The following is a 576,716-nucleotide window of genomic DNA, read 5'->3' as shown; positions in this document are numbered from 1 at the left end:
CATTATTTTTTCCAAGTTTCTTGATGGGACCTCAATCCAGTTTAGCTCTTTGTCAAGAAGAACTCTAGATATATTGAAACTGGCCTTTTTGGCTGACATTAACCACCTGGCAGAAGGGTTACACTGTAATAGGATGTCATAAAGAAAGAAATGTACCACATCTGCTGTTTCTGAAATTTGTTCTGAGATTATCATATGCTGGCATGCAAATTATAGGGGTTTTTGTTGTTTTTTGTTAGCTTGGTTTAGGTTTTTAGGAGGAGTGTCAGTATTTGCTTTGAAGATGCTAGAGACTCAGTTGTTTCCTTCCTATTGAGTTTCCTGAGGAACATGTCAATACCTGCTGGTTTGGTTCGAGCCGACAGCAGAACTAAATGTCAAATTCTTCTGTAACCTGACCACAAATTATCTGGGTGGTGAGGAGGCTTGTTCCACGAGTGTGCTAGCGTGTTAGAGTTCTTTGAGTCGGGCAGCTGTTGGGTGTTGAATAGTGAACTTCTGGATTCTGTTCACATCAGCTGTGGTAGGAAGGCAGTGGAGAGAGTAGTATCTTCAAAGGCAAATTTCAGAGTAGCAGCCGTGTTAGTCTGTATTCGCAAAAAGAAAAGGAGTACTTGTGGCACCTTAGAGACTAACAAATTTATTAGAGCATAAGCTTTCGTGAGCTACAGCTCACTTCATCGGATGCATTTGGTGGAAAATACAGAGGGGAGATTGATATACACACACAGAGAACATGAAACAATGGGTTTTATCATACACACTGTAAGGAGAGTGATCACTTAAGATGAGCCATCACTAGCAGCAGGGTGGGAGGGAGGAAAACCTTTCATGGTGACAAGCAAGGTAGGCTATTTCCAGTTAACAAGAATTAATTTTAAAATTAAATTAATTTGCAAACTGGATACAATTAACTTAGGCTTGAATAGAGACTGGGAATGGATGAGTCATTTCACAAAGTAAAACTATTTCCCCATGTTATTTCTCCCCTCCACTGTTCCTCAGATGTTCTTGTTAACTGCTGGAAATAGCCTACCTTGCTTGTCACCATGAAAGGTTTTCCTCCCTCCCCCCCTGCTGCTGGTGATGGCTCATCTTAAGTGATCACTCTCCTTACAGTGTGTATGATAAAACCCATTGTTTCATGTTCTCTGTGTGTGTATATCAATCTCCCCTCTGTATTTTCCACCAAATGCATCCGATGAAGTGAGCTGTAGCTCACGAAAGCTTATGCTCTAATAAATTTGTTAGTCTCTAAGGTGCCACAAGTACTCCTTTTCTTTTTTCAAAGGCAAAGGAAACCTCGGGTCAAAAACACCTAAGTGATTTAACAGCTAAAATCCCATTTTCAAAAGTGACTTTGTCACTTAAGGCCAGATTTTTAAAGGTATTTAGGCACCAAATTGCCATTAAAATCAATGGGCATTAAGCACAGACATGCCTTTTAAAAATCTGGCCCTTAGGTGGTTTTGAAAATATTACTCCTAGTTTGTATTTGTACCATTTGCTTGTTAAATTAAATTGCAAAGACCTTTTAAGAACCATAATTGACTCCTGGGAGAAGTTTGGCTCAGGGAAGAACAACAATTAATTTTTATTCCTTTTTGAGACAGGTATTATGCCTATCTTTTGAGATCCATTTCTTTTCCATAGTATTTGAGATTTTCAGCTCATTTAGAATGATTACTGAGGTAGGATGGAGACAAACTTCCATTATGCTGTTATCATATTGGAGGCAGAAATGTAATCCTTCAAGTTACAGTGCATCACTCCATTAGTGAAAAGAGTATGTGTTTTAATATCTGATGAAATGCATTATTAAGGACATGCACTGAAAAAGTGAATTTTATAATCTAACCATGAATTTAGTAATTTCAGGTTGCTATTTAATTAGATTTCAGGCTTTCAGCCAAGTTATTAAACAAATTTACCATTTTTAAAATGTGTAGTGTGCTAAGGACAGAACAATTCCATCATTTCTCTTTCCTCCCTCCTACTCTAAGTCCTATCTCGAAAACATTGTTTTTTCTAGAAGGAAGAATAAATGGAGTGAAATCTTGACCCCGTTAAAGTAATGGAAAACTGCCATGCCTTCACTGGGGCCAGAATTTCACCTTATTTCTCAACACATATCACACGTTTCTTTGCAGGTTTATAGTCATTATGGACATGACAATTGCTACCTTCTTTTCAGAAGGCAGTGAATTAACTAGAAAATGTAAAAAACGAACAAAACCCCTACCAGTTACATCAAGTCAATATTTATACATTAGAATGAAGTAGATGGTGGAATGTTGAAATTGGTTGGTGGCTCATGGAACATTTAAAATGGTAAAGGAAATGAAGCCTACAAGTTAGACTCTCTCAAGAAAATAATCTGCATGTCATTGCAGCTAGTTCAATATTGAGTGAGCTTTATTGAGCTATCTTTTTAATGAAAAGCTTGATATAAGGTCTCTACTAAGCTGGAAGATTGCTAAATAATAATTAGACAAAATGTTGCCGGGATGGTTATCTTGAATTAGTTGAGTTTTAAAAAAAATTTAAGTATCAGTATCACTCATTAGCACTCATTGACATTCAAAATATTGAATACACATCTATATTCTACCGTTTTTATTTTAAATGAAATTCTTTTGGAAATAAAAAAAAGTCTGCCTCTTGTCTGTAATTACTCTGTGGAAAAAAATCCAGAATTGCTACAGAGCAATAATATTACAAAACTAGTGTCATGGGGGCTGGCCCCTGAGGGGGTCAGGCACCTCGCCTACCTGTGACAGGCTATGCTAAGAAGAATGAGCCAACCAGACCCACCTGGGGATACTTAATTACCTAAGTAGTTGGGCAGCAATTAATTCAGTAAGGAGCACTTGGGCCTTACAAAGGGTTATGAATGCTTAGACAGAGGGCAGAGCCCAGACAGAGAGTGCTCCTAAGGGGAGAGGGCTTCTCAGGGCAGCTGATGAAGCAGCTCACCAGGAAAGGTATCCAGGGAAGAGACTCCGAAAGGGAAGAAAGCTATGAATGAAAAGTCCTAGTGAAACTTGGTCCCAAGCAGGAGGACCTCCCCAGGTAGCAGCAGGAGCTCCAGATCACAAAGGAATTATGTTCTGTTCCACTGAAGGGTTGCTGTGGTTTGAACTCTGCAGGGACCTTGAACGCAGATGCGGAACCCTTCCCCAGCTGATGACAAAAGGTCCTGATGCCAGAAGATGATTCTAGGACAAGAGGGCCTCAGTAGCAAGGCGGTAGATGGATTTAAGGGGGATTGATGGACAAAGGTTAACTTGGTCCTCTTTCCCTTCTTTGCCCTGCCCCCTACCCAGCTAGGACTCTGGGGAGAAAGTTGATTTGTACAAAATGTTCTGCCTTTGGATTCAATAAACTAGATCTCTGAAGGAGCACAGTTCAATAAACGTATACCTCATTGGACTTAGTGAAACCACAGGAAGGGAAACTGAGGCAGACACACAAATGGGGTTCTGCAGCCTGGCTGTCAGGAGGCACTCCAGGGGTGAGTGCCTGCCTTTATAACTAGTAATTTACATATATACCAGAAGGAATAACTTTCCATGGTATAAAATATTATAGCACAGATAGTCAGATTAAAGAAAACTATTAACATATGTAAAGCTGTTGTGAAGAATGCAGATCCATAGATAGATGATGATCCTTTGTCCCAATACATTTACGGTGCATCATTTAATAGGTACTTCAGTCAGAGTGGATATGTCTACACTGCAATTAAAAACCCGCAGCTGGCCTGTGCCAGCTGATTTGGGCTCAGGCTCAGGGGCTGTTTAATTGTGGTGTATACATTTGTGCTCAGTTGGTAGCCTGGGCTTTAGGACCCTGCAAGGTGGGTGGGTCCCAGAGCTCAGACTGCAGACCTAGGAAACATTAGATGCTATGTAAGTTCTATTGAGATGCGATCTCCATGTTATTCAAATTTATACATCCATTTAAATACTATTTTGTTGACTGGAATGTGCTTATGCAAAATATATTTTAAGAGATTGTTTCTTAACTAGGACTGATTTAAGTAGCACTCAGAAGTTTTTGGTGAGACTAGAACATGAGACCAAATTCTGCTCATCTTACTCTCGCCAGCAAATCCCATTTTGCTGAATGGGACTGCTGGTGTGAAGGTGAGTAAGGGTGGTATTATTCTAGCTTTATATTAAGGGTTTTCCAATTCCATTAACCATTACTGGATCTTTTCATATGTGACTAAGCCTTGAAAAGAATGTAAAAAGAAAAAGGTTAGTTTTATGAAATTGCAGTTCCTCAGCATGTGGGTGTACATGTATAGTGTGAAATAAATGCAGCTTTCAAATATTATCTCAGCTTGTCAGTATCAGAATACTCAACCTGTGTACCTAAAATTGCATGGCAGATTTAGTCAAAGAATTAGTACAATGTTTTGAAAGTATAGTGACTTGTTTCCAAGTAGAATGAAAACAATATTCTTTTATCTGATTTCTTATCTGCTGTACAATTATCAAATATTATTACCTAGTTCTCCTATGTAAAGCATTATTTTGAGCCACTGTCACCTGAGTAAATGAAAGCCATTTTTGTTCTGCTCTGGTTAGTCATTTTCATTGACATAGACAGTAAAGTTAACTGCTTTTGACATCTATTAAATTAGTGTGCACACCAGTTCTTCCTACCTGCAGTACAGTTTAACTTGCTGATTATATTAAAGCTTTGAAAGGCTCATTAAATCTCTTCAGTAGAGAAAAATCTATTATTTATCTCTGTGGAATGTAAAAAGAAGTAATAATGAAGAACCTAATGTTGCTCAACTCCAAATGGCATAATTATTGTAATTATTTGCTTGTGGCTGCTACTTTGTTACTGTCACTTGAAATCAATGAGCTTTATTCACCAGTAACCCCAGCCCAGTAGAAGCTACATGTGGAGATTCTAAGGACCACCTGCAACTTGACACTCTCTTGGAGCTCATTCATCACAGCTAAGTTATTTGGCACTGGCTCTGCATGGATGTGACTTTGCTGTTTCAATCCCTGCTCCCCCAAGGAGTCCAAGAGTATGTCTACATTGCATTTTAAAACCAGCAACAGCAAGTCTTAGAGCCTGGTCTACAGACGTGGGCTCACACTAAAAACAGGCGTATGAATGTTGTGGCTCGGGCTGGAGTTTCAGACCCCAAGTTCCAGCCTGAGCTCGAATGTCTACAGAGCTGTTTTTAGTGCCAATGAGTGATTCTGAGTCTGTAGATCTGGGCTCTGAGACTTATTACCCGTAGGCTCTGTCTCTTCGCAGTGGTCATAGCGTTGTGTTGAGAGGTGGGACTGAGTGGAGGGGTTTTGTTGAGTATTGGTGTGTGTGCGTGCACATGTGGAGAACAGAGAGAGAGGCAAAAGCCAAAACCAAGAAAGCCAAGCAGTAGCTCGTGAGCACAGTGTGACCTGGGAAGAAGCTAGAGAGAGAGCTTTGAGGTCTGATGTTGGCTAAAGAGGCTCAGGGCTGTAAGCTAAGACATTGCTCCTTTTGTTTTTGGTTCCTCCTTTGTTCAGAAGAGCAGGACTTTATACATATAAGTAAACAAGGTTGCATTAGGGAAAATACCAGACTCCATCAGTTTCTATTTCCATCTGGAATGTGCCCAGAATCCTGAACTTTGACTAGCCACTTGGATCAATATGTTGAAAATGGCTAACAGCTTTTAATAAAACCCTCTTTTGGAAAGGAGAGGACTCAGTCAAGATAATCTGACGAGCACTGGGAGAGCCTTACAAAAGAAACAGAGTGTGAAATCCAGGCTCCACTGAAATCAATGGGAGTTTTCTCCTCAACATCAATGGGACCAGGATTTCATTTACTATGTGGGAAAGGTTGGGGTAGTTTTCTGAAGGACCAGGGAAGGTGTAACTAAAGTTACCTTTGTTTTAAGAGAGTATAAAAGGTTGGCAAAATTCAAAAAGGAAACATTGACTCAGTATAAGGAAAAAGAAAAGGAGTACTTGTGGCACCTTAGAGACTAACAAATGCAAGGACTGGCCTGTTTCCATTGTCTACAGCCAAGCTCTATGATACAGCCGCATTTGCTCCAACCCCTCAGACAGAGACAAACCACCTACAAGATCTCTATCAAGCATTCTTACAACTACAATACCCACCTGCTGAAGTGAAGAAACACATTGACAGAGCCAGAAGAGTACCCAGAAGTCACCTACTACAGGACAGGCCCAACAAAGAAAATAACAGAACGCCACTAGCCATCACCTTCAGCCCCCAACTAAAACCTCTCCAACGCATCATCAAGGATCTACAACCTCTCCTGAAGGACAACCCATCACTCTCATAGATCTTGGGAGACAGGCAAGTCCTTGCTTACAGACAGCCCCCCAACCTGAAGCAAATACTCACCAGCAACCACACAACAGAACCACTAACCCTGGAACTTATCCTTGCAACAAAGCCCGTTGCCAACTGTGTCCACATATCTATTCAGGGGACACCATCATAGGGCCTAATCACATCAGCCACACTATCAGAGGCTCATTCACCTGCATATCTACCAATGTGATATATGCCATCATGTGCCAGCAATGCCCCTCTGCCATGTACATTGGTCAAACTGGACAGTCTCTACAAAAAGAATAAATGGACACAAATCAGACGTCAAGAATTATAACATTCAAAAACCAGTTGGAGAACACTTCAGTGTCTTTGGTCACTTGATTACAGACCTGAGAGTGGCAATTCTTCAACAAAAAAAACTTCAAAAACAGACTCCAATGAGAGACTGCTGAATTGGAATTAATTTGCAAACTGGATACAATTAACTTAGGCTTGAATAGAGACTGGGAGTGGATGGGTCATTACACAAAGTAAAACTATTTCCCCATGTTTATTCCCTCCCCCACACCCCCACTGTTCCTCAGACGTTCTTGTCAACTGCTGGAAATGGCCCACCTTGATTATTACTACAAAAGGTTCCCCCCTCCCCCGCTCTCCTGCTGGTAATAGCTCACCTTAAGTGATCACTCTGGTTACAGTGTGTATGGTAACACCCATTGTTTCATGTTCTCTATCTATATAAATCTCCCCACTGTATTTTCCACTGAATGCATCCGATGAAGTGAGCTGTAGCTCACAAAAGCTTATGCTCAAATAAATTTGTTAGTCTCTAAGGTGCCACAAGTACTCCTTTTCTTTTTGCAAATACAGACTAACATGGCTGCTACTCTGAAACCTGTCAGTATAAGGCGTTATCTGCAAAAATGCATCACAGACAAGTATGTAAACTTATAGTATAAAACTCATTATTTGAGCCAGTTTTCTGTCTACTCTTCTGCCACCTCCAGCAGTGACTAAATCTTGCTGAGAGATTTTTGTCTGGGATGTTTAGCTGATCCCTCTTCCTTCGTAGGAGGAGATTGGTAACGATTTTCCACTCAAAATAATTAAAATCTTCCTCTTCATCAAAATGACAATATAAAATCCCTTAATCACATATGGTGCAGCTAATCAGATAACTCGTCCTGGTATTTTAGTTTTAAAAATATAAATCACGTCTGTTGACCCAATCACAAATGAAAATACCTGCATCAAAATAACTACTTAGTTACTCAGCTACATCTCCCAGAATACCACATGCCTAGAGTCAGGAGGTTTGCCATTGACTTCAGTTGAGGACAGTGTTTCACTCAGGGTTCCCACCACCTTGCCATTAAAAGCCTCAGCTTCTGTCTGTGATTCCATTTCAGGGAATGCTTATCTGCAAGGAGAAAAGTCGGGGTGGATTGCAGTGTTCCGGCACTGAACTCAATGGAACTACTCGCATGTGTAAAGTTAAGCATGTGCATCAAAGTTTGCAGCATTGGGGCCTAAAGAATCATACAGCACTGAATAGCATTCTTCAGAGCAGTGAACTCTAGGAATCAAGAATACCTGAAAATTTCATAATTTAATAAAGAAGAAATTTTGGTGGTTCTGTGGACATGGGAAACCAAAAGACAACTTTATTGTGGGAGAAAGCTTTCGAATATTGAACACAGACTGATCTGAATGATGGCATTTTAAATCACTCAGGGAAGAAATAGAATGGGAATTGTAAATAGAAGAGTTTACCAAGAAACTGAAGTGCTTAAACTCCAGTAAATCCTTGAACATGTGTCAGGGAATATGATAAGGTTGTCCTTATGTATTCAAAGTCCTATTTATTATGACCATAACAAAAATTGCTTGATAAGGACATGAGATAAAAGTTTTGGGCAATCTTTGTTTTTCTTTCACCTACGGTTACATTTACTACTTTGAGAAGAAAAGAAGTCAGCCAGTACCAGAGTTTGCTGCCTTGCAGATGGCTTAAGCATTGGGATCACCACTTGCAGAGAAAAGAGACACTCCACTGAAGCTAGAGATCTAGGCTCAAGCTGACTTTTAAGATCGTGATGTTTAGAAGTACAGTGAATTCCCTAAAGCAAGAATTTTCTCACCTTGTTGAATCATGTTTTCTTTCATTTTAAATATTTGTGGTAAAGTCTGAAAAATTTCTCTTCTGACTAGGACAAAAGAACTTTTGTTGTATTGCTTGTGATAGTATCTCAAGGCCCCTTTGTGCTAGGCTCTGTATAAAGATATAACATGGGATGGTCCTGCTGGCCCTGAAAATGATATTATTAGAACAGCATGATACGCATAATAGATCAGCTGTGATTTTTTTTTTTCTATACTACAGATTCTGTAACCAAAGATTGATGAGCTAGATCTTAAAATCCATACTCAGGCAACATTCAATGGGAGTTTTGCCTGAGTAAAAACTGTATAAATAGTAGAAGCTCTAATAGGTCCCAAGCCTGTGCTGAGATCTGCCAGCACAGCTCCCTGTGAGGAGCTCCATTGACTTCCGTGTTCTTAGTAAAGATTGAATTTGTAAAGATTGAATACATAATTTCTGTATTTAGATAAATGCTTGTTGAGGATTACTGTGTGTGTTTGGATTCACATGAGTTTATCTGCATCATCTCATGCCTCACCTGTTTTAACCAATGACTTGAAACACATTTTTCAGAGCTACTTTTTATTGTAAAGACTGCCAGCAAATAGTATACTATCTTAGCTTTATAATTATGCTTATTTGGCTCTCTTTAGTTTATTTGGCTTTTATATTATATATTTTATGATGTAATCATCATTATTACACTGTGCAAATGCCTTAGCAGAGATGGCAGGTGCATTATAAATAATTTATTGTTGTTTTATTTATTATTTGGGAATACCCATGCCATATGTCACTGGACAGATGAGATCTGCAGTGAAGTTTTAGGTCTCACATCTGAATCCCTGTTGCACATCTGCGGGGGGGGGGGAACCTCTCTCTAATTTCATACAGGTAATAGGCAAAAGTCCATTTAAAATTCTAGGTTTCTGAGAATTATATTTAATAAGGATAAAATAAATTGAAGGAGCTTATTTACAGTATTTACTTTAAATATATTCCCCTCCCCCCCGGAGTGCCCGCTCCACTGGTGGTGTTTCTAATCCATTCATTAGGGCACTAAACAGACAACAACAAAGTCCGTCTCCCGGTTTATTATCTGCTTATCTCACAGTCATCTATTTCTGCAGACAAGCCCCTAAATTATATGTTCCCAACTGACGTTGCACACTTTTAGAATTTTGTAATTATTCATGTGTTGGACGCTTTCATTCTTCAGGGATTACCAATTAGAAGATTGCCACAGGCAGCATTGCTAGGGAAATTAGCAAAACCAGAAGAAGCAAGAAAAAGTGGTTTAGAAGTGATAAATCCATCTCTCAGCCAAGGAATTTTTCTCTTGTTTGTGCTGCCTGTTGGGCATCACTGCCGCAAGACACTCCCTGAGAAAGAGGAGAAGAGAAACAGTCTATTACAAGCAATGTCTCACTGAGGACAGCTATAGTTCAATAAACTTCAGGTGCCAATGCACATTATGCTGTGTAGAGAGGCTCTTAGTCAGCAACTCAACTGGCAGAATGCCAGATTTAGTCTCAAAAACACATTCTGTTTATGGAAATGTACCATCGCTGGTTGTGCGGATGTTGCCTTTCCGTTAAACTGAAGCTGATTCCTCTGAGTCTAGGTGAATTAGTTGGGATTTCTAGTGTGCAAGAAGAGCGGCATTATTTTACCCACATTTACAATGGAGGGGTGGGGCGGGGGAATCAGCTGCTGAAATGTCATGAATGGGATGGGGGGTGAAGTTGCTAGGAGAAGCAGAATGTACAGAAGGGGAGAAAAATATTGATATGTTACATGCTAACTAATCAGCTGGCCAAATTCACCACTGCCGGTAACTAGCTCCATTGAATTAAATGGAGTTGTGCCTGATTACATGAGGACTAAAATTGCTCTAGTAAAACATGGGATAATGTTACATTTGAAATCTGTTCCTCTGTGTAGAATTTACAACTTTCCATTTAACGCTTATGGGGCAGAGGCTGCACAACTGTTAAGGTCTAGTGGGAGACTCCTGGCTAAAATACCACACAACTCCATGGAAGTGTATTTCCTAACGTGTTTTTATATATATATATATATATATATATATATATATATAGTTTCCTACCTGCCAACACTTACTGCTAATTTTGAGCCCTCTTTACAAATGACAACTCAACCACCCACCCCTATTTGTTTTTAAATTGCACCAAAAATTAAAGTCATGACATGCTCCTCTGCCTGTGGTTTTGTTGCCAGTGTGCAGACGCTGCTGGAAAATGGTTCATAAGACATACACCAAACTAGCTCAGATAAGCAAAAAATGTCTGCTTTTGAAAAAAGCCTGTTGAAATTTGTTTGAGAAGTCAAGTGCACAATTCTAACTCTTAGGACAGAATCTACATTGGTACTGAATGTACAGTTTATCATTCAGAGGTAATACTATTACAGGAATTGGGGATTCTTGAACACTTTCTCGAAAGTATTCAACATGTACATGGTATTCATTAACATAAGGGGAATGTATGCCCTTCCCCCGCATCACCTGTATCTTTATTTTCCAAACATATGGCCTAATATTGAGATGTGCTGAGTATCTGCAATTCCTGTTGAGGTCAATGCCAGATACTTTGCCAGTCTCAGGTCACTTCCATGTTTATTGTAATCTCAGTACAAGAAAATGAGCAGTCTTCTGTTTTTTCGTATTTCCCTCATACAGCACATTATAGCAGGGCAGACTGAGAGTAGGTTTGAGTAAGAACCACTTTTCAAACTGCAGTTTCATGGAGACCTTATGATTCATTTGTTCTGCCATTTGAGCAGAGAAATAGATTTTTTCACATTTTAGAATGAGAAGATCAAGCATCTGCCCTCTGCCCCATCACCTGAGGATGTTCAGTGGCATTAACAACAAAAGCTATCAAGAAGTGCTCAAGGCCATCAGAAGTGTCAGAACCCAGACCATGCACATGAGCAGATGGTATTGAGACAGCTCACTCATGATGAAAGTAACCATTTCTCATCCATGAGACCATAGTCGGTCTGATCTAACTTCCACCCGTGTAATGCTACTGCTTTCACTGGAGTTTACTCCCTGTTTTTACACGGGGGTAAGTGAGAAGAGTCAGGCAATGCTTCTTTGTTTATCTTTGTGTGACATATTCAGTCCGTGGAAAAGATTTGCATAATGATTGTATTTGTTCTGATTATAATAGACATCTTTGTTGAAGACTATGGTTGGCCAAACACTTCCCAGATGTGCTATGCTTGCACCTCGTTTTGATTTTCTTTCCAGGAATAGCATCTAGCTCATCAGTCGTAGGGAGAAATTGATTGAAAATGATTATTCAGTGATCCTTCTTTCACAGCAAATTGAAGTAGTTTCTCAACAAGAGAGAGTGTGTTTTGAAAAATGTAGCATTAGAATCCAGGGTCTGTTAATGCGAGTAATGCAGTCATCCTGCTAAAGGATATGTTATTGAAATTTAGTTTATTATTCTAACAGTTTGAAATTGGGCCTGTCAGAATTGGCATGATCCAGAGTGATGCTTAGCACCCCCAGTTTCCATTGCCTAGAGCTGCAGTGACTGAGAACCCAATTCTCTGAAAGTCAGTGGTGCTCATCATCTCCCAGTATTTCTCTGAGATTGGGTTCTCAGCCTCGTACAGTGGAGTCCTGGTCTCTGACTGGGGTTCCTATCACTACAGCAATACAAATAATGAACACTCTAGAACTGTAACGCATTGTAGTAGGAAAACAAAAAAGTAGAGTCAGATCCTCTGCTGGCATAAATCCAGGATAATTCCCCTGAAGTCAACAGAGCTATATTGATTTACACTAGATGAGGATTTGGCTTATAATAAGCAAATATAATTCAACAGGTAAGATGCACAGTATTTTAGTGAAAGGCAAGTTATACAAGTACTGAATCAAACTGGGTATGCTTTCAAAATAAAAAAAAAAGTCTAGAAGGGATTTCTACAAATGAAATAGAACTGTCAAAAGTAAGTTCAAAGCATCCATGGCACAATAGAGGCTCACTGCTGACTGCACCATAAATGCAAACTTAATCCCTGTTTTGCACATGTTTGGCTTTTAGATGCGTAGAATTGGCAGCATGGCTTTTTCACTAAATGTGCTAATGCTTCCGATTTGAGGGTTAGCTTCCTACATAAGTGCATTCCTACTTTTCCCCGTTTCTTCTGCATATGAAGATCTTATTTAATTACGTGCTGAATCCACATTTGTAGGCAAGGCATCTTAATATTGTGCAGCTTTAGCTTTCAAAGCAGAAATTAATTTTTTAATGTTTAAAATGTCTTGAAAATAGAAATACATATTTGCAGATAATTAGAGATTTCAAGGATTACATTTTGCTAACTGTTTTAAAGTTCTTGTCAGTGTTGCACAAACAGGCTGCTGGTCAGTTCTAAGTTTTAGTTTATTGTACTACCAAGAAAGAGCCTAGACTGTTAAGGTTTATAACTATAATAATTTATTGTAATAGAGCAGTAGATAGAACTTATTTATTAAAACAGCATTAAAACTGTATGGAATGTGCTTTGTACCTGCTGTTCCTCATATATATTGCATTAAATATATTAAGATGAAGAAAATAGCAATCAAATCATCTTCAGTGAACCAGATGACTACGAAATGGAAACAATCACATCTCTATTTGTCATTTCTTCCACTGGTTGGGCAAGATTGCGAAGCATTCGAAGGAGGTCTGTTATCCTTTTAATGAGCAGGGATTCACACCTATAACTCTTCTAAAAATCAAAAGAATATACCATGGAACTGCATACAAGTAGCTTAGTAATATTGAGCATTGTACAGAATATTATAGAGAGGACAATATTAGAGTATTCATCTTACTGTGGGAATTTTTCTTATTGTTTAATTAAAATCTTTCTTTCAAAAGCTCATTTCTAGTGTGGTGTATTGTGTTCTGTGTACATGATCCAAAATACAGTGGCAATGCTGGGCTCATTTAACTGGGACATACCCTGGAAGTGTCAAGAATCCCAATGGAAACTTCAAAAAATTCTGACAAAAACATGGCAATGAACGGATTTGTGATGGGGTGTACAAACCCCACACTGGGCCCAAAGGGATTAAAGGACAATACTGAGCCCCCACATGGCAGGTCTGGAGGGACAAGGCTGAGCACGCTCTAGCTGGAGAGGAAGCTTAAGAGGAAGTAACTCAGCTTAGAAGGGAAAGGCTGGGGAGGAAAACAGACTGCCTGCTGAGCCTGGTTGGGGCTAAAGGTTTAGTTGTCTTTTCTTTTCTTTTCCTTTCCTATCCTATATTGGACTCGGAGATGGAGGGTAGGAAGTGACCCAGGGAGGCAACTCTGAGGCACTCCAGAGTGCCGACACTAGATCTCATAGGGCCCTGGGTTGGAGCCCAATGGAGTGGGAAGGCCCAGGCTCCCCTACCGACTGCCCTTGTTGCAGGAGGGGCATAAGCTTCATTTCCACCCCACTCTCCTTCTAGTAAGGAGAGAGTAAGGATGTTAAAAACCCTGAGGTGAAGCTAAGCCCCATACAAGGGTTATGAACTGGACTGACTTTCCTGGTGGAAGGCATGATACTGGAAATTGGATGCACACTTGGCCACTTAGCCCTCTGAGGTCTCTGTTAGAGGGTTAAATGAAGTTTATAGCAACTTATGTAACAGCTGTCAACAGGCTGTGGGTGTGGTTCTCTCAGGATGGAAACAATCATTACATTGTCATATATGGTGGCTTGCAGTGCATCCAAGTTGTGCACCATGGGGTTATTGTTGCATATGGCATCCTGTCTGATTGCTAGATTCAAGTAATGTTGAACAAGGATGATATAATAGCATTAATTCAGTGCAGTATTATTCTCTCCTCACTTTTGCCAAATATCAAACTGAAGAGCTGTTATATAGTCCTCTTATTTTCCTCTTTTTCCCATTTAATTTGTGGGCATTGACAAGTAATTGCATAAACTGTATGCGTTTCCCTTGCTCTTTTATTGTGAAGTCAGGTTGGTTGGTTTCAGATGTGAACCAGGCAAACATGTAGTATTTAAAAATATATGAACAGCAGGATGTATCATAGTAACATAGATTTTTGTCATAAGCAGGCCTCCCCAAATCCCAGCTCTTCAGGCTTTTGGATGTGCAGAACCTTGCTGTCCATTTTCTTACGTGTTCAAAAATGTACCAGGCACATTTTCAAACAGTGCCCGGATTCTGGTCTGTCTTACAGTGGTATAATTCCACTTATTGCAGTAGAATTGCTCTTGCTTTACACTGGTGTGAATTCAGACTCTGCTGTAGTCAGTGGAATTATAACAGTGTAGTAAAATCAAAATTAAGGTTACAAAGGCCTGTGGGTCTATGCTGATTTACACTAGTTGAGATTCTGACTTTTTTTCTCCCTTTCCAATTTTTGTAATAAATACGGTCTTCCTGTGCTTTCATTTTAACTTTGCAACTATTTTATAAAACCTGTAAACTCTCTCAGCAGGAAAGAGGTTATACAAAACAAAGTTGAGTTGTGTCTGTTCTATGTCTTTTAAACACCATACATGTTGTTGTTGTGAAAAGTGTTGCCTTGAGACTATTGGAAGCTAAAACTCCTCCAGTTTATCCATAGAATAGGTACAACACAAGTCAACAGCAGTCTTCCCGCCTCCGTGCCTTAATCTTGTCCTGGATGTGACACTTCTAGGAGCGTGAGGACAGTTCAGTCTCCATGTCTGTTCCTGTCCTTGTCCTCTCTGTCTTGAGACTTCCAATGTGGGGACTATTCAGGGTCAAAAGTGGTGGCAATTTTATGATGCATATGTCTATCCACTTGAAACTAGATTGACATTGCAGCTTTTTTCACATAGGACACATAACAGTTATCAGATGATAGCTTGGGTTGGTAATAACTGAAGCTGTTGTTTTTGAATTGGTGACCTCATGTTGAGAGATGTGGTTATCCTATTACCATTCTCTGGAGCCATAGAGTGCTCTTCTCACCGCTGAACTCCAATGCAGATACTTAGTTTTTACTCCTAGCCACAAAGGCTTTCAGAAAAATTAAATATGCATTGTGTGCACCTTTTAAAATAGAAGAATATAACTGCATAAGATTATTACAATTTTAGAGAAGTGTGGAAGGCAAATCTTGATGTGTGTCCAAACAGGAAGAATTTGGAAATGTCCCAGTATGCTCTTCTTGTTACCTATGAAGTAAAAGGTGGGGAGTGCTTTCAGGAAAAGGCTGTGTCTGTGGGGATATAAAACTGAAGATGCCTATGCTTAAGTTTTTGGTAGAAACTCCAAGAATAGTATTGCTAACAGCTGCTACGTGGGGGAATGCGAGTTTGTTTGTTTTTCATTGAATCAATGGGAAGTAATTCCATTTTCTGTTACATTCTGTACTTTTTGAAAGCTTGATATGTATCTCTGTCAGGATGATACTGATAACAGCATCACTGATTTCCCTGGCTGAATTATATATTCAGTGGCTCATGTCAAGTATTAGTTATATTTAAAAAAAAGTTTACATATTGTTCTCAGCTAGAGTGAGCAGTTGTTTTGAATTAGGTAGCACGGCAAGAGTTAATTGCTTACAAAAGTCTTTCAATTATTTTATGGCAAATAATTTAAGCCTTTCTAGTTAGGGTATGTTAAAAGCCCTGTGGCATAGCTGTGGCTGGCCCAGGTCATCTGACTTGAGCTTGCGGCGCTCAGGCTGCAGGACAAAAAAATGCTGTGTAGACATTCAGGCTTGGGCTAGAGCCCAAGCTCTGGGACCTTTGATCCTCACTGGGTCCCCAGACCTCAGGCTCCAACCCGAGTCCAAACACAACCGTTTTTCAGCCCCAGAGCCCGAGCCCTGATGGCCCAAGTCAGCTAACCTGGGCCAGTTTTGGGTTTTTTATCCCTGTGTAGACATACCCTTCATCTCAAATTAAGTTCCTTACCAGAAATAAGACTTTATATGTAATGTTGTCCTTTTTGATCTAGGTGGCTAGTCAAAGTTTGGGGCCTTGTAGTTTGTTCCAGCTGGGAGTAGAAATTGATGATGGAGTTGGGTATTTTCTTTGATGTAATTTTGTGTATTTACAAAGAATCTACAAAGTCCTGTTTCTCCAGGAGAAACCAAGAACAAAAGGACCAGTTTCTTAGCTGACAGATCCAAGCTCCTTTCAGCCTGTGTCCCTGAACAGAACTTCTCTCTGGGCTTTTGGCTAGGGTCATACCACGCTTACAGGCGGCCGTTGCTTGAATTTCTTGCTCTGCTTCAGTCTCTGTCTCTTGTCCTCCCTCCCAGCTTGTCTTTTTCGCCCATAGACATGCCCACCCACCTGGTTAGAACAATACCTATGGAACCCGTTGCCCACATGGTACTAGTTTCTAGACAGGTTCTGTTAGGCCTTGTTTTAGATGTGGCCCCTTAACTGTCTCTTACAACTATATTAAAATGAGGAAGGATGTGTTCATGCGTCAATGTTGATGAGGTTTTAACTCCACTCATAAAAAGGTTTAACCCAGCTCATAAACAATACTTGTATAGCTGTGCCATTATTTACATCCAGCTGGTCTGGGAATGTATTGCAGGTCTCCTACTTTCCTTAGAAAAGTATACACAGATACCAAGTAGATTTGCAAAATTCAGATGACTAGTTTTCCTGCAATTTTATTGATTTGTCAACTACAGTTCATGGGCTGGATGCTCCAGATTTGGCTGAAGGGTATTTTAGAGCAAATCCAGAAGAGGGGAACAAAGATGGCTTTAAGCCACCATTTTATGTCTAAGCATCTCAGCCCGGGTCCACACACTTGGGGTAGCAGTGCTCTAAAAATAGCTGGGTAGACAGCGCTTAGAAGCTGTGGCTTGTGCTGGAGCTTGGACTTTGAGGTCCCTCCCCCTCCGTAGGCTTCAGAACCTGAGTGGCAAAGTCTACACAGCTATTTTTAGCAATATAGCATGAACCCGAGTCTGACTACCCAGGCTGGGAGGCTTGCTTCCGGGGCTATGAAAACATACCCCCTCAGTCCTGGGGTCTCCAGGCACTGCTCTTGTCCCTGGTGCTGATCTAACTTGTACTGACTGCTGGTAGTCCATAGGATTATTTTACCAGCTAGATGTCAGATGAATACAGGGCATCCGCTCCAGGCATACTTTTCCCAGGTACATGCTCTGTAAGTCAGGCTGGGGGTGAGGGGAGTGGCATAGGGGCTGCTATAGATTATTCTACATCATCTATATAAGATGAGAGGGAATCACCATGGCTGATGGTGCTGTTTTAGTGCAGCTTTGTTGGAATGGCACAAAGCAGCCCTAGAGAAGGAGGAGAAGAGTAGTTGCTATATGTAGCAATTCAGGTAAAAGGATCTACCTTTATCTACAGCTCTTTACTGCATGAAGCGCACAGACCTACTAGTTATGAAAAGGTTAAGAGAAAAATTCATATCAACACCAGGACTCAGATTTATAGCCTCCATGAACTTATACCATCCTGCATGGCCCTGCCTTATTGAACAGACATTGGGTCATGGAAATTCTCGAACTTGACTATAACTGAATTCAAGTCTTTCCTCTAGATGATTATCTGACATTTAATGTATGTTGTTGTATAAATCACATGAAATTGTATGTTCTACTTCTTTGATCTATCTTTGGCATTGCAGTTCATAGTATGTAGAAGTAATTTTATTGTAGCTAATTAAATGTATTTGATTATTTTGAGATTGAGTGTTTCTAGAATACTCATCACTGTTGTATCTGAGCACTTAAAATATGTTGTATTGTTTTTCTTACAGAAATTTTGATGTTGGACTTCATCATTTTCTTATCAGGTAAGCTAATGATATCATTAAACTGCAACAGAACTCCAGTGAACAGCAGGGTTTCTTATTTTAGGCAGTGCTGCTAGTGCCGCCTATTTTTAAAGCTATATGACAATTTTCCTTATATCTGACCTTGTTTTCGGTCACTTATAACTTTGTCAAACTGTAAGTGAAATTTCAGCCTGAAATTTTCCATGTTGGGTGTCTATTTCAGGGTGCCTTTTGAAAATATCAGTAAAAATGGTTCAGCCATTTCTGAGAATGAGATAAGACAACAATACATGCATTGTTTTGCCATGTTAAAAACGTTCTTATAATTATTTAATTGAAAAGATCCAGGGTGTCTATGCTTTCATGTAAGGACTTGAAACTTCACAGAGGATTGGCTTTTTGGCAGGGATGTGCCTTTTGTTGTCCCCGTGAAAAACTTGTCTTAGTCAATGCATAAGACAGACTGTGTTCAGGCAACGAATCAGGATTAGATAGAGAAGGAGGCTGTTGTCTGTAGGACCCAGATTTGTTTGTTGCAGAAGTTGGAAGGAGTGTAGTGAATGATGCAGGGAATTGCAGGAAGAGAAAAGGGGATCTCATGGTTAAGGCAGTTAACTTGTGTCCCTGCCTCTGCCAGAGAGTTCCTGTGTGGTGCTGGACAAGTCTCTTAAACCAAACTTATAACAGGTGGCCACTAATTGTCATTGTATGTTCTTCATTTTCTGGGTGTCCACCTTGAAACCATGGAGGTCTGATTTATAGAAATGTTAAGCACTCAGAGCTGCAACTGAAATTAATGGGAGCTGTGCCTTTGACATATGAAGTGCAATATAATGCTAAACACTCTGAAAAATCAGACCCTAGGGTCCCAAATGGGGCACCCAAAATCAGTTGACACTTAGTTTTATATCTGTGCCTCAGTTCCCCATGTGTAAAATGAGATTCATACCATTATCTCACATAATACATAAATGTGACAATAAATTAATTCATGTTTGTGAAGCATTCAAATACTATGGTGATGAACACCATAGAAAAGCCCATGAAAAACTTAATAATTTGGGGTTCAGAGCAGGGTTTGAATAGTCTGCGGTAAATAATACATGGGGCCACACGTTGAAAGTTGAGGAGAAAAAGAATTATTAAATAGCTGCTCAGTAAGCACCATCCATTACTGAATGAGATGCGGGATCCTGTGGAAAAAAATAGTATGTGAACATGTAATTAAAGTCTTATCAGATATTCTCACAAGGGCTCTGAATTAACGCTGCACAGACAACCTTAATTCTGGCGTGTCCTAACTCTTGAGTGCTTGACTTTGCACACTTAATGTTGTTCTTAATGTAGTTGTTTGGATGTAACAGTTGTTCTCTTCACTGAAGCCAGATAGCTAAAATCACTAAACAAATCTGCATTTTTAGTGTACAGTTGAAGGTTTGAGAATATTGTACATTGCGATGACACTATAAATTCTACAAATGTATTTATGCGTACACTCCTACCAGCATTGCCATTTCTACTGATCATCTGATAGTTATTTTTCAAAAAATATGTCACAGGTGTTAAGAGGATTGTCTCCTTAGACTACGAACAATGGGATCTCCTGAGAATACAAATAATCTCATAAGTGAGACTGGTTTCAGAGTAGCAGCCGTGTTAGTCTGTATTTGCAAAAAGAAAAGGAGTACTTGTGGCACCTTAGAGACTAACTGTTATCACATCTACTGTAGTCATCAAAAACAAGTGAATAGTAATGCTTCTGTCACAGGAGAGTCACTTTCAATTACTTCATACTGAGGAATGTAATCAGATGTTAGTCTTATAAAAATATACAACAGTATTTTACATCCTATTGAGACGTAACATTGGGTTTGCTATTTGTATAATCACGGCACAGCAAGCTGCCACTGAATTTGTATGAGCTGAAAGTTTTCTTTCTTGTTTGAGGCCCCATTCTTCAATGCTACACAGAGGGCCTCCTGCAGTAATTTGTTGTTCTGTCCTTAATGACAGGATAGACACCATTGATTCTTGGAGCCTTAGACTGTTGGAAGGCAGTGTGGTCTGGTGCAGTCTCTCTCAACTTTTTTTGAAGCCTGCTGCCTTCCTAAACTGTGTCAGGGAGTTCTCAGGGATCAGTGCCAGTCCACGGACCGGTCATTGGGAAACCTGGGACCTGAGTACTATTCCCAGCTTTGTGTTTGATCTTGGGCAAGTCAGTTCCTCTCTTTGCTTTCATGTTGTCTTAGCATGTAAGACACATGCGCTGACATCTGAACCATAAGTTCTTTGGAGCAGAGACTGTCTCCTATTATGTGTTTGTACAGCATCTAGCAGGATGGGTCCCCCAATCTCAGTTAGGGTTTCTAGGCACTACTGGAATACAAATAATAAAAAATAGTCACAGAAAGCATTAGAAAAAGTAGCATCTTCCGAGTATTTTTTTAAATGTGAGAACTGCCTACCGCAGTGCAGCCGGAATGTAGGAAAAACAAAGTGTAGGTCCAGCAGAGATAAAATCAATCCTAGCTAAAAGAACAAGCTGTGCCTAATCACTTATTAAAATGCTAATTAAAGAGGAAAAATAAACCCTGCAAACATTGGTGCACACAATAGGTTGAGTAAGCCACCTGCCTTTTGAAGGCAAGACACAGAAATTTCAGGCACACAAATATTCTTTTATATGTTTAGTTAAAGTTGTCTGAAAAAGGAATTCTCTTTTGTGGGTGCAGGGGTGTTTGAGGGGCACTTTTGATATTGTTCTAAGATAAATGAGGTATAAAAGTCCCACCTTCTAAATGTACGGATGGGGGGAGAGGTTGTGGTAGAGTGCATTCTACATTAGAGAGAAACTTAACTGCCAGAGACTCCAGCCTGTAGGAACAGCCAAAGCAGGGACTGCTGTACGGTTGGGGAGAGGGCAAAATGGGGTTAAGCTGGGACCACCATTTCACACATCAGGCATCCCCCCCAAAACTGTTTAGGGGAGACCCTCCACTCAGAGCTCTGCTTTCCTCTGAAAAAAACTTCAGAGAAGGAGCCAGCCGGAGACTCTAGCCAGTAGGAACAGAAGTAGCCAAAGCAGGGACCTTTGGATATTTAGAGTACTCTCTACAGTTTTGATTGGACTTCGTCTGGCCTGTGCTGACTGTTTGCTCCAGACTTCTCTCTCACAGTGTCATCACCTCAGCTTCACTCCACACCTGTCCTTGGTACCCTCTTCTCTTCCCTGCCCTCATCCCCTTCACTTTCCTTTCCCTTTTAGCTGATCCCCCTCCTAACTAAACCGTTTTATAATGTCAGTGATTGTCAAGGTGTTGGGGAGACAAATAAGCAAATAAAGCAAGTAAGCCCTGTTTGAAAACAGGGCATTTGATTAAATGAGATCGTGAACATGTGAGAATGTTTCCTCATATAATGCTAAATTAAGCCTCCTTTGAGGCAGAGCTGTGCCAGGGGAGGTAGAAGAGTGCCTTGCCTGAGCAGCAGTACCTGGAGACACCAGGCTCTGAAAAGGCATAATGCCTTCAGTGCTGCTAGGAAACAGCTCTTGCTTTACCTTTGAAGCACAGAGCAGAAGGACCACAATCCCTAGTCCCATCCAGAAATGCCCCTTCTGGAGTCACTAGCTCTGCCAAAGACATTAGCTGCTCGCCCCGTGCCTCTCAGGTCCTAGGAGGGAAAGAGTTCTAGCCTAATCCTTTTCTTTACCATACTTATGTGGAACCAGCCATAATTTGGATCATAGGATCAAATTTTTAATAAGTGTATGCAACTCCCATTGGCTTTGGCGAGATCCAGGACACCTGTATCTGAGGGCAGAATTGACCCCACACAAAAGAGGCATTTAGACTTCTAAATATGACTGTTATGAAGAGCCAGAGGATTAAAAGGGAAAGTCTGTTCTTCAGTCTATTCATCTCCTATTTTCATTCTTTTTGGACTCCCACTGGGTCCTGCATATATCAGTGCTACCAACAGACTAATGGCATTTTGACAATGAACCATCTGCTGGGTTGATAAATGGCTTCTTCACTGAATTTAAAAATGAGGGAGTCCCTAATTAATCAGCATTGTTTGCTCAGAAAAGCAAGCAGGGGATCAGCATTGTGAACAATAGAAAAAGAAAAGTTTTTGTCACTTACACTTGCACACAATGCCCTCCAAAAGACATCAGATTTCCTTATTAAAGCTTTTAACAGTCTCTATCCATTTGCAACTTTTCTGGGAAGTACAGCCACTCACTGAAGCTCAAGAGCCTTTGTGAAATATTTGTACTACCACCAGGGAATCGGTTCCCTCATGGCTGGTGAAAGCCAGCAAAGAACAACAATGCTTTCCATGCCTCCGTCAGAGAAGCAAGCCTACCAACTTCCCTGAAAACTAGTGTAGTCTAGCCAATCCTCAAGGCTAACATCTGATGCAAACAATCTCTCCTGCTATTGCCATGCCTAAAGGCTCATTCCTAGGCAAAATATTTGAGAATGTAGTGACTCCATGCTCCAACAGAATGTGACATCAGTCAACATCTGGATGCTTCTGAATCAGGCTTCATGCTGGGGCATAGCAGGGAGGCAGCCTAAGTGCCACTAAAAGCTGGCTTCTTCATGACAATGGACTGAGACCACATATCAATGCTAATACTACTCTGTCTTTCTGCTGCTTTTGACACAGTTGACCACAGGGTGTTACTGACACTCTTACATGATTATAGCTGGAATAGACAGCACAACACTAAAGAGGCTTCAATCATTCCTCTTCAAACAGGACTGTAAAGGGGCTAGGCCGGGGCTCGACCCTCTCCGGGGCGGCGGGGAGCCACACCGGCTCGCTACACACAGTTGACTTTGGGGAATTTGTCCAGCCACTGGAGTCTCCCTCGGCAGCTCTTGCGGTAACTGGATTGAGCATCGTAGGTCCGGGCCCTGGGTCAGGGTGGAGCAACAAACAGTCAGTAGCTCAGGCCCTCAGGCAGGGGCCGAGCAACACAGCATGTGTGAATTAGCCCAGGCCTCCGAGGACCTGGAAGAGGGGGAGATTGCCACCCCGAGTTGGGTGGCAGGGGGGACGCAGGCCCACTCACTCCACTGCGTCCCAGCCCGGGGCCCTAGCAGCAGCCAACGCCATGCTGCTGGGTCAGTGGGGTTCCTGACCGCAACACACTGACATGGGTTCTGGCAGAGTTACTGCAGACTAGGGTCGGCTGTCCCCGGGCTACTTCCTAACTCCCCTCCTTCTGGTACCTGGGTCGCGGTGGTGTTCTCCGGGGGGTCCAGCACCATGGGTTCCTCGGGGCAGTGGACAAGCGGCAGGTCCAGTAACTCCTCTATGTTGCAGGCGCACGGCAGGTCCGGTAACTCCCCTGGATAGCGGGCGCACGGCAGGTCCGGTAACTCCCCTGGATAGCGGGCGCACGGCAGGTCCGGTAACTCCCCTGGATAGCGGGCGCACGGCAGATCAGGGCAGTCTTGGTGTGGACCTGGGGCCTTGGGGTTTCCCCAGTCGCGGGCTAGGCTGGCTGCGTCTGGCCTCCCCGGAGGCTGGTCCTCTAGTGAGCCCTAACGGCCCGCCTTTATACTTCTGGGTTGCACCTTTCTACTTCCGGGTCGCCACCTGTCCCTCTGAGGGGTGGGCTCAGAGCTTCCTGACTCTGCCCACTCTGGTGTCTGGAGGGGCTCGACCCTCTCCGGGGCAGCGGGGAGCCACAATGCCTCGCTACAAGGACCAAGAGAAGTAAATCCTCCTCTGCAAAAGCACCCCAATTTTGGAAATCCGCAAGGATCAGTCCTTTCTTCCCTCCTCTTAATGTCTACATGAGGCTATTTGGAAAAGCAAGAAACTGTGCACCACTGCCAACATTATGCCCATGAATGCCCATCTGTATATCTCATTTTCCACAGTTGCATTCAGTGCCATCAGAAGGATGTCACAGTGCCTAGAATAGATCAACACTTGGATAAAGAACAGCTGGCATTCAACCCTATCCACCAAAGTGATGCAAAGCTTCATGATCCTGTTTGATTTATCACTAAGCCTAAACCATCATGTGCATCAGTAGCACAATATGCTTCATTACCTGTGCAGCTTGCTAGGAAACTTCCTAACCTCCCACCTGGAGAGGAATTAAACCATGGCGATTCCTACATTTGTCACATTCATACTGGATCATTATAACTCATGGTACATGGAACTGGATGCATATGCATTGCAGGGGCTCCTCGCTGGTGAAGCATGTTTCTGTCTAAAACTAAAGCAACAGCAAAAACTGTTTCTTATTCTCTGCTCTGGCACCATCTCTGCTTCTGATCTCAGTTCTAAACCATAATACCGATTTATTCAAAGCCAGCAGTGCTTCAGCACAGTCTAGAATCATAGGACTGGAAGGGACCTCGAGAGGTCATCCAGTCCAGTCCCCTGAACTCATGGCAGGTCTAAGTATTATCTAGACCATCCTTGACAAGTGTTTGTCTAACCTGCTCTTAAAAATCTCCTATGATGAAGATTCCACTCTCTAGACAATTTATTCCAGTGCTTAATCAGCCTGACAGGAATTTTTTCCTAATGTCCAACCTAAATCGCCTTTGCTGCAATTTAAGCCCATTGCTTCTTGTCCGATCCTCAGAGGTTAAGGAGAACAATTTTTCTCCCTCCTCCTTGTAACAACTTTTTATGAACTTGAAAACTGTTATCATGTCCCCTCTCGGTCTTCTCTTCTCTTCTCTAGACTAAACAAACCCAATTTTTTCCATCTTTCTTCATTGGTCATGTTTTCTAGAGTTTTAATCATTTTTCAGAGTAGCAGCTGTGTTAGTATGTATTCGCAAAAAGAAAAGGAGGACTTGTGGCACCTTAGAGACTAACAAATTTATTTAAGCATAAGCTTTCGTGAGCTACAGCTCACAATGCATCCGATGAAGTGAGCTGTAGCTCACGAAAGCTTATGCTCAAATAAATTTGTTAGTCTCTAAGGTGCCACAAGTACTCCTTTTCTTTTTAATCATTTTTATTTCTCTTCTCTGGATTTTCTCCAATTTGTCCACATCTTTTCCTGAAATGTGGAAATAGACACAATACTCCAGTTGAGGCCTAATCAGCATGGAGTAGACAGGAAGAATTACTTCTCGTGTCTTGCTTACAACACTCATGCTAATAGTCCCACAATTATGTTTGCTTTTTTTACAACAGTGTTACACTGTTGACTCATAGGTAGCTTGCTATTCACTATGACCCCTAGATCCCTTTCTTCAGTACTCCTTTTTTAGGCAGACATTTCCCATTTTGTATGTGTGCAACTGATTTTACCTTCCTAAGTGGCATACTTCACATTTGCCCTTATTGAATTTCATCCTGTTTACTTCGGCCTATTTCTCCAGTTTGTCCAGATCATTTTGAATTGTGATCCTATCCTCCAAAGCACTTGTAACGCCTCCCAGCTTGGTATTGTCTGCAAACTTTGTAAGTATACTCTCTATGCCATTATCTAACTAACTGATGAACAGAACTGGACCCAAAACTGATCCCAGTGGGACCCCACTCGATATGCCCTTCCAGTTTGATTCTGAATTACTGATAAACACTCTCCAGAAATAGTGTTCCAATCAGGTATGGATCCAACTTTTAGTAGCTCCATCTAGGTTGTATTTCCCTAGGTACATATAGCTACACTAGGGACCATTTCTCTAATTTTGACCCTCCTGGATATCTGTGCTCCTCTGGTACAGTACAAAGCCACAAAGGAAGCCAGTTAGAAGACCTGGAGGTGAAGTATTCTCAGTCAAAGAGGTTCGGCTGTGGAACAAGCTGCCAGAGGTGGCCAGAGTAATCCAGCGTATGACCACTTATAGGTTGTGTTGTAAAACCCACCTCTCAGACAAAGCATTCCCGCCATACTGAGGATAATGATGATTTAAAAAGTTATCCCCAGGCAGAGCCACCTTAATCAGGGAGGGAAGAAGAACAGAGGATGACTCTAGGAAGTCCATTGTTGACCTCACTCTAAAGATACCATATCTATATGGTAGACATATGTAATGAGAATTTCAAAAGTGCTCAGCGTTGGCCTAACTCTGCTCCTGTTCAAGTCAATGGCAAAACTCCTATTGACTTCAGAGGGAGCAGAGTTGGGTCAGCTTTGAACACCTCTGAAACTGTCTGGCTCCCACTGAGGTCTACAGCTAAAAACTCATGGATTTCAGCAGGAGCATCCGTAGGCTCACAGAACAGCCGTTTGCTGGATAGAGTAAATTAAATTAGCTTTTCTTGACTCTCTGCTACTGTAGATTATGTGAAATTAAAACTGAATTATTGAACTGGCTAATAATGATTTTAAGTGTATTGTAAAGTGGAGCAACATGTAGAAAAATCAAAATTGCTGTTAAAAAAAGCTTGGCGGTACAATAATGAAGAACGACAATAAATCCCTCAGCTGCTACTAAACTCCCTTTACAGTCGTCAGAGAGTTAAATCTAAAACCCATTTTTAGAGTAGTGGACTATAATCTGTTTGTGCTATAATGAATTAGTAATTGAGTGTGTTGCAAAAATAAAGCTAGGCTCTGTGTAAACAAAAGCACATATTTATATACATTTCATGTAAATTTGACATTTAATTTAAGAACAGTTGGAGCATGGAAGTTGGGATTAACAAGGTACAGCTCTCATCATGCTTTTGCGCCTCCTCAACTGTGAATTAAAACAGTTTGTTTATGTTGCAGACTATTTCAAGCTACTGTTTGTAAACAGCAAGTATAGAGCTTGCTGAACTGGAGATGGATTTTTATTTAGTACAGGTCATTTTGTAATAACAATTTTACTAGATAATTTGAAGGAGCTGGATGGAATGGGATAGTTCTCCTGTAGTATGGGAAGGAATATGCTGACTCCTCTTTATTGAAATGAGGCTGTGAAGGTGCTGAACTTATCTGTGGTGTAATAACTCTAGTGATGTCATGGGTTAATGCTGATCCACTGACTTCAGAGGAAGTTTTGTTTAAATATAGACTGCAGGATTTGGCCTGGAGTTTACAAATGTCCTTCATTTTATAGGACATCACATCTCTTAGACTCAAAGTTACTGCATTCCAGAATCTCAGAGCTGTGGTTATAAGAGGTTACTCCAGGCCCCAGATTCTGCAAAGCACTTGAACGTATGCTTACAGTTAAAGCTAAGCAAGTGCTTAATTGCTTTACTGAATCAGAGCCTGAATGAATGAATGAATGAATTCTGCTTGATTTTAAGTTTCTTGTTTGATTAATCCTTTTGTGTGTCTGTTTGGATGTTTTTCACAAATTGTGACCCACATTTGGGCTTTTGGCAGGCTGCATGACTACTTCCAATTAGTAGGACACAGTTGGCATAAAGTAAATCAGACCAGCCAATTGGTTTCACAGTTATTTTATGTGAGAGCAGAGTTGTACATTTTAAGTGAGATATAAAAAGCAGCTTGTCAAATTTGTATGATGGTTTACTGGGAAGGTTGAGATTTAGATATAATTGGAAAGAAAATGCCTGTGGAAAGAAAATACTGTTGTCTGCTACTCTCAGCTTCTGGTAAATAAGCCCAGACAGTGCATCTGCCATAGGCAAGGTCTTACCCCGCACATGGTTTAGGTTGAACCTTTATACTCTCAACAGCCATTGCTTCCACGCTTATATTTCATCTTTATTTTTAAGGATAAATGTGTTATAATTTACCTTTAGTACTATTTCTCTCAACACATCTAAAAATAACACATTTTTAAACAACTAAGGCCTTTTCTCTGACAGTCTAGCAATTACTTAAACAAATCATTGATCAGTAATATTTTTGTGAAGTATCCTTTCCAGAGGGGCATGCATGTTTTTTTTTGTTTGTTGTTTTTTTTTTTGTGAGTTTTAAACTGAGTCTGAGAGTGTGATGTTCAGGAGGTAGCCATGTTGTCTCAAGTTTTATTAAGGAGCATTTGCTTTACTTATTATGTAACATTATTACCAGCAGAGGGGGCCCTTGTATTAACATTTTGGAGAATAAGTGTGTGCAGCTTATTGTACAGATATGGCTAGATGCTCAGCTTCTGTGGGCACAGTTGAGACGGGGAAGTGTAAAGGAGTCAGCTGCAGCTACTCCATCCTGGAGCCAAATTTTCATGAGTCCCTGTTCTGGCATAGATGAGAGCAGCATGGGGGTTGCTCTGGTTTTACAATGGCAGACTGGACCCCAAAGAACCATCTGAGGGTCAGCTGGAGCTCAGCATGTTCCAGCTACACCCTCTCCCTGATAATCTGTTGTTGCAGATTCTAGTGAGTGCCCCTTCCTGGACACCCACTAGGACTCTGTGAGGGGAATGCAAGCCTCTGTTGCTCTACATCCCTGGGGTATTTCAAGTTTCTAGCTCCTCAACAGGCCGTAGCACTGGTTACTCCCTTGGCCTCTCTGATAGGTTTCCTGGGCACTGACTCTGTGTGTTATACCTTCTTGGAAATGGGGATCCTCAGCCCACCTGCCCTAGGTCCTAGGATGAGTGATGACCCCCTAAGATACCCTAGTTACTGAAACACACCCCTCAGAACTCCACCCCAAGGGTGTGAATCTCTGGGTTTACAATATAACTCTCTCAGGGGCATGCAGTAGTTGTGAAGCAGTCAACACTCGCACACAATCTAATGCCTTTATGCTCTTTTATAATTAATCATGTAAAGCAGAGTACACTAGACATCAAAACAGTAAACATCTGAAACCACAATCTCTCTCTCATCCTTGTGAGCTCTTGGGGAACTGTCTGGGCCGAGGAAAGCAGGCAGGCAGGGTGCCTGCTCCTCATGCAGGCTGTTGCATGCTAGCTGGTCTCTCTCCCTCATGGAGTCCCTTTCCAACTTCTGTGACCTTTCTCTTTCCTGCCCCATGTTTCCTCTTCCTGTCTGCCTCCTTCCTGCCCCCACCATTCTTGCGTGGCTCACTATTTAAACCCACCTGACTTGGTTTGTTCTATCTTCTGTGTAGTTTTCCACAGCTGCTGCCCGTCCCCCCTTCTCTCTCACTCTCTCCTCCCATTCCTTCCCTCCCTCCCTTCAGAGTTGTTAAGCTAAAACTGGTTTTCTAAGGATGCATCTCACCAAGCGTTCACGTGTTTGCACTGAGTCCTAAGCACTGGCCCTTTCTATCTTGTCCTAGTGCAGTGATTCCCAACCTTTTTGTAGTGGCGACGCCTTTCACACAGCAAGCCTCTGAGTGCAACCCCCCACTTATAAATTAAAAACACCCTTTTCACAGCAGACTTACTAGCTAGGAGGCATGTACTGACAACCTCCACGTAATAACCTTGTGACCCCCAGTTTGAGAACTGCTGGCCTAGCGTGTACACTGCAGGACATGTCAGCAATGGTGGATCCACATACCTAAAGGCACTAATGACAAAGGAGATTTTCACAGAACAACTGCACGATATCAGCCAGAATTCTTTAGTTGGGGAGAGAGAGCCCCAATTCATCATACCCCACCAGTTCTCTCCACCTCTCCCTGTATACTGGGTGTTCTAGGGAGTGACTTAAGAGCCCACAATGATGACTATATCCGGTGATGAGCTGCCAAAATCTTAACAATGGGTTCCCTCCTCACCCCACGAGGGGGTCGTTGCCCACCCCTGCCCCCCGGGACTCCTGCCCCATCCAACCTCCCCGCGTTCCTTGACATGCCCCCCCCAGACCTCTGCCCCATCCACCCCTGTCCCCTGACTGCCCCCAGAACTGAGCAGGAGGGTTTCATGGGCCACCATAGTGGGTGCCCACCCCTAAGAGCCAGAGGCACCTGCTGGGGGGTGAGGTGGGGAGTCCCGGAGGTGCTTACCTGGGGCAGCTCCCAGGAAGCATCTGGCAGATCCCTCTGGCTCCTAGGGGCAGGGGAGCATAGCTGGGGGGGAGCAGGGGGAGCGGCTGCTCCCCCACTGATCACATCAAAAGTGGCGCCTTTGGCGCCGACTCTCTGGGTGCTCCAGGGCTGGAGCCCCCACGGGGAAAATTTGGTGGGTGCAGAGCACCCACCGGCATCTCCCCGCCCCGCGCCCGGCCCCAGCTCACCTCACCTCCGCCCCTGAAAACACCGCCCAGCTGTGCTTCTCTGCCCCCCTCCCCTGGCTTCCAGCGAATCAGCTGTTCGGTGGGAAGTCGGGGAGGGCTGAGAAGCAGGCGGCGGCTTCCCTAATCAGGCTGAGGGTGGCGGAGGTGAGCTGGGGTGGGGAGTGGTTCCCCTGTGCGCCCCCCACCCGGATTACCTGCTACGGCATGGGTGGCCCTCTTTGTGCCCCCCCTTCCCCGCCCCAGCTCACCTCCACCTCCCTGGACCTGAGCGGGAAGCCGCTGCCTGCTTCTCAACCTGCCCCAGCTTCCCACGCGAACAGCTGATTCGCGGGAAGCCGGGGTGGGAGGCGGAGAAGCAGAGCGGGGCGGCGCGTTCAGTGGAGGAGGTGGAGGCGGAGGTGAGGTGAGCTGGGGCCGGGGGTGGGGAGCTGCTGGTGGGTGCTCTGCACCCACCAAATTTTCCCCTTGGGTGCTCCAGGGCTGGAGCACCCATGGAGTCAGCGCCTAAGGTGCCACTTTTGGCCAGTTAAACTTAGAAGCCCTTTTAGAACCGGGCTGTCCCTTGCGGAACAACCGGTTCTAAAAGGGCTTCTAAATTTAACAATCGGTTCTAGTGAACCGGTGCAAACTGGCTCCAGCTCACCACTGACTATATCCCCTCTGGGGATTGTCCCACACTGAGAGAAATTTGCAGCCAGGGAAATATGACCTGATATGTGTTCTCCACCACCGTTGCATATGTCTTTATTCTCTGCAAAATATCTACTTAGGCGGGGGCAGCATGTAAAAAAGGATGTAATCATGGATGGGGGAGGATTCCAAGAACAGATGTTCTAAGCAACCTGTTTTCTTCCACCATGGATTGAACTAATGTCAAATAGGATGACTTTCTTTAAAGGAGTGCCCCAGTGGGAAGCCAGCCACTTTTCCTGTCCCCCCAAAAAAGAAGGTTTCAGAGTAGCAGCCGTGTTAGTCTGTATTCGCAAAAAGAAAAGCAGTACTTGTGGCACCTTAGAGACTAACAAATTTGTTAGTCTCTAAGGTGCCACAAGTACTGCTTTTCTTTTTCCAAAAAAGAAGGCAATTCTGTTACTTGAGGGACTGATGTTCATTATATGGGCCTGACTCTGCAAACCTTTACTCATGTATGTATTTGTAAGTACTGTGGGCACCTACCTGATATGGTAAAGAGGGCATTAGAGATATCAAAGATAGATATAATTGTTGCCACTTATTTTTTGTATAGCAGTACTGCCTAGCAATCCCTATGAGATCAGGGCCTAGGGGGCTGTGTGGTGTACAGATACATAGCAAGAGATGATCCCTACCCCAAAGAGCTTACAATCTAAGGTCCTGATACTTAAAGCACTAATACACATGCTTGAATTTAGGCGCTGTGAGTAGTCTCAATGAATTTGTAAAGTTAAGCATGTGCATAAGTCTTTGCTGTTTCAGCATCTAAATTAGGGCAAGGTGCAATTACTTGGTGAAAGAAAGGGTAACAGTGACAGGAAGTCAGGATGACAGACTGACTGCTCAGCCTGTACAATCTGCCGGTTTGAAGGGTTTTGTGTGTGTGCGCAAATCTAGAAATAAACAAGACACAGGAATGAGATCAGTAGCTCCTGTCTAGCTATTACAGCGTGGAATAGTCTGTAAATATCAATAAGGGCTATCCCCTCTGTAATAGCAGAATTGATCTCAGCTTTTTCATTTTGAACCTTGTAAGAAGCACCCTTTCTGTCACAATAGTGTGCTATAAAAGCAAGACTTCCTTTTTGCTTCCACTCATTTACTAGTACTGCCTGCATAAGATGGTAGCTTTTAATGTGCAAACTGACTAAACTGCTGTATCTAAAACAATCCCTCTGAATTGATTCTCAGACTTGACAAGCACCTAGAATCATTATTGAAATTCATGAGCAACAGATGTTGTGAAACAGATGCTGTTGTCCAGGGGACAGGGCACTGCACTGGGAATCAGACATAAGGTCTAGTCCCAGCTTTTCAGCTGACCAAATCTGTGGTTTTAGGCAAGTCACTTAATGGTTCTGTGCCTTAACTTACCCTCCTAAAATGGGGAAAATGACCTTCCTTTTTAAAGTGCTTTGAAATCCATGAATTAAAAAGTGCTATATAAGAGGTAGGTATCAATATTTATTATTAAAACATGCAAATGTGATTGCAAGACAGAAGGAGTAGAAAGATGAAACAGGAGAGAAGGTAACTCTGCCAAACTCGTAGTCTTCTCACCACACACTGAAATTTAAGTTAAAAAGAAAGAGTAAGAAAGGGACCTGAAAAGAAATATTCAATCCTTTCTTTACAGTCTATATATACTGCTCATCATGGTTACTAGGGCAGTGGTGTTTAACCTTTTTTCATTTGCGTATCCCCAAAATATTTCAAACAGCAGTGCAGACCCCTTTGGAAATCTTAGACAGAGTTTGTGGACCTCCAGGGGTCTGCAGACCACAGATTGAAAACCATTTTACTAGGGCAAATTCTGAAAAATAAAATAGAGAAATACCATAAAAAGGGAGATGAGAAAAAATGGTCAGATTATGCATAAATCATGGCAATGCTGGCTTTGCAGAGTGTTGGAGCTAAGATACATAATGTAATAGAGGACAGTCTCGTCCAAGTTATAATAGCTACTGTGGAAATTAAGTCACACTTTGTTCTGAAACTATGAAACAGGGTCCCTTGAAAACAAAGTCACATGTACAGGACTTTCCACTTGAAATGCACTGAATTTGACAATTGTCTGATATATTTTCGGGAGCGAGAGATCAAAAACTGCAATTTTCTGTTTATCTCTACATGTCTAAAGTAGGAGGGTAAAGAAAAGCAGTGTAGGCTTCCTAGTATATTCCTAGAGGTAATTACAGTGCAGTGGTAAAGAAAGAGCTAAAGTTATGGAAGCGAAAGGATTGTGCTTTTATCAGCTGTAGCACAGGTTTACTGCTCCTTATTTACTTTTTCCTGAAGCCTCAACCTTTCCATGGAAGCTACATGACTTGGACATTGAGAATCCTTTTTAAAAAAGTAGACCTCAGCTGACCATGTGAAAAGGATCTGTGGTTTTCAAGCAGCATCAGGTGTTACATTTTACGTAAATAGCAAGATGAAATGAGTTCAGTGGAGTTACTCCAAATTTACACCAGCGTGATACAAAGTAGAATTCAGCCTAGAGTGTTTTAGAACAGGTTAGTATATGTAAGTAGTAGGTATTTTTATTATTTTTGTGTGAATTTTCCCTAAATTCTAATGAGATTATTTATAACATTGAGTATAACAATAGTTATCTGTAAGTGTAATGGTATCTAAGAACTACCATGTATCCATGATTTTTACAGAGAAATCTTGAGTACTTTAAAGATTTGTTATAAAATCTCAGATATGCTAAAAGGGTGTGCCTTTCTGAACAGGATTAAAATATTGCTTTTAAAATATTAAATATAGAAATTTACCTTTTAATTAAACATCCTGTTTTTAAACACTGATCTTAAGTATTTGAACAAAGATAAGGAGATAATTTGTTATCAGGTGATCAAAGTATAACCTCCTGTAGTGTTTCTTTGAGGCCTGTCAGTTGTGTGGAAAATATTTTTTAAACATATTTAATATTTAACATTTTCTAAAGAGATGGGAATGAAGAACCAGTGATACTCTAAAATGGACTATGAATTATTCAAACATCTTTTCACATTAGTTTCAAATATGAGATTTCTGTGTGGTCTTGGTGAAACTCTCTGCCATCACCTAATTCCTGGATAGACAGATTGTTTGTCTAAAAGAAATCAGAGCAACAGAAATCCTTTTTTATTATAAGGATTAAAAACAAAATTTCATCAGTGATAGATACTCTTGTATCAGATACTTTGCATGTAGTTCTTTCTTTCTTGGTGGGTGTGACGCAGCAGGGAGGGGGGAGTGTTGACCTGGGAATGTAGCAGGGGAGTTTCACTGGGGATGACAGGTTTCAGAGTAGCAGCCGTGTTAGTCTGTATTCACAAAAAGAAAAGGAGTACTTGTGGCACCTTAGAGACTAACAAATTTATTTGAGCATAAGCTTTCGTGAGCTACAGCTCACTTTGTCGGATGCATTTGTAGCTCACGAAAGCTTATGCTCAAATAAATTTGTTAGTCTCTAAGGTGCCACAAGTACTCCTTTTTTTTTTTGCGAATACAGACTAACATGGCTGCTACTCTGAAACCTGTCATTATTGCAAGGCACTGAATTTAGCCATATGGAGTGGAAATCTATCAACTTAAGGCATCCGATGAAGTGAGCTGTAGCAGGCTCGACAAAGCCCTGGCTGGGATGATTTAACTGGGACTTGGTCCTGCTTTGAGCAGGGGGTTGGACTAGATGACCTTCTGGGGTCCCTTCCAACCCTGATATTCTATGATTCTATGATTCTATGATTCATGAAAGTTTATGCTCAAATAAATTTGTTAGTCTCTAAGGTACCACAAGTACTCCTTTTCTTTTCACTGGGGATGGGAGACTTGAGAGCCTGTAACCTGACCCAGGAGGGGGAGGGGTAGGTAACACCTCTGCCCAGGAAGCTGGACAAAGGCTGCAGGAGAGAGCCTGCTGGGGGGGTTTTGGTTTCAGTTTGGTGCTGGGTGGTGGAACGCAGGGAACCCCAGGGCTGGGGTCTAAGCTCCCTGCCTCCCAGAAGGACTTGACTGAGGGGTCCTGGTTGTACCCACAAGCTCTGTTTTAGACTGTGTTCCTATTGTCCAATAAACCTTCCATTTTACTGGCTGGCTGAGAGTCACAGTGAATCCCAGGAAGAGGGGTGCAGGCCCCGGACTCACCCCACACTCCGTGACAACTGGTGATAGCGATGGGATGTAAGTGATGGGGAACAGTAAAACAAAGGGGGGATTGACGGGGACCAGGCGTGCTGAAGATTCAGAGAGAGACGGTTTCAGGGGGTGGTTAACCCCTAGGAGTGTGTGACCAGATAGAAGGACTTTTGCAGTAGCAGGGTCCCCTAGGGGATTGCACCGAGCAGTTCCGGGGCGGAGGAGTCTGCAGCTCGACCCTGGCAAAGAGGTGGTGACCTCAAGAAGGACTGGCACCCTAGGTGTTCTTCCTGGAAACCATGGAAAGCTGCACAGGCCTGTGAGTGGCCAGCAGAGAGATGTATGCTAAACGCCTTAAGAGTGACTGGTGGAGCTGTGCAGGCAGAGGGGGCTGCACATTGGGAGGTCCACCAAGGAATAGCTGATTGCCCAGTTGGAGGAGAAGGATCGCTTGGATGACCTGATTCTTGTCCCTGTGGGATGCCGCCCGGTGGACGCAGCGTGGGCCCTGGGGCCTGACGGGGCTGGGAGGGGTCAGACTGCTGCTGAGGACATCCCGAGACCCTTCCTACCTATGCCTAGGAGAGGGGTTGGGGGAAGCCCAGTGAATACCGAGGGCACCCTGACCCCGGCAGCCAGCAGGGGATCCTCCCAGTGGAGCTCCCCATCCCTGGAGCGGAGGCAGCTGGAATGGGAGAGGGAGATGAAAATGAGGGAGCTGGAGGATCATGAAAAGCAGTGCCAGCATGAGGAGAAGCAACGTCAGCATGAGCAGGAGGAGGAGGAGAGGCAACGTCAGCATGATCAGGAGGAGAAGGAGAAACAGAGGCAGCATGAAGAGAAGCAGAGAGAGCATGAGCTGGAGCTGGCCAGGCTGAGGAGCAGTGGGGCTCCGGCTGCGGTGAGTGAGGAGGGACCCAAGACTGCAAGGAGCTTTGATAAGTGCTTTCTGGCCCAGCGTAAGGAGGGGGAGGACATAGATAGTTTCCTGATGGCCTTTGAGAATGCCTGCGAGATGCACCGGGTTGACCTGGCAGACAGGCTCCAGTTTCTCACCCCCTTACTGGACTCCAAAGCCGTGGAGGTGTACAGCCGAATGAAAGGGGCGGAGGCAGGGGACTATGAACTGTTCAAAAGGGCCCTGCTCCGTGAGTTTGGGCTGACCCCCGAGATGTACCGGAAAAGGTTCTGAAGTCAGCGTAAAACGCCTGAGGTCACATACCTACAACTGGTCAACCAAATGCAGGGATATGCCTGCAAGTGGACAGCTGGGGCCCAAGCTAAAGAGGACCTGCTTGAACTAATTGTACTGGAGCAACTGTATGAACAGTGCCCTTCTGACCTGAGGCTATGGTTGGTGGACAAAAAGCTAGAGAACCCACAGCATGCAGAGCGGCTGGCCAACGAGTTTGTGAACAGTCGGTCAGGGGGTAGCAGGGAGGAGTCCCAAAAGAACAGGCCCCCCATGATGCAGAGAGAGAGTCACCATGGGACCTCCCAGTGGGGAAATATGGAGAACCCCCTCCCAAGGGAACACCTAGCGTCAGGACCATCCGATCCGCTCGAGGGGACCAACGTGACATGAGCTGCTATCACTGTGGCCAGAGAGGCCACGTACGGACCCAGTGCCCCAGGCTCAGGGACAGACTGAGCAGACCCAACCTACCCAGGGTTAACTGGGTAGGGAGCCAGCCGGACAAGGGGCAGATGGTCCAGGCAAGGGGGGCTGCCAGCTTACCACCTGCTCAGGAGGGAAGAATACCCCAGGCCAGCTCCTCCAGACGGCTGGATGCTCTGGACTCAGGGTTCTCGGTTTACAGGGTGGGCGCGGGGCTGTCCCTTCGGAGAGAGTGCCTTGTTCCCCTGGAGGTGGATGGGAGGAAGATCAATGGATACTGGGATACGGGCGCAGAGGTGACGCTGGCCCGGCCCGAGGTGGTGGCCCCAGATCGGGTGGTGCCCAACACCTACCTGACCCTGATGGGGGTGAGTGGGACCCCATTCAAGATGCCCATGGCAAGGGTACACTTGAAATAGGGGGGCCAAGGAGGGCCCCAAGGATGTGGGTGTGCACCACCATTTGCCCATTGAGGTTTTGATGGGGGGGACCTAGAGGACTGGCCAAGCAACCCCCAGACCGCCCTGGTTGTGACCCATAGCCAGAGCTGGCAAGGGGCACTGCACCCCGACCTCGGGGAGGGTACCTTGCCCGAGGCGCAGGACCCTACCCTGGTGGGGAGGAAGCGCCGAGGGGCACGGCTCAGAGAGGCTGTGGCCTCAGACCCGGCCAATGAGAGGTAGCTGGTCCCCATCCCTTCCCCAGCTGCTGAGTTCCAGGCCGAGTTGCAGAAAGATCCCTCCTTGCGGAAGCTCAGAGACCTGGCCAACCTCTCTGTGTTACGGACCATGAGGAGAGGTTGCCAGGAGAGGTTCCTGTCTGAGAAGGTGTTCCTGTACCGAGAATGGGCTTCCCCAGGGGAAGTGGAGTCCTGTGGGATCAGGAGGCAGCTGGTCGTCCCCCAGAAGTATCGCCGCAAGCTACTGTACCTGGCCCATGACATCCCCCTCTCAGGGCACCAGGGAATCCGGCGCACCTGGCAGAAGTTGCTACAGAACTTTTACTGGCCTGGGGTCTTTACCACTGTCCGGCAGTATTGCCGATCCTGTGGCCCCTGTCAGAGGGTGGGGAAGGCCTGGGACAAGGGTAAAGTGGCTTTGAAACCTTTGCCTATCATAGAGGAACCTTTCCAGAAGGTGGCTATGGACATAGTGGGACCTCTCAGCAAGATGACCCGGTTGGGGAAGAAATACCTTCTGGTGGTGGTAGATTTTGCCACCCGCTAACTAGAGGCAGTGCCCTTAGCTTCCACTGAAGCTGACACCGTGGCAGATGCGCTCCTGACCATTTTCAGCCGAGTGGGGTTCCCCAAGGAAGTCTTGACAGACCAAGGATCCAACTTCGTCAGCCCTGCTCCGGTGCTTGTGGGAGAAATGTGGGGTCCGGCACAATTGGGCCTCAACTTATCATCCCCAGTCCAATGGGCTGATGGAGAGGTTCAATGGGATGCTAAAGATGATGCTGAAAACCTTTATGAACCAGCACCCGCAGGACTGGGACAAGTACTTACGTCACCTGCTGTTCGCGTATAGGGAGGTACCCCAGGAGTCTACCGGATTTTCGCCTTTCGAACTGTTATATGGAAGGAGGATAAGGGGCCCCCTGGACCTGATGAGAGACGAATGGGAGGGGAAGGCCGCTCCCAATGGAGAGTCAGTGGTGGAGTATGTCCTGATCTTCCGAGAGAGACTTGCTGAACTCATGGGCCTGGCCACGTAGAATCTGGCCAGAGCCCAGAAGAAGCAGAAGGTCTAGTATGACCGCATGGGGATCAAGAGATGGTTCTCATCCCCATGAGAAAGAACAAACTACAGGCCGCCTAGGAGGGCCCTTTCAAGGTTGTCAAGCAGCTAAATGAGTTAAACTATGTGATGGAGCTGTCTAACCGGGCGCACCACTGCCGGGTGTACCATGTGAATATGATGAAGCCATATTATGCCTGGGGGAATGTGGTGTTGGCCATGTGTGGACATTGGGAGGAGTAGGGAGATGTCCCTTTAGTAGATTTATTTCCTGGGACCAGAGCTGGTTCACCCCTGGAAACAGTTCCCCTCTCGGATCAGCTAACCCCTGCTCAGCAAGCTGAGATCAGGGGGGTGCTGCATCCGTACCGACAGCTGTTTTCCAACCAGCCTGGATGCAGTAATCTGACTGTCCACCAGGTGCAGACAGGATCGCACCCGCCGATAAGATGCTCCCCCTTTCGAGTCACAGGGAAAACTGTTCAGGACCTGGAAAGAGAGGTCAGGGACATGCTGGCTTTGGGGATGATCCAGCCATCTGCCAGCCCTTGGGCCTCGCCGGTGGTGCTGGTCCCCAAAAAGGATGGGTCTATCCGATACGCCACACAGAACCGGAAGCTCAGTGCCATCACTGTATCTGATGCCTACCCCATGCCCAGGCCTGATGAGCTCCTAGACAAATTGGGAAGAGCTCGATACCTTACCCCCAAGGACCTTACAAAGGGCTACTGGCAAGTGCCGCTGGATGCAGATGCCTGGCTGAAATTAGCCTTTATCACCCCTCTGGGGCTCTGAGTTCCTGACCCTGCCTTTCGGCCTCAAGGGAGCGCCAGCTACCTTCCAGCGCCTGGTGGATCAGCTACTGAAGGGGATGGAGAGTTTTCCCATGGCGTATATTGATGACATCTTTGTCTTTAGCCAGACCTGGGAGGACCATGTGTCCCAGGTTACACAAGTGCTGGACCAACTCCACGAGGCTGGGCTGACCATAAAAGCTGAGAGTGCAAGGTGGAGATGGCTGAAGTATCTTACCTGGGCCATCGGGTGGGGAGCGGCCACCTAAAGTCGGAACCAGCTAAGGTGGAGATGATCAGAGACTGGCCCACTCCCCACATCAAAAAGCAGGTTCAAGCCTTTATTGGGTTGGCAGGATACTATTGTAGGTTTGTGCCCCGCTTTGGCGCCATAGCCACCCCCATCACCGAGCTATGCAAGAAAGGGAAGCCAGACAAGATGGTCTGGACCGAGCAGTGCCAGGAGGCACTGGTCAGTGGCCCAGATCTGGCAAACCCAGACTTTGACAAGCCCTTTATGGTGTTCACCGACGCCTCAGACAGGGGACTGGGGGTGGTGTTAATGCAGGAGGATGAAAAGGGGGAGAGGCACCCCATTGTGTACCTGAGCAAGAAGTTGCTACCCCGGGAGCAACACTACGTGGCCATCGAGAAGGAATGCCTGGCCGTGGTGTGGGCCCTCAAGAAACTAGAGCCATATCTCTTCGGGCAACACTTCACCGTGTACACCGACCACTCACCCCTGACCTGGCTACACCAGATGAAAGGAGCCAATGCCAAACTCTTGAGGTGGAGCCTGCTCCTGCAAGATTATGACATGGGCGTGGTCCATGTGAAGGGAAGTGCCAACATGATAGCGGATGCGTTGTCCCAGAGAGGGGGCCCTGAACTTCCCCAGGTCACTGGTCAGAGTGACCCCGCTCAGTTCAGTCTTGAAGGAAGAAGAAATGTGACGCAGCAGGGAGGGGGGAGTGTTGTCCTGGGAATGTGGCAGGGGAGTTTCACTGGGGATGGGAGACCTGAGAACCTGTAACCTGAGCCAGGAGGGGGAGGGGTAGGTAATGCCTCTGCCCAGGAAACTGGACAAAGGCTGCAGGAGAGAGCCTGCTGGGGGGGGTTTGGTTTCAGTTTGGTGCTGGGTGGTGGAACACAGGGAACCCCAGGCTGAGGTCTAAGCTCCCTGCCTCCCAGAAGGACTTGACTGAGGAGTCCTGGTTGTACCCGCAAGCTCTGTTTTAAACTATGTTCCTATTGTCCAATAAACCTTCCGTTTTACTGGCTGTGAGAGTCACAGTGAATCCCAGGAAGAGGGGTGCAGGCCCCGGACTCCCCCACACTCCGTGACAGTGGGTAACTACTTTATAAATATACATATGCACAGTACCAATGAAATGCAGCAGCCTCTAAACTAGATGGTGATAGCCAGAAATATAATCATCACTACACAGCAGCTGGGAAGGAGGAATTTTTTGGCCCAGGATACAGCAGCAAATACAGCTGTTAAGAGAAGCACCATGAAATCCATATCATCCATATGGATTAGATAGAACTTCATTTTTATGGCCTCTCCCAAAAGTGGACTGTGTTTACCTGGCCAGCATTTGAACTTGTGGTTCATTGTATCTAGGTATAGTGAAACCAATGCTTAGATGACTAAGATTCATATATATGTATTTCTGGAGAAAATACATGCACATATGGAGAAATTCAGCAACATGGAATATATAAAGAAAAAAAGAACTGTCTGGATCATCATCAATTGTGAACACTATTTTGGATTATAGCTATATTGCCCAGAAATTAAGAAGGAAGGAAATTATTGTATACTACTGACTGTTTAGGAAAAGTATTTGTTTAATATTTCTCAGATATTTTAATACTATCCAACTTTTCTGAATGCTGTAGAAGGAAGGTAGATGCAGTAAAGATGCTATTAGGAGTACTGTACCATGAAAAAAAACCTTTGGTTCGAAGAACCAGTGAAACACACTGTGACGAGAACAAAGAGAAACTCAAAAGAAAGACTTGAAAATGCAAAACAAATGTTAAAGAAATGAAGACAAATTGGTAGTTACTGTATAGAAACATAATCGGGACGGCGAAGAGGCTAGTTTGGCCGATTTGCAACACAGTGTTGAGGGAATGCGAGTCAGATCATTAAAGACAATCATACTGAACGTCTAGGGCACTTCAAAAAGCTTCTTAGCCCTGATGGTATAATGCTTCATTTTGGGCAGCAGTGAAGGAGTGGTTGAAGATAGTCTTTCATTAGGATAAGCTATATTCCTGTGTTCAGCCATAATAAATCTGTGTCACGATACAAAGACATTATCCTCAAAATTCCTATAGTGATGGGTCTTCATGTAACTTTTGGGTTTCCTGGTTTTGAGACCGGAGGTCATATCTGGAACTAGCAGTATCATGGAGCTGTGTCTTTAATTCCTCTATCCAAGGATGAGAAATCATTCTAGGATGCAGGATTTTAAGGTGTTAAAAAAAATCATTCAACTGTTTTAGAAAAGACTTTTGCTGGAGACTACAGCGTTGCAGAATAATCCTTAACCTTTTACTGAAGCCTCTGAACATAACTGAGAAGAACTCCATAGCTATCTGAAAAGGATTTAAACTTTAGTCCAGGAGCAGTAGGATCAAAGGTGCTGCACCAATATGCAGAGCCAACTTTGATGGTCAATTATAATTTAACAGCAATGTGAGAACTTTCTCTGATTGATGGCGAAACATTTAAAATTCTGCTACTGCTCTTACAATGAGTAGTAGCCTCTCTATGGAAAGGAAGTGACAGATGAAATATTGGTAACAGAACTTTATCATTGCCTTTTGAAACACTTTGCATGTATAATGGAGGATTAGTTTTATGCAGCGTAGTGCTTGGTAGCATCAACAGTTGATCCTTTAAAATTCTTTAAAATTTCATCCTTTAACATTTCTTTGACAGATAGCTTTTGAAACAGACATGGTGTATGGTAGACTAGCTGTAGTATAGCCCTTAATTATCTCCTTGTGTTTATATTGTCTTTTCTTTTTCAAACTACATAAACAGTAACATAGAGATGGTTAACAAAGTGATCATGGAAACCTGCTTTATCTTGCCCATTTAACTACTCCTGAGGGAATTCTGCAGGACTGCTCACCCACAGGAGCCTTCCTGTTTTCTTTGCAGCAGTGAGTGCTCGCAGTGGGGCTGGGTAAGGGGGAAGGAAGGGAGGGAGGAAATGAGGGAGGGGAGGGGAGAGGAGGGAATGGGGGGAAGAGGCACTGGGGGTGGAATGGGGCAGGGGGAGAGGAATGTGGGAGTGATGGGAGGGTCATGGAGAAGAAAAGGGGATGTGGAATTGCAGGGGGAAGTGGGAGCCCAGCATGCGGCATCTCCTCAGAAGCAGCTGGGTCTCCCTCATTAAGCAGGCTCATTGAATCCTCACCCTGACCAGCCCTATCCCCCATAATCTGGACCCCTCCAACAAGCTCCCCACACCTAGACCTCCCCACCCTACTAAGCCCCAACCAGCTGCACTTAGACCCTTACCCCATCAAGCCCCCTCCCCCAGCACCCGGACCCCCCCCACTGAACCTCCACACTCAATCCCCCCGCCGAGCCCCATCTCCCCACACCCATCTCCCCCATTCTGAGCCCCAACCACCTTCACCTGGGACTCCTGCAGAGTCCCATAGCCCCTGCAGCCAAACCCCCCGCCCCCCCGTGCATCCAGATCTCCCACTAAGTTGCCCGCACCCAGATTGCCCCACACAGAAACTTCTCACTATACACCTGGATCCCCACCACACTAAGCCTCTGCACACTTGGATCCTGCTGGGCTGAGCCTGCCCACGCACACCTGGTGCACCTGGCGCAGAGGAGCAGGGCCCCGGAGTGCTTCTGGGGCAGGCACAGCCCTTCCACTGTGTCAGGGTCAGGTGCAGCCTCACTGCCGAGTCCCTGTACCAGGTAGGTGGGGGCTTCAGCTGATCTCCCATCTCAATGCAGCCAGTGGCCTGTGCTCCCCACTGCCACCCTGAAGCCACATTTATTTATTGACAAATAAAATTTGCAGAATTTTGCAGAATTTTAAAATATTGTGCGCATAATTTTTAATTTTTTTGGGCAGAATTCCCTCAGGAGTACCATTTAACTAATACGTATTGTGTGTGTATGTTTGATTTGTGATTCACTCACAAAAGGTGCCAGTTTAACAGCACCCAGACTCCTGTTCCCTCTTCACAGAAGTAGATGGGGCATGTGCTGTGTTGCAAGGGTAGAAGCCTACAGCATCCCACCAATGTGCCTTAATTTTGACAAAGAGGGACTAGCTCTAGAGATGAGTGGAGAGCTGTAGAGAGTGAGAGGGATGGTTTGAGCATAGGACAGAAATCCAAGTATTCTAGAATTGCAAGGCTTTCAGATACCATGATAAGTGCTGTATAAGAGCCTAGCTAGCTAGAATTCTGGTTCTGTTGCTGACTCCCTTGCTGCTCTTACACTGTCAGTTGACTTCACTGCTTCTGGTTCTCCTTTTACTTTCAAAGAACAATGAAAATGGAAGAGTATTCAAGGCCAGAGTCTCTATGTGGTCTGACCAATGTGCACTGCCCCGCCACTGGATTCTGGCCACTAAGCTGGCATATCCAGCCTTGAGAAGGGCATTTCAGGGCAAAGGAATCCTCTGGTGGCATACAGCTGGAATAGAGATTTCTATGGCACCATACCCCATCCTGCTGTTGCTGGCACAAGGATGTGGCTGGAGTAATGGTTTGGATGCCCCCTATTTGAACTGATCCCCAGTTGTTCTACTGGAGCCTTAGGGCTGGTGTAATGCAGTGTTACTGTAGCAGCCATGTCAGTCCCAGGATATTAGAGGGACAAGGCGGGCAATAAAAAAATATTAAAAAAAAAAAAAATAAAAAAATATTACCTCACCCTTGCAAAACACTGAAATAAACCTTTCAAAATAAACGTAAGTGAAAAGTACTTATTTTGTCTAAGAAGTGCTTCAAAGACGTACCTAAAAATGTTAAAATACTGTGATGGTACTTCAAATTCTGTTAATACTAGTTTCAGAGTAGCAGCTGTGTTAGTCTGTATTCGCAAAAAGAAAAGGAGTACTTGTGGCACCTTAGAGACTAACACATTTATTAGAGCATAAGCTTTCGTGAGCTACAGCTCACTTCATCGGATGCATTTGGTGAGGAGGAGAGGAGGATTTATATACTAGAGGAGAGATTTATATACACACACACAGAGAACATGAAACAATGGGTTTATCATACACACTGTAAGGAGAGTGATCACTTAAGATAAGCCATCACCAGCAGCAGGGGGGGGAAAGGAGGAAAACCTTTCATGGTGACAAGCAAGGTAGGCTAATTCCAGCAGTTAACAAGAATATCAGATTTCAGAGTAGCAGCCGTGTTAGTCTGTATTCGCAAAAAGAAAAGGAGTACTTGTGGCACCTTAGAGACTAACAAATTTATTAGAGCATAAGCTTTCGTGAGCTACAGCTCACTTCATCGGATACACCGATGTAGTGAGCTCACGAAAGCTTATGCTCTAATAAATTTGTTAGTCTCTAAGGTGCCACAAGTACTCCTTTTCTTTTTAAGAATATCAGAGGAACAGTGGGGGGTGGGGTGGGAGGGAGAAATACCATGGGGAAATAGTTTTACTTTGTGTAATGACTCATCCATTCCCAGTCTCTATTCAAGCCTAAGTTAATTGTATCCAGTTTGCAAATTAATTCCAATTCAGCAGTCTCTCGTTGGAGTCTGTTTTTGAAGCTTTTTTGTTGAAGTATAGCCACTCTTAGGTCTGTGATCGAGTGACCAGAGAGATTGAAGTGTTCTCCAACTGGTTTTTGAATGTTATAATTCTTGACGTCTGATTTGTGTCCATTCATTCTTTTACGTAGAGACTGTCCAGTTTGGCCAATGTACATGGCAGAGGGGCATTGCTGGCACATGATGGCATATATCACATTGGTAGATGCGCAGGTGAACGAGCCTCTGATAGTGTGGCTGATGTGATTAGGCCCTATGATGGTATCCCCTGAATAGATATGTGGACAGAGTTGGCAATGGGCTTTGTTGCAAGGATAGGTTCCTGGGTTAGTGGTTCTGTTGTGTGGTGTGTGGTTGCTGGTGAGTATTTGCTTCAGATTGGGGGGCTGTCTGTAAGCAAGGACTGGTCTGTCTCCCAAGATCTGTGAGAGTGATAGGTCGTCCTTCAGGATAGGTTGTAGATCCTTGATGATGCGTTGGAGAGGTTTTAGTTGGGGGCTGAAGGTGATGGCTAGTGGCGTTCTGTTGTTTTCTTTGTTGGGCCTGTCCTGTAGTAGGAATGCCCCTCTGCCATGTACATTGGCCAAACTGGACAGTCTCTACGTAAAAGAATGAATGGACACAAATCAGACGTCAAGAATTATAACATTCAAAAACCAGTTGGAGAACACTTCAATCTCTCTGGTCACTCGATCACAGACCTAAGAGTGGCTATATTTCAACAAAAAAGCTTCAAAAACAGACTCCAACGAGAGACTGCTGAATTGGAATTAATTTGCAAACTGGATACAATTAACTTAGGCTTGAATAGAGACTGGGAATGGATGAGTCATTACACAAAGTAAAACTATTTCCCCATGGTATTTCTCCTTCCCACCCCACCCCCCACTGTTCCTCTGATATTCTTGTTAACTGCTGGAATTAGCCTACCTTGCTTGTCACCATGAAAGGTTTTCCTCCTTTCCCCCCCCTGCTGCTGGTGATGGCTTATTTTAAGTGATCACTCTCCTTACAGTGTGTATGATAAACCCATTGTTTCATGTTCTCTGTGTGTGTGTATATAAATCTCTCCTCTGTTTTTTCCACCAAATGCATCCGATGAAGTGAGCTGTAGCTCACGAAAGCTTATGCTCTAATAAATTTGTTAGTCTCTAAGGTGCCACAAGTACTCCTTTTCTTTTTGTTAATACTAGATTAACAGTTAAAGAAGATTCAAATATTATTAGTATGGCAATTTTCAATCTTAAATTCAGCAGGGGGAAATAGACTATTTGGTCCGTTTGTTTTGCAGATGAGCCAAATGATTTCAAACCAGTAGTATAAAAGCAAATTCTATTTACTGGAATTAACCCAGTTTCAATAATTATGTATTGTAAGGTTTCTTTCTTTGTATGAATTATATTATCACTAGAATCTCAGAAATTAGAGATGGAAATTTCACTTTCACTTTCACTCTTTCACTTGTAGTCACCTTAGGTGTGACTCATAACAAGAGACTTGGTGAAATAATTTCAGACAAATATTTTTTTCAGTTGTTGATGGCATCCCTTTAAGAATTAAGCAAGTTAGAAAAGTAACAACAGCTTTCTAGTAAGATGCTTCTGTTACAGAAACAGGTGTGCTGGAACATACTTGCTCACTCCAGAACTATATACACAAAACTCCTGTGCTGGACAGACTGATAAATCATTTAATTAGTGAAAGACAAGATAGCATTAACTCATCAGAATAAACTCTGATTTGACGGTCAGCATCCTGAGGGCAAGACACTCTTGCCTAGGTTGTTATAACTCCAGTGGGTGTTATACACTCATAGAATGCTATCAAGTATTGAATGGATACAGAAAACTGACTGCTTTCTCTCTTACCATCAGCATAGGGTTCTCAGGGATAGCACATGAGATAATTTCAAAAGATGATTGCTTTTTATTTAAGTTCCTACAGTATTCTTGGCCTATTTCAGAAAATAAAGGAAATGAGGTCCCTGCCCCAAGGATCTTAAAATCCAAAGTCCTGATCCTGCCATCGCATCTGCTAATGCAGACATTGATTGGGCTGAGGTGTGCAATTGGTGGACCCAATTGCAGGATCAGGGCATATACACACTAAAAGTTCAAACACATAAATCATCACAAAGATCTCTGTTATTGAGAGCAGATTAGACAAACAGCTGCCAGGTTTGGTCTAGGTTTACTTTGTCCTGCCTCAGCATGTGGGCTTGCATTAGCTGACCATGAAGTCCATTCCAGCCCTACAAATATAAGTGCACTTCTTTGTGTGGTGGACTAGCTCTGCTAGGCTTGGTTTTAATTTGAGTTGAGTCTGGGGCAGATTTTATTTTCTGTAGATATTAATAGGCTGAAAATAAATTTAAAAAAATGCAGATGGATAATTGTCTTTTTAAACAAAACTGATTGTAAGGCATTCAGTGAATTATAACTATGGTGCTAAAACAAAAGATACAAATATATTGTTATGCAGATGTGCATTGTTTGATGCTTATATTCTCTGTTAGAGATGCCTCACTTTTGTGTGTTGTTCCTACAGTGTGAGCTTTGAAAAAAATAGTTTGGTTTGCATGGAAGGAGTAAAAAGAAAAGGAGTACTTGTGGCACCTTAGAGACTAACAAATTTATTAGAGCATAAGCTTTCGTGAGCTACAGCTCACTTCATCAGATGCATTTGGTGGAAAAAACAGAGGAGAGATTTATATACACACACACAGAGAACATGAAACAATGGGTTTATCATACACACTGTAAGGAGAGTGATCACTTAAGATAAGCCATCACCAGCAGCAGGGGGGGGAAAGGAGGAAAACCTTTCATGGTGACAAGCATGGAAGGAGTGTGAGTTTCTCTTTATGTGTGTCAATTTATTTAGAACTTGTAAAATAAATATAACATTAGAGAATTAAAGTTAGCTTAAATTTGGTTAACGAAATGTGTTTTAAAGGCCCTAACTAACAAGTAAAAGAAATGCCTTGAAAGTATTGAGTTATAAGGCCAGAAAGAATGAAGTAAGGAGGATGTCATGTTCAAAGAATAAGTAATGTAATAAGGGGAAGTTTATAAGAAGACCTCTGACCAATACAGTTTACTGCAGATGGTTTTAAATAAAACAGAAAATCTGTCTTTAAAAGAGCCAACGTGAACCTTCCCACCCACATATTAGTGTTATCTCAAAAATCAGGGCCTATGTGAACCTAAGTGCAAAAGATTCAATTTCTTTATTGGTCAGCAAGAAGGAGGGGAAGAGATGGGGGGGAAAGGATGTAACTCTTATCTGGATTAAGACTTGAAATAAGGGTTAACTATTTCAAATTGGTTTTTAGCTGAAATCGGTAATTCGTAATGGCACTGCTTGTTTGATAAAGGGTATAAAAAAAAAGTAAACTTTTAAAGGGTTCACTGCTATAATACCAGCCTGGCCATGTTGGAGCTGACCAATATGAGTGTAAGCACCACTTGGTTTAGCCTGTTTGTAAGTATCTTGATCAAATGCTTATAAATGTTTTGTTACTGTTTGGCTGTAGCAAATTGCTTATTTAGGCTTTTTAGGCATGTTTAGAGCAATTGTATAAATACCATTCCACCTTTGAATTTAATAAAGGAATTTTATGGTGAAATTTATTGTTGTGATAATATCCAGCATAAACAATAATTCCAACAGTAGTGGTACTGGGGAAATGTAAAAGGTTGATAATGAAAGAATCCCAATGTCTCTATTCAGACATAACCCAAACAAAGTGAAAAAGGTTCCACCCTCTCCCCCCTTATTTTTTTTACGATATCTAGGCTGTAATTTTTGATGAGCCATACAATTTTGGAAAGCTAATTAATCTTTGTGCTTATTATTCCTTTGTACAAATGAATAAGTGACAATGAAGCTTTAAAGAAGATATAGCTAGTTTGCGTATTTTTATGTGACAGTTTGCAATCTCCATATGTATATATATGTGTGTGGGTGTATAAAATATGTATATATGAAATTAATTTATAATTGAGTTTCATTTCAGTCCATCTGTGCTTTTTGAGGCTGTTGATGAAAAACAAAAAGGTATCGATTAAATAATTATACTCAAGCACCTGGGAACTTGGAACTGTGCATTTCAGCAAAAATTCTGCCAACTTTGAGACAGCTCAGGACATAATAGTAATAATTAGTGGCAGAATGCAAGCCGGGGAGCCTTGGAGCAGCCGGGGAGCCTAGTTGGGAATGGAAAATAAAGCTTGTTAATTTCTACGGTTGGAAATTGGGGGAAGAAGCTCATAATGGGAGCATAATGAGGGAAAATGGATTAGGGAATAGTGTCATGATATATGCATTTTCTGATGTATAGTTGCAGTACTACAGCTGACTTTATTGTAAGATAATGCTGCATTTTCATTGATTAATGATCCTTTTATGATCTTTCACCCTTTTTTAGGTGCACATCTTGGAACTGATTGTCTCTTCCTGATTCAAGTGGTGTGTGCTAAATTCAGCCTTTTCCCCTGTCCTTTTCAAAGCTGCTCCCCATTGTAAGGCCATCTAAAAGAGTAGTCACTTGTCATGTCAAATATAGGAACCTGGGTCCCAGTCCTCTTCCAGCTGAAGTCAATGGGAGTTTTGTTGATATCGATGTTGACAGAAGCAGGCCCAGGGGCTTAAAAATCATTGTTGATCATATTTTGTTGAGAAACTGCTGTACAATTAAAAAAAATCATCAAATCTCCTTATTCCAGCATAGGTTAATATAAATCCTGGACACAGCATACAGCCCAATTAGACAGTGGTAGCAAGTGTTCTGATTTAGTATATCCTATATTACAGTGGTGCGCTTGGACTTCTGGTGACAGAAGAGAAATTATCTATTCCTCATATATTAATTGTCCAGGACAATTCTGTAACACTTTCTCTCTCTCCCTCATTCATGTGCCTGCTTTCTTTCTTTCCTTGTTCTTTACATGCAGTATAAGGTTGGTTATGAATCACTGGTCCTAGGAAGTAACCACAATGTACTAAATTTCTAATTCTGTGTTCTCTCAGAATAGGAGACATAAGGTAAAGTAAAATGAGCCTGCGAATGTGTGTGATTGCAAGCTGCTGTCATCATGGACATGAAACACTTGTGAATTGTGAAAGATTAAAAATTCACCCTAGCAGAACCTATCAGTATGGGATGTTTTCCGCATCTGTTATCTAATATTCAAAGTTGAAGTAAGTTCATTGCAGGAATGTAGAAATCAATAGGGCTGTTGTTCTCTGTGTATGTCCCTTACAAATACTACCTCTGTATTAAGGAGCTTTATAGAAAGCATCGGCAGTTGCTGTTTTTGTTGCCAGTGGATTACTGTGCTTAAGAAGCCATTTTGAGATCACGAGCATAAGAATACAGCAAACCTCAATACAGTTAAGTTAAAGGATCTCACAACTAACAACTTAAAAACCAAGTGGCTCCTTTACCATTGGTCCCTCTGTTCTTTTATGTTGCACTGTGTGGCACCTGCAATTCTGCCTCTAACTTATTGCTTTGTCTAGGTTTCCAATGGTACTGGTGGTGCCCAGATGGCAATGACCCTGCCTTAGTCCAGCATGTTTTCCTGCCCTTTGTATAAAGAATGAGTACAATTCTGAGCAGGACTTCGGTCTGTCAAGTTCTGGATCTGTAATGTTTTTGTTTTCAGCAATATGCTGTGTGCAGTTGGAGATAAAATGGTAATGTTGTTGGCTAGCGATGTTGACTGCTTTATTTTTAATCCCTTATAAAGATCATGAAATAACAGAGGTTTGAAGAGGGGATTGTTTAAATTTTTTAACAAGGCTGATTTTACCTGGCAGCTCTCCCTTATGAGAAAGTAATTTAAAAGCCTGCAAGATACAGAAAGATATAAATGCCCAAGACCAGATAACAGACATCCTGGTACACTGGACCAAGGGCAGTACAGTAGGAAAAATGTGGGACTCCAATTACTGTGATACTTCCGTGAGATGAACTATGGACTGGTGAGATTTATTATGATTAGAAATCTTCAAAATGGCTTTTATGCTCCCAAAGCCAGGCAGGCAAAACTAGATTCAGAGAATTATAGTCCTGTCATCTTTGCTTTTTGGGCTAGAAAGAGAGTCACTTGCAAAGGAAACAAATGGTTGGTAGTCAGAGGCAAAAGTTAATTAACACAATTTAAAATGGATACTGCAGGGACTATATCCCTTTCCTAAAGTATCCATGATGTGTAAATAATCCAAATAATGTGAATTAACCATATTAATGCATCTGAATTGGTAGGAGAATAGGTTTCTGAAATACTTAAAAGACCTGAAAGATCAAGAATTGCTATTAGTTTATTTTGTATCAATATCTAGATAGCAACATAGTGTTGTGTGGACTGTGAATATAGTGTACAGTAGATGACAAATACATTTGTGTTACATTTATACAAGATAATTAAGGGAAAAAAACAGTTTAGATGGCTTATTTGCATCATGTCTTGTTATTAAGCCCCATGGCATAGATAATGAAGTAGGCACATCTAGAAAAAACAAAATCTTAAATTCAGGAGATTATAGCAAGAAGCTACTAATGGGCTGTCATATAGAGGCTGACCCTAAAGCCAGTGGGAATTTTCTCTAAGTAAATCAGGATTAGGCTGAGATAATTCCTGACTGTTCCTTTTCCATGCAGAAGGTAGAAGTGGTCACATGTCTGTAATAATAATAATATAAACCTAGCAGTTATATAGAGCTCTATATTCTTAGATCTCAAAGCATTTTAGAAAAGGAGGTCAGTATCATTTCCTCCACTTTACAGATAGAGAAATTGAGGCACAGAAAGGGAAAGTGACTTTCCCCAGGTCACCCAGCAGGGCAGTGGAAGAGCCAGGATGAGAACCCAGGTTCTCCTGAATCCCAGCCCAGAGCTGTATCTCCTTGACTACACTGCTTTTAACTATACTCTACCCCTTTCCTGAAATCCTGAGGGGCTGGGAAGTGGCAGGCAGCAGATGAGTTTTGGTCTGGAGAGGTCAGGCCATAATGAACCTACATTACCCCTTCCCCAGACCTGTGTTGTTTCCCAGGAATGGGAATACAGCCTGAAGTGGAATGAATAATCTCTTTTGCTGAGCCAGCTCTTTTGAAGGAAGGTCTTGTAGGCAGCAGAAGCCAGAGAGGGGGTCACCGGTAGATCTGTGCTCTTGGGAAGTGGGTGTGGAGAGACCAGGAGCACCAGAGCAAGTGGAAGGCAAAGTTTCCTGACATGTGCAGGGTTTGGGGTGGTACTACAACTAATTTCAGAGTGCTAAATCCTTCCCCTCCACCAAATGATTTGAGAGAGACTTTGCATGGAAAACCTTGGAGTTTTTTCTCTTCCCATCCCCATTCTCACAGGTTTTCCCATGAGAGGAAGGAGAGGTTGACCATATGAGGTTTACTCCTATTCTGTACACAAAGGCTCTTGAAGCTGTAATAACAGTGTTTACAAAAGATATTGGGCTTGATTCCCTGTTGCCTTGCACCTATTCTAATCATCTACAGATGTCCCAAATGAGTATAAAATGCTATCATTCAGATCTGGGAGCATTTTACACCCAGTTGGCCCAGGTGTAAATAATTACACATGGTACAGGGCGGTGGAGAATCAGGCCCTCTAACTCTAGGAGAATAATCAGATGACTTGGAGGATGTACATAGTATTTGGAATAAATTTTGACAGTTTAGCAGATTGGGTTTCTAAGTGGCAGATGGCATTAAAATGTCAAAGTATTAAAATATGCATGTCAGTAACAGGATTGAGAATGCTAAGAGTAATTACTCCATAGAAAAGCATTGCTTATATGAAACCAATTCTGAGAGAGTTTTAAGGACAGTTGTTACTATAATTGTTTTATGTATAGTAGTAGATACAGAATTAAAGCTCAATTTCTAGAACTAGTATCTAAATATTATGGTGTCAGCTTTGTGCTAGCAGTTTTCACTCTTCTTTTGATTTAATAATCCAGATAATTGTATATATGGAAAATGAAGCATTTACTAGACGGAAAATATGTGTGTGTCTCCTAAAAAACAAAACAAAACAAAAAACGCCAGGTGAGTCTTGTGTTATGCACACTCCTTATACCTTGGGTTCATTTTTAAAAATTGCTGCCTGGACTGCTGTTAGAAATGTAATTCCCTACGTTCTACATTAGCTCATATGTTTTGGGAGTGTCCCCTAGATAAACAATTTCTGGTGTGAGGTGAGTCAAAGGACCAATTTGATATTGGATGCTAAACTGGAGCCCTCCCCCTTAGATTTCATTGTTGGATACATTTGTGATACCTGGAGGTTACTTGGTGACAAGGTGGTGTGGTTCCAGCGTGCAGCTTTGGTTGCTGAAAAATGAATCAATTCTGCAAAAATGGAAAACTCAATTCCTGCCAGATATCGATGCCTGGCTCAGAGATATGGCTGACCTCGCAGCAAATGCACAACTGGCATTCTGCAGAAAGGGAATGCCCCAAAAATTTGAAGCAATTTGTGTGCATACTGAATATTGTACTAATGGATGGCTGTCCATGAAGATAATACAGCACTCAGTTGTTGGGGTTTTTTTAATAACTAAATTCTTAGACTATGTTGTCTATTGAGTGAACATCTCGTGCTTTATCTATTTACTTTTAAGTATCCTTTTCTTCCTCTACACAACACGCTCTTAAAGTAGTGCCACATTAAATATTGATTCACAAAAGGGAGCAATATTAAGAGTCTAGATTTGAACCACAAAGGCAAGAAGAGTTAAAGCTGTTACTCAATCCTAAACACAATCCATTTTACCTAGGTATTGTGACACCATGTGGGCCATACGACTGCATTGCTTTAGCAGCCAAAACCCCACTGACTTCTTTGTGAGTTTAGGGTGAACAAATAACTCCAGCTTTGAACTATGTGAAAAACTTAAAACACCAAGTAATGTAATGTAATGTAAAGTGTAAAGTTCTCATATAGTCAGAACCTCTCAGGGGTGCTATTCATGGTTCTCTGGATGGTTCAAGAAATATGTTTAATGGAACACAGAGCCTGATCCACCCTTTGATTCATACAGGTGTCCCTTTCAGACCAGGCATGAGGAACATTGGTGGGACAATGTGGATAAACTTGTATTATTGCTGTCTTGCTTTGTAGAATGAGGATGTTGGTTTCCACTGTTATCAATCTGCCATCTTTCACAAGCACTAAATTAACTGTAAACATTTGAAATGTTAAAAATCCCTTTTCGTTACTAAAGGCTAAAAAGACACCGATATAGGCCCCAATCCTGCAATCTAGCTCTTAATCCTTGGTGAAGTTGCACTGTCATCACCATTAACACATGGTTCTCTCAGCATGTTAGAATGCTGGACTGGGGCCCTGAAAAACACAGTACTCCGAACAGACCAGAATTTAAGTCTCTTCGCCAACTCTTGGTTTAATAAGGAAATCCTAAGAGTGTTATTGAGAAGTAGTTACTGAGAAGTTTTCTGAATGAGGCGGAGAGTAAAAATATCAAAGGATCAGTAAACATATTTAATAAGTATTTTATGGCTATTTATTGTATAGATCCATCTTTGTTAGTTCCTTAGTGATCTGGGGAGGGATTATAGATTGGATATAATGTAGTCCCCTATCTAATGATACAATATATTAATGTAGCTGTTATATTTGATCTATTTTGCCTATTTATAGCGTCTAGATTTTGAAAAGTCTGATTTTTACCTCTAATAAAAAATATCTAGATGGTTTCCTAAACCATATGATACAAGGAGGAGGATGCTGTGATTTCCACTTTCTCCTGGGAGTGGCGGCCCCATGTTCTGCTCTTTTTGCCACTGCAGTTCCCAGAAGAGCCCTGTGATTCTGTGGATACCGATTTATATCTGTGGATATCTGCATCTGTGGATATAAATTTGTATAAGCACAGGGCTCTACACTTGAGTGCCTCTGCTTGGAGGGTGAGGGAGACAGCTGCCCTCTTTCATTCCCCTCTGCTTACTTTTGTGCAGAAGCAAAGTGGTTCTTTGTACATCTAGGTTTCTTTTTAAAGGTCCAGTGACCCTTTAATTTAAACAAGGACATTGTTTTGCCTGGTTTCTGCCCATGTTCTTAGGGTATGCAGGACTAAGATTTGCCTGGCTAGGTTAGAATCCTTTAGGAGGGTTTTTATTTTATTTGAAGGAGATAGGAAAGGACTTGAAGTGTCTCCCTATATTCTAGGATGCTGCTTCAGGAAGATTACAGGGCAGCAAGGATAATCCCCTGTCTTCTTAGAATCAAAGTTTACTCCTCCTGGGTGATTGTGTCCTTTGGACAGAGAAGGGTGAAGGATCAGTGCAAAGATTTGTAAAGCAGCTACCTGATGCTCCCTCTGCATCATCCCTAAGCACTGCAGGTGAAATGTTCAGATGCAGTCTTATGTACAGAGTGCTTGGGGCTAGAACTCTCCCTTCTCCCACCAGGAGTGCCCCTGCCCAGGCTCTCTACTTCCTGTATCCCTGGGCAAGAAGAATGTTGCACTCTGGCTATGTTTTGGGCCCTATGCAGCTGCACAGGGGCCCCAGATTTACCACTTTCCATGACTGACTGCACACACCTCACAAATGAGACTCATAGAACAAGCCCAAACAAAGCAAAGATGATATATGAAGGATATGCACTCCTTAATTCACTAGGAATATCGTATCAAAACATAAAGTCACTGATTAATGACACTCATCTGTTAGGATATAGATATTCAGGCCTGTCTGTAAAGGCCTATACTCTAAGAATTTAGGTGTATTCTTATCACTTAGCTAGTTATAGAGGTACAAAAGAGAGAATCAAAATCACTGTCTGACTGTGTAAGGCCTTTTCTCACTGAGACAGTCTGAGGCCCTGTTCTTAGGCTAAGGCCTCTGGCTAAGCAGCAGAGGCAGCCATAAGCTGGGAAGCGAATGATCACATCCTCACATTCCAAACTAGTCCCATTGAAATAAGATGCTATTGGGCTGTTAGGAATACAGTTCTGTCCTGATGATGCCTGTCACTTCCAGAGAAAGGGAAGTGCCTAGAAAATGTAAAAGGAAACTTAGTCTGATAGCATCCTGTCTGGCAAGAACTCACTTATCAATAGCTGGGATGTGAAATCCTCATTTCTGTTTCAGAGTAGCAGCCGTGTTCGTCTGTATTCGCAAAAAGAAAAGCAGTACTTGTGGCACCTTAGAGACTAACACAAACATTTCTGTGTTGTTCTATCATTGTAGTCCCCATTTCCCTATTGTTTGTCTGTATAATCTCTCTCTGGTTCTGTGATTGTTTCTGTCTGCTGTATAATTAATTTAGCTGGGTGTAAACTAATTAAGGTGGTGGGATATAATTGGTTAAATAATCATGTTACAATATGTTAAGATTCGTTCGTTCAATTTCAGTAAAATGATTGGTTAAGGTACAGCTAAGAAGAACTCAAGTTTTCCTATATAGTCTGTAGTCAATCAGGAAGTAAGGGGGGGGGGGGAATGGGAACAGGGACACAGGTAAGGCTCTATGATGTCAGAGCTGGGAAGGGGGACACTAAGGAAGGAAACTGGAATCATGCTTGCTGGAAGTTCAACCCAATAAACATTGAATTGTTTGCACCTTTGGACTTTGGGTATTGTTGCTCTTTGTTCATACGACAAGGACTAGGGAAGTAAGCGGGTGAAGGAATAAAGCCCCTAACATCATCTATCACACACTACTATTCATGACTGGTGTATGTTGTTCACTCTGTTTTTTTCCCCCTACATCCCTTTAGTTGATTTCTCTTTATGTGATTTGGAAACTCTAAGGGACTGAGAGAGTTCTTCTGCCATTGCTCTGTTTAAGTTTATTTAAAGGCGGCCATCTGGCCAAGTAAATATTGTTGACACACAGGCTGTCTTAAAGTGCTTTATATGTCATGTAGTCTTCGTACTTGACCGTATTCCTGTTTGCATTAGGTAATAATGGACAGAGTAGATTCTTTACGATTCTTAAGCTTTTGGGGCCTTCTATTATTTGCATTTTACTTTTTACAAAGACGTAAGTATAACAGCAATATCAAGAAAGGTGACTTTCAGTGAGCATCATCTGACAACAAAGGAGTGAGTTTAAAACGTTGGCAGTGTCAAATATACAAAAGCTTTGTCCATACTGCAATTGCAATAAATTCTTTTGGTTTTTGTCACTCTGGCACATTTTTATTCACAGCTGCTATTTTTTTAAACTGTTAAATTATATCAAGCCTGAGTGAACTGCACTTGAATGGCCAGTGCAGACAGGATACTTCTCATCGTTCTTTCAGTTGTTCTGGAGATGACTTGTCCCTGCTGTGCTGGTGGTTGTGACTGGAACAAGGCCATTAGCTGATGCTAGTGCAGTTGGCCTTGTATCACCACATGAATCTTTGCTGCTGAGGCAACATTTCAACAGACTGTTGGTTCAGTCCATCTGTGTCATGTGGGATGTCTTTTAAATTCTCAAAAAGAAAAGGAGGACTTGTGGCACCTTAGAGACTAACAAATTTATTTGAGCATAAGCTTTCGTGAGCTACAGCTCACTTCATCGGATGTATTCAGTGCCACAAGTACTCCTTTTCTTTTTGCGAATACAGACTAACACGGCTGCTACTCTGAAACCTTTTAAATTCTCATCATTACTTTTGGCATACAAATATCTTTTGGGTTGCCTGGGAGCATAGGAACCAGGGCACTAATTTAATTTTTCTTCTGGAGGATGCCATCTTTCTTTCTTTCGTGTCTCTGTGTGTCTTTCTTTCTTCAAATGGTGAGAGAGTCAGAGTTTCAGGGGGATCAAGATTTATATAGGAATTTCACAGCTTTTATGCCATTTGTTGGTAGCAATTCTTTCTCCTTTTGCCTTTATCCTATTGGCAGCGGAAGAAAATTTACAATGGTGAGTTGCCCCATCTGCATACCTACATAGTAGTACTTCCATGTTGTGCCTACATCCATTTGAAATTGACCAGGATTCTGGATATGTATTACAATCCTGCTCATGTTCAGGCCGCTTTTCAGCACTGTGTATACCACAGTACAAATAATACATAATCATGTGTAAAGCACTGCTGTGTGGGAGCACTGGTGGGGGTGGTCTTGCTTCCTCCTGGACTGTTTCCACAGGAGGAGCTGTAAAGAAACACACTGATAAAAAGAGAGGAAACTCTTGTTAAAGATTGGTAAAAGCGATCTTTAAAAGATTCCAAGCAGTTAACTAGATCTAATGCTAAATGCTGACAGGTTTTAAATTTTGCTGTCAGGTTCCAAATCAAATACTTCTTCTAGGATTTCACACCAAAATCCCAAGAGTATATCTTGCCCTGTATCATATCCCAATTTCCTCCACTTTACCTCACTGCCTTAAGTGCAATATTCAGGAGGTTTCTCAATCCAAAGTGTGAGTCATGTCAGAGGCTACAAATGAAGCCCCTGCAAAGCAAATTGAATGAGGCTGCTATGTGGGCATAGCCCTCAAATCACAAACCCTAGGGCTGTCACACAGTCACATTGTACCCTACTTCTAGACATTGCAGAAGAGCCAGATGGTACGAAGGATGAGATGTCTTGCATAGGGATAGGATGCAAAAATGTGGGGGCTTATTACTTCATTCCTATCACCAGCAGCAGGGCTAAGAATCTGTAACTGTGATGGCCTGATAGCAAAGTGGTATGTAAGTGTTTTCCAGAATTTAATTTTTAGAGAGTAAAAACTGCATATGACTGACTTTTTGTGCTTTAAACTGGAGATCAAAATGTTTTTAAGTACAAAACAGGAGTATAAAAATGTCCTATCAGAAGATTTTCATAAATTTTGCATTTAGAGTTAAGTTGTGAAACTTACTGTGATGGGATCGCCGTGGGGTGCAGTCTGGGACTATGGACTGCTGTGCCCCCTTAACTCTCTCCAGCCTGGGTTCTCTCTCACAGTGCTTTGCTCGTGACAAGCAGCATGCCCCTCCAGGTACTGTGGTCACTCAGCACAACAGCATTTGGAGACTCAAACCCAGCTATATTGCTTGAATGCTCCCAGAGCCACGCATGAAGCACCCAGAGAAAGGCACCAGAGCCAAATCTACCTAGCTCCCAGCACTGTACCTCAGGAATATATCGTCTAGCACTGCTCAAGATGAGTGGTGCAAATTTATTAATTGGTTCACCACTTCAGCAATGGAAGGTGGACATACAGCAGCCTTTGCAAAACCTGAGCAGATTTGCCACACACTTCAAACAAACTCACTGGTAAAGATAAACAGTAAAACAGATTTACTGGCTACAAAAGATAGATTTTAAGTGATAGGCAAAAAGTCAGAGTTAGTTACCAAAAGAAATAAAATATAAGCACGCAGTCTAAACTCTCAACCCTATTAGACGGGCAACAACTAGATTAAGCAGTTTTTCTCACCCCACTGGATATTGCGTTCCTTAATATACAGTTTTGTCCCTTAAACCTGGGCCAATGTCCTCTGCTGAGTCTTTTCTTCTCGGTGTCTCAGTTGCTTGCAGCATAGGTGGGGGGCAGGAGAAATGCCAATCATGTGTCCACTGCCTGTTTTATAATCTCAGTCCCATGTGCTTGGGGAGCACAAGTCCAGGCATGTCTGGGGGCATTGCTGAGTCTCCAGGCAAGGTTTGAGCAATTCCCCTGGTGTGGTGTCATGCAGGTGAGTCATTGAATTGTAGCTCCCTTACTGGACAATGGTTGTTCATGGGTTGTTTGAAACCCAGCCCAGGTGCTGGTTACTTTCCTTGCTGTTGCCTTTGGGGAGCTAATATCTGGCTTTTACAGCAAGTTTTAGTGACAGCCATACAACACAATTCTCATAACTTCATATGCATTAATGATTAACATATATGGATAGAGAAATGACTTTCAGCAGATCATAACCTTTCCCCTGATACCTTATAAGGCACGTTTTATATGTAAGATCACGATCATATAAAAATGAGGAATATGGGGGTTACAGTATGCTCCCACAGGGTACAGAATGCCATACTTACCATGATCTGATTTTACATTGCATGGCTATTTTCAGCATAAAGATTTTGATTACTTAATTACTTAATAATTGCTGATGTCATAATTAAAAAATGCTTATCCCAATCCTAATTCATGCCCTTGTGGAAAGTTGTCCTAAAGAGGCAACTGGCATAGGGGAATTCGAAGGACGCATAAAGCAGATCTAGTTTGCTCTGTGTCATATTTGGGGAGGCCTAACAGTAGTAGGGCCATGGATTCTGGCTGATCTCCCTCTATGGGGCCATTACAAATAGGCATAAATTACATCAGCCTTTAGGTTGCTGTGATTTGTGTCAGAGGTCAGGTCAGCCCCTGGTTGCTACCATGATTAGAAGAGGTGGACAAGTGTTTTAGAGGTACCTGTGCCTGTCCCTCCTCAACTGTACCAAGCTCATGCTCAGTGCAACTGAGGATTGATTCTTGTCTCTTACATTACATATACTAAAGGTTGCAAGTAGGACTGTCAATTAATGGCAGTTAACTCACATAATTAACTCAAAAAATTAATCATGGTTAAAAAAAATTAATCGCGATTATTCACAGTTTTAATCGCACTGTTAAACAATAGAATACCAACTGAAATGTATTAAATATTTTTGGATGTTTTTCTACATTTTCAAATATAGTGATTTCAGTTACAACACAGAATATAAAGTGTACAGTGCTCCCTTTATATTTATTTTTATTAGAAATATTTGCACTGTAAAAATGGTAAACAAAAGAAATAGTATTTTTCAATTCACCTCATACAAGTACTGTAGTGCAATCTCTTTATTGTGAAAGTGTAGCTTACAAATGTAGATTTTTTTGTTACATAACTGCACTAAAAACAAAACAATGTTGAACTTTAGAGCCTACAAGTCCACTCAGTCCTACTTCTTGTTCAGCCAATTGCTCAGACAAACATATTTGTGTACATTTACGGGAGATAATGCTGCCTGCTTCTCATTTACAATGTCACCAGAAAGTGAGAACAAGCATTCGCATGTCACTTTTGTTGCCGACATCGCTAGGTATTTAATATATCTGGCATGTAAATATTTGTATGCCCCTTCATGCTTCGGCCACCATTCCGGAGGACGTTTCCATCCTGATGACGGTTGTTAAAAAATAATGCTTTTATTAAATTTGACTGAACTACTTGGGGGAGAATTGTATGTCTCCTGTTCTGTGTATTACCTGCATTTTGCCATATATTTCATGTTACAGTAGTCTCAGATGATGACCCAGCACATGTTCATTTTAAGAACACTTTCACTGCAGATTTTACAAAACGCAAAGAAGGTACTAGTGTAAGATTTCTAAAAATAGCTACACCCTTGACCCAAGGTTTAAGAATCTGAAGTCTTAAAAGAGCAATACTCTGATGAGGAAACTACAGAACCCAACCCATCAGAAAAGTAAATCAACCTTCTACTCGTGGCATCTAACTCAGATGATAAAAATGAAAATGTGTATGTCCACACTGCTTTGGATTGTTATCGAGCAGAACCAGTCATCAGCATGGACACATGTCCCCTGGAATGGTGGTTGAAGCATGAAGGGGCATATGAATCTTTAGTGCAAGTGGCATGTAAATATCTTGTGACACTAGCAATAGCAGTGCCACGTGAACCCCTGTTCTCACTTTCAAGTTACATTGTAAACAAGTAGGCAGCATTATCTCCTGTAAATATAAGCAAACTTATTTGTCTGATTAATTGGCTGACCAAGATGTAGCAGTGAGTGGATTTGTAGGCTCTGAAGTTTTACATTGTTTTGTTTTTGAGTGCGGTTATTTTTTGTACATAATTCTACAACTGTAAATTCAACTTTCATGATAAGGAGATTGCACTACAGTACTTGTATTAGGTTAATTGAAATACTATTTCTTGTTTCTTTTTTACAGTGCAAATATTTGTAATAAAAATAAATATGAAGTGAGCACTGTGCACTTTGTATTCTGTGTTGTAACTGAAATCAATATATTTAAATAAATGGTATTCTATTATTGTTTAACCGCGCGATTAATCTTTTTAACATGCAATTAATTGCAATTAATTTTTTTAATCACTTGATAGCCCTAGTTGCAAGATCTTTATAGCATATTTACTTTAAAAGTTCTAAAGTATATTTAAACGGCCCAAAGTTGAGAAGTTTGCATGTTGCTTCAATATAATTATTGCAGGTTTCTCCTTATTTTTCTCAGGCTTTTCCAAGTATCTTCATTGAGATACAGAATTGAAAGATGATAAGCACTTCCTGTAAATCAAGCCACTTATTAAATGCTTAAATCTGGATTTAGTTGCCCAACTTTAGGCACTGCATATTGAATAGTTTGCCCTATGTTTTCACTTTATTTTATATATATATTTAAACAAACTAACATGGAAAATTCCAAAACCAAAAAACTGCTTGGAAAAAATGGGTGAGTTTTATTTTGGTACAATCTCTCCATAATGTTTTATTTCTGAATCATAGCCTTGTGATGCAACATGAGGATACAATATTGCATTGCTGATTGATATTTAATAACAACATATACATTTAATGTGCAAACATGTATACTTAAATGCAAAATTTTTTTATAAATATTTTCAATACTTCCCTTAGGAGGGAAAAATCAAATGCACAACTACAAAATAGGGAATAACTGTTTAGGGAGTAGTATTGCTGAAAAGAATCTAGGGCTCACAAACTGAATATGAGTTGTCAATGTGATGCAGCTGTAAAAAGGCGAATGTAATTCTGGGATTTATTAACAGGACTGTTGTATGTAAATCACTGCTGGTAATTGTCCCACTCTACTTGGCACTGGTGAGGCCTCAACTGGAGTACTGTGTCCAGTTCTTGGCACCACTGTTTAGGAGCAATGTAGACTGGAAAGAGTCCAGAGGAAAGCAACAAAAATGGTAAAAGGTTTAGAAAACCTGACCTGTGAGGAAAGGTTGAAAAACTGGGTGTGTTTAGTCAGGAGAAAAGAAGACTGAGGGGTAGCATAAGTCTTCAAGTATGTTAAGGTTGTTATAAAGAGGACAATGATCAATTTCCACCATGTCCACTGGACATAGGACAAGAAGAAATGGGCTTCATCTGCAGCAAGAGAGCTTTAGGTTAGACATTAGGAAAAACTTTCTAACTGTCAGGGTAGTTAAGCTCTGCACTAGGCTTAGAAGGGAGGTTGTGGAGTCCCATTATTGGAAGCTTTAAACAGCAAGTGGGACAAACACCGGTCAGGGATAGGCTAGGTTTATTTGGTCCTGCCATGGCGCAGGGGGCTTGACTTGATGACTTCTTGAGATCCCTTCCAGTCCTCCAATTCTGTGATTCTAAATGACACTATGCCTGCATATAGTTTTAAATGCACAGTAGCTCTGCAAAGAGCATACCATCTGGGTTTCAAACACATGCTGCATGTCTTATGCACATATAAGCAATTATTGAACTTACGCCACGTTTTAGAACTTTATGAACAAGTCATAATACATTTACTTATTTCAGCTTATAGTTGTGTGATATTTTACAAAATGCCCAAATCCAAAATATTTTTTCTTTATTCTTTACTGTATTGGAAAGTAGTGAATTGTAAACATCCAAACCTTTTAATCTTACACCTCATTACTGGGAATCCAAAAAACCTTGAATATTCACAATGTTGTCTTTGCTTATTTTCTTGAAGATGACCAATAATTCAAGTTAATTACAGTGCCCTTCTATGTCAACCAACAGTACACTCTGCATTGTACATGATGTTTCATCTTCAGCTCTGAAACTCCAGCTGATTATTACCTTGTTGGAGACAATAGTTAGCAAGAATGGAGACAATGTGTTTGACTGGTGTCCGTAGTGTATTGTGACTAGCTTGGAAGTATTTGTCACATCCCTGTACTTTTACTGGATTTTCCAGGATGCTCTGTGGGAAGTGTTGATGCTCTTGATGAATATGTTGGCACCTCACTAAAAATGTTCCTGACTATACTGAGCTATATATATTTGTCCCCATATGGTTCCCATTGCCTGTTTGTTATTAATAAATGCAATTTGCTTTGGTTAATGCTAGTGATATCCTCAGTAAGTTGTTTCACAAGCTCACCACTATCTCGAGGAAAATGTTACAACTGCATTTACAAATAACTAATTGTTAATGATTAGTTACACCACCGGAAGGGTAACCTTGGGAGTATTTGTCCCTCATCCTTCCAGTGAAGGTAACAGGAAAGAATTAAATTAATTGTTTACCATCTATTTTCTTTGATATCCCCCTGACTTAAGCTGTTCTAGTAAACGCAGGGACTCGCATGGAAAGAATACGTTTCACATTTATAGATAGTATATCAGGTATTTTAAAATGTATTTCACATGTGTATGGACTATGATATCAGAAGGGGACTTCCTTAATAAGTGAGATCATGTACTGACTCTCATAAATCCAATATGTAAAATATGTGTAGGACTTGCATATGTTTGCAAACTGGATAGTTGAACAACTTCTATTCTGTCATATGTAGGGTTTTTTTTTAACCTTGCTCATTACTTGTTGTCTGTACCCAAATCTGGCTTATTCGTGATAACAGTGAAAACAGCTGGTCACAATGTGGATCTCCCTCGTATTCATTTGTTACCTTTATAAGTACTTTATTATTTCAGAAATGTTATTGTCTGTTATGGATTATTTCTGGATTGGAAGGATGATCTTGTGGCTAATACACAAGACTGAGATCTCTGTTCTATTCCTGGCTCTGCCATAAACTTCCTGTGTTACCCTGGACCAATCCGTGTCTCAATATCTCTTCATTTGTAAAATAGGGATAATTCTTACCTTTCTCACAGGGATGTTATGAGGATTAAGTCATTAATATTCTCCATGCCTATGCTGAGGCTATATTACATGCGAAGAGAATATGCCTATTAGTCTTCATTGAAGCTGCCAAGCCTCATCCTAAGGAACTATCCAGAATGGTAAACGGCTTCATCAGTTCTGAGTGCCTACAGCCTCCATACCAGCACCAAGTGGTATGAAGAATTATCATCCTACTTCACTGAAAGTGTCATTTGGGAGGGCTTTTCTACCAGCATGGTTCCTGTTCACCTGGACTAGCCAACCAACACCTGCCTGCCTTCCTGGAGTTCAGGAGATTCCCTCTTCAAGATGTACTAGCCACCATATAGGAATTTCAACCCAAGACCTGTGAATCTGCCACCATATAGGAATTCCATAAAGGAATTTCGACCCAACACCTGTGTATCTGAGCCAACATGTGCCCTTCTTGGCTTGAGAAAGAGAGTCATGAGTAATTGGTACCACTCATGATTGAAACAGGCATGCTTCATTTGAGGAAGGAATCTTCCCTCTATCCTTCAAACACACATTAGTCCAGTCAACACTGAGGAAACCCACCTTGGATACATCAGTCCTAGTGTCAATATCAAACTTCCCATTCCTGAGCAAGCTCATAGAAAAGCTAGCCAAAGGCCAACTAGAGGCTCGTCTAATTGAAGGTAATATTCTAAACCCACCACAATCAGGATCCAGGCTGGTACAGGAGACAGAAACAACTTCAGTAGCACTGATGGCTGAGCTAATTCTGCCAGTTGGAGAGCCATCCATTATCATCCTCCTGGATTTCTCATCAACATGGAATTCTGACGACTATCAGATACTGCTGTCCTGTCTGAGAAAGGTGGGAGAAGTCTGGGGAATGTGTTAAAATGGTTTGAAATCCTACTGGACAGGGACACCCAATGAGCAGTGAAGGGAAACTGCACCTCTGCCACTAGAGCCTCTTCAGGAGAGGATGAGGGTGAGAGCAAATCACATGTGACAGATGTGAGTCATGTTGCTTAATGATTAGTACCAGAACCTATACAGAATGGAACATACTTTGAGAGCATTAAATGATTTGCTGTACAGAAGTGCAGGTCATGTTTGTAGATTGTAACATTCTTGATATATACAGAAACTAAATTAGACCAATATATTTTAAAATGGTGTTCAACTTCAAATATACAAAATTATTGTCCATGGCAAGATAGGCAGAAATTTTGTTAATGCAAATTCTGTTCTTTGGAGCCATGACAAAACGAATTGTTTCTTTTGTTTGCCTCATTAGCTGCCTTGTTAGGATGCATTTCTGTATATAGTCAGAGAATAGATAGGAAGCTTTATTGAACCTTAGTGAGAGACCATGGACCAGCTGAACTTGATTAGATCATAACTGAATATCTTTTTCTTTATGTATTTTGATATTAATGCCAATGTGTATTTTTTTAAAAAATCTCATGTTAATCCCACATGACCCTCTCCCTAAAAGAAGAGAATTTCTCTTCTAAAAAGTCATGGGAAAATTATTTTCAAGAATCAGTATTTGTTATTAGAGGAGTCAGCACATAGCTGATAATTAAGTAATCTGAAGTACTCCCACCAGTTTTGCCCCCTTGTTCATTCCCACCCATAAACAGTTGAGTACACACTCATTAGTAGCAATAATAGTAATACTTAGTAATTATACTGTTTTATAACTTCAAATTGCTGAACAAACTTAATTAATCCTGCCTTGCCTTTGTTAGTGAATCCTCACTGACTTAGAACACATTATTGTTTTGTCATGCATGGCTTCAGTTTTATGTAGACAATGAATTTTTATCTAACAAACACAAACATTTATTTATTTTCTCTAATACAAGAGTAGTGATTAAAATTTACATGCAGCAGGTCACTTGCACTTGACTAATTATGGTGTAATTTGAAAACAATGGCTATGAGGGCAATAAAACCATTTAAGTTCTATCATGATTGTTAATATACATCTAATCTGTCTCTCTGTGGTCCCATTTCATCCTTGCCCCTGTTCTTGCAGGTTTGGTTTTGTGCTTTAGTTGTGGGGGAACAGAAAAGTATTAAAAGATAACAGAAAGAAGGCCTTTCTTCTTTTCTCCTGTGTTTCTTTCCTTTCCTTTTTCTCCTTTCATTTGATTCTTCTACATTACTTTTTTTTAACTTCATTTTTTTCTGCATTGGAAACATTGGAGTGAAGCAAAGCAATGGGGATTATGCTGAGTCCAAGGCTCTCCTGCCCTAGATCCTTCTCTGTCAGCGACGAACACCAATTATGCCTCCCCTGTCTGGGTGGGACACACATTTCAGTGAAGTGCAGCATTTGTTGCTCGTTTCCACCAAGAACTTGCGAAGCCCATGAGCTTCACCTTAGACAACAATGGAGAAGGCCATGAGACCTCCCTCTGATCCAGGCCAGGGAAACCCTCTGCCCTGCCCCATAAATCAGCCTCACCAAATGAGCAGTGCCCCTCAGAGCACATGCATAGGAGCAGAGCCCTTGGTTTCTAAGTCTAAGGTCTCTTCCTCCAGGGCTTCCCATAAGAGCAAGGAACACTCTCAAGGGTGCAAGGACAGATCCCCATCAAGGACTATCCAGAAGAGATGTGCTCCTTCCCTGAGCCCATCAAGGTTGGGTGAGCCCTTATGCACTGACCCTAAGAAACCGGTTCAGCAAAAAAAATCACCAGACTGGATGGTAAAGCGCACAGGAAGAAGGATCCATCAATGATTCCTGTATCGAATGATAGGGACCATCATATGCTGGTCCCGTCCATGAGTGCAGCTCCGGACTCTGTGCTACCAACTCGTCCACCCAAAGCAAGCACCACAACTAAAGATGCTCTGGTTCCCTCGGTGCTGACCATCTAAACCCCCAGCGCACTGGGATGCACGGAGACCTACGCAGCACTGGAGGATGTCTCCCCTCTTCTCTGGCCTGGCCCTCCTAAGGGACATTACTACACTGGCAGATGATACTACTTCGGTGTCCCAGGAACCATCTCACTTACAATTATCCAGCAAGATTGCCCTGGTACTGACGGCTCTGCCATTCCAGAAGAAGCAATTGTCGTGCCTCCTTCATCTCCATGGGGAGAGCGAAGCCCAGACAAACAAACCACAACTTAGAGTCAATATCCTTATGGGCATGACCTCCATTGGAACCAATGCTTCCTCATCCTGTGGGGTCCCTCTCAAATGGTTGCCCCCTCTTTTTGGCCTTATTGGGGGCTGTGGGAACCTTACACCAGATGTCTGGGACCCACTCAGGATTCTTTCCACTCTTTTCTCCTATGTGTCAACAACCTGTTCCATCTGTGTATGAGGATGATGTTGAACTGGAACCGCACGTGCCAACAGTTCTGACAGGAATCCCCTCCTCTTCCCCTGAAAAGGCGGTCTCCCTTCCCTTTCCCTACCAGGTGACAATAAGCCATACCAGGACTTATTGCGAAGAGTGGCTAACGATCTCCAGATATCTCTGGAGAAAGTCCAAGATCCACACCGACTGCTGAACATTCTGCAGCCTCAGGGCCCATGTAAGGTAGTCCTCACAGGCCACATTGGAACTGGCAAGATTTGTATGGCATACCCCCCCGCATCCTGCGCCCTCACACCTAAAAGGACTGAGAGGCACAATTTGGTCCTGGCAAAAAGAGCTGAATTTCTCTTCTCCCACCCTGGTTCCAATTCCCTGGTGGTACATGCTCCTATGGGATGAAACAGGTCCCAATACCTAAGGACCACCCTGTCAGACAAGGGCTCCAAGAGACTGGATCTCCTGGGAAGAAAGGTCTTCTCCTCTGTGGGCTTGCAATTCAGCATGGCTAATTACCAGGCCCTGCTAGCCAGATATGATGTTAGTAACTACGCTAGGCTGACAGTCTTTCAGGACAAACTTTCCTCTGTGGACAGAGCACAGTTCTTCTTCCTTTTAGAGGAGGTCAGGTTGGTGGTGAAAACTGTCCTTCAGGATGCAGTTGAGGTAGCAGATACAGCATCCAGAAGTTTGGCCACTGGTATTGTTATGAGGAGGGATTCGTGGTTGCAATCCTCAGGATTCCCTAGAGGGGGGCAAAATTTTAGCCAAGACCTTCCCTGGGATGAATCCAGCTTCTTTAAAGAGAAGAGTGATGACTCTCTCCACTTATTAAAGGATTCAAGGTGTATCCTTCTCTGCCTGAGGATCTACACATCAGCCCCAAGGAGGAAGTACCAAAGGCAAACCTATAAGCCAAGACTGTTGCAGCCTCCTTACACGTACTACTATGAGCATCCTGCTGAGCCTCCCCACACGTGATAGAAGACAGAGAGAGCCCACTTTTTGGTCCCTTGTACCACCATGAGTGTGACCCATTTCCAGACCACTGCTGGGAGCCACTTTTTATGTTTTAATTGAGACCCACTTGGCATCTCTGACACCAGCCCCTTCTTCTGTCACCTTTGGAGGCAACAGGGAGCTAATCATGATGAGCAATTGGGTCTTGTCCATCAGGGATGCTCTACAGAGTTCCTTTTCCTTCTGATCCCCCCCTTCTGGGACCACTCTCACAAGGTGATTCTTCATCAGTAAGGCTAAGATTTAGTCATGGGTATTTTTAGTAAAAGTCATGGACAAGTCATGGGCAGTAAACAAAATTCACGGCCCATGACCTGTCCGTGGCTCGTACTATATACCCATGACTAAATCTTGGGTGCTTTTGCAGGGGGTGGGCCTCCAGCGGCGCCGCAGGTGCTTTGGAACATGGGGTAGCTCCGGGGGCGCCGCTAGTGCTTGGGGGTAAGGGGAGGAGATGGCACATCGCCTGGAACTGCCACTGGTGCTTTGGGGGTTGGGTGGGGGAACGGGGGCCTGAGACTGCAGCAGCCAGAATCCATGAGTTCTGTGATCTCCGTGACTTGCAGCCTTATTCATCAGGAATCAGAATCCCTGTTGGACCGAGGGGCAATGGAGCACATTCTGCCTCAGTATCGAAGAAGAAGATTCTATTCTCTGTATTTCCTAGGCCTCAAAAGAACATCATTCTGGATCTTCGACAACTCAACATCTTAATTCAGAAGTCAAAATTCATTTGGTTAAGCACCTCCTGGGGCTGGCATCCATACAGCAGTTCAAATGGAGAGAACTTGGTGGAGGATTGCCATGCCTCCTGGATGGCAAGCAGTAATGCTGGGATTAGTTGGTCCCACTGGTACAGGTCCTTAGAAGGGGAAGTTCTGGAGCATGTCTTTGAGAGTCTGGTTAAACTGCTTGACCAGCCCGTTTGTATGGGGTTGGTAGATGGATGTCTGCAGCCTTTTGATCTGCAGGAGGCTGCAGACTTAGTAATGAATGCTGAGATGTGAGGTTTGTTCCCTGGTCTGTAAGAATCTCCCCCAGGCAGGCCCATCTGAGCGAAGATCTTCAAGAGCTCTACCACGATGGTCCGCACAGTATCAGTCTTTAGCAGGATGGCCTCCAGGAAATGGGTAACGTAATCTATCATCACTAGAATGTGTCAAAAGCTGATGACGCTCTTGGTGAGGGCCCCAACCAGGTCCATTGCAACTCTCTTGAAGGACGTCCCTACCACTGGTAAGGGGACCAGGGGGGATTTATGTATGCTTGGGGGTTCCGCTAGCTTGCATTCCTGGCAGAAGGCCAGTAGTTCTTGATGTCCTGGTGCATGCCCAGCTCGAAAAACCGGGCCAAGACCCAGACCAGGGTATCTTCCTGCCCCAGGTGGCCAGCCTCAGGGATGTCATGGGCCAGTTTCAGCACCACTTTCTGGTGACACTGGAGCTCGACCAGTTGGGAGCAGGATTCTTTGGTCTGAGGAACTCAGTAGAGGTGCTCCCTCGTCAAATGAAATCATGGCCACTGGGCAGCTCGCTAGGGACCCATGGCTGCCTCATGGATATACACCAGTTGTTCGTAGGCACAGCTCAGGGTGCGGTCCTCCCTATGATCCTGACTGAAGTCAATCATGCCCTCTAGTGGGGTCTGCTTGTCAGCTGGTAGAGGTGGTGGGTCTCTCTCTGGAGCACCAGGGTCTCCAGATGGAGCTGTTGGGTTGCCGGGGTCACTTCCCCTGGGTCCATCTGCCTTGCCCTCAAGGGGGTCTCCTTCGAGTGCCATCTGTGCCCAGGGATCTTGAATGCTCATATTGTGCAGGACCTTGGCAAATCCTGGGCAATCCTGCCTGAGAATGACAGGATAGGGCAGCTTCGTGGGTAGGCCCATCCGTCATTAAATGGATCACCCCATCCACAGTCAGTAGGACCTTGGTGCTGAAGTACGACTTTGAGTTCACATGGATGCAAAGAAGTCTAATCTTTCCCAGTGCGGGGTTGGCCACAGGGATGAGTAGTTGACGCACTAGGGTCTGTCCACAGCTGGAGTTCATGAGGGTGGGCAATTGGTTCATGCCAAGGCCCTCTGTGCTGGTCACCTTGACCAAAGAGCACAGGTTGGTGCAAGATTCCCGGGCTCTCCGTAACCACCATTTCATGAGTTTATCCAACTCCATTCTGGCTGCTCCGTGGGTGGTAGGTTGGGAGTGCCACGAATCCCCTGGTCATAGGTCTGGCTGTGCCAGCATGCTCCACCATGTGTAGAGGTCAGTGGTCATCCCTCCCCTTCAGTCTCAGCAGGGGGCCATGCCTCTCACTACTGTGTGACTGTCCAACAAAGCTTAAGGGGAAATTAGCATTCTCAAGGCTCTGACCCTCCTAGGTGTAGCAGAGCAAAAGTGGTCTATGAGGCTCTCACTGTCTGGGTGGGGCCGGGCGACAAGTAGACTACGAGGCTCTGGCCTTCAGGCAGGGTGGAGCAATAAACTGTCATCAGGACTCTGGCTTTTTGGTAGGGCAGAGCACAAATAGTTTATAGGGCTCAGGCCTTGTGGCAGGGCTGAGCTGTAAGCAGTCTAGGGAGCTCAGGCCCTCAGACAAGGCAGAGCAACACACAGTTTTAAAGGGTGTCTGACCCTCAGGGTAGGGCAGAGCAATAGGCTCAGGCAGATGACAGACAAATGCAGGCCTCTCAGCGCAAGGTGTGTAGGCAGCCACTTGGGGGGAGTGGCCGCAGGGCGTAGGGGGACCCGGGCCCACCCTACTCCACTGGGTCTCAGCCCAGGGCCCTGACAGTGGCAGAGGGTCCGCCACCAGGGCAGCAGGAATCCCTCCAAAATATGCTGATCAGTATTCTGGTCTCACAATCCAATTATTGTCTGGTGTCCCTGGGCTACTTCCTATGACCTCATTGCAGTGTTCTTCTGTCTCGTGGGTGTCCTCGGTCTCCCTGGGGTAGACAGCCAGTGGCAGTCCCAGTAGCTCCTCCACGCTCCCATCAGTTAGCCAACTGCAGAGTCCTTGGCACTGCAGGGCTCATCCTGAGATGTGGGGCTCAGCAGCAGGTGGGATGCATCCGTCTCCATGGCCAGCTCCCCTCCAACTGAGCTGTAGGGACTGCCTTTAAAGCTTCCTGCCCTACCCCTCTGCTTCCGGCAGGATGGGTGTGGCTGACCTGGCTCCACTTACCTTCCTCCCTTGTCAGTCTTGGCAGGTGCCACGCCCCTTCACTGTAGGAAGCCACTTTTTAAAATGTTCTTTACATCTGAGACTTGGATTAATTCTATAAAACCTTGTCTAAAACTTATTGGGCTCCTGCCAAAGTGCAGAAATATGGTAAGCGTTCAGCCAGAGATGCTGAATTATGATGACATTAGAGATTTATTGTGTACTTTGTGGCATTTTCCTACTGTGTGATATCTGTGAAACGCAATAATGGGGTGATTTCATGTGCTGCTACAGTAAATACTGAATTGGCCTGTAGCCCTCAGATTTTGTGGCTGATGGTCTTGAGGGCTTTTCAGGCTTTTGGCTATCACAGTTGTTTAGATACAATGACCGAGATGAAACTTGATTAATGAAAAATGCTAAAAAACTCACCAGAGCTGAGTGGTCCATCAGTCTGTGAAAAATGATGAACGAGGAGCATAAATTATCACCTAATTCATAAAGAACCTGACCTAGACCCACTGTAGTCAGTGGAAGGCTTTCTGTTGACTTTAATGGACTTTCTGATCAGGCTCTCAGGCCCTGATTCTGCAATTTTCAGAATTTTAAAGCACATGAGTAAACTCACCCTATTCAGAAAAGCCCTTAAGCACAGGCTTACCCTGAACTCAATGAAACTTAACATGTTACAATTAAAGTTAATTTAACTTACTAAATCTGGCATCACCTATAATGGCTTTGAAGATTAGCAACAACAGAAAACCAGTGTTTGTACTGTTGTTATTCCTTAGCTGTCAAAATGTTAAATCACAGCAGTGCTACCATTTAGATACTTCTGAAATACATACAAGAGACAGATTTATCTTAAATATCAAGCACTCTCAACAAGCCAACATCTGGTGTTGAATATTATCTGCAGCTCTATCACTTTTTTGAGCTCTTTGTTCTGTGTCACTGATCCTTGTGGGAACTTGGAATAAAAGAGATAAAATGTTGATCACTATGAGCATTTTCTTTTCAACTCTTCCTCTCAAAACCACTAAGTTCAAGCACAGAACAATAAGGGGTTTCTTTTTTATCTTGCTATTCTCTTTTGGAAGTGAAAGAGCGTAACAAAGAAGTGGCAGGTACAAGATTACAGAGAATGCTGTTGTATTGATTAAGCTTCTGCTTTCTCAGCAAAATAGGAGTCACAAGGATGATGACAGGTTTCAGAGTAGCAGCTGTGTTAGTCTGTATTCGCAAAAAGAAAAGGAGTACTTGTGGCACCTTAGAGACTAGCAAATTTATTAGAGCATATGCTTTCATGAACTACAGCTCACTTCATCGGATGATGAGTAAGCTTCTTTCAGATGATGTATTAATATTTAAAATTGAACTTGATTAAAGATATCAAACAGTGCAATCTTGGAAGTCTAGAATCCAAGACCGTGTTCTGTTGCTCATTTCCTGTTGTGCCAAGATGTTAGGGTATTCATAGGGCCAGTTGGTAAGGGAAATGTAAGTTTGTAAAAGGCCTGATCCAGTTGGAATCAATAGGAATTTTGCCACTGTCTTTAGTGGGGTCAGGATTGGGCCCAGAATTTAACAGCTTGGGGTGAAATCCTGGTCCCGTTAAAGTCAAAGTCTAAAAATCCCATTGAGTTCATTGAGGCCAGGATTTTGTCCTTGGTTCCTGGGTAGCCTCCTAAAGACAAACTGAGCTTTAACATCCTGAATAGGAACCTCCATGGAACCTTCAGTTGTCTTGTCCCACTGATAACTGCATCTTTCAATTTGTAACAAATAAGTAGCATTTTATATTTATAACACCCATTTCTTCTCCCCCACCAAGTTGGTAAATTACTAAATTATTCCCCATTTAAAAAAAGTGAGGTAAAAGAACATAACATAAGAATGGCCCATTTAGCCCAGTATCCTGTCTACTGACACTGGCCAGTGCCAGGTGCCCCAGAGGGAATGAATAGAACAGGTAATCGTCAAGTGATCCATCCCCTGTCGCTCATTTCCAGCTTCTGCCAAACAGAGTCTAGGGACACCTATCCTGGCTAAAAGCCATTGATGGACTTATCCTCCATGAATTTATCTAGTTCTCTTTTGAACCCTGTTATGGTCTTGGCCTTCCCAACATTCTCCGGCAAGGAGTTCCAGAGGTTGACTGTGTGTTGTGTGAAGAAATACTTCCTTTTAGTTGTTTTAAACCTGCTGCTTATTAATTTCATTTGGTGACCCCTAGTTCTTGTGTTATGAGAAGGAGTAAACAACACTTCCTTATCTACTTTCTCTACACCAGTCATAATTTTATAGACCTCAATCATATCCTCCCTTAGTTGTCTCTTTTCCAAGCTGAAAAGTCTCAGTCTTATTAACATTGTATATTAGTAACAAATGTAAATACCTAGAAGTCTGGAAGTTCTCTGTGAAGTTTGTCATTGAATGTTAATTCTCATTAATTTATGGCTTATTTGTAAATGTAGGATTACTAAAAGGAAATGAATGTGAACAGAGGTGGTATTTGTGCTCTGGATCTTACAAAGGGTTAAGATTTGCTGAAATGAGACTCTTGTTTCCTCTTTGGGTTCTTAGGCTCTCTGCCTCCCTGTATATGGTACCAGTATGTGCAGGGCAGAGAGATGCTAGCCATCAGGAACAGTAGTAGCTTTGGCAGCCAGCGCTTAGGTTGCAGGGATGTGGGACAAGACACATCTGGAAGAATAGTTGATATCTGGGGGAAATTACTATGATAAACTTTCAACCCTAGTGCTCAGTTGACATTGTGAAGACAAGGAAAAAGGCTTCAGACATGATATTTTTAATGAAACCTGAGATTAACACTGACATCTAATGGTTTAGCTGTCAAGTTGTTGATAAAATGTTTTCTCCCTGCAGCTGCTCACACAGAAGGAGCCAGTTAGCCAAAAAACAAACAAAACTCTAGCCCTTTCTACCCCCAATTTTAAGTCATTTTTCTTAAAAGCTAGCCTGTGCCATGGTTTTCATGGACTAATAAGCATGTAAAAATGATAGGATTTGAAAGTAAACTGTTTCTGAGTTATAGTTATGGACACTTATGTTAAAATTTGAAAGCAGTATAAATACTGTATGTTCTTGCCACTAACTCAGAAATTGTTAGCTCAGGTTCCTTACAACTACCAGAAGAGGTCTTTCCCAGCCTGAGAATTAGCATGCCATTTCCAGGCCCAAGGAGGCTTCTTGCTGAAGTTGAGGGAACAGAAAATAAGGCTTATAATTGTACCCTATTTGCAACCTTAATTGTTGTTGATACTTAGCAGCTCAATAATACAGATATATGATTATGTGACATTGTGTAGAGCTGTACCTTCAGGCCATTTCCCCCTCAGTGCTTTCAGCAGTAATTGCGATTTCTGGGAAGTGAACAATATCCTTCTTAGATTGCCACAACCTTGTCTATGGGAAGGGCCTCTTTCTCAGGGTATACAGGTAACATTTTCAAAAGCATTAGCCAATAGCTTTTCGAGATGCAGTTTAGGTGAGCTAAGGCAACATGTAAAAATATTGGAAATGAAAATATATTATTTGTTTGAATGCACTGCATAAATGCCATTGAAAACATTATGCAAACTCTTTAAAAATGTTGGTTACAGAGGTATTGTCCTACAAGTCAGCGTGGCTTTACTTTATGTAGCAGTCCTTATGCACAAAGGTAGATGTTTGAGTGACACGCTCACTCTTCTCTAGAGGTTAAAATCCCTACCTTCTGACCATAAATATACCCCAATTCTGTTTTGTAGGCTTGATGGATACTGATAGGGTTGATGAGACAGTGCTGCTTCGTAGATAGAGCCCTGGACAAGAGTCATAAGACCTACATTTTGTTCACAGCTTTGCCACTGGTGGCTAACATAAGGCAAGTCACTTCACCTCTCTGTGCCTCAGTTTCCTCATCTGTAAAATGGTGATAATGATGCTAAAAGTATTTTGGAATCTAAGACTGAAAAGCATTAAGAACTATGTATTATTAATCCTGACATATTTTCTCAGTGCCTCTTCATTGATAACATTGTTTTCCCAGGGCATAAGTCTTCTTCCAAGTTACTACCACCCTTAAATTGTATCTTTAGTTGGATACCCACAGAATGTAAGATTTTTTTTTTTTTAAGAATGCTGATTAGCAGCTTCACCTAAGACCTTATTGGAAGTATTTGAATACAAGTCTTCCTCTATAGGTTGTGACAAAGCTCTGTCCTTGCCTCCGTGGGTCCCACGTTTCCTGGCAGATTTCACTAGCCTCAGAGGCTCACTGTGACCCTGCACATAACCCTTCTCTCTCTAGAGACAGGAGTCAGTCTACTGAGCCATTTTCATCATAAGCCAGCGAGGGAGGTGAGGAGAAGTTATCCTTCCTTGTACAGTCTCTGTTGTCTCCCAGTCTCAGTGATTAATCAGGGGCAAAGGTGCGGGAGGGGGGGAGCCCAGGCCCACCCTCTACTCCAAGCTCCTGCCCAGGGACCCAAATAGTATCAGCTATGGTAGCTGACCTTTTAGAAACATGACATACACAATTCCCTGGGCTACTTCCCCCACAGCAGCCTTCATTTCCTCAAGTTCCACTTCACCCTTACCTCAGGCCCTCCTTCCTTGTGCCTAATATGGTGTGTACTACTCAGCCTCTCCAACAGCACAACTTCCTCCCACAGCTCCTGACATGCACACCCACCTGACTGACTGGGAGGCTTTTAACTAGTTTCAGCCAGCCCCTGATTGGCTTCAGGTGTCCCAATCAACCTAGCCTTCTCCCTGCCTTCTGGAAAGTTCTTAATTGGCCCCAGGTGTCTTAATTGACCTGGAGCAGCTGCCATTTCACTTATCCTGGTATCAGGGATTTGTTTAGCCTGGAGCTAATATATCTATCTCCCACTACTTTTCTATAGGCCACGCCCCGCCCACCTGCTACCCCAGGCCCGCCGGACCTTTTAATTGGACCCCTGCCCCGTGGACCCAACCGACCCCTTCACTAGAAGCCGGCTGCACGAGATGCAGACGGTCTGCTTTCAAACCGCACCAAGAAAACATCTCTACACGCTCGTGCTTCACGCCCGCACTCTCGTGTCCCACCCCGATACAAAATGGCGGGACCTCCTGCCACCTTTGGAGGGTGAGGAGCCCCGCTGGGCCAGCCTATATTCCACCTTAGTCCCAAGGCCCGCCGGGGATGTCAGTTGGCGGCTCCTTCACGGAGCCGTGAGCACGGGCGTGTACTTGGTGCGGTTCACCTCAATCCCAGACACATGCCCCTTTTTGCGGTGTGAGGGATACCCTGGCACATATATACTTGGAGTGTGCCAGGCTGCAGCCCCTATTCCGGCTCCTCACCAATATTTTATTACGTTTTTGGTTGCACTTCTCCCCTCACCTTCTTATTTATGCACTCCCTATCCATGGCCCCACAAAGTCACAGGATCTCCTGGTCAACCTCCTCCTGGCCCTAGCTAAAATGGTCACCTATAAAACCAGAGTGAGGAGGTTGGCGGATGGAGTCTCCTGTGACTGTGAGGCCTATTTCCGATCCTCGGTCCGTTCACACATCCGGGCAGAGTTCTTCTGGGCGGCGTCCTCTGACTCTCTTGACGCCTTTGAGGAGCAGTGGGCGCTGTCTGGGGTTCTCTGCTCGGTGTCCCCGTCCAGTTCCCTTTGTTTGACCCTTTGACCACACTCCTGTCCCTGTTATTTCATTAGTTGTCCCCTGGAATTTTTTGGGTATCTAGGTCCTGTGGATCCCCCTTTTAGACTGGGGGGGATCCTTTAGTGGTGGACGGGCTTTGCACGCCCACTTCCCGGATCCCAATAAGACTACTTTTCTATAGCCATCTGGCCTTGCCCCGTCACAAGGTATATGAGAACACTTAGAGGGGTATCGTGTGCATGTTCAAAATAAGGATCCAACTGAGTCAGTCTTAATACTGCAGTATACATGAGGTCAATTCTTTCAAGGACTATATATACAGTATTTTCTTGATGGTTCCCCCACTCTGTGGAGAGTAATCACTTCTAAATTAATACACAAGTGGAAAATTCATGCTGATAGCTAATTTGTTCAATGAATTTCACCTTTCCTAGCTGAGAGAATACAGTATACATAATCATGAGAAAAAATAAAAACTGGACAGCTTATTTAAAATCTGTTATGGAGGTCCTCCCCTGCCCACGAAACAAAGAATATGTAGTATCTCAAAGAATATGTTTTCAGCAGTGAACAGCATAATTCTACATTTATGAGGCACTGGTTTTCCATTAAAATGGAAATTTCATAATTATTCCTTATGAATGTACTTCAGAGCTTTAACAAACAGATATGTCATTTTCTTCACTAGAATTGTTAAAAAAAAATCTAAATCTGCTAAGTTCACTTTGTTGAATCAATTCTACTAACAAAGGCAATGATATATGAAACAATATATTCTTGTTTAAGTGCCTTGCTAAATGTAAATACTTCATAAATGAACACCCCACCCCAATCCCACAAGATATTTGAGCACCCAAGTGAAGCAAACAGTAGTGTATACATGCATAAAAATAATGGTACAAAGACAGAATTGTGCATTACATTTTTCTTTTTATTGAACCAACAAAAGCTGGATTGTTGTCTTAAAATCATTAAAAGCACAAGCAGTCTTGCTGCCTCGATCAACCTGCCTTCAAAATACTGTAGAAATGGTGATTGGCTAAAGATGGAGCAAAGAAGAATAAAAATCATGGGGGAAAAGGACTTAAGATAGAAAGAGAAGATAGATGGCCTGATCTTGTGTCCGTTGGATTCAATCGCAAAAGTCCCAGTGACAGCATTGTAAGTAGGGTAAGGCCTGCTATCTTAAAAGCAGATGAACTGGCCTTAGCTACCATCCATCTAAAAAACCCTCAGTGATATCTGGGTAACTTCTCAATGTATAACCAGTTCTAAAAAACAAGGTATTATTCTCGGATCTGCAGTTGCTACTAGGAGTGTTTTAGCAATATGAATTAATTTCTGTCATCTGGTTTATGCATATGGACACACTGAATAAGGGGATTTTAGATTGGGCTCTCAGGGACTATGATGATGCGAGCATGTAGGTATAAAGATAGATAACCTGGTATGGTTTGTTTTAAAATGTTGATCAGATTTATCCTATAAAAGTCATCTGCACTTTTAATTCTTTGCAACACAATCAGCTAACCTTTAAAATCAAAACAAAATCACAAAATAGGTCTACCATGTACAAAAAAATAAAGAACTTTTTAAGTTACTTGTTAAGGAGCTTCATGAAAAATGAAAGCCTGAATGTATCAGAGTCTAATTAAATAGACAAATTTATAGTTTAGCTAAGGCTGATTCAAGAGGGAATAAAAAGTGTAGCTTCTGTAATGTAAAATAAAGATTACTGCCTAGTCTTAGGTTTTTTATTTCTACAGTAATTTTACCAACACTGGTTTTACATTAGATATTGTTTAAACCTTGTGTTTTTACAATGAACTCTGCGTCTAGGTGTGTTGTGAAGACTTAGTTTTAGATTGTAAAGTGCTCAGGAGATGAAAAGTGCTATATGCTTCCAAGTCTTCATTATTATTCTATTAGTATTTCTTTTATTTTGGAACTCTGTTTATTGTACATTTTGTTGGAATAAATTCGTCTGTGTCAGAGCTTTGTTTCGGAACCCCTAATGTGTGTTGCTTACTGTTGTCATACAAATTGGGTGCTCTTAGACTAGATATTTCTGAGATAAAACTATGGTCTGCTACAGAGGAAGTGTGTGGTCCAGTGGTTAGAGTACTAACCTGGGCTGTGCAGACCTAGGTTCAATTTCTCCTCTGCAACAAGCATCCTATGTGAACCTGGGTAAGTCACTTAGTCTCCCTGAGCTTCAGTTCCCCATCTGTAAAAATGGGGCACTTCCCTGCTTCACAGAGGGGATGTTGAAAATAAATACATTAAAGATTGTGAGTTGCTCAGATACTGTGGTGATGGGGTCCAAATAAGTACCTTAGATAGGTAGTCTTCAAAACAATGTAATAATAATTTTGTTTGTCAATGGGTCTATGTGTGAGTGTTTGCATGATAAGGTCTAAGGGATAGATTGGAGTTAATTTATTAATGTCAGTAATCATTGATGCAAAGACCAGATTAGATCACTGTGGTAATTAGTCTGGCCTTCTGCATAACACAGGCTACAGGATTTCCCTGAATTAATTCTTGCTTCATGTCCAATAGCTGTAATTGAACTGCAGCATATCTTCTAGAAAAGCAACCAGTCTTAATTTCAGTACCTTATTTCTATTCTGAACTTGTCTAGCTTCCACTTCCAGTCATTGGATCTTGTTATACCTTTGTTAGATTGAAGAGCCCTCTATTCTAAAATCTCTTTGTACTTGTAGACTGTGATCAGATCACCCTTTAACCTTCTCTTTCATCTGCTAAATAAGCTCCTTCAGCTTGAAGAACTTGTTTTGAACTAAATTTGCTATCAGGACAGGGGGCATCAAGGAATCTGTAGTGGTAGAGGTCCATTATATGTACCACTAACCCCTCCAGATTTAAATATCTACTTTTGAAGAAACTGGGAATTACTCCTATCCTGATGGGGTGGAGTAGGGAGAACTAGGACCCAATATTTTTCCAGAAGGTAAAATGCAAAGCTACCAGACTCTAACAGCCAATTGTTAGGAAGGAAGAAGCTAGAATTTGGCCTTTAATGGGATTTGTAGCTTTAAATCTGTTATTGAGGTATAACTGAAGAGATTTGTTATATGTGTAATTACATATGGAAATCAATGTTCTTTGGTTTTTAAAAAAATGTGGCCTTAGTATTCCCTAAGTGACCTAGGAAAATCCTGAAAATAGACTTGAAATAATTCTAAGAAGAGAAATTTTACAGACCGTTTGTCAAATGACAAGTCTTTATCTTGATTATAATTAAAAAGTACAGTGCACTGAATCCCTCGATCTAGGCAGCATTGCCTTGCAGTATTACAATTTATATTGAAACAAAAATGAGTGATTTAAAAAAGAAAAAATTGCTTCTTTATTTTGTTAGTAGTTAACCATTTTTTGCTTTTCTGCATTTGTATTTAGTCCCATCACTTTAATAATTCTAGAAGATTAGACAGAGAATATTAGTGTCACGTTTGAAATCTTGCATCCTTGAGTTCAAAGAAATAGAAACTGATCATTAAACAAATAAAACATTCCCATAGATGGCTGACAAATAATTCCAGCAATCTCAAAGATAAACGGCAGTTTCTGATTTGAACCTTACTGTGTGATTCTTCAGTTATCTTTAGTGTTACTGGTAAATCTATCTGTCTTCAGAAATCTCCTGTATTTTTTTATTTCTTGAGGTTTTTCAGGTCGGACATTTCACTTTAGTGTCTTTATTTCTTTTAACTTCTTGAAGATATAATTTCTTCTGTCATTTCTCAGCCTGTTAGCTCTGAGAAGTGAAGATGAAGGTGTATACAGTTGAGAAAGCTTCTGATTCTGGTTTAAGAGTAAAATCACCTATCTTGCTATTAGAAAAAGTCTGAACTTCTTTCCCAGCACCATTTGATCCCAATTGTTAACTTCTATGACCTGTGATTATAGCAGGGATTTCTGAAGGAGCCTAAAGAATTTAGGCACCAAACTCCTATTGAATTTGAATGGGAATTGGCACCTGGTTCCTTGGGAATCCCACTTTATAACATCAGCTATGGTACCATTGACATGTTATGACATTGTTATTTAATATCAGTGTAGAAATCAACTTTGTAATAGGATCTGATATTTGCCTATATCCTTCAATGTTACATTTTGAACAATCTACTTATGTTTTATGTAATAATTTTTAGCTTTGATACACAAACATTAATTAATCCTAACAAAACCCCAGGGACATGGTTCAGCATTAGCAGCCCCATTTTGCAGCTCTGGAAGAGAGGAAAGAAGGCCCAGTGGTTAGAGTGCTAGCCTGAGCTGTGGGAGACCTTGATTCAATTCCTTCTCTGCCACAAACATCCTATGTGACCCTGGGTAAGTCACTTAGTTTCTCACCTCAGTTTCCCATCTGTAAAATGTGGAGAGTAGCACTTTCCTACCTCACAGAGGCGTTGTGGTGATAAATACATTAACTATTATGAGGTGCTGAGATACTACAGTGAGGAGGGTCATATAAGTGCCTAAGATAGATACAGAGAGGTGAAGTGATTTGTTAGACCGCAAAGGGAATTAGTAGCAAAGCCAGGATTAGAACTCAGGAGTTCTTACCTTACTCTTCAGATAATATTTAAAAAATCAATGTGTGGGGAAGACTGCATTGTGGAAATCTGTAGTCTCCGTGTTCAGTGGGTACTTTAGTAGAGGACATTAGTCTCAGTGAATCCAGCAACTTTCCCAAGCTCTAGTCACAAATTTTAGGAAGAGATGTTTCTGTGGTTTAGAAGAGTTGATGTATGTTGTAGAAGGATTTGTTGGCATGGAAGAAGCCTAAAGTCAGTTTAGAATAAAAAGGAAATATGTGTTGGGATTTTGCTTCTGTCATGTTCAAATAATTTTTTTTTAATTGTACCATTCAAAGGTTTTTTATGGACTATTTAAACTGTTAATTGTTTTCAGTCTTCTTCACTGAGCTCATTGTGGACCAATTTTAACTGGCTCATACACCTGTTTGAGGATATAAATAAAATCTTAAATATTTATTTTTTTAAAATCGCTGTAGTATGTATGAATTTAAAAGCTATCAACTGCATCCCCTACCCTGACTTGCCACAATCTTGCTGATTTACATACAGGCCCCCTTCCATGTATAGAATCTGTATTTTGAAGTAGACGTTGGGAGTCTTTCTGGATCCGCTAAAATCATTAGAGGTTCAAACCCTGATCCACAAATCAGTGTGAAAAATCCCATTGGCTTTAATGGGAGTGGGTTTGGGCTGTAAGAGATTGTTTTATTCAGTTCCAGTCTTTGTTTTAGCATCATATAACAGTTAATAGTCACTCAAATTTCACCACCTATTTTAAAGTTTAAGTTTATCAGCCCCACAGTATGATTCAATACATGAAGATATGTGGAGTTAGCTTTTTTAATACTTTTGCTGAAGCATAGAAGTTACTGTCCTCATTAAAAAGAGTCTCTCTAATATTGCTTGTAATGCCTCTGAAATTTCTTTTTTCTGCTTGTTATATCAAAAAGGCAGAATGCTATAAGGACACAAACACTCAAAAATGTGTGGCTGTTTTTAAATCATTGCTCAAAAAAAGTTGTCTAATTGACTATGTTGAATGTGATATGGTAGTGAACTGCAAAATAAGAAGTCTTCAGCAAGATGTGTTAGAGGAAGATGAGCACAAGCATATGATGTTGTTCATAGCATTTTGGAAAATGCTGTTTCAGAAAAGCAAAAATGCATGCATTGAAAACATTGCTGTGCATGCAACAAATGTTTAACTGGTGTTATGGTTCTCACTTAAACACACACAAAAGCAAGGGAAATGTGGTAAAGCTGCCAAAATCTTTTGAAATCTTTTTGAAGCCATGCAAGGCTGTGATTTCTTTAGATCTCTCAAGCTAAACGGAGTTGGACCTGGTTAGTACTTGGATGGGAGATACTGGATGATGTTGCCGATACAGATGAATATCAGTAGCCCTCTGAGTCATTAAAGAACAAGTGCTCCAACACCGTATTAAAGAAAACTGTGATAATACTTTCTTTCAGATGAAAGATGAAGCTGAGGTCCTGACTAATTAAAGATTCTACTTTAATAAAAGCAGGGCTGTTGATCTTGGGATTGGTCAAATTTATATTACTATATTCTGCCCAATTAAATTTTACCTGCGTTTGCAACGGAATGTGATATTTTCAATTCCTATCCTCAACAATTGGATAGTGTTGCTTTGCATTATTATGTAGCTGCTGAGTTATACTCTAGAGGTGGTTGCATTTCATTGGTGTGAGAAGTGATTCCTTTATATGCTGCATAGTTTGTAAGGTGCTTTGGTATGAAAGATGCTATGTTTGCCTAGAAATCTCCATGCCTGTGCAGTATTATAAATTGTCCACAGTACTGAGAGGGGGCCTATGTGTTCTAAGGGGGGTGAACAGAGATGGGTGAGGCAGGAATGACCTTACCATGGAAAGTATTTGTTTTTGAATACTTTAGTTTGGGAACAATTTATCATATGCTGACCCCTTAAAGTTTCACACAACCTTAAGGACGTGGTATCCAATGATATTTCATATTTAGGTGGTATCTGTTGATGTTCAGAACATTTTCTACAGTATGTAATCAGCTCTTCCACTTGTCCCCCTCTCTCTCATATTTCTGCATCTTCCACAGGACATACCCTTATTTTCTTCCGGGGTGAACTTCAACAACCAGTTATATCTTTCTTCAAGCCCTTGTTACTGGCCTGTTTTCCTGAAGATTGATACTGAGTCTTAGCTGATTTTCAAGTTTTACAAAACGGGTATAAAATGCTACCAGACCAGAATGCAGAGGCGATGCGTGACTATTAATAGTGGGGGGCACATATTTTGAACCCATTCCTTGGGAAAAAAAAAAGAAATAAAAATATAAACCCTGGTAGTCATTTTTGGGGGGATGAGGGCACATGACCCCATGTGCCCCCCACACATACCTCACTTCTGCCAGAATAATGTTTTGCATCCAGTGCAATCTCTTTGCACAGAGGTAAATGGCTACACAAGGTGAAAGACAGTATAGAATCATACCCTTAACATTTAATATCTAGACCTCATTGTCTTCTTCGGTAAAATGGGGTTAATGCTATTTAGTACAGTATCACCCCAATATCACAGGGATGTGGTAAGATTAATTCATGAAAGCTAGTAAAGTGCTTTGAGACCCTTGAATGCAAAGTGCCGAAGAAGTGCAAAATATTATCATCCCCCTACAAAGGAATCTGTAATGTCTGAACACTTAATTTCTTTTCTTGTACCCAGCAAGTCACCTTGCACTGCTACCCGTCACCTCCCTTTGTTGTTAAATGAGAGTAGAATTGTAGTTCCTAATGTGTGTATTGCATTCTACGTGCTCCTCTGTCAAAGGCACAGCAGCAAAGGCAGCTGTTTCATGCACATAATGAGCTTATTATGGATGTTATCGTCTTCATCTTCAGGCTTTTCTACCCACTGTGCTGTGGGTGGCATGAGGCAGCATTCCTTTGTGCTTCTGAATTTCCTTTGAAATTATAATGGATATTATAGACGTGCAGTAGAAATGGAGATGTCTTTTGCCTTGCATGTGTGGCACACTAAGCGGCATCCAAGCAATTACATAATTTGTACCAGTTCGTATGGCGTTTGAAATTGGATATTTTTCCACTAGGATGTCTGAGAGAACTGCACTATAACTTCCATGGAAGAAATGAAAAATAGGAAGACTAGTGGAAAGAGCTTGCTTTGGATTTAGGGTGTGAAGCCTACATTATTGAGGTGGCGCTAAATCAAAGAAATGAGGTTTTTCATTTAGTTCTAAAAGCAGAGATTTTCACAAGAGTGAATTTCATAGCATAGGTCCAGCTCCTGTGCAAGTTCCGTCTCTGTGCTCAGGTACCTTCCCTTTTATGTGACACTTTCTTGTTCCAGTGGAACATAATTGTTGTGGGAAGTTTTGGTTGCAGAGGGAGGGACAATCTTTCAGATAAGTAAGGCCAATCCCATAGAGGGCTATGAATATCAAGGCAAATGTTGACCTGGACTCTATATTAAATAGGGAGCTAGTGCAGTAATGTGGTCATGGTGACCTGTGTTTCTAAGCAGATGTATTGCTTCATTTTGCACCAGCTGGAGACCTTCCAGGTTTGTGGATTTATTCCTAAATATAATGAGTTGCAAAATCAAGTCCAAGAGGATCACAAATGCATAAATCTAGGACAAAAACTTCTGGCCAGTTACAGATAAAAATGTTTTGGTTTCTGTCACCATGGCTGTGTGGGCATCCAGTAGCACTAAGGAGCCCAAAAGGACCCCAGTGTTGCAAGTGAACATATCTATATGAGGCAAGACGGTTTAGAAGAGGCAAGTTCTCGGAAGCACACCTTGCCTCTTCTTCAGCAGCACCCCCATTTTATCAGGGTTCAGCTGCTCTTCATGTATGTGCTGATTTTGGCTAGGCACTCCTCGGAAAGCTGGGAGTTGGAACAGTTTACATGAAGTCTAAATGAGATGTAGATCTGGGTATTGTCTGTATCATGCAGGCACTTTGGCCTCTTCTGTCTCTTCAGCTCTCCCAATGGCTTCACAAGAGGATTGAGATCTGTGGGACTATGCATCTGAGGGCTCTGGATGTGGAGGAACAAGCATCTAATACAACCTTTTGGGTTCACCCTGAGAGGAGATGCACCTTTGCAAATCCATTGTCTTTAAATTGCACCCTTTGTGATGCCTGTGCAATTCCACTGTCTTCAGTGGATTTATCGCAGGTTAACTCATTGGAATTTTGTAAACAGTTTTTTTTGATGATTCCCTAGGAGCAAAAGGTTCCACTTCATTCTCAGTGAGCTGGTCAGGGCTTTACAGGAGTAAAACCTCATTTTTGGTATTAAATACTTAATCTGACTCTCAAAAAGAAAAGGAGTACCCGTGGCACCTTAGAGACTAACAAATTTATTAGAGCATAAGCTTTCGTGAGCTACAGCTCACTAAATTTGTTAGTCTCTAAGGTGCCACGGGTACTCCTTTTCTTTTTGCGAATACAGACTAACACGGCTGCTACTCTGAAACCTGTCATTAATCTGACTCTGAATACACACAAGGAATGGATCAATTGAGTAAGAAGGTGCCAATGTCAATATTATATAGTCAGCTTTCATAAACAGTCAATAAAAGTTTAAAAACTTCTGTTCTGCTTTAAAAAAATAAGCTTTTGAAACAGGGGAGCTATGTCCTTGGACTCAGAAGAGCTTTGCTTGAGGGTTTTATTGCCTTCAGAGGGCAAGTAGGAACAATGCACACAGCTCACAGGAATGACCTTCTTTCCCATCTAATACTAAAGGGCATGCAGTTGCTGAACTTGAAACCTGGTAGAGTGTCGCTACGTTTGCATTTTTTATTTTGGTGTAAAATTTTTCAGAACACAGAGTTGCAATTTTCTGTCCCTTCTCATTAATTTTTAAATCTATTTAAATATTCAGAGCACTAAGCTCTTTATAAACCTTTACGTGAATTGTACTTAATTTGGTTAAATGCATGTGAATAATTTTAAAGAGATATTAGATAAAAATCTTTTAAGACTCCTTACTCATGTTACTGATTGCACCTTGGATGATCAAATCTAAGATAGATTTACAAATTAATTAATTTTCATCATGTACTCTGTTTATCTTTCATATTGGGACATAACTTGAAATCTATCCATTTAAAAAAGAAAAAAAAAGTAATATGGTTTCACATACCACACCTGCCCCTCTATAGCTGTACCAGTTTTTGATTTTACAGTCACTTTCCTATTTTTTTAGTTCTCTCCTGTGTTACTGTGTGAAAGCTCCACACAAATAATAGGGAAAGTTGGCTAACCTGATAAAGAGAGCTTTAAACTAGGAATTTGGGGGAGATGGTTGGGAGATGTCCATGTAATCTCCACGCCAGATTTTAGCATTGAGAGGGAAGAAGACGAAGTAAGAAAGGATACAGCCGTGGGTAGGAGAATGTATATAAGGATCGAGGGCGGTGTGGATACTAGTCTAATAGGTTATGCTGGCTGTAGAATGACTGTGCCTAATAGGGTACAAAATGTGAGCGAGGCCAAACAGCAAAAATTAAGATATTTGTACACCAATGCAAGGAGCCTAAGTAACAAAATGGAGGAACTAGAGCTACTGGTGCAGAAAGTGAAACCAGATATTATAGGGATAACAGAAACATGGTGGAATAGTAGTCATGACTGGACTACAGGTATTGAAGGGTATGTGCTGTTTAGGAAAGACAGAATCAAAAGTAAAGGTGGTGGAGTAGCATTGTATATCAATGATGAGGTAGAATGTAAAGAAATAAGAAGCGATGCAATGGATAAGACAGAGTCCATCTGGGCAAAAATTACATTGGGGAAGATAACTAGTAAAGCCTCTCCTACGATAGTGCTTGGGGTGTGCTATAGACCTCCGGGATCTAATTTGGATATGGATAGAGCCCTTTTTAATGTCTTTAATAAAGTAAATACTAATGGAAACTGCGTGATCATGGGAGACTTTAACTTCCCAGATATAGATTGGAGGACCAGTGCTAGTAGTAATAATAGGGCTCAGATTTTCCTAGATGCGATAGCTGATGGATTCCTTCATCAAGTAGTTGCTGAACCGACTAGAGGGGATGCCATTTTAGATTTAATTTTGGTGAGTAGCAAGGACCTCATAGAAGAAGTGGTTGTAGGGGATAATCTTGGCTCAAGTGATCATGAGCTAATTCAGTTCAAACTGAACGGAAGGAATAACAAAAATAAATCTGCAACTAGACTTTTTGATTTCAAAAGGGCTGACTTTCAAAAATTAAGGAAATTAGTTAGGGAAGTGGATTGGACTGAAGAACTTATGGATCTAAAGGTAGAGGAGGCCTGGGATCACTTTAAATCAAAGCTGCAGAAGCTATCGGAAGCCTGGATCCCAAGAAAGGGGAAAAAATTCATAGGAAGGAGTTGTAGACCAAGCTGGATGAGCAAGCATCTTAGAGAGGTGATTAAGAAGAAGCAGAAAGCATACAGGGAGTGGAAGATGGGAGGGATCAGCAAGGAAAGCTACCTAATTAAGGTCAGAACGTGTAGGGATAAAGTGAGACAGGCTAAAAGTCGAGTAGAGCTGGACCTTGCAAAGGGAATTAAAACCAATAGTAAAAGGTTCTATAGCCATATAAATAAGAAGAAAACTAAGAAAGAAGAAGTGGGGCCGCTAAACACTGAGGATGGAGTGGAGGTTAAAGATAATCTAGGCATGGCCCAATATCTAAACAAATACTTTGCCTCAGTCTTTAATAAGGCTAAAGAGGATCTTGGGGATAATGGTAGCATGACAAATGGGAATGAGGATATGGAGGTAGATATTACCATATCTGAGGTAGAAGCGAAACTCAAACAGCTTAATGGGACTAAATCGGGGGGCCCAGATAATCTTCATCCAAGAATATTAAAGGAATTAGCACCTGAAATTGCAAGCCCATTAGCAAGAATTTTTAATGAATCTGTAAACTCAGGAGTAGTACCGAATGATTGGAGAATTGCTAATATAGTTCCTATTTTTAAGAAAGGAAAAAAAAAGTGATCTGGGTAACTACAGGCCAGTTAGTTTGACATCTGTAGTATGCAAGGTCCTGGAAAAAATTTTGAAGGAGAAATTAGTTAAGGCCATTGAAGTCAATGGTAAATGGGACAAAATACAACATGGTTTTACAAAAGATAGATCGTGCCAAACCAATCTAATCTCCTTTTTTGAAAAAGTAACAGATTTTTTAGATAAAGGAAATGCAGTGGATCTAATTTACCTAGATTTCAGTAAGGCGTTGATACCTTGCCACATGGGGAATTATTAGTTAAATTGGAGAAGATGGGGATCAATATGAACATCAAAAGGTGGATAAGGAATTGGTTAAAGGGGAGACTGCAACAGGTCCTACTGAAAGGCGAACTGTCAGGTTGGAGGGAGGTTACCAGTGGAGTTCCTCAGGGATCGGTTTTAGGGACCAATCTTATTTAATCTTTTTATTACTGACCTTGGCACAAAAAGTGGGAGTGTGCAAATAAAGTTTGCAGATGATACAAAGCTGGGAGGTATTGCCAATTCAGAGAAGGATCGGGATATTATACAGGAGTATCTGGATGACCTTGTAAACTGGAGTAATAGTAATAGGATGAAATTTAATAGTGAGAAGTGTAAGGTTATGCATTTAGGGATTAATAACAAGAATTTTAGTTATAAGTTGGGGACACATCAATTAGAAGTAACAGAAGAGGAGAAGGACCTTGGAGTATTGGTTGATTATAGGATGACTATGAGCTACCAATGTGATATGGCTGTGAAAACTAATGTGGTTTTGGGATGCATCAGGAGAGGCATTTCCAATAGGGATAAGGAGGTTTTAGTACCATTATACAGGGCTCTGATGAGACCTCACCTAGAATACTGTGTGCAGTTCTGGTCTCCCATGTTTAAAAAGGATGAATTCAAACTGGAGCAGGTACAGAGAAGGGCTACTAGGATGATCCGAGGAATGGAAAACTTGTCTTATGAAAGGAGACTTAAGGAGCTTGGCTTGTTTAGCCTAACTAAAAGAAGGTTGAGGGGAGATATGATTGCTCTCTATAAATATATCAGAGGGATAAATACAGGAGAGGGAGGGGAATTATTTAAGCTCAGTACCAATGTGGACACAAGAACAAAGCCATTTATATAGCCATTATATAGCCATTATGTGGCACATTCTTCTACATGCACAAAGTTCTGTGCCACAGGTGTGTGATATGCCTCTCAGAGGTCCTGCCCTCAGCAGCTTGCAGACTGAAGGCATGATTGATTTTAAAACAGTGAGGACAAGAAAATGTTGTGTGGTCATGTGGCTTCACAGACAATATGTTCCAGAAGCTTTGGGAGGTGAAGAGAGTAGGGGGTTGGTGAATGTTGGCTGGGAAGCTGTTCTAACTGGTTGCTCGAAAAAGGCATGAAGTGGGGGTGGACAAAAGAAACAAAGGGACACATTCAGAACTGATATGTTTTTAAGTCAGTGTAATTCATCTGGATGAGTGTACTGTACACTGGCATAACTTGTACATTCACTTCAATTTAGTAATGCCATTTGAATGGCCATTTACCTCATCTCTGAATTTGATTCAATGGGTACCTTAATGAGAGAGTTTTTTACAGAGTGTAGGGATGGAAGGGTGGGTCTTGCGGGGAACTCCCATCAGTTTTTGTAAAATGAGTTCTTCGTTTAATTGTATCACAACACAATTTTGAGCCTAAACTATATCAATTTTGAGCTAAACTACAGATTGTAACGTAAAGACTTCAGGCTCAATCCTGCAGTTGTTATTCGTGAGTGGTCCACATGGCCCCAGTCCTGCAAAGACTTATGCATGTGCTTAACTTTATGCCCTGTGAGTAGTCCCACTGACTTCAATAAAACTACATACAGTGCAAAGTTAACGGTGTGCCTAAGTCTTTGTAGGTCTGGGACCTCTGTGAGTAGATCAGTTGAAGCCACTGGAACATCTCCTGTGAGTATGAGTTTGAAGGTTCAGGCCCACATTTGTACAACTTGAGTCTACCTGGAGTCTAATGAGGGAATAATTGAATGGAATATTCTAAATGGGTTGGACATTATTTACACTGAGAGAGGCTGGTACCTGTTTTTACTTTAAAAATCAGTTTTCAATTCAGTCTTTAATAGTTTTGCTGCGTGTTGACAACACTTCTAATCTCCAGAAAATTCTCTCACCTCCCTAGTTTAATGTGGTGGTTGACTTGATAAAAGATGACCCTTTTAAATTTTAAAGCTCATGTGCATGTTAGGCAGGTTTGTTAAATTACCACAAGAATTTCTAGTAAGAAATGATGTCCATCTGGGTTACAGAGCATTAGGGAAAAAATGCTTATGCAAGCACAGTTTCCTATGTATATCAGAATAAGATGTGGCTTAGTTTTCCACATGATGATATATTTGCCCGTAGAAGTATTATGAGTGTTTCGTTTCTTCAGTTAGTTAGTCAGAAACCTAAGTATTCTTTCTGTATTTTTTTCCTATTTTAAATGTCCCTAAAGGTGTCATCTCTGACATAGGTTTATATGTTACAATGGTGATGAAGGGGTAGTGTTTGGAAAATCCATTTCAGATTTAATATACCAGGTCAGTCACTTGAGCAAATATACAGGATTTTCAAAGGAAGTCCTCATTTTCAAAGAATTTTAATTTTGCTTATATTTCAAATGGAATTATGTGAATCTTAACACTCATTTTGCATCAAAGGAGGAGTTTCATTATTGGAAGATTGCCTTGTTTAGTTTTCTTTTAGCCATGTTTATGAAAGGAAGGTGTCTGATCCTCCTCCCACTGAAGTCAATGGCATATCTATGATCAACTACAGTGGAATCAGGATCATGACCTAACACATAGTGTTTTGTGTGGTGTGAAATACTCCTCAGCCTAATGTCTCGCCTTGCACTGATATGTAGTTAAATACTTCCATTATCTGAGAGGTGAGGTTGTTTTATAAAAACTGATCAGCTTGCATGCTATTCCATTTACAAAACGTTATAGTTAATTTTTAGAGGGTATGTCTACACAGCAGTTAAGCAGGTGACCCATGTTAGCTGTCTCAGGCTCGTGGGGTTCATGTTGTGGGGTTGTAAAATTGCGGTGTAGACGTTAGAGCTTTTGGATTCTGTGGGTTCTAGCCAAAACCAAACGTATACACCACAATTTTGCAGCCCCACAGCCTGAGCCCCAAAAGCCCAAGTCAGCTGACAGGGGCTACCCACAGGTGCTCAGATGCTGAGTAGACAGACTCGGAATGGCCAAAAATTAGTAAACTTAAGTATTTCTGACCTGTGTAGTTGTTGACTTATGGTTTGGAGTCATTTCCATTCAAATGGCTTGCTCTCTCAGTCCACGCTACCTTCTAAGGGCCAGAACCTGGGCACTTGTGCATCTCAGATGACTAATTGGAGTTGCAAGCTTGGTGACCACTGAGACCTAGGTGGATTCTGAGGAGAGAATCTTAGTGGCTACATAGGCACTCATGTCTTCCTAAGACTCCAGCCCACCCAGTACCATGGCATACCTTATGGGAAGAACACAAGCTTAATATGGACTTGCTCTGGGTGTCATCCAGAGCTGGAGAAACAGTCAGATATTTTGTGGCTAGAGCAACTGTGGCAGGGTGGACGAGGTCCGAAGGCCCCTGCTGGAGGCCTTGCTGCCCTGTGTCACCCTGCCCCAGAATAGAGCAGCAAGAAGTCCTCCAGGCAGCCTAGAGTGGCAGCAGAGGAGTGGCCAATCAGAGGGGCTGCTGGAGTGACCAATAAGGGACCAGAAGGGTCAGATAAAAGGCAAACAGCAGAGCAGAGCCTTCAGTTTTTGCGTGGTGCCTGACGAGGGAGGGAGGGCTGGCTGGCTGGCTAGATAGCTAGCTAGCTAGATAGATAGATAGATAGATGAACAGCAGGACCGCGGACAGCTCACTTCAGAGAGCTCACCAGACAATTGAGCCCAGGGAAGGCCGTCAAAGACCGGGTGCCTGGCTGGCTGAATGAGCAGCAGGACCACAAAAAGGTCAGTGTGGGCAGGCTGAGCCCAGGGGACTGAGCACAGAACCTGGCCAGACCAGACAAAGGTACTGCGATGGGCCCTGCTGGTCTGGTTGCAGACTGAGCCAAGGGAAGGCTGCTGAAAAGACACTAGCTGAGAGTACTGAGATAGGACCTGGCTGGGTGGTTGAAGAAGGTAGTGTCTCTGGGAAGAAGCATAGGAGGTATGGCTCCATACTAGAGCTGTGATAAGAACTCGAGACTACATACCCCAGAAGAGGGGACAGTGTATGCAGCTCAGCCAGAGGGCTGAGTCGCTGGGGGGTGCTTGCAAGAGGCGGGTGCCACCCCGATATAAGAACTGAAACCAAAAGCAGGCTGACACCCAACCAACCAAAGAGGGGGCTTCCCTGAAAAAAGACCGGGATCATAGGCATATCGGCGGGAGAAAAGGGGGCTCCCTCGGCGCCACCTGAGACAAAATACTGCTCTGAGTTCCAGTGCTGCTCAGAGTCCTGGCGCCGATCACACTCGTGGCGATCAGACTCGTGGCACTGGTTGCTCTCGCAGTACCAGTCTGACTTGTGGCACTGCTCCAGGTCCCTCCAGCACTACTGTTTGTGGCTTCAATTGCTGTCACACACCAGGTCCCGGTCCTGGAGCAGTCCATCTCGGCACCATTCAGGGTCAACGCAGAGACCCCGCTCGCGGTACCGCTCCAGATACAGCACCGTTCTAGGTCGCGGCATCACTATCCAGCGTCGCAGCACTGCTGCCCAGACTACAGTGCTCGGCACCGCCCTGGCTCTTGCGGTCTAGGTCCACGTCTTCGGGCTCAGAGACAGGGTTTAAAGTTTTGGAGTGGGCCCGATGCAAGCTGGCATGGGGCAAACCAGACAGGAGTGTGGCACCATGGCCTGCACAGTGGCAGGGGCCAGAGCAGTGGCCATTTTGGACCCCTTGGGCGTACCACCAGGCTCAGGGCACCCATTCCAGGGGCTCCCATTTGATGGTGGCTGAGGTGAGGGTCCCAGAGGCAGTGGCCAGCCGTCCCACACTAAGAAGTGTGGAGGAGTTACCAGCCCTATCTCCTCCCCCAGAACCAATGCCTGTTCCTGAGCCTGACCCTGTTGTGGCTGACCCTGGACTAGAGGCAGGACAGGAGGTACCAGAGGACCAGGAGGACCCAGTTCCCCCTCTGGCCTTCTTGTCTTCCTCCCCAGACGAGGTTGTGGCGAGCACTCCATCTCTGGGCCTCCCCCTACAGCCGTGCCCACTAGGAACGTCTACGCAGGGTGGCACGAAATATGAACCTGCAGGCCAAGGAGGTGGTAGAGTCCGAGGACCCTATGGTAGCTATCCTGGCACTGGAGGGATCATCTAGGATCACTAGATCACATCAAAACTATCCCGTTCCCTCTAAAGGATACAACTACCTATTCACATACCCACAGCCCTGTTCCTTGGTGGTGGCTGCAGTGAATGAAAAGGAGAAGCAAGGACAACAAGCCCCAGTGCCTAAGTCCAAGGACGCCAAGTGCCTGGATTTATTCGGACGCAAAGTGTACTCCATAAGGGGCTTACAACTCAGGACTGCCAATCAGCAGGCAATCCTGAGTAAATACAACTTCAACCCCTGGAACTCAATGCTAATGTTTAAGGTTTTCTTGCCAGCAGAGTCCAAAGAGGAGTTTGGAGCTATAGTGGAGGAGGGCAAGGTCGTGGCACAGACCTCTTTATACTGGATGCTGTGGACTCGGCGGCGCGCACCTTGTCCTCAGGAATCGCCATGAGGCGTAGCTCATGGCTGCAGGTCTCGGGGCTTCCACCCGAGGTTCAACAAGCTATGCAGGATCTGGCTTTCGATGGGGTGGGTCCGTTTGCTGAACAGACTGACTCCAGACTGCATAGCCTGAAGGATTCCAGGACTACAATGAAATCCTTGGGTATGCACACCCCAGAAACCCAATGAAAGCCCTTTAAGCCCCAACCACAGTAACAGTGGTCATATCCTTCTCGGCCAAGGCAGGATCCCTATAGATTCAGGGGAAAAAATGGCAGGTGCAAGCCCTCTCACTCTCCGTCTGGGCAGGGCGAGGTCCCGACTAAACCTTCGCCGGGCTCAAAGCAGTCATTTTGAAGGTGCGCCCGAGGACGGAGCACCTGTCTCAGCACCGGATCCTTCCCTGTGTTTTCTGAACTGTCTATCCCTCTTCTATTGTGCTTGATCCCAAATAACATCGGACTGCTGGGTTCTTCGCACGGTAGAAGTAGGATATTCTCTCCAATTCTGCTCCTCCCGTCCCTTCTACCCCTCTTTCCCATCCCTCTTCAGGGACCCTTTTCACGAGCAACTCCTTATCCAGGAGGTGCAGTATCTCCTCGCCATGGGAGCGGTGGAGGAGGTTTCTCAGGAGCTAAGGGGAAAGGGATTCTACTCCTGCTATTTCCTAATCCCCAAGACAAAAGTGGGGGGTGTCAGACCTGTTCTAGATCTGTGAGGACTCAACTAATTCATGGTGAAGTTGAAGTTCCGCATGGTCTCTCTGAGCACAATTATCTCTTCCCTGGATCCAGGAGACTGGTACGCTGTCCTCGACATGAAAGACGTGTACTTCACAGAGCCATTTGCCTCGCACACAGGCGATTTCTAAGGTTTGTGGTCGACCACAAACACTGTCAGTTCATGGTCCTCCCATTCGGTCTGTCGACAGCCCCCCCACCCCCGAGTGTTCACCAAGTGGATGTCAGTCATAGCAACCTTCCTTCGCAGCCAGTTCCTGTGTGAGACTTTAACTTGGTCCTCTCCAAACTAATAGGGGCTCCCATTTGAACTTCTAGCGACTTGCTCCCTCCTCTATCTGTCATGCAAGGTAACCTTTCTGGTTGCCATTACCTCAGCCATCACCTCTGACCCACCTTACACGGTCTTCCACAGGGATAAGGTGCAACTTAGGCCGCACCCGGCCTTTCTTCCTAAGGTTGTGTCACATTTTCATATGAGTCAAGGCATATACCTGCCTGTTTTCTATCCTAAGCCTCATGCCAGTAACCTCAAGCAGAGGTTGCACTCTCTGGATGTTTAGTGGGCGGTAGCCTTCTACATCGAACGCACTAAGCCATTCAGAAAGTCAAACCAGCTATTCATAGCAGTGTCTGACCACATTAAAGGACTCCCCGTATCATCTCAAAGGATATCTTCCTGGATCACTTTCTGTATCCTCATGTGCTACGAGTTAGCCAAAATCCCAGCCCTGAAACTTACCGCACACTCCACAAGGGCACAAACCCTGATCCAAGAAATCTGCAGGGCAGCGACTTGGTCCTCGATGCATATGTCCATCTCTCATTACACCATCGTCCAGCATGCTAGAGATGATGCAGTTTTCGGCAGAGTGGTGCTCCAATCAGCGATTCCATAACTCTGACTCCACTGCCTTGGTAAGGCTTGGGAGTCACCTAATTGGGATTGATATGAGCAATCACTCAAAGAGAGAACGGTTACTCACCTTCTCGTAACTGTTGTTTTTTGAGATGTGTTGCTCATGTCCATTCCAAACCCACCCGCCTTCCCCTCTGTCGACGTAACCAGCAAAAAGGAACTGAGGAGGCACCGGGTCAGTAGGGTCGTATATAGAGCACTCTGGAGGCACTACTCCAGGGGGCTCCACAGCCGACCTGACAGGTGCTGCTAGGAGAAAAACTTTCAGATGACTGTGCCCGTGCTGTGCACACGCTCCTAATTGGAATGGATATGAGCAATACGTTTCGAAGAACAACAGTTGTGAGAAGGCGAGTAACCATTCTTTTCCCTTGTCTCCCTTTTTCTCCCACAGTCTTCTTTCCATTTTCTCTTCCTCTTCTCTGCTTTTCCTTCCCTATCTTGATGCATATTTTCTTTCGATTATTTCTCTGTCTCTGTTTTCTTCCAGGCTAATTTTCAGATATTTTTTCTTCCTTTAAGTTTCAATTCATTCTCACTAATACCCTTGGAACCCCCCACCCCACCCCCCAACTATTTTTACTGTCGGTGATTTCTCTCTCCTTTCTTCTCCAATAAAAATGCTGGTGATGAGCGAGTCAGAGGATGAGGGGCTGGCATAGGGGAAGGCAGGGCGCTGCCTTCAGAGCTGGGTGCTCAGCTCTGGCTGAGCGCCACCACTCTCTGGCTGCCCAGCTCTGAAGTCAGTGCAGCAGTAAGGATGGCAATACCATGAAGTCTTTAAAATAACCTTGTGACCCCCTGCAACTCCCTTTTAGGTCAGGACCCCAATTTGAGAAACGCTGGTCTCCCCCGTGAAATCTGTATACTACAGGGTAAAAGCACACAAGACCAGATTTCATGGTTCACGATGCATTTTTCATGGCCGTGAATTTGGTAGGGCCCTATGAATCTGTGAGGGTGTTACCCTCTAAATATGGGTGAGTTGGCAGCCTGTGACTTACTGAGTCAGCAAGGGATGTTCCTCAGCAGATTAATCACTGTGGGAGACTGACTGGCTATACCAGCCAGAGGAATCTCCTGACTGACAGTCGCAATGGCCTCCCCTATTCCTATGGCAGTTGGGAAGACACAAGCCCCATACATTTAGCACTAGAGCTGGTCGTGAAATGATTTTTTAACCTCTGTAAAATTTTCAGTGAAAACAAAACCAAATAAATATTTTTGTCAACCCCCTTCCCTCATAAGGGGGTGTCCTAACTGTAAGGCAAATCTGTCCCCCCTTCTTTATAGGGTGTATTACAAATGAATTATGATGTTTCATTTTTTGTTAACTCCTGTTATGGATATCGTGCTTTTATATGTATAGGTAGATTACCTGTCACAGAAATATATGTTCTTATTGTCCTATAAAACTTACCTTATAGCTTCGTTTTATGTAGGCTAACTGAATATCTCAGGTAAATACTAGAAAGCTTGTATAGCTAGTATTACTTGTTTGCTTTTGTCTGTTATTCTTTTATCTGAAAGCCTCAGTAAAATATGTTTAAAAACATAAATAGCTGATTTAGTGTAAAAGATGAAACTACTAGAACTGCATTATATTCTTAATGTAATTTTCAGATTTATAAATTGCGTTGTAGCATAGGGTTTGCAAACATAAATTAGCAATTATGCAGTATGAATATTTCTGCATTGTGATTTATAATTTATAAAATTAGTGCATGACCTCTGCTGTACTTCAGCTGCATGATAAGCTATTGTCATAGTTTAATTAATGTGACATATGTTTGTCACATTTGGTGGGTGTCATGTCTTGGGAAAACACAGCTCGTTCATTTATGTTGCAGCTTACATTTTAATTGGTGCAGACATGATCTTCCCCTTTTCATCATGCAGAAAGTGAAGACCTTTAGCCGTTCTTGCTCAGGTAATCTCTCATTGATGCTAGAATTTGGCTTAGGATAACTAATATATATGGAATTATTTCAGGACTTATTATTTGTCTAAACAGAAAAGTTATACTGGTATATTTATACTGTTGTAGTTAAACTGATACAAACCGCTGTGTGGACAATTATTCTGGAATAAGAGTGGCTTTTTTGGGGGTTAGCTGAAATACCTGTGTGATGGGGCCCGCAGGGTGCAACCTTGACTATGGGACCACTGAGCCCTCCGTCCCACTAACCTGGGGTATCCCTCTCTCACTCTGTGATGCCGTTTCAGCCACAAACCTCTGGCAGGTGCTGCACTTATACAGACATCCACAGTCAGGGACATACCCCACTGAGTTACATAAATCCTTTCCCTAGCAGCTCATGAACTAACAATAGAGAGGCTCCAGCCAATTCCCCTCAACTCCCCATCCTTGCACCAGAACTGTACCATCTTGCACTGGTCAGAAGCCTGGCCAGTGTAAGTTCTTTACCCAGTCCTCCCCTCCCTCAATGTGGATTGGACACACATTAGCTGAGCTGAGATTTCCCAAGCACATCAGCCAGCACACACAGTTTTAGATAAAATATAAAACAGGTTTATTAACTACAGAAAGATAAATTTTAAGTGATTATAAGTAGCAGGCACAGAAATCAGAGTTGGTTACTTAAGAAACCAAAATATGTTTGCAGTCTGAGTTTACAAACTAAACAGGATTTGAATCAAGCAATGTCTTACCCCGACAGATGGTACAAACAGGTCACAGTTCCTCAATACGCGGGCTGGGACTGCCTTCCAGCCTGGGACCACCCATCCCAAGTTCAAAGTTTTTGTCCTCCAGATATGTTTCCAGGTATTGAGTTTGGGGGGGGGGGAAGTGAGGGCCAGTGATGATGTCTTCTCTTTTATAGTTTCTTCCAGCTTGCTCGAAAGATCTTCGCAATGAGGTAGGGTAGTCCGCATTGGTCAGTCAGTCTCCATTGTCTAAGTCAGGGGTTCTCAAACTTTTTCTTTCTGAGGCCCCTAACAACATAGTATAAAAATTCCAGGTCCCAGCATGGGAGGGGGAGGACTTGGGGCTCTGTGCAAGGGGTGGACAGGGCTCGGGCATAGTTGTAATTTGACTTTTATTTTGGGTGGGCAAGGGTTGGCAGGGCTCAGGCCAGCTCTGCACAGTGGGGTCTGTGGAGGGAGCGCCACCTCCACTCCCTGACTCACCTCAGCAGGCCACCTACTTTGTGGGTTGTGGCGGGAGGGCGGGGGGTGCCACCAAAAATTGTAACTCAAAGGTGGGGCTCAGCTCAAAAAGTTTGAAAACAGCTCAGGGTGCAGAGAGTGGAGTATCTTGATGTAGGGAGAGGTCAGCTAGGGACTATGTGTGGGCATGGTGTATCTCAGGGTGCAGGGAGGGGGTAGCTAGGGGCTGTGTGCTGGCAGCAGGGTAGCTCAGTGCAGGGAGGGGGGTAGCTAGATGCTGTGTGCAGGCTGGGCGGTAGCTAGGGGCTGTGTGCAGGCAGTGGGGTAGCTCAGGGGGCAGGGAGGGGATAGCTAGGTACTGTGTGTGGGAAGGGGGTATCTCAGGGTTCGGGGGGGGGTATTTAGGGGCTGTGTGTTGGGAGGACTCTCCTGCGGTCCCTGTTCCACAAGGGCTCTGTCAGCCATGAAGCTGGGTCCACATGCCCAGGTGGCTCTTACCAACTGCATGAACAAAGGGAGCTGGGAGCTGAAGAGAAGCTTCAACCAACTGCACCAGCAGGAGAGGAGGGAACACAGCGGCTGTCTGCTCAATGACACCAATCAGAGCAGCAGCTGTCCCGCACTGCCCGACTCTGACCGTCCCGCCTCCAACCTGGCCAGGGGGTGGGGAGAAAAGGAGGTGGAGGAGTGTTTGTGTGTGTGTGTGCGTGCGTGTATGTAGCTGCCCCAGGACTGCTCTGCTCTTGCAATGTAGTTTCGAGTGAGGCAACACCCCTATTCCTCCCAACTCTGCCCATGGGCTCAGGGCTTCTGCCCTTTGGAGAGCACTGGGGCTCGGGGTTCTGAGATTCAGCCCAGCTGCTCCCAGCTTCCGCCCAGCAGGGGGCACCAGGGATTGGGGCTTCAACCCCGCGGGTCCTGGCTTCAGCACCACGGGAAGTGCTGGGGCTCGGGCTCTGGGTTTTAGCCACGGGGCCCCAGGGCTGGGAGGCCCGTGGGCCCTCTGTTGAGTACCTCTGGTCTACATGTTCTTTCTGAGAAATCGCCATTGTATACATTTCCTGCTATAGTGGATTCTTTCCTTGATGGGTGTTGATAAGCCATTAACTGTTGTCTGGCTACTCCATTGTAACTGAAAGGCTGTTTGTGGGTGTTCCCAACCTCACAACCCATGTAACAAAACTTCATAACTTCACATACAATGGTAGCACATACAATCCAAGAGGATATTAATGTTCAAGAGATCAAGACTTTAAAAATGATACCTCACAAGGCATACTTCGTTTAAAAAAAATCGTAATTATATGACGGTGATGAATATGCGGGTTTCAGGGTGCTGCTTTGAGATATGGAGTGTCACAACCTTTCAAAGTGTTCTAAGCTAATCCAATAAAAAAGAGTGTCCACACAGGGAGTTATATCATATGACTGCATTGGTATAAATTCACATCTTAACTAAAACCAGTATAACTTTTCCCATTTAGACAAGCCCTAAATAGGATGTCTCTTCTAGTTCTCTTCTGCCCATTTCCTCTCCTAGCAAAGGGGTCTAAGTTCAAAATAAAATGTGGTAGTACTTTCCAACATGGGAGATGGAGGTGGAGGCCAATTCTGAGGCTTTTATCTTAGTCTTGTCTATGTGTCAGCTGATCTAGAGCTATTCAGATTTCATTTAGTGAAGGAGTGGTTTATACATGTTCTGTTACTGCTCAGGACACTTGAAGCCATGCATTTACCATGTTGTCAGATCTCACATGCTAAATCAATGCTGAGATGGAAGACTCTCAAAGAGCATCTAAATACTACAGGAAGTTATTAGCCATTTATGAGAAAGCAGTCTTTATTCTGAATCAGTCATCTTCCAATACCTCACCTTTGTATAAGGAAACACTATTTTGCTGGAAGTGTGGTGTTTGGTGTGAAAAGTGAAACCAGAATCCTAATGACTTGTGATCTCCTTACACTCTTAATAAGAATAGGGTTATATTTTGCCCTATGTCTGTAGTTTAAATTGTGTTAGTGTATTCTTCACTTTCTATGCTGAATGCAAGCTTAGTGGTGCTGGGCTCTGCTAAATACTTTCAGTGTCTAACCTCAGAAATGGCTTTTCAGTACTCACTAGTGATCTGTGTAATTTGGTTCATTTGCGGAGTACTCTGGGATTTTTTCAAGATGAGAGGCACTGTATATAGGGTAAGCCGTTAAAAAGTGAATATTTGCCAGTCATTACAACAGAATTATTGCAGATATCTCTTATCCTGTGATAATCTGAGATCTTATTATGTGATAACCGTTGGCAAAGGTTAATTCATAGATCTAAAAGCCAGAAGGGACCATTATAACAATCTAGTCTGACCTCCTGTATAACAAAGGCCATACTATTTCACTGAGGAATTCCTGCATCAAGCCTTCAAATTCTGTTTGAACTAAACATATCTTTTAGAAAGACATTCAGTGATTGATTTAAAGATTATAAGTGATAGAGAATCCACCACATCCCTTGCTAAGATATTCCAATGGTTAATTACCCTCATTTAAAATTTTCATTAATGGTGACCACTATATAGATATAAAATGTATCATCCTTCTACTTATCCCCTATATTGGTCTGCTATCATGAAAGACTTCATCTTAAGTCCATCCACTTTCAAATCAAGGCAGACTGGAAGGATGATGCCCTACACGATGCTTCTAAGTCAGTCAGAAGTGTCACAGTAGAGAAAAGGGGCAAAACATAGAATGAAGGGAAAAGACCAGTGCAGAGGAGATACATACCTTTTTTATTTTTTTTTTTTAAAAAAGGTTATTACTTAATAGAAAGTGTAATTGCAAAATGATGCACTAAATAACCAAATTTTTTAAAAGGTGCATACTCATTTATTTTATCAGCTGAAAACGTCCTACAACTTGCTAACAAAAAGCCCAGTATAACAAGGATAAAATGTAGGCTTCAGCCCTGCTGAGCATCACAGATTTGGCTTCCATACCCACGCATTCTATTCAGCAAGAATCTTGATGGCACCATGGGAACTTTCTGTGTCCAAATATATGTCACAATCTTCTGATTGCTGCTGAAGCTGGAGATTGACCCACTTATGCAACACTAATCCTGACTTCTCAGAGCCAAAAATGTGTTTAAGGAGGTTATCTGTAGGCACTGTTAAAGTTAACTGAGCTTGGAACTGAACTAGCATGCAAGCAGAGATAAAAGCCGCTGGGTCAAATCCATCTGTGCTTAGATATGGCAGTGGCAAAAGACAGGGTGAATATCCTGGGATGGAAGAAGTGTCTTAAATGCTTAAAAAGAAAAGGAGTACTTGTGGCATCTTAGAGACTAACAAATTTATTTGAGCATAAGCTTTCGTGAGCTACAGCTCACTTCATCGTGAGCTGTAGCTCACAAAAGCTTATGCTCAAATAAATTTGTTAGTCTCTAAGGTGCCACAAGTACTCCTTTTCTTTTTGCGAATACAGACTAACACGGCTGCTACTCTGAAACCTGTCATTAAATGCTTAAGCCCAGTATTTCTTCCCAGATCTCAATAGGTAAAAAATACTTTAAAAAAATCTAGAAGGAGCTACATTTGTGATTGTGTGAGACATAGGCAAGACTTAGGAGTAAGTGAACATTCTCATTCACACCTGCTTTAAGGCTATGTAGCAAATTGTTCTAATGCAGGTGGTAGAGATACTATCATGCAGATATTATGAAATGTTTAGTGTCACGGTGAATCAACAAAGACTGTATTTGCTCCTACGATACCTGCCTGCTAACAGCTAAAGACCCAGAGTTAAGGAGTGTAAATTTTTACATTTGGAGTCAGTGCCAGGGTTCAACTCTGCTGAATAATTTTTGATGGATAGTTTCATTATTACCCTAATTAATATTAGCAGGAGCAGGGTTAGTTCTAGTATTAGTGTGTATTTTGATATGTGCTATTGTTAAGCCCTTAGGGCCAAAATCAGACCTATTGTAAGCAGCAGTTATGGAATAATTACTAAAGTGGTTTTGCTTGCCTACAACAGCTCTGAATTTGGCCCTAAGTCTTGAGGGTTCGTTTTTAAATGTGGTACAGAACTGCAGTTGGTCTTATACCGGCTTTGTAGAACCCCTAAGAAGTCAAGAACACAAGTCTAAATATATTAGTATGATTTTTCACCTCCAAACGGGGAACATTTAAACATAAAGTTAAGGTCAAATTTAAATTGTTTTGATTTATGGATTTATGTCCGATGTTTTCACATGCAAAAGGTTTCTTACAAATGCAAATATTGGGTGAGCAAACTTAGAGGTTGCCTCTTAAAGTTTTGTTTTTGTTGGTACAAGCTGTTGTTTTGTTGTGTTAAGCTATGTGAGAAAAGCAAATGCTCTTTATAAACAAAGAAGAAAAATGAGGAATAGCAGCAATTGCAAGTACAAATAATGTCTTACGGTAACTGAATGCCTAATGTTCGAAGGGATTTGGTTTGGAAGAATCAGTTCTGCAATGTGGTATGTGAAACAATTCACATTCATTAGCTCCATGACTAATCATGTTATGACTCTGCAAGGTTACTCAAGGAGTCCATCAAACATGCTGATAGACCTCAAGAAGAGCTATACATTCCTGCACTGTTTTCTTTTCCACTGTCTTCACATATGAGATGTTTAGTGCAAAAGGCAAAAAAACCAAAAACTAAAACCAACAAAGCTATCAGAACTATTCATGCTCACTCTGAGCATTAGGTACCCAAAGTTGTTACTGAAGAACATTCACTGATTTTAAGGAAGCGTAATGCAACCTGAAAACAGGGCATTTGCAAATGGCTGTTGACAGCTTTTACAAAATCTAAGCTATTCTTGTGCTTATTGCAAACATCACTGAAGTATATGGGAACAGTTTGCATAGATCAGAATAGCATCAAATAAAATCTTCCCCAAATATAGAACATATGCTTTGTGGCTCTCCACAGCAACCAAAAGTTTTTTTGATAATATCTTTGGTGCTGGATAGCAGCTTGTAGATGAAGTATTTGGGCTAGAGAAGATAAGCAAATAATTCATAACAAATTATACAGTAAATTTTGCCTTTCTGTTTGCAGATTGTCTGTGAATGCATCACAAAATTCTCAAATGTGCAGTATTCATTATTCAAAATTAATTACTTTCTTCATCAAATAAAACTTTGTCTGACAATCATTTTCAAATTGAAGATAATTACAATTCTCAGTTTTGTTTCTCTTATCTCATTGGATGATTTCTGTAACTAATTGACACAATGCTAATTGTGAGGTTTATTGTATTGGTTTGTTATATAAGTCATCCAGTTAAGGAAAAGAAACAGTATCCTATGGCTTATGTAACTGCCCAGAGATGTTGAATTTTAGACTCTAGATTTGATTGTAAGCTTTTGGGGTCAAGGATTGTCATTTCATATTAGTTTGTTCAGTGCCTAGCTCAATGGGCCCTGACTTGGTTGAGGCTTCTAAGTGCTCCTCCATTATAAATAATAATAATAATTAATAAAATGCACAGTTCATAATGACCGGTTCAGCTTTCAAACATACATTTCAAAATTCACTTGTGCCAAATAGTTGAGCATTCAAGTTTAAAATGGACTTCTCACAAGTAAAGCTCAAGTATTGAAATGTTCACAGACAGCAAACGAGAGGTTCGCAAATAAGGTTTAATTAAAATACATTTTCAGTTTCAAACAAATATTCACAAATAAATGTTTCTACTGTTCATTCAACGATAGTAAGTACATTCCAAGGCCTGCATGTGAGTAAAATCCTGGACAAGTACATGCCCTGTATGTCTTGATGAACAGCCCCAATTCAGGAAAGCATTTAAGCATAAGTTGAAGCCCAACCCAGTTTAGCACATCACTTAAGCACATATTTAACTTTGGGCACATGTTTCAGTCCCAGTGAAGTCAATGAGAAGTAAACACATGACTAAAATTAAGCACGTACTTAAGTGCTGTACTGAATAGGGATAGACTACTGAATTGGAGCCTATAAGGATAAAACCAGTCAAGTATCCTGTAGGAGTTGATAATGTTCTTCATAACTATTCCAGGAGTCATCCAAACAAAAATTTGTTTACAGTTGTTGTTAAACAGTGCTTGAAAAAAGCAAGATGTATTCTAAGAGGATGAGTTTATTATTGTGGTGTCTTTATTTTTTTATGTTGCCACTTTTAACAAACTAAAGAAATGATAATTGGTTTTGAAACTTTTTCTCCATAAATAAATGTCACTTTTAAATACCTCATTAATTATGTTTGTATTTGTGTTACTGCAGGGATTTGAAGAGTGACATTTACATATTTTATCTAATTCACTAATGTTCGCCTAGTGAGTTAAAATTATGATATCCTGTGTAAATGGAGCAGCTTGCCTGTTGTAGATAAGCTGTCTTAAGCTGTTCAGGCTTGTACTAAAAGAAGGGTGCCCAGTTTCTTGGAAGAGACAACTATACAATCCTGGTGTGTAACGAGCAAAGTATAAAGTCCAATTTTAAATACTAATATTAAATCAGGTCAAAAGCCAGGAAAAGTAATGTAAAGACAGATGTTATCCCTTATGTGTGAGGGGGGAAGCACGCATTCAGGACAATGTCAGTGTTGTCTGTGGCCTTGGCTACACTTGCGAGTTACAGCTCAATAAAGCCGCCCAGAGCGCTGTACCTCACTCCCCGTCCACACTGGCAAGGCACATACAGCGCTGTGTCTCCGCGGCTACAGCGCTGCCGGTACTCCACCTCCCCCAGAGAAATAAAGTTTGTTGCGCCGCCGCTAGTGCACTGCAGCACCAGTGTGGCCATCCAATGCACTCTGATTGGCCTCCAGAAGTATTCGGAAGTATCCCACAATGCCTATTCTAGCCACTGTGGTCATCAGTTTGAACTCTACAGCCCTGGTCTCAGGTGACCAACCGTCAGACCCGCCCTTTAAATTCTCTGGGAATTTTGAAAATCACCTTCCTGTTTGCTCAGCCAGGTGTGGAGTGCTCTCAGCAAATCTTTCCAGGAGACCATGCCTCCACGTGCCAGGCGAGCCCCAGTATGGAGCAATGGAGAATTGTTGGACCACATCAGTGTTTGGGGGAGGAAGCTGTCCAGTCCCAGCTGTGCTCCAGCTGCAGGAATTACGATACCTTCTGCCAGATATCAAGGGGTATAAGGGAAAGGGGCCATGACTGGGATGCACTGCAGTGCAGGATTAAAGTGAAGGAGCTGCGGAAGGTCTACCGCAAAGCCAGCAAGGCAAACGGCTGCTCGGGTGCTCCCTCCGTGACCTGCTGATTCTACAAAGAGCCGGACGCAATACTTGGGGGTGACCCTACCTCCACTCTGAGCACCACCATGGACACTTCAGAGCGGGAGGAGGAGGAGGAGGAAAGCGGGAGTAAGGGTGCTGGGGGGGAGGGGGAGACACCCTTGAATCCCTGGAGGCAGCCAGGAGCTCTTCTCAAGCCAGGAGGAAGGTAGCCAGTCGCAGCGGCTGGTACTTGGTGGAGGACAAACAGAAGAGCAGGTTCCCGGTAAGCGGCTTTTTTTTCGGGAAGGAATTTTTTCGGTGCGGGCTCTTTAGGCAAGGAGGGTTAGGGCTGCATGCATGCCTAGATGCGGAATAGCACATTGATGTGGTCTATCACATCGCGGTAATCAGCCTCGGTAATCTCTTCGAAAGTCTCATCCAGAATGTGGGCAATGTGCTTGCGCAGGTTTATTGGGAGAGCCACTATGTTCCTTGTCCCAGTAAGGCTAACGTGTCCCTGCCACTGTGCCGCGAGGGGCGGGTGGACCATTGCTGCACACAGGCAAGCTGCATATGGGCTAGCGCAGAAGCCGCATTGCAGTAGAAGACTCTCCCTTGTTTCCCAGGTCACTCTCAGCAGAGAGATATCTTCCAAGATGGACTCCTGTGGAAAATGTTGGGACAGTGTTCAGTGTAGGTGCCCCCTGCAGCTGTTGGCTCTCCCCAAGGCACAGAAACCCAGAGGACAGTACAGCCGTGAAACAATCAGTCCCCACTGACCCTGTGCTTACTCGCCATTTTGGGGCTCCCATGGGTTATGTGTGCTCTCTTTGGGATGGAAAAATTATGCTATTGTGTAGATTGTGTGTGCCCTCGTTTAGTTTGGGGGAATCATTACTCTGTCTGGCATAAACAATGCTGCCTCTGTTAAGTGTTGCATTTTGCCTTTACAGATGCAACCTTGAGATCTCAGCAGTCCGTGTTAGCACCAGCCGAGAGACTGCAAAGTCTCAGGAGGAGGCAACAAAAAAGCAAAGAATTCATGCTGCAAGAAGTGATGCAGCAATCTCTTAAAAAGAATCAAAAAGCGCAGGAGTGGAGGGAGAGCGAAAGCAGGATCCGCCAGGAAAATGCAGTGCACTGGCGGCAAAGCACGGAGCTCCGGCAGCAAAGCACCGATCGGCTGATAAGCATCATGGAGCTCCAAGCGGACTCTATTCAGGCGCTCGTAGCCATGCAGATGGAGCACTACCGCGCCCCCCGCACAGCCATTGTCCCAAATGCTTTCCTTTGTGCCCCCACGTCGCCTCCAACTCACTTTCCCCAACATCCGGGTTCCTATCGCCAGCAGCTGCCTCCAGCACCTGTAGCTTCACCACCCAGCCCTGAAAACTATGATCCTTACCCACTGCACTCAGTCCCCATCCTGAATTATAGCCATCCTGAAGTGCAGCACTCATTGCACAGCATTCCAGACAGGAAGGCTGAGTATGAGAACAGGACATACGCAAATCTATGATTGAACCATTCCCCTCCCCACCCCCTTGCCCTTTCTGTTTCCCAAGCAGTTGTGTTTCTTTTCAATAAATTAATTTTCTTTTCAATAAATGGATTTTTTTGTCTTTGAAAACATTCTTTATTATTGCATAAAGTAAAAGATACCTTTGCCCAGGAAAGAAACAGGCACTGCAAGTCAGCTTAGCAAACACAGATTCCTACTAACACTGGAACCATTGCGCTTCACTCCCGTGCAGGGCACCAGACATTACTGGTGGTTTTCAGCCTCAAATTGCTCCCTCAAGGCATCCCTAATCCTTGCAGTGCCGCGCTGGGCCCCTCTAATAGCCCTGCTCTCTGGCTGTGCAAATTCAGCCTCCAGGTGTTGAACCTCAGAGGTCCATGACTGAGTGAAGATTTCACCCTTCCCTTCACAAATATTATGGAGGGTACAGCACGCGGATATAATCGCAGGGATGCTGTGTTCGGCCAAGTCCAGCTTCCCATACAGAGATTGCCAGCGCTCCTTTAAACAACCAAAAGCACACTCCACAGTCATTTGGTACTGGCTCAGCCTGTAGTGGAACCGTTCCTTGCTGCCGTCAAGGCTCCCTGTATAGGGTTTCATGAGCCATGGCATTAATGGGTAAGTGGGGTCTCCAAGAATCACAATGTGCATTTCGACTTCCCCTACGGTGATCTTCTGCTCTGGGAGAAAAGTCCCAGCCTGCAGCTTCCTGAACAGGGCAGCGTTCCGAAGGATGCGTGCGTCATTCACCTTTCCTGGCCAGCCTGTGTTAATGTCAATGAAATGCCCATGGTGATCCACAAGCGCTTGGAGAACCATAGAGAAATACCCTTCCGATTATTGTGCTCGGAGGCTAGGTGGGGTGGTGCCAGAATAGGAATATGCATCCCATCTATCGCCCCTCCACAGTTAGGGAAACCCATTTGTGCAAAGCCATCCACAATGTCCTGCACATTACCCAGAGTCACAGTTCTTCTGAGCAGGATGTGATTAATGGCCCTGCAAACTTGCATCAACACGAGTCCAATGGTCGACTTTCCCATTCCAAACTGGTTCGTGACTGATTGGTAGCTGTCTGGAGTTGCCAGCTTCCAGATTGCAATAGCCACCTGCTTCTCCATCATCAGGGCAACTCTCAATCTTGTGCCCTTCCCCCGCAGGATGGGGCGAGCTCCTCACACAGTCCCATGAAAGTGGCTTTTCTCATCCGAAAGTTCTGCAGCCACTGCTCGTCATCCCAGACTTGCAAGACGATGTGATCTCACCACTCAGTGCTTGTTTCCCGAGCCCCAAAGCGGCGTTCCACGGTGGTGAGCATGTCCGTGAATACCACAAGCAATCTCGTGTCATACGCATTATGCGACTCGATATCATGGGAAGAGGTGCTCTGTGGGATACCTACCCATAATGCACCACTCCCAATGCCGCTGCAAATGTGGCCACAACAGTTCGCTGGCAGCTGCCAATGTGGACAGACTGCAGCACTTTACCTACTCAGCTGTACGAAGGCAGGCTTAACTCACAGCACTGTACATCTGCAAGTGTAGCCAAGGCCTGTGTATTTCTTCAACTAACAATAACGGTAATGATACTTAGTACTTGTATTACAATGTTAACATTGTTTCAGTATTCAGTTGCTGGATTTAAAAAAAAAACTTTGGAAGTTTCTTCTCTTTTGAGAAACTGAAATGCTTCTGAATGATCTAATCCAGTTGCTTAAGTAGCTTTTGTCCGTGTTCTAACATGCATATTTTCAACTTTGAATAGTAATTTCTTGGCCCTTTGGTCAGAATGTGGTTTACCAGTGAGAAAAACACAAGGGAGAGCTTTCTGCTTTTCATGCAAACCCAGTTCTCTGCATGTGTTGCTAATGGAGCCTTTGGCCTGGCAAGTCGGCTGTTTGCTTATCATATAGTATCCACTAAGGATTGTTTTGCAGCCCATAGGGTTGCTGCAGGTTGTTTGAACTATTGCAGAACCAGCACTTGTTTGAACTATTGCAGAACAACACTTTAAGATGTGTCTGCATCCTTCTCCTTGCATACATGTGGTAAACATCTACTCTAGTTACAAACCATTAACAAACTGTATCTGGAATGCGTTCTTCCGAGCCACATTGATTTGTCATATAGACCTGGGAGTGCAGTGGCAGATATTAAAAAGTTAGTATTTGCTAATAGTCACCAAACAGTGGTTTCTGAGTTGCTACACTTACCTCTCTTCTTAGAATAGGAAATAATTATAGGCACTCTGTGATAATTGTTGGCAAGTGTTAACTTTTTAATGAATATATTTGGATATTAGAGTAAAATGTAACATTTATGGAAAATAAAGTAACAATCTGGGGCTATGATATTATTCCTATGATATTATAGAACGATATTCAAGATTGTACCACTTTGGTTGTCACCTCGGTAAAACAGAAGGCAGACATGCTGTGGTTCGTTGGTACATATGCATGTATAAACTCTAGAGTGTACACACACATTCACATAGAGATATGTGAAGAGGTACTGATACATTTGGAATAAAATTAATACAGGTGAGTGGAATTGGCCTCAGAATTCCTGATCACAAAACCAGAAGTGATGGTCAACCTCCTGCAGTTGATCAGTAACATCTCCTAAACAACCATCATTGGCCCCTTCTATTTTGTGGTTAGGCTATCAAGAAGGGCTATTGAATGGATTCTAGTAAGGAAGAAACATTGGACAGAATGGAAAACGTGAAAAGTGAATAAAACCACATCCTTAGAACATAAAATTGCTGTAGTCATTGCCTCTTGATTAATAGCAAAAGCCTAAAGAAGAAGTTAGAAAAAACAATAACAACAATAAAAAACAATTGCTTTTTATTCATGAAAACTGCAACAATTATATCTTTCCCAGAAACCTTAATGGTCAGTAAACCAAAGAGTCTAGCATTTTGTTTTACAGTTCTCTTCCTTTCTTTTTTTAAGCTTTCCAATACCTCTTGTTCAAGTTTCAGATGTATCTATTTTATCTGAGACCTAACATTGAATTCTAAAATTAAACTCAGCACCAGCTGCTACAGTGAATGCAAAGTTTGCATGCTATCCTACAAGAAGGTTTAGATACTGAGAAAAGGTGAGATATTATATAGCTAGGGTATGCTTGCCTAATATCAAACTCTCCTCAACTGAGTTTGACCTAAGGCCAAGTTTCTAGTCTGTGGAAGAGCTATGAAAAAGTGATATGATAGAAAAATGAGCATCTGTTATAGAACTGAAGACACAAAGCAATTAAATTCTGGTGGTCTGATCATCTTTTTATGCCTCAAATTCAAGTCTTCAGGAAATTTAGGTGCACAGAGAAGGTGGCCCTAGGTTCTCCGTTCTATTTTTTAAATTACTTTGCACATGTAGCTTTTTATCTTCCTGCACTGCACTGGCATTGTATTGGATTTCACTCCAGGAACCTCTTGTATCCACTTCTAGGTTGGAGTAAATACAATGTAAGTTATTGGCCAGTTACTTTTTCTCTTTCACTTTTGTTTAACTTTTTTCACAACTTATTTCCTTATCAATTGCTATTAGTTCACAGGCTGAAGATATGTCACCTCGGTCTCTGCACTAGTTACAATAATTCACTGGCTTACTCCTCCTTACATACTGATTTAAATATGTAGAGAAAAATTAAGAAACTATCTTAATGATCACCATGCTTATGAATAAGCAAAGTACTTTTGGTCATGAAAAAGCACTTTTATGGTGGTATCTGTTTTACAAGCCTCCACTATCCTCATCAAAGCTACACAAAACAGCTGGAGTAGAGCCCCCAGGACTGGCCATGAGATGAGCTATCTGAATGACCTAACGTGCAAACAGGACCATTCATTATGAAGTGTAAATACAAATACATAGTTCTAGTGTAATTTATGCATGCTATATGGTGAGTTATGTACATGTTTTTCATGATCTGAATAAACTAAGGCCTAATTCTTTAGCATCTTAGAGGAGGTTACACAAGTGATTCAGCCTGCATAAAAGAGAGGCAGACAAAATGGCAGAGGCAGCTTTGGAGGAGTCCTACAGCAATCAGCAGCATGTACTGCCTGCTGTAATAGCTGCTTAAAAATGCTAGGGTAGAGGCCTTGTCATGCAGCCTACCTGGAAGTCAGTGGGTTACTATCAGGCATGTTGACTAGAAGTCGGAAAGTGCTTTGTCAGCAGTTTTCTTACTCTTGTATAGGAGTGCTAGGGAAGGAAGAGGCTCTGTCCTCTCTTCCTGGTCCCCACACATAGGTAGGCAGCATGCAGCTCTGTAGTGACAGGTTAAATGCTACTAAATACAGAGATAGTTTTTGGTTTTCACGCAACGTGCAAGGGTGACACAGTATTTGAAAAAGTAATATTGAAAGCTGCATGCAAGGGTTTAGCCACACGACTCCCACTTTAATCAATTGGAATTATGGAGCTAAAATGTCACTTGACTCTGAAAATTCACCGGAGAGTTTTCTAAACAAAATTTAAACTAATGCTGCTAATTAATCAACTACTGGCATTAAACAGTAAAACTCAGAAAACTGTGCCCATTTTTCTCAGCACAGCAATCTGAATGCTCGCTTGGTGCGAGCCATTTGTGGCCTTGTAAACCAATCTGAAATTGAAATAGACATTTTTTAATTAAACCTGGCATTTCTAAGCCTATTGCTGGTAATATCCACTTTGACAAAAATAGATATTATTTGTGCTAACAGTAGCATTAGGAGTTGAGCACAAGAGATTATAAAACAGTTTCCATACTGCTTGAATATCAGGAAGAAGACTTTGTTGTATTTTAATCGTTATCTACACATTACGGGCCAGTCCAGCTCCCAGTGAAGTCAATAGAAAGGCTTCCATTGATGTCAATGTTTATAGAATTGGATCTTTAATACATGTGTCAGGTCCTTGAGCTCCTTATTGGTCTGTAATTCTGGGTTTGTTATAAATGATGTCACACTTCCATAAGATGGTGTAACAGGGTATATGCTCCCTTTTGAGTTCTGAGGGGAACCCTCCTGAGCCAGTAAAACCCTTTTTCAGCTTTGTCTGTAAGAATCCCAGTGGGACGAGAATGCTACCTGTGAAGGGAAAGAGGTGGTCTTGGCAAAACAGGGATTGACCGAGAGGTCTACTTTGCTGATGCTGGCTTTAGGGCCTAAAGTTGGCATTCTATGAGCTGGATGGCTTGGAGCCACCTCTCTCTCCCAGCCTGATGGATGAGGCTGGCTGTTGGTGGTTACAACGGTCCATGTTTGAAAACCAGAAGAGTAGTCCACAGAGGAAACCATAATTAGCAATGCTAACTAACAGCAAGGCGTGATGGGAAATAAAGGGAGTATATAAACAGTAGCCTTATCACCAAATAGAGAGAGACCAAAAGGCACTCAAGCTATTCTGATGGTCTGTCCTGGAAAGTGTGGGTAAGAAGAAAAAACCCTTCTTCCTTCTTTTATTTTTGTAATCCTTTGTTTTGTAATGATTTTGATGTGGACATGTGAAGTATTTGAAACAGTCAGAGAGTGGCTATGCCGCAGTTTGTTGCTCCAGGCCAATTGGAGCCACTGGAAGTGGCAGCCAGTACGTCCCTTGGCCCACACCGCTTCCAGCAGCTCCCATTGGCCTGGAGCAGCGAAATGTGGCCACTGGGAGCTGCACTCAGCCAAACCTGCGGATGCGGCAGGTAAACAAACTGGCCTGGTCCGCCAGGGGCTTTCCTTGCACAAGCGGCGGAACAAGTTTGGGAACCACTGGACTATAGTTTTGTGTAGAGAAAAGGTTATTTTTTGTTTAAAAATATCTAAGCAAAATTTCTATTAGTTCTATGAAATACTGAATCATAAAACCATTAAGTATGTGGAAAAATCATCAGATATTGTATAAGTAAAGAATAAGCAAGTTAGTTTTAAGATGTTAAATATTTAAAATTGTATTGTTTTTGAGAGAATCTTTAATATTATTGTAATATTATTGTAAATTTATGGGAGGTTGGTTATATGAACTTCCTTGTTACATAAGTTGATTTCCTTCTATGCCAGTTTTAAATAATAACCACTTCTGAAGTGGGAGTGGAGTTTAACCAGTGTGCTCACTTAATGCAAAATTTCATTGGCCATAGACCTATCTTCTTGACAAATGCTGTGTGTTAACATTTCATGAAGTTGTCTGCTGCTTTGCAGAAACTATGTCAGGTTCTGCAAATGGAAAATGTCAGGTCATTAGTCAAATGAATCCTAACATTGCTCTAAAATCAAATTTATTTTGCAGTGGATACATTACCAAGATTTTAATAAAGTCTTAATAACATTGCTTATTTATCATTTCCCCTGCAGGTACATCTACATCCCAATGGGAGGATCCCATGGCAGTGTGTTTGGGATGTTGTTTTCCACAGCAATCACGTTTTCATTTGTAAGCTATTGGCATGGGGGCCATAACTATCTTTGGTTCTGGGCAGCACTTAACTGGCTTGGAGTAATTGCAGAAAATGGAGTCAAGAGACTACTTTCTGTTTCACTTGTTCGAGACTTAATTGTAAGTTGAATCCCCTTGTGCTTCATGTTCATTTGAAATTCAAGTTTGGATTTTTCTTTTTAGAGTAAATTAAACCTAATACTTAATGGATACAATGGTTGGTGCATTTTCCCCAGTGTGCCTACACTGCATAACTAAAGATGTGCAGTATGTCAGCTAACCAAACTGTGAGGGCTAGTGGTAGTGCAGACATGTTCTATGCTGTTGTAGTGTGAGCAAACAATGGCCAAGTTTATATATCATCAAAATTAGGAGGTAGCTTATCATCTGATTTCTAATTTCACTCTGGGTTGTCATTTTGATTGCTTTATGCTATTTAGTAGTCATTATAAATAAGGAATGTGTCTTATTTAGTTACATCTCTTGAAGTAAGTGTGTTTATCAGCCTCCCATAGCAAAACGCAATAGTGTGATGTACTGGAAATCATATGGCACCAAAAAATTGAGTAAGGATAGCAAATTTATCCTTAAAGAATTCAGTAGTCACTCCGATGCCGCGCTCTATTCTCCCAGACCTGATATCCCAGAACCACGGTGGAATGCTCCACCCAAACTTCAACACCTGACGGTTTGGAAGCTCCATGGTTAAATCCCAAAGAGCTGGCCTGTTCGGAGCAAGCCCATCAAGTTCTGCTAGGTTGCAGGAAGCTCTCTACCAGAGCTGCATGCCTTGCCAAGTAGAAGCGTTTTTCCATTTGGTCTTCCCAGCAAGGTCTCTTGCCCATCCGGTTGTCACTGCAGACCATTATGGAGTATTTGCTACATCTGAACCCACAAGGTCTGGCGATTTCATCAGTTAAAGTATACCTGGCAACAATTTTGGCGTTTCACATCCCGGTGGGTGAGTGATCAGTATTTTTTGCATGAGATGACCATTTGTTTTCTCCAGGGCCTAGAAAGACTACACCCATAGATTTGGGAGCCCATTCCCCTGTGGGACTTAAACATGGTCATGTCAAAACACAAAGGCCCCTAGTTTGAGCCACTGGCAACATGTTCCCTGTCGTACTTTTCCTGGAAGGTGGTCTTTCTGATGGCTATCACTTCAGCCAGGAGAGTCTCAGAGGTCAGGGCCCTTATGTCAGAACCCCTGTACACTGTCTTCTTTAAAGACAAGGTACAGCTTTGTCCTCACCCTATGTTATTCCCAAAGGTGATTTTGAAATTTCACAGTAATCAAGCTATTTTTCTGCCATTTTATCCCCTGAACCTACATGCGAGCAGGGAGGAGCAACATCTCCACACACTGGGCATTAGACACACCCTGGCTTTCTATATTGAGAGCACAAGACCATTCCTTAGATCCATGCAGCTCTTTGTGGCAGTAACAGACAGGATGAAGGGCCTTTCTATTTCATCTCCGAGGATTTCATCCCGGATCACATTCTGCATCTGCACATGCTACGAGCAGATAGGGGTCCCGCCACCACCAGTGATAGTGATGGCCCATTTTTCGAGGGTGCTAGCTTCCTCAAGGGTGTTCCTGGCCCAGGTGCCAATCCAGGACATCTGCAGAGTGGCAGTTTGGTTGTCGGTACATACATTTTCATCCCCCTATGCCATTATCCAGCAAGCTAAAGATGACGCCCAGTTTGGTCACACTGTGTTGCACTCAGCATGTCTGTGAACTCTGATGCCACCTCCTATGGTACTGCTTGGGACTCACCTAATGTGCAATGGACATGTGGAAGCACTTGAAGAAAAAACAGTTACTAACCTTGTTGTTCGTCGAGATGTGTGTTGCACATGTCCATTCTACAACCCACCCTTCTAACCCTCAGTCAGAGTTGACTGGCAAGAAAGAACTGAGGGAGTTTGGGGTCGACGGGACCCCTTATACCAGCGCATGAGCAAGTGGTATCACAGGATACCAGCTCTGACCCGATGGATATCACTGAAGGGAAAATGTTTGGCAACTGTGCACGCAGTGCATGCACACCTAACGTGCAATGGACGTGCAACACATCTCAAAGAACAACAGTTTGGTTTTGTATTGACTCCTAGCAGCACCAGAACCCCTTTCTCAAACGTGTGCATTAAAAGTACTTCCAGTGCAACTGAGATGCAAAGTGAAACTGAGATGCACACCGGTGTAAAGATTTTATTTCAGTTGGAAGTTTGTTGATGATGCACAAACCAGAATAGAATCCAGCTCATTCTTCCACAGAAAGGAATAACAGGAAGTCTAGTTGAAGCTAGACAAATTCAGTCTGGAAATAAGATATAAAATTTGAACAGTGATCGTAAATTAATCACTGGAATAATTTACCAAGTGTTTTGGTGGACTCTCCATCACTGATAATTTTTAAATCAAGATTGGATGTTTTTTAAAAGATCTGCTGTGGGAATTACTTTGGGGAGGTTCTGTGGCCTGTGTGTTACACAGGAGGCCAGACTAGGTGATCATAGTGCTCTCTTCTGGCCTAGAATTTTTTAATCCTTTTGCTGTGTTAGCTCTCCAGGGGCTAATAGATGTAAAAGGTGAAAACTTATTTTTGTGACACAAATAAGCAGATGTGATTCTGAATAAACACAGGGAGCAGAGTAGGTCTGAGTGACATTTTTACACAGTCAGTTTGCTGACCATAACCCTGCAACATAGTTAAGGTTGTGTTACAGAGTTCAGTTTTACAGGAGCGTTAAACCTTTATTTTATAAAAATCAAGTTGAAATTGCATTAAAAAACTCCTGGAATCTAAAGTCTGAGCACTACTTGAATGTGTGTGGTGGTTTGCTGGACAATGAACTGATACAGAGTTAATACCAAGAGTTTATAAATCACCTCTTTTGGCATTTTTTCATGGGATTGTCTCACTTTTTCTTTGTACCTCTTTTGCAAGTAATCTAAAGCATTCTGAGACCCCTCTTCGGCCTGTTGTTGCTCCTCATGTGCTGATTAGATATAGGCATAAGGAGAATCAGGCCCTATATTTCCTGTTTACACAAGTACAGTCGCACTGGATTCAGGGTGAACTGGACATATTGAAATTAAAATGTGGTCCAAAACATGTTGTTTTCACAGCGCTGAATGAAATTGATGGTTTTCTTTGAGGTTTTACTCTGCCATTTGGGCTTAAATTAACCTGGATGCAATATTTGAGGGGAGTGAAACTGCATGAACAAAAACCATCTCGAAAATTTGTTGAAGCTGATCTTAATTTAAAAAAAAAAAAAAAGTTTGATCTGAAACGAGTCCGTTCTCTTTTAGTTCCTTAACAGTGCTGTGCTTTATGCATCCAGCTGTAGAGTAGTCCCCCAACTGTACTGTTTGCTTTTTGTGATTCACTGAGAAATATTGCTATATGAAGTTATCAAAAAGCATTTATGGAAAAATACAAATACCCTGAAGGAAGCTACAGTGAAACTCAATAATATTTTAATCCGTTTATCAAAGCACTTGTATTTCTCCATTCAAAGCAGATGAACCAGTAATAAATATTGTGCAAAGAAAGCTGGTCGGTATCCAGGGCATTTTATTAGAGTAAAAAAAAAAAAAAGAGAGAGAGAGGCTTTTGGCAACTCTTGTTTCTTTTATTCTTGTTCAAAGGAACACCATTGCTTGGGACATTTGAAACTAGACTGAACAAAGTAATATAGTTTTGTAGCTCACAATTCTAAATTAGTTCCTGATGCATGGAGAAAGGTCCCAGTCCTGCTCCATTTGAAGTCAATGGCAGAATTTCTGTTGATATGAAAAAAGCAGTATCAGGCCATTTTAAAAAGCAGATTTCTAGGATTCCGTGATTTAGTCTGCTCTATTTGAAGTAAGAAAATAAACCATACATTTGCATTTATTTAAGGTAAAACAAGTTGGCTCCCATTAAAAGATCATTTTAGCTAACTTGTTACTTGATGAAAGTGGCAAAGAGTCCTGTGGCACCTTATAGACTAACAGACGTATTGGAGCATAAGCTTTCATGGGTGAATACCCACTTCATCAGATGTACATGCATCTGATGAAGTGGGTATTCACCCACGAAAGGTTATGCTCCAATACGTCTATTAGTCTATAAGGTATACCAGGACTCTTTGCCGCTTTTACAGATCCAGACTAACACGGCTACCCCTCTGGTACTTATTACTTGATGTTCTTTACTATAGCTTTTGGACACTTTTCAAAAATTCGATTACAAAAAATAATAATAACGTAAAGAGATGCTGTCAGCCATTCTTGGGTTTAAATGGTTCCTGCTAAAAAATTTTAATCTCAATTGAAACCATAACATTTACATTCCTGTTTCTTCCACATTAAAATGCAAGACTTGTGTCTCAAGCTAGGAAACAAACTAAAATTAAATGGAATGTAACTTTAAAAAATATTCTAGTTAATGAACCTGTGGTTTATTAACTAAAACTAAAAATGTTGTCCTTAAAGAACTAAGCACAGAAGTGAATCAAATTGGAATCATCCATTTATTTTAAACACTGACTATTTTACAATGACAGGCGCTATCCTTTTATACAAGCTTTTTGTCTTTGGAAAGCATAAAATATTTCACCAAGTTTTGTGTTTAAATCTGCATTTATGACTGCAGTAAAATGGAATAATAAGTCAATTTCAATGTACCATAACTCTGACACAAGTACTGGGGACCAGAGGCAAGAATGGTGACATTCGTATTTTCAGCTTTGGAGAGAGCTTTATTTTAGCAGTTTTAAGAGCAGGGTTTTTTTCATTTTGTTTAAATAAAACAGTGCTCTGAGTCCTGTCCTTGGAGCTATAGAAATCTGCAGACATTACAAGGTCAATTTTTACTGCCTGAACCTGTAAAGATGTAGATATGAGTAACTATACTAGGAAGTTTTGCATTAAAATCATGAGTTAAGTTGCTCATGTGCATAGGTTTTGGCAGGATTGGGCCTTATCCTACAAACACTTGCTCCTAAATGTAAATTTACTGATGTGAATAGTCCTGTTAACATCAGTGGGACTAATAACACAAGTAAAGGTAGGCACATTTGTTAACTGTTTGCTAGATCAGGGCCTAAAGGCCAGATCCAGCACCCAATAAAGTCAATGGAAAGACACCCATTGAGTGGATCCTGCAGCTATAAATAGTTTACAATGCATTTTTGAAAGGAAATTTCATTCTTAGGAATGTAACTCACCTAAATTAAATAAGGTGTCATGAAATCATGTAACTATCATGCCCCCTCCAGTATCTGACCCTTAGTTATATCCTTTCAACATGGGTCCCGCACTCATTGTAGGGCTTTATCCAGGTAATTGAGAGTGCTTAGCACCTCTCAGATGATTAAGCCTTTAATGAGCACATGCCTCTTCAGTACATTAAGACATTCTTGGCTAGTTTCCAGCACATACTAAGCTTTGATGACCTTTATTATGCAGGAAATGTATCACTTCATTTGCTGGATGTAAATTTTTCTGTCACTTACTGTATGAAGGTCAAGAGCCTGTATCTAAACCTTTCCCATTTAAATGACAGAATGATGTATGTACTTGCACATTTTACTTGAAACATATTGGTTCTAATAAATGAAAGCTATTTCCAGTAATATTTTCTGCATAATGGATGACCCTTTATTTGGACTGAAATCTATTTTATTTATGTATTTGCTTAAGCTGTAGGTTTGGAAGATTTACCCCCTTTCCCTGTCTCTGAGCAGCTGTACAGAGTTAGAATAACATACATAGTTTTAAAACATATAACTTAGACTCTCACTCCAGGATGCCATTTATTGAGATCTCAGTGTTGTCATCTCCTGAGACAAAAGCCTGAGTAATGGATGGGCCGTACTTCATATTCCAAAGATCAACTCATTTGGATTCCGCAGGACCAAATGAGGGAGTGATGTCCAGAGCTGACAGCCCTCTACCTAGGATATACTCAGACCTTCAAATCTATGGGAGCATAAGGAAGAATGTCCACCTGACCACAGCGATCCCATTAGCTCCTAGAGAGAGAGCAAGAGAGAGTAGGACGTTCGGGTAGTCAGAACCCATATGACTTTACAAATCAATTAAAACTCCATCAGTTGTCCCAGAAGTGAACAGTATCAGATCCCACCCGATATGCCCTTTCAGCTTGACTATGAACCACTGATAACTACTCTCTGGGAATGGTTTTCCAACCAGTTATTCACCCACCTTATAATAGCTCCATCTAGGTTGTATTTCCCTAGTTTGTTTATGAGACGGTCATGTTAGTATCAAAAACTTTACTGAAGTCAAGATATACCACATCTACCACTTTGCCCCATTCACAAGGCTTGTTACCCTGTTAAAGAAAGCTATTAGGTTGGTTTGACACCATTTGTTCTTGACAAATCCATGCTGACTGTTCTTTATCACCTTATTATCTTCTAGGTGTCTGCAAATTAATTGATTGCTTAATTATTTGCTCTTATATCTTTCCAGGTACTGAAGTTAAGATGATTGGTCTGTAATTACCCAGGTTGTTCTTATTCCCCTTTTTACAGATGGGCACTATATTTGCCCTTTTCCAGTCTCTGGAATCTCACCTATCTTCCATGACTTTTCAAAGATAATCACTAATAACTCAGATATCGCCTCAGTCAGCTCCTTGAGTGTTCTAGGATGTATTCAATCAGGCCCTGGTGACTTGAAAACATCTAAACTTGTCTAAGTAATTTTTAACTTGTTCTTTCCCTAGTTTTGCATCTTATCCTACCTCGTTTTTACTGGCATTCATTAAGTTAGATGTCCAATTGCTACTAAACTTTTTGGTTAAAACTGAAACAAAAAAATAATTTAGCACTTCTGCCATTTTCTGTTGTTGTTTTTTCTCCCTCATTGAGTAATGGGCCTATCCTTTCCTTGGTCTCCCTCTTGCTTCTAATGTATTTGTAGACTGTTTTCTTGTTACCCTTTATGTCTCTAGCTAGTTTTATGCCTTGACCTTTCTAATTCTGTCCCTTCATTGATGTACATCCTTTGTAATTTGACCTAGTTTCCACTTTTTTGAGTTTCAGATCATTGAAGATCTCCTGGATAAGCCAGGGTGGTGTCTTCCCATATTTCCCATCTTTCCTATGCAGTAGGATAGTTTGCTTTTGTGACCTTAATAATGTCTCTTTGAAAACTGCCAACTGTCTTCAGTTGTTTTTTTGCTTTAGACTAGCTTTCCAAGGGATCTTACCTACCAACTACCTGAGTTTGCTAAAGTCTGCTATCTTGAAATCCATTTTTTTTATTGTGCTGTTTTCCCTCCTGCCATTCCTTAAAATCACGAATTCATCATTTCATGACCACTTTCACCCAAGTTGCCTTCCACTTTCAAATTTCCACTTTCTGAACCAATTCTTCCCTCTTTGTCAAAATCAAATCTAGAACATCATCTCCCCTACTGGCTTTCTCCACCTTCTGAAATAAAAAATTATCTCCAATAAATTCCAAGAACTTGTTGGATAATCTTTGCCCTGCTGTGTTATTTTCCCAACAGATGTCTGGGTAGTTGAAGTCCCCCATCAACACCAAGTCCTGTTGCTTTGGATGATTTTGTTAGTTGTTTATACAAAGCCTCATCCAGGAAGCTTATCTTCCTGGTTAGGTGGTCTGTAATAGACCCCGACCATGACATGACCCTTGGTTTTTTACCCCTTTTATCCTTACACAGAGACTTTCGACAAGTCTGTCTCCTGTTTCCTAATGGCTCAGATTCGGGCTCCTGGCAGGCAGCATACCTCCTGGAATGCTATGTCAGGCCAACAGATGGGTGCCTCCCTCCCCCTCAGAAGAGAGTCATCCACTCTCACTGGACTCTCTCTGTTTCCAGACCATCCCAGACACCGTTTGGTCAACATTCTACTTTGATGATACACGTTGATGTGTTTTTAAAAGTTGCCCAACTCCTCAAACCCACCCAATTTTTCATTTTTATGCTCACTTTAAAGATTACTGGAATTTGTATTTTTGGGCAAAGCTTTGTCAAAATCTCCAGCCATTCCTTTATCCCATATGGTCCTCCAGCTGCTCAGTCACACCCTAGCCTCCATTTTCAGTATTCTTAATTTACAGATAAATAAAATAACAAATAACTGTTAGTCAAAATATGTCCTTTCCCTTCTCTACATCCCATCCGCTCCTCTCCTCAGTCAACTCTTCACCCATATTCCTGGTTTTATATAGTGCCATTATTTTTGGCATGTAACTACAGTCCAGATTACCCAGTTTTAGAAGACGCTTCAAGGTATTACTCCTCAGGCTGTTGAAAGCTATTATCATTGCAGTGCCTGGGGAAGAGGTTTGAGGAGGGTAGCTCTCATTCCTAAGTGCATCTCTTAAGGGGAAAACCCAAGAATCCTACTCATAACAACTGGATCACTTGTATTGCTGCCTCATAGAGGTAAGCATGCTCTTGGCAATATCCTTTGGACATAATGAAGGGTAGAGAGAGAGCCTAGGCTCAGGTCCCTGGTGACAGTTAGCAAAAGGAAAATTTCAATACATGATCCAGAAGTTAGAAATTTGATTTTCCAAGTCTCATCTTCAGTTACATACTCATACCACATGTGCAACTATAATCCTGATGAATTAATCAAAACAGTCTACATGTATTTTGCCTTCTAATTTTTTTATGATCTTTATATAAACAACACATTGCAAAAATATTCTGTTTTGTACATTTGTACAATAAAGCGAACTGAAATGAGAGTCAGCTGGCTATCATCAGTATTAGCACTGAATGCATTTAATGTTCCACTCCAACATAATTTGGATTACAAACCTGAGTCCTCTATTAAAATCCCTTATCAGCTTCAAATGCTAGAGACTCAACAATCTTAAATCGCAATTACACTTATCCTTCATATCTTGGTGGTTGAAAATGAAGGATGAAGCTGGGATTATGTGTCCCGTTCTTGAAAGTTCTTTGCTCGGTGTATTGAGCATAGGCAATTGTGCAGTATATTTTCTGAATAAAAGTACACAGCCTTTCTCTGACTTTAAAATTGTCCTGGATAAGGTGGCTGACAAGAAAAAAAAAATCAGACAGACCAGATAGTGAACAAGATAGCTAAATGGCTGTCGTCTCTCCCAAAAATTGTATTAAGAGTTCAGCTCAATTTGAAGCTGGTAAAACTGCAGCACAGCAATGGTGAGTCAAGCATAATGTATTTATACCACACCCATCTTAGCATTGGCATGTTAGAACCTTATTCCATTGTATGCGCTGCCCTATAATATATACTCTGTTATGTGTAAGACTCAGTAGTTATCGTAGCTTCCGATTTTTTCTTATCTTGTGCTTGCATTCTTGAGTCTCCAGAAAGGCAGTGCCATGTAACAAAAAACAAGTGTGGGAAACAGCTGTTGTACTGCAGGAAGGTGTAAATTCAATCATATTAGGACTCCCGAAACATTGACGAGATTTAATGCCTGTGGAATAGGCCCTGGTTAAAGCATTCTAACCACCTCAACAATCTCAATAGCAATATTGGATTGACATGGAAGTTTACTGTAGCCTCTCCCAGCACAGACTTTTAAATGAGGTGGACTGTGATGCTCGTCATTTGTCTTTATAAGCCTTCCTTTTGGACGGAAGATTATTGAGAAGGTTATGCTTAGGATTGCCAGTTTTCTACTTGCACAAAACCGAACACCCTTGCCCTGCCCCTCCTCCAAGACCGTGCCCCATCTTTATCTGAGGCCCTGTCCACTCCATCCCCCCTCCCTCTGTCGCTCACTCTCTCCACCCTCACTCACTCCCTCATTTTCACCGGGCTGGCACATGGGGAGGGGATGAGGGCTCTGGGCTGGGGTTGCAGGTTCTGGGGTGGGGCCAGAAATGAGGGGTACCAGGTGCGGGAGGGGGCTTCATGCTGGTGCAGGGATTCAGGTGCACTTGTGAGGGCTCTGGTGTGGGGCGGGGATGAGAGATTTGGGGTGCAGAAGGCTGCTTCAGGCTGGGACCAAGGAGTTCAGAGAGCAGGACGGGATCAGGGCTGGGGCAGGTGGTTGGGGCATGGGATGAAGAGTTTGGGGTGCAGGAGGGTGCTCTGGGACTGAGGGGTTCAGAGGGTGGGAGGGGGATCAGGGCTGGGATAGGGGGTTGGGGCGGAGGGTGTGTGTGTCAGGAGTGCAGGCTCCAGGCGGTGCTTACCTTAAGCATCTCCCGGAAGCAGCAACATGTCCCACCTCTGGCTCCTACATGGAGGCACAGCCAGGTGGCTCCACACATTGCCCCATCCACAGGCGCCACCCTTGCAGCTCCCATTGGCCATGGTTTCCGGCAAATGGGAGCTGCAGGGCCGGCGCTTGGGGTGTGAGAGCGTGCGGAGCCCCCTCGCTGCCACTACACATAGGAGCTGTAGGACAGATATGCCACTGCTACCAGGAGCCGCGTGGAGCCACGGCAGGCAAGGAGCCTGTGTTAGCCCCACTGTGCTGCTGACCGGACTTTTAATGAATTGGTTGGGGTGCTGACCGGAGCTGCCAGGGTCCCTTTTCAACCAGGCGTTCCGGTTGAAAACCGGACACCTGGAAACTCTAGTTATGCTGAGCCAAATCTAGCAATAGCTGCTGTCCTTAGATTACTTTGACACAAGAGAGTGCAGTAGTAGTTCATCTTTCCCAGTGACTGGCTGAGATGGAGGTAGGCTGCACTTATTTGCACTAGGGACTGGAGTACAGACTGCTGAGGATCAGGAGAAGTGCAGATGTCGCTTAAAGCAACATTTGTACACACTTCTCCTTTGTTGCACTTTGTGTTTCTGGGCCTCATCAGAGGATCTGAGTGGGGTGGGATTGTAGTTTTTTGTATATGTGCCTAGGTTTATCTTTACAAATCGGAAAAATAGATAAATCAAATGTAAGGGCAGTCAGTGATAGACTCCAGACTGTGAATGAAAGGGGCCAATGACCATGGAGGCAAATATAAGATTTTTGGTCAAGTGGCCACAACTTTTTTGTAACTTAAACACCAAACAATTCATTAAATGCCACTTTTCGTGGCAGCAGAAAAAAGGGGGAGATGAGGATTTCACAACTGAACACCAGCTTCCAAAGAAACTATACAGCTGAGGTCAGAATTTACAGCAACTGCTGGCATTTTTCTTGCAGCAGTGGAATAGATCATCTAGAGAGCGAAATAGCACAGAGAAGAGCTTTTGAAATAGCTTTCATGGAGATAAACTGTCAGATCTTGAGAACAATCAACAAAGTGATAGCAATATTTGTGATTTAAATATTTATTAATCAAGACTCACCTCAGTCCTTTCTCACTGGTAAATTACTGCTTCCACTAGGTTAATTTGGACAAAATAGCTGCTCAGGTACTTTCATAATTGGATTTTTCTGGATGACATGAAACATTTAAAAAAAAACAGTTTGATTTTCCTATTTTGTTACAGATGTGTAGAAAGCTGAAATGCTCCCAAGAAAATCTTACTGCTTTGTGGATCAATTCCTAGCGGAATAAAGAAAATTAGCTACAGCATAGCCCTCAGATAGTTCAATGAAGCAACTGCTTCTGTGCTGAAATGCTCTTATATCTTGTAAATGACCAAAGACACACATTTAAACAGTACAAGCTGTCGGTAATACGTATAGCACTATTGATTTTTCCTTTCTGTAAGAGTAATCCATTTCTATTTATAAATAAACTCAAACCTATATTTGTATGTTTGTTTTAATTAAGGAAGGTTGTTATGCATGCGAAAGTCATGCCACCTTGGGTTGTGAACCTATCAGATCTCATAAGCTAGGCAGCACTGGTCATTACTTCAGTGGGAGCCTAGGCCAAATTCCAATTTGGGTGTTATTTTGCCTACCTCAAGTCTCCCTACAGTTTTATCAGGATCTATTATACTTCTTGGCTTCCCATGCTAAACTACAGTTCATGGTTGCTGTACGCAGTTGAGCCGCTGGCATTTTTTCGCCCTTGATGGTGGAGGGCAGAATGATAGAGAGATGAAGGAAGGGAGAGTATAATGTAGGAGTCATGGTTAAGGCTATGTTTTAGTCATGGGTATTTTTAGTAAAAGTCATGGATAGGTCATGGGCAGTAAAGAAAAATTCACGGTCCGTGATCTGTTCATGATTTTTACTATATACCTCTGACTAAAACTTAGGGTGGGGGGGGGGCAAGGGGGACGTCCCTGGGGGCGCCAGAGGTGCTGAGGTTGAGGAAGGTTGGTAGAGCTGGGGCAAGTTCCCTATCCAACTCATGGGAAATGGTGACCTCCAGCTCCTAGCTCCACGTCTGCCTCCGCTACGCCCCAAGTCCCCGTTCTGCAGCTCCCATTGGCTATGGGGGCGGTGCCTGCAGGCAGAGGCAGCACGTGGAGCTAGGAGCTGAAGGGGGGAGTTCCTTTTCCTCTTCTGAGGAGCCCCCCAATAAACACCGCCCTGCACCCCAGTCCCCAGCCCTGAGTCACAAGATACATTTTAAAAAAACATTTAAAAAACATTTTAATCAATATTTTTTTAATCATCATCAGCATGGAAGCATGTCATCAGCATGGAAGCATGTCCTCTGGAATGGTGGACGAAACATGAAGGGGCATACAAATGTTTAGTATATCTGACACGTAAATACCTTGCAATGCTGGCTACAAAAGTGCCATGCGAACGCCTATTCTCACTTTCAGGTGACATTGTAAACAAGAAACAGGCTGCATTATCTCCTGCAAATGTAAACAAACTTGTTTGTCTGGGTGATTGGCTGTACAAGAAGTAGGACTGAGCGGACTTGTAGGCTCTAAAGTTTTACATTGTTTTATTTTTGAATACAGTTTTTTTTACATAATTCTACATTTGTAAGTTCACGACAAAGAGATTGCACTACAGTACTTGTATTAGGTAAATTGAAAAATACTATTTCTTTTGTTTTTTACAAGTGCAAATATTTGTAATAAAAAAATAATATAAATTGAGAACTGTACTTTGTATTCTGTGTTGTAATTAAAATCAATATATTTGAAAATGTAGAAATCATCCAAAAATATTTAAATAATGGTATTCTATTATTGTTTAACAGTCCTAAAATATTATTTTATTAAGTAACTCACAGTATTGGGGTTATTGTTGTAGTCCACACACTTTTTCCTCTGTGATTACTTCGTTTTGGGCTCAGATTTTCAAAGTAAAATCCCAGCCTTTATATTCAGTGCATATTTTCCCCGGAGTTGTGTGGGAGATTCACCATTATTGGTTACATTTCACACTGCATCTCATTGTTCCATTGTTGTGTGTGTGCTGTATTGATTCACTTTTTTTCAGCTGAATATATGCCAACATTTCTTTGTAGAATAGTGCTGACATACATTAGATTGGTAAACATGCAGTTTACAAAAGAGTTACTGTTCAGAAATTCATTGTAATGACATTTTTAGGCCTGTATATTTATTTGAATTTCTGGGCCTTCATTTCAGTCATCTGCAGATGTCTATTCTGATGTTTTCAAAGCCAGCAGTCTACTTCCCTCCCTAGTAAAATTTGTAGGACCATTTTGTACAAGTACCATGTTTCTGGTGTCTGCGCACTAATTCTGGTCCAGTACAGCTATTGCAGATAAATAAATTAATGCTCTTTATTGGTGCTACAGCAATAAAAGACTCAACATCCTTTGCCCCAACATCCTGGCCTGATCTGAATAGTTGTGAGAGGCTGAACCCTTTCTGGCTAGTTTCCTTAACTCCCATGGGAGTTCGGAGTGTTCACTACTTTGCAAGAAGCATTCAGATTCTGAGAGGATGAGTCCCTAAATAAAAAGAAAAGGAGTACTTGTGGCACCTTAGAGACTAACAAATAGACACTTTTGGAACCTGAAAATGTGGTGAACAATATGTTGTTCCTTATTCAACACTGTAACTATACGGTATACTTTCTTAATCTGATTTACCATAATGCTATCTTTGTCATTCATTTTAACAGCTGAAATCTAAAGGAGGACAAAACTTTTTAAAATTGTCCAGCCAGTATTAATTTACAGTACGGTAGTCTCCTCCAAGGTTATTGTGGTGGTTAACTTGACTTATATGCTTCATTAACACCAATGGCAAAAACTGTCTTGCCAATGTAAGTAATTATACAATACCTAGATTCATCTCTGAAATGAATATGAACAGTGATGTCACAACTTACAGTTTAATTCACTTTCCAATCAAACTATTTGTAATTTTTATAAGGGAACTTATTGTACTAAACAATTCTGGTTTAACTGAGGCATCTTTGAGTGAATGTTTATTAACTAATCAAAAGTGAACTTGCTATTACCTAATCGAAAGTGTTAATGGCTCTTTAAATCCTTTATATTTGGACAGAATCACTTTACTCCTTTGAAATCAATTGGCTATTAGAACCTATTGGGTACCATTGGCCATATAGGAAGGTGTGTTTGCTGCTCAACTCACTAGCAAAATGCCTCAAGGAAGATAGTGAAAATTAAAAATGATCTATTACATTGAAATAATTGTTAAAGCTGTAGGGCCAATCCTGAATTTGTTACTCAGTTAAAACTACCAATCAGTTCAGTGGAAGTTTTGCCAGAGTATAAGGACTTCAGGATTTGGCCCATAATGATTAGGCCTCAAGTCTGAATGCTTATCTGCCATCATTACATTGCATTTTCCAGTGTGAGTTGTAAAAATGTTATTGCAACAACAGTTTCTCTGTATTTTTGGAGTGTTAACTCTGTGTTAACCTTGTCTTCCTTTTCGTTTCTTGTCAGGATCGTTTTTTCTCACCGAGAATTTGTCGTCGACTTCACGCTGCCCTGGCAGCTGTTTCCACTTCAATGTTGATTTTATCTAATCTAGTGTTTCTCGGAGGAAATCAAGTTGGGAAAATCTACTGGAACAGGATCTTTGTGGAAGGCAAGTTATTTTGACATGCTGTAGATGATAAGGCTTTCAAATGTTTCTTTGGGATTGCGAGGCCAGATTGTCATCTCAATTCCCCTGTGAAAAGCTGAAGTTATTCTCTTGTCAGTGTAATAGAGATCAGAATCTGGCCCACTGAATCTAAATAACATAAGTGGATTGATAGTTGTTCTCCTTCACTTAGGGTATCAGTCCTCCTCGACCATCAGAGGTTGAAGGAGATAGTTCACCTGTCCGGGTGCCAGGCTTGCCTAGAAGTGAATTGACACTAATGAACAAATAGGCAGGACATGATCATTTGGCCAGGCTAGAAGTTTTTTTCCCTAACTTTAACATTAACACATCACATACATCAGAACAAACACTATCCAACCAAATCCAACACAGTGCATGCTCTCTATGAAAGGAACCCCATGAACAAAGTGAGATCAAGGCTCTGTAGCCAGCTAGTGCTACCAGACAGTCAGAGCTGAGCAGTGATAATCAAATGCCTCTGTGGTAGATCTGGGTGGGTGTCCTGCTGATATTTATAAAGGGATGATTCTTCTTGTGAGGGAAGTATCCACAGGTTCCTACACTCATAAACTCCTCAGTGAGACCATTGATGTCTCCTGCTTCTCTGGAACTTGTACAAAATGGCTTCTCCCTGCGCTGTTTTCTCCTGCCCTTCTTTTATCTTAGCTTAGGGCCCAGCTTAGTTCAAAGAGCCCACTTAGGAATCATCTTAACAGAGTGAACTTTTTCAGGGGTCGTATGATGTTCAGTGAATGTCTCTCTATAAAGGCAACCAAAAAAGAAATTAATCCACAAAGCTTAAACTCAATCAAATTGCATGAAGATAGGTAAATTTCCTCTTCGAGATGAGTGCTCCTGTGGGTGCTCCACTCCAGGTGTTGGTGCGTCCCTGTGCCTTCCCTCAAAGATTTTTACAGCAATACTCGTACCGGGCATGTATGCACAGAGCCTGCCCCCCAGCTCTGAGTGTAGCTTAATAGTACACGTGAATGACCGGTCTCCTCAGTTCCTTCTCTACCGTCCCCAGCCTGAGATGGAACTCAGCAGACTGAGAGAAGAATTTCTTCTCTCCCTTGTTCAACTTTCTTCCCCACTTCATTTAGCTTACCAGTAATAGTTAGGTTCCCTTTTTCCTTTCTCTTCTCTTTTTTAAAAAAAACAAAACTTTTTTGTTCCTGTCAGCGCAGCCGCTTCTGACATGCCTGGCTCTCCAGGTTTTAAGCGCAGCTCTAACTGTAATGATGCCATCCCTCTTTCAGATGGCCATTCTAAATGTATTAAATGTTTGGGGGAGTCCCACCTTCCCCAAAAATGTGCCCACTGCAGCAAGTTGAAATCCAGGGCATGCAAAGACAGGGAGCTGAAGCTAAAACTGCTGCTGCTGCAAAAATCTCGCGGACCAGCCTCAGACCCAGGCTCTGACTCTGCTGTACACCGCAGCCCCCCTGCTTCAAAGAGACTGAAGAAAACTTCAAAAAACCATCAGTCTCTCTCACCCACAAAAGGTATTCACAGAAGGGACTAGCCTTCTCCGAGGACTGCTTCCCTCCCCGCGCTCCCCCGGCTGAGTTCCTTTGATGCGCCGGGCTCCTCCAGCGCCGCGCGGAAGTCGCCTGCGGTTGTGGCAGTCACAATAAACTCCGGTGCCGAGGCTTCAGGCTTTCAGTTGCCTGCCTTTCACATGGCACTTTTCGGCACCGCAATGGAAGCAATGCTGACGCATACTAGCCTGCCTGACCCCCCGCAGGCTTCTCTCACTCTCCCAGCACCATCAGCCTTTGAACTAGCTAGCAGTGATAGAACGCTCGGGGCACCAGTGCAGAGGAATCCCTCCTCGCAACCAATTCCTCTCGCCCAGTCCTCACCTCACAGAGGCACTGCGGCAACTCAAGGGACCTCCTGGTGTCCCCTATCTTGCAGTCACCCCTACTTAACACCTACTTCTCTCTGGACCCTCAGGCAAGGTCCGCACAGCTTTCCTCCAGTGATGAGGAATCTGGGCTGCAGGGAGAATTTTTGCCTTATCAGATCTCCCGTCCACAGACCCCAGTCAAGAGAGGTCATAGAAAAGCTGCCTCATCCTACTCCAAGGGTCCTGCCCCATGGTGCCTGAACCCCTGGATGGCACCACCCATGCTCTTCCCACCACAGTGGCAATATTGGGCTCCATGGGCTCCTTATACTCAGGAGCACACTCATTATACCAATGCAGCCAGGTGTGAGACCTGCTCGGTACCACCAGCTGATGACCCTGCCACTGACTCCAGACCCCAGGCAGTCCTGTCACAACCACAAGAGCAAGCATGACCTGCCTCTAACCCGGTAGAACCAGTTCCGCCTGATGAAGCATTTCTTCCTCCCCTCCCCCCCCCGCTGACATCTTCGGGCGACTTCTCAAAATTTCAAGACCTGTTTAAAAGAGCTGCCAATGACCTACGAATTAATCTGGAGGAAATTCCTGAACAGCAGCATGAGCTAACTGACATCCTGCAGCCCTCTTCTTCTTCTAGAATTGCATTACCTATCAATGCAGCCCTTTTAGAACTTGCCAAAGCCATTTGGCAAATTCCGCTGCATGCCTGCCTACCTGTAAGAAAGCGGACCGAAAGTACTTTATTTCTTCCAAGGGCGCAGAATTCCTTTTTACTCACCAAGCGCCAAACTCGCTGGTAGTAGATGCAGTTAACCAAAAGCATAAACTCCAATTTCCCTGCTGCACCCTTTCCATCAAGGACAGTAAGTGATGAGATCTGCTCGGACATAAGGTATACGCTTCTACCACGTTGCAGTTTTGCATTGCTAATTATTCAGCTGTTCTAGCAAAGTACGACCACAGAAATTACAATAAATTCATGGATTTTATTGATCACATTCCAGAAGATAAGAAACAACAATTTACAGCCATAGTTTCCGAGGGACAAATCATCTCCCGCACTGCTCTCCAAGCTGCCCTTGATGTGGCCAATACTGTGGCATGGTCCACTGCCACAGCAGTCGTGATGCGCTGAAGGTCCTGGCTCTCGTCCTCTTCCTTTCCCCGGGAGGTCCAGAGTACCACTGAGGATCTCCCCTTCGATGGTGATAAACTATTTGCCTCCACGACAAATGACGTACTCCACTCCATGAAGGACTCCAGGGCAACTCTGCGGTCTCAAGGAATTCAAACCCCTATGACCAGAAAACGACAATATAGATATCAGCCTTACCAGCGACCACGCTACCCCACATACACCCTGCAATTCCATAGATCTCACGAACAACCAGCAACACCAGAGATCCAGATACCAACGCGCCGGCGCCCCAACTCCTCGGCAGCATCTCAACCCCCTCCTACCAGTAAGCAAATTTGAAGCCTTGGTCAAGGGTATAGAAAACAATATTCCCACTTCAGCGCTTATACCGCCTGCCCCTATTTTTGGTCACTGCTTATGCCCATTCTCCCATCAATGGCATGATATTACCACCGAAAAGTGGGCTTTAAAGGTCGTCACAGTTGACTATTCTATCCCTTTCGTCTCCCTGCCTCCCACCCACCCACCCTCCCTCCACGTCCCTCTTCAGGGACCCCTCTCATGAGCAACTGCTTCTCCAAGAAGTACAACATCTCCTTCAGTTGGGGGCAGTGGAAATCGTGCCCAAACAATGCAGAGGGAAAGGTTTCTACGCCCATTACTTCTTAACAGAAAAGAAAACCGGGGGATGGTGACCGATCCTCGACCTCAGGCGGCTAAACAAATGTATCAAAAAGCAAAAGTTCAAAATGGTTACCCTCACCACCATAATCCCAGCACTGGAGCAGGGCAATTGGTTTTCAGCTTTCGACCTACAGGACGCTTATTTTCATGTGACTATTCACCCAGCCCATAGACATTTTTTTCGTTTTACCCTCAGTTTGACACATTTTCAATACAGAGTGTTGCCCTTCGGCCTATCTACCGCCCCCTGAGTTTTCTCCAAACTCCTAGCTGTGTTTACTGCCCACCTCAGGAAACAGGGGGTTATAATATTTCCTCACCTCAATGATTGTCTCCTCAAAGCCTCAACGCTCGACGAAGCTCTTCGATCCATGCAGCTACTGTCACTTGCTTCCTTTCCCTTGGCCTGCAAATAAACAAAAACAAATCCACCTTATCTCCTACCCAAAAACTGGAGTTCATAGGAGTGCACCCTAATTCCCGAATGGGAATAGCATCTCTCCCGCTCGATCGTTTCAACAGCATAAAACTCCTGGTTAAAAACTTCGCAACAGTCCCCAGGTCACTGCATGAGACTGCCTGCAAGTATTAGGCCACGTGGCCTCGTGTACTTTTGTGGTCAAAAATGCATGCCTATACATGAGGTGCTTCCAAGCTTGGTTGGCCACAGTTTACGAACCAAACGTACACGCTCTAAACAAGCCTCTACCCATACCCTTCAGAGCAAAGACTCCCACCGATGGTGGACAGTTCCCTTCAACCTCTGCTCAGGAGTCCCTTTTTTCCAGGACTCCCCATCACTCATAATGACTACCGATGTATCCCTCATGGGATGGGGAAAGCACATGTCTCACCACACAGCCCAGGAGCTATGGTCTTCCACCGAAGCCTCCCTGCACATAAATGTCCTAGAACTGCGAGCCATACACAATGTCGGCCGTCACTTCCTCCTATTTATTCAGAACCAACATGTTCGGATAATGACAGACAACATCGCATGCACGTTCTATGTCAACAGGCAGGGAGGGGCTCGATCTCACTCGTTTTTCACAGAAGCCATGAAGCTCTGGAACTGGTGCCTCATAAACAACATCCGGATATCAGCCGCCTATCTTCCCAGGGCCCTGAATACCACTGCAGACAAACTAAGCAGTTGTTTTCCCTGGGATCACAAATGGGAGATAAATGATACAATCATACGCAATATAGTCCATATTTGGGGCTATCCAACCCTGGACCTCTTCGCGACTGCAAAGAACAAAAAATGTCCCAAATTTTGCTCCAGAGTGGGATTGGGCAAACATTCCCTAGGAGATGTATTCCTGATCTCATGGGCTCAACACTTAATGTATGCTTTTCCCCCAATACCAGTTCTCCACAGAGTTCTGACAAAGATATGAACAGATTGTGCCACTGTAATTCTGATTGCCCCATCGTGGCCCAGACAACTGTGGGTTCCATTCCTCACCAGAATGTCAATTCACCCGCCGATTTCGTTGCCCCTCACTCTGAAACTCCTATTGCAGCAACACAGCCGATTTCTTCACCCCAGCCTGTCTATGCTTCACCTCAAAGCTTGGTTCCTACATGGTTCTCCCAAGTGAACTAGCATGCTCTGAGCAGGTTCAAAGAGTGCTGCTACATAGCAGAACAAAATCTACTCGCATTACCTATCTCAGAAAGTGGAAGTGATTCACCCAATGGTGCTCAACTAAACAACTTCCTCCTACTTCTGCACCTCTTCCGCCCATACTTGACTACCTATTAGACCTTAAGCAATCTGGCCTTTCTTTCACCTCCATCAAGGGCCACTTAGCTGCTATTACTTTTCATGACAAGATCGACCATACCTCTGTTTTTGCTCATACAATCACGAAGTGTTTTCTCCAAGGGCTTCAATCCCTATACCCAGACATAAAACCTTCTACCCCTCCAGGGGACCTTCATTTAGTATTATCCTGCTTAACGCAACAACCATTCAAGCCCCTAGCCACTTGCTCCCTCTTACACTCTCTATGAAAACAGCATTCTTAGTGGCAATCACCTCCGCCAGACGTGCAGGAGAAATAGCAGCTCTCATGGCAGACCCACCGTACACACTATTTTTTAAGGACAAGGTTACCCTCCGACTACACCCCAAATTTCTTCCAAAGGTGCATTCGTCCTTCCACATCACTGAGCCGATACACCTATCAACCTTCTTTCCTAAACCACATGTAAACTCTTTTGAATCCACAGTGCATACGTTAGATGTATGCAGGGCTTTGTCCTTCTATTTGGATAGAACCAAACCCTTTAGAAACTTCTAGACTCTTTGTCTCCATTGCGGAGTGCTCCAAAGGGACACCAATTTCTACCCAGAGACTTTCAAACTGGATTTCTGACTGTATCTAACTATGCTGTCAAATAAAGAAAGTTATGCCTCCAGCTGGCATCAGAACTCACTCCACTAGATCTGTGGCTACCTCCGTGGCTTTTCTATGCAAAGTTCCTCTGGCTGACATCTGTAAAGCGGCCACTTGGATTTCTGAACTCACATTTATTAAGCATTATGCCCTTACTCAAGGTCCTCTCTCTGATGCATGATTAGGCAAGCTGTATTATCTATTGCATTTCTACCAAATCCAAAGTCCCTACCTCCTTGAGATACACTGCTTTTAAGTTACCTGGAGTGGAGCACCCACAGGGACATCTCTTGCAGAAGAAGAGGAGATTACTCACGCTGTGCAGTAACTAGAAAAGGAGTACTTGTGGCACCTTAGAGACTAACAAATTTATTAGAGCATAAGCTTTCGTGAGCTACAGCTCACTTCATCGGATGCATTCGGAATGCATCTGATGAAGTGAGCTGTAGCTCACGAAAGCTTATGCTCTAATAAATTTGTTCGTCTCTAAGGTGCCACAAGTACTCCTTTTCTTTTTGCGAATACAGACTAACACAGCTGCTACTCTGAAACCTGTGCAGTAACTGACATTCTTCGAGATGAGTGTCCTTGTGGGTGCTCCACTACCCACCCTCCTCCCCTCTACTTCGGAGTTGGGGTAGCCTCTGTTGTAGAGAAGGAACTGAGGAGACCGGTTGCACAAGGGTACTATTAAGGTACACTCAGAGTGGGGGGGCAGGCTCTGCGCGTGCGTGCCCGGTACGAGTACTGCTGTAAAAATCTCTGAGCGAAGACGCACCAACACCTGGAGTGGAGGACCCACAGGGACACTCATCTCGAAGAACATCAGTTACTGCACAGGGTGAGTAACCTTCCCATTTTAGACTAAGATGTAGTGAAACATTGTTTGGTTTTTATTATTTTGTCAGCACTCACAAAGCCAACAATGCTTGGCATCCTTGCTGTTTAGTATTTTCAAGGGAAAAGCTGAAAGTCTTCATTTACTATCTGATAAACTCTTGGTTTGTTTATTTGTTGTTTTTTCTTGGTTAATGTAAATACAGCTACAGAGGCAAGATGGGTGAGATAATGTATTTTATCAGATCACCTTCTGTTGGTGAAAGAGACAAGCTTTCGAGCTACATAGAGTTCTTCTTCAGCTTGGAAGAAGAGTTCTGTGTAGCTCAAAAGCTTATTACCTCACCCACTTTGTGTCTATAATATCCTGGGACCTACATGGCTACAACACTGCAAACAACAATGTAAGCACAGCTAAGGAAATACGACAAGAACTTTGAAAAAGATAGAGTTTCTAGAAGTATTACTTATTGGTATCTGAATATTAATATACACTATGGTTTCTGTTCCTACACGTAATACTTACTGAAAGCTCATCCATGTCTACTGTTTGCTGTAGAGGCTTTATAAAAGATCCTTTGGAACTAAAATCTGCCCTTATTCATGAGAAGGTTTAGCAGTTTACACAAAGTTGTATTTTCATCTTCTGAAGGTTTTTGTTGTTTCTTTTTGTATATTATTAGTAAAGATTTTATCTTCTAGTCCTGTGGTTAATTATTGTGCCGTTAACTCAGGGGCGGGGTTCATCAGTACAGAACGAGTTATTAGAGAGTCTAGGTTTGGAATAACAAATTAGTGTAATAATTCAATACTTTATGTTCCATGTTAATTAAATCACATCTTTATTTTTAAGAAGCTGAAAACTTTGCTTAGCAGAGCTCACATGCTTCTGTTAGGAAATTCAGTGTCAAGTGTTTCATGTCCATATTCTGGTATCATGCACATGGCTATGAGTATTTGCTACTACAGAGCACGTCTAAAAACTGACAAAGGTGGATAACAAACCAAAACCCGAAAGTGGTCTTAAATTTTGTTGACCTGGCATTCTTTATCCGTTCCCACATCTTCCTGCTACTGAACAAATGTCACGTGATGCAACCTGCATTCTCCATTGCAAATCAAGATGAGCTATTCAAGCTCTCTTGTTTAATTGTAAATAATTTAAATTGTTGTACTTATGGGAGACCTAACCATCTACAAATATTTTTAGGGTGTAGACTCTAAGGGTGAAGAAAAATAATTTAGATCCCACATGAAATCCATCCCTCAAAACGTTTAAATCAAGATTAAACAGAGCATTGTGGTATATGCTGTCAGGGTATGCTTGTGTCAGCCAAAAGATGGACTAGGTGACCTGAAGGGTCTTTTTACTCTCTAATTTTTGTGATTAAATGTGTAAAGTAAGAGATTAAACACTGAATGTTTTTGACTTATTTGGAAAATTCCTTTTTTGTATATTTGTGTCTTGTACAATACCAGCAACGTGACGTTCACCTGTTTCTCTTTTGCCTTGTAGCGTTGATGAACTGTGGATGGAATGTGTTGTTGCTAGGACATTGAGAGGAGTCCAGTTTAAAATGGGAGGGGGTCCCAGTGGTCAAACAAACCTCATTTGGGATCTGTTTAGAAAGGGGCTCAAGCCACCTGTCTTCCATTGTTTCCAAAGCTGTGCCCCTGCATGCAGCAGACAAAGCAGTAGTCTGGACATCAAGCTCCAGTACAAACGCAGCGGGTTTTTTTTCTTATTATTTTGTTTTGTTGTTGCTTAAGTCATCAAATTTACAGTAGTCAAGGAGTTAGACTTCAAAACTAAAATTGTTTGGTAGGCTTTCCTTTCAGATAGTAATGAATATTGCACAGCTGTCCAGGGAAGTTTCCAATTTAGGAGAGCCCTAAGGGAGTGGGGATGAGAGAGTGGGGAGTACACTTGAGTACACTGATGTGCTACTAAGACAGGCTGGATGAATCTCTAAACTGTTTGAATCAATAACTATTAGCTTTGGGTTGGAAAGAGAAAAAATGTTATATTAATTTGGGATGAAAAATGATACCAAAAGTCATCTGCACACTCTGTCACTCTTTAACCTCTGCAAGAAATTCACCCCAGTTTGGAAAGCCCAAACAAGTCTTTGCACCATGTATACCATGAGGAGGGGCTGCACAGGAGAGGCTATGGAATATCTTCCTAGGCTAGGACATCGCCACATTCCATGCATTCTGTGGAGCTGGACTTTATAATAGGCCAGTGTGGATTTGGGGGTGGGCTGGGGAGTCCATAGGTTCCATGACTGTAGTTCGTTACAACCCCTGTATAACGGTTGTGAGGGGGAGGGTGGGCAAAGAACTCTATTTTGGCCCGTGGTCTGACATAGCAGCCATAGAGAGCTTTTAGCCCTTCAACCTGTGCAGCACTAGGAATGGTGAATTACCTACAACCCCCTCAGAATTCCTTGCCCAAATACCAAGTAGTCAGGCTTTGTGTATGTACCTATATGGGCAGCAGGGAGCAGGTAGAAGGAGGCAGAGACATGAATCTGAATCCTGTTGTCTTCACAAGGTGATTGCAAAGTTATTCAAAATGTAAATGATGAACCTGAATGACTTAATAATAATATATATTTCAATGCAGACATTAAAGGTACAACTACAGGCTTTACTGAATTGTCAGGTCTGACAGGTAAAATAAATCTTGGAATGGCAAGATGTAAAAAACACCCACTGTGTGGCAATCTGTGATAACAACCTGTACTTATGGGTTTTATGCAGAACATCTAATCATGATGATCAGAATGCTACTTCAAAGAAATCTGAGTTCTGTTCTTAAATTACTTTCTAAAATAGATGAGTTAGTTTGCACGAAAGCTGCTGGACCGAAATATTCTATCCACAGAACAGGTACAGCATGAGCAGTTGCAATTTGGGCTTCCTCAGCGCTGCCCAGCCAGTGGCACTTCAACCTTAAACTTGATGGAACAACTGTGGGGCTGTGAAGGCAGATCACGAGCTGAGTCTATTCAATGCTGGTCTCTGTGCTGATATGCTGAGGCTGCCAAAATGGGTGATTTAGTGTCTGCTGCGTTCCTGGGTATGTGTTGTGGATGCTTGTTCTCTAGAAACTAAATTGAGATTGTTACCTTAAGTTTCTGATTTTCAAAGAAGTTGCATGGAAAATAAACCCATCTTTTACAGCTGTTTTGTGTGGGGAAAGCATTCCAAGCAAGACCTACAACATCCTTTTACAAAGTAACAATTTATCAGTGAAACTAGTAACTGTGTATGTGTGTGTGCATGTACAAGTGTGCAGTCAAATATGTTTGAATTGAATCCCTGAGATTTAAGGACTAATAGGCAGTAAGGTTTCTGTCCTGCAAAGAGAACCATGCATGTGGACGATCACTGAAGTCCCTGCCGCTCCCTGTGGGCAGAGGGGTCTGCCAATACATTTCTTCCCAGAATCAGGACCTAAAGTAGTACAGTTTCATTAAGAGTACACTAGAAATACGTCTTTAATGGACCCAATCCTGAAGTCCTCATTGGGCAAACTATCATTGTCTCTAATGGGAGTTAGCTGAAGTAAGCACTAATAATGGATTGAACCCAGGTCGCAGTGATTAGGTGCTGCCCCGGCCCCAAGCGCCGGCTCCGCAGCTCCCATTGGCCAGGAACCACAGCCAATGGGAGCTGCAGGGATGGTGCCTATGGGCAGAGGCAGCATGCAGAGCTGAACTGGCCACGCCTCTGCCTAGGAGACGAGGGACAAGTCACTGCTTTCGGGGAGCCCCCATAGAGGTAAGCACCACCCAGCACCCTCACCCTTTCCCATGCCCCAACCCCCCGCCCCCGCTCCGGCCCTGAGCCCCCTCCCACACCCAAACTCCTGCTGCTGGGGCGGGAGGGTGCAGTGGCTCAAGACTGCCCCAGCAGCGGTTGGTGCTGCTGGCCCAGGGGCTGCCCGAGCTGTTCAGATGGCCTCTGGGTCCAGGCTGGGCCACAACATTTTGGCACCTGAGGCGGGGAGCTCAAATGATGTCCCCATGCCCCCTCGCTTGGGCCAAAACTTTGAAAGGTCTCAATTCTACCTTCTTCCTGTTCTATTCCTCTCATGGTACTGCTCTACTACCTACCCCAATAAAGGAGAACTAACAACTTAAAATGCCTTGTTCAAAAATTTTAAGTAACACTTAACTTTCAAATGCCTGAACAGCAAATGTAACTTTTCTAGTCCGCATAGTAAACACTGGCATTTTTATCTGTTTGAATAATCAAAGTGATGTTTTCCGTGCCTTCTTGGTTGCAAAGATTTGAACTGCTTCCTGCTGAAGGTCCACAGTCTGGACCAGCTCATGCTCTATTGAGGTGGTTGCAAGGCCAACCAGCCTCTTCTGTGTCATTGTGGAGCATAGATGTGTTTTTGTTCAGCTTGGTAAAGCTACGTTCTCCACTGGCAACTGTCACAGGAAGTGTTAGAAGTATGCACAGAGCAACAAAAGCATTTGGAAAGAGGGTGGTCATCTTATTTGTGCACATATATTCCAGAACAGCATTTGGAGTTGATCCTGCTAAAATGTATCTTGAAATGGCTTTCAGTTCATCACCTAAATCACTCGCATCAATATCGCGCATGTCATCATGTGTCAACACTATCTCTAGTGCCCTGCATTGCTGATGTAGGTCTTCTTCAGGTATAGTGAGGAGTTTTGGAATATCATACAACATCCCAAATATACTGCTGTGTTCCTTGAGCTGCAAGAAACATTCTTCAACTGACTGTATTGCACAGTCTAGCACCTTGTTAAAGAATTCAACTTTGAATTGTTGTTTGGGATCTCTTACGGGATTATCCCATGCCTCGTAATCAAAATGTCGTCTTCTTCGGTGACTCTTGTATTCTTGAATGGATGGGAAAATAGCTTCAGTGTGAAGTTCCTCTGCCAACTTCTGTGCACTCTTCAGAACGTTTTGAAATCCCTCATCTGACTGGTAAGACTGTAGGTATGACTTTGCTTTGTCCAGTTGTTCCATTGCTCCAGCTATATCAAGGTCAACACCTTGGAGTCTTTTGTTTACAACATTTATTTCAAACAGTATGTCATGCCATAACGCTAAGCCACGCAGAAATTTGAAGTTATGTATGTTTCTGGTGATTCCATTTCCCTCTGCCACTGTTCTCCCACAAACAGTTCCTGTCATAGCATTATCCTCCATAATGGCAACTATGGCATTATCTGTCTTCCCAATTTGGTGTTTGATAGGCTTTAACGCCTCTACTCGACTTTCCCATCGCATTCAATTGTTTCAGTGTCAGAGAGGATGCTCCCATATGTTGCTTCAAAATTTGCCATTGATGAGTTGATGCAGAGAAAAATACATAGATGCTTTGAATTACATTAAAAAATTCAGCAGCCTCACTAGAAGCTGCTGCTGCATCACTGACCACCAAGTTCAATGAATGAGAACTTCATGAGACAAAAAAAGCTTGAGGGTTTAACTCTCAGATCCATATCTGCACTCCTCTAGTCTTTCCTCTCATGTTGGCACCATTATCGTATCCCTGACCTCTCATGTCAGCTATCGCAATTCCCATATCTTCCAGCTTTTTCAGAAGAACTTTTGTCATACCAGCTCCTGTAGTATCATCAATGTCAATAAATTCTAGAAAATGCTCTCTGACAGTCACCATTGCAGGGACATTTTCACTAGGTTATGTTGTTGTTACAAAATGCACCATTAAAGTCATTTGTTCCGTATGGCTGATGTCAGGTGTGCAGTCCAGAATAACAGAGTAATATCTTGCTGACTTCAGATCTGCCACAGTCTTCTGTTTGACTTTTGTTGCCAGTAACTGTCTGATCTCATTTTGAATTGTTTTTCCAAGGTAGTGGTGTGTACACATTTCTTGAGTGGTGACTCTTCTTAGATGCTCCTGGAATACAGCATCAAACTCAGCCATCAGCTCCACAATTTTAAGGAAGTTCCCATTGTTTGGCACATACAGCTGATCTGAAGTTCCATGCGATGCTAGGTTTTGGGTAGCAAGCATTCTCACAATGGCAATGAGCCTTTTCAGAACATTTTGCCAGTAAGGAGACTCTGATGCAATCTTCTCTTGATGCTTATCATCTGTGATGGCCTTTAACCTTAGTCTCATCTCAAGCTCTTTCCACCTATGGAATGCTCTCTGGTGATTTGCTGCCTTCTCATGGCATGCCAGATTTCTAGGCAGATTTTTCCAGTCCTTTGTTCCGGTAGAACCCAATGTGGCTGAAACATTAGACTGGAAGAGTTTGGAACAAAAACAGTATACAGCATTCTGGGTACATAAGCCATGGCCTCTCCACTTTGTCACCATTGGGGATTTCACGCCAGTAATGTGTTGGATAGAAACTTCTGTTTTCATTGTCTTTGGGAAACATGAAGTTTTTCACTTGCTGTGGCCCATTCACTACAAGGAAGTCCCTCAGGCTACTGCTCAAATGGGTCCACAGTCCTGAATCATCTAAACTTAAGGAACTAAACTCAGCAGCAGCTGTTTCTTGTGCCTCCACCACACTCTTCTCTGATCTACACTTTTCTTCAGGAATATGCAGGGTTACATCCATTTGGGATGGAGATATGGATGCTGCAGTAGCTGCCTGGTCACCTGCACTGTGACTAACTGGAAGATCAGGCATCTCCTCACTACTCACATCCTCACCGGGGCCAGAAGGCTCACCATGAGCATTTGTGTCTATGTATCTCAGGAGAGCTCCTTCCTGCTTAGATAGAAAAGCTTCCTTTGCTTGCTTTCTTTTTCTGAATGCTGCCCCAGAGGGGCGTTTTCTCTTTCACTCAAGACTGCTATTCTGTGCCAGCTATAGTGGCTCTCAACACTCAGTTGAAGGGGACAAATAATCAGCCTGGTAGCAGGGTCTGAGTGAGGGAAGATATCAGCGTCTTAGGGGCCTAACTGGCTCCTACTACTTCAGTTGTTCTCCTCAAGTGGGTTCAAGGAAGCAGCAGGAAACAGGAAGCTCCCTGAGAAGCTGGTGTTAATCAGTCCAGGCTCCTGGGAGTGCTAGAGAGGTACCTAAGAGGCTCCTCCTCCTCTCTCTCCCTGCAGCTCCTGCTGCTTTCTGTTATTCCCTCTCACCTTTTCTCTGCCTGCCTGTTATGTCTCTTGTGCCCTCCTTCCTCCAGCACAGCACTCCACCATCTCTGTGCATCTAGAGCAGAGAGAATACATATGCACCAGCAGCAGACACAATTTTCTACACTCTGGGTCCTTGCCCTCCCGCCCCCCCTCCCAGTCTGGCACCTGAGGCGGCTGCCTCAGTTCGCCTCATAGTAAGGCCAGCCCTGCCTGGGTCAGCTGCACCGGCTGCTGCAGAAGTCACGGCGGTCCCGGAAAGTCATGGAATCCATGACTTTTGTGACCTCCGTGACAGACTCGCAGCCTTAATCATCAATTCCTTCTTTTACAGCAAAATCAGTAAAGCATATGTCCATATATACCTGGTCTTAAGTCAAATACAAAACCAGTCTTTCGACTAGTCTTTTGAATGGCAGTAATCAGCTTTAGAAGTGAACAACTATACAATAGCAGTTATTATAAATAAATTATGAGGAAAGTAAAGTGGTTTTTTTCCAAGAAATATGGGCACTAGGTACAGAAGCCTGTTTTACTAACTGGTACAGTTGTGAATTTTCCTGTTGTCATATAAGCATAGTTCTGTTTCCTGGGGTTCTTAGCCATTGGATAAGGAATTTTCAGCACAGCATATTTTCCCATTTTGCATTTTACTTCAAATGAATTAGGGGATACATTATTGCTTGTTAATCAACAGGTTTCGTTAGCATTTTATAATTTTTTTTTTTGCAGTTGCAAATAACAATCTGTTGTGAAAAATACCCGAGAAACACTAAAAAGAAGACATAGCTTAACTGGGATGGTGATACAATAATTTTAAATGTTTCATGAGCCAGTGTTTGCTGGGATCCTGAAATATTTGCTCGGTTTCACATTTGCTAGTTTTCTTTAGCATTAAGTAGGATAAAACATGTGGTGACATGTAAGAATATTTAATTAGACACATTTCTGATGCAAGTTAAAACTGTTGTACTGTATAAAACCAAACCTGATTTCTCAATGGCTGATGTATGTTTGTTGGTTGGGAATGGAGATGCCTTCATCTAAAGAGAAACAGACTAAACAATTCTTCTTTTTGCTAGTTTTTAAACAAAACCATGTATAAACCCGTTCAGAATTCCGGTGTTCACTGAAGTTACAGGGCAAAAATCTTGCTGCCCCTGCTTGGGTGCACTGGGAAACAGGGTATAGGGAGATTCTTCCAAAGCCTCTTACCAGTGCAGGAGTCAGGCAAAATATAGACTGGATATGCCCAGTCAGATTACAAATGAGTCTAAGTCTTCACCTCAACTTCTGTGCCTGCTGGTGATCTGGCAGCTTGCACTATGGGCAGTGCACACTGCATCTTTCTGCACCAAGTGTGCTACATGCCCTCCCAATGCACCCTGATTCATTTTGCCTTTGTCTGGGTTGTGCAGATGGAATGCCTTCAAGCTCCTCCACGCTTTTGCACTACCCTCATCCCACAGTGTTTCTCACAGGAGCAAGGTTCCAAGCTGGTGGGCAACGAGTAGTTTCTAGTCTACAGCCATGCAAGCATTCGTTAGACAAAATGACAGCTGCTACATCATTTGATGTAATAAAAGCACACATAAGTATGGAAGGTTGTCACAGGACAGATACTTCTTGCTTTGAAAAACTTTTGAGTCTCTGCCTCAATGTTTATTTTCAGTAAATGCTGACTTGGTATTTGTCTAGCAGCAGGAGACCATCATCCTGTGACAACATGAAATTCAAATGACATTATTTCTTAATTACATTAAATCATAGCACTAAAAATTATCCTCACAGCCTATATTTATTTCATTTTATGAAAATCAACATCTTTGTACTTTTAATGCTTAACGTGTTGTACTTTATTAAAGAGTAAAAAAAATTACTATATTGAGTTTCTTAAAACACCAACATTGTATTAAAAGGATGTGTTTAAATACAATTTTGGTATTTATAATAAATTCAAAGTTATTTTTTTACTCTTTAATAAAGTACAGAGCATTAAGCATTAAAAGTACAAAGCAGTTGATTAGTGCTAATAGGCACTAAGAAGTTCATTGAGGAGTTATTAGCAGGTGATTAACAGGGCTACATGGAGGACACACCATGGATTTGGATAACTAGCATTTTGAGTTAAAGGGAGTTTGGATGTACAGGAGTGTTCTGTAATGAGCCACCCAATACGGGAGGGAGCAAATGGGTGTGTATAGTCCCCGAAGAGAGAGACCACAGAGCCTAGCAGATGGGATGTCCCAGAATCTGCATGGTTCTTTGCAGTTTACTCAATGAATAAAGAGGATCCCCTGAATTTTCCTACCATGCCCCATACCGGTATGCACTGGTCATATTCCTTCCTGTTGAGAGGGAGAGGGGACTAGTTCCATGATTGATCATTCATAGAGTTCATGCATTTTTACCCAAGGGGCTCAGTTTTTTAGTTAATTCCTGTGGGATAGTGATTCGCAGTACATAGTCAAAGTACAGCTGTATGAAATGTAGTGGCTTTTATTTGTAGGGAGTTGTGCAAACCATTTCTTCAGGATTGATTTGGATGGATTACCACCTTCATGTTTGCTTTTATTTGGGATTGAAATAAACAACAAAAATTCAGAGAGAACTCGGTCAAAACAGCTGAATGTCATTTAGTTTCATGTCATTAGCCCTTGCTCAGTGGCTTATGCTGCAGTTTTGTATTCTTCCTCTTTAAACTAATCTTTCCTGATCAAGTCTCAGTTGTGAGGTCCACTTTGTTTTACATTCCACTCCATGGTTTGTCCTCTGAAATTCTGGTTCTTCTCCAGACCATTTTGTTCAGTATTATAGGATGAGAATTTACACTTGCTACTGTGTTACTCAGAAACGTAAAGCCAGCTTCTTCAAACTACTGCTATGAATGCTATATTGATGGATTACATAAATTAAAAAAATATTGCATAGCTGCATGTGTCACCACAGGCAGATGTCACGTTCTTTCAAATGATTTATACCTCTTCACATACAAAAGATATTTGTTCTTACAACTGCTTATTTTACAATCTTATTTGGTGGGCACATTTCATGGTATGTGAGCTGGCAAAGATCCAAGAAAACTTTACAGACTGCAGCCAATTTTATTAAAACCTGTGGGTCAGATTTTCAAAAGTGCCTACATGATTTTGGAGCAAAAGTCCCACCGACTTTCAATGAGTCTTGTACTTCAAAGTCACTTATATGCTTTGGAAAATCCCACCCTATGCATACAAATGGACAAAGACATGTATCTTGGACTGTATTCTTCTTCTCTAAAATCTTTCTACAAAAGAAACTACAATAGTAACTTCTACCTAGGTTGTCGTAATATCTAGCTGTGAAGACCAATTGCACTAGGCCCTTGGGGGAAATCTGAGAACCTAGAACATTCTAAATTGTCATTATTTGTTGATTAGTATTACAGACTGCCTCACAACAACCTATGGCAGAACATGATAGAGAGCATATAAGTAGAAACACAATTACTTTTTATACAAATTGTGTGGAAAAACTTTTGTTTTTTGATCTGTCAACACATGTGAGGTGCCTTGTTGCACTAGGAGGCTGAAGGCACCGTAATCCATGCCTCTGCACCAATTGTTTCTTTTTGCCTTTTTTAAAATGCTTATTTAGTGAATAAATTCACAAACACAGAAAGTAATCCTCTAAAAGTGAGAAGTTGAACACTGGATGTATTTAATTTTGGGCTTTTGAATACTTCCATGATGCCTTTTTTTTCCCAAACCATATTTATTCTCTGAAAAGTGACTCTAAAAATGGCATGCTGGGGCTCCATAATTATTGCCTGTCAGTAACTTTCAGATCAAATTCCCTCCATTTATATAGCTAGAGAGATTTTTTTTCCAAGTCCCAGCCCTGCAAACCTGCCTGGGGTCTGCAAATCAAGCTGGGTTCTTTCTGACTCATGCCTCATCAGTCATAGAGAGTTTCTCAAATGCACTTAACAATTCTGCTGTGTAGATGCATGAACCATGCAAAAAATTTTGCTAATTCTCCCATAGCTATGTTGGTTCTGCAGTGCCATCAGGAATAAATAGCACTAATAACTTATTTTTGCTACTAAAGTAGTGTAACCAGATAAGAGGCAAACAGCCAACAGCTCTGCTGAGTAAGTAGGTGCCATTATTACAGTGTCACTTTTTTCTCTATAATCACGCTTCAGTATCCCAGGCAAAAATATAATTGCCAACTTTTACTATCTAGCATCTGTCTTCATCAGCTGATATTCATCTTTTTCTCAGTGTCTTGCATTGTAAACACATTTAGGGACATTCTGGATCTTAACTACATGACCTAAACCATTATGTTAAGCCCATGACTGTTCAAAATTAAGTTAGCCTGTTTACTTATGGTACAGTTTCTCATCAGCAAATTATATTAGTATCTATACACTCAATTTTTGCATCTGAGAATCTTTGTGGACTCATGTAATTCCCTGAAGTTGGAATAGGGTCTTTTGTTATCTAGTGTAGTTATCTGCAAGTATCACAAAATTCATACGGCTTTATACAGCTTGTTACAATTGTGAGCCTCTCAAACACAACACTAGAGAAATGTGCTACTGTAAATTGTTCTTGGGTAAATTCAGTGAAGACTGTCTGTGGAGTCAACTCATGTCAAACCTTATTCAGTGGTGACCCTATAGCATCACAGAGATTTTAATACCCTATGCTCTTTTATACAAGGGTACTTTCCTTTGAAAACTTTTAGAGGAGTAGTAAGGCAGTGGCTCCAGAGTAATACAACATTATAAATCTTATGTATTCCTGGCAAAAAACTAAACACTACTGTCCAAATCCTGAGAAATGCTGAGGTCCTGCAGCTCTCATTGATTGACATGGGGGTTTGTAAATATTCAACACCTTTCAGGATTTTGTCACACAGTACAACAATGGTAATTCTCACCACTTGTTTTTTACACTACTGATTGAGCAAATTACAGTGGCAATATATTGTTAAAACAGAAAGTTAGAACAAATCTGCATGCTACTCCAAGGGTATATATACACTGCAGCCCCTAACTGCTGTGTAGACATACCAAAAGTGAAAGCCTGCTGGTAAACCCAACACCTAGCAGTGAAGGTCCTTAGGGCAGGTGAGGTAGACATTGCCTACCCTGCTTTGAGTTAATTCCATATGAAGATCACCCACTGCTGTGTTCTGAGTGTGCCTCTAACAGTCTGTGTTCCCTCACCTACATTCAGATAGTACCAACTGTCTCAGTCATCGCAAATACAGGGTGAAGAGTCAAAGCAAACAATTCACATACAATGCATTGACTGAACTGTTCAGCACAAACCATGTAGCAGGTGAATACTTAAGAAAAGTGAACATACTGGTGGTAATTGTGATTAGCTTGCCAACAGTATGAGCTGGAGAAAAGGCTAAATTTTCTACCAGTATTATTCACCATGTCCACTAAGAAGCACAGACATTCACAAAACTTGGTTTATAAACATCACAACAACTGTGAGGAATTTACCATCTCTGCACTATGCTAAAATGACCACAGCATCCCTCCTCTCCCAACCCCTTTTTCTCTAAATCCACAGCCCTGCAAAGACTCAGATGAGTTGGACCCTTTTGATTTTGCCCCTCTTGTTCTTTAGAAGAAAGCTGACATTTCCTACATTTCTAAAGACAAACACTGTATTCATATTTGGTAAATAGTTTTTAGTGTGTTACAACTTCATTAATATTGACAGCTTCACAAGACTGATTTATGTTCCACTCACTACATGTTTTGCTAAATTCCATGCTTAAGCTCACTTACTATTTTCATCCAAAGTGCAGAGTAAAGTGAAGAAATTGGTCCCACACCACAGAGGCTAGATTTAGATCCAAAATTTCCCAAAGCTTGGGGCTTTTCAGCTTGGGATTTTGGTTCAAGCCTACCTCAGTGTTGTTCGTTTGAAGCCTGAACCCTTTAAAACACTTTGGTTCACTCAGATTCTATCAAGCATGTGAGGAGCAGCCCTGAACGGGGATCAGTCTTTCACCGCACCAGGAAGCAGAATGCCCTCCCACCTCCTGGTACAGCAGAGGCAGCTTTTTTACTGCTAGACCACGTCATACAACATACCTTGCTGTCTGTGGTGTAGCACTTACTAGGGGTGGTTGGCTGAGGGAAGAATTGTAGCTCCCCCTTCTCTCTGCTCTCTTTGGGCAATGTCTTCCCCTCATGGAGTACAATAAGGAAGAACCGTTGTATCTGGCCTTCTTGCGCACCACTAAAGTTGGGGAGAAGGCTAAATATAAATAATTTGCCTTATACCCTGAAGGGTCCCAAACTGTAATTCACAAACTGGTCTGTCAGCTGTACAGGGATCATGGCAGCCACCAGTAAAGCAAAGCCATCCCTGTTACATGACATCTCTTTAACGATGCACAGTAGCAGTACACAAGGATATAGGACAACCATCGAGGTTATGTGGTGTATTACCCTATCCAGTTAAAACTGCAGGTGGATATTAGATAGGGTTTAATTATCATAGTTGGCAAAGAGACCAGGATTAACATGCTTAAACTGTGAGACTTGCCATGGGGTATTTTAACAGTTCCAGCCATCAGGACCTCAGTTTTATATCTCATCATCAAAGCTGCACCTCCAGCAATACAGTGCCCCTGAACACTGTGCTGTGATGTGCAGCACCTAGACTTTGGAAACCTGCCATGAAAACACGAGCTTGGGCCAGCTCTGCTTAGCTTGTGAGATCTAATGGAATTACAGTACAAAATAGAATGGCTGCATAAATAGGGTACTTCGTTTTATCAGGTTAATGACCGAGTTCTTTGGACTATAGGTCCATTTTAATTAGCCTACAGATGGAGGAATAGATTAAAATGAAGAAAAATTATGAGGACTACTATAGTAAATTCATCTGTAAAGCGCAATTGAGACACTATCTTAAGTGCTTCCATACCTAGCAAGTCAGTTCTGACACTCTCCATTGACGCTGTGATACTCACTATTTCATTGAATAATTAAGATGGTCGATTTCATGGACTAATTAAATTCCTCAAGAGTATTTCATGGAATAATTAAATTCATTTAAAATATTGGCATTGTGCACCCAAGGAAAAAGACTAACCACAGCCGAAAAAATGTCTCTTCCTCTTTTTCTCATGTAGTTATTTGTGGATTCCCACATATTAGGAAAATACACACTGAGACCCAGTGGTGATGAAAGGTGAAAGCCCAGTAACGTGGTCTTGTAGTAGTTTTTTGCCTAGGTGTTATCCATTGCTTAGTATGTTAGCCAAACAGTGCAAGGAGGTGTTACCTCCATTAGCTTTATTTCCTATCCCTATTAGAAGGTAAGCACTCTGAAGAATATCTTAACCTTCCCTGTTGGAACAAGATCAGAATTTGTCACTGAGAGTTGTTGAGCTTCCTGCATCTATTTTCTAGCAAGTTCATAAGGGCAGTCAGATTTATATGCTAAATTCTGCTTCCATTAGGGTTAGTGGTGAAACACTAATCTCTGAGTCGTTTGTAGTCACTGTGCCATGTGGTAGTGTTTGATCACCTTAAGAAGTGTGCATCCTTTATGACGACGATAATAATAATAAGTTGTTGTTTTAATTTTTTTAAAGCATTTGCCTATTTCTGCAGTCTGCATGTGGAAAATCGCGAATAATCAGGATTTTATAATACTCATAGTCGTGCATCCAACAATATTGTAACTTTTGGCGGCTGATTTCCACACACACACACACCACTTCCTCATCTGTTTTATTAGACCCATAAATAAGCCTTGTATCAAATGTAATAATCTCTGTACAGCTTCTCACTCAGACACCCAAGAAATCCATTGGTATGAGGATTTCTTTCTTTATGATGTATAGTACGAATTACATGTAAAAGAAATTCTTAAATTCTGGATTTCTGAGCTGGCTGTGTAAAGGTTATTATTCTTGAAGTGTGGGGTAGATAGAAACACCAGGGCATGATATTATTTTTAGTTGTTATTACTTTTTTCCCTCACTGACAACAAATAAAAATGGTTGGAGAAGTTGTACTGTTCGGGTTGGAAAGTGGCTTCTACAGTAGTTTTTAATTTTGATAGAAAAGTGTGAGTGTTTTAACCCATTATCTCTGGGTTAAAAACCAGCATCTAGAGAGAAATAGTTTGCAAATAATTGAAATGTGTTTACACTTGAATATTATGGCTATGAGTTGTTTTCTCTGCAGCTGAAAAGCACTCTCTTTGTAATATACTATTTCAAGCTTTCTCTTTTTACAAATAAACTGTATATAACTGATTGAAAATCACTGCTCTAGAGAATCTTAGCATTCCAGTAGATAGTATTAACTTTGGCTTTTAACATCTCAAATTGCCATTTTTGTTTCAGACATAGGTCTGCTATGTACTTATTTGTTTTAGTTTCTTTTATACTCGTTTTGATATCATATATAACAAAATATTTCCCACTTAATTGCATGTTTGAAGCTGCAGAGCATATTACAGATTATGCATATGAAACTAGAACCTGTATATGACATTTATCCCCATTATTACACCTCAAACATAAGGTAAAAAGATCTGACATTTCACTCTAGTCTCAATGTAGGGTACTAATTGTCCATGTCTGCCCATATAATGAATCTCCCAAATGTTCAGTATTTAAAAATGATCTAGCTGAAACCTGGTTTGAAATGTGAAAAATGAAAGGACTGAATAGCGCAAGACAATTGCTGAAGGAATGTGCAGCTCTTCTCCTTAGCTTAGGTTCAAATTCTTTCCAAGTTAGCGGTGACTACAAGTTTATATTATCTGAAGGCTTTTTATTAGTTTGTGGTATGTGAACTTTTGAATAGGTGGGTTGAGTTCAGCTGCTGTTGGACAGGTTTGTTCATGTCACAAGTGGTATCTTGTAGTCTTAGCAGACTGGTCAAGCAGAGAATAAATATGAAGACTGAACTATCCTGCCATTGTGGTACATGGTCCGTTTAGTTCAGGGTTGAGGCTATGAATAAAGAGAGGGCTTCAGTTTTCCCTTTTTCCAGTGCTGCTTTTCCACAAGCATGACACTCGCATCAGTCCTGATACTACTTCCAGTATCAAAACTAGACTGAATACAATCAGTCTTACCCATGACCTAGGTAGAGTACTCTTAACATCAGATGTTTTCCACACACTGGTGTCTTTCATTCCTGCTTAATTGGTCAAAAGTAATCAGTATGCCAAGGAGATCTGTGTGACCAGTGCAGTAAAGTGGAGTAAAACAGGCCCCAGGGGCCACTGTGTGAATTAGCACTCAAAGACAAAAGTAGGATCATCCTGTATTACTAGGCCATCAGTAAAGTGGGCCAGCACTGAATGGTATTTTCCCTCAGTCTTCAAACCTCATTAAGTCCATCACTCTCCGAGAGCAGACTTTATATGTAGCATCTGTTGTGTCAAACAGGTTCACGCGCTCCACACTTCAATGACAGGTGAATTGTCAAAGTGACTTGGCTAAGGTTCCAGAGTAAATCAAAGGCAGAATCAGATACAGAACCCAGGTGTTCAAATACTCTCTCTCCTGATGTAACCAGTGTCACACTTCCAATAAACAATGTATTTACAATATAATTATTGATTATACAAGTTATCTCAGTGTCTAGTCATATCAGCCTTATCATATATTGTTAAGACCTCTAACATGTCCGTTGCTGGGGAGGATGGTTTTCAAGATAGACATTGCCTCCCTTATTTATTCTGCTTGGGTGAACGCACCAGGGGAATTAGAAAAAATAGTAATTCTGTTAGTCCAGTAGTCAGATATCTGTTATCAGGCCAATCATTTAAATACTACAAGGAAGCTTTGGAGTGCAGTGCTCTCTTAACCTTCCAAGACTGTGCAAGTTGCTCTCAAGAGTTTTTATACACTTCTGTCTACAGCAACGATCTGCTTGTTAACTAGCTTTTTAAATCTTTTGCAGGCTTTCAGATAGATTCAGTATTAGGGTATGCCAATTACTGTTGGCAAACCCAAGGCACAGATCCATTATATTGGTAGCCAGCACAGCCCCAAAACTGGTCAGTGTTAGCTGGGAAGAACCATGGTTAGGATGGTTTAGCATATTCCAATTGCAGACTCCCTTGGGAAGGATGTTATGCAGCTCCTGGCAGAGATTAAAGCTGCCCTTGCCTGATGGAAACTCCAAGGCAGAGCAGGTGGCATAACTATCACCTACCTTCCCTGCACTGTATCCCCACTGTGGCACAATGAGGCAGGCAAGCTCCAGAGGATATATATTACACCTCCTTGCATCAGTAAGAGTGAATTTCATATGTAAAACTGGGTAAAGATTTATTTTTCGAGGTGTCTCTTCCTCTTCTCCCATGTGATGGAAGAATCCATATAGTTGTCATTATGGCACCATCTATTCCAATGCAAGGAAACAAAGAATTGAGGCTACAAAAGGGCAGATTCCATTCCCCAACCTGTTAATATTCTTTGCCTCATTTGTTGGAGAAATGGAGCCTAACTCTCAGCTGTTCGATATGGCTCCTTTTTTCCTTCAGTAACTCCTTGAAGGGATCAAAAGACAAGAGCAAGAATACAGGAAGAGCGGCAGAGAAAATATGGCTCCAGCTAAGGGGAAAAAAGCAAGAGTAAGCACCAACTGTGTAGGTTCCCAGTGCCAAAAAAACAATTGTGTGTTGTCCTGGGCATCCTCCACTGATGGTGGAGGCCTTCTCTGGCAGGCAAAGCGCCTGTAAGGGGCATCAGTTGCATAGGCACCACTCCTCATTGAGATAATGGCTTTTCCTGTGACACAGCTCTTCCATTTGGCTTCCTTAAATAGCAGTTGGATCTTTCACTGTACAGTGGGGAGCACTTGGCTTGGATACAGTAGAGTGGAAGGCTCCAAAGTGGCAACATGTAACAAGGAAAGCGAGTGAGCTGAATGAAAATGTTTATACCCATTTAAAAATGTAATTCAGACCAGCATTGAAATGAAAAATCTGCAAAGCAAACTGTCTCCTGGGCAGCTGCTTTAACTTGCATATCTGACAGTTACATGGCTGCTAAGGATAACCCAAGCTGGATAACTGACCTTGGCAGCAGTACAGAATCGGTCTGAACAAGAGGATGAATGGTTCTCAATTGCCCAAGTGCAAAGGATTATGTACAAATAGCCTTTTCTTTAACATCAGGAGCCTGATTCTCCTCACATGTATACTGAAGTAAAACACAAGTAACTTCAGCAGAGTCACTGGGCCATATCCTCTGGTGGTGTAAATCAGGTAGCTCCACTGATGTCAGGGAAGCAGCACTGATTTACACCTACTGAGGAGCAATCCCAGTGGAGTTAAACTGGTGTGTGAGAAGCATGTTATCTTATGTCACCTCCTGCGGACCGTGAGACAGAGCAAAGGAAGTATCACTCGCCATTTATGTTTGAATTCTCAGACACTCCTTCCATAGTGTTTAAAGTGACTCTTTTTGAAGGCACCAGGGGTATAGAGCAACAGATTGTTCTAACTGATTGTGCTGGCAGTTCTGTCTTTATGGACACTGAAATTGATTTTCCTCCTCTTGATAGAGTTTGCACATTGAACAAGGGAAGGGGACTTGGCAACACAACTGCAGCATATAGGAAAAATGTTAGTGAGTGCATCAAGACTACCAATAGATTAATAATATTTAATATGTGTATAGCAGCATAAGCATGCATTTCGTGTTACAAAAATAATGCACAGAGGGAGCCTCTGCAAGAAGCATGTCTTTCTCTTGTTGATATGACTCCAGTCAGGTCCAATGTAATACTTAACATATCACCGTGTTTAGTGGGGGCACTGTGCTGTTTCTTTATATGCCAAAGTAGAGTGTACAGAAATGCCTTAGTTTGTTGCTTTCCTGATGCTGCACCTGACACTGCTTTTTAATGTGTGAATTAAATGGTGTTGAACCTTTTCTAATCACTTATGATATTGTTGAGAATAATTAATGTCCAATAGGATGGGCTGATTAAAAGCATGAAGGCGCCAACCTTGTCTAGAACTGGAAACAAACAAAAAAAGATTCCAGGCCAGATTTTCTGCTGCATCCAGAAGAAGCAGAATTTATCACTGGCAGAGTTTAGAGTAGCCTCTAGACTGCTCTAATTCTGCCAGCTGGTAAGAATTCCCCAGGGGCTGTCTGGCAGCGGGAGATCATGGAGTGCAATGTGCTCCAGCCACAACCCAGACGTAGTCCGATCTCCCAGGAGCTGTGAAGGGGTAGCATAGAAGCCAACTACAGTCGCTCTGCCTCTACTGAAGATTTCCACATTGAGAATCTGCCCCTTCACATTTATTTCTAAATAACTAAATGTTAGTGTAGCATATACTTCTTTTTAATGTGTCCAGTTCTTGAGCAAAACTTGAACGGTAAAAGTTCATCCAGTGTAAATACCTGTTTGGTGAAGTTCCCTCCCATCTTCCTTTCCACAAATTAAAAACTAAAGTTTAATTCTAAAAATTAAAGATGACCCAAATCCCAAACTACTTATCCAAACCTTTCCTCGTACAAAACGTTGCAGGTTTGAATAAAACTTGACCCATTTTTGACAATCTCCGATTTTTATTTTCCAAAATTGAAACCTCACTGTTATTTTCCGAAACCACCTGAGCTTTGCTGATGTTTACCAATTGAAGCAGGTATCAGATATTCCTGACAAGAACAATAATGGCATTTGGCATATCTTTCTAAAATTTTTCTGTCTTTTAATTTCCTCTATAAATAAACCTTATTGCCAATGATGCTGACTTCGTGAAATCTAAAAGATTTAGCTTATCAATACCTACCTTTCAACTGGCCACTGAAATACAATAGAACTAATCTGCACCCTTTTTTCTACTTGTGATGAGATGCTGTCTGCATTAGCTAGAAAATACTGAAAAAGTTTATGTTAGCAGACAGCATTCTTGCAAGGCATGGAAGCATAAACTGTGCACTTATCACTTTGCTCTTTTGTCCATATTTTAATCCTTTGGAAAAAGATAATGTAATGGCCCAATTTTTTATGAAGGGCTGGGGCAGGGGGTTGGGGCGTGGGAGGTGGTGAGGGGTGCAGGCTCCAAGCGGCGCTTACCTCAAGCAATTCCCAGAAACAGCGGCATGTCCCCTCTCCAGTTCCTACACAGAGGTGCAGCCGCAGTTCCCAGCCAATGGGAGCTGCAGAGCTGGGGCTTGAGGTGGGGGCAGCGTGCAGAGCCCCCTCGCTGCCCCTACGCTTAGGAGCCGGAGGAGAGCATGCTACTACTTCTGGGAGCCACATGGAGGCACTGCAGGCAGGGAGTCTGCCTTAGCCCTGCTGTGCCGCCAACTGGACTTTTAACGGCCTGGTCAATACCAGTCTCTTTTCGACCGGGCTTTCCGGTCGAAAATCAGACACCTGGCAAACCCTGCCCCCCATCCCAGACACTTGCCCCTCCCATCCCTCCCAGACCCCAGCTGAAGCCCCTCCAGGACCCCCCCGCCCCTCCCCCCGAGCTCAAGGATCAAGAGGGAGAAACAACCTGATGCTGGGTCCTGGGCTTTTGTGGAGATTCTGTGTACCGCTGTCTCCTTCCTTCAGGGCATGCTGAGAACTATAGTTGCTGGGAACCCTCCAGCTCCCTCCTCCTCCCCCGAGCAGTGTCTTCTACTTGCGAGCTGTGCTCTGCTGGGTCCAGCATCCTCTAGTGGTGGCCAGCAGCTCTGCAGCCCATTTCTGTGGAGGAAAAGGAAATTCTACAAAAAAAACATTAATTTCTCTAAAAAAGAAAAGGAGTACTTGTGGCACCTTAGAGACTAACAAATTTATTTGAGCATAAGCTTTCATGAGCTACAGCTCACTTCATCCAATGAAGTGAGCTGTAGCTCATGAAAGCTTATGCTCAAATAAATTTGTTAGTCTCTAAGGTGCCACAAGTACTCCTTTTCTTTTTGCGAATACAGACTAAAACGGCTGCTACTCTGAAACCTGTCATTAATTTCTCTGCAAATTCTGCATGCACAGTGGCACAGAGTTCCCCCAGGTGTAAAACAAGACCATATACGTACTTTTGAACTCTGTGTCTCCTCAGTGATGAGTAGAAAAATTGGTACAGTATGTATTGAAGGTAGCATTAGGACTGCAAAATGCTCACATCCCCTTTCCTGAGTTCCTATGAAGGTGATAGGAACTAATTTGATTCCCATCATGGCACACATTCCATGTTAATCAAACCTTGGCAGTAAAACATTTCTGCAGGTTGTTGTTTTTTTCTCATTTTGCAACAGATAAGGAGACTAACCCTTGTATAAAGCTTAGGAATATAAGAATTGCCACTCTGGATCAAACCTGAGATCCATCTAGTCTCGTATCGAACAGCGATCAGAACTCTTACACTATGGGTTGTAGGCAGATCTGGGAGAAAGGTATTACGTCACCGACCTTGTCTCCTGCAATGGGTGTCATCTTGATCTGTAATAGAGAGTGTCTTAAAACCTGAAGCATGAGGTTTAATACCCCTTTCAGAATTTTCCTTATTATTCTACATTGGATTCCTTATGTGTCTTAACATTTTGTTTGTTTTTTTAACTGCCTCTGCACCTAAAGATATTAAGCAGAGGTCTTCATTGAGCTTTTCACCATGATCGTCAAGTCCCTTTTTGGAGTTGATAGTTGTTAATTTAGAATCCTGAAAGGGGTAGGAGTAGTTTAAATGTTCCCATCTGATGTGCATTAGTTTGCATTTGTCAACACTGAATTTCATTTGTCATCACATAACCCAGGCACACTTTGCTTCGTTAGCTCTCAGGTTCCTCACAGTCCTTTCTGGCCTTGAGTAACCTAAATAATTTTGTGTTATCTGCAGGTTTTGCTACTTCACTACTCACTTCCCTTTCCAGAGTATTAGTAACGATATTAAACAACACAGGACCTAGTAAAGAATTTAGGGCACCGCACTGTTAAACTTTTGCCATCATAAATTTTGACTCTTTAATCCCATTTTTTGCTTCCTGTCTCTTAGCCTCATAGATCTTAGTTTATGATCTATGGCAATATTTTGACATTCATTCTATGACTACTTAGCTTCTTTAGTTGTCTCTTATGAGGGACATTGTGAAAGGACTTTTGAAAGTCTGAATAAATTATGTATGTCAATGGGTTCTCCTTCGTCCAATAATTTATTGGCATGTTCATAAAATTCTAATAGTTTACTGACACAACGTTTTCCTTTGCCAAAACTGTACTTGTTAGACCCAGTCAGATCGTGATCTCCAAGTTGCTTTATAGATTCATAGATACTAAGGTCAGAAGGGACCATTATGATCATCTAGTCTGACCTCCTGCACAACTCAGGCCACAGAATCTCACTTACCCACCCGCTCCTGCAATAAACCTCTCACCTATGTCTGAGCTATTGAAGTCCTCAAATCGTGATTTAAAGACTTCAAGGAACAGAGAATCCTCCAGCAAGTAACCCGTGCCCCATGCTACAGAGGAAGGCGAAAAACCTCCAGGGCCTCTTCCAATCTGTCCTGGAGGAAAATTCCTTCCCGATCCCAAATATGGCGATCAGCTAAACCCTGAGAATTTGGGGATAGTTGTCTTCCATACAATGATAGCCAGGGAATATGTATTTGTCCTCTGAAGACCTATTGTGGAAGATTTGGTGACTAACTCCAAACACTGAAATGTAACACAAAGGGATTTTCTTCAAACTTTAAGTTCAAATATAAACATAACTTTACCTATGGCATCACTACTGACTCTGTGAAAATGGAGCATCTTTTTCATGGATATGCAAAGCATGATTGTTATTATGGACATGGTGTTATCTTCTTAGAACATTAATTTTATAATTTTTTTTGTAAACAGTGTTTACCTAAAGCTTGTCTATCTATCTGCATTGTGGGTTCAGCAGTGAAGCTTGAGGCATCAGAAACCAGAATTACATGGTGAATGTTCACATTTCTATTGGCTTCTCTGCCCATAGAAAGAAAGTTATTGGGGATGAATGAGTGAGTTTTATTTTTTTTGTCTTCTTCTGAGCAAAGGTCCACTGTCCAAAGTACTGTGTGTGTGAAGTATTTGTAAGATACATAAGTGGTTCATTCTTCAAGTGTGAACTCCTGCTTCCATTGAAGTCAGTGGTAAAACTCGCATTGACTTCAGTGGGGCCAAGATTTTACCGTGTCAACATCTTTGCAATCCTGTGTTACAGAATGTCAAAATATAAATAAAAAAATAAAATGAGAGACTTTATGCCAATTTCAGAAAATTGTATATGATTTTACTTCTTCTGAAGAAACAAAATCCAGTTTTGTGGCATTAGGCTACTAAATTAGCATGTGAAGAATAAGTGCTTTTATTTTTATTTGAGCATAAGCTTTCGTGAGCTACAGCTCGCTTCATCACGAAAGCTTATGCTCAAATAAATTTGTTAGTCTCTAAGGTGCCACAAGTACTCCTTTTCTTTTTTGCGAATACAGACTAACACGGCTGCTACTTTGAAACCTGCTTTTATTTTGGAAGTGAATGCATAGGTAAAATCTTGACACCCCCCTCTATCCCCCATTGCAGTCAAGGCACAACTTTCATTGAATTTTAATGGAGTCAGGATTTTACCCCATCTCTTAAAAATAAATAAATAAGCTAGATAGTAAAAGAATAGCCTAAAGTCCTGCTAAATAAAAAAAGCTCAACAGCACCTAAACTGTCGAGTTGCTGCCAATGCCTCCATTATACCATAGCTCTTGGCGTTTCATAGGTACAGGTTATCTGTCATTGTGGTATTTGACAGAATTTGACGTACCATAATAAATATAGCCCATTAGCACTATTTGGGAATTCTTTTTTAAAGATTCTAATGTTTGTGTTTCTCTCTAGTATGCCCCAATTGTAGAGTATAACCTCCTCTGTATGTGTAACTTGTCAGACAAGCTTATCCTCTCAGTGGTTTGGTAACAGCAGCAATGTTGCACTGCAAAGATACAGTAACTTTACCCCAACTCAGGGTGTTTTTCTAATATCTAGATTTAGGTCATCCCCAGTGTTCTCTGTGACCAGAAAGTTTGTAATTACTTAAAAGAGAATAGATTTGTCTGACAGGATTGGTTTGTTTTTAAAACCAACAAATGCTTATTTCTCCAGTGTTTTTCATCATCAGGATGATTGTAGGTTATTTTTTTTCATAAATTAATATTGGATTTACATGGTAATTGCTTAGAATTGCTCTCTTTTAAATTTTTCTCACTTCTCTGCAGCCCACTTCTTCATGACTTTTTTTAAAAAAAACTGTCAATAGTTTGGAAAGTTAATGATTTCCCTCGACACTTTTGAAGGCATATAACCTAAATCGGTGGATGCTTCTGCCGCACAGTCTTACATAGAAAAATGAGAAAATCAAATCAAAGCACAATAAGTTTGCTAACATCACAGTTGATGCCATTCATATCAGTTGTTTTACCAGTGTAGGTTTTCCAGATGAAAGATTCAGGCAGGGACAACTGCCCCAGTGTCTCCGCTCATGCAATGCGTGCATTAGTAGGTAGTAGAGCGGGTAAACTTTTTAAAGTGGAAAATGTCCATCTTTCAGCAAAAATTTGAATACTGAAAAATTTCTGCTGACAGCTGAAATATTTTTGTTTTTAGGCAGTTTCTTTGGCAAAATATCAAAAAATTCTGTGCAAAGCAGACACTTTCTATGTTAAAATTCATTAAATCAAAACCCCAATTTTCTGTCATACAGTTTTGAAAATTTTCAACCAGCCCTAACAGAGAGCTTCTAAATTGCAGTAGTAGAACATCAGGGAGGGCTTTAGATAATTAGGAAGTAAAGAAAATATTGTAAATGATAGTTAACAAGAAGTAGCATGTAAAAGAATACTTGGGAAAATGGAACATATGTAAACCAAAATGGAACATATGTAAACTAAATCAATGGCAGCTCAAATTAAAATTTTAGGTAGGGCACCATGACACTCATTAGATGCTCTTGCACTCATTACTTAAAGGAACTTTGAAAGTTCCCCCTCAGCTGATGGCTGTCCAATGAATCCAGGTGTTGCCGTCAGCCCACCCAGAGAAATACCCCTCTGAGGATACAGTGCTTCTAGCTAGCCTGCCCTTGTGCTAGTGAGTACAAAGCAAGAAGTTATGACTTCCTCCTTCATGGGTGTGCTGGGAAGAAAGGTATTCTGTACCCTCTTGCTAGCACATTCATTTCAGGACAACTATCATATGGACTAGATCCAGCAGTTCTTGCTCAGGCACTTCAGCAATAAGGTCTAAGTAGGGCTGAAGGATCTGACCCATCATTTGAAAGTTAGTCACAGATGAGAAAATTGCTACTGCAGTAACAGTACTCATAACTCTGAGGGGTCTTAAAATCAGTCTGCAGGGGATTGGAGGACCTCTGAGTCTTCTCTAATACTGGGTCATTAGGACACATAAAAACATCTGGGTAGATTTTTTTTTCCCCCTCTGACATTTCAGATTTCACTTCAGCTTGTAACTTTATGTATACTTACATAAAAGGGAAATACACGTTTAATTCCTCTTTAGTGACGCTTACAATTGAGTGTAGAAGATAAAACTGCTCATCTCTTCCCTTGTATTGTGCAGCATGTTTAAAGTTGCTGCCAGTTTCGGATGGGGATAATACAGAGAAGATTAACTTTATGAACACAACAAAACGGTGCAACTGAGAATCACAAAGGTTGCCAGGTTCAGGCCTACACTTCAGATACCCCCAAGATGAATGTGTTATAAGAATATAGACATTGTCTGATAAACAGCAGCGTGCAAAATCAAATATCCTCATCTCCTGTGCCTCTCAAGATTTTCATCGTTCTTCCCTTCCCTTCCATACTGCACTCTCCTCTCCTGTTTGCTTTTCTATGTACCTCTCATTTTCCCTTAACCCCATCTTCTGTAATTCTCTTTTGCCCTTTTCCACTCTTTCTGAGCTGTATTTCTCTTTTCCTCTACCCTTTCCTACTTTTTCTTTTCACTTCTCTGCCATCACTTCCCCCCCCCGCTTCATTCCCCACACTTTATTTCTAGACATCAACCCAAATGTGTATGTAAGGATAGTTTTCTAGAGCCCCAGGTTCCCTTTTCTCTTCATGTGAGTACAGAAAGACCCAGTGTTTCTGCCAGAAAAACCAGCACAGCAGTTAATGCTTGCAAATAATCAGTACCAGTAACTTCTGCCCAGCACCAGGGGAGGAAAGGAGCTGAGGTAAGGTGCATTGGTGCCCTAAGAGTAGCAAGGATGGAACTTTTCTTCCCACATGTCCTGGGGCTTGTTCACCCTGCAAGACTACACGCTGTTGAAGGGAAACATGTGGTGGAAAGTTCACCTCACTGAGTTTCTCTGAGTCCTCTTTCCCCCTCCTACTGCAATGTTTCAATCTGGGCCACCATTTTTATCTTGACAGTGCTGCTATAATAAATTGGGGTCATCTCTATTCATCATTTTAGATTGAGTAAGACCATTTCTATGGGTGCTGAATTTCAAGAGAACCTCTCTCCCAATTGCTATTCTTTATATTCTCTTAAATCTGCTGGACCTTAAAAACAAACCAATGGTTTCTTTGGTGCAGTTAGCATGAAAATCATTTCTAGAACTCCATTGTACATTTAAATGATGATATAATAGAAGAAATTAGTCTGACGACAGGCTAAGATTCAAGTCTATAGTACTCCATGTTTCTGTGCCCTAACATACCAAATATACTGCTGCGGTACCCCGCATAGCAACAGAGCACTCAGCTGGAATTTTATTGCTTTACACATAACATCTTTACTTCTCACAATTACCATAAAGATGAAGCTCTTTAGTCACTCATGTTCATTCTGCAGAAAGGTTTTAAATTAGCTTCCTTTTTTTATGTGGCTGAAAGAACCAATGAGAACGCAAGGTCCCCCACCTTCATTACAGAGCTTATTTTTCACAAGCTGATAAATAGTAAAGTACTGAAGGAAGAAGTGTAAATAATCATGATCACTAGGGTAAGAATGCTGGGAAGAGCTTTGTCAAACAACTTTGAAGTAATGTGCTAAGCATGGTATGTAGATTTTTTTAAAGGAAATTTTAAATATATAGCAAATGCTTTATATTCTTCCCCTCTTTGTATTTGGTTATTGAAAGACTTTAAGGCTTTTGTAAGTCCATTTTGTGTTGTGGATGTCTGTTTCTAGGTTGACCTGTTCCAGCATTCCTTTGTAGGATTTCTCTCCTTTATGACACCTGCAGTTAGTCTGATATGAACAGGTGCCTAATCATTCTTCCTGTTACCACTAATTTAGTTTGGTCAACAGCACCTTCTCTCTCTTCCACCTTAAATTTAGACTTAAATCTTGTGGAATTTAATGAAATATAATCTTTCTATTGGACACTATCTGTTATATGGTATAATTATAACATTCTGGTGTGAACTATCCTGGGGTTGTCGTGCCTACTCCTGTGACAGTTCAAAGGCAGTCTTTATGCAAATTATTGCATGGTGCTTAAACCTCGCACTTTAAGGACCCAGCCAACATCTTTAATGCAGTCTGTTGCCTGCAGAGCTCGGAGCTGCAAATTCTGCTTCTCTTTTCTCTGCCACTCAGTTTTCAGCTAGTAGGCCATTCTTGCCTCTTTGTCTCTGCATCTACCCTTGTGTCTCCTTCCCTTCTCTTCCTGCTATAGTGGTAGCAGCAGTCCTGCTCTCAGCCAGCTGAGCATGGCAAGGTTATATGTCACGCACTTTGGTTGCACGGAGCAGGGAAGAGCTTTGGTCGCTACTAGGCCAAAGATCAATCCTAAGGTGTGGCTGGCTGTACGTATTGGACCATGAAAGACCTAAGGAGGAGAAATAGAAAATGAATTTTGATGGGATTTGCATCCAAGGCCTTGTCAATGTGATGTTGGAACACCACAGAACAAGGAGTCTGGGAAACTTCACCATTGTTTCCAACAATGTCTGTGTCAGTTCCTTTATGGAACTGTCAGTGTTTGGGGTGTCTTTAGATGAATAGGAAATCTGTGTTAGCTTTGGCTGTTGTTTCTCACATTAAATGGAGGAATTAAAAGGATTTTGTATTTCCTGGTCAGTCTTCAAGTTGGAAGAGGAAATGAGTGCTGTTCCACCTACCTTTTCATCCATTATTGGGCTGCAATGTGCTGAATAACGTGAGAGTAGGAGGAGGGCCAGCATGGGGCTTTGAGTGACATCCAGCCAGGTCTCATTGATGCAGGCTACGTCTGGAACTTCACTGACAAGGTGAGGTGGTGCTAGGGTTGCCAAGCATCCGGTTTTCAACTGGAAGGCCCGAGCCCTGAGTCCCCTCCCACACCCAAACTCCCTCCTGGATCCCACAACCCCCTAACACTCTGCCCCAGCCCGGAGCCCTCTCCTTCACCCCAAACCCCTCATCCCTGGCCCCATCCCAGAGCCCACACCCCAGCTGCACCTCCTCCTGCACTCCAAACCCCTGGGCCTCAGCCCAGAGCCCCCTCCTACACCCTGAACTCCTCATCCCTAGCCCCACCCCAGAGCCTGAACCCCCAGCCAAAGTCCTCACCACAATCCCCTGTCCCAGCCTAGAGCCCTCTCCTGGTCCCTGAACCCCTTATTTCTGGCCCTGCCTGGAGCCCACACCCCCAGTCCAGAGCCCATACCCACCTGCATCTCAACCCCCTATCCAGGTCAGAGCTCTCTCCTGCACCCCAAACCCATCATCCCTGGCCTCACCCCAGAGCCTGCACCTCTAGCTGGAGCTCTCACCCCCTTCCGCACCCCAACCCCCTGCCCCAGCCCGGTGAAAGTGAGTGAGGGTGGGTGAACGAGAGCAAGTGACAGAGGGAGGGGGAATGGAACGAGCAGGGGCAGAAGTAAGTGGGGGCGGGGCCTCGGAAAAGGGGCAGAGCAGGTGGGGTCTCAGGGCAGGGGGCGGGGCAGGGATGTTCTGTTTTGTGCAATTAGAAAGTTGGCAATCCTAGTAGGCATGTCTTCCTGCTTGTTGACCATTCACTTAGTGCGGATCAACATCAGTTTGATCTGGGGCCTGTGGGTACACGATGTTTGTAAAGAGTGACTAGGCTATATCTGGTATTAGACTTCCTGGGGCCTATGCTGTCTTTTCTTGGGATTGTTACTTCCTTTTGGGGCTGGGATAGATGATATGAGGGGTTGGTAAGTGGGTCCAGCTGAATGAAGGGTTGAATCTGTAGTTCACCAGGTGCTACAGCCAACCCCAACTGGCACTATCATCTGGTCAAGTGCCAGTCATCATTCCAGGCTGATCCAGAGAACTCTCTTGCAATCAGACGTGATGATGTGGGCGAGCTCTTACTTGAATATCCCTTCACCGATGGCATCAAGTCCAGACAGACCATTCGTTGCCAAAGGGCATCCTTATTTGAAGGGTCTGATTTATTAACAAAAAAAACAATGTAGAATATAAATAAAACTTTCACCCCCCACATCTTAGCTGGGTCACCCAATCATTCTTGGTCCATTTGTCCCTCACCTGAGCCCAGTGTTCACCTCTGTCCAGGCTCTTCCCCAAGGGTTCTCTTCATTCCAGTCTCTGCTCCTGGTGTTAGACTTCTTGCCTCTACCAGAGTAAGATCCTTCTTTGGAGTCAGGAGTCCAGGGAGGTCCTTCCACTGTGACTCTTCCAGGGACAGTGGGTGATCCTTTTCAGGCCAGCTTATTGCCAGTGTCTGGGAGACCCACTGGCTGGGAGCAGGCCTCCTTGGGTGTCTTCAGACTGGAGTTCTCCTTCTAGGTTTCCATCTCTAGGAGAACCTGTTACACGATCCATTCTGGTGGGTTCCCCAGAGAGGTCACCCTCTAGGCTCCCTGCTGAGTCCACTGACTCAGGCCTCTCTTGGGAGTCCTCTCCACAGCAGCTTTCTGTCTTCTTTGGGAGTTTACCCCAACCAAGACTGGGTAACCTTTAATAGGTCCAGGTGCTCATTTACTAATCAGCCACCTGGACTAGGTGGGACCTGCATGAGATAGTCTTGAACTGACTGAGCCCTCAGACCTCAAAGGGTAGCTGTCCCATGATAGCTCTGAAAGGGGACAGAGCTGGTTTAACCTGGTGCTGACAGGGTAGAAGCCGTGCTGGTGGCGAACTGCTTGTTATACAGAAGAAGGATATGTGGTAGCTAAGTGTCATGTATTTCTTTAATAATACCTCTCTGTGATGTCACAACCTTATGGAAGTAACTCTCCACCTTTGTTCTCCTGAGGCTGTAAGAGGGGAATAGGGAGAGAAAATAAATTACCTCTGTTGCATTGCCCCTGAAGCCTGTCTCTTAAAAGCAAAAGGCCTTAGAAGTGGCATTAGTTCTACTGCACCTTACCTGGTGAGTGTGGGGGCTGCCTAACTCTCCTAACACTGCTAGTTGGAAGGAAATGAGTTTCTCCCCTCCTGGAGCTTGCTTTGACTCCCTAGCAAAGAAAAAGGAAGAACATCAAAAATACAACAAGAATAGGATATCCAGGAAAGCCTTTGTGAACAGGGAACAACTCTTACCCTCATCTTCCAAATGAGATTGAGACGGGGGAGATTATGGACTCAGAGGAGCTGAACAACTTATTTGAAAAAGCCAATAAATATTACCAAGTTGGACCTGTTAAAAATGTAAAAGTCCAAGATCTTACTGTAGAATTTTGAAAATTAGTCCAGCCAGGGCTGGGACACACAAAATGCAGGATACTGTGTCTAAAAATAAACAGGTGAATTTAGTAAATTACAGTTGGTAAAAAAAACCTATGTTAGAGTTAGAAACCTCACTACCGCATTTAGCCTGTTAATATTTTCTGATAAGTGGGGCAGAAAAACTGGGGTTTTATTGCTGAGAATTATCATGTTTGTTAAGTGATAATTAGCACTGTTCTGCTCTACTTCCTATCAAGTAAAATGAATCACTTTTACCCATATGTATAATATGAATGTGCTCTGCAATATTTCCTCATAACAACCGGTTCACCACTCCATTCTACTCATTCCTCTTTGATCTATGTTTTAATTAGAGTCCACAGAAGCAGCATCCATTTTGGCAGATGGAGGTTGGCAGGCGGCTATGCCACTTTGCAGAACCATAGCTCAGCAAGTGCTGACCATTGTTCTATAGCAGCCTGTGCTAACTCACATAATCTGGTTTCCTCGTGTCCCCTCTTCATGGGGTCTTTTCTCTGCAGGGAAGAGGGAGTGCTCTGAACTAGGAAAGGAGAGAACTTTACTATCTTCAGCCCTCTTGCTACACTCGTATGTGATGTTTGAAGATGAATGACGTTAGCAGGGAAGGATTCAAATTGTATTTTGTAATCTTTGACAACGTATTTCCAATAGCATTCGGCATGTCTTACAGTTCTTTAATTAAACAAAATCAAATGGAGAAAAAATAGGAAAGTTTTTCACCATCAGTCTGTATCATGATATACACATGAGTTTACTGGCTTATCTAGTACTATTTTCCAGTTGTCCCTCATTAATGCCATTACTTCTTGTTGCCATGCTGTTTTATTAGAGGATGGTAGGGAACATCATAATTTATTGGATGCAGCAAAGGCCAAATTTGAATTAATCACAGCAAATTATAAATGCATTTGAAAACATGATGTGCTGTAGAACAAAATTACACAATTTTCTTCTGTTATTTGTCGTAGTTCAGTTAATGTTGTGCTAGCAAAAGGTGCTAAATTGATGCCCCTGGGGAATGAGATCCTCTCTTTTATTTATTTTATTATTTTCTAAAGCATCTATCTCAAGTACTTGGATTGCAGTTCAAAATAAAAATTAGCATTGCAAGAATACTGTCCAACAGCTCAGGAAATCTCTCAAAAATTGGGCAAAGACACATACTTGGAACAAGGAGAAACCAAAATGACAATAGATAAAGATGGATGGCTGTGTGGTTAAGGTGCTGAACTAGATGTCGGGAGATTGTGACCTTGGGCTGATCACTCATGGTTCAGTTTCTCCTTTTGGCCAACCCCATGTGTGCAAAAGTTGTGAGTCAGACTAAAGCATGGGATCTTAAAAATAATTGATTTAAAATTCTTATTAATTTGCCTTCTGGTTTTTCAGCCTTCAGAATGCACTCAGGTCACATTTTCAAGTTTTTTCCACAACCACAAGGGTTAGAAATGAAAGCTGATTTCTCCACACTTTTTCTTCAGGATCCGGGGCTTAAAAAACAAACAAACCCTACCTTCCATAAAACATTATTTGAATCTAGTAGTTTACTAGCTAATCTGCAAAATCAAAGAAGTCAGGCATTACTGGTTCCCTTCATCTCTGCCAGGGAGCATGTTTCCAGACCCAGCTTCACTGGAAGGCCAAGTAAAGAATAAATTATAATACTAGAGTCTGGAGCCTATGAAGATGTGAGTGACCATAGCAGGTTCCCCACAAGTGGCCTTCCTGGAGAATACCTGGTTTTTCTACATCAAAGGGGGAAATCTAGTCAAGTGTATTGGTGTTAAGCAATCCTCCTTTTCCTAATCAATGTAAATTTCTTAGAGAGTCACAGCCTCGTAACATTTCAAACACAGTGGAATTTTTATAATTCTACACAGCCTTTGCTTTTCAGTGCTGGCAATCTTAAGATGAGTGGAGAAAATATACTAAATGAAGCAGACAGTAGTAATTTTACCTCCCTGGAATGCTTAGCAGATATTTTCTTATTCCTTAGTTTTGCAGACATTACTGTGCCAGCTTCCTACCTCACCCCTGAGATTTTCAGGGTACTAATGTTATAATACCTAGGGAGCTCTTAAATAGCATTAAATCTCAAAGCACTTCACAAAGGAGGTCAGTATTGTTATCCCCATTGTACTGATAGAAAACAGAGAGGTGACATGACTTGCCCAAGGTCTCCTGCAGGTCAATAGCAGAAGCTGGGAATAGAACCTAGGTCTCCTGAGTCCCAGGACAATGTACTGTGTACTAGGCAATGCTGCCTCCCCTACATTTGTTTTTTATACTTAATGTGTTACACCCATTTGAAATAATCTTCAGAAACTTCTTGTTTCTGATATTTTATTATTTTTCTAAATAAATTGTGATAGAAAAGAAGCATGCATATGATGCAAGAAAAATTAGAGTTTGGACCAGTTTTAGTGAATTTTTTGCATTGCAAAATTAAGAGTGAAAGAGACTACTTAAAGCATAACTTCTCCCTTGATTATACTTCTGTGCACAAACAAACTTAGAAAGTGTATGATGCAGATAAAATGACAGCAGCACTCAACCTTTCCAAGACCATTCTAAAGATCATGATGTCATAATTTATAAAAATTCAGAAACTGACCTCTATATAGACTTTTATATCCAAAAATTATATTGGTTTCTTATGCAAATAGTTTCCTGTACTACAGCTCCTTGGAGAAAAGCGTAAGTACATAATAATAATTTCATACAAAAAATACATCAAAAGAACATTAAGGTTGCAAAGTCAAGCACTCAGAAGATAGGACATGCCTGAATTAAGGTTGCCTGTGCATAATCACATGGTTGTTTTTTTTAACAGGCCTCATTAAGTGCACAACATGGACAGCACTTACCAAATGAACAGCTATTCAATATTTTGTTTTCTCTTTGTTGTTCAGTGTGTGGCCCTAGCACTTATTTACTGCAGACTATTCAAATCCTGCTCTGAGGTCAGAATTATTAATTTCCTCATGGGCTTTTCTATGGAACTCATCACTATATTATCTGAGAGCTTCACTTCATTAATGGATTTATTTTTACAACAGCCTTGTGAGGTAAGGGGGTGGTATTTTCCCCATTTTATAGATGGGGAATTGCGGCTGAGAGATCAGAAGTCAAAAGTTTCAACTAATTTTGAGTGCTCCGTTTGAGAAGACAAGGGCCTGATTTTTCAGAGTGCTTAGCATTATATATAGCACTCTATATATTCAAAGACTAGCTCCCAGGCCGACAGTCCATCCTGTGCACTGAATAAGACAGAGGTCACGTGGAAAAATATGTGATCACGTAATTTAAAGTAATTAAATGCACAAGGGGAGGCAAATTAAGGTTGCATGCAGGAGCAGCAATTGCAGGGTAAGTCCTGATCGCAGCTCTGGGTTAGAGTATACTCCATGTAGTCAGAATCTTTGAAGAACTGAGCTGCCAAAATCTATCAAGTCTTTTCTGAGCATGGGCAAACTTCATTTTACAAAGGCCTATATCTTGGTCAAATTTGAGCAGTTTTTCATGGGAACAGCAAAAGGCACATCCCTGACACAAAGGTCACCCCTGCCAGATTTCATGCACTTGCTCCAAAGCATGGGGGTTCTAGAGCTCCTCAAGTAAATGGTTGTAAAAAAAAATTATTTTTTTTTTAGTATGGGAAAAGCAATATATTTTTCCCTAAGCTCATTCTAGGGTTAAAAGTCCAGTCAGTGGCACAGTGGGGGTCTGGGGCTAAGGTAGGCTCCCTGCCTGCCATAGCTCCCTGCAGCTACTGGAAGCAGCCGCCAGGTCCCTGCAGCCCCTAGATGCATAGGTCGCCAGGGAAGCTCTACATGATGTCCCTACCCCGAGTGCCGGTTCCGCAACTCCATTGGCCAGGACTCGCAACCAATGGGAGCTGCGGGGGCAGCTCCTTTTGGCACAAGGGCAACTTGCGGAGCCTCCCTGGCCACCCATGCAACTAGAGGCTGCACTGCAGGGACCTGGTGGCCACTTCCAGGGAGCAGTGGAGTCCCGAGACGCCACACCCCGAACCGCCTCCCGCACCTCCAGCCCCAGCCTGGAGTCCCCTCCTGCACCCAAACTACCTCCTGAAGCCCGCAACCACAGCACCCTAACTCCCTGCCCCAGCACTCCAAATCCCTCCAAATCCCTGGCCCCACCCCAGGGCACACCCCCAGCTGGAATCCTCACCCCCCCCGTGAACCCCCTGCCCCAGCCCGGAGCCCCTTCCTTCACCCCAAACCCCTCATCCCCGGCCCATCCCAGAGCCTGCATCCCCAGCCGGAGTCCTCGCCCCCCCAAACCTCTATCCCAGCCCAGAGCCCTCTCCCACACCCTGAACCCCTACTTTCTGGCCACACCCGGAGCCTGCAGCCCTGGCCTAGAGCCCATATCCCCCTCGCACCCCAGCCTGGAGCCCTCTCCTGCACTCCAAACCCCTCATCCCCGGTCCCACCCCAGAGCCCTCACCCCCATCCCTCACCCCAACCCTCTGTCCCAGCCCAATGAAAGTGAATGAGGGTCGGGGAGAGCGAGTGACCAAGTGGGGGGATGGAGCAAGTGGGGGTGGGGTCTCAGAGAAGGAGCAAGACAGGGCCTCAGGGAAGGGGATATTTGGTTTTGTGTGATTAGAAAGTTGGCAACCCTAGTCATTCTCAGAAACAGCTGAACCATTTTTGCTGAAACAATTGCTGAGATAGACACCTACAATTAAAAATTTCAGCCTGAAGAGTTAAAGTTTAGCAAAGTTGTCAGCAGCTGAAGACAGGATCTTATAATTGGAAGTGTTGGGCAATATTAACTGTAGGCAGTGCTACCAGCTCTGACTAGAATAATGCTGAGTAGCAAAATACTTTAAAAGTGGTAAAGGTACATGGAAATTAATGTATAATAAATTATGTCATTGAATATTAAAGAGGTACTACAGCATGTAATGCTAAAAAGCTTTTCTCTATGTGATGTTAATAAAATAATAAATACATTAAGGTGTTTGCATAACACAGCTTAATATTTAATACAACACACTGTTCTATACCTGTGCTTTTTATAGTACCATATGATGTTTCCACTTTCCAATTTAAATATTAGATGATTTGCCCAATGTACTAAACCTGATCATTTATCATGCCCATGGGGTCATGCTGCCCCACACAACAGATTGTAAAATTGCTGAATAACTCAGGAGGCAACAGATTAGAAAATGTAAAATTTCTCTTGAAGCTGAAGTACTGCGCTGGGGAATCACTAGGGATGGGAATGAAACTTACTGAAAAAGGACATGATAGATTAGTGGGGTTTCAGCAAAATGCATTTCTCGACATTTTCCTTTTTTGTGGCAGTATTTTATAATGGTCGAGGGAGGATATAGGTGAACATGATTGTCCCAACGCCCAAAGTTTACGCATTACTGAGCATACACATTAATGCCAGGTGTTTTATAGATGGCATGTGTTTTTATAATATCATGGAACAGTGCAGTGACTGTCATGAACCAGGAGAAGTTGTCAAGCAAAATTACCAAGTTAAATTCAGATATCACATGACTGAACTGTGCTCAGCCGACAGGATGTCAAATACAGCATTGCACATAATAATGTTTCCTGAAATAATGGTGTACTGGAGATTAGAGGGGTGTCTGCAGTTGTCCTTATCGAAGCATAGCTCCCAGTAATTAATTTCAGTGGGAGTTAAATATGCACAGGAAAAGAATAGTCTCCAGTAATATCCAGGGAGTTATGTGGGTTTGTGTGTTAAAAGAAGCAAGGGTGTATCTCCATTGCAATTAGACACCTGTGGCTGGCCTTTGCCAGCTGACTTGGGCTAAGGTGCTCAGGTTAAGGGGCTGTTTACTTGCGGTATAGACATTTGAACTCAGGCTGCAGCCTGAGTTCTGGGACCCTCCCACCTCCCAGGGTCCTAGAGCCCGGGCTTCAGGCTGAGCCCTAATATCTACACCACAGTTAAACAGCCCTGTGAGCCCAAGACAGCTGGCACAGGCTGTGGGTTTTTAATTGCAATGTAGACATACCCTGAGTTGCTTTAAGGATTATGAGGAAGAGGATGAGGGGTAGTAGGCATGTTTAGAGATCATGAAGAAGTTACTGTAGAGCTGGGACCTGATCCTACATCTACTAAGGAGACTTGCAATTGACATGTTTGGGAGCAAGATCAGGGTCCAGGTACACAAACTGCCTCCTTACAAAGTGCCAGTAAAATACTGATGTTTGCCGTACAAGTGAAAGTTGATTGTGAGGTCTGTCTACTTAGCTCATTGATCATAAATGTTTTGTGATCTTCACCATTTTGTCTCCTGGAAACAGTGAACCTCACTGAAATCTGTACAAAGATTGTCCATTAACTTCCCCCATTAACAGTGTTAGGGACACTGGAATTGTAGAGAAATGAGGTTGGAAAGAAAACCAGAAAGTGTTTGTTTAAAGCCCTTAAAAGATGTTTCTTTTAAGAAACAGTAAGCTGATGATCTTCATTTGACTCTCTGAGGCCATATGCTACCATTGCTTTTAAGAAGAGTAGCCCATTGGCTTAGTTTTGTATGTGAATCAATATCAGGAATAAGGCCTTTGTGTTTATTGCACTGTTTTCTTTGTTTTTCACTGAAATATTTGTCTACCAAATTTCACACTTAAGTTTTATTGAAATGTACAATTGTGCACATTAAATAATCTCTCCCTGCTTAGGCTCTTAGGGGTGCCAAAGGCAATTTTTGGTGTGTTGCATTATTATGAAAACCAATATATGTATAAAGTTTTATTGCACACGATTGACAGTGCAAGAGGGGGTCGGGCTGTGGAGCAGTTTTAAAACAAACAAACCGTGTCTTCCTTTTAGCATGCATAATTTGAGTGCATAAACAATGCACTTGCAACTATTTTTGGGTGCAGCGTAGGTCAACTAAACAGCCACATTCCATATTTTTTGGGCTCAATCAAATATTCAGACCTCTAATTGTGCCTACAATATCTTCAGGCATAAGGGGTAAAATTCTGGCCCCATTAAAGTCAATGACAAAACTTCTATTGACTTCAGTGGGGTCAAGATTTCATCCAAAACTCTGGGGTTCAGAAATGGAGGACTAGATTAGGCTGAGTTGAACAGCAAGGCCTGTCTCTCTACTTCTAAAACCATAGAGTGGAGAGTCAGCCCATATTAAAAGGAAAAGGATTTTGTCAAGATCAAGCAATACATCATGTATCATGTAAGAGTTCCAGTCTGGTGAGAATGCATTTACTGGATTACTGTTTATCACTTTAATCTTTCCATCTCATCTCTTATGAGCCTGGCATTCATCACTTTCCCACAAACAGGTAATATGCTCTTTTCTAGATTGAATTTGATCCCCTCACACAAGATTTTTGTTACAGTGAAACTCCTCAAATAACCAATGTTGCCCAAAATCGCAGGTATCTCTCCCTCACCCCTTGCATATGTGCATGCAAATCCAGACGCACACACACAGAGCACAAATCTTTCCTGGCACAGGAAATTGAATGTTATACTCAATCCCACACTGTCATTTAAATTAAATGCTGTATCAGCAGATCACACACACGGAAGACCAATGTGTCTTTTAAAGCACTCAGTGGCTTCTGCCTAGTTCATAATTGAATCATATGACAGTGGTGGAAGCCAAGTAGGAGGGATATGGGTAGTTCACAGAGGAGTCAGTCCGTTAAGGAGACAATTAAAAAAACAATATTCCCAGCTAGAATATTTGTAACACTTCAGTAACCTTCAATATGTTAAGCTTTTATCAATATCCTTTTACAGTATTAATGCAAAATAGAGTTTTAAATCCATGTGCTCTATACTGTAAATCAGTGGTGGGCAACTGATTTGTTTACATTTGGATGGCCGCCTGCAGCTCCCAGTGGCCGCGGTTCGCCATGTCTCTGCAGCCCGCGCTGCTTCCCGCAGCTCCCATTGGCCAGGAACAGTGAAGTGTGGCCACTGGGAGTGGTGGGCGGCTGTGCAATTGTAGACAAATTGTGTGGTGGCCAGCCAGCGGATTACCCTGACAGGCTACGAAAGGCCTGCGGACCACATGTTGCCCATCACTGCTGTAAATTCTTCTTCACAATAATACATTTGTCTTTTGCCTACAGCCATTTTTGCTCAGCTGAGGAGGGTTGGGTCAGTTCACTACTTCCCCCTCTTAATCAATGGTGTAAAATGGGATACTGTGCTTTCAGAGAGGGCCAATACCCTTAGTACTTCGACACAGACCTCTCCTGTTTGAGCTAAAGTTCCCCCTAGAGTATTAACCCAGAGGACAGGGGCCAGTCCTGATGGTGCAGAACTCCACCCAGAGTGTCCAGTTCCCTGGGTTTGTGGGGAGAGCACTGCACTGGGAGGGAGAAGGTCTTGTTGTCTTTAGAAGAAGATGGGTAGAAACAATGCTGCCCAGCTCTGACTCTTCCTGTCCCCTTTCCCCCTCTTCGATCTGGATAAGAGACTCACTCAGCCTTTGCCTCAGATAGAAAAATAATAGATGGGTGGTTTTCAGACGTGGTTGGCATGGATTCCAAAGTGACTCCATGTTAAAGAGCTGGCTGCCGGGTAGATACAGGATGAGTGGAAGTGGAAGTCTTGTGTGTGAAGAGTGAGTTGTAGAGAGCTAGGAGGTGTCATGTTTGTGAAAGAAGGAAGAGGAGGGTGGTGGCAGCATCCAGGAGAGGAAGACAGAGATAGGAGCCAAGCTGATTCTGCTCCTGTTCCTCGCCTTAGATTTGTAAGTAATAGTTACTGATCCTTTAGTTTCTAATGGTTGAACTGTTGGTGTCAAGTTTCTATGTACTCTTAAACAGTTCCTGTGTTTCACTAGAGAGTTTCAGTGATGAGTGAAGTGCTACCCAATTATAGTTTTACGTTCCATTCCTGCAGAGGACCAGGATAGCAGATCCCAGTGCAGGATCAGAACATTAGTTTATAAAATGCTTTGGAATCCTCTGGGATGAAAGACACAATATAAATCCAATGTATTATTACCACCTATCATTGTAGAACTACTCCCTACCCTGATAAAGAGACTCTGTCTACTGATGCAGCTGATGATACATTGGGGCAATGCAGTGTTAACATTACAACCTTTAGTTAGCACTGAAAAGTCCAAGCAAACACCTCCTCACCTTTCGGAACTCTGCCCCAAAAATCCAATGCAGTAGAAGTTGCATATTTTAAAATTCAGTTGGGTATTTTTTATAATCAGATCACTTTTTTCTGAGTTAAAATCAGACTATAACATGACTCATGTATCAATACATGACAAAGATGAGTCTAATTATCACTAATAAAGACTGAAAATGTACCAGGAAAACCTTCAAAAATTATTCCTTACAAATCCAACCCCTGACTCTCTCTTGTTCTGTTTGATCATTCAATGTGTCCCTGGTACAAGCTGCCACTTCCCACAAATGCTACCTCCTTATTTTTCTTCATTAACTTATCAGGATGTGAACAAGAGCAGTAGTTAAGTAATTTGAATTGCTGATTCCTTAATTAATCTGACTATTTTCACCACAAACACAATGTCTCTGACAGTGACATAGAAAGATGAGAGTTTGATGGAGGACAGTCTGTCTGTTCCTTACCACAGATTAAAGAAATGGGCGGGATCCACACATTCATTTTGGGCTAAGAGGCACGTATATGCAAATCAGTTTAGTCGTTTCATTTATCATTTTTATATGTAGTTTTGAAGAAAAACGAATTAAAATAATTAGTTATTTTCCTTGGTTCAGTACTTATTAAAGTCCCCTTGCATATGTAATCCATGTCAATAATATGATGAGAGGTGTAAAAAAGGTTGTTCTCCTATCCCCCACTCATTGTGTACCTGCACATGTGTTTGTTAATGTGTTAAGCATATCAGGAATTATGGATGCACAACAAATTTTTATGGTTGTCATTTTAAAATATGGCTTCTTATAATCCCTGCTGTGGGAGAAGTGAGTCTGTTTCAACCTTCAAGATTGTTTGCTTCTGCGCATTTCAAAATTGCCAAATAGAGTCTCAATAGGGTGACCAGATGTCCCAATTGGATAGGGATAGTCCCGATTTTGGGGTCTTTTTCTTATATGGGCTCCTATTGCCTCCCACCCCCATCCCAAGTTTTCACATTTGCTGTCTGGTCACCCTAAATCTAAGGCTGGTTTTTAATAATCTTGGTATAACTACTTAGTTTTTGTTTTTTAACCTTGAGTGAAGTTAGTGTTCATTGAAAAGTAGCAGAATTTCAGATATGGAGACTGAAATCCACTCTGCCTACAATAGAGCAATACAAGCTTTGCTGCACTGCTCTGCTAGCATGTTTCAATCCTTGGCCAGTCAGGGTTTCCTCTTCTAAGAAAGAACAGTCCAGTTTCTCCTCCATTCAGTTCTTGCAATCTCCATTGCCAATCCTGATTCCAGTTAGTGATAGTGATACTTCTCCACTAAGAACTGGACTGCGATTACCAACCTATTTCATGTAGGTCACCAAATAGCTATCGGACGGTAATGAGCTTCAGCTACTACTAATTTTAACTGCATGTGAAACAGTGACCCATTGCCAGTCCAGCTACTCCTTATTGATACGGAATCTAGAACAAGATCACACCCTGTAAATGGTCAGTGAGAACAAATACAAATGTCTGGAGTTTCACAGAATGTTACATTTTCCCAAAGAAAAAAACCCTGCAAACTCTACAGTGGTTGAGCTGGGAAGAGCTATCACACCTCTCTTTTTTCTTGTGCCCAACCCCTTAACAGCTTGTGACGCACATAGACCAAATGCCAACTCTTGCCAAGTCTGTGGGTGTCAGCTGAGCACTAACAAATGCATAGCGAGAAACCAGACCAGTTCACCTGTTTGTTAGTGTTCTTCTTCAAGTGCTTGCTCATGTCCATTCTATATTAGGAGTGTGTGCTCGCCACATGCACCGGTGCCAGAAGTTTTTCCCTCAGTGGTATACATAGGGGACCGGCAGTGGTGCCGTCTGGAGTGGTGCGCACATGCTGCGGTATAAGGGGCACCACCAGCTCCCCCCACCCCCAGTTCCTTCTTTTCGCCAGTGACGGTGCTGGAATGTCTGCTGCTTCAGCTAGCCTTTTTCTCTTCGTTCAATGTTTCAAACTTTTCTTGTAAAATAATTATACATAGTTAACAGTTTACTGTGGTGTGTTAGCATTAGTGTTTTATTGGGTTGATCCCGAATAGAACTTAGCCTAGGGACGGGGCATGCCCTGGTCCCCAGGCCTTAAGCCCTGTTATCTCTGCAAGAAACCGATGCCTGTCGGCAATCCACATAACAGTTGGGTTAAGGTGTCTCGGCGAGTCACACATAAGCGACAAGTGCCGTATTTGCAAGTCCTTCAAATCTCAAACTAAGAGAGAGAGAGCCGTCTCAAAGCGCTCCTAATGGAGTCAGCTCTAACTCCAGCACCAGAGCAGTTGAGGTACAACTCTGCCCAGAGCACCGCAGCATCGGTGTGTCGACAGACCAGCGCCAATCCCACTCCCTGGCTCAAGCAGCAAAAGAAGACCGGGAGAGGAAGATCTCCTGCATCCCATAAGGGGAAGGAGAGGGCAGGAGGAGAGCCAAGGCCCGAGGAGGGCAGCTTGATTCCTCCTACTGGGAGTTGGGCCCAAGCTCAGGTCAACAGTCCAGCCCACCCTGACCCTTTCCTGCCACGCTGCCATGCCTGCTACGCATGCCTGCCAGTGATGAGGCCTTCGTCAGTTAGAGGTCCTGTCAACACCTGAGGCCCTGCAGGCAGCACAGAGTATACTGGCGCTACCAGTGCTGTCCACACCAGCTATAGCGGTACCCTGGTCTAAAGGTAAGCCCACCTTGGGTCCTTTCTGTAGGTCCCTGTCTCAGCGACACAGCTCCCCATCATGGGAATGTCCCACCAGTGCTCGCAGTGGTGCCTATTGTTGACCAAACTTTCATCAGGAATACAGTGGTTGGGACAGAATGGATCTACATAGCTAAAGACCAACAGTGTGCTAAAAGGGAAATAAAACAACTTCCTTGAAAAATGCTAGTCACTTGAATCAATGAGTCTTGAGAAGAAAAAATGTGCAAGCAATGCTTTGACTACAGTGTATTTGCTGCTGTATGCCCAGGTCGTAATAATTAAACTCATAGATGTCAGTAAAGTATATGTGCAAATTGAGAGTGAGGAGAAAACTGCCTCCTAACAAACCTTTTTATATAAGAAGACTGTTAAATTGTCCCAGCTGTTCCCATTCTTTTATCCCACTATAATCCTTTCAAATCAACATAATTTCTGTTCAGTGTGGCAATTTAACTAACAATGCTCTATGAAGTTTGACATTCCAGTCATAAAATTGGCACACTGCAGTTTTGATTTAATATTTACTGGTTGCCTCAATTTATTATAATCAAAATTCTTAAGACCTGATTTTAGCAAGGAACTTCTGTTTGATGCAAAGGATACTGTGAGAATTCAGAGTTGTAATAATGAAATGCTAAGACTCAACATTCTAGCAAAATCTATTGTGACAATCCAGTTTCATGCATGAGAGTGCATTAAATTGTATGAACTTGGTCAAATGAATGTAGCCGAGAGATATTGATTGTGGAGATCTATTCATTATCAAGGAAAATTACATTGATTTTGTGTGCAGTGGGATCATGATACAAAATTATGTAAAATTAATGTTATTACAAGCTATTATGAATGGTGCCACATCTTGGATGCTTTGGGACATCAGTCCAAAACTAATTAGAAATGTTACAAAATTTAGGAGGTGTGCTCCCTAGCCCCAAATTGGTTAAAAGGTGCCTCTAGCATTTCTTACAATATGAATTACTGAATTGCTTTGTGCTAGATTTTTATCCCATGGCTGAAGTAGAAATATTAGGATTGTTTTATATATTAAACCATATCATATTCTTACAGTGTTAGTTTTAATGGTCAAAAAATAATGGCAGAAAAAATAAATGAGATTGATTTGGGATTTTTTTTCTTTCTAATCAGAAGTCATTTTATTTAATCATGTATTATTATTAATTGCTGTGTTATAAGATGAATGCTTGAAACATTTTACTAGTTCCAAAACCATTTTTTTTTACCTATTCATACCATCATATGATTTTTAGCCTCGCTATCCCATAAATTGCTAGAGCTGAAGGTCTACTGGTGAAAAGGAGGTAAATACTTTACCTCTGGCAGTTCTTGAGATAGCAGTTTTTACATTCCCTATTAAAATAATCTCTGAATTCTAATGTGGGGAAGAGGGAAAGTAAGATGGTACTAAGAATGACATGATTTTATAGTCTAGTCTCTCATGACCTGACAGGACTAGAAATAGATGCTTTAAACTGTTGGAAAGATGTGTATCACTGAAGATTTAAGATATTAAACCTTAAAACTAAATAAGACCTAAAAAACAATTTTTGGACATCGTTCCTGATCTGAATATAGGAAGTCCTAAGTCTTCAGAACAGTGTAATTTTAATCATTGTTGTTTTTTTGCCCCACTGTGGTGGTGGGATGAGAAGATGTCTTCATTGCTTTCTTGGAGGACAGAAAGACTTATTTCAACCTGTTATGCATAACTGTTGTCGGAGAGGCCCCTCCTAAATTAAATAAGGGGCTAGGTGTTGCTTTATCCAGAGCCTAGCAATACCACCCTTGAGATGCCTACATGGGCTTGCTCAGAATGACGCAAGGCAACCTCAGCTCATATGGGCTTTCTTGGGAGAGTGTGACCTTTCCAGTTGCTATCTCAGATGATAATACCATGAGAGGGCCAGCATTAGGTCCAAAGAATGGATGTGATCTTTTGGAGCATTCTGGGACCTCTTCCTCTGGTCAATAGACTAGCATGGGAAGGAAGTCACAACAGGAAGTGCAAGGAAACAATGAGATAACGTTGGTCATCATGATAGGCAGTGGTCTCAGAAGGCTGACCCGGCACCATAAAACAGGCTTTACTGTGGAATTTCAGTCCTCTCAGTTCTGGCCCTTGCTGGAAACCAAAAGTGGAAAAAGGCTTATCCAAACATATGAGAACTTTAAGAAAAATGTACTCTGAATGCTTCTCAAAATGCATGAAGGGTAAGATGGGGACAGCTCATATTTTATCTCATCTAGTTCATGCATTCATGACTTAAATGGGGTTTCACTATGTCTCGGTATGTTGTATAAGCAGGATTCACAGTATTTAAAAGCATTACTTTAAAGTGTTAGTACTATTGGCTTTTGAGATTATTTTATTATTTTCAAATGTACAGTATTTCAGGTACAAGGCTGGATTTCAATCCAGCCCTGACAAGTGGCACATCATGTTTTCTTTTTAATTGTTACTCTTAGCAAAAATATCTTACATAGTGTTATGTTCATTTTGTTATTCTTTAAACACAACCTTTTTCATTTGCGATCCAACCAAATTACTATTCCACAGATTATATAAAGAGACATACTGTGTTTCTCCATAACATAAATATTGATTTTGGGATTTGTCCATTGCATTGCATTTTTATATATGTAATTTAGCTGAAAGTATGGTTTGGTCATGTTATTATGAATGTGCTAGCACACAGAAAATTAGACAGGAATTTGCAATACAGACTGGCAGCAAAACTGGAGAGTGCAGTTTTGGGCATTACAGAAGAGAGTGCTACTAATCGATCTATTGTGGCCACACAAAGAATATTGGCCCAGATCCTAAGGTATAGCTGAGAAGTACCTCCTGCAGCTCAGCAGAGGATGAGTGTGAAGAGGAACTTCTTGCTCACCTGGTATTGGGCCAGCTGCATGCCAGGCAGGTCTCCCAGCATAATTTGGAGCAGACTTCAGGCTTCTCTAAATTACACCAGCTGCCAGTTTGGCCAATACAAAAGTCTAGGGATCAGGGAGCTGTAATAAAGCTCCAGCAATGTGCCGTTTCCCCCAGTCACACCCTCTACAGCACTGGGAGCGGGGGAGGGATGGGAGTGGGGAGAGAGGAAGGGGGAAGGACGGTGGTACAGGAGATACTGTGCCAAGTGGGCACTGCAGGAGGATTCCTCCTACACAAGGCTGATCCTACTGTGACTTGCTACAAGAGTTTTAAGGCCAAAATCCACTGTAGTGCAACACAAAGCAAGCCATTATTATCAGATCTGAGTGAAGGATGTTCAAATTACAACAGAAATTATCAGGGGGATGGGGGAAGCAGTGGAGAGATTGATTCATGGCAAAAGAATGAGGGCTCAATTCTTCAGTGTGGCCAGCTCCTTTCAGAAACAGTGGAGAAAGGGGCCACAGGGAACTAGTTCTGAATCCCTGATCCTGTACCACCTGACCTGAATGGATGTAAGGCAGCTATTCTAACGTACATGATTATGTCAGTGGAATTTAGGCCCCACCTCTAGAATGCCCCAGGCATATTCTTCCTTTGAGGGGAATTTGCTGTTGACCAGCTATGGCAGACTCGAGAATCCAGCCCTAAAACAAATATAGTAAATAGGCTGCAATTGTTTAAGTGATCGCTAATAGGAGACAAGATACATGTATTCAAAGGGTGTGAACACCTGTGCAAAGCAATTATTGAGGGGTTACACCTAGGGGTAAGGGGATGAAATTAAATAAAGGGAAAAGTTAGGTGGAATATTGGGAATATTTCTAGTTTGTGGGCCAAATCCTGCAAACCTTAGGCCTGTCTCCAGTTGACCTCCTAGGAGTTCTGCCTGAGTACGAGCTGAGTGGGGACATTTCTGTGGCCTCCCATTTCTCCATTTTCACCTCTTCAGTCAATCTCAAATGCTGCCATAAAAATCATTTCCCTCACCCACCACTTGGACCATCTCCATCCCCTTCCCCTGCAGTATCTCTCCAACTGCATCAAGTTCAATCCCTTGCTTTGCACCTTCAAGGCTTTCCACAGCTACACTCCACCCTTTGTACTCGTGCTCACTGTTTACCACTTTCTTTGCTCTGGGCAAACCCAACAATTCTCTTTGTGTCCCCCTTCCACTCCTGTCTTTGAGCCTTCTTCTTACATGCTTTCCCTTGTTTTTAGAATTGTCTCCCTCTTTTTGTGCACTGAACAGCCTCCATCTTTTCATTTAGCTTTCTCCTAATCTACAATAGAAACAAGTTTCATTTTTTAAAATGGCCAGTTGTGTACAGTCATTGAGTATTGTGCATCTGCATTTGTTTCTTCAGCCTATTTTAGACTAAGCAAGACCCCCTTCTTGTGGACACTGTCTCTTTATCAATGTTTAGGCTTCCAAAGATTTAGGGTGACCGATGTCCTTATTTTATAGGGATAGTCCCGTTTTTTGCATCTTTTTCTTAAATGGGCTCCTATTACGCCCCACCCCCGTCCCAATTTTTCATATTTGCTGTCTGGTCACCCTAGAAGGATTAGACTTTTAATGGTAAATGTTTGTAGATGTCAATTTCACCATGCGCACACAAACTGACAAAAAATATTTTCACCAATAATGATAGAAATGTACAGATAAGTAAAATAAGAAAATTCTTCTCGAGAAGATGTTAGTTTGATTTAAAGATAAATATTTTGTATATTTTGCATGGGATATTGACAATTTTGTTTTAACAGTTATAAAGCTTTAGTGTCTTTAATCTCAATATCTACTGTCATTAACTAATTATGTCTGATCAACCCATTGTTTTACAACCTCCATAATTTCCATCAACTGTCAAAATTGAAATCTATTAAAAATGCTTAAAACTCAACATCTGTATTATCCATCTAAATTATAAAAAAAAAAAAAAAAGTTCTGCCAAGCCTACTGATATAGTTGCTATAATCACTCAATTAAAAATAACCATGAAGACTGCAGGATTTGGGAATAGGCCTCCAGGGAAATTGGCTTGGCACATTTAAACTAGACTTCTTGATATACTGGCATGCAGAGAATGATCTTGAATAGGCTGAGAGAATGGATAGTATATGACTTAACCAGTCTTTTGTTGCTGAACTCCTATGGTTTGTAAAGTTCTTTGATGCCTGAGAAGCTCTCCATATGTCAGGCATTATTGGTTCTATTTTTTCATCTTTGAGAGTTTTAGTGCACATCAGTAGGCTATTTTTTGCTAGGCTTGCCTTTTCATGTTCACACGTGGTCTCCAGCTGCAGAGACTTGGCTTAATGTTAGAAAAAGCAGAATCCCAGTATTAATGAGGACTTGGAAAGGTGACCATCAAACCTGCCTGTCTGATGAACAATACAGCCTTGTCATATAAAATCATACAGAGAAAAAATCCTTCCTAATATAGCATCAGAACATCTGACTTCTTTCATGTGCCCAGAAATCCATCATGCTAGGCTGCAGTTCTATTGTGGGGAAGAATGATTGGACTAACACATTTATTCAGAACTCCTAAAACTAAGCATAATGACAGGTTTCAGAGTAGCAGCCGTGTTAGTCTGTATTCGCAAAAAGAAAAGGAGTACTTGTGGCACCTTAGAGACTAACAAATGTATTTGAGCATAAGCTTTCGTGAGCTACAGCTCACTTCATCGGATGAAGTGAGCTGTAGCTCACGAAAGCTTATGCTCAAATAAATTTGTTAGTCTCTAAGGTGCCACAAGTACTCCTTTTCTTTTTCCTAAAACAATCTTTTCTTAGTCAAAGAAATGATGGGTTCTGTTTTGATTTTCTCATATGCTTTATTACTGCAATAGTGTGTATGAGAGAGAATCTTGGATGAAGATTGTTTTTGTCTTAACTGTTCTGTATAATTGCTGCAAGGCCACCCCCCGCCCCCACCCCAAGGACTGTCATTTTTTTAGGTTAAGAGTTGTATTTGGAGTTGCTATAAGTTGCATTTTTTAGGCTATGAGTTTCATCTAGTTTTGTCAGTGTAACTTTGTGTGGCTCAGAACTTGAGCTGTTCAGTGTGCAGAGTACTGAACCTTATTGACTCCTGCCTTCTTCGGTAATGTTTAAACCTTGAATGAAGATTGAAAATGTCAGAAACAAATGAAGTCAATGAAACCTGTAAACTTGTTTTGGCCACTGAAAAAGAAACATAAAACTGGGTACAGAACTACTGATCAACATCACACTAAGTTGGGAAGATTAAACGTAAGTTATACATTATGATTTTAAATTCCACAGCAAACATTTCACTAATAAAATATTTTGGGTGCACACGGAATGGAAGGTTTGCCCCAAAATATTCCAACAGTGAGACACATGGAGGTGGTTAGCATTAGAAAGGGGACAGCTTGTTATCAATTATACATAGGAAAGTTCCATGCATTGTTGAACTTCGTATTTTGGATCACACACACTGAATTTTTATACACCCCCACCCACAAACACACACAAAAATGTAACAAATCTCTGGAACTTGTTTACTAAAGGCGAAATCCTGGCTCCACTGAAGTCAGTACCAAAGACGCCATTGACTTCAGTGGAACAGGATTTCTCCTTAAGAACTTGCTCAAAAGCCCAGTGAAGTCAATAACCCCTCTTATTGACTTCAGTAGGCTTTGAATCCAGCCCTGGCCATCTTCTATTATATTTTACAATAAATTTCATACGACCTTTAGCAGTTACATAACTTTCACACTTGCTCCTAGTGAACAGCATGGAGAAGACAGTAATAAATTTTCAGATTACCTAAGTAGGGAACAGTGAAATATTGACTGACTAATGAGTGAGAAAAAAGATCATTTTAGACATGTCAGGCAGCAACCTGAATATTCGCAACCGTTGTAGTCAAAGCTTTTACTCTCCGATACGTTGCTAAGTTAAGTGGAATCCCCTTTGCTTTTTCCTTACAGTGAAATCAGATGGAAACTGAGAACATGTACTACATGTTTGTATTTTACTAACTCAATCAGTAATTAAATGTATATTATAGATAGGGCTGCCGCACCTTATTAACATTGCCCCGAGCGTTCCATTTCCCTGTTTTCAGTTACTTATAACATTGCCAAACTTTAATCATTCGAGTTGATATTTTCCATGCTGGATGTTTGCCTCAGGCTCATTTTCATTAATATATTTTGCAACATTTCAGCCAAAACAGTGCAGCCATTTCAGACAATGATCAAGGGAAAATCCATTGCTATGCCCTTGTTAAAATATTCTGGCAACTTTTTCTTTGAAAAGTCATACCACCACCATCCTTTGGAGCAGGGACTTGAAATTTATCAGCATACAGATGGCCTTTGAATTAGGGTTGTATCTTGTGCTGTCCCCATGAAAATATGCCAAAATTTGGCCAAGCCTTTGAAGACTTGCAGTTTGTACATACTTAATAGAGACTTGCTAGAGCTTTTGAAGTATAATTCCCCCAAAGATTCCATCTACATAGGGCATGTGCCAGCCTCCATGCACTGAATGAGGCTGGGGTTCTGTGGAAACAGTAGTATGTGATTATGTAATTAAAGACTTTATCATAATGCATACTAGAAAGGGGACTGAATTAAGGGTGCATAAGCCCAAAAGCCTGGTGTAAAATCCCACAATAATTAGCATAAGCAAATGATGTATTTCTGGAATGAAAAGAGAATCAATATCCCTGCTGTTTTCAGACCAAATCTTGCAAGGTGCTGAGGCCCTTTAACTACCATCTGACTCACTGGAAGCTGTGATTGCTTAGCATCTGGCCCCTACTGCCAGTTGTGCTCCCAATGAAGTCTGTGGCAAAACTTCCATGGATTTCATTGGTGCAGATTTAGAACATATGACTTCTTTTCTTGGATAAACCAATTATCTACAATGACTAAAATATTTAAATCAGGGTCTTATTAGGGTAATATGGAAATTTTTGTGGGAGTTTAGCTCTTCTGTTCTAAATTTCATTTGCACTGCTGTCAATCTTCCGTTAAGTTGCATGTACATTCAAAACATGGAAAAACAGCAACAGGGTATTGTTCTTAAAGGAAACCTTCTCCAAACAGCGAAGGCTTTTCACAAAACAAATAGCTGATTCAAGGGTAAGCTGCATGCTGGATTTCATAAAGCATGCATTTCAAGTGCTTGCTTCTCTGTAACTGTGCTGAAAATATTTTGCCTGCCACCAAAAACTGCTCCAAGTTTTGCAACATTGATTCACTGCAGGAACTGATGGTTTTCAATTACTGAGCTGTTTTAACCTGTTATCACATGCACAGTTCAATGCACAGTTGCTTTCTGTCCTGTGCCATTCAATAAAATAAAATATCTTCAGGACCCAGATGCAATCTTTATTCATCAGCAGCATATAATAAACTTTTAGAACATGGGAAATGTGCTTATATTTCCCTCTTTGTATAGTGTGGGCACAAGCTGTAATTAGAGTGAGAAGATTAATAGATAATAGTTAAGCTTTCACCTACCGTTTTTAAGAGGCTAACCCTGAAGACACTCGGTAAACTCAAGGTATTAATTATTGAAAAGATTAGCAGCTTCCTAAGGACTGTCAGAAGCTTCCTCTAGGTGTTTTGGAAGACAAGGGAGAATTCAGTTTCCAAAGAAGGCAGGATCAGGTCAGCACTCTTATGTGGTAGTGGTTAATATTTCATCCTGTAGTCTCTAAAGTCACACAGGTCATACTCTTGGATACACTTCGTGTCCCTTTGCTGGGGCATTTGATATGATCTTGTAGCTTTGCCTTCTGAACAACTGAGGCCCTTGCCATGATGCAGTATTCTGTGAAGAAAAGTAATTCGCCACCACCCACAGGACTATGAACAAAAAGCAGAGCCAGTGATATCACCACTGTTCTGCCATTTCAGAGCTGTTTCCTGTGATGAGTCTAGTGGGTGAGTGGGTAGAGTTCAAGTAACACAGAGTTGCTTAGGCATTGCATCAAGAAGGCAGCTAACCTTGTGCTGATATGATGCCAACTGTGCATGTGACAGCGTGGTGTCATCAAAAATCAAACCCATGTTCCTTATTATTTGTATTACAGTAGCGCCTACATTATGCTAGCCAATTCCTAACATTTAGGAAGACACGATCCTTGCCTTCAAGAGCTTACAGTCTAAAAATGACACCCTTCCTCAATCATTCATTGTCACCATTGCTGAAGGGAGAAGTGGTTGTGACCTTGAACCATCCTGAAGACATCAGTGATACCAGCTGCCAATGGAGAATGAGTTCAGAGCAGCGGTGGAATCACTATTACCCTCTTCATCATTACTCCTGGGGGAATTCTGCACCCTGCGAGGAGCACAGAATTCATACCTTCCGCAGATTTCTTGGCTCCCCTTCAGAAAAATGGGGGAGCAAAGAAATCTGTGGGGAACACACGCCCCTTCTGGGCGCAAGATCAGCGCAGGGGAGGGGGAGGCTGGGCGTGCATCGATGGAGAGACATTAAGGGAGTGGGGCTGGGCACCTGCCTGCGTGCGAATGAGTGAGAGAGACTCCCTCTGTCCCTCTCAGCACTGTTGCTGCATCCTGGGCTTGGAGGGAGATGTAGGGCTGTGTGAAGCAGACTCTGTCCCTGAGGCAGAGCAGAAATGTAATAACTCAGGGCTTGTCTACACTGGCACTTTACAGCGTTGCAACTTTCTTGCTTAGGGGTGTGAAAAAACACCCCCCCGAACACTGTAAGTTTCAGCCCTGAAAAGTGCCAGCGTACACAGTGCACCAGCGCTGGTAGCCGCACTCCCGGTGCTGGTAGCTACTCCCCCTGGTAGCCGTGGCAGCACTTTAATGTTGCTAGTGAAGACGTGCCCTAAACAGGCAGGCTGCTAATGTTCCCATTGTTAGTTAGTTGTTCCCATTCTTAGTCAATTAAGGCTCCTTTACCTAGCCAGAGTGGTGTAAAGGAGCCTTATTGTAAATGATAGTAACGGAGTCCTTAGCTAGGAAGGTCTATGTGCTTTCTCCCTCTTTCTCCTGTGCCAGAGAGACACAATAGGGTTAGATTATAGCTCAGGATTACTTACCCATTAAAAAATGCAGGACAAGTATTAACAAAACTGTATGACTTTCATGTGTGAAAGTCTGAGCAATTTAAAACAACATTCTACTTTATAGAACACCAAGCACCAAAATAAAATTAATGTAATTTAAACGAAAATCCAGGATTATAGCTCGAATGCAGGGCCTTGGTTACCAAGTATTAGTAATTTAACTTTCATGTGTTTAGGAAATGCTAAACTGTTGTGATTTTTTTCTGTATGGTAGTTTAAATAAATTACCCAAATGAGTGAAACTGGTATGATTATATTGCATTATTTTGACAAATGAAATTTGCAGAATTTTGGATTTTTTTGGTGCAGAATTTTGGATTTTTTATCACAGAATTCCCCCAGGAATATCATGATGTATTGTGGCTTCTTTCCTGCTAGCCCCTATATTTTGTGGATGTTTTATGTGCACTTTTCATGCCTACACTAGCACCCCCATTATTGTCATGCTCACCAGTGGGGCTGCATTGGGTGTTACAGCACCTATGGAATTTTTTTTTTAATCCTAATGCAGACACTGCTTAATTCCATACAAAGAGGTGGTTAGGCCATATCCCTCTTCTGACTGCTGAAGGCTGAAAATAAACAAAATAGCTGGAGCCGGGAGGAAGAGCTGAAATAAGGTAGATCAGCCCATCAGTTATTTTGTGGGAAGAAACACCATAGCTTTAAGTGTTAAGGTCATCATTCCTGGTTTCTTCCGCAAAGGGGGTGGAACATGCCATCGCTTTTTTCTGCAGGGTTGGGGGAACAAATCACTCTGATTCTTTCATCTTCTCCCTTCATCTTGTTTTTGTTTTAAATTCCCTTTATCTTATTATTGTGGACTACAATGTAGTGATCCATGCACCAGACAGGAGTTTTGTCAAGTACCTCCTGTTATGAGTCGTGGGAATAGTGAGGCTAAATCCTAGCACTGCACTCAGTTCTGTTTCTGCTTGATATAATGATGGGCTGCCATTTTTCTCCATTTATAATTCCCAGACACAGGATAACACTGTGGCCACAAGTTACATACGATTTGCAAATTGTGACACTTGAGCTTTATATGATGTGCTCTTTTCCCAACCCCTACACCATGACATCATCCAGGGAATCCCCACAGAGTTCCATAGCGCAGACGGGGTACACAGCCCCCACAATACTCTCTTTTCACCTGCTCTGTAGGAAGACAGCGGCACTACTGTGTGGGGGGACATCTGTAACTAGGGTGGAGGAGAAGGAGACAATACTTGCCTTAATTGTATCATTTTCCTGTGTTTCTTATATTGAAAATCTGAAAGACCCCAGCACTACAAATTTGCAGTGAAGACAGTCAAATCACAATGTGTTTGTATGAATGAGGGACATCTCAGGTTGTTCCATAGGTGCTGGGCTGCAGGCAGGTCAAGCCCTCATTAAAATACCACAAGTACTTACTGAACATGAATGCATCTGCTGTGCACTGTAATGAGCATTGCAGCTGTCCCTCACAGCAAAGCTGGTTTCTGCGTTACTCAGGCCAGTGCACTATGTCAGTGTTGGTGAAAGGTGCTGTGTTGACAGCCAGAGAAACTGAAGTGGGACAGCTGGTGGTTACTTGACCTCACATTCTTCAAGGAAGTGGACAAATTGCCTGCTAGAGGGGAGAACAGTTTCTTCAATGCCCACCCCACCTTTTTTCCACCAGGAGTGCCTGCCTCAGCTATCCCCACACACCCCCAGACATACTCCCCATGAGACTCCAGAATTTTCTTTCTCTCTTTGCCCCCGAAGGCTCCCACTTCTTGCACACATTCTATCTTCTTCCTATTTAAAAGAGAAGAATGTATGTTACCCACTAGTAGCCATAGTGCAGCATTTTCCGAAGTGTGGGGTGTGCCCCCTTGAGGGGACATGACAGAGCAGCAGGGAATGACGGCGTGTGGGTGTGCAGATGGTTTTCCAGAGTCTTGGCCTTTTTTTTTTTTTTTTTAAATTTAAAGTTAGTCATTAGCTGTTATGGTAGCAGAGGAAACCTTCAAAACAAGACCTGAGTGTAACCATTAGAGCAATGTCTGCCTGAATTTGCAGAGACCCTGAATCCATAGGCCTGAGATCTGAACTGCCACGTACATGCCCGGCTAGCTGGTGTTTTGTCAGTATCGTTAACTAAAGCTAACTACATTTAATCTCTGTTCCTCTCTACCTGTCTGTGCTTATCCTAAACTATCTGTGTGTGTGTGTGTGTACATCTTTCCTGTAGTGTGAAGTTAATGGCAACTGAAGCCTATATGGCACTGTCAGTTCTAAGTCAGATTTATGCCTGGGTCCTGCATGTCTCTCTCGTAAAGGAATGAAGGTGAATTGCAAGTCCCTGCAAGCTCTCTCTGCTTCCATTTACTTTGTACTGAATGGCCTTATATAGCCCTGTGATTAGATCTGAGTTTTGAGGCTACGTTCTCCCATGCTTCCCACAGATATATAGATTAGGGCAGTGGCTCTCAATCTTTCCAGACTACTGTACCCCATTTAGGAGTCTGAATTGTCTTGCAAACCCCAAGTTTCACCTCACTTTAAAACTACTGGCTTACAAAATCAGACAATAAATTGCCTAGGGAGGTTGTGGAATCTCCATCAATGGAGATTTTTAAGAGCAGGTTAGACAAACACCTGTCAGGAACGGTCTAGATAATAGTTAGTCCTGCCATGAGTGCAGGGGACCAGACTAGATGACCTGTTGAGGTCCCTTCCAGTCCTGTGAATCTATGATAAAAATACAAAAGTGTCACAGCACACCAGTACTGAAAAATGGCTTACTTTCTCATTTTATCTATAAGAAATTTTAGTTTGTACTGACTTCACTATGCTTTTTATGTTGTAAAACATAAAGCCTGTTGTAAAACTAGGCAAATACCTTGATGAACTGATGTAACCCCAGGAAGACCTCTGCATACACCCAGAGGTACACGTACCCCTGGTTGAGAACCACTGAATTAGGGGTTGGTTAATTCTTTGGAAAATGGTTTCTAATTTAGCATTTCATGGTCTAAGGCATTTCAATGAATGAAGTATGGGTATGACTGAGTGTATTTGTGGATCAGGTTGTATACTTTAGATTGTAAAACACTATATTGTATAATTATAATGCAGCTATAAAGATGATGGGAAGATATACCCACTAATGTGCTGTACCAACATAACTTTGGATATATTATGAGCATTAATTACTAGGGAGAAGAGAATGTATTTGAGCAAGTTCAAGCCTGTTTGAACTTCACAAGTTAAAAAGGCATTCCTGGACCTTACCTTTTGCAAAATGTTTTATGTACATGTTGTCTTCTAAATTGATTCCAGCACTGACAAATGATATATGGTCATTAGACTGTACTGGCACTGTACAGTATCATTTTAAATCCATTCACGTGAGAGATGTATATTATAAACAGAGTCGGTGGGACTGCCTATTAATAAGGTTGTCTGACATATCCTATTATAAGACTCTCTTTTCATTTGCTTATAACTTTGCCAAACTTTAACCATTTGGGATGATATTTTCCATGCAGGGTGATTTTTTGTGAAAAATTACAGCCAAAACAGTTCAGCTATTTCCAAGACTGAGGCTGGAGAAAACAAATGTTGTTTTGCCCATGTTAAAAAAAAATGTGAGCAACCGTTCCTTTGGGAGGCTCTAGCACCCTCAGGCCTTGGAAGTTGGAAGAGGAAATTGTCTTTGTGTCAGGGATGTTCCTTTTGCCATCCCTGCGAAAATTCATCCAGATTTGGCCAAGTTGTAAGCCTTTGAAAACTTGCAGTGCACACATGCTTAGTAGAGAATGCTTAAAGTTCGGCAGCTGAATTCCCTGAAGCTTCTGTTCACAGTGGGCACAATCCAGCCTAGCAAGAAAACCCTGTAATTGCATCTCTGAGCTGACACAGAGCAAGGCACTGGAACTGGGAGCAATGAGCCTGTCTTTCCTATGCTTACAGTGCCCTCGTTCTGGGTTCAGGCAGAATGGAGGAGAAAGCTGCCTGATTCAAATGCAGCAGGGACAAAAGCCGGACCTATGGGGCCTGGAGAAGTTTGGAACTGGGAGCCTTGGGGGAGGGGAAAGGGAAACTGAGACTCAGAGTTGCGGGTAGACCGGGACAGGCAGGGCAAAGAAACTTGGACCAGGAAAGCAAAAACCGAGATTGGCTGGGCAAGGCTATTGGGACCAAAAGCCAGGGGGAGAGTGGCACTGATTAGGCAAGGAGACTGGAAGCCAGGGAAGGAAGTGGGGAGAACTGAGATTGTATGAGGAGCTGGAGATGAGACTGGGACTGGCTGGGCAAAAACGACTGGAACTGGGAAGCGGTGGGGTGGGGAGAGAAGGTGGAGAATGGAGTCAGGCTGCACTGTCTATCCTGTGTAATGAATGAGGCAGGGGTCCTATAGAAGAAATAGTATGTGAACATGGAATTAAAAACACTGTCATAATGCTTATACACAAGGAAGCCTAATTAAGGTTGCACAAACATCCTTAATACTGGCATTTCCTAGCATAAAGTTCTTTTAATGTAGGTTTTGTTTTTAATATGACTGTATGTGTGTAAATACTTAATTAATAGCTAAGGCACCAGCAGATGAACCTCAAGAACATGCAGTATTGTTCTTGGATTTTGTAGGCCAAATAAAACCTATTGATGTTGTACATTACAAAGAGCTTCTTGTGTGAAGCACTTGACATGCAGCTCTTACGACACTCTGCCTGGCTATATTTGTACCTGTGCTTTGTGGGGGAAATGTAGACAGGAAATCAAGTACCTGGAGGACATATACAGAGCAGCACATGGAGGAGTGCCAGTGGACTCAGAGATGTATGACTGCTTAGCTAACTGGGAGGAAAGAGGATGGGCCAAAATAGTTACGCAGTGTTTGTTAGGTGCCTGTGTATACTGCTAGGGGGAAAGTGTGCCAAATTTGTTACGCAGGGCCAGCTCTAGGATTTTTGCTAACCCAAGCAAAAAAAATCCCCCCCCCCTTTTTTTTGGTGCTTTTACACATGTTTGCACTTTGCAATGTTTTTTGTTTTGTTTTTGACTGTTCAAAATTTTAAAAAAAATGAAAACAGAGAATTTGTAGTTAGTGAAATAAAATAATTTCCTACTAGTGTACTCATTTAATTTTAACAAAATCACAATTACAAACAATTTGGGTTCAACTATACACTGTAATGAAAAACATTAGTGGCTTCTGGTGTGCCCAGTTTCTCATAAATTAAAAGAATTTATATGAACTGAATTTTTCTGATTTTTATACTTGTGTAGTCTTTTAATAATTCAGTGAAATCTAAATTTTTTGCATTGGTACTTTCAACTGAAATTAATGCAAGTCCTGACAAACAATTTTTAGACATGGTGGACCTAAAATAATTTTTTAGTCATTTCAGTTTTGAGAAACTGCGCTCACCAGAAGCCACTGATACTGGTAATGTTAAAAGAATGTGTAATGCTATAGCAGTGTTTGGAGTGAAAAAATCATTTCTTGCTCTAAATTCTAATACTTTTAGAGGAGAAATTTTATGACTTATTAGCTCAGATAAAGCTATTAATTCATTATACAATTCTACTCAATCAGTGTCAGCAGCGTTATCAGTACTGAGCGCTAAATGTAGGTCTTGGCAGTGCTTCATGAGGTCTTCTTTGGAAAACTGATTTTGATATTGATGGAGTCCATCAATATCGTATAAAAATTCAAAATTTTCACAATGACCGTGCAACTGATAAAATCTTTCTTCAATGGAAGTTATAGCTACATCCAAAATACAATAGAAATATTCAACTTTAAACCTTTCTTTTGGATCAAGAATAGGATAATCATGAGCCTCATACCAAAACTGTCTTGTTTTTTTTTTTTTTGAGGACAAATGAATTGTTGAGGTGCAAACGTCGGTTCAAAATCAAGATCCTCTGCTACCGTTGCTGCTGCTTTGACAGTTTCTTCAAATTCTTCATCTGAACGGTGTTTTTTTAAATATTCCAGCGTTTCATTGAAAATCATCTTTGCCTTGGATATGTCTATGGTTATGTTCTGCATAACTTTGCCAGTCAAATTAATTTGATTTAGAATATTATGCCAAATAGCTGTGCAACATGAAAATTGAAACTGCATCATTTTCTGAGCCAATGTTTAAGCTTCATGTCAAAATGAAGGATGATATAACAAGTCCTGGCTTATTTCGAATAGTGCATCATAAATCTCTCCTGATGAATATCGGAAAGGTCTAATAGCGTCTATCCTGCTTTCCCATCTAGTTTGACTTAGAGGTTTAAGTGTGAGTTTTTATTCAAGATGCTTCTTCAAGACTGCCCAACGGTGTGTGGAAGCACTGAAAAAGTTGTAAATTGCTTGCACTGTGGTAAAATATGAAATGGCATCTTTAGATGATTTGGCGGCATCACTGACAACCAGATTGAGCAAATGCGCATGGCAAGGAACGAAAGAAGCTCGATTATTTAAATTCAATATTCTTTGCTGTACACCTGTATGTCGTCCTCGCACGTTTGAGCCGTTAACATACCCTTGGCCGCGCATATTTTCTAAAGGTATTCCATAGTGTTCCAGTCTCTGAAGGATTACATCTGTGAGGGCTTTCCCAGTAGTTTCGTTCACTGGTATAAATTCTAGAAAGTGTTCACAAATTTTCACTTCTGCATTTTTATCAATTTTCACAAATCGTAAAACTATTGACATTTGCTCGGTTTTGCTCAGATCTTGAGTACAATCAACTATAATTGAGTAATATTTGGCATGTTTCAAATCCAATAAAATTTCATTACGCACTCCATTAGAAATTAATTGTATTATCTCATTTTGTGTATTTTCACCCAAATAATGGTTGTGAATCTCTCCATCTTTCACTCTTCATACATGCTCAGCCATAACACTATCAAATTTTGCCAATAACTCAACCAATTTCAAGAAATTTCCATTGTTATTCTCGTATAAAATAGCCAAGGATCTACGGAATGCAAGGAATTGTTGGACTAGAAAATGAATGATTGCCAGTAAACGTTCTAACACAGCTTACAACATAGAATTTCTGAATTTAGTAGACGTTGCTGTATTGCATCGATTGTTGTACCGGAACATAATCTGTTTGACAGCTCAATCCAATTTGTCAACGAGCGTAAATGATTTTTTGATGTTTCATGTTCTTTCAAATGATGATGCAAATTTCGCCAGTCATTAAAACCCATAGTTGCCAGAAGAATGTCCGAGTTACCGAACAGTTTGCAGCAAAAACAAAAAACTACATCTTTGGTCTGTGAATACACTAACCACAATCTATTAATTTTTCCCCATTTTTCATTTTTTTCTTCATACTGGATGTCATAAATCAGCAATTCGACTCATTAAATGGATATTCAAATGTAGGATCTAGTTTTGAAGGACCTTTTTCACTAGTATTTTCATTAGTATTGCATCAGTAATTATTGTCAGCCATGTACTTGGATCCGATCCTATGTTAGTCTCTCCACCTTCCAATAATTATTCTTTGGTTTTATATTTGGATAACAGTTTTTCGTTTCTGGACTTTTCAGCTGAAGAAGTAAATCTTTGGATGGATTGTGATTGTTTGTCTTTATCAGCTAGTGAAGATAATCTTTGATCGGATTGTTGTTCATCTTTATCAAGATAAAGATAAAGATAATCTTTGGTTCGATTGGTGTTCATCAGTTGATGAATAATCACTTTCAATGCATTGCTTAGAGCTTTCTCCTTGATTGTTGACTTTTTAAAAGTACTTATTTAAAGTATGAGATAGTTTTTCTAATTCTTTTTGCTGTTTCTCTCTTTGTTGCCGGTAGGCAGCACCAGAAAGTCGTTTTAGCCCTATAACCACTGGCACTGATATGACATGGAAATTGGCGATGATAGGGTGGCACAGTACACACAAGTAATCGTGATTCCTGATTTAATTAATCAATAACTGTTAATGTTTACACATTTATGCACGTTCACATTATGAGTAACCGTGTCATGATGTGACAAGATATTTTTCACATCACGCTCCTATCGCACTACTGCAGAGTTTTTGATCTTCATGTGGGTTTTTTTTGCACATTGGTGGATTTTCCAAAAAAAAAGGATGGCCGGAATGCCACTCCTGGAATTGTGCCACTCCAAGCACGTGCTTACTTTGCTGGTGCCTAGAGCCGGTCCTGGCAGCACGGCAGATGCACCGGTAGCAGCAGTGCAGTTGCAACAGTGGCAGCCAGAGTGCAGTGTAGACAATAATGTAGGCAGGGTTCAGGCATTTTTACCAAAAGGTCATGAAAACCTTGCAGCAAGAAAGAAGCTAAGGTCATTTCTTAAAATATAACAATCCTTAGTGCATTTTTAAATAAATAGACTTAGTCTTTGTCCTAATGGCCCATCTTCATACCCTGTGTGTAACATTAGCATTGGCACAATATAAAATCTCCCTCCATCCGCTCACACCAGTAACGGCACAGTAGGGTATGTAACAACTTAAAAGGCTTTCCTATATTAACTCTACCTTGCTGTACTGCTGTTACTATAGCAACCGCTGACCCATCAGTCCTCCTGAAATTGATACTGTGTAAGTACTGTACTTAGCCAAGGACAGGTATTTTATGTGCACTTTTGTCACTGAGATAAGAGTAAATCATAGCAAGTTTATTTTCATTTATTATTTTATTATATTTGTACCAGTTCTGGTAATTGAAACATTTACATTTCTTACAATTGTGGATGTATTTTTAAGACAATCCAAAAATCAATATATATTTACATAGTGACTCAGTTGGGAATACATTGCTGACATTTACTTACTGCAGGGAAAAATTCACTTTGTACAAGCAGTTTCTTCCATCACATAGGTTCTGCAACTGTAGTTTCATTAATTATTCAATTCAGTTTTATGCACTGCTGCTTTCTCTAAAGAAATTGGCTACTGACAGCATTTTATTTTTAACATTCTGCTCAGTTTGATTGGGGTAAAAGGGTGGGTCCAATTCTAGCTGTATTTTATTTTTATTTACATGTTATAAGGTTTCTGCTTTAATCCTGGAGATTCAAGTGAGCCATTGATCAACTTGCAGACCTTCAACCTAAGCTAAATGTAGATCTTTATCCTTTGAAAAATTGGCAATGAGCTTTGGGAGAAGCAATGGCTCAAAGGACTAGATCTCTCTGTTGCTGGTTTAAATCCACCCCTCGTCAATAGGGACCGAAGATTTTTATTAACTGAAGATGGTTAATATTAACCAGATTAATTTGTGGTCTCAATTCAGTTTTTGTAGGATTAATGTCCATAACATAAAAGTATCACAAATTAAACTAATTGACTAGGAATGAGTGGGCGATGGATTCTCACTGCTGGAAGTGATCCCACCAGGGCAGTGCTGAGGCTTACTGGGGAGCAGTGTAGGGAAATTTGCATTAGGGTGTGGTTTTTCACTTCTGATGGATCACTTGAAACTAGGAATATTCACCTAACACAGTGGTTTTCAATCTTTTTTCATTTGCAGACCCCTAAAAAATTTTGAATGGAGGTGTGGACCCCTTTGGAAATCTTAGACATAGTCTGTGGATCCCTAGGGGTTTGCAGACCACAGGTTGAAAACCACGGATCTAACATTTAAAAATATTTCTATTAAAAATTCTCTTTCATCCTCTTCCTAGAAAACGGGCTCATTAAACATGACAAAACTGAAGTATTGCACTTATCCTCTCAGAACATTACAAAGGACTGTTGAATTGAGACAATTCATTGTTAAATATACTATATGCTGGATAGAGCACAACCCTTTCCTGATTACTGGGCTTTTTGTATTTGTTGGCTTTAATTGGCTACCATGCTCTGCAGAAATGTTTTGATTTTCAAATCTGTTTGCTTCACTCCTGTTCTTTGGGCCCCTTTTCAGCTGCAGAAAGCTGCTGTTTGTTTGCCAATTTACATTCTATCTTCTGCCATTTCTCACCCACATTCTTTCTGACTGCCAGAGACTCATTTGATCACTTTAATTCTTTGTTTGGGCCTTTGATATTTGTTTCAGAGTCCTTTGTTGTGAATGTCTAATTAGGTCACCATTTTTACTCAACTCCCCAATCCTTTAACTATGCCGTCAAACAGAAAATCAGAACAGAAACTCCTCAATTTCTGAGATTCTACCATCACTACTTGTTATGTAACACGAAGCACCATTCAGGTCAAGACTTGGCCAGAGTAAAGTTTACTTTATCTTGCTAAAAAAGAAAAATTATTGTCAACCTAGAACCATAAAGAATTTTGGGACTTTAGTAAAGGAGAATGTAGAGAATATTAGTATATTTGTAATGACTTCTGACTTCCAGAATAATTTATTTACCTCAGTAAATGAAATGCAATTTAAAGCAACCAAGAGGATGACTCAAAAACTTCATCACAATTTTTTAAACAAAATACCATGTTTTGTTTTAGATTTAACTATTTTATAACAAGTGGATTAAGGATTCTGCCAAGAAATAAATGTCACCTATTTAATCAGTCCTCTCTGTTTATTCAAACAAACTATAAAACTATTTTAGAAACAGTTTGAATCCAGCTGACTCCCTTACTTCATGCCAATACTCACGGAAACTATAGAAGAAGAAAATAAGTTATTTCCTCCATGGCTATACTTGGGTTCTGTGATTAAGTGAAACCTGAGGTAATCCACAGTGCATTATACTACTCTAAATTTAGAATACTGAGTAACTTGAATACCCTTGAACCACTTAACACTTATTGTGTGAACTGACGTCAGAGATCTCAAACATAACTATAAATGGGCAAAATCGGATCTCAAGGGCAGAATTTTCAAAGCTTGGTACAACTTGTGCTTGTGAACATTCAGATGGGTCTGTTTAAGTCCAATTTTTGGATAGAATTGTGTAAGACTATGAATATAGTTATTAGTGAAATAAAAATGTGTGTGTAGATTTTTGTGTGTAATTCAGGCACCAGAACATGTAGATAGTTGTCTGCTCATATGCCCATTTGCATGTGCTTGTTTTGTCCCTGCCAGTAACCCAAATTGCCTGGACAAAATCAGGGTTTTTGATGCACAGTGATGTCACGTGTATTTTGACAGGCTCATTCATTTTATCCATTTTTGAAAACTTAGCCCCAAGTGTGTAGTTCAGCAGCAGGGGTTAATTATATTTTAAAAATTCACATTCTTTTGTGCCTTTAAAAGTATAATCTCTTCTCCAGAAAAAAAAGAAAAAACAACCTCTCTCCCCCATGATATGCAGGCCTTGTCTACAATAAAGAATTTTGTCAACAAAAGTCATGTCAGCACTCAAAAAGCGCTATAATAAAAATCGGTATTGCATTTTCACACTCGCTCCCTCTATCAGCAGAGTGCGTCCACAGTTGAGACATTATCGTTAACAGTGTGAGCAATGCACTGTGGGTTCCTATCCCATAGTCCAGCTTGACACCTTCTCCTGCTAGGTCTTGTGAGAAGGTGAAGCGTATCCTGGCGCATCTTGGGACTGGGTTCAATGTCCCATGATGCATTGTTTTCTGTTTCAGCATTCCATAGGCTTCTGGCTTCTTTCGCGGCATTTTTCAATGGCCCTTTTTGCTATGCACCCTGGCATCTTTGTGAGAAGGGATGGATCCTGCACTGCTCTCCTATGCTCTGATAATTGTCATTAAGACATTGAGCATGGCAGTGCAGTTAATCACAAAGTTCCTAACTGAAGAAGGCTCCCAGTTGGCTGACATGCTGTGTGATATTGATGCAACTTTAGATTACTTTTGACATTCAATGAACAGCTGCAGACAGTGGACCATCGCTTTTGGGCTTGGGAAACAAGCATGAATGATGGGATCTTATCATCATGCAGGAGTGGGATGATGAGCAGTGGCTACAGAACTTTCGGATGCAGAAAGCCACCTTCCTGGAACTGTGTGTGGAGCTCACCCTAGCACTACGGCACAAAGACACTAGAATGAGAGCTGCCCTATTGGTAGAGAAGCACATGGCAATTGCTGTGTGGAAGATGGTGACTCCAGACTGCTACCGATCTGTCGTGAATCAATTTGTAGTCGGGAAGTCGACCGTTGGGGCTGCGTTATTGCAAACATGCAGGACAAGTAATTGCATCCTGCTACGAAGGATCGTGACTCTGGGAAACATGCGTGAAATAGTGGACAGCTTTTCAGAAATGGGTTTCCCTAACTGTGAAGGGGTGATACATGGCACACACATTCCAATTTTGGCACCAAACCACATTGTGATGGAGTACAACAATAGGAAGGGGTATTTCTCCATGGTGTTGCAGGCACTTGTGGATCACCATTGGTGTTTCACTGACATCATTGCAACATGGTCTGGGAAGGTGCATGATGCATGCATCTATACACCAGCCTGTATAGAAAGCTACAAATGGGGACTTTCTTTCCGGACCAGAAGATTATAGTGGGGGATGTAGAAATGCCTATAGTGATCCTTGGAGACCTGGCATACTCCTTACAGCCATGGCTCATAAAACCTTACATGGGAAACCCGGAAAGCAGTAAGGAGCAGTTCAGCAACAGGCTGAGTAGGTGCCGTATGACAGTGAAATGTGCCTTTGACAGATTAGAGGTATGCTGGCGATGCCTTTGACAGGTTAGATCTCAATGAGGATAATATTCCCATGGTCATAGCCGGGTGTTGTATGTTGCATAATCTTTGTGAAGGTAAGGGTGAAAGGTTTGCTCAGAGGTGGAGTATTGAGGGAGACCGTTTGGCTGATGATTTTGAGCAACCAGATACCAGGCCGATCAGAGTGGCCATAGAGGGGCAGTTCGAATCAGGGAGGCTTTAAGGCAACACTTTGAAAATGAGAACCAGTCATTTATATCTCTGTGATTGGTGCTGCAATGTTACATTACATGTAATTTTCCTAGTAAACAATGGTGAAATTTGGGGCCTTACATTCAAGTAAGCAAATGATTAAACTGTCTAGGTATACATTGGTAGTGTCTGCTATCTCAATTTGTAGGAAACAAATAAAGATGACTTACCATTCAAGAATTTTGCTTTTATTGCACAAGAAACAACACACTCACAAAGGCGCTTGGTGGGAAAGGAGGTACCAGGGAAGGTACTGGGGAAGGTATCAGAGCTGCATATAGGTCCAGCTATCATTTTGAAAGTTGTCCCAGCGGGTGGAGTGAAGGGGAAACCTAGAAGTCACAGAAAGTGGAAAGGACTGTGCGGGCAGAGTTTTTGTCGGGGGGGGGGAGCACAGAAAAGAGTTCTGAATGTGCTGCAGGGGAGGGCAGGCAGCAGTCTGCAGCATTAGTAAGGACTTCAGCATCTGTGTTTGCTCCTCCATGACTTTAATCATCCACTCAGTAGCAGCCTTGAAAAACTCCTGATTTTCTTTTCTGTCCTGCCTTTTGGCTTCCCTCCACTCCTTGTGTTCCCTTTTCTTTGCTTTGGGGAAGTGCAATGCCTCCCGGAACATGTGTTCTTTGCTCCGTTTTGGGAGCTTTCTTATCTGGCAGAGACGCTCGGCCAGTGTGTGTAGGGGGGTGTTTCTGAAGGCCACATCTGCTGAACCACAAGGAACAATGCACAGAAAAATGATTAAGTTCAGACATAGAATTGAAACATTTCAGTAAATTACACCTCTGGTAACATAACACTCACTTTCAGACTGACCCTTGGCAAGCACACATTTTGGTCAACACATGGTGAGTGTTGGCTGGGGGTGGGGCACGCTATACATGGGGAAAAGAGCACACACTCTGCAAGCTGACTACGGGAAAAAATCTAAAATTCTCCCACGCTTTTCGACCAGCGGGCGTCATTGTAGCAGATATCTCACTGCTAAGGGGTAAGCAGGAAAATGAGGGTATATCTACTCCATGCTTGTGGCTTCCGTCTTGGTCCCTATCCTATTTGCCTGTATGGCGCTTTGGTCCCTGCACAAGTGATTGCCGAATGGTGCGGGAAAGTTTCCTACAATGAAGGAAGGAACAAAGCTGCTCTGCCAAGAAACCTTTGGCAGAGGATTACTGATTACGTCCAAGAAACTTTCCTGGAGATCTGTCTGGAGGATTCCCATGAGATCTCAGTGTGCATCAACACACTGTTCTGCTGTACTGATTAGCTGCACAGGGAAATGTCAGGCACACAGAAACACAGCCAGCCTTCTACACAAACCACAGCCACTTACCAGGTGCCTCCTCTCCTGCTTCTTGCTCACCAGAGAGCAACTGCTGAGACTGGCTAGACACCTCCGGAGTGGTGAACAGTTCCTGGCTAGCTGCCACACTGGGCAACCCCACCAGGAGTTCCACATCATCATCTAACTCCAGCTCTTCATCAATGACTTCATTCTCCGGGTTAGGTCCTCTTTCCGCTGCCTCTAGGCCCGCCGAAGTATCCATGGGCGTCTTGGCGGTGGAGGTGGGGTCGCCACCGAAGATAGCGTCCAGCTCCTTATAGAACTGGCAGCTCTTAAGTGCAGCACCAGAGCGACAGTTTGCCTTCCTTGCCTTATGGTCCGCCTGCCTCAGCTCCTTTATCGTCACTCTGCACTGCAGCATGTCCCTGCCATAGCCCTTTTCGTACAAGCCTCGAGAAATCTGCCCGTAGGTATCCCAATTCCTACGGCTCAAGCACAGCTGGGACTGCGCAGTCTCCTCTCCCCATACACTGAGCAGATCCAACAGCTCTGCAGTGGTTGAAGCGGGAAAGCGTTTGCTGCGATACGCCGCCATGGTCACCTGGGAAGATGCAATGAGATCTCTCCATGCCAAAATGGAATTTCAAAAATTCAAAACCAAGAAATGGAATTTCAAAAATTCCTGGGGCTTTTAAGGGCGGGGGAGTGGGGGATGGGCGGTTGTTTACCTGGCTGCAAGGCAGAGGAGTTGAAACTGCTGACCAGAGCGGTCACAATGGGCATTGTGGGACACCTCTTGGAGGCCAATTAAAGTGATAAAATCAAGCATGGTGTCTACACTGGCGCTTTGTTGACAAAAAGTTTGCACAAAAAGACATGGCGTTCATTGGGGTGGTTTTATTTTGTTGCCAAAACAGGGCATTTTTGCTGCCAACAGTCACATCACAGTGCTGCCCTTTGTTGACAAAACTCTGTAGTGTAGACAAGTCCGCAGAATTAGTGTTAAGAGAAATACCTATTATGAATGTACCTGGGGGGTTAATCTCAGGAGGGAAGCTATACGTTTTCCATATTATAGTAACACATGAATCTGCTGCTCATGCAATAAGGTGGATGCATCTGGCTTCTTATTATTGGACTTCTGAAGTCCTGATTCCGTTCTTCCTTATACCAGTATCATTCCATTGACTTCAGTGAGATTATTCTTGATGACACCAATAGAAGAACAGAATTGGGCCCTCACTGTTTGTCATTTATAAATGACCCATTAAAGTGTTGCTTCATTGCTGACTCTGCCAAGGAGACAAGAAACCAGCTGAATAATAATGCAGGATCAATGCATATAAGCAGGTCAATCATTACCTTGGAACCGAGCTACATTTCTATTTTCTCTGAGCAGGGTATTTACATGAGCACCATTAGTGGTCTTGTTAAGCCCCTGGAGAAGTGCATTATGTTATGCTATTAATTTTGATTTTAGCAGGGAAGGGTCAGATAATACCCAGGAAAATTAGCTAGCCATAAAGTAGCTCATGGAAGGCTTACATCTAATTGCAGTTAGATGCACTTAAATGAGGTGATTTAAATACTGGCATTACCTTTTTAAGTGAAGCATAATCTTACTTACTATTTTTACTTCTTGGTTGTTTTGATGTAATACATAAGAGATGATGGTTGTTTTTTCTGTTTTCCTGGAGAAGAGATTATGCTGCTAAAGGCACCTCTGAATGTGAATTTTTTATTAAATATTTTGACAGACATAATTATTATTTACTTACAATTTACATCAGGAGTATAAGAATTATCCTAAGTGCATCTGATAAAATGGAAGAAGGCTTGTTATGCACGTTGCAGCTCAACATTTATTTGGTATTCAGAGAGATTTTATTTCTTAAAATGGGAAAGCAAGAAGATTGGTGCTAGGATATAAGAGTTATGCTTAGCTCTTACTTCATTTGTAGATCTCAAACCACTTTTCAAAAGTCGGTATCGTTCTCTGCAGTGTACAGGTGAAAAAAACAAGGCACACAGGCCCAAATCCCCAAGGCTATTTACGCACCCAAATCCCAGATTTAGGCACCATTGCAATCCACAAAATCCATACTTGGCTGGCACCTAACCCTGTAGCTGTCTAAACTCATTCAGTGCCTAAATTTTTGCTGTAAAAGTTGCCTGATATTCTGATGTGGGTCTTCCATAATCTCTCCTGTTCAAGCTGTTCAACTTTGGATACATAAAGAATCATTAAAGCAGGGGGATTGGATCCTAGGTCTCCTACGTCCCAGGTGAGTGCCCTAACCACCAGGCTATAAAGTCAATCTGATGCTTTTTCTGGGATAATGACTATTTATTTATACAGAGTGTAATAGCTTCAACAGGTTTCAGAGTAGCAGCCGTGTTAGTCTGTATTCGCAAAAAGAAAAGGAGTACTTGTGGCACCTTAGAGACTAACAAATTTATTAGAGCATAAGCTTTCGTGAGCTACAGCTCACTAAAGTGTTTTTTCCACCAAATGCATCCGATGAAGTGAGCTGTAGCTCACGAAAGCTTAGCTTCAACAGGAGAGACTGAGAGACCCATATCAGACTACCCCACTGGGCTAAAAATTATAAGGGAGGCAGCACCACCACCACCTCCTCCAAGAAACAAGCTAGATGCCTAAGCATAGAGAGTTTAGGCAACTAAACCAGAGTTTGTGGATTCCTGTGATTTTCTAGGTAAAAGTTCAACTCTGCAATGCTACATGCAGCAAAAGTCCCTTAATGGAGCTGAGCCATGAAACCTTTCTCCTCTAGGTTACCAACTGGTACACATCTAACTCAGATTAGTGGTGATCAAAACTGATGGATGCTTGGTGGTCTCATTTCCGTTCCCAGGCATCATATCACAAAAAACTCCACCACAATTGGCCATCTCAGCAGACAGCTCTGATATTGGATAGGAGTGAAGGTTGAATTAACCTCTCACCTTTTGAGGTATGTATGTTTGGTTACTGTACAGAACATTTGCAGGACATTGTGATAAGTTTGCACTGCTGCTGCCCATACCTACAATTCACAGTTTGTCATCTCTGTGGGAGTCTGTGTGGTGATCTGTGCTGGCTCCATAATCTAGCAAATTAGATTTGCTGATGTCTCTTATTAATTTGTGTAGAAGCCATTAGAATTTTCCCCGTATCTGCTTTATGCTTCAGAAGCTCATGAAGCATCAGCATGTGAGATACTGTATCACACCCAGATTTCTTTTCAACCATAATGGAGGCACTGGTCACGAATCCATCATGAAAGCTGAGTTCCATTTTGCACTTACAGTAAATCCATTAATTAGTTTATGAGTAAAAATTAATTAAATACTGGAAAATCTAAGAAATTTAAAATCTGTATCAGTCTTTTAATTGTCTTGAATGGTCTTAATAACAGAATATCACAGAATCTTCCATTTTTTTCACATAGTTAAAATTAAATGAAATCTTATACATAATTACACAAAGCCTAAGTTATTAACAATTATTGTATCTAATAGCTATGTTTATATAGGCTCGGACAGAGTCAGGTCAACAGCTCAGATAACTATTAAGTGGGGCTATTGTTAATTCAATAAGTCAGCCACACATTGCCCTTTCTGAATGGCTAATTTGTATGCAGCCATTATGTTGGTTGTAATGTATCAGTGGTGTGAGGGAGATTGTACATGTGTGTCAGTGGTTCCCATTGGCTGATTAATAGGCCCAACTGTCCGTGCTCTTTAAAGGTTCTGTGGCTGTGGTCATCAGTGTTTGAAAGCCCAACTCTGCCCTGTAGTGACACCTTGAAGGGAAAGAAAATATGAAAAAGTGTCTTTAAAAATCAGTTTAATCTCATCTGAGACCACATACATTAAAATGCTGAATTCATTATCTTATTGCTATTGCATGATGTCACTACATGGCACGTAAAAATTGTTTGGGTGCCTTAATGGTGCATTTCAATCCTTTAATATGTTTGCATTTCTTTTAAGTTCAACCCCAATTGTGATTTTCCTGTGCTTGTAATGCTTAGTTTGGGAATAATTACTACACCCCGGTAAAGCTTTTTACCCTTCAGTTAAGTTGAAGTACTCTCAGCCTTAACTCCCTCATTTTAATGTAGTGTTATGTCTTGGAATTTTACAAGAAGCTCCAGTGTTATTCTGTTTACTGTATGCAGAGCGGGAAATGGGAACTCCATGCTACTAACAGGTGTTTCATACACAAGACTTCTATGATAAGTTACAGTTGATATAACGCTACAGTGGTTGGTAGTAAATGATAGTGGAGTTTGTCACAATATCTATCTCAGCATAAATACTAATTTTAGATAATAGGCAATGAGGAATTGTCAGCACAAATGAACTGCTAAAATGTCCATGGATGTTGCTATTACTGTGAAGATTAGAAGGGAATAAAAGAAAATGAGAGGTTAGGAGGAAAAATTATTAATTTCTCCTAAAATCATATTTTATACTATAAATCAAGTTACTTTGTTCTAATATTTCAACATATAACTGTAATGAATAAAGGCTTTTGTCTCAAATGTTTTAATCAGTCAGCTGTAATGCCATCATAAACTAATTACCTTTAGAAGGGGGAACTAACTACACAAAAATGAGGAAGCTAGTTAAACAGAAATTAAAAGGAACAGTCAGAAGAGTGATATGCCTGCAAGCTGCATGGAAATTTTTTTAAAAAACTAGAATACAGGCTCAAATTAAATGTATATCCCCAAATAAAAAAAAAACAGTAAGAGGATCAAAAATGCAACCATTGTTAACAGAGTAAAAGAGGCAATTTGAAGCAAAAAAAGGCATCATTTAAAAATTGGAAGTCAAAATTGGAAGTCAAAAATAGAAAGGACCATGAATTCTGGCAAGTCAAGTGTAAAAGTATAATTAGGCAGGCCAAAAAAGAATTTGCAGAGCAACTAGCAAAAGACTCAAAAACTAACAGCAAAAGTTTTTTTTAAGTACATCAGAGACAGAAAGCCTGCCAAACAAGCAGTGGGGCCACTGGATGATCAAGGTGCCAAAGGAGCACTCAAGGAAGACAAGGACATAGCAGAGAAGCTAAATGAATTGCTTGCATCTGTCTTCACCTTTGAGAATCTGTGGGAGATTCCCACATCTGAGCCATTATTTTTGGTGACAGATTTGAAGAACTGTCCCAGACTGAGGTGTCAATAGAAGAGATTTCAGAACAAATTTATAAATTAAACAATAATAAGTCACCAGGGCCAGATGGTATTCACCCAAGAGCTCTGAAGGAACCCAAATATGAAATTGCAAAATTGTGATATGTAATCTATCACTTAAATCAGCTTCTGTATCAGATGACTGGAGTATAGCTAACGTGATGCCAGTTTAAAAAAAAGGCTCCGGAGGTGACCAAGACAATTACAGGCCGGCAAACCTAACTTCAGTACCGGGCATATTGTATAAACTATAGTAAAGAACAAAATTACAGACACGTAAATGAACACAATTTGTAGGGGAAGAGTCAACGCAGCTTTTGTAAAGGAAAATTATGCCTCACCAATCTATTAGAATACTTTGAGGGGGTCATATGGACAAGGGTGATCCAGTGGCTATGGTATACTTGGCTTTCAGAAAGACTTTGCTTAGTTGGCGAGGGACGTGTCAGTCATGGGATAAGAGAGAAGGGCCTCTCACGGATCAGTAACTGGTTAAAAGACAGGAAACAAAGCACAGGAATAAATGGTCAGTTTTCAGAATGGAGAGAGGTAAATAGCGGTGTCCCCCAGGGTTCTGTACTGGGACCTGTGCTGTTCAACAAATTCATAAATGATCTGGACAAAGGGGTAAACAATGAGGTGGCAAAGTTAGCTGACGGTACAAAATTACTAAAGATAGTTAAGTCCAAAGCTGACTTTCAAGAGCTACAAAGGGATCTCACAAAACTGAGTGACTGGGCAACAAAATGGCAGATTAAATTCAGTGTTGTTAAATGCAAAGTAATGCATATTATTAAACATAAACCCAACGATACATACAAAATGGTGGGGTCTCAATTAGCTGTTACCATTCAAGAAAGAGATCCTGGAGTCGAGGATAGTTCTCTGAAAACATCCACTCAATGTGCAGCGGCAGTTAAAAAAGCTAAAATAATGTTAGGAACCATTAGGAAAGGGATAGATAATAAGACTGTATATATAATAATGCCACTATGTAAATCCATGGTACACCCACAGCTTGAGTACTGCATGCAGTTCTGGACATTAAAAATTGAAAAAGTACAGAGAAGAGCAACAAAAATGATTAAGGGTATTGAACAGCTTCCATCTAAGGAAAGTTTGAAAAAACTGGCAGTGTTCAGCTTGGAAAAGAGATATGATATGATAGAGATCTAAAAAATTATCAATGTCGTGGAGAAATGAATAAAGAGTTATTTTCCCCTTCATATAAGATAAGAAATTGGCATCGCCCAATTAAATTAATAGGCAGGAGGTTTAAAACAAATGAAAGGAAGTACTTTTTCACACAACACACAGTCAACTTGTGGAACTTGTTGCCAGAGGATGTTGTGAAGGCCAAAACTATAACTGAGTTCAAAAAAGAATTAGATAAGTTCATGGAGGATAGGTCCATCAGTAGCTATTAGCCAGGATAGTCAAGGATGCAACCCCGTGCTCTGTGTGTCCCTAAGCCTCTGACTGCCAGATGCTGGGACTGGATGATGAGATGGATCACTTGATAACTGCCCTGTTCTGTTCATTCCCTTTGAAGCATCTGGTATTGGCCAATGTCGGAAGACAGGATATTGGGCTAGATGGACCATTTGTCTAGCCTAATATGGCCATTCTTATGTGATTACAAGTAAGAAGTGCCTTATATTCTTAATGTTGTTTTTCCACATTTAAGTAGGTTATGCAGATTATATGTACAGATTTATAATAATAGAATTGTTCCACAGTATGTCATTGCTCTGAGATGTTATATTTTCATGGTAAAAACATTCATCAAAAGGATAGATCCTTTGGCTTGTTTACAATGAATGAATATTTGGCAAAACATTTGTGAATGGTACTTTTCTGAAATGCGACTGTAGTAAAATAGCATTATGGGGTTCTATATTTACAGTGCTTCATTGATTCCATAGCAAATTTCTGTATTTTACAGCTAAAAATATTTGTTTTCCTGACCTTCAAACTTGCAAATTAATTTTTTAACCAGAAGCTTAATCTGGGTTCTTTCCTTTTTACCCACCCATCATCACCAAGCCAAATTCTAACCCCTTTTATACCCATACTTAGGTCCAGATTCTATAATACTAACCCAGATTCTGATCTTGCACTGGTTTAACTCCTTTTATTTAAGCTGAGTTACCCCAGATTTACACTAGTAAGAGTGAGATCAGGATCATGTTGATTATCTACAGTTTCATGCTTTCTGAGTTAAGGTATTTACTGGCTCAGTTGGTGGCATCTCTTACCACTGTAAGCAAATTATTTTAAAATTTTCTTGCTTTTCATAGGAAATCAGAAGTCAAAATTTTAATACAGCTTTAAAATGGACCAGTTAAAAGCACAGAAAGTCAGGAAAAGTAAAGAGTCCAGCAACAACTTGGCTACATTGCACAAACTTATTATTTTCTATTCCTGTTTTTCTGCTTAAATGTGCAATTTAGTATGTTAGAGGCATATAATTCAGTCATTTTAAACACAACTCCCCATTGATTTAAATGGACTGTTCTGCTTCAGAACAGTGGCATGCCATGCCCTAATGGGCTGAAGTGACATAAAAATAAATTCTGATAAAGTCAATGCAAGTGCTCAGTACTTTGAAAGTCAGTCCTATTAGTGTCTTATTATAAAATACATGGTGGTAAGCATATAGGATGAGTTGCCATTAAAAAACAACAACAAAAAGAAAGCTATAAGCTAATACCATCTTCCAGGTTTCCCAGTGTGTTTTTTTGTTTAGCCATATATTTAGATTGTAAATTTATGTGGGTAGAGGCCATTTCTTCCTTTATGTCTTGTACAGGGCCAAGCACTCAGTCGGTGCTCAGCAGCTAGACCACAACAGCCTTGCTCTCAGAGTCTTCATGCTTGTGGTTGGTGGTTATTGCTGTCCAACCCCGGTATGGCACTGATCCAGTATTTTTCCAGTTAATATTTAAATTGTTCTGTAGGAAAAGTGAATTCACTGAAAGAGGATTCCACTGTTGTTGATTTTCAGGAAAATAATTATAACACTAGGCTGGTTATTTCTTCTGTGTGTTCAGTAACTCCCAGTTGTGCAGACATGGAATTGTGTCTGCTACCACTTGATAGCTGCACAGTATGCCAATCTCTGTGCTCTGACAGGCTATTAACTGCACACTGGTCTCGGGACTGTATACATGTTGTGTACAGTGTACATAGGCTGATATACTGCCTCCCTTGGAATTGCCCCTCCATAGGCACATCACAAAATGAACATTTCCAGTGCCCATTCCCCTCCCCTGCCCCTCCCTCCTATTAAATACAGGAAACAGCATTTCAGCCCACTTATAGAAGTGACACCTGGTAAAAACTGCTGCTGTCAATGGTTACCCTGAATTTATCTTGGTGTCACCGAGTTCAGAATCAAGTTGAAGGTCTTTGAAACATTTAATCATTAGACTTTTCAGTATGATGACTCTTCAAGAGCACTTCCTGTTAACTCAGCCTTAGCATTCATTTAGGCAAGGTATGGCTTTCATATTGCCTTACAAACAGGCCAGCTTCAAGCTGTGATCTAAATAGCTAATGAAAAGCTTCTTACGTAATCAGATAGTTGGGGGAAGAGGGGACAAAGACAGAAAGATAAAAGACATACTCTTCCTCATGTCCACAACCCACCCACCCCACCAAAAAAAAAAAAGCAGCAAGAGTTTTACTTTCTTGTGTTGTCTGGTCTCTGACAGCCATTATCTGGTCTCTGACAGCCATTCCCTCTCCTTTGTCTCCTCCTTACATCTTATGCTTATTGTCATTTTCATTTCACACCATTTGAAAGATGGGCCAGATTGTTCCTTTAAGGCCTTGTCTAGACTAGCACTTCTCCCATCTTTGCAACACAGACATTTTTATCAGGATGCCATCTAACTCGGAACATTGTTAGATCCCATGGCAGTATAAATCCTGGAACCCAGTTCACACTAGCACTCCTGCTATCACTGCTGTAGCTGCATCAGAGCTCGACCAGATCTGAACATTTCAAATGTGTATATATGATATAGGACTGGCTGGAGTGGGAGTGATGCAGGGAGTTGAGCCCAGTGCAAAAGACCCTGGGGCACAAGACCTGCTCTATGAGCAGGTTGAGATTGGCTCTGTCTCCTTCCCCCGCCCCTTTCTGTGGAGCAATATGTGCCCTGGGCATGCATAGAAGGAATAACCCCTTTACTTTGTCCTGATTTTCATGCTCCACAAGTTTCTGTGTAGCCCCACTCCAGAAATGAGATCAGCATGCTGCAAAAGCTGTCCATGTCCATGGAGCCATGACTGGCAGGCAATGGGCAAACAGGAGAAGCCAGTCTTTCCACCCTCTCAGGGATTTGGTTGGCTAGAGAACTGCCATCTCTCCTGGGATTGAAGGAGGGAACAGCCTGGGTGGCTGGAAAGGGTGCATGTAACAGCTGTTGTGGCAGGGGGAATGGCCACAGCAAGCTGATAGTTTGAGCTATGAGCTGGGGGACAGGCCCAGGGAGCAGTCTGAACATGTAGCACTATGCATGATGATCAAACAGAGCCCAAAGGGAAGGAAATCCCTTATCAATGACTGGGGGAACTGATGCGAGGGGCACTGGGCCAGTGTGTTTGCTGATAAAACTGATTATTTATTACTGATAACAACATTGGAGTGATTTCCGGGTGAATTCCTGCCTCCCCAAAGGCTGAAGGAGGAGTCTCCACCCAAAGAAAATTGTTTGGAACTAACCACCAGCAAGAAGAGTCTCTTCTACCTCTCAGTTTAGGACCTTGTTCCAGTTGAATATTCCTTTTAACCTAATTAACTTCCCTTTGCCTTCTCCCTCTGACTGGAACATCACTGTAGCTGTCTCTGAAAAAGTGTTAGGAGTTGATCATTTTAAGATGCATAGTATTAGTGTCTTCCTTTCTCTGTGTGGCCTTTAGGGCTCTTGGAGCATTTTCAGGTAGCAAGTTACATTCAAGCGAGATCTTCTGCAGCAGCCAGTTTTCCACGTCCCAGTTATCACCAGCAGGGGCTTGTTCAGTGACATGACTTTTTGGCTACACGACTCAACCTGAAGTGCACAATAAAATGTATAATAGTAATAAAATACCAGCAGAAAAGAGAGATGATTGCTCACTGAGATTAATGTGGATCAGGTTAGTCATTAATTTAAAAAGAGCACTGCTGCAGGACTCGGACAAACGTTGGTAAAGTGCCCCATTAAGAAGCATTGATACATTTGTATTTTTACGTTTAAAACCTGGAGATTGGAAATTTCAATTTCTAACCTCAATAAAACCAAACACATTAAAGTTTTGTTTGATATGATGAGCACAGTTGTAAAAATGACATGCCACTAGAGCCAAGATTGTGCAGAGCTATTCAGAGTTTCTAATATGCTGATTTTTTTAAGGGCCTGTATTCTAACACAGACATAAAGAACAGAGACCAAATTCAGGAGTGAGTCTGTGTAAGTGGTGTTAGGTGCACCCTCCTCTGACCAAAACCCTGTCTACCTGACACACCACCGAGCACACTCCAGCACAAATAATTAACAACAACAACAACATAGGCACTACTGCAATGATAATAAATAATTCATTAAGAAAAGTCAGAAAGGGGGAATGTATCCACCAGCCCAAGGTTTCTAACCCACTCCTGTAGGCAAGATAGAGATCACTGGACTGCAGCTGGATAAACTCTGGGGTGGATTATTAATTGGCTTGGCTGGAGTCACTACTTTAAGCCTGACTTACATCAATGCCACATTTCAGTCCAGACCAAGCAAAATATTTAGAGGTGATGCAGAGGAAGGGGCAGGTGTCAATGATAAATTGTTAAATGGCTGGGAATGGGGGTGTTAGTTAGACCCTGTCTCCAGTAAGGTAATTCACACTGGTGTAACTACATCAATGTAAAAAGAAAAGGAGTACTTGTGGCACCTTCGAGACTAACAAATTTATTTGAGCATAAGCTTTCGTGGGCTACAGCTTACAGTTTCGATGAAGTGAGCTGTAGCTCACGAAAGCTTGTGCTCAAATAAATTTGTTAGTCTCTAAGGTGCCACAAGTACTCCTTTTCTTTTTGTGAATACAGACTAACATGGCTGCTGCTCTGAAATACATCAACGTAGTTACTGTGGTGTAAACTCTTAATGTAGATGCAGAACAGCAGTGTAAATGGAGGTGGGGGTCTTATTTGAGTGTAGTACAGGACTACCAGTGCCAAGGTCCTTAATGTAGAAAGGGCTTAACTCAGCATATACCACACATAGGTTTGAATGCTGTGTTTTTCCTCGTACTATGTTCACTGGAAACGTGCCGTTGATGCTGAGCTTTTGGTAAGGACATCATCAATGTTAGAAACAAGGAAAGGACACTTGACCTGACATGCTGGTTTCCGTTTACTTTTTATGCTGTTTGATGCATTAACTCCCCACAGCTCTCTCTCATCTTCCCATCAAGAAATTCACCTTGCACTGCTTACATCTGCCCTCAGGGACATGCTATTCAGTAACCTGCCATCTCTGTAAAGTTTTGCTTATGGTTAAACTTGAACATGCTTCTCAGCAGGGACTTGAACCCAGGTCTCTCATATCCAAGCTGAGTGCTCTAATCAGCAGGATGGACAGACACACCCACCCTTTTTTCTTCCTCCTCACCTCAACTGGGTGGTCTGTTGTGACAGGTATCAGGTCTTAGGCATGCTCAGAGCATGCCCGTGGGAGTGTGTCCCATTGGTGAGAACCCTGCTTCCATTTGAGCTAGGGCTCTGAGCAGTTCATTAGCTGTGGGGCTGAATCAGGTGGCTTTGTGCAGGCCAACTGGTGGAAACTTAAGCACGTATGGAGACTTAAGTGACAGCTGAGCAACAATTTTGAGGATGTCAGTGACAATTAGGTGTCTAACTGCCTCTTTAGGTACTTCAGTACCTTTGTGAATTGGGAACTAAGTTCCTAAGTATTTTTAAAGGTATTTAGGCACTGAGCTCCCATTGATTTCAGTGGAGTTAGATGCCTATATACTTTTGAAAATCTTGACTATAGGTTCCTAAGTCACTTAAGCACTTTTGAAAATTTTACCCTAGATTTCATTTCTTGCACCCCCTAGTTTCTTAGGCCCAGAACTCCAAAGACACTTACATTCCCATTCTGGCTCCACTGTGATCCACAAAACCCCCATCAAACCCCCTTGGCCCCTAACCTCACTCAACACCTAAATTTTCAATGTAAAAGTGCCCAAGGCACCTATGTTTCTGCCCCTGGGCATACGTACTCCTGCCTCCCTCTCAGCATCCTGAGTGATTCATAAACCAGAGGAAGATAGTATTTGTTCATCAAAGTTGTATGTTGGGCCTGATCTGGTAAGTGTGCTCAGAGGCCACCTACTGGATTGGGTCCCATTCAGAATCCAACCGGAAGAGGTCCCACCAGTGCTCACCTTTTCACTTTTAGCTCAGTGGCTAGAGCACTCCCTGGGGATGTGGGAGACCCAGGTTCAATTCCCCCCTCTTTTTCAGAGGGTGAGAAAGGATTTGAATGGGGAGTCTCTTGGGTCTCAGGAGGGTGCTGTAACCACTGAACTATGAGATGTCCTTATGAGGGGGGCTCCCTCAGTTTCTCCTGTTGAAGTTATTTCACTGTGGATAATAATGAGTTATTGTTATTGGAGTTACAGTTATTGGAGCAGGGGGACTGGGTCTCCAATCTCGCAGATGGGTGCCCTAAACACTGGACTACAGAGTCATTCTCATCCACTCTCTCTCTCTCTCTCTCTCTCTGCAATAAAACAGTCATTGGGCCAGAGACAGAGAGGAAGTGCAAGAAGCGGCTTAGGCACCTAAGCCATCAGGCTTTGGACAGCAGGGTCCCGTTGGTAGGTAGATAAGCAGAGATAGATGTCTCCCTGAACCCCAGACTTAGACACCTATCCCTGAAAGAGGGGAAGGGCTTCAGATACACTCCTCTCATCGGTATCTCCCATTGGCTAGTTTAGGCAACTCCCCTCCTAGTGTGCTGGCTTTTGTAGATCACATTCTTAGGTGCCTAATCTCTCCCCATTCAGTGGACAGGGAGCCTAGGTATCCCACCTTTAATTTTTAGACCCATTCCTCTCATTGGGCCCAATCCCTGTGATATGCCGAGTGCATTGTGATGTGCTTAGGGTCCTCATTTCCCATTGATTGACTTCAGCTGAGGATTTGAGCCCTTCATCTTTTTTTTTATCACTTTACTGAGAAGTTTGTTTCTGACTTTATGCACAGTATATACCAGCCTTAGTGCAGAACTTTCCCTTTATTCTGCAAGCCTTTATCAGGCAAGTATTCCTTACTAACAAGAACAGTCCAGTTGACTTCAACAAGATGAGTCATGCAGGTAAAGGTTGCAGGATTGGGTCCTTCAGTTGCAGACAGTATAAATTAATGTAGTACTCATCTTTTCAATTTTGTTACACAAAGATGATGAAAATACGGTGCAGCCATCAAAATGGAGACCTCCTGTCAAAAATCAAATGACTAAAGGCTATTGTAACACCTAGGTAAAAGCAGGATGAACTAAGGTTGCACAGGCAACCTTATCTCTGCCATTTCTTAACTATTCAGTGGTTGACTTTGAAGCCTTAATAAAGTAGTTTTTTTGTATGTCATTTTATATATAGATGCAGATATACAATGTGTGTCTGTGTGCTTCTGAATGGATAATTGGAAAAGGTTATACAGAGAATGACATTTTGTATCAGAAGATTTTCTGTTTAGTCCCTCAGACCAACATCTTATGTAGCTTTTAGGGGGAAAAGAATGATGGGCAGAAATAAGATATATCTTTTGAAATATCTTTGGAGGTGAGGTCAGGATGAAAGAGAAAAAAAGAGTTCAGGGAATATGACTTGCAGTGCTAAAGTAAGAGGACAAAGTCATTCCTTTTAGAATTTAGATCAAGTATATTGTTATGTTTTGGCTCTCTGGGTTTGCAACAAGTGTTTTAAGCAAGGCAAGGCACCCTTGAAATGACTCTTGTAAAAGAGTGGCTCATACTTCCTTTTATTTGATTACAGAAGTTACATGATGACACATAGGTCATCAGTGTAAAATTAATCCAGAGATGACATCATTCCAGCTTGACTGTCAAGCCTTTTTCTTTCTTCATGTAAATCTGTCCTTCACTGGGAACTCAGAAGAACCTAAGTGCTCATTTATTGCTGGCTTTGTAATGCATTTTAATTGAAAGGAAGAAAGGAAGCATTTGAAGTGGTTGGAGAAGAGAAGTGGAAGTTAGGAAAATCTGCATGCTATTCCTGGCTCTGCCACTGACTTGAAGAACCTAGTGGGATTTTTAAAAACTCTTAAGTGACTGTTTCCCATTGATTTTAGGAATTAGGTCCCAGATTTGTTGTGCTCGGCATTGCAAAGCTTACCTGATTTGGAAGTCTAAATCTCATTTTCAAAAGAGGTTTAGGCACTTAGGAATCTAAATCCCATCAATTGTCAGTGGGATTTTGTCTCCTAAGTGCCTCAATCCCTTTTGAAAATTATCTTTCTGCTCCTAAACCAGCTAGGCATTGCATCACCGAGTGCAGCAACACCTAAATACCTTTAAAAATCTGGATGCTTACATGCTTTTGAAAATCTGCTAGTTGCCTATTTTATCTTTATGCACACAGAACATAAGAATGGCTTTACCAGGCCACATCAATGGTCCATCTAGTCCAGTATCCTGTCTTCTGATGGTGTCCAAAGACAGATGCTTCAAAGGGAATGAACAGAATGGGGCAGTTATCAAGTGATCCATCTCCTGTCATGCAGTCCCAGCATCTGGCAACCAGAGGCTGGGGACACACAGAGCCTAGGATTGCATCCTTGACCACCTTGGCCAATAGCCACTGATGGACCTATCCTCCATGAATTTACCTAATTCTTTTTTGAACCCACTTATAGTTTTCGCCTTCACAACATCCCCTGGCAATGAGTTCCACAGGTTGATTGTGTGTTGTGTGAAAATGTACTTTTGTTTGTTTTAAACCTCCTGCCTATTAATTTCGTTGGGTGACCCCTGGTTCTGGTGTTATGTAAAAGAAGCAAATAACTCTTCCTTATTCATTTTCTTCACACCATCCATGATTATATAGACTTGTATCGGATCCCCCTTTAGTCGTCTCTTTTAAAGCTGAATAGTCCCAATCTTTCTAATCTCTCCTCAGATGGAAGCTGTTCCATACCCTTAATCATTTCTGTTGCCTTTCTCTGTACCTTTTCCATTTCAAATACATCGTTTGACCAGAACTGCACACAGTGTTAAAGGTGTGGGCGTACTGTGGATTTGTATAGTGGCGTTATGAGATGTACAGAGTTATTATCTATCCCTTTCCTAATGGTTCCTAACATTCTTTTAGCTTTTTTGACTGATGCTGCACATTGAGTGGATGTTTTCAGAGAACTAGCCACAGTGACTCCCAGATCTCTTTCTTGAGTGGTAACAGCTAATGTACACTCCATCGTTCTGTATGTGTAGTTGGGATTATGTTTAACAATATGCATTACTTTGCATTTGTCAACACTGAATTTCATCTTCCATTTTGTTGCTGTCACCCAGTTTTGTGAGATCCCTTTGTAACTCTTCGCAGTCAGCTTTGGACTTAATTATCTTTAGTAATTTTGTATCATCAGCTAACTTTGCCACCTCACTGTTTACCCCTTTGTCCAGCTCATGTATGAATTAGTTGAACAGCACAGGTCCCAGTAGACACCCCTGGGGGACACCTCTATTTACCTCTCTCCATTCTGAAAATTGACCATTCATTCCTACCCTTTGTTTTCTGTCTTTTAACCAGTTACTGATCCATGAGAGGACCTTCACTCTTATCCCATAATTGCTTAGTTTGCTTAAGAGCCTTTGGCAAGGGATCTTGTCAAAGGATTTCTGAAAGTCCAAGTACACTATATCCATTCGATCACCCTTGTCTACATGTTTGTTGATTCCTAAATACCTTTAAAAATCTGGGCCTTATAGCTTGATCCAATGCCCATTGAAGTAAAGTCTTTCCACTGACTTCAGTGAGCTTTCCCCATCAGTTAATTGGGGGGATAAAAATACTTTTGTAGTGCACTTTGAGTTAATTGGATGAAAGATGCTGTCTTCTGTAGGTTCAAAGAATGTTACTGAAGTTCCTGCATTCTGGCAGGAAAGGGAGTACTGGCCAGTCCCATTTCCTGCCATCCATAGAATATAAACAGTACTGTACAAGTTGTAACTGCAGCTTCTCTAAAGACGTTCAAATAAATACGTGCCCCAGTTTTGAATTCTTCAAATTAATCTTTCCCTGCCCCTCTCAGTCTCTGTGTCTCGTTGTCATCCAGGTGGGTTATCCTGGCAAACCTCTCTTTTTCATTGGTACCTTACTAAATTGCTATTGGCAGGACATTTTCTAATTAGAACATAAGAATTTTAATTGTTTTGATTATGTTGTGCTGAATGATGTAACTCAATTCCAGAAAGAAATCTAGAGCAATAATCCTAGTCTGCAGTAGATATGATATACAGTTTAAACTGATTAACATTTAAATTCTAGCTCAGATTTTATGTTTAGCCATTTGAAAGGAGACTCCATCATTCAAGATAGACGAGGCAATTTAACAAACTGTGCTCTCAGGTTACAGCTTGTAAAAAAGATTGTGGGGACAAATTGCACCATTAAAAAGATTTAAAACTTGAGTCTGATTCACCCCTGCTTTACTCCAGCTCTGTGTTGGTATAACTGAATTGGTCCAATGAAGTTACAATGCCACATTGCAGGAGTAGAGGAGAGGTGAATCAGGTCCATTATTTAGTTCATATGAAGGATTTTCCAATGACCTATTCAATCAGAGAATTCATGGGTAGCGAAGCAAAGTGGAAATACTTTGGGCCTGACACTATCAGATTTTCCCCACTGAAACTCCATTGAGTTACTCCCAGTTACACCACTGTAAGTGGGTTCAGAATCGGGTGCCACATCTGATGAAAGTGAGACCAATAAAGAAGTGGCAAAATTGCTAGAGACCAAATTTGCTAAAGTAAAACTCTGACTAGAATCTGCAGCTAAACGTCTTCATAAGAGGACTCAGTGGTCCCCCACCTGCTGTTTCTAATTAGGAATATAGATTTTAGCAAAATCACTTCATAAAGAATCGTTAAGACGGGATTCCATTTTTAAAACCTTACCAACACATTCTCTTGTGAGATTTCACTGAATCAGCCAGACACTGGAGAGCCTGGGGAGTGTGTATCCATCTCCTGTGTATCCAATGTAATGACTTTAGTTTTCAAATGCAGAAAATTGTCCCTTGCATAGCGGTCAGATCTCTCTTTTTGACTCTGAGGTGGCACAAGGGGCAGGGAGGGAAGAGAAAAGGAGTGAGTAGAGCTGACTACAGAAAAGCCACAAAACTCAGGTCAGGAGAGTGAGGGAGGGGCTTGTAGCTAGGAAGAGGATACTTATGGGAAACGAGCCAGAAGGAGGAAAGAGTGTACTAGAAAAGAAAGCTGTAAAGAAGATGCCGGTTCGTCATTGGAAGGGAGAGTGTGACCAGGGCTCCAGAGTTTTACCAGTGTGCTCTGACCTGCTCCGAGCAAGTTTTCATGGTGGTGCTCCAAACAGCTGAGTTCTTGTATCAGTACAGCTGCGCCACTGCTGAGATAAGGTACAAGTGTGTCTAGTTTGGATGCACTCTGAAACAGGATGAGGATCACTGCGTCCCACTATGAAGATTTGACTCCAAAAGGCTAGTTCAGGGAGGGATTTTAGATTTTCACCAGCCACGTTGTAGTCTAAGGCTCCACTCCTGCAAATGTCTATGCATGTGCTTAACCATATGCAGGTAAACAATCCCCCTGATGTCAAGGGGCCTTCCCATGCATAAAATCAAGGACATGTGTAAATGTTTGCAGGACTAGCATCTACCACCGTCTTTTACTCCTCAGCATCCCCTATGTGGATTCTTCTTCGAGTGCTTGCTCATGTTGATTCCATGTTAGGTGTGCGCACGCTGCATGCCCCATTGCCGGAGATTTTTCCCTTAGGGGTATCTGTAGGGCCAGCTCTAGCATCTCCCGGTATAAGGGGCGCCACTGGCCCTACACCCTTCCAGTTCCTTCTTACTGCCTTTGACAGTTGCTGGAACAGTCTTCCTTTCTTTGTGTTTGCAAGCCTTCTCTAGTGGTTTACTGAACTGTATTTTTGTAAATATGGTTAGTTAGTTTGTTAGTTAGTGTCAGTTAGTTAGATAGTTCACATAAGGGACCATGTGCCTTGGGGCATGCCCTGATCGCCAGGTTTCAAACCGTGCGCTACCTGTAGTAAGCCCATGCCAGTGAGCGATCCCCACTCCAGCTACCTAAAAGTCCCTTGGAGAGGCTCAAATCAAGGACAAGTGCAGAATCTGCCAGGGCTTCAAGCCATGCACCTGAAAGGACAGGAATATCAGATTGAAAGCCCTGCTGATGGAAGCCACACTCAGAACGGCCTCTGAGCCGAGAAGATCTGTGCTGAGTACATTGGCTTCGGTACGAAGTGCCCCTCTGAACCGTGCCTCCCTTAGCACCGTTCCCCATCCTCAGTGCCAAAGAAACAGCACAAGAAGCACACCCAGAGAGGGTGCTTCCCATTGCCTAAGGAAGGTAAGAGCGAGATGCAACCCATGTTGGGCCATTCACCCTCACCATAGAGACATACGGTTGCGGCGATGACTCTACCTGTGGCATCTAGCCCAAACCAGGACCCACCCCAGATGCCAAAGAATAGCCGGGGCCCAGTGCTATTGAGAGTGCCCTCCACGCCGGAAGCCTTTCAGGCAGCAAGGAACCTTATGGCCCTACTGGTGCTTCCCATACCCCAGGACCGACCACCCACCTCCCTAGATCCTCTGAGGGCACTGGTATTGAAAGAGAAGTCCACTATGGGACCTCCGCAGTGGTCCCCAACCCGGCACCTCAAGACGACGATCCCCAGTGGGCTGGCACCTGTTACCAACACCTGGCACCAGTCACCCGAGCCCTAGCACCAGTCACATGAGTCCTGGTGCCGGCCACCCAAATCTTGACACCGCTCACCAGAGCCCTGACAGCAGCTACGGCGCCATTCTCTCGAGGACCACCCTAACACCAGTCTTGGCATCAATCGCTAGCCTCCCGTAGCTGGTCCCTTGTACAAAGGGGTTGTCCCTCGGCACCGCTCCCTGGTCCCCAGCATAGCTGGCAGGAGGGATCAGCAGCGGCTCTGCTGTGGTCATCTTATGAGGAGTCCTCATCAGACTCCAAGAGGGATTCAGCTCCCCCTCAAAAGAGGCGCCGTCACCCAGCACATGTAACAGACATTGGTGCCGGACCATATATGGACCAATGGCTTCCAGGACAGCGGCCCAAGCAATGGCAGTGCTGGAACCCCTGGGGGTTCTTGGCGATGCCAGGGCTGTTCTCTTACCCTCCGTCCATGGTGATCTCTGAGAGATGGACTGCGGCTCCTCCCTAACCAGTCCCAGAGCCAGGCTCGGACTCCGACTACAGTACCAAAACCCCAGCGGTACCTCCCACAGAAATTACTTCAGGGGAGGCAGAGAATTTAGCCCCACCACCACCAGCAGCATCCTCATCATCATCCCCAGATGAGGCGTTCACGGGACCTGCTAACTCCCTGCATCCAGATTATTTTAGAGCCCACCCGGAGCTCCTCAAGAGGGTCACAACCAACCTGGGCCTAAAGGCAGAGGAGCTGAAAGAATCCATGGATGCCCTCTTTGATATTCTGGCTGCCATGGCTCCCACCAAGGTGGCTCTGCTGGTGCGTGAGGTGGTGGTTAAGTTGGTAAAAGCTCTGTGGCAGATCCCTTCCTCTCTGCCCTCAACATCTAAAAGAGCAGAAAAGAAATACTATGTTCCTGCCAGGGATTTGAGTACATGTACTCAAACCCTCTCTCGGGGTCCTTCGTGGTTTCCTCCACTAATGAGCAGGATAGGCAAGAACAGACAAGTGCCATTCCAAAAAATAAGGAGGCTAAATGCCTGGACCTTTTTATCCCACCGCAAGCCTTCAACTTCATATTGCAAACCAGCAGGTGCTGCTGGGGAGATACAATTTAAACGTTTGGGATTCCATGGCCAAATTTAAGGACTCCTTGCCTTAAGAATTCAGGACAGGAATTCATGGCATCATGGAGGAAGGAAAGATAGTGGCCACAACGTCTCTCCAGGCGACTTTAGATGCTGCAGATTTGGCGGCCAGAACAATGGCATTGGCAGTCGCCATGAGTCATGGTTTGTGGCCACAGTCTTTGGATCTGTCCCAGGAGGTTCAGCAGCATGTCCAGGATCTCCCATTTGAGGGAGCCTCATTATTCTTGGACCAGACAGACACCAAACTGCATGACCTCAAAGACCCCCTGGGCTGCTGCAATCCTTGGGCCTTTATACATCGCTGGCCTCAAGGAAACAATTTAGGCTGCAACGGTCCCTCCAAGTTCTCAGAACCATGCAGTAATAAGCCCTGTAAGAAAAAAGATAAAAGTTATAGGTGCCATCAGGGACAGCCACCCTCCACCTCCACCCAACAGGGCACTAGCCATTTCCCGAATGGAGGCAGATAGGCCTTTTGAAGGCACGCTTGGGGATGGCTTACCAGTCTCCATCCCAGATCAACAGCCCCCATTTTTATTTCTGGACCGCCTTTTGCCATACCTCCCTGCTTGGGGGTCAATTACATTGGACCACTGGGTATTCACTACCATAGCAGAGTTGTACACTCTGCAGTTTGTCTCCATCCCTCCACCACACACCCCTTCCATGTCTCTCTTCAGGCACCCTTCTCACGAGCAACTTCTCATCCAGGAGGTGGAAACCCTCCTATGGGCATGGGCTGTGGAAATAGACTCTTCAGAGCTCTGTGGGGGGGGTAGATTTTTACTCCCGCTATTTTTTGATTCCCCAAGGCAAAAGGGGGCCTGCCACCTATCTTAGACCTGCGTTGCCTCAACAAGTATCTCAAGAAACTGAGGTTCCGCATGGTCTCCCTGGCCTCTATCATTCCTTCTTTGGATCCAGGAGACTGGTACGCCGCCCTCGACTTGAAGGATGCGTACTTGCATATTTCTATGTTTTGGGGACACAGGAAGTTCTTCAGGTTCATGGTGGGCCATGAACGCTACCAATTTACAGCGCTCCCATTTGGCCTTTTGGTGGCCCCGTGAGTTTTCACGAAGTGCATGGTAGTGGTTGCAGCCTACTTCAGACATCGAGGAGTACAGATTTATCCGCACTAGATGATTGGCTGATAAAAGGCCACTCAAGGCTTTTCAGCACAGTGGCTCTGTGGTGCAGGATGCCGGGCCTCCTAATAAATGAACAAAAGTCAATGTTGGTCCCAGCCCAGAGAATAGAATTGATAGGAGCTTAACTCCCCTCAAGCCAGGGCTTTCCTGCTGGAGGCCAGATACAGAGCCACGGCAGACTGAATAACCCAAGTATCAGCTGGTCTATTGACGACTGCTCGGGTGTGCCTATGTCTACTAGGTCACATGGCGGCATGTACCTACATGGTGCAATATGCATGATTGCACCTCAGACAGCTTCAGACGTGGCTTGCATCTGTCTGTTCCCCAAGCCGGCACCATCTGGACTTGATCCTCACCATTCTGATGTCAGTTTGGACTTCTCTGAAGTGGTGCTTACACCCGACCTTGGTTCTGTCTGAAGTACCTTTTGAGCCCCGCCCCAGCCCTCAATGCATTGGACTTGGGGTGAACTGTCCTTAAATATCAATGTGAAGGAGCTCAGGGCAATACACATGGCTCTGTGAAGTGTTTCTTCCCCATCTCTAAGGCAAAAGTGTGCAAGTACTGACAGACAATATAGTGTCAAAGTTATATGTCAACAAACAGGGAGGAGCTTGCTCCAAGGTCCTCTTCCAAGAAGCCCTCAGGCTGTGGGACTTCTGCATGAAGCATTACATTCACCTAGAGGCATCACATCTCTCTGGGGAATGGAATGTGTTGGCGGATTGCCTCAGCAGGTCCCTCTCCTCTCGCCATGAATGGTCTCTCCACCCAGAGGTCATCAGCGTCATCTTCCAGAGGTGAGGTACTCCCCAGGTGGATTTGTTCACTAACGCAAAGAACAGGAAGTGTCACTGCTTTTGCTCGAGGCTCGGCCAGGTCAAAGGCACCCTTTCTGATGCCTTCCTGCAGTCGTGGTCAGACAGCCTGCTGTACACTTTCCATCCAATTCCCCTAGTTCACAAGGTGCTCCTGAAGATAAAAGGGGACCAGGCGAAGGTCATCCTGATCACTCCAGCTTGACCTCGTCAGCATTGGTTCAGCATGCTCCTAGTAGACCTCACATTCACAGCCCTGTGGACACTTCCTCTCGGACCGGACTTGCAGGAGCTTGGACAACTCCTCCATCCGAACCTCACAGGCCTACGCTTGACAGCATGGTTGCTGCATGGCTAAATCCCAAGGAGGGAGTGTGTTCAGAGCAGGTTCAGCAGGTTTTGCTAGGTATCAGGAAGGCTTCTACCAGGGAAACCTACCTGGCTAAGTGAAAATGCATCACTGGTTGGGCAGCCGAGTGGGACCTTCCTCCAATGCAGACGTCTTTGCAGTCCATCCTAGAGTTTCTGCTCCTCCTGAAACAACAAGGTTTGTCACTGTCTTCCGTTAAGGTCCACTTGGTGACCACCTTGGCATTCCATCCTCCAATCCAAGGCAAATCAGTCTTCACTCAGGAGATGACAAGCAGATTCATTAAAGGGTTGGAGAAGCTGTACCCACAAGTTCATGATCCAATTCTGACCTGGGATTTAAACCTGGTCCTGCCCAGGCTCATGGGGCCACCTTTCAAGCCTTTGGCATCATGCTCCATACTGCTTCTCTCATGGAAAGTCACTTTCCTGGTAGCAATCACTTCTGCAAGAAGGGTTTCAGAGCTTCAAGCTTTGACCTTGGAGCATCCCTTTACCATTTTCTTTAAAGATAAGATCTGACTGCGTCCCCACCCAGCCTTTCTATCCACTGTGGTGTCACAATTTCACATCAACCAGGACATCTTTCTACCTGTCTTGTTCTCGAAACCGCACAAGACACAATAAGAACGGTGTCTGCATTCTCTGGACATTAGAAGGTCCCTAGCCTTTCATATCAACAGAACAAGACACTTCTGCAAATTGATGCAGCTTTTTGTTGCAGTTGCAGACAGGATAAAAGCTCTCCCAGTATCAGCCCAGAGGATCTCGTTCTGGATCACTGCCTGTATCTGGACCTGCTACAAACAGGTGGGGACCCCACCTCAAGTCACTGTGAAGGTCCACTTTAAGAGAGTGCAAGAATCTTCAGCAGCTTTCCTGGTGCAAATACCAATACAGGACATCTGCAGGGCCGCTACATGGTCATCAGTCCACACATTCGTGTCCCACTATGCCATCACCCAACAGGCCACAGATGATGCCAGTTTCAGGAAAGCTGTGTTACAGTTGGTACACCCCAGAACTCCTAGCCCACCTCCGGGGATACTGCTTGTCAATCACCGACCATCGAATTGACATGAGCAAGCACTAGAAGAAGAAAAAACAGTTACCTACCTTTCGTAACTGTTGTTCTTCGAGATGTGTTGCTCATGTCCATTCCATGACCCACCCTCCTACCCTGCCATTGGAGTTGGTGCAAGAAGGAACTGGAAGGACGCAGGGCCAGCGGTGCCCCTTATATCAGTGCATGAGTGTGGGCCTTCAGGGGATGCTAGAGCTGGCCCTATGGATACCACTGGGGGGAAATCTCTGGTAACGGGGCATGCAGCACACACGCATCTAGCATGGAATGGAAATGAACAACACATCTCAAAGAACAGTTATGAAAGGTAGGTAACTGTTTTTCCCCCACCTGTTGGATTTTTACTCTTTAGTTACAAATGTAAACAGAACTCTTGACATTACAAAGTGCCTTCTTGAGATGTATGGGACACAATGGAGCTAAGGATGCATGCTCTACTTATATTTGTTCTGGTTAGTGCTGAAGTGAAGGTAACTTTTCTTGGGTTTTACCAGCAACTTTGAAAGGTGCAAATCACACCCTGTGTCCCTTTTTTTCTGTTTCCTAAGGTTTAAAATCTGTCGAGTTATTATGGGGGTTTTTTTGTTTGTTTTTGAAGGTGCTTATTTTGTATTCACTAAAATTATAGATGCAGATGTTGAAATAAAGACAGTGCTCGAAAGGCCTTTTGCTTGTTCCAGGCTACTCACCATATTTAGATTGTATACCTACAAAATTCTCTTAGACACACCCAGGTAGATCCAGAGTGGCTCCTGGGACTGGAATGCAATTACTCTGGATTTATATGGGTGTAAATGGCAGCAGAATGTGGCTCCTTTTGTTTCTATATTTTATATCTGTAGTGGAAACAACTCATCAAAAAGGGCTTTTCCCCAGTAACAACTTCCACTGTATGCTAAATTGTATTGTAACAAGGGAGAGCCCACAGGACAAGAGATCCCTTCCACTTCACCAGATGGGCGATGCCTCCTACATTTGCAGGGAGCACTAGTGGTGTGTGTGTGTGGGTTGGTAGGGTGTGTGCGCACACACTTTGGAAGGCCCTATCTTCACTCTCAGCAGTGAGCAGCTGAAGCAAGACTCATTCCTTTTCTCTCCACCCTCATCTCCTCCATCACTGTGAGCCAGAAATTCTTCTTTCCCCTTTCCCGCACCATGGTAGTTGCATTTTTCCCCTCGCGCTCCCCTTTTACAGTTGAGTTAGAGCAAAAGTGGAGCAGGATGGGATGATCCCTTGTAATGCAGTCCTTAATATCTATTTTTTGGGTAGGTAAAAATGGCAGCATTCTGAGAGGGTAACATCAGACCTAGTTATAGTGGAGTGAAAGTAGGGTTGCCAGGTGTCCGGTTTTCGACCGGAACGCCCAGTCAAAGAGAGACCCTGGCGGGTCTGGTCAGCACCACTGATGGGGCCATTAAAAGTCTGGTCGGTGGTGTTGCAGGGGCAAAGGCAGGCTAGTCCCTACCTTTCCTGGCACCGCTGAGTCCTGGAAGCGGCCTGCAGGTCCGGCAACTAGGTGGAGGGGCCATGGGGCTCCATGTGTTGCCCCCGCCCCAAGCATTGGTTCTGCATTCCCATTGACTGCAGTTTCCGGCCAATAGGAGCTGGGGAGTGGTGCCTGCGGGCGAGAGCAGTGCACAGAGCCTCCTAGCCCCTGTGCATAGGAGCTGTATCTACTGGCTGCTTCTGTGGCGCAGGGTGGAACCAGGACAGGCATTGAGCCTGTCTTAGCCCTGCAGCACCACTGATTGGGAGCCACCCGAGGCAAACCCACACCCCAGTCCTGACCTCCAACCCACTGCCCTGAGCCCCCCCCCAACCCCTCATCCCTTGCCCCACCCCAGAACCTGCTACCCCAGCCGGAGTGCTCACCCCCCAACCCCCTGCCCAGAGCCCCCTCCTCATCCCAAACCCCTCATTCCCAGACCTCCAGCTGGAGCCTCACCCACCCCCTGCACCCCAACCATCTGCCCCAGACTGGAGCCCCCTCCCGCACCCTGAATCCATCTTTTCTGGCCCCACCCCAGAGCTTATACCCTCTCCCACATCCCAACCCCCTGCCTCAGCCTAGTGAAATAAAGTGAAACAATTCAAGGCTCACTCCACTTGCCCATAGGTGGAATTTCACTATAATTAATGTTCTCTAAGAGGTTTTCCCTACCTATCAGTCTATTTTGCCTTTCACTGTGATCATTCCCTAGCCAAAGCCGTATTAATTTAGGGTGTGGTGTACTGTGCGATGAAGATGAGTAGGGCTCAGTAAGCTCTCAATCTCCCTAGGCCAGATTTGTTGTGGTATTTAAATTCCTAAAGATGCAAATAAGTGCTTTTGAAAATCCCACTAGGTGCCTTAACTCATGGGAGTTAGGCACCTTAGGTGTTTTTGAAAATCCCATTTGGCACCCCTACTTGCATCTTGAAACACCTAAATACCTTTAAAAATCTTGCTGGTGTGGCTATTTAACCCTTCTGCCTCAGGCTTTGTGTTCATTGCAAAAGAGATGGGGCTTTTTTACACCAAGATAGCTCTTTTGATGGAAAATCCTAGTGGAAACAAGGCACCAATAGTTTTTCAATGTAGCTAGTCAATGTTAACCCCAGATAGGGGTTGACTAGCTGCAGTGTGGTAGAAGGTACAGTGCCTTGTTTCCAATAGGAACTTATAGGGAGTTCATTATCTCAGTGTAAAAGAACATAGCTTTTTGTAGTAAAAACAGAGCCTCACTTTCCGCAGGAGTGTTGTAAAGATCTTTCAGTTAATATTTATAAAGTGTCTGGAAGATGGAAAGTACTATGTAAGTTTCAAGTGTTATATTGTGTTTTATATTTTACTGAGAAACAAGGACATCACAGTTAGGATAGTGTGGAGCCTGCAGTTTCACTTTTCAGGGTGAAAGTGATCAAGTCCCTACAGATTTGCTTGCAGGTGGGAGTTAAATGAGTTCAGATCTTCAAAGAAAACACATAATGATTTATATATAAAGACCATGGAAAGATGGGGAGACAGTTCCCAATTTTGTGGGGAAAGGAGGTTGGCTGAGTAGGATTTGCAGGATATACTTAGGTGAAAACTCACAGCCCATTTTTGGCTGTGTCTTCACTAGAAATAAAAGTGTGTCTTATAAGATATCAGGTTGTATGTAGCTGGTCAAGGTAAACCTTAGATACCTCCGCCAGCTCCCCAGGGTTTGCTTTGACCAAGGTAAAAGTAATACTTGCTCTGTTTTTGTTAGAATTTTACAAGACAGCTAAAACAAGATAGCTATGTTGTTGTAAAAGACACAAGTTCGGGAACATGTCAAGCTCCAACCCAAGGTTCATTCTGAAAGAGTTCAAAGCTCAGTGCAAATACTTTCCACAGCTCTACTCACAGTCTCCCCGAGAGTCATGATTATCATTAAAGAGAATGGTAAATAGAAGTACAACTAGCCCACTTCCCCCTTGAAATTCTTTGAAAATATAGGAGGTAGGTGTCTGACATCTGTGAACCAAAAAAATAAAAGGAAGTATTTCACTGTAAATTTCCTGCAGTTGTGAGTGACCCTGACAATGTGGAAGCATCTGAGTATTCTAATAAGATTTAATTGTAAATGCCCAGACTTCTGCTGGTGGGAGCAGCAGTTTGTCCTGTATCCTTATGTTATTACTTTGTCATTGTGTTATGGCTTTGTACGCTTTTGTGCTTAGGATGTGCACAGTGTAAATTTTCTACTAAGATTCAGTTCAGTGGGTGAATGCCACCTGCAGAAAATAAGTTTATAACATACCTGCTTAATTTGGCACATTGTTTTTTGGATATTAAATAGAGATGAAACCAACCCAAAACCCTACACCCATTGCCCCTGAGGTTTGGGAGAGCCTGGATCTATAACAAACCAAGCCAAACCTAACTACCTCTGACATTTGGAAAATGTCAGATCTGGTTTCTAAATCTGTGGCGTGGCTTTACCTCCCATATTAAATGTTCAACAAAAATATCTGTGTAAACCCATCAAAAGTTCAACCCCAGACACGTTTCTTGATATATTGCTATCCACTTGCTGTGTTCATTAACTAGATTAATTACTCTGACTAGTATTACCTTTCTTTCTATTCACAGGCTGGCCCTGGGCAACTCTGTCTGTTCTTGGATTCCTGTACTGCTACTCTCATGTTGGAATTGAATGGGATCGCACACACCATGTAGATTAGCACAGAGTTGTACAAAGGTATGCCATAATGAGCTGTGCGTTAACAAAGGAGTGGGAAAGGTTTTTGTAAAACCTTTCATACAGTGAATACACACATTCAGATTTCTCTGCCGTGGCTGTACATGCCATTCTCTCTGCAGGAAAATATGCCATAGCAAATATACTTTGCCAAACTATTTAAAAAACTGGAAGCCAGTTTAATTTATAATTGTTTATGGACAAATCACTTGAACTGTAAACACTGATTTCTTAAAGTATTTTTGTCTTCTTAGACACTATTTTTATATCAGAAAAATTTGAAATTGTATGTACATGAGTATCTTAGTATATGTACTTCACATTCTTGAACCCATATCTATCAGGAAGAGAGAATTTTTTGTCTTTTTTGTATTTTTTTTTTAGGTCTGGATTAAATTTAAATACATTGCAAACAAAAGAGGGCATCCTGTTCTTCCATTGCACAATTCAGAAAACCAGAATTCTACCCAAATTTTCCTCCATACATTATATCTAAGACTAATACCCAGTTATTGAAAGTGCAGCCTGAAAATATGTACAAAGGAATAAAAGATTTTGCTTTTTTAGCCATTTCTCTATCTCAGTGGTCCCCAAGCTGTGTGGCACACCTGCATACGGGGGCGCACAGGAACATTCAGGAGAGTGAGCTGCAGAGCCCATGCCAGCCCCCATGGAGGACGGGGAGGGAATGCCACTGAGCCCCGCTCTGCCCCCAGCCCAACTCTGGCCCCAACCACAGCTCTACTCCACCCCCAGCCCAGTTCCGGCCCCAGCCACAGTTCCACACCAGCGCAAGCCTCCGCTCCGCTCTACCCTTAGACCAACTCAGCCTCTAGCCCCAGCCCCGACTTCAGCCCAAGCTCCTCTGCTGAGGAAGTCTTGGCTGTGCAATAAGGGGTGAGGCATGGACAAATTCCATTACTGGTAAGGGGGGGGAACAAGTCAGGAGAGAGGGATTTGTGTGTATCCGTAGCGGGCACCAGATGATAATATTCATGATGAATTTAAAAAAAATAATCACAATTAATTGTACTGTTAAACAATAATACAATACCATTTATTTAAATATTTTTGGATGTTTTCTATATTTTCAAATATATTGATTTCAATTACAACACAGAATACAAAGTGTACAGTGCTCACTTTATATTTATTTTTATTACAAGCATTTGCACTGTAAAAAAGCAAAAGAAATAGTATTTTTCAGTTCACCTTATACAAGTACTATAGTGCAATCTATTTATCATGAAAGTTGAACTTACAAATGTAGAATTATGTACAAAAAAACCTGCATTCAAAAATAAAACAATATAAAATTTTAGAGTCTGTTAGTCCACTCAGTCCTACTTCAGCCAATCAATCAGACAAAAGTTTGTTTACATTTGCAGGAGATAATGCGGCCTGCTTCTTGTTTACAATGTCCCCTGAAAGTGAGAACAGGCATTCTCATGGCACTGTTGAAGCTGGTTATGCAAGATATTTATGTGCCAGATGCGCAAAAGATTCATATGTCTCTTCATGCTTCAGCTACCATTCTAGGAGACGTGTCCATGCTAATAACGGGTTCTGCTCAATAACAATCCAAAGCAGTTCATTTCCATTATCTGAATCAGATGTCACCAGCAGAAGGTTGATGTTCTTTTTTGGTCAGAATGTTCCTCTTTTAAGACTTCTGAAAGCATGCTCCACACCTCATCCCTCTCAGATTTTGGAAGGCACTTTAGATTCTTATACCTTGGGCTGAGTACTGTAGCTATCTTTAGAAATCTCACATTTGTACCTTCTTTGCATTTTGTTAAATCTGCAGTGAAAGTGTTCTTAAAACGAACAGAATGTGCTGGGTCATCATTCGAGACTGCTATAACATGAAATATATGGCAGAATGCAGATAAAACAGAGCAGGGGACATAGCAATTCTCTACCAAGGCACAAATTTAATTAACACATTATTTTTTTAACGAGCGTCATCAGCATGGAAGCATGTCCTCTGGAATGGTGGCTGAAGCATGAAGGGGCCTACAAATGTTTTGCGTATCTGGCACAAAAATACCTTGCAATGCTGGCTACAAAAATGATATGCAAATGCCTGTTCTCACTTTCTGGTGACATTGTAAATAAAAAGAGGGCAATATTATCTCCTGTAAAGTAAACAAACTTATTTCTCTTAGCGATTGGCTGAACAGGAAGTGGGACTGAGTGCACTTGTAGGCTCTGAAGTTTTTCATTGCTTTGTTTTTGAGTGCAGTTATGTAACAAAAGAAATCTACATTTGTAAGTTGCACTTTCATAACAGAGATTGCACTACAGTTCTTGTCTGAGGTGAATTGAAAAATACTATTTCTTTTATTTAACATTTTTACAGTACAAATATTTGGAATCAAAAATAATATACACTTTGATTTCAGTTATAACACAGAATACAATATATATGAAAATGTACAAAAACATCCAAAATATTTAATACATTTCAATTGGTATTCTATTTTTTAACAGTGTGATTAAAACTGTGATTAATCTCAATTAATTTTTTTTAATAACGATTAATTTTTTTTAGTTAAGTGCATGAATCGACAGCCCTACTTAGAACTAAAAGGTTTGCACAGAAGCCTGCATCTGCCTGAGACCAAGATGGGTTTGAAGTGATAGCACAACCTCAGTCAGCAACACAGGCTGGTGAATGTTGGTCATAGCAGGGCAGATGTAGTTCCCACAGCCAATTTCTGAAGCCATGCACCAGCCTTTTGTTAGCTTCTCCAAATCTCACCTGGTTATTGGCGTGAGGGATGCAGAACTGGCCTGACCCCTGAACCAGTCTTCATGGATCGCCTGACACCTGCTCCCTTATCTGGCAGGTTGGCATTGGGAGAACGCTAAGTGAAGGCCACTGCTACCTCTAAACCAAAGGCTAGTGAAAAGCATCTGCCACGTTGCCTCAGTAGGGCACTGAGTGAGGAGAAACACTGTCCTGCTGCAGTCGCCTCGCTTTACTGAATCAGTGGCAGGTAGCAACCCATATTCCTACTGTGGCAGCTATTGAGTGTCAGTGCCCAATGCATTGTGGGATGCCCTCTGTTTCTGGATCGTGGGGGGAGGGGCTCTGTGGAACTTGAACCTACAAGATAACTTGCACCAGAGCCAATCACCATGAATGATCCAGAATCCAGTTTGTGTAGTCTGCCTGAACTGAACCCTGTAAAGCTCACTCAATCCCTATTTAGAAGCAAATTAACATTGATGGCTGGGTCTTATGGTTAAAGCGGTGGCCTGGGCCCTGGGTTCCACCACAGACTTCCTATGTGACCCATAGTGAGTCACTTAATATCTTTGTACTCCATTCCCCATTGGTTAAAAAAGGGGTGTTCAACTTCTCACAGGGTGTTGTGAGGATACATGCATTCATGTTTGTGATGGTGCTTGTAAATATCTAGCTAGGGTAAATTATTTCCCTTTGCAATCAGTTTTAGCTTGAAGTACAAACTGTCCCAAACGCCATTCGGCCAAATAAGACACAGTTTGTCTGTTTAATACATTTGGTAATTGAGAGGATTACTGCCACCACTACCAAAAAAGGAATGCCCTGAACATGGGATTTTTCAGAAGCACCTACCATTGACCTAACTATTGGAGCAGAGTTAAGCCATTGCTGAGAGCTTTTGAAAAAGCCCATGCTTAACCCTTTGTAGTTAATACTAGGGTGAAAAACCATGGTGTCTGTTCTCCAGGCACGTAGATTGGGAATCCATTGATCTAATGTAGGATGTTTAGTAACTTGTCTGCATAAATAACATATCTTACACTCAGAGACAGAAATGACCTCATAGGTCATCTAGACCATGCCTCATTCCAGAGCAGTATCTATCTGTGTGTGGTGTATGTTCTAGTGCTTTGTACTGACTAGTGTTGCTATGTCCTTTTCTGTTTTAATAATAAAGCTCAGTCTTTAAGGAAGGTTGGTGAACAGATGTGACTTGCAGAATTATTTTTTCCTATATAAAAGGAAAAAAAATGTTTTTGTTTATGTTGCATCAGAGGCCATGGTGAAACACCAATTTTATAAAAACTTTTTAACCACAGGAAGGATTAGCTCTGCTTCTCATGTACCATACTTTCATCCTGAAATTCTTACTGTTTGTTTTTAATGGAATGTGCAAATGCCAACTGTTTAATAATCTGAAATACAACTTTAATTTTGCTTCAGTAACTAGTTATCACACTTCCTTCTAATGTCATTTGGTGTATGCTAGCCAGGGGGAATCTTTTGAATAGATTGTGGACACACTTACACCATGTTAGACTTCCCTCAAGGAAGATCAAGGAGTCTCCAAGCAAACTTTTCCTAAGGTATTATTTCAGTTCAACATATAGGTAGAGGTTTGGGTTACTTTTTATAAAAACTCCTCATAACCTAATTAAATTGTCACTTATGCCTATCTTATTGTAGCTTGTCATTATATCTCCTTAGCTAGTCAGATGACTTTGTCTTCGCTCTGTAATAATTGCTTTCATATAGTTAGTATGCTTGAGGAATTCTGCCAAGTCTTGCTACTTGTGGTCACTGTCTCTTGAGCTGGACATCATTATGTAGTGTGGGGTAGTAATCTAAAAGGAAGCCTGAAGAGTTCTTAAACAATGTCTCCCCTGTATGAGGAACAAATATATTTTCTTCAGCACCAATCTCTCAGGGGCTCCCTTTCCTATTTCAAAAATTCCTATAATCAGGCCAATTTAAGGAAAGTCAATATTTAAAATATGTGAGAGTTCCCATCTCACACGCCATGCACCAGCATACACGGCATCAGAATCTTGGACTAACTTCATGTATTTATCAATAGGATTCCAGACTCTGTGCCCTAGGGCAACATCCATGACCATCTGCAGCAGAAGTTCTAGGGGTTTGGCACCGAGACTGATAGTCCTTGTCTTGGCCTGAACAGGTCCCGAGTGCATGCCTTCACCCGTACCCATGTGCCACCACGAGCAGGACCGAGGAGTTCAAGTGCATCACAAGTGGCAGCATCAGGTTGCCATTTTACGAGCAAGTTATTTATGAAAATCCTAGAGGAGAGGAAGCTACACAGAGGTTTGGAGCCACAGACCAAGGTGAACACATTAGTTAGTAAGCAGTAACCGGATCATGCAAACCAGAGAGCAATATGGAGATGAGGGGAAGATGCATTCTCTTGCCTGGATATTAGTGAATGTTCAGAGGGAGGAAACAGATAGGTTGGGAGGGGAAGAAGCTCTCCAGGTTCCCCAAATAACACATTGCCATTTTTATACCAAAGGGGCAGGGCACTAGACTAGTGGGCACTTGTGTAAATCAGATGCCCTTTGAACATGTGAAGTTACCACATCCCTTGTCGTTGCATGGTAGAAAATGCAATGATGAAGACAGTACTTAGCTGTCTGATTATGAGGCTGAATTAAAATTTGGGTAGCTGCTGCTGCACTTGACACCTAGGAAAGTTCATGGGAAATTGGTGCCATGTTTTTCAAAACAATCCTAAGCAGCAGGCAAGCTGGGTGTGCCCATTGCAATATATGTATTCAAGAAGTGCAGGGAAGAATCTGAAAAATGTGGTTGTCCGGATCTCTCAACCAACCCCTCCTCCCCCAAATACTTGGTTTTGAATTAAGACAACACACACCATCCTTGCTGATAATTGTATCTGTGAGATTATGCTAACCAGTTCTGCCTTGATTACAGATGGCAGGTAGAGTTGTGTTCACATATCTGGTTCAAATCTGAGAACTAAAAGCAGCTTAATTGAACTAATCTACTTAACACAGGTCAAAGGAAAAACAGCTTAGCTGTTAAAACCCAAGGCAGTCTTAGTTATTCATCACACTAGCAAATGCCACCTCCTGCCCCTGCATACCGTCATATATTTCCAAAGATAGCTATCTTCCACAGAGTCTGCCCCTCGGGCCAGTTGCTTCTCTCATTCATAATCCCTAGGCATGCCCCTAGAGTTTTCAGGAACTGTTTGTCTAATGACAGGTTTCAGAGTAGCAGCCGTGTTAGTCTGTATTCGCAAAAAGAAAAGGAGTACTTGTGGCACCTTAGAGACTAACAAATTTATTAGAGCATAAGCTTTCGTGAGCTACAGCTCACTTCATCGGATGCATTTGGTGGAAAAAACAGAGGGGAGATTGATATACACACACAGAGAACATGAAACAATGGGTTTATCATACACACTGTAAGGAGAGGTTTCAGAATCTCCAACGAGAGACTGCTGAATTGGAATTAATTTGCAAACTGGATACAATTAACTTAGGCTTGAATAGAGACTGGGAATGGATGAGTCATTACACAAAGTAAAACTATTTCCCCATGGTATTTCTCCCTCCCACCCCACCCCCCACTGTTCCTCTGATATTCTTGTTAACTGCTGGAATTAGCCTACCTGCTTGTCACCATGAAAGGTTTTCCTCCTTCCCCCCCCTGCTGTTGGTGATGGCTTATCTTAAGTGATCACTCTCCTTACAGTGTGTATGATAAACCCATTGTTTCATGTTCTCTGTGTGTGTGTATATAAATCTCTCCTCTGTTTTTTCCACCAAATGCATCCGATGAAGTGAGCTGTAGCTCACGAAAGCTTATGCTCTAATAAATTTGTTAGTCTCTAAGGTGCCACAAGTACTCCTTTTCTTTTTACTGTAAGGAGAGTGATCACTTAAGATAAGCCATCACCAGCAGCGGGGGGGAGGAAAACCTTTCATGGTGACAAGCAAGGTAGGCTATTTCCAGCAGTTAACAAGAATATCTGAGGAACAGTGGGGGGTGGGGTGGGGGGGGAGAAATAACATGGGGAAATAGTTTTACTTTGTGTAATGACTCATCCATTCCCAGTCTCTATTCAAGCCTAAATTAATTGTATCCAGTTTGCTAATTAATTCCAATTCAGCAGTCTCTCGTTGGAGTCTGTTTTTGAAGCTTTTTTGTTGAAGGATAGCCACTCTTAGGTCTGTAATCGAGTGACCGGAGAGATTGAAGTGTTCTCCGACTGGTTTTTGAATGTTATAATTCTTGATGTTTGATTTGTATCCATTTATTCTTTTACGTAGAGACTGTCCAGTTTGACCAATGTACATGGCAGAGGGGCATTGCTGGCACATGATGGCATATATCACATTGGCAGATGCGCAGGTGAACGAGCCTCTGATAGTGTGGCTGATGTGATTAGGCCCTATGATGGTATCCCCTGAATAGATATGTGGACAGAGTTGGCAACGGGCTTTGTTGCAAGGATAGGTTCCTGGGTTGTTTGTCTAATGTAGCTGTGAAGAGTAAAGGGATAGAGCTGCACAGTATGGCGTAGCTTTCTACTGTCTTCTTACATACTCATCCCCTCTCCCAATAGAATGCAATACCTCACTCTCCTGTCAGCCATTCTGCTGTCTACTGGAAAATAATTCTCTAGGTGCACAGCATATTATTAGTCAAGTCGTCTCTTTTAATTCAGTTGGGGACAGTTGAAATACTGCTCCCTGTGAGGCTCGCAGAGGACACACATTCTTTGAAATCTTGTGAGGAAGTTGAGGAAATCTGCATTACAAATAGCTTGTTCCTTCTGCTAAGGGATCCCTGAGAGCTACTGAGCATACTGCATTTCTCAACTGACACCCCTCAAGGATTTTGATGCCTAAGGGATGGTTCATATGTACTGAATTTAATACATCTTGCTGTTCGTGAGTTTCATTTTTAGCCTCATTATCACAATGTACCAAAAATCACCACCAAGGGCTGTTTCGTTTGAGTTTTTCCACATTTAGTGGGTTTGATTTGTATCAGGTGCAGGATTCAGTCAAGTTGACTGACAAGTTGATATGTCCCAGCTACTTGCCAGGGTGACTCACCTATGACAAGAGCATGTAGCTGATGGATCACCAGGGCTTGGGCAGACCTTGACAGCTTCCAGGATGAGAACTTTTCAATGATGTCACTCCACCTCCAAAGGCCCAGCAGGCCAGAGAGAAAAGACACCCTGTTCTACTTGCTCAGAGCTGTATACAAAGGCTGAGCTGAGTAACTTTAGGCCTATATTTTCACACTGCCTCTACTTTTGCACCTGTAGTTTGGCTTTCCTAATCAATCGTAGCAAAACTACTACAACTTTGGCATCTACCAAATTGCCCTTGGAAATCTGGCTTCTTGGGCATGAAGTTATTGCTCCAGTAGGAGTCAGGCTTTTCCTCTGTATTGGGCTTATCAACATGTGTTAGAACAGAATATCATTTCCCAGTACTAACTTACATGATGTTAACCATGAGTTAGCACTGAGTGGAAATAGGGACTGCCATATTTAATAGTGTGCAGGCTGGTTGCAATTAACTTAGGATCACATCCTTTTGAGACAACAAAAGTCCTCTCAAACACTTTCTATTCTTGAAGAATTTCCCCATCTCTGCCTTCCTTATATTGGGTCTTACACTAGGGCAAGACAGAAGCTAGAGACAGGATGCAACTGTGTGAGTTCTTTGCAAGGTTTGACCACAAGTAAGCCTTTTGTGAGCTAGCTTTGTTACCTTTCCTCCTTAGACAGGATCACATTGATTTAAGTGCAACTAGCCTTTAGTAGTGGCGATCAGCTACTTTCAGAAGTGGCTCAAATGCTCTTTAAATGCAATATATGACCTCCCGCATGACATTCAGCACATAAGTTAAAAAAAAAATCAGTGTCACCTGTGACCTAACAAAAACTCTTAAATAGCACTGGGTAGTGACAGGGAATTACTGTGGGTGGATGTATCATCTGACCACTAAAAATTCACTGAACATATAAGCAACCAATATAACTTGGCATATGACCTGTGAAGTTTAAATTGTATTAGCACTCACTCTGGAGCATGTCTTTCTTGACTATATTAATGAGTTTTTTTATGGACCAAGGCATTTGATATCCCTGCACTAGTGCATTTGGTATTTGACTCCTTCTTGGTCTTGAAACCTGGATGACACATAAAATAACTACGGGAACTGTATTAAAAGATCAGCAGCTACTACCCTGTTGCTAAAGGATTTTAAGGAAGAGCCTGGGCAGGGAAGCATTAGGAAAGAGTCTGCTTGCTTTGAAACCTATGCTACTAACTACAAGGAGGTAACATTGTTTAAGGAAGGCTTACAGAGGGAAGTTATCAAAGACATAAAAGAGTTCAGTGCCCAACTCCCATTGAAAGCTTAATTCTCCTTTGTGCCTTTGAAAAATGTCCCCTACTATTTAACTGTGCAGTAGTATAATTTGAAAGAGCTGCCCCTGGGAAAGACTCGCATCCAGAGGTTATGAGAACCCCAAACTCAAACGATAAATAATATTTATACAAAAAGAAAAGGAGTACTTGTGGCACCTTAGAGACTAACAAATTTATTTGAGCATAAGCTTTCGTGAGCTACAAATGCATCCGATGAAGTGAGCTGTAGCTCACGAAAGCTTATGCTCAAATAAATTTGTTAGTCTCTAAGGTGCCACAAGTACTCCTTTTCTTTTTGCGAATACAGACTAACATTGCTGCTACTCTGAAACCTGTCAATATTTATACAGTGATTCCATCTTTACAAACATTTACCAGTTAACCCTCTCAACCCTGGGGAGGTAGGGACATAAGTACTGGCATTTGCTATTATCATCTCTATTATACATATGAGGGCAGAAATCTGAAATGTTTTGCAATGGCCTGTCTCTGAGCTGGGATGGGAATTCACAAATTTCTGGTTTCTAATGTTGTCCTCAGCCTGCTGCCCTCACCATGCCTGTATCAGAACAAGAGCCTGGAAATGTTAACACAAATAGGGGCCTGGTTTTCTGCACTGTCACAGAAGAACAGAGCTTGGAGGAAAGGTGCAGCTGTTAGGTTATCACAGATTTAGAACACCTCAGCTATACATCCTAAAATGGCACAATTAAGAGACTACAACAGAGGGGAGCAGTCTAACCTGTGTAGAAGGCCAGCACAAGTCTCACTTCAACCCTCCACGGGGGGGCATTTGGGGTGTGAGTCTAGTGCAGAGGGCTGGAGACGATTTAGTTAAGTCTTCCCTAGAGCTACAATGCTGCTGTCTAAAAACAACTTTGATCCTCAGCTGCCATAAATTGTCTTAGATGATTGAGGATCCATTCCCTTATTTATATACAGGGAGTTCTCACAGGTGGAGGTAGAAGGCATGCTCTTCTCCATACTACTGAAGTATTTCCTGGATACAAGAGCTTTCTCATTCTGACTATGATCTTTACAGACCCACCCACGCTGATGATTTGTGTGCCCACACACGCAATACGGTTTAAACACAGGAACTGAAACAAAGAACTACTCCAAGCTATTATTATCTTAGGGCCTATGAGCCCTAGTCAAGGACCAGGACCCCAAAGAGCTGTACAAACAGAGAACAAAAAGCTAGTCCTAGACTCCCTTTGTGATCTTGGGCAAGTAGCTTTACCTTTTTATGCCTCAGGGACCTCCACTTTAAAATGGTGATAATTTAGCACACAAGACTGTTTTGATGCTTAACAAGTTGGGGTTTATAAAGTGCTAATCAGTAGTATATGATCCTGGATTCCCTCATGTGTATAGAAAAGGGGCAGGGAAGTTGTCATTATAGTGTTCATTTACATGATCCATATTTTTCTAGGAATGGGAGCTCTATTTATTTTGCAAAGAAATGAAATCAAAGTTCCAATTGGTGTTCTATGTATCAACTCTATCTGCACCCAAATATGGTTGCGGTTTGAAGACAAAAACAACTAAAAAGTGTTACTGTAAAGGATGTTACAAAAATCCTTTCTTTCTTAACAGTAACCATGTTATGTGGTCAAATGCAGTCGCTGTCATTTGAAAAAAGAAAAGGAGTACTTGTGGCACCTTAGAGACTAACAAATTTATTTGAGCATAAGCTTTCGTGAGCTACCACTCAAGCTCAGGCTGTAGCTCACGAAAGCTTATGCTCAAATAAATTTGTTAGTCTCTAAGGTGCCACAAGTACTCCTTTTCTTTTTGTGAATACAGACTAACACAGCTGCTACTCTGAAACCTGTCATTTGAAGTGCCACTATCTACCACTAGAGTGTGGTACCTGTTGGTAAATGTTATTTAACCTGGCCCCAGTTATGGGTATTGACCACTTTTTGAAAAGCTGCCTCTTAGATTTTAAGGATTGTTTCAGTTTTAAAGTGTTGTTAGTTTAAAAAAACTGTAAAAAATAAAGCAAATACAGCAGCCAGGATTATTTTATAGTCTACACACTTGCTAGGCTGAAAGGCTTGGCACTTATAGTTCAGAAAATGTAGCCCACTGCAAATATAAGAGATTAAAATCTTTTAGGGATGAATGTAAGAAATTTGGTGTGGAAGAAAGGGCAAGGTTTTATTTTCATTGTGATTAAGTCCATTATTAGCAAGAAAATTTGGATTCTAAAACTTAGACGTTGGTCTGCTTAAAGGTATGTGTGCACACAGACACACTTTTTATCATTTACTCAACATAATATTGTCTGTTCTGGAGCTTTAAACGGATAATTTATAATAAGTTTTCTCCATTACAGTCAGCACTGAAGTTCCTTTGAAATATTTTCAGCTCCTTAGCTGTAAAACAAATTTCACAAAATCAGCTTGCTAGAAAGGATTTGCGAGTAATCCACATTTTCATTCATCCTAAACCTTTGCTCACAAAGAACAGACTGTTGTAAGGCCGTGTTTGAGCTATTACTGAGTACATAATGCCTGTTGCATTTAATTCCAACATTCAGCATGTTAACATTATCCAATACTCACACACACACACACCCCAGTTTGTAAACCCGCTGCTTTTCCAAGCACTTTGGTTTGATGTTTTTAGAGTAGCAGCCGTGTTAGTCTGTATTCGCAAAAAGAAAAGGAGTACTTGTGGCACCTTAGAGCCTAACAAATTTATTAGAGCATAAGCTTTCGTGAGCTACAGCTCACTTCATCGGATGCATTTGGTGGAAAAAACAGAAGGGAGATTTATATACACACAGAGAGAACATGAAACAATGGGTTTATCATACACACTGTAAGGAGAGGTTTCAGAGTAGCAGCCGTGTTAGTCTGTATTCGCAAAAAGAAAAGGAGTACTTGTGGCACCCCAGAGACCAACAAATCCACTAGAGCACAAGCCTTCATGAGCCACAGCTCACCCCATCGGATGCATCCGATGAAGTGAGCTGTAGCCCACGAAAGCCCACGCTCCAACAAATTTGTTAGTCTCTAAGGTGCCACAAGCACTCCCTTTCTTTTTACTGTAAGGAGAGTGATCACTTAAGATAAGCCATCACCAGCAGCGGGGGGGGGGGAGGGGGGAAGGAGGAAAACCTTTCATGGTGACAAGCAAGGTAGGCTATTTCCAGCAGTTAACAAGAATATCTGAGGAACAGTGGGGGGTGGGGTGGGGGGGAGAAATAACATGGGGGAATAGTTTTACTTTGTGTAATGACTCATCCATTCCCAGTCTCTATTCAAGCCTAAGTTAATTGTATCCAGTTTGCAAATTAATTCCAATTCAGCAGTCTCTCGTTGGAGTCTGTTTTTGAAGCTTTTTTGTTGAAGGATAGCCACTCTTAGGTCTATAATCGAGTGACCAGAGAGATTGAAGTGTTCTCCAACTGGTTTTTGAATGTTATAATTCTTGACGTCTGATTTGTGTCCATTCATTCTTTTACGTAGAGACTGTCCAGTTTGGCCAATGTACATGGCAGAGGGGCATTGTTGGCACATGATGGCATATATCACATTGGTAGATGCGTAGGTGAACGAGCCTCTGATAGTGTGGCTGATGTGATTAGGCCCTATGATGGTATCCCCTGAATAGATATGTGGACAGAGTTGGCAACGGGCTTTGTTGCAAGGATAGGTTCCTGGGTTAGTGGTTCTGTTGTGTGGTGTGTGGTTGCTGGTGAGTATTTGCTTCAGATTGGGGGGCTGTCTGTAAGCAAGGACTGGCCTGTCTCCCAAGATCTGTGAGAGTGATGGGTCGTCCTTCAGGATAGGTTGTAGATCCTTGATGATGCGTTGGAGAGGTTTTAGTTGGGGGCTGAAGGTGATGGCTAGTGGCATTCTGTTATTTTCTTTGTTGGGCCTGTCCTGTAGTAGGTGACTTCTGGGTATTCTTCTGGCTCTGTCAATCTGTTTCTTCACTTCAGCAGGTGGGTATTGTAGTTGTAGGAATGCATGATAGAGATCTTGTAGGTGTTTGTCTCTGTCTGAGGGGTTTGAGCAAATGCGGTTATATCGTAGAGCTTGGCTGTAGACAATGGATCGTGTGGTATGATCTAGATGAAAGCTAGAGGCATGTAGGTAGGAATATCCATCAATCGGTTTCCGATATAGGGTGGTGTTTATGTGACCATCACTTATTAGCACCGTAGTGTCCAGGAAGTGGATCTCTTGTGTGGACTGGTCCAGGCTGAGGTTGATGGTGGGATGGAAATTGTTTGATGTTGTGACTTTCATATGCAAGGCAGACCAAATTTGCTTCTCTATATAGTCTATTCTATCTCCTGTGGGTAGCATGTACCAGCTACGAGGATGTGGATGCATGACTGAGCCAAAGCATTACCTTCATACACACATACAAATTCCATTCATTTAATTGAGACTTACATGTGTATCTGAAGGCAGACTTTAGCCTCCTTTCACATTAACTTACTAGAAACATTCAACTTTATTCATAGTAAGAAAAACTGCATCAATTAATATAACACAAAGGTTGACGAAGCAATATGAATATTGCTAATACAGTAAGAATTGTATGTCAGTGAAGCAAGTGATGTCTCTCTTGATTTATGCACTTCTCCCTTCTATATAGTACAAGTTAGAATTTTAAGAGCAAAAGGCTGAGAATTTGAAATTACAGATGAAACTTCAAAAAAATATGTGTTTTAAACTATACCTTTGCCAGCTGAGGTTTTGCATTTGAGTCTGATTAGGGGAAAAGTATCTGGGGGAAAAATGGAGCAGAACATATGTTAGAGGCATGTAACTTGCGTTCTGCTCCTAGCCTAAATAGCATACGTTTGTCTTGAACACAGATGTGTGCGTGCAGATATGGTTGTGAATGGGGTTTCTTATCTGTGCACCTGACACACATGTTTAGAGATCAATCTGTTCCTATGCCTTAATTGGGTCTTTATAAGTTTGAATCACATTCTGCCTCTCAGATCCAGGACTCGCTCCCTACAGGTACTATCCACTGTCATTAGCATTCTATGACAAAAAGCAAATCTCTAGCTGAACAATATATTTGGCATCATTTCTTATACCGTTTGTTCCGGTTGTAATCACACGTTGCATATGGATTAGCAGTAACAAAGACCATCTGGGGAATTCTAGACCACTCAGACTAACTTTGATACCTGGAAAGTTACTTGGGAACAAATTATTAAACAATCAGTTTGTAAACCCTAGAGGATTATAGGTTTATTATGAATAGCCAACATAGACTTGTCAAGAACCAATCATGCCAGACCAAGCTATTTTCCTTCTATAACAGAATTACTGGTCTAGTGGATGAGGAGCAGTAGACAAGATAGATCTTGGTTTTAGTAAGGCTTTCCATACAGTCCCACATGACATTCTCAAAAGCAAAACTAGGGAAATGTGGTCTCGATTAAATTATTATAAGCTGGGTGCACAAGCAGAACTGTTGAACGACCACACTCAAAGACTAGTTAACAATAATTCACTGTCAAACTGGAAGGCCATATCTAATGAGGTCCTGCAGCGGTGTGATCCTGTTCATTATTTTCATTAGTGTCTTTGATAATGGAGTGGAGAGTATGCTTAAAAATATACAGATGACACCAACCTGGGAGGGATTACTAGCACTTTGGAGGACAGGATTAGTATTCAAAAGGACCTTGATAAATTGGAGAATTGGTCTGAATTCAGCAAGATGATATTCAATAAAGACAAGTGCAAAAGGAAAGGAAAAAATCAAATGCACATCTACAAAATGGGGAATAACTGGCTGCCAATACTGCTGTAAAGTGGATGAAAAATTGAGTACGAGTCAACAATGTGATACACTTGCAAAAAAGGCTAATATCATTCTGGGGGATGTTAACAGACTTCTTGTATATAAACAGGAGGTAATTGTCCTTTCCACTCAGCAGTGGTGAGGTCTCAGCTGGAGTACTGCGTCCAATTCTGGCCACCATTCTTTTGGAAAGATGTAGGAAAACTGGAGGGAATCCAGAGGAGAGCAAGAAAGGTGATGAAAGGTTTAGAAAACATGACCTGTGAGGAAAGGTTACATAAACTGGTCTTGTTTAGGCCTGAGAAACTAAAGACTGAGGGGAGACCTAAAAACAGTCTTTAAATACAGTAAGGGCTGTTATAAAGAGGGCTGATCAATTGTTCTCCATGGTCAGGTAGGAGAAGAAATAATGGACTTAATGTGCAGCAAGGAAGCTCTAGGTTAGCTATTAGGACAAGGGCTCTAAATATAAAGGGTAGTTAAGCATTGGAATAGACTTCCAAAGGAGGTTGTAGAATCCCCATTATTGGAGGTTTTTAAGAACAGATAGGACAAACACCTGTCCGGGATTTTCTAGGGTTACGTGATCCTGTTTTAGCACAGCAGGCTGGCATAGATGTCTTCTTAGGGCCCTTTTCAGCCCTACATTTTGGTTATTCTAATTCATAAAAGTATTGTGTCTTGCAACATTTTGTGGTTGGGGATGCTGCATTTCATGCCATGCAGTGTCTCGGTGAAACACAAGGATAGCACAAGGCAGCTTGTCAGCTAAGACATCCCACATGTTAGGAGACATGCCGCAGTGCATAAACCAGAGAACCTTCCCTTCACTGAGAGAGGTACCATGTCTTCTCAAAGTCGTGCAGGCCTTTCTGTTTCATAAGCTGTTTCCATACAGTGTGTTCTCTCTTACTGTACCTACCCAATGTTCAGAAGTTCTTTAGTTCATATTGTTCTGAGGTTTAAGACAATGGAGGCTTTCTTCTTCTTCTTTTTTTTTTTTTTGGCAGTTCTGTTAGTAACTTGGGTGGACATATTCAAGTAAAGACTACTGCTACTGCACACGGGTGAGTCAGCAAAAATGCATTGATGTATGGATTCATTGTTCTGCAAACTGTCACAAATCCACATGCTGTGTCCAGGAGCTGGACTTTAAGCGAACACTGATGCAGAAAAGCATGGGAGCCTGAATGCTGCCAAAGTAAACAGAACCAAAATCTGGCATTAACACCCCATTGCCAAACAGAGTATCCAAAAGAGCATCAACAACAGCCAACCTCCATTTCCCCACTAACGTCGAATTACCAAAGCTTCCACCTTGCCTGGCAGGATGTCACTGGCAGAGTTGTGCAAAACTGTAGATTCCACAGCGAGAAAAGCTTTCCTCTTGTTCTCAGAAAGGGTACCCTCCCCCCGCTGGCCTCCAGCTCAGTGATAGGTGTGAAGGTAACAAATATTCCTGCAGGTAGGTTGGCCCAATAGAATTTAATTTCATTCCAGCTTGCACATAAAATAGATCATGTGTGTAAAATCTGCCGCAGCTATACTTGTTATTGATGGCAGTCTATAAGCACAGACCAGCCCACTTCTGGAGAACACATGGCCTCATTCCAGGATATTTGAGCACAGGTGCAGTATCCTAAAGCATCTTTGGAAATACAGGTATATCTCTGGGCAAATAACCTTTGGAGTGGTGGTTGCAGCTAGCCACACAGGTTCTTTCATTTTGTATCTCAGCTCAAGCTCTAGCATGTTGCGCCTGCCTGCTTGCAATTGGTCATGGTGGACATTGAAAAAGATGCTGCAGTTAAACATCTTAAGTTTGAAAATATGACAGTATTTCTCACTGTGGGATTGACAAGAGTGGAAAGATCGGCAAGACTGTAATTATAACAGCTTAAGGGTAATAGTGCTGATGAACCTTACCAGTCTACTTAAATCCTGGCAGGTGGGCAGAACCAACCACCACCACCACAAAAGGTCCACCCCGTCATATGAGGGATAAGCCTCTACCAAGAACTTAACTGACTACACGGGACACAAAATGAAAAACAGGAATGGGGTTGTAAGGCACAGGGTTGAAACAAGGGATCCAGGCTGACAGTCCTGGAGTCTGAAACCTTCTCCTTTTCCACAGGCAGGGTGCTGTTCACCAAGAGCAGAAGCAATACAAGCTTCCCGACACAACTCCAGCAATGTGCCTCAACCCTGACTTGCAAGGACTACTTCTAGACTGAGAACGGTAGTTCACTCTCATTGCACGTTTGGCCCTCGGTCTCTCTGGCGAGACAGCCAACAAGGGTGTTAATTATAGTCAATTGTAATGGGTGCCTCCTCAGGAACCCCAATCCCAAGGTTGACCTCCTGGAGCCAGGCAGGGCATTTTTGGCAGACAGAGACTACATGTCTGGAACTCACTTTGCCTTGGGGCATGCTCTCAACCTTGGCATTTTTTTAGACTGTATTACAAGATGCATTTGTTCACTTTGGCTTCTTAATTTGAATCCAGAGCCAGGGTAGTTTTTTCATCAGTAAGTGGCGGGGGGGGGGGCGAGGGCATGGTGTGTTTGACCTATGCTAATTGTTAGAAGCAAGTGTTTTTCATTCTCGTAAAATATACCTAGATACAGCAACAACAAATGCAATATGCATAAGTCTACAAGGATACTCATCCTCTAGCATCTGAGTCCACCAGCTCATTTCAAATAGACCACCAACCAGTCTTCAGATGGTAATGACTCTCCATTACTAGTGACTTCATCGCAAACTGGATAAAAGAAAAAGTCTTAGCGTTCCATTCCCAGTCCACACAGCCACCTAGGATCCCAGGTTGGGTTGGTTATTTTAAAATGATCTGAGTTCCATTTATAGTGATCCTGGAACTATTCAAGTTACTGTAGGGTTTAATGGTGCACAACCAACTGAAATCTAATTAAAAAACCCTGAATAATTTATCAAAATAATAATACTTGGCTTTTATATAATCTGTATGAGCTGTAACACAATTGACTAAGAACTGGTATTATAGATTCTATAGCAGATGCCAAAAATATATCAAGATGAACACACTGTAATCAGCTACCCAACAACAACAACAAAAGAAGAAATCTAGCCAAAACGTTTGGCAAATTATCCCTTGTCATTTCTCCATGCAAATATTTAAAAGCCACACACAGACAGTTGTGTATAAAATAATTTATTACTATAATAAATAAAATTAAACTTTTTTTTTTACAAATAGTATTTGTGCTTGTTTAAAAATGTTGATAAGGGAATATTAATGTAGGTGACTGCAACTTTATTTGAACATTCCAAAACAGGAGATATACAGTATATCTACTGGCAGCTTCTCTGCTGACCACAAAAATAGCATCTACTCATTCTTTTTTTTTTTTTTTTAAAGTCATGCTTGATTGAAGAAAGTGACAAATGCAAAGAAAAAGGAACAAGAAAATGGGTTTCTGGAGATGAAAACAAATGAAATACATTGAAAAGCGCCAGAGCAACTGCATAACTGCATATCAATAGAGTGTCCATGCAGTGGTGGCTAAATATTTAAACGTAGACAGATTTCCAACAGATGTACAAATATTAATTCTATGTAGTACAGTAATATAGCACATTCATTAGAAAAAGTCATATTTCTTTATATAGCAGTTAATCCTGATTGAACTTCCCATCTACAGCTAAAGTGATTCTTTTCCTAATTTAGTGACGTATTCAGTGGGAATATGACCAAAAAATAAAGTCACCAGTTTTTCATAGCAGTTTCATGAAAAGCCCAAACTACTTCATTAACATTGGGTATTTAAATCCAGTTACAGAGACGCTCTGCGATTACACATCAAATGTTTTTTACACAACACTCCATCAGTTTGAAACAAATAAGAGCTGCAGGTAAAGTCACATCAGCTTTATTGAAGTGTAAAAAAACCAAAACCAACAATCTAAACACAAACACTTCGGCAATAGATATGTCAGCTCCCTGATATACAAAAGTGTTTAGACAATGATGTTTTGTTTGGGGGAAAAGGGCTGCTGGAGTAATTTATTTAACTAATAAGAAGGCAATACGTAATTACCTACAAGTGACTTCCTTTAGACTTAGAAAGCTAATCAAAGTGCTTTATATTTAGACAACACTGTAAACACTACAGAACTGAATCACAGTTTGAACTCACTTATGACGGGTCTTAAGGCTAAGTGTTGAATGTTTTATTGCAAGAAGCTTTATTTTTAATTAATTGAACCAATGTTCACCACAACAATGTGGTCTAGAACAAGAGTACAGTAAACCTCAGTACTTATTGTATCTCACATTGAATTTGCGGGGCATTCTTTGAAATGTTTGTCTTTATTACTCAGAAGTGCAGGTGAAACACAGACTTTGTTATTGCCTATACACTCACAGGAGATAGCCTTTAGCTATTGACTTCCTCTGTGTTGAAGTCAAGAATTCAGAAGCCAACATAGCAAGTGCATTTCTACCCCTAGCGCCAGGATAAGAAAATAGAGGTGCGGTGACAAGAAATGTTTAAGTCTCAAGTCACGGAAAGACACTTTGCCCCATGGTAAGTATAGTATTCTCAGCACCTATGAGACAGCACCTGGTTCCAGAAAAAGAACACGTTTATTCTGGACTCCATCCTCAGGGAGAAACCACAAGAACCAGTACTAGATCAACTTTGCTTTGAGATACAATGAATGGCAACAAGCTGTGGATTATGAACCAGGTTCTCAGCAATTATGCCAAAGTGTTTTTGAGCCTCGTGTGTGTTTCCAATTTCTGGCTGTCACAATGTTTGCCAGATATCATCACAGTCATAGTGTCATAAGCTAGTCAGGTTAATAAACTTTAGGCCTAGCAGAGAAACCAAAGAAACGCTGTGGCCTGAAAAGGTTAATGATCAATAAAAACGTACCGGACTAGAACATTTCAGTGGATACCTACTGGGGAAAACTTATGTTCCCTTCTTGAACCTTTATCATTAAATGAAGGATGTGCTGTTATTTGACTGATATACAATCCATAGACTTATCTATACATACATATATATAATATGTATGTGTGTGTGTGTGTGTGTGTGTGTGTATACATGTTGTCATATACACTGAAATTTATATAGTAAAGACAAAAATCGTGTTTTAAGTTGTTCCACAAACTTATCAACACAGAGTCAAAAAAAAAATCACCAGGATATTCACAGCAAATAACTCTTTCAGCTCATTAAAGTGAAGTACTGTAGAAGTAGAACATCACCTTCGCAGATGTTAAACTGGATGTTCTCTGGAAAGCTGGACAGCACTGTAAATGAAATTTAAAGCAAGAATAATGTTTATAATAGCGTACATGTAATATCAGACAGAAGGAAATGTATTTGAACACAGATTTTTTTTAAAATCATATAATGCCTATAGTAATTTACATAATTTAAGTTCTGACTCTTAAAACCTGCCATTTAAACCAAAACATATTATTACTTTCTCTGAACTACCTGCATTCCATTTCCAACCTAACTGCAACTTTAAAGGAAAAAAACAAGTGTGAAACGGCTTTCTGCTGAGATGAAGATTATTCAGCGAGTTGTAAAACTGCAGCAGCACTATGCCAGAAGATGGTGAACATTGTTTTTATAGCATTTACAAAGGTTTTGTGGTTAATAGAATTCGATATGTAGGATTCATCCATTTCTAAGATGAATAAAATGAGGACATTTTAAAAATAGTTTGAAAGAAAAAAGATCACAAAAGTTTATCTAATACATAAGGCAGCAGAGAGAAACAAACAAGAAATAACAATTCAGAGCCTTGATTTCACTTCAGGCACATATAAGTCTTGTTGACTTCACGGCCCAATGGGAGGCCTGTGTGTACGTATCCAAAAACTGAACATGGTCCTAAACGAACACTTTTTTTAAAATGCTCTTATAATATATGGGAATCATTGAGGGCTGTAACTATATCCTACAACTAGTCTGAGTAGCTGATGGTTCACACAGCCTTAATGGCCAGCGTCTGATCTCAGTTACAGTGGTGTAAATCTGGAGTACATGACCTCACGTACTGACTTCAGTGCTGACTTGAAGTTGATACTTCGAGGGTCGATATTCTGGATTTACATGGGTGTAACAAAGCTACATTTGGCCCATACAGTCATTAAACATTAACCATAATTCTAAAGCACATCATAACTCGCAAAGTCTTCACAAGCCATAGAATGCTACAGGTAGGTTCTGTTCTTCAAACACCAGTTAGTATAGCACTCAGGGCTCCATGACTGTGTAATACAAAGGTGGAGGACCTCAGACAGTAATAATTTAGCCACAAGAAGTGCAGACCCATGTTAATTTAGTTTGATCTCCCATTCTGGAGGTACCATAATTACAGAGCTTTTGGGTTCTAGCCCTGCCATTCCAACGTTAGGCACTCAGCAACACCAAAATCGTCACTAAAGTTTCCCTGAGAGGCCTACACAAACGTCATTTGGCTGACTGAGTGGATTGAATTACATATCAGCTAGGCAGGGCCAGATAACTGTGATTGTGTCTCTAACTCTCCTGTACCTATATTGTAGTACTTCTGGACGCAGCTACCTACTAGAAGGCTGTATAGTTTCCTCCTAGCCCACCAAATAGAAACATGGGAAATTATATTTTCCAGTGGAAGATGAATGGGTAAAATTTTCAGGAGTGCTGATGTCCCTTTGATTTTCAATGGGAATTAATTAAGCATTTTTGAAAAAAATATCGAGAAAAACTAGTGTTTGGAAATGAACTCATCCCAGTTAGAATGGATTTAGAAGGTAGACTCTTACCTGGGGCCAAAGAATTTGTTGGGACTTTTAGGACCCTCTATACCAATATAAGTTAATAATTCATTGTCCCAAAGAGTGTGATTTTAGGCTTTAAAAATTAATATGACAAATATCACAGATGATTTAATATTTATATTGATTTTAGAGTCTATGAAAAGTCACCTAATGGTCTTGAACTGAAAAGTGTGTTTGGGTTTATTTTGTTAATCACAACACAGTTATTACTTGTAAATTAGATATAGAGCAGTAGTTACAATAGGTCTGCAAACATACAGTGAGTTTCTTTGTTCAAATAAAGCTTTCCTTAATACTGTGTGTCTTTGGTACAGGACAGACACCAATTAGCACTAGAGAAAGCTAACCATGGAGTCCTAAATAAAGTGAGTAAAATGGCACCTGTGCTTCTACGTGAGAGTCACTGATATGTTTTTATTCTTTACTAACCTAAAGAATTGTTCCCACACAGCTGCTTCTCAAGAATACTGCAATTAACAGCAATATTTACAGACAGTGTGTCATCAGAAACCCTTTCAAATGGCTTGTTTTCCCTTGCAACCCCATTATTTAATGTGAAACAAACCTTAAACCAAGATCACATCTCCTTTGCAAGTAAGTCTGTATTGTCAAAAGGTAAATGATCAAAAGTCACTACCCCTCTCAGTGGAAAGAACCCTTGTCTATCAGACTGAAAGACCAGAAAATGTTATATCACATGTCAGACCCCTAAAGCACTGTTAAATAAATACAATGTTAGAATGTTTACTGCAACTGTATCCCTATTTATCAAGGCCAGGATACTGGCTAAACTACCTTATCAAATGATTAATAAATGATATTTACTAGCTTTGGTAAAGTGTTTGTATCTGTGTGCACTAGCATTATGAAAACATGGTTTGGAAACAGTCCTGTAAGAAGCAGATTTCTTTTTTGGTTGGGGGCATCCCTTGGCACTTGTATATACTAAGCATGGTCCTTTTATTTACCTTTTCCATTGATGTTCTAGCTAGGTTAGCATAAGAACAAAAAGTAGATGTTGAGAGAAAACAAAGTTCCAACCATATAAATTCTTAAAAAAGCCTTGTGAGAGCCTTTGACTATGAACAAAGAACAATATCAAAATAGAAATTTCTGAAGGATAATTCTAACTAGAACAATAAAGGGCACAGTATAGACTGGCAACCTGGTGAATGGGACATTGACGCTGATACATTGCAATGCTTCATATTCTAAGAAGCACTATGTTCAAGCATACTTCATGCACAGTTCTTTGTTCTCTGGAGTTTATGTAAAAAAAAATTAGGTATTGGAAAGCAAAACTAACAATGTATAAGGGTATCTATAAATGGTCAGTTTTTGAGAATCCAGTATCCCTGCTGCTGGGGGTGTGGAGGACCTCATCTTCAATACAGTGGATAACTGAGGATTTTGCCCACTACAATTACTTTAATACCCATGTGCTAGATTTTAAATGAAATATAGGAAGTTTCAGGTTTTTTCCTCAAATGACAATACATAATACCACCCACAGATACCACTGGAAATTAAGTAGTGCATATTTCTTTTGAAAAGGAACCGAATAAACCTCCGACTTATCGTCACTTCATCATTGCAGTAGGAAAATATACTGTGATATTTAACATGTACACGTGATCAAGACAGCATCAGCAGAAAAAAACAAAAACAAAAAAGATTGCTAGAGAATTTAAGCACCCAGGCAAGTCCTTATGTATCTATACAAAAACTGAGCTGGTTACCTAAGGCATGCTCCAAAAACCTCTATGAGGTCACCTAATGCTTGCAGGAATGGCTGCTGTTTTAAAAATAATTATCCAAATATCATAAGGGTAGAAAAAAAAAGATGCACCAATGAAGGAGATGAAAAAAAAACTTTATAAAATGTACCCTTGCTGTCAAAAGACTTCAGTGTCAGCTGCCATCTTGACATGAGGTTGCAATTCCTGTTACTGTACCTTTTTAGAGACAAGGAACATGCTTAATGAACTGATCCCTCACTGGTTTTCATCAAGAAAGGCTAAATTTTAAATGGTTGGGGGGGTGTTTATTTGTATGTTTTTTTTTATTTTTTAAAAAAGAAACATCTCAGCTTGCTCCAAAAATGTCCTTTTCTGATTCTGGAGACTGGGGCCTTGATATTTCAAACAGCTCCTGTGGTGACTGAGAGCTTCTTCTTGAGGTTAATATCCTTAGTATCTCCGCAAGCTGTTTTTCTATACTGCTCATTTTTGTGTTTAAAGTCTTGATGTCCTCTTTCAGCTCATGTTTTACTTCCAGCATGGCAGCCTGAAGAGTCTGTTCTGGGATAGGGTAAAAAGAATGCTTGACCTCTGTAAGGACAGGACTTCGGTCCTGAGGGCTCCTTGTCTCCTCAACATTGTCCAAGCGCAAGTCACTTTTTGTAATGCCACTGTCACAAGAGTCTGTCTTCTTCAGTGTAGTCTCTCCTGAAGTTTTAGTTCTTTCTGGTAAAGTCTCCATGGATTCTGCTTTGGATACTTTGTTCCAGTCTTCCCCCTTTCCGCAAGCATCTTTGAATTTGGCCCAGCCTTTGCGTCTTGGGTAGTCACCGGACACTTTGCACCCTGCATAGTCTGATGTAGGGGCCTGCAATTTGGCATGATCGGGCACACCGGATGTTGAAGCAGACTGGTACGAACCAGGGGTTGCAGGGCTCTCCCTTACTGTTACAATGCTAGCTTTCACAATAGTGCGAGAGTGCTCGGCTAGAATGTTGCCCTTTTCCACATCCAGGTCATCTGGATCCCTCCCCCTTTCTGCCGCTAGCCGGGCTTCTTTCTGTTGCCTGAATCTTTGAAACAGCCGACGGACCGGGTGGTCTGGTGGTAGAATCAAAGGCGCTTCATTCTTCCTTTTCATCCTCTCTTCTTCTTCACGTTTGACATCACTGATCTTCCGGAACACAATCTGCAGAGAAGAAACATATTTCACACTGTTATGAATTACATAAAGGTCATGGTGGGGAGAAAAGGGGAGAAGAGAAGCTTGATCTCTGTTAACACTATTAGAAGCAAAATGCTGCTAACTACAGCAGCGACAAACATTTTTATTAATGTTACTGCTCAATACCTTGGGTGGCTTATGTTGTGTGCAATGTGGGCTATCTTGGTATTTAGAAGGATGCTACCTCCATTATATGGTTCCAAAGGTACTGGAAAATAACCTTTTCAGTTCTGAGAGGCGAGATAAGATGGTGTCACTAAATGTAACTATAATAATCACAGTCATTCCATTCTAACACGTATTATTACTGCTCGGTCTTGGGGTTCATCAGTGTGCTCATTTTTCACTATTAAAATTGCTATTCTTATGTGTTTCTGCCTACTCATCCTTGAACTCACTTACTGCACATCATGTGAACTATGTAATTGTTTTAGTGCAACTCGGCCAGCTAAGTGGTTTGTACAACCAAGATTAACTCATATCCATGATCATTTACAGTAGTCTCTGAGGTACTTGACAGAAATTGTTTTCCCTTTTGCTTCCTTTTCTTGTTACACTTGTCGTATGAGATAAAGATTGATAAGTTATTCTGGAGGATAAAAGGTGTTTGAGTAGATGGACAAAATAACAGAATGATTCTCTCTGAGTCTACTCTGCTCATTGGAATGGGGGAAGCTGCCAAGGAGCTAATTATTAGAGCTAGTTGGAAAAACTTCAAAATTTGAAATATTTTTGACCAAAAAAGGGACACATTTTTCATAAAAGGTTATCCTGTTTTTTGACCAGCTCTACTAAGAACAACTTCTTGATCCTGTCTGCTGATCCATGCCAGCCCCAGCCCTTGTCTAGAGGCTGCTATAACTTACACTATGGTGGATGGTCCCATACTGCTCACAGTAAGAATATTGCCCTCAATAACAGTAGACTCTTTATCACTGTTGGTATTTTCCAAGCAAGAAAACAGGGTGCACTCAAATCTGGTATTCAAGTAGTTTAGTTCCAAAATGTGATGTATATTAAGGCTGAGGTTTTCACAGAGACCTACTACAAGAGTTAAAGTACCCAGCTCAAGGGAGCGGGGTGCCTAGTCCCCTTAAAAAAACCCAGTCTAAAGTTATTGTAATACAGGAGAAAATATCCCTGAGGTTCTAAATATGAATTGAAACTGATCAAACAAATCCACCCCTCTGTCACGGAGGAATTTATATTAAAATACTCAGAAAAGGCACTGTTTTCACACAACACCCAATGTAAATATTTTGTGCTTGTTCTGCTAGCTCTAAAGCTCCTTGACATTCTCCTCAGTGTGGTGCAGGCAAAAAGAGAGTTGCATTAATTTCTGGGTAGTTAGAAAGGAGAGGGAGTCAGTGGTGGAAGAATCATTGAACATTTGCCAAGTAGGAAAGGACATTTTATTTTCAAGCTTTAAAGGGGAGTCTAAACATAAACTAAGAATAACAACGTGTTTGACAGTGTCCTTTCAGGAAATCGCAATAATTAGGAAACTCAGTCAAAGGAGTCTAATTTGCAAAAGGAGAAGCATGACACCCAGGCAGAATAAATAATTAATACAATGCTCCAAAATAAGGGCTTGTCCACAGACAAAAGTTGCACCAGTTTAACTGAAGGTGATGCATTAACCCAATTTAGCTAAACTGATTTGACTTTGCACATGGGTGCTCAGAGATCAGTTTAAACCTGATTTATACTGGCTTAGCACGTACCTGTTCCTCACAAGTGCAGAATGTACACAGATAAACTGGTGATGAGAAGTGGGCTATAATCACAACTACACCTAGGGAGGGCATATGAACGGTTGGTAGAGCTCGACATCAGCCCGTGGTTCCTGCAAACAAGGAGGACCTCAAACTGTTTAAGCCTGGACATTGTAATTCAATTTGACAGTAAAAGCTGACCAAAGCTGCTACAAGTACATGCACACAGGTGCTACATGCACACAGGTGCTGAATCAACTGGTGACAGTTCTGGAAAGCAGGGGTATGTGCAAATCCTAGTTTGTGCAAGTTCTTGCATGCTGCGTAACAAAGGTATGCCAGGCTGCCGTGCTTCAGTACCAGAGCGTCTGGAAGTTATGAACCAGCCCCAGAAGGTGGACACTGTGGGGAAGGTTTTCAAGAGTGGGCAGTTCCCATTGTTTTTCATTTAGCTGCCTAAATGGGACCTGTTAAATGCTGAACTCTTGAAAATGTGGCCACTGGCACAGTTTCCACGTGGTGTGGTAGAGAGTCTCAAGCCCCAATGCACGCCTATTCCTGTACTCCGAAAAGCACGCTGTGAAACCGGGGGTGGGGGGGGGGGGAGACGTGTAAAGAATGGGATTGTCTGAGACATCGGCTTATGCATGAGCTCATCCCCCTTATCGTAATCAAGCGCCTCGCTAGTTGTTTCAATCTGCGAGAGGCAAGGCGGGGGAGCTAATATCTTTTATCGGACCAACTTCTGTTGGTGAGAGAGAGCGAGACAATCCTTGGTGCTTATACAGAGCTCTTCTTCCAGTTACTGCTTAGGTGTTTCTCTAGGTCCCAGGCAGACACACAGCAGCACTCTCATTAATGCAAAATCAGATCCCCTGGACTCCCTGCCCTGTTCATCATCTTTTGCTGACATATCTGTGTAGTACCGTGCACCCCCTACTGAGCAAAATCAAACCCGAAATGCGTTCGCCTGGGGACTCCCTCTTAGGTTATTGTGCTGGCTCTTTTAGCTGAAGACGTGGGTAAGAAGTGAGATTCTGCTTTTGTAAGACCAGTGCCCAAATACACGTCAAAATATATCTGCTGCTCTGGCAGCTTTTCCAATGCTGTGCTTTCTCACGGCTGCTCCTTACTGAACAGTTTGACTCCACTGAAGTTTTACGGTAACTGTGCAAAGCGAAGTGGTAATGAAAGAGGCTTTACAGGGCTGTATCTGGGGTTTTTGTTCGTGTTTGTTTTAAAGGGGAGATTCAAGTGTTTACAAAGACACAAATGCAAATAGCTGTTGGGTGGATTGTTTTCTGATCAATTCTGAGGCAAAGAGGAAGATGGACAGACAGAGTATATGGGCTCTAAAGGAAGATGCAAGATCTGGAAAAGGAAGTCGTTTTTATGTCAGCTTTTTTTTTTTCCTAAAATTTTGCATTGATTCCTTCGTGCAAAAGGGAAAGGTGCTTTTACAGAGTTGTCTTATCAAGTGTGTAACACAGCGGCATGCATATTAGCTAGTTTAACTGAAATGACAATGACGCTCTATAATGAACTGAAGGTAATGAGCAAACTATATCGTGGGTCCTAGCAGCAACCCCCAGCCCTATATTTCAGGCTCTACAAATGCTACATCGCTTGCTGTATTCATTTTGCTATCATTCAGAATGAATTATAGGGGAAACATCACATCCATATGTTGGAAGATTTAGCATTTTTGCTCACCTAGAAGGAGATTATTGTAACATCTTGCATACAGGGGTATGAGATTTGATCACCCTTGAAAGCACAGTGCCATGGTGCCAAGACAGATGCTCCACCCCTAGATACCTGTACTGTATTGCACAATTTTCTTGATGGATTGCAAGGATTTCAGCCTAAAATAACAGGTTACTGCCAATAGCATGAGGCAGGCTACTTAATGAGAGGGACCAGCTGTATGAAATCCTATGCTCCAATTAAAAAAGGCCATTCTGCTAAATCAATCTACACTTGGGGTTAGCTTGTGCTTTTAGAAACTACATCCTAAACTGGGGATGGGGGAGTGTGGAGCAGCTGATCAGCAGGAGCTGGTCCTGGAAGCAATCCAGCTACCTCGGCCTAAATGCTGCTAGGGCAGGGGTTCTCCAACTTTTGTACCGGTGATCCCTTTCACAAAGCAAGCCTCTGAGTGCGACTCCCCTTATAAATTAAAAACACTTTTAAATATATTTAACACCGTTATAAATGCTGGAGGCAAAGCAGGATTTGAGGTGGAGGCTGACAGCTCACGACCCCGAGGGGTCCCGACCCCCAGTTTGAGAACCCCTGCACTAGGGGCTCTGCAAGAGCATGCACTGGAACAAAGAGCTCTACCCCCATTTATAGAGTGCAATGGAACTAAACTATCCCACTCCCCTGCAGCAGCTCAACCTTGCTGCCACTATGAAAGGGAAGCCAAGGTCATGGTCTTTTTGGGAGTCGAGTGCTGCTGCTGGCATTAGATGTGTGCGCACTTTGCACTGCCCACTGGATTTCAGGCTGGGCTCTACAAAAGGATGGATGGAGTAGGCTCCTCCGTGTGGTTTTTCCAGCCCTTCTTGTGCCCCTGTGCAGGGTTGGTCACAATCTGGTCTGTTTAGTTAAGCAGAGTAGAGAGAAGTGCTACATTTTGCTCATTGAAATGAAAGCAAAGGACAGAGTTGTGCTTGGTGTGTTCCAAGAATCTAGCCCCCCTTCCATCATCATCCATTTGAGTCCACCAGAGGGATGTGCTTGTCGTACCTGAAGCGCCATTAGTCACACCTTCATAACCCTGCAATGCTCTACTCTGTAATACCTTTATTCCATCACTACTGATAGGACATCAAGATTAACAAACAGCGTGACTTCAGAAATATACGTAACAGAGAGAGCAGTGAACCAGTGATGATATATTTTAAAACTGCTCTTCTGCAGTCAAAACTTTACAACAGGCAGCTCGGTGGGTATTTTTTTTTTCTTCAAACAACATGGCCTGGGTCCTCAGCTGGTGCCAATCAGCATAGCTCCCTAGATGTCAATGGATCAAATGCAATACACACTAGCAGAAAAACTGGTCAAAAAGGCTTTTATTTCAAAAGTCTGCATCAATAAACATGAGTTTTCATGAAACAAGGCTGCAATACTAGTGACAAATGCCTCAGTATCCCCTTTTTCTCTCTTTGCATAAAGGTGCTTGCTTCCAGGGAGCCCACTGTGCTTTAAACCTCCTCTATATGCCTGCTGCAGCTCACTCAGATCTCACTTCAGACATCTCATGTGTAAGAAATGAGACGGAGGAAATGAAGCAAAATAAGCAAAAATATTTAACAGTGCAGTCAAGGCATATACTTGTCTTACTGTGTAACCATGTGATCTTATTGGCTGGTAGGTGCCCGACTCCCACTGAATGTCACATATTCCTTATAAAAAAATCATCCTATCTAATGTTACTCTGGATTTTCTCATTATCCATATAAATATGTCATCCTTTGTAGACACCTACTAAGTTCCTGGCCTCAGTGAGATCTTGTGGCAATGAGCTGCACAGGTTATTTATGTACTGTGTAAAAAGTATTTCCTTTTACGAGTTGTAAATTTGCTGCCTTTCAGTTACATTGAATGTCTGCTTGTCCCTTGAGTAAAGGGAAACAGCAGATAGGGAAGCCTGATTTTTCTCTCTCTCTATTGCTCACTATCATCTATTTATGTCCCATTTTAGTCTCTTCTCTAAACAGTGAGACTCTTTTCAAACTGCCCTCACATAGAATTATTTCCATGTCTCTGATTATTTTCCATCATCAACACACTGTTGTTTGGGGACATTTGTTTAACACTTATGAGTACTAAGTGTTCCATTTTCACTTAGGAGCCTAGGTCTCTTGCAAGTCGATGGGATTTAGGTGCCTAGTGCCTATGTCACTTTTGGAAATGGGCCTTATGCTCCTAAATCATTTAGGCATTTTTGAAAATGTTACCTCTTAACTCAAAGAAATGTTTGGTATTAAGTTTCTTTATCTTCTTAATGAGCAGTTTATTGGTCCTTCTGAGAAAGCGAAATCCTTGTAGGATTTCAAAGTTACAATAATTTAAAATGCTATAAGTTAATATTGCAAGTGAGAATTGCTGCACGGGGTAGATCATATTTTCATTTTAGTTGTTCTCAGAGTTAAGAAATTATCTTAAACTGGTCCACTGGCAGTACAGAACTGATTTAAATTTGGCCTGGAATACAGACTTGGTAAGATCTTTCAGATAGGAGACGATCAATGTGTTTGAATGGACCCAAAGGAAGTTTGAGATTGTCATTTTAAGGAAGGAATCTCGGCGAGCTCTCTCATTACACGGGAAAAAAGAGGGTAAGCAGAATGTGCTTGATAGGAAGACCAGTCTAAAATACCACTGGGGTTCTTCCAACTCTCCATTATTCCCATTACATAAGTGGTTTTCCATTAAAATTGCTGGGGATTCAGTTAAATGACCTGGAATGGTATGTGGTCCTAAAGTTCTCTCATGGTGAATAGGTGCTGATCAGATCATGTGGCATAGTAAGTAACCAGACTGGACAGTGTGATTAAAAATGGAAAATATATGGATTCAATGAATAGGGACCATATTGGCTCCAGGAATAGTCTTACTAAAAACAATAATGGTGGAGAAACAGTACTGGAAATATCCCAGAGAGGCTCAAACATTAACCTTACCTGGACATTCATGGGCCTAGGCACACAAGCAACGTGAGTCTGAGAGACCTGGAAGTGGCTTTTGTTGTGTATGAGAAGGAAAACGCTTGATGTTTTTATAGCATTTTATTATGGAATCTGCTTCAGTTAGAGATACTGATTTTAACCAAAGCAGAACTGTACCTGTTTCAAACTAAAACATATTTCAGAACAATGGGCAAAGACGCTAAGATGGTTCTTACACTCATGCTGCACAGGGTCTGTCTCATTACCATCTAGAAACATATTCCTCTCTGGACGTGTCATTTAGCTTGTACTTACTAGCAATCTTCTGGATAAGAATTTCACACTCTGCTCAGAGACTGAAGCCATTATAAAGGTGAGCACCAGTTATATGCATTATTTATATCTCTAACATAAAAGTATAGGCACTGCTGTAGCACGGCATCCTCTTCAGGCACTGAAGCACAGAGTTAATATGGGGAAAAGGTTTACAGCAGTAGCTCCTTAACTCCTTCGAAGGCTAATTGGGGCACTGGATGAGAGGAAAGAAGGGCGGAAGTGTGCAAAAAGAGAGGGTGAGGATAAGGAGAGGAAAAATATCCTATCTAAAGGGATCAAATTGACTTATTAGATCTTGAAGAAATAGAGGGCTGAATTCAGAGGTCATGTAAGGTGTGTGTGCAGGACCCCAATTAGGATCACCTAGGTGTACAGTATAGCTCCACCTCCGTGAGCTGCCATCTCATGTTCCAGAATCTCACCTTTAATTTAAAAATAAGTTTCTGCCTCTTAATAAGAAAAGGAGTACTTGTGGCACCTTTGAGACTAACAAATTTATTTGAGCATAAGCTTTTGTGAGCTACAGCTCACTTCATCGGATGCATTCGGTGGAAAATACAGTGGGGAGATTTATATACACACACAGAGAACATGAAACAAGGTTTTATCATACACACTGTAAGGAGAGTGATCACTTAAGATGAGCCATCACCAGCAGGAGTGTTCTCTCCGGTCACTCGATTACAGACCTGAGGGTGGCTATCCTTCAACAAAAAAAACTTCAAAAACAGACTCCAGCGAGAGACTGCTGAATTGGAATTAATTTGCAAACTGGATACAATTAATTTAGGCTTGAATAGAGACTGGGAGTGGATGAGTCATTACACAAAGTAAAACTATTTCCCCATGTTATTTCTCCCCCCCACCCCACCCCCCACTGTTCCTCAGACATTCTTGTTAACTGCTGGAAATGGCCCACCTTGCTTATCACCATGAAAGGTTTTCCTCCTCCCCACCCCCCGCTGGTGATGGCTCATCTTAAGTGATCACTCCCCTTACAGTGTGTATGATAAAACCCATTGTTTCATGTTCTCTGTGTGTGTATATAAATCTCCCCACTGTATTTTCCACCGAATGCATCCGATGAAGTGAGTTGTAGCTCACGAAAGCTTATGCTCAAATAAATTTGTTAGTCTCTAAGGTGCCACAAGTACTCCTTTTCTTTTTGCGAATACCAACACACACGGCTGCTACTCTGAAACCTGCCTCTTAATAGTTGGAAAAAAATCTTCAAATCAGCCAGGAGCATAACTATTGCAGAGATGTCAGGCTGAGTTTGCTGAGAGCCTGAAAAAATAGCTCAGAGGGGTATACTGCCTACAGTCATTTCAATAAGGCTTTTACTGATATGTCCTATTATGGAGACAAAGTCCAACAGAAGATATTACCTCATGCACCTTGTCTCTCTCATATTCCAATACCAACATGACAACAACAACACTGTAAACAAAAATGTCTAATTATCATAATTTAAATGTCACCATTGATAACTATTTTACTACTGATCAAAGCATTTAAGAAGCAGGTGAAAGACGTGCAAGAGGTATGTCCAGTTCATCAGCTAGAGTATAGATCCATCAGCCTATATCTCAGCATATGCATTAGAGAGGTCCATGAGGAAAAATAGTAGGCTATATCCATTATCTTCTCCATACTCTTGACCTGACCTCTTAGACATGGTACTGTGGGTTTTTCTTTGCAATGTAGATGTACCCTTAGAGACAAAGGCTAAGATATTTAAAAATGGTGTCTAGTGTTAGGAGCCAAATTTCATATTTAGGCCCTTAACTAAATATCTGATTCTCAAAAATGTTGTATGCCCAGTGACTCCTATTAAAGTCAATAGGAAATGTGGGGTGGACAGCACTTTTCAAAATCAGGCCACTTATTTAAAAGCCTCAGTGTAGCCCCTGCGAGTACAACTTCCAGAGGGACTTGTATTTCTAACTCCTTTAGGCATTTCTTAAAATGTTATCTTTAGGAACCCAGCTTTCAGCATTTACTTCTGAAAATCTCAGCCAAAGCGTCTTGGGCAATTAGACACCCCACCATGACAGGAACAGTTTTAGACATGACAGACAATGACAACTTTTTACTGATGGTAATTTATATGCAAAGCCGCAAAGTTCAGAACTTAATTTCAGATCTTATTTCTACTCTAACTAAAGCTTTGGAGAAGTTAAAATTATTTCCCAGACACCATCTTCTTCTTCCCCACATAGCAGTGGCAAAGCTCTCACACTCATATAGAGTACTTAGATGGCTTAACCAAACATATGATCCTTAAAAAAAAGCACTTGTCCTTCAATCACTTCCACTTGCCAGCTCTCTACTCCCTAGTTACTCTTCCCATTCCAATGCTGGACTAAATATAAATCTTTTTCACAAATAAAAAAATGCCCCAGTTCAAGAAGCAGAGTAGATGCCAATAAATTAGAAAGAACTTTGGAAAGGAATATTGGGTTCAATTTAACTTATTTTCCCTGAACTTTATTTTTCTTTCACATTTTAGTGGAATATCACAGATCAAATGATCAGCCAGGGGGGAAAAAGGGAAGAAGTTTTCATATATGGATTATACCAAGAACAAATAACATTCCTGTCTAGCAGACCAAGGGAAATATCAGATTTATGAAGCTGAGTAAATACCTGCAGTTAATTACTGAAAGAACACTGAAGAATAACAGTCTGGCTTTAACAAAGCCCCATATTCCCCTTGACAGACTCAGCAATCATCTAAATTATTTCAGAAATCATAAATCCGTGACGCTTTCCTACATCCACATTGCAAGAGCAACAACAAAAGCAGGCCTTTTATTTACATGCAGTGGGGAAATTAACAAAGGAAAAAACTTTTCAAGGACTAGTTAATGAGTTTCAAGAGAAAGACAGAAAAATTCCTATCTGGATACAGCTTTGGAAGGGTGTGACACTTTGCACGTCAGAGTAGCACCCCAGAACCCCCATGTTCACCACTCTGTTATTATATGTTTTGTACAAAGTATTCCTGGTGAGGTATCATTTTAAAAGTCTTGATCTACTGAACATTAATATCCTGTTGAATTGTATGTACTAACATTGTATGGAAAGTTATGAAATATTGCTATATGCCTTCCTGAAATATGGTACGCGGTTGGGAACATCCACAAGCTAGGCTTTCAGTTACAACAAGGGAGGGCCAGACAGCACTGATGGCCCATCAAGGAAAGAATCCACTATCCCTGAGACTCCTTAGAGATGGCAGGTACGCAATGGGGACTGCCTGACCACCCACACCACAGCAGGGATCTTTCTAGTAGCTGGAAGAAAGCATAAAAGAGGGAAAGTGAATCATCAATTGGCCTTCCTCCCCCCATTTCAACACCTGGAAGCACATCTGGAAGACTGAGACTTTGAACTGGGGAAGTTTGGTGCCAGGCTGGAAAGTAGTCCCAGCTTGTATATTGAAGATCTATAACCTACTTGTACCATCTGTCAGAGTAAGGCACTGCTTGATTCAAATCTGCTTAGTTTGCAGAATTGAGACTGAATTTATTTTTATTTCTTAAGTAACCAACTTCGATCTCTCTGCCTGTTACTTATAATCACTTAAAAATCTATCTTTCTGTAGTTAATAAACCCGTTTTATATTTTACCTAAAACAGTGTGTTTTGGTTGAAGTGCTTGGGGGAATCTCAGCTCAGATTACAAAGGCTGGTCCATGTCCATTTTCCTATGAAGGAGAGGCAAACTGGGTAATGAGCTTACACTGGCCAGGCTTCTGACCAGTGGTGAGCTGGAGCTGGTTTGCGCGAACCGGTTGTTAAATTTTGAAGCCGGTTTAGAACCGGTTGTTAAAGGGGTGGGCAAATTCCGGCCCGTGGGACGGTCCTATTCGGCCCGCCTGAGCTCTCGGCTGGGGAGGCTCCCCTGAGAATCCCTTTTTAATTTTTACTCATCCAGAGGTGCTCCGGGTCTTCGTTGGCACTTTGGCGGCGGATCCTTCAGTGCCACCGAAGATCCGGAGCGACTGAAGGAACCGGTTCTTCAGCTTTTGGCAGCTCATCACTGCTTCTGACCAGTGCAAGATGGTATAGTTCTGGGGTGAAAGACTGGGGCATTGGGGTGAATTGGCTGAGCCTCCCTATTGCTAGGTCATGAGTGACTGGGAGATCATCCACGTAACTCAGTTGGATATGTCCCTGCCTGTGGATGTTGGGGTAAGTGCAGTGCCTGTCAGAGGCTTGTAGCTTGATATCAACATCACAATGTGAGAGGCAGCCCAGGCTGGTGAATTTGGAGGGCTCAGTGGTTCCACCATCCAGGTTGCAACCCAGGGACCCTGTCACAAGGGGCTGATCTAAGAGGAGAGGAAAAGCAGCCGACCAAATAGTTGCAACAATAATTGCTGACGTAATTCATGAATGCCCATATGTTATCTTAAGACAATTAACCCATTTAGAAATAGTCTAAGGGTCCAATTTCGCTCTCATTGAAGGCAAAGGCCAAACACCTCCAGTCTCCAAGAAGGATAGGATTAGTCCCTAAAATGCAACAATATGCATGCAACAATACATGAGCAATAATCCAGATAAGAAATATACTGAATGATGTTACTATACCTCAGCCATTATAATGTAGTACAACCAGGCAAGTGAAGTGGGAGAGAGAGAGAAAGAGTTTGTAATGAAAAAACAGGTAAGATCCTCAACTTCCTCATATTCGTAATCCGCATTTTTTTGTTCAAGGGTAAAAAAAAGAAAAAATTACTGGAGGAGTTTAGCTTTAGAGACTCTGTTCCCTTCCTCCTCATAAAATGTTAGAACACCATGAATGACTTATTCAAGTCAGATTTCAGTGTTGTTGTAGCTATGTTGGTACCAGGATACTAGAGAGACATGATGGATGAGGTAATATCTTTTACTGGACCACTTCTGTTGGTGAAAGAGACAAGCTTTTGAGCTACACAGAACTCTTCTTTAGGCCTGTGTAGCTTGAAGGCTCGTCTCTTTCACCAACAGAAGTTGATCCAGTGAAAGATATTACCTCATCCCCTTGTCTTCTTTATTTTAGTCAGGAGTAAAATGTCATGCTCAATCCTTTCACGTGCAAAACAGTTTGTCAACACGTTTTTTTTCTTCTTGAGTGGCAAGATCCAAGAAAAAGTGAGTCCTTTGGCTTTTACAAGTTTTCTTTCATGGTGTAACACTTTTTTCTTTATTCAGACAATGCTAATATTGTCCATGGTGCTTTATGGACAGAAGAAAGATAATGAGCCAGATTCTGATCTCTGTTACATTGGTGTAAATCTAGTCTAGAACAACTCCACTGACATCAGTGGACTTATTTTGGTATAACAGAGGTCAAAATCTGTCCCAAAGTTGCTCTGAACAATAAGGAATTTTGAGTAGTTCAGTCTACCTCAGTCCTTCCCATTGGAGAAGGTAGTCAGAGATTTACTTAGATTAGTTCCTGAAAGTCCTTCATTTGACAGAAAGCAGGTAATTGGCAACATCAAACTTAATGATGTTAGGGAAGAAATGGCCAATCATGTGCTTTCAGTCCTGCAAAGGCTTGGTACATACCTAATTTTCAATGGGACTACTCACAGTAAGTAAAGCTAAGTACATGCATAACCCTTTGCAAGATCAGGGCCTACATTATTAGAGAGAGAGAGAGAGAGAGAGAGAGATCCTGTTGGTGATTCCCAGTCTGATCTAATTTTCAAGATATTAACATCTATCTGCTATCTTCTTCCCTTTAAATAATCATAGGGGACATATCCTAAAGTATTTACTCAGTCCATACTGAGGAAACATTCCATTGCAGCTCATGGAAGTACTGTATTGCAGAAGTAAAGATCAGAGGAAAATCTGAGTAAGGGTTTTGAGAGCTGAACCTCTGACAAAACAGCCTGTTCAGATATTTACTTCAAGAAAGCCAGATATACCACCATTGTACCATGGTCTGCACATGCACAAATGGGAACTACATCGAGGGGGAGGGAGTATGATATAGCGATTAGTATGAAACACTCGGTAAGTAGCCTTGGCATGACTTTGCAGCTTGTCTAGTTTAAATGAAATAACACAAATCCTATGTCCGGATGGAGGCAGAAAGACTGTTTTGCACACCGTTACACTGTTGTACTTAGCATCTGGGAGTTTATTGTTTTATCACTCCATCCAACATTTCACACAAGGAGAGAAATTAAAGGGGTGGGCAAGTCAGTTTTTCTAAAGTTGGTGTGAGTTGGCTGTATTTAAATTAATGCACAATGCTGTAGGAAATTCAAGTTTTGTGGCTGAAATCTTAGAACTGCATATGGAGCAGAACTTCAATGCTGGTCAGTCATTTTTTTTTATTAAGTTAAATTCTATACAACTCACGTTCCACTCGTGAACATACATTTTACAGACCCACCTTGTCTCTCTAATATCCTAGGACTGACAAGGCTACAAAAAGACTCCATATCTTTTATAGATACAGACACCGTAATTTGGGAAGTTTTACTCTGCACTTAATCAAACACATAGGCAGCCTCAAAGATCAGCACAAGTATAATCACATCAACAAAATGAACAACAATCCTCGAGAGGAAGTTACTTCACATTTGCTAACATCAAGAGCAGTGCTCCACTGACAATATTTGATATTGTAATGAACTGGCTATTGTGTATGTATACCCAGCCCTCCACTGGATGGAATCAGAACTGTTCAACAGTGTGTCATAGATCCCAGACTGTTAACAACTAATGGAGAGTCTGTGTCGTAAGTGGAGGGGAACTGTTATTTTGAAGCAGGAGGATCCAAATTGTCTTTCCACTGTGGCATTGAGAGTCTGATCCAAGACCCACTGAAATCAGTGGAAAGTCTCCCATTGACTTTATTGGGCTTTGGATACAGTCCTGTATCACCATAGTGGGTAGCATACTGACAGTTGTGAAATTCCTAGTTAGTCATGGATCTATTACTATACAAACTCCCCCCAGCTTCCCATCCTCACACCTCTATAGCACACACAGGCAGTGCCAGAACTTGGCAGTTCTTCCTTAGTGTGAGCTGCAAATAACATGGTAGTATTCTGCTCTCGTGCTTAATAATTCTCTTTTAAAAATACAAAAACAACCACAGAGTCTGCAAGCCCTAGATATCATAAACAATTAAAAGCTTAAATTACTTGATGCGGTCCGCACAGAAAATGGACTTACGCGTGAGGAAAACAATCACCAAGAAACCATTTATTACTACCCAGCCCATCTAACATCTGCTGGGAATTGATGAAAATATCTTCAGGCTTATGTTACACAGAAGAAAATTGAAGCTGATCTATTAAAAAAAATGCCAGACAGACACCGAAGCAGCAACAAAAATGCATAAGACGCTGATGTTGTTAAAAACAATTAAAGCTGCATATGATCAACCTAATACAGTATTGTAGAGAATCACCATAGTGATGCTTTATTAGGTACTTAAGAGGCAATATGCAGAAGAAAAACTAGAGCAGAACTGAGACCTTGTGTCCTTTTACAACTTAGTAAGGAGTTTTGGCAGTAGGGGGTTATTTGGGGTGTTTCTTCTCTCAAAATTTCAGGACTTCCCCCAAACAGTCTGCAATAGATCTCTCTTCTATACTATACTGCTGCTGCTATGCCAGGGTTAGATTCTGCTCTCAGTTACATCTCAGTGATGTGAAGCCTGTTTCTATGAGAAGCTTTATAAGCACACAGGGTTCATCTATAGCAAAAATGGGTGAGGATCCCACCAGGCAACTAACTGTTGGATGTGCACGTAAACCTGCAAGCATGTAATGGTGGGCTATGTAGATTTTCCAAAGCGACTTCCACAGTTTTTGACCCTATTTAAGCATCGCCCACTGTGATTTGTCTTGGCTGTTTTGTGCATGGGTCTGATGGCATCACACAGGAGCACAAATCCAAAATAATGCCATTGAGGTGAGTATGATTTATGTGGGTCTTCATGACCATAGAATTTAGCCCCCATTTGTAGAGGCTTCTGAAGGGAAATAGACTTTCTGTCCAATTTGAATGATGGTTTCCACAGAAACAAAGTGAATGCATGTCACCATATTCCCCAACAACCTCCATGAGAAATGTTCTGAAAAATTAAAGGAAACCGAGGTCTGAATGGCCCTGGCAATGTGGCTATAAAGGAATAGTGTTACCAGTGATCCTGACACTGTGGGTAGAGAGCCCTAGAGTCAGTGCATGGAAGAGCTGGGCAACACATGAATGGATAGGGCCCTCTGGTAGATCCAAGGATTCTGGGTGCGGACTCTTCTTTGTGCTGGGGGGAGCAAACCCTGCCCTCTAGACAGAATAGTCGGTGCTCCTCCCTTCTGAAAATCAGACCTCTTTACATGCCACGGATACACAGTCTCTAGGAGGAACGCTTTCCATCTGCCAGACTCCCTGGGGTCTCACTCTTCCTCTAGGGTTCCACCTCCTTAGACTAGACCTGTTGGAGCACCCTGCATCACATCCTGAGCTCCGTTCAGAAAGTCCAATTGAGACAGACTCCTAATGGAGACCTGTACACTCTGCAGGGATTAATGCACCTCACCCAGCAATTGCAGTGACACACACACTTTATTGTCAAAACACAGCATAGGAAGTCCTGAGGGTACTAGAGAGAATTGAAGCATAGTTAAAGCATAGTCTGCTCTGGTTAGCCCAGGGCCCAGCCAAGCTGTGGCGAACTCCTTTGTTCAAGCTCTGTCTGTCTCTCCGTCTGACCTCTTTGGTCAGATTCCAGGCAAGGGTGCTGGAACAATGTGTGTTGTGTGTGTGGGGGGGGGGTGCTCAGAGCCATTGAACCAAACTGTAAGCCTTGTAAATGATGGAAACCACTTGAAGCCAGGGGGTGTGGTTCCAGCACCTATAACTCCAGATGAGAGCCCTGACACCTTTTAGCAGCCAGTTTTTATCCACCCACTTCACATCTTCCTGGCCTTTGTTCTCAAGCTGAGGAATGTTGCCCAGCCTCCCTGTGGAGAGGTGAGGAAATCTGTATCCCTCTGGTGCTGGTTGCTGGGTATCGATGGATTAGCACACTGCACTTGCCATTGTCTTTTCAAATGTTCCATCGATACGGGGACCAACACCCAGACAGATAGTTGACACCACACCTAGGTCTCTTAACCTGCCGTGAGAGCAAACTGCCCTTTTCCACCCCCACTGGGTAACAAGGCAGCATATACGGTAAACTGAGGCACAAACAGGACTCAAAAATATTACAAAAAAAATCCAACTCTGTCACAACATATTCAACAGAATCATCACCACAAGAGTGTGTTGGGGAGAAGCCTGAATTCATAGTCTGAGGACAACATACACAATCTGATTTAATGTATATAACTCATACTGTTGCTGAGCTTTAATGTCTGAAGTTGACTGAAAGAGCTAAATGTTATTAGCCTGAATTACATTAGCGTCGGTGGTGCTGCAAGTTTCTTCTTTGTGAGATAATATTTTCCAAGCTAATTAAAAATGCTATAAACAGTGACTTGAATATTGCTGTTCAATCATGTCACTCATATTTATTCAGAAGTTGCACATAACCGAAAGACAATCCCCTTTTTTCATACTTATTCTGTTTCATGTTTGCAGGCTATGCTGCACTTTCTCCAGAGAATAACATGAAAGAAAAATCTTTTGATCAAAATACTGTTGGAAATAGGATAACATATATATAGTGTGATTACTAGAGGAAAAAAATAGCTGAATCTAGTATAACTTGATGTATAAACCAGAGTTTCTGTAACAAGGTACAAGGCATCAAAGCAATTTTTTGTCTTGTTAAAAACAGATATTCAAAAATTTCCACTAATAATACAGTTAAACGTCAATACACTTAAAACTTCAGAGCCTGATCACGAGCTCTGATAGGTACTCAGAGTAAATAAGAATTAAGTGTAGCTGCTATTTTTCTAGTGCATATGTCCTTCTAACTTATAAAGTAAAAGCAAATAAAATTAAGCTGATAAAGTGTGTATCAGTTACAACTCTATTGGTATGGCATTATTTTGAGGGGGAATAAAAATTGCCACACACTATTAAGAAGCTCGGCAAAATGTTTTTGATGACAATATGCTAGACCTAGTGGAGGGGAAATGTTTTAATAGAGGGGAGTCACAATGAATTTTAAAATACCAAAGTATTTCCATCTTTGCACCATATGTACAATGGGTACATTTTTTCAGTAAATAGTAAATTGTCAGTAAATAGTAAATTGTCAGAAGAATGCATTTTTGGGGCACTGAAGCTATTCATGAATTCAGATCAAATTTGTCAAATAAATTTCAGCCCCCTGCCAAAGCCCCTAAAAACAACAATATTAAAAATGTTGAAATGGTTCATTTAGAAAAAGTGTCACTTCCCTGGCATTTTCTAGCAGACTGATGAGGTTGTGGTCATGATCTGCCATAGCTTCCATCATGTTGTCTCCACATCTGTACACCATAATGTCATCGGCTAGGATGTTGATTGCTGAAAATCCTGTTTGGATATCTTGTTGGTGACACTGAAATTCTCCCATTGCAGGTTTGATCCCAAATGGCATTTGCAACCATATATATTTATCTGCTGGTGTCCAAAGGGTTGTAAGGTAGCTGCTTTCTTAATCTACTAGCACTTCCCAATACACATCTTTGGCATCAACTACTGAGAATAGTTTTTGCTTTTTGCAAAGTCAAGTAGTATCTCTTTAATAATAGGTATTTGGTACTGAGCTCTTTTTAGTGCTCTGCATATATTGGTTGGTTCTATGCAACAGGCGGCTCGCCCAGGTTGGATCCTAGCTGGTTTGCCAGATAGGGTGGAAAATATTTTTGTTGCCTCCCTCAGCGGCCAAAAATAACATGCCAGCCAATCAGAGCAGAGCTGGAACAAACAACAACAACAACCCAGCATCACAGTATTTGGCATCCCCTGGAGGTTGGCACCCAGAGTGACTTCCCTGCTCTGCCACTCCTAGAACTGGCCATGAACTTGCCTGGCTTCTCACGCTGCTTATCTAACTTAGGGGCTCTGTGAGGCAATGCTTGTATTGGCTGAATTGTTTTACCTACGACATCCCAGCCCTTCCCTTCCCCCTCCTCCTTTCCCCTTCCAAAAAAGGTAATCTTTTAGCAGCTTTGTTATAAGGATGCCACAACATATTATCTGCTCTGGATACATTTTTTGTTTTACTTGTGTGTCTATTGTGTCAATCATTTGTCCTAGTTTTAGGCCAAGTTTACACTGTAAATTTACATCAATATCATTACGTCTCTCAGAGGTGTGAAAAATCCACATCCCTGAGTGAAGCAGTTACACAGGCCTAACCCCCGGTGTAAACAGCGCTATGTTGAGGGGAGGGCTTCTCCCATCGACACAGCAACTGCCTCTCAAGGAGGTGGATTAACTGCACTGATGGGAAAAGCTCTCCCACTGGTGTAGCATTGCACAGAAGCGCTACAGCTGCACCGCTACAGCATTTTAAGTGTAGACCTGCCTTTAGTGTCACTTGGTTTGAGAATATACTTGTTTTAGCCGAAAGCAGTGTCTTCTGTGTTGTCTATACTACTTGACATGTCAGTCTGTATACTTTTCCTGGGTTTTCTGCTTTTAATTTATTCTTTCCTGGTGGTATTATGATTGTGCCACCATATAGTTTTAATTTGGCTTTGCTTGCTTGCAATTTTGCTTTCTTGTCTCGTACGATGCTGAGAAAGTCTTTGTAGCCAGCACATTCACTGATGTCCCACTGACTATTTGACATTCAATTTTCTGTTTGCGTGCTACATCCTTATCTCTGCATCTGGTGCTAGGCTGAGCTTTACAAGCCATTTTATTGTTGGTGCTTTGCACTGCATTAATGACATATGCATGCAAAATCTAAGTCCACTAAGTCACTACTTGCTTCCTCAGCTTGGTGCATTTTTTCTTTGTTTTTCTTATCTGCAAGCTTTGCCATAACAATTTGTCTTGCCACAATTGTTATACATGATACTATACGTGCGGGGGTTTCTCCACAGGTCTTTTTTTGCATTTTTGTTATCTTCTCTACTTTGAGTTTGTGCATTTGCTTTTGCACAATTTTTGGTGCATTTTCCTTCGTATTTTTATGATTTCCCTAATCTATGAGGTGAATTATCTGTTTGCACTCCACTTATGCTCTGCATTAGGACATGAACTTGTTCACTAGCCATACACACTTGTAGCTCTCGTCAGAATTAGTGTGGGCTCTGAGCATTCTCATTTGAGCCCCTGGATCTTTCATTCCTATTACTAATTATCACAAATTAGTTCTGTGCAGTGTAGTTGTAGCTATGTCAGTCCCAGGTTATGAGAGAGACCAGATGGGTGAGGTAATATCTTTTATTGGATTAACTTCTATTGGTGAGAAAGAACTCTGTGTGGCTCAAAAGTGTGGCTCTCTCATGAATAGAAGTTGGTCCAATAAAAGACATTACCTCATCCACCTTGTCTCACAAAATAGTTCATCATCTTTTAAGATATAATTACATGAATCAGTCATTTTGCACAGTTTGGCAACATACAGAGCAATTGTTTCTCCAGATTTTTTATTACACTTATTAAAAAGATACCTTTCTGCATACGATTTTTTTTTAATTGAAAATGCTTTGGAGTGCTTCTGTGATGTGACATGGTTCCTCCCAGGCTGCTGCCGACATATATACAAATTATGGAGCATGTGACAGCCTTTGTTCATCATTACAGCTAAAAGTGTGGCTGTTCTATTTTTTTTTTTCTTTTTATCTAGTCCCATTGCAAATTCATAGGCTACCCATTGTGATTTAAAGAATGTCTAGCATTTCCTTTCATGTCCACCTGCTTAGGGACAGGAATCTGGTAATTGCCATAATTACTGTTTCTTCTCTCTCTTTTTTGTTTTGTGTGCAATAGTCTTAGGCCTGGTATACACTGGAGGGTGGGGAGGGGAGCAATCTAGGTTATGCAACTTCAGCTACGTGAATAACGTAGCTGAAGTTGACGTACTTAGACCTACTCACTGCGGTGTCTTCACTTAGGTGAGTCGATTGCTGCCACTCCCCCATCAACTCTGCCTTTGCCTCTCGTGGTGGTGGAGTACAGGAGTCGATGGGAGAGCGCATGGGGGTCGCGCTGGATCGATCACTGCCCATCGATCCGGTGGGTAGTATAGACATACCCTTAGTTTCTGATTTTCATGTGCCTGCAGGAGCCAGCTCGATTCTAACATTGTGTACTGAGTGTCAGCACAGAGAGACAGAGCCAAGACAGTGCAACATTCAGGCTTTATCCTTTCCTCCATGTACATGCAGTCCTCAACTTTATGATGTTTCTGAATTGACCCCCCGATTTGACTTACAACTGATTTCGACTTTACGACGCTCGGTCCCGCAGTGAAGTGTATCGCGGTTCCGAATTACGATGTTTCGACTTACGACACAATGTTCAGGAACCAATTGTGTCATAAGTCCAAGGACTGCCTGTCCTCTCGCATCAAGCACTTCCTGAAAGTAGGGTTTTTTAAGTTCCTACAAATAACCATACTATAATGCCCCCTTTTGGGAAGCTATTTATCATAAAAATTATAGTGTCAGAATGGAACACTTAATGTAGGAAGTAGGAGCAAATAATAGTTTGATTTTGCCCCAAGTGTTCTGAAATGATCCAACTAGCCCATAAAGCACTAAAGCAGTGGGACTGGTGTGCTAACACCCAATATCACCAGTAATGTCACTTTCATATGGACAGTCTCATTTCCATGCACATAGCATCACTACCAAACATTAGGACTGATCCTGCAACCCTTACTCACCCAAAATGTTCCATTGACCTAAACAAGACTAGTGGCAAGAGCAACAGTTTACAGGGTCAGATTTATGGCCATTTATTGATTCTGTTACCCAAGTAATCCCTCACCATTCCAGGGCAGCAATGTAATATTCACTGCTCTAATTACAGAAGAGAACTAATTCTTGTAAAAACAGTGATAGCATTACATTTCCTAAGGTGACAACATATTTGCTATAAACTATTAATACCCCATGCCTCTAATAAGCTAGGAAAACTGGATAAACATGTAAAATAGGAAACACACTTTAAGTTGGGGGCCTTCTGTGTGCCAGACACTCAGACTTCAATACTATATCTGTGATTACAAAAGATGCTCCAGAATGATACTTGGTGAAAACAATCAAAACCAGTTTAAACCCCCAATTGTAAACAGATACATCAGTAGTGTACATTCATACATGCGAGATGAGAGAAACGCCCTCCTCTTTATATTTAAAAGCCTGACTTGTATGTAGTGCAGGTGTTACCAGTAGAGCTGGTCAAAAATTTTCTGACAGAATAGTTTTCTGTCAGAGGCTCCCTGGGCTCTCATGTGTTTGTTGTTTTAAAATCCTCTCTCTCAAAATGGTTTGTTCCTACTGTTAGGATAAACAGTTCATTGGTTTAAGAAGGCTGTCTGATCTCTACATACACCACTGGTTACAGACTCCCACAGGGAAGAACCTCAGGTGCCCAAACCAGCTGGATCTGCTAGGTAAGCACAAGTGAGATACAAGGTACTGTAGCCCAGTGTAAGAGTGACGGAATTATGGGATTGCCCCTCAACACAGGTAAAGGTATGAGGCCTAAGACCGGAGTGGGTGGCACTGAGAGGGAGACTAGAAAGGGGACAAAGGCGCAGCTAGCCCTGCAAACCATGACACACATTAATACAAAATACTACATCAAGGGCTGAATAACTACAAGAACCAAAACTCTGAATTTCCTGATTTTTGCACTGTTGCCAACTCTTGTGATTTTATTGTGACTCTCATGATACATTTTCTTAAAGCTCCTGGAGTCCAGGGATTATAGGAGAATCTCAGCTTTAATTTGGTTTAAAAGCAAGTTTCTAGCCCTTGGCGTTGTAGAGAAATGGTGGAAGATGTGACTGGCGTGACCCAAAGGCTCAAATACACAGAATTCAAAGAAAACACAAAAAAAATTATTTTCCCCAAAGTCTCATCATTTTTAAGTCAGTCTCATGATGTTGGGGGAGGAGAGAGAAGGTGGGAGGCTAACTCACGAAACTCCATTTCCCCTTTAAGGAGCTAGGAGGCTGAGGAAGGGGTAGAAGAATGGAGATTGCATGCACGCACCCTCTCAGCAGCCAAGAGAGAAGAGCAGAATGCCCTCCTCCCCCTGACAACAAGCCAGGAGGCGAGGGGACAAGGCACAAAGCAGAGCTCCCCTCCTGCTTGCAGCATGGAGGGTTTGGTGGGGGGAACTGGAACAAGTTCATAGGAGTTTTTAAACACAGGAAGGGCACTTCTGAACGGAATTCTGAAATGGGTGGGAGCCTATGAAGGTATCTGTAGATGGCGGTGATGTGTTTAAATGATATTTAATGACATTGTGTGTTTTGTTCATAATTCCATTTCAGAAACACTGGCTTCCCCTTAGTATCATTTCTTCCCCCTCCCATTGCTCTTCTTGTTTTCTTTCCTTCCTGCTCTTTATTTTCCCTTTTGATTGTCAATTGTCTGTTTTCTGTCATTATCTATCAACTATTCCATGCCTATTGCACTCTCCAAAGAAACACTGCGTGGGATTTTCAAAAGCACCCCAGTGAGTCAGTAACACTGGGCCCACTGACTTTCTATGCGGCTTGTGCTCCTAATTCACTTACGTGCATAATCAATCTATGCAAACATTCCTACAGTAAAGTACAATTAATATTCTATTTTCCTTGATACATAATGCTTGTGTGGCTGACGAAATTATTCCCATGGATGAAATTCACCGTGGCATAAAGATCCTTGCACAGGTTGCCTGAGCTGGCGTGAATTCATCTCTGCATATATTTCAAGAGGTTAACGTGCTTTGAAACTTGGTGACATTTCATTTTTAAAAAGTTACTGTAGCTACATGAAAAGGAAATAAACCCTATTCATTAGGCAACCTAACTTACCTATGTGCTGTAGCTGTGAGCAACCTACAAAGCCTCCACTGGAGAATCAATTCCAGGCTGCTATTCTGTCCTTTTTCATGTCGAGGAACACTTTTGGGTTTACAATAAATAGGAAGGAAACAAAATATTAATGGCTGGGTGACAATCAGCAATCAAAAAGCACACTGCAGCAGAGCTTCTGTTATACCCCTAGTGGTTATCAAATCTCTTCAGCCTTAATAGCCCCAAGCTTAAAATCTTCAGGGGAAAGAAAACAAAATGTCTATAGCAGACACTAATCTTATCGTTATAAGAAACTGCTCTTAACTAGCAGCTCTAGGGAATAGCCTTCTGACACTCTGTTGAGGTATGGTTCCAGCTGACTCTCACTGATCAACCTTCCTTCCTAGTCTAGTTGCAGTGCTGGCAGCTGTCTCCTATCAGGCATATGCACAGATGAGCTAATTATCCAGGCGACCGAACCAACAGATCACCCCAAATATTGTCACAGACCAGCCTTTAAAATAGCAATAATTCTAGTAGTTGTTTCATCTATTTTTATTCTGTAAAATGAGGCACTAAGGTGAAGAATACCGCTATAAATGCCAAAACAGGCAGACACTTAGTACTTGTAATAGTGCATTTCACATAAAGATTTCCAAGTGTTTTAAAAGCAATTCATTAATCCTCATAACATTCTTTTGCATTAAATAGGTACCACCACCACCATTGTCATTATTATTTATTTGTATTGGAGTAGTGCCTATGGCTGTATTGGGGGTGGGGGGAGGTTACACTTTTTCTCTACAGAAAAATGCAGCAAAATGGCTTATTTCATGAAAAAACATGACCACACACAAACATTGTAATGGCCAGAGCCAGGCAAGTAATGCTTTCTGAGCTGCTAGAAACGTTACCTGCAGAAGAGTTTCCGCTCTCTTTTATAGTCTGTTAGAAATTTACTTTGAAAGATTCCAGAATCAGTGGAAACTTGATTATTCATTGTTCAACAATACAGTAAATTTATTTACTTAAACATTCTACCATAGAAAAACAGCTCTCCAGCAGAGAGAAAAGTAGTATTTTTCAATTCACCTAATAAGTGATTTCCAACCTTTCTAAGTCCAAGATCACTTTTTGAATTTAAGGGCAACCCAGATCTGCCCTTCCCCAAAGTCCCACCCCACTCACTCCATTCCCCCGCTCTCTCTGTCACTCCCTCTCCCCCACCCTCACTCACTTTCAGCGGGCTGGGGTAGGGGGTTGAGGTGTGGGAGGGGGCTGCGGGCTGGGGCAGAGTATTGGGGTGCAGGAGGGGTACAGGATGCTGGCTCTGGGATGGGGGCTCAGGGCTCAGGTGAGGCCTCCCGCCGGGCAGCACTTATCTCCAGCAGCTCCTGGTCAGCGGTGCAGCGTGGCTGCCACTAAGGCTAGCTCCCTGCCTACCTCAGCCCCACGCCACTCCTGGAAAGGCTCAACGCACCCCTGGGGAGGGGGCGGGCAGCACGTGTCTCCACACGCTGCCCCTCTCTGAAAGCACCATCCCCACAGCTCCCATTGGCCACAGCTCCCCATTCCTGGCCAATGGGAGCTGCAGGGGCAGTGCTTAGAGGCAGGAGCAGCATGCAGAGGGAGACCCCTGCCACCCGGGCCCATGCTCGAGTCTCACTGCTCTCATCCTTTCTGCAGAAAGTTTGATTGCTCCATCACATTAACCAGGTTTGGGCTTTTCTCTGCAGATGCTCAATAGACCAGCAGAAAGTTTCAATTTCATATTTTTCAATATACTTTATGTTTTCCACAGCAAACGGTAAGTTTCTCTTTAAAATCTGTGATGACCGTGAAAATAATTCAGCCTTAACAAATATCCCCATTTGACAGATAAAGAGAAGGAGGCACATATCTTGGGTTCCTGTCCATCTGCTACTTGACATATGGCTGTAAAATTACCCCATTATGTTACTCAGTATGGGCCAGATCCTGTGAGCTCTCAATTCCCGTAAATTGATGGGAGTTTTCTCTGAGCTAAATCAGCGGGACTGAATCCTGAGCATATGCACAGCCATGGGGAGAGAACCAGGGGACACGTCTCCATTTTTTATTGTCCTGATGGTGTCCTATCTAAACCAGTTGCAGGAACCCCTCTAGGTAACACTGAAACCAAAGGCATCGGGGGGTGGGGGGGCTTGTTTATATGAGGATATGAAATATATTCATTTTCTAAAGCCTGAGGTAGAGGTAAACCCAACGTATAACAGGTTGTGGGCCAAATTTCTAAAGAGGCCTCAATGTGGTTTCTAAAAATTGTAAACAGTTTTTCACATCTAGGTTTTTGCATTTGATTTTGGCAGGCGGGTGCGTGCTTTGAAACTGGAATGTGAAAAATTGCACCCACCCTATAAGCAGCCTTTTAGGCAGGCTTAGGTTAGCAATCCCCCAGATCCCAGGAGAGGGGCTGTGAGTCATGACCTCACAGTGATCCCCATTCTGAAAATTACCACTAACCCACTCCTTGAAACAGCAGTAACATCAACAAGTTTTTCAAGCTTGCTAACCTCTCACAGCCTGCCACAGAGCTCAGAACTATAAACACAGTGAAGGGACAAAGCAGAGGAATCTTTGTTTAATCATGTTGTGTTCTTTCAGACTGAAATCCTGGCCCCAGAGCTCAACATGAGCAGCTGAATTGTGCATTGGCAACTGGGGGGAATCTTTTCCCACCTCTGGCTGCTCCATGGCCAGCTTTGTGACTGCAGTAGCCTCCACAACCAATGCACATTCACAGTACTGTGCATGAGGAATGACAGTGGATCCATAGGGCCCATGCCTCTCCCAGCCTATCCAATATACCTGTAGAGGCAGTGCATGCATGGTGCACAAGGAATGTGCACTGCCTGTATAACTTCAAATCCTGCCCTCCATCCACACGGTAGAGCCTATATTTGGTCTGTACGCAGACCTCTCCCTGCCCAGAGAGGAGGTGGCAATTTTTGCCTTCCCTGATAATGGTCACAAAATCCTTCTGTGCCTGTCTTATTCTGGTTCCTGATGAGCAGAGGTCACAAAACAAACTCCTCCACTACAATTGATGCCTGTAGTTTCAGCTGAGATGCCAAGGGCTGAATGGATGTAGATACTGGACAAGCCATCAACTGTGAGGTGACAGCCACCCAGGTCCATATTAAGGCACATGGGCAGGGCTGTGTGGGTCAGGGTTCTACGGCCCCTGCTTGATGCCTACATGCTTTGCAAAAAAAGAGAAATGCCCTCTCCAGAGCTGCCAAGAAGCTTCTATCAGCAGCAATAAATTCACAGCTGGTTTTAAAGCCAGCTATTGAACAAAATCCTTATAAGCTGCTTAAATGGCTTTACGCATTTTGGAAGGGAGACTTCAATTCAAGGTATCTGCTGTTAATGGGGTATGTACAATGTATGCTCCCCTCACTGTCCACCCATTCTCCAGTCCTGTGCTCTGACTAAGCCTCTCTCCTCAGTTGTCTTTGTCCACTTCTCCCCTCTCATCATTGGAAAAGCAACTTCTCATTCCTACTTCATATCTCCTAAAGCTAGGGGGAGCCGGTGGTGGGATTCACGCCATCAATTCAATCTCTTCTATCAGGTCTCCTCTATCTTCAAACACCAAAAACACACGTTTGTGGCAGACACCCATCTTTTCCCACTTCTCTTAGCAGAACAAAGTCTAGCAGAGGGTAGGCTGGGTGGAGTGGAGCAGGTAGCATCTAGCCCGTTCAATTTAGCTGCACCATAGAATGCAGCCAGCAATGAGAGAGGCTGGTGGCTAAGAGATCTCCTCCCTCTATTAAGAGATAGAGCAGGGCTGAGATCAGAGCATGCTCCAGCTGACTTTTCAGTCTTCTCTGGGGCAGAGAGCAGCTGGAAGGAAGCAGAGCAGCTGGCCTTTTTTCAGGCAGGAAGATGGAGGCAGGGAGCAGATTGGAGCGGGTGCCTCCTCAGGAGGAGAGCAGTGATGGGAGCTACAAGAGAGAAGCTGGCAGGGGAGGTTGAATTTGTTAATTGGGAAGTGGGAAGAGCCCACCTTTGTTAGATGGGTGGTTGGTTGATGTTATTTGGGAGATTAGAAACGATTGCGTGCACGTTTGAGATGAGGGTGCAGTGGAGGGAAGTATCCAGTTATCAGTTCCAGCCTCACTACTTATTTTGTGCACCATCCATTTCTGCCTAAAACCAACCTCTGACCCACTCTTCAGTCTCCTCACACCCCTCTTATTTTAGATGTTAGGTCTGTATGTGGCGTGTAAGCTATGCAGGAGAGGAACCATGTCTAAATTGTTTGTTTTTAAAGTATTATGCACTTTATATGTAATCAATAAAATACCAGAGAAAATCACTTACTGGCAAGTTCTGTTTGTTGTAGTCTCCTCTTCTATCATATGACAGTGGATCAACGGTTATATAATCGGGGCTTCCCTGCAGATAGCATTATAACACTGCCTTTCCTTTAATCCAGTGTTGTGAGATGGGAACAGAGAGAGACACATGACAATAGACTTGTCTTCACTGCACCGTAGAAGCTTAGGTTACCTGTTCTCGAGTCAACCTCCCTCAAGTTAGCCTAGATCGAGTGAGAACAGCCACACTGCAAAACACCACTCAGGCTGCACAGAATGATTGTATCCAAGTAGCTGCATCCCCACTGCATTACTAGTTCCAGTGTCAACAGCACTCAAGCTTTCACCCACACCTCCTGCCAGCCAGCTAGCTTGAGTTTAATGCAATGCTGAGTTCCACCTAGAGACTTGTTTGTGTGGAGGGGGGTCAGGTTTGGAGTAACACTCAAATTATACCTCACTTTAGCACTGCAATGACGACAGGCCCAATGATGTATATGTAACTCCTACTGATGATGTAAGTAGGGATGTGTGTGCCAGAACAGACCCTTTTGTTTGATGTGGGCATTTATTCCCTTTGATCATTTTTAAATTGTCCACAAAAGAAAAGTCTTCATGGAGATTTTTCACACTGCATTGCGAGTACTCTGTATTGTGTGCTAATCAGTTACCACCCAGGAAGCAAGGAATAAAAAACTTGATCCTACAGCACTTGATAAAACTTATATTTAAATATGAAAGAAAGTCAGGGCCCTGACCAGCACAATATATCCTCAGCTTTCTGAGCACTACAAGGACTACAAAGATCAGGAGGCTGGATAGAGACAAAGGATTTGCCATATGGTTCAGACCACTGGTCACAGTAAGATGTAGAAAAAGCCTGTAACATACCTCCCTCCCCTGCATAATACACGTCAACATAAGGGATTTTATCCAATAGGGCAGGGGTTCTCAAACTTCATTGCACCGTGCCCCCCCTTCTGACAATAAAGTTACTATATGACCCCAGGGGCGGGGGGTAGGGGAGTTGGAGCCTGAGCCCTGCTGCCCCAGGTGGGGGGAGCGGGGCCTGCAGCCCAAGCCCAATTGCCCCAGGTGTGGGTGGAGCTCAGGCTTCAGCTTCAGCCCTGGGTTCCAGAAAGTCTAACGCTGGTCCTGGCGACCCACTTTGAGGTCCCGATCCACAGTTTGAGAACTGCTGCATTCGGGAACAGCTCCCAAACCAAATGCAGTGTAATGATTAGTAGGCACTGCAATGGGTGTTCTGAAGTTCTTTACTAGGACATTAAACCTAGTTTTAACTGCAGCCTACAGAGCTGGCCAGGAGAAAAAATAACTCGTGTAAATAAGCTCCTTCCCCTCCCTTCTGTGCTTCCTTTACTATCTACACTCTGTCCTATTCTGGGACCATTCAGTCTGCAAAAATTATTACAGCCCTGAGAAGTGCCTCAACCAGCTCAGGTAGCAAGATGGATGATGTTAGACTTGATCTGTGGGATGAGATATGAAAATATGTATCATGGGAAGTAAACTACTTCCTCGGCGACTGAAGAGTGTAGCTGGGAGCTTCTCTCTCATTAGTTAATCATATGTAGAAACCACACCAGAGTCCTGAAAGACAATGTTTCAACATACTGGGAACAACCACTTCATGGACACTCCTAACCTGAGCGAGGAAGGACACTGTTACTCCAGACCAGATTCTCATCTCAAAGGACCAAGCAAGGCCAATGGCATTACTCAGGAATTACACCAGTGTGAATGGAATTGGAATCAGCCTATTAGCTCAAGGTGGGAGGATTAGCCTTTGGATGTTTAAATTGGAGAAATTTAAATGAGAGCCCAGGGCAAACAAATTGCTCAGACATACAGTGAGCTACTGTAGAATCCCTTACTGACCCTCTCTTCAATCAGAGAAGTTAGTGATCCTGCGAAGTGCAAAGTAGCCAGTTACAAAGCAGTCAGAGAGGGAGTGAAACCTCAGGGTTGGCAATAGCACTGGTTTTGTTTCAAGCAGGGGTTCTCACATTTTTCGTAGTATGTCCACATCTTAATCAAACCCCTGCTTTGAGGACCATCTCCCCTCATTTATGATGCTATAACAATCTCACCTCCCATTAAAAGCACCTAATTCCCATTGGATTTCAATGGGATGTGTGTAACTGACTCCCTCAGGCCCCTTTGAAAATCCCAGACTCGGCCTAAGAGATGCGGCACAGAACTCACAGCCCAAGGGGATCAGGAGCCAAATTGGCCTCAAGCCACCTATGTGGCCTCTCAATCTTGGACTCTGGCCTGATTTAGACAACCCTGGGGACCCTTACAGCAGTCTTCTCCAGGCTGCCTTATGGGACACAATGCTGTCTGGAGTCTCCAGTGCTGTGGCTCCACCCCAACATGCCCCTCTGGCCCCAAACCATCCCCTGGCACATCTCCTACTTCAGGTGTTGGGAGACGAAACCTCCAGAAGGGCTGCTTGCAGCTGACTCTGTAGTGCCTGCACCAGGGGCATCCTCCCCTGGCAGGATATGGGGCTTTTAGAGCTGGGCTCCTTTATGCTGCTCCAGCCTTTTCACATGATGTAAAGGGGCTGGAGCAGGGGTGAAGATCTCACTCCACATGCTAAGATGTGTCTGTACAGCACCTGCACATTTGGGCTGCAACAGGGGCCTTTGAACATCTGTTGGTGGAAAATCTGTTATGCCTAGAGCTCACATGGTCTTCTTTAAACAGGGATACTCCATTCCTTATTCATCCATTTGCCAACACCAACTGGCTTACAACATTTTAAAGTACATTGTGTCCAAAAGAGATACCGATCTATATGTTTAAAAGTAATGAAATCTCCCCTCTCCCTCACCGCTTTCTCTCATATTAAGAAAATATTGGAAAAATGTTAGATTTTCTAGTAAACATTTGGATTCTCATACACACAGCTGGCAAACACATTGTGCACTTGTTCTATATTAGTGCAATGGCAAATTTGCTGTATATTCAGATGGAAACCATTTGGCTCAGAAGCTTTGCTGCCTGGTACATCAGCTATCACTCCCTTTATTTCTTATTTGTTATGGAGATATCAAGCCCAAAAGCCTGTTTGGCTGAAATTGATGGAAGTACTATAATCTCCTGAACTCTGCTTTTGCTGCTCAGTGATTGGAGCTTCTGGAAAAGTACAGTAAAGGAGCCTATAATATCCAACAATGCCTCGAGGAATCAAATATTCATCAGTTATGCGCCTCTGCCATTTGTGATGTTGGGATTATTCAGAAATTTACCTTACATTAAAATTAGCTAGAACGTCCTTCTCAATTTGATGAACAAATGAAATAGTCTGTTTTCAAATCTCTTCCATTTAGCCAACAACAACAAAAAAAAGAGTTCCAGTATTAATATAAATAGGAAAATTTGCTAGATCCAATGTCCTAACCAGGGTTTCTCTTTTGTACTAATTTCCTTCCTTTTACTTAGCATTTCCTCTTTTAATACACGGCTTTTTAGAAATAATCTGCTTTATTAAGATGATTATTCACAGAATAAAGACTTGATTAAAATAGAGTTGGATTCAGAAGATGTTGCCCTTTAAAAGACCCTCATTAGAACATTATAGTTTAAAACCCTGAAAATCTGGAAAGTTGAGCAAATATCTAGCATCAACCTTAACCTGTGCTTCCTTCCTAGCCTCCCCCACATTCTAGCCATGGATTAGAACTCCTTATCGTATACCTTATGAAACTAAAGTTGAGTATATGAACAACAACATAGTCTTTTGTTGTATGATTATATAGCTTGCATCCAACCTTCCAGCCATATCAGATAAGCAAGTGATTAAAAGCAGATCCTTTTATCCTTGCTGTTACAGCTCCATGCTGTAAAGTGCCCCAGATTTGCATAACTGATTGCAGATGTCTGGGTGTCTGTTGCTAGTGGGATGTACAGGACCCAGAATGACTAGCCAGATGAACAGGAACTGAACTAGGTTTCTCGATCATTTCAAATTATTTCATGCAGTGTGGAGGCTGACCAGGTAACATGCAGCTTTCACCTTTGCCTATCACATCAGTAAAAGAACTGAGATAGGAAAAATTTGGGGGGGTTCACTATTTAATAAATATTTCGTCACATCATATTGCATTTCATTATTTCATGAAACCATCATGCAGCAGGTACAATCACCACCAAAGCTCTGATTAGAGATCACTCAGCATGATAAGACACCCTATAAATGATGGAATGCCCAGACACTGGGAGCAGCAAGTAGCTGTAATGACCTGCAAAAAAGCAGGGTCTGTTTCTGAGATCAGGAACCAAGGGAGGCTTTGGCAGTTCTCTATACCAAATCCATCTACATTTGGTTAGGCTAAATTACCTCCTTTGCCTTCTGAAAACATTTGGACTTTGTCCATACACTGGTTATTTAAACTGCAATTTGCAAAATGAACACCAGTACAGGTGTTGAAGCAGTGAATCACCCCTCTAGATTGCCTGACAATATCTAATGTATTTATACATTCTATTGTACAGTACATGGTTCTCAGGGAGACATTTATATTCAAGAACTGTTCAAGGACAAGGCTACTGCAAGCTATTACTGAAAGTAAAGAGACTGGTGAGGAAAAAAATACCATCCTTCCTCACGCACTCCAATTTTTTTTTTAAATAATGTCAATAAAGAAAGCTACCCTATTAGGACTGTTTTCAAAACTTCTGTTTTAAGTGTTTATGAACATAATGGTCAACAAGGTGAGAAAATTGAATGTCTACTATCTTGCCAGCTAAATGCAGCAATTCATTGTCCAGTCAGATATCACAGATGACACATGACTGCACTGCAGTTCCAGCAAAGCCCCTCAGCCTAAACCAAATGGGAACCCCTACTGGCAAGGCCATTCTATTTCCCCTTAGGTTGCTCCAGGAAATGCACATGCATTCTGTTGTAGGGCTAAAATATTCTGATGACTGCCATAACAAGTGTTAAAAGCGACACTGTGAAGACAAAATTCAGAGATTAAAGAGATTAAAAATTCAGAGCCCTCCCTGATGTTTTCAGCTTTGAATGTTAAAATCCTTCCCAATTGTAATCATCAGATTTGCTTTTCACCACAGGTATGCTCTTTGTTTACACTTTTCACCTCACTCAGCTTGAATAATGAGATTAGACTGGTCTGTTTCATTTCTCTTCCTTGGTCAGTTCCAGCTTGCTTGATAACACAAAGCAATGGTATTTGGGGTTCCTCAAAATATAAATGGGGATGGATAATTGAAACTCACATTGATAAAGTATTTTGAGGTCTATAGATGGAGAGTGTTAAGTATTAATATGTAAATGGAAAAAAGTGTTTTCATTTAATTATATATATATTTTTAAAAAACATGACAATCTTAAGAGCCAAATAAGTATCTATAACTGTGGTATCAGAGTCCCCTTCCCCCCACCCTGGTTTTTAGTGTGTTTATCCTCACAACATCCCTTTACGGCAAGGCAGTGCTATTTTCCCCTTTTTACCTATGAGGAACTGAGGCACAGAGAGGCTAAGTGACTTACCAAAGTCATACAAGTAGAGGGACTTGAATCCAGGTCTCAAGTCCTAGCTAATGCCCCAATTATGGGACCATCTTTGCTCTGACAAGGCTGTTCTTCATATTAGGTCTAGTAAACCCCGCTATTTATTACAGAAAGCCTAAAGCCCTGATCCTGCAGTCAGACCTGCCTGGGCACAGCCCTCCAGTGGGGCTCTGCACAAATGCAGTAATCAGTCCCCAAGAAGCCCATTGCCAGACGGGGGCCTCAGCTGAGGGTATCCCTTTAACAACGCGGACATACAAATGAAACTATCACCACACAGCTGGATGTGCTGGCATGTTCATTAGTTTTAAAATGACACTATGCTGATGGGAACCATTTCAAGGTTTTTTTAAAATTAATAAAACCAAAATCAACAGAATACAGACAACTAAAGTGCTTTTTTAACTGATAACAAATGATGTTTAAAATAACTTTAAGGCAGTGTGTGTCACAAACAAAAAGCTCAGAAATTTAAATGTAAGGTGGACATTCAGTCCTCAACTCAAGAAATAAATATCATCCCATACAATCCCATTTTCTGGCCACTTGCTGTCAACTATGACAACATCTTGAAATCTAAATGTCCCCTGCACTCCATCATATGCAGGAAATTGACAAAGAGTCAACATGAAAGTAACAGTTGCAAGGAACAAAAATCAGGAACAATGCAAATAAAACAAGGGTTGGGTATCTGTTTTTGCAAGTGGTTTGTTGTAATCTTTAAATATTGAACATTTTTCTAAGTGAGACATTTGTGGTACATCTGATCTTATTTTTGAATCTGGTTTTTCACGGATGAAGATGTATTAAGCCAACAATAAAAAGCCTTAGTTTGTAACATCTACAATGCAAAATATTTTTCAGATGCTCTTAACACTACATTAGCTACTGTCTCCATCAGGCTTCCAATTTGAACCTCCCAGGATAACCCAGGACAAAAAGCATCCATGCGTGTCCAATGGTATAATTACAGTGTAGGGTAACAAGGGTGTGCTGATGTGAAATCTTTCATTTTGCTGAAAGCCTAACGAGCACTGTCAAAACATCACACTCATGCTTTGTATATGAGAGGCAGACCCAGCTTTGTTATTTACTCAAAACTCAAAGGGAAAAGAACTCAAAACTGTGAAATAAAGTAACAAAAAGCTGACAGCCACAAACAAAACAACCCCACTAGACACCTAATGCAGTCAGGTTTCTACTGCTGTTCAAGCATTATAATATGGAAAATATAACACAATAAAATATCTCATGAGCCACCGCCAGTCCAAACTATTCTGTGCTCCACCACGGGGATTCTAACAGCTACACTCCCCCACCACAGCCATCCCTTCACCACAGAAAAGAAGGAAATGGCAGATCTTCTCTATTCCCCCTATTTTGTTGTAGCTGAGAGAAGACTAAAAGTCTGGGACTAGATTTACAAATGTATTTAGGTGCCTAAAGATACAGACAGGCACCTAGTGGGATTTTCAAAAGCGTCTAAACAGATTAGGCTCCTAACTCACTTAGGCATTTTTGTAAATCCTTTTAGGTGCCTATCTGCATCATTAGGTGCCTAAATACCTTTGTAAGTCTGGCCCCAGGTGACTAGAACTTTCTCCAGTGTAGGTCGCCCATTAAATTTAGACACAACTAGCAGAGCACCGACTACTGCACTCACGCAGCCACTCCCCCTCAGTTCCACTGTCAAGTCAGAACTTTTTACAAACTGAAGACCCTCCATAACCTAGAGGGTGGGAGGCAGACAGAGAGGTAAACAAAGTTCTTCTTGGGCTGGGAGATTCATAGGCCCCAAAAACCAGCCCTTTGTATAATCAATCTTGGGATTCACTGACACAAGGTCAGCAATGTAAATGCTACAGCAGTTTCAGGAAGGGGATTATGCAAGGTAAAACAGTGCTTCAAAAATAATCAAAACCTCATGCCTCAAGGCATAGTCTCCCTGATCCCACACAGGGACTGGGAAGCTATACCCTCTCCCCCACGTCATGTCAAAACAATACTCAGGCTATGTCTACACTACGCCCTATGCTGCAAAACTTACATTGCTCGGGGTGTGAATATTCCACCCTGAGCGACATAAGCGCTCATGTGCACAGCACTATGTCAATGGGAGAAGCTTTTGCCACTCACAAAGTTGGGTTTTTTATGCCAACGGGAGAGCTCTCGCCCATCGGCATAGAGCATCATCAGCAGACACACTGCAATGCAACTCTATTGCTTCAGCTGTGCCGCTACAGCACTGTAGTATAGACATACCCATACTTTCCCAGCTTGGGAACTGCAGGGTCACCTTACTGTGTAAAGCATCAGATACCAGCCACTAGCATAAGCAGGATACTTGACTCGATGAATCTGGCAGATCGTGTATGGCAAATCTTATAAAGCTTGATAGAAACATTTAGATACAGTAACATGCATCAATTATTAAAATAAACTTGTATATTATAGTTAGCATAATTACTTTTAGATAGTCTTGCACAATGATTTCTAAATGTATATTAAATTAGATTTGATTATTGATTTAGGTCTACATTTGTTTACAATTGTCCTTAGCTATGTTATTGTTGATTACATCATTAGACATACTTTTGAAGCAACAAATCACAGAATACATACGTATCTAGACATTTTAAAATTAATGGAAAAAAAAAAAAGGACTGCAGCTCTACAGTCTAGATCTATGACCTGATTTCCCGTACCAAAAGCATAGCAGGGAAATTATAGATTTCTAGGGTGCTGAAATGGAGACAGTTCTTTGATTCTACAGGAAATGTCAGACTCCCCCACATTTCAAAAGATCCTCACTAGATTTAAAAACGAGAAGCTGGATCCTGAAGCCATTTTTCAGGCAAATCACTTGAGGATTTGGTCCGAGGTTAAATGAACAAAAATAGTTTCTTATACATATTGTGCCCAACAAAGCAGGTTGCAGCATATGCCATTAGTACTCTTAAATAATAATTATACCTTTGTACTTCTATAGCACCTTTCATCTGAGGGTCTTAAATAAATTAAATTTCACAATATCCCACAAGGCAGGAAAGTATTATTAATTATTATTATTATTCCTGTTGTGTGGAAGGGAAATAAACAGATTAAATTACTGGCCCAACATCATACAGAAAGTCTGTGGTAGACATAGGAATAAACCTCACACATACAGTCCTGTGTTTTTGTCACAAAGATACCCTTTCCCTTGGACTGAAATAATGTACAAATTCTTGGAACAATGTAATTATAGTACAGAAATCAAAATCATACTTACTATTATTATCCCATGAGAGCTGGCTCCTTTTAATCCTTGGTGATCTATCTACCATTGCTTCTAAGCAAAGAAAAAGAAATACCAGTATGGGGATTCTCTGGGTCTGACCCTAAGTGCAGTTACATAGATGTAAATCAATAACAACTTTACTGGAGTCTGAGAAGTTACTTATATCTTACTTCTAGTGATATAAAAATCTGAATTATCCCCTATTAGATTTATAGATTGCTAGCAAATTCATTTTAAATAAATGCAAATTGATCTCACTCTCACAAGTTACCTGGAATGGGATGCAAATCCATTGGCTCTGTATTACTCTAAAGAAGATCATATAAACTGAAAGAAAAGGAGTACTTGTGGCACCTTAGAGACTAACAAATTTATTAGAGCATAAGCTTTCGTGAGCTACAGCTCACTTCATCGGAAATGCACGAAAGCTTATGCTCTAATAAATTTGTTAGTCTCTAAGGTGCCACAAGTACCCCTTTTCTTTTTGCGAATACAGACTAACACGGCTGCTACTCTGAAACCATATAAACTGATTGGCAAAAGGAATATAATCTCAGTTGTGCTTTTCTAGGTGCAGAATATGATATACAAGTGTATGCAATTTACTCTCCCTCTATCATCTTGAGAAAACACTGAAGTCAATGAGACCGGAGCGTCTCTGAGATTCAGGCTGCTTTTATTTGGGTGTCTGAATAGAAATTAGCAGCCTGATTGAAATGGGATTTCAGAGCGTTCAGCACTTTTGAAAACCAAGCTATAGTTGGCTAATTTAGGCACCCAGGTTTGACCACGTTGGCCTAAATGTTTTGGGCATTTATATTTTATATACACATGCTCACAAGTAATTATGTTAAAAACATTTAGGATGCAACAGAGTATCAAAAGTGAGGAAATGCTAGAATTAAGGTTGCCCATGCAATCTTAATTTAGCCCCTTTGTGGGTATGTATTACGATGCAGTCTGTAAACACATGATCATATACGGAGTTTTTCCACAGTGCACAGGCTGGATGGTGCTCTCTGAATGGGTAGTTATTCCATGTGTGGCCCTAGGCCTTATTTACTGCAAACTATTCAAACCCTGTATTTAATGTGTTATTTATTTCCTCGTGGGCTTTTCTGTGGTGTTTTCCCCATAGTATCTTTGTTTGTTTGTTTTTCACAGACATTAATGAACTGATCCTCAGAATACCCCTGTGAGGTGAGGCAGTGTTATTATCTCAATTTTGTATTGGGAATTGAAGCACAGAGATTAACGCCAAAATTGTCAAGTATCAGCTAATTCTGGGTGCCCAATCTGAGCCCTGGTCTACACTGGAGGGGAGTGGGCGGTGGGGGGGGGGGAGAAATCGTTCTGCTCTAGTGGCAGTAGACACACACTTTGCCAGTGGTTTTCACAGCTATTTGCTAGACAGCAAGGGAACATTGAGACTCAGGAATAATGGATTCTAGTTCCAGTCAGAGAGATGCCAGAAGCTGAAAAACTACAAAGCAGATGGAGATGATCAAATCACAGCAGAAATGCTAAAAGCACTGGATGCCTCCACCCTAATGAAACTGGCAGAGCTGTCCAATGAAGTCTAGGAGAGACCCCTCCTGAACACTGGAAATGTGGAATAACTGTCAGAATACCCAATAAGGGTGATCTTACTGACTAACAACTGGAGAGGAGTCACAGTATTATCTGCTGTAGGGAAAGTCTTCTGTACGGTGATACTACATGGGATGAAAGAGACAGTGGATGCAAAGCTTAGGGAAGAACAGGTGGATTCAGGCCAAGAGATCCTGTGCAGATCAGATATTCACACTCAGGACCATCATAGAAGAATGTATAGAATGGCAAGCTCCCCCCATCATCAATTTCATTGATTTTCAAAAGGCATTTGATAGCCATATTGCATACATTGTGGAATATTCTTCAATCCTATGGAAATCCACTAAAGTCATCAACATCAGCAAGGCTACGTACAGCAATGCAAAGTATGCTGTAAGGGTGAACAACCAGACAGAGTGGTTCAGTGTGGACAATGGCACGACACAAGGCTGCATTCCATCTCTGCAGCTGTTTGACATTGCCATAGACTGGATAACGAAGAAGTGTATCAGCAACACAAACGCTGGCATAGCATGGGTAGATAGCAAATGCTTAGAAGATCTAGACTGCTGATGATATTGTGCTATTGAGCAACACCCCCAAAAAACAAAACCAAAAAATACCTTGGAAAAAACAGGGCTCAAAATCAGTTAGGCCAAAACTAACATCCTTGAAACACACACACATAGTTAATTGTTTACTACATTTGTGGTTCATCATGAAAAACGTTCAAGAGACCAAATGACTTAGCCAAGTTGATTGTCTGAGACATACATACCCCTCCTTTCAGCAAGGAACTCTTTTGTCTCAGCACTTTCAGTTCTCCTTACACAGAAGGTGTGCTTCCATGATATGCATTTCGGCAAGTAATACACATAGTATGATTTTGCAAGTTACACGTCACTAAATTCCAACCCACCCGTTCATAACTGTTCTTTAACTTGTTTTGTTCTATACTTTTATTATCTCTATTTTGGATACTACCTTCCAAACCAGTTACCCATGAAGGTACCTGTACTAGGGTATATGTTGATTTTGACTGATTTCGTATTTGCTAGTGCCAAAGCAGATTTCAGCTTTGCAAAGTTGTATGGGATACTTAGCATGAGTGAACAAGAGTAAGCATACCACCGTTCAAATATAAAGCTTTGTGCTAACATTTATTTATATAATGTGTAATAAATATTAATACGGTATGCGATATGTATACGTATAACGGGCATTAAGCGCTAACATCATATTAGAAGGCAAAAACATCAAGAAAGTGGAACAGTTCATTTATCTGGGCAGTATCATACCAACACATAGAGACCTTAAGAAAGAAACAATATCTAGGATAGGAAAGGCATCCACAGCATTCATTAAACTCAACATAATATGGAAATCAAAAGATATACAGAACCAAAACAAAACTGAGAATTTTCAACTCAAACGTAATCTCAGTGCTTTTATGCAGCTGTGAACTGGAGATCTATTCAAATGTTAGTTAGAAAAGTAGATGCCTTTGAAAAATAAGTGCCTGTGAAAAATTCTGGGCATTGGATAAAATAGTAATAATTTCTCTCTTTTCCTTTCTGTTTTCTTATTTTAAAAAACTTCTTTATGGAACACTGATTGCTTATATTTGTTAATTGTATTAAGTTCTGATATTCTGATTATATTTCAAATGTACTGTTGAAGTTTATACAGTTTCTCTTTAAGAAGAGAACAGGACGGGATGCATGGCTCTTCCTGCGTTGTCCTTGCACTTAATTGTTGTTTCAGAAGCACAGTGAATAATGACAGATTGTTTCTTTATCCTGGGTGCATGTAACTGATTCTTTAACTTAAAACAAAGCACAGACAGAATCAAAAAACAGACCATGGCTATAGCATGCACAGTGCTTTAAACATTTTAGAAAATAGCCAGATGGAAGGAATTAATGGAGCTTGGAGGATGTCAAAGCATGGAAAGCTGCTCATTTTCAAATGGTTAGAAAAGTGGGGATGTATCAAGCCTAGATTTTGTGCAGCAAGATACTGGCCGAGGGCAGAAAAAACTAAATAGGCTTTCAGAGATGTCCAAGGCATATTGCAACCCAACACCCAAACATCATGGTAAGAAAGATTTTCTATTACAGAAAATCATAGGTCACCTGAGCCAATGAACGTGTAATGCAGACACAAGAATAGTAATAGACTCCTCGTTCACAGGTAAGGACAACATGCTTCAGGATATGAATTTAAAGGGTTAAAACTCAAAAGAAATTTTAAAAAGTTATTGCTGGAGGATGCATTGACACAAGAAAGTGAATGGTGACCTCAAAAAAGTGAAAAAAAGTGGACCCAGTGATCTTTTTTCTGCCTTTCTTTAGAAAAATGGTTTTGACTCCTAAAGCAGAGCCATGGCACAACTGGGGCCCAAAAGAGAATTTAGTGATAGCTTGCAAAGCTAGATTATGGCTCCATCATTCCACGGGCTGGCTGGCAGCCTCTCTCAGGTAACTGTTTTAAGGAAGTAAGGGATGTGTGATGCAGAAATAGTCGGAAGCAGAGGACTTCTCACCTAGAGCCAAGGCCTGAACTTTCAGGAAGCTAAAGCTTAAGTCTTTATGGAAACAATCTGGAAAGAATACCATTAGATATATGTTTAGCTGACATATGAAAAGTGCTTTGAGAAGAGCACTAAGAAAACGAAGTCTTCCAAAGACCTTTGGATGCAAACGTAGTAGAAACTTTCCTTGAGTTCAGGAGAAACTTGCTTTTCCCAAGAATTTTCCTGGAAAGCCCTTTGACATATTTGATTTTTCCATGGAAAAAGATTTCCATTTTCCAGAGACCTCTAGTCTCTAGATTTGCATTCAAATGTATCTGCATTCACCTCTTTTCTTTTATTACATAAATTTCTATGAAATAGTATTGGGATTTCATACTATGGAATGGGAATATAAAATTGTGATGCTACTAAAGAAGATGGTCTAGGGCAGAGGTGGGCAAACTATGGCCTAAGGGACCATCCTGCCCGGCCCCTGAGCTCCTGGCCCGGGAGACTGTCTCCCCTCCCCTGCAGCCACTCAGCGCAATGCTCTGAGCGATGGGACTGCAGATCCCGGCCTGACCCGGTGGTCTGTGCTGCACAGCGTGGCTGCCTGTCCTGGTGCAGCTGCGCTGCCAGCCACCAGTGCTCCAGACAGCGCGGTAAGGGGGCAGGGAGCGGGTAGGGTTTGGATAGAGGGCACGGGAGTTCGCGGCATGGTTGGGGCATAGATAGGGGTCGGGGCAGTCAGAGGGTGGGGGTTGAATGGGAGCAGGAGTCCTGGGGAGGCAGTCAGGAAGGAGAGGGGGTTTGAATGGAGTGGTGGGGGGCAGTTGGCAGTTAGGGGTGAGGGATCCAGGGGGTGGTCAGGGAAAAGGGGTGATTGGATGGGGCAGGGATCCCAGGGGGCAGTCAGGAAGGAGGGGGGGGTCAGGATTGGATGGGGGCAGCGGAGGAGCAGTTGGGGCGGGAGGTCCGAGGGCGGTCAGGGGACCAAGCGCGGGGGAGGGCAGGTGGATGGGGCAGGGCTCCCTGGGGGGCCATCAGGGAACAGGGGGGGTTGGATGGGGCAAGAGTTCTGAGGGAGGGCATCAGGGAGCGAGAAGCAGGGGGGTCAGATAGGGGATGGGGGCCGAGCTATGCCTGGCTGTTTGGGGAGGCACAGCCTTCCCTAACCAGCCCTCCATACAATTTCAGAAACCTGATGCAGCCCTCAGGCCAAAAAGTTTGCCCACCTCTAGTCTAGGGTATTGTTATCCAGTAGAACCCATGGCCCTAAATAGAGAAGGAAGTAGAGCAGCCCATAAAGTGCTACATGCTGGGTGAAGCAAGAATCCTAGTCTTCTGCAACAACAAAATTAATTGGCCATTACGTAGAAGCTCTGTACCTGATAACAAAAAGATGACAACTCCATTGTTCATCTAGTCCACTTTGGGGGATACATTTTCTGGGGTGGCTGTATGTAGTCTTTGAAGATGTTATAGCCCCTTTGTTTTGATCTTTCAGCTATGCTGGTATTGTAAATGCGGGGTATTTTTCTCCAAGCTATATACATGACTCAGCTGCTGAATATAACTTGTCCCTGTGTGGGCTGTACCAGCTTTTTACGCTGAAGGCCTAGGGTGAGATCCTCAGCCTCACTCCAGCCCCTAAATGGCCAAGAAAAAGTGCTGAGGTGGTGAAAAGGGGCCTTAAAATCTGTGTTTCCAGCTAAGGGAAATTCCCCTAGTATAGTTACTATAGAAACTAGCTATAGAAGACAGTAAGGCTGCCTTCTGACTACCCCCTCACAAACCCTGTCATAGGGGATGTACCACACACAGCTCTGGAGATTCTCTCTCTCTGGCCAGAATCAGGAGGGCACAAAAGGTGGCTGAAAGCTCTCATTCTATTCTGATCTCACACAGATGAAAACCAAGAGTAACGTCAATGACGTCAACTAAACCACACATATAGAAAATCAGTGAGATGTCAGATTCAGTTCCTCTGTCTTTAGCAGTAACAATTAACAAATAAAAGACAAGAGCTGCATAACTGTGGACCAAGTTCTAGCCTTGTTTCTCCCTTCAGAGTCCAGCATCATCACAATTCTCCATCTTCTCTGTGGCCGTCAAGTAGGCTTACAACATTGCTTATGGCCAGAAAATTAAAAGTCCCTAAAGTATCTTTTGCAGCTTTACTCCCAGCAGCTTTTGCCTATAAACTGAAATGGGGAGACAAAACAGAAAAAAAGTGCTGTACACGTAAGTAATGTTTATTAGAGCATAAGCTTTCGTGAGCTACAGCTCACTTCATCGAAATGCATCCGATGAAGTGAGCTGTAGCTCACGAAAGCTTATGCTCTAATAAATTTGTTAGTCTCTAAGGTGCCACAAGTACTCCTTTTCTTTTTGCGAATACAGACTAACACGGCTGCTACTCTGAAACCTGTAAGTAATGTTGAAATTCCACTGCAGCCTATAGAAGGAAGTTACTTGTGAGCCAGCAGCCTGTCTGTCGAAGCTTTTATAGCTGAAGGGAAAAGGCTTAATCTCATCTGTGTGTGTCTCTCTTTTAATTTTCCAATCTATTAACTCCTAATTGTGACTTCACGTCTGTCTGAATGCAGTAATTTTTCTGCTTTCTCTGCTTTTCCTCCAACACTCACAGTGCTACCTTAATTGGCAACGATGTTTCAACCAAGGATGGATTGATGGGCCTTTCACATTTCCATTTTGTTCAGCCTGACACTTACATGGCCCTACCTTACCATCCAAGCTAGGTAAAAAAGGCCTGCTTGACTGCAATGTCCAAATCAGCTATGTTATTGCTTCTCTGTCAGATTCGGCTTTGCCCCTTCTACCTAAGCCATGCTGAGAGCCTGAAACTACCTTCAGGCTTTCATCGCAGATCTCTTGAAGTGGATGTTTTTAATGCATTAAGGTGAAAATCCTTGACTGTGTGTGCAGCTCTAGCCATCAGATTCTGAGGTGGAGAGCTCTATGGGAGGTGAGGAGCAGAAAGAATCCTCCACCCTAGCCCACAGAGTGACTTTGGCACGGCAGTCAGTGAAACCCCCTTAATCCCTTTCTGCAAGGATGATGACTGGTCATCAGCAGAGTCATAGGTCTACCAGCCACAGCACATAAGGGTGGTGAGTCACAGAGAAGTGACATATGTCTATGCTGCAATTAAAAACCCGCAGCTGGCCTGTACTCATGGGGCTTGGGCTAAAGGACTATTTAATTGTGGTCTGATGTTTGGGATCAGGGTCCTAGGGTCTGGGCTCCAGCCTGAGCTCACATGTCTACCCCGCAATTAAATAGCACTTTAGCCCGAGCCCTGTGAGGCCGGGGCACGGGCCAGCTGCGGATGTCCAATTGCTGTGTAGATATAACCACAGAGGCACGTATGAACTCCCTGCTCAGGGTCTCCAGTTCCTGCCCTCCTTCCATAGAGGAACTGTGCTGGGTCCACTGGGTGAGGCTCCTCCATGAGTGTGGATGGAGGTGGGGGAAGATCAGGGTGTGACTCTTAATAGGTCATCAGCATACAATTGAGTAAGCCATAGTATACTGTCCTGAAAGCAGGGAAGATCTCCAGTCGCATGTGTCTTCCACTTTTGTGCTGGCAAAGTTTTTGCTGGAAACTCTGTAAAGCAAGCAGATCTACACCATGACAATTAGTAATAGGAAGTGAAAGATTATAGTTTGTTAACACCAACAATAGCTGGAATAATGGGCTCGCCCGAGCCTCCTGTATATATGGTATTTTTCTAGGCACATATGATTTTACATATCAATATCTGTTAACTAGTTCAGACAACTAATCGCCAAACCTAACACTCAGAAATGTGGCGATTTATTACATGCCTTTAGGATTTTGGTCCACAAAGCAAATAACGCATTAAAAGATTCACAAGTAAACACAGTAATTTCACCTGCTATAGGTATGATCTTGTTTCACTATTGTTCCTGTGATTCAAAGGAACACAATGCCCATTTTCTTTATACCAACACCCTTGAATCGACGCAGGTAAAGACATTACTCACAATGACTAAACTGGGAAATAAAAGTACTATTAGAAACCTCAGCCTTCTGGGATCAGCAAAATGGGTACAGTTCTCAAAATTAGTTTTGTAACACCATATGTGATCAATCAGAGCCAAATGGAAAATGCCTGTGCAAAATTTGAGATGGGGTTGCAGTATTTTGCAGCCCCTGCTTTTCATTTAAGCTATAACGCCAAGCTGGCAGTGACCTGGCAAAGCTAGATGACCTACCACAAGAAGAAGCATGCATACAAAAATCCTGTCTCTTCAGTTACATGTATGAACTATTGCCGTAAAATACTGCATTCGCTGCTGTATAATGCTATAATATATAAAGGTCAAGTATACTATATTACTAAATTCTAAATAATTCAGGGTTTAAAAGCATCCTATCTAATATTGAAAATGCAGAAGGCACACAAGACTGCTCTTTGGGCAAAGTCTGTGTAAACCTTTTACAGACCTAGCACATTAGACTGTGCTACTGTTCACATTATACTGCCAGAGTGTGTGTTATTCTCTAAACCCATTTTCTCAATCCATATAATCTTTCATTAACTGATCTTTTGGATTACACACTGGGAACCTGGATTTCTGGCACAGACATACCATAAATGGGCTTCAGAAAATGATGCACCCAGTTGAGAAGCAGATCAGTGCATTTAGAGATCAGAATTACTTAGAATTACTAAGGAGTCCACTCTGCACTTCAAAGCCAGAAAGAGGCATCTTATTATTTGAATTGTGATAACACAAGGGGCCACAATGTGCTAGACACTATACAAATGCATAATAAGAGATGAGCCATTCCCAAGGAACTTCCAATCTAAATATATGGGAGGAAAAGGCTTACTCTCCACACCCTGGCACAGATATATACCTACATGGTTAGCAGTCAGAACCAGACTGTATTTTCGAACTGTACTTCCATTCCCACGGCTATACTAGTAAACCCAAATCTGTAAAGGTCACAAGATACATTCTGAAAGCTCCAATGCCCTTACACTGGGCTGTTGATGCATCAATATTTTCAAGTTAAGAACTTCCTCCTTATCGAAGGCAGCATAAGACCCTTAATATGGAGATTTTTAAATATATGTTTTCTCAGTTATGCTTAAATAATGTTAGCATTTGGCTATTGAAATAAACTAGATATAAAATACCAAGATGCCGTTTAAGAGTCATACTTTTCTGACCATAACTATAGTTTGAACTCTAGCCTATCATCATCAACAAGAAACAACTCATGGGATGCAACTTTTCTGCCCTCCCTTCCTAGTGACTTACAAAGCTGACCCCACCTCTTTGTGAAATGCAGAGAGGAAGCAGCTGGCTTTGAAAATGACCAAGCTTCATTGGCTGACATTAAACCTACATGGGTTTTTTTTTCTCCTAAACTCACTTTTTAAAATACCTTGGGTAAAGCTAAATCTCTTGATTCAATCAATTTTTCCAATTTAAGCATTTTTTTTCTAATTTATATTTATGGCTTCGAATGACATGAAAATACTTAAGAGGATCAAAGAATATCAGTTTGGCCTCAAAATGTACAATCGTCCATTCCTGCCTACAAATTCCAGAAACATCAACACTTTGGCCTTACCTTTCTTTCTCTTCAGTGTAAGACTGTTGTCATGGTTCCTTCCCCACTCTGAACTCTAGGGTACAGATGAGGGGACCTGCATGAAAACCTCCTAAGCTTACTTTTACCAGCTTAGGTTAAAACTTCCCCAAGGTACAAACTATTTTACCTTTTGCCCTTGGACTTTCGCTGCCACCACTAAACATCTAATCGGGTTTATTATTGGGAAAGAGTCGTTTGGAAACGTCTTTCCCTCCAAAATCCTCACCGAAACCTTGCACCCCCGTTCCTGGAGAAGGTTTGATAAAAATCCTCACCAATTTGCATAGGTGACCACAGACCCAAACCCTTGGATCTTAAGAACAATAAAAAAAAAAAAACAACCAAACATTCTATTTCTTACAAGAAGAATTTTAATAGAAGGAAAAGTAAAAAGAATCACCTCTGTAAAATCAGGATGGTAAATACCTTACAGGGTAATTAGATTTAAAACATAGAGAATCCCTCTAGGCAAAACCTTAAGTTACAAAAAGACACAAAGACAGGAATATCCATTCCATTCAGCACAGCCTATTTTCTCAGCAATTTAAAGAAATCATAATCTAAGGCATATCTAGCTAGATTACTTACTAAGTTCTAAGACTCCATTCCTGTTCTGTCTCCGGCAAAGGCATCACACAGACAGACCCAGACCCTTTGTTTCTCCCCACCTCCAGCTTTGAAAGTTTCTTGTCTCCTCATTGGTCATTTTGGTCAGGTGCCAGCGAGGTTATCCTAGCTTCTTAACCCTTTACAGATGAAAGGGTTTTTCCTCTGGCCAGGAGGGATTTTAAAGGTGTTTACCCTTCCCTTTATATTTATGACAACTGTAAATCCCTTAAACCTGCTTAGAATCAGAATCACATATCTCATCATCATCCCTGTTGATTACATATCACTCCAAAATGTGCCGATTGGTTTAGAAGTACATAAGATGACAAGTCCATGCCCAAAAGAGCTAGACTGTGGCCTGAGCTGTATGGCCATATGCGGGACATAAAATGCCACAAAGACACCCCAGTGCAACCTTCCCAGGCCCTGAGTATGGGTGTATACAGAAAAACTATGGGCTTGCTACCCCCCACTTAAGCGGGAAGGTGGGTGGGGAGTGTGTGGGGTGGTGACTCCAGCTCCTATCTCAATGCACCAGACAGTGCAGCACAGCCGGTGCAGGGGGGCAAGAGCAGGGATAGTAATCTACTACCGGTCAGGACCAGTAGTAAATACTACTCCACTGGAGCAAGGAGGGGTGGGGATATGCCTCTCTGAGTCACAATTCTTTCCTGAGGGGCTCCTGTGGTAGCATAGCTATGTGCCACTCCTCACAAAGCGGAGATTGTTAATTTGGCCTTTCAGTCTGTGGGCCATATTCTGTTACCATTACTCATATTAAGCACAGGTGTGGACCCCTGCAAATAGTCTTATTGCAATCCATAGGACAACTCTCAGAATAGAGTACTGCACAGCATCAAGTGACAGATTAAGGTCCCTAACAGAAAGGGGAAATGTGATGAAGAACCACAAAAATCAATCTTCACCATTTCCTGTTTTCAATATATTTAAAGTATATTTCCTTCCTTGCCTTTATATCCAATTTCTTTTTAGGGATTTTGCTTTTGCTATTGCTATCTGCTAGTTTAGTTCAAGACAATTTACTTATATAACTTCTGATACTGAAAACTGAGTCAGTCCTAAATGTATTAAGTGGATAATTTTAAGCCTGCTATTATAACCATTAGCGGACCAAATTTTAAAGTGTACCCTTCATTTTGTTTTGTGACAGAAATAACTATTATTAATGCAAGCAGCGTATTCTCAATTTACATTAATCATCATTTTGCTTGTTGTTTAATTACCATAAATATCCCGATCATTGTTACTATTCTATGCTTTTTTCCAGCTTCCAGGATAGCACCCAACTGTTATCTTCACAGCAAGTGCCAATAACAGTTAGTTGTTAGTTAACTTTGGGCTATTAAAGGCCTTGCCCTGATAACATTGACTTGATTGAAAGCAGGATTAGGCTCAATAGTACTTCAATGGGAGCAGGATTAGGCCCTGAACACTTGAGCGGGATATACACACAAACAAATGTATAAATTAGTGATTCAAGAATCCCGTAGTGAATTGGCTCCCGCAATATTTATTAGGAGTAGGAAATAAAATCAGTCAGTATTTAATCAGTCCCCCACACATGTATTCCCTTTTCCAAACTCTGTGCATCTGTAGTACATGTAGATACATTTAAGGTGAGAGAGCTTAATTTACTATGAGATATTGTACTTTGTATGTTCATGATGGCCCAGATTGTGACTGGTCCTTTGTCAGAAAGCCAGGATGCTTACCCAACAGTGCACCCAATGCAGGGGCTGAGCACAATCACAGTCCCCATACTCCCTGAATGCAAGAACTATTTGCTAGCCTGGAGAGGCCGTGATAGGTTCAGAGAGGGCAGGGTCATGGTTTCCCTCTCACTCTCTACTGGTCCAACCCAGGGGAAAATATATGCTGTACCCTTTAAAAAGGGTGGTGTAAGGTGCCAATTTTGGTTGGACATAGTCCTGGAGGTTTTATCACATGACAGAATCTTTAATTAAAACATTAATTCCTGGAGAATCCAGGACAATCCTAGAGGGTTGGCAACCCTAGGGTGGTGGAGCTGATGCTGCAATGTGCTGTACACTCTCAAGGAACCCTTAGAATTGGAGGGTCTGTCTATGCTGCAATCAGCCAGGAGGTGGGATTGCAGGTCTCACACACATACCCAAGCTAGCTTTGATCTAGCTAGATGGAGGTTAGCTCAGGTGTGTCTATACAAGCTGCAGTCCCACCTCTTAAGTGCAGTGTAGACATACCCTGAGTCAGCCAGAATTCTTCTTGGGGGTTCCCACTACAGCGCCTTGTCAACACTTTCCAGTGCAGGCTGTGGCTCTCCTAAGAGGGAGAGAATCAGAATTGTAACTATATTCATGTCTAGTTTTGGTGATCCAAGGACACCTCTCATTGTTCTGAGAAGAAAAATACAGATATGCCAGACAGAAAGGATTTTAGGAATATTTGAGAATAAAAAACATTGTGTGTGTATAAAACGTGTAGTACCAGTATCATGTAATGAATGGATTATCCGGTCTGTCCAGTCTCAAAGGAAATCTGATGTTCCAGCATCCTTTAACTTCAGAATAGAAGGGCAAATCTGTCACCTCTGATCAACTATAGCTATAACCCTGGAGTGAATGATGATGGCAGTGAATAGAGAATATTTCCTGATAGCTCATGTCCACACAAGAAAGTGCACTTCAGAGGTTAACTATAGGAGGGAATGCAAACTGCTTGAGAGATGTTTGGAATCACCATTCCTGTATTCCCAGTATTCAATCACAGCAGAAGAACTGAAACACTGCAGAGGTACTGCCTTGGCCTAGAGCATTGTGCCAGCTGCCTGCTGCTCCTCCTTTCGCCATGACAGCAACTCACTTTTTCTATAATGTTTTGTTGCATTAAAGATGCCAGATCCAGTGAGCTCTATTAACAGGATTAAACACAAGGGACAGTTCTCTTATTACCCACAGTAGCTCTATTAATGTCTTTCCTGAAAGTTCACGTCCCACCGTGTAGCTCTTCTGAATATTCCCTGTAAAACTCATTTAACATTTTAATTAAAGCTATTTTGAGGGAGTTAAACTTCCACTAACAGAAAATGGGGAATCTTCTCATGTTTTTATGCACATCCTAACTCTGCTAAGGAGCTGGAGGCAGCCCGCTGTTAACAGAGCTAGCCTTTGCTTCACTGACAGAGACCCTCATCCATTCCTTCATGCCCCTCTCCCTAGGAGTCAGGCAAGTTTCACCCATTTGACAAGTCAGACAACTGAGGCGTTGCTTCAGGCAGAACTGGTAACAGAACCCAGGTCTCAGCTATATCAGAGCCAAGTCTCATCAACACCACCTTTCAAGATGAATATGCCATACCTGTGTGCTTAACTATGCTGTCTCTAGCCACTAGACAACACTCTGTTCCCAGAGCCAGGAACAGAACTCCAGAATCCTTATTCTCAGCATTCCACTGCTATCTTACAAACCATTGTGTAACCCACTTCGAAAGCATGTGCCACATCCCCCCCCTTTAATGGCTGGTCCACATAAAGGATAACAGCCAACTCAGTTTCACTTCCGTGGCAAGTTTCAAATCACATGGGGGGCCTTGCATGCACCGTTAGCATCATGCTAAATATATACAGAGAGGGACTATTAGCCACTTTCTGCACACAATGTGTATGCTCCAGAGATGGCCCTGAAAGCTGTGGACAAATTATTTCCCTTAAAAAAGAGAGAGAGAGAGAGAGAGAGAGAGATCTTTTTGAAACCCACCCTCAGCCTCTTAGCCATGGCCATTTCCAGAACCATCAAATAACCCACTTGCAGAACTGCTTGGATTGAAATTGCAGTATCAGAAATGCCACCTGGCAGGGGAGGAGATGTCAATAAAGGAATAATGCCATAGGAAAGAACCTATCATTTTAGACCTATTTGATTGCTGACCCTAGGCAAGAAAAGAAATAACTTGTTTTGCAAAATAAATGGAGTCCTTTTGTTTTAATGAAAGTTAGAGCTCTCTGCTAGAGGGAATATGTTATCCTTTGAAACATACATACCAGATGAAAAAGTAGGAATTCTTCGTTTGCTTGCTGCCTTACTGTTAAATAATTTCATTCATAATTTTTATATATTGTTTGCTGTGCCATTAGATAGACTGATTTGTTTACAAGATATACATAGAATATCAATCTTAACAACAGAATTAGTTCAGTTTGTTTTAATTTAGCAGTGTTAATTTCTTCCATAAAAATATACTCAGGATTCTGCATAGTAATCACCAGGGAAAATTCTCCAATCATGAACTAATTATTATGGACAGTTTGCAACGGCTATACATCTCTCTCCTTAGCAAACAGACTAACAATCACAGGCAGAGGTCTATAACTCTAATAATAAATGACGATCATCACTGAAACCTACCTTTGCTGGCTGTTTTATACTGATGCTGTCTGAACAACACAATCAACTAAATGCACCCTCTGTGTTGTATGTGACCTCCTGTCGTACTGTCAGTAAAGATTCAGTATGAACATGCTTTCATGGTGGAGTATAGTGATGCATTTTAAGGAAGAACAGGAAAACGTGAATCTGCTTGTACAACTTTGTTATTGCTGTGCCACAGTATAATGTGATAATATAAAGTGTCTCATATGGAGAAAACACATTATTGGTGCTATCAGACTACCCCTTCCCCAATTTACTAAAAATTAATCCCCTCCCTTTGCAGAGGTGCTCAGGGAGAAGGAATATAAATTGACGTGCTGAGCAAGAGAGACAGGAGACAACCTGTGGTAAGGCAGGGGTCCACACCCAAGATCATAAGACTGGGTTGAACCCCTAGGCTGGGGGAGATTTCTGTTACTCCGTTTCTGCTTATGTAACCCACTGCTCTGCCATTTTTATGCCGAGTTATTTCGATTTCTGGGTACAAGTGTTATCCCTTGAGAAAACCCCCTTGCAGCTACCTTTTGCTATTGTTAAGTCACTCTACCAATTTGCAGCTGGTTTTAGTGATGTAAAATGAAGCAATCTCAGTTATGGTTATTCCTCCACCCTGGACTGTCACCTGTCCTCCAGGTCCTTCCAGCTGAATTCATCAGCTTTGCACTAATTTTTATACAAGTTGCAAAACTGAAAAGCAGAAGTGCCATCTACACATTCATTCCTTCTGATGCTTTGGCATCTCATAGTGATTGGTAACAAATCATAATTGCTGGCTGGGCCACGCACTCTTTTATATGCCAGACTGCAAAATTTCATACCAATCCATTGCTGTTGTGTATCAGATAACGGGTGACAACAGTGTCAAGTGAAAGTATCTATTTAAAGTTACTTTTACTCATAGAATTTTGTGAACGAAAAGGATGCAACACAGAGGAGCATTTATATAATTTTTTTAACAACATATACAATGGTATATGTGTGTGTGTGTATATTTATATAAGAAAGACTTCTACAAATATTGCAGTGCTGCACCATTCAATCCACCACTGGTTCACTATTTCATAAGAAATGGCTGTTTTCTGCCCTTTGTTTTGAGGATCTTTTACTATCTGCTCTCTGTCTGCTCCCCAACACAAACTAAAGTTGGTTCAAAGCACCAAAATTTAGTGGCACAGGTCTTGTAGAGTTTGAATTCTGGGTTTTGCCAATATCACTTAAGAAAAGGGCAAGGGGAGATTATAGATGTAGCAAACTAACAGTTGCCTATTCAGATCCTAGGTCCTTCATCTGGGAGTTGCAACCATCCTGCCCGTCCCATATTGCTAAATGGGAGAGCTGTCCCAGTTCAATGCCTTCCAGATGGTAGGGGGAAGCAGGGGAGTTCTGATATGGCAGAATGAGAACCACTGGTCTGATCTAGATTAACACCTCTTAAAATGGTTTGTTTTTGTGTATGCTCCTATATCTAAAATAAAAAAGTGTTGCTGCCTTATGTTTAGGATCAACGGCACATGTGTTCTGCTCTGCTACTATCTCTGGTATTAAATAGTGCTTGCTCAGAGTACACAGATATTCCCTTCAGAAAATATGATCTGCTAGTCTGATGGACAGTAAACTCTTCTGCTTCAGTCTGGATTAGGGCCCCAGTGCAGCAAGCTACTGAAGCATGTACCTAATTTTAAGAATTTGAGTAGCCCCATTGAAGTCATCTATTCCCCAATTCAGAACAGAATTTAAGTAAATGATTAAGTCCATGCTTATTCAGCCAAGTACTTAGATGTGTGCTTAAATTCAATTGTTTTCAAGGGGTGTTGGATCAGCTGTTGCTGAATCGGGATGGACTGAATCAGGGCCCTATGCATTCTCCCTTTTTAATGAAACCATAGATGGAAGGAATGGCACTCTGGACAGAATGAAGAAATTCCTTCTAAGGGCAGGATACAAAGAGAAACATTTCTAAAGTGTTTTTTTCTGGAAGGTTGATAATCAAAGGATACTACAGCAGTTGCCAGCTGCCAAACTTTCCTCTTGCTAGTCAAATTTTTTAGTGCTATGTTTGGTGTTATGGTGAGGGGAATGTTTGTCAGGATGTTTTTTGATCAACTAAGATAAAAATAAACCTTTAAAAGTCCATATGTCCTGCCACTCCTGCTCTGTTCAGTCATCTCAATTTCTTTAGGCTTAAAAACTACTGCAAGGTTTAAAAGGACTATCATTAGTAAGAAGAAAACTCTATATATGGTTGGTTTCAGAGTAGCAGCCATGTTAGTCTGTATTCGCAAAAAGAAAAGGAGTACTTGTGTCACCTTAGAGACTAACAAATTTATTAGAGCATAAGCTTTCATGAGCTACAGCGAAGTGAGCTGTAGCTCACGAAAGCTTATGCTCTAATAAATTTGTTAGTCTCTAAGGTGACACAAGTACTCCTTTTCTTTCTTCTATATATGGTTGTCTGCTAAAACACAAAAAGTGTGGATCTCTGAAGTCCAAACCTTGCCAGCAGTTTATTCCTATTAAATAAAATATTAATAACATCTGCACTAATGTTTTGTTAGGTTCCCAAGCACTTTGCAAGAATTACTTTGTTCCCCACTGAAGTTCAGTCACCTCTAGAGTGAAAGTGGGCAACTGTTTAACAGTGCACAGCAATACTCCTGAAAGTTTATGAGAGAAAATAAAAAATACCAGCTATACATTCAGGGGGAATTTAGGGAGACAGAACACAATTATTCAGGTTGGAATTTTTCTAAGATACTGGAGCTAACATTCTACACTAGTGAGAAGTGCCACCGCTTAGTGAGCATGTATGATCAAGATGTACTTTATAACAAAATGGCTCTTCCAACAGCACAGTGACGCTTTGGGTTAAGAAGGAATAGCATGTCTGGATTCAGAAACTGAGATTTCCTTGGAGACCAAATAACCATGCTCACCTGCACCTAAACTTGTGAGGTCTGGTGGAGACCACAGCCTGTGGTAGCTATTTTATTATTATTTGTATTACCATCATGTCTAGGAGCCATGGGGGAAGGAGACAGAACCAGGACACCATTGTGCTAGGCATTGTACAAATACATGGTCCCAGCCTCCAGGAGCTTACAGTCCTAGTATAAGACAAGAGATAACAGAGGGATATAGACTGACAGGGAAGTACAAATAAACAATGGGACAATATGGGTCAGATGTTAGGCAGTGGTGGTTGCACACTAGCAGCCTAACTTTTGTCACATCAAAGGGAGTTTTAGGAGGTATTTGAAGGTGGGTAATAAGGCAGCTTTGCAGCTGTTTACAGCAGACACCCCCCAAACATGTGGGGCAGCATGAGAGAAAGCACAAAGGTGCATGTTTGAAAATTTAACAAGTTGGCAGTGGAGACTGGTGTGATCAGAGGTGAGCATCCGCAGCTCCTGCCCAGCCCTTGAGCTCCCAGCCAGAGAGGCTAGCCCCTGGCCCCTCTCCCACTGCCTTTGCTCACAGTGCCGCCAGCACTCTGGGCGGTGCGGCTGGCTCCAGCCTGGCTGTGCGGCTGGCAGTCCTGCTGCTCTGAGCGGCATGGTAAGGGGGTTGGGGGTGGATAAGGGTCACGGGATCCGGGGGGCAGTCAGGGCACAGGGGGTGGTTGAATAGGTGTGGGAGTGCCGGGGGGCCTGTCAGAGGTGTGGATAGGGGTCAGGGCAGTCAGGGAACAGGGGGGTGTTGGTTAGGGGGTGGGTCCCGGGGGGGCAGTCAGGGGACAAGGAGCAGGGGGGGTTGGATGGGTGGAGGGTTCTGAGGGGGGTGGGAAGTGGGAGGGGGCAGAGGCCAGACTGTTTGGAGAGGCACAGCCTTCCCTACCCAGCCCTCCATACAGTTTTGGAACCCCAATGTGGCCCTCAGGCCAAAAAGTTTGCCCATCCCTGCAGTAGAGGGATTCAAAGAGGGGTGACATGGTGAAAGCAATGGGCCAGGAAAATGATCTTTGCAGCAGCAGTCTGAATGGATCTGAGCAATTCAAGATGGCTTTTTCAAGGCCAGAGAGAAGCATGTTGAGCAGTAATCATGACACAACATGATGAGATACGGGACAAGAGTTTTAGTTGTGTGGAGAGATCAGGGATCGGCAACCTTTGGCACGTGACCCGTCAGGGAAATCCGCTGGTGGGCTGGGACAGTTTGTTTACCTGCAGCGTCTGCAGGTTCGGCAGATTGCAGCTCCCACTGGCCGCGGTTTGCCATTCCAGGCCAATGGAGGCTGCGGGAAACAGCGGCCAGCACATCCCTTGGCCTGCACTGCTCCCCATAACCCCCATTGGCTGGAACAGCGAACTGCTGTATGTAAAACAACCATCCCGGCCCACCAGCGGATTTCCCTGATGGGCCATGTACCAAAAGTTGCCAATCCCTGCGATAGATAAAGAAGGCTATATCTTAGAGATGCATGGCTTAGTATGGTTATAGTGTCCAGGAAATACCACACTAGTAAATAATTTCCCAAGATCAATCTTGTGAAGGGGACCAAAAAAAAAAACAAAACAGATCAATATAACACAGTCTTAACAGTGTGTCTTTATCATTCACAGGTCTAACTGATCCCAGAAGTCAGCAGGCGAGTGAATTTAGGTGTCTGAGAACTTCACTTCTCTTTGCTGGTATCAACAACCATAACAGGATTTCAATTTACAAAAATGTCCTTGAATAAGTGTATTGGCCAGTGTGTGAATATAATAAACTCTTAATAACTAAACTGGATAATTGAAGGAGGCCTCTGAAGAGGGTTGGCAATTTAGCACAGCAGAATAAGAAGACAATCTGCTTCTCAAATTAACAGATTAAAAAAGGTTCAAATGGTAAATCAGGAAAAGAATTAAAATATAGATTTTTCTGGACCAACCGTCTAGTACTGGAATAAATCAGAGTGCACATTTGGGCACAAAGCACTGGGACTCATGCAAAGCAACAACAAAGGAGAATAAAATGAGAGTTTAATAAATGAAGGCTCTTGTAGTTTAAATACTCAACCCACAAACAGAATTTACCAGGACGTTTAAAAGGGCACCTTTAGCCTGGTGCGACTGGAAGACCATGGAGAATCATGAGAGATGTAGTCTGATAGAGGAGAATGGGAGAAAATTACAACTCCCATGAGGCACCATGGAGGCGTTTCTGAATTGAACTATTTAGGTTTTCAATTGGTCGCCAAAAAGTCAAAATTTGCTAAAGGGAAGAGAAAAGCTCTATTAATTTAGTTTAGTTTATGAGAAGGGCAAATCTAGAAATGTTAAGTAAACCATTTCTTTAATTTTTATTCTATTTTCTCTCATTTTAATAAATCTTGTTTTGTTAAAATACTGCAGTATCAGTCATTTTCACACAGACCTCTACAGAGAAAAGAGAGCCCTGAAGTTTCTATGGAATGGTGATGAAGGTTAAACTGGACAAAAGGTGTCCTTATCCCAATAAGTCATGTTGCCATAAGGCTATTACATGAAAACACACTGGGATAGATCCAAGGACCAAGGACAAGATGAGAGTTGCTGGTCCTAATCACAGACAAAATCTGTTCCCAGACCAATGAATTTCTACCAGCCTGTGGATCTATTTGAATGAAGTTTATCTATAAGTGTTTGCCTGCTGCAAGTCTGATCATCAGTAAAAGACTGTGATTCCAATTATGCCAAGTCAGGGGCTAGTGGCTTTCCTTCCAGGATCAACTTCCAGCCATGTCAGCAATAAAAGAAATCACAACTCCCACAGTGACTGTCTGCAAAGCAAACTTTTGATGTGCAAATTCAAGAGCACAGCGCAGATTAACATCATAATATTTCAAGGGCAGAGATAATTTGCCAAGAGTTCCAGGACTCTAATTTTAAGGGAAAAATAATAATACATTATTTACATGACATTACAGATTTGATAATACATAGGAGATTTCTCTCAACTACTAAGAAAGAAAATAGTTCTTTTCTAATGTGTATTGCCTTTTAAGGAGTTTGCCTGGAGACATATACTGTAAGGTATAAAGATGGAATAAAATAGAAATAAGATGAAGTTTTATACTACAGTGTCATAAAAGCTGTACAGCTGCAGCTATCTTTGTGTTACTCATTATTAAGAGCAGCATGGTCAGATGTGCCGACTTTCTAATTTCCCCTGGGGTGCTCAACCCTCACTCCACCCCAGACCCTGCCCCCACTCTATCCCTTTCCCCAAGGACCCACCCCCAGCCTCCTCCCGCCCTGCTCTGCACCCTCCCCTTCCCGCCCCCGAGTGCACCCCACCCTTGCTCTGCCTCTTCCTGCCCCCATTCCTCCTCCCCTACAGAGCACCTCCTGCACACCACTGAACAGTTGATCAGTTGGGGGGGATGGAGAGAAGCTGACTGGCAAGGCTCACGGTGGGTACTGAGAACCCACTATTTTTTTCCCTGTGGGTGCTCTAGCCCCGGAGCACTCATGGAGTTGGTGCCGATGAGCGAGATACTGTCTATTTTTTCCTTACTCTTTGTAATCTTCATGTAGCAGGTTTTTCGCTACATTAAGGTCCAAACAGTTATTGTTAATGCATTCAGGATCAAGCACTTTTTTTGCTTGACTGTTGACAGAACTCCACATGGTAAAAAAGTGTCTGACTGAACTGAAGCATCAGAGTAGCAAATGGACAGTTTAATAGCTGGGTGTCATTGACTATGTTTCATTGAATTTACAAAGATTCTAAATATTAAGTTGCTTAGATTGTATACTCCTCCAGACAAGGTTTGTGTCTTCCCATTTGCTTGTACAATAGGATCCTGATCCTCACTAGGGACTCTGGTTGCCACGGTAATATAAATATTAACTAACAACAAGTATAAAGATCTGCTTCCCTCACCCTCACACTATCTAATATACAACAATGAAGATCACATCCGTTTCTCATTGTTTAATTACATCATTGCTCTCCTTAAAACCATGCACTGGCTTCTGCTCTTCTGAATGAAGTTATTGCTTCTTCTCCTAGCCATCAGAGCCATTCACAACTTCACCCATACTTACCTGCCTCCCCTCTGGAGCTAGGCAAATTTTTCATCCACATTTTTTTCTGCCCCAAAATGCTGATTTGACTTGACCAGAAAACATCACGAATTTGTGTCAGTTTTGGCAAATTGTTTCAGTTGGGGGGTGGGGAGGGCCGGGGGACGATTCAGAAAAACACAGTTCATTTTGACATTTCCTAATTGAAACATTTCAGCCTGGGGTGCTAGATTCACAAGAAGATGTAGCTTTCACTCACAAAACAGAGGAGGAAGAAATGGTGATGATCCCCTTATACCCAATAGCCCAGTGATTAGGGCACTCACTTGGGATGTGAGAGATCTAGGTTTGAATCCCCACTTTGGAGAAAGGACTTGAACCCAGATCTCCCTACTCCCAGGTGAATGCCATAACCATCAGACTAGAGACTCATTCATACTCTCTCAGATGCAGTGACTATTCATTTATGCAAAGTGGAACTGCTTCAACAGGAGAGACAGAGCCTCCACTGCAGAATATCCTATAGCGTGACTGGTGGTTAGGAATGGAGACCTGGGTTCCAGAACAGGAATTCAAACCTGGATCTTTCACATCCCAGGGGGGTGCCTGATCCATTGAGCTTTCAGGTATAAGGGCGGCAACACTATTAACAGTTTTGTGAATGTGCCTTTGTGAATCTAGCCCTTGATTTCCAAATTTCCTTTGCTTTTATTAAAAACTTTAAAATGGCTAAAATCAAAATGAGTTCTTACAAAACATTTTATTTGCAAAAACAATTTTTCCAATGTTTCAGAACTGCCAGTGAACCAAAAAAAATCATTTGTACAGCTCCATTCACCACCTACATTGTTTCCTGCTAATTACGCTCTGCATAAACCATTCTTCTTTTGAGATTTTCTTCCAGTGGAGTTACTTCAAATTTGTACAGATTCTGCTCTGTAACCGAGCAGAATTTGACCCTTTGCAAATGGCTTGACAGAGTATCAATACTAGTCTAAAAATGCATGCCACGTTGTACTGTAAATATATCTTTTCTGATCTAGATATTAATATAGGACAATATTTCAGCCACTCACTGCCCATAAATATTGAAATATACCCTTCTCATAATGGATACACATTGAAATTCATATTGACATCATTTGTGGCCTTTACTGTTATGGAACAGGCCTACATCATTTAAGAGGACTGAAGCAACAGATTTCTATAAAAATGTCAGGGCTCTATAGAAATTAAGGAGTTACAAATATAATAGGGAATCATTTCTTACCCATAGGTGTTTAGACCATCCCATAAATTCTATAAAAGGAATAGAGTTCTTCATTAAATTGTGTAGAATGATTCCAAAACCCAACACACACAACCTAAATCAATGAGATCATCAGCTAGTCAGTTCTATAGGCCTTTTCTATCAGAGTACGCTCAGCCTTGAGTAAAGGGCATTGCAGAGCCACACATCACTCTGGGGAAAGTGTGCAAGTGCACATGCCTCTATTCTAGACATTGGCTCTTCGTTACATTAAATTACCAGCCCTTTCTAGCATTTCCAAACACCTGTAATGTTCTGTTTCTCAGAGAGCATTACAGAACGCAGTAGCCCTGTTAAAAATGCCCTCCTCCCCCAAAAAAGGCTTCTGGTTGGAAAAATGTGTTCTGCACAATGAATAATTTAAGTGGATACACTTCACTGCCTTTCTATGCATGAAGTGCTATTGCTTTTGTAAGAACTAAGAGGCTCGCAGTTAAAACCAAATTATAAACTACTAGCTGGTCATACTTTAAATATGCTAACTTAAAATACAATTCATTTTGCCAATCAATAAGAAGGTAATTACTTTTGCAAGGTAATGCCTTCTTTACCTCCAAAATACCATACCATACATTAAACTAGCAGATTGGACCGCCACTTTCAATGAATATTTAGCTGAGATTTCTTATTTTCTAGGGATGGATCATCAAGACATTTTTACTGTTATGATAACTACAGCATGGAACAGAGCATCTCTTCACTTTAACTTTTCCTGTCATGGGTAAATGATAGAAAATAATTTACTCAATTAAATGCCTGCTTTTCCAAAAATCTTAGCTAGCACTGCCATTTTCTCCAAATCTCACTGCAATAAAGCCTTGGTTAATATTAGTTATCAACACATCACTGTCTTGAGTTTAACTCTTTTCTCCCTGGAGGAAATATTTTTTAAAATTCCCTTCTTTAAGATTTACCCTCTCACCAAAGATATTCAGTTTTATTAGGCTGTTATTTATATTGTCTTTATTCCATTAATGAACAAGTTTGAATACATTATAAACTAATTTTTGCATTAAAAATTCAGTATTTGTAAATGCTGACCTAACAGACAGTTTCAAGTGGTTGTCAAAAGAGGATATAAATTCCATTACTATAATATACCATCAATCACTGTGATAACACAGATTAAAAATTCACCAGAATTAACCCTACAATGCTATATATAAAATGGATTTTGCCTCTTTTAATGGAATTAAATTCAAAATTTACTTCTTTTTTTTTTTAAATTCAGCCTAATCTGCCTGTGGCCATGTAACACATTAAAGGTAGCTACAACAGTATGAATAATTTGCTAATGTATCTTCATGCTCCTAGGCCAGACCTCCTGTTTACAAAGGCAACATTAGAGCTGCAGTGCCATTTCAGTGAGTCATACACCCCTTATTATTCACAGAATCATAGCAATGTAGGGCTGGAAGGGAACTCAAGAAATCATCAAGGCCAGCCCTCTGTGCTGTGGTAGGACTAAGTAAACCTAGACTATGCCAGGCAGGTGTTTGTCCAACTTGTTTTTAAAAACATCCAATGATGGGGATTCCATAACCTTTCTTGGAAGCCTATTCTAGAGCTTAACCACCCTGATAATTAGAAAGCTTTTCCTAATGTTTAAGCTTAAATTCCCTTGCTGCAGATTAAACCCATTATTTCTTGTCCTGTTTCAGTGGACATGGAGAACAACTGATCACAGTCCTCTTTATAACTGACCTTTGAAGACTTATCAGGTTCCTCCTTCAGTCTTCTTTTCTCAAGACTAAACATGCCCAGTTTTTTTAACCTTTCCTCATAGGTCAGATTTTCTAAACCTTTCATCATTTTTGTTGCTCTCCTCTGGACTATTTTGAATTCGTCCACATTGTTCCTAAAGTGTGGCACCCAGAATTGGCAAGAGTAGTCCATCAGAGGCCTAACCAGTGCTGAGTAGAATGGGTCAATTACCTTCCTGGTCTTACATACAACACTCCTATTAATGCAGCCCAAAATGATATTAGCCTTTTTCACAGCTGCGTTACGTTTTTGGTTCAGATTCAATTTGTGATCCACTGTAATCCCCAATTCCTTTTCAACAGTACTACCACCTAGCCAATTATTCCTCATTTTGTATTTGTGCATTTGATTTTTTTCTTTCTACGTGAAGTTCCTTGCACTTGTCTTTATTGAATTCAGACCAATTCTCCAATTTGTCAAGGTCCTTTTGAATTCTAATCCTGTCCTCCAAAGTGCTTACAACCCCTCCCAGCTTGGTGTCATCTGCAAGTTTTATAGGCATCCTCTCCATTCCATTATCCAAGTCATTAATGAAACTATTGATTAGTACCAGACTCAGGACTGACCCCCGTGTGACTCCACTAGATATACTGTCCCAATTTGATGGTGAACCATTGATAACTTCTCTGAGTATGGTCTTTCAACAAGTTGTGTACCCACCTTATAGTAAATTCATCTAGACTGCATTTCCCTAGTTTGCTTATGAGACTGTTATGTAGGACCATGTTAAAAACCTTATTAAAATCAGGATATAATCGCACTTGCTTTCTCTCTCCCTATCCACTAGAGCTGTAACCTTGTCAAAGAAGGAAATTAGGTGTTATGGCACGACTTCTTGACAAATCCATACTGGCTTATATGGATTCCTTATAATCAGGAATCCTAGTTTTTCTGATTAAAAACACCCCAAAATTCTCTGATAAAACAAAATCTGCCTTTTTTTTTTATATACAATTAAAATGAAACACTGAACTTTAGTTTCCCTGGCCACAATATATATAGGTATCAGTTGAACACAATGTTTTACTGACATTTTTACAATTTTTAAACAAAGTTTAAAACATACCAGTGTCATCAGTCATTACAATAAAATAAAATTAATAGAACTGAAATTTGTAATCTACAGCCTTGCTTCATACAATACAGAACAGAACAGCACTTTACCATCAACATGAAATTTGTCCTTGCCAAACTCAGTGACAAGGTCTTTATGGGTGATTTTTTTAAAATTTTCAGCATCTTTTCATAACTTTAATTATTCACATCTGGAAGCTGAAGAGAAATTTGAAATGTATTAAAACATGAACACGCATATGCCATAGAGTAACCTCTATATGCCAGATGCAGGTTTATTGGAATATGTTTAGCTATGTAAATTTAAAGCACATTCAAAAATCAACCACAAGAGGGAGAGGTTGCGGGCACTGAATAAGTGACACTGGTACTTTCAGTAAAATGTAGTTAATACTTAATATATGTTTTTATTTTTTCACAAATGTAAAAACTAAAGATTCTCTGTAAGAAACACATTCCACATTTTTTTGTGGCAAACAGATTTCTAGGATCCCTTCTTTATATCTCCATTATCCTCCAGGTGCTTATAAATCAATGGTTTAATAGTTTGTTACAGTATCTTTCCAGTTAGGCAGATTGGTTTATAATTACCCAGGTCCTCTTTGTTCCCCATTTTAAAAAGATAGGTATGTTTGCTCTTCTCCAGTACTCTGGGACCTCACCCATCCTCCAGTAGTTCTCAAAGATCATTGCTAAGGATTCCAAGATTGAAACAGCTAGTTCCTTAAGTATCCTAATGAATTTCATCAGGCCCTGCTGACTTGAATACATCTAATTTATCTAAATATTCTTTAACTTGTTCTTTCCCTATTTTGGCTTGTGTTCCTTATTAACATTAATTGTATTGAGGATCTGGTCACCATTAACTGTTTTAGTGAAGACTGAAACAAAATAGGCATTAAACACCTCAACTTTCTTGATGTCAGTTATCTTTCTTCCTCCTACACTTTTCTTCAACTTCTTCTTGCTCCTAATGTATTTAAAAACAACGAGGAGTCCTTGTGGCACCTTAGAGACTAACAAATTTATTTGGGCATAATCTTTCATGGGCTAAAACCCATTTCATCAGATGCATAGAGTGGAAAATAGCCCACGAAAGCTTATGCCCAAATACATTTGTTAGTCTCTAAGGTGCCACAAGGACTCCTCGTTGTTTTTGCTGATACAGACTAACACGGCAACCACTCTGAAATGTATTTAAATCATATTGACCTCTTATTATTCTTCCTATCTTTTCTTTGCACTGAAAGAGTTTGCAGTTGTGCCTTTAATATGGTCTCCCCTCAGAAACTGCCACTCTCCTACACTCCTTTTTCCCTCAGATTTTCTTCCCACTGGTCCTTACTTACCTGTTCTCTGAGTTTGTTAAAGTCTGATTTTTTTTTGAAGCCCATTGTCCTTATTCTGCTGCTCTCACACCTTCCTTTTCTTAGAATCATGAAAAATGTAATTTCATGATCACTTTCACCCATATTGCCTTTCACTTTCAGACTCGCTACCAATTCCTCTCTGTTGGTCAGAACCAAGTCTAAAATGGCTGCCTCTCAGCTTACTTCCTCCACTTTCTGGAACAAAAAATTGTCCCCAATACATTTCAAGAATTTATTGGAAATTTTGTGTTTTGCCATATTACTTTTCCAACAGATATTTGGGTCGTTTAAGTCCCACATTACTACCAGGTCTTGTGTTTTGGATACTTCTGTTATATGTTCTACAAATGCCCCATCCACCTTCTCTTCCTGATTTGCTGTTCTATAGTCCAGCAGTTCTCAACCAGGGGATGAGGCCCCTGGGGGGCCATGAGCAGGTTTTCAGGGGGTCCGCCAAGGAAGGCCAGTATTAGACTCACTGGGGGCCAGGGCAGAAAGCTGAAGCCCCACTGCCCCAGAACTGAAGCTGAAGCAACTTAGCTTCACGAAAATTGCCCTGCTTGCTACCCCCTAATGCTAACCCTAACTTTTATATGCAGAAAAATACTTGTTGTGGCACAGGTGGGCCGTGGAGTTTGTATAGCATGTTTGGGAAGCGGGAAGCCCAGAAAGAAAAAGGTTGAGAACCCCTGCTATAGTCACTACTGCATAATCAGTAGATTGTTGCATAATCAAGCAGAAAAGGATGTAGAAGCTTCAACTCAGATTAATTGTTCATGAAAGCAATTACAATTAACAGGCTGTTTGTAAATGGACTATAATAATTCAGGAACGATGGAAGCAAACACAGAAAGGGCATTTGTTGTGTAGGTTACAGTGACTTGGCAAAAGCTGAGGCCTGACAAAAATAAGCAAGCAGACTTGTACTAAAAGAAACCACTTCACCATTAATGCTGAAAGCCAACTATTCTAAGAGGCTCAGGGCCAATATCTCACAATAATGTGCAACATCAATACACTTCAGGTGTGAAAAATTGTGAAATTGTGCGATCCAGCTCCTGTGCTGCAACACTGACCCAGCAGAATTCAGAATCCAACCCAAGCATATTCGCACAAGTATTTCAACCTCATCTCCCTGATAGCCATATGGTACATGTGGAATAAGACCAATGATGACTCCAATGAGCGTCCAGGACTTGGGAGGGCTAAATAAATCTTATTGATAGCCAGCCAGTTGCCAGTCAGTCCAGGACAAGTTTGAAGATCATCATGATCGCCATATCTGGGGTCAGGAAGGAATTTTCCTCCAGGATAGATTAGCAGAGGTCCTGGGGGTTTTTCGCCTTCCTCTGCAGCATGGGGCATGGGTCACTTGCTGGAGGATTCTCTGCACCTTGAAGTCTTTAAACCATGATTTGAGGACTTCAATAGCTCAGACATAGGTGAGAGGTTTTTTGGAGGAGTGGGTGGGTGAGATTCTGTGGCCTGCATTGTGCAGGAGGTCAGACTAGATGATCATAATGGTCCCTTCTGACCTTAATATCTATGACTCTATGTTTTTAAAAAGTAGATGAAAAAATGAAAAATATTGATGGAGGGCATATTGTCCTTGATCAAACTGTGAAGTACCCCTTGCTGGCAAGAAAACAGGATACAAAAAATGCTAGTTTTGCCTGCCAGGGCAGGAGCCCAGCGGGCAATGAGATTGCTCCATAGCAGTTAATCCAGCTCAGAAGAACCCTATTACTTGGAAACTGTTGAGATTTTTCTGTGTGATTGTTTCAGATAGCTCTTATTTTGTGCTATTTATACTTACTGATTATGAAAGTCAGATTATTTTGTTCTGTTACTACACTACATTCCTAAAACAGGCTGTTGAGTAGGACTGCATCACACGGTTGCCTGAGTTCTTGCTTGGATTCCAAATGAAAGTGTAGAACTTTTAATTACCATGAACAATTAAAGTCACCGAATAAGATTTTAAATCTTATGCCCATAAAAGTACACCACATTAATATACAGAAGTATAGGAAAATGATCCAGCAAAAGGTGATATCTACATAATAGAACAGCAAAATCCACTCCATTGTAAACCCAATTTTGCTGCTCCTACCGACAAAATCCCCAATAAATACTCTTTCAGCTTGAAATGTGGCACATGTGGGCTGTGACCAAGCACATAAATTTTTAAACCATATTTGAGATTACTGAGACAAGCTATTCTAAAGATAGGCAGAAAAAAATGGTTCTTAACGTTTGAAAATTGTCTAGTGCTTTTTTGCCACAGCTTGCCTACAAAACAGCTTGTTCTAAAGATTTCAATGATGTTGGGGATACAAAGTACAGAAGACCAATTAGAGACACTGAAAAGAAATATGAAGAAAGGAGCTAAAACAAACAAAGTTGCTGCCTTGTTTCCTTTCTTCCCGCTAACAAGGGAACATCAGTGTTTTGATGCCAGTATTGCTAACTCCTCAGACTGGCTTAAAAATCACAAGATTTTTCTAAACAACAATTTTGGAGTTTGTGTTTGCTTTCTTGCTTTTAATGTTAGGGTCCAACATTTCCAAGCTTTTTTTACCCAATCAAGAGAGCTTAAAGCTTCCTTTTTAACAGCTGTGATTGTCACATTCACTTGTCTTCAGATGATGGGCCTTAAAAAACCCACCAAATATTGAGACATTTAAAAAAAAATTTTTTAAAAGTTGGCAACACAGCAATTCTTGACATTTCATTGTGTAATCTTGCACTACTGGGTATCTTTCCTGAAGCCCCAAACTCCTGGAATCATGGCCAACAGCTGAAGGGCATGGAAATGGGAACACCTTGCAGTGCTAGGCTACATGGAATATGGGGATTAAAAACTCTGCATCATTACACTGATACGGGTTCCCAGTGTTGTTCTTCAACCATGATTTCAGATGCTCATGCAGCTCCACAGACCATTTCTGATCTGCCAGGCTCCTGTCTCTGAACTTTAACTCCAGTAGGAGGGAGGAAGTGACAAGTTCTGCAGAGCTTAGGGAACACAGCACAGTTTCTTCTCAAGCTCCTTTATTAACATAAGGCATCATCATCATTTATGTGGATGTTTTCTTGGTCCAGAGTTTAGTGTGACAGTGTGGTATAGGCAGGGAAGTAGGCAAACAAGGTCATCCAGGATCTAGAGAACCTGCATATAGACATCAAAGTCCTAGTATAGTGCTTCAAAAAATATAGGAGAGAGAACATTTGTTTTGTTTCTTAATGGAAGCAAAAGGTATAAATGTCTCAAGCAAAAAATGTAAAAAAAAATTAAATAGAAAAGCCGTTTAATCTTAAAACATGAATTACTAAAAGGCAACACCAAGGAAACTGTCTTGAAGTAGATCTGCAGATGTATTACTGACCACTCCAGCAATTTAACTAAGCCAGTCTCAAGTGTGTTTACAAAAGCAAATAACATCACTGATGTAAAGATGTTTCAGAATGAAGACATGTTTCTGCATTATGATTGGATTCTGTGCATTGTTCACTTTTCAGTGTAACCTAGAGGCTAAAACATCATCAGATGACAGAAAGAAATGGAGGAAGGAAGAGGGGTAATACAGGAAGAGCTTTATTGATTATGTGCTGCTATTTTTTGGCTAGTTCGTAGTCCATTTGGCAGTGCCAAGATCAGATCAGATTTTCCTTCGAGTACTAATAAATCTCTCTCTCTCTCTCTCTCTCTCTCTCTCTCTCTCTCACTCACTCACACACACAGCTAGTACGGGTTCCCAGTGTTGTTCTTCAACCCTGTCTGCAGCTGTTCATACCCCTTTCTCCCTCCATAGGCTAAGTTAAAGGTGTCTGGTTTAAAGAAAACATCAAAATAAATTACTTTTGTTGTATTTTTAATTCCAAACTTTTTCCACTTTTGAGGGTGCCCAGTGAAACTACACTGTTTTTTAAAATACCTTGGTGAAAGTGATGATAAATGACCATGCACACAAAACAAAGGGTAGGAAACTTCAGTGCTGTAGATAAATGAAGTCAATGAAGCCCTTGAAAATTGATACAAACACTGAGCTCCTATACTAAACTATAAAATTAATGGATTAAAGTAAAAGCAGAGTGCTATAAGAGGTTAGCAATCATGGTGAAATACATTTTGAAAGGAAACAAATCCATTTTAACTAACACCAATGACTTCAGCTCCCAGGGAGGTAGTTAGTGGAGTCACTCTTTCCAGCTCTCAAGCATCATGCAGTATTCAATACAAAGCTCTTTCTTATCACAGTGTTGTATGGGCCATGAACAAAAAAGTCACATTTGTAATTTTATACCTCCTCTTATATCTGGAACAAGCTCCCACTTCTCAGGCACCTTCTCTTTCTACACCCAGAACAGTCGTAGAATAAAGTCTATAGTTATGGCAAATATCCAAGAAGAGAACATAAATTACGGCCATCCCGAGGCGTTAATACATTGGACCCTAACAATTCATGGATGTTTTAAATATCTAGTAGTTTTATGAATTCACCAAAAAAAGGTGCGTGCCACATCAGGCAGCTCAAAGATAAAATGGACATCTGCAAAGCATTACAGACCAATATTTCCTGTGGGTAGTGATTAATAAGCATGGATGGATGAAATTTGTCGGGGAGAAAGCACAACATTTTTAAACAATCGGGTACCCAAGCACTTAGCCCACTTTAGAGTCTGGCCAGATTTCTGGAAAGGTCTAGTTCACATCCTCAGCCTGAAAGATTAACACTGGAATTAGCATAGCCCCATACTTCACATTACATTATTCAATTACCATAGCTACTCCCATACTACACTCCTCTTCATACGGCATTTACAACTCTTGTTGGAATGACAAAAGAAGGAAAATGCACAATACAGAAATCATGTTTACTAGAGGTGGTCACCTCATGAATATGATTGAAGTTCACTGGTGGTGCAGGTAGGGGGCGATATGAAAGATGGCACAGAGGTGTAAGTGGGGGATGGAAAGAAAGGGGCAGTCAAGGGTGGAGTCACTGTCAGAATGGGAGGAAAAGGGAAGAATATGAAAGGAGACAAGGTTTGGTCCTGAGTGATGTAGGGTTAGTCAACCATGCCCATCACCTCAAGGCTGTACTACTGGAATGCCCTCTGTTCATTCCGAATCTCCAACTGCTTCAGAATGCAGCTGCCTGTCTTCCAAGTGAGATGAGACACTACAAGCACATAGAGCAGCCAAATTCAACTCTTGCCTTGGCTTCTCTTTTCACTTCTGGTTGCAATTCAAGGTATTGGCAATGATTTGTAAAGACCTGAATGGTGTGAAACCCAGCTCAGTCACTATGCACCGTCACAGCCAGTAACATCTGTTAGAAGGCTTCCAAATACTCCATAACAGGCATAGGGTTTTTTTTTCCCCACTTGAGGGCATTACTGCTGGAATTTGCTCCCTTGGCACAAAGCTCCAGTCTAACAACACTAAGACATTCTGATGTCATTTAGCTTTTGTCTGATTTTTGTTTTTATTATTCTTGAAAAAAAGGGTTGTAATTTTAATGTTATCCACTGTAGATGGATTTAACTAATTCATTATTGTTTTAATTTAGTTACTAAGTGCTTAGCTGCTATATTGTTAGATGCTTTAATAATGAATAAATCAGTCAGCAGATAATGCAGTGAGTGGCCTTTTCATTTCAATATTGATGAATTACATACAGGTTTAATTAACTGCAAGTGTCAGAGCCTATCATTAGGCAAGTGGTCATATTCGGTATAATAAATATCTAACCAACATCATGAAAACACATTAATTACTTTTATTATGAGCACTACGATTTACCCTTGAAGAAAAAGTATGTACAACATGCCTGCTATGTTAGATTATCCTGAAACAAGTTCAAAAAGGCTACCTTTATGTAGGGTCTTTTTAATGTCATTCTCTATGGTTTAATAATTCTACATTTTTCCTTAATCTTACCTCCCCACCATGCCCATATAAGCACTTCTGGTAGGAAATAGCAAATCACATAAATTTCCCATACAATCCTGGGTAAGCAATGTGAAAAATTGGCAAGAATTGCAATTAATATGCAATATAATGATAATTTAGGCATGGCCACAAAACTCTATTTCATTTTGTTTGCACTGTAGACACTGAACCCTGATATATGTAACGTGCTCCTAGAAATAAATTGGGGTCCAATAATAAGACAACGTTCACATTTAACTACGTAAAAAAACCTTCTGGGGTCAGGGAGGGAGAGTGCTTTATGAACACAAAGCCATCATAATTTAGCCTCTCAAAACTAGAAGACAGACAAGCATAGATTTCACCTCTTTCATAATGTGAGCAGAATTCTCAAAGGCTAAATACTGCAAACAATAGACCATCACAGGATGGAACTGGACTTTTTTAAAAAGGGAATGCAAATGTGATCACTAAGTGATACAGATCCGCCCTTTATTAAACAGATACACTTGCGCTTTTGCAGTGTGCATTGGATTCTACACAAACGAGGTGGGTGAGATAATACCTTTTATTGGACCAATTTCTGTTGATGAGGGGGACAAGCTTTAGAGACAGACAACAGAGCTCTTCAGGTCTGGGAAAGGTACTCTGAGCTTTACAGCTAAATGCAAGAAAGAGCAGATTGTTTAGCATAAGTAGTTAGCACATACTGTAAGGACCATTCAAGGTAGAGTGGCCCATTAACACCTCTGCACTCATAGGACTTTTAGCCCTGGTCTACACTAGATGTTGAGGTTGAATTTAGCAGCATTAAATCGATGTACCCCTACATCTGTCCACATGACTAAGCCCTTTTTTTCAACTTAAAGGGCTCTTAAAATCGATTTCCTTACTCTACCCCCGACAAGGGGATTAGTGCTGAAATCGGCCTTGCTGGGTCGAATTTGGGGTACTGTGGACGCAATTAGATGGTATTGGCCTCCAGGAGCTATCCCAGAGTGCTCCATTGTGACCGCTCTGGACAGCACTCTCAACTCAGATGCACTGACCAGGTAGACAGGAAAAGGCCCGCGAACTTTTGAATTTCAATTTCCTGTTTGGCCAGTGTGGCAAGCTGCAGGTGACCATGCAGAGCTCATCAGCAGAGGTGACCATGATGGAGTCCCAGAATCGCAAAAGAGTTCCAGCATGGACCGAACGGGAGGTATGGGATCTGATCGCTGTATGGGGAAAGGAATCCGTGCTATCAGAACTATGTTCCAGTTTTCGAAATGCCAAAACATTTGTCAAAATCTCCCAGGACATGAAGGACAGAGGCCATAAAAGGGACCTGAAGCAGTGCCCCGTGAAACTTAAGGAGCTGAGGCAAGCCTACCAGAAAACCAGAGAGGTGAACGGCCACTCCAGGTCAGAGCCCCAAACATGCTGCTTCTATGATGAGCTGCATGCCATTTTAGGGGGTTCAGCCACCACTACCTCAGCCGTGTTGTTTGACTCCTTCAATGGAGATGGAGGCAACACGGAAGCAGGTTTTGGGGACGAGGAAGACAATGATGAGGAGGCTGTAGATAGCTCAAAGCAAACAAGTGGAGAAACCAGTTTTCCCGACAGCCAGGAACTGTTTCTCACCCTGGACCTGGAGCCAGTACTCCCCGAACCCACCCAAAGCTGCCTCCTGGACCCACCAGGTGGAGAAGGGATCTCTGGTGAGTGTATCTTTTAAAATACTATACAAGGTTTAAAAGCCAGCATGTTTAATGATTAATTTGCCCTGGCATTCGTGGCTCTCCTGGATATACTCCCAAAGCCTTTGCAAAAAGTTTCTCGGGAGGGCAGCCTTATTCCATCCACCATGGTAGGACACTTTACCACTCCAGGCCAATAGCACGTACTCGGGAATCATTGTAGAACAAAGCATTGCAGTGTATGTTTGCTGGAATTCAAACAACATCCATTCTTTATCTCTCTGTATTATCCTCAGAAGAGTGATATCATTCATGGTCACCTGGTTGAAATAGGGTGCTTTTCTTAAGGGGACATTCAGAGGTGCCCGTTCCTGATGGGCTGTTTGCCTATGGCTGAACAGAAATGTTCCCTGCTGTTAGCCACGCGGTGGGGGGGGAGGCAAAATGCGACCTTGTAACGAAAGCACATGTGCTATGTATGTAATATTAACAGCAGGGTTTGCCATGAAAGAGTGTACCCATTGTCCTATAAAATGTGCCTTTTTAAACACCACTGTCCCTTTTTTTTCTCCACCAGCTGCATGTGTTTCAAGGATCACAGGATCTTCTCCTTCCCAGAGGCTAGCAAAGATTAGAAGGTGAAAAAAACGCATTCGCGATGAAATGTTCTCTGAGCTCATGCTGTCCTCCCACACTGACAGAGCATAGACGAATTCATGGAGGCAGACAATGTCAGAGTGCAGGAAAGCACAAAATGACCGGGAGGAGAGGTGGCGGGCTGAAGAGAAGGCTGAAGCTGAAAGGTGGCGGCAGCGTGATGAGAGGAGGCAGGATTCAATGCTGAGGTTGCTGGAGGATCAAACTAATATGCTCCAGCGTATGGTTGAGCTGCAGGAAAGGCAGCAGGAGCACAGACCGCCGCTACAGCCCCTGTGTAACCAACCACCCTCCTTCCCAAGTTCCATAGCCACCCAAGAATGCGGTGGGGGGCCTCTAGCCACCCAGCCACTCCACCCCAGAGGATTGCCCAAGTAACAGAAGGCTGGCATTCAATAAGTTTTAAACTTTTAAAGTGCTGTGTGGCCTTGTCCTTCCCTCCTCCACCACCCCTCCTCGGCTACCTTGGTAATTATCCTCCTATTTGTGTGATGAATTAATAAAGAATGCATGAATGTGAAGCAACAATGACTTTATTGCCTCTGCAAGTGGTGATCTAAGGGAGGTGAGGAGGGTGGTTAGCTTACAGGGAAATAGAGTGAACCAAGGTGCGGGGGGGTTTCATCAAGGAGAAACAAACAGAACTTTCACACCGCAGTTTGGCCAGTCATGAAACTGGTTTTTAAAGCTTCTCTGATGCAAACCGCACCCTCCTGTGCTCTTCTAACTGCCCTGGTGTCTGGCTGTGCATAACCAGCAGCCAGGCGATTTGCCTAAACCTCCCACCCCTCCATAAATGTCTCCCCCTTACTCTCACAGATATTGTGAAGCGCACAGCAAGCAGTAATAACAGTGAGAATACTGATTTTGCTGAGGTCTAACCGAGTCAGTAAACTGTGCCAACGCGCTTTTAAACGTCCAAATGCACATTCTGCACTAGCTCAGCCTGTAGTTGAACAGCTCCTGACTATTCTCCAGGCTGCCTATGTATGGCTTCATGAGCCATGGCATTAAGGGGTAGGCTGCGTCCTCAAGGATAACTATAGGCATTTCAACATCCCCAACGGTTATTTTCTGGTCTGGGAAGAAAGTCCCTTCCTGCAGCTTTTGAAACAGACCAGAGTTCCTGAAGATGCCAGCGTCATGTACCTTTCCCAGCCATCCCATGTTGGTGAAATGTCCCTTGTGATCCACCAGTGCTTGCAGCACTATTGAAAAGTACCCCTTGTGGTTTATGTACTCGCCGGCTTGGTGCTCTGGTGCCAAGATAGGGATATGGGTTCCGTCTATGGCCCCACCACAGTTAGGGAATCCCATTGCAGCAAAGCCATCCACTATGACCTGCACATTTCCCAGGTTCACTACCCTTGATATCAGCAGATCTTTGATTGCGTTGGCTACTTGCATCACAGCAGCCCCCCAGTAGATTTGCTCACTCCAAATTGATTCCCGACTGACTGGTAGCTGTCTGGCGTTGCAAGCTTCCACAGTGCTATTGCCACTTACTTCTCAACTGTGAGGGCTGCTCTCATCTTGGCATTCTTGCACCTCAGGGCAGGGAAAAGCAAGTCACAAAGTTCCATGAAAGTGCCCTTACGCATGCGAAAGTTTCGCAGCCACTGGGAATCGTCCCAGACCTGCAACATTATGCGGTCCCACCAGTCTGTGCTTGTTTCCCGGGCCCAGAATTGGCGTTCCATCGGATGAGCCTGCCCCATTAGTACCATGATGCCCACATTGCCAGGGCCCATGCTCTGTGTCCATGTACTCATCACTCTTTTAACTGCACTGACCTCGCCTACTCGCCCAGTTTCATTTTGCCAGGTTCTGGTGCTGCATATACTGCTGGATAATGTGTGTGGTGTTTAATGTGCTCCTAATTGCCAAAGTGATCTGAGTGGGCTCCATGCTTGCCATGGTATGGCGTCTGCATAGTAAAAAGGCGCAGAACGATTGTCTGCTGTTGCCCTGACAGAGGGATGGGCAATTGACGACATGGCTTACAGGGTTGTCTTACAGGGAATTAAAATCAATAAAGGGGATGGCTTTGCGAGAAACTGAATGGCCCCCTCAAGGATAGAACTCAAAACTGGGTTTAGCAGGCCGTTGATTTCGCAGAGGGAGGGAGGAGAAAATGAATACAAAACAAATCTGGTCTATTTCTTGTTTTGAGCCACTTCGTCTATCTTTATACACCTTGCTGGCAGCAGACTGTGCAGTACGACCGCTAACCATCATCACCTCCTAGGTGCTCGGCAGAAGATGGTGCAGTATGACTACTGGCCATCATCTTCTGCTAGCTGCAGATTAAAAGACAGTGCACTGCCAATAGGACTCAATCGCCATGAGACGAAACAAGGGAAATGACCCTGGCTGAGTCACTCCCATGTTTACCCAGGTGCCCGGTTAAAAGAGCACCCAGGACTACGTCGACGATGGCTACCAGTCATACTGCACTGTCTGCTGCCAAAAGGCAATAAACTGCTGCTGTGTAGCAATGCAGTACCATGTCTGCCAGCACCCAGGAGACATATGGTGATGGTTAGCTGAGCAGACTCCATGCTTGCTGTGGTATGGCGTCTGCACAGATAACTCAAGAAAAAAAGGTGCAAAACAATTGTCTGCCCTTGCTTTTACGGAGGGAGGGAGGGAGGGAATGGGGGCCTGACGATATGTACCCAGAACCACCCGCAACAATGTTTTAGCTCCATCAGGAACTGGGATTTCTACCCAGAATTCAAATGGGTGGTGGAGACTGCGGGAACTGTGAGATAGCTACCCATAGTGCAAAACTCCGGAAGTCGATTGTTGCCTCAGTACTGTGGACGAAGTCCGCCGACTACATGCACTTAGAGCATTTGTGTGGGGACACACACACTCGACTGTATAAAAATGCTTTCTACAAAACCGACTTCTATAAATTCGACCTAATTTCGTAGTGTAGACATACCCTTAGTTTCAGTGTGGTGTGGTAGGTAACAACTAGGGGCCAATTTATCTACAGTCAGGCACTCAGATACCACAGAATATGCTCAGACAAAAAAGTCCAGGTTATGCACCTTAAACACACTCAAATCTGCCTTCACCAAACAAGGACACTCCACCAGGGAAGTAGATCACATCATGGAATGGGCCACCCAAATAACCTGAGAGAACCTGCTTTAATGAAGAAATAAAACCCCTCCAACCACATGCCCCTAGTTCTCACCGACCACCCCACACAGGGTATCAAACAACTATAACCTATACTCGATGGGGAACCCATCCTAAAATAAATCTTTCCTGAACCCCCACAACTGATCTTCAAACCACCCCCCCAGCCTCTCTAAGCTCATCATCAGAAGCAAGCTCCCCACAGACCAGGACACAACTCCTCAAAGCAGCACCAGACCCTGCCAGAACAACAGATGCAAAACCTGCGGACATATCTCCACTGCTGCAATGATCAAATCCTCCACAACACACCTTTCAAGATCCATGGGTCCTACACATGCTATCACAACATGAGGTGTACCTCATCCAGTGCACTAAATGCCCCAATAATAACTATGTGCGAGAAACCAGACAATGACCATGCTCTCAAATGAACTCGCACAGGAAAATGATAAAAGACCAAAAGTACCCTGTCACTTGTGGGTGAACACTTCACAGAGCAATCACCCTATATTTGACCTATCAGTCCCCATCCTCTAAGGAAACCTGCACAACACTTTCAAAGATGAGCCTGGGAACTTAAATTCATGACTCTGCTAGACCCTAAAAATCAAGGACTGAACAGATACCCTGGATGTATTTCTTATCACAGCAATATGTAACCCAATAATCCCCCTTTGTCCTATGACTGCAGAGCTATTAATGGACCACTCTACCTTGAATGGTGCCTTACAATATGTGCTCACTACTATGCTAAAAAATCTGCCCAGTCTTGCATTTAGCTGGGATACTCCAAGTACCTTTCCCAGACCTGACAAAGAGCTGTGTGTGGCACAAAAGCCTATCTATCTCACCTACAGAAGTTGGTCCAATAAAAGAAACCTCACCCACCTTGTCTCACTAATCTTGGCTGTCAGTTACAATTACTCTTCTACATTGAGAAATCTTTTCAATCATCTCAAGGAAGTTGGCATCTACTTCCATAACTTTCTCCTTTCTAAGCAAAGCAATACAAGCAAAGCTTTAACTGGATAATTCCAGATACAAAAACGTTAATGTGGTAATCTAGCAACAACCAAAAAAAAAACAAAACAAAAAACCTAACAAAAGACAGCCAAACCCCTAAAACAACCCACCAAGAACATTTATCTTTCTCCTCCCGAAGTCATTTGGGTAAATTCTGCCTGTGTTACACCCTGGCAACCAAAATAATTTCAATGTAGTTGCACAAGTGTAATAGAGCAGAATTTGGCTTATTAGATGGATTAAAAATAGCCAGAAGTCTGCTGAAAATTTGAGTTTTGTCAAAATGAAATTTTTGTGAAAAATTAAAAAAAAATTAAAAATGTTTTAAAAATTGTTGAACAGAGCACACATTTTTCGGTATTTTAAACATTTTCCATTTTAAATGGGGGGGGGGAATGCTTGCCTTCTCTCTTAAAAAAAGCTTTTTCTAGGGGAAAGTTCTTTAAAAAAAAAAAAAAAGCTTAGAAGTGGGGGAAAATATCATTTTTAAAAGTGTAACTTTTCACTTTTAAAAGTAATATTTTCATTTTAAAGTGTGAAATTAACGCTGTAGTGCTTTAGTGAAGATGCTATTATGCTCACAGGAGAGCTTCTCCCATCAGCAAAGTGAATCCACCCCCCCGAGAGAGGATAACTATGTCAACGAGAGACGCTCACCAGTCGACAAAGCGTTGTCTACAAAGGGGGTGCGGTTGGTGGATTTTGCACACCCCTGAGTAACATAGTTATGCCAATTTGGGTCTCCAGTGTAGACCTTGCCTTACTTTCAGAAACATATTTTTTTCACACCTTGTCTGATTTCCAACTTGTGCTGGTTGAAAGAATCTGACAGTGAGGAAAAGTAGCTTTCCCTATGCCCCCACTTCTTTAAAATGTTTTTTCTTAATTATTTCCCAATGGGAAAATTTCAAATATGGATTGTTTTTCCCTGTGAAAAAGGAGGAAATCATCCTTTCTAGTTAACTCTAGCATTGAGTATTTGCAGCAGGCCATGTGTTACAGCTCCACAGCAAACCTGATTTCAGATATTTGTTTATAAAGCATTAACTGCCAAAGAGGTGACCACTTTTAAAACAACAGCACTTTTCCTCACAGAAGTGTCAATTAACCTACAGTTTAGTAAATGATTGGTGTCATAAATATAAAGGGAAGGGTAAACACCTTTAAATCCCTCCTGGCCAGAGGAAAAACCCTTTCACCTGTAAAGGGTTAAGAAGCTAGGATAACTTCACTGGCACCTGACCAAAATGACCAATGAGGAGACAAGATAATTTCAAAGCTGGGGGGAGGGAGGGGGAACAAAGGGTTCTCTCTGTCTGTGTGATGTTTATGCCGGGACCAGAGCAGGAATGCAGGTCAGAACTCCTGTAAAGGAGTTAATAAGCAATCTAATTAGATATGCGTTAGATTCTGTTTTGTTCAAATGATAAAATAAGTTGTGCTGAATGGAATGTATATTCCTGTTTTTGTGTCTTTTTGTAGCTTAAGGTTTTGCCTAGAGGGATTCTTTATGTTTTGAATCTGATTAACCTGTACGGTATTTATCATCCTGATTTTACAGGAAGTGATTCTTTTACTTTTTCTTTAATTCAAATTCTTCTTTTAAGAACCTGATTGCTTTTTCATTATTCTTAAGATCCAAGGGTTTGGGTCTGTGTTCACCTATGCAGATTGGTGAGGATTTTTATCAAGCCTTCCCCAGGAAAGAGGGTGTAAGGCTTGGGGGGATTTTGGGGGGGGAAAGACGTTTCCAAGTGGGCTCTTTCCATGTTATTTTTGTTAGACGCTTGGAGGTGGCAGCAATAATGTCCAGGGACAAAAGATAAAATAGTTTGTATCTTGGGGAAGTTTTAACCTAAGCTGGTAAGAATAAGCTTAGGGGGTTTTTCATGCAGGTCCCCACATCTGTACCCTAGAGTTCAGAGTGGGGAAGGAACCTGGACAATTGGGTAGAAATAAAATTGGCCTGTGAGTTAAATGAAAGGTTCGCTTTGAAGCAGGTAGAGAGTTTGTATATTTTTGTAAGAACTTCAAGCTAGATCCTCTGTTCACTGACCAGTAGGAATGTAGCCATTGACTGGAAAGGGTGCATGGTCAGATCCTCGCTCAGGAAAGATTATGAAAGGTTTAGATCACAGCAAAAACAGATCAGGCCAAATTCATCCCCACTGTTACTCCACCACAGATTAATTCAGCCCATCTTGCTCCCTGACAGTATTAGCTCTTATGAAGCATCTTCATCAACTAAATTCTTCAGTTTAGTTCTGTGAAATCCAAGTGTAGGGTTGCCCTAGGGAAACTGGTGATAGATTTTAAATAACTAAACCAGCGCCTTAAGTCAATGAGAGCTTGTTTTAAGGACTGGTTCCTAAGTCAGTGCCACCGGAAGCAGGCCCTCCTGTCAATCATTGGACAGGCAGACAGAGAGTTGGTCAACAGCAGTTCAGAAGCAGACTGATAAGCTTTTCACAACTCTCTATGCAATACCTGGCAATGCAAAGGTCAGCTAATAAGCAAGGCTTGATGTTGAACCAACAGCAAGTGACAGCTTTAAAAATCTGGCTGCATTGTGAAAAACCAGACAGGTGGCAATGACCCCAGGGGAAACACCTGCTCCTCTATTGGTACACACTTGCCCGCAACACATTCTTGGCATCTAATAGATATAGATGTTAGCTCATGTTTACAATGCAGCCAAATGGGGTATGATTGGCAGCAATACACACAAAACAGAAAATAGTTATTGATCACAACTTCTCATTAGAAGCAAATGAAAGAGCTAAACACTAAAACCCAGCTAAATACTTTCAGCATGTGTGATGAGGGACCATATATATGTCAAATATTCAACAACCACAGTATGGATCTGGGCTTCTGCTACGTTGGCTGTGCCATATGTTTCATCCCTATCTTACATGGAAATAAAATCCAAGTCCTCAATGCAATTTTGACATGTTACAATATATTTATAGATTGTACAGAGAAAATTACTATAGTCCCACTTCAGTTCATAGGACCTAGAAAATATTGGGGATTTGCCTTCCCATTTATAGACCTATTGAAATTAGAGATTGGAAAGACCAATTGGATCAGCTAGTCCGTCTCCCAATCAGTGCAAGATTGTTCCTGACAGGGTATGACCCAGTGCTCTGCCCATTCTAATTTCACATGGCTTTACACTTCTTTTCGGATGGAATTTCATAGACTAATACATTTCACTATTAGCAGCCAAGAATACTCTAGGAAATTCTTCCTGTTACTGGGCCCAACACCGAATAAATAAATGAATGAGCAAACCACAAAGCAAAGGATTTTGCTTGCTTGAGCCCATACTGAAACACAGCTGGGCAGGGATCTCCATCCCCTACAATTTATGAAGGGGTAGCTATCTATTTATCTAGGTACTTATATGACCCCAGCTGCTGAACATCTGAGTGCCTGCCCAGGGCCAACTACAAGCTGGTTATGTGCAGGGAAGAGGTGGCAGCCAATGAGGCTAACATGCAGAGTTTGAGTTATCCACTCAATGCCACACCACCAACTAGTGAGCAACATGCTCATTTCCACACCTCTGCACTCTTTTGTAGAGATTTGGGGTAGTTATTTCTATGGCGCACAGTGCAAGCAGGTGTATTTCCAGACATACGAGTTCTCCAGAGCAATGGCATTTCAGAATTTGGCCCATACCCTTTAAATGTTCCTTGCTTAATTTCATCCTATTGCTCTTGCTTAACTCTCCTTGCACTATTTCAAACACCTTCCCTTTCTTGGTGTTTCTATACCATTCCCCAATCTTCTGATAGCTTTTCATGAAACTGCTTGCTTTTCCCAACACTAGCAAAACCGATCTGATTCCATCTTGATGTGCACACCCATCCAGAGGCAATCTCCTCGTAATAGGAGAACCCTGTTGCCCATGATGCAAGGTGTAGTGAAAATGTTTGGAGAACATAGCTGGAAAAGGTATTTATTCCTTTTTTTTTAAAAATCACAGTTACATAAGGAAAGAAAGGGAAAAAAATAATACTCCTTTGATTTAAAAACAATAAGGTGCCTGCTTTGATATACCCACTCATCACTCAGCTGCTGCATCCTTCTAATTGGAATCAGAGAAAGAATGCAAGTGAAGGTCAGCAATGCAGTGTAATTAACAACCGAGATTAGAACAAATCCCTCTGCTTTCTCTATCCTGTTCAATGTTCTTGGACACTATTGCTAAGTGACATTATGCCTACGTTTTAACTAGGCATACTTTGGCTTTTGTTTTTAAAACAGCGAGAAATAATAAAAGCATAAAACTGGAGACAAGAGAAGGCTACAAGAGTAATTTTCTTCCTTTCACCTGGTATACGGATTACCTTTGGCCTCTTACTTGCCTAATTATTTGAATTTAATTGCTGTCTATTGAGCTGAAAGCAGGTGCATTTTCACAGCATTTCTGAAATGTGTATCCAGAATCTGTTTATTTAAAAAAAAAGCCTAAATAAATAGATAAAAAGCAAAATGGGATCTGACTTGGTACTCACATCTGTTTTAAAAACATGTGAAATATGTGGTGTGAGAAAAATAAAATATGCTTCAAGTGCTTTAGCTGGGGGACAGCTTGCCTACTCTACAGTGCAGCATATACTATAGCAGGGGATCAATATTAATATAAGAGATGGGGAACAGAGGATGATGCCCAGAGAGGCTAAGTGACTTGCCAAAGGTTACACAGGATACCTGCAGCAGAGCAGGGATTTAAACCCAGGTGTCCTGTGTCCCAGGCTAGCACCTAAATCACCTCTTCATCCTTCCTCTTCAGACTCTCTTGCTCCTTCCCTGGATTCTTCTTGCTTCTCTTTTCTGTCCCCTCAACCTCTCCCCGTCCTTCACCAATCACACAACCTCTCTGGCCACCTATTCACCACAGGAGTTGTGCATATGAACAAAGGGCAGTACACAGCATGTAGGGACAAATTTCAAAAATATAGTGGGCATGTAACTCGAGTCAAAACAACATGCAGTCGTAGGCACAAACATGTCCTGAGCACATGCATGTGTGCACCTCTTCAGTTGCTAGTGCACAAATTTACCATAGCCCCCTACTTTTGAAAATGTCCTACTTGTTAGGTGTTACCCTGGTTTCAAACCCCTCACTCTAAGCAATTTATCTTGTTCCATATTATCAACTTGTCAGAAATCTGAAAACCTTCGTTAGATCATTTTAAATTCTTCCCTCCTCTTCCATGATGGTATATATCACATTGGTAGATATGTAGGTGAATGAGCCTCTGATAGTGTGGCTGATGTGATTAGGCCCTATGATGGTGTCCCCTGAATAAATATGTGGACAGAGCTGGCAACGGGCTTTGTTATATGATATATGCCATCATGTGCCAGCAATGCCCCTCTGCCATGTACATTGGTCAAACTGGACAGTCTCTATGTAAACGAATAAATGGACACAAATCAGATGTCAAGAATTATAACATTCAAAAACCAGTCGGAGAACACTTCAGTCTCTTTGGTCACTCGATTACAGACCTAAAAGTGGCAATTCTTCAACAAAAAAAACTTCAAAAACAGACTCCAATGAGAGACTGCTGAATTGGAATTAATTTGCAAACTGGATGCAATTAATTTAGGCTTGAATAGAGACTGGGAATGGATGGGTCATTACACAAAGTAAAACTATTTCCCCATGTTATTCCCCCCCCCAGCCCCCACTGTTCCTCAGACGTTTTTATCAACTGCTGGAAATGGCCCACCTTGATTATCACCACAAAAGGTTTTCTTCCCCCCCCCCCACCTGCTGGCAATAGCTCACCTTAAGTGATCACTCTCCTTACAGTGTATATGATAAAACCCATTGTTTCATGTTCTCTGTGTGCGTATATAAATCTCCCCGCTGTATTTTCCACTGAATGCATCCAATGAAGTGAGCTGTAGTTCACAAAAGCTTATGCTCAAATAAATTTGTTAGTCTCTACGGTGCCACAAGTATTCAAACAAGTGTTATACAAGAGACAATGATCTCTCTGTTTCACTATGTGTTACCTCTGCACATACAACCCCAAATAATTTCTGGTTGCAAATACTCCTTGTTTATTGAAATTTCTCTCTCTCCCTCCCTCCCCCCAAAGAGAGAGGATACAAATTCATATATATTGTATAAATCCATATTTGTTTCAGATGCATTATGCTTTTCACTGTATTCTCTGTGTAGCTGGATGTTCCTTGCTACTTATGTTGCACTAATTGCTCTACAATATTTTACAGTTTACCAGGCAGCCCTTTTTCAAATAATGGTGGTATATTTGCCACATTTGGTCCTTAAAAATCTGACTTATCAAAGAGACTCCTAAAAGTAGGAGAAAAAAGACATTTCCATTCTGTTTCTTTTAAGTTTTGTGCATGCATATTCCGTAGACCAGGTAGACTGAACATAATTATAACACACAGTCTTTTCACAATAATTTCTCCCCTACACCATAAATGGAAATGTGATCCTTGCCCCTATCAGTTTCTCTGTAAAGAAAGTTAACTAACTGCTTAGCCAATCTCATTTCCATTTCCTCTAAGTCCCTACCATCCTTTTTAGTGCCTCAATTTTTCCTCTTACCCTCTGTTTACTGCAAATAGGATCCACACAGATCAAGTCTGTGGTTACTAAATGAAAAATGCTCCCCAGCTTCAGTCTTGTTTATTGCAACAACAATCATAATTAATTCTCCTACTCATCACTCCCCTGTAAGGCAGGTGATAGTATTATTCCCATTTTATGAGTAAACTGAGGCAGAGAGGTCATGACCTACATTTTCAAAAGTGACCTCTGATTTGGGGCATCATTTTTAAGGTGTCTGGCTTGAGACATGTATGGCTTCATCTGTGGAAGTGCGGAGCACTCCCAGCTGAAGCTGGCTGAAAATTTTCAGCCACAACTTTTTTTCCTTAGAAAAATGCAGATCTCAGTCAATTAAAACATTTCATGAATTTGGGTTAATTTCAGCAAATTGTTTCAGTGAAACAAAAATTAACAAAAAATTCCAAATAAGTAAAAATATTTAATTTCAACATTGTTAAAACAAAATGTTTTAATTTGGGGGATTGAAAGGATATTTTGTCTAGAATTTTCCTTCAATTTTATTTTAAAACCTGCTTAAATACACCCAAGACCAAAATGTTTTTGTTTAACTCAAACATTTTTTAATTTTCAATTCATCAAAATTTTGGGGGAAAAAACTGTTGTCAGGTTAACCTGAATTTTTTTTTTATTATTATTATTGGAAACTGGAGTAAACCAAAAATGCCTTTATTTGCACAGGTCTGTTCTTAGCTCCTCTGAAAATTAGGCCCAAAGTGTGTTAAGTAGGGTACCCACAAACTGAAACCCCCAGAATCAGAGGTATCTTTAAAATGTTGGCTTGAATGATTTGCCTGAAGTCATTAAGAGCACGTGTCAGTAACACAGGGTTGGCTGATTGTACTAGACTAATTTCATAGGCATGTCCAGAAGAGCCTCATAGATTTTCAACTAACTGTGTGTGGAAATAAACCAAGCACCATTTTTAGAAAGTTGTTCACAAATTTGGCCTTAGAATCAATGAATCTCTGAGACAAACTAATGAAATAGGCAGAAGTCAAATACCTTTTAGTAAACAATGGCATATCTAATTTGGTTTCTAAGGAAAATACATCAGTAAGCTTCATTTTTCGCATGTGTCACATCAATAAAATGCATTTTGAAATTACAAACATCTTTCTGTGGTTTGCAGAGCTCAAAATAAAATTGATAACATCAGGAAAAGAGCTAAGTCACATGATATTTTGTCAGCCATTTCACTTCTCTGCAGATTGTTTTGCAAAGGCCTCTGATTGGCCAGAATTATTCTTTTGGTGTTCCATGGCTGCCTTCCATATTTTGAAAACACTGTTATTTGTACTCAAAGGGGAACAAGTCCATAAAATTTCCACAGAAGTATTCAGCAGAAACACTGCTGAATAGCTTGAGTGGCATACTTGTGCTGAGCAGGACCTTGGAACATTTCCAGATATAGCAAAATAAAAACGAGGAAGAGTTCAAGTAACACCATAAATGACTGTGAATATTGACTCTTGGAACTGATATAAGGTTAAAGGGATATACTCCACTTTATGATCGCATATGGTAAACAAATGTATTTATCTCCGTCACTAATAAATATCTAAATTACTAAATGTAAAAGAATGTTTACATTTCTTTGGCCTCCAATTTCTCTCAGTCTGGATAATGAAAATCTGTGAAATTTTCACATTTTTGTCCATTTCAATTTCAAGTTCTTAGTGCTGTCATGTTTGTCTTTCAAACACTGCAGGGGAATGTCTATTTAAAAACAACTGCTTTCACTTTTCTCTGGATTTTTTAGCCTTTAATTCCTGAAAGCATGTGCTTATTTCCATCCCTTTTCTGCACTAAAGTATGTGCTTACCATTAAGCACATCCTGAAGCCTCATTTATGGCAATGGGAAACATTTTCAAATCAATTGGTCTAAGGTTTGTATAAAAGTTTGATTTTACAAAAATGTAAACGTGGGCTCACACTTCAGTGTGTATCTAAGACTACAGACAAGAAACAAGAGTGTAAACTGAAATCATCTATTATTCTTTGTAGTGTTGTTTTAACTGAGTTGGTCTCAGGCTATTAGAGAGACAAGATGAATAAGGTAATATCTTCCATTGAACCAACTTTCGTTGGTCAAAGAGACAAGATTTCGAGCTACACAGAGCTCTTCTTCGAGTCTGGCAAAGACACTCAATGTCATAGTGAAATACAAGATGGGACAGATTGTTTAGCATAAGTAGTTAACATATATTCTGAAGGATCATTCAAGCTGAAGTGGCCTGTCAATACCCTGTAGGCACCTGACAAAAAGGAGGGGTTAGTAGGTTACAGATTGTTGTAATAAGCCTGTACAAGACCTTCAAAAGATGACCCTTACATTCATAACTTTATCACCACAAAAGGTTTTCTTCCTCCCACCCGCCCTTCCTGCTGGTAATAGCTCATCGTAAGTGATCACTCTCCTTACAGTGTGTATGATAAAACCCATTGTTTCATGTTCTCTGTGTGTGTATATAAATGTCCCCACTGTATTTTCCACTGAATGCATCCAATGAAGTGAGCTGTAGCTCACGAAAGCTTATGCTCTAATAAATTTGTTAGTCTCTAAGGTGCCACAAGTACTCCTTTTCTTTTTGTGAATAGAGACTAACACGGCTGCTACTCTGAAACCATTCATAACTTTGCTAGACACTAAAAATCATGGTCTTAATAAAGACACTCGTAATAAATTATAAATCCAATCTATAACCCACTAATCCGCCCCCCTTTTATTTTTGTCCTATGACTGCAGGGGCATTAACAGGCCAGTTCACATTGAATGGTCCCTTAGAATGTGTGCAACTATTTAAGATAAACAATATGTTCCATCTTTTATTTAGCTGCGACAATGAGGCATGGTTTACACTATAGAGTTAGATCAATGTAAGGCAGCTTATGTCGACTTAATTGTGTAAGCGTCTACTCTACTACATTCCTCCCACCAACTTGCCCGCCACGCTGACCTAATAACTCTACTTCCGCGAGAGGCGTAGCACTTCGGTTGATGTAGTTATGTTGTCTGCGTAGACGCTGCGTTGCTCACATCACCTGTTGCTGCCTTTGACAGACTGGAGCTCCACAATGCCCCACTTCAGTCAGTGCAAGCTCTCTTGGTAAGGATGCTCACCGCCAACAAAAGGAGCATAGCATGGACAAGAAGAAACAATTTAATTACTGCAGTGGCTGTAGGTCGACCTAACTTAATTCAACTTAATTTTGTAGTGTAGACATGCCTTGAGTGCCTTTCCCAGACTTGAAGAAGAGCACTGTGCAGGCATGGTTTCTGGCAGGGAAGATCATATTATTTTAATACTTTATACTTTAATACTTAATTATTAAGGCCTGGTCTTCACTAGAAAATTAGGTCAGTCAGGGCTGTGAAAAAATCCACACACCCAAGAGGCATTGTTAAGCCGAACTAAATCCCCACACAGACAGACCTAGGGCGACAGAAGAATTCTTCTAGGATGCTAAGAAGAGACAAAAGGTAAGAAAAGGAAACAAAATGTACACTTGATAAAACAATTACTAGTGCACTTCCTTCTGGCTTATGAAGCTGGCAATTTATTACTTATGAAGATTATAAACTGGTTTATGCCTAGCTTTCTAGCAATATTTTTTATACAAAAGAGCAAAATAGAGTTTGGGGTTTTTTTACATCTCTGATCAGCTGTCTGAAATTGAAACTAGATCTTAAATTTAAAATTATTTGTGGTCTTTTATCATCTATTAAGTGATTCTGAAAAAAATAACGAATTAAATACAGAAAAAAGAAAAAATTAAAGTTTCATGCAGAGAACTACTTAGAGCCTGGAGGGATTGTCCATTCTTCAGGGGAGATGCTGTCATTTAATGTGTGTTTATGCAAAGCCCAGAACAATGATGGGATCCTGTTCCTGATTCGGGCCTGTAGGCACTACTGTGACACAGAAAATAATAGGCCTGAACATCCCCAACCCTCAGGGATGGCACCCATTAGTCCTCAGCCAGCACCTTCAGGGTAGCTATTCCAGCTTGTGCACTGGAATGAATAATGCTTTGACCTCTGACAATCTACTGCCGCAGGGAGGTTTGTGGCAACTGGATCTGCTTGATTGCACATTCCTTGGCTATGCCTCAGCCCCAACCCATAACCATCCTTTTGCTAAGTTCCAGATAGAATTGATACAGAATAGAACTCCCATTTTTGTGCTCAGAAATCAAAAACTTATATGCCTATATAACAGCATTTGCTTCTGCAATTAACTATGGGTGCAAAACAGTACTCCCGAAGAAATGGAGGCCAGCCACTGGGTTTGCCTACACTACAAAATTAAGTCCACTTTATCTAATTTGACCTCAAGCCCCCAAATAATTGCGGCAGGGTGATGGATGGCATGTATATTCCCATCTTGACACCAGACCACCTTGCCAAAGAATACATAAACCAAAAGGGATACTTTTCAATGGCGTTGCAAGTGCTGGTGGATCACAGGAGGTGTTTCACTGACATCAACGTAGGATGGTCAGGATAGGTTCATGAAGCGCACATCTTTAGGAACTTGGATGTCTTCAAAAAGAGGCAATTCAGGACTTTCCTTCCAGACCACAAAATGAACATTGACGATATTGAGATGCCTACCTCTTGCTCCCATGGCTCATGTAGCCATATACCGGCTGTCTGGACAGCAGGAAGGAATGGTTCAACTATAGGCTCAGCAAGTGCAGAATGATGGTTGAACGTGCCTTTGTCATTTGAAAGGGTGCTGGAGAAGTTTACTAACAAGGATGGACCTTAGCAAAGAGAACATCCCCATGGTTATAGCTACCTGCTGTGTACTCCATATCATCTGTGAAAAAAAGAGGGAAAATTTTCTGCAGGGGTAGGCAGTTGAGGCAGATCACATGGCAGCCTTTTGAGCAGCCAGACACCAGGGCAATAAGAAGAGCACAGCAAGGGGCGCTGCGTATCCACGAGGCTTTGAAAAGCCATTTCAATAATGAGTCACAGTAATGTAGCTCACGAAAGTTTATGCTCAAATAAATTTGTTAGTCTCTAAGGTGCCACAAGTACTCCTTTTCTTTTTGCGAATATAGACTAACAGGGCTGCTACTCTGAAACAGTAATGTGAGCTGCTTGTCTGCATTGTGCTTTCCCAAACCTTCACCTGCCTTGTATCACTGTCCCTGTAAAGCCAACCCCCGCCCAAGCCAACTGCTTCTACTCAATAAAAAACATTTCTCAAATCCATTTAATTAATTTAACAAAAATAAGTAGAGAGGGAGAACAGAAAAAAAAGGTGACCTTAAGGAAAAGGGGTTGTAAAGTTGAAATGGGAGAAACATTTTCAGCTGCGTAACATAACACCACATTCCAGACCACCAAAGGTCTGTGAATGGGCATCTTCTGTTCCTTGTACCCTCCCCCTGCGTTAAGTGAAAGGGATAATGGACTTTTCGCCCACACCTCATGGAATGCTTGAGGGAGGGTGATTCTGCACCAGGCCATGCTAGCTGACTGGCTGTCCACCGGGGTCTGCAGGGGGACTGTTCCTGCAGTTCAGCCAGATGCCTCAACATATCTGCTTGGTCCCGCATAATCCAAAGCATCTCACCCTGCAACGCACACTCTTGCTCACTGGAAGCTTCCCTTCTCTCCATGTCCATGTCTAACTTCTCAGACACTGAAATCCTCCAAGCTCTCACCCATGTCCGCTGTACCGGAGGCATTCATTATCTCGGTGAACATGTCCTCCCATGTTCTCTTTCTCCTTCTAATCAGTGAAAGCATGCTTTCAGGTGTTGATGACATGCTGAAGGACACATTTCCAGCTGTCAGTCATGGGAAAAAATAAAGGAGCCATTGTACATGAATAAAATGTTTCCATAGCAAGGCTGTTTTCATTACAAAAAAAAACAAAACAAAAATAAAAAACAACACACCTTATTACACTATGTGCAAGCCATAACATAATCAGAATCCGTAACCATTCACTGTGTTGTTTTGCTGCTCCAGCCATGGTGAGTAGGCCCCCACACCAGGGTCATGGGTGACCGCACTTTTAATGAAGTTTATGGAAGGCTCATGTCAGGAACAGAGGTAGCTAGTCGAACAATGGCCTTTCCTCATAGCACCACAGGAAGCTGTTTACAAACGGGGCAGGAGGGAACGTTTTTACTCCCAAATTGCAGACTCTCTTGCATAGGGCCCCAGTCCCCTATCAGCCACTTTAAACTACTTGCTGACCCATGCTGAAGACAGTAAAGGCACATTAGTGGCCGCGTAGTTTGACAATCCGGAATGCAGGGGGTGGGGTGAGTCTACATCCTTTTTTCCCCCTTGGAAGAGCACTTTTAATGAGAACTTCCCCCGTTTCCCCTAGGTGACCTGATGCGATATCCATCTCCTGAGGGTAACAGAGTTGGAAAGGAAGGAGATGCAGCAAGCGTCTGGGTATAGACCTGGTCCTTATGCTGCTATGCTATGTACTGCAATGGTGCCACATTTGGTCGTTCTGCAATTTCACATTTGAGTTCCTTTAGAACTCTTGGGTGAATACCATTGGTCCTGGTGACTTATTACCGTTTAGTTTACCAATTTGTTCCAAAAAACCCTCAAATGACACCTCAATCTGGGACAGTTCCTCAGATTTTATCACCTAAAAAGAATGGCTTGCGTTTGAGAATCTCCCTCACATCCTCAGCCATGAAGACCAATGCCAAGAATTCATTTAGTTTCTCCGCAATGGCCTTATTGTCCCTGAGTGCTCCTTTAGCATCTTGATTGTCCAGTGGCCCCACTGGTTGTTTAACAGGCTTTCTGCTTTTGATGTACTTTAAACAAAAATTTGCTATTACTTTTTGAGTCTTTGGCTAACTGTTCTTCAAATTCTTTTTCAGCGTTCCTAATTATATTTTTACTTGCCAGAGTTTATGCTCCTTTCTATTTTCCTCAATAGGATGTAACTTCCACTTTTTAAAGGATGCCTTTTTGCCTCTCACTGCTTCTTTTACTTTGGTGTACTTTACACCAGCCACTTTTTTGGTGGTCTCTGTTTTTTAATTTGCGGTATACATTTAAGTTAAGCCTCTATTATGGTGTCTTTAAAATGTTTCCATGCAGTTTGCAAGGATTTCATTTTTGGCACTGTACCTTTTAATTTCTGTTTAACTAAATTCCTCATTTCTGTGTAGTTCCCTTTTCTGAAATTAAATGCTACCGTGGTGGGTTGCTGTGGTGTTTTCCCCACCACAGAGATGTTAAATTTAATTATATTATGGTCACTATTACCAAGTGGTCCAGCCATATTTACCACTTGGACCAGATCCTCTGCTCCAAGAAGGACTAAATCAAGAAATACCTCTCCTCTTGTGGGTTTCCAGGACCGGCTGCTCTAAGAAGCAGTCATTTAAGGTGTCAAGAAACTTTATCTTTGCATCCCATCCTGAAGTGACATATACACAGTCAGCATGGGGATAGTTGAAATCCCCCATTATTACTGAGTTTATTTTTATAGCCTCTCTAATCTCCTTGTGCATTTCACAGTCACTACCACCATCCTGGTAAGTAGTATATCCCTATTGCTATATTCTTATTATTCATAGAATTACTACCCATAGAGATTCTATGGTACAGTTGGTTCATTTATTTGATTCTATGCTTTCTTTCATATATCGTGCCACTCTGTGATGCCTATTATATCAATATCCTCATTTAATACAGGGAACTCTGTTTCACCCATCTTATTATTTAGACTTCTAGCATTTGTATATAAGCACTTAAATTGTCACTTTTTAGCTGTCTGCTATTACATGATGTAATTGAATGGGACTGTCTTTCATTTGACTGTTTCTCATCAGATCCTACCCATATTTTATCATCTTCCATTCTCTCCTCCTTACTAGGATATAGAGAATCTCCATTAATATATCCTCCGCTAAGGGATGTCTCTGTCCAAACCATGGGCTCCTCCACACCTGTCAGCTTTCTCCCAGCTCTTAGTTTAAAAACTACTCTATAACCTTTTTAATTTTAAGTGCCAGTAATGTGGTTCAATTTTGGTTTTGGTGGAGCCTATCCTTCCTGTATAAGCTCCCCCTTTCCCAAAAGTTTCCCCAGTTCCTAATAAAACTAAACACCTCCTCCCTACACCATTGTCTCATCCATGGATTGACACCCTGCAGTTCTGCCTGCCTAACTGGCTCTGCATGTGGAACTGGAAGCATTTCAGAGAATGCTACCATGGAGGTAGGTTGTACACAATTTACTTCACCTAACTGCCTAAATATTGCACCCGCAAATCAGCTACCCAGACCAGTGATCAACTTTGGATTTAGAGAATAAAGGAGTTCACATAGTTTATTTAAGAATGTGAGAAGAAGAAAAAGCACAAAAATGGGAACTAGTGCGTGAAATACTGTCCCTCCACACAGCATAGATTAGGACTTTTGAATAGTTTTGGAGAGGGGAAAAAAGGAGCCAAAAATCAGGCAATTTAGGGTTAGTAGATACAGTAGATTATCTTGGCCCCTGGAATAACATTTAGTACATCTTGTTGCAGAAGCCTGAGATTCAAATGTGATGATGCATATTAATGACAACATTATTCAGAAAAAAGAAGAAACAGGAGGTCTCTATGAGTTCTTGGGGCTGTAAACTGCTTACTGGAAAGCCTCAGCGCAGGAGTCACAAAAAATTCTGTGGATCTTTTTAAGAAGTTGTGAAGTCTCCTATTCATTCTTAATGGGACACTTGTAAGTTCTAGAGAAGACCCCAAAAGTCCTGCAAATTTGCTCATAGTCTCCCAGACTTTCCCATGAGTGTCTTTCTTTGCTTCATTGTACTGCATTGTCTGTAGTTAATCACAGCAAGATTTCAGAGGAAAGCAACAAGATCCCCTGATATGTGCAAAGTTCATGAGTCAACACAGTTTATGCTACAATGAAGAAGCACAATAATATGATAGAAGAATGGTGTGTGACCCCATAAGGAAAAATTCAACTAGATGTCTTTATGGTAGCGTGACAGTGAAATGCAGTAGAAGAAAATAGGACTACTCCGACTGCAGAGAAACTTAGGAACAGTTACTGGAAGAAGTATATTTGTATCCTTGGTCTCTAGGATGAGGCGGCTCAGGGGATATGCATCTGCCCGATAACTGACAACTACTGCTCACAAGTGTTCTCTTGGCACACCTACAACTCTTCTAGTGTGAAGAAAATACCATAAAGGAGAACAAGTAGAGAAGGGGAACCTGCAAAAGTCATTATACCTAAAAATGAATGGGAGACGCACAAAACCTTACGAAGGCCCCTAGACATTCCTCTAAGTAATTTAAATATTTGGGTTTACATTCCAATGACAAGGAGTACATGCTGATGGAAAGGTGTGGCGACATAATGGCCATGGGGAGGCTTCAGAGCTATATATCAAAGGATGAAGCCAAATCGCTACGACTTTGCAAGGAAAGAATGGAATTGAGCTACAGTCCTCCACTCAGATGCTCCACACTGAGATAACTGATGGCAACGTAAGTCATAAATCCAAAGCTGAAAGAGTGAGTGCACAAAGAAGTAAAGGCCAATTATCTCAGTACAGAGCTCTCCAGCGAAGAGGATGATGATGATTAGAGCAGGACATTATGAGATTTTTCTGTAATTTGAATTTTAAATGACAGCTTTTAGTGGTATGTCACTATGGGAATAATACCATGTAAAAATAGCAGCAGAACACTAGCTTAATCTGCGTATTTCTATTCTAATCAGTGTTAGAACTTGCTGGAAGTGCCACTTGACTGGCAGGCTCTCACCAGGATTTTGCTCACAATGTGCTGATCCTAAGCAGTGCTGGAAAGGAAGGATGGTCTTGTGGTTGAGGAACTGGACTCGGAATCAAGATAGCTGGGTTCAGTTACTGGCTCTGACAGAGACTCTCTGCCTGACCTTGAGCTAGTCACTTAAGGCCAGATTTACAAAAGTATTTAGGTGCCCAAAGATACAGATGAAGCCTTTGTAAATCCCACTAGGCACCAGAAGAGATTAGTCACCTAACTCCCATTGACTTTCACCAAGAGTTAGGCACCTAACCTGGTTAGGCGCTTTTGTAAATCCCAGTAGGTGGCTAGCTGCATCTTTAGATGCCTAAATACCTTTGTACACCTGGCCCTTAGTCTCTGTGCCTCAGTTACCCACCTTTAAAATGGGGATAATATTTCCTCTCCCCAATCTTTGTCCATCTTCTCTGTTTTATAAACTCTGAGACAGATGCTGTCTGTTTCTATTCCTGGACAGTGAACAACAAAATGCAACCCCCAAATCTCAACTTGGCTTCTTGGTGTTACCGAAATACAAATAATAAATCATCACCACCACCCATGCCCTCAACTCCCATTGAAACCACTGGGAATAAAGAGCGTTCAGCATCTCCGAGATAGACAGCATCTCACAGGATCAGATCCTTAAAATGGATTCTAAAACTGGACAAAGAGGTGTATGGACAGAAAAGTAGCTATGGAAAACTGACACAATCTCCCTTGACATCTTTCTCCTTGGCTCTTTGACTCACATCTTCTCATTTTAGTGACTAAAACATGTTTATTCTGTTGGCACTGTAGAGCCAATGCAGCTGTGAGAGTGACTGGTAATCCAAGTAATGCCTTCTACCAACTCTAGTTGACTAGGAGTCTCTGTCCCACCCTAGCAAATGATGATCTGGCCTCTCTCATCTTTTAGCTGCACTACTGCAATGCAATATACCTTGTCATGAAGCCTTCAGTGCTTAGAAAACTCCATTTCATAGAATCATAGAATATCAGGGTTGGAAGGGACCTCAAGAGGTCATCTAGTTCAACCCCTTGCTCAAAACAGGACCAATCCCCAATTAAATCATCCCAGCCAGGGCTTTATCGAGTCTGACCTTGAAAACCTCTAAGGAAGGAGATTCCACCACCTCCCTAGGCAACGCATTCCAGTGCTTCACCACCCTCCTAGTGAAAATGTTTTTCCTAACATCCAACCTAAACCAATACATCTTCAGAGACCTACAACCCTTCCCTGTTTTACTGAAGGCCAAACTCGACATCCCTTAAACTTCTAAAGTAAAACAAAAGTGGAACAAATATGTGGGAAGAGACAAGCACCAAAATAGTAATTTGGGGTATCTTCTTAAGACAATGTTGAAAACAATGGTTTTACACAGACAATTTTTCAGAAATACCTCTAACTACAATCCTGTCAACTTAATCTAGCAGGGAAGTTAAAAACTGATTCAGATACAGAAGCCTCACCTACACTAGGAGTCCCATCAGTGCTAATACTGGTGAGGAATTCACTGAGATTCCTCATGGAGGTATAGCCTAAGGCAGACTACAGGCTGGGCTTGAAAAAATAATCCATTTGCTCAATTCAGGGAAAATTAAAAGTTGGAGCAGATGAACGAACTGAATGAGGCCAGCGAACTAAACCTTTGCCGCTACTAGCTTCCTCCCCCTATGGGAAGAGAGCAAGCATGGGAGTAGGGCTGCACAGGGGCTACTACTGCTCCTTTAAAAGGAAGGAAGAGCACAAAAACAAACATTCATGGGGCCAGTCCTGTTTAAGATGGGAGTAGGAGAGCAGAACTGAACATTACTGTACATCTCCTCAGCAACACAGGCTACCCCGAGCACATCAGACCTGTCCTCCACACTCTACAGGTCTTCCCATAGAATATCAGATCAGGTTCAAGGTCTCAGCCCCTATCGTCAAGGAGCTCAATGGACAGGGCAGAGGATATTTAAAAGATCAACTAAGATATTTTATGACTGTAGTCAACAACTTCTCTTCTCTGGACAGTGGCACTTCAATAAGGATAAAGCTCATCTGTGCAGGAGGCAAGATTTTCTCAGGGTCCAATCTGAGACTGGAATGAACTCCCACAGGAACTAAGGGCTAACACAAATCTCACCACCAACTACTCCATATACAAGGTGCATTTTTGACCTTATTCTCCAGTATAAAAACATATCGCTCTGTGTATGTGTGTACATTATAAAAAAAAAAACACACAGCACTTCCCTGCACACACTTCTCTCCCTGGGGAGAGGATGAGAGAACACACACAACAGATTTTAGTTATGTTGCTTCATGTAGTACTGGAAGGCATTTGGGTCATGAGCATAATACAAGAACCTATGCAGAATAGAATAGGATTCTGGATTTTGTTAAGCCTCTCTCATCGTCAACAAATTTGTCAGCTAAAATCTAATAGCAGAAACTTTATCAGTGGTAATGGAAGAGGTAGAGAGAATCTAACTCTACTTGCAGATCCCATGTGGCGTCTGCAGGGCTGACAGAGATGAAAACCCCTCTTTTTCTTGATAAAGGAAGCATACCTGAAATGAAGGTATGGAAAGATAACATACCAAGACACCCACTGTATTTTTTTTAGTAGAATCCCATTCAAGAAATAATATACAAGAGGCAATGTACTTGTGAAAGATTACAGTATTCCTTGAGTGCAGCAAAACTAGCCTCCTGAAAAAACAGCACTTTGTGAATTTTGCTTCACTTATGCAGGGCTGGCTCTAGGTTTTTTGCTGCCCCAAGCAAAACAAAAAATAAAAAACCAAAAACCTCCAAGAGTGCAACTGCCGTAGCAAAAAACACCCTGAATGTTGCTCCTAGAATTGTGCTGCCCCAAGCACGTGCTTGGTTTGCTGGTGCCTAGAGCCGGTCCTGCACTTATGAAATCTGATTTATTCTTCCAGGGGTTGGGGAAATGGGCTGACATGCCCGAGCACTGCTAAGATCCCTATCACAAGTTAATAATATACAGAAAAGCTCATTTCTGGCCATAGTTCTAAAGCCATTTCACAAAAACTGCTTAGTGATGAGATCTCATGGAAAGAACTGAATAAATGTCTCATTCTACCCTTGAAAGGTAGGATGTCTAATAGGGAACAATAAAAATGATAATGTGCCTCCATGATTAAAGTTACAATTGCAGATCATGAAAGATGAGCTATTTTAGTGGGGAAAGGCAAGTCAGAAAAGACTTCAAAGTGATTTCCCTGAATTTTCTAACAACACTGATATAGAAGAAACTTACACAAGAGATGATAGGAAGGGAATAAAAATTGAAGAACTATTGGGAGGAGGGTGGAGAAGAGAGAAATTAGGAAAAGAAAAAAAACCCACAGTTGGATGTAATGAATTAAAAACAAAGTACCAGGACTGCTGCAGAAGATGAGACATGTCAGTCCTTCCTAAAGACAGCTAGAAATTTTTACATCGAGAGCACAGAGGACTGTGAGGGGAATACAAGTATTGGAAGGAAATGGGGGAAAAAGAATAGAGGAATGAATAATTGGAGGCATTTTCCTGCTCCGCTCTGCTTTGCCAGTAGGTGTCACAGCAGCCACTGTTATTGTTGTACATATAGTCTTGGGTTACATGATTATCTGTCTACCGTAGAGAAAACCACTAGTGCATATGTAACAGTTAGAATAAATCAGGGTTAATACAAAGTCCATAGTCTTTTGTGTAGCTTTGTGTAAAGTATTTTAAGGATCCTTTAAGGGCTTGGAAAACATGCAAAGCAAACAGATTGCCAGTGAATGTTAGCAAACACAGCCACTCATACACCTACACTTGGGTTTTTTTTCAGGTATTAAATAATGTATGCTGGCAACGGGTAAAAAAGAAAAAAGACGCTTATTACCTACTTACCTGATTGTATTAGTGGAAGCTTACATGGCATCAATGAGTCTGGTATGTTCCTGAATGTGTTGAACACCATGAACTACAGTTACTAAATGCAAGGCTGTCTGCAATGCTAACAGAAAGCACACACAGTATGGTGCCTGGAAAAGAGACAATTTAGTGCAATTTATGACAAAATATTTTCAATTTCTTTAAAGCTACTCTACAGCATTAACACATTTGAAAGAGCTTCTTGATTTACCCTCCCCCTATCTTCCTTTTCACAATAATCTCCTACATTCCAGTAGCTAAAACTTTGGATCATATGCTTCCCTACCCTTAATCAGCACTAAAGGGAGCAGTCAGGGTACAATCATGTTTAGAAGTGGCAGAGAAGAAGCCAAGTGCATGGTGGTCTCCCCCATCATGTAGCTGCCTCTATGCTAAAGCTCAGCTCTACAAAGATAGGACAGTCATAGCTATAAAGGGGGTGGAGTGACCTTATGTAGCATTTTCTCTGAAATATATTGTAATTTATTATGCAATTTCCAGTGTACGTTTCTGCTGCATTCAGTAGCACTAGCCCCTCCTCCACCCCCCACCCACCCCGCTTTTGCACACCACTGCAGGGGTTTGAGTGCTTGGTGGGAAGGGAAGTCAGCCAGTGGCAACATAGCAGCTGTGTTACCAATGCTGGGACCCCTGGCCCTGTCCAAAGACAATCTGAAGGCAAAGGGGTACACACCTGTAGGCTCCAAGATTGTGGGGACCTCTTCTATTTTGTGGAATCCCCATACTACCCAAGAAATTCTGGCCAGGCACTCCCTTCTGTTTCACACATCGATGCCTGTTCTGAGGAAATCATAAAGCAAACGAGTGGCTCCTCAAAAGCCACACAATTTTAGGGCTCAGTGCTCGTCTTATGAACATTTCCCTCCAACATAGCATTATAGGCAGTGCATCTAGCCCTAGGCCAAACCGACCTACAGCCTTCCTGGCACATCTGCCATTGACCTCATGGGCAAACACTTTGACAACTCCCTCTGCAATCTCCATATCCCCCTATTTTCTGTAATTTATCCCAGTCTGAGCAGTCAAGAAGGGCTTGGATGTTTGCAGCAGGTTATTCCACTTTTGGTGGGGAGGAGCAATTGCATGTAAAAACTAAAGCTATTCCTTCCTAATCTATTTTTATTTACAGTATGGTCACAGTCCTGATTTACTGTTATAAACAATGATGAACAACCACCACCAACACTTAGATGCAATTTGAACTCCAGCAAACCCAGTACTCTAAGCCTCCAGCCAAATTTCTTTCAGACAAACTGCCCAAAGAGAAGACTCGGTCTGTTGCTCAGAATGTCAGGTACTCAGCTATCTGGGGGTTGCCGGGTTTACCCAAAAGGGATATATTTTATCTTAATTTGAAAGGAACTTCTGCTTGTGAATCGATAAGTTGGAAAACTCACACACTGCAGATTTAAGCACTGAGTTGTTAAGACCAAAGCATGCAGGGGTGGGGGCAGCTGAAATACCACTTAGTTGAAAACATTTATTATTGGGACTTTAGCAGTTTTGTCACACTACAGCAATAGCCCTTAGAAACCGGCCAATTATATAGTTAAGATAAGGTTACCTCGGTAACTGCAGCATTCTCTTGTATCCACCTTGCACCTATTACTAGAAATACCTTGAATACTACAGTGACGTTCGCCAACTACAGATATACATTTAGTTGGCTACGGCAAGTAACTAACATTTTTTTAAAGGTCATCATTGCAGTTAGTATACTTGTATTATTTAAATCCGTAAAATATTTTGATACAATTTCCTTGCAAGGTGTCATACAAAAACGTGCATTATAGCATTGTTTGGGGATCTAAATGATCTTTCACTATGGCATCTCTGACATCAATGAATTTTGAGAGTACTAAACACCTCTGGAGGTGATGCTACTGTGACACTGCATAAAAAGGGAATTCACCATTGACTATTGTTGTTACCAATGTTACACAATAAATCTTGTATAAAGCATGCTTTGTAAGGTATCATTGGAAAAGTTTTAATCTGCTAAATATTATTATCCTGTTGAAAGGTCTGTATCACCATTGCGTATAAAGTAATGAAAATTTGCTGTACGCTTATTACTAAAGCAGACAGCAGCAAGACAGACTGACATCAAGACTAGCCAGCCATGTGTTGATGGGCCATTAAGGAGGATCAGCTCTTCCAGTGGGCCCCTCTGGAGGACGCCTCAGAGAACACATGGACAATGGATGCCCATGACTTAGCAGGGCAGGTAGAACATGTGATCCATGATTCCATGTTTGAGCCAGTATTTTTCCATGCACATGGACTGAGGGTATAAATTGGAGACCATAACATCACCTCCTTGCCTCTTTCCTGTTCCACATCTCTGGAACGTGATTTCTAACAAAAGGAAGCTTTGAACAATGCTCTGAGGACTCCAATCTTTGGATGTAAACAGAGAGAGTTCTTACAAACTGGCAGATATAACATCAGTGCCATTATCCTGATCTACAGATGCTGAAATCAATTGTAATGTATGAGATTCGCTTTAACCATTTAATAACTCTCTTTTCTTTTTTTATTAATAGATCTTTAGCTAGCTTACTAAGGATGGGCTCAGTGTGGTATTTGGTGAGATCCTGAAGTACCTGTTGACCTGGGGTGAGTGTCTAGTTCTTTGGAACTGGAAGAACCTAATGCATGTGATTTCTGCGTTTAATAACTTTTTATCATAGAAGTCTGGTTTGTCTGGGTGGTGCATGGGGGGGCTAAAGGGCCTGAAGGGGACTGTCTGTGGCTTCATAATAACTAGCATAGTATTTTGGAAGCACACATTTGTTACTGGCTTTGTGAAATCTTATGATAGACTATACCACCAGTCTGAAGTATATGCCCCGTATTCTGGCAGTCTGACATGAAATTGGTGCTCTCAGCTGTGTCCCATACCAGGCAGAGTGACAGCCTTTTTTATTTAGATGCCAATGTGTGGATTTAGGATGAACTTTAGGTACCCAGATTATGAATTTTTGGCAAATGCAATTTTTTTTTGAGTATAACAAAATAAATGAAACAACTTAGGAGAAAATGGGTTATTACTAGCACTTTGAGAGACTGAAAATAAACATCAGTCAAGCAAGAGATTCCTCTTTTATTCTCTCCAAGTTCGATAGCATAAGAGGTCAGGTGAAAGGCACTCATGGTTCCTTTAAAGTATTTAGGATAGTTCTCCATGACCGCTGGCTTTGGAATATGAGAAAACTTTGCTAAGGACTAGAAACCACACGCAGTAGAGGGCTTCACAGTATTGCATTTACTCATCAAAACACTGATTTCTGTGAGGTGCTGTAAAAAAATTAGACCTGTCACTTAAAATACATCTACTATTACTTTCAGAGGCTCCTGCTCAAACACCACGCTGAAGAGCTGCATCCAAGTGGACGCAGGTGTATTTAAAAGTGACAGGCCTGAAAAGCCTCCGTGTTCTCAATGCAATAGCTCTTCTGAAGAGGAGGGCAAGCTTTGCAACTCAATCTCTCAACAAAATTTACCCCAGATGTCAGAAAAAGCCTATTCTCTGAAAAAGCACGTGTTTCAAGACATTGCAGCAAGACTCGGTTAGGCAGCAACATTAGAACCAGAAGCAGGGAAATAAAAGGATCCAGATGCAAGCCTGATAGAAGAATATGGGGAGTGCCAATGTATTTCAGGCTAGCTTGCCCACCAGGGGAATGGCAGAATATCCCTATCAGTACCCAATAAGAATAGCTTGATTTCAGAAATCTAGTGAACAGCTTATTTCAACTCTGTTGTTTGCCTGATCTGCATTGGAATGCAAAACAAAAACAAAATTGGATAATTTTTCTATTCCTCTAAATGGCTTGAAATATTTATGAACAATTGTAGGTTGTATTATACTAAAGTTAAACAAAAGAATTGTTGTATAATGGATAGTAAAATGAACATCAATTTACATGACATTAGAAAAAAAGATCTCTCAAATCCTTTCATGTTTGTTTTCTACCTCCTTTCTTTTGCCAGCTATCACAGATAACAAGAATGGCCAGTGAGCTAAGAAAGGTTGAAAAACTGGTAATGCTGGTTCCAAACCTAAAATTGTTGAGAAACTCAGTGATGCGAGGACTACTTCCAGTGCCTACTGAAGTCCCAAAGGAATTAAAGGTACTTTGTCAGAGTCACTCAGGACCATTATTCCCAACACAAGCTAGTATTTAGTCTTCCAACTTTTATTTTACATGACCATCCCACTACAGAGAAGAAACTATTTAACTCCTGGAGCACTCTAAGGCCATTCCACATCAGTGCAGCAGAAGCACGAGTATTAGAAATCAAGTGCATGCCATACCAACTGGGTTGACACTTCCAATATTGTTCAGCAAGATGAGATTGGGTGCAGGGTCTATTACCGTAATTCAGACCGAACTCATTGACTATATATTTAATGGTGAAGAGCACCAAACAGGTACCTTATTGAAGATCCTCATAGTATCTAGGAGGGATCTTTCCTATTTGCTTTCAATGCTCTGTGCAGACCAATCACCAGACCATAACTAATGCAAGAATAAACATTTTTTCTTTCATTTTTATATTCTATAGCAATGGTCACCAATCGGTTGATTGCGATCAACTGGTCGATCCTAGAGGATCTCCCAGTCGATCACAATCACTGGCAGCACAGCAGGGCTGCCGCTAAGACAGTCTTCCTGCCTGTCCCGGCCCCAAACCGCTCCTAGCAGTGGCCAGCTCAGCCCCGTGGGGCAGGGGTCTCCCTGTGCATGCTGCTTCTGCCTACAAGCACTGCCACCGCAGCTCCCATTGGCCGGGAATGGGGAGCTGTGTCCAATGGGAGCTGTGGGGGTGGTGCTTGCAGAGAGGGGTAGCGCATGGAATCATGTGCTGCCTGCCCCTGCCAGGGGCCACAGAGGCGTGTTGGACCCTTCTGGGAGTGGCATGGGGCTGGGATAGGCAGGGAGGCTGTCTTAGTGGCAGCCATGCTGCACCACCAACTGGGAGCCACTGGAGGTAAGAGCTGCCTGACAGGAGGCCACACCCCAACCCTCAGCCCCCTCCCGGAGCCAGCACCCCGACCCCCTTCCTGCATCCCAACATTCTGCCCCATTCCTGACCCCCTTGCCAGAGCCAGCATCCTTTCCCCCCTTCCTGCACCCCAACACTCTGCCCCAACCCCCTATCCCAGTCTGGTGAAAGTGAGTGATGGTGGGGGAGTGAGTGATGGGGGGGATGGAGTGAGTGGGGTGGGGTTTTGGGGAAGGGACAGGGTAGATCCTGGATTTCCCTTAAATTCAGAAAGTGATTTTGGGCATAAAAAAGTTGGAGACCACTGTTCTATACACACACACACACACACACACACACACACACACACAGAGTAATGTAGCAAATTACATCTCCAGCAATTGGCAGCTGTCTGTGAACTCATGCTTACTGTGACTTGGTTCAATAAAATGGAGGAAAAATATCAATAAATTTAAAATGTTCATCTGCTTGTGTGTTTTCTCCCAAGCAAAACGGAAAATGTGAAGAAGAAACAATCGTTAGTTTTTTCATACCTAACATGGAACCACAATAGTCAAACTATTCAGGACGATAACAGGCACAAAGAATACAATGCAAGCTTCAGCAAGAGTAGTTTCTTAGAAATGCGTGGGGCGGTTACAATGTTTGTCAGACTTATTAAAATATTGATGATGCAAAGAAGCACTCCGTGTAGCAAGCCCACCCCTGGTGGGAACATCAATTCAACAGAGTGATGTGCTGCCAACATTTTAACAAAAGGCTCCCTCAAAACTGTGCCACCTCAGTTGGTGAAACAAGTGATGTTTCCTAGGAAGAAATTCTTCCCATTTCTCACAGATCCCTAAATCAATCAGTCCTCCAACTCCTCCCTCACCCAGATCCATCAGTCTGTGATGTCCAGCCTCCCCTCTCAAGCTTTCCCCAGCCCAACACCTTGGGGAAGCTTCTCCTCGAGTTGGCTGCCTTGTCCCACAGCTATTCTTAAAGAGAAGGTTACTCACCCTATGCAGTAACTAAAGTTTTTTGAGATGGGTGTCCCTGGGGGTGCTCCAGTCCAGGTGAATGTGCATCCTGCACCTTCGATCGTAGAGTTTCAGCACCATTCATCTGAGTCGTGCATGCACTATCCCCGTCTTGTTCCATTGACAGTGCCTATCTAGCACACAGACCCGACCCCCCTAAATTCCTTCTCTACCGTAGAGCCAGAAAATGAACTCTGAAGTAGAGGGGAGGAGAGTAGGTAGCGGAGCACTCACAGGGACACCTGTCTCGAAGAACTTCAGTTACTGCACAGGGCAAGTAATCATCTTCTTCTTCGAGGAGTGTCCCTGTGGGGGCTCCACTTCAGTTGACTGTCAAGCAGTGCCCCTTGTTGGACGGAAGGGCCTTTGGAGTTGTGTGTGTGTGTAAATAAAGATAATACTAAAAGACCTAGCAATGAATCCAGTCTTGAGCCCTGGTCAAGTGCTTAATGCTTTGTGAAGGTGTGCGGGGCTGCTCTGCATTTGTCCATGATTGGTATGTTGCTTAGGAAGGCTAACAAAGTTGAAAGGGATCTGGTGGAGTGAGTTTGGTTCCTCAATGGGAGTTGCAGGTTCTTCTATAGGTAGCAGAGGTGGATTCACCTGGAAATCCATTTAGATAGTCTCTGTTTGGAAATAGTGGAACCCTTAGAGCAGTCCACAGTGGAAATGAAAAGTCTTGGTGATTTTCTAAAAGGGCTTAGTTCTGCCAAGGTAGAACGCTAAGGTGCATCTGACATCTAGAGTAGGTAGTACCGTGTCTTGTGTTCTCCCATGAAGTTTAGGGAAGATGGGATTGGTTGGTTTATATGGAAGGATGAGAGTATCTTAGGGACAAATTTTGGGTGAGATCTTCGAGTGACCTTGTCCTTAACACAGATGGTGTAGAGTGGGTGTGCCATGAGGGCCTCTAGCTCTCCCACTCGGTGTGCCAATGTAATAGCTATTAACAAGGCCACCTTCATCAATAGGTGTGTCAGAGAGCATGTTGCTAAGGATTCGATGGGGGCCCAGTGAGGCAGCATAGTACTAAATTCAAATCCCAAGGTGCGGTGGGGTGCACATATTTTGGGGTAAACATTTCTTATACGTTTGGTGATCAGAAGGGCAAAGATCTATGTTCTGTGGACCTTTTGCTGGAAAGGGGTGATAGTCGCAAGATGTACTTTGATGCACGACCCAGACAAGCACTGCTGCTGAAACTCTCCAATCGAAGGGGCGCACATTCACTTGAAGTGCAGCACCCACAGGGACACTCCTCGAAGCAGCAGCAGTGATGCGGGCTCTCTGGCAGCAGGAGTGGCAGGTGGGCTCTTGGGGATGGAGTAAGGGAGCATTTCCTTTCCTGGTGTCAGACTGGGTCAGCAGTTGAGGAATGAGTCCCCTTTGGTCACAGAGGTGCGTGGGTCTCCTCTAACTGGTATGGGAGTGGTTTTCTCCATCACTAATCATTTGCCATTCTGTCCCAGGGAACTGTTACCTCTGGTGATATCAGATGTCTCCACTGGGAGACACCCAGTGGGTCTGCTCCTGCCTTTTTCTGCTCGTCTCTCTATTGGATGCAGCATTCATCTGCTCGCCTATTGAGAGGCATTTCCCTTTAGTTCAGAGGATCTCTCTGTGCACACACTCTCCAATGAAGCACGAATGTCTCACAGTACACACCTTCGCAATGGGGCAGGGCTCTGAATTTCTGGTGTTTGTGCAGCAAGTAGCCTTTTTGTGACTTCCTCTTACATTCCTGACCTAGCTTTCATTCCTCTGAAGCTGCTTCTTGCTGTGTAGGGAATGGAGGGATGAGAGCTCATCCTGCAGCCTAGACTGTAGGATGAAATGGTTCTAATGTATCCTAACCTTTCTGCTCAGTTGGTTAGAAAATTTTTAAAGTGCTCCCCCTCCGTGCATTTAAGGCAATACAAAAGTACAATCTGTCATCTGACAAGCTGTGGAATACACTTCCAACCATTAATCAGGTGTCCAGCTATATTTAATACTATTCCTTTTTATTAAAAGGCATGTGAGGGGGTGCCTCTCTTTTGGATTATTTTGTCAGACGTGCATCTGTAACAGGTGAGCCAACAGGATTGCAGTGCTCCTCTGTTGGGGCATCTTGCCATCAGGTGTCTGACTACTACATAAAGATGTGGTGTAATTACTAGTGAATCATAGTGACAGATGCTTTTTGTCATATCCAACCAGGACACAAAAAGGGCTGAAATATCCCTCTAAGAGGCAGAGGGAACTAGGGTCAGGGATGGAGAAGGTGTTAAAAGGGAAATCCTAGGGCCAGCCAAGCTTGGAAAGGAAGTTTAGACTGAAGTTTATTTTTATTTAAGTCGCCAAGAAAAGCCAAAGTCCAGAAAGTGCACGTTTGGTCTAAATACAGGGTGTATTCTTTCTGTCCACACCTGCTTATTAGTGATGCTGCTATGTGTTGACACTAATCTTTGCTTGCATTAAAACGGTAAAAGCATATTATCACATGTATTTTCTCAGTCTACTATATAGCTAGTATGTTGCTATACATAACTACTAGCTGCAGGAAGCAGACCGTGAAAAATAGTTTTTAGCATTAACATGAATAGGAGTTCTCACAATTGCCTCAGGCAGCAATGGGACAATAGATCTTTGTAGTTTAACTAATTCTAAACACTTCCTGCATGAGTCCACCTGCTAATATCCCACCACAGTGTAAATCAAACTCTATAACTACACAGTCTGTTCTTCCATTAGTCATAAGAAAATTGGTACAGGACGGTACCAAAATGTGTCATGGTGGGTAAAGCAGGGGGCTGGGAGCCAGGAAACCTTAGTTCTATTCCTCATAGTGACATTAAGACTCGCTGTTTGACCTTGAGACGTCACAACCTCTCTCTGTTTCAGTTTCTACCATTTATAAAATAGGCATAACAACTTATCCACCTTTGTGAAGAGCTTTGAGATCCTTGGATGGCAAACGCTATATGTTCAGGGATCTCAAAATGCTGGGTAATACAGTTCTGGCCAATGCATGGGTTATTGCAATTAGCTATGAAAGATAATTTGGCAGGGGCTTCAGAATTCTGTCAAGTAATCCCTTTGGCTAACTCCAAGGTGATACTGATGGCCTCTAGAGGATCACCCTGGTTGGAAAGAAGCATTAGTACAACACAGGACTTTCGGGAAGCAAAAAAGAGAGAAATTTAGTGGGAGGAAAGTCCCAGAACTCCTGCCACCCCAAAAACATTAACTCATGATATATCCAAGGTTATTTCTCCATTTAACGTCTTTGTATATTACGAGGATAAACAGGAATGGTGAAAAATCCAGACAATATAACATTACATGGAATTCACTAGCTTTCTGAACTACCCTTCATGGATGCAAATCTATAGTAAAGCAAGGTCTAGGAATAAAATACAAAGGTCAGTTCCAAATCATGTTGTGACGGTCAAAAGCAAATTACAGTTTTGAATGTTACTGATAAAGAACATCACAAAGCTTTTATGTTAACTGGATAGGACTGTTCCCAAATGCATAGCAACTAAAAGCTTTCCATGATTATTTCTCTCACTTATTCCACTGGATTTGTCATTGGATTAAATGCAACCAACGCCCCTCACCCCCAGATAGAAGGCATTTACTGAAATCTTGTAAACCAGTGAGCCACCAGCAGCTGCACAGGACTTGCTGGTTGGTGACTGAGTTAAAATGGAAGCAGATAGAGGAAACCAAAACCTAATAAGCCATCTTTAGACTACATCACAGGTAGCAGCAGCAAAGCCAATGGCTGTTCTTTGGAGCTTAGACTCTGTCCCATTTCCCTGCTGTTCTTTCACAGCTGTTTCAATGCTGTTCTTTGAACAGGAGCTATATTGTCATTGGTAGTCTAAGCTACTTTAACAAGTGTGTGATGGAAGTAGACAACGATTTTACGTTCTTTAATCAAGATAACTCACCATAAATTATACCCCATCTGCTACTGCTGGGTGACAGTGAAACCCTGAAGAGCAATTAATTAATTACATGTATCTTACTTGCAAAAGGACTGTACAAGCCACAATTATGTGATGGCTCAAAGTGCAGGTAGAGAGTCTGAAACCATGGCTTTATTAAATTTCTGAGTAGCCAAAAAAGAGAAGACGTTCTTGGAGATTAGAGGTCATTATTCATATATTTCTGGTCTTTATAAAATGTCACCTTAGTAAGACAAGAGCTGCATCTGCTGTTACCTTATTAAATGAAAAGAAAAGGAGAACTTGTGGCACCTTAGAGACTAACAAATTTATTTGAGCATAAGTTTTCGTGAGCTACAGCTCACTTCATCGGATGCATTTGGTGCTCAAATAAATTTGTTAGTCTCTAAGGTGCCACAAGTTCTCCTTTTCTTTTTGCGAATACAGACTGCTACACGGCTGCTACTCCAAAACCTGTCCTTATTAAATGAATTTGTTTTCAAGGTTTTTAAAAAGATTCAAGAAAAAATGTATCCTAAAAGGGTACATAAATCCTGCATTTTCAACACAAAGATAGTACTTAGGGCATTTTACAGCAAATGGTCTAATTTGTTATTAAATGGTTTGGGGAGAAGTTTTCTTGGAGTTTCTGATGTCAACTGTGAGAACCAATCATGAAAAAAAAAGTTATTACACTGTGTGTTTATTGTATGGATAAATAGGGAAGGGGCTGACCAGAGGTGAAAATGTTTGGGAGGGTGATAGAAAGGGCCCCAGGCCCTTGAAATAATCTTTAGAATGCTACCCACATCGGGCCCCTTGCTCGTGTTGAGGAGTGAAATATGAGTGAAGTACTAATTTCAGATTACTCCTGTAAATCCTACTCAACATGAATGTAAGATTGCTGAATCAAGCCCATCATGTTTCTTCCACTGGGAAAAATAAAAGTGGGGTTAGATTAAAAAAAAAAGTAAGAAAGTGAGGGAAAAACCTACTTTTCATACTTACTTGCCGTTTTCCAACTGGAAAACATTTCCCAGAGTTCAAATGGACCTATAGTAAACATTTTGCAAAACTGTTAATCAAAATTCTATTTGAAAATGTTATTGAAATTGTTAATAACCCTTTTTCATTTAGCCAAAACTGCTGCATGAGCACTTTTTGGGCATGGGGATAAATGGAAAATGTCAGTAAGTACTTTCAATTAGAAGCTTGCAAAAAAAAATGGATTTTTTTCATTTTTTGTAAAGGCTTTACAAAGGTTTCTGCTTTGTTGGTTGGTTTTAGTTGTTTTTAAGAAGTTGTTTTTAAATATTTTAGAGACAAAATATTTCAACCAGTTCTAATCAAAACTCAATAGACCTTGTACAGAATCCTAGTCCTCATCAAAAGGGAGGCTTAACTTAAGTGGGACCAGGATTTGCCTGTTATTCTTGCATTTTTTTTCAGTTATTGTCAAATATTCTGCTCTCTCTTGTCCTAAAATAAACTGGGAAATATCTATATGAATAAATCCTGCCCTCACAATGTGCATTCCTAATTCAGTTTTCAGAAATCAGCCAGATGGTATCAAATACTTCATAGTGACACACAGAGGGGGTCATTAAAAACAGCATTTCATATGCTCCAGGTACCCATGATAACACAGAACAGAAAATATTCTACTGCAAATGCTTTGGGACAGCTAAGTGCTGATTTGTTTAATACCTCTTACAGTATAAAAGCATCTCATGATGAGATGCAATTCATAGAATTTATAAAAACCATAATTCAGAAGACCATCAACAGCTGGTCCCCCCCATCAATTTCTTCTGGTGGTGAAGAGCTGCATCGATTAAAACAGTTATTGCTCCCCAGATGATTTACATTCTATTTAGGTTTCAATAATTTAAATTGTCTCAAATATTTTTCCTTTGGGAAAACAACCCCTGCCTCTGAATAGCATCAACTAACTATTTCTGGGGGAGAATTCTACAGGTGTTAAACTAGTGTCTAAACATATGAAACACTGCTTAGCATTACACATGATCTAGACTACACACAATGACGAATGCTGCAAATTAAAACATAAAAGTACAGGAATGACCATTTCAGATCATTTATATAAACATTTAATTATCTGACTAAACTGTTCATACAGTCAGTTATGGACTATATTTGTGTTAAAATGAATTTTCCACATAGTACAACCAACTTTAATACAGATCCAGAACACAAGCTCATTAATGCTACAGCACGAATATGAGTATACATTCAAACTATGTAAAGTATATCATTAGAATTTGCAACTAGCTCCTCTATAATGTAAACTAGGACCTAAGACTGAAAAATATACAATATTTTAAAATCAGGATCAAAAGAACCTTAGAACTAAAAAAGTTTGGGAAATTGCTCTTTCAGCTGACTTCTTTGAAAGGCAAAGTAGTTATTTTGACTCAAAATTAAGAAAGCTTCCAACTCTACTGAAAAATAATTGTATGCTTATTCATACAAGTTTCACCCAAACTTCAGACTGGACCAAATCCTTTCCTAATGAGATCCATAGAGTTTCAGGAGAGGAGGTGGAAGAAATCCAACTCCCAGGGCATGGAGTAGCACTGGACTGATTTCTATGACTATTTATTGTATGTGTGGGTGGATATGTAATACTACCTTATACTTCCCATTGAACATTCAAGCAAGGGTCTCAAAGTGATTTGCATACAAACCTCTGATCTAGGAAGGATTACTATACTAATTTACAGGTGGGGAGAAAGAGGCCCAGAGAAGTTAAATGACTTGCCCAAGGCCACACAAAGTCTGTGACAGAGCCAGGTGCACAACACAAGACATTATTTGTGAAGAAATATTGGAAGAAGTAAATATATATATAGTTCAAGTGAGGGGGAAATGACAAGAGACATAATAGTATACAAATATTTGAAAGGTTTGAAAAACAAGGTGAGAAAGGAGGAATTTTGTTTAGTAGAAAGGGGAGCATTTCTTTGTTTAAAATGGAGCCAGCAAAGATCTGGACAGCTGTCTCAATCACATCAACAAATACTATACAACAACAAAACATTAGAACCCTCCAGATTCCCCCATAAAATGAAGATTGTTCTATCAACTCAGTTCTCTTCATTAGAAAGAACCAGCCTGGGAGATCATATTGATCTTGTGGCATGAACTGAAGGTTGGAAAGTTCAGGCTGTGACAGCGGAAAATCCCCCTCACATTTAAACCAAGAGACTGTTAGTTCAAGTATCTTACCCAAACCCAGCTTCCACAGTGTCCCATGAGAGGGGTAGTCACTCTAGCTAGAAGTGACAGAAGGTGAAAGTTAGGCTAAATATCAGGAAAAGTTTCCTGGCAGTGTGATTGACTAATCTGTGGAATAGATTCCCAAGAGAACCAGTGGGAGCCCCAATCAAATGGCACAATTAAAACCAAACAGAGCAAAACACTAAAGTACAATAGGGAGCCATTCCACATTGGCAGGGAGATGGATGGTTAGGTCTTTCCTATCATTGCATTCTTTTATGACATGATCTCCCATTCTAAGTCCTGACCTTTAAGGCACTAGCTCATGCCTGCTCTACTTATATGCTGACAGTATTCTGTACCACACTTTTCTGCCTGGTAACTCTTCATTATAATTTGTATCTATATCTAGTTTTCTAAATCTATGCTTTCTCCCTATACCTCAGACACAAATTTGTGATCGGGAAAACTCCTCACCTCTCCCGTCTAGACCTTCCGAGCATTCATAATGAGTTTATTAGGCAACATGAAAATGCTGAACTATTCCACCTGTGAACTGTTGTTCTATTTCATTCAAAACCAGTTGTTTAATTTCCCATCCAAGCTAAAATGCCTAATGTTTAAATGGCATAGTAAAGTATTCAGGGCACAGCGCACTAACAAGACCAACTTAGTAAAACATTCATGAGAATTCTCTATCACATGAAGAAAAAACAAAGGTATAACACTATTTATGGCTGCATCTGAGTGGAAGGAGACAATACTCCTTGCCCCAATACAGTAGGAATAAATACTGGGCATGAAGCACACACACATACAGAGAGCAAATATTTAAAACCAGAAGGGATGGGAACCATTCAACTAATTAGCCTAATGTCAGCTATCCAAGAATTGAATGCTAGCAAATGTTGTTAAAGATCTCGGGCAGGAAAGAGCCTTATCACAAAAAAGCCCGAGGGGGAGGGAGGAGACAGATTTGCTGGGAACTGTGCAAGTGTCTCCCCATGAATTTTCCTCTGCACTGTTCCTTTAAAGAGAAAAGGTTCTGGACTCCTAATGGGAGCATGAAACCCAAACAGCGTCAGAAAATTTGTGGGGGAAAAGCAGGCATCTTCCCTAGAGATCATGAGTTCCTCCACAGGGCACCCATGGACCTTCCAGCTCTTTTAGCATGGCCCCCTTAGGAGTTATACTGCCACTGGCTGAGCCTATGTCCCCAGTGCCTTTGCCTCACCCCCCTCTCCGAGGGTTCAGAAGGGGAGCTAATGTTGCTTTGAGCAACTTTAATTCTGCCATATTTTTCCATCAGGAAACAAACGCAACTGTATCTGGGACTCAGTGAAACAACCCTAGGCCCCAGTGCTCCTGTGTGATATGAGTAACTGTCTGCAATGACAGACTAGAGCTTTTGGAAGGTCATGGTCACAGGAAGAGCAGGTTCCTTGCCCTCCCCAGACTGACAGCTCCATTCCAGCCAGACTCTTACAGGGCTTGCAGCCCTTTCTGGAGATCACTTTCCTAGCTTCCTATTAACAAGGAGTCTGCACCCCCAGAGGTGGAGACCCCTAGTGGGGAAATGGTTCTTTTTGGCACATCAAAAATTGCTGCTTAATTGCCTGGAACTTTCATAGTGTACAAATGTATTTAGAGGGCACATACCGTACCTACCCTTCAGCCAGTTTAGCACTTCGACATTCCCTGAAGAAAGGTGCTAGTGGAGTGCAAAGTACTATTATAATATTTATATTTTGAAGGTTATCACAAGGATAATTTACATACATTTCTGTTTTCTGGCTGTGTTTTCTTTAAAAAAATAGAGAAATGTTAGAAAGCCACAACTTAATGAGAATTTCCTATATAAATTGGACACAGGTATTTAAACGATGATGACATCACAGTAATTCATGGATTATGTATGAAAACAAATGTTTAAAATTCCAATTTCTGAAAAGTCAAGTAAAAAAAAACTAACTAAATAATACAGCCTGCTAACCTAGAATCAGTTGAATCTTACTTCCACTATCAATCAGCGTAGTTTTTCCACTGACTGCAAACCAATTAAAATCCAATTAGTTCTGTAATTTGATGGAAATTGCTATCACAGAATGTATTTCTGTAATAAATGCATCATAGAAGAACCCAACAGGGAAGGAAGGATGTTTTGTGGTTAAAGATTGTCTTGTAACACAGGCCTGGGAATCAGGAGCATAATCCAAGCCCATTAGAGTCAGTGGAAGGACCCACAGCTTTGGATTGATATCTGATTCTCAAATTGCTGATGTAAAAGTTCTAATACAATCTTTTACCCTTCACCATAATATTTTTAAACAACCATAACTATGGCTATTTCATCCCACAGAGTCAAGGATATTGACTCTTCAGAGAATCTCAATATTGAGAGGGTTTTATTAAAGCCACAGCATTTAAGGACCAATATCCAGATGATCTTAACTGCAACCATATAAGAACGGATGTTAGTTAACAGTCTTGTAGCCTTGCATTTCCCCTTGTGCTACAGGGAGCAAAATGTCTGTGACAGAAACACAGTGCCATTAAGGTAAGGATAAGATAAGGATTCCCTGAAAAACAAATAGAATTTACATCTCCAGGAGTTGGCTTGTTAATTTTGTAATAATTTGTCATTGTTGCTTTGATCTTGTGTCAAAAATGAGGATAATACTTACCTACCGTATAGCATACTAGGGACCAAAATTAATTGATATTTGTAAAGGGTGCAAATGGATGGAATGAGTTATTGATGTGTAAAGTATTATAAATTTCATCATGCCTAGAGTAGATCCAGAGTGCCAAGAATTAGCCATGTGGGGTTAAATTCTAGTCTCACACTGTCATCATTTTACAAAAAGGCTGAAAAAGAGTTCTGCTATGTATTCAGCTATAATTAGCTAGAAGTTTTGTGGCACTTGATAGTTACCATGGAGAATTTCTTAGGAACAAAAAAGTCAACCAAAAATACATGTTAGGTGATTATGTACTGCTTTCTATTAAAATATTCTTTTAACAAATAGCTACAGTGTACTCCAATTATTCAAAATTTCATATTCTTCTCTCTTCTGCACTGCATCATGGAATCATATTAACTGAACTAAATGTACTACTGTTTTAATAAAATTCCACAGCAGTGGTTCACTGAGATTACATAGGGAATTAAAAATGGTATATTATGTTTTTATAATTTGCGCCCGAGAAAGTAAGTCTTGGCTTTAACACACATAAGAAAAAGAATTGGGGGAAAAAATGAACGGGGGGGAGAGAAGAGAGAATAGAGAAGAGAGAACAAACAGATCGATTAAGTCAGCAAAGTACTTCCAAAATGTATTTGTAGCTAGAAGAAACAACTCCTGATAAAATCGTTCATGCTTATATTATATTGCTATTGCAACTGTAGAATTACAAACTTGCAAAGGTTTTTCTTCCATATATCAGATTTCATGCCTTTTCCTCGGTCTCTCGTAACCGATTAAATAATGCCCCCTCCTTTTTTAATTGTACTGCCACACTAAAACAGCAAAAAGAAAAGGAGTACCGGTGGCACCTTAGAGACTAACAAATTTGTTAGTCTCTAAGGTGCCACCGGTACTCCTTTTCTTTTTGCGAATACAGACTAACACGGCTGCTACTCTGAAAACTAAAACAGCAGAAATCAGTGAATGTTATTTATCAACAGTGCAAAAACAACTGATCACAACAGCATGGCAACTTACAAGTCTTTTTCAGAGATTACTTCTTATAAATTAAAATAAAGCACTTTTAACATACCCACATCTGATTATGCACCTACAGATGTGACTTTTTGACTCTAGCAATGTCACTGATCAACGTACACCTTTATGAAAAAGCAAGAGAAATGGCAAAATTCAAACCAGTTACAGGGACAGTCTTTAAAAGTGATTATTTGTAGAATCCATATGTTAAAAATGAAACTCCTTACCCTTTTTCTCAAGTTGTAGGTTAAGATGAGGTTCCTAGAGAAGGAGTGAGAAAAGGCTGTATAGAACTCCAGCACTTTCTGTAAGGCATCCCTTTTAATCACATGAAGGTCACAGTAAGTCAAGGCTCTTACATTAGCACAGGACTGAGCAAGGGTAGCTTCTTTCCAAAACACATCGCCAAAAACATCTCCTTTGCCTAGAAAAAAACATGCATCAAAGTATCATTATTGCAAGATAAGGACTTAAACAATGGACACCAAAAGCTGAAATGGCCTTATTGGTCACTCGTTGCAAGCCAATGTACCATTGTATGGCACAATATAAATATTCTGAGCTCCAAATTTCAACCCTGCTTTATTGCAGCCTCATTTCTTGTAAGTGATAAAAGAGTTTAATTTGTCATTTCTTCATTTTCTGTGTTAAATTATCGGAGTTCAGCAAAAACTCCCTAAAAACCAAGCCACAGTCATCCTAATGTCATGAGACAATTTCCTTTGTATCCCTCCCATACATACATCACGCAAGAATACTAAAGATCAGTAAGTTATTAGTTTTCCAATTATATCTTACACAACACTTTTTAGATACCGATTATAACAATAGTGTTAGGCCTGACAAGAGAAGTGAACCAGCAAATGGGCCTCTTTGCCACAGAGGGTTAAGAATTAAGAAATATGTAAGAGATCATGAAAATTTCACCACCAAACCAGAACTTCTGTATGATTCCATGAGCTTTCCTTCCGCTTCCTTCTTTTCCACTAAAGTATAAATGTTTTCCTCTTGAGTGGATGGCACTGGCCATCTGGTACATTAATCCATATATACTGATAAACTGTATTTTATAAGCTATGCTACATTCTTCTACAAAATCCAGCTTGGTACCTTATAACATATGAGTCAATTTTATCTCTGAACTCTATGGAGGAATGTCAGATACATTTCAAGTGTCCGTATGTATTGAACCCATCCTTATAAGCTCCAATTCCACCTATTCTGTAGGCACAATTTATTTTCCCCAGAGCTAGCGTCAGAGACATTAGTAAAGGTACCATGTCGGTTAGTTCCCTCTCCTCCTACTCCCCTTACAGAGAACCCTGCTCGTTATTAAAACTGGATATTTATGTGCCATGTGCAGTATAAATTTACCATCTTATTTGCCTGATCTCCTATTCTAACAATAGGGAATCTGCAAGTATCATGGAAACACTAAATATCCTGGTGCAGTAAATAGTTTTATCATAATTATTATTAATAATAGTGCTCATTGTTTACATGATATTTTTCTGTCTTAAACATTTGCTTTCTGGATCAAATTGCATAAATCAAGATTAATGATTAAAACATGGTCCCAAGCCTCATAAGAAGCTAGCATCCACTCACTTAACAGAGACGCTCTCCCAGAAGGCATTCACTCACCATAGTCATTGAAGTGTACTGATTTTTATGCACCATAAGAAAGATGCGTTTCACTGGGTAAAAGGGGGTGGCTGACCTTTGTAATAAATATGAATCCAGAGTTTGCCATGCAATTAGCTGGACAACTATTTCAAATTAATGCCATGTGATGCTACCAAGTATGTAAGTGTGCTGTCATTGACAGAATGTCTGCCTAGTAGCCTGAGCAAAATGAGGAATTCTTGAAGGTTAAATCCCAGCACTGCTCCTAAATCTCTCGCTGGCTCTAAGCAAGTTACTTAACCTTCCTAGGTAAGTTTCCTCATTTGCAACATTGAGCTAGTTTACTTGCTTACCTACTTCACAGAGGAAGCAGGGTTAATTTGTAAGCAAGAGCATTATATATGCAGACTGGGTATCATTATTATAACGGCACATCCCAGGGAATTTCTTTTTTTTTTTGTTTTTGAATGATGGGCTAGATCTTCAGCTGGTCTATATAACTGACATGGCTCCATTGAAGTTGATGGATTTATGCCAATTTACATCAGTCAAGGATGTGGTACAACATCTCTAAAATATACAGGTTTGGATTTTTCAAATAATTCCTTGTGCAAGCTCCACATTGCTGTATTTCTGTCAAGAGCATGTTTTTTTTAAAAAAAATAATCCTTTCCAGCAATTTACAAAGCCTTACCTATGGCTGTCAGCTTCGAAACAAAATGAAGACAGCTGGGGTGGGGAGAAGAGAGGGAGAAGGAAAGGGGTGGAAATTTATGATCAACTTTGAAAAAAGTTGTCAAAAGAGAAGGATAGGGAAGACTCCTATGGCAGCAGAAACTTACTTGCACCCATGGGTTAGACACATCATGTTGGATCAATCAATCACCTTTCTACTCACACAAAGAACCACCTAGCAATTTCAACATCCACATACCTCCTCTTCTCATTCTGTCAATAAAGCAAGGTGATCAGTAAAAATGGGCAAGACTAAATGGCTGAGTTTTGTGCCAAAATATCTATAATTTGAAAAGAAAGGTAAAGCAAACAGAGAGAGCAAAATGGATCAGAAAGCTCTCTGGGGAAGAAATATTCAAAGTAGAGGGTAAAGCACAGACTAGGGTCTCTCTTCACCTATGACCCTACCTCCACTTCGACTCCTGAGGAAGAGAATAAATTCAGAAGCATATCACAGGGTGTTCTCCCTTAGACCCCTCACCCACTGCATTCCAGACACATGCAGGGACATAATCCTTCACTCACTCCTAAAGTAGATGACCTAAGCTTTTACCATCAATCATTTATATACCTCCCGGGGATTGTGGGCTGGGGCCCTCTTCCACTTTCAGCTCACTACCGCTCTGTGGAAAACCAAATAATTCATTGCTTGGTTTTTGTTTTAAAGCTTTATGTAGACTCTGAAAAGTGATTCAGTAAAACTGACACAACAGTATGCCATATTTACTTCCTTCCAGTGACTCCATATCAAATCTGCTGCTCAGTTTACAAGTCAAAAGATGATTTTTTCCAACTCCGTGCACTGCATGCTCAACCTGTTTTTTCTCTCCCTCTCAGTAATGAAGATGCTGTCACTGGAACTTTGCTCATTATTTTGTTGCTATTGTGGTAGAGAGGATAGAATTCATCTCACCTTAGCTATTATTAGCACTTCAGGGCAATAAAGAAAAACTTGGTTTGCTCAGTAGCGCAAGCAGACATTATTCAAACCCATGCAGGCAGTAGGTTCAGTAGCTAAGTAAGAGAGTAATGTATCTAGGAGACATGCTGCAAATTTTGAATTTAGGTCTAAATTTATAACCCCACAAAATTCAGAGATGCTTGGATTCATGGTATATTTTTGCCTTGATCCTATTATTAGGGCCTAGCTACAAGAGATATGCAGGGTTGTGCATCTTAAGGGTTGCTCCAAAGCCTATTCAAGTTAATAAGAGTTTTCCATTGCCTTCAGTGGGCTTTGGATCAGCTGACCTTCAATGTGTGTCAAACAGAATCTGCATCTGAGAACTGCACTCAGGTCAACAGAGCTACTCAAGATTTATACCCTCTGAGGCCAGAATCTGGCTTGACAGCTGCTCTTTATTACACAAGAGATGAAGCTGCATTCAAACTACTGAAAACGTCCAAAAACTCTGCTTCCACATGCTATCAAGATGATCCAAAGAGATGTTAAAAATACCTTTTCTTTAAGGCTAGTGTGTATGATGGTGTGCTGAAATGATCCAAGGCCATTGTGGTGCAATTTTGTGGAAGCTTCCTGATGCTGCTCAGTGTAATGCAAAGGTCCTGGAACTAGGGGTGCTATGGGTGCTCCTGCACCCCCTGGCTTGAAGTGGTTTCAATCATATATAGGCTTTACATTTTGGTGCAATGACCCTCAGCACCCCTACTACACAAATTGTTCCAGCCCCTCTGGTACAGTATCTCAACAGCATTCCATCCCTAACAGTGGCCTAGGAGATCATGCTTCAGCAAATATTGGTGTCTTTGAAACTTATCAGAATTACATGTGTGCTGATAATATGCAGCATCCAAGCAGAATATCCTCTATGCACCTCAATACAGGACTTCCATAGACCTCAGTCCCCAGGATTCTTCCTCTCCATCCAAACAAATGGAGGCTCAGACTATTGCAAAATGAAGTGTGGTCACAAAATGGGACGAGTCAGAGCCCCCTATGGTTCTCTGTTCGGGGTAAGTATTTGGCTAAAACACTGTTCTGATGTTAAAAAAATATCTTCTCTGTCTCAATGAGCTTTTCCTGCTCTAAGTGTGCCATGCAGTTAAATTGGGAGCAGAGGATGAAAAGCCAGCTTGGGGCAGTAGGCCCTGATTCTGCTCTCAATAGTTGTATTCAGGTGTAACTCTATTGACTTAAGCGGAATGACTCTTGATAATGCAGAGATGTAAGCGAGATCAGAAATCAGGCCCTGAAGGGCTTAATTTTTTTATGTAGTTTTAATTAAATGTCTCCCCAAGTTGGGCATAAAATGTAAATTAATACCTTTTCTCTTATTTTTACATGAAGAATATTGGACTTCAGAGGAACTTCTGAGGACAAGTACAAGTACCAGAGAAAAAAGAAAGATCATCTTTCCTCTTGACATAACTTTAAGGCAGTGAAAAAGCATCAGAAAAGCACTGAACCCAGGCAACCATTTTCTAGTGAGAACTTGGCATCAGGGGAGGGCGGAAAATGTAAGTTCACAGCCACTTCAGGAACATTTCTTCTGGTCCTCCAACTCAATGCCCTTGGCAGGGATTAGCATATGAAAGTGATTTTCTGTTCTAGGCTAGTAGGCTATGACTCAAAGTCCAAATTGAGCCACTAATAAGACACAAATCACTACTCAAGTATGGAGCTGATCTATATTATTTTCTACTAGCCAAGGCTCCAGACTGAATTCACGGTAAAACAGATGTAGAGAAGAGCTACTAGGATGATCAGGGGAATGGAGAGCTCATCTTATGAGAGAAGACTAAGAGAGCTTGGCTTATTTAGCCTTGCAAAATGAAGGCGGAGAGAGGATTTCATTGCTCTCTATAAATACATCAGAGTGGTAAACACCAGAGAGAGAGAAGAGCTATTTAAGCTAAAGGACTACGCTGGCAAAAGAACAAATAGGTATAAACCGGCTATGAATAAATTCAGGAAAATTAGTAGGTTTCTAATCATCAGAGGAGTGAGATCCTGGAACAGCTCCCAATAGGAGTGTGGGAGCAAGCCACCTAATTAGTTTTAAAAATGAAGCTTGATAAATTATGTGATGGGGTTGCCTGTGAAAGCAGGGGACTGGACTCAATTACTCAGGGGGTCCCTTCCAGTCCTATGTCACTATGGTATTTCTCTGTTCCTTTTCCTCCACTTGACCTTAGCAAAACACTAACTACAGTTGAACAATGGGAAAAGGGCAGTAGCCAACTATCACCCTTTTCGTTTCCTTTCCACACACAGAAAAGGCCAGGATCCTGCTCCTATTTAAATTGATAGAGGAGTTTTGCCACGGATTCCAGTAGGGCTGGATCAGGCTTTGCTGCCAGCCGGTTCTTCCAATCACAGCTACTGAAATCTATTGAGCTTTGTGCCTTACAGCTTCATGGCCCTTTTCCATAGTCACCCAAGCCGCAGGTAAGGTAATGTTCTTCCCAGAAGATACACTGAATACAAGACAGAACTGACTATTCAAACATGCATGTGGCAGCAATGGCTACTGTATGATCAGCAGAACATCCATGAAAGGAATTTCTCTTTTTGGGTGAATATTTGAAAAACCATTACTCATGGCTGCAATCTCACAGAGCTAGCATAAAGAGAAATTGTTCTTTAGAGCTGTCATTTTTTCCTTACACTTAGGAGCTCAGATACCACAGTGTTGGGCAAGGTATGGTTCTAGTCTACTCTGTGTAGGCTCTTCCACTGTCCTTGTTTCCATGGTATGAGAGCACATTCCTGTAACACATTACGTGACACACACTCTTTTTTCACCATCTCTCCAGGGAGAGGAGAAGTGTGTATATAGTGGAATGTTTTAGTTTTGTCGGGTTTTTATTTAAAATGTATTTTATAAAACCTAGCAAGTCCAGCTAGATACTCTAAAATTAAATGGGGTCATACAAAAATAGCAAATATTTCATGACATTTCTTGGAGACAAAATATATGCAACTTTGCTCCACTTTTCACAAACAATTTGTAAAATGCCAACTTTTAAATAGGAGTATGCACATTTTGTCATTTTATAGGTTTAGTTGTTAAAATTCATGTATGCTGAAATATAATTTTGAATATCCTGAGGTAGTTGCTCAAGTATATTTACTCAAACTAGTGCTAACTTTTGAGTTTCAAGAACCTTGTAACTGACTGGATTGAGAGATCTGCTCCGGGTCTGACTTGCAGACAGAAAACAGAGAAATATTTTTACAGTTACATTAAAAAGCAAGTCAAAGAAAACGGAGTGCTAGAGGAAAAGATAAACAACATATCCCAATCTCACGTTAACTCCTCAGATAGAAGGACTCTTTGTAATTTCCTTATTTTTCCATATAATCCCTAGGCTAGATTTTCCAAAATTTGATAAATTGACAACATGCCCACACAGCAAGAATCGGCAGCAAGTTTTCCATTTTGGGACTAGGTCGGCATACATTGTGAGCGGAGTATTCCACATGTTTAAACACAGATATACTCTATGGAAGTGGTTCTCAACTTGCCATAGAGCCCAGTCAGCCCACAGCTGCGACCCATATGACATCCTCAGAGCCATACTAGTACTATATATATTGTGTGGATGCAGCCCACATAACATAGAGCACTGCCTATGAGGACCACAATGGTCAATAGTTGAGAAACAATGCTCTATGGTCTGCCTAGTGGATGGAACAATGGGGTATGCACATACATCCTAGTCATTCCCTCTCAGATCTTGGCTCAAAGTGACTTAGCAGCTGTTCTCCAGACAGTCAGATATCACAGGCTAAGCAAGATTGAGCTTTGTCAGCCCTTGACTCCTGATATAGCAAAACACTTAAGCACATGAATAGTGTGAAGACACAATAGTGACTTCAACATTCTATTAGAGTCGATACATCTATCCACATGCTTTGAGTTATGCAAGTACTTAAGTGCTTTGCTAGATGGAAACCTTTCTGGATAAACTCCGGGTGCTGCAGGCACTGGTACCCTTGACTGAGCAGGTTGCACACTTCTTGGATCAGCACTCAGTCAACATCCTGCCATGTAGTTAGCTGTGGAGGAACTGGGTTGTAGGAGGTAATGTCTCCCAGAGGCGGCACACAGTGAAATGGCGATATAGACCACTTATGGTCAACACAGATTCCCTTGCACTGTGCACAGGAGTCAAAGTTTTAGCCTCACTGTCAGGCCATATTCAAGGTAGGAGCGCGTTCCCCCTGCAGTTTCAAATATTTACATTGCATCTTTGTAACACCGTCGTCAGCAAGTGGGATCGAACCTGGGACCTCTGAAGCTTAGTATATGAGCCTCGATGATATGAATTAAAAGCTATATGGCTCTTAGCCAAGGCTGTAACAGACTCACCAATCACTAGAGGGTCTAGGTACCACTAGAGGAGGACAGAGCACCACACCCAGCAGGCATGGGTTACACCTTCAACTTCGGAAAGTATTGGGTTAAGTACAATTACAGAGAAGTGATTTACATATTTGTATTTTAACTGCTTATTTATAATGCTCTGTTTTGTTAACACATGAAGTTGGTACTAATCTTGTTTATTAATAAGTTTTATAGCTTCCTTTTTGTATGTGTTTCTTTTCCTGAATGCTTAATGTAAAGAACATACCACCACGTTTGGCTTCACTTCCTGTCCTAAACTGTTGCGTAGAGATGCTGTGCATTGTTAAACAGCTGATTCTTCCCACACCAGAACTGGCTGAACTTGAATTGGTGGTGGGAAATGAACCCTGCATACATCCCTGGTCCCACATATTCATGAACAAACTCATGTAAGGGCTATGATGATAAGGTGATAAGAGGATAGTTATAAAGTACTTAGATACTGCACAAATCTAAAATCTCTTATGTACCCCTAATCCATATACCCATTGTAGATCAAACCATAAAGAGTATAGTTTGTACTTAAAAAAATGCAAATAAATTTCATTTGCATAATTGTATTTCTGTACATAAGCTAAAAATCTCTCATAACGTTATTATAGTTTACTATCTATAGCACTAAGTCTTGTGGTATGCAGTGTTTTCTTCAACATGTGTTTGGTACCACTGACTTTCATAAAAATCACTATGTGATCTGCATCATCAGTTAGCTTTCTTCTATTAAAAACAAGACCCTAGACAGCGGAAAATTGTACACAATTGCCCGAATGCTCTGCCCTGACCTAGCATCCTAGAATATTAAGGGGTTTTGTTGCTGTTATAATTCACTTGTTTATCTCTAAGAAAGAGAGAACAGAATATATCTCATGACTCAGATCACTGCGGCAAAAAATCACCGTTTCCACTGAGAGTTTCAGTTTGCAACACAAGAAGTTGCAATTTGTTCTTACGTTGTTTTTTTTAACAGTTACCGTAAAAAAACACCATAAATACATAGGTGAGTTAATGCTTGTAATAATAGCTTTACCTTTGGGAATTACCAGATTTTTGAGGACTTGATTTCTCAGCTTCAATGTTGCATGAAACTATTAGAAATGCACTTAGCACCTCACCGAATCAGGCCTTATGTCTACATGCGAAAGTTTTACTGGCATAGCTATGTTAGTTAGGGGTGCGATTTTTGGGCTGGGGGGTGGAAGAGGAAGAGAGGTAAACACAGCTATGCCAGCATAAACTTTAGCAGAGATGCAATTATACCAGTAGAGCTCATTTCACTTTGCCGAACTGGAATAAAGCTGTAGCAGAACAAGCATTTTTATATCACCATAACTCTGTCTACTCTGACAGTTTTTGCCACTTTTACTATATTAGCATTTTTAAAGTGGCACAACTTTAAATGTGGTCAAGGTCTAGTTAAGCTGACAAATCAAAATTAGGCATGTGAGTGATCAAAACTGCAGGCCCACAACTATACCCAGAATTATTTGCATTTGCCTAATGGAGCACAGTGCCTGAAAATCTATCCCAATATCCCATGTTATTGGATGTGTTGTACTGATATTTATTTTTAGTCAAAACATACTGCAGATTCAGGCAGCAGCAAAGCCAACTGAAGTCCAAGGAAGACTTTCCATCGACTTCAATGGGCTTTTGATCATTGCCTCAGCTAGGAAGCCTAAGAATAATATTCAGGGGTGCTTTTCCTGATGGAAAGTGAATATACAATATGAGATATGTATACATGTATGTGGCTACATATGTGTTTTTAGACATTGGCCCTCATGATAGCAATGGAAGGGTTTTTTCCTATTTTCCCCTCCTTCCCCCTTTGGACATTCTATTTCATTTTCTTCTCCTTTTTCCTTCTGGCCACTGAAAAAAGGATGGGAAGAAAAGGGTGGAAAAAAAGCAAATTAAATTGGTGGGTGATTTTTTGTCAAAAAAAACAGAACACCAGTCTCAAAAATATTTTTTCTTCTTTTTCCAAAATACATTGACCATTTTCAACCACCACTATTTGGAAATATTCAAATATGGTGATCAGCGGTATGAGCAGGCTGCTATTTGTACTGTGACATACCTTTCTAGCTGTAAGCCAAATCTTGAAAGGTGCCAAGTGAATAGGAGTTACAGGTCCCTAGACTCTTACAACACTTGGATATGTAGTAGCACCTTCACATTTTGGGTACTGGTGTATTTGTACATCAGTGATCAATACTGTCCACATGTAACTAGAGTAGTTGTAGCTGGGTCAATCCCAGGAGGATATGAGAGAGACGAGGCGGGTGAGGACCAACCACTGTTGGTGAGACAGAGTCGAGCTTTCAAGAAGAGCTCTGTGTGCTCGAAAGCTTGTCTCTCTCACTAACAGAAGTTGGTCCAATAAAAGATATTACCTCCCCCTCCTTGTCTCTCCTGTGTAACTAGAACACTGTCAGCCCTGCAGTTGTGCGCTGTTCACAGAGGTATAGTCATTCTTAAGGGAATATTTCCACAAATAACGGAGTGAATCTGGCACCTCAGCATACCTGCAGGAACAGGGGGTATTTTAAATAGAGTTGCATAAATTTTGTGGTAAGAAACAAATCCACATGACACTCATCTGGTGTCAAATATTCAGCCAACTTCCTCAAAGAACTGGCTGAAGTTCATGAACCTGGCCTGTCTTTGCAGTAAGACCCTTTCTCTCCAGAGGCTACAGGGAGCAATTTGTCAATTGGTTTCAAGCTGTGTGATACCAACACATTACGCACATCTCTCATTTTAAACTATCTGCAGGCTTAAGCAAGGAACGGATATTTTTGTGACAGAAGACCTCTACATTTCATGCTCTACCAGAAATTAGAGACAAATAGCAGATTTCCAGAAAAACCCTCAAACCAGAGGCTCCTAATACCAATTAACAGCGCTTTTTCCTAGGTGCCCTAAGCATGTGACTAATGAGTCATGGCTGCACTGTTTCCATTAGAAAAGCAAAATCCACATATATAGGGAAGCTCCTGCTCCCACTGAAACAACAGAAGCAGGATCAGCCTCAAGATGTGTATTTGTTTTTACATTAGGGTCTTTTGTGGAACAAGTCCCAAACACAGGATTAGTAAATCAGACCAATCAGATTTTTCCCCTCCGTGAAGTTCATTGAACGCACAACAACGAAAACCATAGGTTAGTCTGAACTGCCTGCATCAGGGTTAGCAGTCTGGCAGCAGGGAGGATTGGAGATGGCCTGCCATTCTGAACAGACCCACTTAAAGAAATGGGGCTCAACGCCAGTACCAATAGATGGAGCTGGGTTTTAATTAATCATTCTGCTTTCAAAAGTGAGTTACTGTTCAAGTTATAAAGTGCCATCTTATAGCAGCATTGTGACATTAATTAGTTTGTTAAGATGTTCAGGAAACCCTGCTAACACCTTGTCATCCAGCACACACAATTTATTTCTTGGTACTTAGAAGACAGCAGCTTGATAGTTTTCTTTCAAAATCCTAGAACGTGAAAGGAAAAACATTGTAAACTCAGATGGAGAATAAAGTAGAGTTGTGGGGTAACATTTTCAAAAGTTAGGAGCCTAAACCCCATTTGCAAAAGGGTCCTAGGCTCCTAAATCACCTAGGCACTTTTGTAAAATTATCTGCGCTTCCTAAAAGGTTTTAAATACTTTATTTTGATGGTTGCTTTCTTTTGTTCTGAGTATATTTTAATGCAACTCAGCATTTGCTCAAGAAACTCCCTGAAAAAGCATAAGAACAAATCCGCACAGACACACCTCTGGAACCCTGACCTGGGTATTCTATCTGCTATCCAAGATCCATAAACCTGGAAATCCTGGACGCCCCATCATCTCAGGCATTGGTACCATGACAGCAGCATTGTCTGGCTATGTAGACTCCCTCCTAAGGCCCTACGCTACCAGCACTTCCAGCTATCTTCAAGACACCATTGACTTCCTGAGGAAACTACAATCCATCGGTGATCTTCCTGAAAACACCATCCTGGCCACTATGGATGTAGAAGCCCTCTACACCAACATTCCACACAAAGATGGACTACAAGCCATCAGGAACAGTATCCCGATAATGTCATGGCAAACCTGATGGCTGAACTTTGTGACTTTGTCCTCACCCATAACTATTTCACATTTGGGGATAACATATACCTTCAAATCAGTGGCACTGCTATGGGTATCCACATGGCCCCACAGTATGCCAACATTGTTATGGCTGACTTAGAACAACGCTTCTTCAGCTCTCGTCCCCTAATGCCTCTACTCTACTTGCGCTACACTGATGACTTCTTCATCATCTGGACCCATGGAAAAGCCGCCCTTGAGGAATTCCACCATAATTTCAACACTTCCCATCCCACCATCAACCTCAGCCTGGACCAGTCCACACAAGAGATCCACTTCCTGGACACTACGGTGCTAATAAGCAATGGTCACATAAACACCACCCTGTATCGGAAACCTGCTGACCTACCTACATGCCTCCAGCTTTCATCCAGACCACACCAGACGATCCATTGTCTACAGCCAAGCTCTACGATACAACCGCATTTGCTCCAACCCCTCAGACAGAGGCAAACACCTACAAGATCTCTATCAAGCATTCTTACAACTACAATACCCACCTGCTGAAGTGAAGAAACAGCTTGACAGAGCCAGAAGAGTACCCAGAAGTCACCTACTACAGGACAGGCCGAACAAAGAAAATAACAGAATGCCACTAGCCGTCACCTTCAGCCCCCAACTAAAGCCTCTCCAACGCATCTTCAAGGATCTACAACCTATCCTGAAGGACAACCCATCACTCTCACAGATCTTGGGAGACAGGCCAGTCCTTGCTTACAGACAGCCACCCAACTTGAAGCAAATATTCACCAGCAACCACACACCACACAACAAAACCACTAACCCAGGAACCTATCCTTGCAACAAAGCCCATTGCCAACTCTGTCCACATATCTATTCAGGGGACACCATCATAGGGCCTGATCACTTCAGCCACACTATCAGAGGCTCGTTCACCTGCGCATCTACCAATGTGATATATGCAATCATGTGCCAGCAATGCCCCTTTCCCATGTACATTGGTCAAACTGGACAGTCTCTACGTAAAAGAATAAATGGACACAAATCAGACATCAAGAATTATAACATTCAAAAACCAGTTGGAGAACACTTCAATCTCTCTGGCCACTCGATTACAGACCTAAAAGTGGCAATTCTTCAACAAAAAAACTTCAAAAAACAGACTCCAACGAGAGATTGCTGAATTGTATCCAATTTGCAAATTAATTCCAATTAACTTAGGCTTGAATAGAGACTGGGGGTGGATGGGTCATTACAAAAAGTAAAACTATTTCCCCATGTTTATTCCCCCCCCCACTGTTCCTCAGACGTTCTTGTCAACTGCTGGAAATGGCCCACCTTGATCATCACTACAAAAGGTTCCCCCCCCCGCCCTCCTGCTGGTAGTAGCTCACCTTAAGTGATCACTCTGGATACAGTGTGTATGGTAACACCCATTGTTTCATGTTCTCTGTGTGTGTATATAAATCTCCCCACTGTATTTTCCACTGAATGCGTCCGATGAAGTGAGCTGTAGCTCACGAAAGCTTATGCTCAAATAAATTTGTTAGTCTTTAAGGTGCCACAAGTACTCCTTTTCTATTCCCATATTTGCCAGTATAAATCACAGTAAGGCCTTATCTACACTAGGAAGGGTTTGCCAGGACAGATATATTGGTCACATGGTCTCTCCTAACAGAGAAACAGTTTATACCAGCAGTTTATACTCTTAGATGAGGTAGCTATGCCAGTAGGATATTCTAGTGTTGAGCAGGCCTTACTCAGTCTCTGTTCCAGATTCAGCTGTTGTCAGTGGAATACCACATTCCAGTGAAGGAAACGCACTTGGTGAGAGGGCATAGCAGCACAAATGATCTGCACAGCTCCAATCCATCAGTGAGGGTGAATCACTCAAAACAGTACAGGAACTGGGTGCGGGTGGCCACAGAGTGAAGCCAAACAGGCTGGAAGATGCCAATTCCACATGACACGCAAGGTGTGAGACACTGCTGGTGGGCCATCTGACAGATTTTACAGCTTCCTTCCCCTGTTGGAAATCCTGCATTGCATTTGCCCTTCCCCAAGGTAGATTACTCCTCTGGTATAGCCACTCCTCTCAGTGTAAAAGGGTGTGATTTGCCCGCGCACACACCCTGTGCCATGAGAGGAATTTGTCCTGCTGTGATCAGAATCTAGCCTTCTGTGCCTACAGCTGAACAACAGCTTATGGCTAAATGAGGAAACTAAAGCAATTTCAAAGGAACATTATAAGAACAATTCTTGTTGTGTCCTTTAAGATTGCAATTAGATGAAATTAAATCAGCAGGAATTTCTCCACCCAAAGTAAATGGACCATTTAATGTCCTTCTGAAACGGAATGCGACACATCGAGCTCACATGGTATTTTGAGGTGGGGCGGGGCAGGAACAGGTTTCCTCCTCAGGGTTATAGCTTAATAAATAATAAAAACTTGTATTCTGTGGACATGCACACAGCACTTTTCTCCCATCCAATGGGTTATCTTAAGTAAAGTAAGTAAATTAATGTAAATCCTAGACACTCAGAACCTATCCCCGGTGATGATAAATAAATTAAAGCAGCCACTCAATATCCATTTACAAATTCCAAAGATATAATGTCTTAAACTCATCTTGGGTGATGTACAGAATCATTCTGACAATTTTTTCCATTATGTTATGTTCCGTCAGCTCTGATAGCAATACTAATAATCACACGTGGATCTACATTGTGATTTTTCCATTGTCAAAGTGTGAGGTGCTGTAGCAGTCGCTTGCCTCCTCTTCATGAATATGTGGCCACAGACTCAGTTTCTCTCTTCAATGCATTCACATTTAGCCTTCTGGCTGAATCAAAATTACACCTCTTTCATGGTGACAAAAATCCGGCTCCTCCCTCCTGTAATTTGAGTCCAAAGGATGAGAGTATTTTTCACCCATCCTTGTCCGGAAGCTCTGGCCACAGGCTGCAAGAAAAATCAGCAAGTGCCTTGTCCTGTCCTCTAAGTTACCTTTTCACCCAGGACTATTTTCTTTGCTTCCTCCTGAGATTCAGCTCTCTCCAAAACCTCGCTGCCACTAGCAACTTCAAAAGAGAAAAAAAAAATCCTATTTCTCTTAGCTTTTCTGCTCCATCCAGACAGCTCTGTGCAGTTCCTTCAACAGCCAGCCAGGCCAGAAGAGACCCACCACCTATTCCTTTCAGGTCTCTTCTTGCACAGTGAAAAAGGAGCTCTTTATATATAGTCTCCATTCCTTGCTGGGAGGCTTAAAGCTCTGGATTATAAGTGACAGAGTGCCTTGGTTCTGGGCTGAATTGAAAACAGAGCTGTGCAGGGCCTTTAGCCTGCTGTAAAGGGTCAGCATGCCTCACGATATATACCACAGGCAAATATAGATATCCCATTTTATAAGTGGGAAAACCAAGGCAGGGTATTTATTGGACTTGCTCAAGGTTATCGAGAGAATTGGAACTGGAGGTGGAATCAGAACTCAGGAGTTCCTAGATCAGAATCTTATGTCTGGCTAGACCATGACTCAATCAAACAACAGGTGCATGTATGCTGTCTGTTACAATGTCAATTATAACTACTTTCAACTGTGTCTCATATGCTTGATTTCAAAATAAAAATCTTATCAAGAATAACCCTGGACAAGAATCTCCAGCGTGCCTGTGGAAGGCTGCAGCAGTGCCAAATGCCCTCAAACTCTCTTCTTTCCTGGGACTGCGGGCAACCAGATCTGCCTCAGAATTGTCCAAAGAGGGGCTAGGGCTAGATTAGGTGGAGGGAGACGACTTCTCCCTGACATCTACTTATATAGCCTCCCTTCTCTTCTCGTCACAGGGGTCGGGGGCAGGGAGCGAATGCACCAGCATCATCGCACTGATCTGCTTCGCAGCTGCTGCAAGCTCACTCCATGCCTCTCTGTCCCTTAAAGAGATATACACCTTCCTCCAGCAAGCCGGGCAACAGCCTCCCCCTCTCCCCTTGCTTAATGTGTGATGCAGTCACTCAACACAAAGTCTATAGGGGCCTCCCCCTGCTGAGACCCCTGTGGTCCAAGCTGTTCCCTGCCAGATGAACTTGGGAGAAGGAAGCAATGGGAACATCACTTGCACTTCTTAGGATGAATCCCTCTTAGGGATCCGAGGACACAGGCTATATAACAGAGGAAAAGAATTAGTATCTGTCCTCCTGTTTACAACAGATACCCTCAAATTAAATGTATTTAAACAGTAACATATGCATGGGTTTTTCAATAATATTTTTACACTATTTCTCAAGCACCTGCCAATTACACGAGTCAGCAAATATGTTCCAAACCCTACAGCACCATAAAATCGAAGAAATACTGTAGACAACTCCTTTATGGGGAAACAAAGTCTATTTGTAGAGCTATACACTTCCATACTCAAGGCCAGGCACTAAATTCCCATTAACCTACCAATCCCAATGGGGATTTGACCAATATGGCCACCATTGCTATAATATTTTAATGCCACTGTTGCACTACAGATTGAGGGCTTAGCCATTAGTGCCTTTTGCTAAGACAAACAATATGCACATAAGAGTAACATATTTAACTCAAACACAGAATGTGAGAACATGATAAATGTAATGGAGCTGAGACAGTGACTCTTGGGATCAAATGATTGGTTGGGCAACTAAACTGCCCCCACACATGGGCAAATGTGGACTCTCTGCACAGAATCAGACAGCTGGATGCACAAACAGGTATTTATTAATAGTTCCCCTATTGGCATAAGCCCAACACCCAGTTGTTTCCTGCACATATTTGGTGGGGGGCTCAGCTTACATGCCCTCATTTGAAAATGAGGTCTAACATTTTCAAAAAGTGAGTGCTTAAAGGTAGGCACCTAACTCCATATTTAAGCACCTAAAAGGAAAAATAATTTTCCAATCACCCACAACTCTAATGGGAGTTCAATGGGAACTGGGAATGTTTTGAAAATTAGACCCATTTTATTCATTTTATGCATTCAATTTGGGAATTGTTGGCCTTAGTCATTAACATCAAGGACAGTTATGGCCTTATCACACTTAGTGTATCCTCTGCATCAGTCATTGCTTACAGCTTTGGTTGAGCAAAGACAGGACACTTCTGCCGTTTTCTACAGCCTTCTCAGGTTAATAAAAAGATGGTCAGTTTAGTAAATAAGAATCAGTGGATAGCAAAGGCTCAAACAGAATTTAGCTGAACAACTTGCACTAATCCATGGAATTTTTATGCCAGTAGGAGCTGTGTATCTCAATGCCAAGCGAATCTCTGAAAACGTAGGGATATCCATGAACTATAGAAGTGCTACATATTCTTTCACTGTTTATTAAATGATCTGTTGTAAGCAGTCTGAGTGCTTCCTGAATGCTTATAAAAAGCATTTCTTTTTATCTTGGGAATATTTCAGAGGTGCTAATTAAAAACAAAAAACTTTGTTAAATTAAATGTTGTAAAAAAAAGTCTAAGATATTAAGAGTTTCTGTAACAGACTAACAGGTCAACCCTCCAGTCCTTACCCAGACAAGCAGCCCATCATAATCAACAAGACTACTTGTGTGAATAAGTTTACTCACATGAGTAAATGTTTGCTATATCAGGCCCTACTATGGTCATTCTATGGAATTTACCAAACAGCTCAGGCATTTTGCTACATTCATTAAACCCATTAAAGCAAACAACTGGTTCAGACCATTGCCCACTCCAGTGATCTCAGGTTAAAACAAGTCTCCACCAGACCAATTTCTCAGGCCCCATACTGCAAGGCTATGCAGACCTCCTGCTTCCTATCCTTGGTCAACTCCAAGATATACACAGGCTCTTGCTGATCCCTTGGGCCATACTATCCCAATCCACAACGCAATCTTTGAACATAAGAGATCGGGTCTAGTACAAATAGCAGCTTTTGCTTGGACAGTTTTGCTTGCTTCCTTCCTTCAAATTTTCCAGCAAGCTGGGCTTTCCCTGATAGTTCCATTTTCATGTCAAACAAGTCAGATTTAGGCTACATTGCTTATTATTTACTACCACTACTAAAAGAGAGAGAGAGAGAGAGAGAGAGAGCAAGCATTCTTGATCACGTCTAGGTATTTATGTATCTCATCACCGTAGAGGCTGAACCAGAGCCAGTGTTAGACATAAGGAGACTAAGCAATGGCTTAGAGCCCTGAGCAGCTTAAGGTGGCCCCCATTTGCTTTTTTTTAGTAAGAGTTTTGGGGGAGGGGCAATAATATTCCTGCTTAGGGGCCACTGCCTTTGGGTTGAACACTATTTATTGGCTTTTATAACAAAGCATTCTATTGATCATTTGATAGTCTATTTATAGAAGTTATTTATAAATATGTAATTTTGTTCCTAAGTGGTTTTCTATAAAAAACAAACTATCTAGACTACATCTGGAGAGATAGCAGCAGTTCGGTTACCTTGCATGGCAACAGGAAGGAGATATGAAGAGGCAGATGACAAAAAAAAACATACATACAAGCAGAATGTGGTAGTGTGTTTCTTAACAGTGACTATCTAGTCCACCCAGCCTCACTCCTTATGGCTTCCTTTGAGTATGTCTATACTTTAGCTGGGGAGAGCACGATTCCCAGCTTGAGGAGACATGCTCACGCTAGTTCTCATTGTGCTAGTGCGTTAAAAAGGGTAGCATAGCCACAGTAACATAGGCAGCAACTTGGATTAGCCACTCAAGTATGTACCAATGGCTAAGTTTGTACTCGGGGCAGCTAGCTCATCCAGCTACGCACTACTGCCTGTACCATCATGGCTACACTGCTATTTTTAGCATGCTAGCTCAATGACAGCTGGGTATCACACTGCCAGCTCAGAGTATAAACATACCCCTTTTCTCCTTCCTCTATTTACAACTGCAAACCTTGTCTCATGCCAATACCTAAGCATGGAGCATCCTCCCAGTTAACATATGCCAAGCTTTTTCTCTTCCTTCAAAATCCTCCATCAAAACCTACCCTTTCCATAAAATATTCCAGATACAATGACTGCACAACACTCTATGGCTCCCCGTATGTTACTGAGCCATACCGTTCGATTGTATTGTAAACTTGCCTGTCTTTAAGCTGTATTACACACAAACTACATTAAAATAATGTTAAGGTTGCAAAGTCAAGCACTCAAAAGTTAGGAAATGCCAGAATTCAGGTTACCTTTGCACCTCAATTTGGCCCCCTTGTGAGTATGCATTATGACATAGTATTTACTTACATAAATCACATACTATTTTCCCCCACATTGCAGGGAAAGTCATAGATTCATAGATACTAAGGTCAGAAGGGACCACTCTGATCATCTAGTCCGACCTCCTGCACAGCGCAGGCCACAGAATGTCACCCACCCACTCCTATGAAAAACCTCACCCATGTCTGAGCTATTGAAGTCCTCAAATCATGGTTCAAAACTTCGAGGGAGCAGAGAAGCCTCCCTCCAGTCAACCATGCCCCATGCTACAAAGGAAGGCAAAAAAACCTCCAGGGCCTCTCCAATCTGCCCTGGAGGAAAACTCCCTCCCGACCCCAAACATGGCAATCAGCCAAACCCTGAGCACATGGGCAAGATTCACCAGCCAGATACCCAGGAAAGAGTTTTCTATAGTAAATCAGATCCCATCCATCTAATATCCCATCTCAGGGGATTTGGCCTATTTACCCTGAATATTTAAAGATCAATTACTTACCAAAATCCCATTATCCCATCATACCATCTCCTCCATTAGCTTATCGAGTAGAATCTTAAAACCAGATAGATCATGCTCAGTCCCAGACCGGAGCATGCTCAGAACTGATGGAATCTTTAGAGAATTTAACTGCCAAACTCTAAGAAGTCTCTACTGTGCATATTCAAACTATGATTTTTTCAAAGGCTTGCATCTGACCCAAATATGGGCAGATTTTAATGGGGAGGGCAAAAGATGTATCCCTGACACGACAGCCAGCCCCTGCCAAATGTCATGTCCCTGACTCCATAGCACTGAGGCTCTAGAGTTCCTCAACTAAACATCTGTAAGAATTTTGTTACATGGGCAAAACAATGTATTTTCCTCTCACCTTGCTCTGAGAAACAGCTGAACCATTTTTGCTGAAAAATTTCCCAAGACATTCAGCCTGAGAGAAAAACCCAGCACTGAAAATTTCAGCCCCAAAGGCTAAAGTTTAGCAAAAAGTTATAAGCAACTGGAAACAGGATCTGATAATGGGATGTCAGGCTACCTGTGCCACCTATAATTCTTCTCAGGGCAGGGATTCTGTTATTTGTCTTGCACTTTCTGCCTACTGTAAAAGTACTAAGCACACATAGTACTAAGTAATGGTGTGAGTGGAAGGGACAGAAAGCTATAGAAAACCAAACAAAGTATTTGTTTGAGAACCAGAGAAAAAATGCAGAAAACTTAAAAATATGATTGGCCAAATTCTGTCCTCTGATTTCAGTGGAGCAAATGCTTGATTGTCTATGGCTCTTTTGTGCATATATCCAAAGGTATTATTTAGCTTCAAATTGTACTCCCACACAAAAGAAGATCCTTAAGGAGATCAGAGGACCTAAGGGTTCAAAAAGTTGTCTAACACTATTTGTAAAAGCTACCTGGGTAACTTCTCTCCAACTAATGTCCATGCTTACCCTATCTACATATCCCTGGTCTCACACCTGACCATTTAAAAAAAACCAAAACCTTAAACATACAAAATAATCCTTATACAAACAATAGCCTTCCCTGCTTTCTCTCCCCTTTCCCTAGCTCCCACATCACCACAAATAACAATACGTGAGCTTATGGTAAACTCCCTATTCCAGGGAACTTCTTGTCCTGTATTTCTATGAAGTGTCAGACAATTATTGTACTATATGAATGCTACTAAAGTAAAGTTTCTACAGAGTTAAAGAAATAAGATACAAAAATCAGACAACAGTAATAAAAATTTCTATCACAACAAACCACGAATCCTGTAAAATACATCAATTGTTTGACCATGCTCTTTATCTGCCTTTCCCTCCCCTTCTAATTACCAAGGAATGCGTGTTAATTAGATGGCCACAGAAAATGCCTGATTCTTCTCTTCTGCCTTGTATGTAATTTTCTTTTACACCAGTCTGTGAGTCACTCCATTTTGAAGTCAAAGTCAATCACTTGTTCTGAAAAGATGAGTTTGAACTGAAACCAGACTTTCTATTTGGATACTAGATAGACTTGATTTACAGTGTTATTATGCAAGAGTACACAACATATTTCAAACGCCAGCGATCTGCAGCACACTTTTAATATGCTGTCCTTTGAGGGTAAATAATTTCAGTACTAGAAAATGTTGGCTATAAATTGGTTCAAATCTTTAGAAGATTAAGGGCAGTTTGTCTTAATTTTAGATAATACTGTACAACATTCACACAGAGTAATTTAGAGATGCAACTTATTGCAAAGGAAGACAGCATGTATTCCTAATTGCAATGCTTGTTTTATTAATTTATCTTTTTTGTTTGTTTTGTTCCTGGAATAATTGAGGAGATTATAATTTCCCCCAGTGTGTTCATTAGTCAAAATTATCCTACAATTTTTCACAAATTTCATGTATTCTATGGGCTCCTATTTGATGCTTGATATTTAAAATTCAAGCTATGCTGTTTAGTTATGATTAGTGACATAAATCACGTCTGCTTCCTGGCTGAACAATACATCAACAATCATGTTTCTCATGCAATTCAGAATAGGGGTTTTTTTCCTCAGTGAGTACTATTGCTGGCTATATGTGTTGCATGAATGTTCATGGGAAGCAAATGCATAAGGGGAGCAAACAGAGCTGAAGCACATTTGTATTAAAGTCTAAATGATTGTTTGGGGAAAACTTTTTGTTATTCACTCAGCTCTAGCAACAGTCTTAATGGCCTCATAAGTCACTCAACATGTAGTTAACAGTGGGAGGCCCCAATCCTGCAAAAGGTTTACATGTGTTTAAATCTTCTGCGTTGAGTTCCAACATACTACACTGCATGTGTAAAATTAAATAACCGGATAAGTTTTCACAGAATGGGGCCTTTTACTGTTTACTATGTACATTTGTATTTAGGATGTCTTTAAAAAAAAAAAGCCCACGCATAATTCAATTGATTGGTTGGGATGGAACATTGCCTGAACAGACTCATTCGTATATTCTATCCAGAAAAGGGCAATTCAAAAGTGTTCCCTGAATGTTAACAGAAAGCTATCTTCTTGGACCTGCTTCAGAGGTCCATTTGAATAACTTGTGTGGACTAGTATGAAGATAGAATTGAGGCCACACTCTTCATTAGTGGTATATTCCTGCCTGGTGCAGAATTAGCTCTTTGAATCAATGGTGAGAGCCTGTTTTTGAGAAATTCTACTTGCAATGTTAATTGGATGTACGCCATGTCATAACCCCTTCCTTTTCAGCTGAGGTTAAGAACTGACAAGCAACCTTTCATTTCAGATAACAGAACAATTGTACATGTCTTATACAAAAGTTAGTTAGTTGAAAAAAATTAGTGGTGCTTTTTTATACACTTATAGCACCAGAACCTGTATTCCTTATGCAGGCCCAACTCCCACAAATTGGGAGGTATGCAGGGTCAGGCCAAGGAACAATTTATATGCAAAATATACTTTTGAAATGCACTAGATTTAAATAACACCTTCCCCTCTGTAGTGCCTTCCATCTCAGGGTGTCAAAGCACTTTTATAAGTCCTGTGGAGTAGAAAAAAAAATCCCCATTTTACAGATAAGAAAACGACAGTGAAGTGAGGTTAAAGGGGAAACCCTATCCCTGCCTCTTTGGAGGCACTCTTGACAATGGAACTGATGATGTTCTGCTGTGGTGGAGGAAGGGAAAGTGCCAAGACTGCATGGGAGCATGCAAATCCCCTCTGCTGTGCAGAGCTCAGTTTTTGGAGATACCACTGGATGCTACGGTGCAGGGTAAGTGGGGAAGGGCCAGAGAACTTGCTATTCCAACCTGACACAGAAGAATGGGCTGCAGTAGCCTCCATGGAAGGCTCCACACCCTGAATTTGCCCAGAGGGAGGGGAAATCCTCAGGTTGGAAACCACAGAGAAAATTTGCCCCAAGCAACTTGTCCAATTCCCACAGCTAGTCCTGGCAGATCCACAAACAGAACCCAAATCTCCTGACTTTTGCCTTAGTCTATTAGTCTCACAAGTAAAACAGAGGGTCCACTCAAATCGCCATGGGAGCTGCTTCTGCTTGCAAGTTTTATTTAAGGGTGGGAGGGGAATATCAAGGGAATCAATCTATTTATTGTCCCATGAGAACAGTGATAACACAAAATAATATTTCTATTCATTCAGGCACTGTGTGAGCGGCCTTATTTATGTATCCATAATCTTTTATCAGTGACAACATCAGCTGTCAATGCATTGGGGCCTTAGGTTTCCTTAACATTAATTTCTTCAGGAATTTATGCCGACTTCTTTTAAAAATAGTTGTGAAAAGTTAAACCAGGGTAGATGGTGATGCTAACATGAAGGAATTTGTTTTTTTTTGTTTTTTTTTTAAAAGAGCTTAATGGCCTATTTCAATTGCTTTCAGTTTAAATTAAACACAGTAGCAGATATTCTGTGTTCTTCTGATGAATATAGTAGGGGGGAAATAGGGTAATGGGATACAAGGTGATACTTCAACTTAAGACATCGTTTCACATTAGCCATATGAATTACTAAAGTCAGCATGTGAAAATGGTACAAGTGTCTGCCTGGATGTGTGACTTCGGGTATAGCAGAGGCTGCTCAATATCTTACAGGATTAAACTATTACATGCATTTTACACACACGTACACTTGGCTATAGAACAAAATAGACCTGATTACTTCACTGCTTTGCACCATCTTTACTCATTTACATGTGTGCAAAAATGAGTGTAAAATATTACAGGCAAAGTTCTCCAGACCTCTAAGCTAACCACGCTACTTATGCAGCTCTGCTCAGGCACAGTGGAGAACTGAGCCCAGTACAGTAGCTTTATTTTGCCAGTAGAAATTTCTCGTAGAAGATTAAGGTTCTTGGGTTGGTGAGTTTTTTTGTTTTTGTTTGTTTTTTATGGCTGGTATGAATGACAGATACTGGTTTAAGACACCGTGAGGTTCCATCTTTTCACAAAAAGGTCAGACAGAATCAAGGGATAAATATTACATTTTCAATGCTCTAGCCACTTCATGATTTAGCTACGTCTACTGGATTATCTGTCTTTTCTCCTTCACAGTGTTGTTCACATCACTGAAAACTCTTTGTATGGTTTTAAATGCCTCCAATCTAGAGTGCCATTCCTAGTTTAAATCCTCTACATTTTTAGATTACTTTGACCTTGGGAGATAGAATATTGTTTTGAAAAGGGATTATAAATGACATTAGCGTTTGCTTATTATAATGCATACCTGGTTAAGAGTGACAGCATTGTCTGTAAACCTTCTCCTGAGTGATCCCACAAGAATTGCTTTTAGTTTTAAACAAAATCCCCCCCCTTTTTTTTTAAACTGAGTTTAAATTATAGGTACAATTTTCAAAAGCACTCAGCACTGATCTAACTCTGCTCGCACTAAAGGCAGCGTTAAAACTCCCATTGACTTCAATGGGAGCACAATTAAGCCAGACTGAGCGCTTTGGAAAACGGTCACAGGTGATGTGCATGCACCTTTACACATACTCACATGAGGTAGAAAGGATGCTCTTATGCTCAGTCCCTGGAAAAATCATGGAGCAGGTTCTCAAGAAATCAATTCTGAAGCACTTAAAGGAGAGGAAAGTGATCAGGAACAGTCAGCATGGATTCACCAAGGGGAAGTCATTCCTGACTAACCTAATTGCCTTCTATGATGAGAAAACTGGCTCTGTGGATGAGGGGAAAACAGTGGACATGTTATTCCTTGACTTCAGCAAAGCTTTTGATACGGTCTCCCACAGTATTCTTGCCAGCAAGTTAAAATAGTATGGGCTGGATGAATGGACTATAAGGTGGATAGAAAATTGGCTAGATTGTCGGGCTCAACCGGCAGCGATCACTGGCTCCATGTCTAGTTGGCAGCAGGTATCAAGCAGAGTGCCCCAAGGGTTGGTCCTGGGGCCGGTTTTGTTCAATATCTTCATTTATGATTTGGAGGAAGGCGTGGATTGCACCCTCAGCAAGTTTGCAGATGACACTAAACTGTGAGGAGTGGCAGATACTCTGGAGGTTAGGGATAGGATACAGAGGGACCTAGACAAATTAGACGATTGGAAAGAAGAAAGAAATTTGATGAGGTTCAACAAGGACAAGGAAGAATCGCATGCACTGCAACAGACTGGGGACAGAGTGGCTAGGCAGCAGTTCTGCAGAAAAGGACCTAGGGGTTACAGTGGATGAGAAGCTGGATATGAGTCAACGGTGTGCCCTTGTTGCCAGGAAGGCTAACGGCATTTTGGGCTATATAAGTAGGAGTATTGCCAGTAGATCGAAGGACATGATCATTCCCCTCAATTCGGCATTGGTGAGGCCTCATCTGTAGTACTGTGTCCCGTTTTGGGCCCCTCACTACAAGAAGGATATGGAAAAATTGGAAAGAGTCCAGCGGAGGGCAACAAAAATGATTAGGGGGCTAGAGTACATGATTTATGAGGAGAGGCTGAGGGAACTGGGATTATTTAGTCTGCAGAAGAGAAGAATGGGGGGGGGGATTTGATAGCTGCTTTCAACTACCTGTAAGTGGGTTCCAAAGTGGATAGATCTAGACTGTTCTCACTAGTACCAGATGACAGAACAAGGAGCAGTGGTCTCAAATTGCAGTGGGGGAGATTTAGGTTCGATATTAGGAAAAAACTTTTTCACTAGGAGGGTGGTGAAACACTGGAATGGATTACCTAGGGAGGTGGTGGAATCTCCTGCCTTAGAGGTTTTAAAGGTCAGGCTTGACAAAGCCCTGGCTGGGATGATTTAGTGGGGGATTGGTCCTGCTTCAAGCAGGGGGTTGGACTAGATGACCTCCTGAGGTCCCTTCCAACCCTGATATTCTATGATTCTATGCTTCTGTGCCAGGTTCCTGTGTGACCTTGAACAAATAATCTCTTCTCTGCCTCTGTTTCTTCATCTGTTAAAGGGGGTGATAACACACCGATTCCTCATCACAGCATTGTGAGGTTAAATTAATTAAGGGTTTGAGACTCTTTAATGGAAGGTGCTATAGAAATGCAGAAGATTAGCATTATATTAGGTATACACAAACGCGCACGCATTATAAATAATGAGACATACCCAAAATAGCAACAACTTCATCGTCCTGGATTACTTCCAAAGACCCTGAAACCACAAAACAAAGGCTGTCCACACTCTCGCCAGCATGGTAGATCAGATCCCCGGGGGCACAGTGTACAGTCTGAAATTCCATGGCCAGGGCTCGAAGGCACCCATCGCTAGCCAGTCTGAATGCTGGGTGCTCCTTGAAAACTTTGCGGTTCAGATGCACACAGATGTCTGCTCGCATATCCTTAGGGCAGATCTGTAAAACCTAAAAGGAGATTAGATCATCAGTTTCTGTGCAAGAGTCCTGGAGCATTCTATCGGCTGGTTGCCTTTCTTGTGTGATCCCATTTTTTTTTAAACAATAGCAGAGTTTAAGAACTATGGGATTCTTCTCATACATTTCCACCCTCAGTTAAAAGAAAAAGCTCCATAACGCTAACTTAGCCTACTTTACAACACTAGAAGGAAAATAATATTTTTTTCTCAGCAACATGCTCTGCTGGATATTGAATTACTAGCATAAATGCTGTAGGTTTTTAAAACAAACAGCACAGCGATGCACAAAGCTTGTGTAGAAACGACTGCTAATGCCATGGGCTTGTATTTGATGGATATTTCATCCTTAATAGGAAAATTCCATGAAAATTGCACAAACTATGCATAGTGCATTACCTACTTGGAGTGTGCATGGTAAGGACAGTCATGGATTCCTTTAAGCTAAATAATCAGAAAATGTATTAATCCATTGGGGTGAACTACAGAAGTATAAACACCTCACCGGCTGGCAAGAATGAACAGAATCCTTGGTGTGGGAGATAAATTGGCTTACACCTGGTTTTCCAGTGGGGAATCTTTAACCCTCCAGGGACAACATTTCTTCTAGTGCACCATCCTAATGGGTTTCTGTTTATCAAGACTTTTTTATTAACATACTTCTGTCTTTGTGTGTATATATGTGCCACTGCATTAGTGATCCTGTTGTGTCCAATATCACATCTACCTTGAGAGATTGTTGATATGCTACTGACACAGGTGAAGTGGGGACAATGGATTTGCCAGTGTACATACAAATTTAAAATTACTAGTGAAAACTCTGGAATTGTACAAAATGAATAGGAATTTGGAATCACAAGCTTTCATAGAATCATAGACTTTAAGGTCAGAAGGGACCATTATGATCGTCTAGTCTGACCTCCTGCAGAATGCAGACCATGGAATCTCACCCACCAACTCCTGTAACAAACCCCTAACTTATGTCTGAGCTATTGAAGTCCTCAAATTGTGGTTTAAAAACTTCAAGGTGCAGAGAATCCTCCAGCAAGTGACCCAGGCCCCACGCTGCAAAGGAAGGTGAAAAACCCCCAGGACCTCTGCCAATCTGCCCTGAGGAGAAATTCCTTCCCGACCCCAAATATGGCAATCAGCTAAACCCTGAGCATGTGGGCAAGACTCACCAGCCAGATACCCAGGAAAGAATTCTCTGTAGGAACTCAGATCCCACCCCATCTAACATCCCACAGGCCATTGGGCATATCTACCGCTAGTAGTCGAAGATCAATTAATTGCCAAAATTAGGCTATCCCATCATATCATCTCCTCCATAAACTTATCAAGCTTTGTCTTGAAGCCAACTATGTCTTTTGCCCCCACTGCTTCCCTTGGAAGGCTGTTCCAGAATTTCACTCTTCTGATGGTTAGAAACCTTAGTCTAATTTCAAGTCTGAACTTTCTGATGGCCAGTTTATATCCATTTGTTCTTGTGTCCACATTGGTACTGAGTTTAAATAATTCTTTTCCCTCCATGGTATTTATCCCTCTGATATATTTATACATAACAACCATATCTCCTCTCAGCCTTCTTTTAGTTAGGCTAAACAAGCCAAGCTCATTGAGTCTCCTTTCATAAGAAATGTTTTCCATTCCTCGGATCATCCTAGTAGCCCTTCTCTGTACCTGTTCCAGTTTGAATTCATCCTTCTTAAACATGGGAGACCAGAACTGCACACAATATTCCAGATGAGGTCTCACCAGTGCCTTGTATAACAGTACTAATGCCTCCTTATCTCCACTGGAAATACCTCTCCTGATGCATCCCAAGCCCGCATTAGCTTTTTTCATGGCCATATCACATTGGCAGTTCATAGTCATCCTGTGATCAACCAATGTTCCGAGGTCCTTCTCCTCCTCTGTTACTTCCAAGTAATGCGTCCCCAGTTTATAACAGAAATTCTTGTTATTAATCCCTAAATGCATGACCTTGCACTTTTCACTATTAAATTTCATCCTATTACTATTATTCCAGTTTACAAGGTCATCCAGATCTTCCTGTATGATATCCTGGTCCTTCTCTGTATTGGCAATACCTCCCAGCTGTGTGTCATCCGCAAACTTTATTAGCACATTCCTGCTTTTTGTGCCAAGGTCAGGAATAAAAAGATTAAATAAGATTGATCCCCAAACCAATCCCCGAGGAACTCCACTAGTAACCTTCTTCCAGTCTGACAGTTCACCTTTCAGTGTGACCTGCTGTAGTCTCCCCTTTAACCAGTTCCTTATCCATCTTTCAATTTTCATATTGACCCCCATCTTTTCCAATTTAGCTAATAATTCTCCATGTGGAACCGTATCAAATGCCTTACTGAAATCGAGGTAATTTAGATCCACTGTGGTCCCTTTGTCTAAAAAAATCTGTTACCTTCTCAAAGAAGGAAATCAGGTTGGTTTGATATGATCTACCTTTTTTAAAGCCATGTTGCATTTGCAATCGACCTCAATGTCCTTAACTACTTTCTCCTTCAAAAATTTTTCCAACTGATGTCAAACAGGCCTGTAGTTACCCAGATCACTTTTTTTTTTACCTTTCTTAAAAATAGAAACTTTGTTAGCAATTCTCCAGTCATACGGTTAAATCCCTGAGTTTACAAATTGATTAAAAATTCTTGCTAACGGGCTTGCAATTTCATGTGCCAGTTGCTTTAATATTCTTGGATGAAGATTATCCGGGGCCCCCAATTTAGTCCCATTAAGCTGTTCGAGTTTGGCTTCTACCTCAGATGTGTTAATATCTACCTCCATATCCTCATTCCCATTTGTCATCCTACCATTATCCCTAAGCTCCTCATTAGCCTTGTTAAAGACTGAGGCAAAGTATTTGTTTAGATATTGGGCCATGCCTAGATTATCCTTAACATCCACTCTATCCTCAGTGTTAAGCAGTCCCACTTCTTTCTTTGTTTTCTTCTTATTTATATGGCTATAGAACCTTTTACTATTGCTTTTAATTTCCTTTGCAAGGTCCAACTCTACATGGCTTTTGGCCTCTCTCACTTTATCCCTACATGTTCTGACCTCAGTAAGGTAGCTTTCCTTGCTAATCCCTCCCATCTTCCACTCCTTGTAGGCTCTCTGTTTTTTCTTAATCACCTCTCTGAGATGCTTGCTCATCCAGCTTGGTCTACAACTCCTGCCTATGCATTTTTTCCCATTTCTTGGGAAGCAGGCTTCTGATAGTTTCTGCAACTTTGACTTGAAGTAATTCCAAGCCTCCTCTGCCTTTAGATCCACAAGTTTTTCAGTCCAATCCACTTCCCTAACTAATTTTCTTAATTTTTTTAAGTTAGCCTTTTTGAAATCAAAAACCCTAGTCACAGATCTATTTTTGTTTATCCTTCCATTTAGTTTGAATTGAATTACTCATGATCGCTCGAACCAAGGTTGTCCCCCTACAATCATTTCTTCTATGAGGTCCTCACTGCTCACCAAAACCAAATCTAAAATGGCATCCCCTCTTGTCGGTTCAGCAACTACTTGATGAAGGAATCCATCAGCTATTGCATCCAGGAAAATCTGAGCCTTATTATTATTACTAACACTTGTCCTCCAGTCTATATCTGGGAAGTTAAAGTATCCCATGATCACACAATTCCCATTAGTATTTACTTCTTTAAAAACATTAAGGAGGTCTCTAGCCATATCCACATTGGATCCCTGCGGTCTATAGTACACCGCAAGCACTCTCCCAGGGCAGGCTCTAGTAGTTTTCTTCCCCAATGTGATTTTTGCCCAGACAGACTCTGTCTTATCCATTCCATCACTTCTTACTTCTTTACAGTCTACCTCATCGATATACAATGCTACTCCACCACCTTTGCCTTTATTTCTGTCTTTCCTAAACAGCACATACCCTTCAATACCCATACTCCAATCTTGACTACTATTCCACTATGTTTCTGTTATCCCTATAATATCTGGTTTCACTTCCTGCACCAGTAGCTCTAGTTCCTCCATTTTGTTATGTAGGCACCTTGCATTAGTGTACAAACATCTTAATTTTTGCCTTTTGGCTTCACTCACATTCTTTACCCGATTGGGCACAGACATTCTACCGCCAATATTACCTATTAGCTTGTTATGTACACTGCCTTTCTGCCTTATGTCCATTCATCTACCCATGGCTGTATCCTTTCTTACTTAGTTTTCTTCCCTCTCAAAGAGAATAACCGGCGTGGAGATTGCCTGGACAACTCCCAACCATCTCCCCCGAATTCCTAGTTTAAAGCTCTCTTGATCAGTTATGCCAGCCTCCATCCTAGAAGTCTATTTCCCTCCTTACTCAAGTGAAGTCCATCCCGAGAGAACAGTCCTCTGTCCATGAATGCTTCCCAGTGGCCATACATCCCAAAGTCCTCCTTATAGCATCCCTGCCTGAGCAATCTGTCGAGCATCATAATCTTGTCACACCTTTGTTTCCCTTCTCTAGGAACAGGCGTCTTTCCCAGCCTGGCATAGTCTTCCTTGATACGTTCCAGCAAGAATCTATCATTTGTTCCCACATGAAGGATAATCAATCGATTCTTTCCCACTCCCGTTAGGATCCTCTTCAGCCTCAGGTCCACATCCCATATCTTAGCATCTGGCAGACAGCACACCCTTCTGTTCTCTGGATCAGCTCTTGTTACAGGCCAGTCTAGTCTCCTCAGTAATGAATCCCCAGTCACGTAGACCTGCCTTTTCCTAGCGATGGTGCGATTCTCCAGTCTATCCCCTGTTCCATCTGGCCACAAGTCCTCTCAATTCTTATTGTTCTTATTGTCCCTTGCAATCCTCTGCAACCGTCTCGTATCCTCCTGGGGCTCATATTTGGTGTTATCTCCATTGACTCTTGCCTTCTTCCAATAGGACTATCTGCTCTTCTCTTTTTCCTTGCCCTCTCACCTTCAGTGATCACCTGCTGTGTCCCTTCTTCATTTTCCAACTCCGCAAACCTGTTCCTGAGCAATATTTCTCCTTCACTGCCCCGTTCTTTCCTCTGCCTGGTTCTCCTAGTCACATGCTTCCACTGTCCACTTTCGTCGCCCATCAGTACCTCCTCAGATTTATCTCTGATGAACTGGACATCAACATTCACTATTTGAGAGAAATAGGTCTAAATGAGCAGATGGGGTTTGCCTCATTTTTCTCAAAAGTAACTACTTCATCCAATTAAGGAACAACCTTCATGAGTTCTAACGTTACTCCCATGCATCCTTCCCTTGATGGAAGGAGGGTGGTGGTTTCAGTGCAAAAGCTCATGGGGATTAGGAGCAAGGGTAAAACAGTAAATAGTTGAGACTTGTCAGAGACCAGAAACTAGAAGGGACCATCATGGTATAAAATTAATTTCCAAGGCCCGTATTTTCGAAGATAGACACCTATATGGCATGTTAACTATGCACGCATCCCTGAACACCGGTTATTATTTGTGTATGCAAATATGCCTACAGGGTCAAATTTTCTATCACTGGCCAAAGCCTAGGTACCAGGCTTTCTCATGAGTCCTCTACAGAGCTGGAGGGATAGAATTCTACAACCAAGAGTGCAATGTGCCAGAAGAAAACTAAACAGCCACTACTATAAGAGTCTCCTTAACTACCATGGCTCCCTAGTCGGGAGACAAGCGGATCTGTTGCAGCTCCACTAAAGCTTTAAGTTTTCTAGTCCCACCCCCAAGGAGCATGTACCATAGGATGCAGCCCCAGACTGAGAAACACATTTCTGTGGTGCTTGGGCATGGACCCTATTTGATGATCTCTCCAGTCTGCCCATGCTGAGCAGTAGAACCTCAGTAGTTCCACCACTTTTCAGGCTCTATATTTCCTCATTAGGAGCAAGGGAATAACATTTGGCTTGGACAGACACAAATGAGGTAGTCAGCTGTGCAGTTACACAATTTACACTTGCAATGTTTATGTTCACACACGCGTCATATTTGCAGAAACTTGCCATTCAGAGATTAGCCTAGGAAGCATGTGTGTGTGTGCACGCGCGCACAGGCACAGGCACCCCCCCCCCAAGTATCTTATTGTCACATACATATTGTCAGTGTTATAACTGGGGCAATTGCAGGAAAATTCTGATTTTGCCAACAATGATTTTATGAAGGCATACAATACAAACCAGCAGTACTGATGATGGTGAGCTGACCAAATGATTTGAAGTGAAAACTGGAGTCAAACAGGTATGCATATTCAGTCCCATACTTTTTGCTCTATACTTAGAAAATTTCTTGTCCTATTGCCTTAACAACATTGGTGGAGGCCATAGGATATCAGGGCAAATGATTAATCACCTTGACTTTGCGAACAATATCATAATGGTAAGGCCCATGGAGGAATATAACCAAGAAGCCACAACTAACCTATACACAACAGCCACAGAATGGAGATGAAAATTGAACAAAACAAAAAGACCAAACTAACTGAACCATCAAAAATTAAGAAACAGGCTAAGCCATCATTAACAGTGTTGACATTGAACAAGTAGAGAGTTTTTGCTACTTAGATTCCATCATAAGGTATAACAACTACTATAAAAACAACATTGACAAGTAGATAGCTACTGCCAGGAGAATGTTCACTTGCTTGAATTAAATGGTTTGGACCCTTAGCTCACCATGTCCTAGCTAAAACTAGTTTATACACAATGCACATTGTACCCATATTACTTCATGGTTGTGAAACATGGGTGCTGATAAAGCATCTGGGGCAAGAGCTGCAAATATTTGAAATGAGTTGTTTGCACCATGAAAGGTTAGATAGACTAAAGAAATGATGACATCCATAGAAGTACAATGAGCAACTACAATCATCAAAAAGGTGCCAACTACAATGGTTTGGCAATATTGCTAAAATGACTGAAAACCGACTGCCTAAAATTGTTCTGCATGGAAATAATGCATGGAGAGGCAGGCAGCGGACATCCATGGAGACAGTGGTACAACATGGTATATGAAGCCATCCAGGAAACTCCCCTACAGGGTCCAATGACAACTCAAAACAGAAATGGATGGAATCCTCATAACTTTGGCCCTACCCAATCTTGGTTTTGGAAGGAGGAAACAATTTTATGAAACTCGCACCCAAAATGCTTCTGGTTCCCCCTATCGAATAGGAGATTATTGTATTTCTCACTCCCATTTTAGAAAAGTTTTGGGGATTGCCTTCAGACTTTCAAATATGTTAAACCCACTATAGGTAACCCTTGATTCCTATGAGAATTCCTGGACCATAGTAGCCTTTCATCAGTATGAATATCACAAAGAAGCCAAACGTGGATCATCATGGATTAGTTAGTGTTTTTAACCAGGAACCAGTGGCACTTGATGAGAAAGACATTTGCAAAACCTGCAGGCTTGCCTTTGCTTTTAGTTGGTTATTCATCCCCAGACTTGTGCACAATCAGCACGAGTTCAAAGTACCATATTACAAAGATTGATTCTGAGGATAAGTTCACCTTTAAATATTTGTTTTACCTGTAGCGGGTTGCATTATTTTACACACTAACAATGGCAGCTGTGCAGGCATGTGGAAGTGATACCATGTTTTATTCATTATCCAGCATTCTGGAAGTTGTGTATGAATGCAAAAATCAGTGGAGCTCAGACTTGAGAATTTATGGACTGGTACAACCATTAGTCAGTGGTATATTTGTTAGTCCTTGTTATAAGTGGTGAAGCTGATTTTTTTTGTTTTTGTTTTATAGCCATAAAGATTGGTGCTTAAGCTTCCGAAGTGTCAGTTACTGAAAGCTACATCATATGCTCTTTGAGATTCTGATAATTGGAGACTTTTCATCTTAAAATAATTCTAGAAGGTGAAAAGAGTCAGATGTGATTTAATTTGAGTCTTGCTATCTCCAAAGGCATTCTCAGCAGTACATATCTAGTATTTCCATTTTAAGCAGGGGAAGCCAGGGATGAATACTTTTTTTTTTTTTTAAACATGCAGAATTACTTTTTGTTGCTGGAGCATCCCGCTGTACTGTGTGCCCCGGGTGTCCCCCAACCATCCTTCCCAGGTGGCTTTACATCCTTCCCTGAAGTCCACAGAAAGCAGTATTTGTGAGGATCTGATCAGTGCCGCTGCTGATCAGTAACGTCCAGCGCTGCAATATCATTCCTCCTGGAGAACTGCTGCTCTGGACAATACCCCTCAAGTTGCAGGGATCCAGATGGCAGAAAGCAATGCTAAAGAGCCCCATCAGGAAGTCAAACAGTCCCATCTTCCTATGGAACTCCAGACAACCATCTCCAGGCTGCATCTGCTCAGACTCTCTCTAACAACGTTTTAAGCACTAGAGAGCAATGAGTTTCTTTTAAATCGCATCATCCACCATTTTGAACAATAAATTAAACAACCAACCAGAAGCCTGGTGATTGGAACATTGTTGTAATTTCCTGAATTAATAGTGCTGGAACACACACCAGGCTCATTTCTCTGCTAACAAAAGGAAAACGGTATCTATCTCTATAAAAGTAGGCACCTAATATAAAAGGACTAAAGATAATTTTGTTTTGTTGAAGGGGTATTTGTTATCTCAATACACACAATGGGAGTTGTGCCTGTAAATCCAATGAATTAAGATGAGAATAGTCCCCTAGTAAAAGGTAGATCCCAAACTATCTTATTGCTAGAATAGCTAACCTATATTAATAACCTATACCCTGTACGTCTACATGGTAATCAATACCCCTATTAATATGTGACAGGAGCAGCCTGTGCACTTTGTGCACAAAACCACATAGTTAAAACATGCTCCTCTCTCTGAGGTCAGGCAATTCCCCTTAGCAACATGACCTTGCTTCCTCTGAACCTCCTTTTGGGTGGCATGCATCCCTTAGGGCCCAGGATATGCCCAATCCCTACACCCTCGGAGTACAGAGACTGCAATTGTGCCTGGCCTCTGGCACGGAGGATGAAAAGGAAAGCAAGGCTGCCTGTGCCCTGTCCCCCTGGATACTCAAACATGATCAGTGCACATTCTAGCCCTATGAGAATATAAAACCTATTATCAATGCTCATTTTTTGTTCGTTCATTGTAATCTTGGCATCTCAATATTTCAACAGCTAAAAATATCAACATTGGGGATTAAATGGTTAGCGAGCTTGGAGGAGCTTTAAATAAGCGATACGTTTCCTTCAGGTTGCATTCTCTCACCTTTTCAGTATCTATCCCCCTGGACATTGACCAAGTGGAAACGATATAGTCCATCACACGTTCACTCAGACCTTTGGGCACTTGGTAGAGTTTAAGGAAGTCCCGGACGCTATTCAGCATTTCATGGTACCGGTTTGTGTTGGCATACATTTGCTGGAAGATGGTTGTCACGTTACCAAAAATGGTGGCATATAGAAGTGCTGTAAACAAAAGAAAAAAAAAGTAAGGTAGGTATTTTCCTAAAGTCTCAAGAAGCGGCAGACTGGAGAGCTATGTAATAACATGTTGTGTTGGTTTGTCTGCCCTCTCGCAATGTCTGTGTGTCCATATATCCAAGGGCAACAATAATGTCAGGTCCACAGAAGTATATGTGATCACTTCACCAAGTTAGGCTGGTAAAAATCTTATAAAAACACAAATATAAACATTTCTTGTAGTACTACAAATTCAGAATGGCTGTATAATTTATGATGGTGAGTACTGGGAGGTGAAAAGGAATTACCGAAACATATTCTATACATTTGTCTTTGGCCATCAAACAATTCAGTAGCATCAAAAACCATATAAAATCAAAACGTAAGATAAAAGAATGTTAAGTCAAATAGTTTCACAGTAAATAGTTTAAAATTTCATCTATGGTCTATCGCTCTGGCGTTAAAATGCCATCAGTGACACATTTCCAAGCTTTAAATGCATTACTACAGCAGTCAGTCGAGCCATCATTATCCACCTCAGCGTAACAACAACAATGCATCAAAGCACAAGATGGAATATAATACATAACCACCCTGGGTCAGTGATTTATAAATGCAAGTGTAATAATGTAGATTTTTATGTATTATGTTTTAATATTCTTCAGGCAGATGGAACAGCAAGGTCTCAGGTAGGAATGAGAATTAGAGCAATCCCCTTCCGCAAACACAGAATCTGGGGTATGCCTTTTGACGACAGTCAGTTTACTTACAATGGCCACATGGTTTATATATTCAAAATTTGTCAAACTAATAAAAAATGAGTTTTTTTTATTTCCTTAAAAAAAAAAAAATCAGAGGCAGAAGATCAGATACAGACACAGACACAAAGCACTTAAAAAAAATCCATTCACCCAAGGCGTTAGGCTGGGTGAGTGTCAGCCGGAATGCCTGCATTCTAATGACGTACAGGGTGGTGAAGTTACAGTTCATGGTCACAATGTGAGGCAACCTCTCTCAAGGTCTCTTACCTCATCTCTGTGCCTACCCAAGCCACCTGTATGTAATCATCACTGAGAAAAGAGACCTGGGGAGCATAGTGAAGCACCAGATCAGCTCAATGAAAGGAAAGCCAAGAAACCATCAAAGCAGATTAGACAACCAAGGGCGCAATCAGCCTGAGAGGGTATCCAAGCAGCGACTGAGCCCTGGCTGAGCAGCGAGTACCTGCTTCTAACCCACCTCGTCGTCTCTGCATTTTTTTTGCTTCTCTGTTTGTCATTTCCCTGTCCCCCCATCTTCTTTCCTTTGTCCCTTTCCCTTTTTCTCTCCTGCTTCACTTCTCTAAGAAAGAATCTTATTATTTAGGCCAGGACTATAGCACCTATTTAAATGGTTTTACTCTGTTTAGCAGGGCTGAATTAAGGCAATCTGGGAGTCTAAGCACACCACCCCACAGAGGCCACCCTTTGGCCCTACCCCCACACCTCTAGGCCGCACTCCCACAACTGTGGCCCTGCTCCTCCAAGGAGTAGTCTGTCCCAGAGGAGGAAGGACTCGACCCCCTTACTTACCTCAGAATGGGAGCCCCTTCTAACACCAGGCCAGCAGAGCCATAATGGCGTGACAGCTGCAAGAGCCTTCATAAACAGCATCCCCAGTGAGCTCATGTTGGCTCCTGAGGGTAGACGGTGTCAGAATTAGCAACCCAGTAAAGTGAATAGAGTAGCTCTCAAATCATTTCAGGATACTACTTCAGCCTGCCTACAGACTCAGGCAGCACCAGTTACACTTGGTTCATGTTTCCAAGGTTTTGTTCACAACCACAAGGCTTAGAGACCTAACTTTAAAAAACATGAAAGCTCATATTCTGAGATTTCAGAGTAGCAGCCGTGTTAGTCTGTATTCGCAAAAAGAAAAGGAGTACTTGTGGCACCTTAGAGACTAACAAATATATTAGAGCATAAGCTTTCGTGAGCTACAGCTCACTTCATCGGATGCTGAGGTCATTCCATGACTCCAGAGGCCAGGACCCTAGGCACAGATCTATAATAGTTATGTTTATGTTTATAATAGCTTATGTTTCAATCCAGTCCTGCCTTTCAGGGGCTCAGCACCTAAATGTTTAAACTGCGGGAAGGAGTCACTTATGAGGCAGCCTAGCTGCACAGGTACTGTTCACTCTGGCAAATAGGCTTAGCACTTGGGTTACTTAGAATCAAGTAAATTTTTAAAGTTCTGTACACCATACACAGAATATATACCAGTGACACCTGCTTTCCATAACTGAGTCGGCTGCTCTTAAGCCAACAAGAACACAGCAAGGCTTTATGTCTGATAAAGTCTTTCATCATCTTCTGTAGGTACTTGCAGAACTGTCCTTTTCTCCCTAGGCCATTGAGATCAGATGAGTAGGTTCAATCTGGATTTAATCCAGTGCAGGGCCTTCTCAGGAGGACATGGCCATGCGTGGAACTGCCTCCTTGAAGATGCATAACCATTTTCAGAACTCATAAATCCTTTCTGCTTGAACCAGCTTGCCCATTTTCCACCTACCCTTCTGCACAGATGGAGAGGGGGCTGGTGCTTGGGAAATGTAACTGGACCACTCTCCCTACTTCAGTCACCACTGTATACAGTGTCCAGGGGTCCTTTTGATAAGTATCAGAGCTCAGTAAATTATTTATGTATTCATGGGCCAAATCCTGGAAACCTTAATCAGTTTCAACTCAATCACACCTGTCCTGGGATCCATAGTGTCTTAGTATAAGCACTGTTTAAGAGCTGAGTAAGGTCTTCAGAATTTGGCCCAACATAACTATACATAACCCTATTAACATACATAAATTTGCTAACTTAACCACGTAGCGCAAGCATAGCAGAACACCATAAAGAAAAGAAAAACAGGAAGGACGGGTTTTTGAATCAGATAACCAAGAGCTGGTTGGACCTTGGACAAACCCCTTGAACCACTTCCTCATCCATTTTTATTTAGTCCTTATGCTGACAAACCCTTCCATTAAAGTCAAGGGGCAACTTGATCACACTAAGTACCTACAAAACTTTGATAATGGGCTCTTCAATCTAGCGGACAAAGGTACAGCAAGATCCAATGGCTGGAAGTTGAAGTTAGACAAATAAGGACAAAATGCTTAACAGTGCGGAGAATTAATAGAGCTGTGCAAAATAAAATTCAATGAGCAGTTTATTTGCTGAAAAATGTAGTTTCTGGTCACAAAATTCAGGTTGAATTCAGCAAATAATTTTGGCAGAAAAAATGAGAGAGTTTTTTTTTCCTCTTCAAAAAAATCAGAATGGTTTGTTGCAACATTTTCTAAGAGAAATGTTTCAACTTTATTTCAAAACAATGTTTAATTTAGATAGATTTAACACAAAGGGTAAAAATCACCCCAAAAATAAAATAATGTTTCGGATCAGACTGAATAAAATTTGGAACTGGGAAGCAGGGGTTATTTCAGCAAGAAAAAAAAATTGTTTTTTGGGTCAACCAGAAACAAAACAATTTTTGGTCAAAACTGAAAAATCAGTTTTTTGTCCTGCTCTAGTTACAAGCCATTGGAAAAATTACCAAGGACTCTGGTGGATTCTTCATCACTGGCAATTTTAAAATCAAGATCAGGTGTTATTCTGAAAGATATGCTCTAGTTCAAAACAGAAATTCAGGGATGTCCTATGGCCTTTGATATGCAGGAGGTAAGACTAAAGGATCACAGCAATTCCTTCAGCCTTATAACCTATGAGTCATTGAGAGTTCTGCCTGAATGTGCATTAAACAAACACTGAAGGAGGACTAAGGGCATTTGGCCTCTTGTTAGTATTTTTCCCTCATTCTTTTCACATTTCCTAAAGGGGGAAGTTAACAACCTTCTGGTCAATCTTTGCCCCATCAGAATGAGGTTTTGTCATCAGTGAAATGAACAGTAGGTAACAAATCCAATCCTCCCCCCCCCCCCCCGATATGTTATGTGTTGGGTTTTACACCTATGATAATTACTTTATATTGTATTACATGACATTACGTTGTAAAATCACAAGGCACAACATAACTAGGGGAAGCAAACAAAATATGTCATATTAAATAGGATAGCTAATCAATATCCTATTGCAGTGTTTCATGCACTATAACCAGTTGTTGTTGAGAGCCAACACCTATTATTTGATTTCTCTGCTGGTGGTAGAAATACATAAATATTTGAAAGCCAATGCAAGCAGCAGAAGGTATCCCACAAAATATGGCAAATAGGAATACTGTTTTTTTTTTAAAGGTAGAGTTATGCTTTCAAGGGCAATCTTTATAAATATTAAAGACATGACTAAATTAAAAATAGCATTAAGCAAATGACTAAGACACCAGAGGTACGATTATGTCTGACCTAGCTAAAAGAAAGAGAAAAGGTGGCTCTGGGTCCTATTTACCTTTAGTGTTGCAAAGCAAAGCCCTACCCAAGCTGACTCAGGTACAGAATGGACCTAGAAAAAAAAACCAAGTCCTTACGGTGATAGGCCCAAATCAAAAACAGATCTAACTCCAGATCTGAATCCAAACTTTATATATAAAGGAGCCCAGCCAAAATCAGGGATCCAAAACCCCCGAAACGTGAGTGTTTACAGTGCAGATTCACACTTTCCTAAATAAGCCCATTAAAGAGAGAGATTCAACCCTCAAACCTGGATATCATCTCATGTCCAGACACAATGTTCTAATCCATCTCAGCTTTCATAGACCCAGCCTTTGCACTACATCCAGGCAAATGGGCTTAGCACAAAGTGGCTGCATGGGAGTTGCAGTAGATGCTAATGCCACTTCTGAAAGAGAAGGGAGATTCAAAGGCTCCGTTCCCCCTTCTCCAGGCACGTCTCTACCCCTCTGTTCCCTCTGCATAGGGATACAGAAGACCCTGATTGGAGATGTGGTCTCTTGGAGGTGCAGACCTCCTGTACGAGCTCTTCAAATCCTTCCACACCCTTCTCCTGCTGCTCTTAAAGGCTCTTCACAGCTGTGAACAGTGGGCAGGATTCTCCCCTTCTTGTACTTCTTAAATGGCTTTTCTTCCACCAATCAAAATCAAGATTTCAGCTTGTGGTGCAGCACAATATATTATGCAAACAGTCAAGAAGAATAATTTTTCTATGGATTTTGCCTGACAGCATACAAATGATTTCCTATTTATTTGTAGCATTAAGGTTTGCATGAGCTAAACTGTACGTAAAAGCCTGCGGGATGTAAGTGCCCCATCTCGTGGAGAAAGATGAAGAAATGCTTTTATTGGTATATTTAATATAAAAGCGATTTAATCAGCAGATTTTCTATTTAAATACCATCACTTTTTTCCTACTAGATGCTCTTCTGCTACCTGCTAGGACCCTAAATATCATGGGCTAGATTCAACTCTGACTTTTGCTGGCTTATCTGGCATAATCCTGAACACAGGGCCCCCAGCAGTGGAAAGCCCACCTGGAGGGGAATCTGTGACAGTCCAAGGCATCTATATACCCTCTTCCACTGCAGAGCCTGCAGCTAGCCAACGCAATCCCAAAAATGGGCAGCAGTGAATAGGGAGGGGGCATGGCAGTCACCAAGGTTAGCTATGGATTCAGTACTTCCTGGACAGCTTTCATTGGCGGGCCTTTACTGGACGAAACTGTCTATTGTCACCTATTAAGCAGTGACTTCTGCTGGCTCAGGGAGTAGGAATTCACAACCCCTATGCCATGAGGGGAAAATTGAACCCCATGTCTCAGAGTTACCGTCCAAGAAAATCAAGCGATGTGAAATCTGGTGAAAAACAATACCCAATACTTCATCTTGGTTAGTATGATGTGTGCAATTTAACAGCAATTTCAGTTGCTAATTGCAGCCACTATGCTCCAATATTACAGTTACTTTGTCAAGGGAAATTATTGCCACATACATGAATTTCTTATTAAAAAACATTCCAAATCTTATGATCTTTAATTTATCATTAGTTAACCATTTTATTAGGATTAAATGGACACAGGAAGGATGAGGATTCTTTCAGTGTGGACTGGGGGATAACATTAGCATATTGCACACTGACCCGTAATGTTTCTGCAGAGGATAGCTAGTTACATACCTTCACTTCTTTCTACAAGAATAATTAAATGAATCCATCATAAGATGTTCAAAGCCACAGAATGAATTCAGAATCAAAATTCTTCTCTTTCAAAGAGCTGGGTGGCAAAAAAAACCTCCTGTTTTCAAACTGAATGTTACTGCTCAAACACTAAATTGAAGTAGGGTTTGCTAATCCTCCAGGATTGTCCCAGAGCCTCCAGCAATTACTCTTTGATTAAAGATTATGTCATGTGATGAATTCTCCAGGAATACATCCAACCAAAATTGGCAACCCTAAATTGCAGGCTAAATGGTGGCATTAAGCCACTGCCCTGTATTGGTGGCCTGGAGCTGCACTGGTCCAGGGGAAGCTCTTTGGAGGCACTGGGTCTGATGTGCTGTTGCACTACAGCTGCTTTGTGCCAGCTCTGTATCACCTCCTCAATAGCCCCAGGGGTTTGGGGAGTTTTGGGGCAGAATGGAAGTGCGGCAGAGGAAGGAGGAGATGGATCTGAGCAAGAAGGGTGTGGTCAGGGTGGATCAACAGCCCAGAAGTGACCTATAAAGGGACACCAGTTAGGACAACCCTGAGGGCTTCCCCAGCCTGCACCAAGGTCTGAACTAGTCCCCAACAGCCCCTGAATGGGAGGCACACACTGCCTGCCCTCCATCCTCTCGCCTGCATCAGCACAGGAGTGAATCTGGCCCACTGTGTCACAATAAGAGTTTTCTGTGCAGATCAATTACAGGATCACGGCCTTAGCAGCCATCTCCACATGTGAATGAAGGACAAGAGTCTTACGTAGCATCAGCCATGTCCATATTCCAGATGTAAGCAAGGTCTGAATGAGCTTTCCTCTGACATCTAGGGATAAGCTGGGGAAAGACTTCAGGAGCAGGCCATGTTTGCACAGACACACCTACCCAGCCCAGGTGCGCAGCTTTGTCGAAATGATCAATTTTGGCTGGTTATGGGTAGCAAATCACTCTAGGATTTAAATGTGGGGTAATGAAATGTTGTTATACTTGTTGTACAAGTAATGGGTAGCAGACCTGGTTGAGGGGGTCACCCTAAACTGAACCTCACTCGCTAACCAGAGGGTAGGGGTGCCAAATCCCAGCCAAGATGAGTGGGTGGGAACAGGTGTTCTTACCTAACAGTGTAGACTCTACCTAAAAAGAGTCCTAAACACCATTTGACCTATTCCTCTCCAGTGTTTAATGACAGAGCTGGTTAGACTCAGCTGAGTCTCCTTGTTTCTGGTTGGTGATTCCTAGAGTTGACAGCGCTTCTGACCAGTTCTAGGAGATTAGCCTTAGACCTTGCATGGGGAAAGCGAAAGACAACACAGAGACTGCACTGGCCATGAGGCTCCCCACTGCCTGCTGAACTCACCAAGAGCTGGGTTAAGTGGCAGAACTTCAGAATGTGATTTCGTGGGAGCAGCAAGCAGTGGTGGCTGGTCGCAGCAGAAAGACAGAAGACAGCAGCAGCGGCGACAGCAAAGAGACGGTGGCCAGCAGTGGTAGCTGCGAGCCAGTTGCTGAGGCATTGCTCGCCACTGTCCCCCCTCCCCTCCCCCAGCCCTGGTGGGGGAGGTAACCCTGTGAACACACTTCTGAACTCTGGATCTTCACTAAGCAAGGACCGCTAACTGAGTGGGGAACAGCAGAGGGAGAGGGGAGTGACGTGTAAAAGGGACATTCATACATTGGACACTGAAGCAAAGGACACTGCCCAAAGCACTGTGGGGTTAGGTTTGCTTATGGTCACGTGCTTTTGAATATGGTTGAGGTGTTTTCCCAAATTAATTCTTGGTTCCCATTCCCATTTAACAAAAAAGTTCTCTTTTGTTCTATGCAGACTCAGTGCTTGTGAGTGAGGAAGTGTTGCCTCTCAGAGGTGCCCAGGGGTGGTTTTAGGTTTCCCCAGATTACTGGGTGGGGGCTCAAGACACTTCTGTTTATTGCTTTTAAGAGGAACCCTTAAATACTGAACTTGGCCATTGCCACTGCCGACCCCTCCTGGCAGAAGGGTTACCTATACTATTCAATTCATCTATCTCTGCACCAACCAGACTGGACAGCAAATAAACCAAGTTCTTTCAGCAAATGTCATTTCACACACAAAATTGTCAGACAGGACCAAACAGCTTTTTGTCTGCCGGTTACATTTTCTCTGACAAAAGTAAAACACATTGCCCCCAACAATGTGGCAACCCATTAACAATTCAGTCTGTGTCCCCTCCTTTAAACCAGTATTTTAATAACATCAAAGATAAAAGCACAGTAATTTCTACAGCCAATTACTCGTACAAATGAGTCATGAAGGTCAGGCACAGGTTGCAGAGGTCACCTAATAATTTGCAATTTTTAATGATCTAACAAGTGTAAAAATAAATAACTCCATGAGAAATGTATGTATATGGATACCAAAGTGAGACACCTCTCTGGGGTTTGATTTCAAAACTGTAAAAGACAGAAGTTTCTGTTTGAAGTAATTGCGAGCCTCTCAGTCTTCACAATTACAGATCTGAATGCTGTGCATGCATCCCAAGATGAATCATCAGATCGATTACAAACATGCACTCATCCTAAACTCTTGCGCCATGTACAGATTATATTCACAGAAAACTATACAGCAACAAATTATACCAATGTCCAACAGTGAAAACCCTTCCAACCACCTGGCAATTCTACACTGAACTGAACTTTCTACCTGTCTCAAGAAACCAGCAGTTGAGAACTCTCGAAGTGAGCTGGAAGAGCTGTCTACACAACATTTCCACTTGATAAGTAACAAATACTCATTTATTGACTAGGTTGTTCTACGTTGGATACTTTCCAAAGAGTTTACAAGCCAGTAAACAACTTAAATGTATGTTTCATGAACCAGTTTCATCCTAGATTACTATAAATAATTTTAATTCAATAAATGTTTTAGTGCACGCTGAGACTGGACAATTCATTACACTAATTCAGCAAAACATGACTTCTAACAGGACACTGAATGCAATGAAAAATTAACTGAAAAAAAAGCAAGTATGCCTAAAGCAATTACAGTCTAATGATTATTCAGATAACGCATTTGTGATGTCACACAAAATTAACATCTTATCAGCTAAAGAGAAAGAAGTTGAAAGTAATGAATGTATGAATTGTAAGGGAACAGTCTGATTGTTTTTGATTACGATTAGGATAACATATGATCTTGTAGTTGATCAAGATAATGATTACAGATTACCTATGATTATTCCTACTGGGAGTTCCCAAATAAACCAGAAGTAGTTTGGAATCATTAAATGCATACTTGTGTGATATTTGTGTACATGTATGAAAGGAAAAGGGTTGGCTACAAATTATCATGATCTGGGGAGGAATTTCAAACTGAGTTGACAGTTCAGTAAGTAATTGTTTAAATTTCTAATTTTAGAATCATTTTTGGTTGAACTGTCACTGAGAGCTCCATAACTTTTGAGCAATATAAGCTTGACTGACAAGTTAATAAGGTTTCAGAGTAGCAGCCGTGTTAGTCTGTATTCGCAAAAAGAAAAGGAGTACTTGTGGCACCTTAGAGACTAACAAATTTATTAGAGCATAAGCTTTCGTGAGCTACAGCTCACTTCATCGGATGCATTTGGTGGAAAAAACAGAGGAGAGATTTATATACACACACACAGAGAACATGAAACAATGGGTTTATCATACACACTGTAAGGAGAGTGATCACTTAAGATAAGCCATCACCAACAGCAGGGGGGGGAAGGAGGAAAACCTTTCATGGTGACAAGCAGGTAGGCTAATTCCAGCAGTTAACAAGAATATCAGAGGAACAGTGGGGGGTGGGGTGGGAGGGAGAAATACCATGGGGAAATAGTTTTACTTTGTGTAATGACTCATCCATTCCCAGTCTCTATTCAAGCCTAAGTTAATTGTATCCAGTTTGCAAATTAATTCCAATTCAGCAGTCTCTCGTTGGAGTCTGTTTTTGAAGCTTTTTTGTTGAAGTATAGCCACTCTTAGGTCTGTGATCGAGTGACCAGAGAGATTGAAGTGTTCTCCAACTGGTTTTTGAATGTTATAATTCTTGACGTCTGATTTGTGTCCATTCATTCTTTTACGTAGAGACTGTCCAGTTTGGCCAATGTACATGGCAGAGGGGCATTGCTGGCACATGATGGCATATATCACATTGGTAGATGCGCAGGTGAACGAGCCTCTGATAGTGTGGCTGATGTGATTAGGCCCTATGATGGTATCCCCTGAATAGATATGTGGACAGAGTTGGCAACGGGCTTTGTTGCAAGGATAGGTTCCTGGGTTAGTGGTTCTGTTGTGTGGTGTGTGGTTGCTGGTGAGTATTTGCTTCAGATTGGGGGGCTGTCTGTAAGCAAGGACTGGTCTGTCTCCCAAGATCTGAGAGAGCGATGGCTCGTCCTTCAGGATAGGTTGTAGATCCTTGATGATGCGTTGGAGGGGTTTTAGTTGGGGGCTGAAGGTGATGGCTAGTGGCGTTCTGTTGTTTTCTTTGTTGGGCCTGTCCTGTAGTAGGTGACTTCTGGGTACTCTTCTGGCTCTGTCAATCTGTTTCTTCACTTCAGCAGGTGGGTACTGTAGTTGTAGGAATGCATGATAGAGATCTTGTAGGTGTTTGTCTCTGTCTGAGGGGTTGGAGCAAATGCGGTTATATCGTAGCGCTTGGCTGTAGACAATGGATCGAGTGGTATGATCTGGATGAAAGCTAGAGGCATGTAGGTAGGAATAGCGGTCAGTAGGTTTCCGATATAGGGTGGTGTTTATGTGACCATCGCTTATTAGCACCGTAGTGTCCAGGAAGTGGATCTCTTGTGTGGACTGGTCCAGGCTGAGGTTGATGGTGGGATGGAAATTGTTGATAAGGACTTTTCTTAAAAATCCATAGTTCTAAATAGGTCCTGATTATCAGCTCCCCAGATTGTTAGGTTTATGGCTTTGTGATAAAATTGATTTATTAAGGTTTAATTTAATACTTAGTGGTAACATTTCACACTAAAATAAATTTTTTTCTGAAAATATATCTTTAAATTCCGATTCATAAAACCTATAAATACATAATTCTCAGGTCTGTTCTTTAGCTAAGCAAACCAAAATTAAAACAATTTTCAGAGAAACATGGTATGATTAGTTAAATGTACTAAACCAACACGTTTTATTCCATAATTAACCTAATATTTTCACTTGGTGAGAAAAGGAATTATATTAGCTATGATGTAATCAGTCTACCCTACATGAATTCCTGCATTCACATCTTGGAAAACAGCCTGTTTCCAAGGTTAAGGGAAACCACTACTGGGAACTGTTTAGAAGAAGGATTTCTGATCACTGGGAGGCTTTCCATCTTTCCTGTCTTGCCATGCTTCCCCGCATACACTTGTGGGCTGTCCCACCTCACTCCACTGCCAGTTCACAATCTCAACCTCAGGCTGGAAACCCACCACGGAGAGGTAAGTTGCAGCATTAGCTGAGGCAGGGGGTAGGGAGGAACTGTCCCATTGCCATTAATTGAGAGAGTTTGAAGCGTAGGGTCAGCAGCAGAGGAAGTGGAAATCCAGGGTAGACCCTTACAATTATGAGAAGCCTCTTCTGATGGGGGGAAAAGAAGCTGTGTTCCTCCTTAGAGGGAGGGTAAGAGACTGGAGCCAAGTATGCCACAGTCTGAAGGCGCCCTATGAGTTCAATCATACTTGTGAGTTCTATGGGTGAAGTGCCCTCTGCTGATTACTAATGCAACAGCAGAAGCCCACTGCACTCCCTCACCATGAAAACAGCTGCTTCGCAGAAGGATTGTCAGTAAAGTTTATGCCCCTGGTAAAAATATAGCTGATACAGTTGGGGAAAAAAACCCAAAGCAACAGATTTTTTTCTCCCTTTTCCAGACTCCAAAGAAAGCAGCAATACAACCTATTGAAAGTGTCAATAGCATGAACAAGGATACAAACCAGGGAACAGCTGCTCTGAGAAGCCACTTAAAAAAGAAGCAGGGGATAGAGCAGTTGAAACATCTGTGCACCTTAAAACAGGCTACCAGTAATGCAGTGGGGTAGAAGACCAGGAATGAGACCCTCCCAGGCACAGATATCAATAATTCTTTCCTCACATACATTGCTGAAGACACAGAATCAGAGTGGCTGGTACCATACTGCAGACAAGATGGCACTTTGCCAAATAACTATCTTTCACCAAAAAAAACCCTGAAGCCATTTAAAATTCTGCTAGTTTCAGGTCTAATATGGGAAAGTCAGATGACTTTGAGAAAAACATTTTGGACCCTGAAGGCTTTCAACAATATTGAATTTTGGTGCGTCTACCTAAGCAAGAAATCTGGCTTCAAAAACTTTGTGATTTTGTTTTTGTTTAACAACTTTTAGCAGTTGGTCTTCTTAGCCAGTCAAACACTTGTGCAGTGCACAGAGCTCAACTAAAAATCTCTAGTTTGGTCTTGCTTCCCCTCACTGGGTCCAAATGAGTGAGAAAGAGAGAGAAAAATCAGAGCATAGGAACCCATGCAAAATCAAAATGCACAAAAATCCTGATTTAAACCAGTGTGAACCAAAGCCAAGAGAGACAGATCTAATACTAATCTGACACCTTTCTGCCAACATGGCACTGGTGATTCAGTAAGTGGCATTCTTCCCTCTGAGCCAGTACTGAACCAACACCCAAGGCCTTGCAGTGCATTATTTTCTTTAAGTGCCTGCATTTTGGATGGGAGCTAAAACCAAGATCTTTGCTTATCCATCATGGATAGATAGATAATTAAGGATCCCAGGGTACTTTGTACAAGAGGAGAGGCAGTGCCATGGGCCAGTTCCAAACCGGGTACAGCAGAACCTCATTAATTTACAATAATCACTAGAAGAAACACTGCAAAGGACTGGAGGTTTTGCATTAGCAAGGTACAGGCAATTAAAATAGCAAGGATACAGCCTCACAAAATATACCATGTTTATATGTTTTGACAGCTGCAGTTTAGCATTAATTATTTTTATGCTGAAAGGTGCTAATGGCTGCCAGCAGGTGAGTCAGAGATCCAAAGACAATCATAGCTCTCAAGTTCAAAGGAAGGAACAATCATTCCCCTTTATGTAGTAAAAACAGCTAGGGTCTGTGGGGACCACCCAAGGTAAGAAACCACATGGTAGAGGTATACTTGGGCCTAATTTTGATGCCTGATCTGAATCCAACTAGATCACAGCCAATCTGAACCTGACCCGAGCCTGTCCACTTGCTTTCATACCTGACCCGACCCTAACACTTGTAATCCGGTGGGTCCAATCAGGTTTGGGTCAGGTCAGAAACCTCCACCTCACACTGCTGCCCCACTCCAGGCCTCAGCTCCTGACCCTTGCTGGATTCTAGGCATCCTACATTCCCTGCCCCATCTCCAGCCCTGCGCTCTACCCCCCCACCACCGCAAGAACTCCACCAATGATACTACTGGGTGCAGACCCCATGCGACACATCACACTTGGCCAGAGCTGCTTCTTACAGGGCTTGGACGGTCACTCCTAGACGTGTCCCTCCAGGGAGTTCTGCCCACAAGACAGCGGCTCTGGACTCTGGACAGCCCCAGCACCTCTGCCCACCCAACGTCCTGCAGACAATCAGGGGGTGGGGAGGGATTGAGCCTTCCCCCAGATGGCCAAGCCAGCATTGCCCCACATCTGACATGCTGTGGTGCCCACCTCCTCAGGGTAGTGCAGTGCAGGCTCCCAGTGCCACAGCATCCACACCACCATTTAGTGCATTAGCTTGAGCCAAGCAAGCACTTGTCTGTCTGCCCAGGCTGGGAAGCACAGTCCCAGCTGTAGTATGGACATATTGCTAAGGACCTCGGGTAGGTGCTCTGGTTGCTAGCCCATGCCACCACCTCTACACTGCTGTTGTTACCCATGCTAGATAAATTAAAGCTAGCATGGATATGCCTACCCATGCTTTGATCACAACTTCATTTGCAGGGTAGACATACCCATGGGGGCTAGGAGATGGGTTGTAGGCTGTGTGTGTGTGTGTGTGTGTGTGTGTGTGTGTGTGTGTGTGTGTGTGTGTGTGTGTGTGTGTGTGTGTGTGTCTCGGAGGCAGCGAGCCCTAGGAAGCAGTTGTGAGCATGACCCTGAAAAGGAAACGGAGGATTTGGGCACAGAACTCATTGGCATGACAGATTTGGGGATTTCTAAGCATGGAAACTGCCTGCTGTTAGTTTCTCCTGTGTTCAGGGAAACAGGATTGTGTGTCTATTTTTTGTAAATGCACAAGATTACACCAAGAATACACCTGACTCATATCAGGGATTTTTCAACCTTACAAGGCCCAGAACACTGTCTAACCACTCAGGCCAATGGGACGACATTATTTTACAGCATCCAAAAGTGCACTAGGCGCCGCACAGAACAAGTAAAGACCACAGGGTTCCTGCCTCAGCATCCCTAAGGCTTCAATGCTGCAAAAACACGTGCACATGCTTAACTGTATGCACTGTGAATAACCCAAAGGACTTCCACATGACCGCTCACAGTGCATACAATTAAGCACCTGCACAAGTCTTTGGGAGATGAGGGCCTAAGGCCTCAGTCTTGCAATGAGCTCCATGTGTGCCCAACACAGAAGTCACTGCAGGATCTGGCTTGATTTCAGTCATGATGCAGTGAAGCAAACAAGTAGGGAGATGCTTCGGGGAGGTAGTTTAAGAGGTACCATTAGCAAGCTGAAGCTGTATGCACCAAAGGCTTATGTACAGTATAATTAAATATGAAAACACATCTCACTAGTCAACGCTCTGTAGCATATTATGTAAAACAGGCTTCTATGCATTTCTTTAGAGACAAGGGTTTCCATCTGTGTACTGGTAAAGTGTGGATGTGTGAAGTCTAGCAGTCCCCCACACTCTATCCAGGTCCCCTCTGCCATTGGGGCTGGAACTGCATTTGAACATCGACAGGAAATAGATTCCCCAACCAATGAGTGCAGCTGCAAGAGTCGTGTGTTCCCATCTTCAAGACTGTAAATTAAGGCACACAAGATAATCAGCCAATTTGCACCTCCATGGAATAAATTATACTCATGCAGTATGAGAGTGAGACCAATGAAAAGTGCATCTTGTCCTGGAGCACATTTAAGTCTCATAACCATTAAAACAAGAGAAAACTCAATTATCCTCTCTCTCCTCCTTGCCTCCATCCTTGCCACCCACCTGCTCTCTCCCTTCCCTTTCTGTCTCCTGAATGAGCATCCTCCCTCACTTCCCAAGCTACCACTTCTCCATTCTGAATTCTTCAGGCACCAAAAGATGGCCACACTCTTCCTACCAGGCTCGGCCTCATGCTGCAGGTCCTTTTCCGCTTACTGCTCTTATATCAGGAAGTCTTTGCTCTGTCCCTGCAGGTGCTGTTCCTGCATCTCTAGACTTTCCCTATCAATGGGAAGGACCAAATCAAAGAGGGGAAGGTAGGGCACAGCAGGAGAAGGAGACTTCCCAGTAGACAGGTGTGGGTCTTTTGAATAAGATGCAAAAGAGAGGTCCTAAGCACTCATGGTCATTAGAAACTCTTTGGTACTTTTCATAAGGGCAGAGCTGTTAATTTTTCTACTGATGCCAAATTCCAGCTCAGATGAAAAGTTATTTGGCTTTGTTAGCCAATTAGATTGCCCCTTTATTCAATGCCATAAGACCTGAACAAATATGTGGCGCCAAAAGCTTTCTGAAACAATATCTGAGAGTGTCGCCATTCCAAGAACAATTGGGCAGATTCACCGCTGGGATAGTTTCGCTGACATCAGGGATGAATTTGGCTCAATGTATTCACTAGCAGATTTAATCATGGGGACAATTATTAAAGTGGTAGAATATCTGATTAAATCCCCTGCAATTTAGAAAGAAGGGGCACTATTGTACTGTTTTGTTGAATTTTATGGACAATCAAAATGAAATTGTCTTGAAAATTAAAGTGGATTTCCATTTAGTTTCCCAGTGCTACTGAACAGATCACCATTTAAAGGACGACTGAGTCATTTAAAGGCATCATTTTTCTTTTATAGAATAATGCATGGGCCATTTTCAATTACCTGACCTAAATTAAATCTCCAGATACTAATGGTAGGTTGTGCTGATCTGTGCCAAATACTAACACTTTTGTTCTGAAGTCTGCTATATCCACCAAGTTTGACTGAAATAGAAGGACATCATCAAATCAAACTTGTGTCTGAACAATTTGGTTTTTTAGCCTATTATTGTTACAAGTTACTCCTCTAACAACAACAAATACTAAAGAAAACAAACATTTTTGTTTGCAGTTTGCTTTTTGAATTTGAAAATACTCTGCCTATAATCAGTTTTGCGGTTTGGTCTACATAGTCAATTTCCCCTGTGGTTTATTTGAGTTTTTCCACAAAAGCAAGAGGAGAGAGAAAAACATTTTTTAAAAAATAGGAAAGTGTGAATGTAAAACAGAAAAATTGGCAGAAGGCTTCAGGGAAAGGCATTAGTGTATTTTAACTCATTTTAAAAAACTCTAGCTTTCTCCGTCAAATACAATCTATGGGATTGTGTTAGTGTTTTTGCTTTATGCCCCATGTTTACTGCCCAGATCTAGAGGTGTTTGGGAGTTAAGAAATGCATCTGAATTTTGCAACTTGATCCTCTCCCTTATTGCTTAAGTTTAGTAAAGATTTTGCAACTTTTCCTTCATCCCTGGTGCAATGGGAGAATGAATAGCTCAGTAACTAGAGTCATAAGAGTCAGTCACTCTGCATTGCTAAAACATTCAGTTCATAGTGTAAAACGCAGAATTACACATTAATTTTACTATTTAATAACTGGTCTAGCCCTCATCTTAAAGGAGCAAGCTTACAGTATTTTAAAACAGATCTTATTCTCAGGGTCCAGCCTGAAAATAAACAATTAAGCAAATAAAATAAAAAACGCTCTCTCTAGTTTCTGATTTTTTACAGGGTTTTGGGCAACCAAAATAACTCACGTCTGCAGAGGCTTTGGCCACATTCCTTCCAGGTAGCAATCTAAATACCAAACAAACAATATGAAACCCAACCACATACATGGTGCAGCTCTAATGCCTCCACAGCAACCTGACTTGGCACCCAGTCAGTAAATCCTTGTCTGTCCCTGGGCTAGGAATTTCCCAGTCTCTTTTAGGCTTTGATGTCATCTTCATTGACAAAAAGGTGTTTTCTCACCTCAGAGTAACACATGTTCACTGTCCTGCTGTAAAATCATAGTAGAGACAAGGTATTGCAGTCTTACCATGAGATAAACAAAGCCGGATAAACCACCAGTGGGGAAGGGGTGCAATATTTGTGCTGACTTGGTCTTACAACTAGCTCACTGTAAAAACTACAAATGCCTTGTCTCCACTTAGGATTCTACAGTGAGATAACCATTACACATTATTCAGATGTAAAGAGAACCATGCTTTTGTGCCAGTGAAGTCAAAACTTCTTCGCCTAACCAGATTCAGTTGTATTGACTGTTTCAGTTCAGAGAGGCCTTGCCAGCTGGACCTCTGAAACCTCTGCCTGGACTTAACAATAAGCATGCTGCTGTCCTGCCTTGGTAAGGCAGACTTCTAGGGATACTGCAGGCTCCAGGATGCCCTCTGGCATGCACAAGCCCTGTCATGCATATATACTTGTTTCCCCCCCCCCCCACCTGCCCAAGACTGTAGTTAATATAAAAGTCCATATTCTGGAGGATGTTTAAAAATAACTTCCAAACAAACATGAGGCCTATTGGAGCCATAACAACCATCTCTCTTTGAAACCTTTTGGTGTTCTCTTCAGTCTCAGTGGAAAAGGCTGAATTATAGAACTGGAAGGGACCTCCAGAGGCCATCTAGTCCAGTCCCCTGCACTCAAGGCAGGACTAAGTATTATCTAGACCATCCCTGACAGGCGTTTGTCCAACCTGCTCTTAAAAATCCCCAATGATTGAGATGCCACAATCTTCCCAGGCAATTTATTCCAGTGCTTAACCACCCTGACAGTTAAGAAATTTTTCCTAATGTCCAACCTAAACCACCCTTGCTGCAATTTAAGATTCATTTTAAATACGTTCAGAATGCAAATATAAAGCCACTAAGCATTTTAACGTTTAGAATGACAGGTTTCAGAGTAGCAGCCGTGTTAGTCTGTATTTGCAAAAAGAAAAGGAGTACTTGTGGCACCTTAGAGACTAACGAATTTATTTGAGCATAAGCTTTCGTGAGCTACAGCTAACTTCATCGGATGCATTCAGTGGAAAATACAATGGGGAGATTTATATACACACACAGAGAACATGAAACAATGGGTTTTATCATACACACTGTAACGAGAGTGATCACTTAAGATGAGCTATTACCAGCAGGAGGCGGGGGGGGGGGAAGAAAACCTTTTGTAGTGATAATCAAGGTGGGCCATTTCCAGCAGTTGACAAGAACATCTGAGGAACAGTGGGGGGAAGGGGGAAATAACATGGGGGAATAGTTTTGCTTTGTGTAATGATCCATCCACTCCCAGTCTCTATTCAAGCCTAAGTTAATTGTATCCAGTTTGCAAATTAATTCCAATTCAGCAGTCTCTCATTGGAGTCTGTTTTTTGTTGAAGAATAGCCACTCTTAGGTTTGTAATCGAGTGACCAGAGAGATTGAAGTGTTCTCTGACTGGTTTTTGAATGTCATAATTCTTGACATCTGATTTGTGTCCATTTATTCGTTTACATAGAGACTGTCCAGTTTGACCAATGTACATGGCAGAGGGGCATTGCTGGTACATGACGGCATATATCACATTGGTAGATGCGCAGGTGAACAAGCCTCTGATAGTGTGGCTGATGTGATTAGACCCTATGATGGTGTCCCCTGAATAGATATGTGGACACAGTTGGCAACGGGCTTTGTTGCAAGGACAGGTTCCTGGGTTAGTAGTTCTGTTATGTGGTTGCTGGTGAGTATTTGCTTCAGGTTGGGGGACTGTCTGTAAGCAAGGACTGGCCTGTCTCCCAAGATCTGTGAGAGTGATGGGTCGTCCTTCAGGATAGGTTATAGATCCTTGATGATGCGTTGGAGAGGTTTTAGTTGGGGGCTGAAGGTGATGGGTAGTGGCATTCTGTTATTTTCTTTGTTGGGCCTGTCCTGTAGTAGGTGACTTCTGGGTAGTCTTCGGGCTCTGTCAATCTGTTTCTTCACTTCAGCAGGTGGGTATTGTAGTTGTAAGAATGCTTGATAAAGATCTTGTAGGTGTTTGTCTGTCTGAGGGGTTGGAGAAAATGTGGTTGTATCATAGAGCTTGGCTGTAGACAATGGATCGTGTGGTGTGGTCTGGGTGAAAGCTGGAGGCATGTAGGTAGGAATAGCGGTCAGTAGGTTTCCGGTATAGGGTGGTGTTTATGTGACCATCGCTTATTAGCACCGTAGTGTCCAGGAAGTGCATCTCTTGTGTGGACTGGTCCAGGCTGAGGTTGATAGTGGGATGGAAAGTGTTGAAATCATGGTGGAATTCCTCAAGGGTTTCTTTTCCATGGGTCCAGATGATGAAGATGTCATCAATGTAGCGCAAATAGAGTAGGGGCATTAGGGGACGAGAGCTGAGGAAGTGTTGTTCTAAGTCAGCCATAAAAATGTTGGCATACTGTGGGGCCATGTGGGTACCCATCACAGTGCTGCTGATTTGAAGGTATACATTGTCCTCAAATGTGAAATAGTTATGGGTGAGGACAAAGTCACAAAGTTCAGCCACCAGGTTAGCCGTGACATTATCGGGCATACTGTTCCTGACGGCTTGTAGTCCATCTTTGTGTGGAATGTTTGTGTAGAGGGCTTCTACATCCATAGTCGCCAGGATGGTGTTTTCAGGAAGCTCACTGATGGATTATCGTTTCCTCAGGAAGTCAGTGGTGTCTCGAAGATAGCTGGGAGTGCTGGTAGCATAGGGCCTGAGGAGGGAGTCTACATAGCCAGACAATCCTGCTGTCAGGGTGCCAATGCCCGAGATGATGGGGCGTCCAGGATTTCCAGGTTTATGGAACTTGGGTAGCAGATAGAATACCCCAGGTCGGGGTTCCAGGGGTGTGTCTGTGCGGATTTGTTATTGTGCTTTTTCAGGGAGTTTCTTGAGCAAATGCTGTAGTTTCTTTTGGTAACCCTCAGTGGTATCAGAGGGTAATGGCTTGTAGAATGTGGTGTTGGAGAGCTGCCTAGCAGCCTCTTGTTCATATTCCGACCTATTCATGATGACAAGAGCACCTCCTTTGTCAGCCTTTTTGATTATGATGTCAGAGTTGTTTCTGAGGCTTTGGATGGCATTGTGTTCTGCACGGCTGAGGTTATGGGGCAAGTGATGCTGCTTTTCCACAATTTCAGCCCGTGAACATCAGCGGAAGCACTCTATGTAGAAGTCCAGTCTGTTGTTTTGACCTTCAGGAGGAGTCCACCCAGAATCCTTCTTTTTGTAGTGTTGGTAGGAAGGTCTCTGTGGGTTAGTATGTTGTTCAGAGGTGTGTTGGAAATATTCCTTGAGTCGGAGACGTCGAAAATAGGATTCTAGGTCACCACAGAACTGTATCATGTTCGTGGGGGTGGAGGGGCAGAAGGAGAGGCCCCGAGATAGGACAGATTCTTCTGCTGGGCTAAGAGTATAGTTGGATAGATTAACAAAATTGCTGGGTGGGTTAAGGGAACCACTGTTGTGGCCCCTTGTGGCATGTAGTAGTTTAGATAGTTTAGTGTCCTTTTTCTTTTGTAGAGAAGCAAAGTGTGTGTTGTAAATGGCTTGACTAGTTTTGGTAAAGTCCAGCCACGAGGAAGTTTATGTGGAAGGTTGTTTTTTTGACCCCATTAAGAATGACAACATTTTCAACATGGCTGGTAAGCCAGTGAATTCGATGGAGATAAAAAAAAAAAGACATTCCCCTTTTCAAGATTCATCTGAAGTAGTTGAAAAGACCCAGTCATTCAAGTGACTTTTATATGAGTCACAATCATCCACACACATTACCATTAGATGTACTCACAGCCTAAAATCAACAGCTGCATGCGACGCGTACAAAAATATAAGATGGAAAGACGTCAGAGTTGACAGACAACCATGTTGGGTGGCTTCTTCTGGTAGTGTGATGTATTGAAGAGTGAAAGTCATATTAGCAATGATGCTTGGGGCACTTGGGGAAAAAAAAGGAACCAGAATCATCTGCTTTGGGTTTCAAAGGACAAACTGTGCATTGTTGTGCATGAGCAGACGATTCCATTGTAGAACAGTGAAGGGGATTGTATCCTTGCCTTGAATGTAACGGACAGTTGCTTCTGTCTGTTTTGACACTAAGGATCTGTCCTGCAAACACATGCTTAAACTTTACTACTTGAAGTCAGTGGGACTACTTATGGTAGTAAAGGTAAGCAAATACTTAAGTGTCTGCAGGATCGGGGCCTAACAACTGCATTAGGGCACATGTTGAGAAATTTATTTTAATACAGTGCATTAAAGTTAGAAAGATATGGTGTATGAGGTAATATCTTTTATTGGACCAGAGACAACCTCTCAAGCTTACACAGAACTCTTCTTCAGGACCTTCTTCTTCAGCTTCTTTTTCTGACCTGAAGAAGAGCTCTGTGTAAGCTCGTAAGCTTGTTTCTATCACCAACAGAAGTTGGTCCAATAAACTATATTACCTCATCAGGGGTGCCAGGTGTCCAGTTTTTGACTGGAACACCTGGTCAAAAAGGGACCCTGGCAGCACCACCGACCGGGCCGTTAAAAGTCCAGTCGGTGGTGCTGCAGGGCTAAGGCAGATTAGTCCCTACCTGTCCTGGCACCATGTTGTTCCCTGGAATCGGTCAGCAGCGGCTCCTAGGCGGGGGTGAGGTGGGAACATGGGGCTCCATGCGCTGCCCCCACCCCAAGCGCTGGTTCCATACTCCCATTGGCCAGGAACCGCAGCCAATGGGAGCAGGGGGACAACGCCTGCGGGCAAGAGCATCATGCAGAGCCTCCTGCCCCTGCCTAGGAGTCGGACCTGCTGACCGCTTCCAGGGTGCATTGTGGAGCCAGGACAGGCAGGAGGCCTACCTTAGCCCCGCTGCGCCGCTGACCGGGAGCCACCCAAGGTAAGCCTGTGGCCCAAACCTGATCCCAGCCCTAAGCCCCCTCCTGCACCCCAACCCCCTCATCCCCAGCCCCACCCTAGTGCCCGCATCCCCAACCCAGAACCCATACCCCCCTCCTGCACCCCAACTCCCTACCTCAACCCGCAGTCCTCTCCCACACTCCGAATCCCTTGGCCCCAGCCCCCAGCCTGGGGCTCCCTCCTACACCCCAAGCCCTTCATCCCCAGCCCCACCCCAGAGCCCACACTCCCAGCCCAGAGACCTCACCTCCTCCCACACCCCAACTCCCTGCCTCAACCCACAGTCCCCTCCCGCACTCCGAATCCCTTGGCCCCACCCCCCAGCCTGGAGTCCCCTCCTGCAACCCAACCCCTCATCCTAGGCCCCACCCCAGAGCCCACACCCCCATCTTGAAGCCCCTCCTGCAACCCAACCCCTCATCCCCAGCCCCACCCCAGAGCTTGCACCCCCAGCCCAGAGCCCTCTCCCTGAACCCCTCATTTCTGGCCCCACACCAGAGCTTGCACCCCCAGTTAGAGCCCTCACCCCCTCCCGCACCCCACCCCCCTGCCCAGTGAAAGTGAGTGAGGGTGGGGGAGAGCAAGCCACCCAGGGAGGGGGAAAATGTAGTGAGTGGGGGGCAGGGCCCCGGCGATGTTCTCTGTTGTGTGATTAGGAAGTTGGCAATATCTCACCTCTCTAATATCCTGGGACAAATAAACTAGAGCACTGCATACATGCACAGAAATTGTAATATGTGATGTAATTGTGCGTGTTACATGCCTAACCCCCAGAGGAAATCTGTATGTATCAAGATCCCTAGCAGTGGAGCAGTACAGGGTGCCAGAGCAAGAGCAACTCAGACACCGAATAAACAAGAGGGTTACTTAGCTCTCTCTGATTGTCTTAGTTGGCAAGTTCCCGGGGCCAGATGTAGTAGATCTAACAGAAACCACCTAACATTTATGAAAATGCGCAAAGTCACTAAACAAACAACTACTATATATTATGGAAAGCGCAGTTCACTGAAGGATGTCTATGAAAATTCATATAGCCAAAAGTAAGGTAATCAACTCCTACTTGCAAGCCTTCCGGATTTGGGATATTGGTTTGGAGAGATAAAGTAGGGAGGACAAAGAAGTGAATGAGTAGATCTAAACACTATGTTCTAGTTCAGTAATACAATACTGAACGCCATGCAGGAATTACAAAGTGAAATTCTGTGGCCTGCAGGAGGTGAGACCAGATGAGCACAATGGTCCTTTCCGGCCTAAAAATTTATGAATTTAGACTGCAAAGTTTGATGCCCTGCCTGTCCAAATCCTCCATTATATAAGGGGACTGTTGCCCTTTCAGAGCAACATTCAGTGCGGGGAGTTTTGGTTGGTTAGCTCCCAGTACTAAAAGGGGAAGGGTCTCTGGGAAACCAGGATCCCGAGACTGATATTCCCCAGAAACAATGGGGAGAGGCCAATGCTCCAGGTCAGCCTGAATGACAGGGTGGGCAGGCTAATCAGAGAGTCAGGTCCCATCCTCCCTGTGAGCTGGATTTGCCTGGGTCAGACAGAGTGGGGCCGAGCTAAGAAGAAAGCAGGGGCCCAAGCTAAGCTGGGGAGCAGAGCTGTGCCAGATCCAGAGAGAGCAGACCCTGTGCTGGGAGCAGAGCTGCAGCCTCAAAGTCAGAGGCACAGCCCAGAGAGACCAGACTTGCCCTGGGCGGAGAGCTGCAGCAACCAGAGCCAGAGGGGCTAGAAAAGCAGCCCAGGAAGCAGTCAGTGCTGTGGGAAAGTCACAGAAGCAGCCTGCAGAGCAGACCTGTCCTGGGAGCAGAGCTGCAGCAACCAGAGCCAGAGGGGCCAAAGAAGCAGCCCAGGGAGCTGGAGGCAGAGCAGCAGCAGCGCAGAGACAGAGTGGTGGAGCTGGGGCTGGAGCAGTCTGGAGCTGGGTGCGGTGAGCAGCTGGGGAGACCAAGGGGAACCCTGGGCAGCAGGCCCAGCACAGGGAGATGCCTCAGCCAAGGGGCTCTGCAGTCCAGGCTTGGATCATAACCCCGACAGGGCGGGGGACGATACTGGGAAGAAGGGTCCTACCACTTAGAGCCTGAGAGCATGTGGCCACCACCAGAGCAAGTGTCCAACACACAGCATGCCTGCAGCACAGCTAGGGCCTGAAAAAAAGGCCTGGGACTTACAAGGAACAGACTGTGAACTGCCCTGATATTTCAGAGACACTGTTTGTGATGTTCCCTGCCACAGAGCGGGCTGATGTGTTTCCTTTAACCTTTTCCATTATTCCTTATTCTTTTTTAAATTAATTGTTGATTAAATAACTTGCATTTGCTTTAACTTGTATGTAATGATCAGTGGGTCAGAGAAGTGCCCAGTGCAGAGAGAGTACCCCGGAGTGGGGACACCCTAGCCCCTGCCCTAGGTGACCACAGCAGGGTTGGGGGTTGAGCCCCCCAGGAATCCTGGGCCCAGCCTTGTTGGGGTTACAAGGACTCTGCCAGACAGGAGAGTGGAAGGGGAGTCCTCAAGGGCAGGGAGGCCACTGAGTAAAGGAAGTGGGAGCAAGGACTCGGATCCTTTCGCTAGCCCACTTCACCGGGGTAGTGCAGAAGCCAGGAACCCCACAACAGCGGGACTATTCCCCCGCTTACAATTACCTTGCTGCCATAATACTGAGTCTAGCCTCAATCCTGAGGCCACCACTGTAACTAGGGAAATTTCTGTTGTGACAAAGCTCTGTCCTTGCCTCAGTGGGTCCCTGCGTGGGTCCTCCCGTGACCCTCCACGTAACCCTTCTTTCTCTAGAGACAAGGGTCACAGTCTACTGAGCCATTTTCATCATAAGCCAGCGAGGGAGGTGAGGAGAAGTTATCCTTCCTTGCGGAGTCTCTGTTGTCTCCCAGTCTCAGTGATTAAACAGGGGGCAAAGGTGGGGGGGAGCCCAGGCCCCCCCTCTACTCCGGGCTCCAGCCCAGGGACCCTAATAGTATCAGCTATGGTAGCTGACCTTTTAGAAACATGACATGTACAATTCCCTGGGCTACTTCCCCCACAGCAGCCCTCACTTCCTCAAGCTCCCCTTCACCCTTACCTCAGGGCCTCCTTCCTTGTGCCTGTTATGGTGTGTACTACTCAGCCTCTCCAACAGCGCAACTTCCTCCCACAGCTCCTGACATACACACCCACCTGACTGACTGGGAGGCTTTTAACTAGTTTCAGCCAGCCCCTGATTGGCTTCAGGTGTCCCAATCAATATAGCCTTCTCCCTGCCTTCTGGAAAGTTCTTAATTGACCTGGAGCAGCTGTCATTTCACTTAACCTGGTACCAGGGATTTGTTTAGCCTGGAGCCAATATATCTATCTCCCACTACTTTTCTATAATGGCGGGACCTCCTGCCACCTTTGGAGGGTGAAGAGCCCCGGTGGGCCAGCCTATATTCCATCTTAGTCCCAAAGCCCGCCGGGGATGTCAGTTGGCGGCTCCTTCACGGAGCCGTGAGCACGGGCGTGTACTTGGCGCGGTTCACCACAATCCCAGACACCTGCCCCTTTTGCGGCATGAGGGATACCCTGGCACATGTCTACCTGGAGTGTGCCAGGCTGCAGCCCCTATTCCGGCTCCTCACCAATATCTTATTACGTTTTTGGTTGCACTTCTCCCCTCACCTTCTCATTTATGCACTCCCTATCCGTGGCCCCACAAAGTCACGGGATCTCCTGGTCAACCTCCTCCTGGCCCTAGCTAAAATGGCCATCTACAAAACCAGAGTGAGGAGGTTGGCCGATGGAGTCTCCTGTGACTGTAGGGCCTATTTCCGATCCTCGGTCCGTTCACGTATCCGGGCAGAGTTCCTCTGGGCGGCATCCTCTGACTCCCTTGACGCCTTTGAGGAGCAGTGGGCGCTGTCCGGGGTTCTCTGCTCGGTGTCCCCGTCCGGTTCCCTTCTTTTGACCCTTTGACCGCACACCTGTCCCTGTTATTTTATTAGTTGTCCCCCGGAATTTTTTGGGCATCTAGGTCCTGTGGATCCCCCTTTTAGGCTGGGGGGGATCCTTTAGCTGTGGACGGGCCTCGCCCGTCCACTTCCCGGATCCCAATAAGACTACTTTTCTATAAGGCCCGCCGGACCTTTTAATTGGACCCCTGCCCCGTGGACCCAACCGATCCCTTCACCCCTTCACTAGAAGCCGGCTGCACGAGATGCAGCCGGTCTGTTTTCAAACCGCGCCAAGAAAACATCTCTACACGCTCGTGCTCCACACCCTTCACGCCCGTACCCTCGTGTCCCGCCCCGATACAAAATGGCGGGACCTCCTGCCACCTTTGGAGGGTGAGGAGCCCCGGTGGGCCAGCCTATATTCCATCTTAGTCCCAAAGCCCGCCGGGGATATCAGTTGGCGGCTCCTTCACGGAGCCGTGAGCACGGGCGTGTACTTGGCGCGGTTCACCACAATCCCAGACACTTGCCCCTTTTGCGGCGTGAGGGATACCCTGGCACATGTCTACCTGGAGTGTGCCAGGCTGCAGCCCCTATTCCGGCTCCTCACCAATATCTTATTACGTTTTTGGTTGCACTTCTCCCCTCACCTTCTCATTTATGCACTCCCTATCCGTGGCCCCACAAAGTCACGGGATCTCCTGGTCAACCTCCTCCTGGCCCTAGCTAAAATGGCCATCTACAAAACCAGAGTGAGGAGGTTGGCCGATGGAGTCTCCTGTGACTGGAGGGCCTATTTCCGATCCTCGGTCCGTTCACGTATCCGGGCAGAGTTCCTCTGGGCGGCATCCTCTGACTCCCTTGACGCCTTTGAGGAGCAGTGGGCGCTGTCCGGGGTTCTCTGCTCGGTGTCCCCATCCGGTTCCCTTCTTTTGACCCTTTGACCGCACACCTGTCCCTGTTATTTTATTAGTTGTCCCCCGGAATTTTTTGGGCATCTAGGTCCTGTGGATCCCCCTTTTAGGCTGGGGGGGATCCTTTAGCTGTGGACGGGCCTCGCCCGCCCACTTCCCGGATCCCAATAAGACTACTTTTCTATAGCCATCTGGCCTTGCCCCGTCACACTATCTTTACTCTTAGTAGACTGGATATAATGTTCATGACGGAGCATATTCACAACACGAGTTGTTGCAGTTTAAAACTGTCTTCGCCTTGCATCAGCATTTAATCACTTACTTAGGCAGTTTATTGCCTTCTGCACTCCCTTGCCATGCACATCATCCCTTCAATAGAATGCCATAATGTCATCCCAAGTTTCTTACAGTCATTAGAAGCAATGTTAAGAACTTACACTTCACACTGTAATTGACAAACATAACAGCATGAGTTGGGCAAATGATTGTGGCAAATATATTTCATGTCATTTAGTGGCACAGAAGTTATCAAATTATAAGGCAATAAAAGTGCAGAAACACATTTTAGCACTTAACAGTTTGTGGCAATAAATCTGCCTGTTCATGTTTTAAGGGCTGACTATATGAAACTAAAGAACCGTTAATAGATTGTGCATCCTCATGTCTACATTCCTTTCTTCATTTTAGGAAGGACTCTAATGCAGATGGAATGCCTTATGATAACTCAAAAACTGTGGCTGTTAATAGTTAATGTTTGCTGTCAGATATTAGTGACTCTGGACAGCAGTCTCAGCTTCGATCTGTTGTAATCAGTCAGATTACAGGCACTGGTAGGAAAACATTTTAATAATCCTAGATCATTTGATATTCCTGAGGATATTTTCCATTCAAAGCATGTTTTTTTCTGCCAGTCATCAATATGCTACCTGTGAATTAGCAACATTGTTTGGGCATGAGTGCCCTTTGGCATTATCCTTAAGCACCCTAGGGATTTATATGCTTGCTGCCATTCAGTGGTCAGATTCTGGTTATTGTGGTTTTGAGTTCCATCTCTCTCTGACTCCCCGATAGCCCATCTATATACCTTGCCCTCCTTTAATGATCAGATCCCACTGGCTTTATCTGGCCATCTCCTACTACTCCTCCCCTGGCTTCCTTCCTGACCCTCCAATAGTCCTTTGTCTCCCCCACTACTTCCACTTTTCTACTAAATACTCCTGACTCAATACTTATCTGCCTCCTGACTTTCAGAAATCTGCCATGGGATTTGGTGATTCAGCCATCTCTCTGCATTAGACAGCCTTCAAAATTTAAATCACCAGCTCACCAGACACAGCAGAGAAGCTGCCACACCTTCTTGATCTCAATATAGGATCCTAACAATTGGGAGGGAGTCGAAAGTAAATTGGATGGTAGGAGGAACTGGCAGAATCTTCACAGGTCGGGGAGAGAGAAGCTGGACAACTGGAGGGGGTAGTGGGATAAGGCTTAGTGATCCAAGTGCAAGTGAGGGAAATAAAAGAGCATGATCAAAATTCATTTATCGCATATTTACTAGATGGCTCTGCAATCATTTATCTGCAATTTACTAGATGGCTATCACCATCACTACCACCACCACCACATCTGTGGTATAAATGATGTGCTTATCTAGAACACTCTTTCTAATTTGCTACTGCAAATGCATGACAGTTCCCCTTTCAAGCTCCAACAGAAGAGAGTGATCTAGTGGTTTTGGCACAGATTAGAGATCCTGGCTCCAACACCAACTCCCTTTTGTTGTCACTTACCCTTTCTGCCTCCATTTGTCCATCTCAAAAATGGGAATAATATGCTTGCTGTATTGGGCTGCTGTGTTATGTTGGAAATGTGTGGTCGCAGGGGGTTTTGAAGATTAACTAATGTTTGTAAAGCACACTGACGATGAAAATGCTTATTAGTTGTGTTCTATATTACATTATCTATGTAAAGCCTGACAGAACTAAATCTTTAATTGGACTGATATAGGACAATGGAATTATCTTATAAATTAGCTTAAAACTGTTACCAGCCTTAACCTGATATTTACACACAAACGCAGAAGATTTAAATTGACAAATACCGGAGAATCTCAAAGAAAACAACCTTAAAATAAAAGTCAACCCTCTAGAAAAAAGCTTTTAATTACCAGAAGTTGCATGTTGGAAGCATGGGTGGCTCATTAAAAAAAAAAAAAAGCACTGCAGAAGGATGCAAGGCAAATGCCATGCAATTTTATTCTACTCTAAAGTTATTTAATCATCACAGTCAGTCACAAGGGATCAGGCTCTCTATGCATGAAGGAATCGGCTTCTGTAGGCTTGCTGCTGTTCTGCTTTCTGGGAAAGTATTCATTGCATCGGCTCCATCAATTTAAAATGCTTCTCAGTTACGAACAGCGTCTCTTACAAACCCAAGGCTTGATACTATGAGCTGAAGAGCATTCCCAATTACCACTGAAACCAGTGCTAGCTGGGGACCCTGAGCATCACAAAAGATTGGAGCTCGAGAGAAGAGGCAAACTAGCCATAAATAATCCAAGTTCTCTGTAAACGGTAACATTCATTGATTTACAGAACCCTGCCCAGTCCTGCTCTCGCTGAATTCAAAAACCTTTTTGCATTAACTAAACTAAAATTATCCTGATTTTTCTGAGGTTGTTCTTTCATTAACACTCTGTCCACAGCTACATATTAAAAACTAAAGTCATTCCTTGTGTAACTCCACTGACGTCACTATTTACATCAGGGGTACGGGTGAGTTTAAGAGCTTAATTCTCAACTTCACTGCACCCTGTGTAGTCATTTATACCTGCCCAGAATGAATGTAAAATGCTACAAGAGCTGCACGGTAACATTTTATACAGGTACAAATGATTACACGTGGTGCAAGGCAGTGGAAAAATCTGGCCCTAGCATGGCATTTCTAGTACTAAAATTCACAATCTAGAAGATCTGATCCATTTTTAAAAAGCAAACCACAACAGCAGGTGTCATTGCTATAAAAGATTCCATCTTCAATTCACTCTGGTCTTTCTTGGTCAGGTAACCAGTCTTTTATTGCTTTCTATCTAGGTACCTCCCCAAACTAAACCTTTTCAGTCTATCCCGGTCTGTGAGAGGAATAATACTTTTCAGAGCACCTGCTTCTCACTTTTCGCAGATTTATCTGCAGACCCTTTGTTTGCTGGAAGCATCAAGTCATGTATGTATGTATGTGTATATATTTCAGCTGTCAACCATTAGCAGTAAGAAATGTTTTGCCTGTTCACAGATCAGCATCATTCCACACTCCTAAAGTGTCATTTAAGATCAAAGCTCCGCCATAAAAGAAGAATCAGAACAATGTCAGGCTTTAGAAACAAACCCCTCTCAAGCAAAAAAAAGTCAGAATTATTACTGCTTCTGTATCCCAAGTTCAGCCTCAACAATTGCCTTCTGGCTCACAAGCTTTCCTTGAGTTATATTTAGGCTTGGCAGAATTCAATTTTAATTTTTTTTTATAATTTCAACAGATAATTGACATTTATTTTAAGCATTTTATTTAAATTTTCAGAGTTGCAGGAAATTGTGGGGGTGTCAGGCAATAATTATTTAATGACAGAAGGTACTGAGATTCAAAAAGTTAAAGCTTTTTAGCTCTTAACACACAAATGGTCAACATGTTGAAATATACAAACTAAATATCCTTAAATTAAACTAAGTACTCAAGCAGCATTTTTCTTACTTTGCCTATCTGTACATTTTGATCACCATCCATAGAAATATTTTGTCCATTGGTTTGTGTGTACGCAGTGAAATTGGCATTTACTGATAAAAATCTAATTCTTCCAAACCTAGTAATACCCCATCCTTGGTCTGTGTACATTGTGGTCGATGAGAGCTGCATGCACTTAAAGCCTGATTTTTCAGAAGGGCAGAGCTCTCAATGCCAGCTGAGGTGAATGGGAGCAGTGGTTGCTCATCACAACTGAAAAACTGGCCTAAAAGTTTCTAAGGGGAATATTCACTATTTATCCCACATGCAGAACTTTTCCTGACATCAATTGGATTTCAGCATGCTAACTGGAAGGAGCCTGTTGGGGCATGCTATCTGGTGCCCCAAGGAGTCATATACTACCATATATTGAACCTCATTACTAGTCTTTTGTATAATATCTACAGGCTAGATCCACTGCTGTGTAAATCAGCCTATCTGCATTTAAGTCAATGGGGCTACAACAATTATATCAGCTGTGGAATTAACCTACACTTTCCAAATCTGTAACATTACATTACCTAGCCTTGTTGCATTCTCTGAGGGCCTAATTCACAGTTCATTGAGATCAATTGAATGACTTCAGTGGACTTTGGATCAGGCATTAACAAAGAATCATCTGTGCTGCCATACCCAAGACTAGGGTTGCCAATTTTGGTTGGATGTATTCCTGGAGATTTAATCACATGACAAAAAGAAAAGGAGTACTTGTGGCACCTTAGAGACTAACAAATTTATTAGAGCATAAGCTTTCGTGAGCTACAGCTCACTTCATCGGATGCATTTGAAAGCTTATGCTCTAATAAATTTGTTAGTCTCTACGGTGCCACAAGTACTCCTTTTCTTTTTGCGAATACAGACTAACATGGCTGCTACTCTGAAACCTGTAATCACATGACAATCTTTATTCCTGAAGACTCCAGGCCAATCCTGGAGGGTTGGCAACTCTACCCAACACAGGTAGAGGATGTTCTAAGAATTAAAGCTCAAACATTCATTCAGAATTTACTAAAACTTTGAAGATTTCTGTCTCAACAACAGTTTTCTTTTTTACAAATGTTACTGTTTGACTGAAGAGTTTCCAGTTAGATAGCATTTGAAATCAAAGCAAGCATAATAAAATGGCAGTTCTGCTGAAGAAAGAAAAATCAATTAACAAAATGACATTTGTCATGGCTATGATAACTAATAAGTGTTTTATATTACAGCCATCATATTGGTTTCTACTCAGTTGTAAACATTTATCAGGTACCAGACTCTTTGCCTGGGAGTTCATTTAATATACCAATTTTTAAAACAGTTTTGAAAAAAAATATCAGAAGTTTAAACATTGATTTCTGCATAGTAAATCCCCTAAGGCTTTGCAGCTTGCAGACAGGCCAGGTCCTGCAAATATAGCTGCGTAGGCAGACTCCTGTGCCCGCATGCAGCCTCACTGGCTCTCATGTGGGGCACAGGGTCTTCCCTACAGGATTAGAGCTTTAGGGCCTGATCCTACTCACACTTCTGTCCAGCCCTGCCTGCTACCTTCTGGCATTTGCTGCTGACTGCAGCCTACATGCTAGCAAGGCAAGGAAGTTTGACAAGCCTCCAACCTGCAGACCGTACCCTCCTGGAGGCGTGACATATAAGATAGCATAACCATCTCATCTAGTGCTTTCTTGAACTCCAGGTAGAGCTCCCAAGCTGCTATGTGCACAAGACATTGGAACAGAGCCAGTCTCCCTGCGATCTCTTCCTGCCCCCCTCACACAACAGCTCCTGTCCTGTCACTTTGCCAAAGCTTTCCCACACTAATACTCTTAATACTAAAACACTGATTAAATTAAAGATGGAGATTTCAGGCACTGAGAAATACTGGTATAAATCTTTCTGTGACATTAAGTGCTTTATAAATAACTACAAAAAGTTACTTACAGTTCTACATCACTAATGGACTTCAGTATAGAATCAGTGACAAACACACATTGCTTGAAAACAAAAAAGTGTGGGAATTTTTATTAACTTACACACTTACCTGCCAGGATCAAGTTCACAGTTGTTTCCCCTGCTGGAACTGATTGCATCAAAACGGCCTATAAGGGAAGGAAGTAGCTTCATGGCCTGTTGCTTTGAGTCTTAGGGGCTGGCTTCAACTCTTCCACAGAAATTCTGAACTCAGGTCTTGGCAAGTTAAAAAAATAAGTTTTTTTTTAAAATATATTCACTTGTACAGTAAGACCACCCAAAGGACTAACAAAAAACTGTTGCTTGGTAAAACACAGGGTCTGTAACTAAAGGTCAAATAAAATTCTGCTGGAACCTTGGGATAGAGACAGTGGTTGTCTGAGGGAATGGGAGAAGGATACGTACTGGAGGAGGTTCCTAGTCTACAAAATGCTGGATTCTAAGTAGCTTTGTCTATCTCTCTCACTGGCTGGCAGGTCTACCCTGTATTTCAGTTGCTCCAAATGTACGTCCCAGTGCACAGTCTGAGCATCTAGGCTGGGGATCTACTTTGGGCTGGAAAAAGGGAATTATTCCCTTCCCTAAAACAGGGAGCAGCTGAGCCACATTGCAGCTACTACCGTGAGCTGGAAGAGCCTGTGTCAGCATACCCACACTCCCCTTCATGGGGCAGGGAATGCCCATCAAGTTCATATGGTGGTATATTCACTAACCCAGCCCTGTCTGCCCCCTACGGTCTTGTATCCCAGCTGCATGCTAGGCCACAGGTCGCTCAAACAAAGCTGGACTCTACATCTCACTGGGGACACCATCTCCTCACACAGGCTCCCCAAATCCTACCTCCCCCTTCATGCTGTTACCTTCTGTGGGAGGCGCTGGGCATTCATGGAGAAGACATCCAGTTCTCCCCAAAATGACTTTTAAGCTTCAACTTTTTTTTTTTTTTTTGGTAAATAAAGCAATGAAAAGGACACATTTTGAGCTCTGTGCAGCAAAGCAAAGCAGTCTGCTCTCCTTTCAGTATGATTGCATTCCACATAATACCCATTAACTCTAATGCAATGTGTGTGTGCATATTGAAGGGCAAATTGATTGGCTCTCCCTGCCAGCCCTGAAGATTTACACCTTCAGCAGTTTCTAACAATAGCAGCATCACAGACCAATCGATAGTTAAAATTCTGCAGTAGGGGTTGGGGTTTTTTTAAGGGAAAGTATAAAATCAAAACAAAAATCTCAAGGCTGTCTGTCTTTCTCATGACATAGCTCACATTCACCACTCCTGTCCTCCCACTCTCTGCTGTCACAGTCCAAAACAACAGGTTTCAGAATGACCCCAACAGAGGGGACAGCCTGAAGGCAAATGATTAAACAGCTGTTGTCCTGGACAAGAGTTTAATTAATGTAATCAAAACCATAATGAGGTTAATTGCAGCAAACAGGCATCACCAATTAGCTCACAAATTGCCAACCCTGCATAGCTTATAATCACAGGACCTGCAATTAATAGCACGTGCCACTGCCCCTTGTGTCACATATCAAGAGGGAATGCACAGAAATGGGATTCTCTTCCCAGTAATTAGGCAGGACTTAAAAAGCAGACAAAACACTACAGTTTGGAGGATCACAAAGAGAAAGACAACACAGAGTTCCAAATGTGTGATAGCGACATTATATACAGGGTCAATACAGCACAGCTGTCTCCAAACAAATGCTCAGACTAGGGTTGCCAACTTCCAACTCACACAAAACTGATCACCCTTACCCCACCCCCTACCCTACCCTACCCTGAGGCCCCACCCCTTCTCCAAGGCCCTGCTCCTGCTCACTCCATCCCCATCCTCCCTCCCACACTCACTCATTTTCACTTGGCTGGCTCAGGGAGTTGGGATCTGGGGTGTGGCCAAAAATGAGGAGTTCAGGGTGCAGGAGGAGGCTCTGGGCTGAGGCAGTGGGTTGGGATGTGGGAGAGGGGGAGGGTTCTGGCTGGGGGTGCAGGCTCTAGGGTGGGGCCAGGGATAACTGGTTTGGGGTACAGGAGTGGGCTCTGGGTTTGTGGGGGCTCAGGGCTGGGGATTAGGGCTCTGGACTGAGGCAGGGGGCTGGGGTGTGGGAGAGGTACTGGCCCTGGGCTGGGATTTGGGTTCTGAGGTGAGGCCAGAAATGGGGGGCTCAGCGTGTGGGGGGGGGCTCTAGGGTGCGGGGGGGAGGGCTCCAGCTGGCGGTGCGGGCTTTGGGGATGAAGGGTTGGGGGAGGGCTCAGGGCTGGGACTTGAGATTGGGGTGCAGGCTTACCTTGGGCGGCTCCCAATCAGCAGCACTAAGGCAGGCTCCCTGTTTGTCCTCTCTCTGTGCTGCCCCTGGAAGCAGCCAGCAAGTCCAGATCCTAGGATAGGGGGCCAGGAAGTTCCGTGCACTGCTCTTGCCTGCAGGTACTGCCCCCGCAGCTCCCATTAGCCACTGTTCCAGGCCAATGGGAGCGTGGAGCCGGTGCTTGGGGCTAGAGCAGCGCACAGAGCCTCATGTGGTGCCAGAAAAGATAGAGACTAGCCTGCCTGCAGCACTGCTGACTGGACTTTTAACAGTCCATGCGGCGGTGCTGACTGGAGCCCCTAGGAACCTTTTCTACTGGGCGTTCCGGTTGAAAACCGGACACCTGGCAACCCTAGCTCAGACCAGCATAACTCCCCTCTTGCTTGGTACACCTTTCGTTCTGTTCAAGATCATGGAAACATAGCTTGGGCTAGGCCTAATCCAGATGTGACCACTGAGATCTGTAGGAGGCAGTGTTTGGCCCAATTATTCCTATCAAAAAAGGAGTAGCATTTTCCAGTGTATCATTATAGATTTTACAGTCATGCTTAGAAACTGTAGTTGTGGATCAGGATCCTATTAAGCTAAGTGCTGTGAAGATATGTGTTGAAGAGAATGGTCCTACTAAGAAAAGCAGGTTTGAGCACTGGGCTGGGACTAAGGAGTCTATTCCATGGCAAGTCACTTAGGCCTAGATCCTCAAAGGTAATCAGGAACCTAATTCTTCTTGACTGTAATGGGAGTCAAGTGCCTAAAAAAAGTGCTTTTGAGGATCTTGGCCTAGGCCCAAGTTTTCAAATATGGCTACCACTTGGGGTACATCAGTTTGTAGGTGCCCAACTTGAGACACCTATTATGGGCCCGATTCTCATAAATGCAGAGCACCTACAACTCTAATTTAAGTCAGTGGAATCCATAGGCACCCAGCACCTCTGAAAAAATCAGGCCCTAAAGACCTGATTCTTCACATCCTTGCACTTGATACAATCATTTACACCTATGCTGAGTGTAAAATGCTACCAAATCAGAAAAGTAGCATTTTAAATGCCCTGTGCATAGGTGTAAGTGACCACACAAGAAGCTAAGTAATGGAGAATCCACAATGGGGCTTTAGGCCATGTTTACACTGCAAAGTTTTGCTGCCTCAAGTTATGTCAGCGCACAGCCACAGCAGTCAGTATATCACTTGTGCGTGTGCATACTTGATTTCTTTGGCCAGCGCTGCACGTACTCACCAGGAATGCATCGATGCACAGTGAGATATACCATGGAGAGCTATCTCAGTGTGCAACCTGCTGCCATACAGAGTACTATCTTTTGGGAATTTTGCTAGTGCATGGTGGGGCAGAAACAACTTTCCCCAAGTGACTGGGAGCAGGAGATCAACATCCCATAATGCAAAGTTTTCCATCCCATATCATCTCTGTCTCATAATTTTCACGCCTATTTTCAATTTCCCACAAACCCACACAGGACTTCTCTCTGTCCACCACCTCTGACAGAAGCATGGAGTCTGCACAGTTCTGCACTATTGTCCTGAACACTGCAAGCACATGACACGCAATACTCCAGAACTTGCAGAGCTCCAAGAAGAACTGCAAGGAACATGACAAATTCCTGGGAGTCAATTTGCTGTGTGACATAGTGAGAACCAATTCCAGGTTGTTGCATGGAGCAGTTGCAGATGGTGGAGGGTCAGTTCTGGGCCCAAGAAACGAGCAGTGACTGGTGGGATTGCATCATAATGCAAGTTTGGGATGACAAGCAATGGCTGCAGAACTTTTGGATGCACAAACATCCAACATAGGAACATCAAACTGAGAGCTGCACTGACAGTGGAGAAGCAAGTGGCAATCACGCTACAGAAACTTGCAATGCCAGATTGCTACTGGTCAGGAGGCAGTCATTTTGGGGTGGGAAAATCCACTGTGGAGGCCATAGTCATGCAAGTGTGCAGGACCATTAATCATCTCCTGCTATGTAGGACTGTGACTCTCAGTCATGAGCAAGACATAGTGGATGGCTTTGCAGCAGTAAGGATCCCAAACTGCAGTAGTGGAATAGATGACATGCATATCCCTCTTTTGGCTCCAGACCACCTTGACAGAGTACATCAACAGAAAGGACTACTTTTCCATGGTTATGCACACAGTAGTGGATCACCAGGGATGCTTCACTGACATCCACATAGGCTGGTCAGAGAAGGTGCATGACGCTCACATCTTTAAGAACACAGGACTGTTCCGAAAGCTACAAGCATTGAACTTCTTTCCTGACTAGATTACCACTGGTGATATTGAAATGCCAATAGTGATCCTAAGGGATCCAGCCTACCCTTTGCTCCCCAGCCATCTCGACAGCAAAGATTCAACTACAGACTCAGCAGTTGCAGAATGACGGTTGAATGTGCTTTTGGTAGATTGAAGGGAGACTGTATTGTTTATTCACAAGGTTGGATCTCAGTGCAAAAAATATCCCAATGGTTATGGCTGTCTGTAGTGTCCTGCATAGGGGCAAAACTTGCTGTAAAGGCTGCCTGCTGACTTTGAACAGCCAGACGCAAGGGCTATCAGACGAGCTCCAAGCAGAGCGATACGGTTTAGGGAGGCTTTGAAAGAGCACTTTAACAGTGAGCTGCTGTGATGTACTGTGTTCAACCTGGTGCTGCAGTTTGGGGCCTGTCAGGAATTGTGTGGTGCTTGTTGCACATCTGTGCATATATTACTGCCAGTGCAGCTATTAATGTTGGGGCTTGCTGTACATTTATGACAACTACATTGTTTGGCATTGATCCTAAGGGTTGTGAGTGTACAAGACCCTTACTTTCATTGCCAGCAGGCATTATACATCATGTGTTGTAAGCTACTCAAGATGAATAACTTACAGAACAAAAGAGTTTTATTCACTTACAAAAACAGCTCTAAAAAAATCTGAAAAACTTAAAGTAACTTAAATGTGTGAACCTTAATAAACCAACAAAAGGAAGGAACACGTAACGGCAACTGTGGTCCTCAGAGGCCAATGTATGTGAATCTCTGGTTCTCCATGTTTTCCGCTGGCGTGAGGTAATAAGGGTAGACTTGCAGGCCATGAGGCCACATGGAATGCTGAGGAGTGGGGGATGCCGGGAGGTGCTTTGCTGCATTTCTCCACAGACTGCAATGGCAGTTGAGCCCGTGATTATGGAACCTGCAGATCCACAAAAGTCTGCAGAGAAGGCCCATTCTGTCCTGGTGAATCTCCCTCTCCTTTTCCTGCTGGGACTTTCTCCTGGCACTCTTTCCTTCGCCATACAGTCTGTATATTCACCCTCCAGGCTCTCTGTTCAAGGTCAGATGCAGCACTGGCTTGCAGGATCTCACAAATACATTCTCCTGCGGCCTTTTTTCCTCCCCCTCATCTGGGTCAATTGTTCTGCTGGTGTGAAGGGAGAACCCCTCAAGGCCGCATGGACAATGCGCAGAAGTACCATTGTCCATATCTTAAGTTAAGATTCAGAACTCTCCCCTTCCCTTAGTCCCCTCAAGTGTTAAGCAAGACATGCTTATTGACATTTCTGCTTTGGACTGTTTGTGCCCAGTGCCAAGCTCAGCTCAAGCCATTGTGGATATGACCCACCAGGGATGAGGCAAATGACAAGGGAATTGCTCGGTTCCCTGAACCTATGAGTATTGCACAATGGCACTTAATACTGGCACCCTTTTCCAGTGGTGATTCTAGCAGATATCTCACTCCTGAGGGTAACAAAGACAAAGATCACAGCTGCTGCTGGCATCCCAAAGTCACCTGGGCCCATACTAACCTGTTTACTGCAATGGTACCTGCTGACGATATCACTGAGTGGCACGGGAAAGCATGCTACCACAGAGGAAAAAATAAGGTTGCCATCCCTAGAAACCTTTGGGAGAGGACTGCAGAGTACCTTCATGAAAGTTTCATTGAGATCTCTCAGGAGGATCTAAGGGACTTCTTGAGTACCTAAACAAATTGCTCCACATGGTCCCCCACCCCATTTAACTCTACAGGGGAATGGAAAGCAGATTGCAAATCCACCTCTCATTATTGTAGGAGAAAATGAATGAAAAGTTGATAGATGTGTCCTGCAAAGCCGGGGGTGCCGTAATTGTAATGGGGAGTTTATTTACACACTTACCTGGTGTTCCTTCCCCTCCATGGGGCTTGCCTGTGCTCCACCTTTGGGACTGGCTGGACTGCAGCTGAGTCAAAAACAGATCCTGGCTCATGACACAGCTGAACCCCTCGCTTGCCTGTCTGCCATACTTCTCCTTCTTTTCCTGGCCCTCCTCCTCCTCCTCCTCCTCACTGTTCACAGCAGGAGACTTGACTCAGGCTTCTCAGAGGTATTCACAGTGATGTGCGGGGTGGTGGTCTCCCCCAGGTATGGCATTCAGCTCTTTGGCTCAACACCAAATTGATTGTTGGCCTCCTTGGCCTTCTGCTATGCCTGCGGCAGCACCTTAGCTTTCACACGGCACTGCTGCTGGTCCCGGTCATATCCCTTTGCCTGCATCCCCTGAGCAATCTGCTCATAGATGTTGATGTTTCTATGACGAGTTCCGAGTTGTATCTGCACAGTCTCTTCTCCCCACAAGCCCAGGAGATCCAATATCTCCTGTCTGTTCCAGACTAGAGAGTGTATCTGGAGGACCTGGGCAGTTGTGCACAGCAATGGAGAGCAGATAGAGATGTGCTTACCAAGCTGGACAACCAGGAAAAGGCATTTCAAATTCACAGGAATTTTAATTGGTGGGGGGCAGGAACTGCTGGACAGTGGAGTTCACAACTGTGACCAGAGTGGTCAGTATTGGGCATTGTGAGACAACTGCTGGAGGACAGTTAGAGTCAACATGCAGTGTCTACACTCATGTTGCATTGACCTACATACATTGACTCGGTTCACTGTGGCTCAGGGAGTTGGTGTTTCTATGTCAGCATAAGGGGGCGCATATATTGGTGGGAGACAAATTTAAGTGTAGACACATGCACAACTAGTTGACAGAAGGCGGCTGACGTTGACCTAACTTTGTAGTGTAGACCAGGCCTTAGAGGCACCTTGCCACCCTGTGGAATCCATAAGCCCTGAGTTAGGTGTTAGGGTCTCGATGCAATGAATGGAGAGAGGCAACTGAGAACAGGATCCACAAAGGCCAGCATGTTAGGCAGGGAGTCTCCTAAGCTAGGCAATGGGAGATACTGATGAGAGGGGTGTCTCTTCATGGAATTAGACACCCAAGTCTGGGCTGGAGGGAGGTGCCTATCACTGCCTGGGATCCACATGGAGAATCTCTCTCCTGGGGACAGGTGTCTAAGTCACTTTTTGAAAGAACAGCTGTGGTGCTTAACTCTACACAAACTGGGGAGGAGGAGGCAGTGGTCTCCCTTATAACCTTTAGCCCAGCAGTTAGGTATTCACACAGGAGGTGAGAGACTCTGCTTCACTCCTCCCTCTGCCTGACTAGGAGAAAGGAAAGGAAAGATCTGAATCAGGCTTTTCCACCTCTGAGGTGAGGTCCTAGCCACTGAGCTATGGGATGTTTTGAGGTGGGTCTCTCTCAATGTATCCTGTTGAAGCTGTTCCATTTTCTATAGCTAAGAAAATACACATTGGGACAGTGGTTAGGGCACTCACCTGACAGGTGAGGAACCCCATTCACAGCCCTTCTCCTCATCAAGCAGGAGGGGGAGGGAATTGAACTGGGGTTGCCTGCATTCCAGGTAAGTACACTACCCACTGGGTTAAAGGTTATAAGGGAGGCCTCCTCCTTTCCCCCTCCCCTGAGTTTTTAGGCACCTACAGAATTAGGCTTAGCCAAGCTTTGGAGGATCTCCAGGGTGCCTACATTTTAGACTTAGATGCAGTGCTTTGTGGAGCTGGGCCTGGATGCATCAAGTTGGGCACCCAAAAATAGCAGTCATCTAAAAAAAATTGGCCATAACTTTGCCGTGCCTAAATTACACTATCTGTAAAATGGCGATATTTACCCAGCTCTGTAAAATGCTTTGGGATTCACGGGTGATAAACAATACATCAAGTGCAAAGTGTTACTGAGTCCCTTTTACTGAGCAGGTGGCTACTATTAGGTAAATGTGTGTTCTTCCACACCATTTGGTTTCAAGATTTTGTAGGTAAAGATTCACCACATCCTGCATCTAAATTCTTATGAATCATAGAATCATAGAATATCAGGGTTGGAAGGGACCTCAGGAGGTCATCTAGTCCAACCCCCTGCTCAAAGCAGGACCTAATCCCTAACTAAATCATCCCAGCCAGGGCTTTGTCAAGCCGGGCCTTAAAAACCTCCAAGGAAGGAGATTCCACCACCTCCCTAGGTAACCCATTCCAGTGCTTCACCACCCAACTAGTGAAAAAGTTTTTCCTAATATCCAACCTAAACCTCCCCCACTGCAACTTGAGACCATTACTCCTTGTTCTGTCATCTGGTACCACTGAGAACAGTCTAGATCCATTCTCTTTGGAACCGACTTTCAGGTAGTTGAAAGCAGCTATCAAATCCCACCTCATTCTTCTCTTCTGCAGACTAAATAATCCCAGTTCCCTCAGCCTCTCCTTATAAATCATGCTCCAGCCCCCTAATCATTTTTGTTGCCCTCCTCTGGACTCTTTCCAATTTTTCCATATCCTTCTTGTAGTGTGGGGCTCCTACTTATACAGCCTAAAATGCCATTAGTCTTTTTGGCAACAAGAGCACACCGTTGACTCATATCCAGCTTCTCGTCCATCGTAACCCTTAGGTCCTTTTCTGCAGAACTGCTGCCTAGCCACTCAGTCCCTAGTCTGTAGCAGTGCATGGGATTCTTCCTTCCTAAGAGCAGGACTCTGCACCTGTCCTTGTTGAATATCTTCAGATTTCTTTTGGCCCAATCCTCTAATTTGTCTAGGTCCCTCTATATGAGAGAGCACACATATCTTACAAAGGAAATGACACAATATGACACTGGAATGCGTTACCTAGGGAGGTGGTAGAATCTCCTTCCTTAGAGGTTTTTAAGGTCAGGCTTGACAAAGCCCTGGCTAGGATGATTTAACTGGGACTTGGTCCTGCTTTGAGCAGGGGGTTGGACTAGATGACCTTCTGGGGTCCCTTCCAACCCTGATATTCTATGATTCTATGATTCTAATATTCTGAAAGCACTTTTCACCAGAGCCTCAGTTGCTATAAATCAGCATGGCTCCAATGACTTCAGTGGAGCTACATCAATTTACAGCAGCTGAGGATCTGGCCTACTGGTTTCAATTAAAATTGCCATTTTCCGGTTGTTTGTTGGCAGTCACCATCCAAGATTACCTGGGACATTACAAGTACAGGGGCCCCAAATATTAGGGATTGCATGTAGTGCCCCCTTTTATGCTGTTAACATCAGGAAGGGGAAACATTTCTTAGATATTAATGCAAGATAAATTAAGTCCTGGTGTAAGTCCGCAAGGTCACTACAGTTAAGCCAGGGGGGTGAATGTAACCATACACGTTTTGTTGTTGATCTCCCAGATAGGCAGATTGCATAAATAGAGAAGAAGTGCAGAGTAGCATGAAAGCCGGATTTTGCTCATGGATGTCTGTAAACGTCATCTGCAGCAACAATGCAGCGTGTGTGCACTTACCTGCCCCAGGCACTGCAGGAGGCAGGGGCTCCTGTGGAATCTGTGTCTCAGGGAGCGCACCGTAATTGAAAGGTGCAGTAAGCAACATCCAAAAAAGCAGCCCTACCTTATTAAGGGCCAGAGAGCCTGATTCACTCTTGCCCAACATCTTGTGCACTCATTTCCACCAGTGCAAGGTAGGTATAAAATGCCAGCAAATCAGAAAAGTAGCACTTTTCACCAGCTGAAAGGACTAAAGCTTGGTGCCAGCGACATGTGAATCTGGTCCCAAGTGTCCCTGGCCCTTGTACAGTTGAGCTGCGGAGGGGAAATAAGAAGCACATCCCCCCATTTTACGCCCCAGACAAAGGTCTGGGACAACAGCAGTCTAAACACTCAGAGATATAGCAATTTTTCACTTGGGCACAATTTGCCCCAAAGGGAGTGGGGAGGAGGCAGGGCTGTGCCCACTCCTCCTACATGATAAGCACAATCCTTGCCAGGACTTCTATTCGGCAGTGCAGCTCTGCACTGCCCCCAACATTGCACCTTATCCCCAATCCTAAACCGCAGTATCAGTTAGCTAGCAGAAACCATTTCATCTATGTAGGAGGGTTCTTTTTTGTTTTGGTGTTTTTAACCATTTCTCCTTCCGGCAGAGAATCGAGAGGTTGTTATTCAATGCCCTTGATTTGTTAAACAATAGCTGTGAATGATTCAGTTATGATTTTTCAAACCCTTGTAACTCAGCTAAACAAAGACAATTTTCACCAGGAAGGCACAAAGAAACTTTTCTTCCCTAAGGCCTATCTTCCTGCCAAAATTTCAACTTTCTAGCCCCAGTCAATCTTGTTATGGTCACAGCATACAAACAGAGAAGTCAGAAAAAAACAAAATACTCTTTCAGGAAGGCTGCAATGTAACACTACTTTATTTCTGAAAATCCAGAACTATAATACACAAGAACCAAAACAGAGAGAGAAAAAGCAGGCTGCTCCCTAACGCAGCATCACAACTTGCTGCAGACTGGCTCTGATTGCATGCTTCCCTAATATTCATGCAAGTATGACAAGAGAATCCCTTACAAATTAAAGTTACAGCCTATGGTTCCAACACAGCTTTCAGTACACAATAGATTTGACACTAGGACTGCTAAAAGAGATCAAAAATTTGCTTTATAACATGGAAACTTGAATTTCCCCTCCCCCCTCATTCCAAAGTCCTCTGTCTCAAAAGTGGCTGAACCATTTTTATAAAAACTTTTTTTAAAAAAATCACTCACACAGCGACCAAGTTTTGACAATTTCAGCTTGACAGGTGAAAGATTCAGAAAGTTATGAGCAATTGTATAAGGGAACATAGAAATGAACACAGTTAGGCAACTTTAACTATAGATATCACTAATATTCCATTTATATAAATACCGTGATGGCAGCAGATAAATGATGACAGTAAAAAATCAGGAGTGGTGGGAAGGAATAGTAATCCAAACAATTACATAAAATACATGTTGTCTATGTGTGGCAGAGACCAGACACAGAAACAAAGAGCTTTTTACAGATGTCTTTTTTTTCCTTTAATTAGAAAGACACTGGTCCAGTCAAGATGCTTTGAATTGATGATCATAGTTTTTATGCTCTGTTTACTTATCTGATTGTAATTTTAAAAGCCCAACGCCTGAGTTGCAGTGCACCAGTGTATTTGCTACATGGCGATAAGACATAGAAACAACATCAGGATTGCTCAATGAATACAGAAGCAGAGAACTGTTTTGTTGTGCCTCAGATAACAGCATTAAACTTGTCAGTTGATACCAGGAAGCTGCATTCATCTCCTTCACTAGAGACACCATATTTCTGGCAATTGCAACTCTTTCCCGTCTAGACCAGGCAAATTAATTGTATATTAGCATAATGCCCTACATCTCAGAGTGCAGTTGTTTCACAGTTGATTAAAGGCTTCAGACTAGGGAATCAGCCTTATATTACTACTTTTTCCTATTAAAGTAATTCATTTGCCCATTTACATTTTAATTTTACAGTACTATTCAGCTAAATTAAGGTTTCTCTTCAGCACTTCCACTGTACATAGCTAACCTGTGGAACCATGTGATTTTATTAAATGTTATCTTCCTCCTCTTCTTTATGATCAATGTTTTCCAAAGGGGCCACTGGTTTTGAGCTGTCCAGCTTTAGGTATCTAGTCTGAGATGGCAAAGGCCTGATTTTTCAGAGGTGAAGTCAATGGGAGCTGCAAGCGCTCAGCTACTCTGAATATCTGCCTGTGTGAACAGGAAAAACTTTTTTAAATTTGAAAATATGACCTCATACGTTCAATGAGGAAGGGGGATGGGTTTGCAAAATAGACTCCCTGAGCTGAACAAACTCAGGAGAGACTCATTCTTTGAAAGGTGGTTTGTCTCTCTGCAATTACAATAGGTGGAGGAGGAACAGATCCCAGTGTCAAACACCCAAGAACCCTACATAGTTTCTCATTTAAACCAGAGGAAATCAAGAGAAGCTCCATTAGTCAATGGAGTTCAAACTGGTGTGAGATGAGAATCAGGTCTGAGAAATATGAAGTTTTTTAGGACTGGGTGTCAATCATCTCCCTCAATATGGCTTATTTGTGTGTTGTCCTCTGATAAGAGTACACAGCTAAGAGTAGGTCATGTAGCTATCCACTATCAGCTTCAGCACTGGAGCACAGGACAGCAACCCTTCTTTTCTATTGAGCATAGCTAGGATCAGGGCACTGCAGTAAGCAATCTGCTGCTTTTCAGATATAATTACAGCGAGTGAGTTTTCTCATTTAGATGTGGTTACATTCCATTGAATTGTTAGACACGGGCATGCCTGCAGCATTTAGAATGACCTGCAACTAATAGGTATTTCAAGCAGTGAATTATAAGGGGAAAAAGAAAAGTCCTGCTTTAGCTGGAAAGTGATGGGCCTATTATGCAATCAGAGGCTGGATGGCAAACCCCCGCATGGCACGTTAAAACATAAGCAGAACAACACTCTATAGCCAAGTGCCAACTAATTGTTGAGGAGTGGAACTTTTCTGTGATCAGTCATGAGAAAATTTGGCTGTACATGCCCCAGGCAAAGATTGCTATGCATCATCCATTCTATGCACTCCTGCAGAAGAAAGAGGAAATCTTTGATTGTAAGGCAGTGTGTATTTTTGCAGTACTAGGCTATAGATAGTAACTACAGTAACACGAGGTTATCAAAGCAGGAAAAATAAAATAGCATAGTCAGACAGAGCGTTATGCTTTCGTCAACCACATCTCTTTTGCCTGCAGATCTACTTATCACCATTTCTACTGCATTGTCTCTGCATTGTATTGCCTAGCTCTACAGAAATTCTCAGCCAGACCTTCATCCACTTACCCGACCACTGTGATGGGCTCCCCAGGTCCCAGCTCGCCAAATCCAGCATATTGAGAACATCACTTTCTCACACATACAATTTACTCTCTCCCCCACCTCAACCTCACACCTTCAAGGAACATTGCTCCTCCTTCATTTCAGGATCCAGGGGAAAGTTGCCTTGCTGGGTTTTAAAACCCTCCATGGGGTTTTGTCATCCTTTGTTAATGACCTTTGTCTCTCGTTGCTTTCTCCCCCACTCCCTCTGCTTGCTTAGCTTTCTCTATCACAGCCCCTGGGTCTCGAACTTGGACCCACTGGGTTCATGGGAGCAGCCATGCTCCAACCCACCACCTGACAATTGCTTGCCTGGGACCCTAAAGCCCAACCCCAGTGAGAGGTTCCACCTCTGAGTTCCATTTGGTGGAGTCCCAGAGTCAGTGATTGGCCCACTGACCCTACTTAAGCCAGCAGCAGGAACAGGGAGCCGTCTGAACAACTGGGCTCCACAGTGCTCCATGCTCCCATTATTTGATTTCCTGGCATCCTGACCTGGCTTGACTCCTCACATCTGACTTGTGGTTCTGACCTCCAGTTTGTCTCCAGCTTCTGTCCGGCTGGTATCATGAGCCAGCAGACTCTTGACTTCTGTGAAAACACTTTCAACTCTGGCTCCTATTGCTAGTTCTGGCCACTCAGGATCTGGCTGCAATAACTTGTTCAGACCAGAATAACCCTGAGGGCTCGAGCCCAGTGTGAGGAGGATGGACAAAGCAGCACCACCACAGCCACCCGACTTGCCTGAATGGGCCCTCAATCTCCAGCCAGATAATCACACACTGCAGGCCCAAGTTGCACAGCTGACCTCAGACCAATGACTGCAGGAGCAAACACAGCAGCTCAGCACTGAGAATGCCACACTGCAATCATAGCCTGCAGCACCTTGTCCCAAACTGGGGCCTGAAATACCCTTGCCCCAGTGGCTTGATGGGAATCACTGGTAGTTCTGGCATTTCATGAACCAAAACCACTTTCTATTTCCGATGTTTCCCCAAATCTATGTCTCTGACTAGGCCAAGGGGGCCTTGGTAACCAGCCTGCTGACAGGAAATGTATTAGACTGGGCTTCCCCACTGCTCGAAGGCCACAGCACAGTGCTCTCGAACTGGAATGCCTTTCTACAATTGAGATCAACCATCTTTGACGACCCACACTAAGAGGTTCCCTGCCGCCCCCTTACACGCATACTGTGACCTCACCTTCTATATTGCCCGCCAAACCTATGCAAGATGAGCTGGCTCATCAGTGACTCTCACCCAAAGAAAAGGAACTGTGCCATCAGCATGACCTATGCTTCTGCTGCGATGAACCTGGCTACACTATCTCAGCTTGCCCAGTACGAATGCTGAGGAGCTTGGGTAAATAAGCCTGTCCAGGCACGGTGGGGGAAACCAGCATGGACCTTCAAAGAAGATATCTTCCTTGTTCCCTAGTCCTCACTGAGACACACCATAAGCCCCATACATAGGCTTCTCATTTGCAGAGGTCTATCCAGCTGAGCATCTTGGGGGACCCCCAATGGATTCCCCTCCAACAGGCCCTCATTTATTCAGGAGCAATAGACAGCAACTGCCCCATAGACCATTAGGCAGGGCAAAGATACCATTTGGGCAGATATATGCAATGCCGGAGCCTGAACTGGTGGCATTGTGAGAATATCTCAAAGAGAACCTGGCCCAGGGGTTCAGCCACAAGTCACCTTCACCAGCTTGTGCCCCAGTCCTTTTCCAGTTGATTATCAAGCCATAAATCAGATAAAAATCCAGAACCATTACCCACTACCCTGATCCCCAAGCTATTGGACCGCATGGGGTAAGCCCCACATATTCACTAAACTGGGTCTCTGGGGTACTTATAGTGTCATCCGTATCCAACGGCACAATGGAATACTGCCTTTTGGACCCACTATGGCCACTTTGAATATTTAGTTATGCTGTCTAGACTGACTAATGCCCCAGTAACATTCCAGCACTTCATTAGTGATGTGTTGAGATCTACTGGACTAGTTCATTGGAGTGTACTTAGATAATATATTAATCTTCTCGGAGATAGACCTACACACTACTCACATCTACACTGTCTTGTAAGAACTATGACAACATGGTATCTACACTAAACTTGAGAAGTGTACATTTGACCTGAGATCAACCAACTTCCTGGGTTTCATCCTGTCCCCAGAAGGAATCAAAATTGATCCACACACGGTCACAGGATGTCCACAGAAGGGAAGCCCCCTGCAACATGTGTGTCCTACAACATTTTTTAGGCTTTGTGAACCTTTATCAGAAGTTCATTTCAGATTTTTCAAAACAAGCTGAGCTCCTTACTGCCCTCTTCCAGAAAAATACCCAATTACATTAGTCACTCAAGGCCCCACACACATTCGAGTTGTTGAAGCTTATCTCTGCTCCAGTATTGGCCCACCCATATATGATACAAGCTTTCATTGTGGAAGCCTATGCCTCTAGTAGGGCCCTTGGGGCAGTCCTCTCCCAAAGGCATGGACACAAGCAAATACTACACCCCATCACCTATTATTCAAGGAAGCTTACCCCTGCTGAGCAAAACTATGAGATCTTGGACAAGGAGCTCCTGGCAATTAAGACTGGCTTTGAAGAATGGTGACCCTACTTGGAAGGGGACCACTATCCAGTCCAAGTATTCACTGATCATAAGAACATGGACCTTGTAAAATACATCCATCACACTCAAGAGGAGATGAAAGGACATCTTGAAAAGGAAGAAGACTACAAAAAGCACATGGATAAGCATAGACAACAGGGTTCCCACCTACCCTGCAGGACAAAAGGTATGGCTTTCTACAGAGTACCTCTGCACTGACAGACTCTCTTGAAAACTAGACTGACAGTTTCTTGGCCCATACCAGATTTGGCAACAATCAACCTGACCACCTTCGAGCTCCAGCTCCCTTGCTCCCATATTCCACATCTCATTTCTAAAACCACACCCCAAGAACACATTTCCCCACACAGCCCAATCGCTCCCCCCTAGCAGTGCAAATACAGGGTCAGGAGGAATATATTGTTCACAAAGTCCTGGACTCTAAGATCAAGTGGATCTAATTATGGTATTTGTTTGACTGGGAATCTCACAGGCCAGAGGAACGCACTTGGGAGCCAGCTGAAAATGTTCAGACTCCCACCCTGGCTCAGGCTTCCATAGGCGCCACCTTGAGAAAGCTGGACCCACGTAACCCAGATGGCACCTGTAGGGGTGGGAGTGATGTCATGACCCACAGGTTTTGAATCTGCACTCCAGGATTCAAGGAAGCAGCCACACTCCAACCTTCCACCTGGCAGCCTGCTGACAACTGTTTATCTGGGACCCACAAAGCCCAACCCCAGTACGAGGTTTCACCTCTGAGGTTCGATCCATGGAGTCCCAGAGCAGCTGATTGGCCAGCTGGCCCTAATTAAGCCAGCAGCAGGAACAGGAAGCTGTCCAAACAACTGGGCTCCACCCTGTTCTGGACAGTGTGCCTTGTACTTCTTGCTCCCTCAACTTGACTTCCTGGCATCCCAACCTGGCTTGACTCCTGACATCTGCATTTGGTTCCTGATCTTGAGTTTGCCTCCTGCCTTAGACCCTCTGGTATCCTGACCTGACCTGACTCAGGTTCCTGACTCATGGTTCTGATCTCCAATTTGTCTCCTTCTGACTTACTAGTATCCTGACCTAGCCAACTCTTGACTTCTGTCTCGTAACTGCAGACTCTGGCTCCAACTACTGGGTCTGGCTGCCCATGACCCAGCCGTGACATAAATACTCTCACTAGTCTTGGGGTCAGAGGCTTGTCCTCTGCAGCTTCAACCACTGGGATGGCCTTATGTTTCTCCATCTCACAGACCCTCCATTGCATTTCAAATCTCCACTGGAAACACATCACAGCCAGGTCTCGTCATCCCAATAAATAGTTGTGAGAAAGAACTGGTGAATATTTCTAGAAGGTAAGATTTACAATGACATCAAAATGACTTATTTTGTGTTTGTTTAAAGTGCTCACAGCTAGGGGTTCTCCCACTGATCCCTTCTATACCTCAATAGGTCTAACAGTGCTGTGTAGTGAGCTAAGTCATACACAATGATCATCTTCTCCTGACATTGCTGTTCTTTGTAACTACAAAACACCAGCAAACAGCCTGAGGCCTGTGGCAGTACTCAAGCTCACCTGATTTCCCTGCTTCCCAGAATCCCAAATATTTCACTGGGTTTTCTATTTCAACTGCTTTTAGAACTATTAATGAGTGCACATCACTAAGCTATGTAGCCATGGGATCTTATTAACCTCCTCCTTTTCCCATTCCCTCCTATTTGTTACATTCAGTTATTGCATCTGTTTCAAATTAATCCTAAACTCCTTGGGACAGAGAGCATATCCTCATATGTGTTTGTACTGTGGCTAACAAAATGATGCCCCAATCCAAACAGAAGCTTTTTCGCTCCTCCAATACAAATAAAGAAATAAAAGAACCAGATTCTGAATCTTAATTATGCCATTGTAAACCTGGAGTAACTCCACTGAAGTCAATGAATTTACCTGGATTTACATTGTGTACAGTGGATGAGATTCTGGATCTGTTATGCCAGTGCAATATACAATACTGACTGTGCTCATACAGACAATTAACCACACTGACCTAGAGTAACAGCACTCATTTCACTGCCTACATAAACAGCTATCTCAAGTTTCCTCTTCACTCTAAGATTGTCTTGCATGACTCCAGAAGTAGTCACTTCAAAACACAGGCATGCTTTGGCACACTGTTACAAACAAAGACAGGTTTTGAGATGGGAAATACTGCTTATCTGGTGGCCAACAGCTACCTAATGAGCAATAGCAGCAAAAGAGTTTTAATCTTGCATTATGCAGGATGCCATTTTTCTAGAAGCTATCAAGCTTAATAAAAAAAAATGTGAACTTAGGTTTTGTTTTCAGGCTGTCTCTGCCCATTTGATTTTTCTCTTTACACCCTTACTTTAAAACAGGTGATGTGAGACAGACTCAGGAAGCTACCTGCTTCCATCTAGCACCTGCCAGTGTCTACTAATGGATCAGCAAGAGCCCACAATGCAGCTCGGCAACTGTTCAGTTCTGAAAGGAAGACCTGTTATTCCATTGCTGGAAGATACGACCATTTGTCCGGTTGGCAGTGTCAAGAAGTATCGCTAGAAGATAGTTGGCAATGATATAAGTATCTCAGGGGATCAGGTGCTACTGTCTGCATTTCCAAGTACAAGGAAGTGCTTTGATTAATCTGTGTTGCATATTTTTTGTGTACACAGTGATAAGTTCTTTTGCACCACCTCATTGGGACAGATACAAACAAATAGCTATTTCTTTTCCCTTCTGTCCTTCCAGAAAGCTCCATTCAAAAGTCAGTAAGATAGTGTAGTTCAAAGGACCTGAACACATCCATGGATTTCAAACACATGTCCCTATTTTCTCCTCAAATAAACACTTACAGCATTTAAATGCTGGCAAGTGATACTCACTTATTCCAAATTCTCAAAGACAGGAGGCTGACCCAATGTACCCCCCTCCCCACCTTTAATGATGCAGAAGCTCTTCTGTTCATGTGGTATTTCATGACTTTGGAGCAAACAGAAATGCTACTCTCAACAGTATCTTGCCACCTGGATTTTCCAGAATAAGAAAATCTTAACCCTGCCACCAGTGTCATACCCTTTTAAGGTCCAAGTGCAGGTGGGGAGTCCTTGGTAGTACAGCTCCTGAAGGAGCCATGTTGTCATGTGGGGTAAGATAGCCTGAGGAGTAGCACATGCCTCAGTATAGATGCCCTACAATCCACCAGCTTTCCCTGTAGATCAAAGCCATAATGCTGCCCACTGTGCAATGAGGCAAACTCCACTCCCAAAAAGGATGACTTGGTAGAGCCTCAGCCACCTAGGAACCATGGAGGTGTTGGCCTAACTTCAACTCTCCCATGACTTTTGAGGCAGGAGGGAAGGCATTAGTGTATCTCTGAGAGGGATTGGGAACAAAAAACATACTTGCTATTCAGATCTACAGTAAGGAGAATACAAGGAAAGGCATTATATTATTTGTATTTCAGTAGTGCTTAGAGGCTTCAACCAAGATCAGGGCTCCATCGTGCTAGACATCCCCCTCCCCTCCACACACACACAGTCCTGCCCCAAACATCTTACAGTCTAGATGGACAAGGGAGACAAAAGGATGGTGGTGGGAGGGAAGAGCTAAAATGACCTGTCCAAGGCCACCTAGCAGGTTAAAAACACAACAGGAATGTGTGTAGAACTTTGGTCTCCAGTGCTGTAGTCACATGCTGCCATTCCAGGGCAGCTGCTCACACAGTTCCTGTCTCTTAATATCTTGAGCTGGTTCAAAAATTTCCATCAAACCATAGAAATGTAGGGCTGGAAAGGACCTGGAAAGGGTGTCTATTCCAGCCCCCTGCGTTGAGGCAGTCCCCCCTCTTTTCTCAGGACTGAAAACATACCCAGGTTTTTTCAACATTTCCTCATAGCTCAGGTTTTCTAAACCCTTTATCATTTTTGTTACTCACCTTTGGACTTTCTCAAATTTGTCCACATCTTTCTTAAAGTGTGGTATCCAAATTTGGACACAATACCCTAGCTAAGGCCTCACAAGTGCCAAGTAGAATGGGACAGTTACCTCCCATGTCTTACATATGACATTCCTGTTAATCGGCCCCAGTATGATATTAGCCTTTTTCACAACTGGATGACATTAACGACTTGTATAGAGTTTTCTGTTGGAAAATGCCATTTTGACAAAATGTGATTTTTTTCACAAAGCTGTATCTATTTGGACAAAATTTCATTCGGAAAAAAGGAGTGTTAAAGAGGTTTTGCCGTTTTCAGAATGGAAAGTTTGGATTGCTCATTTTGAAATGACTTTTCATTTGGAAGTTTACTTCATGTTTTATTTTAAATTTATTTTTAATTTAATGTCATTTAATGAAAAATTTCACCTTTTCTTTCTGTATCTTATTCCTCCCCCCACCTGAAATTTTTTTTGCAAGATGGAAAATCTATGTTATGACTTGTTCTATTAATATCTTACATGCAGAAAGGTTAGAGCCAGCATAAGAAATAATCTGCCTTCAACATGAACAGGTCAAGATAGCATAACAAGATAGAGATAGCATGTAGTTCAATCTCCTCCCCCCCCATCCCCCTTTAGCATCTGGCATTCACTGTAGCACCTAAATGAAATAGGCAAATTACTTTGAGTAAGCTACTATTTGATAATTTCACTACAATTTTCACAAGGGGGAGTCTAATTATATTTGGGTTACAGCTCTTCCTCAGAAAAAGCTCATTTATACCTTCTCCCACATTCTGTCATTGTAAATAAATTACTTGATTATAGTAGACATTACTGCCTACAAAGAGTGTAAAAAAGCAGCTGTCTAAAAATTTAGCATTTATAATCTCAATTTCTGCCACTATTAATTTTATTGTTTCCACAAGGGGACGGGGGGGAAGAGGTATCTATGAAGTATGGCACAGGAAACTCTAGAATCAGAAGAGTCTGGCATACATTCAAATCAGACAACAGTTTGAGATGGAAAAACGAAATGAAACCTGCTTTATACCTTTACCAGCTTTGCAGTTATAGGACCACACCTTGAAGTCCTCACTGTGTTTTTACTCAGAGTAGACTCCCAGTAGAGTCAAGGGGTTGGAGATTCAAAAGCACCTGTCCTAAGTGACTTAGAAGCACATTCCAATGAATGTCAATGGAACTTGTGCTCCTAAATCACTTAGGTGCTTTTGGAAATCCCATCCAAGGAATAAGAACCTCAGGATTTGGCTCATATTAACCTCACTAAGGGTATGTTTACAGTGCAAGAGTAGGTGTATTTGTAGCACAGGTAGGCACTCTCATTTCAGCTAGCTTTTAATCTAGCTAACACAAGTAACTACAGGCATGAAGACACAGTACCACAGACTTCAGCACAGACCAGAATCCAGAATATAAATCCAGAGGGCTTGTACTGGGCCAACTAGTCTACACTGTAGCCTGTGCCACCATGTCCTCCGTAGTACTGTTACCCACGCCATCTAGATTAACACTAGTGAGGGTATGCCTAGGCATGGAATAATTACAACTTCATTTGCTATGTAGGCATACCCTTACCAGCTGGGGCCCCGATGTCTGTTGGGACCTGTGGGCACAGTTCATAATACAAATAGTGAACAATAAATGTAAAACTCTTCCTCCATGGGTTGCATCACTGGTCCCTTTTGTGCTAGGGTGGTAAATCTGCATCCCTCGCATATATAAGATGATGAATTTTCACACACTGGTCCTCAGCAGTTTTAGTGTGCTTTCTGCTAACAGAATACTTCTCAGCGCCATCGAGTCTGTAGAGTTCCAAAGGATTGCTCCTGTCCAGCTGCACACATACAGAGGGCCAAGTGTGTAAAACTCCACTGATTTGACCCAAATGCTATCAATAAAGGGTATTTTTATAGTGCAGGAAAATAAAAAGGATACAGGAAGAACACAGGTAAGAAGAAAGAAGCAAATCAAATCCAAGTTGCTAGCAAGTAGGTGAATTTATACTTGATATGAAGTTTGCTACAAAATGTCCATTAAGTTATGTGTCTAATCTAATAACATATAGATCAAATACAACAACTATTCAAAATAGACTTTGGGTTTATAGAGTTCCTACAAGTTACAAATGAATGGGCTGGAAGAACCCAAGGCTTTCAAATATCTTCAGGGAGCAGAAATTCTCTAAGACTTGTGTTATTTTTCAGACTTTTATTTTTATTTTCTATAGCAAAGCTCCACACTCCCTACTTAGTTAGGAAAGCCAATTTAGACTTAATTACAGTGAGGAGAATTTCATTGCAATAGGATTTCCTCTTGTTTAGTTTGACCTTTTAAAGAATCACTTTGTTGGCTAATTCATAGTTGTCACTATCTCTAGCCTCTGTTTTATAGGTCTGAAATCCTCCATACCTTCCAAATCCCATTAACAATGAGCATCAAAACAAACTGTGATCATGAATCATCCCATTCTCCTGATTTAACCAAATTCTTTAGGTCTGTTTTTGATTTTGAGGCTAAAACTGTCTAAATCCTTTTGCTTGCCCGTTAAGCTGAGTTGAGTTCACCATGGAGATTTATTGGTGCAATTATGTCTTATTTTCAGGGGTAAAAAAAGGAAATATTCACAATTCACCCTCGAGTAAATGAGAAAAGAATCAGGCCTTAAGAATTACCAATTGTTTCATTCCCTGCTACAAGATATTTAGCATTCTAGAACCTGATGGCTGTCTTACCCCTTCAGCGTAAGAACACAGTTATCTTCTTTGCTAGAATCCAAGAGAAAATTAATAAGTTACTAGTCTCCCTGCAAATTTTTCATACTGGTTGCAGTGAAAATTAGTGGACTGGATAAAAAGCAAGTTGCTAAGTATTGACATTTCCAAATATGTTCCATGCTTTCTTAAGAGAGTAGAACTTGTGCCATCAGGCTGCCGCTGAAGGCAGGATATTTCTTGAAACAATTTACTTAACCTCCAGTCTAGAATTTTCCAGAGCTTTCAGCTTTGAGAGATAAACTGCACACGACCCACAAGACCCTTTAGATCCTCTTGTGCCTTATTTATTTTAATAAACTGATAAATCTGCCTTTAAAATATAAAAGCAGCCAAATGCATTGAAACTCCATGATCTGACAAGCACAACTAATCCTTATTCATTCTCAAGCTAGATATATAGCACACTGATAGCACATGACAGCGGTTAGGGACAACTCATGATCCATAAACCACTTAATTAAATATTACAGTGCTAAAAACTGTCTCTGTTGCTTGACATGTTGTAGCCTTTAGCAAGTCTGGCTGAGTCTGGTAATAATTAGAAAATAAAATAACCAGACTGTTTTAATAGCTTACAGTATTTAGAAATAAAAGGTGTGTGGAAGATGCTCCAGGTTTTCTATCGCATTCTACATATTGGATAAGTGACAGAAAATCCACTGGATGTGCTATTTTGTATAGAAAGTTTTCCTTTTCCTTATGCTGAAGTGGACCTGTGGCTGGCTACAAATTAAACTCTTGCAATGCTCAAAGATCAGTCATCATTTCCATCCATCACAGGGGAATCAAATGTTTCCTAGATTTAGGGTCTCTGAATACAGCTGGCCTGTTATGAGGCAAGAGATACAGAAATGGGTTGAAAGACAAGAAGTAACACTGGAACCAGGCCATATTCTGATTCATCCACACCAGTATAAATCTGGACTATCTCCATTCAAATCAGTAGAGTTAATCTAGACTTCTACTGGAACATAGGGCTGCCAACTTTCTAATCACACAAAATCAAACACCCTAGCCCCATCCCTTCCCTGAGGCCCTGCCCCCTGCTCACTACATTCCCCCTCCCTCAGTGGCTCACTCTCCCCCATCCTCACTGACTTTCACTGGACTGGAGCAAGGGGTTGGGGTGCAGGCTCTAACAGGGAGTGCAGGCTCCAGGGTGGGGTCAGAAATGAGGGGTTCAGGTGCAGGAGGGGGCTCCAGGCTGGGGCAGGGGGTTGGGGTGTGGGAGAGTGTGAGGGCTCCATCTGGGGGTGCGGGCTCTGGGGTGGTGCCAGGCATGAATGCAGAAGGGGACTCCAGGCTGGGGCAGAGGGGTTCAGGATGTGGGAGGGGGCTCTGAGTTGGGGCAGGGGTGCGGGAGGGGGTGAGGGCTCCATCTGAGGGTGCAGGCTCCATCTGGGGGTGCAGGCTCTGGGGTGGGGCAAGGGATGAGATTTTGGGATAGAAGGGGGGCTCTGGCTTTGTGGGGGGGCTCAGGGCTGGAGCAGGGGGGTTGGGGCTCGGGGTTGGGGCTTAACTCCAGTGGCTCCCAGTCAGTGATGCAGCAGGGCTAAGGCAGGCTTCCAGCCTGTCCTGACTCTGCACTGTGCCCCAGAAGCAGCCAGCATATCCGGCTCCTAGGCAGAGATGTGGCAAGTGGCTCTGTGTGCTGCTCTTGCCTGCATGCACCACCACCCCAGCTCCCATTGGCTGCAGTTCCTGGCCAATGGGAGTGCGGAGCTGGTGCTCGGGGAGAGGGCAGAGAACGGAGTCCCATGGCCCCCCCACCTAGGAGACGGACCTGCTGGCTGCTTCTGGGGTGCAGCGCAGAGCCAGGACAGGGAGGGACTAGCTTGCGTTCGCTCCACAGCACCGCTGACCGGACTTTTAACAGCCCAGTCAGCGGTGCTGATCAGAGCTGCCAGAGTCCCTTTTTGACTGGGTGTTCCCGTTGAAAACTGGACACTTGGTCACCTACTGGCAGAATCTGGCCAAGCTAATTTGAAAATATCATTTGAAGAAGCAATTTAAATAGGAATCACATACTGGGCCCTTACCTTCAATACTCACCCTGATACCATGAGGCTTAAACACCAAAGAATCCACAGCAGTACTGCTGTTCTAGTTGTATAAAATATCAGTATGTCTCTGGAAGATCCCTGTAGGAATTTTGTTTGAGTGAGGACAGCAGGATCGGGCCCAAAAATAGAATAAGTTTTGTTTGTTTTCATAACAAACAGAAATGTCATCCCATGTTGTGGAATCTCCGTCACTGGAGATTTTTAAGAGCAGGTTACACAAACACCTGTCAGGGATGGTCTAGATAATACTTAGTTCTGCCATGAGTTTAGGGGACTGGACTAGATGACCTCTCAAGGTCCCTTCCAGTCCTACAATTATATGATTCTATGGGTATGTCTATACTATGAAATTAGGTTGAATTTATAGAAGTTGGTTTTGTAGAAAGCGTTTTTATACAGTCGATTGTGTGCATCCCCACACAAATGCTCTAAGTGCATGTAGTCGGCGGACTGTGTCCACAGTACTGAGGCAGTCGTCAATTTCTGGAGCGTTGCACTGTGGGTAGCTATCCCACAGTTCCCGCAGTCTCCGCCGCCCATTTGAATTCTGGGTAGAAATCCCTGTGCCTGATGGGGCTAAAACATTGTTGCAGGTGGTTCTGGGTACATATTGTCAGGCCGCCATTCCCTCCCTCCTTCCGTGAAAGCAAGGGCAGACAATCGTTTTGCGTCTTTTTTCTTGAGTTACCTGTGCAGATGCCATACCACGGCAAGCATGGAACCCGCTCAGCTAACCATCACCATATGTCTCCTGGGTGCTGGCAGACATGGTACTGCATTGCTACATGCAACAGTTTATTGCCTTTTGGCAGCAGACAGTGCAGTATAACTGGTAGCCGTCGTTGACGTAGTCCTGGGTGCTCTTTTAATCGACCTCAATGAGGTCGGGGCGCCTGGGCAAACATGGGAGTGACTCAGCCAGGTCATTTCTCTTTTAAATTTTGTCTCATGGCGATTGAGCCCTACCGGCAGTGCACTGACTTTTAATCAGCAGCCAGCAGAAGACGATGGCCAGTAGTCATACTGCACCAACTTCTGCCGAGCACCCAGGAGATGACAATGGCTAGCGGTCTTACTGCACAGTCTGCTGCCAGCAAGATGTATAAAGATAGATGAAGTGGCTCAAAACAAGAAATAGACCAGATTTGTTTTGTATTCATTTTCTCCTCCCTCCCTCTGTGAAATCAACGGCTGACTAAACCCAGTTTTGAGTTCTATCCTCGAGGGGGCCATTCAGTTTCTCGCAAAGCCATCCCCTTTGTTGATTTTAATTCCCTGTAAGCCAACCCTGTAAGCCATGTCGTCAGTTGCCCCTCCCTCCATCAGGGCAATGGCAGACAATCGTTCCGCACCTTTTTTCTGTGCAGACGCCATACCACGGCAAGCATGGAGCCCGCGCAGATCACTTTGGCAATTAGGAGCACATTAAACACTACACGCATTATCCAGCAGTATATGCAGCACCAGAACCTGGCAAAGCGAAACCGGGTGAGTAGGCGACGTCAGCATGGTGACGAGAGTGATGAGGACATGGACGCAGACTTCTCTCAAAGCACGGGCTCTGGCAATGCGGGCATCATGGTGCTAATGGGGCAGGTTCATGCAGTGGAACACAGATTCTGGGCTCGGGAAACAAGCACAGACTGGTGGGACCGCATAGTGTTGCAGGTCTGGGACGATTCCCAGTGGCTGCGAAACTTTCGCATGCATAAGGGCACTTTTATGGAACTTTGTGACTTGCTTTCCCCTGGCACAAGAATACCAAGATGAGAGCAGCCCTCACAGTTGAGAAGCGAGTGGCAATAGCCCTGTGGAAGCTTGCAATGCCAGACAGCTACCGGTCAGTCGGGAATCAATTTGGAGTGGGCAAATCTACTGTGGGGACTGCTGTGATGCAAGTAGCCAACACAATCAAAGATCTGCTGATATCAAGGGTAGTAACCCTGGGAAATGTGCAGGTCATAGTGGATGGCTTTGCTGCAATGGGATTCCCTAACTGTGGTGGGGCCATAGACGGAACCCATATCCCTATCTTGGGACTGAAGTACCAAGCCAGTGAGTACATAAACCGCAAGGGGTACTTTTCAATAGTGCTGCAAGCACTGGTGGATCACAAGGGACATTTCACCAACATCAGCGTGGGATGGCCAGGAAAGGTACATGACGCTCACATCTTCCGGAACACTGGTCTGTTTCAAAAACTGCAGGAAGGGACTTTATTCCCAGACCAGAAAATAACCACTGGGGATGTTGAAATGCCTATAGTTATCCTTGGGGACCCAGCCTACCCCTTAATGCCATGGCTCATGAAGCCATACACAGGCAGCCTGGACAGTAGTCAGGAGCTGTTCAACTACAGGCTGAGCAAGTGCAGAATGGTGTTAGAATGTGAATTTGGACATTTAAAAGCGCGCTGGCGCAGTTTACTGACTCGGTTAGACCTCAGCGAAACCAATATTCCCACTGTTATTACTGCTTGCTGTGCGCGCCGCAATATCTGTGAGAGTAAGGGGGAGACATTTATGGAGGGGTGGGAGGTTGAGGCAAATCGCCTGGCTGCTGGTTATGCACAGCCAGACACCAGGGCGGTTAGAAGAGCACAGGAGGGCGCGGTGCGCATCAGAGAAGCTTTGAAAACCAGTTTCATGACTGGCCAGGCTACGGTGTGAAAGTTCTATTTGTTTCTCCTTGATGAAACCCCCCACCCCTTGGTTCACTCTACTTCCCTGTAAGCTAACCACCCTCCCCTCCTTCCTTCAATCACCACTTGCAGAGGCAATAAAGTCATTGTTGCTTCACATTCATGTGTTCTTTATTAATTCATCACACAAATAGGGGGATAACTATCAAGGTAGCCCAGAAGGGGTGGTGGAGGAGAGAAGCACCAGGAGGGGTAGTGGAAGAGGGAAGGACAAGGCCACACAGCTCTTTAAAAGTTTAAAACTTTAAAACTTATTGAATGCCAGCCTTCTGTTGCTTGGGCAATCCTCTGGGGTGGAGTGGCTGGGCGGCCAGAGGCCCCCCCCACCACATTCTTGGACGTCTGGGTGAGGAGGCTATGGAAGTTGGGGAGGAGGGTGGTTGGTTACACAGGGGCTGTAGCGGCAGTCTGTGCTCCTGCTGCCTTTCCTGCAGCTCCACCATACGCTGGATCATATTAGTTTGATCCTCCAGCAGCCTCAGCATTGAATCCTGCCTCCTCTCATCAAGCTGCCGCCACCTTTCAGCTTCAGCCCTCTCTTCAGCCCTCCACTTACTCTCTTCAGCCCGCCACCTCTCCTGCCGGTCATTTTGTGCTTTCCTGCACTCTGACATTGTCTGCCTCCACACATTCATCTATGCTCTGTCAGTGTGGGAGGACAGCATGAGCTCAGAGAACATTTCATCGCAAGTACGTTTTTTTCGCCTTCTGATCTTCACTAGCCTCTGGGAAGGAGAAGATCCTGTGATCCTTGAAACACATGCAGCTGGTGGAGAAAAAAAAAGGGACAGTGGTATTTAAAAAGACACATTTTATAGAACAATGGGTACACTCTTTCACGGTAAACCTTGCTGTTAACATTACATACATAGCACATATGCTTTCGTTCCAAGGTCGCATTTTGCCTCCCCACAGCGTGTGGCTAGCCGGGGGAGGGAGGAGGGGCTAACAGCGGGGAACATTTCTGTTCAGCCACAGGCAAACAGCCCAGCAGGAACGGGCACCTCTGAATGTCCCCTTAAAAAAAGCACCCTATTTCAACCAGGTGACCATGAATGATATCACTCTCCTGAGGATAACACAGAGAGATAAAGAACAGATGTTGTTTGAACGCCAGCAAACATACACTGCAATGCTTTGTTCTACAATGATTCCCGAGTACGTGCTACTGGCCTGGAGTGGTAAAGTGTCCTACCATGGTGGATGGAATAAGGCTGCTCCCCAGAAACCTTTTGCAAAGGCTTTGGGAGTACATCCATGAATGCCAGGGCAAATGAATCATTAAACATGCTTGCTTTTAAACCATGTATAGTATTTTAAAAGGTACACTCACCAGAGGTCCCTTCTCTGCCTGGCAGGTCCGGGAGGTAGCCTTGGGTGGGTTTGAGGGGTACTGGCTCCAGGTCCAGGGTGAGAAACAGTTCCTGGCTGTTGGGAAAACCGGTTTCTCCGCTTGCTTGCTGTGAGCTATCTTCCTCGTCCCAAAAACCTGCTTCCGTGTTGCCTCCATCTCCATTGAAGGAGTCAAACATGGCTGGGGTAGTGGTGGTTGAACCCCCTAAAATGGCATGCAGCTCATCATAGAAGCGGCATGTTTTGGGCTCTGACCCGGAGCGGCCGTTTGCTTCTCTGGTTTTCTGGTAGGCTTGCCTCAGCTCCTTAAGTTTCACGCGGCACTGCTTTGGGTCCCCGTTATGGCCTCTGTCCGTCATGCCCTGGGAGATTTTGACAAATGTTTTGGCATTTCGAAAACTGGAACATAGTTCTGATAGCACGGATTCCTCTCTCCATACAGCGATCAGTTCCAGTACCTTCCGTTCAGTCCATGCTGGAGCTCTTTTTCAATTCTGGGACTCCATCATGGTCACCTCTGCTGATGAGCTCTGCATGGTCACCTCTGCTGATGAGCTCTGCATGGTCACCTGCAGCTTGCCACGCTGGTCAAATAGGAAATTGAAGTTCAAAAGTTCACGGGTCTTTTCCTGTCTACCCAGCCAGTGCATCTGAGTTGAGAGTGCTGTCCAGAGCAGTCACAATGGAGCACTCTGGGATAGCTCACTGAGGCCAATACTGTCTAATTGTGTCCCCAGTACCCCAAATTCGACCCAGCAAGGCCGATTTCAGCGCTAATCCCCTTGTCGGGGGTGGAGTAAGGAAATCAATTTTAAGAGCCCTTTAAGTAAAAAAAAAAAAAAAAAGGGTCTTTGTCGTGTGGACGGGTGCAAGGTTAAATTGATTTAATGCTGCTAAATTCGACCTCGACTCCTAGTGTAGACCAGGGCTATGTTATGCCCTGGTTGTCTTACTGAAATTTGCCTCTATGTTTTTTCCCCTCACCTCAAGTCTGCATTTTGGATGCATCGCACACTGCCTCTCAACTGTGACAGTGCTGCTCCTTCAGCATCTGACGAATCACAAGGAGTTGGCTGCACTTGCTGACAAAAGCTGGAAAAGAGTTGATGTTTCAGTGCCTTGAACTTGTTTGTAGGGGAAGACAAATTTTTACCAATGATGTGAGTACAGGCAAGCTCCTGGACTAGCTTAAATATCCACACAGGGCTGTGATATGAAGGACATCAGGTCATTGTGACAGACTCATGGATTGGATGTCTGTCCATTAAGACAGCAACTAAATTATCCATGTCTAGAGCAAAGGTGAAATATGGCTTTGCAACGTCTCTCAGCACTCAGAGAAGACGTTTTTAGATTCAATGGCCTGTTCTATTTTGTTGCACAACATTTCCTCCATTTCACTGTTCTACAACATACAGAACAAGACGACGACATCCATCTACTTTCATGTTACAAACAAAGCGGCGTTAGGAATTCAATGCAGGGGTATACCGAAGTTCAGAGCAAGAAAACAAAAAAAACCCACAGGAAGTTATGTTAAGGTGGCTTAAATTATGTTTCAATGCTTTCTCATTTATTTTGCTACAATCCTTTAAGAAGCTGTCTAATGTCTGGTGTATTAAAATTACATTCTGGAGGTGATTAAAAGCATTGAGAAGCTCAACAAACTGATGGAATTTTTCACAAAGAGCTCACTACAAAAAGTGATCCTAACATAACAGGCTCTTCCAATGCTAAAGAAAAGAGACATAGATATTTGTTGCCTGGCTCGGAGTAGTATGAAGTCATTTCTTACCTAGAATTAATTTACATTTCCAAAAATCATGCCAGTGACCAAAGTGCTACTGAGTGCACAATAAAGTAAAAACAGAAGTTTTATTTCTATGACAGTTTCAAAACAGTATTTGCACATTGATAGTCCTTTCTATCCTCCACTATGAAGATCAGCACTACTAATGCAGTTGTTCTCATCAGCACAACCATAGTTACCAAGGGTGTCTGCACTTCTGGTCTAAAGCCTGTGTTTTAGAGTTTATAACCAAGTCACAAATCTTCACAAAAGGCTGGAACTTGGGCAGGCAGTCTCAGCCTGGGAGTAGCAATCTGGTTGAGAGCTGGTTGTTACAAAACTTGAAATCATTTGATTTGGCATTTTTCTGTTTTGAAGGAGGACTGAGAAATAGAAGTGCTCTCCTTTTAATGTTCCTGTTGCAATTTTTAAAAATAAGGAATTTCAAAGTATAAGCTGCCATGTGGAAATATTTTACCTATTTTAAACCTTTGTTTATTTCTTAAATGTTGAAATGGCAAAATATCTTTGTGAAATGTATAGTTTGGTTTCACTGGAATATTGAAATGCGGTTGTAACTTAAACTATTAAGAGTTTCTCCTGTTAATCACCAAATGGTGAGACCACACATTCCTAAAAACACAGAAATAGTGGGATTTAATTGGAGGTAAATTTTTAAATATTCATTAATTGGCCTGTTTTAAGACACCTCCTTAAATGGATTCTTTTAAGTAAATGATTTAAATACTTTGCCCAATTATAAACTCTCCGGTTATTAATAATAACCGGACAGGACTCAGCAGCCCTTAAACTGTTTTGAAATAGGAAAAAAAATAAGTATCTATGAGATACTAAGACTGTACTCACAATAACTTTGGGAAACCAATACACTTTGGTCTTAAATCAGTGTTCACGTCAGGCTCCCCATCAGTACCCAGCCCATGCTGAGGAAGCTAATGATCCAACCAGCGGACCAAATTTGATGATGAATCCTCGTCATGTGCCACCTGAGACACATTGTGCATACATTAAGACAATGACTTACCAAACAAAGAACAACCCCAAGAGGCACTTCACTCTCAAGGGTATAATCTCTGTTAAAAAGTTCTCTACAGAAAGCCATACTGAAGAGACTGTAATGGAAGTAACCATTGACTGGCACATGTGTTCTGTCATTTGTGTTGGTTTGTTTCATGTTTTCTTTCCCTTTCTTTAATAAAATAGCATGGCTAACGATGGTGGTTATTTTGCTTGTTTTAATCCTGGTGTCCTCTAAGATATGTAAAAAAGACCCTCTGACTAAGATACTGTGAGTCACATCCCTGAGATGTCAGTAAAAAAAATATAGTCAGTCAGCGCAGGACAACCATTTCTTGTTTCACTAAACCAAATATTTTTAGTAATTTTTAAAATAAAATTACTTGGTGGCCAACAATTAAAAATGTACCACTTTCCACACCATGTGTCTAGGAACAGGGTAGTATCCCTTTAAATAACTTTAGACACCTTCACTATCCTCTATGCTTCAGAAGCTACCAGAACCCTGCCAGAGCAGCAGTGTGTGTGCGCGTGCATATGCAGAGACGCACAGCTGCGCCTTGCCTGTTCAGTAAACAGGGTTATTTGAACCCCACCATACCCAGGTGGTTCCTTTATATTATGTGTTGTGTAAAAAGTAAAATACACAATAGATGCCCCATTGGTGGAGCACTGTATAAACATAAGTAAAAAAGACAGTTACTTCCCCAGGAATCTTTCCATTATCAATCACCTTCTGGGATGGTCCCAAGGAGGAGAGCAGGACTGCAGAGCATTCACATGGCCTGTCAGAGCATGGGCATGTGTACCTGTTTTCTGCCTAGTCTAGGAGCAGAGAATTTTAAGGCAGTTGCAACTTTCATTTTGGAATTTGCTGACACACTTCAAAAATTTGGCATGGACCACATTCCTTTAGCATGCTCTGTATGCACTGAGCGTCAAGTAACCATCAAACCACTGTGACTGTTTGTAAACTAGAAATCAAGGCTGCTTCTAACTCAGGAAAAGCTCCCTTATTTTGTTCCTTAAGTGCTTTAGAAAAATCTCACCACAAGTGCAATAGACTTGCAATTCTCAAACGTACTGATGAGTTGCACATCAGTCACCAATTCACCCCTTTGAAAGCTTTATATTCATCATGACTGGAGCCTCAAAAGGATGGTGGCCAAAAAACTAAAACATTCTTTTCTTTCTTCCTTCTCTTGCATCACAAAGAGATGTGATCACTGGACCAAAGCCAGCTCCGATATACATCCCCTTGGTAACCTCAAAGAAGCTCCATCCTGAAGGCTGCTCTGACCTGAACTGGGACAAGAACCAGGAAGCTGTTGCAAGCTCTCTGAAGGCCCTCCTCTACTTGCAGTACTGAGCCTAAAACCTGACACAGCAGAGAATCTAGCATGTGATATATACTGAATCAAGTGATTAAAGCTAACAAGTGAATCAAGAAAAGATGGCATCTGAAAAAACACCTGACATTTCATCAGCAGTTGTACTGAAGCCTGCACCAGCTCTTCAGGCATCTTGACAGACATCAGCAAACAATCAGTGAAGTAGAGAACACAAGAATAAGCCTGCCAGGAGTCAGGACTCCCCCTTCAGTCTAAACCAATATTGATTAAAAAAAATTAATAATTCCAGATTTTAGAATCTTGAAGTTGCCACACAAATCCACAAGGGCTATCTGATGCTGGGACAGGATAGAGAGAGAGAGAAGCCATGCAAACCTATCTGCAAGAAGCAGCAGCAATGCAACCATTGTTAATATTAAGCAAGTGTCAACTGGAGTCAAGCTTCAGTAGTTAGCAAGAGGTCTGAAATTTAAATACAGCTGTGGCATTTTTAACAGGATGTTCGTTGTAATCCCAGGCAGCCTGATAGAGGCTGAATCTCCCAAAGATCATTTTTTATAGCAGGACTTCCTTTTTTTTCCTGCCCATCTAGGCCATGGATATGATCTGAAAGAGCACACCTGCACTCAAGACAGAAACAAAGACAGGAACAAAGAAAACTTCTCGGGGTTGTGTCGTGATCAGTGGAACTGGGGGGGACTGGTGTTGAGGAGACACTGGGAACCAGGGAACGAGGGGCGTTGAACTTAAAGCAGCTCAGCCACATGTACCGAGGACTCCTAAGGCATACCTCCCAACAGGTCAAGGGACACAGTGCTACTCAGGTTTGGCCCAACTGCTCTTTAATCCTTAACGTCTCTAATAACAGTGGCCCTAATTTTTATTTAGGTTGCCCAGAGAAAGCAGTATTTTGATTTCTGTACAGGATAAATTATTTGCAGGTAGGCTGCTAAGTGTATCAGTTGAGCTATTAAACTTTTTTCAAAGCTGTATGTGACACATCCACAATCCATCATTTACTGTCACACAGAATATTGGGCTTAGTAGCTGTACTTCCAGAACAAGATTAACTGCTGACCCTCCTACATCTGTAGCAGCATTCTCTCCCATCCCCAGAAGTCATCTATTCACTACCAAGTTAACAGGAATGAAGTTTTCCATAAAGAACAAGCTATGTTTTCTTCCATACAGCTGCTATATTTACGCCAGTTAAAGCAATAAACCTCACTGATGGGGAATATAGTTCAATATATATGGAACTACAGCTGGAGATGGGGGGATGCCAAATTTGATTGGCACTGTGACCCTGAGCTCCAGGTCACAATACCACTCAATTTGAAGGCTCTCAAATAGGAGGCCAGGGCAAACTTCCCCTTTTCCCCCAGCTTCACCCAGCAGACTTGAATGCAGGAAACGTTCTGCTTTAACATGGACAGAGGCTTTCAGGGGAGAGAAGAGGTCAAAGTGGGACAGGCCCATGAAACCTGGGACTGTTGGGAGGGCTGCACAGGATTTAACAGAGTTTTACTTGTTCAACTCAGCCTGCATTCAGTATCATTCTTTGTGAACGAAACGCTGTGGCAGCACCTGAAGTGAGAGTTCTCTGCAGCGCAGCAGTTAGCAGGAGCCATGGAACACGGTCATGGGCCATGCAGCAGAAGTCCCAAGAGAAAGGATGAGAGCGGGAGGAGGCACAACACCCCCAGAAATACATGCAGTGAGACAACAGCAAAGGAGAGCAGGTGGCCAGGGTTCCAGACCCATAGTGAGATGCATGTACTTTGGGACAGCGCAAGTGGGTAAAGGAGAACTGCCCCGCACTAGGGCAGCATTGTGAAGAATGTGGCAAGTCGAACTATTTGAGCAACATGTGCAAAAGCAGAGAAAGGTCCCAGCTAAATTCAGTCAGACTTATACAAGGGAGGGATGGCATATCAGCTAGCGGGGAGTTTGATTCTCTCCACGTGTCTCAGAGCATATCAGGTTCAAGGCTATTGGGACAGGAAAGCAACAAGGGATGCTACCAACTTCCATATAGGCAACAACCATAATAAGGAATTTCCCTGTGTGATTTCTGCTGGATAGTATGGCTTGTTGCAATGTGATTCCTCAGAGTGAATTGGATTTGAACACAGTCATTACAAAGAACAGGTGCGAACAAATAAAGTACAATGAGAGCATAATGCAGAATGTAGAAAAACAACAGGCTGAATTAATGACTGAAGTTTGTGGTGGTTAATGGTAAGCATTCCCTCTTGGGGAATATAGCCATACAACTCATGGCTCTGATCAGGGTGCAGTGTCAAAATTCTACAGCTGCAGTGCAAGAAGAAAAAGGGAAGGTCCATGGACAACAGAGACATTTTTAACAGCATATGGGGATGTTTTCAAAGGTGACAGATGCCTTGAAGGAAAGCTGCGACTGGAAGTGGACTCCACAGTAGAAGATGTGAACTTAGCACAAAGGAAAATTCCGGAAGTACACAAGGAGCTTGAAAGTCTGCAGAGCAGGGGCATAGTAGCACCTTTAGAGGCCACTACAGCCTGGCTAAGCAACATGGTGATGGTAATGAAGCCATCAGGAAAATTATACATCTACATAGACCCAAAGCCACTTCATCAGGCATTGAAAAGATGCCACTATCCACTTCCCCCAATTGATGACATCTTGCCAGAACTTTCCAAAGCCAGAATCTTTATGGCCTGTAATGTGCCTTAGGTTGTGGGACATAAACCGGGATAAGGAGTTGGTATGCTGACCACCTTTGCAACACCATTTGGTCAGTACAGATGGCGGGCCATAACAATAAGCATAAGCCCAGCACCAGAGGCATTCCAAAGGAAAAAAGACTCACCCAGACTCTGGAAGGACTGTCTGGGGTGAAAATAACTGCAGATGAGATCCTGTAGACAAAGGGAGCACAGGGAGAGGTAGAATAAGACCATGACAGAAGATGACAAGCTTTTCTACAGCGATGTGGGGACAAAAACATAAAACCTGGAAAAAATGACTCAGACAGCAAGAAGTGACATACATTGGACATCTGCTCAAAGCAGAGGGGCTGAAAGCAAATCCAAAATAAATCAAGGCAGTCTGAGGCATGCCAGCTCCAGTGGATGGGAAAGGGAATGCATCACTCCATCGGAATGATACATTTTCTGTCCAGGTTCTGCCGACACCTGGCTGCAGTGGGAGAAGCCAGCAGACAACACCCACAGAAAGCCTATAGAGATACAGTGATCATCACAGAATGGAGACATAGAGAACCATCCAGAGACCAAGCCCACAGGGAGATGAGATAGTTTGCTAGATTCAGAGACAGGCAATAAGGAAACAGGTCACTCCTGGTGTGGTCGCTGTTGAGGAGACCAAACTATCTCAAAGACAATGTAACCAGTTAAGTTTGTGATACAGATGAGACTCCAATTTGGCTATGTGCTAGCAACCTCTGGCTGAAGGGATCTGGGTGGAGGTCTGGCAGACAATTATTTGTTTTTAATGTTTATATTAAAAAGTTTGTAAAATAGGGAAGATATGTCAGAATCAGTGGAAATGGAGTCAGAAGGCCAACGTTCCCTGAAGAGACACTTATTTAGGGGACATCAGTGGAACAACTCAGCCACATGGACCGAACCCTCCACAGGGTTTAATAAAGTCTCACTTGTTCAAATTAACCTGTATTCAACGTCATTCTTTGTGAACGAAACATGGGTGTCGAAGCCTCCTCAACCCTTGTTCAGAACATGACTGCAGTCCAGTCTGGAAGAAAAGTCGGAGCCAACAATGAACCAGATTTAAAAACAAGGATCCAGGTTCTATGAGCCTGGGCAATGAGGAATGTGTCAGGAGCCTCGGTATGCCAGGGTGAGCATGATTATGGTCACTATGCCTAATCAGCAGGCATAGCCTGAACACCCCACAGTGCTGCTCTGCAACCTCCAGCCAGCATCAATCAGGAGGGTGAGCTGTGGCAAAATCCATCATCCTGACACCCCTTCCCCTCTAACCCAGATGGTGCTGCTGGCACCACTAGCCGCGGTCTCCTCCTAGTGTTCTCGGAGCACTAAAAAGTAAATTTCTATGGGCCAGATCCTGAGCCGCTGTACTTGGGCATAGTTCCCTGAGGATCTGACCCTATGTCTGTTCCCGACGTGGGATTACTCAGGGAAGTGGCTTCCTGGGCTCTTTTCCCCCACTCTAGCACACACTGCAGAGCTACCACAGCAGCCCTCACTATACATACTTTAAAATATTTCTAATCATAACTGGCACCTTTAATATAAATTTTTTTTTTTTTTTTTTTTTTACAAACACATGTGTAGAGCCTGGTTCATGTCTTCTAATGGCTGGGAGACCCCTGGCAGAATTAGTAAGTAAGTCAAACACCAGGATTTAAAACCTATGTCAAGGCCATTACATCATTAGATGCTTCATGTATTTTGATAAAGGTGGATTAGCTTTAGCTGCTTATGATATCACTTGCAAGAAAATGTGCTTGACTACATTTGGTAAGCATATCCTCTCCATAGTGCTTGGCTAGTAAATCTTTGTCGACAAGGGAGAACACCAGGTTTTGTGCAAGAGCCAGCAGGTTTGCGGATCAGCAAAGTGAGAATTAATGAGGTTCCATAATATTTCTATATACAAATTCCATTTTTCAGCCCAACAAAGTGGGCAGCCAGCACTAAGCACCATGGAGAGGGGAAGTGGTGAGCTACAAAGTTGCAGTTTTCTAATCCTGAAGTCAGTTTCTGCCAGGCCTATCCACACCAGCTCCCAAAGAGTCATTAGGCTAGTGGAGATCCCCAGAGTGCAGTATGCTCTGGTCACATCCTCTCAACCAAGGCATGACATACAGCTAGTTAAGTATCACTACACCAGACAAAGATGTCCTCATGCCACTTAGGGTACATCCACACCGTATCGGGGAGCAAGTTTCCCAACCTGAGTCCACAGACTTGTGTTAGTGGGGCTTGCACCAGTGCACTAAAAATAGCTATCCAGATGTTGCTTTGATGTCATGGCTCAGGCTGGAGTTTGGCCTCTGAAGCATGGGGTTCGGGGGCAGTGGGTTTGAGAGCCTGAGCTCCAGCCTGAGCCACAATGTCAAAGTAACGTCCAGATGGTGATTTTTAGTGTGCTAGTGCAAACCTCAGCCGACTGTGGACCCAGACTGGGAGGCTTGCTTCCAGATGCAACATAGACATATCCTGAGGGCAGCTTTCTGCTGCTTTTGGCCAAAGGCCATCGTCTGGTTCCATTTTCATACTTAACAGTTTTTCCTCCATCCTATTCTAGCTTCAATTAGCAAGAGTCTATGCATAGCCAAACTGAACAAAATTAGTACAACCATTATTACTTTGTCAAATGTTCCAGGAGTTTTGTTTCTACCTTTCTCCAAAATACAGAGTACCCCCTAAAAAGTGCTAGAGGGACTTTATGATGCTAATTTTGCATAAGATCAATCACTTGCCCACTTTGTTTGATGGACTCCCATGGCTGAAATCTATTATTGAAACATATAAGCATGTATTTCCGTGAACCTGACCATTCAGCTTCCACTTTCATTCTATTTCTAGCCTCTCTGTCTGAGCAAGTTATTTTGACTGATCTGAATTTTGTTATTTAGCCTCATATTCAAACTTATGCCCTTGACTTTCCTAAAAAGTAGCTTTTACCTCGAAGGAACAATGGGCCCTATTCCCAACTTCCTGCTCCAAAAAAGTCCCACTGACCAATGGGGATCCAGCTCGAGTGTCAGGCCCTTTGATGACAGGATTAGGACCTTTCACTATAACTGAAAACACTGGAAAGCAGAGCTGGAAAAACTGCACTTTGGTGTTTAACCTCAACTTGGAGCATCTAAGCATCGTTGGAAATACCCACCTCAGTATTTTAATATGTCAGAGATGGAGAATACAGAGCAATTAAACTGTGCATCCCTTCCACACATGCACATGAAACGGACTGCCAAAATAATGCTCAGGTGTGAACACAGCACATAAAAAAGAAGCCGCTGATTGCCACTATTTCTTGTCTGGGAAAATGATTGTCACTGCAACAGCAACAAAAAAAATCCAAACCCTGAAAAACAAACTATATGAAACCTGTTACTCAAAGGCACACATCTCCCATGGGGAAGAGAACCACCACATTTTTGCAGTATTAAAAATCTAAAGTGAACTCTTTCTTCCACAGACCTTGAGATTTGCTTTAAAATTGTCAGTTTTACACGGTGACCTTCCAGAGGGACTGACACTACATGGACGACAAGTTGGATTCAAAGTATTCTGTCACTGCCTACCCGTGCAAAGGGACATACAAAATTTATTTTGATTAATTTGCAATGATGCAGAGAAGTTAATCAATACCTGTTACCTCTATCAATAGCTTTCATATTTGTCAGTAGCTATATATACACTAATATATCAAGAGGTGAACATATGCAGGCCAATTTACGGACAGACTTGGAGATCATATGTTTTATAGAACTATCACTTACCACAAACTCAAGAGTGACTACCACATAGTAAGGTGTTCCAGTCTAGGGTTAGGGTTATAAATGGTATGACTCCCCAAGATCAGGTGAGCTCTGGCCCATTAGGGCTCCCCATGCAAGGGTTCAGGGTTAGAGAGCGAGGAGCTTCCCAGACTAGGATTAGGATACTGACGTTAGGGCTTCCTAGGCTTGTATTAGGGTAACAGAGGGTAGAAACACAGAGGTCTGCTTATGATTGGGACCCAGAGGGCTCTTCAAACTAGGTTATGGTTACAGAGAATAGGGCTCCCTGGCTAAAGTTAGTGTTAAAAGTGATACGGCTCCCCAGACTCTCACTGGACTTGCCATTGGTAGGTTCCCCAGGACCTGGCTAGGGTTACAAATAGTGGAGCTCCCTAGGGTTAGGGGTTAAAGAGGGTAGACACCCCATTGCAGGGTGAGGCATGGGTTTGGTAGAGCTCCCCAAGTGTTGGAAGAACATTAATCGGGAAATTGAAGTGTTCATGGCTGCCCAGAAAACGGGTACTAAATGGCATACAAACATTACAAGCCCTCACACCTCACTCTTTGTCACACACATGAGTACATCTGTTGGACAGGGATCTTTCTCTCAAGCATAAAACTGACAGTATTTTGGAACGGAAATCTTGTCTGTGATTTCTCTGGTCCTGCCACAAACTCCACCCCACATAGCTAACTGGGCTGTGGGCGGTCAGGCCTAGTGGTGGAAGTGAGAGTTCAGCCTACTGATTAGAACTGGGTCCAGGAAAAAAGCTGAGGGTCAGTACTGGAGGAACAGAAGCCAAATGCTGGAGCCGGAGAGTAAACTGGAGTTGGAAGCCAGAAGAAGAGCCAGGGATCAGTACCAGAGAGACAGAAGCCTCATGCCAGAACCGGGGGATCAACCAGAGTTGTGAGGCAGAGCTGGGGCTTGAAGTCAGAAGTCTGAAGCCAGAGGGAAGCAGTGGCTGGAGCAAAACAGGAGCAGGGGCTGGAAGCAGGATTGGAGCAGAGCTGAAACAAGGGCAAGCACAGTCATGGGCATGTTTTGCATTGAGCAGCCCTGATCTGCAGTGGAGGCCAGGCTTACAAACTGGGCTGCTAAACCAGCAGCCTCTCAGGGGCTGGAGTCACTCTGTCAGTTCCAAGGCAGTGCAACTGGGTTCACTGGTTGCCCAGCAACAAAGTTAGCCAGGGAGCAGGCCAGCAGCTGGTCCTAGCTGATCTGGTCCGGTCCCTGACAGCACCTGCCTCCTTTCCGCATCACCTCCCAGGAGACCTTGGGCTGGGTCCAGGGCATGAACATGTTCTGTTCCCATGAACACTGCTCTGGGCCATATCCCTCCCAGTCAATCAGATAGTGGAGTTTTCCCCAGACTTGGTGGGAGTTCAGAATCTGCTGGATTGGATATTCCTCTTGGCCATGCATGGTTATCCACAAAAGGGAAGTAGTGATGCAGTGTGGGAAGGGATTCTTGATGAAAAGCTTCAGAAGGGAGACATGGAACATGAGGTGGATCGTGAGGGGTTGTGACAGCTGCAGTTGAAAGGCTACCAGGTTAAGTTATTCCATGATTGCATAAGGCCCCAAGTTCTTGTGGTTCAGCTTTGTGGATGGATGGGCGGATCACAGGTTTTAGGTGGACAGCCAAACCTTATCCCTTACTTTGAGGCAGTCAGCTGATAGTGTCGGTCAGCGTGGCACTTGTATGAGGTTTTAGCCTCTTCTAACCAGTGTGTGAGTTCTTGAGGTACTTAGTGGATGCATGTGGCTAGGTCAGCAACAGTGGGCATTGGTAAATCAAGGGGGATTAGAGAGTTCACAAAGAAAGGGGTCTTCTGGGTCGTGTTGTGTGTGGAGTTGTTGTAAGTGAATTCTGTGTGGGGAATGAATGCCAGCCCATTGTTCTCCAGGACCTGATTGACTCTCTCTCTGGCTGACTGTGGTAAACCAATGAGGTGCAAGGTTTGATGCCCAGGAGGCAGAAATTCCCGCCAAAAGCATGAAACAAACAGGGACCCCCACAAGGCTACTATGCTTGTGAGCAACCCATGAAGGCAAAAGATGTCATATTTTGGAACAGATCGGCTGTTTCATGGGTAATGAGAGAGGCTGCAACATGGTATAAAATGCATCATCTTTGTCAGGAAATCAACCACCACTAGAATTGTGGTGTACCGTTGGGGGGCAGGGGTGGTAACTCCACAATGAACTCCATCGACACAGTGGCCCAAGGCTGATGTGGAGTGGGCAAGGGCTGAAGGAGACTGAGCAGTTTCAAACAGGGGAGATTTGGTATAGGCACACAGATCACAGGACCATACATAGTTTGCTACCAAAGCACAGAGCTAGTCACCAAAAACTCCTCAACATCAAGGCCTGGGTCTTGAATCAATCAAAGTGATCTGCTAGAGGAACATTGTGCTAGATTCATAGGACTTGCAACCTGGGTCAGGCATCAGGTTCATAGATGCACCTTTTCCTATATAAAATTCCTGAGACAGTGAAGATTGAGGCAATCTGGGCATTGTCATTGTCTAGGGCTTGGCGGATCTGACTGCAACGGGATCGTTAGGCAGCAGGGAACATATGGAGTGTATTGGGTCACAGACAGTGGTACCAGAGATGAAATTTGATGGTCTGAGAATTACGGATAGTCAAGTTCACCATATTCTATCCTTCGAGATAACGCATCTGCCTTCCTATTCCTGGTCCTGGGGCAATAAGTCACCAAAAAGTCAAATAGTATGAAGAAGAGGGACCAGCAGACCTGTCGCAAATTTAGGTGCTGAACTGTCTTTAGGAATTCCAAGTTTTGTGATTGTTGAGGACTTGGATTGGGAATCTGGCATTTACCAGGAGATACCACCATTCCTCAAAGGCTGCTTTAATGGCCAGTAGCTTTTCATTTCATAGTCTTGCTCCGTTGGAATGAGTTTGCATGAGTAAAAAGCACAAAAAGGATGAAGCTGATCATTGGAGGCTCTCATTTGGGATATGACTGCTCCAGTACAAAGTTTGAGTCATTTGCTTCTACCATAAATGGCTGGCCTGGGCCAGGGTGAACCAAAACGGGGGCTGTGATGAATTTCTGCTTTAGGCATGCAAGACACACACATGCCTCTGGGAACCAAGAAAAACAGGCTTCTTTCTGCAGGAAGGCTATGATTGGGGAACCATCCCTGAGAAACCCTTGATGAACCATCTATAGTACTTGGCGAATCCCAAAATGCAGTGCTCCCCCTGGATGCCACTCAGGCATTGATTTGGACCCACAAAAAGTGACAGCCATCCAGGCCTTCAGATGAGAGGATACAGCCGAGAAACTCTGTGTCCTGATCCAACCGGTATTTGTCCGGCTTGCCATATAGAAGGCGTTGGCGGAGCCTTTTTAAGGCATGCCGTACATGCTGGTTGTGCTATGCTTGGTCGTTTACAAAATATAAGGTTATCAAGAGATCATCATGAATGTAACCAGCACGTCCCAGAAAACGTCATTGATAAAGTGCTGGAAGGTCACAGGAGCATTACAGCGACTGAGCAGCATCACCAGGTATTCAAAGTGTCCATATGGGGTGCAGAAGATGGTTTTTCACTCATCTTCTCTTACCAGGTTATAGGCCCTGTGGAGGCCTACCTTTATAAACATTTGAGCAGAGCATACTCAATCTAGGAGTTCATGAATGGGAAGTGGTTAACGGTTCCGAACCATCACCTTATTGACGGCCATTTGTCAATGTAGAGCTTCAGGGAACCATTGTATCTAATGAAGATTGGGGCCCTGGTTGGAGAGGTGGACAGCTAGATAAACCCGTTCTGCAGATTCACCTGCAGACAGACACAAAAGGCCTGGAACTGTGGTTTGGAAAGGGTGTGTATGCAGCCAAAGGGAATTTCAGCACCTAGATGAGGGTCAACTGAGCAGTTGTCTTTGCAATGTGATGGAAGGGTGTCCACATTTTCCTCGTCAAGTACATCTGCAAGGCTGTGGTACTTGCCAAGTATTTTGTCAGCTGCAGCAGACAGGACAGTTGGTGGTACAGCCAACTCCAATGGGCCCATTCTCTCGTAGCACAGATTCCCCAAATGATGACATGAGCTGCAGAGGATACCAATCTCTCTGTGGCCTCTGGAAGGGAGAATCATTGGCAGTACTGGGAGCAAAAGAATACTGTCCCTTTTCGCCAATGGATACAGGGGTCAGGAGAAGTGAGCCAGGGCATTCCCAGGATGACTGGAGAGTGGGGGTGCCTGAGTCAATCCGAACTGCAGAGTTTCCTGGTGCCCCTGGAACGTAATGACCCCTAAGAGGGTGGTCTGGTGTGTGACCAGTCCTGAGGCCAGGAATGACCCATCATTAGTTTCCATCAGATCCAGGGAATTTTTATGCATGTCAGTAATCTCTTGGGCCTTAATCACATCCTTAAAACCACATCCTTGGTCCATAAAATTGCCAGAGGCTCCCAAGTTAGCCAGATCCTCCAGGTAGACCCCTAGCCTTGTCCAGAGTCAGTGCTTTAATGGCAATCGGAGACACATCAAGGGTGAATTTGAGGTTGCTGCCATCCTGACAAAGGCACGTGGAGGCTAAAATGAATCAGCCCAACCCAACTTTGGCATCTCCTGACCCTGAATCTGCTCTGACCGTTGCATCTCAAGGCAGTGTCCACTGTCCCCACAACACAGACACAGGCATGAAAGTTCAGCACTGGTTCTTCCCAGCCTCACCCAAGCATGGATGGGCCTGCATGGGTTCCAGGTCCTGGAATGGGGTGCACAGTTGAGAGGTGGGAAGCAGGGGTACTGTCAGGGTTTGGCCACATTCATGGTGCCACTCATTAATTCTGATACTCAGGTTGATCAGTTCATCCAGATGGGACATTGGCTTGACCCATGCCAGTCCATCCTTTATATCATCGTTCAGCCCAATCTGAAACTGATGCGCCCTTAAAACACCAATTCCTATGCTGCTTGGAGGAAGGAAGGAAATTGTTGTATATGAGCACCTGTGTTTTGTGAGAAAGTCAAATTTTGGAGAGATGTGCAAGACTTGCCCCTCATTGTTCTAGTATTTGTCATTGCCACTCTCAAGGAGATAGGACAAGGGAACAGACATCATATTCCCTATAACGTGCTGCAGAATTGGTATTTTTCTCTAATGTTTAGGTGTCTTGTCAATTATAGGACTCATGAATGGTAGAGACTGGGAACAAATACAATAATCGCATTTGGTATATAGGTTAATGCCTCATGCTTCTATTCCCGGTACTTGTGATAAGGCAGGCATGCCATTTTACCTTTTATGCCTCAGTTTACTTATGTGTAAAATGGATTTGGGAACATTATCTGATATCCAAGAGAAGGTTAAGAGGTGACTTGATCACAGTCTAAAGGTATCTACATGGCGGGGCTGGGGGGGCGGGGATTTCTAACAGTAGATATCTCTTTAATCTAGCAGGAAAAGGCCTAATGAGATTCAGGGATAGGAAGCAGAAGCTGGACAAATTCAGACTAGAAATAAGGCACACATCTTTAACAGTGAGGGTAACTAATCGTTGGAACAACATACCTAGGGGCATGGTGGATTCTCCATCACTTGAAGTCTTTAACTGAAGGTTGGTGTCTTTCTTAACTTCTGTTTGACCTATAACAGATCTTTATGGGCGTGGTTCAGAAATTATTGGGTGGGGCTCTATTTTCTTTGTTTTGCAGCAGGTCAGACTATGTGATCATAATGGTCCTTTCTGACCTTAATCTACAACTATATATAACAATTTTATGGGACCTGAATAACATCTAAATACTTGTGTATCCTCAGATAAAGATATCTTTGTCTGTACAAGCACAATTATTTCTGGATGAAGTTTAGATTTAAATTTTCAATAAAAAGGCAATAAAATGAGAGGTGTCAGTCAGCTACATCCCTTTCTATTCAAACTGCAATCAGCAATCTGCTTTACCTCTCTTTTCCAAGTTGCTTTTATGTTTGTTTTGTTTTGTTGTTGAAGCAAGACAATAAAACAGGCAATATGCTAGATAGATTGCTTTTTAAGATTTTATATGTGCCACTGGGAGCTCACCAGCAGAAAATTCTTTGGGGAGTAGACAGATGTTTAACAAACATTATTAATGGTAAAATTATTTTGAAACAAGAAATCAGTTATACTCTATGCAGTCTGGAAGTACTTTTTGAGGGGGGGAGGTGGTTTGGGAGTTTAGCAAATTTATTCAACAATAGTAAATTATCTCTGCTGTCCCACAATTAAGACAGAATAACTAGTAGGCCCAGCTAACTGTTACACTGAATTTAATGCTGTAATTTTTTTCGGCCAAAGAGCATTATTGGCAGGATTTACCAGTCCTTTTTTGTAGCAATTCAGTGGCAAAAAACTACACTCTGCCTTAAGGTTGCTGGGTGGTATCTTGTCTTCTTGAAGAACACAGAGTTGAGCAAAACTCAAATGTCTTGAAGATCAGAAAACACAGTTACGGTTGTTCGTGAACCTTAACTCTGCCCTCTTTCACCCAATATGTGCCATTAATACACACATTCCTTTACTTTGCTTATAATGGCTGAAATGTACAAGCTCTTCATCTTCTTTTACATTATACTCACTCTCACCCAAAGGTTGTCCTATTAAAGAACAAAAAGAAGCAGGAGGGATAAAAAGGTTGCCTATGCCACCTTCCTTCTACTGTTTTTGAGCAATGCCTCAGTATGCACATAGTGACAAGGGCCAGTGAGAGTGCATGGTATGAGATTCAGGAGGTTTCATATCCTGGTGTACACTCACACACTTATCCAACTCCTCAGAAAGAATACCACATGTGTGCAAGTTAAGAACCATTTCACAGCCTTTTATGATTCCCTTACACTTACTGGATACCATTCAACATATAAACAGCCACACTGGGTCAGACCAAAGGCCCATCTAGCCCAGTATCCTGTCTTCTGACAGTAGCCAATGCCAGGTGCCCCAGAGGGAATGAACAGAACAGGTAATCATCAAGTGATCCATCCCCTGTCGCCCATTCCCAGCTTCTGGCAAACAGAGACTAGAGACGCCAACCCTGCCCATCCTGGCTAATAGCAATTGATGGACCTGTCCTCCATGAACTTATCTAGTTCTTTTTATATATCAAGCTTATTATAGACTTGGCCTTCACAACATCCTCAGGTAAGGAGTTCCACAGGTTGACTGTGCATTGTGTGAAAAAAATACTTCCTTTTGTTTGTTTTAAAACGTGCTGCCTATTAATTTCTTTGTGGCCCCTAGTTCTTGTGTTATCAAAGAGGAAGTGTTATTACTCATTGTTACTTTCTCCATACCCATCTCATTTATAGACCCTATCATAGCCCCCGTAGTCTCTCTTTTCCAGCTGAAACTCCCCCCAGTCTTCGTAATCTCATCTCATATGGAAACTGTTCCATACTCCTAATCATTTTGGTTGCTCTTTTCTGTACGTTTTCCAATTCCAATATATCTTTTTGAGATGGGGAAACCAGCTTCAGTATTCAAGATGTGGGCATGCCATGAATTTATAAAGAGGCAATATTATATTTCTGTCTTATTATCTATCCCTTTCCTAATGATTTCCCATTTTGTTCACTTTTTTGACTGCCGATGCATATTGAGTGGATGTTTTCAGAGAGCTATCCACAATGACTCCAAGATCTCTTTCTTGAGTGGTAACAGCTAATTTAGAAACCCTCATTTTATATGTAGAGTTGGGATTATGTTTTTCAATGTGCATTACTTTGCATTTATCAACACTGAATTTCATCTGCCATTTTGTTGCCCAATCACCAGTTTTGTGAGATCCTTTTGTAGCTCTTCGCAGTCTGCTTGGGACTTAACTATCTTGAGTATTTTTTTATCATCTGCAAATTTTGCCACCTCACTGTTTACCCCTTTTTCCAGTTCATTTATGAATATGTTGAATAGGACTGGTCCCAACACCACTATTTACCTCTCTCCATTCTAACTGTCTGAAAACTGACCATTTATTCCTACCCTCTCTTTCCTATCTTTTAACCAGTTACCAATCCATGAGAGAATCTTCCCTCTTATCCTGCTTACTTTGCTTAAGAGCCTTTGGTGAGGGATCTTGTCAAAGACTTTTTGAAAACCTACGTACACTATATCCAATGGATCTCCCTTGTCCACATGTTTGTTGACCCCCCCCCCCCAAAGAATTCTAGTAGATTGGTGAGGCATAATTTCCCTTTACAAAAACCATGTTGATTCTTCCCCAATAAATTATGTTCACCTATGTGTCTGACAATTTTGTTCTTTACTGAAGTTTCAACCAGTTTGCCTGGTACTGAAGTCAGGCTTACCGGCCTGTAATTGCCAGGATCACCTCTAATGCCCTTTTTAAAAATTGGCATCACATTAGCTATTCTCCAGTCATTTGGTACAGATGCTGATTTAAATGATAGGTTACAAACTATAGTTAGTAGTTCTGTAATTTCACATTTGAGTTCCTTCAGAACTCTTGGGTGAATGCCATCTGGTCCTAAGGTTGCCAACTTTCTACTCACACAAAACCGAATACTCTTGACCCGCCCCCCTCCCTCTGTCACTCGCTCTTCCCACCCTCCCTAACTCACTCATTTTCATCAGGCTGGTTCAGAGGGTTGAGGTGTGGAAGGGAGTGAAGGCTCTGGCTGGGGGTATCAGCTCTGGCGTGGAGCTGGGGCTGAGGGGGTTGGAGTGCAGGAGCGAAGGACAACTGTTGCAATACAGCAGTGTTCCTGGCTGTGTTTCAGAATGGTTGGAGGGTGTCAAGGACACAGTTAAGCTAGGATGCGCTACTGCCTTGCTCCCTAACTTCACGACTAGGCAACCAATGTATTGCCTTGAAACTGGTAGTGACCCCTGCATATGTGCTTGCCCTTATTCTAGACCCTGCTCCCCTCCAGCTTCAGATTCTGACTTTGATCTCTGGATCTGCCTCTGGCTCTGGCATTTGGCTTCTGTCCCTCTGGTACTGACCCTTAGCTTGTTTCTTGGACGCTGCCCACCCTAGACCCAGCTCTAACTCATAGTTGAATTCTCACTTCCACCACTAGGCTTGACTGCCCTCAGCCCGGTTGGCTACAGTTTAATTAGTCCAATATAAAGCATAGGGGCCCACCTTATTGGCATGGACCCCACTCAGGCCAGGTTTTCCCCTGGCAGAGCTGCTTGGGGCCATACAGAACTTGCAGATACAAGTGTCCACCCTGCAGATGCAGAATGCAGCCCTACGAGCCCAAGCAACTCCACTGGCAACCCTGGCTCTTGCCTCCCGGGAGCCGAAGGTCCCACTCCCAGATAAGTTTAGTGATGATCGTACTCAATTCCTAGATTTCCTAAACCACCGCTGGCTCCTCTTCTGACTGTGCCCCCCAATTGTTCCCCACACACCAGGCCCAAGTAGGGCTCATCATCAGTCTGCTGACTGTGGGGAGACCTTGGCCTGGACCCCCACCCTCTTGGAGCAGTCCAACCCCTTCCTGGACTGGTTGGAACAATTTATTCAGGCCACGTCAGTTGTCTTGGTTATCTCACTGCACCCAAACTGCTGAAGCTGCGCTGCAAGCACTACAGAAAGGGTGTTGATCAGCTGCCCAATACGCTGCCGAATTCTGTCACCTTGCCGCGAACACTGAATGGAACAAAAGAGTCCTGGTCAATAGATTATCCATAAAACTATACTTACTCCAAAATGAATTTTGGTCCTAACCCAGGTCTGTCCGAAGGATCACAAGAGGTCTGATGTGTAATGGCAGCATTTTATGAAATAATCCAGCTAACCCTGACTGGCTAGTGAGATGAACATGTCACTTAACAGACCTAGGCCCATGATGATCTAAGTGTATTTCTTGAGCAGTTCTTATCTGTGCTTTCACTTCCAAGGGAACAAAATCTTCTCTCACTTTATGTATGTATGTATGTATGTATGTATGTATGTATGTATCCTCTTAACAGTTCAAGAACAGCCCTAAGTATCATTCATGTTCAATGTTTGCTGCGTTATTTCAAGTACAAGACCAGGTAAATAGGCTGTGGTCCACAGCACATCAAACGTCTTCAGAGTACTTAGTGGTGGTCAGTGGAGACAGGCCTGATCATATGGGACTGGCTCCTCCACTTTGTTCACATCGGCTCAGTGTATGAAGACACAGCTAAATACAAGGTTTCCTATTAATAATGTGAATAAAGATTGTAGTTGCCACAGGGGCATTATTCCATTGGCAGTCAGAGGGGCAGTATCTGCAAGATAAACCTCTATTAAGTCATGGTGTAAGGAGTTTGGGCAAAAGCAAGGAATACAGTATTGGGCCCTATGTTTTCTTCACCGGCAGTAACTAGCTTGCCTTGGATTATTAGACTTCTGAGGATGTTTTCTGAGGCATTTAGAGATCATGTGAGAAACTCTAGACTAGATGGACTCTTTGCCTTATGAATCCACTCACACATCACAACATGGGACACTTTACATATGAAAAATACCACAGGAGGCCATGTCTGCAGAATAATAAACCCCAGTCAATGTGGCCTTCCAATACCTATGCAAAAGTACTGAGTTATCTATTTAATATATATAAACCAAGATGCACACAGCACATAATAGGGAATTAAAAATAAAAAGCAGAGTAGAAGACAATCTCCCAATTCTAATTTCAGATAGCCACTTAATTGGTGTCAAGGTATGAAATGCAATGGATTGTTACTGGTCTCCTTAGCAGACATTACATAACAAAAGAACACTCAGCCCACTTGTATAATTACTGTGCAACATTTTATGCCAATGTCATCTGAGATCACATCACAATGCCCTGACTAGAACCTGTCAGCAGTACCCAAAGAAAACACTAGCACATGCAAATTGTAAAACTGAAGGAGGAAAAAAAAATACAGCACATCTATCCCAAAGCAACAACGTTTGTATCATAAGAATTGCCCCTCAACAACATAAAATCCATCAGAGGCTGGCCACAAGGTGATCCTCCATGCCAAGATCAAGAAGACTAATTCATGCAGCTCTGAAAGACATGTCATTTGGAAAGGGAGTGGGAAGAACATCATAGGAGGAGGAAATTCTGGGCCTGATCCTGCATTCCTTGCACCTCCTTGACTTCAACTAGAGTTTTGGGATAAGCAAGGAGTCAGGCCCTTTCTTTCCTTTACCAGAAGAAACTAGAAGGCCTTGCATTATTAGATTTTTGAGGATGATCCCGGAAGCATTTAGAGAACATTAAGCCATTAGAACATTATTCTGAGAAGTCAGAGTACACATGTTTTTTTCCCTTAGTCATGGGAAGGAAAAATAAGGCAGTATTAGGCATACTTGCTTATTCTGAATTTAAGGTATTGTCCTTTGCATTAACACATGATCCAGTAACACACTGAGCACACCCTTAACTCCTTTTAAAATCATGGGACTTCTGGGTGTTCACCACATCTCAGGGGATGTGCTACAGCCTGCAGGATATGGTCCAAAGGCCATTTGTCCAGAAAATATTTCTTCCTTCCATTGTCCACAGAATATCCACTAGCTTTTCACTCTTCTGTCTTCTTGGTCACTACTGTAATCAAAATGTCTCAAAAGTCAAGATAATTCTTTCCATAATTTATTTCTTGAGGTCTTTTACATTATCACCTAATTCTCTTTTATCTCTGCAAGTCACGCACTTTGATTCAAATCAATTTACACATGAAGCCTATTGAAGTGTTTGTTTTGGCCATATTTCCAAAGATTTAGAAAATGTTTGAAGTCATTTATCATATAGTCTCTGATTAAGAGTGAGCACCAGGTTTCCATTTGCTAGGTCTGTCATACTGATTTCAGGAGACCTAGACATATTCTTTCCAATCTGTGCCAGACTCATTTTCCAGTAGTAGATTGTGTGACTGGTTGAAGCTTTGCTCCAATTTTTTGTTCACATCTCATGTTATTGAGCATTGTGAGATTAGAAAGCCAGTAGAGATGTAATATAATAAATGCAATACAGATATTACATAAAAAGCTTGATTGTGAACCCTTCAGTTATCATTTACTCCCATGAGTTGTCCCATTTACTCAATCAAGCAGTCCCATTGGAGGGTAAGTCAGACTTTTTAATTTAAAGTAGGATTTAGTTGGGCATCTCTAAACATACGGGGTCAGCTCCTTAGCTGGTGTAACTCCATTGATGTCAATGGAACTATGTTGATTTTCACGAGCCGAGAATTTGGCCCATCACTGTTTTCACCTAAAGCACATCACATGATCTATACAGAGTGTCTTCACAAAAAGAAAAGGAGTACTTGTGGCACCTTAGAGACTAACAAATTTATTTGAGCATAAGCTTTCGTAAGCTAGAGCTCACTTCATCGGATGCATTGATGTACACATTTAGCAGTCTATAAATAACCACAATAACCAAAGAGTACTTAGGTTGCAATGTCAAGCACTTAAATGTTAGGAAAGGCCACAATTAAGGTTGCCTGTGCAACCTTAATTGTGCCCCCTTGCATGCATACGCATGCACACACAATGATACAGTCTAATTACATGATCACCTACTATTGTTTCCCCAAAGGAGACCTGACTCATTCTGTACTCAAGATGGACAGTGATTAAGGAACATAAGTGTTCAATATTTCTTTTTATCATCATTCAGTGCATAGCCCTGGTCTTATTTACTGCTCACTGTCAAAACCTTGCACTGAATATGGAATTATTTGTTTCCTCATTGTCATTTCTAGGGCACCCATTACTATTATAACCAAGTGACTCAAATATTAATCTCCACATACTATTCTCTTTATTTTACAGATGGAAAAACTGAGACAAGCAAGACTTAGGCTTTGATGAATCAGTGACAGAATCAGGATTAGAATTCATGACCTCTTGACTCCCAACTCTGACATCATTCCTCCAGATCACACTTCTGGAGGTGCTGAGCATCCACAGCTCCCGTTGACCCCAGTTGTAGGTATGAGTGATCTGCAGTTCTGCAAATCAGACCTCAGGTGTCTCAGTCTGGGTGCCCATAAAATAAGGAACAAATTAGTGTTCACTTGACAAAATTTTGGCTTAAGTGAATTGCTCAACATCACGTAGGAGCTCTGCGACACAGGCAGGGATAGAACTGAATTCTCCTTTGTGGTGTTCAACTGCCTTAGCCATGAGATCATCCTTTTTCCTTCATTTACTTTGCAGCTTCCTATTTCTGAAACAAATGAGGCAGGGGACCAAAAAACAGCATCATTCACTACACAGTCCTGCTTCACCCCAAGAGCGGGTCCATCTTGAATGAGGTAGGGGTCCTCTGCAATGAAAAAGGATGTGATCATGCAATTAAAAACTAGATCATGATGCACAAGGGGGTTGAATTGAAGTTGCACAGGCAACTTGGGTACTTGACTTTGCAACTTCAAAACAAAACACACACAAAACATTAAGAGCATGTTAAGTAATTTCCTATACTTTGTTTTTATAAAAGGAAAAACGGTGAAAATTCTATTGTGTCAGTTGTCACAAACCCATTCCCTTCTCCTTCCCCCCATCAATCATCATCAGGGTTTGAACCCTGAAGTTTCAGCACAGACTTTCGCTACAGGTCTGATTACAGTAGCTAACAGCAGAAGGAGGCTGTTATCGGAGTGTGGAATAGGCTACTGCACCACGTACTGTATCTGGAAGGAGCCAGGCCCAGCTGTGTCTCTCCTCTGCCCAGGAGCTCCTACCCAGTGTGATGCTCCCCAAGGGTAGGGAGAAAGACCACTGCAGCCACATGACGAGTCCAAGGTAGGTTGTAAGGGGATTTCAACCCAGCTCTCTCCCACCATCACAGAGAGACTGTCTGCTCCCAGGGTTCGCTGTACTTACTGCTATTGTTTTGGCAACAGCACCGGTGTCTCTCCTTAGAATGTTAGTATTCAAGATACCGGTTTGACATGCTACCAACATTTTGCTGACAACAGACTGGCAATTTTTAACAGTTTATAACTCAATTAATGGAATTTCATGTAACAAAGAAAAGGCACTTATCTGGCCCCAAGATCTCTCTCTCTTGAATTTCAAAGCCCTACTGCAAATACTATAGATGTTAGAGCTTCTAAAAAAAAAATTGCAAGATTCTTTCATACGGGAAAAAGTGTTAGGAAACCTGAACATATGTGTCACTACCAGCACCCTCTATAACAACAAACTATTCTAGGTTCTATTCTGGCAACTTGACTCTTGATTTGTGTAATATAGTAAGGGAAGCATTTCCATCTCTGAATATAGGAACTGTACAAGTAAATTTAGATACTGTAAAATCCAGAGAGTAGTGAATTGAAACATGAGATTTTTTGAATTATTCACTTAGTTCCCAATCATGCAGACATTTATACAAGCAAACAACGTTACATTCATGAATAGTCGTATTGACTTCAGTGCGACTCTTCACAGCATACAGGTGTTCAGACAAATAAACATTTTCAGGATTAGGTACTTAGTTTCAAACATTAATACATTTCATTCTTGTTTGATTGCATATATATGGTCTTTAATTACCCAGAACTTGCATGTTCTAATTGTTTAAATGTAAGCAGAAATTCAGCTATATTTTGTTACTGAAATGGTCATTCTAATATTATGCAACATTAATGCAAGATTTCTCACCCTTGATTTTAAAATATCATACCAGAAAAATCATAGTATTTTATGTAATGATGTCTAAATCTATAAAGATCTATCTGGTTTTAAGATTCTACTCGATAAGTTTATGGAGGAGATGGTATGATGGGATAATGGGATTTTAATTGATCTTTAATTAATTGATCTTTAAATATTCAGGGTAAATAGGACTAATCCTCTGAGATGGGATATTAGAAGGATGGGATCTGAGTTACCCAGGAAAGAATTTTCTGTAGTATCTGGCTGGTGAATCTTGCCCATATGCTCAGGGTTTAGCTGATCACCATATTTGGGGTCGGGAAGGAATTTTCCTCCAGGGCAGATTGGAGAGGCCCTGGAGGTTTTTCGCCTTCCTCTGTAGCATGGGGCACGGGTGACTTGAGGGAGGCTTCTCTGCTCCTTGAAGTCTTTAAATCATGATTTAAGGACTTCAATAGCTCAGACATAGGTGAGGTTTTTCGTAGGAGTGGGTGGGTGAGATTCTGTGGCCTGCGCTGTGCAGGAGGTCGGACTAGATGATCAGAATGGTCCCTTCTGACCTTAGTATTATGAATCTATGAATCTAAATGTTGTCACAAAACTGAGTTTTAAAGACTGGTTAGAAACCCTTAAGATACTGTGTAAGAAATTTTTATAAAGGTTAACATGCACAGGAAGACTTTATACCTGTTGTCTATGAAAAAAATGAAATCTCTGGTACTTACAGCCAATCATCATCATAGCAACCGCAAAGATCTTCTCGCCATCTGTAGTGGGGGCAATGTTCCCAAATCCAACACTGGTGAGGCTAGTCATTGTGAAGTACAACGAGGAGATATAAACAGAATCCTTGCTTGGCCCCCCTTCCCATTTCCCTGAACCTGTCGAGTTAAACCGATACGGCGTTCCTATGGACTCCCCCAGCTGGTAGAGCCAACTTTCAGTTCGGATTGTGTTTGTATCCTCATTAATAACTTCATAATCTCCTATGCTGTACCAAATGCAAGCCAACCAGTGAGCGGCAAGACCAAACACACACACCAGCAGAACCAAGACAGCTGCTCCATACTCAATGTAATGATCCAACTTCCGAGCCACACGACCCAGCCGAAGAAGTCGGACTACTTTCAGTGAACTGAACAGGCTACTGATTCCCTAAAAGAATAAAGCAGAGCGGGCTATTAGAATTCATCATTACTTGATTTAATGTTTTCTATCAACAGCGTTCATAATCTAGGCATGCAGACTTGCCACTAACACATGCCTATAAAGCGACATTGCAGTAAAGCGTATGAAGCTCAGTGGCCTGTGTTTTCAGGGGGACATGCAAACCTTCTCTTCTGTTTCGATTCACTTTCACATGTCTTGGGTTTCTCTTTGAATTTCTCATTTCAGACCATTTGAAATACGCATAATGCAAGTTCAAGTTGATCAAATATATAGCCATGTCTTAGCTTTGCTATACGTTCATAGGTTTAATCTATACAGTAACTCCTCGCTTAACGTTGTAGTTATGTTCCTGAAAAATGCGACTTTAAGTGAAACGATGTTAAGCGAATCCAATTTCCCCATAAGAAGGAATGTAAATGGGGGAGGTTAGGTTCCAGGGAAATTGTTTTTTGCCGTACAGTACAGTACTATAGTTGCGAGGGTCCCCGCCTTACCCCACACAGGCACAGCCCACTGGCACTGGAGACAATGAGGCAGGCAAGGAGGCTGAAGGTGCTGTAGACTAGGAGAAATATGTTGTCCAGCAGCACCGGCAGCTTCCCCTCCTCTGCAAGCACTAGGGGCAGGGAGCTCAACCCTCAGCCCACCCACTCCACCACCCTTAACCCGCCTCTTCTTCTCCCCTCCTCCCCCTTTACTCAGCATGCTGCCTCCTCGCTCTTCCTCCCTCCCTCCCCTGCCCCCTGCCCAGGGCAATGAGCTGGCTTGTGACATTCAGGAGGGAGGGGGGAGGAGCGAGGACACAGCGTACAGGCTCCCCCTCCCCCTCCGCCTCTTTAACACTGCCAACCAGCTGATTGCCGCGGGCAGGAGGCGGGGGGGAGCTGATCTGTGGGGTCTGCTGACATGTGGGAGGCACTGGGGGGGCCATAGAGGAGCTGATTGGGGGGCTGTCAGCTGTGGACAAAGCAGGCAGCCAAACGACATTATATCGAAGCATTGCATAACTTTAAATGGAGCATGTTCTGTAATTGATCAGGGACATAAGATTGAAACAACGTTAAGCGAGAGGACATTAAGTGGAGAGTTACTGTACATATGAAAAAGGTGTTTTATGAGAATAGAGAAGCCCAATTTTGTGATGATATTGGTTGTGGATATTTAGATGCTACTTTGAGGCTGCCTGAAATTATGGGCCAATAAATGAATAGAACCATCATTATCTGCAAACAAAGACCAGTCTAAGCTTTTTATTATTGTGCTTATATATCAGATAGATTTGAGACACACCACATGTAGTGGAATGAGCTCAGTGTTTGGAGACAAGAGCTCCTTATTTCTAATCCAAGCCCCGCCACTGACTCACTGTGTAGCCTTGGGCAAGTTGCTTCACCTCTCACCCTTTGCAGCACTTTTGCCACAAAATACTTCCAGCCCCACAAGCGGCGTTAGCTTTGTCAGCAGGAGCATGCTCCTGCCAACACTGCCACTTGCGTCGGCAAAACTTTTGTCTTTCATGGGGGGGCTTTTTTAAGTCCCTGTGAAAGACAAAATTTTTGTTGACAACATCGCAGTGTAGTCAAGCCCTCAGTTCCCCCTTCTGGAAGATGGGGATAATACTTACCTTATTTACCTCAGATGTGCCACGATGATTAACTACGAAGGTTAAAAATGTCTAGGGATTTTGGATGCCTCAATATTGGGATGTCCATCACAACACCTCAAAGGAACCAGATTGTCTGAAAGTGCCGAGAACCCACCCTCTGAAAATCAGGCTCCTTTAAAATATCTGAACTTGGGTACCCAAAAATTAAGGCCCCCCAAATTACAAGTCACTTTTGAAAACTTCAGTAAATATTCTTCATGACACATCTTTGCAGTAGATATGATAAAGTTCCCATTGGGCTTCAAAATCTCACATCTAAAGCATGCACTACATAATGCTAAGTATCATCATTATCATCCAGATTTACACCATAAGTTTACAGAAAGCAAATTAAAAGAAAACAAAAACCAAACACATTTTGAGTGAGCGCATATATCTGATTTACCAGACACAGGAACTGCCTCTTACTAAAAAGATTTAAGTAAGATCTCCAATCAAGTGTTAAGCTGTTTATTTTAATAAATGTTTCTGTTGCATAATTCTGGGCACCAGGTTTTACCAAAAGTTGTTCAGTCATGCTTACATATAATTTGCCTCAATGTTCTAGTTTAGGCATGTTTAATGTAGCGGAACAATTTAATTTAGCTAATAACATATGATTTACATATTAACGTAAGTCCTTTGAGGACTGAAGCAATGTATTTTTCTCTTTATTTCATGAATTTGTCATGATTATATTTACCTATTTTGAAAAAATGACTCTGCTAGATGCTTTAACAATAAAAGTTGACTTCAAGTGCTTCTGCTAATTGTGGTCACAAACATGTCCAAAGAGGACAGTGATATTTCTATAAAACAGAATAATTTGTAGAGATTTAGAAAAAGGGCCTAAAGTGATGTGTTCCCATCATGTTTACTAGTTCTAACCAGGAATCAAATCATATATCAGCCTTCAAAAGTCACACATGAGACTTGTTCCCCAGATGGACAGGTAAGCCCACCTTTCCCATTTGTGCCATTCTTAGCTCTACTTCATTGACAGAAGGAGTATGATCAGTTGCTTGAAATTCAAAGGTTTAAGGACAAGAAGGCATGTAGGACCTAATGTCCAAAATAGAGGATGTGGTAGGTAGCCCTGCAGAAATATCCGTAACCCCAATAGAATAGTGACACACAACAGACATATACATGAAAATCCGGGAAGGGCAAATCTAACCAATCATTTGCAAACCCAGTTCCCTACTTTGAAGTCTTAAGTGCCCATTTGAGTATTCACATGCAAGTTTTGCCCTCCTTTAAATATCTGTCCTCTAATGTCAAGACATAGCCCTGTGTTTCCCCCAACACACCTATGCTTTTTTATGTAATAATACGACATGCAAAAATCATTAATGTAACATTAATATGCCTCGTTATTATTCAGGGCCTGATTTACAACTGGGCCTCAGGTTTGCAGGCATAGCTTTTCATACACAAATATATTGGGTCTTCAATTCTGTGCCCACAATAAAATGCAGACAACTGGTCGGGTTTAGATATTATATATTTAAGTTGCAAGTACAAACAAATAGAAGCTTAAAACAGACTTACTGCATATGCAATCTGATTCAGGCTAACACTGTTTGTGCAAAATTGAGCCTATAAGTTACAGATCATCGCCGAAAAACAGTTCCAAAGTGCTAATGTTAGAACTGTGCTGCGGATGGAAATTCTGTTTCACAAAGGACTGAGATTTTGAAATTTGGCTTCATTCCAACTTGGAACAAAACACCAAAAAATTTCAATGTTGTCTGTCAAAGAAAATACCAAAAAAAAAAAAAAAATTGGATCAGTAAAAAGTGATCCAAATTCAACTTTATAATACAAAATTTTAAAAAAGGAATGAAGTAATTTCAAAACAAAAATCAGAACATTTCATTCTAAAAGTGTTTGGTTCTTCCCCTCATCATTTCTCTGAAATGAAACTTCTGTTAAAACACCACAAATTTTCCAAGCAGTACCGAACTGCATTCTTCCATGGATAGCTCCTTCTAGGGCTATCGATTAATTGCAGTTAACTCACACGATTAACAAAAAAAAAATTAATTGTGATTAATCGCACTGTTAAACAATAGAATACCAATTGAATGTATTAAATATTTATATTTTTCTACATTTTCAAATATATTGATTTCTATTACAACACTGAATACAAAGTGTACAGTGCTCACTTTATTTTTTATTACAAATATTTGCACTGTAAAAATGATAAAAGAAATAATATTTTTCAATTCACCTCATAAGTACTGTAGTGAAATCTCTTTATTGTGGAAGTGTAACTTACAAATGTAGATTTTTTGTTACATAACTGCACTCAAAAACAAAACAATGTCGAACTTTAGAACCTACAAGTCCACTCAGCTATTGGCTGAACAAGAAATAGGACTAAGAAAAACAAGTTTGTTTACATTTACAGGAGATAATGCTGCCTGCTTCTTATTTACAATTTCACCTGAAAGTGAGAACAGGCGTTCTCATGGCACATCTGTAGCCGGTGTTGCAAGGTATTTACGTGCCAGATACGCTAACCATTTGTATGCACATTCGTGCTTCAGCCACCATTCCAGAGGACATGTTTCCATGCAAATGACGCTCATTAAAAAAATAATGTGCTAATTAAATTTGTGACTGAACTCCTTGGAGAAATATTTTATGTCTCCTGCTCTGTTTTACCCTCATTCTGCCATATATTTCATGTTACAGCAGTCTTGGATGATGACCCAGCACATGTTCATTTTAAGAACACTTTCACAGCAGATTTGACAAGCCGCAAAGAAGGTACCAGTGTGAGATTTCTAAAAATAGCTACAGCACTCAACCCAAGGTTTAAGAATCTGAAGTGCCTTCCAAAATCTGAGAGGGACGAGGTGTGGAGCATGCTTTCAGAAGTCTTAAAAGAGCAACACTCAGTGCGGAAACTACAGAAACCCAAACCAACCAATCAAGAAAAGCAACCTTCTGCTGGTGGCATCTGACACAAATGATGAAAATGAACATGTGTCGGTCCACTCTGCTTTGGATCGTTATTGAGCATAATCCATCATCAGCATGGATGCATGTCCTCTGGAATGGTAGTTGAAGCATGAAGGAACATATGAATCTTTAGTAAATCTGGCACATAAGTATCTTGTGACGCCAGCTACAACAGAACCATGAGAATGCCTGTTCTCACTTTCAGGTGATATTGTAAACAAGAAGCAGGCAGCATTATTTCCTACAAATTGTAACCAAACTTGTTTGTCTGAGCGATTGGCTGAAGTAAGACAGAGTGGACTGGTAGGCTGTAAAGTTTTACATTGTTTTATTTTTGCATGCAGTAATTTTTTGTGCATAATTCTACATTTGTAAGTTCAACTTTCATGATAAAGAGATTGCATGACAGTACTTGTATTAGGGAAATTGAAAAAAATATTAATTTTGTTTTTCACAGTGAAAATATTTGTAATAAAAAATAATTATAAACTGAGCATTGTACACTTTGTATTGTGTTGTAATTGAAATCAATATATTTGAAAATGTAGAAAACATCCACAAATATTTAAATAAATGGTATTCTATTATTAACAGCGTGACTGTGTGATTAAATCGAGATAATTTTTTTTAATCATGAGATTAATCATGATTAATTTTTTAATCATTTGACAGGCCTAGTTCCTTCATAGTTTTTTCTGACCAGCTCTAGTTAACGTTTTTGTGCTAATACTAGTTTGCTCACATTGAACAAACATGCATATTTAGTTACATGTTTAACATCCTATATAGTAACTGGCAAAGTAGATTACTTAAATGTTACTATAAAAACCTTAATTTTTGCTTTTTCTGACATATGTTTTAATATAAAAGCTGTTGTGTTAGCATATTTTGCATTTAACTTTTTTTCTTTTTTTAAATAAAAGAAATTAAAAGAAACCACCCAAGAAGATTAACACTTCATTGCTCCCAATTAGGCTTTGGAGTTGACTGTCATTACGGATTTTCAGGTGTGCAAGTGATTTGAAATTAGTAAAAATTTTATGTTGATGCACTAAAACAGGGGTGGGCAAACTAGGACCTGCGTGCTGGATTTGGCCCCTCAGGGCTTTGGATCCAGCCTGCGGGTTTGCCACCCCCGTGGCGCCGCGGGCCCTGTGCCACTACTAGAAGCGTCTGGCACCATGTCCCTGTGGCCCCTGGGGTAGGGTGGGCACCCTTGCCTGTGGGTATCTCCTCCGAAGCTCCCATTGGCTAGGAATGGGGAACCGCAGCCAATGGGAGCTTCGGGGGAAGTACCCACAGGCAAGGGTAGCGTGCAGAGCCCTCTGCCCACCCTCCCCCAGGGGCCACAGGGACATGGTGCCGGACGCTTTTGCTAGCGGCACAGGGCCAGGGCTGGGGCCGGGGCTGGGGCTGGGGCTGGGGCCGGGGCCGGGGCCGGGGCAGGCAGGAAGGCTGCCCTGGCCCCAGTGCATACCGCTGTCACCCCGGAGCTGCTCCAGGTAAGCAGTGCCAGGCTGGAGCCTGCATCCCAAACCCCTCCTGCACCCTGCACCCCAACTTCCTTTCCTGAGCCCCCTGCCTGCACCCCAACCCCCTGCCACACTCCACACCCCTCCTGCACCCCAACGCCCTGCTCTGAGCCCCCTTGTACACCCCGTACCTCTTCTCTGCCCCAACCCCTTGCCCTGAGCCCCTTCCTGCACACTGCACCCCCTCCCACACCCCGCACTGCCTCCTGCACCCCAGCCCTACATTCATGGCCCTGCATGCAATTTCCCTACCCAGATGTGGCCCTCTGGCCAAAAAATTTGCCCACGCCTGCACTAAAAGAAATAGAACCCAGTTTGCTCTATCTTAGCTGTGCTGCCTCTGTTGGAAGCAGTAAAGACTTAATTTTATCACTGAAGTCCGCATTTAAGATATGAATCACACAAATAATACATCTCTTGGCTATGAATGTGCCATTTTTAGATTGCCACTTTCCAGAGTAGAATAACACTTTACAGTTATTGTCTATTTTAATGCTGCTCTTATCGACACAGAAACAACCTATTTCATCAGACAGCAGACAGCAACAGGTTAGCTTCAAGAGGTCACACAAGAGAAATGCCTCAACTCAATATACTCCCACTTGATACTTCTAATTCTCTCAGGATTACTACTCATATGCACACTTGCGGGACAGGTTAAGAGACACACATTGAGCTCCATCTGCCAAAAAAGAAATAAGTTTCAGTTCATTAGAGCTGGAACTGTTGCTGCACATCATCACCAAGAATTATCAATTTCTGTACTGCAAAGGAGCCCTTTAGGGAACACCCGTAAGGAAGATGTGAGTGTAGGACAAATTTCTAAATACCAGCAGTCCCCTGTGAAACAGTAACTGGACATATTTCTGTGAAGTGTTGCTCCACACTGTTAAGCAGCTATGTAAAAACTGCACCTCATCCTTCATCAGATCTGTTTCTTGGGTGCTTTCAGAGGCTAGGAACAGACCTGAGTAACCAAGATGGGGGGAATAAAAATAAGGATTTTTTTACTCTGTTTTAATCCTGTTTGCCATGCACAGCCAACACAACGAAGGAAGAGCAAGACAGACTCCATTCCTTCTAATGTATCATCAATAGAACTGTTTACCCAGTTCTAGTGAGATCCCGCGATGCAAACACACTGAGGGTGATAACGGTGCACAGTTGTTCTTCACAGCAGAATATGGCCAGCAGAACTTTTACTTTTGTTATTGGTGATTCATGAGAGTTAATTCAGTTTGCAAAGCATTTATTATTAATTATTGCTGTTAATTTGTATGGGAGAGGCATATTTTGTCATCCATAGTTCAGCTCACACAGGTCTGAAATCACTGAAGAACAGGGCTCTAGCTAAAGAAAGTATAATTTTAAATCACATTTTTTTACACACCACAACTGAAAAATGAACACACTTTATAATTCCCTCAGGGCATGATGGAGGATGAATAATTTTAGGGAAGATTGGAATTAGTTTTCAATTTATATCTCCTGGAGCCTTCATTAAGGATAGCAGGTATAGGTTAAATTTACACAGTCACATTCTACTCTTCAGGACATTGTGTATAGCCTTCTTCATGCATAAAACGCAAGAATATGTTTCACTCTTATTATAAACACTGTGGTTGGGAACCAAGTGTGAACCAGAGGTAGAGGGCAGAATTTTTTAAAAGAGGGCTTAGTGTTGGCCTAACACTGGCTCCCCTTGATTTCAACTGGCCAAAGCACCATTTCTGAAAATCCTGCCTGTCATGTTTAAGGGCTGTAGGGAGGTTTATGGCAATGTTGAGGTTTAATATAAGTGGAATGAGATGTGGAGGCCAAAGAGTAAATCATTATAAGGACTGGAATAAAGCTAGATAAAAGTAAATGAGTTATTTGTGCAAAATTGCAGACAGATGGCCAAATTCACCACTGGCATAAGTAGGGCAATATTCATTGAAACCAATCTTGCCCCATTTATTTTAATGTGATTCTAGATTCAGTTTCACCACTGCATTGCTCTAGATATCTGAAGTGTCATGATAACCCTGATTGTAAACAATACCATGATTAGAACTGTTCACTTTGTCATTTTTAACTTTGTGATTTTCTGTTAATTAAGTTATTGAACATGACCTTTCCTACAGATTACTATGTTTTGCAGCCAAGTTATGAGATAACATTATACTCACAAGCTGTAATTAAAATCTAAGCCTTCTGGTTACCACTAAGGATTTTAGTAAGGGAACAGCTGGAGATCTAAGATTCATGAAGCTTGTTTTTGGTCAGAGCTCTGAGATACCAGTTTTCCAGCATCCAGATAGAACATAGCCACCAACCTTGCCCATAATACAGAGGTGGAAAAGAGAGATCAAGAAAAAAACCCAGCAAATACATGGGAAGTAAATGTAGAGATGGGTTGAAAACTGATAAAAGGCTAATGTGTCCAGGAAAAGATACACATTGTTTTACATTGATCTCTAACAAAGGGAAACAAAGATAAAGGAAATGTGTCAGTAAACTAATATTTCATTAAGCATTGTAATTTGGGGATGAGTGTCAAATTAAGAAGTCACCCTCAAATTAATGGATCTATTTACCTTTGTTTCAGTAATACTGGTATAAAGCAAGTCAACTCCAGAAGCTTTTTCCCTATTTTGAAAAAAAACAAAAACAAATGTCCAATCCATATCTGGGGTCAGAACTACTTTTGGCATTAGTACCAGTCCATCTTAAATTCTAATCTGATACCTGTTATGAAATAGATTATAAAGCAACCAACCATTTATCTATTCAAATAAATACTCTTCGCCATCTCATCTGATTTGCTGCCTCAGATCAATAAAAATACTCTAAGCTGAAGAAAACAGAGTAACTGAATCCAGTCTTCTAGAAGATGTTTCCCTTTCTAAGCACTTTAAGTATCACTCTAACAGCAGTTTTCTGAAGTAATGCAAAATTTAATACGCTCAATTAGCTCTTGTCCTCGGACAACAGCTATCACTGTATGTTCTCACTGAAGATGTAATTTGATATATTAATTCTTTTAGATTTATATAGATAAAATAACAGCCCACATAAGCTACTCATTCTTCTGCAGTGTGATAAATCACATATCATGCTTTGCCAAGATCTGAGAAAGTAGCCTTGGCACCCAATGTATAAATTATACTTTTACTTATCTGTGACTTGGAGATAAATCCTATCCAGGCCAGCATTACAAGAGAAAACAGGGGATGCTGGCAGATGGACACTCTGCTGCAGTTATCTTGCCAGCCAGGAGTCCAGAGAGCAGGTCCAAGGGACACAGGGTAGGGTGTTTTTTGCTGCTGCCCTAATAAGGAACAGTGTGTACTCCCAGCTAATGTGTGTTGCTGATTGCAGCGGAATAAGTCCTCTTGTCATCCAACTGCATCCACAAGGAGATGTGGTGCACAGACTGGCATATTTACCAGTATTCTCTCCTATCGCTTGGAGAAGAGATCCTTTTCTATTTATTGAAGTGGGGGAGGAGAGGGTTCCTCTATATTCTTCTTCCCAGTTCAACAGAAGGCAAAATCAAGCCCAGTGACTGAATTGTGTAATAACTTCTATGTCAAAGTTTTCTCTTCATCTGGCATTTGTTTACTTAATACTAGATTCATTGATTTCAGTGGGAACAGGAGCAGGCCCCAAATGAAAATAAAAACTAAAGCCTCAGATTTAACAAATTTGCTGCTTCTGCCCTTTCAGCACTGACACAGCAATTGCTCCTGCAGGAAGTCAGCTAGTGGCATTAAGACAATACACGTTTCCTTGATAAGTTATTTTGTCATTGAAATCAATGCAGTCATGAAGCAGAACATTTTCAGTTGGTCAGAACCACAAGTAATGTCATCAGAGCCATCATCCCTCTTGGGTTATGCTGGAGGCACATGAGACCAGCAGACCTGTTGCTCAGCTGGAACGTGGGCTTGGAAGGGGTAAATCAGATGAAAGAACGCTTGGATTCCAAGCATCTTAAAGCCAACAAGAAATCAGACTGGTAAAAATCAAATATTCTAGGGGAGTGGAAAAAAATTTCCCCACTTTTTGCATGTTAGAGGGCCTCAATAGAGATTGCCACAAACTCAAAGGTCTGACTGGACCCTGTCTCTTGTGCAGGTTTTGAATGTCCAATATTCAATAAAAAATGGAATTCACCACTCTACAAACACTGCTATATACTTGGTATTCATGAAAGTGGACACTCAATAAAGGAAAAAGGAATGGCATTACATTTGAAAGAGGGTGTCAAAATGATTGACTGCTATGGGGATGGAGAGCTATGGAGTTTTGAGAGGTGGGGTAAGTAGGGAAAGGTTTAAGAGCACAGCAAAGTGGGAGAGCCTTATATCATACTGAATTAGATATTTCTCAAAAGCTCAGAGTTCTAAATGTTTCATTGTATCTCCACTTAATTCCAGCCATTTTTAATGCAGCCAGTATCCATTTCCCAATATACATGCCCAAGAACTGAACTGCAGTTTTCTTTATCCTGGACTATACCATGTATAATCTGCCTCTTGTGTAAAAACACTCCACAGAAGTTGGGTTAGGAATTGTTTTCCTTTTGCTTAGTTTAGCCACACACTTAGGCCTTGTCTACACTCACAGCAACACATAGGGTACATGTAGCTACACGCTACGGTGAAAAGCAATCTGCACCCATGTTGTCATGTGTAGCTGCATGTGGCAGTGAAAGGCTATGGCTGCAGGGAGCTGCTGGAGCCTTTCCCTCCTGCCTCCCACACTGCCAGAGCCTTTCGCTGCAGGCGAACAGAGAGCAGTGTAGGGTGTGTACCCTAAGGTTCTGGTGTGTCTATACTTTACTCACCTAAGCAATGCCTCACTATCTACACTGCTATTTATACCCAGGCTAGCTGGGCGTGCAGTGTCTGGACTCTGCACGCCGCTGTAAATGTAGACGTGGCCTTAGAGAAGATTCATTTAATTACCACAGTTAACAGACCCACATCCAAAGCACTTTGTTATTTCCCAGTCAGAAAGGAATCAAACAGGAAAGATGAACAAAATTAGATAGGAATCTGCTCACACACACCAGTAAATAACTTTAACACTACTTGAAATGTAGCTGCGATAGTCTTTGAAAAGCAACTGGAAGGTTTCAAAGTTAGCAAGATTCCATAAAACTCAGCTTATTTAACATCTTTTCTTCCCAGACTGACTCCTCTTTGGACCTGTAAGATGGCAACCTTCCCTCACCAGCCTGGGGAATTATCAGCTTCATTCAAATCAGTCTTTAGCCCTTGCCTCCAGATTCCATTTGTTGTCCAAACCACCAAACTCCTCACAAAAGGAAAACAAACATTTCCAGCTGGAGCTTTCTACCCACCAGGCTTCCCACCAGGAGTCTCCCGAAATGGTCTCTAAGGAAGGGAGACTACCCCTTCCTGCAGCTTCTCTATCTCCCCCTTTCCTGCAGCTCTTTATAGGAACACCTGTCCCCACCACTTCTCAGCTGCATCTGATTGGTAAATAGAACTGGCTGGCCCCAGGACTCTTGTCCTTAAACGGGGCAGGCCACCCTGTTACCTGACTATACTTATCACCACCATCTATTCCTTTACCCTCTTCAAGGTCAGGGATTACGTTCTTTCACTTAGTCATTAAAACCCCTTCCTTTGGGAGATAGGTATCTTCTTTGCCTGAATGCTAGGTTTTTCTCTAATTCATCTGGCTAGGCAAACGTGAGTTCATTTATATTTAATACATCTTTCCTCACGACTTTTCAGTATGCATATCTGTCACCTCAATTCATAAGAGTGATGGATAGTTCTCAATTTAGTCAATGTCAGCCAATAGCTGATTATATTGGCTCATGTTCGTGCAGCTAGAGTTTAAGGCCCTTCAGCACTTCCACTATAAACTCCCTTATTTCAGAGATTTATATGGTGGTGACATGAGTGGATTCCATTCCTGCCAGGAGATTTCATGACAGGATCACATGTTACCAGGGTAACAAGTCATTGTTTCCAGTGTCTTATGAAGTTATGGGCTGAAAACTGCATAAGATACAAAGGTCCGTGTGAAATTGCTCATGCCACCACTGCAAAAACATGCTTCAGCTTGGCTTTGGCATTTAAGGTCTTAGACTGCATAGGTCTTGACAAATTCCTAACAAGGAATCTGTCATAAATCTATTGAGGGATACAAGACTACTAAGTCACTGACTTCTATTTTTGTTAATTCTGGCAACTGAAGCTTCAGCACAAAAAAAGTAACATTATACCCAAATCTATGTGGATTTTCCTTGAGTGGGGAAAAATTTATGGTCAGTCTGAATACTGGCATATGATATTTGGTGCACATTTTCAAGAGTACTATAAGGTTTATGAGAAGTGGAAGACATTTTAGAACAACCCCTCATCCTAGGCAAGCTAAACTGGAATCCACTGTACCATCTTAACCTCAGTATGTACTGTTATAAATTTAAGTCTGACACCATGATGATTCATTAGTCAATGAAAGACTTCCATTATTTGAAGTTTCTTACCAGTTCAAAGAAGGGTTTTGGCTTTTAATTGTAGGAATAACTCGCCATCATGGAAAAGACTGGAAAAAAAGTTCTCCAATGTTCCTTTTATTTGAAGCAAGAGGGAAATCTCTCCATGGATAGTCTCTCTTTTTTCCAAATATATGACTTTTGAGAGGGTGGGGCATAGTAAAGGGGGACAGGTGTTCTAGATGTTTGAATGCAGGATATCTTCATAAATGATCTGGAGGATGGTGTGGATTGCACTCTCAGCAAATTTGCGGATGATACTAAACTGGGAGGAGTGGTAGATACGCTGGAGGGGAGGGATAGGATACAGAAGGACCTAGACAAATTGGAAGATTGGGCCAAAAGAAATCTAATGAGGTTCAATAAGGATAAGTGCAGGGTCCTGCACTTAGGATGGAAGAATCCAATGCACCGCTACAGACTAGGGACCGAATGGCTCGGCAGCAGTTCTGCGGAAAAGGACCTAGGGGTGACAGTGGACGAGAAGCTGGATATGAGTCAGCAGTGTGCCCTTGTTGCCAAGAAGGCCAATGGCATTTTGGGATGTATAAGTAGGGGCATAGCGAGCAGATCGAGGGACGTGATCGTTCCCCTCTATTCGACACTGGTGAGGCCTCATCTGGAGTACTGTGTCCAGTTTTGGGCCCCACACTACAAGAAGGATGTGGATAAATTGGAAAGAGTACAGCGAAGGGCAACAAAAATGATTAGGGGTCTAGAGCACATGACTTACGAGGAGAGGCTGAGGGAGCTGGGATTGTTTAGTCTGCAGAAGAGAAGAATGAGGGGGGATTTGATAGCTGCTTTCAACTACCTGAAAGGGGGTTTCAAAGAGGATGGCTCTAGACTGTTCTCAATGGTAGCAGATGACAGAACGAGGAGTAATGGTCTCAAGTTGCAATGGGGGAGGTTTAGATTGGATATTAGGAAAAACTTTTTCACTAAGAGGGTGGTGAAACACTGGAATGCGTTACCTAGGGAGGTGGTAGAATCTCCTTCCTTAGAGGTTTTTAAGGTCAGGCTTGACAAAGCCCTGGCTAGGATGATTTAACTGGGACTTGGTCCTGCTTTGAGCAGGGGGTTGGACTAGATGACCTTCTGGGGTCCCTTCCAACCCTGATATTCTATGATTCTATGATTCTATGATTTGGAGCCAGCAATTCCTACTTTAATCTGATCTCTGATTCTGTGTTCTTGAACCAAGTACTTACCTCTCTCCCTCCGCCCATCTGTAACATGTGGCTGTTCACATTTACCTACTTCACACAGGAGTTGTGTGGATAAGTTAGTTAATGACAATAAAGTGTTTTAGAGACAAGATATTGTAATAAATCTGTATGGAACTGGAATTTTCATTTTGTTGGACATTCTGTGATTTCAAAGTTTATTTTCATTCCTAATCAGAACAAAACCAAAGAATTTTGAGATTGCCCAAAGAGTGAAAAAATTTGGGGGGGAAAAAAATCAGCTCAGATCCATTGAAATATTTTGTTTTATGTCATAATTATAAAATAAAATAAAAATTTAAACCAAAAAGCTGAAGCCTGCTGCTCTGATAAGAGCAGAACAAAACATTTTGACCTTACTGAAACACTTCCCTTCATTTTTTCCTCCAAAGCAAAAAGTTTCCAACCAGCTCTAGTTCTAAATATTCCTATGATGGTGGATCAATCAGTAGCTTTGGGATTGTGTGTGTTATTTTTATGCTGGGGCGAAAGGGGGTGGGAGAGACATGGTATTAAAAATATTTTATCTAAAACAGTTGATTTGGCACATGCCAATATTTATTTATGTGATCTGGTCTTATCAGTTGTGGCCAAATCTGGCCCAAAAAGAGTTCTACAATATCCACAGTCAATCTTGCCATTACTAAAAAATAGTGCCACTTATGGTGAATACACGTGTCAGCTCATGATACCACATGCTGTTCATAGATTTATATATTTCAAAGCCAGAAGATACCATTAGATCATTTGGTCAGACCTACATGACACAGGGCATAGAATTTCACCCAGTTACATATGTACTGAAACCAATAACGCAAGAATTGTTCTATTATAATTTTTGTGGTATGGGGCCATCAGTATCTCAGAGCATAAAACTGCACAGATTCCAGTGCACCAAAAAAAATTTCCCAGTTTATTAATACCAAGAAAACCAAACAATGTAAGGACAAAATAAAAGCTCACTATCACACTTCTCTACCAACACATGATTTTGCCAGCATGCAGGCATGACTTGTAGAAACCCAAACTCCTGCATACAAACAGACATGGACGCCAAATGCTTTTAATGCTCAAATGCAAACATGAGCACCTCCAGCCTTCCTCCACAAGAAGATTCAAGAGCTAAATGACTCCAAGTGTCATAGTTAACTGAAGAGAGCCAACAGGTCTGTGGAGCAGTAGGTACAAAGTGTTTCACTCATCAGATTCAGATGAGGCACCTCATATAAATCAATCCTTTATGTACATCACATGAATTATGGCACTTTTAAGAAAAAATTGGCTTGTCAAGCTAATTCGTTACCGACATCCATCTTTCTTTACAAAGAAGGATTAGATACAGATGAAATTACTCAGCTTTCACCTGCTCTGATGCAGCGAAATAAGGATTCTGTTCTCTCTTGCTAAAGTCAACACAGGGAAACACTGAAGGAATAAAATGATCTTATAGTCTTTACCTCATTTTATAAACATGTTTGAAGGGTCATTCCCTATGGCAGGGGCATGCTCTGTTCCTGCCTCTTTCCAGAGGAACAAACTATTGAGACCATCAGGTAAAGCACCCAGTGATTTATTTACAAGTTTGTTCTCCCCACCTATACAGGTTGTACAGCAGCTTGAACAGAAACCTGGGCTCTACAGCCTTTGAGCCCAGCAGGGTATATCCTTCACTCTACCAGTGACAGCTCTTTCTCTTTCCCCCATTTGCACCTCCTTCCTGTGTGTGTGTGTGTGTGTGTGTGTGTGCCTTCCAAGTTAATGAGGTAATTAGTTTTTAACTCTCTCCAGCCTATTTCAATCAATTTGGCCTCCTTCCCATATTCAAGCATGAAAGGGGCAGCCATGGAAGTTGCAGTGATCAGAGTGCTGGATCAGCAGCTGCTGTCCAGCATTCGGTCACATTTCCCTTCTGGCAATATTACATTATGATTTTTTATTAAAGTATTTTCCGTAAGGCTAAGAAAGGCAACCCTTCCGATGTAAAAGTTGTTTCCTCAAAGCAGTTGGAGCAGCCTAGTGAATCTGGCCTTTAGATTCCAGTGAAGATTCCTTGTATTACTTCAGTTTCACACCAGTGCGTATCAGAACCTACAGAAGTCATCAAGCCTAAAGGAAGTGGAACTGATGTAACACGCCATGTAGAAGAGCTGTAATAAGGCATGAGTTACAGTAACAGTCTCTCTCTCTCTCTAGACTCAGACTTCCTGAATTTGGCCCTTCAGAGAGATGGACTGTCTTTATCTCTCCTCTGAAACAGTTCATAGTGAAATGGACAACAAATATTGGGCCAGGTCCTCAGCTGGTGTAAATTGTCATAGCTCCATTGATCATAATGGAGCTCTGACAATTCACACCAGCTGAGGATTTGCCCTAGTGAATCTACATTGATTTACACCAACTAAGGATCTGGCCCATTAGGGGAAGTAATGGTGAACAGCATTAGAATAACAGAATCAAGAAAGTTGTTTTCTTTGCTTGAATGGGATAACTAGAATGACCAGGAATAACACTATTGTACTTTTCTGATTCAGAAACTATTGAAGAACCATAGAATAATTACAGTATGAACCAGTTGTTCCCCTTTGAATGACAGCTTTATCCTAAGAATCTGAAAAACCAAATTCCAAATATAACAATAATAATCACTTCAGAAAATCATTGCAGTAACTATGTACCTATCTCTGTTCACTTAAAGGCCTTTCATTTCAGTGTAATGGCCTCTAGCATGGACATTCACACCTGGGTGTGTTCTGTACGTCATCCTGACAGAATCAGACTCAGGTTATCAAGAGCCTCTCCAGCAAGGTCAAGGATGATTTGCTACTGTTCTAGGAACATAAAGAAAGTGACTCTAGTTCTTTGATTTTGTTTTTTAACTCTACTGTAGACGCCACACAAATATATAAACTCTACTGTAGATGCCAGCTGTTGATCACTTGATCAATCCTTCTATTGCTTTATGAGTACCATGATCATCTACAACAGCAAAATGTCAGTCTTTCAAATAAATCTTCCCTTTGGCACAATTTGGGACAAATGAATATTTAAGGACAGGGCTTACAAAGTTTTGGGGGTGATTTCACTTGTGTTATTTCAGTCTGTGGCTCTATATAAAACAAAATCTATCTTCAGGGAATTAAATCTCACATAACATTACATTTGCTTCACTGCACTTAATAGTTTGCCTAGCTATCCCCAGCCAAAGTGAAAAACAAATATTTTACATGGATCTAATGAGACGAATAATGCTTTGTTCCCACAGCTTTTTTTGTTTAATTATACAAGAAGTAACATTTTTTTTGGTATTATCCAGATATTTCATTGGACAGTATTTAAGGATGTCCTGATTTCAGGACACAGATTGGTCACATTTTACATTAAGGTTATGTTTATAAATGGTTTATAAATGATGAATAAACAATTAATAGGTGTTAGAAGCATGTTACAGGCATGAGTAGTTTTGTAAAGGGACCTTTCAATGCAACAAAAATAAGTCTACTCACAGGACTACAGACTGACAACTTGCTGTTTTATTTAGCTGCATCACAACAGGAGGGGGGTAGGGGAAGTCCCACTAAATAAGGGAAGGAGGGAGCATGACTCCAACACATATGTTGAGTAATCCTTTTAACCTCATGATGACTACTTTACTACAAGTACTGTGTGTCACAGCTGGTTATAAGCACATCACTAGATGGTGTTATAGATGGTTATAAGTAAGGCTAAGATTTTGTCCTGGTTATTTTTAGTAAAAGTCATGGTCAGGTCAGGGGCAATAAACAAAAATTCATGGAAGCCATGACCTGTCTGTGACTTGCTGGTGCGGCTCCATGATTTTCCCCACCACCGTGGTGGCTGGGAGCTGTGGGGTTCCCCCTCGCCCATGGTGGCTGGGAGCTGCAGGGTGACTATATTTCCCCAAAGAGAAAAATGGGACATCCCAGCTGCTCACTCAAGGCATCCCCCTCTCACCCATGAGGCTATCGCCTGTCACTGGAACCCCGAGGAGGGCCCCCTCAGGAGTCTGTCACCTGTTGCTGGAACGTTGCAGGGGGGCTCCCTGTCCTCGCTGCTGTTGTCTGTTGCTGGGACCCTGCCAGGGCCCCACTGGTTGTCAGCTCCAGAGTCCTGCAGCCCCTGGGGCTGAAGCAGAGAATGTCATGGAGGTCTCTGGAAGTCACAGATTCCGTTACTTCCATGACCTCCATGACATAAACTTAGCCTTGGTTATAAGCAACCTGTTGAACTCATCTATACTAATTGATTAATCATTTATTAAGATATTTGTTATTTAACCACCCTTTATAAACTATTTGCACATGTGACTTTAATATAAAAGGTGATCAGTCTAGTCTCAATGCACTCTAGTCTAAATGACTAAAAGTAAAACTGTTAAAGCTACAATCTATCCCCCTAGTTTAAGTCATTGGTGGGATTAGCCCAGGGGAATGTCTGTGCTCCCCAGCTATCTTGTGGCAAGCCCTGAAGAAAGTGAGCAAGGAGGGAGGGAAGGTTCCATGATCCCTCTCTTCTGCCCGTTCTAGACTATAAGTCATCAAAACGAGCTGGAAAACGGTAGTTTCAGATAAATGTTTGGTATGCTATGTCTTCCAAACTGTGGTGCATGGACAAACTGTAGTCTGCAGGGAGCTCGCTAGCCTATCATGCTGGCTGTCCTCCTCCTTCTGGCTACTACATCAAATTAAAGACAGCTGGATAAAACCAGTGAATACTCTCCTGATCTTACTTTCTCCTATAAAAATTACCACTAATTGTCAAAGAGATGTTATTCGATCACACATGGGAGGAAATAGGATCAGCAACCAGGGCTGTTGCTCTGAGCATTAACTTCTAGGGGCACTACTTCACTTGCCTTTTTTTTTTTAATTTTATTTTTGGGTATACACACTTGGCTGGTTCATTCAGGGCAGGGGACCAAAATGGTTTTCCACGCTGGGTGGCAACACATCTAGGCCCAGCCCTGGGATAGGAGGTGGTGTGTACAAGACAATATCTACATTATGTTGCATAGCTATGAATAAGAAGCAGCAATTGCTGTGGACAGCTACTAAAGGGAATGCTCACACCATATGCCAGCATATTTACAAGTATTCATTCCTTCTTTTTTGGGAGGAGGCAAACATTAAAAGAAAAAAAATTAAAGCCCTGGAAATGAGTCTGGTATACTAACCTCATCAACATTCTCAAATGCATTGATGACGTCGTATGGCAAGCACGAAAGCAGATCAATCACAAACCAGGTCTTCAGGTAGTTCATGCGGATCAGCTTTGGGTCTGAGATCACCTCTCCAGCTGGCCCGACGAAGGGTGGTATGGAAATTAAGCACAATGTCTACTAAAAAATGACATCTACAATGCTATCTACCACCAGCCAGGCCACGTTATTCTGTTTGGTTTTAAAGGAGACGTTGTAAGGGACCAAAATAGCAGTGTAGAAGGTTAAAATCAGGATGATCCAGTCCCAGGTGGTCTTGAAAACACAATAATGTAAAATGATATGTGGTGGAGTCTTTGGTGCCTCTTGTTTGTACTGTGGAAGGATTTCAGAGCCCAGCTGCAGTACCTGGAACGACAGATATTTCAGAAAATGGGAAATATTTTTCACTTTTTTTGATTGAGCTCAACAAAACGTTTCACAGAAATAGTGCCCATTACAAAATCCTGCGACTCCTTTTAGCACTAAAGAGTTGCAAGTACAATACAACAGAATCCTTTTAAATTAACCGGTTGCCTCTACATCCTTTTTTTTTTATGATGTTGTAGCTTCCTGTTTGCATTATGGTAGCAATTTGATGCCAACCCCAGATAGGGGTCCGTCACAAGGCATGGCTGACTCATAGCACCCCCTGCTGGCCAAGCATGGCTCCTGCCAGCGCTCTGCCTCATTTTCCCATCCACAGGGTTTTGTCTCTCTCCCAGAGAATAGACATGGTTCAGTCTAGGTCACTTTCAAAGTTCAGTCCACATAACTCCAAACAATCCAAAAGTACTTTTGCCCCACTTTGGTTCCCCTTCTCAGCACTTTCTGGGCTCCCTTTAAGTCTCCTTGCTCTAGGATGGAGCATGCTTCCCTGGAATCCCTTCACAGTCTCGACTCCTCTTGGAGCTACCTTTCTATCTTTCCTACTCCGACGTAGGATGCTCACTACTTCCCTGGAGTCCTTCCAGACCCTCCCACAAGAGCCCAACTTGTTTCCTGTGGTTCTTCCTTCAAACAGAGTTTTCTCAGCTCTCCCATGAGACCCAGATGTTTCAGGGTGTCACCTGACCCCAATTAGTCCAGTCCTCTTAGGCTGGGAGGCAGCTACCTATGGCACAGGTAGGGTTAATGGAACAGAGCTGGCTAGCCTAGGCTTCTTAGACCTTAAAGGCATGTCTGCACTGCCACTGGGAGTGAGCTTCCTGCCCAGGTAGATGGACTCACACTAGTGGGACTTGAGCTACCTTACTAAAAACAGCAGCGTGGGTACTGCAGGTATGGTGGAGACTCAGGCTAGCCACACAAGCTTAGACCCAGGGGATCGGGTCGGCATGAGAGCCTGAGCTCCAGCCTGAGCCGCAATATCCATGCTGCTGTTTTTAGGGCACCAGTTCAAACCCCACTAGCGTGAATGTGTCTACCCTGGCTGGGGGGGGCTGGCTCCCAGCTGCAGTATAGACTTACCCTAAAGGGCAGGCCTTCCTGTTACAGGGCCCCATTGCATGAGTCACTGAAAACAAATAGCAAGAGACGGATTCTGCCCTGAAGGGTTTACAGTCTAAACAGACAAGATAGATGAAGGGTGGGAAGGGAAGCAGAGGCAAGGAATTACTTGCACAAGGTCACTGGCAAAACCAGGAATAATACCTAGCTCTCCTTATTCCCAGCCCAGTGCCAATCACCACTGGACCACGCTGCCTCTGAACGCTGTTGATTTAATTCTCTGCTATATTGATGCTATGATGCGGCATGAATTAATTGGACTTCGTTGTGCTACTTTGTGAGGCATAAGAGTAAATCTCACTTTGCTTTCAACACCACAAAATTGTACCATTAGCTCAGTAAATTATGCCAGCTTTTAACTTTCACTTTCCATTAAAATAATTCAGACATCAGGAGTATTGAATATCTGAAGACCTAGGATCTGATTCTGACCTCATATAGGCCCAAATTCAACAAAGCACTTAAGCAAAGGCTTAACTTTAAGCATGCACTTAAAACTCATTGACCACACTCTCAGCTTGAAGTTAAGTCCTTTTTGGAATTGGGCCTTGGATTGATTTTACCCCAGTGTAACTTCACTGCCTTCATTAGGCCTGATTAATACACTGGAATAACTGAATAGAATCATGTCTGAAAGGTTTTGGACCTGATGCACATCTCACGCTAGTGTAAATCAGGAGCGACTCCATGTAAGTCAATGGACGCACACAAGCATGAAACCAGTGTGAGATCAGAATCAGGCTCTTACACTTTTTCCTCAAATAAAAAATGTGAAGGCTTGCATTGACTCAGTGATAGGAAAAAATTGAGAGGAAGACAAGGGTATTGCCAGAGGGAGGTGAGTCAATGCCAAACAAGCGAAATCTGAGAAAACTTTTTAGATCTTCCATTTTTTTTTCATGTTTACTACTAGCATGGCTATTAATTTGCTTTGAAGAATGGGGAAAAGGAAAATAAATCGCTGCCACCTGTAGGAGGAGATCAGACAATATGCCCTCACAGGAGTTATCCACACATCAGCTTTTTAATATCATTTATATGCAGACTTTTATTTGCAGACTTTGCTGAACCTTTTTAAAATGATCTTTGTGAGCTGATGGTTATTTCCAACAGATTAAACTGAAAGGAAAAAAGGAGAACAATCAGCTCTGAGATTCTGTCTTTATAAGCATCCTAGGGCCCGATTCTTTGTTCTTCTGCACCTTTTATGGTCATTTACACCTGTACAGAGTAAGTGCAAAACAGCACCACACTAGAATGGTAGCATTTCACACTCATTTTGCACAGATATAAATGACCGTGTGAGGTGCAAGGCTGTGGAAAATCAGGCCTGATGATCAGGCCAGAGTCCAACATTTTCTCCAGGAGGGGGCAGCCTGAGCTAATCAGAGCCATAGATAGATTACTCCTGGGGGATTTATGCACCACTGCACGTGTACAGGGGAAATGAATTCTGCAGATTTCTTTGCTTCCAAACAGAAAAATGACAGGGAAGAAAAGGGAAGCTGCAAGAGTAGTCACACACCACTCCCTAGCAGTGCAAGTACATTGCTGGAGCGGCCGGTGGAGAGGTAAATCACCACAGGGCTAGGGACGCCCCAGCCAGTGGCTCCTACCCTGATCTGGGATCAGGTGCTAGTCCTGGCTGGGTTGGAGGCAGGAGAGGACAGGATTTCCTCTTCCCCTACAAGGAGTGGCTGGGTCTGCGACAGACCCACCCCAAGAAACCTCCCCCAGCTGCAGGAAGCTCAGCATCCTCCCCTGCTTCCTGTCCCCATTCCTCCTCAGCTGCGGGGGGAGGGGTCACTGTACAGGAAGCTGCAGGGGGAAGGGTCACTGTACAGGGATCTGCTTACCTGACCCTCATGCATCCGGACCTCCCATACCCAGTCACCCATGCCAAGTGTCACCCTGTACACCCAGACACCCCTACCCTCCCATACCTGAACTCCACCCCATTGAACCTCAACCCCGGCATCTGGAGCCCCCCCGCACCCAGACCCCCACCTGTGCACTTAGACCACCCCCCACTGAGCTCCATGCACTCAAACCTCCACCATGAGTAGCCCCACCCCCCTGCACCATCCTGAGCCCCCTCATCCAGACCCCATGCCACTGACCCCCAACTATCTGCACCCAGACTCCCACCCCACCAATCCCCACTCCCCAGCATCCAGACCCCTTCCCATGCTGAGACCCCCACGCCCAGACCCTTCCGCTGAGCCCCAAACACTTTCACCTGGAAGCCCCTGCAGGGTCCTATTATGCTGCACCTGAAACCCCCACACCCAATGATCCTCTGTGCATCCAGATCCCCCCACACCTGAACTCCTCACTGAGCTGCCTGCACCCAGATTATCCCACACAGAATCCTCTCACACCGAGCCCCTCCACATTTGGATCCTGCCTTGTTGAGCCTGCCTGCCCCACACCTGGTGCACCTGGCGCAGAGGGGCAGAGCCCCAGGGTGTTTCTGGGGCAGGCCCTGGCCTTCTGCTGTGTCAGGGTCAGGTGCAGTATCACCACTGAGTCTGTGCCCGGGGGATGCGGAGGCAGGGAGGCTGCAGGGTGATCTCCCACCTTTGCACAGCCAGGTGGCCTGTGCTCCCCATTGCCATGCTGGACCCTCTGCATTTATTTATTGACAAATAAAACTTGCAGAATTTTAAAACATTGTGTGCAGAGTTTTTAATTTTTTGGTGCAGAATGCCCCCCAGAGTAATTGATTTGCAGACTGTGTACACCCAAGATCAAACAGAGAATCATCAACAATCCAGAACAATATGAAAAATGTAGGCAAATGTGACCTCCTATGCTGAACTTAGTTTCCAGAAACAACCGCAAAACAGAGGATCAGCATGTGAAGCTGTAATTAGAATCCTATTAGAGCACTCCAGTCTAGGATTTGGTCCTGGCTATCACAAAGCATTCCTGGAGCCATATCCTGCCAGTCCTGGACCTTATTCATCCAGTGCTCCATGCGACAGGAAATCTGCCCTTGGGTGGTTAAAGAAGCTTGAGGTGATGTGAGGTGGCAATAACCCCCTCTCTATCAAGAGGCTGCAGCTGACCACTGCCATCCCCCCAAAAGTATGTGGTACTGGCTGGGGCAGTGGCTTGGGCAGGTGCCCATGGATGAACTGATTCAGAATATCCTTTTGAACCACTGTGGGTGAATCCAAGTCTGAAATGCAGTCTGAGGGGCAAGTGGACTCATCCAGACTACTCATCCATTGCAATAAATTGGTCAGCACGCACTTCCCATCTCTGACAATAGCAGGTATAACCCAGAGTGACATTCTGCAGGTCAATTAAGTAGATTTTAGTTATAATACTTAATGGTCCCAGCCACTGCTAGAACATTTTTACCACCTCTTAAATGCAGGGCAAAACCGCAGTTGCCTCTTGTAACATGCTGCTGAGGATACCCAGAGCTGTGAGCCACTGTGTGACCTCTCTGCCTGCGCAAGGGAGAGTTTTGCTGGTGATTAGATTGTGTCTCACTTTCCTGCCACACCGGTCTGTCTTCCTCACCAGCAAACTCCTCAAGAATCTCCCAGCCTAGCAGGTAAGTATCAGTGAACTCTAACCTCCAAGCTTCTCAGAGATGCTTCTCTGCAATGTACAGCCCCTACCACTGTGCTTTCACAGAATATACCAAGTTTGTACTCTGCTGAGGTGTCAATACATCACAGCTTATTCATTTAACTGGGATAAAACACACCCTTCCCTTCAAACACAGCACTGAATTGGTTTATAGTAAAAATATAATAAGTTTGTTAACAAAAGACCATGGATTAAGTGATACCAAATAAAAGAGATAAAAGCAGAAATGGTTACAAGCAAATAAAAAGTGAAAACACACATCTAAAAGTCTAAAATTTAAACTCAACAAGCTACAGCCTTGATTCAAGGTCGATTTCTTACCAATCTTTTTATTTCCAGCCATAGCTGACTCTCTCTCAGTCAGGACCTTCCACAGAAGAACAAGGTGCTGAGTTTCCTTTGTCTTTCTAGGTGAAAGATCTTTGCCTAAGCAGGTTTCTCACCTATGTTCAGTTTCCTGAGACTTCAACCCTCTTGGTTGAAGGGCCCATTTTTCTCATCTTGCAACAGGTCTGGCCCCTTGTGTCTGTCCAGCAATGGATACCAAGATGGTGTCTTCTCTCTCCTTCTATCTTCCTAAACTCACACTTTTGTCACCAGACTCGGGATGATCTCATGCTGTTCTTCCCTTCCTGTGGGCTTCCCATCCCCCTGATTATTCATGTGTGAATTGGGCTTCCATTGTTTTAATTCTACTAATCTTACTTTATATATGACAGGTAGGTAGCTGTCTTCCTTCCTGTCTGGGAGAAAAACTGATTCTCTCCTTTTGGTCGCAGATTTTAAAGCATAATATTAAAGTAATTCCTCATCTAGTGTTAATACATACATTTCACAATGATATTATCACCATTGTCACCAGTTCACATATGATAATTTGTATTTAAAATGGGTCATGGAAGTTGTGACAGTAGTGAGTTGGGGTGCACTGGCCTGGTTAGACCAGCTGAAACTCACTGGTAAATGTCAGGTACTTCCAGGTCATCTGGCACTGAGGTGCTCTTGGGGGTCATACTACTTATGCCATCATAAGGTCCTTGGAGACTAGGGTTGTCATTTTTGGCATACATCTACGTTAATCTCCATCGACATTGTTACTTTAATATAGCCACAGGCAGACATTCTGACAACCATCCTGACAACCACCCTTTAAATCTGGAAATATACACATGAATCTTGACAGTGAAAAACCCTGAAAACTAAAAATAACTTGTCCTTAGTATGAGTAAACTATATTTTAGAATTTAGATTCTACAGGTGAAATTTTCAAATGCACTCAGAATGGCCTAATCCTGAGACCCTGAAACTCAATGGTAAAACCGCCAACTCTTAATTAACACTAAGAGCGTTTGAAAATCTTGCTTTATGTAAATTAGAAAAACACTGTCTGGAAGCTTACTCATGTATTCACACAGGTATATGTATGATAGAAACAAAGAAAGGTAAAATCTATCTGTATCTGGCCTAGAAACTAAGGGCCAAATTCTGTTCCCAGTTACTCTGATGTATATCAGAAGTAACTTCAGTAAAGTCAGTGAAGGTACACTGATGCACAACTGAATTAAGTGTAAGGAGAATCAGACCTTGAGGCTCAAGTCATTATGAAGATACACAACTTGACTGCTTTAGTTTTCTTAAATGTTATCAACTATCAAGAGAATTACTCTCCCTTTATATATGAGAGGTCCAATGACTGCAGCATAGGAAATAAGAGGACTTAAGTCTGTCTTCCTTTTTGTTTTGTAGATCATGCTCTTCTGCACTGAACTGAAAGGCTCACGGCTTAGTAATAGATATTTCATCTCTAGGTCTCCAGTTCAATTCTAGTCCAGGTTGAAAAGGACCAAATATAGTTAACAACTGATGGCTACTTGACCTGTTTAAATTAGTAGAAAGAAAAGGAGTACCCGTGGCACCTTAGAGACTAACAAATTTATTAGAGCATAAGCTTTCGTGAGCTACAGCTCACTTCATCGGATGCATTACAGACTAACACGGCTGCTACTCTGAAACCTTTAAATTAGTAGGTAGTCTCAGCTTTAGCTGAGCTCCTCAGAGATATGTGCATGTTGCAAACACCATCAGCACATCTGGGGCCTTGTTGCCATTCTCAGAAGGAAATCCAAAGCCACAGAGACTGAACTATCCTCTCACCCATGGAGAGGGAGGCAGAGGAGTAGGTCAGCTTGCACTGTGCTCTACCTGTTCTGTAGATAACCAACTTGACTTCTGTCTCTGGAGCTGCCAACCTGGGAACTTTCACAGGCACCAAACTCTTTTTTTAAAAAATTGGGAGGAGGAATAAACCCTCTAATGAACCTGACTGTTCTAAATGAGTCATCACAGGATTGCTTTTGTCATTAAGCACTAGCAGTGTGCCCAGCACTGCAGAAAAAACACAGAGAAAGACCCAAGAAGATTACGACCGAAGGGCTAGGTTTTGCCTGGCAGCTGTATAGGTGTATGGAAAACTGGGACGAGCTGTTTCCCCGCCTTGAGCCCCTGACATGAGGGGTGACACACAGTCCAGCTGCTCCTTCATAATGCCTCCAAGAATGTAAATCACCCCCAAAGGGGCATAAAAGAGCAGGGCCTTGTCCCCACAGCCTCTGCACCAGCCAGCAAAGCTAGCCAAGCACAGAGAGAGGCACATGCTACACCAGCTTTAAAGGGTGGTGTATCAGAATGCTCTACCATGCATCTGTGAGCTCTGGAAAGGATTGTGCCACCCTGAAGCACAATCCTCTTTGGAGCACCCACCTGGGAGATGTACCCCAAGACCTGTGGTGGTTACCAGCCTATGTGTACCAATTCTATTCCAGCTACTAGCCATGCATTTCTGCTCCTGGGTGGGGGGAGTAGGAGGGGGGGAGAGGAAGATGACTATTAAAGCAACTGATGTGGGTTACAATCCAAAACATGTAATAAATAAATACCTCATTACTGTCAGAACTAGACGCCTAAATAAATGAAACCAACCTATTTTAGGAGGGTTTTTTTTCCATTTTGTGTTTATAGCACAATAAAAGATTTATTTCAGAAAGTTATTAATAGAAGTATTGCCCCAATTATTTATGATTCATCTGCTACTACTATAGTACTATCTGTGTTTATTATTTTTGGTAAGAATGCCTGATGTTTTAATAGCTCTTTAAAGCCATAGAATATTATTTAGAGTGGAGAAGTGACAATTTTCATCAAAGTTTTGCCTGGCTGTATTAATATTTTTAACATATCACAAAATACAAATATTTATACCACAGACTCCTTACAGAAATGGGGACGGTGTCAACAGTTAGTACTCAAAGTTAATCAACAAGTTGCCACTGTAATTTGTTTTAAGGTCTTTTATGATTGAAAAAAAAAATCAATCATTTGCAGCCACACCTCCCTTTTGCATTCATTCACACTCTCACACACAAACACAACCCTAGTGGGCAAAGAGTCCACGTTCTAAGTTTCTATTTGAAGTAGAATTTGAGTTATAAGTCCCTGAAAAGGAAAGTTGACAATGGAAATGCTGGTATACCCGTTATTAAGCAGTGCTGCCAAGAGCCACTATAAATTTAACTACTTTTATAGCTTATACCTATTGCGTTTTTAATTGTGACATAATCCTGTGAACACAGAATTTCATGGCAAATGTTCAGAATAAATCAGCCAATAGCATCAGTACAGAGAACACGTATAGTGCCCAATGTCCAGGGACAAAGGTTCGTAAGTCAGCTGCGTGGTGGTCAAATTGTAAAAGGGTATTGATTAGTTTATATTCCATTGCAACTTCATTGAATCTCTTTCAAAATCATAGCACATCTTAGCATTTACTATACAATACATTTCGGAGTTTTCCATATTAAAAATGTATGCTTGCCATGGCCAGAGAAATCTAAAACTTGTTACTATCTGGCAGCTGTTCAGTGGCCCACGCGAAATGAATACGTGGTCTCAACTTAGCGCATGGTGAATGAGTGTCCACGTCATACCACCACTGTCACAGCACAAACTGGCGCTCTCAGCAGAGCGGCCAAGAACAGAATGGGCATGCAGACAGAATTATCCTCTCAGGGTCATACTGATAAAGGGTAGAAGCTTACACTGACACTTTCCACACTTTACCTGCTCAGTGGATAAACAAAGGCCTTTTGCAATCAAGCACCTTTCTTGAGGTAAGTTAACTTACAAGATATTACTCCAATAAATACAGAGACTTCTAGAGCAAATACCACTGACAGTCAGTAGAGAAAAAAGAATGAATTTTTAACTTGAATTTAATACTCTAAACTGGCTGAAGTTTGTTCAGAGCAGTAGAAAAGCTCTCACATAAGGCTTGCAAATACATCATTTCATGTCCAAAATAGTCCAGAGACTTTTATAGAACAAGAAGGCTACCAAGCTAAAACCAACCAAACACTCTAAGTAAAGAAAAATGGTCCTGTTTCTGATTACACATACCCAGCTTTTACTCTGGTCTAACACCTTTGGCTTCAGTACAGTTACTCCCAATATACAATGATGTAAATGAGATCAGAATCAGACCCAATGACCATTTTAAAACAATGAGTGCAATATTCAAGTGGCAATTAAAGGAACTCATTCCATACATGTAAAATAAGTTCCTGCCCTTTATTAGTAGAAATGAACCTGCCATCTGCACCAGTGCAAAATCTTATTGAATACATTATCCACTCATTGAGTTCATTGGAGTAACTGTGAATTGACATCATGAGGCAGTGATCCCTAGTGGACAGAACACTCAGCTAGGACTCAGGACACCTGGATTCTGTTCCTGGCTCTGCCACTGGCCCGCTGGGTGATATTGAGCAGGCTTTTTACCTCTGTACCTCAGTTTCCCTATCTGTAAAATGGGGATGATGCTTATCTCCTTTGTAAACTGCTTTTAGATGTACCAGTGAAAAGTGCTATATAACAGCTAGGCATTATTATTATTAAAATGAGATCAGAAACTGGTCTTGTGTTTCTAAGTTCTAGCATGCACTGGAAAAAGAAAACATTGAAATGAAGGAAAGATGATTGATGATAGGTCTTGAAGTTCTTTAGAGGTGTTTAAAGAAGGCAGAGGTGGGGAGGAGAGTTGCCCAAAATTCTGCCATACCTAAGCTACCACAAGGTGAAGACTTTCCCAGCAGTGCCAGCAACATAGGACGACTACTGAAATCAAGTTTTCATTCTTGATTAACTGAGTGCAGAGAAGAATCAAAGACAGAATACACAAGCTCTGTAGTCTGCATTGTCACAGCCACATACATGTGCATTTCAGGCTCACGTTAAGTTATAGTGCAGATATGGGCCAGGAGCTCACCTGTTTTTCATAGAGGTCATGATACATGTTGGAGTAGGTTCTCAGAGATGCTGAGTACCCACACCTCCCACAGAGACCATTAAGCAATGACAGATTTAGCTACACTAAAGTCTTATCTACACCAAGACATTTTGTACCTGTTGTCAGCAACTGAGGCAATTTCCTTGGTACAGACATATGGCTGGTTGAAGTGCTTGGGTATATTGGGCTAACCCATTTTCAAGACCACATCAGGAAGACCTTCTCTAAACTGCATAATGACAGGTTTCAGAGTAGCAGCCATGTTAGTCTGTATTCGCAAAAAGAAAAGGAGTACTTGTCCTTGAAGTGAGCTGTAACTCACGAAAGCTTATGCTCTAATAAATTTGTTAGTCTCTAAGGTGCCACAAGTACTCCTTTTCTTCTCTAAACTGTTGTCATCACCAGTGCAGCTTCACCTGTTGCTGACAATGGATGCTGAATGTTCAGTGTAGGCAAAGCTCATGAACCCACTGCAGGATGTTTGCGACTGTCTCTCCCTCTAGTGGCTGGAGCCCTACCAAGAGGGTACAAACCCTTAGGCTGCTAATACTTCCTCCTTGAGTTCAGATGGAAAACGTGGTTGTAAGTTCTATACCCACCCATCTGCATTGACCACAGCCCACCTAACGCTTGACCTTTTCATGATGCCGTTTGATCCTCTTTCAAATCCTTGCCTGACACTTTGCCTCCTTAAATTATTTATAGGATCAACTAAACAGTGTCCTTTGCTTCCCTAAACTGTTTACAGCATTGCTATGTGCAGTTATGCAGTTGGTTCTGTCCACTCTCTCATGTATAGTTTCTAATCAGTCTAAAATATTTCAGGATCCTATTGGCCAAAAAGCAACTTGTAAATTACTTCAGTGGGAGTTGGGTCAGACTCTTACATGGGTACAATTCCAAATTATATGAAGGAGAGTTGCATCCTTGAGGGCAGAATTGGGCTGCAGGAGTTGGATATATTTTTAAGACTGAGAGCACAATACTGGAAGCGTGCATTACTGTAGATATCAGTGATGAATGGCAGCAGAGTTGGGTTTTTCCCCCACATAATAAAGCTGTGCACTCAACATGGGCCCCAGCTGCTGAAAGACACTTAAGATTTCTCCTTCCTTTTTTTGTCATAATGATATTGTGGAGTTAAACAGGAGTAAGGAAATTATTGTGCAGAATTTCAACCATTTTACTTACAGAATTGTCTTTCTAAATGAAATGAATTCCAGTAGGAGTAGACACAAATATATTTGGGCAATCTCAGGCCCTGCATGTGAGTGAAAGGGCCACAGAACCAATTACAGACAAAGTGACCTTCTGAAGCTCCCACACAGCAAAAGCAGCATGGTCTAATTGATAAAGCACTGGCCTCGTAGTCAGGCGTGCTGGGTTTTCATCTCAGTTCTACATCTGACAAGCTAGGTAATTTTGAGCAAAATCACTTCACTTCTCTGTGATTCAGTTCCACATCCTGTAAATTGGGATAAAGATATATACCTTCCCTTATAATTCGCTATGAGATCTACAGATAAAAATCACTATATGAGAGCTAACAAGCATAGTTTATATAGGATAAATATTAAAAACACCTGCCAGCTTACTGAACTCTTTATTTTAAGAGATTCAGATGAATGAGTGACGTTCATGTGTGAAACCTGATGGAAAATGACAATCCCTTTTCAAGTGTCCTAAATTACCCCAGAATTTGTATGCCGAATTTTGGCCCAGAACAATTTTTTACAACCGATTCATAAATCCCTCAAAATAAGGGGCCTTTAATGAAACACCAACAGAGTTAGCAGTAACAGTGACTTTTACTATCATTACTTTGCAATCACAGAAACTCAGCCAGAACATGCATTTGGACTTTTCTAGCTTCCTAAAAGAAAAATATTATTAGGTCCCAATTTTGCAAGAAACTAAGTCCCTTCTGGGAGTTGCTGACTATCTCATTAAGGATGCTTAGCACCTTGCAGACTGTCTCTCTTAATGTGGTTCTGCTTCTGGGAAAGCTTCTATAAAGTGAGTGGATGACTACAATATTGATCAACAGCAACAAGAGAAGACATCTGGCTTCTGAAGACCACAAATCCTCAGATTCAGCTTCCTCCTAGATGTTCTCCCAGCCCTTCCTACACTGACAGTCCTCAGCCAATAGGTATTTCCTAGGCTTCTCTGCTGTACTACCCATAGCTTTTTTCACCCCAATTATGCTCACATGAGCACTCATAGATCCTAGTGAACTTTGAGATCCTTGGAAGAAAGGCAAAATTTAAGTGAAAAATACTGGTTAGTATTAATATTGTTATATGACCTCTCTGATGACCATATGAGTGTAGATCCTAATATTATGCTTAGTTTACATGACATTTTATGGACAGCACTTATTGATTCATTGTCCAGGGGGACTTACTGCATAGCATGCTTGTTCCTGGATTCCCTCCCTTCCAAGACTGAACTTGATGGCAAAAGAGCACAGATGGTGCATAGCTAGTATAGAGAGAATATTGTCAGCTACATGAGGACATGGAAATATTATGTAATCACCTTTCCCCACAGTTAGCCCTCTGAGTACCTTTTCCACTGGATTTCCACTTTCCTTCTACTCTTCCCCATATGCAAAAGATATGTAAACTAGGTCTAATGTAATTTCTCCATGGATAAGGTCTTGGTAATTTGGGACAAAATGAGACCTACTTACATCTACCAGAGTAAAGATGGAAGTACTTCACTTACAGTGGCATTTAGGTGGGTCATTCATCTGTAAACTGCACTAGAAGACAGTGATTTGAGGGTTATGAATCTTGTCTTCTGACCACACGTTGAATTCCATATACAGACATACTGATTCAGCAATCACAATCTAGTTACATGCTCCATACTCTCTCTCACCTCAGCAAGTCGGGAATGCTTGTGAACGTTCTCTCCTTTCTGCACGCTTGGAGCAAGCTGCTGCAAGACGCCCCGGCTGCTTGTGAGGGCTCGTGTCAAGCGAGCAAACTTCCCCCAGCCTTGAGAAAACAGAACAAAGATTACACAATAGCTACAAGAAACAATATGCAATTGTATTTCAGGAAGACTCTCCTAACTTCAGGGATCAAATTCAGCAGTGATAAAGGTGGTATAATTTAACTACATGCCAGGTGGACATCAGTAAACAGATGTCAGTGTAGTAAAGTGGCCAAAAAGTGTGGCAATTCAATGGCTGTGCAAGAGGACAGTTACATGGATTGGGTATTTCCTGGGGACAAAATTCTGCCCTGGAATAATCACCTATTGAAGTAAGTGATCTGATTCAGATCTCACATCAATGCAGGAGATGTTCCTGACCTATCCAGGTGAGAGACCAGAATCGGGAACAATGAGAGTTATAACAAGAAGTGAATATGGCCCCAGATGTGTAGGGGATGGTGTGGAGGTAAGCAAAGAAATAGAGGATACTATATGATCTAACAAAAAAAGTGCAGATGAAACCAGCAACATGATTTTATACCCTCTCCAGATGAAAGGAAGGAAAATCAAATACTTTTTCAAACTTTGTAAAAACATTCAGCTGCCGGGGCGGAGAATTTATATGCTGAATTTTAGCCCAGAACAATTTTTTACAACCGATTCATAAACCCCTCAAAATAAGGGGCCTTTAACAAAACACCGACAGAGTTAGCAGAAACAGTGACTTTTATGATCATTGTTTGCAATCACAGAACTCAGCCAGAACATGCATTTGGACTTCTCTAGCTTCCTAAAAGAAAAATATTATTAGGTCCCAATTCTATAAGATATTTAGCGCCTTCTGGGAGTCACTGGCCATCTCATTAAGGGTGCTTAGCACCTTGCAGACTGTCTCTCAATGTGGTTCTGCTCCTGGGAAAGCTTCTATAACCTTCTGCCTCCATTAAGAAAACAAATTATACTATTTTTAAAGAGCAGTCTGGCTTACTAATGTGCAAGTCTCCTATTAAAGTCATTGGGATTTGAGTGGTTAGAGTGCTGCCCAGTACTTTGAACATTTCCTGTCAATGCCCTGTTGTGAAAGTGTTTGCTGGAATGTGCGTTTGCTAAATAAAAGGGTGACACAATATAGAAGCAAATTACATGGATTTGCTGTTCAGCAGAACCTTCCTAGCCCGGGGCTGAAAAGGTGAGTTGACATATGTTTCTTAAGGAAAGTGCAAAGGAGCAACCCTAAAAAAAAAGGGGTGGAATCAGACAAAGAAACAGTTGTTGAGGCAAAGAATGTCTCTTACAAAGCCAACACTGAAGCCCCCCCCCCTTTTTTTTTTTTAAAGGAGGTCTGATTGATAGAGCTGGCTGGAACCAACTGCCTATTTCCTGGAGAGTTCAGCAGTAATTAGACTTTTCATTTCCATCCACTGGGCCGAATCTCACCTGAGTAAGGAGCACAGTGTTTGCCCCAGAAAGAAGGAGATCTCTTCAGAGAAACATATTACCTTTCCAAATACAGAGGCAGATCCTCAGCTGAGGTCAATCAGCACAGCTCTATTGACTCCAGTGCAACTATATCAATTTACGTCAATTGGCCCCAAATCTGTTTATGTTTCACAATAGTCAGACTGATGCATTTTCCTGGCAGCTTTTTAACACACTACATTTCTAAGGAAATATTCTTCCCTTGCTATCCATGAGTATGTCTCATTAACATTAATGGGCCCAGTCCTGAAGCCCTTATTCATTTCTTATTCAGGCAAAACTTTAAGTAGGCCAGTAGGTGTTATGAGAACATGGGGGACATTGCTCCTAAGGGCCAGGTCCACAGCTGGTGTCAATGAGCATAGACCTTCTGAAGTGAATAGAGATGGTGTAAGTTGGTATGTCTCCATTAGCTTTAGAAAAATCTATGGTCATGGATATCAACTCAGAGTCTGGTCCTGAGACCTTCCTTTGATATAACTTGGATACCAGCATGACTCCACTGGAGTTACTCCTGATTTACAGTGGTGTAAATCAGTGAAGAATCAAGATCATTGGATTTAGAGTGGTGTGCATCCAGAGAAACTGGGGGATAATTTGTTCAAGTGGCAGTAAATAGAATCACATGGGTTTACAGTCTCAGACTTATAGTATGTGATATGAATAAACACATGTACACCATACGAGTATTATTAGCAAGTAATGCTGTCCGTGGTGCTGAAATAAAGTGTACTTTGCTGTGTATAAGTTTCAGAGTAGAAGCCATGTTAGTCTTGTTTTTAGAGTAGCAGCCGTGTTAGTCTGTATTCGCAAAAAGAAAAGGAGTACTTGTGGCACCTTAGAGACTAACAAATTTATTAGAGCATAAGCTTTCATGAGCTACAGCTCACTTCATCGGATGCATTTGGTGGAAAAAACACAGGGGAGATTTATATACACACACAGAGAACATGAAACAATGGGTTTATCATACACACTGTAAGGAGAGTATGATAGTCTGTATCCATAAAAAGAAAAGGAGTACTTGTGGCACCTTAGAGACTAAACAAATTTATTTGAGCATAAGCTTTTGTGAGTGTCTAAGTGCCACAAATATTCCTTTTCTTTATGCTGTGTATAAAGATTATAACGTATTGTTTTGTGTGTAGAGTACCTTAATGTTGCAAAGCCAAGCACTCAACAGACAGGAATGGCCTTATTTACTTCACACTATTCAAACTCTGCCCTGAGTGTGCATGTAATGTTCTAGGTTTTTAAAAAAGCAAACTGTGGAATCATATTGACACCCACATGGGTTATCAGAGGGATTGGAACCTTTGGATCCACTGCACAGCTATCTTCCCCTTGAGTTAATGGATTTACCAATAGCAGTAGTAGGTTGTCATCCTTTATGTGGACCAGGGTTAGAGGTAGATGAGACACACATTGCTGGTCGGTTTTACAGATGTTTGCTGAGAAGAAGGAGGAGGAGGAGACTTGGAAATCTGGGATCCCATTCCATGTTCAGGAGAGGAGTCTATTCTAGAGTTACCTTTCTGCCCCTGTCTCCCTCAGTCTGTCCCTATTCTAGTACTGTCTTTTCCTCATTGCCCCACTGCAGCATCTCATTGCATTTCCCCACCTCTACCTTCTTATCCCAGTCCTACTCTAATCCTCTGACCTCCCTGTCCAAGTCCCAGTCTTCTCCCCAGTTCAGGCTCCTCATCCCAGTCTACCTATGGGCTCCTTGCCCAGAGTCCCAGTCTCTCCTCTTCCCAGATCTCAGTCCTAGTTCCATAGATTCCAAGACAAAAAGGGATCACTGATCATCTCGGCCGAGCTTCCGTATCACACAGGCCACAGAATTTACCCAAAATAATTCCTACAGCATAGCTTTTATAAAAACATCCAATCTTGATTATAAAAACGTCTGTGATGGAGAATCCACCTTGATGCTTGGTAAATTGCCCCTCACTGTTAAAAATGTACACCTTTTACCGGTCTGAATTTGTCCAGCTTCAGCTTCCAGTCATTAGATTGTGGAATACCTTTCTCTGCTATACTGAAGAGGCCTTTATTAAATATTGGTTCTCCAGGTAGGTATTTATAAATTAATACAGTTACCCCTTAATCTTCTCTTTGTTAAGCTAGATAAATTGATTTGAGTATCACTACAAGTTTGATCATTCTTGTAGCTCTTCTCTAAACCCTCCTGTTAACTCCCCGTCCCAGTTTTCCTTGTCAACCATCCCAGGTTCCTTCTCTCGATCTACACCCCCTGCACCCACCAGTCAGGTTCTTGTCCATTCTGCATTTGAGGCAGGTCACTTCCTGCTCCATACTGCGTGGTCACCAGCAGGGGGGGCACTGAGATCACAGAGAGACTCTCCCTGTTCTTAATTCTGGTTTCCATGACCAGGATGGCCTGCAGCACCAATTTCAGGGAAAAGCCTGCTCAGCCCTGCAATCCGGGGCTGGAGCATGCTGAGTACAGATAGAATCCTTAGAGAATTTAGTTGACAAGCTTTAACAAATCTCTACTGAGCATATACAAACAAAGGTTTTTCAAAGGCTTATAACTTGGCCAAATTTGAGCTATTTTCACAGGGATGGCAAAAGGCACATCCCTGGCCCAAGGCAATTTCAAGTCTTTGCGCCAAAGCATGAAAGCATTAGAATGTCTCAAAGAAACAATTATAGGAATTTTTTTTTTTTTTTTACCATGGACAAGCTAAGACATTTTAACCTAATCTCATTCTCCCATATGGCTCAATCGTTGTTGAGGAAACTTTAAAAGTAAATTCAGCCTCTGGCAGACACCTGGTGAGGAAAATTTCAATCAAACAGTTAAAGCTGGGCAAAATTACAAGCAGCTGAAAACAGGATCATGTAAAGAGAAGTGTCATGCAAACTTAACTATACAAGCAGAGCTGATAGTATTGCCTATAATGAGACTGCAGGCCCAATTCTCCTCTTGCTTATTCCAGATTTACATCATTGTAGCTATTGATTCCAATGGAATTTCCGCTGATTTACAGTTGGAAGAAGAATCAGGCCCTGTGCCTGAAGAGTGCATAAGTATGTGAGTATGCCTTGAGCAGAGCTGAGCTTCGTGAAATTTTTACCGTAGAACAAAGGGTTAGTAAATGTCATTAAATTTTACAGAAATTTAAGCAATGCCATGAAGATGCAAAGCCTATCAAAATGGCCAGAGATTATATTATGCTTTTCAAGTAACATTAGCAATTATGAAGCTGAGAGATTCTCTCACTTTTTTTCATTTCTGTCCCTTATTTTAAAAGGGCTGGGAATATTCTACAGTAATGGTCTAAACCCTAATGCTTACTATAGCAATACTGCTGTGTTTTGGGAAATTAGTGTAAAACACCATCCTTTCATTTTTAAATTGAAGGAAAAGAAAATTGTGGAAACTCCAGCATACACAGTGGTTCTATATGTTGCATCACAGAGACAACATTGGCATGAACAGCACCTACAGTAGAATGCTCAATTGTCTCTCAGTACCCTAAGAGGAAGGAATCCCTCTTAATCTTGTTACACCATATTACTACAGAAACCTGAAGGAAGACAAACTGCCTGCAGGTACGCAGACATTTAGGGCAAGGGCTGATTACTCTCATTAGTCAATGAAGACAGACCAAGAAGCAATGGACTTAAGTTACAGCAGAAAAAGTAAATAATCAGAAAGACATTCAAACTAAGAGCCATTAGGCAGTGGAACAAAATGCAAAGGAAGAGTGGAATCACAGCACTGGAGCTCCTGAAGTCTAGCTTTGACCCATATTTCAAAAAAAGGTATAATGACATCAGTCCTGCCATGATGAGGGGGAACAGACTGGACTACCTAAATTAAATAGTTGTTTTCTTCCCCAAGGTGATAGGGATTTTCCTATACCTGAAAATCCCCACTTTTTTCCTCTGAAAAAAGAAAAAATTTCAAATTGTATTACATGAAACTCAAGACACTCATTATGCAATTCACCTTATAAGCATATTTATTTTTCAGACAATCAAAAAGCACATATAATATTGTCAAAGAAGCCAACTTGCATTTCTGGAATAGAACAATAATAGTATCCAATCTAATAACTTGTCTTGCCTCCCACTCTCCTGTTTTTGTTCTTCTGTTGATACGTTAAGCACCTGTTCTGTGATGAACTTTTGATCAAACCAATCTGAACGTACCAAAACTCACTCCACTAATACTGAGCTGCCTCAATAGGAGTGGAGGTCTTAAAAATTCAAAATTCTGAATTCAACTGTCCTGCTGTCCATGACTTCACTTTCACAATTCTTCATCATTTTGACACAACCACTGTGATACAACCTCCTTTGCAAACGTAGATTTTGGCAGAAAACTAGACCTTCAATCTTGAATGCTAGAAGAAAAGGAAAGAACTCAGGATCACAAAACCATCAGCTGTGTTTCAATCTCCTCTTCTTCCTGTTCTGGACTCCACTATGGCCTTTGTATTAGGCATCAGTCACGTTGGCTAAGAAAATGAAACATCCCACCGCTTTGCTGAATTGATTTTGTATTTTGTTCTTGTGAAGTTCTAGTTCTTTTGTTGTTAACTGGCTCAAGCCAGATTTATACTGAGACCACAAGAGTAGTGTCTTTCACCTGTGACCTGTCAAGTCCCCCCAAATCTGCTTCAGGTGCTTTTGTAAGTGAAGCCCGCTAGCCATTTGGAGGCTTGAGAGAAGCAATTCCCAAGGGTGTGTCTACATATATGGGAGCGAACCCCCCAGCCCAGGTAAACAGACTCGTGTTAGTGGGGCTTGCACTAGCACACTAAAATTAGTTGCACAAACATTGCGGTACCCATGTAGGCTCAAGCTATCTACCCGAGCACAAGCCCACCCTGCCCCCGGGTCTAAACTTGGGTGTCTACATGGAGAAACTGCTGGTGCCGCAACATCCAGGCATATTAATGCAAGCCCTGCTAGCACAAGTCTCTCTGGCCAGGCTGGGAGGCACTCTCCCAGCTGTAACATAGAAACTGTGTAAACAGACTGCTGATCTCACCTGTTTGAGAGGCACAAACACTCTGGGGGGGCCAGACCAGGAGCTCCAGACAAGCCTGGCAACTGACTGCAGGCACCAGAAAGCCTGTTCATGGCCAGAGCTACCCCAGCATATGAGTTGAACCTGGACAGACCTCATGTTTGAGAGGAGGAGTTACCTGGCCAGAGCCCAATTGCCATGCCTGGGTGACCAACTTCGGGCCCCAAAAAGCATCTCTGAGCCTTCACACGTGAACTGAGCTTGGGCAGGGGTGGTTTTGTAGAAGACACCTGGAAACAGGGAGTCAGGTTACAGCAACCACAGGGAATGCAGCCCAGAAGTTTCACCATGCTGCAGAAGGGGAGACTCCATTTTGTCTTACCTGGCCAGAGGACTTAGGACTGACCCCCAGCTCCACAAAAGGAGAGACTGAGCCCCAAGACTCTGCTTTGCTTGTGAGGACTGACTTTTCCAGCTGTGCCGGATAAGCTGCCTCTGCACTGGGGCTCTTCTCTTGTAAGGGAAGAACTATCAGGTTACCAGGAGAGGAACCTGGTCCCTTTGTAATTTGCTTCAAAAAACATGATAATGTTTACATTTTATTATAGAAGAATTATCAGTTTTCATTATTTCAATTCATTCACTTGTTTCCTACCACCTCCTTCTGCTTACTCAAGATGAATCACATCCTTTCATATGCTGAATACTATAATAATTACTAAACACTAGCCAAGCTGGAGCATTGATCAGCAACTTTGAGTACTAGAGTTAGAATTAAAAGCCACTGCCTCATGAATTTAACATTGTGAAGACTGAAAAAGTAAGAAGGGGTAACCAGATTTGTATTATCAGATTACCACGTTATCAGATGCCTCATCTGCATTCAGAATTGTCTGGACTCAAGCAAACCACGCTCCTGAACAGTTATCATTTCCATCTATTCCCTTCTCTTCAAAATCCAATTACAGCTGACTTCACCTCTCTCCAATCATCAGTGACTCTGTTCAATCCCATTCCCATCTAAGTTTCTAGAGAGTTCTAGAACATTATTTGTCCTAATGGACCTAAGAAGCATAAACAAGAGCCTTTATGTTCTCATCACTTCTCTGTTTGGTTTTTTAAGTTAAAGATTTCATTCAGACATTGAAACTGAAGCCTAATGTTTCTACTAACAAAAAACCTTCAAATATAAATTATGTTCATGTAAATACTTATTTAAAAAAAATCTCCCCTCCCTCTCCACACAAAACAAAAACCTCACAGACCAGAAAACACTAGTTCTGAATTAAAATAAACCAAGCAAACAAAGCCAGTTGGATTTTTCTGAGCCCTGATTCTGATCAAAAGGATTACCATAAACACAAAATGAAATAAAACTTCTTTTGCAGTGTCAATTATAACAATTACTGCTGGAAACATAGCAGTTTAGGAGATAACAGGCCAGCAATCTTTCACCCACAGGGTACATGGCTGTTGAACCCAATATCATTTTGTCTTATAAAAATAATGAAAACAAAAACATTGGGTCTAAGCAACAGATTCTGAGCTGGTGTAAGTCAGCAGAGCGCCCTCCAGTCCACATTTTCAAATGGACCTCAACACAGCCCCTAAGTTTGCACACATTCCTTTGCATGCACAAATACACATTCCTGCCAACCTGCTGAATGTCTGACTACTCAAATTTGTACATACAAATCCGATATGCATGCACAAATTACCATAACCCTAAAACTGTGCATTCAAATGTAGAAATCATTTTGAATATCTGCTTCTCGGAGTCCTCCAAACCTCATGTGATCATAAACCAGAAGGGCAAAGGAATAGACTAGTTTCAGACATTTTAGAAGGCCTGCTGTGAGGTCCACATAAAATATCAAGTGCCAAATTCCACCATAATATAACTCAATTGACTTGAATGGAATTGCACACAGGCTAAATTCCCCCCCCCCCCCAAATTTTAAGGGGAACGTGTGTGGGGAGGAAGAAAAGTTTATTTATATCTTCAAACAACACTGATATAGAGTATTTTTCAAGTAGCTATATTTAGTGTGTGCTATTTTTAAAGCAGCTATGTTTAAAAGCAAATTTACTTAAATTTCCATGGCAGTCATAAATTATGCAGTATTAAAAAGTGAACAAATTCTTCGAACCAGAAAACAAAAGACCCTATAATTAGAAGCATACCTAGTGTAAGACTTACATTTTTCAAATTTCAGTCTTTTTAATGTCTGATTATTAGAGTGTTTATTAAAATGAATAGGTGGTCTCAGTACCATTTTCATCTCTGCCTTCCTCTACTCATCTCAGACAAAAGCTGCCTGTTCACTTTTGTATACATGTCAATCTCCAGTCATTAATGCGAGACACACACATCCTTCCGTAAGTCACAAGCACGCTGACAGCTCAAAAGAAAAAAGTGCTTGAAATTAAACATTCAATAGTGGGCTACTAAGACATTCATAGCTAAGTGTGCTCAGGCCAAGCCATAACCTGCTCTTTAAATGGGCAGAGATAAATAGACAGCTACTCTTTGCATAAGATAACAATGCTTCCATAAGCAGAGCTACAGGGCCTGATTTCAAATGATCAGGCACCTAGGGCTACATCCACTGCATATGAACCTACACATAACTGCACATGGAAATGAGGTCTTTGCACATGTAAAAGGGACTATTAGATGTTTAACTGGAGATTTTCACATGAAATAACTGATGATGCATGCACAATCACACTAAACTAGAGGCTTTTCATAGGAAATTTTGAAAAATTATTTCCCACAAAGAGTTTTTATTTTTTCCAGCAACAAACAAACAGAAAGCTGAGATCCAAAAGTTATTTTCAATAAAAACTTTCACTTTGGGGTTTCCTGTTTTTTTGTAGAAAATCAGGAACATTTCTACTCAAATGAAAATTTTCTGCAAAAGTTCTCTTTTTGGTCAAAAAGCCATTTTTCATTTAAAATATGTTGTGATCAGCTCCACAGTAAATGTCAATACAGGTTGGTATGTGTCCTCTTCAAAATTCAGACTCCTGATGTTTATTCCTTGAAGATTCTTCTGAAATCATAACCAGTTTTTCTACCTCTCACAGCTTCCAAAAATATTCTCATTCCCCTCCACAACCCTGTGAGTCACCCACCAGACATGCAACTTTTTCATGCAAGATATGAAGGCTCAATAAGCTCTACTAATAAATATGCATATAAAAGTCTCTAAGTGTCTGACAACATGCATTTCTGTAAGGCGTTGGGCTTCTAATTAATCAAATCATTGCAAATATACTGTGTGTAGGGACAGTGTGGAGCTATCCTCTAGGAAGAAGCAGTAGCAGGGAGTAAAAAGACTTGGAAATAAATTAAGGTTTATGAGAGTATCTCCAACTTTATTACCATGGTATCACATCTTCAGATTTGCATGTGTAGAAATAATGGGTTTTCTACTCATGCCAACACAAAACTGGTAGAACTTCATTGACTTCAGTAAACTTGGGACTAATATTTGGCAGACTTACAAATATCATGTAACTTTTGTTACGTGAAGAAACAGCAAGGTCTGGAGAATGAGCATAGGGTTGAGAGTCAGCAGCTGTCAAGTTTTAATCCCAGCTGTGCCACAGGGTCACTCTGTGGCCTTGGGCAAGTCACTCCATTCAAGTCTGAGGAGGATTTCTGGGGAAGTTGTGGGTGTTTAGCCCCTCTGAAAATCAGGCCACCTTTACTTCCATGCCTGGTTTTAGGCACCCACATTTCAAAAATCTGGCACTTAGCTATCTGCCTCAGTTTCCACATTTGTAAAACGAACATAACACCCACCTAACTTGGATGCTGTGTGGATAATTAGTTTAATCTCTGTACATTGCTTTGGACATGAAACTGCTAAGCATCATCACCAGCACCGTAAGTATAGTACAATCTAGGAATCCAACAGGTGCAATTTCTTCAAATGTTTGATTAGAGTTTTCTTTCTCCTACTTACAAAATCAAATGTGTCATCTTCAGAGAGAAAACAAATATTTGCTCCCGAGTCCATAGCTTACTAGCACATTAGGCTCTTCAGCAGAACGTTGGTTTCTGCAGAAGTGCAGGGGAGAACTACAGACTAGTATCACTCCTGAAAGAAACTCACTTCGTTGCCTGGTTAAATGCACTTCATTCCCAGTAAATAATCTAGACCTATCTTTACTACCTAATACTGATTTATCTCTGCAGTCAGTTCTTGTCAGAGTGAAGTGAAGACCATGAGGTGCCTGGCAGAAAGCTATTTTCCATGGGACAGACCTTTCTGACTACAAAACCCACTTTCTAATTTGATTTAAGCAACAAAAAAACCAAAAAACACATAGCAATAAAAAGAAAACCATTCAATGCAGCTTGGCAGAGAGTCTATTTTTAAAGGTTGTTCTTCATTAGGGATGGTGACAGGTGTTTCCACTTTGAGAAACACTATATTTTTAAAATAAAATGTAAATAAATTCAACTTCCTGATAAGTTTTATACTACAGATATTATTGAACATTAAAAAGAAATGCAATCAACAAGAGAACTTGCATTATGTACCTCTCGCCTCCGAGGATTCATCTGCCGTTATAAACTATTCTCCTTCAAGCTCATATATGACTCTGTACGGACACAGGAATCTACCCATAAATGTGCAGGATCAGGGCCTTGCTGAAGGGCCACAACTTCTGGGGTGAAACTCAGCAATGGATTAATAGCATGCAGCAACTCTATCTAACAGTTTAGGCCTGATCCAGTGCCCACTGAGGTCACTGGGAGTCTTTTCATTGAGTTTCATGGAAACCAAATCAGGCCCTCATTAGGCAGGTAGAATGAAATTACCCAAGTCTGGGCTAGATTCCAGAAATAGGGTTAATGCCTCTGCTGTTGCACAAAGTGCCAACAGATCTGAAAGAAGCTGAACAGCCCCCGTTCCCACCAAGGACAAAGGATTTGTGTTGGCTCAGTGCCTCAGAGAAGAGACTCGGCTCCCTTCACTAGTTATAATAATGATAAGTGGTTGGGACCTTAGTTTTACAGTTCATCCAAAAGCTGGCATTAGTAACAACTCTGTGCCCACATAATGCTGAGGCATGGTCAGAACTGAATTAAAAGGAAAAGCACCATCCACCGGATCCCCAGCCCCAATTTCTAACCGTACTTGGATTTTTTCTTTAGTGGTCACCCATCCAAGCACTGACCAGACTCAATCCTGCTTAGATAGTTCTAAAGCTTGCACTCATTCCAGATAGGGCTGTGCTTGACTCTGCATGGTTGCCACTAGTTTTAAAGTCCAATTCTTAGTGTGGGTATTAGAGGCCTTCAGTTATTTCACAGTCAACATGCACCAAGAAAAGCAGCACAATGCACAATTATATGACAAGAAAGACAAACCTTTACATGAATCATCCTCAATGGGCTGTTTGAAAGCTGTTATGTCACTGAAAGTGCAAAGAAATAAAACCACTTTATCCTGTTCATTTCGAATCGGAGCAATTTTCACAAAGAACCAGACAGGTGTCCCTGCAAAAAAAAAAAAAAAAAAGTTGGTCAATAGTAGACAGAACACTGAATGTGATATTTTTAAAGTTTAGACTTTAAAAGAAGCCATTTGTGACTATTATTGTTTCACAAACACCCCAAATGAAAAATGATAGAGCAACTGTGAGGGTAGCTGTAGTCCCAACTCTACCTCTGATTTGTTGTGTGATCTTGGACAAGTCACTTACCCCTCTTTGTGCTTGGAGTTTCCTATATGCAAAATGATTAAAATAAATTTTGCCCACATTTATAAAGTGATTTGAGATCTACAGATGAAAACATCTGAGGTGAAAAGGCCCAATCCCTGAGACCAGTTGAGCTGTTCTCGGAGCAGAGGACCTGAGTAAGGGGCAAAAGTTATATACCGCCTTGATATCATACACCCCAGCATTGGGATGGCTGGAGGTCAGTTTGGCTCTAAGTTACGCCTACCTGCAAGAGTCCCCCAGGGCTATTCTGGCAGTCAGGGAGGACCAAAGTACAGCTTTGGTCCAGCCATGCCCCCAATGCCAGGAGCTGTGAGGAGGATGGCACTGGACTGGCTATGCTACTCTGTGTTACCAGAAGATTCCTCTGTGCAAAGGAAACATTCTGCTGGCCACTCAGGCCATCTCAATGTCGGCTCATTCTGACGATGCTCTCACTTATCCCAGTATAGTCAATGGAGTTACATCAGAATGCAAGTGATCAGGATTAGGCCCACAGATTGTGACTAAGAGTGACACCTCAATACAGCTGTGCTTTAGTAATTACCTAAATGGATTAAGTGCTAATGACACCTCTGAAGATTGGAGTCCTCCGCTTATCACAGTAAAAATATCACACAGACAGCAGCCATACCAGCTGTTCTGCCAGAGTACTTCAGCTATGACAGACAAACAGACCATCTCTATAGGGGAGAGGGTAATTCAATCTCCAGGTCCATTTAATCCCTGGTGTTTCTGCTGAGGCTGCCAAAATGATGTCAATTATAGTAATGGGGTCCCTGTCCAATAGCACCAGTACTGACCTCAACAGACTCGTTTCACACAAACCACAGCTGTCAGATGTTTGAGACTTTTGGGTATTAGCAGGCTGAAAGGCTCAACAGAGCCGATATGTGCCCATACACTATACTAGCTCCTCCGTGAAGCTAGTCTTTCCCCCCAGAATCTCAGCTTTCTTCTAAAAAGAAAAAGTAAGTCTCCAACTGTTATGGCTGTGACAGAAACCTCAAGAGGGTGAACCAAGCGTAACCCATGCAGAGCTGTCCAAGTGATGCTGCAGAGAGGAACGTTAGCTCTAAGAGGTGTGAGCTGCCCCATTCATATCAGTGAGGAGTTAACCAAGCTACCTAAAGATGGTGATTTAGAAGGCAACACTTACTTCACTGTGCATGTAAGAAATCAAAGGGTGGATTCACAGATCTACATAATTCACTGAGAGAGAGGTTCCATGTTAGTGTCACTTGTTGGTGTCACAGTGAGTGATGCCTGGGAGATACCATTAGTTATTTCCTCAGCCCTAGGGGCCCAGCATAGCCCATGGGTATATTTAAGCCCACAGAGGGTAGCCAAGTTTTAGAAGCCCAGTGGAGCTCAAAGAGCTGCACAATTATATTTTGACCATCTGCTCTACCTACAGCAAGTAGCATCTAATTTTTACGCCTCACATGGGTGGAGCTTATTTTGTGGGTGGAGCCTGGAAGAGAACCACCTCTTCCCCACCATATGACCGCTACCTAGGTTCATTTGGTTCTAGCAACCTGAAGATGAGAGAGGCATATCACAGTTACCTATCAGCTGAACTATCCAGGTTTTTTTTTTCCAGAGTACACACTGTATTTACATAATAGTCCATAATTCAGTCAGATGTTAGTAATGACTGTGGCTACTCACGGCTCCCAGAGGAGCACAAGGCCCTCAGGAAGTTCACAAATTGTTCGTTGAAATAAGCAACTGGCAATTTTCCCACTCTGCTAATGGGTATAAAGCATGGTGCTCTTGATGCATCACCCAGCCTTCCCCCAGCCTCTGCATGTAGCAGTCTTACTGGGCCACTGAAGATAAAGCTCAGAGGCCCATAGACAGTTTCCGTGAATGAAACTCAAATCTTTAACACATCCCGCTGTACCTGGATATTGCGGGCAGCTTCAGACATCGAACAAGCTTCCAGACCATATGTGCTGCAAGCCCTGTGAACTTCAGGGTAACTGAATGATGGAGTCTCTGATTCAAAAAGCAGGGTAAGCCAACAGATGGACTTTGAGTTACTGAAGGCCATTTGGGGAGAAGTGTTGGAGCTACAGAAATTTAAGGGCTCTATATGAAGAAAAACACTGAAGTGCCTGAGCAAGCCTTAAACAAATAAATAAAACCTAAAGCAATTACAAAATAGTGACTCCAGAATAAATGCACCAGTAAAAATCATTAGCAAGTTATTAATTAACCTAAAGAGTCTCGTCTACAGAGAAGCCAGTAGCTTTTTATAACATTTTTTCCCTTTGCACTCACCTTTCTATACTTTGATCCTTTCTTAGCCACAGCCCTAACTCCCACCCAGTTTACCATGCATGTGTATTCCTTCATCCTTTCCCATCTGGCCTTCCTCCTACCTTCATGCATACATTGTCCCCAGTCTGAACAAATGCACATCCAACTCTCCACCATCCACCTTCACTTGTTCCATCACACCGCATGTGCATACCCACTCACGTGTGTTCCAGCTTCTCCTACTCCTTTGCATACTTAGGGCATGTCTACAGTGCAGCTGGAAGGGAGCCAATCTCCCTCAATAGCCAGCGGTCACTAGCTTTTTGCACTAATGTTTTCTTTCATCCAGAAGCACCCCAAATTGCCTTGTTGCACTGCAACCTATTGCCGTGGTGCTAGGCTTACTTTTAAACCTTCATAGTATTTAGGTGGTGTCATATACCCAGTTTCACCTCCACCTGTCATTTCTAGAACACCTTGGCATTTAGATATTGTATAAAAACTAGGGAAATAGTGGGTTCTCCCCAGAAAAGACAGGCAATTTACCCTCCTGCTCTGGTTTAAACATTGGCTTCTACTCTAGTACATATTGCTTTTTTCTAGTGCTCTGGTTATACAGAGGGACAAATCATTGAAAAGGTGATTTTTACAGCATAAGCTGAATGAGGCAAGGGAATTTTCCTGCTTGGAAGGCTTTACCAGCCCCTGGGTTTCTATCAAGAAGGTTCTCACTATGGCTCCTGCAGTTTCATGTGTGTGTTCTTTTAATAATAACATGCCACATGAAAGTAATTGCTGGGGCTGGTCTCAGAAAAAGAATCTCTGGGACAGTGTGAGCTCTTTCTAAGGGCTTTAGAGATCAGTACCATAACCTTGCATTGGATTTGGCAGCGAACAGGAAGCAAATGCAGTCTGTAGCATTCCTACATAACATGCTTTGATCAGCTATTTCGTCCTTGTGACCTAGCGCACCACATTATGTGCCAGCTGCAGTTTCTTACTGAACATTTTATTGTGAGCCAGGTAGAGTTTCTAGCTTTCTGCATCTAGGCCAGCAACAGCAGGAAACAACCAGATCTTCTTGCTGGCCAGAAATTAGAGAAGGTGCTTTTAGTAAGTCCCATTATTTAGGTATCCTTTGGAGCACCACTAGAGAGGATGGCACACGCCTGGGACTTCCCATGGCATAACATGCTCACAGTCACAGAGCTGGTCTGGGTAAACCCTACTCCATTTCTGGAACTATATGTAAATAGCAACAGCAAAGATTATTGAATGGAAAAATCCTTTTAAGTGATTCAGTCCATCACTGGAGGTAACACACAGAAGTTCCCAGTGCTTTGGCTAATCTCGTTTTAAATGTCTCTGGGGCTAGGAGACAGGTACCGGGTAGAGGAATTTCTATAATAAAGTGGGGTGTGCTCATTTGCAAATGGTTACCCACAATGCTCTTGCTGCTCAGAGGTAATTGATAGCAGGTCTGAGATCTAAGTTGTAGGAACACATGGAAAGGTTTGGGTGAGCTTGTGGCTGTACCAAATTCTTTTCTGCAACCTGGTGTAATTATCAGAAGAATTTTACTTTTTAAAACATTCAACAGTTTATTTTAATATTAAACATGAAAGCTCTGAGGGTAAACTTGTAATAAATCAGGCCAGAAACAAGGATTTCATCCTCTAAACAGGGAGACCCCATCTATCAGTGTCAAAGTTGACATCTCCGCTCAGCCAGACAGTCACTAGTGGCTCAGAAATGCCTCTTTTAATGCAGTGTTATTTTCAAATCCAGTCCACAACTTACACCGGCTGAGGCATATCTGCCTGCCTGATTTTTCAGAGCTATTGTAGCTACATGAGGGGAAATTCTCCTCTCGCACCGCTCTGCACTGACTGTATTGTATGGCTGCGTATACAAGACAAGACAGGACTGTTTAGCAGCGTCTCTAACAATGCAACTACTTTCATTGATGTTTTGTTTTTAGTCTTGGCAAACGCTCTTCCTGGTGAAGATCAATGATAATGCCAGGGCACAAACAATGAAGTAAACCCTCCTGAGCCAGGTTGACTTCTGTTATATTGGAATCAACAGTGAAGGAATCCAGTGCCTGCTTAATGGAATAGAACCAATTTTGTGGGGGAAAGGAATGTGATTTTCAAGTTTGTAAGGAAGCATTCTAAGCAGTGTGTGTTGGGGGGGGAGTGGAAAACTATTAGACAATAACTGCAATGGCCCATGGGATCATGCTGCACAATGTTTACTATTGCCAGCACTAAGGGAGTTGGTGTCTAGTGATCAGCATATAAGACACAGCAGAGACAGGATGGTATTGTGGATAAGGTACTGATCTAGGTCTCGAGAGAGCTAGGTCAGTTCCCAGCACTGGCCTGGACAAATCACTTCATCTCTTTGCATTCCCATTCTCCAAATGTAAAAATGGGAAAAACGCTTCCTTTCTCCTTTTTTTCCTGTCTTGTCTATTTGGATAGCAATAGCTTTAGGGTAAGACTGTCTTACTCTGGCTAGGTACAGTGTTTAGCACAACGAGGCCTGATCTTGATTGGATCCTCTGGATGCTAATGTTCTGCAGAAGTGAGGCAAAAGCTCCCAAGTTCTATTGTTGCTTCTCACACAGTTTACAGTGCTGTAGCCACATCACTTACTTTCTCTGCCTGGTTGTGCTCATTTAACAGTAGGAGATACTAAAGGTGACTTAGGTCAGCGTAAAGGACCTGGTAGTGTAGACACATACATTAACAGGTCGACTTAAAGTGGCTTCCATCGACCTAACTCTGTAGTGTAGACCAGACCTAAGTATCTACCTCCCTGGGCACCATGAGGATTAATTTATGTTTCAAGATGCAGTCTGACCTCCTTCAGTGAATAGTGCTAAGTAGGCGTAAAATACTGTGTTAGCTGTAAAAAGCCTAAATTTAAAAAAAAAAAATCATTCTAGGCAATATTTATCTTTTGACGGAGTAAAACAAGCTTAATGTGTAAACACAATGGAAATCATGTTTGATGGCAAAGATGGTGTTACTGAATTGGTAACTTTGGAGAAAAACAGCATTCACAAATACAACTTTCAGACAAAGTTCCAGTCACACACTCAGACAAGAAGGTATTACTTTGGTAGCTTTTACATCCAAACACTATGGTGCTGGAAAGGCTAGAGCCAAATGCAATATCTTCATCAAGTGAAGCAGACAGCTGAATTTCAGTTACATAAGAAGTACAGCAGACCTTTACATTCTTCCCCTCAATATTTCACTAATTCTCTATCATTTTTACATTGTTTCTCAAGCTGGCAGAGGCCGTGTATTTTGCCCAACCTTAATTAAACACACAACCATTTAACCACGTGAGATCAGTTAGGGGGCTAGGCAAATGACATTTTCAATACAAGTTTTAACTATGAATAGAGAGGAGTATCTGACATTTGACCATGTAAGGTAAATGCTCAAGCCTTACCATAGATTTTACCTCTGAACAAGCAGTGTGCACTGAATGAGAACCAACCAGCTTAGTGTCTAGAAGCACTCAGCACAGTGTGGTTATATTGATAGACTTTATGGTGCCATTTCCAGTGCTTTAAAAGCACTGCCTTCACATTTTCTGCACTAGATGCCACTTTACACTAGTAAATAATGGGTCAATAGGTCAGATCTTTACATGGCAAGATAAAGAAAAACAAATTTCAGCTCTCTCATGGTGAAGTCTCTGGACACAGAGGTTACTCTAGCGTGCTAGAATCCTGAAGGGTAACTAAAGAACAGAACTTGGTTTGGAACATGATCCACTATTGTCAGTGCTAGTCCAGTGGGGGCTCTAAGCAGGAATATTTTGCGGGGGGCTGCCCCACATACAACCCATATTAATAATTAATAGGGGGGTCCCTTCCTGAACTGATCAATGCCCTAAGCAATTGTTTAGTCTGCTTATCGCCTATTGCCAGCTCTGAGTACTACAGCAATTTGATATGATTTATATTACGTGAAGTTCCGATGTGCTGTAGGGGATTTGAAGGTGGGTAAATCTCAAGATTTCCCTTGCTTTTGCTTCAGATAAAAGAAACGAGGGAAGTTATCGGAAAGTGGCTCTACAGTGACTACATTAGAGAAATTGTTTGATGGTAGCTCATTCTTGCAAACACGTTATCCAGGTAAAGTTGCCATGGTCAATGGGGACTTGGTTTATCAGTTTTATGAGTCCTAGCCTGTGACAGAAGGCTGGGAACCAACAGCTGAGCCAGCACTCTGGTCACTTAAACACCAATTAATTTCCCCCAGGGTGGACCTGGGGGGGCCAAATTAATGGATTAGAAGGGCTGGTGGAGGACTACCAAGAGAAATGGCCTGTTAACACAGGAAGTATAAGGCAGCATAGGAAGGAGGGGAGGGTGGGGAGAGAGAGGCAGGAAGGAGAGATCTCTTCCCTCTCCTTGGCAGAGAACTGAGGAGAGACTGAAACTAAATAACATGGTGTATGGATTGGTAAGGTAGGGGAATAGCAAGTGTAAACAAAACACCCCAGCACAGTTTAATAACTGAAGGCCTCAGAGTCTGTGTAGACAGCTCAGACAGGAGCAGGATGTCACCTGGTGACACAGCCATATTAGTTTGACCTTCCTGAGAAGAATTGAAGTTAGGCATATGCAGTGATGAGCTGCCAAAATCTTAACGGGTTCCCTCTGCACCCCACGAGGGGGTCATTGCCGACTCCTGCCCCATCCAACCCCCCCGTGTTCCTTGATGCCCCCCCGGACCCCTGCCCCATCGACCCCTCTCCCCTGTCCCCTGACTGCCCCCAGAACCAAGCAGGAGGGTCTTGTGGGCCACCATAGTGGGTTCCCACCCCACCCCTAAGAGCCAGAGGGACCTGCCAGGGGGCGAGGTGGGGAGTCCCAGAGGTGCTTACCTGGGGCAGCTCCCAGGAAGCATCTGGCAGGTCCCTCTGGCTCCTAGGGGTGGGGGAGCAGCTGCTCCCCCCACTGATCACATCAAAAGTGGCGTCTTTGGCGCCAACTCTCTGGGTGTTCCGGGGCTGGAGCCCCCACGGGGAAAATTTGATGGGTGCAGAGCACCCACCGGCAGCTCCCTGCCCCACGCCCGGCCCCAGCTCACTTCACCTCTGCCCCTGAACACACCGCCCAGCTCTGCTTCTCTGCCCCCCTCCCCCGGCTTCCCACGAATCAGCTGTTCGGTGGGAAGCCGGGGAGGGCTGAGAAGCAGGCGGTGGCTTCCGGCTCAGGCTGAGGGTGGCAGAGGTGAGCTGGGGCGGGGAGCGATTCCCTTGCACGCCCCCCTCCCCCCGGGTTACCTGCTGCGGTGCGGGCAGCCCTCCTCGCACACCCCCTCCCCCGCCCCAGCTCACCTCCGCCTCCCTGGGCCTGAGCAAGGAAGCCACCACCTGCTTCTCAACCTGCCCCAGCTTCCCACACGAACAGCTGGTTCGCGGGAAGCCTGGGGGGGTGGAAAAGCAGAGCGGGGCAGCGTGTTCAGAGGAGGCGGCGGAGCGGAGGTGAGCTGCGGCAGGGAACTGCCTGTGAGTGCTCTGCACCCACCAAATTTTCCCCTTGGGTGCTCCAGGGCTGGAGCATCCATGGAGTCGGTGCCTAAGGTGCCACTTTTGGCCAGTTAAATTTAGAAGCCCTTTTAGAACCGGGCTGTCCCTTGCGGAACAACCGGTTCTAAAAGAGCTTCTAAATTTAACAATCGGTTCTAGCAAACTGGTGCAAACTGGCTCCAGCTCATCTCTGGGTGTATGCATTTTACAGGGGATGAAAGGGAGTGGGTTTGTGATTTAATAAGACATTGGGTTAGAATCACAGCTAGATAATCCTCAGATATGCCAATTTATAGCAGCTGAGAGTATGACCCACTGTGACCTTTCCTTCACTTTCTCCACTTTCTGCTCCCACACAATGGTTTGGACCAGTTCATAAATCACTATGTGGTCTATGCTGCAAACACTACAGGCCTACAGCACCTTGCTACCTATGGTTCTGCTTAAGTCTGCTGGGCAAAATTCACCTGGTGCAGAGGGTGAGCATAAGCCCTATCCCTGTTTCAGTGATTTTAACCCTGTAGAAATTGGAGGGGAGAGGGGATTTCACCCTATAGAAAGCACTGTACTTATTTATATGCATGAGCAGAGTCTGGCCCCAAGTCACTCTTTTGGGCATATATACCATTCTGTGTACTACCCGAGTGCCTTCTTGTGCACTGAGAGATGTACAATGGAAAAAATAATTTCATTAAACTTAATAAGCAGATAGCAATATTGGTGAAATTCACTCTACCCACATACAGCCAGGCATCAGGTTGTACACAAGTGAAAAGCACAGGATCCAGGGCGGTGAAATCCATCCTCCCAACACAATAGCCACTACTTCAGCATATGTTCTGGAATATCAGCCACAGCTTCTCTGAACCACTTGGGAGAATACCAGGGCTGCCTAATCACAGAGCTTGTCGCCCATCCTTTGGCCTACCCCTTTGCGGGCCTAGCCAGAGCTGGCACAGACACCCCTTTAGGAGGAGACTCCCCTCTATAGCTGCAGCCCATCCCACCTTTCACAATGCTTCACCGTGGTCTGTAAGCGGTACAAAGGTCCTTGCTCAGACCTACACACCGGGAGAACGTCTGTATCTGCTTATGGATGTGAGTGATTACAGTAAAATCCCTTCCTAGGCCAAAAAACAGCACCCTCCATATGCAGCTGAAGAAAAGCTATGTAATCTGAAGGTTTCTGTTAGTAGGAGGGAATCTTCTTCATTAAACTCCAGTAAAACTACTAAGCAGTATATTTTGCCTCTCAGGCTGGTGTGTTTAATCCTGTAACTCTTAGGTCTTTGCTCCTAAAAGTCATTGGATGAAGTGAGCTGTAGCTCACGAAAGCTTATGCTCAAATAAATTTGTTAGTCTTTAAGGTGCCACAAGTACTCCTTTTCTTTTTGTTCTATAAAGCAATATCTTAAATAACCTGTATATGTTTTCATATATATGCTGCAAAATTAAGACCCCAGCATACAGTGCTATGAAATCCTCTCCAAACCTTAAAGTTCAGTGAAGAGTAGTACTTCTGCATACTTATTTAGAGAAAAAGTACCAACACATGCTAACATGAAGGCAGGATACAGACTCACTGTCTTTAGGATACATCATAAAATGCTAGCGGCTAAGTCATAATTGTGAACCAGCGTAAGCTCACAGCCATTTTGTACTAGCACAGTGATGGTATGAACTTGCCTACAATGACCACTTTTTTTTTTTTTTTAAGTGCTGCTAAGTAAATATTGACATCAGGTCACTGCTTTTGAGATTGGTGGTGTCAGCAGTCTATGCCAACCCTGGTTAAATTATTAAATGACTTCCATCTATTGACTATACACCTGCTCCTGCTTCCATTTTAAAAAAAAAAAAAAAATCAATGGTTTAGGATCAGGACATACATCTCCCAAAACTGGAGTGTGAGCAGAGATGGGATTACCCTTCGCAAAGCCATCATGTATGAAATGCATGTCAATATGCTGATTAGTCCCCAGGACCCACTTATGATACATCTGAAAATTTTGCTTTGTATTCCTTGTTTCCAGCTGGTAAGTTACATTTAAAAGGAGCTAAGAATACATTAATTAAATGTAGAGCTAGTCTACACTTTTCAAACAAAGTTGTTTAATGGTCTTTTTCTAAAACAAATTTTCATTTTTTCCAAAATATTCTGTTTATTCAGTAACAAGAATAGAACTATTTAATTTTTCTGCCCCCACATTTCGGTGACTAGGAGGGGAAAAGGCAACAAAAAGAGCAAAAAACAGGTTAAAAAAAAAGGTAGAAAACAGGAGGAATAAATTTAAAAAAAAAAAAAAAAAAAGTGTTCAAAGCCAAAACTTTGTTGTGAAAAGTTTCAGGGGAAAAACTGTCCTTTTCAAAACCTGCTGAATGAAAGTTAATTTGAAAGTTTCCACATTTTTCATGCAATAGTCACCATTGTTTGATCAGCTCTACTTCAATATTTATCCAATATTAATTTTCCAAATAAGTAACTGCTGTATTTACACAGGCCTATTACATGATCACAAATCAAGGCTGGGGGTGCAGGGGAGAAAGGGTTATGGTCTATGTAATAAAGAAGTGGGGCGAGGGGAAGGTTAGCCACAAGACAATCTCTCTTTTAAGAGGCAGTCCATGCTATGAAAATATTTGAGAACCTCTGCCTTATATGTTACATCTTGGTTCTAGTGATGTACAGGTTCTCTCTCAAGGTCTGTCTCACAGTAGACCAGGAATCTCTAATATGACTAATGAGGTTGAAAATATACAGCTTTGTAATCAGGGGTCTCTGTTACATACTGAAAAGCAATGGGAAACAAGATCTATTGGCCTCTAAGAAGTGGGATCCTTCATTAAGTTACGCCAGTGTGCGGTCATTTACTTAGATCTTCACTAGAGTTAAATACCAGATTTAACTGCTGCCTCTTCCCTGTGCCTCCCTTCTCCAATGGCCTGAAAGTCCTTCAATGCAGCAGACCCACCACAGTGCCACTTTTTTGACCTGGCAGGTGGTGAAGAGTCTGCACAGGGGAATGTGCTCCACCGTGCCTCTCCTTATGGCTGTGTGCATGGGAGGGCTGGAGACAGGGAAGTGTTCGGTGCATCCCCCACAATGTGACTGCTTTAAACCTGCATGGGGGGGACAGCAAGAGTCCCCAGATGTGACTATAGCCCATACGCTGCAGCAGTGACAGAAGAGTGGCTGCATAGCCACGCAGTGCCGAGTCACTGGTTAATTGAAAGACGCCTCCTTCCTCCAGCCCCTCTTGGATCCCCTGACAACTGCTCATTTACTTGGCTTTGCATGCATGGAGGGGAGCTATATTTGTCCCTGTGGCTGCTAACTATTTTCATTCTAGCAAGACACAGGTAAACACGGGAGGCAGATGACACTGAGGAATGAAAGAATCAAAAATGCTCAGTATTTTTCAGCTGGTGCACATGGCTTTTCTAGTGATTGGTATTAGCAAGGCTGTGCTCCAGGAAAGCACCCCAAACCGTGGTGCAGTCTCAGATGAAACAGTGCCTCAGACTGCATGGCAACAGGCAGCAAAACCAGTGGCTGGAGACTGGAAAGAAAAATATGGTGGTTTGAGGATTGTTTTGAAATGACAACAAAGGCCAATGAAGTGACATCAGCAGCCTTATAGGACTGATTAGATTCTTTAAGAAAACAAAGGATTGAGTGCATCCACAAATTGGCACTGGCATACAAAGCCCTTATTACAAGGGACCTACCAAATTCACAGCCCCATGAAAAACACATCCCGGACCGTGAAGTCTGGTCTCCCCCCATGAAATCTGGTCTTTTGTGTGCTTTTATCCTACCCTATACAGATTGAATGGGGGAGACCAGCATTTCTCAAATTGGGGGTCCTGACCCAAAAGGGGATTGTGGGGGGACATGGTTATTTTAGGGGGGTTGCAGTATTGCAACCTTTATTTCTGTGCTGCTGCCTTCAGAGCTGGGTGGCCAGAGAGTGGTGGCTGCTGACCAAGGCCCAGCTCTGCAGGCAGCAGTGCAGAAGTAAGGGTGGCAATACCATACCATGCCATCCTTACTTCTGCGCTGCTACAGGTGGCGGCTTTGCCTTCAGAGCTGGGCTCCTAGCCAGCAGCCGCTCTCTGGCCACCCATCCCAGAAGTAAGGGTAGCAGTACTGCAAAATCCCCCCCCCCCCACACACACACACAATAACCTTGTGACCATCACCACCACCACCCCTTCCCCCCCGCACAACTCCTTTTTGGGTCAGGACCCCTGTAATTATGACACCATTAAATTTCAGATTTAAATAGCTGAAATCATGACATTTACGATTTTAAAAATCCTATGACTGCGAAATTGACCAAAATGGACAGTGAATTTGGTAGGGCCCTACTTATTACCCTTCAGTGGCCTATGTAAAGTGATTGATTCTCACAGATGGCTACCCCACAGCTGGCACTAATTGGAAGTTTCAGCAGAGAGACCAAGGACCAACTCTACAGGGAGACCTTCTCCATTGAGCTGGTTCCTGTAGGTCAAGGCTGAAGTGCATTGGCGAGACAAAGTAGGGAAGGTTACATTACTTACAGAACAAGTACAATACAGGCTGGTGCAAAGAGGTGATCTCCTCCCCATTAAATGAGACAGTCAGCAGTGGTTCTTGCCTGGGAGCCCCCTGGATTTAAATGGGAAGCAGCTGCTAGCAGGGTTCTCTGTCAGGGATCTTTCCTAAGGGACAGATTCCTTCACTGCTCTGACAGAGCCCAAATTTCTTAAATACCTGGGCTAGCTACAAAGCTAATCTTTTTTAATTGGATATTTGGGACAGAGTTGGGTTGGTGGATTGCAAATTGGAACCTCCATAGGTTTTTATTTAGAGAGGTCAGGTTGGTTGGGTGGGTTTTGTCGTCATTATGGGATAGTCCATGTAGTATTATTTATTGAATTCTAATGTTGACATGCTGAAGCATTGTTCTGGAAGCTGAAGTAGTTGTAATATAAGTGTGAGCAAGTGAAGGCCTCAATCCTGCAATGTGATGCATGTGGGTAGACCCCTAAGCCCTTGCCTTGGCTGGGACTCTCTACAGGTGAAAGGATTTGCCCTTATGGATCAGACTGCGGAATTGGTATTATCATTAATTTAATAAGACTGCAGTCTTCCAGGCTAGCAAACTTGCAGCTTTCACCAGTATTAAAAACCACATACCCACCACCACCAGTTCCCCGCCCCCCACTTTATCTAAAACACAAAAAAACAACTTACTGTTCTTTTTGTACATCAAGATTTCAAAGGAATTCATTTCGTAGTTCTCAAACGTTTGCCGCACCTTGTCAATTGTGTCTTTGTCTGTCAGCTCCCCATACATAAAACTGCAAACAAACCAAGGAATTCAAGTAAGATATTGGAGAGATGTACAAAGCCATTTACTTATGGCATGAAAGAGGGCCTAGACAAAAATTGCCCTTGTTTGATGTGTCCTATTATTTCACCTGCAAAGCATAACTGACAGATGCATCCTAGGGAAATTAAAGAGAAAAATGGAACAAACAGACTTTTTTCTCAGGGGACAACACAACACTACAAGTTATTTAATAGAAAGTAAATCTGCACTCAAATACCTGCAGGTGCTGCTTTTTTGCATAACTTCTGCTCTGTGATATCCTGATAGCTTGCAAAATCCATCATTGCTGTATACAATAGGCCAATCCACTATCTGGGCATTACCCAAGACAAAATTAGTATCTGTTTGAAAGAACACATTGGTTAGACAGTTAGATAGCTCTGTGGCTGCATTCCTATAGATATTTATTTGTTTGGGGCCCAATCCCACTCACTTTACTCATATAGTATTCCTACTGACATCAACAGGATTATTTGCAGATTAAATTCACTTTACTTGCATAAAGCCCAAGTGATTGGACTTTATGCAGGTAAAATATAGGGTATGGGAAGGAGAATCCCATCCCCAATCCAGGGCTAATATGGGATTACAGCACTGCTCCTCTTTCCCCTCTCTCCTCCCCCATCCCCTGCCATTCACCAATCCAGCGCCACCCACTGGATAAGTGACCAAGACCTCTGTGCAACAGTTGTCTGGCATGTGCTCTGAATTTGGATTCAGTGGCCCCTCCTATTGCCTTCACCCTTTGCTGTTGTCGATTATGACCTATTTGGGACTGATGCAAACACTTTTCCATGACATACAGAGGCCAGAGCCCCATTAGCAGATTGAACATGGTGCTTAAGGGCAGGGCCAGATTTACATTTTTGCACCTGCAGGCACAGAATCTTCAGCGCCCCCACCCGCAGATGACCTTCGTGTTGCACCCAGTTTTAGAGAGGTAAGGCGCCCCTAGAACACTGGGACCCCTAGGCATATGCCTACTGTGTCTAATTGGAAATCCGGCCCTGTTTAAGGTCCTTTTGCTGGCCGTCCATGCCATGGTGAATTTCACCCAGCAGGAATATAGTGAGCAGGATTCAAGCCTCCATGCTTACTACTGCTTTTGTAGAATTAAGGTATCATTCAAACAATTAGCACATTGACTATTGTACATACAGCCGGATTCTCCACTGCCTTGGACCTTGCACAGCCAGCCGCATCTGCACAAAGTGAGATCAAAACACTATGCACCACTCACTCATGCAGAAGAATCTAATTTGCTCTCATTTTAGCACTGACTTCTCGCAGGTATCAATGATGACACAAGGAGCCAGGCAGGGAAGAATCAGGCCCATCACCATTATGAAGGGTGGCTAGACACCCAAGTGAAGTTAAACAAAGAACAAAAAGGGTTATCTAGGTCTCCATATTTGTATTTAAAGCACACTCTGGCCGATAACATATTTATGGCAGTCATCAATGATTCCTGAAAGTAAAAGACTAAAGACAATTTAACTATTAATTGCGGATGAGATTTTTTTCCTTTTCAAAATTTTGTAGCAAGCATAAAATGGGTTTAACTAAATTAAAAAAAAAGTTCTTTATCCACTTATTTTCATTGCCCAATCCTATTTGCAATAGGAGAAGTATCTGTATACACACTTTAGAGTGAAATATGCTGGTAATAGATTTGCAGGACATCTTAACTTCTTTGTTTCTCACAACCATTTTAAATACCATGGCTTTTCTTAGGCAAAGCACCTTGTTCTAGGAGCAATACATGTACCTTACCCCTCGCTGTGATTCACTAAAATAAGTTGTTTCTTCTTATTGTTTTTGCCTGAATCAAGTACTTTTGAGATTTTTTTTCCCCCCAACTACGAACACTGCACTGTATCTTGTCAGGATACGTTTTTTAAAAATCCATTAGGAAACAAAAAGCAACAGTGAAATATGCAAATATGAAGTTCAGGTCACATTCTGTCCCAACATCAATGATTTTGATGACTTTACCCATTCATTTTAGTTTGACTATCATCTTCTCTTCCCAAAAAGGAAATTCTAGTCCCGGAGCTGTGTACAGGAGCTCCTATTAATTTATAGGGTGGCTCTCCCCAGGCATCTGAGCACAGAACTTGGCTCCAGATAACAAGTTCTATAACTATAAACCTGAATTTATCTATATCTATCTTAGGTACTTCTATGGCCCCCCATTACTGTCATAGCTGAGTGCTTCACAGTCACAACATGCGTTTTACAGATGAGGAGCTAAGTGACTTGCCCAAGGTCACAGAGACGGAACAGGGAACTGAACCCAGATCTACCAAGTCCCAGGTCAGCTCCACAACCACTGAATGATCCTTCCTTTCCTTATCCAGTTCTATTGCCCCACTCCATTAGTGCTCACAAGGTGAGAAATCCATCTGTTGGTGAAGAGCTCACACAAAGCCTGCACACCACAGAAACCCCAGAGTACCCCATTGTGAGGATGTGGACCACGCTGCCATGCAATGAGATCCTTGGAACCCCATGTGCACCAAGAAGTTCAGCTGTGCACTGGCTGTAGATATGGGGGTGCAGAAGGAGAGCTGGACGCAGGATCCACATAGGCAAGTATCCAGGAGCCCTGTGTGTAGCCAGAAAGCATGACACAGGTAGCAGAGGGAGAGGGCTACACCCCAGCATCCTGCCCACTGGGTTGGGAGAGGGGATTCCATCCCACCAAACCCTGCTTGTTTCCTCAGTCTATGGGCTGGGGGATTTCACCTTCATAGAAGAGAATGGAGCGTCACAGAAAAATATGAACTACTCTGCTCTCTACTGTTCAGCCCTCCTCTCCCCATCCCACCTGCCACAAAGCAAGTTTGTGGCCATTTGAGGCCCGTTCCTGCTGGCATTCCATGTGTGTAACCCAGCAGGCATCTCAGTTTTTGGGGGTCTTGCCTTTGCCGAGTCCTGCAGGATAGGGCCCAAAACAGGGAATCCTACATATCACCTACCCTGCACAGTTCCTTCTGATCAGTAGCCTCCCCCCCACCCCCCCAAGGCAGAAGGGATATTAGCTGAGCACATCCCCAGTGCTACTGTCAATGCTCAGTTGCACTGATTTGACTTTACGTTTCTGACAGGTCTCTGACAAGACACAGCGGGTAATCAGTTAAGCAGTCACTCCCTCACATAGGAAGATATCAAACATCTACTGAGGCAAGCCTTGCCTTCCCAGCTGCAGCAGCACCCACCCTGGAGGCAGTGGCACAGCTGTGGAGCTGCCATACGACAGGAAGGAGGGATTCTCTCGTAGATCCCAGGCAACAGGTCACAGCCACTTAGGGACTTCCCAGAGGGCATGGGAGGCCAGGAAAAGAATAGGCAAGAGGAAGGACGTGATTAGACAAAAAAAAACAAAAACAGAGGGTGTGTAAAATAGAAGCTGTTGAAGCTCTGAGGCTACAGTAGTGGCCCGGGCAGCTCTTTGTGAGGCTTCCTTCCCCACCACCCAAGGAGATCTCCCAGACTGGTTACTTGGGCTGCTTCCAGAGACAAGATTAACCCATAATATGGATTTTGGGCACCATTTCCAAACCTGACTAGACAGCCGAGGACACGTATTATGCACAAAGTCCTAGTCCGGATGCATCACAATGTTTGTGAAATGGAGCTCTCAAATTCCAAGAGGACAGGGCCCCAGTTCTCCAGTCTGGTTGAGGAGCACTCAGCAGGAGTCCAGATCTGACAGCAAAGGTACCCCCAAGCCACCCTTCCCTGTCCCCTCTCCCAGTCCTGGGGCTGGCTGGGCACCAATCAAATCCACAGCGTAGACTAGATTGGATCATTTCTGCCAACTCCCCCCAGGAACCATTATTGCAGCTGGACGAAAGGGTGTCCCAGCCATACCTTTTTTAAGAGGTCATACCCTCTATGCCGATGACCAGGAGGGGAGGAAACATAGGAATCGCTATGCCTGGTGGGGACGAAGAAGAATCCTCCAGTTAAGCTGTGTTTAGCGCTGTTCTGCACTGAAGAAGTGGTGCAAAATATATGGGTGAATCAGGCCCAAGGTGTTACCACAATGTTAATTTGGCCACATAGCATTCCCTACACATCGCTCCAGTAGCAGAGAGGGGCTGTGCAGGAGCAGCAGCTGGCTGGGCAGCAATGCCCCTGGCACAGCACAGGCTCTAAAACCCCTAACTGCCCCCTTGTGAAACCCAAAAGAGGTGGGGCTGGGAGGACTCTGGAGATTGTGGGTTGAGCTACAAGCCATAGGCAGTCTGGAACATCCTGAATCCATAGGGCACAAATTTCTTGGAGATGCAACACAAGATCAGACCCAATCTCCTCCTGCTTCTGCAACTGAGCTTATAAATTCTTCTACCAAACGAGATGCACAGCTATTCACACAAGCAGATCCACAGAAGTCATCCCATGAAGATCTGTGGCATCTTGAAGTCAGTAGGACTCTTTGTATGATTAAGAACCGCTTGGGTGAGTAAGTTATATAGGATTGGGATTTAAGAGCCCAGGCAACCACTTTGTGGTCACACTCCACACACACTCGCACATATATGGAGTACATCACACCACCTCCCCTTGTTATGCCCCAAGTTACTATGACAACACTTCATAGGTCTTCAGTAGAGTTTGAACCCAGCATGGGCCTTTACATTTCAGGTGAAACAGTAACCCCCTCTTAGTTGATATCTGTAGCAGTCTCTTATCCTATCTGCAGACATAGCACACTTAGCTAGTGTTATATTAGTTAGCTGGGCACTGAACTACCTAGATGGCACGTTACAACCAATGGCAGAGTGCAACATGGTTTGGGATGTTATGGAGGCCAAAAGCATAACTGGGTTCAAAGAAGAGTTAGATAAGTTCATGGAGGATAGGTCCATCAATAGCTATTAGCCAAGATGTTCATGGATATAACCCTGTGCTTTTGGTGTCTGTAAACCTCTGACAGCCAGAAGCTAAGACTGGATGACAAGGGATGGATCACTCATTAAATTGACCTGTTCTGTTCATTTCTTCTGAAGCATCTCACACCAGCCGAATGTCAGAAGACAGGATACTGGGCTAGATAGACAACTGGTCTGACCCAGTGTGGCCGTTCTTATGTTTTCACGCCACTGAAATGGGGTACAAAACGCTACCCCCTCCCTTGCTGAAATTAACAAGGGGTCCTGTGGAAAAAATAGTATGTAACAATTATGTGATTAATTACACCAAAAAGCATAAACGTAAGGGGAGTAAGTTTAGGTTTGCCAGGCAACCTTAGTTCTGGTATTTCCAAATTTGTGGAGCACTTGACTTTGCAACCTGAAGATTTTTTTTTTTTTAAATATAGTATTTGGTTTTCATTTTTGATAGCAAATATATAGTTATAGAAACGTAGTACTCCCTTGTAAATACATCTCTCTCAAAACCTCTATAATCAGAGAGTTTACACTCACAGTGGCATTAGTGATTCCCACAGAGCAATTTACTCGATCATTTTAATTCAGGTTTATCCCTAAATTGTGCAGACTTTTGCTCTCAGTGGTGTAAATCAGGAGTAACTATCAAGGTCAATGGTATTACACCAATATATCCCCAAGGTGAGATCAGCATAAGGCCCAACATCTAGACAACTTTGTAAGGAAATACATTCTTGGAATTCTTTTCCAAACATGAATAACTTTGGGCTCAAGTGGCTTAGAGCCTAAACTTCAGATGCAGAGTAGGGGGACACACCCACTAATCACAAAATTGGTGTCAGAATAAGAAGTTCAGTATGGGGCCCTCAAGAAAATATTAATCTGTACTAATGCAAACAGCAACTTATACTGCTAGATAGGTATTGAGGTAGCAGAATAAAGCCAATGGGATAACATGCTGCTTTCATATCAATGGAGTTGCACAGATGCATATTTTGGCTCAGTATCTATTGAGCTGATTTCTTGGACAGGGGTGGATTGATATTTAAACATCACCACGTTATGTGACCTGATTTGCCATGTTAAAATGAATCTTCTTTGCTGAGTAATGACATCTGTAGCCATTGTAATGTAAGTCCTCAATATTCTGCCTCTATAATATATAGTTTTGAACTGTAGAGCCAGGCTATATCTGAAAACAAACACCTAAATATATACATACAAAATGGCCATATTAAGGTTCACATAATAAAACACACACTTTACTGAGATAAAAAGGGTTTTAAAGATTCTACAATTGCTAGGGCATGAGCAAAGCTTCAGTGCAGTACACACATTTCAATGTTGCATTCTAAGCCTACTATTTGCACATAGAGCATGGTACACAGACAGACTGAAAAGAATTGCAGAAAATGCATTTCATCATATTTACCACAAAAAACAAAGGCGACTAACTAAAACAACAACAACTTCAAGTGACTCAGTTTGAACAATTGCACAAAAATGAAAGCTACTTTCAGCCAGCAGTTCATACAGAGATTAATAGTTCCATGCCAACATTTGTTATTTTACATTGCTATAGTAAATATTTCACAACAGACCTCTACCACCAGAAGAGTTTCAACGGCAAACAGCGATACATCCCACCAACAGTGATAACCCTCGCTCTTTTGATGATTACATATCTTTAGAAAGATAGTCAAATATCAAATTAAGTCTACAAAATAATTTTTTAAAAGAAATACTTTTGCAAACCATTTTCCCCCTTTGTAAATTAACAGCAATTGGTACAGAACAATGGAGAAATAATGGCTGAAATGGACAGAATGCATGGAAGCTGTCATGTGTATATTGTACATAGCATCATTCTGTACCTGTCTGTCTATGAGATAATGTCCAGACTGAAAGTTAAAACAAGAAAGCATATTAAAGCAAATGTGACATCTAGAAGGAAGTAACTTTCCAAAATTAAAGTTATCAGTTAATAAAATTAATGTTATAACTTCACCCTATACAAATCTGCAAAAACCATATAATGTACTATTTTTTTTTAAAAAAAAAAGAAGATAATAATGTTTAACAATTAAACTTCATTTAATTGTTTGTTTTTCCCTTTCTGGTCTTAAAAAGAAACCCAGTGAAGAGCCTGTTTTGGCATTCGTTAGTTATATAGGTCTTCTGGCAGTTTAAAATAAGCCACTTGATTTATTGATATTTTCAGCCATCAAGAGCTTTAAAAGCATTTGACCAGACCTAATTTTATGCAAAGTCTTAAGGGTATGCATTACAAAAATGCATTAACAAGTTCTCTAGCAAACAGGTTTCATTAAGATTTGTTTTATGATCTTGTTCTAGGATTTAATACAGATTGATTGATTGACTGATTGATAGAGTTGAATTACTACCGTGGAACTTTTTGGGTGTACAGAACATTAATTTTAAAATGCATTTCTATCATCCTTATAACCTATTCTTTTTTTCTTACTAGATTGGGTAATACATTTCCAAACACTAAAAATTAGAAGCTCTTAGCTTAGTAATAACTAGCAAGGAAAAATTTATTCAAATTGGGCAAAATATTGGAACAACATTAGCTTACTAGAGAAGTAAAAAAGTTATGTTGCAAACTCCAGGTCTGTGCTGCTCCCAATGAAGTTAATAAAAGAGTTTTGCCATTGACTTCAAAAGGAACAAGACCAAGCAAGAACAAAAAAATATTGTTTCTTCACATTGACCCTAATTCAGCAAGGTATATGAACATGTTCATACTTTTAAGCACCTGAATAGTGCCTGGTGAAGCCTGGGAGAGATTACTCATATGCTTAAATACTTTAATGAATCAGAGCCACTAGGCCCAACATAAAGACCATACCCAAGCAAAAACTCCCATTGGATGGAATCTTGCTCACACAGTCTTGCAGGATTGGGTACTTAAGGAATGTCAGCTTTATGCATTTACATTTATTAATGTGTAGAAAGTTAGTTCATGTATCAGATGCCTACTTTGTTTAGGTGAAATTCACTTTGCCTTATGCAAGTGAAGTGACAGGGACTGGCGGGAGGTAAAATTCACTTTCCACCCAATACCACTCCACAGATGCTACTACAATTTATGAGGTGAAATAGCAGCCTTCTCTGCCATTTCTTCCGGGCGTTAGGCCCTGGCAGCCACATAATTGACAACTCCACTGTCCCCAGTGCCCCCTCTGCATTGGCCTATGTGGGATTAGCATAGAGACCTCTGAAACTAGTAGAGTCATAGCGCCTTGAACCAGTATAAAGGAGTGGAAAAACAAATGGTCTGCTGCTCTAGCTTTCCCATTAGTCCCTCTAGAGGCTTTAACTGGTGTAGACATTCTTCCACAGACACTCCACAGCAAAGTCAATACCCTCTGCCACTTGCAACACCTGTTTAAAGGTTAACTTTTGTTCATTCCAGCAATTTGTGTATCAGAGATACTCACTGACATGCATGGCAATATGCAGACGAACCTCAGTCAGTCATGCTGGAATGAAATTCACAAGCAGCACAAGGCATAGGCTCCCATTTACGTTCTCAAAAAACAGCTTAAATGGCACAATGCCTATGTGCCAGCCCACTGCACAGGGTGAATTTCACCTACTAATGGTTGGGAGACATTGCAGAATTTGAAGATTATCAAAATTTGTGAATTAGCAGACACAGATACATGATAAAAAAGAAAACAAATACAATGGACCCCAAAATATACTCCGTTCATTTATTTTGAAAACGACAGTTTAGTTTAATGTATGAAAAACTTAGTTATTTATCTGAATTACAGTGCATTTAGGAGCCCCAGTCATGAACCAGGATCCCCTTGTGCCAGGCACTGTACAAACAGTAAAAAACAGTCACTGCCCCAAAGATCTTACCATCTAAGTAAATATCTCATAGTATAGGAAGTTATTTGCATAACTTGTAAAAGTAAGTCTTAGTAAAGGGATATCAAAATGCAGCACTCTGCTGCTAAAGCCACACTGTCAGGTTAAGATCTTTTTTCATGTTTCCTAGGATATTAAGAAGAATTTAGATTATTAAAATGCAAAAAAAACTTTAGAAATCCAATTAGTTTATTCCACTCTTTATGCTCTTTGCTGTGACATTTCTCTCAGATTGAGCAGAACATAGCCTGGCCAGTTTCATTTTTTATCTTGCTAGTTAATTTCTCTTACAAGCCTCACGTATGGCACAATGTTGCAAGGTCTGGTTTGCAGACAGTAAAATGGAATGCTTGTTTGATTTTTTTAAACTATTTCCATTAGAATTAACGATACAATCATGGAAACAATTCTGTCATTCAGGATTTGTAGGAGGCTTTTTTTTTATTAAAAAAAAATTAAATTTAGGACCAAATTTCATTGGACACTGTCTTAGTAAATCTTTGCTGAGAAAAGGTGTCAAACCATTTCTGAGTGGGGCGGTTGAGATATTTGTCTGATTCACAATGTGAGAATCAGCTCTGAACCCTTCAAGAGGAATCCACATTGGTTACTAGAGAAAACAGGATTCTACTCACCATATCCCTTATCAGGATGAGTCTTGGTGATGTTCTTCAGTACCAAGGGGAAAGGCCTATTCTATTAACTATGGCATAATCAACAGGGCTGATTTTCCCTCCCAGAATACAACCCACAAGGGAAGTCTCTGTGAGACTCTTCTCAGGGAGATCCCTCTAACTCTTCCTTCAAGGGATACAGGATTTGCCCCTGAACCTGATCAGTCCCCAGTGATCAAAGCAGATCTCAGGGGATCCACAGAAATTGCCAACTTCACAGGGGCCCTGTGCTTCCAAACCCTCTCGTCCAGGTTCTCTTATTATTCGGCTCCATTAAAGCAGTGCTACTAGGGGCTCTCCCTGGCCTGGCCATGGGAAGTAGGCACCACAGAAGAGATATTAGAGCCCCAGGTTATATTATTTTTTTCCAGGGAATTTTCCTGAAGGGTACAAGGTGCTTCTCCCAGGCCCCACCTCTGCCCTCCCCCACCTACACTCTACCCCCTTCCTCCATGCGAAACCTAAACCTGCAGAGCATCCTCTCTGAGATCCAGAGGATGGGAAAGGAGAAGTGATGCCACAGAAGTGACTGAGCTAAACCATCAGCACAGGACTGGGGAGATCCACAAGTGAAGGGTCTCCTGCATCTGTGGATCTAAGAGAGACTATCCAGGGCCATGCTGCTATTTTCTCCTGATTTGGTGCACTGTAGCTCAAAAAAAGGTCTGTGCAGACCAAAAACTTCTCAGTGTCTCATCCTCTCTACTAATTAATTGTACTAACAACTTGACCCAGATTAATGTTATCAGACCACACAGGAGATTTAACAGCCTGTTTGTGGGGAAAAAGTTACCTGTGCATGAATTTAAGTGCTTTTATAATATGCTTTGATATGAATACCTCAGTATTAAAACACACACAAAACAACCCTATTGGAAAGACACTTAACTGATTTTTACCAAAGCTTACCCTCTTGAAGCCTGTATTGGCATTCCTAGCTCACCCAAACCTCCCAGTGACCTCAATGGAAAATCTGGGTGTGGGGGAATTGTAGGACTGGGCTCAGATCCAGTGAGCAAGGACAGATGCTCCCCAAGCCACCTTTCACCTACCCAGTAGTCCCAGAACTGGGGGGATAGAAAGAGCCTTCTATATGTCTTAGAGCAGCCCAGGCACTGCTCTAAGTTACTCCCATTAGAGTGGCCCCCCTCAGCACCCCATGACCTGTTCATTATTTGTATTACAGTACTACCTCAAGACCCCAAACAAAACCAAAGCCAGATTGTGCTAGGCCCCACTTTGAGGCAGCTTTGGCTCAAAGGGGACTTAGGCAGAACCAAGAGTCTGGACCTTGATGTATAAAATTTTGGCACATCCTTTTCAAACAAGATAGATAAGATTCATCTATGTTATTGCCTAAACATTATCTTATACAAGAATTGTCGATTTTGTTCTATAAGCATTTGAAACAAAATTGTTATACAAAAGAAAACACATGACTATTTGGTGCACCTCTCTTATTTACCGTATTATTTAGCACCATATTATTGTACATTGAGAAGTCTATAAGTAGTTGGTAAAAGATTTATATATGGGTAGATTCATGGGTATTGGAGCAGAATTTTTATACTCAAGTAGGTATGCCAGTGTATTTCAGCATATAAATAGATTGAGCTTGAGCTAAAACTAACAACATATTAGAAATATGGCATTATCAATCTTTGTTTGCATAATACAAGTAGCTCAAAGGTTTGAAGCCACTTGCTCCTCACACTGGTCTTAATGTTGTATGATCTGAAATCTGGAATAGATCTCTTTTTTAATATTTGTTTAACTATGTCATCGTCTGGACAAAGTTCTGGTTTGGTGATATATTTCCTTACTTTTATTGTTAATATTCAGAAGTGTCTGCACTCTATTGAAATTCAATAGTCATTAGACAATAGGGCTTGACTCTGCAGCCTTTACAAGGCAAAACTCCCTCTGATCTCAATGAGAATTTTGCCTGAGTAAGGATTGCAAAACTCAGGCCTATAATTCTGTAAACTTAAAGGATTTTTTCCTCTAGATTATTGATAAAGCAATAAAATATCATTTTATAAAAATTAGTTGCCTGTAACGTACTGCACCATTTGAATGGAGTGCATTGGCTGCAGACCAAGATGATAGCTGTGATACTGTTATAGCATGTTATATACCACAGGGATATTGTGTTACCACAGGAAAAACATGAATATGACATTAGCAATATCCATCAGTAGCCTAGTGATTTCTTCCGTACTGAACTATTTTACAGCATAGGCAATTTTCCACCCACAGGGTGTTCTGGCCTTTTTAGCTTTTTCACTTCTTCAGAACCAACCAAAACAAACCCTTTTTGTTCACCAAGCCTGACTAAGTCCCATGCAGAACATTTATGTTTCTAACTATACATGGGTAGTTCAGAAACACTGTTTTAAAACATTAAAGCATAAGACAAGCTGTTCACAAGCAGAATTGTAAACAACATATGTATGGGGTGGTGCATGCCTACGCCATCCCCGGAGCAGCTCAGGGAAGGGATTCCTCTTTGCTACACTCTGAGGGAAGTAGTTTACTGTAGCTTTTTAAATGTTAATTCCCCCTTCACTCTGGCTGGCATTTAGGGGAGAAGACCCATTGCTCCCTATCTCCCTGCTTTTCTCAGCCCACTCCTATGCAGGGCTGGAGAGACAGCACTGACCTTACAAACCTGCTCGTTCCTACACCTGGGCTGGCAACTCAGGCAAGCCACATTTGTGGGTGGGGTCGGGGAGGTGCTTAAACTCCCTTATCACTGCACATGGGTATGACAATCTTCCTCCTGAAGACAAGCTATAGACATGAGCAAAATACTACGTCAGAATGAAAAGACCTGAAAAACCATGCACAATAAACTTAAAACCACCAGTTCTTCCAAGCACACACATTCTCTTTATGAGCTATACTTGGCAATAGAGACATGTCAGCTTTCAAGCTTCACATCTCATATCAAATGCTGTTCACAGAATTACACTTTAAACTAATGGTGAAATGTCATAATTAGTTGTGCGTTTTGATTATTGCTCCCAATAAATGATTGCAGATAATTGCTTTATTACTGCTATCTAGTCTCATTTAGGTAGCTAGCTTCTCTGTGTCTCTAAAAAGAGAAAGTACAAATGTGGTCCTCAATTAATTTGTGTCTCTGATATAAACAGAGTGGGTTCTATTCTATGCCCCCTTCACAGCAAGGTCCATATGCATCACACCAATTAGTCATAGAACTGACATTAATGCTAAGTCCCCCACATTTCAGTGGGAGAACAGACTCCCAAGAGCATGCATTTGTGTATGTTTATCTACTCAATATTTGAAGGCAGTGTGTAACCTGCTCTGAGCTGCCAGCTAAGTACTAACCTGATAAAACTCCCAACATTTCAATGACAAATCCCATCATTTTATATTTATTTCTTGTCAGTCAGATCGTAACCCAGCCAAATGTGACTGAGCAGGGGAATCAAGGGGGACCAAAACCTTAACTTTTATGTGGCCACTTTAGCTTCCCCTGCCTCACAGCTTGGGTACAGGAGGCATAGTGAAGACTGCAGCCCAGTATTCTCCTTCCAAGCAGGTGGGCCAGGAGAAGGGACAGAGGAAGAAATGGGAGGAGCCTTGACTCCCCCATGCCTCCCTTAAACTGACCAGCAGAGCTGAGCCAGCACAAAGTGGGGAAAAGGACTTCACTCAATTACACCCTCTTAAGAGCAAGGGAAGGGACTGTAACTTGAGTCACAATTCCTCCTTAGTGTGGTACAGCTGTGTGCCATCCCCTCCTACAAGGTTGAGCCTAGAGATTCAGTCCAGTATTATTATAGCCCTTATGAACTAATGCACACCTGAGAGAAGTGGCCTGGTTCTTTTATTAGTCTGTGAAGCACCTTGCTCACCCACAGCGCTATATAAATAATGTCAAGGTAACTTTTGACACTGCTTCAGATGATTGTGGGGGTGTAGGGATGCAAAACTGATCAAATGTTCAGGTTGATGACTCATCAGTTCTGCTGAATAAAGTGAGAAGTTGACTTTTCTCATGATGAAATTATTCAAAGACTCAAGACAGTCTCTAGGAAAAATTTTAAGTACCTGAAGTTGGAAGATTAGAGGTGATATTTCACCACAGCCAGCCAGAAGATTTTGTTTTTAAATAATGGGATTTTCAGTAAGAATGGATAGTATTCTTTTGTTCTAAGAATACAGTAATCAAACATTTCTCTAGGAAAAGTGGGGAGAGGCAACCTATTTAGCGAGTCACAATTACGTGTGAAGATGCATTAGTAGTACCCAGATTTTCTGCACCCTGAGACTTTCTAAAATGCTGTTGCTTCAATAAGAGCCTCCAGTTTTTTTTTTTTTTTTTTTTAAATGAATTGAAAATCATTCCTTGGAGTGATTTGAGTTTCCAACCCAAGATCAAATGAGGAATTGTCTTTCTTCACTTTATCATCATGTAGCTGATTATTTTTAAATAGTGTAACTCAATAATTGTTTTTTCTTGATGTGGGGGCCTGATTCTACACTCTAACTTATCCAAGTCCTTAAATTGCTTAGTATCCTCAGTGAAGTGAATGGGAGTTAAAAATTGGTAGAACTTAGGCCAAGATTCCTGCAAACATATATGTTCTTAGTTTTAAGTATTATGCATAACGTCTGCATGACTGAGGCCTTTTTAAGAAAACAGCCTTTTAGCAAAATCCAGATCACATTAATACATATTCACATGCAGTTGTGCAATTCTAGACATTTCCCCTTGCAACAATATACTGATTACTGTATTTTTGAAAAAATTATCCATCCTTAGGCTCACAAAATTTCAAATATCATTTTCTTTACTTCAAAAAGAAACAATTTCAACTCAGTGAGATAGACCTCCCTTATCTTCCAAGATGACTTGGGGTTTTTTCCTTTTTTTCCTAGAGACCATCTTGAATTTTGAAATCATTTAGTCATTAAAAAGCAATTTCTTAGGTCAAAAGAATCTCCCTGACAGTCAATTGACTTCTTACATACCCTGTATTTCCTTGAAGTCTGTGGGATCCTTTGGGTGAGTGTAAACTACTTGAATTATTGAATTCCGCAGGATCAGGCCCATAGCATGGCTGATGGTTTTGACATTTGGCTATAGAAGAACTACAACATTTTCGGTATTCAATTTAAACCATATACAGACTAACACCTATTCACTCCTTACTGTTACAGAAGTGACACGCAGCTATTTAGATCTAATAGACAAATGTACTGAATGGCTGATATATGAGGTTATCCTGCATACACTGCTGTGTATAAGGAGAATGCCTAATAAATATACCCCCTCCTTAGACACCCAGACACAGGATAGGCTTTTTGCTGTATCCTTAATTTAAACCGACTCATAGATCGTATCTGAACAGCACCTGAACTCTATCACCCTGCCTGCCACCTGAGCTAAGAGGTAGAAGGGAATTAAGCCAACAGCAGAGAGATCTCCTGGCAAGCATATTAAAACTAAGGCGATCGCCAACTACCAAACAACAGTAGCAGGCTCTGCCAAGACAGACACTTTGGGTCGCCGAGCCCCGAAGCAGCACGTCCCAGTGGAAAGGAAGGATGCAGCCCCTGATCCAGGAGGAGGGCACCACCAGCGATGTGGGAGAGGCTTGAGGAGGGGGCCGGCTGCGAGGAGAGGGCGATGCGTCTCAGCCTGAGCATGGCGGGGTCTTCTTTGGGGCAGCTCTAGAGCATGCCCGAGCCTCTCTCCCGCAAACCCCTCTCCCTCTTACATCTCTACGGCAGACACTTGAGCCCCGCAGATAAGTGTCCCGGGTGCTTTACGCCAGATCACGGGAGTTTCCTGCAACCCAAGAGCCTGGACTTCCTTCCCCTCCTCCCCCCTTTGGAGGGTCCGATCAGACGCGGGACTTTGAAAAGGCATCGCCTGCGGGATCCTTCCACCAAGGGCACGGGCACAGACCGCTTCGTTCAATCACCTCCGAGCCGCGAGGGTTCAAAGCCGGCTGGGCAGCCCCCGGCCGGAGACCGGCTGCAGGAAGGATTTCCTGTGTTTTCTTTGCCACTGCCCCCCCTTCGCCTCCCGAGAGCCCCAAGCTCAGCAGCATTTCTGGCCGCCCCGGAGCATCTCCTGTTACTGTGCGTGCTGCTGGTGAATGCAATCCTCCCCTTACCGTTAGATCTCCGCACAATGTTCTCCAGAAAGGTGTTCTGGGGAGCCACCAGCCCTCTCCTTCCCCCAGCCATTGTCATGTCTTCCGGAGTCCAGCGCGGAGGCTTGGCTCAGGGCTGCGCGAAGCTAAGCGCTCCCCCTCCACGCTCTTCCCGCTCTGAGCGCCTCATGCTCTCCGCTGGGACCCCGCCGGCTCTGCAGCATCAGCTTCTCCAGCCACCCACCCTCCCACTGCATCCCTGCCGCTGCTCCGGCCGCCGCCGGGACCGGTCCGGCAGCGCCCTCTGCTGGGCACAATCTCAGCCACGGGGCCGGTGCTCAGGCTGCGGGAGCGCGAGGATGCTGGAGGAGACAGGCAGCGCCGGTACGGCAGCACCCTCACCTGGGCACAGAGAAACACGGCGCGCCCGGACCGACTTCCCTTCCGCAGGCAAAGAGCCAGCATAAAGGGAACGGAAAGCCTAACGACACACTACTAGTGTGGAAATGTAACCTGCATAGCTGGGGGGCAGCTTTGTTAGACCAACGCCAAGGTCCAAGCTTAGGGTAAAAAAAATCACGGGAAACCCCCAAACATATCAACTTCACCTGACTTTGCTTTGAATTATAGAGATCCTTCAAACCTGTCAGGCAAAGCATGAATCTAGCCAGCCAAGCTAGAAGGCTGGAGTCACCCCACAACCTTGTAAATTAGGAAATAGCACCACTGCTTTTACAGTGTTGTATTCCCAATGCAAGAGGAAACGGGGGAAATAAACCCAGGGCTTCACAGAGTTCTAACAAGAGCACTTCAATCTCTCTGGTCACTCGATCACAGACCTAAGAGTGGCTATCCTTCAACAAAAAAGCTTCAAAAACAGACTCCAACGAGAGACTGCTGAATTGGAATTAATTTGCAAACTGGATACAATTAACTTAGGCTTGAATAGAGACTGGGAATGGATGAGTCATTACACAAAGTAAAACTATTTCCCCATGTTATTTCTCCCCCCTCCCACTGTCCCTCAGGTGTTCTTATTAACTGCTGGAAATGGCCTACTTTGCTTGTCATCATGAAAGGTTTTCCTCCTCCCCCCTCCCGCTGCTGGTGGTGGTGGCTCATCTTAAGTGAGCACTCTCCTTACAGTGTGTATGATAAACCCATTGTTTCATGTTCTGTGTGTGTGTGTGTGTATATAAATCTCTCCTCTGTTTTTTCCACCAAATGCATCCGATGAAGTGAGCTGTAGCTCACGAAAGCTTATGCTCAAATAAATTTGTTAGTCTCTAAGGTGCCCCAAGTACTCCTTTTCTTTTTGCTAACAAGAGCTGACTACTACACCAAATAATGTCTGGGTAATCATCTCTGCTGCTCCCTAAGAGCTATCCCCCAAAACTTTCACTTAAGAGATAAATAATAAATACACCCTTTACCAGGCACACTCAGAACCTCAGATGGAAAATACTAATGAAGTATTATATCAAAATGCTTTAAGAACATTAAGACTCACAACACCCCTCTGAGGGAATTAAGAGTTACTGCCTCTGTTTTACAGATGGAGAAACTAAGGTCTAGAAGTTAAGGACTCTGATTCTAAGGTGGGTGCCCAATTGAGATATCATGGGCTGATTTTCAGAATAGTAGTCACAAGGTCAGATGATCCTCGGCTGAATTCAGTAAAGCTACACCCATTTATAGCAGTTGAGGATCTGCCTCCACTTTAGTAATCATTCTAGGTTTTCATTCATTCCTAAAATGACTTATTTTAAAAGGCCGTTTTGTATTATGTGGTTAAATATCAGCTCAGTTAGAGTGAAGAGATATTTAAACAGTGTAAGCTTTGATAGGTCAAACTCTTTGAAACATTTGTAAAGGTTCCTCTTTAATGGATTAAACTATTTTTCCCCCTTCACCATTCTAGTGATAAATGGGAGGAAGGGCATACTCAGCTCTCTTAATTTAAAGACAGAGGTACATATCTTGTTCCCAATGCTGTTGGCTCTTACTATCTATAGTGCCTTTTAAAGTGCAGTTCCTTCAGACTCTGCTTCTTTGTGTATATGCAACACACCCACAATCTCTCTCTCTCTCTCACACACACACACACACACACACACACACACACACACACACACAGGTTTCACACTGAAGAATCACTCTATGGAAGTAGCATTATGGGGTTCCATGCTTATTGTCTCAAAGGGCCAATTTTTTAAGAGGTAGTTAGGTGCCTAAAGATGCAGATAGATGCCTAGTGAGATTTTCACAATCATGTATCAAGAACTAGAATATACAATCCACTCCTGCAGGCACTAACGGTGTAAAGCATCCCTAAAGACATTTTAAACCAGCCAGCAGAATATTTCCCCCGGTCTTCCTCCTCCATTATCTCTGGCTGCTGGTGTAACCCAGCTGGGCAGACCCAGGATCAGAGGAGCATACAGGTAAAGTCACCTTTTTACACATAGGTTTCAGAGTAGCAGCCATCCGGAACAGTATCCCCGATAATGTCATGGCTAAACTTTGTGACTTTGTCCTCACCCATAACTATTTCACATTTGGGGACAATGTATACCTTCAAATCAGTAGCACTGCGATGGGTACCCACATGGCCCCACAGTATGCCAACATTTTTATGGCTAACTTAGAACAACGCTTCCTCAGCTCTCGTCCCCTAATGCCCCTACTCTACTTGTGCTACATTGATCACATCTTCATCATCTGGACCCATGGAAAAGAAGCCTTTGAGGAATTCCACCATGATTTCAACCATTTCCATCCCATCATCAACCTCAGCCTGGACCAGTCCACACAAGAGATCCACTTCCTGGACACTACGGTGCTAATACGCAATGGTCACATAAACACCACCATATATCGGAAATCTACTGACCGCTATTCCTATCTACATGCCTCTAGCTTTCATCCAGATCATACCACACGATCCATTATCTACAGCCAAGCTCTACGATATAACCACATTTGCTCCAACCCCTGAGACAGAGACAAACACCTACAAGATCTCTATCATGCATTCTTACAACTACAATACCCACCTGCTGAAGTGAAGAAACAGATTGACAGAGCCAGAAGAGTACCCAGAAGTCACCTACTACAGGACAGGCCCAACAAAGAAAATAACAGAACGCCACTAGCCGTCACCTTCAACCCACAACTAAAACCTCTCCAATGCATCATCAAGGATCTACAGCCTATCCTGAAGGACGACCCATCACTCTCACAGATCTTGGGAGACAGGCCAGTCCTTGCTTACAGACAGCCCCCCAACCTGAAGCAAATACTCACCAGCAACCACACACCAGAACCACTAACCCAGGAACCTATCCTTGCAACAAAGCCCGTTGCCAACTCTGTCCACATATCTATTCAGGGGACACCATCATAGGGCCTAATCACATCAGCCACACTATCAGAGGCTCGTTCACCTGTGCATCTACCAATGTGATATATGCCATCATGTGCCAGCAATGCCCCTCTGCCATGTACATTGGTCAAACTGGATAGTCTCTACGAAAAAGAATAAGTGGACACAAATCAGACGTCAAGAATTAACATTCAAAAACCAGTCGGAGAACACTTCAATCTCTCTGGTCACTCGATCACAGACCTAAGAGTGGCTATCCTTCAACAAAAAAGCTTCAAAAACAGACTCCAACGAGAGACTGCTGAATTGGAATTAATTTGCAAACTGGATACAATTAACTTAGGCTTGAATAGAGACTGGGAATGGATGAGTCATTACACAAAGTAAAACTATTTCCCCATGTTATTTCTCCCCCCTCCCACTGTCCCTCAGGTGTTCTTATTAACTGCTGGAAATGGCCTACTTTGCTTGTCATCATGAAAGGTTTTCCTCCTCCCCCCTCCCGCTGCTGGTGGTGGTGGCTCATCTTAAGTGAGCACTCTCCTTACAGTGTGTATGATAAAACCCATTGTTTCATCATCTCTGTGTGTGTGTATATAAATCTCCCCACTGTATTTTCCACCGAATGCATCCTATGAAGTGAGCTGTAGCTCACGAAAGCTTATGCTCAAATAAATTTGTTAGTCTCTAAGGTGCCACAAGTACTCCTTTTCTTTTTACACATACATACACCTTCCTGAACTACACCAAGCACTGCTGGCTGCAACTCAGGTGCTGGACATTAGTTAATTCATTTTGCAAATAAGAATTCCCTTCCCTCCAAGGAAGGAATTTTCAAAAGCCTACCATCTATATAGATTCAGCATAAAAGGCTACTATTATGATTATGCAGGGTTCTATACCCGTTGTGCTCTAACTTTGCACAGTTTAAATGGCTATATAAGGTGGAAAGCAAACCTGGTTACTCAGATTTCGTGTAGATGAAGTAAATTTTCCCTTAGTTAATATGTGGATACTGCACTGGTGCTTCACACTGGACATTCCAACTTTGAGTCTAATTTAACTCCATTTCTGGAAAAATTTAATCTGTTACGAAGACAGATGCAATACCTTGCTTGGGTCATCCACCTGCCTTTATAGTTCAATGGTCCTCTGAAGAGACCACCATTCAGGTATCTTTAGGATTTTAAAATATAAGGTACTGTTTTTTGTTCAGTAAAGGCATTTGGGCAGATCTTAAAAATGGTATAATCCTGCACTCCCCCTTGTTGGGAAGAGCTACCAGCCGTCAGTCCAAATCAGATTGGCTGACATGTCCAGCAAAATAGGAACAACATTCACCCATGTTTTACTGGGCTATCATTTTCATTGGTCTGAAAGAAAGTTATAGATCATTTCTACAACACTTTCCTCCTCCCCCGCCAAAAAAAAAAAAAAAAAAAAAAAAAGTTAAAACTGAATATGCCTTCAATAATATTCAGAGCAGGTATTCTGAAAGAAACTGGAAGTGCCATTAGACAGCTCACTGATGGGATAACAGCTATTAATCTTTTACAAGGACTTTTCTCAGGTACATATTGGTCACATTCCATTGTTTATGAGGTACAAATTTGAGATGGTTTGTATTTCTAAACATAAGGATATACGATTATCATCTGGAGCCCACTTTATTTAAAGGGAGTGAGATGACTATGCAGTATTATACACATGTACATGTATCAGAGTTTGCCTTTCCCTACCAAAGCCTCCCAGGGGAAGTCAGCCATAGAAACAATTTTTCTACTAGAACTTGTCAATGATGCTAGAACTCAAGAGTGGATTGCAACTTGGCTCAGCTAACATAACTGTAGGCTCTAGCACTGATGCTCTCACACATTTGTCAATATCAGAGTAGATAAACAGTCATTCCTAGAACAAATGTTCCTAGGGTCTTATAACACGTAGAGGCCTCCTGATACCACCTTGTGGTGGGAACATGACCCTGGAGCTCCTACCAATCACTTTGCAAAGATTTCAACAAAGGCCACCCTTGTTGAGGGCTCTTTTACTTACTTAGAAGCTTCAAACCACCTCATGATAGCCTTAAAGAAGAGTCCAGATGTCACACCTTAAGGGTTCTCACGTGACTCTTGTTGTTGTTGACTCCCTATGCAGACCTTTCTCCCATCTCATGCAACTTACTCTTCTGGATCTAGGACAGGCATATGCCCCAGATGAAGTCTGAGAAATAAAGAAACTTAAAATAAGGCCTTTCTAGACTAGGAAGAAGCAACAGTCCCACACATTTAGTATACATCCCTCCCAAGCTCCTCTTGTTAATGCTAACCTGGGTTTCACAGCTATCCTGTCCTTTAGGCAGGATAGCAGGCTCCAGGGCAATACCCCTGAGCCTTATCCCTCCTCACACTCTCTCAGTAGTACTTCTGCTTCTCTTACCAGTGAGCTCTCAGCCCTCCACAGGAAACTTCTTGGTTCATAAAGGGAAGCTACAGGCTCTCCTTAGCTATTCCTGTCTTCATTCTCTGATACATATCACTCTCCCTCTCTAACCCTGAAAGGGCCTGTAGAAAATATTGCTTTTTACCCTACCACTTCCTCTTCTTACCCTCAGCTCTTTTTTTATGATACTCCTAACCACTCTCCAGCTGGGACAAATAGCTCATTGAGTTGGCTTGGGGGAATCGAGTGAGCTAAACAGTACCAGTTGGGAGGCAGCTAATTAATCACAGGGGTCTGGTTCTGTTCCCTTTTAGAGGCCAGGCACCCTGTGACAAGTGTCTATACTAGAACATAAAATTGTGTTAATTAACCCAAGTTAACTGACAATCAAGTTAAAGCTAGTCAGAGGAACACAGCTGGATTCTGGTTAATTTCCAGTGCAAGGTGAGCAAGATATCTGACTTCAGCAAGAACACAAGAAATGATCATGTCTATAAATCTATATTGGAGTGGCTTGTGGTGTTGGGGATTGACTGGATTGGTGACCAATGCAGAGAGAAAATCAAGCACCTCAAGACTGATTGCTGCCCAGTTAAGTATGCTAATGGTAACTCTGGGAACTCCCCTGCTTCCTGCCTCTTCTAATATGATTTTACTGGGTGCTGAGAACTTCACCAAGCATACGACAATAGTGCACGACAATCTGCTGAGCAGTAATGGCATCCTTATAACCCCCAGTCACAGATGCTGCTGGAGGTGAGCCAGCTGCGAGATGAAGCACACAAAGTGACCCCAATGCTGACACCAGTCCCTGAAGAGGCTATGCCTCTGGAGCACCTACAGCACCTCTTGCTTCTGTATTCAGAGAAGCTGTTTGGGGACAGTCCTAGGGAACAGCCCATAGTGGAACCTGCCACAGAGAAAGCACTTCAGACAGAGCCTGGTAAGTTTCTGCCTTTATGTTTGTTATTAATATATGAATGGGAGGGATTTCTGGGTTATGGCCCTATGAAATTATTAATACAAGCCAGGATCAGAGTGTGCTTCCTTCAGGGTGGAACACCAATTCCAGTGTCCCTGTACTCACACCCACACCGCACATGAGATTCAAAATGGACACCAGGAACTGAGGGGGAAAAGTTAAACAAGCATGTATCATGACATTTGTACTAGTTACTCACTGGTTGTTAGAAATATGGGTTGGGGAAGCTACATTTATAAGCTTTACATACCCCTCCCTGATAATACAGCATACTCTGTAAATTGACCACCTGTACAGTCCCCAAAACCCCCCAAAACAGTGTAGGTATTTGGCCCATAGCTGTCTGAAATATGAGTCCAAACAATACCAGACTGTATTTAGTCCACAGATCCCTGTGTTTGGAGTTCAGATTACAGTGCAGGGTGGCTGTCTGTCTGTCTGAATCCCCATGGCTGGCAATCAGTTGGATTTGTGGTTGAACGCAGGGTGTTTGTAAGACGGCTGTACTATGTCTCCATGCTAAATTAGCAGCTTGTTGATTTTACCATGATTTTTTCACTCATTTTTGGCTGGCGATGATGCAAACTTCTCATGGAGTAAGAACTCCAGATTGTCAGTTATGTTCCTCTGCTTATTAAGGCTGCTTCAGTAGCTCATAAGCCCCCTATATTTGGAGATGCTCGTCAGTAACCAAGTGCCTAAAAATCTCCTCAGCACACACAGATCTCTGTCCTCCACTGGCCTGGAAAAGTTCACATTTCCTCTTAGGGACTTCCAGAATAACCTCTTCCAGATCTTGCCCCACCTGAAAGGATTGTAAGAACATAATAATGGTCAGACCAATGGTCCATCTAGCCCAGTATCCTGTCTTCTGACAGTGGCCAATGCCAGATGCTTCAAAGGGAATGAACAAAACGAGGTAATCACTGAGTGATCCATCCCGTCATCCAGTCCCAGCATCTGGCAGTGAGAGGCTTAGGGACACTCGGAGTTTAGGGAGACGTCCAGTACTCAATTTGTAATGAAAAAGTTGCTGGGACTCAAGCAATTTTTTTACATTCATATTTGTACCCTGTGCATCCCTCCACTCCAGTCACAGCCCACATGTGCAAAATGCACTAATGATCAAGGAGAACAGAGGGCCAGGGACATCCAGAAATAGTTGTCCGTTTCATGTGCTAACATGCTTTGTACAGTTTTTGCACTGAGTTTGGTTATTTTGTTGGTCATACGGATGGCAGCTGGTCTGATTTTTATATTGCCATTTTGTTTTAAACATGTATTTAAGTACAAAGTCTTGAATTTTCACACAAAGCTTCAATAGAAAGTTTTATTGGATGTAACGAAGTGGAACTTCTTCAAAGTAATCTATAAACTATGAGTTGAAATAAATGGCCAGTCTCAATAAATTCAATAATCATCATCACAATAGTCCATACACTGAGAGTTGAAGTACATGGCCAGCTTTTATAAAATGCTTTAAAAGTATCCATACATTTCAGCACATTGAGTAATACATGGTGTGTATGGGCAAGTGAAAGTGTTTACAAAATTCATAATACAAATTCACTTAAAAAAAATCTCCCACAGCTGCCCCACACCCAGAAACAGCAAAATTACAAATACCATTTTGTTTCCCCACATGTCTGGGACCATGCAAAAAGCACCCTGAATTCCAGTGCAGGGGATCCAGCCCCACTAATGAAAGGTGCACTTGCTGGTTGTGTGTTCCAGTTCAGCAATCCAGCAGTATCTAGAGTTCACTCCTAGTGAAAAGGTTCAACTTCTTTTGTCCTTGCAGACATTGTGCAGAACACAGCAATCCATGATAATACAGATGGCACTGATGACACTGGCAGCCAAATGGTTCAGAAGGCAGTATCAATGGGATTTCAATCTGCCACATGCACATTCCACCACCATCCTATAGCTATTGAGTATGTAGCTGAAACTTCTTTTGCCAGATTCCCTGAAATCAGGGTATGGTTTCATAAACCATGGCAACAGAGGGTAAGTAGGGTCCCCTAGAATAACAGTGGGGACAGTGACTCTGTAACAATGTCATTTGGAGGGAATAATGTCCCAGGGCCTGCATAACAATAGGGTAGCACCCTTTGCAGTTGTCATAAATATAAAGGGAAGGGTAAACACCTTTAAAATACCTCCTGGCCAGAGGAAAAATCCTTTCACCTGTAAAGAGTTAAGAAGCTAGGATAACCTCACTGGCACCTGACCAAAATGACCAATGAGCAGACAAGATACTTTCAAAGCTGGAGGAGGGGGGAACAAAGGGTCTGGGTCTGTCTGGGTGAGGCTTTTGCCAGGGACAGAACAGGAATGAAGTCTTAGAACTTAGTAAGTAATCTAGCTAGATATGCGTTAAATTATGATTTCTTTAAATGGCTGAGAAAATAAGCTGTGCTGAATAGAATGGATATTCCTGTTTTTGTGTCTTTTTGTAACGTAAGGTTTTGCCTAGAGGGATTCTCTCTGTTTTGAATCTAATTACCCTGTGAGGTATTTACCATCCTGATTTTACAGTGATTCTTTTTACTTTTTCTTCTATTAAAATTCTTCTTTTAAGAATCTGAATGCTTTTTTTCATTGTTCTTAAGATCCAAGGGTTTGGGT

General features: G+C 42.4%; 2 protein-coding genes across 11 annotated transcripts in view; one reads left to right on the top strand and one right to left on the bottom strand.

Annotated features, from left to right (window-relative positions):
• HHAT (hedgehog acyltransferase) overlaps positions 1–236,165 on the top strand; it is a 311,133-nt gene extending 74,968 nt beyond the window's left edge. The window contains exons 9-13 of one of the 10 annotated variants that reach the window (XM_043511802.1): positions 18,255–18,290; positions 115,347–115,548; positions 130,200–130,344; positions 231,991–232,099; positions 232,484–233,088. In XM_043511802.1, coding sequence (XP_043367737.1) covers positions 18,255–18,290; positions 115,347–115,548; positions 130,200–130,344; positions 231,991–232,082 — 475 coding nt within the window. In that variant the 3' untranslated portion in view covers positions 232,083–232,099; positions 232,484–233,088. Of the gene's footprint in view, positions 1–18,254; positions 18,291–115,346; positions 115,549–116,061; positions 117,717–126,484; positions 127,156–130,199; positions 130,345–231,990 lie in introns of those variants that run through there. The other 9 variants (XM_038397617.2, XM_043511806.1, XM_043511803.1 and 6 more) reach the window with 9 other exon arrangements.
• A 19,608-nt stretch (positions 236,166–255,773) lies between these two features.
• On the bottom strand, positions 255,774–567,507 carry KCNH1 (potassium voltage-gated channel subfamily H member 1). Its single transcript, XM_038397908.2, is given in 13 exon segments — positions 255,774–256,844; positions 370,039–370,235; positions 395,915–396,167; positions 405,377–405,576; positions 493,270–493,699; positions 512,805–512,939; positions 512,941–512,978; positions 512,981–513,197; positions 526,171–526,289; positions 538,107–538,235; positions 551,529–551,635; positions 551,885–552,008; positions 567,301–567,507. Coding segments are annotated over 13 exon segments (2,871 nt in total). The 5' UTR covers positions 567,380–567,507; the 3' UTR covers positions 255,774–256,001.
• Positions 567,508–576,716: the final 9,209 nt, after the last annotated feature.

This window comes from Dermochelys coriacea, chromosome 3 (assembly GCF_009764565.3).
Source record: "Dermochelys coriacea isolate rDerCor1 chromosome 3, rDerCor1.pri.v4, whole genome shotgun sequence".
Lineage (NCBI taxonomy): Eukaryota > Metazoa > Chordata > Testudines > Dermochelyidae > Dermochelys > Dermochelys coriacea.
This window is presented reverse-complemented; position numbering and strand designations above follow the sequence as displayed.